This window comes from Lissotriton vulgaris, chromosome 11, assembly GCF_964263255.1.
Source record: "Lissotriton vulgaris chromosome 11, aLisVul1.2, whole genome shotgun sequence".
In the NCBI taxonomy this organism is placed as follows: Eukaryota; Metazoa; Chordata; class Amphibia; order Caudata; family Salamandridae; genus Lissotriton; species Lissotriton vulgaris.
The window spans coordinates 121,087,128-121,663,843 of record NC_141699.1 but is presented as its reverse complement, the minus strand read 5'-3'; the positions used below and the strand labels follow the sequence as shown (position 1 = coordinate 121,663,843).

The 576,716-nt window shown below is 45.2% G+C and overlaps 1 protein-coding gene and 2 pseudogenes across 2 annotated transcripts; 2 read left to right on the top strand and 1 right to left on the bottom strand.

Moving 5' to 3' along the window:
* Window positions 1-219,999: 219,999 nt before the first annotated feature.
* On the bottom strand, window positions 220,000-553,295 carry PXN (paxillin). Of its 2 annotated transcripts, none has more exons than XM_086942871.1 (16): window positions 553,067-553,295; window positions 393,706-393,932; window positions 342,603-342,703; window positions 342,349-342,488; window positions 323,486-323,687; window positions 290,341-290,476; window positions 265,740-266,741; window positions 264,739-265,002; window positions 264,091-264,528; window positions 263,741-263,821; window positions 262,518-262,640; window positions 261,962-262,132; window positions 245,688-245,861; window positions 244,959-245,040; window positions 234,458-234,606; window positions 220,000-225,205 (listed from the first exon to the last, which is right to left on the bottom strand). In XM_086942871.1, the coding sequence occupies exons 1-16, from the start codon at window positions 553,077-553,079 to the stop codon at window positions 224,939-224,941; spliced, it is 3,570 nt and encodes a 1,189-aa protein (XP_086798997.1). In that variant the 5' UTR covers window positions 553,080-553,295; the 3' UTR covers window positions 220,000-224,938. The 2 variants fall into 2 exon arrangements, with proteins under 2 accessions (XP_086798997.1, XP_086798998.1); XM_086942872.1 differs by lacking the exon at window positions 553,067-553,295 and adding an exon at window positions 395,524-395,819.
* On the top strand, window positions 319,418-319,795 carry LOC147679353 (NADH dehydrogenase [ubiquinone] 1 beta subcomplex subunit 1 pseudogene; annotated as a pseudogene).
* LOC147679352 (protein dispatched homolog 1 pseudogene) lies at window positions 353,300-383,110 on the top strand (annotated as a pseudogene).
* Window positions 553,296-576,716: the final 23,421 nt, after the last annotated feature.

Sequence of the window (576,716 nt, the reverse complement as noted above, 5' to 3'; positions counted from 1 at the left end):
CAGCGTGGGGATGGAAGGTTCTGATGGTCATCGGTGTCATCTTAGTATTCCTATTCTCATGTTGTCTGATTATCCAGTGTGGTCCTGCTCTGTGTAGTCTTTGTGCTGCAACTTGTCTCAGAAAACCACCTGCGTTTGGAGAAAAGACACGAGAAAGGATGATGATACAACAGCATGTCACTGACCTGATGAGCATAGAACTAGATTCTGACATAGACTAAGTAATTGCCTATGTAAGGGCAAAAGGAGGGTCTGAGGTTCCGTGACGGTTCCGTGACAATTTGAACCTGTGTTTTCAAGTTTGTCGGAAATACATAATATTGGTATCAGCAAACCGCAAATGATCCATTTAGTATATCCTGGTGTTTTCGCTATGCTACGAGCAAGAGTACTCCTGTTACAAACATATTTCTGATCTACCCACGGCATCCATCTTAGATCATGGCCGCCATTTTGTGATTCTTGCCCTCACATATGCAATAGCCTCTGATCACTCCACTTTGATTAAGGACACGTAGCCTTAGCCGGAGATTCACCTCTTACATGACACGTACACCTTAAACCAGATCACGCTGTAGCTGCATGACTCGACAAAGGCTGCCTCCTCTGCCCGAGGCCAGCCCTGTCAAACTGGTCTTCGTGTCCATTGTACCTGATCATGATTAGGCGGCCGAAGCCGGTAGCCTTGCCCATTTACAACCCACAAACATCCCTTATCCCGCTTTCCTATCTTCCACACCTGGCTCTGTTTCTTTCTTTCTGAACCTTTATTAGGGGGAGGTAACGAACTTTACGATGAGGCGGTCCAGCTCTTGAATGCAATATTGACAAGGGATTGTGATGAACTAGTGGGAACCCCTCTTCGTAGATGTTTTGTAACAGATTTTATCAATGGTTCCTATGTACGCCAAATATTTATTGTTTATGACACAAAGGTTTTGGGAATGTACCAACATGTAAAGAATTCGCCTGAAGGCCAAAATTTAGTATATAAGGAGCAACCCTCTTTGTACAAATCGAACAGGCTCCTGGTTACTGCCCGTGTGTAGTATCTATGACTTCTGTGTCCCTGCAGTAATAAACCTTTGGTCTTTGACGCCACCATCGAGAAGCCCGTGTTTCTGTTTATTTGTGCACCAAGGCAGGTGGAACTCCGGGGTCTTTGGGTGTTGTACCCTGACACCTCTGGACGGAACCAAAAAGTCCAGAACTCCACCAACTCCAACATTTTCTGCACTTCAGTTTTGATGCAGTCTCTAACGTGATCGGGCTACCTGTAGATCTTACTCTTGACGGGCAAGCTGTCACCAGTGTCAACCTCATGGGTACACCAATTGGTCTTACTGGGTGTTAGAGAGAACATATGCCGGAAGGATTGAAGAACCTGTTTACAATCCTCCTGTTGATGTTCGGAGAGGCTGCCACAAAAGACAACACCGTCTACCGATCCATCGTCAGGATTCTGAGTGAGCAGGTCTGGGAGAGGGTCACTCTCTTCCTCCTGTCCCTCATCTATGGCCATGAGCAAGCTCATGTCCTTCCTGTCGACATATGCTTTGAGCCTGTTGACATGGAGCACCCTGTGGGGGCTCCGGGGAGTTTCAAGGTCCACCAGGTAGGTGACCTCTCCCTTTTTCTCCAGGATGGTGTAGGGCCCGGACCATTTGTCCTTGAGTGCTGCTGGGGCCACTGGCTCCAACACCCACACCTTCTGTCCGGGCTGATAAACAGCCAAGACAGCCTTTTGGTCATGCCAAGCTTTTTGGAGTTCTTGGCTGGCCTTAAGGTTTTCGGATGCCTTCTCCATGTACTCAGCCATCCGGGAGCGGAGGCCAAGCACATAGTCCACTATGCTGGTTGCAGGCTTTTTGAGAGGTCTCTCCCATCCTTCCTTCACCAAACACAGGGGTCCTCTTACAGGATGTCCGTACAAAAGTTCAAAAGGGCTGTAGCCAACCCCCTTCTGTGGGACTTCTCTATAAGCGAACAAAAGGCAGGGAATCAGGACGTCCCATCTACGCCGGAGCTTTTCAGGTAGTCCATGAATCATCCCTTTCAGGGTCCTGTTGAACCGCTCAACAAGCCCATTGCATTGTGGATGATAGGGTGTAGTGAACTTGTAGTTGACACCACATTCCTTCCACATAGCAGTCAAATAGCTCGACATGAAGTTTGCACCTCTGTCAGAGACGACCTCCTTAGGGAAGCCCACTCTGGAGAATACTCCAACTAGGGCTCTTGCCACCACAGGGGCTGTAGTGGTCCTAAGGGGAATAGCTTTAGGATACCTGGTGGCATGATCCACTACCACCAGTATAAACTTGTGCCCTGATGCTGTTGGGGGTTCCATTGGACCGACAATGTCAATCCCCACACGTTCAAAGGGCACCCCCACCACAGGCATTGGTATAAGGGGGGCCTTTGTCGTGCCACCTGACTTGCCACTGGCTTGGCAGGTGACGCAGGAGCGACAAAACTCCTTGGTATCTTCGTTCATGTGAGGCCAGTGAAAGTGCGAGACAAGCCTGTCCCACGTCTTCGTCTGGCCTAAGTGTCCTGCTAAGGGAATCTCGTGGGCCAAGGTAAGAAGGAAACCACGCTGAGACAAGGGGATAACCAGCCTCCTGGTCATGCCAGGCTTGGGGTCTCTTGCCTCAGTGTACAGGAGTCCATCCTCCCAGTATACCTTGTGGGTACCTGTGGCGTTCCCAGCAGCAGCCTGCTGTCTGAGGGGTTCAAGGGAAGGGCAGTCTAACTGATCCTTCCCCAGGTCTTCTCGTGTGGGTCCCCCTGAGCCCAGAAACTCAACTTGATCAAGTTCGAGTTCTTTAGGTTCAGTTTCCCGCAATTCCTGGAGGTCAGCCTCCTCTGAGACCTGATCCTCGACCTGGGGCAAGGGGGAAGGCGCTGCCTTAACCCGACTGCTCTTCTTCTTGGGAGGTGTCTGGTCCGTTGTTCCAGGATCCAGCACCTGTTCAGCGGGGCATCGTCTGACCTGTGACCTAGTCACAACAAGCAAATGTGCTGGCAAGCCTAACATCTCCATGTGAGTCCGGTGCTCCACTTCTGACCATTGCGATGACTCCAAATCATTGCCCAACAAACAATCCACTGGGAGGTCTGAACTAACAACAACCTTCTTCTGGCCATTTACCCCTCCCCAGGAGAAAGCAACAATCGCCATACTATGACTGGTAGTGACGTTGCTGGCATTGGTCACCAGGAAATCTGTACCTGGCATGATCTGTCCAGGGTCCACAAAGTTAGGCGTCACCATGGTGACACTGGCACAAGTGTCCCTATAGGCCTGAGCCATTCTTCCATTGATCAAAGGCGTCTGTCGGTATGTGCCCAAAGTATTGGGACTGACATCAGGGGATATATCCACATCCCCCGTACAGACAAGGACAGCCTGAGTGAGTGTGCCAACTAAGTTGTCACACCCCTCAGAACCCAACGTTAACCCAACTAGTCCCTTGGGAGGCGCACCAGTGAGTTTTACTTTTACAGTATTGGCACCACCTTTTCGATTGGCTTTCTTGATTCTTCTTTTTCTGGGAAGCCTGACCCCCCCCCCTCTTTGGGTTGTTGGGGACCTGTCGAAGACTTCCGGTCATTTTGTTCCCCTTTCGAATCTTTACCCTTCTGGTCTGCTTTCTTCTGACCACCTTGGTTCTGGCCCTGGTTTTGCTTAACCCTTGTTCTGACCCATCTGTCTGCCTTCTTTCCCAATTCTTGGGGAGAGGTCAGATCCGAGTCGACAAGGTGCTGATGCAACAACTGGTTCTGACAATTGTTTAAAATTTGTTCTCGCATGATCAAATTATACAATCCTGTGTAATCAGTAACCTTACTGCCCAGCAACCAGCCCTCCAAAGCCTTAGTGGCACAATCAACGAAATCAGACCAGTCCTGAGACTGAGTTTTCTGGGTATCCCTGAACAGCAACCTGTACTGCTCAGTGGTTAGGCCGAACCCATCAATCAGTGTGTTCTTCAGGACCTAGTAATTGTTAGCCTCCTCGACTCTAGTAGTGAGGAGCTTGTCTCTACCTTTACCCTCAAAGGAGAGCCACAAGATAGCTGCCCACTGACTCTGGGGGACGCACTGGACAGTGCAGGCCCGCTCCGTAGCAGTAATCCATTTGTGGATGTCGTCCCCTTGCTTAAAGGGGGGCACTATCTTACTCAGGTGTCTAGTGTCTAAACTCCTGTTTTCCTGTGGGGGAATGCTGCCACCAGTGGGATTTGTCCCACTCAATTCTTGCTCTCTAGCGAAGGCGAGTCGTTCTTTGGCTAGGGCAAGTTCTTCCCTTTCGATCCGCAGATTGACTTCCCGCTCCTTAGCTTCGTACACTCTCCTCTGAGGGGATGTCATCCCTCTTCGAGCAGAGCCTCGAGAGCCATTGGTTCGAGCGGATCTGTTAGAGCCTCTCGACAGAGACCTAACTCGTCCACTCCCAATGTTAAGCTGGCCTGAGAGGGGCCCCAGGGGTCTCCTGGTACCATTCTCGTGCCGGCTTAAGTTGTCCCTAGTTAGCTGGCTAACCACTACTGGACCTTTGTCTGCCTCGTCCCCAGATGTCTCTAGATCCTCATCCTCCTCTTCACCTTCTGCGGAGAGATGGATAAGGTCAGGGTCACCTGCGGTTCCCTCGAGGGGGGGCATACTCTCTTCTGGATGAGAAGGGTCGGTGTTACCCGCCCTCCTAGCATCATAAGTCTCCAAGAGACCAATCAGAAACGGAGTTGTAGGGTTTGAACCCTGTTTTAACTTCTGAGATGTACAGAGCTGTCGCATCTCTTGGAAGCTAAGTGCAGCATATCTGGACGTGACCTGTGGAGGGTCGACTGACACAAGGGGAGACTCAGAGTTTCCTCCTTTGTCGGACATGCTGCTTCTAGTGTGGTGTAAGTGATGCACCTACCTACACTATATGTTTACCTACTGATCCCTTGCTAAGAGTTGTAGCCAAGGTGTGCTAAGCCTTGAGGAGCTACAACAGCTGGTTCAGTAGAACTCAGAGTATTCTAAGCTAAGTTATATGTACCTGGAGTACTTATGCTATCTTTCACAAGATATTCTTAGGATACGCGTGGTAAAACAGCAAGCTCAAATCCCACCGCTGCCACCAATGTGAGAAGTTGGCCCGATATGCAGTGTTCACTATTCTAGCGACCACTATGCATCGGTCCAAACGACCCTTATGGTGATTGGTTGTAAGTCAACCTTAGACCAGCTATCCTAGTAGCGTGGATACGAGCAGTCTTCGGGCTAAACTCTAGAGGGCGTGTTAAGCCAGCTGTTATACCATCACATACCCCTTGAACACCAAGTGAAAGGACACCACACAAGTGTTATGAAAATAAACAGTGTATTTATTAGAATAACAACAGCCCTGTACTCTTTATGAGGACAGGGTACTAAGCACACAACGAAACTCTTAGAAAAATACTTCAAGTGCACAATCAATACAAGTGCCCGAGGGCACGGAAAGTTTAGTGGTCTCGGCAGACCCGATAAGGCAAGTCGGAAGCGAGGGACTCGGGACCCTTAAGTAAGGAGGCTATGCGGGCACCGAAATGCCGAAGTTACCTAGCCACAAGGGCTGCCGCTGCACAAGTCTTACAGGCGTCGGGGGTCTTCGCTGACGAGCCAGGAGCCTGAAGGAAGGAGTTGCTGGCCGGCGACCAGTGGAGAATAGTTCGTAGAGATCCAAGCCTGGATCAGAGATAGATGACACCTGAATGCAGAGGGGACCAAGTTCGTACTACTAGCCAGTAGTCAGAGGGTACCAGCAGGGCACCGGATGATCGTCACCTCGACTAGGTGAGTGGGCGACGCTAGGCTCTGCAGTCTCACGGACCAGGAGGCGTTGTCGGCGACCAGGATGGAGGTGCGAGCTGTGCCACGAAGGTTGATGCTGTCGGCGTCGCTGGGCCCAGGATTGGGGCAACAAGCCTTGGCAGATTTCAGGGCCACGTGGTGGGCCTAAAATGGCGTCTTGAGTGGACCAGGAGGGTCCGGGGTGCTCCTCTCGCAGAAGGGAGCAAAGGCTAGTCTGGAGCAACCAGACCAGCAACGTTGGTTGTCGTTCGTCGTCAAAGAGTCACAAGCCAGCGGCTAGTGATCGGACAACGTGCTGAACAGCAAAGCAGAAGGGCCCCACGCAGATCGTGGAGATGCTGGGAGACTGCACTTCGGTGCTGGAGCTGCTCAGGGTCGGGGTTTCTCGGACCCCAGAGCACTCACCAGAGGATTCCTTCGGTGGTTGTGCTGGTTAAGAAAGCGTGCAGGTTTTGATGATGGCCGGTCCCTCGAGGTCTCGTCGCACCCACAGATCTCAGCTGAGCCGACGATGTGGGTAGAGGTCAGAGGTGCCAGGGAAGCCGGTTCTCGTCGAGCTGGGTCGTCGGATTCCTGAGGAAGGACTTGCAGCAAACCGCAGAGTTCTTAGATGGTGCCTGCGGATGCAGGGTGACTACTCCTTAGCCACAAGGGAGAAATCTTGAGAAGTCTTGAATGTCCTTTCGTAGAAAGTAGTTCTTGATTCAAAGATGATCTAATTTGGAAGGGTCCCCGCTCCGGCCTTTATCCTAAAGAAAGGGGTGGGTACATGACTAGGTCCTGCCCTAGGGGTGGGACCAGGAAGGGGGGTAGTTACACCCCTCTCCCCTGCCGGACTTTCCCCAGGTCAGGGGCTGCGCGCCCCTGGAACTGGTTCTAGCCGGCAGATGCGTAGTGAGCACCGGGGTGCCACTCCGCAGTCACCTTCTTGTAAAGCCCTGCCTACCCCGGATACACAAAACCCTGTCTGGGATGGTGCGAACACCGCCCCGGACAGGAAACCCTTTGTCCAAGCTCTCCTCACTGGAAGGACTCCCAGCAGCAGGAGGTCAGACTCGTGTCTGTGGTGGCAGCGTCCATTTTGTGGAGCTGAGGCTTCAGTTAACTTTAACCGGGGTTCACAGTTACGTACATGTCGTGTCCCTCTAGAAGGGCGGAATGCTAACCTCGTCGCCAGCATTGGTGAGGGGGCAGCATCCCGATTCGTATGACACCTTACTCGACATGTCTTGATAACGCGATACCGAAGTTACCAATATGGTACGCGTTATCATGGAACAGCCATTGGGTCTTGGTTCCGCAAGCTGCAACCGGGCTCGGCTCGTGCCAGAGCCCAATTCACACGATTCCACGCACTCTGCCTTCAGGATTGTCAAGGCCTGCCATAGGAGTGACTGATAGGAACTTGGGTGTCCATTTTAAGGTTAGATATAGGGATACTATACCTACAGCAACGGGCGAGTACGCCACGTTGCCCCAGCTGTCGCGCAGCCAGTTGTGTCAGATTTAGATGGCCATCCAGGGATGGCATAATACATGCTTCAGCCCCTGGTAGGCCCTGGGTACACCGATGCCCTGAGGTACAGGGTCTGACAGGGTGGCCCAGTTCCAATTGGGTAATGCACCTAAGGTAAACACATCAATTTAGCGAGAGAACAGCTAGGCTGTGGGTCTGATTAGCAGGCCCACAGCCCGAGAAAGTCGTAAACCAGTGAAACAAAAGCAAAAAGTCTGGGTGATCATAGGATTGCAGACCCTACTCTCCTACACTTACCAAACACATTCATTTTCCTTTAGCCACGATAAGACATACACGTTTATAAAAGCAAAACACACATGTGGTTTACGTATTATAGCACTATATTAGTATGACTTGTTCACATTTGTTAATAAATTAATACATTTTCCAATGAAGCGTTTAGTGCCCACGTGAAATGTCGATGTCTAAATGTACTACTGTTGATTAATTATTCATGCTTCAAACAATTAGATTGATTATAGTTATGCGAGTATGATTTCACAAGCGGTACACAAACATTTTTGTCTCCCCCCTGCTTCATCAACTTCCCCTTTGGTGATTTTATCACCACATATCCCACCCACAATTTTCTTTTTTTGCCCCATAAGAACATGATTCAGGTTCTTTCAGTATTAGACTTTAGTATCCCTCACTCGTTGCCTTCTTGAATCTTTCATTATTGCATTATTCAATTCCTCAAGTTCAATTTCACCCATTTCTCGTTCTCTTAGAATTCTCTTTTCCATATTTCTTTTTAGTTTTCTTTCAGCTCTTTTTCTTCTAGTACAAATACATGCTAATCTTATTATTACTATTATCATTACTATTATAGTTGCAGGTATTAGTATTTTCCCCATTAATGAACTACCTATTTCAGCAAGCAACTTCTTTATATTGGAAAAACTCTTACCAAGTTTCTCAAGAACACTGTCAACCTCCAGTGGGATAATTTCTCTATGCAGATCAGTAATGTTTTTTATATACCTTTGTATATTCTGACTTTTGTCTGGAATATAAGTACAACAATGTTGCACTTTCAATATTCCACAGACGACTCCTTCTTTTGCCAATAAGATATCAAGAACAAGTCTATTTTGCATTACCGTTGTTCTCATAGCAACCATTTTTGTGTTTACCATTAAAAATCCACCTGCTGTACTTGTAGATAAACGATCTACTATCGTTGATAATTTCTGAATTTTGTTTGCTTTGAAAGATAACCCACTGCTGGTATCAGTGCACCAAAAATGTCACCTACAATTTCTAAAAAGTTTTCTCTTCTCCAACGCATTAATGGCTTACCTATTTAATCAACAAGATGGCTGAGGGCAGTGAGCTATGAAACTGAGCTCCTGGGCACTGGATCACCGCGACAAGGTTATCCCAGGCTGCCCTTTCCCCCACGCCATCTATGCAACGAGCGAACGATGACTTACCGCTCTAACCCAAGGGGAAATGCCTGAATCGAGCTCCGGCCCTCAGCTGGAACCGAAGTGTGGACGTTCTGTGCCCCAACATCTCTACGAGGGAAACTACCACCTCGTAAGTGATCGGTGATGACGCAGACCCTTGCCGACCTAAGGTCACCACTCTAGGGCCACGAGAGTCCAGTCTGCCCCAAAACCAGACCGCTGCATCCGCAGAGGCGACACGCGCAGAATCGGATCAAAAACGGAGCATGAACGGCTGATGAGCTCCGCTCCGCCTGATCCCAAAATGGCCGCACAAGGTACGGAATCTCTTTAAAGTTAACCAGCCTGGTCAAACCTGCTGCAAATAAACCTCAGTTTCCCAGGTGGACCCCAGTGAATCCCGACCGGCAGTCGACCACCGAACGGTCTCTGGGGGTGGCCCTCAACCACCCGACTTCGTCTGTAATAACCCCGCAGCGCCTGTCCCCAAAATGGCTGCCAAATTGTAACCCTATTTGACACCCCACAGTGGTTACAAGCGTCACTAAACACCCCACAGTGGCCACAAGTTAGCACCAGCAACCGAGGCCCCTCATAGGGAAGAAAAGAAGGAAGTAGGAGGAAAAAAAAAGATTTTTTTTTTAAAGGAGAGGGAAGAAGAAAGAAATGGGAACTCCCCCAAAAACCTAAGAACGGGGAAAACGGAGCGTGAACAACTGCTGAGCCCCGCAACGCCTGACTGAAAGTGAACTCTAATTGGGGCAATTGCGAGCTCCTACCTGCAAGGACCACGAAAAGGATATCAAGAGGTTTTCAGCTAGCGCACTTCAAGCTACTGCTGAGCCTCACAGCGCCTGGACCCAAAAATCCAAGATGTGGATCTGTCATTGATAATCCCCCCAGGATCACTAGGCTGCACACATTCTCAAGGCACAGCACAAAGCTCCACAAGATATCTGCCTAAAGCAACACAAGTACCCATTGCTTTTGAGTCCTCCACAGAAACCTCAGCCCTGAAGATCTTCCCTAAATTGAAGCTCATGACAAACACCACCAGGAAAAGCACACTAATCCTCTGGTTCCTCAAGGATCTCTCTCTGTGCTACTCACTAATCCCCTGGGCATTCAACTTTGCCATCAATCACGATCTCTACAACACCTGCTTCCAAGCCGGCCTCTCAGAAGGAGTTCCTCTCACAGAGGATCAGACTCTCTTTCCCTATTCCTAATTGCTTGACTAGAAGGGGGAACACCTTGGTGACCATCTATTCCAATGGCACAGTCTTGATCCAAGCCAATAACGACAACCGTGAGACATTTGATTCCCTCTTCCCCTCATTTAGGACTCCCTCCGCTCATACTCATCTCGCCCACCCATCCCACCCCCCTTACCCAGACATCCAAACTACCCAGAGGAGCTCCCACTACACTCGGGCACCCACCATCATAAACCCCCTTCCTCTTTCTACTCATACCACCAACAGCACCACTGGCACCAAGAACAAGTCTACCTGGCCCCCACAGGCTCACCCCTGTGAACTGCCCACCTCGCATTACCCACCTCCCGCAACTCCGTCCGCCCTCACTATACAAACGAAGACCTCCAATAACTCTCCTATACCTGCCTGCAATAGAAAGCAGATGCCACTTCACAACCACCTGCACCTCCCCAAAGCCCCCACGGATAACGCAAGAAAGACCAGAAGGCAACACAACACAGTCAGGCATTCGCCCCTCCAGGTAGACCCCACCCAGAATCCATCCACCCTAACCCAAGAGGAGACGGAGCGTCGGTTCTCCCTGCTTGAAAGCCAATTAGCTATTATAACAAAGGGCTTCAATGTCATACTAAGCAACCTCGCTACGCTCCGCATTTCATCCAAAAACCATGACAGCACCTCCACTCTCTCAAACCTTGCACACCAAAGGCATGTCAAAGCCACGCGACCTAGTGAGACCTCTCCCCCCCTCTCGAGTCATTCACTGAGGCCCAAAAGAACTGTGGAGCCTATGTCCCCGGATGAAGCGGCTGATCTGGCCTCCTTGTACGACACCCCCGCTGCCTCCAATCCCCAATCCACGATTCAGGTAATCACTGGATTTAGAAGAGACCACTCCACTCTGAAACTCCGTAGACCCCCAGCCTCCTTCATCAACATCGCCACTGCACCTTCAAAGATAAAAACAATAATAGAGCCACCTTCTACTAACTACATGCTCATAAACTGCAGATCAGCCACCAAACACGCCACAGAGCTTGCTGAATCCATTCTCACCCATGACATAGACATAGCCTTGATCACAGAGACATGTTTTAATGACTGCTCGCCTCCTATTCTGGACACCCTCGTACCCCCAGGCTTCTCAATCATCAACAATGACCGAAAAGACCAAAGTGGGGGAGGCGTGGCAATCGTTCACAACAACAACATGTCTGTGACCCAAATAAACACCTTCAACTACAACACCTTTGAATGTCTAACCGCCAACTTCAACACCAGTAACAACAAAGTACTACAATGCCATCTCCTATACCATTCCCCAGGCAACACCCCCACTTTCACTGAACACCTGTCAGACCTGATAGCACACTGCGCACTCTGAGACAATAACAACCTAATTCTGGGTACCCTCAACTTGCATTGGAATAACAAAAACAGCCCACCTATACAAAACCTGAACGAGCTACTACAATCCAACAACCTTACCCAACACTGCTCAGAAGGTACACACAACAAAGGGGCTATCCTGGATGCCATCATCGCCCAACACAACGCAATCACAATTGATCACATCCTACCAGTGGACTGGTCAGATCATCACTTAATCCAATTCCATATCATGAAACCGATCATGCATCAACCCCCCCATCAAAATCCCCCCACGTGGACAAGAAACTTATCACAGATCAACATGAGCGACCTAGATGAAAAAATAAGCACGCTCCTGCCCATTTCCCCTGACGGTGACTCCACAACTGAATTCACATCACACTACAACACAACCATGGCGTCCATTCTAGACCAACTTGCCCCCCTGAAACTGGAAAAAGCTAGGAATATTCCTTCAAGATCCTGGTTTAACAAGGACATCAATGCTGAAAGGAGACAACTCAGAGCTGCTGAACGTTTATGGAGAAACAATCCTTCTTCAAGCCTCTGCAAGCAACTCAAAGCAACTCGAAGGAACTACAAAAAAATATCAACAAGGAAAAAAGCAACTTTTTCTGCACCGTCCTTAACAATGCGAAAAACAGGCCCAAAGAACTGTTTAACATCATCAGGCAACAGACCTCCAAGACCTCTGCAACCCCAGTCCAGGCCTCCAAAGATTGGTTCAACAACTTCGCCAAATTTTTCAACGACAAAATCACCAAAATTGAACTATCTCTTGACACAAACCTCTACCCCGCCTGCAAAAACCCAACCCAACAACCGAAACGTACACGCAAAAGCCCCCCTCAAAAGCCTGGAAATCCTTCGACCTTGTACCCGAAGTAGAGATTCTTAAACTAATCTCCTCCTCTAAGCCTGCATCCCACATCCTCGCCCCTCTACCCGCCCAACTATCCAAAAAGTTGAAATTCTCACTCGCCCCACTCTGGACCGAAATCATAAACAGCTCCCTGAAAACAGGCAGCATTCTAGAATGCCTTAAAGTAGGCCAAGTAACGCCTCTATTGAAAAAGCCAGGCCTAGACCACACCGACCTGAACAACTTCAAACCTGTTTCTAACCTCCCCTTCCTATCCAAAATTATGGAAAAGTGTGTTCTCAAACAACTGACGCAGCACATAGACAACATCAACCTACTAGATCGCCACCAATCAGCCTTCAAAAAAGGCTGTAGCACTGAAACTGCGATCCTCAACATCATGGACGACATCCACAAATCCCTTGATGCTAACAAATGTTGTCTACTTATTCTCCTAGACTTATCGGCAGCCTTTGACATGGTGGATCACAATCTACTCATCAAGGCTCTTCAAGACAGAGTATGTGCGGATGGCGCGGTCCTAGAATGGTTCACCTCCTTCTTACACAAACGTGCACAAAGAATAAAAATCAAATCCTTCACGTCTGACCTACACCCCGTCAACAGAGGTGTCCCCCAAGGCTCGGTGCTCTCCCCTCAATTGTTCAACATTTACATGGAACCTCTCACCACCCTCCTCAAAGAAGCCAACATCCCTTTTCACCTATACGCAGATGACACCCAGATCTATTTGGAAACCTCCTCCTTCAACGACATTCAAAGACTCAACAACACTCTCAAAGAAATTCAACAGTGGCTAGCAATAAACCACCTTAAACTCAATCAAGACAAAACCGAAATCCTCCTTATCTCCAACAACGAAGAGAACCCCCAAATCGTTGAATGGCTGAAATCAATCGATGCTCTCAACTGCAATCTCACCCTAGCCAACTCGGTAAAATCTCTAGGATTCACCCTCGATGCAAAACTGAACATGACCGACCACATCAAGATCTCTGCAAAGAGTGCCTTCCTCAATCTAAAGCTTCTCAAAAAAATTAAGCCCTTCATACTGCCCAAGGACTTCAAACAAGCCACGCAATCACTAGTGCTATCTAGACTAGACTATACGAACGTAGCTCTCACCGGCACAGCTCAATACCACCTAGCGCCATTCAAAACAACCCTCAATGCAGCTGCCAGAATAGTCTCAGGGGTTAAGAAATACGACCACTTATCTAGAACTAAAATGGCTCCCAGTTGAAATGCGTGCCAGCTTCATAACTGCCTGCCTCACGCACAAAGCCCTGCACACAGGGAAACCGGAATACCTGGCCTCCAAACTCAAGAAAGCTGGCCAGACAAGAAACCTCAGGAGTTCCAACACCCTCCTACTCATCCTGATGAAAACAAACCAACAAAAATCCGCTGCAGGATCCTTCTCTGGAAACGCACCCAAAACCTGGAACTCCATCCCAGTCAATATCAGGACTATCCCTTCCTTTATAAAATTCAAAAGTCTCCTAAAAGACCTCTACCTCAACCGTGCCTCAAACAAGAATTGCTGAGGAAACGCACAAACCGGAAGTCCGCTGGCACCTGACAAGGTTCCACCACAATCCTACCTCTTACTGCACTTTAAATATACTGCCTCTACCCCCTCCTCGTTCCCTCCCCATGGAAAGAGGTTGATCCCAGGACATCGTGCACTCATCAACGCTGACTCAGGACCTCCCTACCTCAAGAATGCAAAACTCAATGAAAGAGGTTTTACTCAGGACATTGTGCACTCATCAAGGTGATTTCAGGACCTCCCTACCTCAAGGGCACAAAACTCAAGGAGTCCGTCGAATTTTTACGTATACCTTTTGCTTTTTTTTTTCTCTGTGGTCCCTCTATATGTGTCTTCTACTCCAAAATATGTTGTGAAGCGCTCTGATACCCTCGGGTCTGGCCAGCGCTATACAAAACTCCTAAAATAAATAAATAAAATAAAATAATAAATTCCGTTAGTACCTCTATCTACATGAAAACATTTTGGAAAGACCAAACCTACGTAGCATGTCCCATACCAATGGTCTGGCAATCTATAATAAGCTTTGTTTTCACATATGAAGCATATTCCAGGAAATACAGGATCTTTTCCACCTTTAAATCCCCATCCCCCAATGATTCTGTAAGTGTCTTTGCAATTACTCGCTCCCACAAAATAATTATCATATGCTGTGTTGTTTCTCCTAATACAAAATGTTCCCTGTTGGGGAAGATCTATTCCCAATGTAACATTTGTATCTCCTTTTATAAAATTTCCTTCATCAAAATTAAGTTTAGAAGGTTTCAATTTACTTGCAGTAGCTTTTCTTTGAGAAGCTAATCTTCTGTCTTGCGCCATTACTAACAATGATTTTCTGCCTTTTTCAATTTGCATGTTAGGTTATAGGTGTATGCATATTCTATGGTCAATTCATCAATTTCCCAAAAAAATTCTCCCAAAACCTTTGCAGGTTTTACTTTATTCATTCGATTTACTACAGGAACTTTAGCAAAGATTTCATCAACATCAGAATAGTAATACTCTAATTTACCTGTCTGATAAAACAAACTAGCTATAAAGCTGCAAGTTATTCCATAAGTGAATGGGAGATGATGATAGTCACACCTTCTGATACAGATGCAGGCAACTACCTACAAACATAGCAATCTTGTACATCCATAGTGTCTACATATTCTTTCAGTAATCTAGAGAAAACATTTTTAGAAAAATCATTTATAGATCTATCTTTGTGTAATTCTGTTTTATCTATCAATTCTACATCCTGTACCTTCTCACTTCTATTATCAATGCTACTTCTATATGAATTCTCATAACTTGAGTGAAATGGAATTAAAACTGCTAAAATGATCCATAAAAGCATTAATAAGGCAGTACATATCAAACAGATTCTACACCATTTTCGTAATATCACATTTGGATGAATTATTAGTAGGCCTTTGTTTTCAGTCACTTGTGATGTCTTTTTGTCACTTTCCCACACAAAAATATGTGTCCTTTTTAAGCCATTTTTCAAATATCTCCTTTTATTTCAATCAATTTTTTCTTTCCTTCCATTTACCATTTAAGTTTTCTCTTTTCTTGCAATCAACAGTTCCTTTTCAATGTTTATTATGTCTTTCAGTCACCAGAGTCACTTTGATCTACTTGATTGCTTTCGTTTCTGGTATGTCTGGTAATGAAATATACAACCATTCAGGTGATCTATATTTCTGATTTAGCCTCCTTACTCTTTTGAGTCTTTGCAAAATCACCTTATTGTTCTCTTTTTGACTTTTATGACTAGAAATTTCATTTACTTGTTCTTGTGGTTTTCCATTTACATTCATCAATTTAAATTTTAGTCATTTTACTTCTTTGGGCCAAGTATCTCCTTTCTTGAACCTTTTGTTTGCTGGTTCAATTTCTTTTCTCTCAACTTTCCATGGTCTTTTTCTTGTACTTTTTCTCAAAGTGCTTTCTCCATCACTTTCATCAGATTTAGTTTCAGATCTGTCTTTACTTCCTCGTATTTTGAACTTTATTGTTTCACATTCAGTCTCTGTCTCTCGTTGTTTTTCAGTCAATTCAGCTCTTTGGTAAGGAATCTCTTTATAACTGGTACTTGGAATCTAATCCTCATCGTGAGTTATTTCCTTTTCTCCAGTTTCAAGATCAATATTCCTCCTTTCAGAACTTTCTTCTTGACCTTTAGAACCTTTTCTTTTTCCAGTTTTATTCTGCTCTTTTTCAATGTTCAAACTAGTTTTTCCTTTTCTTATATTTCGACTTTTTTGTCGATCTTCAAGATCTGAGATTTCAATTATTTCAGTCTCTGTTTCTGATGCTGAACTTGTATCTGATATTTCCAGATGTCACCTCACAGGTCGATCTATCTTACCTGGAGCCTTATCAACATTTTCTTCCGCACCAGAATCTGAATCTGACTCTGTTTCTGGTAATTATGGATTTTCAGGTTCAGGTACACGTATTGTGTGGCTGGCGTGCACCCATCTTTTAACTCCAGCACACTTTACTGCAGTCGTACTAACCAGAATCACCTGTCTGGGTTTGTCCCAACTTGGAACCAAACAGTTTCTTCTCCTGTGTACCTTTATTCGGACCCAATCTCTAGGACATAAATCATAGGTTGGATTCTTTTCTTGTGTACACACATCTGTTCCAACCTGGTGAAACACATAATCAACTGTCTGTGTCAGAAAGTCCTCAACAGTAATCCAGTATGATATCATAATTTATTGCTAGCAATTTGTTGACAGATACGAATGCTTGTCTCATTACTCTTCCCATCAGAATTTCATGTGGAGTTAAACCAGTCTTTCTGTCTGGAATACTTTTCAATGTCATTAGGACAAGTGGCAAAGCATCAGGCCATTTCAATCCAGTTGCCAAACACATTTTTCCAAGTCTGTTTTTAATTGTTCCATTCACTTGTTCAACTACCCCAGAAGCCTCTGGTCTGTAGGCACAATGCAATTTTTGTTGAATGTCCAGTGCCTCACAAATTAGTTGAATCAATTCATTCTGAAAATGTCTCCCTCGATCGGACTCAATTGTTACTGGAAATCCGTACCTCGGGATGACTTCCCTTAGTAACAGTTTAGCAACTGTCACATCATCATTCCGCCTTGTAGGGAAAGCCTCTACCCATCTTGAAAATAGACAGATGATCACTAACACATACCTCAGCCTATTGCAAGGAGGCATTTCAATAAAATCCAATTGCATTCATGTGAAAGAACCACCCTCCCGTCCTATGGTTCTCAAACTCACAACAGTTTTTCTTCCTGGATTTAATTGTTGACGTACCAAACAACGTTGGCACAAGCTCTCAGCTATTATTCTGAATTTTGAATTGTACCAAGTTTGCTTGAACATGCACAACTTTGCGTCCCTGCCTACATTCAGGACATATTTGAAATCATGCTATCAGGCATTACTGGTCTTTCATCTTTGTAAACCCAAATTTCATCTTTTTCTCTTTGTCTGCAACCTGATTTTATCCATCTATCTTTTCCTCATCATCTGCCTCATCCTGAATTTGTTTCACTTCCTGCCAAGTTTCAACAATGTTAGTAAACATTAAAGGACTTGAAACATGTTCCTTTTCCCTGTCCCGATTGATTGAAGTGCAATGTTTAGAAAAATATTGAGCTACGGCAAAACAGATGCCCTCTGTCACCTAATCATCTCTATTCTTATGAGCAGCACATTTTACAACTGCAATGCTTTTAGGCGGCTGTATCGCCTCAAGCAACATTTTTACAAACTCTCAATTTTTTATAGGTGACCCAGCAGAGGTCATATATTCTCTCTGTGACCACAATTGTCCATAATCATGGACCACTCCGAATCCATACTGAATATGAGTCACAATGGTAATTCGGATATTTTCTCCCAGTTTACATGCTTGAATGAAGGCAATCAATTCCGCCACTTGAGCAGAACGTACTCCCTTCAGACAGGATGCTTCCATGACATCTGCCACTGTACATACAGCATATGCAACACTCAAAATTCTTTCATCTGTTCTCAAGCAAGAACCATCAACAAACAGAACATGATCTGATTCTTCCAAAGGTTTATCTTTAATGTCAGGACTCGGTTTTGTACAATATTCAAGTACATCCAAACACTTATGATCAACTTCATCTTTCACTTCCACATCTAAAGCATCTGGCAATAGGGTTGAAGGATTCACATTTACACATCTTGCAATCGTCACATTATCTGCACCCAATATCACTCTTTCATACTTAGTTAGTGATTATTTGTCATGTACTGGGTCTTTGTGTTGGTAAAAGGTATGTCCACATAATGTAGTACATAGACCTTCACTGGATAACCCATCACAATTCCTTCACTTTGTTCAATACTCATACTTGTAGCTGCTACAGTTTTCAGACACCTAGGTAATGCTTTTGCTACTGAATCTAATACTGCTGAAAAGTATGCAATTGATCGCCTCAATTTTCCATGTCTCTGAATCAAAACTGATAATGCATATCCTTCCCTTTCACTGCAATACAGTTCAAATTCTTTCTCATAGTCAAGCATGCCTAGTGCTGGTGCTTTACATAGACTGTTTTAAAAATGTTCAAATACTTCCAATTCTTCCTTTTTCAGTACAATTGGATCTTTCACATCACGTTTTGTCAATCTCTGTAATGGTTTTGCAATTAATGAAAATCCACTAATCCATTGGCGACAATATCCAACCATTCCAAAAAACATTCTCACTTGTTTCTGTGTCTTAGGTGGACTCATTCCTTGTATGATTTTCATTCTTTCTGAGGTTACTTTCCTTACTCCCTTTCCAATCTTATGACCTAGATATTGTACTTCTTGTTGGCAAAACTGTAATTTTGATGGAGACACCTTATGTCCTCCTTCGGCTAAATGATTCAGCAATTCAATAGTATCTGTGATGCAATTTTCTTTTGTTTTCGATGCCACCAGTAGGTCATCGATATACTGAACTAAGACTGATTTTCCTGGCATGTTTAAATATTCCAATGACTTTTTTAGTAATTGATTAAAAATTGAGGGACTTTCAGTATACCCTTGAGGAATTCAACACCAAGCCAAAATATGCTCTCCAAACCGGAATGCAAAAATCGGTTGGCTATCTGGATGTAATGGAACTGTAAAGAATGCATTAAATAGCTCTATAACAGTATACCATTCTGCATCATGTGGAATCTGGTATAATGTTACTGCTGGATTTGGCACAATTGGACAGGATGAAACAACAATTTCATTCACTTTTCTCGAATCTTGCACAATTCTAAATTTACCATTAGGCTTTTTTAGTCCCATAATAGGTGAATTACATGGACTGCTCATTATTTCTCTCAGTATTCCTTGTTCGATCATTCTAATAATTACTGGGGTTATTCCTTCAATTATTTCTGATGTTGATTTGTACTGCGGAATATTTGGATATTCCACATCTTCTTTCACAGTAATTCTTACAGGACTCACATCTTTCATTAGCCCTATTTCTTCTCCAGTGAAATCCCACACCTCTTCTTTAACTTTTTCTTTTAATTCACTTGGAATATTTTCTTTATTAAATAATGGAAAAATTTCACTTCTTTCTGAATCAATTATGGACATTGTCATTTTATATATACTATCATCATCTGCTGTTTGGAAAGCTATGCCACCTGGAGAACAATAAATGGCACAATCCATTTTGCAAAGTATGTCTCTTCCAAGTACATTTACAGGACTGCTGTCACATACTACGAAACAATGCATATCTTTAAAATTACCAATTTCTGTTTCCATGGGTCGTGTCAGTGAAGCTTTAATTTGTCTGTTGGCTACACCTACAACTTGGATTACTTCACCAGAGAGAGGAAGGTTTTGAATTTCTACTGATCTGACTGTAGAACGGGTAGCACCTGTGTCCACTAGAAAGGTAACATTTACATCATTCACTTTACCATTCACAAAATGACCAGATTGATCTACCTCCAGAGTTGCGCCAAGCATGCACTCCACTTCCTCTCCTAGACACCGTCAAAAACTTTCATCTGACTCATCTCCATCCGATCTTAGCCAATACTGCAGAATCCCAGTCACACGTGGTGATCTTTTTACCTGCTCTCCTTCGTAGAATCCTGTCTCTGCACTGTATCTTTGACGATTAAAACTCTGTGGAAGAGGTGGCAATGGCACCTGATTCGGTTGAGTGAATACCTGTTGCTGTGGTAGAATTTGCTGATTTACCTCATTCTGCACCTGTGAATCCAATGATTTATTTCTTGGTCAACCCTTGGTGGTAATTTACACTCATTTCTCCAATGCCCCATCTTTCCGCAATCATGAAATGGCCATTTTTTTGCCTCTTCAAGATTCAATTGCCCTTTACTTTCATTCAGATTACCTTTAAATTTAGTTTGACTCCCATTATTAACAATTTGAGATTCTTGTTGTTCTGCAACATTTACCTATGCCCACATTACTTTTTATTTTAGCTTTCGCTGTCTGGCTTCAATATCATCACTTCAATATTTTACATATCTCAGAACCTCATCAACTGAAGTAGACTGCCATCACATCATGTGGTGTCTAATCATATCACCTATTTCAGGTCTTAACCCAAACACACATCTGTATACAAAATGACTTATACTTTTCAGTTAGATTCTCATATCCACTATACTATTTGAAAACTAACATCAAACTTTCAAAATATGCATGTACTGATTCTTTCGGTTCTTGAGTAGTTCTATCAATATTTAGCCAATCAGTTTCTTTTGGTGTAATTTTATTTTTCAAAAAGGTAATAACCTGATCATATTTTCTGATCACTTCTGGAGCCGGTGCACCAGTTTTTGCATCTCTTGGGTATTCCTCCTTTGGCCAATCGACTGTAATTTTGCATTCTGTCCACAGATCTGCTGGTACGACTATATCAAACAATCCATCTAAATCTTCCCATAGTACCTTAGATACTTTCACAAATCTATCTACTTGTCTGTACCAATCAACTGGGTTTTCTCTCAATCTGGGGAAATCATTTGTAAATGACAATAAATCCTGCCTACTCCAGGGAACATGCACATATCCTCCTCCTGGAATTTTCCTCATAGGGCATTCTTTTTCCACAATCGCTTCCTTGTCTATAAGAGGAAGAGCTAACATATTTTTATTACTACAATATTCCTTCTTTTCCATCCATTTAATTTTCCAGCGATCCAAATCTCCCCATCTCCTCAGAATCAGAATCATTTCTTTTATCTTGATTAATCTCCCTGTATTATTCATATTATCAATATCCTTTTCTGTAAACTCTACTCTCTAAGGTTTTTGTAATGTCTTTATTTTAGCAAATTCTATTCCTAAATCATTTGCAAGTTCTCCCAATCTATTATGAAGATTCTTAGCTCTCCATGTTATACTTTTGCTCATAAAATGTAATTCTTCATCTTCATATGCTTTTAATCTATCAGTTCCAATAGTCCCTATTATCAATTCTTCCATATCTATTTTTAATATTACCACATCTAAAACCTTTGGTTCCGTATCTTTTTGCTGTAAAAATTTAAACCAATCGTTTAATTCTGTATCTGATGGTCCAACAGGAGTTTTTATTTAATCTAAATCAATTAAACTCTTCTCCAGAGTTACAGTTGCTGATTCAGCAGCCATGGGAGTATTATACATACGACTTTGGTTCATGGTCAAATTTGGTGGAGAAGTTCTAACAGTATTTCTAGTTGTATTCAAATCTGGATAAATCCCTTTTCTGCTTTGATAAGTACTTGAGTTTAAAGGCCCAAATAACAAGTTATCATCTCTTTTCTGATTTTCAAAAACCGGTATTACAGGACCTATTGTCACAGGTACAGTCACAGCTTCAACATGCTTAGTTAGTTCTTTAATCGTTTCTGCCAATTTTTTTAGTTGTTTTCTCTAATTCTGATGTGCTTGCTTTTTCAGCTTGTACACATTCTAACTCTTCAACAACTTGCCTTTCTTCTGAATATCATTTTGGAGTTTCTACAGCCCTCTCTTCCATAGGCGGTGCATTCAGTATTATTTCTCTAGAATTTGATCAATATGGGCGAGGTCTTTTATTTAATATCCTTTTCAGCACCTCATCCTTCGTATCACTCACTCCATACATTCTTCTTTATGAAACCTGATTATTTCTCTTCTCTGTACATTTTCTTCTGGGCATTTCATCTACAGTCCGGACCAGATACATTCCATCCCACATATCTGCCATTCTCCATATTTTCATTCTACTCTCATGCGTAGTTCATGGTAGCACCTGTGTCCAATAGAAAGGTAACATTTACACCATTCACTTTACCATTCACAAAAGGACCAGATTTATCTACCTCCAGAGTTGCGCCAAGCACGCACTCCACTTCCTCTCCTAGGCGCCGTCAAAAACTTTCATCTGACTCATCTCCATCCGATCTTAGCCAATACTGCGGAATCCCAGTCTCACGTGGTGATCTTTCTACCTGCTCTCCTTCATAGAATCCTGTCTCTGCACTGTATCTTTGACGATTAAAACCATGTGGAAGAGGTGGCAATGGCACCTGATTCGGTTGAGTGAATACCTGTTGCTGTGGTGGAATTTGCTGATTTACCTCATTCTGCACCTGTGGATTCAATGATTTATTTTCTTGGTCAACCCTTGGTGGTAATTTACACTCAATTCTCCAATGCCCCATCTTTCCGCTATCATGAAATGGCCATTTTTTTTGCCTCTTCAAGAATCAATTGTCCTTTACTTTCATTCAGATTACCTTTAAATTTAGTTTGACTCCCATTATTAACAATTTGAGATTCTTGTTGTTCTGCAACTTTTACCTATGCCCACATTACTTTTTCTTTTAGCTTTCGCTGTCTGGCTTCAATATCATCACTTCAATATTTTGCATATCTCAGAACCTCATCAACTGAACTAGACCGCAATCACATCATGTGGTGTCTAATCATATCACCTATTTCAGGTCTTAACCCAAACACAAATCTGTATACAAACTGACTCCTATCCTTTCACTTAGATTCTCATATCCACCATACTGTTTGAAAACTAACATCAAACTTTCAAAATATGCATGTACTGATTCTTTCGGTTCTTGAGTAGTCCTATCAATCTTTAGCCAATCAGTTTCTTTTGGTGTAATTTTATTTTTCAAAAAGGTAATAACCTGATCATATTTTCTGATCACTTCTGGAGCCGGTGCACCAGTTTTTGCATCTCTTGGGTATTCCTCCTTTGGCCAATCGACTGTAATTTTGCATTCAGTCCACAGATCTCCTGGTACGACTATATCAAACAATCCATCTAAATCTTCCCATAGTACCTTAGATACTTTCACAAATCTATCTACTTGTCTGTACCAATCAACTGGGTTTTCTCTCAATCTGGGGAAATCATTTGTAAATGACAATAAATCCAGCCTACTCCAGGGAGCATGCACATATCCTCCTCCTGGAATTTCCCTCATAGGACATTCTTTTTCCACAATCGCTTCCTTGTCTATAAGAGGAAGAGCTAACATATTTTTATTACTAGAATATTCCTTCTTTTTCATCCATTTAATTTTCCATCGATCCAAATCTTCCCATCTCCTCAGAATCAGAATCATTTCTTTTATCTGGATTAATCTCCCTGTATTATTCATATTATCAATATCCTTTTCTGTAAACTCTACTCTCTAAGGTTTTTGCAATGTCTTTATTTTGGCAAATTCTATTCCTAAATCATTTGCAAGTTCTCACAATCTATTATGAAGATTCTTAGCTCTCCATGTTATACTTTTGCTCATAAAATGTAATTCTTCATCTTGATATGCTTTTAATCTATCAGTTCCAATAGTCCCTATTATCAATTCTTCCATATCTATTTTTAATATTACCACATCTAAAACCTTTGGTTCCATATCTTTTTGCTGTAAAAATGTAAACCAATTGTTTAATTCTGTATCTGATGGTCCAACAGGAGTTTTTATTTCATCTAAATCAATTAAACTCTTCTCCAGAGTTACAGTTGCTGATTCAGCAGCCATGGGAGTATTATACATACGACTTTGGTTCATGGTCAAATTTGGTGGAGAAGTTCTTACAGTATTTCTAGTTTTATTCAAATCTGGATAAATCCCTTCTCTGCTTTGATAAGTACTTTAGTTTAAAGGCACAAATAACAAGTTATCATCTTTTTTCTGATTTTCAAAAACCGGTATTACATGACCTATTGTCACAGGTACAGTCACAGCTTCACCATGCTTAGTTAGTTCTTTAATCGTTTCTGCCAATTTTTTGGTTTGTTTTCTCTAATTCTGATGTGCTTGCTTTTTCAGCTTGTACACATTCTAACTCTTCAACAACTTGCCTTTCTTCTGAATATCATTTTGGAGTTTCTACAGCCCTCTCTTCCATAGGCGCTGCTTTCAGTATTATTTCTCTAGAATTTGATCAATATGGGCGAGGTCTTTTATTTAATATGCTTTTCAGCACACCATCCTTCATATCACTCACTCCATACATACTTCTTTCTGAAACCTGATTAGTTCTCTTCTCTGTACATTTTCTTCCAGGCATTTCTTCTACAGTCCGTACCAGATACATTCCATCCCACATATCTGCCATTCTCCATCTTTTCATTCTACTCTCATGCGTAGTTCCCCAATATCCTTTAACATTTCCACGTTTACCATTCAAGCTTCTAAATCTCTCTTCCTCTTTCAGATACATCTCTTCTTCCCATTCTATCAAAGCCTCAAACTGTGTCGGTCTAGGTCTCGGTTCAAGCTCCATAAATTTCTCTCTCAAATTTCTCAATACAGCCAAACTAAATAAACCTGTTTCTGGAAATGCCAACACTATCATTTTTAGTATATTTTGCCCAGTTTTCTAACCAAATAAAAGTATGATAGCCATATTTTGTCATCATATACGAAGCATGCGTTTTTGGTGGAGGAAGCAATTTTCCCTCTCTTGTCACTATTTTCTTGTCACTCTTAAAGATATTCTTTATTTTACCTTAAACCATGAAGGTTTCTCCCTGTCTTCCCCATAATAATAATCAATTTTTACGAAATTCCGTCTCAAGTTCGATCGTTTATTTTTCTTCTGATCTGTACCGCTATTCTCTCCAATCCCAGCGTGTCTCACACTAACAAGCCAATCAGAAAGACTTTCGTCACACGATTTCTGACCAATCCTAGCACGTCTTTACACTAACGCTCCAATCAGAGCTTTAAATGTCACTGTCATGTGGACCAATCCCAGCGCGACTCCTATTACGTCAGCTTCTACTCCTGCTTCTGCTGACCCCTCCTTTACAAAATTTATCGGTAACATTTTATTTATACATTATACAAGTAATCTCAGTTAGTAACGACACAAAACATTTCCATTCATCTGTTTCTCTAAACCAATGAGATCGTTTTGTCCAGACTTACAAGGATTCTGTATTTCCAGTAGACAGCGCTTACCTCTTCTCTACCACAGAATTTTAGTTTGGCCGATAAAGTAGCACTTCCCTCTACCTTACCCTTCTCTCAAGCTTAGGTTAAACTCTATTACTTTCCCAGGGATAAGTTTTAGTCAGAATACAAATTGATTCCTGTGCTTAATGCCTTCGCTATACATTCACCACTTTCGCACAGAAATGTCCCTAACTTGTAACACACAACGATGTTACAACTTTGAAGTAGACTATGTAATGTGCGCCTTATATGCCACTTTTCCTCTGCCTGCAGACAGAGTGAGCAACTTCCTACATCCCAGAAGTTTTCAATTCCGACTACATATAACGTAATACAGACTCAACATATAGGGGTCGATTCCGATTTGGAAAAAACCGCTCCGAATAGCCGTTTGGAGCGTTTTTCCAGTACGAATCGTACCCTGCCACGTCCCCCGTAAGTATGACAAAGTATGATCCGTACCAGGAGCTGGACTCCTTATGAATCGTACAGAGACCGTACAAATCAAATCCCGTACGAATCTCCCTCGGAACCCGCTGTACGCGACATCGGTACAGTTCGCGGCTGGTTTTTCCGACCCAGCAAGTACGATTCGTGTCGGGTACGCACCATAGGACCCTTTTCTACGGGAGCTGAAAACAGCGATAAAAGCAGAGTTCGCCTTGAAACAGGTACAGAACGATCCCCCCGAGTACGGTGCATACATCCCATGATCTCAGGGGTACGGTGCATACCCCTGCGATCATGGGGTGTACGCACCGTACCCCGCGATCATGGGGTGTACGGACCGTACGGTGTGTATGTGATTGTGTGCTTTTCCGTACGAATCGCCCTTACCTGACGTGGACCGTACGAATCGCGTCTTCATACCCCGGTCCGGATCGTACTCGTCGGATTGTACAGCATGTTTATGATTCGTACGGAGAGGGCTCCGGATACGAATCGTACAGACGTTTTTTTTCCAGGATCTGAATCGACCCCATAGTGTTAGAACATATAACACCAATAATCAATAAATCTCCAAACTAACCTATAGAAACCATCCTCTGCTACCAAGAAATCTGTTCCAGTGCGGCTCTCTAAAAACCTTCAATACACATTTCACTTTACCCAGATGCAACCACTGTTTACTCATCGATGGGGCCCATAACACCGCGAGTCACATATGCATGCATACTCATATACCCAGCATCTGAATCAGTGATAACGAAGTAGAGTTGCTGGTTAGCGGGCTACCTAGGTTTGAACTATTTACATTATTTACATTATTTCTATTATATACCAACATACTACCTGGAAAACTCTACACCAAGGCACTATTTGGTCAATGGATCATCTAGTAGAAGTTAGTTGATAGAGATCAAGACCAGCTTAATCATGGTAATCCAAATAAAACATTAGCATTTATTCTATCATGAATTTTAATTAAAATAAAACACAACTCGAGTTTTAAATTAAAAAAGAAATTGTATCTATTCATTTTAGAAAACAGAAGTTTATTTTATTCAAATGAAACGAAGATTTAGCCATTCATTTAGTGCATGTTAAAAGAAGAAGTAAATCAGAAATTATATTACCTAACTCTGTCATGAGAAAATAACAGAGTTGCACGAGTACCAATCTGCCTCTCTATTCTTCTTAACGCCTCAAAATAAAATCTCTGCAACCGGTCATCTTCATTTCTCCAAAAATTAAAGTCCAAAGATTTCAAAGTCTCTAGCACCATAAAAATCAATCAAACCGACAGCATGTCGTGGTGCAAAATAAAATCAGGAGCAAGCTTTCTTTCATCCTTTTCGAACTAGATCTTTTATACCCTTTTTTCCCTAACTATCTGACTAAAATTGAAACTTTTAGGGTCCATTATTCATTCTGATTGGTCCAGCAATGGGGTGACAACGATCACCTCATTCATCCTTGGCAGAACCGGTTTTCCAAAATGCATAGTCACTCTGCCCTTTCTCATAGATGTCATCTCCATTTCAGATTTTGTCATTCAGTTCAAGTTGAAACAATAGATACATCACTTTTCCATTCCCACAGTCTCAGATACTAAGAAACCTTTGGTTTCCTCTTGCACTGCAAGGTATGATTGGCCTTGACATCATTTGCTCAGTGTACCAGGCTCATCACGGATCCAACCATTTCTCTTATGCACATGCGTTGAGACTCTTTCTTTTGACCACTGTCAAGATTGCAGTCAGCGGCCATTTATCACACTCTGCCACATAGGCCTCAATGAGAACTAGTGCGAAAACAAACACAAATAAAATATTAAAATGTAGAATTGTTATTTTCACTGTTAACCACCTGCCTTTCTAATATTCCTATTAGTAAGTTACCTAGCTGAAGCTATTGCTTTATACTTACCAAACACATTCGTTTTATTTTAGCCCCGATAAGACATACACGTTTATAAAAGCAAAACACACATGCCGTTTTCGTATTATAGCATTAGTATGACTTGCTCACATTTGTTAATAAATTAATTAATTTTCCAATTAAGCGTTTAGTACCCACGTGTAATGTCAATGTCTAAATTTACTACTGTTGGTTAATTCAAACAATTAGATTTATTATAGTTATGCGAGTATGATCTCACAAGGGGTACACAAAAATTTTCGTCTCACCCCTCCTCCATCAGCCCACATCCAACTTAAAAATTTGGCAACTGCAATCACTATGGGTTCATCAGTATCTGTTTTTTTTAATATCCTGAATGCTTTGTTGCCAGAACTAATGCTCAGAGGCAAAAATATAGGTTTGAGCCATGTATGCCTAGGACTTTTTTAAGTGGGGCTAATAAATAGAGTGTGTACTAAAGATTCATTCTGAGTAGGACAAAAGGGGCATTTACTGTGGTTCTGGGCATGCCATTTACTAACAAACAAATTAATTGGGAGTGAACCCACCCTAAATTGGTGGTACAGTTTCCTGTCATTAAAAACAGTGATAAAATCCCAATAGCCTTCATACTCTGTATCGTGTTTAAGCTCTAAGAACTCCCTTGCTATTGATGGCCTTGTTAAAGAGAAGTGCTTTGTTTTGACCATATTCCAATACAATGCCTTAAATTCCTTCTTTGAGGGAAAAAGATTATCAACAGGATTTTCCTACAGTCTACTCATCCCCATCTTGCTCAAAATATCTTTAACCCGTCTCAGCCAGGGGATTTTACGCATACCATCTGCCTCCCTGACTTCAAGAAGGGCCTGGGTGTACAGGGACATTTCTAGTGTAACCCAAAGCCTTCTCCAAAGAGCCACTGGTCTAAATCACGCCATGTCCTCAATAGAATGACACCCCAGATCTAAAAGAAGGGGCAGCATTGGTGTTGATATATATATATATATATATATATATATATATATATATATATATATATATATATATATATATATATATTTGAAGATGAAGGATCGCAAGAAAACTACAGGGCAAAAATCTGGAACCCTAAGGATAGAATGAGTCACAAAGAAATAAAATATCCAAGAAAGATGTGACTCAAACAGATAGATTCACCAAAGAACAAAAATATATTTCCACTATAACGTTTCAGCTTCCGCCTTTTTCAGGTATTACAAGATGGTTTGCTCAGTGGCTACACAGATGACACAGTAAAGATTCCATTTGGAATGTGGAATCAGTGCGACTCTGAGTGCTTAGCTGTAGTTGATGCTCAGTTTAGTGTGGTGTGGGTACAATGTTAGATACAAATGTTCATCTGTAGGCTTGTGGTACAGATCAGTTGCAATTTTGTGTTCATGAATGGTGAGTAGCACATCCTGAAACGCAAACTCCACAGCAAAATGTTCAAGCAAAGGTGTATTTAAAGGGCGTGCAGAGTGACTGTCTATGCGTTTCAATTGCTCACAGCAGCCTTGATCACGACAGTGAGTGCCATTATTTACAAAACATATATAGCGAAGTAAGTCAATCGTAGCCATGAACAAAAGATGCAAAGGACATAGAAAGCATATCCAATAGAAATGTGTACATGCTCAGGCAAAAAATAAATTACATTCAATTCAAAGGACTTGCAGTAATTGCTGGCTTGGTTCATGTAGTACTAAATGAATATTATGATAGAACAGTAAAAAAAGAAATACTCGCATTATCTAATTTGGTAACTAATTTGGTAACTAAAATGCTACCACACAAATACATTGGCCTTATTAGAAGGAAGAGAGTAGTTCATATATATACACAAATATCTACCCTTGCTGAGGCCGTGCTAACTTCATTGAATGAACCACAGTTGGTGCAGAGCCTCAAAATCAGAAAGCATGGGTCAGGGACTAGACACAAACCACCATCTATGCAAAGACCAGTCGTCTAAAGGAATGTGTAAGGAAGAAATGTTACTGGGCAAGTGTCCCTATGCCATACGATGTGTTAATAACACATATCATAAAGTGCACTTGTGTAAAATAAAAATAAAAACACAGGTATTTACAAATTCAATTAAGGGCAGGAATATGCCTTAACCCATTCATTCAAGGTAATGAGCAGGTAGTGAATAAATGCCATCCCTTCATAGTGTCATAGGACACTAACACTGTAGAAAGGATGGACAGGACAATAGGAGGAAATTATACTGAGTTAGAAAAAGAGGTCATTGATACAAATACACATATCTACATATATATTAACAGGGCTATAGAGAAATCTATGCAAAGAAACAGACAGCAATTGCTGGAAAATTACAATTGCACAGTTCCTATTGATAAACCTATTAATCTAATTATCAGCTCAGAATCATTATGGGTTTCAGTAGACAACAGAGAGAACTATATCGTATTGTCAACCGTAACTGGTCGACAATTCTCAGTGATCCCGTCATCGGCCCTACTCTCCTGCGAAAAGCAACTATCACATACAGCCGAGCGCCATCTATGAAGGACCGCTTGGTCAACATTAATCCAGAAATCATTGAAAAAAAACATGTGGTTACAAACCAACAGTGGCTTTTTTAAATGTAAAGTCTGCAAGTCCTGCACTAATGGGGTGAACACTAAAACATTTAAAAATGGTTTCAGTGATATGGAACGCAAGATAGATAAGGTCCTTACATGTAAAACAGAATATGCCATCTATGTTCTCCAATGCCCCTGCAAGCTAAGATATGTAGGTAGCACAAAGCATGCGGTACACAAGAGCAACATCTTAGGGCTATAGTGAATCAGGATAATACCTACCCTATAGCTCGTCACTTTAGGGAATTCCATCAGAGTGACAACAAAGGACTTAAGTTTTATGTGATTTATGCAGTGGTAGCAAACAGACGAGGTGGTGATAGAGAAGCCAAGCTCCGCAAATTAGAAACCAAGTATATTCTTCAGCTTGATTCTAAACATCCAGGAGGACTCAACATTACTGAGAATTTGCATACAAGTTTAATCTAGTGTTCAGTTGCTGAGAGATTTACGGCACCTGTAATATAGTGTACAGGAAATTTTAATAAGTGGTCTTAAGATGATTTTAATCATTTGATAACTATTTATTATTTTAGATCAATAATATTTTACTGTCTTATCGATTTGCTGTTCACAATGCAATCCTTAGTCTATTCGACACAACAATCAGGCCTCCATCTGTAAAAATATACTTTAGTTCTGAAATACATCTAGTATTGAGATAGTCTCCCTAAATTGATTAGTCATCTCTAGTCATATGAGGCAGTTATGGCTTCCTGACAAGATAAACTAGTCTTCTTTCTTTTAGCTCCTGATATCTGAGCACACATAGCTTCTCTTCAGATTGATTTCAATCAATGTAACTTTATATTATACAATTTCTTCTTTTATTGCGAACAGATTATTTGGTAATTCCCACATCAAATGCAAATTATTACGGTGCTCAAGGTTATATTTGCTGCATGATAAGTGAGACTGGGCTCAGTCCACCGTACAGATAACCAGAGTTTTACCTTCTTTCCCCGAATTTTTTTTTTGTGATTTGTCTTAGTAATATGCAATTTGCACACTTAGCACTTGTTTGCACTTCAATGACACACTTCTAAATCTGATCATGTTGGTGATGACAAGACGGGTAGACATTTTCTACAATGCACGGGATTTATCCCAGTATTGATTGCGATTATATGTCTTAGAGTTGGCAAGACAGTTACACATTACTTTTTTAACTTCAACGATGAAGTATGTAATTTGCTATTAAGATCTGGTATTGCAGGATTAATTGTTTCCTTTTAACATTGCCAGTCTCAAGCAGTCATCTAAAATAGTCAATATAAGGTGGACATAGCCTGGCTCCCTAATGCATTATCTCTAGGATTTTTTGAAATATGGATTTATCCAAGGACACATTCAATCATTACATAATTTGGAATACATATGCATAGGAATGAATAACAGTTCAATAAGCATATTAATATATTACATTGTTTACAGTGGCGATATTTTGCATATTGGTAGTATGGCTCCCAGAAAATATGGGAGGCCACCAGGGGACGCCATCAGCAATAATTTATGTTGACTGACATTTTGATTGTAAATATTTTTTAAATAGTAATGCCTGCCCACTGCAGCTAAAGCATTAGAAATTAACAAGTTCATCGGAAAAGAGATTGTTGGTATAGTTTGAGCAAGGGCTCTATTCTGGTTCTGAAAGGTTATTTTTCCTTCTATAACTTTGGTAGTTTTAGCGGAATGAAGCTTTGCTATTCTAAATAATACGATCTGGAAGTTGATTGGACTGCTCTAGGATGCTCGTGGAATTTAAAAAAAATGAGTATGTTGTGCCCCATAGATTCCCCCTCCCTCCAACCCTCCGTTACTGTCAAAGCCTTGGGCAATTCCTCTCCAACCCGCCCCCCACCTCCCGTCCAAAAAGCCCTCTTATCTGATGTAGATTTAATTTCAGCCAAGTCCTTCATAGCCAGGCGACGATAAACCCCAGGAAACAAAGAAGAAAAGGCAGCAAGCAGTGGAATGCAAGAACTTTATGCACGCAAATTTTGCGGCACTTCCTGCAATCTCTGCTGATGTCCCATCATTGGTGGACCGTCAGTGGGGACGTTCCTACCTGCTAATTAGCTGCTGCCGCTCCGGAGTTCTCCTATCAAAAATCCCCATTTGAAATGGGGCAAGACTTTCGATCGTAGCACAGTACAAAGGTAGGATTTTAAAGTGCAGAGCACACCCCCCCTGGGATGGTGTCGCCCCCCCCCCCAGGGGGGCACGCCCCACAGATTTAAGAACAATGGTTTATTCTATATAATGGCATTGCAGTTATATCGGACGCAATAATCATTTAGAATATCCATTGCATTATGCACTATACACCAAGGTGTTGAAATGTTTACAATGCAATGTTTTGCACATTAGCATTATTTTATAAATTATCCAACAAACTCTGGAGGATAAAATGGGACCGATGCAATATTGTAATAGATTCATTGACATGAGTCATGAAAAATTTATATGCTGTAAATTACAATTTAAAAAAAATTGAAATAGAACAACAAATGATCGATGCTAGAGTATGTTGTCTATGTCTAGCCCGACAATGCACCACATGATGTTGTTTCATTTCCACAGTCACTTTAAATACGCTGTCTTTACTGGGTCACGTTGTCATGTGATCAAGGCTCCTCGGAGTCGAAACGTTATGGCGACTTAAGAAGCACTCAATAAAATGCTTAGCATCGAGTTTGCTGGTCCGTGTCTGTGATTGCTGGGAAAGGAGCGACGATAAAGCTGCTGCAGCTGCTTCACGGATTAAGATATATATAATATATATATATATATATATATACACATACACACACAGGGTAGCATAGTTCAAAATAGTCCTACCGAAAGATATTCTACATCACAGCTCTCATGATGCACACGAGTGTGAAAATGAAAAGGGGACCGATATTTCAAATAACACTTGATAAACATATACACAATACTGTAAGGACAATAACACATCATTATGACATAACTAAGTGTTGCATAATAAGTTAGTTCCCTCATAGAAGGCAGGCGTGCAATTCCTTGTCCATAATCAGGCTCATGGGTTCCCTGCTATCTAATTCCAAGATGAACCATGTTTCAAGTTTATGTAGTTCTTTCTACCGGCCCCCCTCTTTTCTTTTTGGGTATTTGTGCCACACAGCTGTATTTCAGGGCTGTTGGATGGCCCTGATGGACTTTTTCAAAATGTCGGGCGACAGGGTAGCTACGATCTCTGTGTATGATGGCAGGAATGTGCTGCAATATTTTTTCGTGTGCCGGTAGCGTGGTTCTCCCTACATAGATTTTCTTGCAGGGACACAAAAGAATATATACAACAAAGTTAGTGTTGCATGTTAAGTTACCCCTTATCTTAATGACTTTGTTGCATGGTGTCTCGATGCAGGTCTGGTTCTCTCCGTTCCTGCACGCCTTACATATAAAGCATTTTCTGAAGCCATCAGATTTCACCAGCCATGATTGTAGTCTAGCTTTTCTTTCAAAATCGCTTTTGACTAAGTAGTCTCTCATGAACTTTGATTTCCTATAAGTAATCATAGGGTGCTTTGGAATTAGAGTACCTATGATGGGATCTTCTCTCAGAAGATGCCAATGTTGCGACATAATTTGCCGTACCTTTTGATGTTCTTGATTGTACAAAGTGATAAATCTAGGTGTATTACTGGTGTTCATTCTTTTTATACTGGTTTTTGTAGGGTCAAACAGTGCTTTCTCCCTATTTATAATTCAATTTCTTTTGCATGCTGTATCTAGGATTCTATCAGAGTATCCCCTTTGCTTGAATCTTTTAAGCATCTCATTTTCTGTAGCAACATAAGAATCATGGCTGCTGCATATTCTCTTAGCTCTATATAATTCCCCAAAGGGACTACTTTTGATAAGTGGTGGGGGGAGGAAGCTATTTGCGTGAAGTATAGTGTTACCCGCAGTGGGCTTTCTAAATACCGTAGTTTCAAGGCTGTTGAGTCCCACCATAATGCTGACATCCAGAAAGTCCACTGTGGTAGAGCTGATATTCACAGTAAAATTAAGATTAAGAGTGTTCATATTGATATTGATCTTCCTGATAAACAGTTTGGCCTCCCTCTCTGTGCCCTGCCACAACACAAAGAGGTCATCAATATAGCTGAGCAGTAAAACTGTGTGTTGCAGCCAATGTTCCATCTCTTTGCCACCGAGCACCTGCTCCTCCTACCAGCTCATGTGAAGAGTCGCATAGCTGGGGGTGAAGCAGGTGCCCATAGCAGTCCCCCTCTGTTGTTGATATAACTGCTTATCAAAGATAAAAATATTATTGGTGAGGCTCAAATTTATCCTCTCCAGAAGCATATTATTATGTAAGGTAAATCTCAATGGCCTGATACGCAGGAAATGATGTACCGCCCTTAGGCCTTCTGCGTGATGGATGCTAGTGTATAGGGTAGAGACATTTAATGTTATTAGTCTCATATCACTTTCCCATTTGACATCATATATGTGATTGAGGAAATCAGAGGTGTCTCTGATGTAGGAGGGCAATGAACTAACAAGATATATATATATATATATATATATATATATATATATATATATATATAACGCTCAAATTCCTCATATTTCAAGAAGAAAAACCACACTGTGGAGGGGCATTTTCAGCAGGTTTCTTTAATGTAAAGCAAACAGACGCGTTTCGGCTACTAGCCATCGTTGGTGTCACAGCACCCCACGTGTGACAGGCTAATAAAGTGTTCATTATTCAGTAGCAATCAAAAAGGGACTAAACCCCCAAGTGAATAGTGGACGCCATCTTGAAGTGTATATCACAAACATGAAACATACCGTTAAAATATGAACAATAGCGCTATTAAGCCTTGAATCGGCATATCATTTACCACATATAATCACAAAGGGTATAAATTATGTTTGTACATCCTTATACTAAATCAAGCCGTGGATCGGCTTAAGTCCCTCATCGAGAAGCTACATTCATACTGCAAAACTCAAAATCATAAGCTGAAATCAATTAATTGATTGGGTGACATGCACAAATGTCCCCCAGATGCCCTGGGATGCGATTGATGTCTTTACTGATGCTACGACCAACGATCTAGTGCAATTTAGAAAGAACAGTAATCACCGTATAAATGGCGTGAATATTACAACTGCACAAAGACTAGCATTACAAAATCTAATGAATGATGCTACTATCGTAGTGAAACTTTCCGACAAAGGTGGGACTTGGTCTTACTCAGTAGAGAATACTATCATAAGGAGGCCATCCGACAGTTATAAAAGTACTATGAGCAGACCAACAATGAGCAGACCAACAACGCGTGGGGTGCTGTGAACACAGACGAAGGCTTGTAGCTGAAACGCGTCTGTTTGCTTTACATTAAATAAACTTGCTGAGAATGCTCCTCCAGAGTGCGGTTGAAATATGAGGAATTTGAGCATTATGTGACGTGGCTATCCACGGCCGCTAACCAGCACCCGCCTGTGAGTGTCCCGGATTCTTTGGTGGAGTTTGAGCGTGAATATATATATGAATTATATATATTATTGAATTTGGGCTAGGATCCATCCCCCACGCTGAGCACCTGTAGGAGAGCGCACAGGGTTAAGTATCACATTGGTGGAAAAAGTTGAAGTGACCCCAGTGCGCCCGTTATCGCTGCGAAAGGACATCCAAGTGAAACAGAAATCACCAGAGGGTAGAGCGTCGTATGGCGGGGTCGGAAGATGCCATCAAGTCGGGAGTCTCCCTGAGGTGAGTGGTAATGACAGCCACGAAAGCAGAGCAGCGTGAATGATACGGTCTCAGGAAGCCCGTGAGTAAACTGATCCGTAAACAGTACAGTCGTTTTAGAGGCTGATGAGACAAGGATTGGGACTTTTCAGCAATATTTCTTAACCTGGCCAGCTCAAAAACAAGTGAGGATTTAAAAGCAACGTGATAGCGTGATAGCTCGCTAAAGAAAGGAAAGATTGTAACTGCAGTGCAAAATGGAAGCGCGAGCAGCCAAACGCGCAGGGAAAGCAAGGAATCTGTTTAACCCCATGGCTGCTAAGGCAATTCCCCTCCTGTGCTGGGAATTGCTTGTTTTCATTGTTTTATGACGAGCTGGGCTCGTCATCAGTGTATGAGGAGGCTACACCATGACGAGCCCAGCTCGTCATGAGTGTGGAAGGGGTTAAAAGCACAGGAGGAACGGTAGATAGTATACCAAGTGTAAGCCACACGAGTGCACCACAGCAAACAACGGCTAAACAAATGTTCAATCAGGTAGAAAAATTTATAAAAAATAAATAAATAAGAGTTGGGAAGTGATCGCATTGGAGAAGTACATAGAGGTCAAAAGAATTCCCAGAGGGATAAGGATTTTTACAATGCCTACGCATCCAGAAACCAAAAAAGAACTAATTGATGATTGGGTTTTGAACAACACAGAATGCTCTTTGAACATGATGCGCATCTTAATCAAACATTCGAAAACTGATATAGGGAAAGTTACAAAACAAATCAAAGAAATGGAAGATAATATAAAACAGCAAGTCAACAAAGATGAGGCATCAAAGCTAAGAAAAGAAATGGATGACAGGCTAGAAAAATATGAAACAGAAATTGAAGAAATTGAAGAACGCAAACAATGCAAGTTCAAGAGAGATGAGAGAGATTATGCTCAAGGCCGAATACTGACATTTGCGAAACGCTTTGATAATTTGAAAAAGAACTTTCCATCTAAACATCCTATGAGCACGCCAATCAGCACAAGCGAATCTGATGTGAGCAAAAATGAAACAGTGGATGGCGCGACAAGTAACATCACTTGTGATTTTTTAGAGGAGGTGCGGCTCATGAATTTGGACAAGACATTGTCCAGAGGAGGGGGCCGCGGAAGGGGAACATATCAGATTCGAGGAAAAGGATCAGACACCAATGTCCAAAAGCAAGGAAAACCAGAAGAGCAAAACAAAAGAAGGTTCTATCCCCTAACGAATCGCAAATAGAAAATCTCATAATAAATCTCTAGCAACATACATTAACAGACGACGAAGAATTCTTACTAAATAAAGGCCTTTCCTTTTGCCCAGAAAAACATTTTGATCCAACACAAGTGAGAATTGACTCATACAAATATGTACAAAAGTTAAAACTGGCCAAAATTCATGCTCGAAAAAGTAAAATGGTGCCAGAAAATCAATGTGATGAACAAGCAAGCAAGCAAGCAAATTGAAGAAATTCCAGATCTACAAAATATATTTGGACTTCTCTATGACTCGGACACAGCAGAACTGACAGGAACACATCTCATGGAAAATCTGAATGTGAGAACGGATCACAGAGTCATGAGTGGCCTGAAAAGAAAATCCAGATTCTACCCAATACTATCTCCGGGCAATAGAACTGACATGTTCTCCGAAGCGATTATTGAAGAAATAGAGAAGATCCCAAATACACGTAATACAAAGAGGAGAGAAAATCTGACCAAAAAAGAAAGAAATGTGATTGGGACATTAAAGGAAGATACAAATCTGATAATAAAACCTGCGGACAAGGGGGTCAATAAAGTCTTGATGGACACACAAGACTATGTAAAAGAAGCAATGCGCCAACTGAATGACTCAAGGAATTACAGCAAACTAGAAACTAATCCGATAAATCAGATGACTTTGAAACTAAATGGACTCCTACGTGAATGGCAGAATAAAGGATTATTGAATGATGATGAAATAAAATTTCTAACAAAAGACTTCCCAGTAATCCCTACTATTTATTTCTTACCGAAAATTCATAAGACACTCATCAACCCCCCAGGTAGACCGATTGTCTCATCATGCGATAGTCTTTAGGAAAACATCTCGCAATATGTTGATTTATTTTTGGCACCTCTCGAAAGAATATGAGCTCGTATGTTAAGGATACCGGCAATTTCTTACGAATCCTTAATGGAATTACGTGGAATAAAGAATACTTATTGGTCAAGTCAAGTCAAGTCAATACCACTTTATTCGATTATTTAAAATCATACAAAGTACACACAAACATAAAAAATTCCATTATTATAGTCTGTAAAAACATCATAAAAAGTTTAAAAATCGTCATTAACAGTATATTTAAAAATTTATCAGAAGGCATACTTTAAAGCCATGAGGTAGATGAAATTGTGGAGAAGAAGTAACTTGTCCTCAATAAAAGTTCAGTAGGAGTAATCATGAGCACAAAATATCCATACCAACAACATTATTTATACATCTTAACTTCTTTGCACGAATAGCAGCAACCAGAAAACTAGCCACATGAAAAATTACCCAGGGAGTGTCAAGCAACTGTAAGTATAATAAAGCAGGCCACGCCTGGGCAATCCCCGAGCATCTTAACAGGGGTTTTAAAAATTTTGACCTGCTCTCGTTATAATATCCGCAAAAGAAAGTAAAGTGCATTGTATCCTGTATAGACATATCATCGCATTTACAAAGTGCTGTATCTTCAGGCTTACTCCACCCTTCAAACACTCCCAAAGCATAATGCATTAAGTTAAACCTAAATTTTGTCAATAAAATGTGGTGGAAAGGCCTTGTAACTATCTGCAAATACGGCTCTATCGATGGTGTCTTGGACAGTAAATAATGTTCTCTAACAAGAGGTTTTTTAGGCTCAATCCCCTCCCTCTCCATGGCTCTAGGGGCCATAAAATGTTTCCCCACCCAAACGATGTCCCCTTTTACAAAAGAGGCCGGGTTATCAAATAGCTCAGGTCGCCCCAGTTGCCGCAGCTCATGGCAAACGTAGGATAACCACTGGATATCCTTAGCTTTATCAAGTTTAAGACAGTCTTTCATTATCAGATGATTTAGGTGTAGGTCTGGATTAATCCATACTTTCAGCCAACATATAAGGGGGGCCACACTAATGGAATCTGCCACAAACCCCATCCCTAGCTTTTGATGTACTGAAACGGTAGGGGAGGATTGAGGGATTGCGAGGATAGAACGGAAGAATTTGTTCTCGACTTTTTGTAGTTCCTCCGCTTGCTTATACCCCCAAATTGCTGAACCATACATTGCTGCTGAAAGGTATTTAGCCTTGTAGATGGAAAGTACAGCTTCGCATGGTCTGCCTCCTAGTCTTTGAGCAAAACGTTTGACTGCCGAAGTTGCCCTGGTCATTGATGTTTTTTTTGTCAGAAGTTGGGGGGACTAAGAGCATTGTTCGTCGAACAATATGCCCAAATATGTGAAGGATTTTACCCTTTTTACTTCTGCATCCTTACAGAAAAATTTTCTAGCCTTCTTTCTTCCAGGCCCCATTACCATAGTGTGTGATTTGGCACTGTTTACGACCAGATCCAGGGAAGCCATAAAAACCCCAAACGCACTCAGAAGTCTTTGAAGACCAAGTGGGGTACGGGCTATTAGGACCGCGTCATCCGCGTATAGGAGAACTGAGATGGAAGTTTCTCCTATATGCGGAATGTCCAGTATAGATGTTAACAAATATTTGTCTAAAGAGTTAACATATAGAGTAAAAAGGAGAGGGGCCAGAATGCACCCTTGTCTGACCCCTCTACCTGATTTAAAGGACCGTGAGCAAGCTCCTTCCTGGGTCAGCCTTACACTTGCCATTAAATCCCTATGTAGGTATGCCAAAAAATATACCAGGCCAGGCTCAAAACCCAGGTACAGTAACATCCTCCACAGCTTTGATCTATTAACTAGATCAAACGCTGTGGAGAGGTCCATAAAACCAAGATAAATCAACCCTTTGGCAGCTCATGTGTACTTCTGTGACAACAGATAAAGATTCAGGCACTGATCCTCAGTGCTTCTGCCTGCTCTGAAGCCATACTGGCAATCCGACAAGATTTTATTATCAGTGGACCATTTTGTTAATTTATTCAGTATGACTCTACCCATAATTTTCACGATGAATCAATCAACGAAATGGGTCGATAGCAGCGCGGGTCCCCCTTTGTCCCTTCTTAAATACCGGTATTATGATGGATTTAGCCCATGTTTCAGGAAAACCTGCTTTAACAGTAGAGTTAAAGACATTTGTCAGGATGTTTGCCCATTCATTTGGGTTACTCTTAAATAAATCGGCAGGCACTCTGTCAGGGCCAGGCGCCTTGTTACTTTTGGTATCATTTATGGCCCGCTCCACCTCCCTCGTACTAAAAACGACATCCCTCTTTTCATCATCTCCTGTGTCTGACAAAAATGGGGAAAAATTTGTCTTACTAGCATAAATCATTTCAAAATGGGAGATCCAGTCCTGCTCTGGAATGTTAATGTCCAGCAACCCATTCTCATCCCCTGTAAAAAGAGGACTGTTGACTATATCCCAAAATTCAGCATTGTCGTTCAATACTGCTGTGTCCATTAGACTTTCCCAGGCCCTTTGTTTAATATCCTTTTTTCGGGTTAACTGAGCATTTTTTGAGCATTTTTATAATCTTTCCTTAGACCCTTAATTAAAAGATTATCTCTGGGTTTGTTTTTCAGTGCTTTCATCAAGGATTGGTGCGCCCTAGAGCAGTTGGAATCAAACCATCGTTTCAGTTTAACCGGTTTATGTTTAACTGGGCGTGTAAGTTCCAGGGCCACCTGTTTACAAATTTTTTCAAAGTCAATAATAATTTCTTTCCCCTGCGGAGACTGATTATTACATATTTCCAGTTCATCCTTAGCTCTAACACATAGACTATTTAACAGATCTTCAGGTATCATTTTAGACCATTTCAGCCTCCTCCCTAGCTCTTTTGTTTTAACATGTGTTGGCCCTCAAATCCCCGACCCTATTTCTAGGTATTCAAACCCGTGATCTAGTTTAATAATCACTGGATTATGATTACTAAATTGGGACAAAATTGCATTATACACAATATCATGTTTTAACAAGGCCGGCGAGATAAATATGTAGTCAATAATCCAATTACTCTCCCGACCCTTAAATGTAGAAACCCTCTCTTGGTTGTCATAAAAGCTCGGTTCATATAGATCACAGGATGCCAGAAAGTATTCCAGAGCCTCCCCCTTCATTGTATGTTCAAAGTGGGGGACTGATGCAAACGCAGGTCCATGGTCCTCCCTTATCCAACAATTATGTTTACACAAATGAATATTAAAATCCCCCAAAATAATAATATACACGAAAGTGGTTTGTTGACTTTTATAATCTTCTAAAAAATGGGTCAAAAGAAGAAGGTGTTCGTTGCGTTGCCCCCCCTCCTCTGCATTATAAAAATTTATCACAAGTGTTTTGCCGTAGCTTAGGCCCATAAATTCTATTGTACATTTGGGATGGAACATCCAACATTCTTACTGACCCTTTTAATTTAATGGAGACTAAAAGCATTAGCACCCCTTTGATCTCCCTGCTAAAGAAGGCCGCGCCGGCACTGAATAAGTCTTATAGCCATCCACCCAGAAGTCTCCCTTCCTATCCCATGTTTCTTGGAATGCAACAATGTCTGTGGACGTTAAAGATGACAACCAATAAGAATCATCCCTTTTGGACCGTAGTCCCGCAATATTCCATGACATGATGCTAAATATATCTGACTCTGTGGTTAGATGGCCAATATAATACTTATTAGTCACAATTGACGCTGTATCCTTATATACATCAATCAAGCACGAGATCGGTCTGAATGCATGCCACTATTTTCTGAAACAACGCGATATCAGTGAACTTCAACATACCCATATGCTCATGGACATGATCAAATTGTGTCTCACCAATAATGTCTTTTTATTCCACCACTAGCTGTACAGGCAAGAATGCGGTACAGCTATGGGTATCTCTTTTTCGCCAAATTACGCGAACATAACAATGGGATGGTGGGAAAAACCAATCGCATGGGACCCAGCAAAACAAATAGATCTAGAGAAGATAATTCTATGGGTCCGTTATATTGACGATTTGTTTTTAATTTAGAATGGGACCAAGACTGATTTTAACCTGTATTATTCCAAACTCTGCAACAATGATGTGGGCTTGGAATTCACCTATGCAATAAACAAAAAAGAAATAGATTTTTTGGACTTAAAGGTATATATTGAAAACAATCAGATATACTCAACACTATTTCGGAAGAAGACCTCAACGAATAGCATACTCCATGGAACTAGCTTCCACCCACAACCATTACTGACGAGTATACCATATGGTGAATTCATTCGTATGAAGAGAAATTGCTCAAAGGAAAGTGATGCAGAAGAAAAAATACAGGAAACAATGACCAGACTGAGATCAAGAGGGTATAAAGAACGAACACTGGAAAAAAGCAAAAAACGAGCTGCGAAAAATATATCATTGATTTGGAGAGTGTGACCCCAAAGGGATTGGATTCAAGTGAAGAACGGGCGATCCATCTGTATGAATCATAATGGTGCTATATTGTGGTAACAGTGCAGCAGATGCTTTTCAGTAATTTTAACTTTTCATATTTTAGGGGGCCCTTCTGCAATCAACTGCGAAATAACCAACTGTGGCCAAATGTACAAATCTATGGACACTAATGTGTTTGATCATGTGGGATTTGGAATTGATGGACTCATGGGACATTTTATAAACAAACGATTAGTATTGATATTTGCTTTGGTTACACCACAGTTGGGTTGTGTATGCCGATCTTTTTTTGCCCACTGGGGCTTAACAAGAATGATTTATGTGTCACTAGGTTAGATGGCTATGTGTCCTATTGTGGGCAATGGGATGTTAGCTTGTCATTGTATATTGAATTTGTGCCCACTGGGGCGAGATCAAGGTCATGTATGGATTAAATATTTATGCAAATGTTATTGGGAGGCATGTATAGATGTATTCTGCCCATGCTGATTTACCCAGCTATCCTGGTGAGGGACACGATTGAGGGTATATATATATATAATATGTAACATCAGTCCTTCAAGCCCGTGACATCAGAGGGATGCTCACACTACATCAACTGGGAGAGGGCAGCAATGAATCCAGTACCAACACGTCCACACAGGAGGAACTAAGAGATGCTGAAATTTCTCAAATAGGAGCGGGATCAAGCCCATTTAAACCGACATCAACCTTTATGCCCACTATGCCCAGGGATGCGATAGATGCATTCCACAATGTAGTGACGGCAGACCTTAAAAAACTGTACCATCAGGTCAAACATCGCAGGAGGGCTAAGCGAGACCATGAAAAGCAGTATTGGGAGCTGATGAACAAACTGAAAAATGACCATCGAAATATAGTCTGTGGTTCTGACAAGGGGGGGAATGTAGTCATTTGGCCCCAAGAACAATACATTGCAGAGGCTACCAAGCAATTGTCAGATACCACCTGCTACATGAAAACGTGCTTGAAAGAATATGATGTAGCCAGGGAGAAGTTAAGAAAACTGCTCTTCAAGTATAGAAGGGAGGGCCTAATCTCCATCCAAGAGTTTAAATTCCTGCACGTTGAGCTGCCAATAATGCCCAGATTCTATCTAATCCCCAAAGTCCAGAAGGGGGTGACACCAGTCCCAGGACGGCCGATTATATCGGCAATAGACAGTATTGGGGAACATCTCGCACAATACACGGACTATTGCCTGCAACCCTTGGTCTCCAGTCTGCCCACATACATCAAGGATACGGGGCATTTTTTGCAGAAAATCAAGAATACCACATGGACAGAGAACTCACTGTTGATAACATTGGACATCGAAGCTCTTTATACGAGCATAGAGCACTCCACAGGACTCAAAGCTTTAGAATACTTTTTGGGTACTAGACCAGCTAACTGCTATAATCATAATAAGATGCTAGTTGAACTGGTTAAGTGGAGCCTACATCATAACTTTTTCATGTTTGGTAGGGATGTCTTTCTACAGAGGAGGGGGGTGGCAATGGGGGCCTGCTTTTCCCCTAGCTATGCGTGCTTGCACGTAGACTATTGGGAGAAGCAGGTCCTCATGGGGGACCACTCGGATATTTTTTTTGAACATGTGGAACAGTGGGTAAGGTTCGTTGATGACGTGTTTTTAATTTGGAGGGGCGATGAAGCCAGTGCAGTAGATTTTATTAAGAAATTAAACATTAATGCTTATAATCTTAAGTTTACGCACCATATCAGCAAGAAATCGGTCAATTTTTGGGATGTCAAGGTATATCCTAAAAATGACTTGTTGACAACCACCCTCTACAGGAAGGAGACTGCGGGCAACTCAACGTTGCACGCAAGTAGTGCCCACCCGCGACATACTATCGATAACATCCCCTATGGGGAGTTACTTCGATTAAAAAGAATTTGCAGCGACTCTGAGGAAATGGAGACGTGTATAGCAGAAACTGTCAACAGATTTAAGGCCAGAGGGTATAATGACCACACCCTCAAAAGAGCTGTCACTAAAATGCAGCAAAGAACTAGAGAGTCCCTATTGGTACAAACCAATGGAAATATGAAGAACAAGGAAGATCTTGGGAACTCTGAAATAAGGTTCCTAACATCCTTTAGCTGCCAGGACAGAAAAATCAGGTCTATCATGACAAAGAGTTGGCCCATTCTGCAGACAGATGGAGTTTTGGCAGGGGATCTTCCTGCCAATCCGATCATTACGTTTAGGAGGGGACCCTCCTTACGTAGTCACGTCTCCAATCCCTTTCCAGAACTCCTTACACAGAAAACCCGGTTGCCACCAAAAAATGGGTTTTTCAAATGCAACAGTTGCCGGGCGTGTACATTTCCCCATGACCCCATTAAGCCCAGCTCCACTGCAGATAAAAGGAAACTACAACTGCAGGAATGAATATGCAGTGTATGTCCTGACGTGTACTTGTGGCCTGAGGTATGTCGGGAGCACTCGGCCTGCGGTACACGCCAGGATATTACAGCACTTACGTGCTATTGTTAACAATGACAACACGTATCCAGTCGCCAGGCACTTCAGAAGGGTCCACAATAACAATTTGGAGTGCCTGAATTATTTTGTGTTGACAGCTGTTACTCAACCACGCAGAGGAGGGGACAGGGACAAGTTATTACGCCAAATGGAGTCAAAAATGATATTAGAGTTAGATACTAAGGTACCAAATGGGCTTAACACCACGGAAGATTTATATCACTTCTTATAGGATGGTTCATGTAATCAGGATCAGAGATGCATCTATACCCTAGCCCATCCACCCATTTGGTTGCTTTATTGTTCCTTGAGGCTTCCTGTTAAGTTTCTCGCCATCCCTCATTGTTTATTCCAGTCATTTTTTCCTTTTAAATTTTCTTTGCCCTGGGGGTTATTTTGATTAAGCAACAAATATAGTATGATGACCAGGTAACAGACAGGCGCTCTACAAAGTAATGGCAACAGTAATAGTATAAAGTACAGGTTCTGCTACAAAGCTTAGAAAGGAAGGTAACCAATCTTCCTTACACACACCAAGGAAACCCTGGCTAAATTGCTAATATATTTCTTAGCTGAGCAGAAAATAATCAATAGGTCAAGTCCAAGTTGTATCTCGTTACACAACAGGTAACAATAATGAATGTCCATTTATCAATTTCGCAACTTTGTATCCGAAGTGAAGTGCTCTTCTTATTAACAACACCAAGGTCTGTTGTCATAGGATCATATTCATTTATTTCCGTTTGTTATCATCACACCAAATAGGCATGGGCGGAAAATCCGTTCCGCTCGCGGATTTTGCGGATTTTCGGGAAATCCGCAATCCGCGAGATTCGCGAATCTCCCGCAAAATCCGCAAATCCGCGAGCAGCGGATTTTGCTCGCACTGCTCGCACTGTTCGCGTGAGTTCACGTGAGTTCGCGCCCCGCGAATAAGTGCAAAATTGCAGAAATACGATCTTAGCAAAACTGAAAGTAACTACTTACCAGGTTCAAAAGTTCAGGCTCATCATTAGTAGCCATTTCCTGTAGTGCTTCCTGAGGGGCCCCTCCAGAGTTCAGTTGCCAGTTGAAACTATTATGTGACCCTGCTCTGAACCTCAGAATAGTTACACATATGCCACAAAGGTCCTGAATTACAGCTAAGGGAGACAAGCAGGAGCCAGGCTGGAAGTTAAAATCCATTAATCAGCCCCTAATTCATTATTGTCAGTTGGGGCAGGGCAGGTGTTGTAACTAATTTTGCAACAATGAAAGCACTTAGCAAGTGCAAAAGATCACTAATCAGGGCGCACTAAGGAAGCAGGTGCCAGCTAAAAAAATATTCTGTGACACATTAATCAGCCCCAAATTAATTCAGGTCACTTGAGGCAGGGAAGGTGTGCTTTGCTTTGCCGAAAATAATGTACACTGGACAACCAGAGGGTGTAGTGATGAAACAGAGGGTGGCATGGGTGGGCCAGAGGGTGGCATGAGTAGTCAGAGAGTGGCAGTGGTGACAGAGAGTGGCAGTGATGAAGAAGAGTGTCCCAAACAGGCTGGACACGTAGAAACAACAAGTTCGCAAAACTTGCGACCCGACAGGTAAGTTCGCAAATTGCGAAATTGTGAAAAACCCTCGCGAACTGGCAGAAACACGGGCGAACACAAAAAAAAAAAAAATCTGCAAATTCGCGGGAATTCGCGGATTTTGCGGATTGCGAATCCGCAAATCCGCAAAATTCGCGAACGCGAGATCCGCAAAATTCGCTCATGCTTAACACCAAAGCACAGCCAACACGTGTTTCGTCGGGAAAAAACAATAAGCCATACGACTTCTTCAGGGCTGCAGGCCAAGAAAACAATATTACCTTTTTACTTTTATGACCATTGAATTCTGGATATAGTGCAACATCACACTAAGGTAAGACAATAAAAGTACAGAAACCAGTTGTGAATACACTGTCAGAAAATACCTTGTGACTTAAGTTATAACATTAGAAAAAATTCACCTAAAATAAAGGTGCACACCCTGGTGTCTAGATATACAAGAAGAGACCCAAAAGTCCCAAAATTGAAAGAAGTAAAAAGTAAAAGTAACGTTACCAAAATAAAGTCAATGTTTTCTTTTAATTCAACCTCCACTGGTATAGCCATGAGTTACACCCTAAAAAACGAGAGATGACACTTCATATTTCTACTTCTCATTAGTCAGTACCCAACAATGTGTCAGTAAATAATGACACCATAAAGTAATAATATTGAGGTCATCAGTTCCACTTTAGAATTCAACTCTTTCAAGAACCGTTGTTGCGATTAAGTTAAAACCAATCATATTGGTAAGCGAGTGAACAACAGGTAACCACTTATCAAACTGGGTCCATATGTTCATTTTATTAAATTGGCTCACCTCAACATAAAACGGAGTTAACTTCACATCAGTGGGATAATTTCGAATGTCACAGTATACGTGATCATAAGAGTGTTCAATAACTATTCTGTAACCAAAAAGTAAAAACAATCCTTAGTATATTTGTTACGTCCATGGCTATTGTGAACTACTAGGAACGAGCCATTTGGTAAACACTCACCCGTACTTGGGCTGTCTGTTTTCAAAGTATTAGTAAATAAATCCTCGTATCGATCACGAGTCCGTCGCAAGTAATCCTAAATGTAAAATAAATACCAACGTCACACGTCAGATACCACCCATAATAATCCTTACACTTAGTGTTAAGCTACACGAAAAAGCCAGGTGGCTTACCTGCAGTTACATCGCGGGTACGCCGACATGTAAACGTAAGACAGCGGCGGCGTCTAGTATGAGCGCCATATTTATTAAGTGATGAAGAACGTCTGTCATTAGAAGTCCGGTCGCCATCTTGTAATGGCTAATAGTAACTATTCACATATTATTAATCTAAATCTACAAAAACTACTCCCATCTAGACTTTATAAGCAATACTGTTATTTATCTCATGTCATGTGTAGGGAATCTATATCTTGAAATCTCAATAGTCATGTTTATTTGTTTATATCTCAAACTTAATATATTCCAAAATCGTTACTCAAAGCAAATAACATCATCTAAAATTAATTCCGCGCCTAATAAAGAAGAATTGAGCCAAATTTGGTCAAAATTCTAATTATATATGGTCTCAACAAAAACTAATCTGAGCGCGTATTCGAACCTACAAAGCTATAATTAAAAAAACAGTCAAAGATACTCAGTAGCACCAGTCAGTTACGCCACCGCTCTCGTGAAAACACCAAATACCGTTGGGTCTGTAAGGTCAACTTTGTTTAAGCCAAGGCTTGTACAATGTACACGCGTCTGTTGAAATGTCATCCCTCGCTCCAGAGTCTGCAACCCCAGCCACACCATGAGATTAGAAGAGTAAAAATAAAAAACTTAGATAGATTGGGGAAAGATACTATCAAATGACAGGTCAAGGAAGCAGGACAAAAACAAAATCGTCTATATTTAACAAAGAGGGGAGGTAGAGTATCAAGTAGGATTCCTACTCCACGGGCACTGTTACATAAACAAGAAGAATCCTACCACTTATTGGGAAGAAAGGTGAGGAAAGGAAGGGGGACACTCAGTGTTGTGTAAAATACCCCTCACACACCAACAGGCCCCTTGGTGTCATGCTTCATCATCGGGGTCTTCGCACCCCGCTAAGGGGATGCGGCACGCTACGACCTACGACTACGCGGGAGCGTTGACAATTCAGTCTATGTGTGGTGTGTGTTGAGTGCAAGTGAAAGGAATAGGATGTGAGTGGGAAGTGTAGTGAGAAAAAAAATTAAAAAGGACCTGGCCAGTGGGTAAAAGGAAAAACTTTATTCTGTACCTCTGGCTGGTACTATTAAAAAAGTGCTAGATGGCGAGGTTTTGTGTCTTAGTAAGGGACAGAACCTCTGGTGTGCGTCGACATGTTTCGGTACATACGTACCTTCTTCAGGACGGGGCACAACTCCCAACCCTACTCACGTTTCTCTACAGAACAAGATTATTGTTCTAACTTTCCTAAAAAAGTGATTACATTTACTGAAGACAAATACAATGTGCCTACAGCGGTTTTACTTGAACATGTAGTTACGTAAATTTACGACGGAGCAACACAGGGTGGAGGAAAGAGGCCGACTGAGGCGGATTTCATTGTGGATCCACCTACCTACCTACCCTGATGTTCTGAAATTGCTCATGAGGCTTTAATCAGCTTATACAATAAGACATGTAACTACATGTTCAAGTAAAACCGCTGTAGGCACATTGTATTTGTCTTCAGTAAATGTAATCACTTTTTTAGGAAAGTTAGAACAATAATCTTGTTCTGTAGAGAAACGTGAGTAGGGTTGGGAGTTGTGCCCCGTCCTGAAGAAGGTACGTATGTACCGAAACATGTCGACGCACACCAGAGGTTCTGTCCCTTACTAAGACACAAAACCTCGCCATCTAGCACTTTTTTAATAGTACCAGCCAGAGGTACAGAATAAAGTTTTTCCTTTTACCCACTGGCCAGGTCCTTTTTAATTTTTTTTCTCACTACACTTCCCACTCACATCCTATTCCTTTCACTTGCACTCAACACACACCACACATAGACTGAATTGTCAACGCTCCCGCGTAGTCGTAGGTCGTAGCGTGCCGCATCCCCTTAGCGGGGTGCGAAGACCCCGATGATGAAGCATGACACCAAGGGGCCTGTTGGTGTGTGAGGGGTATTTTACACAACACTGAGTGTCCCCCTTCCTTTCCTCACCTTTCTTCCCAATAAGTGGTAGGATTCTTCAAAAACAAAATCGACAAGAATAATTTAACCTCAAGTACTTAAACATATTATTACAGTGTCACAGATACAATATTACTACATCAGACAAGAGCAAAGGGTAAGAGATACTTGACAATTTCAGTACACGAGTATTGAAATGTGATTATATACCACTTAGGTTAACAGATGGTGGATAACAGTAATGCACATTACATTTTATTCTCCTAAAAAGAATTGCAGTTCAGAATCCAAATTTAGTCCCTCTTCAACTGCTCTGAGTGAAAATCCATCTAGCTTCTCGACGTCTCAACTGTAAGGTTCTGTTCCCACCTCTTCTATCACAACACACATGTTCAATTCCATGATATGTAAATACATGATTTCTTGAGTCATCCCTACTCTGAACAGCATGGGAAGCTATAGGGTAACGTGTATCCCCATTCTTAAGGGCACGGAAGTGCTCAATCATTCTTTCTTTCAAACGTCTCACTGTACTTCCTACATATATTTTTCCACAGCTACATGCAATTATGTAAATAACATATGTAGTCTCACAGTTAATGAATGATTTGATCCTGAAGGTACCAGTATTATTGAAGTCAAAAGATACAATCTTCTTAGTCGCCCATCTACAACAGCTACAGGCACCACAGCTGTGAAAACCATTAGGTTTACAACGTAACCATTGTTCTGGTTTAGATTTAGACTTTGGAGGATAGCTAGGACTCACCATATTTGCAATGGTCGTACCCTTCCGAAAAATTAAACTCGGTCTTTCAGTTAAGTATGGTGAAATATCACCGTCTGTTTTCAGTAGATGCCAATGTCTGTTCAAAATAGCATACAGTTTATGGCTCCCTATTCCAAAATTGGTAATCATCCTTATTTTCTGTTGAGGTAATTCATTCTTATTTTTGGGTTTCAAAGTATCCTCTCTCCTGAGCTTCACAGCTCTATGGTAAGCTTTATCTATAACTGTATCCTTATACCCTCTGTTCTTGAATCTCAAACTCATATCATTCAGATTGGTTTTAAAATCAGCATCATCAGAACAATTCCGTCTGGCTCTCAACATCTCGCCAAAGGGTATTGCTTCAATTTGGCTTCTTGGGTGGCAACTATCTGCTCGAAGAAGTGCATTACAACTTGTTTCTTTACGAAACATTCTACTACACAGTTTGTCATCTTTCACAAATAACTCGATATCTAAAAATGTAATATTCTTGTGGTCAAAATGTGTAGTAAATGTCAGATTTTGGTCATTGGAGTTAAGGTAGGTGAAAAAAGAATTCAGTTCCTGTGGGGTACCTCTCCAGATTAGTAGACAATCGTCTATAAATCGCCCCCAAAAGTAAATATGGTCAATCCACTGTTGGCCCCTGGTGCCCCAGATCCACTCCGCCTCTAAGCGACACATAAAAAGGTTCGCGAAGGACGGAGCAAATCTGGAGCCCATGGCAGTTCCAAGTTTCTGTCTGTACCAAACGTCATCATAAAGGAAAAAATTGTTTTCCAGTACCATCATCGTCATTTGAAGAAGCATATTTGTGTGATCAAGGTATTCAGCTGATCTGCGATTCAAGAAGTATTCTAGTGCTTTTATGCCCAACATATGATCTATATTTGAGTACAATGATACAACATCAAGCGTTGCTAAAATCATGTCAGATTCCCAATTTACATCATTCATAATGTTAAGAACATGTTTAGTATCCTCTATGTGAGAGGGCAGGTTCCGAACAAATGGTCTTAAATAAAGGTCTACAAATTGTGATAGTCTTTCTGTTGGACCTCCAATCCCTGATATAATGGGCCTTCCCGGTGGTTTCTGTTTGTTTTTATGAATTTTAGGGAGGGTATATAGACATGGGGCCCTCGGATTTTTCACTCTCAAATAGAGGTATCCATCTTGATCAAGTAAAGTACAATCATACCAGTATTTCAGTTTACTGTTAATCATAGTCGTAGTCTTAGGTAAAGGACTAGTATTAATCTTCTCATAATACCTTGAGTCACCAAGCTGTAACAAAATGTCAGAATCATAGTCTTTTTTATCCATAACCACAATGTTGCCACCCTTATCGGCCTTACGAATAATGATGTCAGGTCGTAGTGTTAGTTCTTTTAGGGCAAGCCTTTCATCATGATTAAGATTGTTACCATTATAGTTCTTCTTATTGTTACGCCATCTTTTGATCACATCATCAATATCTGCAGTCACAGATTTATAGAAAGCATCAACCACATTACCAGCTGATAATTGGGGTTTCCATTTAGATCTCCGTTTTAGTCCGCTGGACGAAGAAAACCCAGAATTAATTTCTAAATCCTCCAGTAATGTACTTATGGTTACTGGGTCTTCCTCATTTTCTGTTAATGATAACAAGAGTTTAGTATCATACAATTCTTGTATAGTGATGTTACTGAGTACTGGTCTATGAGTCACATTCTCTCTGTTATCATGCTTAGAAAAGTATTTCTTTAGTTTTAAAAGTCTTGAAAATTTATACAAATCAATTTTAGTTGTAAGCCAATCAATACATACAGACGGACAATATCCCAAACCTCTTTTTAATAGTGACATCATATTTTGTGACAGTACAATTGATGAAAGGTTCACAATCTCAATTTCTTGTGTATTTAAGTTCCCTTCCTCCAGGACCGTAGTCTCATGCCTGGTCTTGTTTCTTCTGCCTTTGCCTCTGCTCCCTCTCCTTGTCTTTCTCCCTGATTGTTGCCATATCTGCCCCCTGGATCTCGGTTTCCCATTCTGATACGCAAGACTTCCTCTAAAAAAGGAGTTTGAATTGAACCCTGTATTGCACCAGAGTCAGTATTATCCTCATTTTCACTACTGGAGATATTACTTGATGATTGTTAGACCTGTCTGCTTCTGGGGATACTCTAACCAACATGATTTATTTTTGTCCCCCTTAGCCTCCCAGTGTTGCTATTTTTATTTTTATATGTCCACCAGGATTTTTCAGTGCTGTCAGGGGGCTAGGTGTTCCTTGACTATGACGCCATTTTCCCCTCCTACTCTGTGAGGCCTAGTTATGCTCCTGGAAAATCTAGGGACACTCAGGAATCTAAAATGGTGTCCACCAACTGCCATAACGGACATTCCAGGGGAACAGGCCCATAGGCTAATATGAGGAACCTTCCAGAACCATCTAGTGACTTCCAGAGGTCTCAGGCCACACTATAAAAGGCCAGTGACCAGCAGCCATTTTGAGTAGTCTCAGGAGTGACCAGTGAGGAGAGAGGCGACTTGTGGAGGAGGATTGCGCACCAGTGGTGACCAGATCGACCTGTGGGCCGGCTGTCGCGTATTGGGAAGTGCCCCCTTTCAGGCTGACCAAACCCCACTGTCACGTCATCCAGAAAGCGTGACCAGAGACTTGGTGACCAGTTTGTGAAGAACCGGGTCGTGTTGTGAGAAGACCCTCGTTAGCTGCAGCCAAGCGACTCTTGTGAACGTCCTACACAACTGCCCTGAAGGCTGTGGGCGAATTTAGTGGACGTCGGACTTGAGTTGTGCTTACTGTCCGAGGAGTACCGACAATCCCATTCATACCCTCGTGAGCAGCTCCCACGCGGTGGAACTAGGCGGCGAAATCAGCTGTGGTGCCTACCTGTTCAAAGCGCCGGCAGCCAAGCCTGTCCCTCACGCGTATGAAGTGCCCAGATACCCGTGAGTAAACGGGAGGAAGCGTCGCTGGAAGTGAGGCGGAGCCCAGAGTCAGGAAGAAGGACCCAGCGCGTCTGAGGAGGCGTGCTCAAGGCGGAGTCCGGCGGCAGGAAGGGCCCGGCCGCGTCACCGGAGGTGCGCCCGAGGCGGAGCTCCAGTCGGAAGGAACACAGAAGGAGGCAGAAGCGCCGCAACGGACTCGTCGGTGGAGCGCCCCGGACTGGGGTAAGCTTCCCCGTCTCCTCACGCCGACACCGACTTCAGAAAGGCACCATCGCCACGCGAGAAGGAGGCAACGCCAGCTAACTCGCCTTCAAGCAAAGTAAGCCGGGAAGTGGGGGAGCGGGAGGCGGCTGTGCCGGCAACCAGTAGCTTTCTGTGACAAGTGATAACGAACGCGGCTACGAAGTGCCGAGGCCTCCAATATAAACACTGAGGGAATTTGACTCCTACCCTCTGTTTACAGACACGAGTACCCGAAGGGTGGGAGTGAGAAGGGACACGAACCGCTAGGTTCAAGTGCTTGCGCCAGTGTTTTAGAAGCTGGGCCAGAGAAAATCAGTAAGGTTTAGAGCTCCCTGTCAGGATCTCTGCAGGCAAATAATCACCTGGAGATAGATTCACTACCAGAGCGGTGTAGCCATTAAGTAAACAAAGGGGAAGCCGTATTAACACATCTTGTCTCCTGTTTAGCTTTTTAGTTGGCTGTGGGCTGAGAACAGCGCTGCTGGGGGTAGGAGTCTGACGAGCTTGACCGGGACTCTGAGAACAGAAGGGTAATGAAATGTACATGCCAGGTCTGTAATGTAGCTCTTGTAACCTGTATAGTGAATATTCCTTTCTGTGACATTTGATTGAAGAAGTGATTTCGTGGAATTGACAGTAACTTATTTCAAGTGAAATGTACCTATGATTTAGCATTGCTAGAGTGCGAAATGTACTAAAACCTGTGTAACATATGTGAGTTTATGCTGAGCTAATTGTAAACTGATTTTGCATAAGAAACAGAACCACATTATTTTTATAAAAGGTACTGGTATTTTTCTAAACTGGTGTAGTGTCTTTTATTTTAGTGGTCAATCATTGAGTTACTGTGAGTGGGTCTTGTAAGCACTTAACCAACGCCTTGAGTTTAGCTGTTTCCTCTACTGTGCCAGGCTACCCTATGTAGTCTAGGATACCCTAGGTCTAACAATGATGTATTAATTTCAGAACTGGTTGGTGTAAGGCCCCTCTTTGCAGTCTGACCTTTTGCAATTAGATGGTCAAATTTGCGTGCAAACGTAAATACACGTCCCATTTTATAATCTTGTTAATCTCTCTTAAGTTTGCGAGCCTTTGCGAAATTGAGATTGTGAACCTTTCATCAATTGTACTGTCACAAAATATGATGTCACTATTAAAAAGAGGTTTGGGATATTGTCCGTCTGTATGTATTGATTGGCTTACAACTAAAATTGATTTGTATAAATTTTCAAGACTTTTAAAACTAAAGAAATACTTTTCTAAGCATGATAACAGAGAGAATGTGACTCATAGACCAGTACTCAGTAACATCACTATACAAGAATTGTATGATACTAAACTCTTGTTATCATTAACAGAAAATGAGGAAGACCCAGTAACCATAAGTACATTACTGGAGGATTTAGAAATTAATTCTGGGTTTTCTTCGTCCAGCGGACTAAAACGGAGATCTAAATGGACACCACAATTATCAGCTGGTAATGTGGTTGATGCTTTCTATAAATCTGTGACTGCAGATATTGATGATGTGATCAAAAGACGGCGTAACAATAAGAAGAACTATAATGGTAACAATCTTAATCATGATGAAAGGCTTGCCCTAAAAGAACTAACACCACGACCTGATATCATTATTCGTAAGGCCGATAAGGGTGGCAACATTGTGGTTATGGATAAAAAAGACTATGATTCTGACATTTTGTTACAGCTTGGTGACTCAAGGTATTATGAGAAGATTAATACTAATCCTTTACCTAAGACTACGACTATGAGTAACAGTAAACTGAAATACTGGTATGTTTGTACTTTACTTGATCAAGATGAATACCTCTATTTGAGAGTGGAAAATCCGAGGGCCCCATGTCTATATACCCTCCCTAAAATTCATAAAAACAAACAGAAACCACCGGGAAGGCCCATTATATCAGGGATTGGAGGTCCAACAGAAAGACTATAACAATTTGTAGACCTTTATTTAAGACCATTTGTTCGGAACCTGCCCTCTCACATAGAGGATACTAAACATGTTCTTAACATTATGAATGATGTAAATTGGGAATCTGACATGATTTTAGCAACGCTTGATGTTGTATCATTGTACTTAAATATAGATCATATGTTGGGCATAAAAGCACTAGAATACTTCTTGAATCGCAGATCAGCTGAATACCTTGATCACACAAATATGCTTCTTCAAATGACGATGATGGTACTGGAAAACAATTTTTTCCTTTATGATGACGTTTGGTACAGACAGAAACTTGGAACTGCCATGGGCTCCAGCTTTGCTCCGTCCTTCGCGAACCTTTTTATGGTTCGCTTAGAGGCGGAGTGGATCATGGGCACCAGGGGCCAACAGTGGATTGACCATATTTACTTTTGGGGGCGATTTATAGACGAATGTCTACTAATCTGGAGAGGTACCCCACAGGAACTGAATTCTTTTTTCACCTACCTTAACTCCAATGACCAAAATATGACATTTACTACACATTTTGACCACAAGAACATTACATTTTTAGATATCGAGTTATTTGTGAAAGATGACAAACTGCACTTCTTCGAGCAGATAGTTGCCACCCAAGAAGCCAAATTGAAGCAATACCCTTTGGCGAGATGTTGAGAGCCAGACGGAATTGTTCTGATGATGCTGATTTTAAAAACAATCTGAATGATATGAGTTTGAGATTCAAGAACAGAGGGTATAAGGATACAGTTATAGATAAAGCTTACCATAGAGCTGTTAAGCTCAGGAGAGAGGATACTTTGAAACCCAAAAATACGAATGAAGTACCTCAACAGTAAATAAGGATGATTACCAATTTTGGAATAGGGAGCCATAAACCGTATGCTATTTTGAACAGACATTGGCATCTACTGAAAACAGACGGTGATATTTCCCCATACTTAACTGAAAGACCGAGTTTAACTTTTTGGAAGGGTACGACCATTGCAAATATGGTGAGTCCTAGCTATCCTCCAAAGTCTAAATCTAAACCAGAACAATGGTTACGTTGTAAACCTAATGGTTTTCACAGCTGTGGTGCCTGTAGCTGTTGTAGATGGGCGACTAAGAAGATTGTATCTTTTGACTACAATAATACTGGTACCTTCAGGATCAAATCATTCATTAACTGTGAGACTACATATGTTATTTACATAATTGCATGTAGCTGTGGAAAAATATATGTAGGAAGTACAGTGAGACGTTTGAAAGAAAGAATGATTGAGCACTTCCGTGCCCTTAAAAATGGGGATACACGTTACCCTATAGCTTCCCATGCTGTTCAGAATAGGGATGACTCAAGAAATCATGTATTTACATATCATGGAATTGAACATGTGTGTTGTGATAGAAGAGGTGGGAACAGAACCTTACAGTTGAGACGTCGAGAAGCTAGATGGATTTTGACTCTGAGAGCAGTTGAAGAGGGACTAAATTTGGATTCTGAACTGCAATTCTTTTTAGGAGAATAAATTGTAATGTACATTACTGTTATCCACCTTCTGTTAACCTAAGTGGTATATAATCACATTTCAATACTCGTGTACTGAAATTGTCAAGTATCTCTTACCCTTTGCTCTTGTCTGATGTAGTAATATTGTATCTGTGACACTGTAATAATATGTTTAAGTACTTGAGGTTAAATTATTCTTGTCGATTTTGTTTTTGTCCTGCTTCCTTGACCTGTCATTTGATAGTATCTTTCCCCAATCTATCTAAGTTTTTTATTTTTACTCTTCTAATCTCATGGTGTGGCTGGGGTTGCAGACTCTGGAGAGAGGGATGACATTTCAACAGACGCGTGTACATTGTACAAGCCTTGGCTTAAACACAGTTGACCTTACAGACCCAACGGTATTTGGTGTTTACACGAGAGCGGTGCGTAACTGACTGGTGCTACTGAGTATCTTTGACTGTTTTTTGAATTATAGCTTTGTAGGTTCGAATACGCGCTCAGATTAGTTTTTGTTGAGACCATATATAATTAGAATTTTGACCAAATTTGGCTCAATTCTTCTTTATTAGGCGCAGAATTAATTTTAGATGATATTATTTGCTTTGAGTAACGATTTTGGAATATGTTAAGTTTGAGATATAAACAAATAAACATGACTATTGAGATTTCAAGATATAGATTCCCTACACATGACATGAGAGATAAATAACAGTATTGCTTATAAAGTCTAGATGGGAGTAGTTTTTGTAGATTTAGATTAATAATATGTGAATAGTTACTATTAGCCATTACAAGATGGCGACCGGACTTCTAATGACAGACGTTCTTCATCACCTAAATAAATATGGCGCTCATACTAGACGCCGCCGCTGTCTTCCGTTTACATGTCGGCGTACCCGCGATGTGACTGCAGGTAAGCCACCTGGCTTTTTCGTGTAGCTTAACACTAAGTGTAAGGATTATTATGGGTGGTATCTGACGTGTGACGTTGGTATTTATTTTACATTTAGGATTACTTGCGACGGACTCGTGATTGATACGAGGATTTATTTACTAATACTTTGAAAACAGACAGCCCAAGTACGGGTGAGTGTTTACCAAATGGCTCGTTCCTAGTAGTTCACAATAGCCATGGACGTAACAAATATACTAAGGATTGTTTTTACTTTTTGGTTACAGAATAGTTATTGAACACTCTTATGATCACGTATACTGTGACATTCGAAATTATCCCACTGATGTGAAGTTAACTCCGTTTTATGTTGAGGTGAGCCAATTTAATAAAATGAAAATATGGACCCAGTTTGATAAGTGGTTACCTGTTGTTCACTCGCTTACCAATATGATTGGTTTTAACTTAATCGCAACAACGGTTCTTGAAAGAGTTGAATTCTAAAGTGGAACTGATGACCTCATTAATATTATTACTTTATGGTGTCATTATTTACTGACACATTGTTGGGTACTGACTAATGAGAAGTAGAAATGTGAAGTGTCATCTCTCGTTTTTTAGGGTGTAACTCATGGCTATACCAGTGGAGGTTGAATTAAAAGAAAACATTGACTTTATTTTGGTAAAGTTACTTTTACTTTTTACTTCTTTCAATTTTGGGACTATTGGGTCTCTTCTTGTATATCTAGAAACCAGGGTGTGCACCTTTATTTTAGGTGAATTTTTTCTAATGTTATAACTTAAGTCACAAGGTATTTTCTGACAGTGTATTCACAACTGGTTTCTGTACTTTTATTGTCTTACCTTAGTGTGATGTTGCACTATATCCAGAATTCAATGGTCATAAAAGTAAAAAGGTATTATTGTTTTCTTGGCCTGCAGCCCTGAAGAAGTCGTATGGCTTATTGTTTTTGCCCGACGAAACACGTGTTGGCTGTGCTTTGGTGTGATGATAACAAACGGAAATAAATGAATATGATCCTATGACAACAGACCTTGGTGTTGTTAATAAGAAGAGCACTTCACTTCGGATACAAAGTTGCGAAATTGATAAATGGACATTCATTATTGTTACCTGTTGTGTAACGAGATACAACTTGGACTTGACCTATTGATTCTTTTCTGCTCAGCTAAGAAATATATTAGTTATTTTGATTAAGAGTGGATTATACTACTTTCCATTTTGAGTTTAACACATAGTATTATGGTGTTATTAGCACATTTAAGTTACAACATAGAGATTTACCAGACGGGGTGTGGACTTATGAGAACTACTGGGTTGCCATCATTAGTAGATGTCCCTAAATATTTGTTTTGGATATACAGGGTTGCCTGCAGGTTTGTAAATAGTGTTTGCTTGGTCTTAACATTAGAAGTATTTATTTGCGCGATTTGCACAGAGTGTGGAAGTTCACATTTTGTATATTTTATACATCAGCATAAGGCAGTTTTTTATAATAACAATTAATTTTGTATTGAGAAGTTTTTAAGTATTTATACTTCTATAACTGAATTGCCTTTTTTGCACAGAGTGATATGTTTACATTGTGCGTTAATTTGCACATCAACTTTGCACTAATGGTATTACACTGTTTTGACCTTATCTATGCATTTATGCAGATAAAATCTTGCTCTAATCTAATGAATTTATTCAGTCATATTAACTTTTGCATTTCCATGTGAATTAAACATTAGGAGTATGTATTTGCAACCCATATACTTAGTGACGCACAAATATACCGTAATAGTATTTTCTCTATGTTTATTGAAGTTTCGTTTGCTGCTTTTTACCTGAATAAATAACATCTTGCCTTATATTTGGATTCGTGCTGGCTTTCTGTTCCTGGGAGACCGGAGTTGCAGTTTGCATTTTGCGTATATATATATATGGGCTCAAGTGGAGCATCCCCTATGGGGAGCTACTCAGGGCCAAACGGAACTGCGGCACCCTTGAAGACTATACCAAAGAGGAGGCAACAATGGTACAAAGGTTCACTAACAGGGGTTATCCGAAATGGGTGATTAAAAGAGCTACTGAGAAAGTGAAATCAGTGGAACGCAAGAACTTACTAACCAGCCAAAGGAATGATGATGCAAGGATAGAGGATAATGATGTCACCCGCATTATCCTTGATTACAACGGTAACTACAAAGAAATAAAGAAAAGTATCACCAAGAATTGGGATATTCTTAGAAACGATCCAATCATAGGTAGTACCATACCAGCAAGACCTAGCATTACCTACCGCAGGGGACGTAACTTAAGTGACTTATTGGTACATAATATGATTAGTGACACTGTACCACGGGGGGTGGATCTCCCCGGATTCTTTCCTTGCGGTCACTGCAAAGCCTGTTCGAATAGCCATATGGTTAAAGAATATTGGAATCCAAGTACCAACAAGATGGAAACCATAAAACGATTTCTAACATGCACGACCATGTTTGTGGTGTATGTACTTATATGCCCATGTGAACTGAGGTACGTGGGCAGTACCACAAAAATGGCTAAACAACGCATATTGGAACATACTAGAGCCATCACGAACAGAGACAAACAGTACCCTATTGCTAGGCATTTTGAAAGCCATCATTTCTCCAATGCCAAATTACTGAGATACTATATTGTTGAACAGGTAACCTTATCCAGAAGGGGTGGGAACCGTGCTTTAAGACTTAGACAACGAGAATCGAGACACATCATTGGTCTCTGCACACGTTTTCCAAACGGACACAATCTTGATGAGGAATATAATGTGCATTTACACCAGGAATAATGTATTGTCATGTATTTCATGATTGAATGTTTTTCCTCATTTTGACACTGGTCCTTATATACTTTTCCCTACAGGTTGAAAGGGTGGGACTCATTCTCAGGCTTGTGATGCTAGTACCCGAGTCCTTTCAACTTGATCTTCTCCACTCTCCGCTCCAAGTATGTTGTCTTTTTATGTTGTATCACAGTATACTGTAACACTTATGGGTATTCGGAACAGGGTTTTTCTCAAGGCTGACCTTTTACATGATGCTCTCTTTTTTTGCTAAACCGTGTTTTAACACATAGACTTGATAGACAATTGTCCTGGACAATAACCACGTCAATTTTGACCTCCCCCTCTAGCCAGGGGATAAGAACTTTATTTGTTGTACTTTATTTGTCGAACCATGGTTGCTCTTTACCCACTAACCAGGGAGGGACCAGCAAACAACCATTCTTAAATTCTCACACTGTTCAGTATTTAATTATTGTGCCGTATACCTGCATCGGTGCGCTAGATATACATAATGTCACCATGGGAACCGCCATGAGTTCCTTGTGCCGATCACGTGCTAAGAACCTAGCAAGCGATTGGATGACCACGAGTGTGTTGGAATCTGCAAGGCATATTCTTGCGGGAACGCATAGTGTCTTTCTTTATTCATAAACACAAAGGTATACCGGTTAAGGATAATGTACTTTGCCAGTTACTTTGACACATGGTCGTCTGTACAACAACATGCCCAATATCCAGCCGTCTGTGCACCGTTGTACTAGATAAACATACGTCACCATGGGAACCATCATGTGCTCCATATGCCGATCACGTGCTAGAATTGTAGCAGATGATTGGATAACCGCGATATGTATTTGACATTGCAAGACACGTATTTGCGGGTGCATAAACGTTTAGAGTTATTATGTAGAACTTTATTTACAACTTTATTTACAAATTTGTAGGTATGTTTGTTAAGGCCATCGCACAAATGTTAATTATTTTGTTTACGTGGTCGAATTTACGAAAGATGTGCTTACTGTCCAGCAAATTTTCGTTTGTGGTTACATTGCCAGATATTTGTAATGTGGTTTGATTACTGCTGTATAACATGACAATTTACCATCAATGTAAGACAGCTAGTACCATTATAAGATGGCGCCCTTATATTCCTGCCAAGATAGATGAGTCCTTTGTCTATGTTTATTAGAAACACACGGTAAAAACAGCAAACTTTACAAGCATCATTGTGTGAACAAGCACTCATGGGGTGCGAAACGCGTCACGTAGGGCTTATGGCGTGAATAAACCCTACTTGCTTGACAGACCTGCTTTCTGGTGTGGATTCTTATGGTACCTGAGTGCGCGCTTGGAACGCCATTTTGCCTGGATATTGAGTACCGGTTACCTCACCGGCAGCGCGCCACCCCCACTCGACGAGGGATACCCCATTGAGGTTGTCGTTGGATGTTATATATATATATATATATATATATATATATATATATATATGAATTACAATAGCCCACCACTGGGGCAAGACCAGCAATGTTAACATTGTGGTGTAGCATTAAAACATTTGATTCCATTTCAATAATATTAATATCTGACATGTAAAGATTGAAAATTATATATAGTAGGATCCATTTGAAAACGTTACAAAATGGCCACCACTGTGGTTTGTATTGTAGATACTCTTTGTGGATCAGTCCTCTTTCTAGTGCATTGGTTGCAGTAGATATAAACATGGTAACTACGAGCTCTCTTTAGCCTGACCAAGGCTTAAATATATATATGTATATATGTTTTTATATAGTGCATACTTTACCCGAAGGCTTCAGAGCGCTTTACAATAGAACCAGTTGCTTTACATAAGGAGTTCAGAGGAAATGATTTACATAACACATACAAAACAGATACATGCATCTAAACACAAAAAGAAAACGTTATAAAGGTATGTACAAGAGATGTGCAATTTATACTAACAGCGTAGATGTAATCTGCCAAATATTGGCTGGAAGTGAGCAATAAGAACATAGAATTAGCATAATGAAATTATATAGCATATCATTATGATAGCAACAATATTATGATAAACCAGATTACCGGTTAACGGTGTCTGTGTCATGATTGTTCACTGTATTATCCTTTTTAGGTCTCGCCTTTGCAGCACACATGCGCTGATAGGAGACTTTTAGCCATCGTAGAACTCTTTTTCCAAGCATATACTCGTACTTGTGGCAGCATACACCTTGCAGGAGTGCACAGCGGCGCGCCACAAACACGAGTATGTGCATTAAAAAAAGAGCAGACTGTGCGCCCACCTCTCCCTGGCTCAACTACTGCTCCCCCTCTCTCATGCGCATTCCATGTTTTCTGTAGCTTGTAGTGAGAAAATCCTGCCTCCCATCTAGTGCTTAGTACAACAATATCCAAACCAATCGCTTTTTTAACCAAATTTCAGTAGCTATGAAAGCCTCTCCGACACCTTCTACCGTCTATCCACATGCACTATTCACCGCTCGCTAATTCTTTCCTTTTATTTTCACCCTCAGTGGACACTGCTCTGCTTGTTCCAATGAGTTCCATCCCTTAAATTATACTAACCCCAGCTTGTTCAGTGTTTTAGCGTTATGGATAGTCGTGCAATGAGAACCTGGACATCACTTTTTTCTTCACGATCATTCACAATGATGCTTCTACACTGGGGACAGTCACACTTTTGATACACAAAGCTCTGGTCGGCCAGCTTACACTTGAGGAATAGTGAAAGTCACCTAAGCACTATCGCCTACGATTAAAGTTCAATAGAATCATGTTGATTCCTGTCGGAGTTGTCACATGGAAGCTCAGCTAAGCCTTCCACACGTTTAATGTAGCTGTTGCGCAATATTTTCATTGTGTCCTTATATGTGCACGAGAAGGTTCACTTTTGATGGATTTCAAGAAAACGCTTCTCATTGAAACTAGAGCCAACCTTTACTTCGCAGACCTACCCCTCACTTTACCATGTTTTAACAGAAAGATGTACTTTGTGTCCGTGTGAAAGCTAGTTAGCGAGAGTCTCTGCCACCTTTCATTAATGACCGGATGTTTCCCAGGCAATAATCCAGGGACATATTACCAAGCTTGGCGATATAAGATTATCGCCGATTTAGCGGCTGTTTTCAGACGCTAAGCGGCGATAATTACATCGCCCTATTAGCATCAGTTACCGACAGCTTGGAGGCGATAGCGAGCGGTTTGGGGCCCGCTTTGCATGTCAGCGATATTTATCGCTAATGACATGCAAAGTGGGTGTACCCAAACTGTTTGCAACTGAAAACAGTCGCTAGCATCGCTATCGCCTATTAGCAAGGCAGGTGTAGCGATGGAAATATTTGTGCTAAGCACGAATATCTCCAAAAACTAACGCCTGCTCAGACCAGTTCTTAGCCATTATATCCAATAGGAGGTGGATATACTGGCTAAGACCCTGTTAGCGATAATGCGTGAATATCACTGTATTCTCAGCGATATTCACGGATTTTGCCGCTATCGCTGGGAATTTTATCTCTTTTGAGATATATGTTGCTAATAGCACGTTATCTCATCGATAAAATCCAGCGATGCTTTGCGATAGAAAAATTGTCGCTAAGCCTATTTAGCGATAATTATCGCTAGTTGTTGGTAATATGCCCCTCAGTCTTGAACTTGTTAGAGAAAACCTAAAACAAAATGTAATCCATTAAAAAAACCTGGGCCAACAGTTCTCTGCTTCCATTCCTTCACAGGTTTGTCGTAAATTAACAGCGATTAGGTTAAGCATTAGCAGAAGACATCTTAGTCTTGGCTGTTATCTTGACATTTAGCGGACTCCATTTTGTATTCACGGCAGCCATTTTGTCTGCTACATGCTACCTCGTGCTGACAATGTGCTTTGTCCTATCTTCCTGTCCACAGCGCTTGAAATCTGCCCGGCAACAAGTTATATTTAGCATCCCTCACTTTCGGGCATGTCAAGTAGGGTCCACATCTGTTAGTGATTAGTTCCAGATAGGAATGTGTTTGTTGACCCCCAAAACTGTTAGCTCCTCCCACTGATCGATTGTGCCTCTCGAATATTACCGCATATGTACATAAACTGTGCTCTTGTGTTTGTACCGCCCACTTTTTGAGCCCCTGTGCGGGTATAAATAAACCATGCTTTTTTGGCTTGGTGTGCTACTTCTTGCAATACCGGAGGGTACTGTTTGAACCATAGCACCCCCTCATGAGGTGTAATAAATGTAACTTTTTCTATTCCTGTTTTCGTGCCAACTTCTTTCTATTGGTCTGAGGACTTTGTGCTGAGAAGGGCGAACTAGCGGGTCTGGCTGAGGCCTGCTACTACAAATTGGTGCCCGACACGTGGGGCTCATCGGCGACTCGGATGCCCGAAGGAGTGGTCGCAACTATGGATTGGGATCTCGCCGCGGACGTGATCACTGCCAGAGGAGACCTGAATCTTGGCATCCAAGGCGTTTTTCCCTTCTTTCCCGATCTGACCATCCAGGTGGCTCCGGTCCTCGACTGAGATCTCTTCTGTCGATTCGCTGTGCAGTGGCCGTTTGGTCGAATTTAGAACTTGGCAGTTGGAATATGGACACCCTATGATTGGTAAGGGCAGTTTTACGGCGCATACTATGGGTTTGGATGCCCTTGTATGGTAAGGTAATTTTAGGAACACTTACTGTGGCATATTTGGTATTTGGTATTTGGTAAAGACTAGTCTTATTTGTATGAGTATTTGTATGATTTGATATATGAGTTAAAACACATATAGGAAGGCAATGTGGAGATTTTTCTTCAAAGAGTCAAATTTGAATGGTGCAACGTACTAGAAGTACCTTAAGTGCCACTTGGTGTATAAAACTGCATATTTTGCAGTATTTTTGGCATGCCCGTTTTCAGCGCACTTCGAAGGATGTGCTGCTTTTGTAATGGGGCCCGACTTAGACTTGAAGACTCGCACCCGGCTCCCCCAGAGGGGACGCCTAATAGGGATATGTATATAAAATGTGGTCTTTCTTCCATAATATACAGCACGTTGTGGAACAAATATACTAAAAAGGATCCTGAGTTACGTTGGCCTATGCATGGGTCATTTGATATATGAAAGATTGAGTATGTGGAGCGATGTATGTTTGAGTGGAAGTCTAGACGTGATATGTTTGAATGTGTGCGTATGTGGGAGAAAGAAGTGCGTGAACGAGCGAAACGTGAGCAAGCATTGATTGAGAAGGAACAGCGGAAGAATGTGTATGAGAAAGCGCTGGAATTGAGAAAGAAAGAAGTGAAAGAGCTGAAAGAGAGAGAGGAGAAAGAACATAGATTGCAGGTGTCTGGCCAATAGCCTGTCCGACAACCTCTCTACCCTGTCCTTAATAAACCACAAGATGATTTTTTGTTATTAGATCGACCTCCACCTCCGTATGCCGTTTCGTCCGCTCCGTCCGATGGTGGTGAGGATTCCGATTCAGATCAACGAAAGGCGCGGGATACTCGTTCTATGCTGTCTGCACAATGTGCAGCCGATATCAGACAAGCTGCTTGTAAAGCATAACGTAGCACTGATCCTGCTTCCGATCTTTTAGCTAGTATACAGGGGTGGTCGGAAAGGGAGCAGATTTATTTCACTGAGGCATTTGCTTCAGAAGTTGTTGAATTATTTCGGAAATTCTATCCAGATTTAGAACCTGATGATTTAGCAGCTGATTGTAAAAGCATGCGTGACGGTCTTTTTGTTTTCTCTCAGGTGCCTGACACGATTAGACGGTTGGTTAAATTACAAACTGATGCGGTTCACTTGAAGGAGAAGAAAAAGCTTGCAGACGAAGCTGCGCAGAAATCTCAGACCGGAGGTTCGCAGTCTTCTATCTTCGAAACAGATAAGCTAACGGCGGTTTATATGAAGCCCATGCGGGAAGCCGCGCCCTTGTATGTTTCCCCTAAAGGAGCGGGTGACAATGATGATAAAAATCCTGTTGATGCTAAAGGTTATTTTATTTATAATTGGGTCTATACTCCTTGGAATAGGGCAGATGTAATGGCGCTTAAAGCAGCAGTACCCGATCCACGTAAAAATCCAGCCTCTTTCTATGAGGAAGTTGAAGGCGCTATAAATTCCTGTACCATAACTTTGTGTGATATTGATTTATTTTTCAGGTTGATATTACCACCGGATATGTGGAGGACCGTTCGTAGATTTAACGATCGTGCTACTTTTGGCGCGGAATGGAAAGAATTAGAATAATTGGATGTGGAGAGGGAACCCGCTCAAAAGCCACATAAGTTAACATTAGATCTCCCTGCAGCTATATTAACTAAGCTTAAAACAGTTATCCCCCCTAAAAAGATAGATTGGACTGTTTTAGCATCGTGCAAGCAAAAGGTAGATGAATCGGTTTCTGATTTCTTTACGCGTTTTGAGGAAGCTTTTCACGATTTTAGTGGTCAGTCCTTGACAGATGATACAGGCAGACATCTTTTTGTCGACAAATATGTTACGAATCTGTTACCAGGGACAGCTGGCCATTTAAAAGCCAGTGAAAGTTCTTGGACTACATTTTCTCCAGCTTCTGTTTTAACGATGGCTTAATATTATGAGCGTCAAGAATTAGAAGCGAAAGGTAATGAAGACAAGAAATCTAAAGATTTGAAAACGAAGGTTATGTTAGCTCAAGTTTATGGTCCGCCCTCTAGAGGCTATGATAGAGGTGGACGTGGATCTTTTAAACCTGTAAGCAATTTGGCCATTGAATGGCCAATTGTCCAGTGTTGCATGCTCAACAGAGTTCGGGAGGTCAGGTGCAAATGAGAAATCGTTCAGGTTATTCAGGGCCTAGGGGAAATGCAAATGGATATGCCCGATTTGACGCCAATGTACTAACACAGGATAGGTTTAACACCTTTGATAGACAAAATCAGTATCAAATGTCCAATTATGTGCAGCCTGACCTTTATGATTCTGTTCATGCATAGGATTGCCTAGGATGGGGTAAGGAATCAGTTGAAGTTCCAGTAGATCAGAGGGGTCCCTATGTTACAGCACATGTTTTGGGTTCTACTGATCGGTTTCTGGTCGATACAGGAGCTACTCGTAGCGCTTTGTCTAAACAATTGGTTCCAAAGGCTCCCCTGTCTGGCGTAACCATTACTTTGATAGGTTTCGACGGAATACCTTCCCATAGCCCACTGTCACAACCAATTGCATTCCATGTTGATAAATTTAGTGCTCCATGTCCGTTTTTGCTTTCTCCAAACACACCAGACAATATTGTGGGTCTTGATATGCTCAAGTATTTCAGAGCCACAATACGATGCTCTCCTGATGGAGTGCGTGTCATTCTGAATGATAATCCCTCTGGGACTGAGAGAGCTTGTCTTGTTAAAGAGGATATTGCATTAGCTTCACTCCCTGAAACTTTGTGGGCTACCTCAGACACTGATGTGGGCCAAATGGTTATCCCACCGGTACACATTATTGTCAAGGAGGGAGCTGTGTTACCACGTTTGCCTCAATACAGAATTTCATAGGAGGGTGAGGAAGCACTCATACGAATTGTAAATGATCTCATTCAAGTTGGGGTTGTTGAGCAAGTTCCATTTAACGTTGTAACAGCCCGATTATTCCGATTTTGAGAAAAGATACTGATACTAGAGTTTGCAGGTTCATTATAGACCTTAGAGAGGTGAACAAGATCGTAGTACCACAATACCCTGTGGTTTCTGATATTACAACACTTCTTACTTTGGTTCCTCCAACAGCAACCACGTTCTCTGTTATAGACTTGAAGAATGCTTTCTTTTCGATCCCTATTCATCCTGATAGCCGATATTTGTTCGGTTTCACTTTGAATAATCGATGGTACAGATTTTGTAGAGTTCCTCAAGGCGATACCGAGAGGCCGAGTATTTACAGTCAAGCATTGAAAAGAGAACTTGATTCCTTTGCTTTGCCTGAAGGTGTGGCTCTTATACAATATGTCGATGACATCTTGTTGGCAGCCGATACCCCTGAACAAGGTGAAAAATGCACTCTGTCTTTGCTTTCTTTTCTTGCTTCACATCATCATAGAGTGTCACGAAAGAAATTGCAATATTGTAGACCAAAGGTAACCTATTTAGGTCACCTTTCGTCTAAGGAGGGACGTGCATTGACATCAGATCGAATACAAGCAATTTTAGACACACCAGGACCTTCGACACAGAAAGAAGTGCATGCGTTTCTTGGTCTTACTTCTTTTTGTAGACAATGGATTTTGGGGTTTTCCTACATTGTTAAACCCTTGCTAGCACTTTTGACAAAAGACACTCCAATACCCCTTCCATGGACAGATGAATGTGAAACTGCTTTTTGGCAGTTACGACAAGCCCTTTGTTCAGCACCAGTGTTAGGTACACCAGATTACACGAAGCCTTTTACACTTTACGTGCATGAGAAAGATGGATGCGCATTGTCAGTTTTAGTTCAGTTACATGGCGATAAGCAATGTCCCTGTGCTTATTTTTCAGCAGTCCTTGATCCTGTTGCCCGAGCGTTGCCTGGGTGTTTTCGCTCAGTTGCAGCGACAGCTGTGTCAATACGACAGAGTGAAGGAATAATTTTGTCACATCAGTTGTTAGTGTTGGTACCCCATGCGGTTGATGCCCTTTTAAATCAGACAAAGACTCAGCACTTAACTAGCGCTCGTCTGACAGGATGTGAACTGACATTGCTAGCTCCTCACATTACATTGAAGAGATGTGCAACTTTAAACCCAGCAACTTTGTTGCCATATCCGGTGACTCAGCCCCAGTCACGAGAAACACATGATTGTATATTCCTGACTGAGGAGCAGACAAAGGGTCGCATTGATTTGCAGGATATGCCTTTTCCAGATGTGGATGGTGAATTGTGGGTTGATGGGTCCTGTTTGAAGTTACCAGATGGCACGACCTCAGCCGCGTATGCAATTACCACGCTTGAGACAATAGTGGAGACAGCTCGCATACCACAGAAATCGGCTCAAGCAGCTGAATTGATAGCTTTGACACGAGCATGTGAACTTAGTAATGATCTATGTGTGAATATTTATACAGATAGCCGCTATGCTTTTGGAGTGGCGCACGATTTTGGCCTGCTCTGGAAGGAAAGATGTTTTCTTACATCTCACGGAATGCAGATAATGCACGGAGATTTAGTATATAATCTTTTGACTGCATTGACATATCCGAAGAAAATAGCTATTGAGAAGTGTAGTGCTCATAAGAAAGTAACAGATAAGATTGGACAAGGGAATGCCTTTGCAGATCACGTGGCACGTGAGACTGCGACGCAGAGAAGCACTACTTCTATGTATGTAGTGAAGACACAAGCTGAGCCTTGGCATGATGCCTTGCAAGAAGTACGAGAGATACAGAAATCTGCTTCTGTAAAGGAACGTTAACGATGGTCTGAAGAAGGAGAGTTGGATGATGAAGGTTGTTGGCAAAATAAGCAGATGGATAGATGGAAGCTGCCTATAGACTTTGTACAACCTATGGTTCAAATGGCACATGGGCTAGCACATGTTGGAGCTTCAGCAATAACGAGATTGCTTACACAAGTTTGGGAGCATCCAGAAATTGCTAGCACAACTAAGAGAGTAGTGCAGTCTTGTTTGATCTGTTTACAATATAATCCAGGAAAATGGACACAAACTCCAGCTGGAGGATTTGTTACATCAACTGCACCTTTCCAAGTCTTGCAAATGGATTATATCCAGCTTGAGCGTTGTAATAATTTGAAGTACATCTTAGTGGTGGTCTGTGCCTTCAGTAAATGGATCGAGGCGTACCCCACGAAGGATAATACTGCTATTACTACTGCAAAGGTGTGGTTGAAGAAATTCTTCCCGAGATTTAGTGTTTGCAAATTCTTATGGAATGATAGCGGCCGTCATTTTGTTGGAGAAGTTATCAAACATGTCCTGAGAGGATTAGGAATTAAACAGAAGTTCCATGCAGTGTTCCATCCACAATCAGCAGGATTGATGGAAAGGTATAATGCTATTCTGAAGTTGAAAATAGCAAAGATTCAGGCTTCCACATCTTTGACTTGGCGGATGCGTTGCCTCTGGCATTACTGTCAATTAGATCAGTACCACATTCTCGAACAGGCCTCACTCCTTATGAAGTTGTATTTGGAAGGCCTATGAATATTTGGGGAGTTCCGAAACCGAGTTCTGTGTATGATGTACCTTGTGTCTTGATGAATGACTATTTGGCACAGTTAACTGACAGCTTGGTTTCTATTCATCAACAGGTTCGAGAAGCACTCCCCGACAGATCTGCAGGTGATGGCCAAGGGCTCAGACCTGGTGACCACGTAATGGTCAAGGTATTTGAGAGGTCAAGCAGCTTGGAGCCGAGGTGGCGCGGACCAGAACAGGCGCTCCTTGCCACAAGAACAGCGGTTCGAGTCACCAACAAGAAAAATTTGGTGCATAGTACCCATTGTCGCAAGGTATTGTTGACCTTGGTGGAACCTGCTGTGTTGACCGATCATCGAGAGATCTTGACTACGGAGAGAGGCCACGCTGTATCACCTGACGAATCCCGAACCAAACGATCGCTGGAGCATCGCGATACAACTTGAGGCCAAGGATACAATCTACAGTTTTGACAGAGACAGGTTGATCAACCGCACTGGGTAGTGAAAACGGAATGCCGATATGACAAGAGGGGGTGAGGGGATCAGCCCTGCGTAGTGTAGTGACACCCATCTTGATCTTCGGTGAAGAAACCAACGTCTACCCACGGGAGAAGAGCTCCTACGATTATTTTTTGTTTTTGTTTTTTTCGAGAGAGTTGATTTTGTTGCTAAAATTAACAAACAAAGGAAAATATTAGATGTTATAGGAGTTTTTGCTGCTTTGACAATTATAGCAGTAATTACTTGGTCTGTTGAGGTGATGATTCCTGCTCGTGAGTTGTTTGTTGCTTCTGCTCCCGTCCCAGAGGAGCACCAGCAATTCACTCTTCCATATCATGAACAGAAACACTGTCAATTGTATTTTAATAACACTTTTGTTCAGATGCTTCACCACATCCATAATGTTACAAACATCATTAACTGTTGAGTATGTGGGATATTTCCAGCGCATCAAAAGAAAGGAGGAACGCCTTTTATTCCACTCCCTTTCTCGCATAATGGCTCTTATCGAGCCTGGTACACTTTGTTATTTGCAACTAGGAAACCTTCAGTAGGTGGACTTCTTTTCCACTTGAATAAAGGGTGTTATCAGGATAAAGATGGGTATCCCCAAGCCAAAGGAACTGTATGGGAATGGGAGGAATATCGAACAGACAATTCCTCTACGCCATAGGTCTTCACCCACACAAGAGACTTTGCCAAAAGTGAACAATTTGTGATTACTGTTACAAAGACCAAAGCAGACTTATGTGTACAAAGCATAGGACATATCCCAGTTGGAGTCAGTGATTGTATTACAGTATTGAATATAGATGGTATAAATAATAGTTCTTTTCTAGCTTCTCATAACGCATATCTAGTATGTGGCAGTAATGGATATCATTGACTACCAGTTGGGTGGTCAGGTGTATGGTATGTATCTTTCTTGTTACCGCCTGTTTTCTTGGCACCTGCATTGTATCATCGAGATTTTAAATGTTTTGTTAAATAGAAGTAAGAGGACAATAAGCACTGATGAAGTGGATCAAACAGACACTAGTCTACAGCAGTATGTTGATTTTAATTTGGGATTGTTTTCTTTTGTGGGCGCTGCATTGAATAGCAGGAAAGTGAGACGGTTAACTAGAGTTGTAGAAGTTGTTACTAACCAGACTGCTATAGCGCTAGGAAACATTACTGAAGAACTGCAAGTTGTTAGAATTGTAGCGTTACAAAATAGGATGGTCTTGGATGTGATGCTAGCAGATTGAGGAGGAGCATGTAAAATTATCAGCAGTAGTTGCTGTGTGTATATTTCTGACAATTCGCCCTCAGTGTATGATGCAATTTTTAAACTGCATAAGATAGCTACAGACATTCATGCAAAGAATGGCACTTGGGGCCATATGTATCATCATGACTATTTGCGATTTCTAAATAGCGATTTTTAAGGAATCGCTATTTAGAAATCGCAAAATGGTATGTATGTAGGAAATCGCTTCTTTTTAGCGATTCCTTAACATTCCTAAATTACGATTAGCAAATTGCTAATCGCAAATTTCCCATTCATTTCTATGGGCCAGGAGGCCCATAGGAATGAGCTCCTCTCATTTACGTGCCCGCTCCTCATTTTCCACCGCCGAGAGCGCTATAAATTCGCTCCTTAGCACCGCCTTAAGCGCCGCCCAGTGTGTGGCCTGTGAAGTGTCAGAAGGCTGATTATGTGTCATGTACTCTTTTATGGCCCCCTTGATTTTGTCTATAATGTCCTTCCAATGGAGTAACGTATTGTGCAGTCTCCAACAGCGCGGAGCACGGGCGAGGGACGGGAAAGAGAACACTGCTGTGAGTGGCGCATGATCTGACAACGCCATCACCCCAATGTCAGTCTGGGATGCCAGCGCTGTAAGTGAGGTGGATGTCAACAGGTAGTCTAGGCAAGCATAGGTCTTGTGAGCATTGGAGTAGTACGTGTAATCCCTGGTACCCGGGTGAAAGCTCCGCCAAAGATCGGTCAACCCCAGCTCTTTCATCCTGCAATGTCCTCCCTCTGACAGAGTGCCTGACTGTGAATAGCGCTGCCCTGATCTGTCCTGGAGATTATCAAAGACCAAATTAAAATGCCCCCCTATCACAATATGTCTATCGGGGGACGTGGCAGTCTCACTAAGAATTTTGTGAAAAAACTTTTCTTGTCCCTCATTCGGTGCATATACTGAGCTAGCCGTGAAAGTGTCCTCCCCCAATGAACATCTGTAGGAGAGCAGCCGCCCCTTAATTTCAGCGCTTTTCTGTAGAACTTTGCCTCTGAAGCGGTGGGACACCAATATAGCAACTCCCGCAGTCTTCGTGGAAGCAGAAGAGAAAAATTGCTTTGGGAAATGGCGAGACCTCAGCCTATGGCAATCCTTGGGCAAGAGGTGCGTCTCCTGTAGGAGGTAAATATCTGCTTTCGAGTCCTCCAGGAGAGACAAGACCGCCCTGCGCTTTACTGGGTTGTTCAAGCCTCGGACATTCAAAGTGCGGAGGCACATATCAGTCGCCGGCATAAGCATCCTTCAATCCTCCAAGCTGTATCCCCTGAGACAGAGTCCCAACTGAAGCCTGTCCCTCCTCGTCCCCCCTCCCTGCCACCCCAGTCTTCCTCCCCTCCGCCCTTCCACCAACCTCCTGCAAGCCAACTTCCTCACACACATCCATACATACCTGAACCTGGAACCCTCCCCCCACCCATTCCCTGAGCCCCACCCTCCCCAATTCTCCCACACCCATCCCCATCTCCCCAACTCCCCCTTCATCCCCCCCTCCACCTGGACCCCAACTGGATGTCCCAAAATGCGAACAATAGTCCCAGGCCTATCTGAACTGGTTCAGGCCTGTGGTAGAAACGTCTATAGGGTAGTGTGGCAATGGCGACCTCGCTGGCCCCCCTTCCCGTCTCCCCCGCCCGTGTGGGCTTAGAGCTATGAATGCAAACCCCATGTCGATGCTGGTTCAATGCTCATTTGTCGCGTCTTTAGCTACTTCCTGTATGGCCACCGCTTGTTCCAGGGCCATCGTCGTAGGGTGCGGTTTCAGTCCTATCTTGGGGGACCGTCAACACCTCACTTGCTGCCATTCGCCTCCAGATTGCCGCCTGGGTTGATCCTGTGTGTCTTCTTTCTCGTCCTTCCCAGGGTCGATTCCCAGAAGCTCACAGGTGTCTCTGAGGGAGCATAGTTGGTGCAGGGTCCCCTTCCATTTGAAGACAAGTTGAAAGGGGTGGCCCCAGGAGTAGAGGACCCCGCTGTCCCGAAGGAATGTCGTGGCCACACGAAATGCTCTCCGCTTCTGCAGGGTGATGGGGGAGAGATCCTGGTACAAGGCCAATGGATGACCCTGGAATTGGAGGGGTTGTCTCCACCGGGCTTCTTGCAGGATCCTTTCCTTTAGTGGGAAAACAGGCAGAAAGGTCAGGATGTCCGGCGGGTGGGCAGGCCCACGCCTCGCCAGGCCAACTCTGTGTGCCCTATCAATGCGGATCTCAAAGTCTGCAGCTTCCCCCAAAATGTTTCTGAACAGACCTTGCAGGTATATGGTCACGCTGTTCCCCTCCATTTTAGGTGGCACTCCCCGGATGTGGATGTTGTTCCTCTGGGAGCGGTTCTCAAGATCTTCTGCGTGCGCCTGTAGGTCTACCTGCTGCTCCTGGAGACGGATGACCTCCTGTTGGAGAAATTCCACCTCTTCGCTCCTTGCCTGGTCCGCCTCCTCCACAGTCGCTACTCTTTCTCCTAGGCTATCCACATCTCGGCGGAGCTCGCGTTGTTCCCCGGCTAGCTCTTGATTTAAGGTCTGGAAATCCTCCCGAAGGGAGTTGAAGAGGGATTCAAGGAAGACCTTAGTGATAGGCGCCTCACCATCGGCCTGTCTCGCGTCGCTAGTTTTCGCTGGGGGGACTGGCTCTTGTCCCCTATGGCGGCACCTTTAGCAAGCATGTCCATAATTGTGCGGGCACCTTTGCGCCCCGTGTTGGCCATCTCGTCCTGCGACTCCCGTGGGTCGAGTCTGTGGAGATCAGCAGCGTTCCCCCTTGTCGGCCGGGCCGGTCACCGTGTCGTCAGAACTCTTGCCGTCAGCTCGTGTGTCTGCGGTGGAGAGCTCCTGTATTGGGGGCCAATTTTTCCCTCATCCTTGGGTGTCCCCACTGGGACGCTGAGCCTTCCAAGCTGCGTGCAATCACTGGACCCCTTCCAGCCGCGGTCATGTCATAAGCTTTAGGGCCTGGTTCTCAAGCCCTGTGTAGGGCTAAATCGTCTGCGCCGGCTCCTGCGTGCTTAGCGCGTCGTCTCTCAAGGGCACATCGTCGCTTTTGCAGTGTCTATATCATGTATGAGGGTTCCCCTGCCGGGCCCACAAAAATGCCAGAGGAGCTTTGCCGTTTACCAAACTATGTCCCACAGGCCCGAGACCAGGGCCCCAAGTTCCACGGTGCCCCTGAAGAGCTTCCTGGTCCCCGCCGCCTCCACCTCCTGCGTCGCGCTGCACAGCGCGACGGGACCCACCTCGCTAGCAATGTCCAAGGTATCTTTGATGCCGCCCGCTGTTCCACTTGCGGTTAATTTTGCATTTGTCACCCCGAGTGGGATGGGTATGCTCAGACGTGAGTCCCATGCTCTCCACACCACTGGAGTCAAGTTATCCTGGCTGAAGACGGCTGATAGCCAGAAACCGGTCCTAGGATGCTTGATTCCGGTCCAGGAAAGACATGGCTTGGCAGTTTGGGCTGGACTGGTCCCAGGAGGCACAGGGTCAAGGCTGATTTGCATATGGCCATGTCTGAACTGGGGTGGTGTGGAGTGCAAAAAAACAATGGATTTAGGCCCAGATCTCTGTACTGGGGTGAATGTATGACATTGTTCTGCATTCTGTCCATCAACTGTTATTTTTGTATTTTCCACTTACGGTCCGCGACAGAGTCGCCGCCGCGGACCCCGCTGCAACTCAGCGGCCGCCCCCTCCTCCGCTCGCCACTCCATTGCAGCGGTCCCCGGGCCAACTCAGTCTCCGCGGCGGCACCGATAGGTGCCCCCTCTCTTCCTGAGCCTCTCCGCACTTCACCTATACCAGTCGTGGTAGAAGCTGTGGGGCAATCAATGTCCGCCCTCTATCGCTGTGGGCTCGAGGCTGGAACCCCGGCCTCACGCCTGCCTCTGGGCGTCCACAGAAGGCCGCCGCCGCCGCCTCCGGCCCAAGTGCGCTGTGCGCTGAGACCCACCGTCCAACTCCGGGCCCCGGCTCCTCCGCTGGCTGCTTCTCACTCCGCCGCGGGTCTGCGGCGGGATCCCCTGGGCAAAGGTTGGTAACCGCCCCCCTGCCGCATGGCCGCTCCTTGTCCCTGCCCCGTGTCCGGCTCCGGCTCCCGGCGAGTCGATGTGTAGGCCCAAGCCGGGGCCTCGACCCTCGTGCCCGTCGCTGGGCGACCTCAGGCGAACGCCGCCTCCACTCACAGGTGCCGATGACCCGCTTTCTGCTCACCAGGGTCCCCTGTCAACCTCCGGGCCCAGGTTGTCACCCGGGCCCTACTTGTTTCGTCTCCGGCTTGCAATGGGGTCTCCGTAGCTCAGGAGGAACGGCCGCTTCCACAACGTGTGGCCGCCATTTCACCGTCTGGCCCAGTCCCAGTTCAACCTCTGGCAGTGCGTCACCCGCATGTGGGCCTCTTGCAGCCCCCGGCCGCCCAGAAAAGGATCAACAGGGGGTGCAGGTCAGTAGTGCCACCTTCCAGCGTGACCAGGGGTTTTGCAGGCGAATATCAAGGCTGGATGGGGTTCAGGACCGAGGAGCCATGCGAGTTAGCGTCCGCTCAGGTCGCCATCTTGGTCACGCCCCCAGGTCAGCAATGTTAGAGAAGGTGCAACCCGGGGGAGACCCAGATGAGGTCGAGGATGCTTAGCTCTCAGAAGTGGGGGGCCCCATAGGGTCGGACAATGTCGATTACTGCGCCCAATTTCAAGGAAGACTCTGCAACTTACAAACAAAAACTGAACCAAAAAGGAAACACCCAATTCCCCCCTTAAACTATCCACACCCCAACTTGGCAGAGTGCCTGTCGCCCTCCAAACATTGACGGGGTACCTGGTGAGCCGTTGGTGCCTCTCGCCTGAAGCCAGTGAAATCATACTGATCGGTAAGACTCATAACAAAACCGTATCAGTGTGCACATCAGCTTACTACAAAGAGCAGTGCTAGAACTAGTCACTTAATAACATCTGGACCGGAAGAAGAGCTCAAGGAGAGCGTGGATAAGTTCTGAGTTACCTGTCGCTGCTCGAAACAAGAGTCTAGCCAAGAAGGTCAATGCTTGCAGACAGCATCAAGGCAGCGCCACAAGCTCAGTCCAGAGCAGCTGAGAGACCTCATTGGCCGTCGTGGTTAATGTCAGTGAACAAATCTTGGCTCTCCGGCAGAGGGTCCTGATTTGAGAGGTCGTCTGAGGTCCCGCGATTGTTCGGAGATTTCCCCATCTGGCGCCAGCCATCAAGCCAGTCCCAAACCTCGCTCGGGGACATAAAAAAACATGCTTTGCCCTCCGATTCTATACGCAGTTTAGCAGGAAATACCATAGAGTACTTTATGTGTTTGTCCCGCAAGGCCTTTTTGACTTCCAAAAAGCTGCGCCTATGTGCCTGCACTTTCATTGTGAAGTCGGGGAAAATTGTAATGCGGGCATTTTCCAGGTGTAAGGGCGGTCCCGCCCTTGCCGTTTGGAGGATGACATCCCGATCACGAAAGTTGAAGACCCTCGCAATGATGGGACGGGGGAGAGCTCCCGGTTTCGGCATCCCTCCTGGGACTCTATGTGCCCGTTCAATCGAGAAATAGTTGGACAGATGCTTGGGCTGGAGGTGCTTCAGGATAAAGTCCTCAACGAAGAAATCAGCAGTCGGCCCTTCCAGTCACACCGGAACAACCAGGATGCGGATGTTATTACATCTCGCCCGTCCTTCATAGTCATCCAGGAGCTCTCCCATCTGCTGCTGTTGTTTCTGGAAGTGGGCTACTTGTTGTTGGAGAGTGGAGGTATCGTCTATGAGAGCCGCGGTTTTGATCTCAACGTCTTTGACTTTGGAGTCCATTTTGCGGATATCTGGCCGTAGTAAGGTGACCTCAATGTTCACAGAGTCTATGCGCGTTTCTAAGGAGGAACGGACTCCAGCTATCGCCTCCATAACGTCTTCCAAGGTGAGTGCTTTCGCTGCAGGTGAGGGGGGTACAGCCTTAGGGTTCACATCGAAGGTTGTGTCTTTGCTCTCCCCTTTGGACCCCCAAGAGAGCTTGTTGATCTGCCTCTGGGTGGACGGCCTCTTTCCCCTGTTGGAGGCCATCAGGAATACAAATATTAGCTCCCACTTCGGGTGTCGGCAAAAAGCAGGGACAGCAATGCAGCAAAAGGAGTACTCCACAACACAAGCCGGAGCAGCCAGCCACCTCCCCCACTAGATGGGCATCTCTAGCGAGTCCGCAGTTAAGAACTGACCATATCCAGAGTCAATGAACCAGACAGCGGCACTATGAAAGGGGGGGAGGCTTGCCACTTACTGATATGCTGCTCGTTGTGTGTGCCAGTGAGGGCTCCGCGTGGAACAGTGTGGGCCCAGCAGCCAGGCGGCCGCCGAAGAAGTCCAGGGGGCCCAGGGGTCCGGCTCAGTCGCAGTTGGTCACAGTTCCGGGGGTATGACTCTCAGGACCAAAATACACAGGTGAGTGGTGTCAGGGAGGATCCTGGGTGCCTCCGGGCCACCCAGGTCACAAAGGGACCAGCGCACTGCAGACACCCAGCCTCCGCACACACCCGCCACAAGAGAGGCCAAGAGCGTAGGTCCGCAGCAGGAGCTGCTCCGTGTGGGGGCCTGAGAATGGCGTCCGCAGGGGTGGGGGCACCGCCTCCGCTCTGAGCAGGTGGGATCCGTAGCAACACGGCAGATGCGGAGGCCTCAGGCCCGGGGACTCGCCTAGGCGCTGCCCCAGTCAGGACGTGCGCGGTCGCCCCTCTGATGCAGTGGCTGCACAGAAGCCCCGGGCAAAATGAATGCCCCCTGACCCAAAGGAGGAGTCTTGGGGGTCGGGGGGGGGATGTCAGTCGTGTCCAATACAAGGTGGCACAGCAGCTGTTCCGCTGTGGGGGCCCTCGAAGTGCCGCGGATGGTCGGCATGTAGGCCTTGAAGCCGGGGCGTTGCGTGGACGCCGCCCCGATGTCCGGACTGTGAGGGCCGCTGTCACTGCCACTGTGCCACCACGGGGTCCCCTGACGATGCGGTGTCTCCCAGCCGGTGGGAAAATACGGCGGTTACACTCCGGTGATGGCCGGTGGGCAACGTTTCACTCCGGCGGGACTGTAAGCTCCTCAGACACCAAAAAGGCCCTAGGCGCCGAGCCAGAAAACCATACTGGCCTCCATCTTGGGAACGCTACCGGGGACGGCACTTCGCTGGGCTCGTCCTTCATCTCCGCTGCTTCTGAGACTCTTGCCTCGGCCCCAGGATGTGCACATAGGGTAGGCGATGGGGACCTCTCGATTTTAGGGGGGTCCCACACCGAGGAACGGATCTTTGCGGCAGATAATCAGGCGAGGGCTGGGGAGTCGCTCTAACAGGCGACCATTCCCTCCAGCTGCTAGCCATGCCCCCGCATGCGCTGTCTTGACCCAGATGTTCGGAGGTCACCATCGGCCATGTTCCTATTTTTCAGCCACCTTAGATCCTGTTGCAAGGGCTCTACCAGGATGCCTACGGGCGACCGCTGCGGCCGCCCTCATGGTCCGTCAGAGTGCAGGGATCGTCATGAACTCCCCCTTGACTCTGATGATCCCCCATTATGTAGATACCCTCCTTAATAACACCAAGACACAGTACCTCACTAGCGCACGACTCACAAGATATGAACTGGCACTCTTTGCCAGCGTACACACGAAAGGGGTGGGAAGAGTAAATAATAATACCATATATACTAATGTGGTAAAGGATAGAGCCAGCCCCAATAGGGCAAATCGCTCTATTTGGAAAAACTGCCCTCACTCACATACCGAGGTATGTTACATGCTTCATCATTGGGCCTGCTTACAATACGCCCTAGTGTACCCCACACACTGGTGTACCCCACACAGGACGGAGCATAAGGGAGGGGGAAAAATAATAAATTCCACTCAACACAGCATATAGTCAAACAGACTAGACAGACACAACACTTAACACATCCACTGTGGTGAGAATAGTGCAAACACCATGTGTTTCCAAACCGAAAAGTGCGGCAAAGAAATTGTGCAGTATGAGGTTCCAAAACTTTCAGGGACCTTTTTTAGGGGGAGACCGCGGAAGGGGTCGAGGCAAGCAGAAGACACCCGCGAGGGTCAACTGGTCAGATCAGGATCCGGAAATTACCCAACGCATCACCAGGAGCATGGCACAGGGAACTACACCGAGCACCAGCAGCGACAATCATTAGTGGTCAATTTGTCTTCCCACCAGTTGACAGACCTCCAGGAACAGATCCTAAATAAGGGTCTGGGCTTTGTTCCAACTAATTATCCTGATTTATTTAAATTGCGACAGGATTTGGCCATATTTTTCAGGAATGTGAGATTGAGAGTTTTCTTTGAACAGCAAGACCCTCTCGAGAGACATAGGGGCGACACACCCTTCCGTCCAAAATCATCCTTCACACCACAATTGGCAGCCCTCCCGCCACAGATTGCGGCTTTTGAGGCAGCAGTGATCCATGATTTGGAAGCAGCTAATTTGGCAAATTTTTGAAATTTTTCCAACCTTTCAAATAAAGAAAAGGAATCTCTTAACGTTTGAACATCTAACCGTATTGGACATTAATGGACCTTGGTGTGTCAACCTCCGACTATGGCGTCGTTACATCGATGACGTCCTAATAATCTGGAGGGGGGATAAATCATCAGTAGATCGCTTTTTGGAATGGTCAATGCCCAAAATCCTTTCTTACATTTTACCTCTACCATCACTACAACACAATTACCTTTCCTAGATCTTATGATTGAAGTCTCTAATGGGACCCTCAAAACAAAGGTGTTTCACAAACCCACGGATAAGAATTCCCTGTTGGAATTTGGGAGCTTCCACCCTCGCTCCCTGCGGGAGAACTTACCCATGGTACAATTCTTCCGGATCCGGAGAAATTGTTCAGCAATAGAAGATTTCCAATCTGAATCAGAGATATTGACTAAAAAACTCCAACAGAGAGGATACCCACCCAAAATAATCAAAAAAGCCAAGAAAAGGGCCCTCACCACGAACCGAGAGGCATTACTTGTGAAAACCGTAAAACCAGAAATGAACAAACCAGTTTTCATGTCAACCTTTAATACGGCCTCACATCATATTAAACGCTTGGTAATGCAAAATTGGAAAATCTTGAACACAGGGGGAATGAACATTCCACCACCTCTTTTTTCATTCAGACGGAGCCAAAATCTAAAAGATTTACTGGTACACACCAGACCCAGGGAGCTGGGGGGAGTAAAGGAGACCAACACACTACCAGGTCTACCAAAACTGACTGGCCATACGAGGTGTGGGTCATGTAGCGTTTGCCATCTCACACGTAATTCCAAAACCATAGATCTAGGCCTCCGTACCCCCTGGGAACAACAAACTCATACCAACTGTAATTCCCAGGGGGAATATACTTGATCACATGCCCTTGTCATTTAATGTATGTAGGGATGACAAGTAGGAAGGTACGTGTGAGAATCACTGAACATCGCAGTACCATCAGGTGCGGGAAGACCAATACCCGTCTTACAGCCCACTTCCAGGAAAAGGGACATGGTATAGATGACCTGGAGTGGACTGTTATAGAAAAAATTCAATTGGGGAGATACCAAGTAGACGACCAGAATCTATTGCTCCGGAGGGAGCAAAGATGGGTATATCGATTAAAAAGTCACCTGGTAGGACTGAATGATGATATCCCATGGCAAGCGCTAAGTAGGTAATAGCTCCGAATACAGAGATTAAGCTATCGATGCCCCAACATATGAATCTGCCAGTCCCAGCAACAGGGTTGGTTTTAGTACCAGAGGGGCCTAGATATCCGAGAAAAATCCACATAGGGCTCTCTGAATATGTTGAAGCACTCTTGAGAACTGACTGTAACTTCTGCCCTGAGACCAATGTTGAACCATGAAAGATGAAGAGGGTGTTTGATCTGTCCAAAGGGTTCCACCATCGTGTGTATTTTTCCTTATTAGAACCCCTATATAGGTTCATCCAGATGTATAAGAGCGGAGGCATGGGATACCACTAAAGGGGATATTTTGATACCTTTTTGTTCTTTTCCCCACGTCACTCGCCTTCTTCCTTATTCAAGGAGGAACATGGTACTTTAAGTGCGCTTAACCAATTGTGCACGCAATAACTATAAACTCTTCCTTAGGGAATCATTTGGTCAAGTTTCCGATTTCACCTGACTTCCTTACAAGTACTTTGGATTTTCTTTAACATCTCATACGCCATTATTTGGGGAATATGAGGGGACAACATCATATTATTTGAGAAGAATCATGCCATATTATAAAGGGTATCATCAGGGAATTTTTCCATAAAAACACGTTATTCTAGCAATAAGGCCGTTTTTTGTTCCCACAGCAGCCTCGAACCCTGGCCACGGTGTGCTATGGGCGTGTGAAACTACACTTCCCATGATCCTCGGGTCACACGCGGGAGTCGCGATGACGTCCGTAGACGTGGTCACGTGGGACGCGAGTGCATCCCAGATCAACAAGAAGGCGGGTGCACCACTGCGTACTCCATCTACGCGGTGCCACGGGTTGTACCAGACTAGCGGAGGACAAGCCTTCAGAACGGTATCGTGGGGGCCTCTTTAGTAGGAAGGGGATAATCGCTTCAGGCATAAGCGGCTGCTTATTCACTGACGAGGGCAATCCTGAGTGCACATTTATGGAGGGGTGAACGCTTCTGACATAAGCGGTTTTCACGGTTTGACGAGGGCAATCTGAGCGCTAATTTGCGAGTGGGGACCGCTCCTGGCATAGGCGATTTCTCCACTCGTTAAAAAGATGACAACTATAGTGGAATAGAACACAAGAGTGTTTTTGACATATATGAGGGACATATACTTCTCACCTCATTGTTCCCTCTATATGTTTATTTGCAGATTGTGTTCTCTGGCGTCCTGTACACCGGACACCAGTGCGAGTGTTTGTAATACATAAACTCGGTAAGTGGAATGACTGTGTGTTACACCTACAGTGGGGACATTACAACAGTTTTGGATACTGTTGGTTGGAATCAGTTTTTGTACTGGATATAGTGTTTCTAAGTATTTGGGACTGCTGTCTGTACCAAGACAGTTAAATGGTTTATTATAAGGGATGCATGCCTAAGATTCTCAGACTACATAGGGATTCTTAAGGTTGTTATAAAAGTAGCCTATGCACGACTATGCATCTGGGGCTTTCTAAAACTTATCAGACACACCACTTAGTGGCCAAAAATTAAATTAAGTACATTATTGAAAGTTGGAATAGGTGGAATCGAGAAGATTTAATAACACTTTCTTCACGGGCAACATGTATCATATGTAGCGACACATAGTTAGAATAAGTAGAACACACATCCCACACACCGTAGTTCAGAAGCACTGAACAGTGCTGACTGGCCAATAGGAAGCGTTGTAACAAGTTAGGGTCCAATTGAAATTCGCCTATTATAACTCCTCTCCATAGACGATAGTGCAAAAAAGAAAAACATCTACAAAACACCTTAAACAGCAGAGCGGTATATGTTGCAAGAAACGGAGGTCAATTTTCCCCGAAACTAAGCAGAGGCATATATATTTTTTAACAAGTTTGTGACAATTGAATCAACACGGGACACCATAGTTCAGAAGCACTGAATAGTGCTGACTGGCCAATAGGAAACATTGTAACGAGTTACGGTCCAATTGAAATTCGCCTAGTATAACTCCGCTCCATAGACGAGCGTTCTAAAAAGAAAAACAACCACAGAACGCCTTAAACACCCGAGCGGCATATGCTGCTTGAAACGGAGGTCAATTTTCCCCGAATCTAAGCAGAGGCACATATATATTTTTGTAACACGATTGTGACTATTTAATCAAGACGGGAAAGCACAACACGGCGTGTATATAGGTTGCCATGACAACGCGCTCTAAAACATGGTTTCACTTATCAACGTAAGAGCCTCGGTAAGGTTTCCATGCCGACGCGTTCATAAACGCAGAGACGATTGGTACCTAAGGAGCCAATAAAATTGCCTACACGGAAGGAACGGTCGCCTTAGCGACTGTTCTGTTTATACCACCCCACAACCAATAGAATGCGCAATCAAAAGGCGCGCATGAAATTGGCCATGAGTATTTAAACAAACGCTCGGCAGGCCCGTCTCATTTCACAAAAACGCTGTGACGAGATAAGGACGTGCTGCCAGGAAGAGAGGAGCAGGGAGGCCGACTGCATAATTATAGGTAAGGAGACCACAGGGACAGACCCAAGATACTAATAGGTTATCTAAGAGGAGGGTCAATAGAGGTTTTACATAAACTTAACAGAAATGGGAAGTGGCATAGTAGTAGAAGGAACCAACCTCTACAGAGTACTGGATATATGAATAAACATTATTAAAAATAAAAAATATTTTTTCAAAACTATTTCGTTTTAACTCTGGTGAAAGTCATCTAGAATCACTCAATTCTAGGTTGATAGTACAAATGGGTTCCTTAATCATAACTTTATGTAACAATTAATACTACCCTTAATAATGGCCCAATAGAATACAGATTCTGCAAAAAATAACTATATCAATCTTTTTTTTTTCCCGGGTCCTACTTTTAAAAAACAATCCCAGATAGTGCCCTTTATAATAAACTCTGCCATCCGATAATAAAGACAGACATTAATATCTAAGTAACATTCTATACAGATAATCGACTGCAAACAAGAAGATACCTCACAGAACAGACACTGAGAGCTGTATCTTGACCCAATTGAAAAGGGAACCCGGCACCAATATCCTGACTCTCACGGTGAGTACAGCAATAACATAGGGAGTGATTAGTACATCTAACTCAAAAAATTCAAAAGATAATAAAGGAACATACTTCATATAATGCAAATTTCCACAGGGAGGCTATAACTGAAAAGCTCAATATATAGAACGGTGTCTCCTCCTGGCAGCAAAGGACACAGTGAAAATAGAACACTATCAAGGTATGTGGGACAAAGTAATAAAGAAGGAAATTTTTCGCTTCATTTATAACATAGATTAACTTATGCTAAATACTCATTACAAGGAATTTAATACCTACAGGTAGCAAAGAAAAAGTTGAACTTCAATAACATATATAACCTGGACATATCCGATCTGGAAATAATGGAAATCCAGTAAACCAACCATCTGGTATGTAAAGTGAGGCCATGAAACTTAAACTTAATCGTAATGTACAAATCTATGTACTTATCAGAAAAGTTCGTTAATTATTGGCTCTTTATCTAGGAAACAGAGCAACCTTGTACACATTGAATCAACAAGACTTCAAGAATCCTAATTTTAAAAAAGGATTTATCTTTGAACGAATCAGTTCAATCCAGGGAGAGAATAAGCTCATCTGGAACAACAAGGTACGCACCTTATTATAGGAGGTACTTCCACTCTGTTTTAGTGAGGGAACTAAGGGAGGTCTCTGCAACATATGGAGCATATATATCCATGAGAAAGGCAAATAGTGGGGTAGACTTATAAAAGGTTTTTTTTTTTTTTTTTTTTTATTTTTTTTTTTTTTAATAAATGTAATTGATCACATAGAACAGGGGAAAAATGTTATGTATATCTGCAAAGTCGACACAATAAAAGAAATCTCCAATAAAGAGTTTAGACTACAACAATGGACAGAAAAATGATGTAAAAAGATGATATTGATGTGTCTGGTAACTATGTGTTTTATTATTTTAATTGTCTAGAATCAGTCCTGATGAAGGCATACTAGAAAAAAAGCCGAAACGCCGCGTCGACCTTTTTGATTCTGTGACCTTTTATTGTGAAAATTTTTTTTAAAAAAAGAGTTATTCTGATGATGATGCATATCTGCATAATGGTTTTAATGAATTGTTTTTTATAACATTGTATTGTGGAATAAAATTTGTATTCTTTACCAGACTGAAGTAGTGATATGTTTTTAATCAAATATTTACTTACCTAATCGATTGTGCCAAAGATGTTGTCCATTTGTTGATTATTGCTTATTGTATGAAACAGAAATCTTAGTATAGATAATCAAACCGACTCCCTGTTTTTCATGTTTTTTATGTCTTTCCAACCAATAACTCTGTGTGGATAGTATCAAAAAATATTTCAAAATTTTTTTATTCTTTATATGATCTCTGCCTTTATGAATATACGGTTAGTACTTTTGCCTTTTTCATGAGAAGCATGCCCCTCTAAGACAGAGTATATAATCTAAGAGGGAGGGAAAGTGAGACACCTGTTAGTCCCACACTAAAACAAGACACTACCTGATCTGTCCAACGAACTGGGACGTTTTGTTGTTTTTTTACCTAATATTTCCCCACCGTCCTCTACCAAGTTAGAGTGGGGCCCTCCTAAGTTTTTATACGGAATGGGTGGATATACATAAGGGTCCTTATCCGCCCCCTCTGTTCTTCTTTCTTTGCCACAGTGATTGTTTTCCCGCACTCAAGGGGACACTCTCCATAGATTACACAGGATTGGTAAGGATTTCTTGGACCTACCTCCCTGTAGGGGTAATAACTTTCCCCAAGATTACGGGGGGACCCCGAGAGAAACCGAATGCGACGGTCCTGACGAAGACCGGAGTGACCATACAGGCGCATCAAGAGCGGTCGAAACATGTTGACTCTGGCAGTGGTAGGAGGGAAGCCTTGAGGTTCCTAATTATCTCCTGAAGGCAATTTCCCATCCTCTGTTTTTTCATCTTTTTAATCCTGGTAGAGGTGCCAAGTAACGTTTAATAAAGTTGTTTTTCTAGTTGACACCTTTAATCAGTCTTAAATCACTCCTCATACTGCACAATTTCTTTGTCCCACTTTTCGGTTTGGAAACACATGGTGTTTGCACTATTCTCACCACAGTGGATGTGTTAAGTGTTGTGTCTGTCTAGTCTGTTTGACTATATGTTGTGTTGAGTGGAATTTATTATTTTTCCCCCTCCCTTATGCTCCGTCCTGTGTGGGGTACACCAGGGCATATTGTAAGCAGGCCCAACGATGAAGCATGTCACATACCTCGGTATGTGAGTGAGGGCAGTTTTTCCAAATAGAGCGATTTGCCCTATTGGGGCTGGCTCTATCCTTTACCACATTAGTATATATGGTATTATTATTTACTCTTCCCACCCCTTTCGTGTGTACACTAGTGTTCTCTCGGGGGGTTCGGGGTGGCAGAGTTTAAATTGTCTTTGACCCTCGTCCCTTCTTTGTGATTATAACTCTTTGCCAGCCACATTAACATCAAAAGATGCACTGTACTAAACCCGACCACATTACACCCACTGGATACTCATGATACACACTTAGACCCACATGACTGCATATTATGGACAGAGGAAGAGACGAAGGGACAGGTTGACTTACAGGATACCCCGATAGCAGAACCAGAAGGTACACTGTATGTGGACGGATCATGTCTCAGAGGGTCAGATGGTAACACCTCAGCAGCCTACGCCCGCATGATATTAGGGGGAGTAGTCGAAACAGCTCAGATTCCGCAGTGCTCTGCTCAAGCAGCAGAATTAGTGGCCCTCACTAGAGCTTGTGAATTAAGCAAAGGGATGACGGTAAATATTTATACTGACAGATAATATTCCTTTGGGGTGGACCACAACTTTGGGAGGTTGTGGAAAGAAAGGAATTTCCTTACTTCCCATGGGACCAAAATTCAACATGGCCCCCTAATTCACTGACTATTAGACTCTCTGACACACCCCAGAAAGGGTGCCATTATAAAATGTAAGGCGAAAGTGACAGATGATGTTGGGAAAGGCAATGCCCTGGCTGACCAGACGGCCAGTCAAACAGCTCTTAGAAAAAGGGAAGGAATGTATGTAGGAGGTCCCGCTAGGTGGGTGGCAGACGAGGGCATGGTTGAAAACACAGTACAGAGTGTGATTGATATTCAGTTCCATACTACTCCTGAGGAACTAAGGGTGTGGAAGGAACTATTACCAAAGGAGGGAATTGATGGTTGTTGGGTCCGTACGACTATGGAAAGACAATGGATGTTACCTGACAGTCACGTGCTACCAGTAGTTACAATGGCCCATGGTCCTGCTCACAGTGCAAAGGGAATATGTAAACTGTTGGAACCTACATGGTACAACTCTAAGGTACCAGCATAGGCTGACAAACTGGTTAAAACATGCATGATTTGCCTAATGTATAACCCAAGAAAAGGCACAGTTACTCCTAAGGGAGGATTTCTAACAATTTGAAATATTCAGCCGATGGGTGGAGGCCTACCACGTCAAAGACTGCACCGGTATCACTACCGCCAAAGTACTATTAAAAGAGTACCTCCCATGATTCGGTTTGCCCCTCTAGGTCTGTAGTGACAATGGGACAAACTTTACAGCCCAAATTATGGAATATGTCTGTACAGCATGGGGTATAAAACAACAATTTCATGCAGCTAACCACCCCCAGTCAGCAGGTCTATTGGAGGTGTACAATGGCATCCTAAAAACTAAAATGGCCAAAATAGTAGCTGAGACAGGTGTCACTTGGGTTGATGCTCTGCTCTTAGCCCTACTGTCCACAAGAACAACGGCCCACACCAGGATAGGGGCTATCTCCCCATGAAATTGTGTTCGGGAGACCTGCCAATGTATGGGGTGTCCCGCGGCCTAAGAAACTGTCTGATGTCGAATACCCTGTATTAACTGATTATCTGTACAGTCTGACTAATACCTTTCATACTCTTTATCACCAGGTGCCTGAGGCGAGCCATACTTGACAAAAGCGAGGGCCCACAACACATTATCCAACCTGGTGACTAAGTCCTGATCCGGAATTTTCAACGGACTAAGAACCTCGAGCCCCGCTGGACACAACCCCGTCAGGTGTTACTAGCCACCCGCACCGCCGTGAAAGTAGAAGGTCGGAATAATTGGGTGCATTCATCGCACTGCAGGCTTGTGCCTCTGCCCCTCCCCTATGATCAGTTAGTGAGGGAAGGACTAGGAGACTCAGAAACAGTCCAGACGTTTGTCCCATTCAGCAATGGCAGACTGCATTCTGCATCTACGGAAGCAGAGAGTGACAGCATACTGAAAGGAATGGTGGAACCCTCTCTTAACTCTGCTCAACACCAAGAACAATTGTTTCCTGACCATACTGTCCCTACTTCCGACCGATACAACTTGCGCCCCCGAGGGAACGCTTGCCCTTGACTTCGCCAAGTACCTATAGGCTGTAAGGCTGTGATCTTCCCCGGCTGAGAGTAGTGCTGGTGTGTCAGACTAAGGTAAGCCATAAGGGTCCTTGCCACCTGTGCCCAGTGAAGCAACCACCAATCACAGACAGCCACTAGAGGTTCCTGGCTTAGCACAATGGCCGCCGTCCAAAACACCCGAATCCAGAAACAAGATGTCAGCCTCCGACATAGTAAATGCTTCATGGTCACCGTGGTGACACTGTTTGTCTCCCTCATCCTGTCTATCCTTGGTTGGCTGTTTCTAATCTAACACCCTGTTACCTCACAAACTCATACCCCGACTCCTGCAGAACACCAGTATTACACGTTACCAGCCCACGGGTTACGCCGCCGTGCAAACTTCTTCAACAACACCTTCATCAAAATGTTGCATCATCACCAGCTGATCATGAACACTTCCAACTGCTGGGTGTGTGGACTGATGCTGCATTCCATGATACACCCTGTCCCATTCTTTCCCTACCCCTTTTCCATCTCTGGGTCTTGTCTTGCATGGTGGATGTTGATGCAGGAGGCCTACACTGTCAATGGTACTGCCAATTCTGCCCTTGGAACATTTCGGGCTAAGTTCTGGCAGAACAGATCCAGCCATGCCAATGCTCCTTTTTGCCCGACCAGCTCATCCACAACGCTACTATCACCAGATGAACTCGGTGAGATGGTAGTATTCAACTCAACTAATCAACAGACATTTTCCAGATTCCGCACAAGAAGGATACTGCCTGAGACACTGTGAATGTCATAAATGTGCAAGGCCGTGTCTGCATTCATGGCCTAGGGACTAAGAAAGTTGGTACCAGTACGTGTGTTATCACAAAAACTTTAAACTCTACATCTCCTCCGAAGCTGGTGGCATCCCCCAACACCTATTTCATCTGTGGCACTGCGCCTACACTTGGCTCCCCCGTAACTGGTCTGGTACCTGCTATCTGTCCTTCCACCAACGTATTCCACCCATGGAGGTTACCACCGGTCAATGAAGGGCGCTCTGTGCCGCTCACGTAGGGGCGTCATATCAGCCGAGGATACAGCAGGCCAGGAAACCAGGGACTTCTTTAAAGGTTTCCTTTCTTTCTGGGGCCCCATGGTCAACAGTCGGGCTGTACGAGGACTGACAAGGGTCCTTGAAGCCACCATCACAGTAACAGCTGGTGCTCTCTCCAACATCACTGCAGAGCTGCAGGCGGACCGCCTCATAACGCTTCAGAACAGAATGATCTTAGATATCATCCTTGCTGATCATGGTGGTGTGTGTAAATTGATCGGCTCCATCTGCTACGTGTACATCCCAGACAACGCACCTACAGTGTACGATGCCATCCAACGTCTGCATCACCTTTCTTCCAAAATTCATCTGGATGAAGGCAACTGGTCCCTCACAGGCTGGATCTGGAGCCTCCTTTCCCAGTGTGGGTGGAAGATCCTCATCTTCCTTGCCTTGAGAGTAACTGTCCTGGTCTCCTTCTGTTTGTGCTTTCAGTGTCTGCCAGTGCTCTGTACAATGTGTGTCCAGACCATTAAGCCTCCATCCTCTAACATTCACAACACCAATATGATGATGATGCTCCAACAAGAAACCAATGGCCTTATGAACATTGACATTTCTTTAAGTATTTGCCACTCAATGGCAAAAGGAGGGTCTGAGGAAAAGTGTTCTTCTGATCGGCATCATTTGTACCAGAACTCCATTGCTTTTTCATTGCATCTCGTGTCAACACTTCCACACGACCCACCTGGTCGTTTCTGATGATGCCTGAGGAAAAACTAACTAACATGACAACAGCCATCTTGCAGCCTGCCTACCTGCCCAGGAACTGTCGCACACCCAACCCCCCTGTTCTTTGCAGTTCAACTGAAAGCCACGACACACTCACACCCTGAGTAGATGATTTGTTTTCCATCTCTGCTCCCAACCTGGTAAACATCCTTGACACCGTGATCAGGTTATCTGGACAATGGTCTGACTGCTGGGCCTTGATCAGGATGATTAAACAATGACTTGAAAGACCGGGCTTTGATCAAGGTGATTGAACAATGACCTGAAAGACTGAGCCTTGATCAAGCCAAGTGAATTTGAATTTAAAATATTTATAGAGCGCAACATTCACCTGGCGGTTTCTTGGCGCTGTGAAGGGAGGGTACCAGAGGAGAAAGATGACAACCACAAACTCAAGAAAGTGGAAGCAGTTTTACAGAGAGAAAGCCTGCTTAAAAAGAAAAGTTTTAAGGTCTTTCCGGAAGGGAAGATAATGCGTGGCCGATCTTAGATGGTCGGGGAAAGAATTCCAGAAGGTGGGTGCCAAGGTAGAAAAATTGGCCCCTCCCCACTTTTTGCGCTTATAGCGAGGGACCAGCAGGAATGACTGTGACGAAGAGCGCAGCTCTCTGGTGGGGGTGTACTCCCTGATCAGGGAGGAGATGAAGGCGGGAGCCGAGCCCCATCGTGCCTGGAAGACCACACAACCTATTTTAAATGCGGCTCGCTCCCTAACAGGCAGCCAATGAAGCGCCTTCAATAAAGGGGTTGAGTGGTGGGAACGTGATAGGCCATAAACTAATCGAGCCGCCTGGTTTTGGACCAGCTGGAGTTTCCCCAGACTGTACGCCGGAATGCCGTTGTAGAGGGCATTCGCGTAGTCCAGCCGGTGTATCACCAAGGCAGACATGATCAGCTTAAGTGCCAGGGGAGAAAAGAAGCGGGAGACAGTGCGGATAGTACGAAGGGTGAGAAAGCAGGAAAAAACAACAGAATTAATCTGTGAGTGAAGGGTGAGATGATTATTAAGCTTGATACCTAAGGTCTTAACTGAGGAAGAAGGAGTAGGGGGGGGGGCAAAAGAAGAAGGCCAAAGCAAAGAGTTCCAGGGACTGGAACAACCACACGTGAGAACCAGCTCGGTCTTGTCAGGGTTCAGCTTCAGGTGGTTGAAGTTCATCCAGTCCCTGATGAAGATCATAACAGACTGGAAATTGGAAATAGAATGAGAAGAAGATAGATTAAAGATGAGCTGGAGGTCATCCGCATAGTTATAAATGGTGACCTCCAGCTGCTGGAAAGCAAAAATCAAAGGATAGATATAGAGGTTAAACAGAAGAGGGGAAAGAGAAGAACCCTGGGGAACACCACACGTGACCCTCAATGGGGCGGCCTAGAAGTCCCCCAACCGAACCGCCTGGGTGCGGTCCCTCAGGAAGGAGGAAAGCCAGACCAGAGCCGAGCCCCCGACTTCCGCCGCTCCGACACGTGACAGCAAGATGGAGTGGTCTACCGTGTCGAAAGCGGCGGAGAGATCAAGGAGCACCAAGGCCTGATGTTGGTTTTGGTCCATGCCCTCCCTGAGCTTGTCCAGGACCGACACCACTACGGACTCGGTAGAGCGTCTAGGCCGGAAGCCTGCCTGGCGGGATGCTAGGCCCCCATTCTCCTCAAAGGAGCTGAGTACCGCGGTTACGTGGTGCTCAAGCACCTTACCCAAATAGGGCAACAGTGAGATGGGGCGGTAATTGGCAGGGGCAGAAGGATCAGCCCCGGGCTTCTTAAGGATAGGCCCTATGGTGGCGGATTTAAGAGCTGGAATCACGACCCCCTGGGCAAGGGAACTATTCAGAAGTGTAAGAGGGGGCTGGGTGCAAACAGAGTAAATCTGTGAATGCGAGCTGGGCAGATGTCAGCCGGAGAGCCTGACTGGACTTTGAACAATGATTTGTGTACCAAGCCTTGACCAGGTCACCATCTACAAACGTCGTCTGGGTCTGGTTATCAATTGCAAACACTGCCCTGATTGAACAATGAACTAACAGCCAAAAGACTGGAATGAAAAAGTATAAAAGGCTTGTAAGCTGCGGAGTAAAGCAGCAGCCTCCTCTGTCTTGTTTCTGACGAGCTTGGGACTCTGGGGCATATTACCAAGCAATAGCGATAATTATCGCTATTGCTTGGTTAGAGACAAAAATTTACCGCTGAACTGTGGCGATTTTTATCGCAGAAAAACCTCGGTATTACCAAGGTTTATCGCAAATGCGATAAAAAATCGGCCGCAATGCATGAATATCGCTGAAAAGTCCGCGATATTCATGAATTACCGAGCTAATGCTCTTAGCCATGTTATCCACCTCCCATTGGATAACATGGCTAAGAACTGCTCAGGACGCTTAGCGCGAATATCTCCAAAGGTTGGTAATAGGAGATAGTGATGTTAGCGACGGTTTCCAGTCGCTAACATCTTGGCACGCCCACTTTGCATGTCATTAGTGATAACTATCACTGACATGCAAAGTGGGGCCCAAGATGGTCGCTATCTCCTACTAGCTGTCGCTAACTGGTGTTAGCGACAGCTAGGTAATAGGGAGATAATTTTATCTCCGCTTTCTTGACTTTTAAAGCCAAAAAAGTGGAGATAAACCCTCTTGATAATATGCCCCTCTGTTCCATAGCCCGGGCTATTTGAATACATCTGGGTTCCTCCTGCAGACGAAGGCTCTTGTGTCTCCTTTTACTACGTATGAAGGGTATAGAAGGCTTGGGCAGTTCCCCCGCTGCCGAGACCCAGTAAGTGGGTTATTCCGGTTCTTCAAAGGGTTCACAATTGGGGACGAATATTAAGTTGTGCAGTAGAGGTTGACGGTGTTGCTCCACTGGTACTTGGGCCTTCTCATGAAGCAGAAGGAGCCTCTCTCTATATCCTTAACTTTTCCCTTCCAAACTTGACTGGATTCTTAGTCTGCAAGTCCTTCCGCATACTTGCAGTTCAACACCAGTACTCTTTATTGGGGTCTCCTCTTGAAAGCATTCTTGCATATCCGGCAAGTAACAAACCAAAGCGGAGTTCTAAGTTATGAACTCTGTTGGCCACAGTGTTTACACAAGGTAAGCAGAGCGGCCTAGATATTCAATACTTCCAATTAAATGCATTAGAAATAAAAGAGCTTATTTACAAACTCCTTGCGCCACTTTTGCGTCACTTTCAACATGATAGAAGTAACACAAAAGCGGCACAAGAGTTTTGTAAATAAGCTGTAAAAAATTTTGTCCTGCATAATGACTTCATCTCTCACCTAATTCTGTCTCCTCTGTGAATCATTTTAAAGACCTGTTCATCTGTAATATAAATATGATGCACTAGGCACTTTTATACAAACACCGTTTTAATGCAAGCCTATAACATAAGTGAAATCTATCAGGTACACTGCACACATTAAAAAAATAGAAAATATCGCCAAGTGTTACTTTGACTTGTAATGTGTGACCTCATTTAGTCACATCGATCTAATTTTAAACACTAATTTTCTTTTTTGTTTTGCAGATTAACTACACTACTACTATTGGAGTCCATATTATATGTTGTTTGTTATATTGTTTTGTTAAAGTTATGGTTCTAGTTATTTATTGTATTGTTATCATTTAGTTGTACTTCCAGTTATTTATTGTTTTAATAAAAGTTAATTAAAAAAGTACATACGTCTTTTTTTTTGTGGGGGTAGCAGTCCACAATAGAAATTATATTTATAATTTGAAATATAATTCTGAGGCTAGTTCTTCACCAGATTTTCACCAGTGTGTACAGCTACAACTTACGGTTCCAATTCAAAAGAATAAAAAGTACAACGCCATTAGCAACATAGTGTGGTGAACTTCTAACCTCTGTGCTCACGTAAGTGTTCCATAAACTGTTACTATAGTAACAGGCAGAAAGCCGTTTGAGGGTAGGGTTAAAAGTTACTGGCTATACAGAAACCGTTATATTTACCCTGGATCCTCTACATGACAGAAAGGAAAGCAAAGTAAAACAAAACACTGTGTACCAGATTTACAACTCCCTTGAACCACTTTCGCATCCAACCCCCCAACAAAATTACAAGTCAGTGAGCCTCAACAACCCCCCTCAAGCTCCGGTAATCACTACCCCCAGGAATTTGTGTATTCTGGGAGGCAGAATGCGTGCCCTCCGCCTGGTGCCCTTGAGGGCCCTGGAAACTACTACGACCAGCTCCTGCAGTGTCCTGGGGTGCCTACACCCGCTATACTGCTGTTTGCTTTGACAGAGCGGGACTCTCTTGACTCCCGCCCTCCCAAAGCAAACATAATTTGCATTTTGAAAGAATGAGCAGTGAAATCTATTCTCACTTTCAAAATCCAAAGCAGATTGCATTTCCATATACAAATTAGCATCTACCCATGCAAAAAAGCAATACTGGCTCCCGAAGAAAGCAAACGTTCATCACACAATGTTGCTAAAAAACAGCAAGTGTGCTCGACTTCTCAATATACTACCTTATCCTACGTAATGTTATTTTCAATCACCTTCTGATAACCATCATGCTTTTAAAAAATCAAAAATATGCACCCTAGTTTTCTGTGTAGAATGTTGTCAAACAACCAATCGTTCCTTTTCTGTTTTAATTTCACTTTTCCCCCAAACGCCCTTTGTCTATTCTAACATATGCCAAAGGCAGAAATGGAACTACTCCAATCTATTTTGTCCACAGATTGAGAAATCTAGGAAAAAATGTGAATAAAACTGTTTCTACTTATCTCTGAGACTATACAATGATGTCCATATACCACAAAAATCTGCGTTTCAATATGCATAGCATCTATAGGAGAGATGCTGTACTATCTGTATGCCCGAACCAGAACGTAATGTTAGCCCGTACAAGATTTCTAGAGCCCATATATCGTTCCAGTAGAATCCTGACGGTGAGAGACCTTATAAGTCTGTGCAAACAACCCCCGAATGAATTCATCTGCTATAATTTGTATAAATTCTTGAAACTGTTTTTATCTTTGTATTGAGAAATTGAAATTCTTTTTAATTATGTAACATGTTGATATATATTTGTGGTCCTCGGTTGAGTACCAGTACAAATAAACTTTTTTGACTTTGACTTTGACTTGACTTTGACTGAGATGCTGTACATTTTACAGATGAAGGGAACAGAGTCTTTCTCATGAACTTTAGAGTCTGCATCGGTACTTACTTGTAAGTACTAAAATCGCTCAATAAACACAAGGGCTCATTTTAGAGCCACCCAACATCTATACACATAAGCTTGATGTATATCTCAAAAATACATGCTTCTTTTTTTTCGGCGGCATCCACACAACTTTAAAAAAAAAAGAAAAATACTATTTTACTTTTTTGGCCCTATGGGTCCTTATGTGACCCCCTGAGCAGGCCTAGGGGGTCAGGGTGTGTCTACCCTGCCCCCTTTTCACACGTTCCACACATATTCCATTGACTTCCTCAGCCTCGCTTCTACCGAGGCACAAAATGGCTGCCAACAGTTCCTGATTTCGAATGTTTACAACCGCTTGAAGCCAATTAGTATTGAGCGCGTGATCGGGACGGTGCGCTTATCCTACGAGGCCAATCCTCTTACAATCCGCGGATCCTCCGCGCCCATAGACATATAAATGACTTTTACCGTAATTTTCATAGAAACTACTGAACAGATTGACACTAGATATGCGAAAGGCACAAGTCGGAACTGAAGACTACCTCTCAGCCAAATTTGGTGTAATTCTGTTCAGCCGTTCGAGCTGTAGCCGTGGTTAAAGCTCCTATGGGAAATTGCATGGGGAAAACGCGTTTTGGGATCCCCCTTTTTCTCGGCCCCCGCTTCACCAATCACCCCCAAACTTTCAGGGAAGGAGCAGAACCGAGTACAGCAAATCTCAAGTAGCATTTTTGGATATCTCCATCTTTGTTGAGAGTGGACGGTTACAATGTGAACTGTTCAAGAGACCGATGTCAAGAAATTCCTTACTTTCTTTTGATAGTCACCACCCTCGGGCCCTGTGCGAAAACCTTCCGGTAGGCCAGTTCTTGAGGTTGCGCAGGAACTGCTCAACATCAGCACTTTTTGATAAACATGCCAGAGAACTCTCTTTCCAACTCCAGACCCGTAATTACCTAAACCCTTAGTACATACAGCCTGGAAGAGAGCGTATAACACCAGTCGAGATGCTCTACTCGATCATAGCATTTCTAAACCTGCTGTTATCAGATTAACGTTTGTTAACACTTTTTGCACACTGTCTAATAAAGTCCAGAAAACAGTACGTAAATATTGGCGTATTTTGAATATAGCCACCGAAAGCATCCCACCACCACTTTTTGCATTCAAGAGAGGTCCAAGTCTGCGCGACAGCCTAGTACATACTCGACCACGGTTGCAGTCCAAACAAGATTCCAACACCCTCTGGGGGCTTCCGCCAGTGCGTGGTCACCATCCATGCGGGTCATGTAGTGTGTGCCCTCAGACCATCAAGACAGACTATGTGGATATTGGGACTGGCCGACCATGGATCCTAAAAAATCACACAAACTGTAACACAGATCGGGTGATTTACATGATCTCATGTCCTTGCTCACTCAGGTACATCGTTCATACCACCCGTAAAATTAAGTTGCGTATTAGTGAGCACAAAAGCACTACCTGACCCCACCACGTTATCAAATCTTCGACCAATATCACTACTTCCAGTGCTATGTAAGATCACAGAGGCCTGTGTAAATAAACAGATCACCAAGTTTATGGAAGACAATGAAGCATGGCATCCCAATCAATCAGGCTTCAGGGCACAACATTCTACTGAATCTGCCCTCCTGTTCACCACGGATACCATTCGTATGGCACTGGACCAGGGTAATAAGGCCGTACTGATTTTGTTAGACCTGTCGGCGGCCTTCGACACGGTCTCGCATGCCATCCTGATCAATAGGTTGAAAACATCTGGCATCTCCGGCACAGTGTTAGATTGGATTAAGAACTTCCTGAGTGGCAGGAGACAAGTAGTCACCTTGGGCGAATTTCGATCTAAGGAGAAGCAAATTAAGATGGGAGTGCCGCAAGGGTCGAGCCTCAGCCCGACATTGTTTAATGTTTACACTGCTCCTTTGGTCAAGTTAATATCGACATTTGGAATTGATGTAGTGGCATATGCCGACGACACTCAACTGATACTGGTCCTGGACAAAGATACACAGGAATGGGAAGAAAAGCTCAAGTGTTGCCTTACTGCTACATTCAATTGGATGAAGTCTAACCATCTAAAATGTAACACGGGCAAGACGGAGATTGTTCCAATGGGCCTAAATAACAACTTTGTTCCCAAAACATGGTGGCCGGAAAGAGCAGAAATCCCGCCCCACACAACCGAGTCGGCACGGAATCTAGGGATCACGTTCGACAGCAATCTGTCTTTTAAGCAGCAAGCTCTGAAGGTCGCAGGGACCTGCTTTGCCATCATCAAAGGACTCAGGAAGTTTTTTGATCTACTTCCGTTGGAGGCCAGAAAAACGGTAACAGTTGCCTTAGTGACATCTAGGATAGACTATTGCAACAGTCTATATGCAGGGACCAACAAAACTATCACCCATAAGCTCCAAATGGTGCAAAATGCAGCAGCCAGGCTAGTCCTTAAATGGCCGAAGAAATCATCAGCAACATCGGCACTAAACACACTGCATTGGTTACCAATAACCAAGAGGGTCCTTTTCAAAATATTGATCATTACCTTTAGAGCCATCCAGGCCCTAGGACCAATATACTTACAGTGGAAATTTGCCAGAAACCATCCAACACGCACTCTTCGATCGTCTAGTGCGAACTTATTGTCGGTCCCTACTTTCAGGCTTAGCACTAGAGGCGGCAAATTACTCCCAGTCCTTGGAGCAAAAGCCTGGAATACTCTCCCCCCTTTTCTACGTGCATTAGACAAAGAAAAAGATTTCAGAAAGGGATTGAAAACCTGGGTCTTTAAGTTACAGGACACCTGCCCTAGAGCACTAGTGTAACAGTTGGATGAGTTTTCACCTACTACGAACCTGTTTCCTACATCTCTGGATCAGTATCTGGCGCCTAGATGCTCCTTGGAGCGATTGCTGCGCAATATAAATGATCACTTACATTACATTACATTACACTATACACTGTAACAAGCAATTTACATGCCTTACTAATCATTTTTTAAGCCTTAAACATCAAGCAGATGACATTAGATGGCTGATCCTCGAGCATCCTATGATTCCCCAACATGTGACTGATATATCCAGGTTTCTGTTTATCAAGGAGCAAAAATGGATTTTTAGGCTCAAAACTGATACAGAGGGCCTGAATAATAAAATTCCTTGGGTCTCGATATGAATTAGTGTCATACAGTGATTTTGGTCACTAGTATGTATTGCGCCAGCTCAGGTGGGTAGATCAGGCTTGACCTACTGATAATACACTCTGTAGCCTGTTGCACAGCTGGTTGCACCACCTGTAGACAATTTCAAATCATTTATTGACATGTACACGTCTTAATACCATCCATCTAAGATATCTTATTGTAACTAAACGAGCACCACCTCATTCCAACCAACAGACTGCAGGCAAACAATGAATGGCATTCGATTCTTGATTAAGTTCTCGGCCGAATTTTGGCGGTATTCTCTCTACTGGCCAATTGTAATAATCCATGATATGGCATTTTTTGTGCTTGTATGCGACATTCATAGTTTCAAATGATGCGTACTCTCCAAACATTAGATTAGTTTGCTGATAATGTTACCCCATGACTTGTGGTTAGGCTTGAGAGGTGAGCGGGTGATATATGGAGTTATTTCCATCATAGCTTAATGAACGAACAACTACATTAGTTGAGTCCCACTTCAGTCCCCTCTGAACTTAGCAAGCGTAGATTACGACTTGCGCTGACACTGCCCCTAGAGTTTCAAAGCTGTGCGCATTTGCGCACTTGACATCCGGGAGACAGCCCGCACATGCGCGCAAGAGAAACACTACCGATGCTTGCGCATGCCCGGTGGATGTTTGGTTCTTCGCGTAGGAGCATTGTGCTCTGATGGAGAGGGTTAGCGTCCGATCAAGACGCAAGGTCAGTCAGTATAGGTGCCAATTGTACTGCAACAAACACTGATTGGTTGAAGACCCGTTAAATACTAACTAACCAATTAGCCTTGCTATAAAAGGGGACGTCGAACCTTCCTCGGTACCTCCCACACTGCTTCCGGGTTGCTACGAGGTACCGACGGACAGGTAAGACGATCCTAGTCAGTTCTGCTATTCTTGAAGTTTGATTCTCTTAATTTCTTGCCAAAACCTTGCAAATTTTCGTTTTGCTTTGGTAAAACGAAATTGAGAATGTTTTGATAATACCACAACTCAAGCTGCAGGCTAGACCTAGGTTTTACATACAAAAAACAGGTCTCTTAGCCAATAATACTTATGAAGAAAACATCCTTCTCACGAGTCAATTTGTTCCCATTCAATCATATTCTCAGAAAGGGGCATGTCAATGAGAGAAAACGCCTTTTTTTGCACATATCGTGTACATTTTCTTTTATTTGAAATTTGATACGTTGGTTCATTATCAACATTTGACATAGAATACTGTATTAAGAAATGAATTCACCTCAACAGAGAACCATCATCGTAAAAGCGTGAGCTTGCCCTCTCACATGGTGACGGATGTAATGATTTTTGGTTTTTTGAATTTCGGTTTTTATATTTGATTTTTAGTATAATAGGGAGACATAAGTTGGATAATATCATTACCACTTGTTCCCTTATTTTGCTTACAAATAGAGCGGGGCCTCAACCACCGAGCAGTTGCCAGGTGAGGGGAGGTATACTCCCACAGAAAGCTGGGTGAGTACTTACCACTATGCATATTGTAAACCACTATTGCCTTATCAATGCCATATAATGAATAGGCACAGACGAACACAATGTATGATTGATCTCCTTTGACCTTTTTACCTCAATGCTCTGGATGTTGCTTTTTGTTAGTTTGATTTAGTTTTTTCACTAAACCTTCCCTTTCACTTTTAGGAATGAAGAGATAGATCCTATCCACGTGTACATTGGAATGGTACCTGGTAGGGTGGTAATATACCACTGATCTGTTTACATCTTTATGAGAAATTAGATGTACAGTATAGTTCACTTACCTTTATTTTTCCTGCAGTAGCAACTAATATCATAAGGTCCTGAAGAAAGCCGGGCAAGTTGGCCACACGGCTGAAACATGTCGACCTCACTCTTTGCCAGGAGATATTTAATTCTTTTCAATACTATCAGGCGGTTTTTACTCATGACACCAGGGCAATACTTAATAAACATAATTTTTGTCCTCTTAGTCATTTTTATCTCACACACACCTATCACTTGCACTGCACTCCATCAGTGACTTCATACTTTGAACAAACTGTGGCTGAAAACTTCTGGGAGCATTAGGTCAAGTTTCCATGCTTGTTAGCCTTAGAGCAACACTGGCTACATCTGACCTTTCTCTCAGAGTCTTCCAAATGATGATGCTCCGCCAAATGGGTGGGCTGATGGAGACACTTTTTCTCAAGCCAGTGTTTGGGCAAGCTATGTCAACCTGGTGAGAAGTTTATTTTGAGCATTCGAGGTTTGCTTGTCAATTTTCAGACTGACTTTCTCCCTATAGTTATATATGCAGAAATGAGCTGGCCAAAATTTTGGAAAATTTCAAGAAGATTCATCAATCGACGCCAGTTATTGGCAATAGAATGTTGCGTTTTTCCTGTTTATAATAGGTCCTAACTATAACTACCTACTGGCGACTGCCAGTAGGAAATATATATAATCTACTGGCGCTCATCAGTAGATAGTTCTTGGTAGGACCTAGTTTCCAATGGAAAAGCATTTTTGGTTTTGACAATAACTTTGGGGCCGTAAGACAAATCTTTATGACATTTTCATAATGAGTACACAACTCACTTCAGCTTTCCGGTTTGGAAAGTTTCAGGGTGATCCGCAAAGCAGGGTATGAGAAAAAGGGAGTTCCAAAATGCATTTTCTCCATGTTAACGCCTTGACCGCGGCGGCAATTCCGTCGTGGTGCGGGTGTTCTAAAGGGTGGGCGGGGCTTCGTCGACCAACGGTCGTTCGCAGCACCAGGGACGGAGTGCTCCTGTCCGCCATTGGCCGACGGGAGCACAGAAAGGGTTAATTCCACAGGGATTTCTAACATGACTACAGCCCAAACCACTGGATGGAATACACCAAATTTGGCAGAAAGCTAGGTCTGGGTCCAGAAAGAGGCCTTTTTGGTATTTGGTGTAAATCCATTAAGTCGTTTTAGAGATATTAGCCGAAATCCAAATTCATGGAACCAGGGGGCACGGGCCCTCTGTGGTTCCTCTTGTAGTGGAAACGCGGCTCCACGTACCACAGGAGGGTCCTGATTGGTTGGCCACAACTGGAGAAAAAAGTTGCAGCAGCCACTTTATGTGCCTGGAAACAGTCCCCAGGGCTGAAAAGAAGCACATAAAACAGATGAAGGTGTCATGGTAGTGGTGCCTTCATCTTATGGGTGTCTTCGAAATGAGGTGAATGCATGTTTAATGGGCACTAAAACTCCTGAAAACGTTTTATACGGTCATTCGCAAACTCCGTGGTGCGGTTGTGGGGCTCAGTGCGGCCTCCCATGTGAATCCGCTTACCACACATTACTATCTACAGTGCAGTGGGCTTGTTGAAAGGTTCCAACAAGACCCTCAAGAGTATGATCATGGTACTCCCAGAAAAGCTCAGGCAAAAATGGTATGTCTTACTACCCTGCCTTCTCGTTGACTACAGAGAGGTTCCTCAGAAGGGGGCAGGCTACAGTCCATTTAAACTTCTGTTTGGACATCCAGTTAGGGGTCCCTTGTGTTTGGTTAAGGAGGAATGGGAGCAGCCACTCAAACCTCCTAAACAATTAATTGTAGACTATGTCCTTGGCCTGCGTTCATGTATGGCTGAGTACATTAAAGTGGCCAGCAAAAATCTTGAGGCCAGCAAGCAGCTTCAGAAAGCTTGGCATGACCATAAGGCTGTACTGACTGTTTACCAGCAAGGACCAAAAGTTTGTGTGTTGAAGCCTGTGGCCCCAGCAGCTCTCAAGGTCACGTGGAGTGGACCCAACACCATCCTTGAGAAATAAGTTACATATGGCCATACTGAGTGTCACAGAAGATTTGCGGAGTTGTGTCAGAACCCAACCAAATTGGGCCTATATTCAGAAAGCATGGAAAGGGTTAAAGAAATACTGACCATTTAGAAGTTGTATAAAGAGAAAGAATGATGAAAGGAATGCTGTGATTTATTAACTAGAGCAGCAGAAGTCCGAGCATGTGATGAGGGGTAGCCATTTTACCTCATAATGGAAGGTTCCGTCATGAGCACAAGTGCAACTGTGCTCAAGACAGAACCATTCCGTCATGAGCACACTTGCAAAAAATCCCTCTGCTGTAACAGCAGAGGGAGTTCGAATTTTTTCTTTTGGCTTGGGAGGTGGGAAAGGGCTTCCCCAACCTCCCAAGGCATGGTTTCGTTTTTCCTTGCAATGACTATCGCATACATGGCACGCTGTCATCATTGCAACGAAACAAAAAAGTAGTTTCAGTTTCACAGTTTCAGTGTTTGTGGGGCTATCTCAGCCCCCGAGCACCAAAACATATGAGATGGGTATCGTTGGAAAGGGGAGAATCTCCTAGGTCGCTCCGAAGCCGCCAATTTCTTGGTTGTGCTCGGCGCAGCCGATTTAAGGCGCTGCCACCGTAACTGCACCCATTTAGACACCATCTTGCTGGGAGGAAGAGTTGCGCTCCAGTTGTTGGACGCTTCCCACCCTCCTCTAAACCCGCCCCTTACATGTACAAAAACACCAAGCCTCCCCGTCCGCGCAGCGGGCGCCGGCGGCGTGCCGAAGGCGTGCCAAAGGCAAGCCGGTCTGCGCCCGTCCGCGCCTGGACTGGGCTCAGGGCCACCACCCCTGGTCCCCGTGACCCAGCGACTTGTCTACATTATTCTAATATTAAGCTGCTCGAGATGCGTCCTCACAATCACTGCGAATGTCGAAAGCTTGACCCAGAATCCCTTCCCGGTTTCTCCACCCAGTCCTGTTCTCATTGTATGACTTCTAGCCCCCTTGCCATTAAATCATCCTCCAGTGCTAACAAAAATACACACACCAGCATATCGATAGCACTTTCTAACGTTCGCTCGCTCAGTAAACACCGACAGGATATAGCAGACTTCATAGAGGATAGGAAACTAGATATTATTCATGACCGAAACTTGGATGGACAATTTATCAGACCCAGATCTAGCGATTGTAGTCCCAAAAGGTTTTACAATCTATAGACACGATAGACAGCATAAAAAAGGGGGCGGACTAGCGATTATCGCCCGTGACTCACTTAATGTGAGAACTACTGCTACCCCGTCATCCTCTTGTGAAGCCCTGCAATTCGCAATTAAGTTATCCCCTTTCCAACAACTTCAGAGGGATCCTCCTATATAGACCACCTGGACCACGAGCAGACTTTATCATGGATTTGAGCTCAATCCTGGGATCTCTGGCTCTGGAAGACTCTTTAACAGTTTTGGGTGATTTCAACTTTCACCTAGACAAACCAGAGGATAGGGATACTTTATCCCTTATCTCGGACATGAAGACATTTGGTCTTCCCCTTCTGATTAACTCTCCTACGCATGACGGTGGCCACACACTGGATGGAATTTTCTCCAATCTGGAGGAAATCCACATAACCCAAATCCTCCCTCTTACTTGGTCGGATCACTACGCCATTCTGGGCTCAATTATTATTCATGAAACACCCACCCCTAAAGTATTTGCCAATTCCCATCAACCGTTTCAAGCCTGGAATGATATAGACAGTCCTAGCCTGAAAACGCTACTTGGTAACTCCAGCCCCATTTTTTCCGCCGACCCCAACACTGCCACTAAGCAATTCCACGACTGGCTGGGTACTGCCGCTAATTCACTGGTTCCCACTAAACAGGTGACCAGAAACAGACTCGCCCCCTCTGCACCTTGGTTCACTGAAGAACTAAGAACCCAGAAACAACTCTGCAGGAATAAGGAGAGGCACTGGCGGAAGGCCTACAGCGAAGACATTAAAATTTGCTATAAGGAGACGTTAGTCAAATATAAAACCATGATCAATGATGCTAAGAAGAAGTATTTTAGTGAACGGATAGAACTAGCTAAAAACTCCTCCAAGGAACTTTACGATACCACCAAGCAGCTAGCTGGTTACTCCCCTGATCTGAACCCACCCACCTCTCAATTTTTCTGTAATGCCTTGGCTACCTTCTTTTTCACGAAGGTCAATGACGACATCTTGGCTTTCTCAAATAACAGCAATACCCCCTCTATTACTCACACCTCGATTCACTCTGTACCTAAGTTTGCCCATTTCACAGAAATCACCAATGCCCAAACTGCGGAAATCATCACCACGATTAGAACAGGTTCTGCACTTGATCCTTGTCCTTTTAAAATTCTTCCACCCATCATCGATGTGCTTATACCTGCCATCACTCTAATCTGCAACACCATGTTCAGATCAGGTATTTATCCAGACGCCCTCAAAAAACTCTCCTTAAACCATTACCAAAGAAGCCACACCTTGATAAGGATGAATTGAAAAACTACCGCCCAATTGCAAGCCTTCCATTCCTGGCCAAAGTTGCAGAAAAAGCAATGAATCTACAACTATCTGCTTTCATAGAGGAACACCATCTACTCGATGATACACAATTTGGGTTCCGCCGATTCCACGTACGGAGACCGCGCTGATCAAAGCCACGGATGACATCAGATCCATCCGAGATCATGGTGGAACAGCAGTACTAATACTGCTAGATTTATCGGCTTCTTTCGACACGGTCGATCACTCTATTTTGGTCGACCGTGTGGAAAACATGGGCATTCAACATACAGCCAAGGAACTGCTGGCATCTTTTGTGTCCAACAGAACCCAGGCTGTCACACTGGGCTCCTTCCAATCGTCCAACCTGTCTCTGCCATGCGGGGTACCACAAGGCTCATCCTTAAGTCAGACACTCTTTAACATCTATGTGTCGGACCTAGCTAACATCATTCGAGCACACGGGATGAGCCTTACCTCCTATGCGGATGACACACAGTTGGTCTTGGCCATCAAAAACAATGGCCATAAAGTAGCAGAGGACTTTAAAGATGGCATGTTGGCAATTGGGGACTGGATGGCCTCCAATTGTTTAAAACCTAATTCCGATAAGACGGAAGTCGTCATATTTGGACAACTTACCCCAGATTGGTCCTCCGTATGGTGGCCCACAGCCTTCGGAAGCCCGCCTAAACCTGGAAGCAAGGTGAGGAACTTGGGAGTGGTCTTTGACGACCGTCTCAACTTTGTCCCACACGTCAACCAAATTGCATCCTCAGCCTTCCATAAATTGCGTCTAATAAAGAAAATTATCCCCTTCCTCCCTGAAACGGCCAGTAAAACCCTTGTGACCTCTTTAGTGCTGTCCACTCTGGACTACTGTAATGCCCTGTTTGCAAATGCCCAAGTAAGGGTCATCAACAAAATGCAAACCGTCCAAAACTCAGCAGCTAGACTCTTGGCCAGAATCCCCAAATATAAGTCCGCGACTGACACTATTAGAAATTTACATTGGCTGCCTATCAGAAACAGGATCAAGTTTAAAACTCTTTGTATTGTGTATAAGTCTCTGCACAATCAAGGACCCTCATTTCTCAAACAACATCTGATTCCTTACCGTCCATCCAGATCGCTACATTCCTCCACTCTAAATGATCTAGTGGTTCCCCGCACCAAAACTGTTTCCTGGGGGGATCGAAGGTTCTTGGTCTCGGCTCCGAAACTATGGAACACCTTACCCCAGTCAATAAAAACCAGCCCTTCACTTTGGTCCTTCCGCAAACAGCTAAAGACCTGGCTGTTCAACCAGTAACTCCGGATCTTCCCTTGCAGCAGGAGAATCATTCGCAGATATCTTAGCGCCGAGACGCTCACGGGCATTTGTTCCCGCTCTAAAAATGTCATAAATAAATAAATAAATAAATAAATAAATAGGAGCACTGGGTAGGAAAATGTTGGTAGGTCAATGAAAGCCATACCTCCCCGGACTGCCCTGGGTGTCTAGTTTTGGTAGGTTTCCCTGGATGGCCGCCGAGCCTGGGGCCAAAAATACAGGTGACCCCCCTTGCAAAACCAGGACGTTTGGGCACTTCCCTGCCGTGGGCACTTGGCCCACCCACACGAGTGAGGTACAATTTTTATCGGGAGACTTTGAAGAATGCTGGGTGTGGGGAATTTTGAGGATCCACACAGATTCCAGAATTTTCCATCACAGAAATGTGAGGAAAATTAGTGTTTTTTATTTTTTACTAAGTTTGAGGTTTGCAAGGGATTCTGAATAACAGACCCTGATGAGAGCCAGACAAGTCACCCCATCCTGGATTCCCCTGGGTGTCTAGTTTTCAAAAATGTATAGGTTTGCTAGGTTTCCCCAGGTGCCGGCAGAGCTAGGGTTCAAAATCTACAGCTAGGCACTTTGCAAAAAAAGGGTCCGTTTTCACTATAAAAATGTGGTATGTCCACGTTGCGTTTTGGACCATTTCCTGTCGCGGGCACTAGACCTACCCACACAAGTGTGGTACCATTTTTATTGGAAGACTTTGGGGAATGTGGGGTGGGTGGAATTTTGTGGATCCACACAGATTCCAGAACTTTCCATCACAGAAATGTGAGGAAAATGTGTTTTTCTTTGGGACAAGGTTTGAGGTTTGCAAGGTATATTGGGTAACAGAAACCTGGTGAGAGCCAGACAAGTCATCCCATCCTGGGTTCCTCTGGGTATCTAGTTTGGAAAAATGTATAGGTTTGCTAGGTTTCCAAATGTGCCGGCTGAGCTAGGGTTCTAAATCCACAGCTAGACCCTTTGCAAAAAAAGGGTCTGTTTTCGCTGTAAAAATGTGGAGTGTCCACATTGGGGTTTGAGCCATTTCCTGTCGTGGACATTAGGCCTACCCATAAAAGTGAGGTACCATTTTTATCGGGAGACATGGGGAAATACAGAATTGTAGAGCAACTGTTATTACCTATTGACTTTTGATGCATTTCTGCCTTCCAAATGTAAGACAATGTGTAAAAATGTGAACAATTTCCTATAATTCACATGCTAGTATGGGTAACCATAATTTCAGAGACGTGAAAATAGCTACTGTTTCTAAACTCTATATTTTGTTCCCATTTCAGAAATACATAGGGGCCTTTCATACCGATTTTTCACTGTTTATATTTTTCCAAATGAATTGCTATATACTGAAAACACAATAAAAAACCATTGCAAGACGCTGCTCAATTATTGGCTCTGGGTTTGTTGGATTCTTGGTAAAACTACAAGTCCTATATATCCCCACAACCAGAAGGGTCCAGCGGATGTAACGGTATATTGCTTTAAAAAATCTGTCATACTGAGAAGAAGTTAAAAGTGAAAACAGTGGAGGAGCCAAGATGGCGGTCGGAACGGACGTGTGGGCTCCCGGCTCCGCAACCCGCCTGCTTTCAGACTAAAATCCTGCTGTTTACGCTTGCCTGCACCGTCTTTCTCCGAGGCCACGGACACACTGTGATTAATGGCGTTCTCCTGAGGTCTCTCCCGGCTGGATTTATTGGGAACTCGTGGCGTTTGCCGACCTCCGGCGCAGCCTCTGGGACCTGCCCCGATGTGCGCTGCCGGTCGCCGCTGGACTTGGTCGGTGAGACTGGCTGTGGCAGAGCCGATCCCTTTGGGAGTGTATTGACTACAGTACTGGGCTGAATGATTTTAATTCTTTGATGCGACCCCGATTGACGGCTGAGCGTTTATTTGATGGACTGGAGCTGTGCAGGCGACACTTTCCTTTGTTCAGGTGCGGGCATCCGAGACGGACTCCATCTTTGACCGTCTTCATCGCCGTGAACGCCCGCACCCACAGCGAGCGCGGAGGCTCTCGCTCCGCTGAGCCCCCAGTCTCTGAGCCGAGCTACCTTGAGTGGCCCTATTTGCTGCCGCAATTGGCGCTGTGGTCGCTCCCCGTTCCTTACTCCGTTGTGGGTGGTCTGGACGGATGGTAATGGCGCCTGCATATCGGAATGGACACATCGTGGCTCCCCTGTTTTCCACTTCTGCCGCCCTGCCTGTCCCAGATTTCGAGGCTGTTCTGAGGGCGCCATTGAGCAGCGCTGCTCGGCCAGTGCTGCGACGGGACCTGACTTATGGCGATATCCGGATGGCCCTCACGGATCTGAGGGCGGCATGGCTAGGGAATGCCCGAGAACTGGAGTGGAAGATCGGTAATGCTATTTCTGGCGTGGAACAACTACGGCTGACTGATCCCCTGCTGCCCCTCACTTCTCCCGGGGCGGATACAGTGTTGCAGCGTGAGGATCCGGAGGGTTGCTCTATCCCTGGCTACAGTGTTGAGTGTTTACTACTTGCCGAAGCTACTGTTACAGAGTCTCCCTCCACATCGACAACTGAGACTCTGCCTGCACAATTGCGGTCACCGTCCCTTTTACATCATCGGAGTGTATGCCATCCTGGGTCAAAAGGAGAATCCGTCATTTGGGGCGCTGCACTGGCGGGAGCCCGGGGACACCCCTTTCTTCTTCCCCTGCTTCTCTCATGTCGAGAGCGGCCATCTTGCTCCTTTGTCCGGTCTGCAGTGCGCCTACAGCAGCGGCTGTGCCTGGTGAGATTTCGACGTTCAGGACAGGGCTGATGACTCTTCCCTCGCTGGTTCAGATTGATTGCCTGGTTGCGACATCGGACTGCCACACTTGTATTGATCACGTACTTTACGCAATTGTCACCCATTTCCGATTGTGAATTTTGTTCTGCGTGTTGGCCTTCTCTCTATTTTAAGCCGCGATTATTGTGCTTGCTTATTTCTGTTTCTTTTGTATGGGGTGGCTGTTTTTGCGGGCTAGTGGTTCAGGAGCGAATGTTATGATTGAGGGCTATAGACCTTGTACCTGTTTAGTCGAGGGGATCCGGACTGGAACGCTCATTTGATAAGTATAAGATTTCTCCTTGTGCTATCCCTCCTCGTTTGTGACTGCTCGCGGGCGCTGTTGCTATTTGTCTTGCCCGTGGTTCACATGTGGGGTGAAACTTTCCTTGATTATTTTACCCGAGGTAGGGCGATAGGGGGGGCAGCGCTCTGGATCGCTATCGTTACACTTGACTGGTGGGGTTCATTTTGTGTTCTGGGACCTTCTGTTACTTTCCTTTGATGTGCGGCCATGTTGGTGCTCTGTCCTGGTGGGGGCGGGCCTTCTTCATGTGCTTCTCTTCTGGGTCTGTCTGAGGTCGGGTCGGGGCTAGGTTCTCCTCGGATTGTCGGTTGCTGGGCGGGTGGGACCGGGATTGGAAGTTGTACATTCTTGTTTAGGTCGCACAAGTTATAATGTCATTCCCTAGTGCCTTTGTATTAATATTTGGTTTTCAATGACTGCAAATTGTATGGGGCCTGGGTTTCTGACTGGGGTACTGGGAATGGCTTGGTTGGCTCCTCCTCCCGCTTCACTCGTGGGGTTTTTGAGGGTTGTAGATTAGGGTGGCCTTTTCTCACTCTCTATATTTCATGGTAACGCTTTTATTATTTTTCCTTTTTTTCTTTCTTCTTCCTTTGCTTGAACTATATTTCGGGTTCTTTATGGGGCGACAGGCACATTGTCGGGGGGGGGGTAGGCCGTAGCCTCTGCGTTGGTGCAGGGTGGGGGGGTAGATTTTACTTTTGTATTTGGTTTCTATGGGCCTTTTTTCTTCTTTTTCTGCGCTTTCTTATACTGTTTTCCTTTCTGGGTCTGTGATGGAAGATGGTTGGGAGTGGGTGGCATTGGGAGCGGCACGAAATTGGCTTCTGCTGTCCGCTTTGTCTTTCCTATTGCCCTGTCGCTTTGACGAAGAGCGCTACGTACTTGATATTATTTTTATTGTTGCCTACTCATGTGGACTTAATGTACGGACTCGGATATCCTTTATACCTATCCTTTATTGCCTTTATTTCATTTAAAACTTTAAAATTTGACCTCACTGATCCTTCCTCCTGGCGGCATGCCCTTTCCAGTGTAACCGTTATTAATAGTTGTTGTACCACTTGATGCCGTCGGGAGGCTGTAATGTTGACACCTGTGCTCATACGTATAGCGGCCGGCCGGATGGTTGTAGGCCCGTATTTGTTATTTTGCAACATGTACAATAAAGGTCTTCAAAAATTAAAAAAAAAAAAAAAAAAAAGTGAAAACAGTGGCAGAAATGGCAGTTTTTTCAACTCATTTTCAATTTTTCCTATTTTCAGCTGTTAGTTTCTATAAAAAAAACCTTGAAGGATCTACACAAATGGCCCCTTGCTGAATTCAAAATGTTGTCTACTTCTTTGAAACGTATAGCTTTCCAGGATCCATTATTGCTTTCATACCCATTTCTACCATTAACTGGAAGGAGGTTAAAAGCACAAAAAATTGCAAAACTAGGCCAAGTTCCAGTAAAATGTCAAAAATGTATTAAAAAATGTGGTTTTCTAACAAAGGTCTGTCAGTCCCTGAAAGCAGGGAAGATGGTGATTTCAGCACCACAAACTCTTTGTTGATACAGTTTGCAGGGAAAAAACCAGACAGTTTCATCTGCAGCATTTTTTTCCCATTTAAAAAAAATATATATATATATTTAGCTATATTTTGCCATGGATACCTTATGTGGTCAAAACGTTACAGGGGCCTCAGCGCGAACTACCCCAAATAGCCAAAAAATGGCTTAGCACAGGGGCGGAAAAGGCCTAGCAGCAAAGGGGTTAATAATAGTTAAATAAGCTGTGTAATGTTTATTTGTAGTGAGTGTAACCCACTGTATTCCTTAACCCCTTCGATGCGTGTGACAAGGTCAACTCGTCATGGGCGTTACCTGCGCTGTGCGTGTAACGAGTTGACATTGTCACGCAACGCTGGATTTTTCAAATCGCAGCACTCAGCGGGAAAACCGCTAGTGCGCATGCGGTTAATTGCAATGATATAGTGTGGAGATTTAGTATAGGTTTTCTACAATCTTTATGATGGTTCTTTCCTCCACTGTTCTATGATGTATCTTTAAAAAGTACATTGTTTGGGGTGTATATGTAGAGAAGCTGAGAACAGTGAAAAAAGAAAAATTAAATGCTTATTTATATTAATATATATCTTTCACAGTATGAGAAATGTAGAAGTATGCCTTAATGTAACTCACACAAACAAAGAACCAGCATTTGCAAGGCAACAGTGGGAGCAAGGTTAAGAATGGACTCGAAATTTGGGTATACCCCAATTTTAATCTTCCTCTCCTGCTACTTCATGATAGAGTGCTGATGGTTCAAAATATACTTTGAAATTCCCACCCACAATCACAACTGCTTCTTTTAGTGATAAGGTAGCAATATAATCAATCAAAAGATGAAGGACTGGGGAATCAGGTGATCTGCAAACACTCTTACTGAATACATTAAAAATATTTTTTAAATTTTATCAGAGGAGGAGATCTCAATGCGAAGCAGATCTGGACTATTGATAGATAATTGGCTGACATTGTACTCCAATGAACTCTTAACCCAAATTAGAAGACTACCAGAGGGTCTAGCAGGTTTAGACTTACATGCTGGGACATGGAAGGTTTTAAAGCCATTTCTATATGAACAGGAGATCACCCAGGTTTCTTGAAATAGGATTATGTCAGCTGTTTCTATGAATTCCCCCCCAGTCCTCTTGAACAAGCTTCACAATTTTCCAAGAAATCAAAGTCAGGTTATTTGTATGTGTAGAGAGCATTTCTTCAGGGATCCTGTGTGTTGGACTATGGCCAGCAGCTACCTCCCCTGCGTTATATAATCATTCCTTAGTGTGTCGAAGATAACCTCCCTCCGGTCATGTCTTCAGTAAATAGTAATGGGTCTTGGGTCCTTTGAAGTTGGGGCCCACCATGATTTTCCCCAATTTCACCCTTCAACACGCAAGCTGATATTGGAGTGGGGATATGGTTTTAAGAGAACATACGGATATTTCACTGGGGCAGGAATATGAAGAGCAATGCCCTATTCTGCAAAAGCAGCCCTTTCTGCCCATGCAGCGTCCCATTGGGCTGTTCTTTTCCAAATTGTCTTGGTCACGTTCCCAGCTGAGTTTAACATAGGTGATTCAAATTTGACCCAATCCAGGTCTTCTGTAGTAATGTTCTTAAGTGCAGGGATATGAGCAAACAACTTCCCTCGGTTGAGGGTGTCCATAGAGCCCTTTGGAATGAATAGAGGAATAAAGAGCAGTACTAGATGAGAACTATACTCCTCCTCACACTTATGGTGGTTGAGATCTTGCTACTCATTTAACTGAACTTTATGGGGTCTAGGAGTAGATATAAAAAGGGGTAGACTCAATGTCGCTTTTATTGTCCTCAAGGTGGCATTTGACAGGGCCATTACGGATAAGTTATGTTGCATACTAGGTGACCTATGGTTTTTCCCTTCCACTCCTCGATCTATTTGCTATGCTCCACCATGGACCATGGTAGTTTTGCACAAGTTAGATGGGGTATAAATGGGGAAAATACCGATCCTTTTAAGGTTGCAAAAGGAGTTATGCAAAGCTGTGTCCTCGTCGCCACGTTTTGCCTGCTGTTTATAAATGGCTGCATGGATTATCATTTGTGTTTGGATAACAACTCCCTGGTTTTAGGGGGAATCAAAATACCTGCCCTACTATTTGCAGAAGAAACTTTACTGGTATCAAAACCTCCCAAGGCCCTAGAGACCCTTTTGAGTAAGTTTAACATATTCTACCTAAACTACGAATTGTCAATTAACACAGTTAAGACAACATTTATGGCCATCCACCCCCATAGAGGCTTCAGAGGATCACTAATATTGGAAGGGGAGGAGTTAGGAGAAAGTGCTAGATTTTGATTATCTTGGCATTTGTCTTGCTTGTGAAAATAATTGGGGTACCCAGGTTACCAAAAGAACCCTTATAATAAAGCACAGGGGGGTGGGGGGGGAGGGAGGGAGACAACCTAAGATTTGCACACAAAACCTTGTTCCATGCAATATCTCAGCTTCCCTATCTGCAACCCATCTTGCACTGGGTACAGATTTGGTCTACGCCAGAGCTGGCTGAATATAGGGTGGGTCTAAGAGATGTTTTAGATAGATCACAGAGAGGAGTTTTGCGACCCTGGTTGGACTATGTAAAACTGTCTGAGTATTGGTTGCCCCCTGAAACTATTCCATCTGAAACTGAAGACCACCTATTGGGGGCTTGAGGAGGTTCAATTCTCTAAAAAGGTAGGCTTGGGCCAAACGACAGATTGTTTCACAGGGTTCAAGCTGACCTCGTACGTTGAAAATTATATATATATGAAATCAATCCCCCATTCACAAAAACTCCTTGAATAAGGTTTACATTAGGTTCACTACCACTTGCTACCTTTACTGTTAAATGGAATGGTCAACAAGGAAGTAGTAAAATATCTCCTGTTTGTAGAAATGCTGAAGAAACCGACTACCATCTCCTCTTTTTTTGTCCAAGGTACTATAAGCAGCACAGGTGTTGGGTTGCTCATTTGAGCTATTATTTAGGTGTTGCCCAATATAGGGTAGCAATAAGATAAAGTAGATCGGACATACCTCCGGGCATTCTCTTCTCCATTGCTAAATATTTAGAGAGCGTATGGCCAATTTGGTAAAAAAATTGGCTCTTCTACCCCATCTCACCCTCTGCCTAATGAACCCCCCCCCCCCACCAATTTTTTATCATGCTTTTAATGTTCAAGAACTCATGTTATAATGTAAGCTGGAGCACTTTCACTATACTTACTATGCTGTCCTGCAAGACAGGATAGGGCATGTAACCCCAGCTGTATCTATACCACCTCTGCCCTTCAATGGATACATTCCCTTGTTCTATGTGTTAAATGTAGTATGAACTAATACAAGGCTCCTCCACTTGGGGAGGGGCACCTCTGAGCACAACTTCCGGGGACTCAGACGGTCTTATTCCATATATCTGTAGATCAACATAAGTTCATTCCAAAAAGTTCATTCCAAAAGAACCATGTAGTTCATCCAACGTGTAAAATTTATTAAACTTATTGCAAATTCATAGTTTAAGTAGCATCACAATGTTCAAAAGATTCTGGATGAATAATGCGATGTGACATGTAGTATGCACATGCCTAGTAATGCATCTCAATAGAGTATCTACTTTTTAAAATGTATTATTCTGGTCTGAAACTTTTACAAATACATGTATTACAGCATGAAATGTATCATCTGTACTTTTAGGCATGATGGACCACATTAGGTTTTTGTCTATATACAAGCATTTGTACAGCTGTTTTCTAGTCCTAGGCCAAGAGTGGATACTTCTAAGAATATTTTATCCATGGTATCTGTATATTTTCTAGTGGACACTGTGTTGTGTTTCTGTTTTTAATTATTTTAATTGTACTACTTTTATGGCCATTGGCTGAAATAAAGAAAACAATGTATTTATGCATTGTTGAAATCGTAAGTTACTTTTGTAATTCTATTAATTGTAAAACTAAGAAATATTTATTTTGTTTGTTTTTATGCAGATCAATGGCACCATATATTGGGGTAATGTACTTTATTCGTTAGTGTACAGTGCTGTTCCATAAGTTTAGACTTTGAGGATGCACATCCAAGGACAGATTGCCACAGTTACCAACACACCTAGGCACACATCAGTACAGCAAATCACACACCCAGCTACACACAGACAGAGGTACTGACAGACACAGGCTCACACTTAAAGAGCCATTGACACACCTAGACACACATCGATACCGACACACTGATATAGCCACTTTCACATTCATCAAAACAAGAACACACCCAGGCCCACACTGATGTACATATTGACACACCCAGGGACATTTCAATGCAGACCCTAACACACACAGGCATGCAGCAATGCAGACACGGACACACCCATCCAAACAGTAATGTATACAACAACACACCCAGGAGCACTCTGATGCACACACTGACATCCAGAGAATTACCAATGCAGACACTGTCACACTCAGGCATACAACAATGCAGACACCGACACACACATCCAAGCACTAATACATCCAATAACACATCCAGAGATACACTGACACACCCAGGGACATATCAATGCAGACACTGATACACCCAGCCAAACACTAATGCATCTTATAACGCACCCAGGCATGCACTGACACATACACAGACACACCAAGGGACATAGCAATACAGACATTGACACAGCCAGGCATACAAACAATGCAAACACTGACATAGCAGCCAAACATTAATGCATCCAATAACACACTCAGGCGTACACTGACACACCCAGGGACATTCCAATGCAGACACTGACAAACCCAGGCATACAGCAATGCAGACACTGACACACTCAGCCAAACAATAATGCATCGAATAACACACTAAGGCAGAAACACTGCTGCATATGCTAACAAACCAAGGCACATACTGATGCATTCATTAACACACACAGGCACTCACTAGTGCACAAGCTGACACACCCACTATCACTCCAATATAGCCAGTGACGCATTAAAAACACAGAGTTAGTTCTTTGTTATTTCTTTGTTTGAGTAGATAGTGGCTCTAACAAGAAGTTTATTTTTCTAGATGCCGTAAACTGACGGCCAAAGCCGTGCCATTTTTTCATTTTTGACTCCCTCCTCAGTCTTTGATTTTTTCCATTTGGCATCCGGACATGAACAGTGTCTGACTAAAGGGCTACCCGATATTTCCTGATGTCCCCAGTGATGTACATACTCTCCTGAAATGGGGTAAGGGAGAACAATATCCTTCATATGAACGTGAGAGTGTGACACAATGGCGAACAATCACAGTAATGTATGGTTAGATGAGTGACACTGGAATGGTTTCTTAAGAGACTACGCAGGTACAGCAGCTTGAATAGTGACAGTATGCGATATATATAGCCACATCACTACATATACCACAGAGCCAAAGGCGGCGTCGATATATAGTATTGGCTATACATACCAAGTTGGTATGATGAATGATGGGTTCTACATGATGGGTCCTGTCTGACAATCATGGGTGTAACCAATAGCACATCACTAATGGGAGTGTTGATATCATGACAACAATGTTGCGCTATGATCTCCTTTCTCTCTTCTCCTTTTCATTTACAGATGGAGTCAATAATCCTAGAAGCAAGATAATATATCTGTTGCTATTTTTAAAGGAGCAGCTATCTGCCTTTTGAGATAAAAGTGGATAGGGACCGTCCTACTCACAATAACCAGAGAGGATACCCCCCATTTTTGCCCTGAAGAAAGTCCTGAGCCAGACTGGCCAATTAAGGGCTGAAACATGTTGGCACTAGGGTCATAGGACCTTAAAGCGCTAAGTGACCCCCCTAATCATATATCTTAATACCCCTGACAGTTCCACGAATAAAGGGATACTGGGACCTGTCTGCCGGTTTTTATTCTATTACACACCCTGTCCATATCTTTTCAAGAGCTCCCTGGAATACCGTTGAGCCCACCTTGACATTTAGAAGTCAGGGTGACCCGATGATGAAGTATGACACTAATAGTGTGTGTGAGGATAATATAAACAAAAGGAATTATTTCCTTCCCCTCTATCTAGTGGGTAACAACTAAACTGCTTCAGAACAACCTTCCCAAAACTAACTAACTAACTAGAGTTAGTTTCAGGAACTCGTAAACACAGTTCACAAGTCCATGGGGTACTTTATGTGGAACAGTGTTTAACAGGGAGGGTGTACTCCCACAAGAGATTGCCTCTATGCCCTTACGGCACAGGAGAAGGTTCTCTTCCCTGCATGCCATAGTTTCCTTGTCAGGTGAGTCTGCCCTGTCCACAACAGCGTGAGCTTTGGCCGAAGGGGCAGCGCAATTATGACAATGCAATCAATCTAAGAGAGCTGTGTGTTCTGCGTTTGCTTCTGCCAGGCCTGACCTTCCAGAAGAGATATCCACTGCTGCATTTTCTAAGCGCAATAACTTCAGCTCGATATGAGTTTGGTCAGGAATCTAGAAGTTTGCGGATGTTCCAATGTTGGCACAGGCATACACAATGCAGAGTCACTTTAAAAACGTCCCATTCCAGTAAACACGTTTCCATGGCGGCATCATTGGAGTAAAAATATTCCACTATGGCTGTGACCCCCGATGAGTGGAAAGGAGGGTCCTCGAAGGCTGCTGGCTGCAGTCACCAGGTGGGAAACAGGGGACTGTTCGTGGGTCATGTAAATTGTAAATATTGTGGGTTATGGTCCGAGTGAGTGCGGCCCAGGTAATCAATGCATGTGACTTACTGCGCAAGCTCAGATATGCCTACCAGTCTGTCTGTTCTAACATGAAGGGAATGCGGCGCAGAGGAAGTCGTAGTATACCTTTGGTACAGCGTTACGCATTTGCCAAACATCCATGAGTCCCACTTGTTTAGCCAGCTAGTAAGTGTTCTAGCATTTGATGAAGCAGTGATTCGGGGTAGTGGGGGAAAGGAACAGTCTAAATTGATGTCAAGGTCGCTGTTAAAATCAACACCCAGCAACCACTATATCGCATTCCATTTCGAGAGAACCCAGAGAGAGTGTTGAAGTAATTTGTTTGGTCTGTATTAGGGGCATGGAGGTTACAAATTAACATTTGTCCACCATCCAGAATAATAAAAACAAGGACATATCTACACTAGGGGGACCCTTACCCTGACCGACACCATCACCCCATGAGCATAAGAGAAGTCAGTGGTGAAAATCTGTTTCTGCCACAGGCAGAGTTTAGTCTCCACTAAGCGCATCCAATGGGACTCTTGCAACAGTGCAATGTGTACGGAGTGATGTTTCAGATAAGAGTAGATAGCATAGTGGCGTGCAGGGGAGTGGATGCCGTGCACATTCCAAGTCAGTACTTTAATGTTGGCCATTTAGCTGTATAAAGGTGAAATGACTGGTGATGCAGCGTCACGGAGCTACACTTATATGTACATGAGAGAATCAGACAGTGATGTAAGGTAGTGGTAGGGCCGTAGATGGTAAGTAACCTTAAACTACAGAATTGGTCAATATAAAGCAAAACCTTGAATACCAGAAGAGCAGAGCACCAACCGAGTGTCTGCCCAACTCAGAACCTAATATGTACGTGTCCACTAACTAGTGTAGTTATGCTGGGGCAAGTTAGTGCTGGGCTGTGACAGGCGAGCAGTGTGGGGGCCATAGGACTTCAGCCAGCGCCAGGCCTCATCTGGGGAGTCAAAGAAATGTGTGACACCATCTGCAACCACACGAGGCTTCACTGTAAAGAGAAGCACATATTTCAGTGTTAATTCCTGGAGAGGTCACTTTACAGCAATGAAAGTGCTACGCTGTCTTGGGACTGCAACTGTATAATCTGGAAAAAACAGAACATGCAAGTTCCCTATTGACACTTCAGAGAGCTCCCTAGTTTCTGGTAAAATAGCGTCTCTAGAGTGGAAATGCAGCACCCTAAATACCATAGGTCTTGGATAAGAACCATGTGTAGGTTTGCTTGCTGGAACCTGGTGTGCGCGTTCAACTGTGAAATATTGAGACAGCGTGTGTGGCGGCTTTCTATATATGTAGCTGCATTTCAGCCCTCTATTTCCTCTGACAGTCCTACTATGCGGATTTTGTTCTTCCAGGATCTCCTCTCTGTGTCTTCAGCTCTCTGCTCCAGTGTATACATGCAGTTTTCAAGGAAGATTCCATGCTTTGGGTTGTGGGTTGCAGTTCTGCTATGATCCACTCTGTCGAGTCGACCTTTTTCTGCACGCTTACAATGATCTGCGTGTAGCAGCATTGTGTCTGTGACACTATTGATCCTGGACTCTAGAGAGGTCTTGGAATGTTCTATGGTCGCCAGGAGAGTTAAATTTACTTTCTATGGCTGCTGAAAGACCCGAGGTCTCAGGCCGCGAGGCATCTACATCTGATGCACCAAGAGTGAAGCGCGCAGGTGTGTTTCGACTGGCCGAGGGAAGTCGTCCCATTGCATTTTATAACGACTTGTTGTTCAGCTGCTCTATGTAGCGCAGTGCCGGTCCTGGGAAGACCTGGCTTGGCAGTTTGGGCTGGATTGTTACCATGAGGCAGAGGGTCAAGGCTGCTTTGCATATAGCTGGGTCTGAACTGGGGTGGCAAAGTGAGCTAAAGAAGGATGATGGATTCAACCCAGATCTGTGACTAGGGGGTTAGTATCTGAAAAGTTTCAGCGCTCCGTACATCATCTCCTTGTGTTTGCTTTGTTCACCCTAAGTTGGCAGGGTATGTCCAGACGTGGGTCCCTTGCTCACTTTGCCTCTGGATTCAAGTTAGCCTGGCTGATAAGGGGTGTTATCCCAAAACCGGTCCCGGGATGCCTGTTTCCGGTTCAGGGATGACCTGGCTTGGCAGTTCGGGCTGGACTGTTCCCATGAGGCACAGGGTCAAGACTGATTTGCCTATAGTTGGACTGAACTGGAGTGGCAAAATTAGCTAAAGCACGATGATAGATTCAACACAGATCTGTCATTGGAGGTGAGGTTCTGAAAAGTTTCAGTGCTCCGTCCATCCTCTCCTTGTGTTTGATATTTTAGAGCGCACCAAGACAGTGCAAGGGAAAAGCGACATCAGTTCTGCAAAGGTATCTTTCATCAGGATTTTCAGCCCTACCCCAGTCAATGTGCCTAGGTCGTTGCCACTAAAGTGCACAATCATGAGGCAAGGAGCTCGGCAATCCATAAGGGATTTAACCCAAGCCAGCAACTGATGAAACTTTAACCCTCTCTGGCCAAACCAAGTAATCTCCACATTTGGAAAACCCAAGTCCCTGTCAATACCTCTGTTTTTACAGCCTCTTTAGCCCAATAGACATAGCTGTAGCCCACAATCCACACTCTATGCATTTTGAAGTGAAGGAGCAATAGCAGACAGGAGAAGGCTAGAGTTGAATGAGGTAGTTTCCAAATGGAAAGCAGTTAAAATGGAGGGGTTTTATTTTTTTTTAAAGATATATTTCATTGGATGCCGTCAACATGTAAGTGAATTAAAATAGGTAGTGTTTTGGATGTAATAGCTAGAAGTCCTAATTTTCGTTGTTGTTCAAAAAATAAAAATAATACAGACATGGATATGCTTTTCAACCTGGAGTAAACCACAGCTGCTGTATCTCATTTGGAAGTAGCATGTTCCTTCTAGAATGTGCTGAGAACTTGTGACCTACTGGTTCCACTGGGTTTGCGAGGTACACTGAGCTAAGAGTGCATTGGGGGATGGGGGAAGGGTGTTGAAGAGACAAAAATCTTTTAAAGTTGAGGAGCTAAGATACAATTTAAGTGATGGCAAACTTTCATTTCCAACTCAAGACTATGTAATAAACTGTTATGCAGTATTTAAATTTTAAAAAACTGAAGCTGAAAATTGGTTTGGATTCCTGTTTTTTTTCGCGATTTAAGCGCGATCAACACGAAAACATTGTGAAAATGTGGAGATAGGAAACTCGTTTTGAAACAGAGGGAAAGGGTTAACAGATACTACGCATTCACAAGCGGAGATAAATAGTGCACTAAATTGTAAGACATGATTTTATTTGCTGCCTTTCTCATGATCATAGAGTGGAAAGTTGAAGAGGTTGCCATTTTATAGCTGTTTTGTATGAGGGTGGTGTACCATTCTTGTGCTTAGTTTTCACACATTTCTACAGTGTCAAAACTATCCAAAAAGAGCTACAACAACAATATAATCTACAAAATCAATATACTGGTATGTATAGAACTTTTTAATGATTTAAAAAATGTACATTAGAAATGAAGATGTACATGGGAGTTTGATTAAAAGGAGTATCACAGTGATGTGAAAAAATATACATCAGATGAACTGTATCTAGCAGAGAGTATGTGTTTAAGATGGTAGTACTGTTTAAAGTTAACATGAGTAATGTCTTTAAAAATTTTAATGTTTTAAATGTCTAAGCATCATGTGCAGAACAGACAGATCTATGTTATTTGCATTCTGGGAACAGTAGTACTTTTTGTCACATTATTAAATAGGAGTATTGTAGTCATGAATAAAACATAAAAAATGTGCTGTGCTGTATATAAATTATAAAGTAGTAATACTTGTTAAGTATGTATTATAAAGTGCTTGTCAATGACCGGTTTGCATATGTTTAGATGGTGAGATATGGTTTTTCTGGTTGCAGAAAGTTATATGTACAATGAGACTCTGGAGTTTACTTAAAGATGCAGAAAACAATATAGTTTTGGAAAGATGACCTGAAGGTGTATATCTATTATGAAATCACATATGTTTACATGGTGATCTATGTTCATTAAGGCTGTTGAAAATGTCATGTATATGGTGAGGGTGATTTATTTCTTTAAACATGCTATGTTTATAATTGAGGAGGGTTAATATTGCAGAATTTCTCTTGAGAGTTATTGTGCTAGCTTCACGTGATGTGTAACTTATCTTTGAGAAATGCTGAATGTTTTAAAGACACAAAATTATTTGTGAAATGAAGTAGGTATGCCATTAAGAAAATGTTTTGTCCTTTGAAAAAGTGAGAATTGTTGTGTTCAGTTGTAGAAACTTACTGATGCATGACCACGCTGAGTAACAGAGCAATGTATGCTCTTAGAGAGCCATGTATGCATTTCTATATCAAGTGTGATATCTATACTTAATCAATCACCCAGGACCTACACTTGCACTCTCCCAATCACACAGGCACTAATTATGTACTCATTGAACTACGCAGGCAACACCCATGTGTTCACTCATTCACCCAGACAGTAGCAATATAGTCATGTGAATACACATACACTAACTATGTAGATAAGGAACTACTGATGTAGTTCCTACATACTCAGGGAATCATATAGGCACTACCTATATTCTGAGAGAATCACCTAGGCACTATCTATGCACTCATCCAATTGTCCAGGAAGTAATGTTCTACTCAACCAGAAACATGAATCTACAGATTTTAGTGAGGAATATGTACTCTTTTAGAACCATCTGATGAATTATATACGTCACCTGTCTCACACTGTTTGCATGTACTTAGAAGTATTAGTGAGCAATATGCTGGGATACAGATTATTGTGCAGATTTTTATCTGCAGTGTTTCTCAAAATTAAAATCTAACACATCTAAGTAGAAAAATATTGAGACACTAAATGTACCAGTGACACAGTGATAGAGAGACACAGAAATAGCTTTTATGTTGTGTTTTTGGATTTACGGTATTGAGACACTTTATGTACTTTTACACTTTGATTGATGTTTATTGAGTACATAAGGGATAAATTGGTCTTTTAGCATGTATAAGTGAGAACTGAGATATAGTGAGGGTGTGTTGTAGGAGATGGCCCTATAATATTACAAGGTAACTAATAAATTGAGTTTTGTGTTTTGGTTTGGTACATTGAAGTAAGTGCTTGTACCATTATTTAAATTTCTACAACATTGCTGGTGAAATGCAACAAAGTACCTTTCCTTTCACTGAAACCCTGCTGCTCCGTTATCGTGCCTAGCCCAATAAACAAGCCGCGGCTCCGCTTTCCTTCTTGCGGCGGTGCACTCCACGGCCGGACCGGCCGGAATTATGCGAGAAGAAAAGGTTGCCCCCTGATAGAGTGCACAAGACGGCAGCCCACATGGGTTCCACTTTGACTTCAGCTCCCAGAATTATGCGGAATGCAATCATCATGAGCAATGGAAATAAAAGAGGGGGATGTAACGGAAGGAGCCGTCATTTTTTTCCCAGTATGCCTGTTAACCATGGGCGAATTTTGCGAATCTGGCGTTCGCGAATTTTGCGAATTTGCGAACTCGCAATCCGCAAAATCCGCGAATTCTCGCAAATTTGCGGATTTTCTTTTGTGTTCGCACGGATTTCTGCCAGTTCGCAAGGATTTCTGACAGTTCGCGAGGGTTTTGTAACAGTTCGCAATTGCGAACTTACATGTCGGCTCGCAACGGTCACGATTATGTGTTTCTACGTCTGGTTCATCATCATAGGTTCCCAGCACCCTCTGTTTCACCCCTGCCTCCTCTGTTTTACCCATGCCACCCTCTGGTACATCAATGCCTTATGCCACCCTCTGGTTCATCATCACTGTAGATTATGGGGGGAAAAAGCAAGCTCACCTGCCTGCTTCAACTGACATGAATTAATTTGGGGTTGATTTATTAATGTGTCACTGTTTTAAAATTCCAGTCTGGCACCTGCTTCCTTATCTGTAATTTGCTTTCTGTTGCAGTGCAATTTTTTTTCCAGGACCTTTGTGGCCTACTTGTAGCTATTCTATGAGCCTGCTGTAACGGTCAGAGCAGGGTCCTACAATTGTTGCAACTAGCAACTGAACTGGGAATTTGCGGATTTTTTTTTGGGTGTTAGCAAGGATTTCTGCCAGTTCGCAAGGATTTCTGACAGTTCGCGAGGGTTTTGTAACAGTTCGCAATTGCGAACTTACATGTCGGCCCGCAACGGTCACGATTATGTTGTTTCTACGTCTGGTTCATCATCACAGGTTCCCAGCACCCTCTGTTTCACCCCTGCCTCCTCTGTTTCACCCATGCCACCCTCTGGTACATCAATGCCTTATGCCACCCTCTGGTTCATCATCACTGTAGATTATGGGGGGGAAAAGCAAGCACACCTGCCTGCTTGAACTGACATGAATTAATTTGGGGTTGATTTATTAATGTGTCACTGTTTTAAAATTCCAGTCTGGCACCTGCTTCCTTATCTGTAATTTGCTTTCTGTTGCAGTGCAATTTTTTTTTCCAGGACCTTTGTGGCCTACTTGTAGCTATTCTATGAGCCTGCTGTGAGGGTCAGAGCAGGGTCATATAATTGTTGAAACTAGCAACTGAACTCTGGAGGGGCCCTTGTCAGGAAGCACTACAGGGAACGGTTACTAATGATGAGTTTGAACTTTTGAACCTGCTTTCACTTTTGCAAAACTCGTTTTTCTGCAGAGCAGCATTACAGCAACTTTAATGCCCCACCAAGCTTATATGAGAAAGTTGATGTCTAATCCAAAAGTTATCCAAAGAAAATCAAAAGGCCTCAAATCTAAAAAAGTGCAGGCAAATGTCAACCTGAGGAGTTATTCTGATAAAAATAATCATTTTCAGAAGGTCTATGCTGCTTGCTAGTAGATTTCTTGTGCAGAATTGCAATTTTTGTAATTTCGCGAGTGCGAGATTGTTGCTGCCCGCCGCACCTACATGTTCGCAATTGCGAACTTACACCGCAAAGAAAAAAAATCCGCTGCGTGCGAATTTTGCGGGAAATTCGCGAATCTCGCAGATTGCGAATTTACCGAAAATCCGCAAAATCCGGGAGCGTAACGGATTTTCCGCCCATGCTTAATGCCTGTGACAAAGGGCGCCATGCCCAAAACGCGTCTGCTTTTTAATTGGTTATGAATTGCTATTTGGTGTGGAATCGGAATAAAGCGCTTTCCTCCAGAAAATAACCTGCTGAGTGTGCACTATCAGGGGGCAACCTTTTCTTATATATATATATATATATATATATATATATATATATATATATATATATATATATATATATATATGTTTGAAAAATAACTTCTTCATTTTCAATAAATTTTTTATACAAACAGACCCAGGGGACGGCAATGGGAACCTGCTTCGCCCCCAACTTTGCAGGTCTTTACCTCGGCTGGTGGGAGGAGCAGGTGGCCCGGAAGATCAATCATTATCAAGATCATGTCGTCTTCTGGGCACGTTACATTGACGACATATTCTGTATCTGGTATGGTGACCAAACACATGCAGAAGAATTTGTCAGGATTTTGAACCAAAATGATTGTAATCTACAATTCACCAGTGAGATGAGCAATGAGAGAATTGAATTCCTAGATCTAGAACTAAGTATTGTGAACAATGCAATATGTAGTAAACTACACAGAAAGAAGACGGCTGGAAATAGCTTGTTGTTAGCCAAAAGCTGTCATCCAAAAAATGTGATCAACAGTATTCCATATGGGGAACTGTTGCGTGCAAAACGCATTTGTAGTTCACAAGATGACTACGAAAAGGAAGAGCAAGTTATGATAACCAGTTTCAAAGACCGGGGCTATAGCTTTTCAACTATTCAATCAGCAGTTGATAAAGTCGCTCTAACTAAAAGAGATGAATTGCTCAAAGATAAACAGAATGAACAGACCACAGAGGATAAGATGAGGTTTATCACTACATACCATAGCCAAGCATGGGAGGTGCGTAGAAGTTTAAACAAGTTCTGGGATGTTCTTAGAACAGATGGTGATTTAAGGGACAATCTTGGAGACCAGCCGTCTATAACTTTTAGACGTAGCAAATCATTAAAAGACATGCTTATGACAAGTGAGATTAAGGAAACGAAAAAAGTGAACCCAATACAAGGTTTCTTCACTTGTTCGAAATGTAAGGCTTGTCGTTTTAGTCAGAATTGCAAAATGGTCAAATTATGTAAAGACAAACCTGCATTTAAAATAATGTAACACTTTTCCTGTGATACAGAGTTTGCAGTTTATGCCTTGAAATGCCCATGTGATTTATTTTACATAGGCAGTACCACTAAAAAAGCGAAACTACGCATTTTAGAACATCTGCGAGCAATTGCCAAACACGATAAACAATACCCGGTTGCCCGACATTTTTATGAAAAACACAATCAGAATTAAAATCTCATCAAATTCTGTGTGCTTGATGCAATACCCTTAAGAGAGAGAGGAGGGAATCGCACACTGGAATTAAGGAAACTTGAATCGAGGATGATCATAAAGTATAACACAGTGATCCCATTTGGTTTAAATTTTGATGATGAGATATCAATACATTTAAGATAAAGTATTAATCCGTATTCTCACCCTTTTCTTACTGAATATCTTTTTTAAAGTTTTTTAAAGTCCTATTTTTTATTATTTCTTTTGACACTTAAGGGTTCAATTTTTACATATAGATTTTGTTTATTCCATTGCAGACAAATGAAGGAACATCTAAAGATGATTACAAAGAACTTGGGAAATTGAGCTCACTGGAGCAACATCAAAGAAAGACTATATTTGTGAGCCCAATTGGGTATAATTGTGAAGAATACAGCCAGGGTGATATTACTTATTTTGTCTTTATTTAAGAAATCAACACGTTGGTTGATAGAGACTTATAGTAGGAATAGCCCACTTGGGCAAGACTGCTGTTATAATATTGATGTATTTTGGTTTTTCACTTGAAACCATGTTTTTGACAAATTTAGTATGATGTACTATATAAGGTTCTTAGAATTATGTAAAGTTGAAAAAATGCATGGAAGTAAAAACGAGAGTATTTTTACTATGTTCATGAAATTGACGTCAATTGAACCCTGTACCTTTAAAAATGTGAAATGCACTTTATTTGATTACCCGTGAGAAAGCAGTGAGGTTAACTGCGAAACGCGTCGGGTTTGCCCGTCTGTCTAAATAAATACCGTTTGAAAAGAAGTGTGATAAATAATATCCCAATTGGGGAGTTCCTGCGAATGAAGCGGAACTGCTCAACTGACTCAGAATATGAAAGTGCTAGGAATGAGTCAAGAACAAGATTTAAACAAAGGGGATACTGTGATGGGGTCTTGGATCAAGCAGAAACAAAAAGTAATGCAACAAACAGAAATGAGCTATTGATTGATAAACCAAAAAGTGGAGATTCTAAACTGAGATTGATTACCAACTTCTCAGAGAAATCTTCAGAGAGGTTTCAAGCTCTCAAGAAAAATTGGAACATCCTCAAGTCAGATAACGTGGTGGGGAAAACCTTATCCGATCACCCATTGGTTACATATAGGAGAGGAAACTCTCTGAAGGATCATTTGATTCATAGTCATTATGATTGCAAAAGAACGAGGAAACCACCAGTGACAGGATTCTATCCTTGCATGAAATGCAAAGCGTGCAAGAACTCACATAAAGTCAAAGACTACCTAATCCCTGGGAAAGCAGGCAAGGCAGTGATTAGGCATGGGCGGAAAATCCGTTCCGCTCGCGGATTTTGCGGATTTTCGGGAAATCCGCAATCCGCGAGATTTGCGAATTTCCTGCAAAATCCGCAAATCCGCGAGCAGCGGATTTTGCTCGCACTGCTCGCACTGTTCGCGTGAGTTCGCGCCCCGCGAATAAGTGCGAAATTGCAGAAATATGATCTAAGCAAAACTGAAAGTAACTACTTACCAGGTTCAAAAGTTCAGGCACATCATTAGTAGCCATTTCCTGTAGTGCTTCCTGAGGGGCCCCTCCAGAGTTCAGTTGCCAGTTGAAACTATTATGTGACCCTGCTCTGAACCTCAGAATAGTTACACATATGCCACAAAGGTCATGAATTACAGCTAAGGGAGACAAGCAGGAGCCAGGCTGGAAGTTAAAATCCATTAATCAGCCCCTAATTCATTATTGTCAGTTGGGGCAGGGCAGGTGTTGTAACTAATTTTGCAACAATGAAAGCACTTAGCAAGTGCAAAAGATCACTAATCAGGGCGCACTAAGGAAGCAGGTGCCAGCTAAAAAAATATTCTGTGACACATTAATCAGCCCCAAATTAATTCAGGTCACTTGAGGCAGGGAAGGTGTGCTTTGCTTTGCCGAAAATAATGTACACTGGACAACCAGAGGGTGTGGTGATGAAACAGAGGGTAGCATGGGTGGGCCAGAGGGTGGCATGAGTAGTCAGAGAGTGGCAGTGGTGACAGAGAGTGGCAGTGATGAAGAAGAGTGTCCCAAACAGGTTGGACACGTAGAAACAACAAGTTCGCAAAACTTGCGACCCGACAGGTAAGTTCGCAAATTGCGAAATTGTAAAAACCCTCGCGAACTGGCAGAAACACGGGCGAACACAAAAAAAAAAAAAATCCGCAAATTCGCGGGAATTCGCGGATTTTGCGGATTGCGAGTTCGCAAATCCGCAAATTCGCGGATTGCCAATCCGCAAAATCCGCTCATGATCTAAATTGCTCAACTGCAATTCGGAGTTCACTGTATATTGTCTCATGTGTCCATGTGGGAAAAAATATGTAGGGACCATCACAAAATAAACTAAACTAAGAGTCTTAGAGCATATGAGAGCGATAACCACAAGAGATCAGAGTTATCCTGTTGCGCGCCATTTTGAACTATCACACAAAAGCAACAGTAACCTACTAACATTTTTTGTCCTAGATCAGCTGATAAGAACAGAACGAGGGGGTGATTGGGTAAAGAAACTCAGAATCCTAGAATCTAGGTTTATCATAATGCTCCAGACAAAGTCCCCGGGGGGATTGAATAATGAAGGGGAGATGTGGGCTCACATAGGATAGGTCCCAATAACATGGCTGTCATCGTCTCCTAACATATCCTAATGGTCTCCAGCTTAAACTTCCCCATACTGTCCGATTTTAATTGACTTACATTGTACTCTAAAATACCACGTGACATAGCCCATTCAGGGCTACATAACTTTGGGTACCATATTAACCAATGGCACAAAACATCCAGGCCAAAAAAGCGACTATAAGCCATAAAACTGTATAGATATTACTGTGATTAAATAACAGTTGAATCCTCGATGATAATGGGATAAATGAATAATGAACTGTTGATGGATGTCAAGAAAGATATCCTACTAAGTGCAATTTTGATCACTTAAAGATGGCTGCCACAATGACTAAAATTGTATATGTTGTGCCTTTTTTTAAATTTCTTTTTACCATGTGACTGAATGTCGTAATGAAACTTTATTTAATACATACAAAATGTTGAGCAGGTTTACACTGACGAAGGCGGAGACGCCGAAACGCGTTTGTTAAACCCTCCTTTTGAAAAACAGCAAAATGCTATGAATAAATATGGCATGTAAACTGCGCTATACGGCTTGAGTGCTCTTTTTTGGGAAACGATCAGAGGACTGGGATCGAGTGTTGTTGAGAATATATATATATATATATATATATATATATATATATATATATATATATATATATATATATATATACAACAGAACAATATCTGCATAATCACAGACAGAATATCTAAAAAAAACTCTGAGGAAAAAGGAACAGATGCAACTACAGTATCTATGCAGAACTGAGACTCAAAAGGGGCAAAATGGAGAAAATGTGGTGAACGAAAAAATAGCTATTGGTAAGAGGACAGTCATTTCTTGAAAGTGTACTTCAGCACGGTACTGTAGCAAACGTAGAAAAGGTTTGTGATGGTGAGCAGTTACGTTTCTATGTTCCTGAGCAGGACTCTAGGAAATATGAACAGTTAAGAGGAAGAGCAGCAGAACAGAACACGGATATTACAGTTGTTAGTTTTGAAAAAGAGATTACAAAATGTAACAGTGTGGTCTCAAGAACCAGAGTATGTTTGTAAATGTTGTTGACACACTCACTAGAACATTCAAACACAGACTGTTGACTTGTATTTAAAAAGTAAATAATTATAACTGGCAAAAGTTAGCTGTGTATTTATTTGTAGAGGAATGCTTTGACTTGTCCATACGGCAAGTTAAATGCAAGTATTGTTACAATAAATTAGAAGATAAAAAAATGAAGACCACATAGATATGAGATATCCATTTTGTAGGAGAATTACTTGCCTGCCAATTTAGAAAAACTATGTAGGGCCAAAAAAAAAAAATCAACATTTAGGATTCTTTGCAGCATTATGAAAGGCTGTTATAGACTGCGCTCCACTACAACTCCACAATCCATGCAGTATAATGCCATCAGGGAAAACTGTGGAGCCAAATCTTGAATGTTGAGATTGGACCTCTGACTCTCTGGCTTGGTGTCGTTGCTGTTGAAGTCGAGGGTCCTTCACCGTGTTTTGCCTTCCTGCTGCTTTTAACCTATTGCCATGGTTTGCTTTTAGGTGGTAAAGCATGGACATAGTCCCGCAAGAATATTTTTTATTTGTACCCCTTGACAATGTCTCGTGACATATCTTGCATTGCGCAAATCTGCTCACTATGAACTCCTCTTAAAAGAATGTCCTAGATAAATGGGCGTGTTCTTATTTGTTTACTTGAAAATTGTTATCCAATGATATTCCTTTATTTCTTAATGACATGATTTTCTATTTTGATTTTGAACTTTCTTTTGCTTTAGTAAAGATTTTTTTTAATGTGTTCTTTTTTATGGTAACAAAAATGGTAACTGGGAAATAGCTGCAAATAGCTGTAACACCCTATTCACCAGCACTTATAACAATACAACAGTCCATGCAATACGTGGCCATTCCTGAAAACTCTGGAGCAATATACGTTATAGTAGTCTGCACCTCTGAAGGGACTTTCTGGCTGGGTATTGTTGCTGCTGCCACTGATGTAGATGGTCCTCCAACTTCCCTCAGGTAAATCGCCAGTTAGAGACGTTTTCTATGATAGGTTTTAACATAATAGAAGATAGACGTCGTACCACATGACTATTTTCTGTTAGTCCCTCTAGAGAGGGTCTTGTCACACATTGTGCATTGCACTAGATTTGCAGCAGTTTTTGACTCTCCTTGAGTTTGGGTAACATTTAATAGTTTGGTGTTTGTTTGGAAGTTATGTTGTGTTCGTGAGTTCAGATGTAGAAAGTTATTTTTTTAAACTGTTGGTCTTTAGAAATATGCTGTTAAAATAAAGTTCAACTAATATGTCACTAAACAGCTTGACTCAAACTTTGTGTAAAATAAGTCTATATATCCGTTTAACACTTTGTCATTTGGATTTATGACAACTAATGTCATCGTGACCTCCGGTGTTACTGTAAAGAAGGAAAATGCATTTTTTTATGTAGTTATTTCGACAAATGAATACAAAGGGGAAAGTTAAATTAGTATCTTACTAAATAGCTACACTGAAACTTTATGTCAAATATGTCTATATACGTGTTTTACACTTTGTCAAAAATACCCGGTAATTGCAGTGTGTTCTTGGCAATTGCACTCATAGAATCAAACAGGCACTACATGTGCAATCATCAAGTACTCCTTTCTCCACCACTCTGTAAACTCGTCTCCTTGCACACCACTGGTTGGAGAATGATGTGGTATTGGATGCTAAGGGACCTTGGGGACCAAGAAGCCCTCCTAGTACTGTCTGTAGGTCCTACAAAGCGGGATTGCTGAGAGCTGGTCAGCGGCCCAGCCCCCTTTCCCCACCACTCTGCAAACACCATTGCTACTTAAAAAACCTTAGAAATTCACATTAAAAAAACAAAGGTTACAGGGACGTTATAGTTAGGCTGACATTTCACTCATACAAAACCAGAGAAATTCAGCAGTTCTAGTTAGCTGAGCTAACTAGAACTCATGCCGCTTGCAATGTACTGCTGACCTCACATATTACATCACTAATGACATGGTCAGTGACATCACTGATGACCTCTCAAATTACATCCCTGATGACATCCACAGAATCTCTGACGCACCCACTCACACCCCCATATAACCTTTCATAACCCATACATTCACTCGCTCACCCATACAGGCACAGGCACACTCACTCACTAATACAGTCACTGACATATCCACTCATACAGCCACTCACACACCGAGTCAGTCACCCACAGAGTTACTCACACATCTACTCACCCATACAATCACAGCCACTGACTCACCCATTGTAGTGTAGTTCCTATTTTCCCAAGAGGCCCTGCGCATTGTAGAAGTGTGGATCTTCCAGGTCTCCACTGACTATGCTAAACTTAATTGGGTTTGTTACCAACTAGCTCAGAGGTCACTGGAAACTTTCTTGACTGAATAGGAAGTGATCAGCTTCCCTGGTACAGACAAGAAGGGATTCAGTTTTCCAACAACCGCATAAACATGACAACTTTGCTCCTTAGAATAAGAGTCAATCTCTAGAGTCGTGTGAAACAATAGACAGTTATTTTACTCAGTCAGTTGTGCAGATTACTTTCACCAAGATGCAGAGAAATAGAGAGACGGGCGTTTTCAATAAAAAGGTATTATTTATTGAACAGTCTTTCTTCTCATGCAAGAGAAATGAATTGCCACAATTGCAAGACTAGTTATTATAAAAAGTGCGTACAGTAAAATAAGGATTGCGAAATAATACTGTAAAAGCATTGATATGGTTTCTTAGCCATACAATGGTTTAAAATGAATAAAATATATACATTCATATATACATTCAGCTAACGTACTCAACTGGTGCTTCTAACTACGCCTACCCCAGTGTACCTGACCTAAGCCTAATACTTGGGAGGGAGTAAGTAAGTAGCAGTATTAGTTAAGTTGGTTTTGCCAAGGTTTGCTTCAAGAATTCTCTCTAAGGGTTTAGTCAACACCATACCCGCGGCAAGATCACATCACCGGACATCTAAAAGACCTCCACTGGCTTCCCGTCAACAAAAGAATTACTTTCCGCCTTCTCACCCACGCTCACAAGGCCCTCTACAATCTAGGACCCGAATGCCTCAACACTCGACTGTCCTTCTACAAACCCACCTGCCAACTAAGATCGTCCAATCAAGCCCTCGCCGCAGTCCCGCGCATCTGGAAATCCACCATGAGTGGCAGATCCTTCTCCTTCCTGGCTGCCAAGACCTGGAACTCACTCCCCACCCACCTCCGCCTTACTCAGAACCACATCTCCTTCAGAAAAGAACTTAAAACCTGGCTATTCGACAAATACTGAACCCCTTCCCCTAGCGCCTTGAGACCCTCTGGGTGAGTAGTGCGCTTTACAAATGCCCGAACTTGAACTTGAACTTGAAATGCCGGAGCTGGATTTTCTCGGCAGGAGAAAAGACAGCGTCTCTCTCAGCGCGTCGAGGAGGAGGGGCAGCTTGCATCTGCTGGGCTCTGCAGGGGACAGCTGTTCTGCTCCTATGTTCACCACACCATCGCTCTCATCAAGGTCGTTGAGGCAGCGTTTGCTTAAGGCAACGTTGGTAATATTTATACCTGAAAGGTGCCTTGTTTGACGTAGGTTTTTGGACATAAGACGTCAATAAAGATGTCACTAGGAAGTGATCGTCTCTCAGTGCTCATTAGAGTTCTATTACTAATCAAAACATAGCAAGCGGGGCTTTCCCAGGTTGCTGAGTTTTTATCTTGTTGAAGAACTCGGAGTGTAATCTAGGAATCTTAGATAGTGGCTTCTGCTGTGTCATTTGCTCTAATGAGCTGCAGAGGAAGCTGCAGAGGAAGAGATTCTGAAATGTGGCTCTGATCGTGTTAGGCCAGAGACGAGTTTCTGAAATATCACTCTTGATCGTTTATGCCATTATAGGGGTACAAATGGATTATAGCCGTATAGGGGCATAAGGTCACAGTATTGATCGGGGTCCTAGATTAGAACGCGACACCCACTCCACGAATTTATGTCCATCAATTTACTAAAAACTATAGCAAAAGATGCATGTGTAACATTACCCACCCCAAAATACATATTTGCATTTGAAATGGCGTATTTGAAATACGTGGTAATTTTGGTACTATACGTCTTTAAGCATAGAAATCATTCAAAATTATAGCATATGTAATCAGTGAATGATTTTGCGAAAAAATTACACATGAAATATCTCTTAATACAGAAAAGAAGGGCGAGATAATTTCATCACATATAAATGCATTGCTGTAAAATGTGCTAGAGGCTGATGTAAAGTTATTATGTCTCTAGATTTACCTAAAAATAGAAGCTTCTGTTCTTTATGAATAGGTCTACTTTAAGCAAAGAATTTCGTGCCAGAAAAAGGTAAATATTTTTTTAAAATGTTCAATTCAAAAAAAAATTTCAGTGAACGGGGGAATAGAGTTCCAACGCTTTTCAGCAGTTTTTGTTGATCAAAACTGAAGGCCGAATTCAGAGTTCATGGGAACGCTGTGTGTCGGAATGCTTTTCAAAAGTTATTGTTTCTGTTCGGGGGAGAACACCATATCAGACAGGCTCTCAAAAAATTGGTCTACAAAATCAGGTGACAGTTCGACCAAGTTCGATAGTGCTGTAACTTGGCAGGTGTGAGAATGATTGCTATCATCAAAGTCTGGATCAGCAATGCTCACAGAAGGTCGTACCTGGGTGATGTTGCTTTTATTTCTCGCTCCACTGTCACCACCTAGTCGTAGCACAGGAGTCTCAACGAATGCCGTCATCAGGATTGGTAGCCGCTGGGGACAACACAATGCGTGAGCCGTTATCGGACTTAGCAAAGTATCGATATCCATTGGTACTGCTGATGGAAGTGCAAGACAGATGTCCAACACGCACTCATCTCCGCATAGCATACATCGAAGCACAGGTAAGATGCAGGCCTGCCATATCGGTCTGAATGAAAGAAACCAGGTTATGTTCAGATCTCTCAGCCTGGCCAATCCAAGGACTCTAGTTATTCGGTCCCGGTAGCGTATTGCTAGGATCGTTTTTTCCGTCCTTGTCGGAGTCATGTCTGAGTTTTGGCTTGCCATATCGGAGCAGGAGGGTCAAAAATAAAATGCCTGCTACAAGTCCCAAAATCAGGGGTATACCGCCAAAGACTGAATGGACAAAATTAGGAATGATTCCTAGAATTGCTTTGAATGGTGTTAGCAGTCCCGTAAAAATGGTCCTAAATACGCCTGGGATGCCTATGGCACTAGACATGTTAAGGATTTGGCTAAGCATTTCTGCGAAATGCACGGGGCAATTTGTTGATAAAAGGTCATGAATCTCTGATGTTGTCCTTGCAACTTGGAGTTCATACGTCTCTTTTGATGACGTGATGGGCACTGTTGTCTGCAAAAGCACAGACTTCATTCTGCTTAAAGTATCAATTTGTATAGAAGAGAAATTCAAACGAGGCCATATGGGAGTCTGTATCTCCAGGGCCGTTTGGAAACAATGCTTGCATACAGCATTTGACCATGGAAGTTACGCTTACGAGATATGCTTTCCCTGGCAAAAGGCCACAACAGCTGCGATCCGTTATTAGAATGTAACTCCCATTCGAGAGCTGCTTAAAGAAAGGCTCTATCTGTGTTGCAGGTGTGACATGCTGGTGGCACGAAAGGTTGTTAGAATTTCCTTCACAGGCTCAGTGTAAATTAATACCCTGGCACAAAAGCATACCGCTTAGTGAATGTTTACAGTTTTCACCACTAAGAAATACATTTTTGTTGCTGTCACTATAGCATGATTTAGAAAAGGGGGTGGTGATGAACAGAGTGTCTGAATTAAGCAGACCACTCTTACCCAGTCCAAAGATCAGGGCTTGATCCATCACCGTTTTTTAGCTCACTGCACCATCCCAGCTCAGAACTTGGCTATATGCAAATTAGTCTGACCCTGGCCCAGTGCATCATGGGAACAGGGCAGACCAAACTACCAAGCCAATTCTTATACTGGGAAGGAAACAAGCTACCGGGGACCGGTTTCTGGCATTTCAGCCGTCTTCGGCCCGGCTTGCTTGAATCCTGATGGTGCAATGAGCTAGGGACTCACATCTGAGTATACCCTTCCACGCTTATGGTGGACACAAATGCTTCAGAAAAGGGGGTGGTGATGAACAGAGTGTCTGAATTAAGCAGACCACTCTTACCCAGTCCAAAGATCAGGGCTTGATCCATCACCGTTTTTTAGCTCACTGCACCATCCCAGCTCAGAACTTGGCTATATGCAAATTAGTCTGACCCTGGCCCAGTGCATCATGGGAACAGGGCAGACCAAACTACCAAGCCAATTCTTATACTGGGAATGAAACAAGCTACCGGGGACCGGTTTCTGGCATTTCAGCCGTCTTCGGCCCGGCTTGCTTGAATCCTGATGGTGCAATGAGCTAGGGACTCACATCTGAGTATACCCTTCCACGCTTATGGTGGACAAAAATGATTCAGAAAAGGGGGTGGTGATGAACAGAGTGTCTGAATTAAGCAGATCACTCTTACCCAGTCCAAAGATCAGGGCTTGATCCATCACCGTTTTTTAGCTCACTGCACCATCCCAGCTCAGAACTTGGCTATATGCAAATTAGTCTGACCCTGGCCCAGTGCATCATGGGAACAGGGCAGACCAAACTACCAAGCCAATTCTTATACTGGGAAGGAAACAAGCTACCGGGGACCCGTTTCTGGCATTTCAGCCGTCTTCGGCCAGGCTTGCTTGAATCCTGATGGTGCAATGAGCTAGGGACTCACATCTGAGTATACCCTTCCACGCTTATGGTGGACAAAAATGATTCAGAAAAGGGGGTGGTGATGAACAGAGTGTCTGAATTAAGCAGACCACTCTTAGCATGTGTGTTTGTATGGTAATTTCCATGTTGACTTATTGTATCCTTTACCCAATCGTTCATACTGGCCAGTAGGTATGTATTCAAGGCAATTTTTAAATCGGAAAGTTATCGGAATTGTGATAATCCCGTGTATTATCCATTCAATGACAGGACTTTCTGACATTGTCAATGGTAATCTCTCAAATTTTTCGATGCTCAGGATTGTATAGTCTGCTCCTTTCTGTGCCAAGCGGATTTATTTATCAGTAAGGTTAAAGATGGAAAACAATGACGTTGTGTTGATTAAACGCCAAGGCACATAGCCTGAACGAAGATTTTGCAGCGTCCAGCCTAACTGTACAATAGAACGCAATTGCGACTGGCCATGCTGTAACATTAGCAAGTCTTTGTCTATTATATCTATGGCAGATGATACAATACTGTCCAGTGAATATATTCTGGAGGACAGAGTCATTAACCCATTGTCCACTACAGAAAGTGATTTTTCCAAATTAATACGATCAATTTCTCGTATTTTTTCAGCTGTTCCAATTTGTGTGACTTTCCAAGCCTCGTTGTATGCCGCATATATACTGGTCGCTATGAAACGCTTTTGACGCTGTTTGCGTGGTCCCAGAATGAAATCGCGCAAATCAGCACCATCTTTAAGTAAAGATAAGTCTTGCTTAATTTCAGCCAGTGTGGATGATTCTAGCCATTCAAGGCACAGCTTCCCTACACTGTATGTTGTTACTATCCCTGGATGTTGTCTCTGGGAGTATCTAGGGTCTGGTCTGGTCATTGTTAACCCCTGTGTTTTATTCAGGAATCTATCTTGACAGTTATTCGGGTCAATAGGCCAGATTAACCACTTTTTGCCAATCAGGATGTGTTCTGTTTAGATGTAACATTTTTGATACGTCTATTTCAATATCTGTTGTTGCATTATCAGGTATTGGCTTTGGAATAGACGGTTTGTTAAGGTCTTTAATCTTAGCTAGGCCAAGACAAGTTGTTTGGTGAATTGTTTCATTTAAAAACATTATTTGTTCTGGGATCATGCAGGCTCGAAATAGTGCTTCTATGCCTTGTACCTGCCAATCTTTTGTACCCCAGATGGTTTTTGTTTCAATGTTATTTTTCCAATAATCAAAACCAAATGTCATCATTTTTTTCATAAAATGCTTCTGAATATATCAATTTAGTATTTGTCAGCATAGTTTTCAATCCTGTTTTATCTAACAGTTTATAATAAAACGTTTCTGCATCACTGATGTTAAACCCTGAGAAGTACTGAAATTTCTCATAGAATGTTTTAGAACTGCTTTTAGGTGGAGTAGCACAATGTTCCCATTGGTTATACTTAAAAACATTTCTAGGTTGTGCAGTTTTATGCAAGTAATGATCACCATAATGCGAGAAGCAGTACATCTGTTCATAACTAGACGAACCTTGTAAATAATCATGTTCTGTAAATTTTGCTGACAACACTAAATCAGACATCATATTATTAATACTTTCAAAATCCCAATCATCAGAAAATGCACTTGGTTTTACAAAGTCACTTAGGGAAACCTTGAACTGATGAGGATATTTCAGGATTTCGACCGGACCATATATTTCATATTCAGTTTTGTCCCATACTACCCCGCCGATTATTGGAATGGCTGTGACATTTACTGTTGACAGTTCTCTTTTCTTCACGTGGGATGATCTGTGTGGTTTTAGGACTAAGTTGATGTTCTGACTTACTGTGTCCATTGTACTGTATTTTCCCTCAATGAATTTTCCCAAACAAAGTACCATGATGAGCCAAAGCAGGAGGAAAAATACACCTAGACCAAACCAAAACTCTAACCATGGAGAAACAAGGTAAATTTCCTTGAGTTGATGAGAGTTCTGTTTCTTTTTCTTTGAAAGTCTTTGTTTCTGGCATCACTTCAGGGTTGCTTTGATCCTCAGAAAAGTTATCGAAGTTGATGAAGTAGCCAGAGGCAGTTCTGTCAATTGTTGGAATTGTTCTTTCAATTTGTCTTTCGGTAGCACATTCTGATGCCACATCATTGTAGACTTGTGTTTCTTGACGAACTGTTTCAATCTGTGTTTCAAGAGGCACGAGTTCCATGGCATTATTGCGTAGTCCATCTCTGTGCACTGCAGGCTTATCGAATGTGATTAGTCTTTCAGTTTGAACCTCTTGAATTGTTGCAAATTTTGGTATTCTGTTATTTCTCGGGAGTCCACTGGGCCTACTGTTGATTATAGGCCACATGCTTGTGGTTTTACCAGGTCGATTAATACAACTCTGTTCTTCTTTTTACCAGCAAGGGGCGGTAGTACTACTGATCTTGTTCCTTTGATAGCTAAGACAGGTACTGCTTTTCTGTAAGAAAGCCCAAATTCCTTCTTCACCGCTATTTTTTCTCCGACTAGATCCCCAATCTTTGGAATCCAGACAGACCTTGCTGGGGCTGGTGGTGCCTCGTCAGTGGTAGTTGGCTGTTGCTTTAACTTTATGTTGCTTAAGGATTTTCTTGTTTCATTCAAGTCCTGTAAAACAGCCAAACGGTCTTTGATGTCAAAGTCTGTATCCTTTTCTTTTATCACTGATACCCGACTATCTAAGTCCAGAATGTGCATTCTATTTCCGAACAATAGTTCGTGTGGGCTGAAACCTTTTAGAGAATTTCTTGGCAAATTGTTAAGACTTAACTGGACACTTATTAAATGTTTGACCCACCCATCACCCGAACCTAATACCTTCGCTGTTATAGATTGCTTTATGTCCCGGTTTTTTCTTTCTACCACACTGTTCTCTTCGGGGTGTGACGGACAAGAGTATCGCAACCCAACGCCCATACTGGCCATGGCCTCCTTATAAGCTCGAGAGCTGAAAGCAGGACCCTGGTCAGAATGGAACATGGCAATTGCGTATGTGCCGATAAAGACTCGCAGATCTTTTATAACAGTTTTTGCGTCAGCCGAGCGCTGGGGCCACATTTTTTAAGTGAATTTTAGTCTTAATACAATTAATAGGACGCTGGATGGCATATAGACAGCATTACCCTGTCTATAAATGGTAACTGGGTAACAGGCTGGACCAGTTCATTACTGCGATCCCTGTCACAGTCGGGACAGTTCTTTACATATATTTGATGTTGCACGCTCATTCCCGGCCACCAGTATACTGATTGTAATTCAGTCAGAGATTCTTTGATCTTTTTGTGCCTACGACCCAATCCCATGTGTGCGTCTGCTATTAAAAACATTCTCCTGTTCATGTTTGGAATTACCCTATCCCCCACTCCAGGGATTCGAGCAAAAGGAACAGAGTTTGCATCAATTACGTATGCATAATTGAGTGGATAGTTCACGGGTAGTGCTGCAGTCGCCTTTTACGGACGTTTTTACTGCCAGCATGGTTTCCCCTTCTATGTATTTTTCTGAACGCTTTTTTGTGGCTACGGAAGCCGGTTTAGTTGCTTCCGCTGTGGCTGTATTAGCCAATGAATTCCCTGCAACGTGAACGCCATCACGTTGATGACTCACAGTGTGTATCACATGAGTCTTTTGTAGTTCTTTCTGTAAAAGAGCTACCTGTTTCCAAAGCATTTTATGCTTTATTGTGGCACCTGTGTCATCTTTGTAATCATTTTGAATCCAGCTCTGCAACTTATTATTGTAAGAGTTGACGCAAAAATGCGAATCGCACACGATTAGTGTCGGGAATCCACGTTCTGCATTTTCAAGCGCCATCTTTAAAGATCTGATTTCAGCTCTCTGAGCCGAACAGTTTTACTGATTCAGTTTTTGTTATTTTCGGTCTGAATTTACCGCACAGCCAGCGACCTTTTACAATCGCACAGGCTGCATTGTGGGATTTGTTCTCTACGTTAAAATGCTGTACAAATCTATCTGTATAGATTATACAGGCGTACTGTGGGAGAGGCAGAAGTTCGATTGGCAGAGGATATTCTTCATAAGTCAATTCATTCAGTTTTTCGAATTGCGGGGCGAAATAGTATTTCACATCTTCCGCTCCAAGAGAATCTATACACTGTATCCATTTCGGATCCAGTGACACTGTGGACAGATTTACTGGGCTGAATAGCGCCTCGAAGGCGGATTCTGCTGTGAGGATATTAATCCTTTTGCCATGTGCTAGTTCTCGTTCATTCGATAATGCAGTTTCCACTGCTTTCACAGTTTTTTCTGTGGGACTGAATGTTTTTTCCGCTTGTGTGTACAAGTGAGATTTAATTGAAATTGGTACCTTTTCTCCCTCATTAGAGGTCAGGTACATGAATCCCCAACTTCCTGGGATGACTGATTACAAGATTGCGTGTATTGTCACGTGTATCTAATTTTGTTTTTGCTAACATGTCTGTTTGCAGTGATCTCAAAATTTCTGTGTGTTTTTGAGTCCAGTTGATTGGTTTAAACTCAGGTTTAATTAGTTCGTAGAGAGGTTTAACCCTCTCCGCATAATTTAGAATGTAAGTTCTACCGAAATTCAGGAAGCCTAGAATCGATTGTAAGTTTTTCAGCGTTTTCGGAGCTTGGAGTACAGCGCACTTCTCTAAGAAGTTGTCCGCTAGGCTTTTTCCTTCACTTGATAATTCGTATCCTAAAAATAATACTGTCAGATGGGCAATTCGAGACTTTTTAAAGTTGAATTTGTAACCCTCTGCTGCAAACCCAAGTATAATGGTGTTCACTCTTTTCAAGTGAGTCTCCAAGTCGTCGTCTGTGAGATAGATATCATCTACATAAGATAATGCCTCATCATCATATATTTGTAGTAACTCTGTTACTCTGGCTGAAAATAGTCCTGGGCTGTTCTTGAATCCCTGTGGGAGCCTACAGAAATTTTTCTGTGACCCCATTACTGAGAAAGTGGTCAAGTATCTGCTTTCTGGTGCAATATTTTGACAAAAGAAACCATTAGATATGTCTAATGTCGTTTTATATTTTTTACGAACTATGTTATTCATTAGTGCAGCACTATGCGAATTCTGTACTGCAAATGTTTTGCAACATGAGTTAAGGTGTCTGTAGTCCAAAACTAGACGATATGAATTGTCTGGTTTGGAGACAGGAAACAAAGGATTGTTCATTTGAGAGGTGCATGTTTCAATCACCCCCTGGTATTCAAGTTGATCTAAAATCTCCCTGACTTGTTTTTTAGCTTCTTGCTTAATGGGATACTGCCTTTGTGCAGTCGGTTGACTTTTTAACTGGATTTTGTGAGGAGGAGATTCCTCATCCCATCCTACATGATTTTTATATAGTGCTGGTGCCCGGGCTACTGCCCATTTCCTTGCATAAGTATATTTTTTGTGAATCGGAATGTGATTCGAGAAGGCAGGCATAATCATTTCTTCGCCACGGGGGCACTCCCTGACAAACTCCGGGGGCCAATCATTTTCAGCTAACAGAATATCATAGCCTTTTGAGAGTTTATTCCAAACTAGACCCCTTATTTTCCTAGTCTTATCACCCTCTATACGCAGTGTTATTTTGTATATCTTATGGAGCTCGCTAACTCTGGTGTCGGCAGTTTCTACTTGAATGTATTCATTCATGTCCACTGTCTCCAGATAACTCATCAGGATCTTGCGAGCTATGGTGATTTCTGCTGCACTGTCTAGCATTGTCTGTGCCCACTCCCCGTTTTTGAACTGTGTCCTCAGTATTCTCGGCAAGTTCGATTACTCTAATACTGGCTACCTTCTTTATTGGAAATTGAGATTTTTTACTTTGAGCAGGTTCCTTGTCTTTGGACTTGGTGTGCTCTCCTGGGTCTGACCGTCCTCTTCTTTCAGATTTCTGCGAAAAAGATCGAGAGGGACGTGTATCAATACTTTGATATCTATCAGGCTTCTTCAAATTATCCCTATTTCTAAGGTTATATCTTTTCTCAGAGGGCTCCCTATGGGGAGACTGGTGTTCTCGAGTTGGAGTTCTTTCCCTCCGTCGAGGAGACCTTCCTCTGGATTGGAAAACTTTTTCTTTGGGAGTGGATTGTTTATTTCCATCCCAGCTCTTTTTAGGAGTGTTTGAATTATTTTTAATAAATAATTTTTCAGGATTTTCGAGCAGTTGGGGCTTTACTGGTTTTCCACCCAAGCTGTCTCTACCTAGTTCTTCATAACATTTTTCTATAATTCTGGCAAGCTCAATTGGTTGATTTGTTATATCTGTTTCCTTCAACTTCTGGCGGATCGTTTTATCCTCCATTGTCAATTGAACTAACTCTCTATATGCCTTTGTTAATTCTCTTATTTTAACTAAGAGTTCTTCACTTGACATTTTATCAATGTCTGGATGTGGTGTGTAGCTGGCTAGAACCGGCCACGTTGCTCCTGGTCTACCTAGTGGACCGAGCCTGGTAATATGATCATTATGTTTTAGGGCGCCTTTAAACCAGAGCAAATGCTCTTGGAATTTTAATGGGATTTCAATCTCCTCGAAAGGAGCGTACTCTTCCGGTGGATCCCCTATTTTGTAATAGTGGAACTCGTGTGTTGCAGCGTTTGCCGCTGGAAATTTTACCCAAGAATAGAATACCTCTGTCTGCCGATATTAGTGTGCCTCTATCACGAAGACGACTGTGCCACCTTGTGTGGTCAGTCCATTTTCTATAAGTTTTAACGTGATAGATTTTCTTAAATGTGCCGGGATGATTATTGCACCCGGTTCAGTAGTACTGTCGGGACCCTGCTCAGTCGCATTTACTGCGGGTGCAGTGGTTCCGTTTTCTCCTGGCATTGTATAAATGCAAGGTTTGCAGAGCAGGTCTCCAAGGAGACAAAGATTAGGTGCACAATATTTTGGAACACTGTATCCTTCAACGTTGAATAAACCAGAGCTTTACATAGGAATCTCTTCCTACTAAGTTCGGGCGGATTTTAACCTTTCACCCACTCCAGACGTCTATTGGAGTATTTACGGTAGAAAGGGGTCTGTGTGAAAAATGCACGACTGAGTTACTCTAACTTCTTGCGTTAGTTTTATCGCCTTACCAAACGTTGGGCGCCATGTAGTGTAGTTCCTATTTTCCAAATAGGCCCTGCGCATTGGAATAACATAAACAGTAGTATGGACGTAGAAGTGCGGATCTTCCAGGTCTCCACTGACTATGCTAAACTTAATTGGGTTTGTTACCAACTAGCTCAGAGGTCACTGGAAACTTTATTGACTGAATAGGAAGTGATCAGCTTCCCTGGTACAGACAAGAAGGGATTCAGTTTTCCAACAACCGCATAAACATGACAACTTTGCTCCTTAGAATAAGAGTCAATCTCTAGAGTCGTGTGAAACAGTAGACAGTTATTTTACTCAGTCAGTTGTGCAGATTACTTTCACCAAGATGCAGAGAAATAGAGAGACAGGCGTTTTCAATAAAAAGGTATTATTTATTGAACAGTCTTTCTTCTCATGCAAGAGAAATGAATTGCCACAATTGCAAGAGTAGTTATTATAAAAAGTACGTACAGTAAAATGAGGATTGCGAAATAATACTGTAAAAGCATTGATATGGTTTCTTAGCCATACAATGGTTTAAAATGAATAAAATATATACATTCATATATACATTCAGCTAACGTACTCAACTGGTGCTTCTAACTACGCCTACCCCAGTGTACCTGACCTAAGCCTAATACTTGGGAGGGAGTAAGTAAGTAGCAGTTTTAGTTAAGTTGGTTTTGCCAAGGTTTGCTTCAAGAATTCTCTCTAAGGGTTTAGTCAACACCATACCTCTGAAATAGAATGTTGGAGGTCTTGCATCTCCTTCCAGGACTCGATATCCCAGTCACTCGCAAGAGTAGGCTGGAAACGCCGGAGCTGGATTTTCTCGGCAGGAGAAAAGACAGCGTCTCTCTCAGCGCGTCGAGGAGGAGGAGGGGCAGCGTCCGTGGGCAGCTTGCATCTGCTGGGCTCTGCAGGGGACAGCTGTTCTGCTCCTATGTTCACCACACCATCGCTATCATCGAGGTCGTTGAGGCAGCGTTTGCTTAAGGCAACATTGGTAATATTTATACCTGAAAGGTGCCTTGTTTGACGTACGTTTTTGGACATAAGACGTCAATAAATAGGTCACTAGGAAGTGATCGTCTCTCAGTGCTCATTAGAGTTCTATTACTAATCAAAACATAGCAAGCAGGGCTTTCCCAGGTTGCTGAGTTTTTATCTTGTTGAAGAACTCGGAGTGTAAGGCCAGAGACGAGTTTCTGAAATATCCCTCTTGATCGTTTATGCCATTATAGGGGTACAAATGGATTATAGTCGTATAGGGGCATAAGGCCACAGTATTGATCAGGGTCCTAGATTAGAACGCGACACCATAATTACACACACACTCACTCATACTGATACTAACACATACTCACTCATCTATACAGCCACTGACACAAGCACACACTCACCTATACAGCCACTCTAACATTCACTCACTCACTCACACATACAGTCACTCACATACCCCATTACTCACCTATACTGCCTTTCACATAGCCAGAAACTCACCAATATACCACTGGACCCATGCACTTACTCACCAACACAGACACAAACACACTCACTCACCCATACAGCCCTTCTAACACACACTCACTAACCCATAAAGCCACTGACTCACTCACTCACTCAACAATACAGGCAGTCACACACCCGCACAGGCAGTCACACACCCGCACAGGCAGTCACACACCAATACAGGTACTGAGACAACCAATCACTCAACCACCCATACATTCACTGAGACACCTAATCACTCACTTATACAGTCAGTCATGCACCCACTGAATCAGCCATATACGTAGTCATGTACACACTGATTCACCAATACACCTTGGTATACATATTTAACACAAACCTCTTAAAAACACTCAGTCACTGGATGATGTCATCAGTGGTGTCACTGACAATGTCATGAGTTATGTAATATGTGAAGTCATAAGCAATGCATTGCGGGGCGCGAGTCTGAATGTGTCTGGTTGTGAATGAGTGAAATGTCAGCCTAACTATAACATCCCTGTAACCTTTGTTTTTTCAGTGAAAGAAAATAATATATATATATATATATATATATATATATATATATATATATATATATATATATATATGTGTATATACACACACCTACACATATATGATTCAAAGGGTCAGACCAGCCTCCTGTTGTCAAAGAATATGATATTATTTTGCTGGTAATCCTGCACTTACACACACAGCCATGCACATACATCCACAGGCGCAGTGACCAACAAAATTAACAAGCATTTTCAATGCAATAGGTCTTGCATTTGTGCTAATTTGTGCAATTGGCCTTGTAAATGACAATGCCTTATATTTAGATTTCAAAAACCGAAACATAAATAAAAGGCATTGTCATTTACAATGCCAATAGATCAAACTCGTGTAAATGCGAAACCTATTGCATTGCAAATGCTGGTTTTTAACGTGCTCAATTTCCCACTAATTTATTTTCGCTATTATTCCCTTGATGAATAATGTAGTGCTCACAGAATTCTGTAATGGATTTTTTGCCCTCCAATGGAACCACGCGCAAAAGAATAGTCTTTTCTTTCTTAAATCTCCACACTAGAGACCTGATGGCTTTATTTATTTTATTTATTTTGGAGCTTATAGAGCGCACAGCTACCCCCGACGGGGGTGCCCAGGTGCCTGGACAGGCGAAGGATGGGAGTACTCTAAGTGGTTTAAGCGGTCGAGAAGAGCCAAGTCTAAGGTCACGACGGAAGATAGGTTCAGAATTGGTCAGTCGTAGCGGCAAGCTGTTCTAAGTTTTGGTGGAGAACACAGAAAAAGCTCTGCCGGCCATTCTAGGCCGGCGAAAGAGGGGGGTAATGAGGAGGCGCAGGTGGTTGGATCTAAGAGCGCTGTTAGACTGAGCATGTTTAAGCCGAGCTCTCTGGTAGGCCTGGCCCGTACTCTGTAGTGATCTAAAGACCAGAACCATTGATTTGAATTGGATGTGTTTGGCCACTGGGAGCCAGTTAAGCTTCTTCAGGTATGGGGACATCGAGTGGTGATAAGAAATATTATATATCAGCCTAGCAGCTGCATTTTGGATAGTCTGTAAGCGTCTGATCAGGAGCCCCTGTGTACAGACTGTTTGCGTGGTCCAGACGTGAGGTGATCAGGGCGTGAACAATGGTTCTGCGAGAGTCCCGTGGGAGAAAGGGGAACATTTTTCGGATCATGTGGAGTTTTCTGAAGCAGGCTGCAGAAACTTGATCGATTTGATTTTTACATGAAAGTTCGTTCAGATGGATTTCAACACGGTCACTGGAATAATGTGATTCAGTGACCGTGACATTTTCCGCATAGTTACGGATTTGTTGCATTTTCTAAATAATCCATAATCTGTTGCATGATATGCAGAACGTAATCAAAAAAGTTGTTTCTAGCTCTAACGGATAAAAAGTTACTATGAGCGACAACTTGCTGCAGCACTATGGAAGGCTATTCATTGGCAAAGGTTGACTGGTAACTTTTCAGTTGTTGACCCTGGTTTCACCTCATTCTGTGTCCATGAGAAAATGTATTGATGCATTGGTGCCTTCTAGTTCCATTGCAGAGAAGAGGGTCCTAGAGCATAGAAACATTTTTATATAAGTTTGTTATGTGTCAGCAGCAGATGAGGAGGGCACATCCTCGTAGCTGCATCTCAGGGGCCTCGGAGGCCATTCTGTTTTGCACTTTTTGCAACAAACCATGGGGCATATTATCAAGGGGGTTTATCTCTGCTTTTTTGGCTTTAAAAGCAAAGAAAGCGGAGAAAAAATTATCTCCCTATTACCTAGCTGTCGTTAACACCAGTTAGCGACAGCTAGTAGGAGATAGCGACCATCTTGGGCCCCGCTTTGCATGTCAGTGATATTTATCACTAATGACATGCAAAGTGGGCGTGCCAAGATGTTAGCGACTGGAAACAGTCGCTAACATCGCTATCTCCTATTACCAACTTTTGGAGATATTCGCGCTAAGCGCGAATATCTCCATAAGCTAACACCTGCCCCTGAGCAGTTCTTAGCCATGTTATCCAATGGTAGGTGGATAACATGGCTAAGAGCATTAGCTCGGTAGTGCCGGAATATCGCTGACTTTTCAGCGATATTCCTGCATTATTTAATACCAAAGTTTATCTGCGATAAAAATCGCCGCAGCTCGGCGATAATTTTTTCTCTCTAACCAAGCAATAGTGATACTATTGGTAATATGCCCCCACTTTTGTTAACTAGACTGCTCAGTGCACAGGCTCTACGGGGTACTGAGGGCAATAAAACAACTGATCAGATACCTCAGTGGGTAGGTGCATAAATAATTAACGTGACTGAACTCTAGTGTGACCTTGGCAGCAAAAGTTTAAATGCACAGCAGGGAGGACTCAGCCTTTTATACTTCTGATGTCGATTGTATTTTTGCAATAGTACTGTCAATTATATACTAAGTACTACATAAAACAATAGCACCGCATAGACAGCAATACTTCTCTGCTCACATTACAAATTGTAAAATAAGTTATTGGCTCAAAATGCTAAGAAGAGCCCATGTTTTAAGTGTTTCAGGAGCTAAAACAAAGTCTCCACAGACACAAGACGTTTTTGGACTCCAGCTGCGGAACATTGTTTCCTCTGTAATATTCCACTAGCTGCGGGTATGGAATTTGCTGCTTTTATTGCATTGTTTTTCACTGTGTGCTTCTGAGGCTCATTTACATATTTCAAGTGTGTGTGAAACAGCCCGTGCACGAGGGTACGCCGTGACCAGGGCACTAAGACACAAGCATTTGCAATGCAATAGATCTCGAATTTACGCGAGTTTAAGCTATTGGGATTGTAAATGACAATTCGTTTTATATATGTTTTAAAAACCAAAACATAAATAAAAGGCATTGTCATTTACAAAGCCAATAGCTCATACTCGCGTAAATGCAAGACCTATTGCAAATGGTAGGCATCACGGACAACGGGAGGGAAGGAGGGCGGGAGGGAGGAACTGACAATGGGAGGAATGACTGGGGGGTGTGGGTGTGAGGTAAAGAAGGCACAACAACTGGAGGGGGGGCCAGGTTGTTAAGAAGGACATCGTTCCTGCAGTAAAAGAAATTGGATAAACAAAATTGAGCACACAGTCTAAATAACATGTACCGTGCAAGGTGCCTGTCGCCATGGAAGGTGACAAATGAAGAGGAGGTGGTACTAAGGAGGGACTAACAAGCCTATTTACGAATCAGAAGCCAGCATTTAGGACGGACAATGACACAAGCAAATGGCAAATATGGGCGGAGAGTGGACAGGTTTTATTTTCCATACTTCACTACAGCAGATCGCAAGAGCAGCGCATGCGCAGTGGCTCAGGCTCAACCTAAAAATGCAGTAGTATGAGGGGGCAGAGTCACCAAAGAGGTGTAGGGTTAGGATAAATCTCATACAACATGCCAACCAGGTGGATATTACAGAGGCAAACCAAAGATTTCCTAAAATGATCCAAGCCTTGCGCTTTAGTAACATGGAAGACTCAAGGGTTACTCATATGAGTATTCAGGGACACAGCACAAACAACCGTACAATTTAACAGAAACAACAAAATGCACAAGGCAAATTAATAAAAATCAAATAAATGGATCAACAATTATCCATGAAACAAATAAAAAGAATTTTTTTAAAAGGAAATGGGACACAACATCCCTTAATAAATTTACCTACAAATGAGCAAGTTACTTACAATCATTAACGCTAGAGACCCTAACTACAGATTTTTCACTTTTTAAATTCTTCCCCAGGCGCCAGACTGGATTGGGGAACTTTTGAGCAGTACCTTTAAGCACCACCAGGTGGCACCGTATTGATGTCATTCCGCTCCGGAAATGAAGTGCGGAGCAAATATAGGCCGTACTCCTGTGTGCTTACGTCAGTTGCTTTTGAGGCTGACAGCACCTCAGATGCAGACTTCCAACAGCAAACTGGTATCGACCAGTGTGTAGATTGCTAGATTCGGGATCTTTTCATCAAACAGTCAAATTGGCAGTACATGGAGGATCAGTGGTTAGATCAGTGGTCTCCAATCTTTTTTGTAGTCAGAGCTACTTCTGGCCAGTGAAAATCGTCGTGAGCTACTGAACCCGAAGCAACTCGCGCATTTTTCCGAGAGACCCCCACGCCCAGTTTCATTGACTTTAAGCCTAATTTCATCAGAGCCCATACTGTGCATTTCTGCCCTCCGTTTCACTCGTTTTATGTGCCTTTCTGCCCTCTGTTTCACTCGTTTTTCCCTTGTTTTTTGTGGCCTTCTGCCCTCTTTTTCACTCGTTTTTGTGCCCTTCTGCCCTGTTTCACTCGTTTTTGTGCCCTTCTGCCCTCTGTTTCACTCGTTTCCCCTTGTTTTTTGTGCCCTTCTGCCCTCTGTTTCACTCGTTTTCTCCTTGTTTTTTGTGCCCTTCTGGCCTCTGTTGTCGTTTTTTGTGGCCTTCTGCCCTGTTTCACTCGGTTTCTCCTTGTTTTTCGTGCCCTTCGGCCCTCTGTTTCCCTTGTTTTTTGTGGCCTTCTGCTCTGTTTCACTCGTTTTCCCCTTGTTTTGTGCCCCTCTGCCCTCTGTTCCCCTTGTTTTTTGTGCCCTTCTGCCCTCTGTTTCCCTCGTTTTTCATGCCCTTCTGCCCTCTGTTTCCCTCGTTTTTTGTGGCCTTCTGCCCTCTGTTTCACTCGTTTTCCCCTTGTTTTTTGTGCCCTTCTGCCCTCTGTTTCCCTTGTTTTTTGAGCCCTTATTTTGATTTTTTACACTTGTATGGCGCACAGCTACCCAAAAAGGGTTTCCCGGTGCCGAGACATGTCACTGAACGGAGGTATGAGATGAGCTGATCATTAGAGTTATTTCTCGAAAAGCCAGGTCTTGATACTTTTCCTGAACCTGGCATAGTTGTCTTCCTTGCGAATGTGAGGAGGGAGTGTGCTCCAGAGAGTGGGCCCTAGGAATGAAAAGGACCTCCCTCCCATTCTCACCAGTTTGAACCTATGTACCCCAAAATGTGCTGCAGTTTGAGAGGGCAAATTCCATCCAGGAATGTAAGAGCGGGCCAGTGCTTGCAGGTATTTCGGTGCCGTACCGGCTTTGATCCTGAACATGTAGCTCAGGGCTTTGAACCTGATGCGGTTTTCAACCCTGAGCCAATGCAGGTCCTTCAGGTGTTTCGATACACTGGCGGTTTTTGGAATTTTGCATAGAAGTCTTGCGGCTGAATTTTGAACAAGTTGCAGCCGCCTAATTACAGCCTGATTCGAACCCAGATGAAGAATGTTGCCGTAGTCAAGACGAGAAGTAATAAGTGCATTGACTACGGTCTTTTGGGTCGCAGAGGGCAGCATCCAGAGGATTTTCCTCAGCCACTTCATTGTTGGCTTGTTGTTTCATGGAGAGGGCATTGTCGATAGTGACCCCCAGGTTTCTTACTTGGGTGGCTGGTATGGGGAGGTTTCCTACCTCAGAGGGCCAGTGGGAGGAGTTCCACAGGTCTTTGTTTTTCCCCAGAAGGAGGATCTCCTTTTTCTCACAATTTAACTTCAGCTGGTTGGTAGACATCCAGCTGAAGATATTGTGGAGCCCATGTCTGAGAAGGGATGGGGCTAGGGGATTAGATTCAGACAGTGAGAAGATGATCTGCGAGTCATCCGCATAAGTCATGAGGGTGAGTCCTGATCTGTCTGCTAAGTCGCCCAGGGGTCGGAGGTAGAGGTTAAAAACAGTGGGCTCAAGATAGAGCCCTGGGGTACTCCATGCGGGGCGCTGAACGTTTCTGAGCAAGCGAGGGAAGATGTGATCTGAAACGTCCTTTGTGTCAGGAAAGACATGATCCACTTGAGTGCGGCACCATAGATATCAATTCTACTAAGCGTGGCAAGTAGTTTATTGTGTGAGATGGTATCAAAGGCCGCACTCAGGTCTAACAAAATGAGTGCGACTGTTCGACCCTCATCTAGGAGTTTCCTGATGATTTCGGTTACTCCTAGTAGAGCAGTTTCGGTGGAGGACTGTGATGGGTGAAGGAGGGAATTTTCTTCAGTGAAAAGGGCGGAGTGGATGTGTCTTTCTAGAAGTTTCGAGAAAGCTGGGAGAAGAGATATGGGTCGGTAATTGGCTAGTAATTCGGGGTTAGCTGTGGGTTTTTTCAGAAGTGGACTGACCATGGCATGTTTCCAGAGTGTAGGGACTGTGGAGAGTTGGAGGGAAGAGTATAGAGTGTCGACGATGTTCAGGGATGGAGCGTCCAGTTGTTTCAAGACACTAATGGGTATCAGATCACGGGGGGAGCCTGACTTGATGGCCTTGAGGGTGGACCTTAGTGATTCAAGGGTAATAGGAGGCCAGTGTTCTAAGGTGTTCATATTAGCCGGCATGGGAACCATGTCATCTTGTGGGTCATTTGCAATGGTGTTCTTACTTCTGTCAATAATGATCTTGTCGATTTTTTCAGTGACGAAAATAGCAAGATCTTGACATTGTTGCTTGTTAAGAGGGCAGGCAGTTGCAGTAGTTTGCGCACCCGCTAGTTCCTTTACAGTATTGAAGAGGGTTCTTGCCCTATTTGGTGCTGTATTGATGGTATTTGATACATAAAGGGCTCAAGCTTTAATGCAGGCAGTGTGGTATTTATTCCTGGCTTCATGGTATGTCTTTTTTTTCGTGTGCGTAATCTTTGTGCCACTGTCTTTCAAGCGCTTTGCACTTTGATTTTTCCGCTTTTAGGAGCTCATTAAACCAGGGAGCTGGGGGGCGGTGAACGTTCCCTTTTGTGTGAAAGGAAGGGAGACAGCCATCTGCGGCGTTTCCAAGCCAAGTGTGTGTCGTGTTCGCAATGCTTTCCATATCGAGGCCAGGAGTTGGGGGATTTGTGGCTAGAGTTTCATTCAGTTTTTCAAGGTCAAGCGACTTCCAATTTCTCATTGAAGTAGCTGGCCAGACAGGATACAGCTGGGTAGGTGCTGATAGTGTCAGACTGAAATGAATAAGATGGTGGTCTGACCAGCAGATGGGAGTAGTATTTCGCCATCTCATTTCTAGAATGTTAGAAAAAATAAGGTCAAGCAGGTGTCCTGCCTTGTGCGTGGGGCCCTTCTGCCCTGTTTCCCTCATTTTTTGTGGCCTTCTGCCCTCTGTTTCCATCGTTTTTCGTGCCCTTCTGCCCTCTGTTTCCCTCGTTTTTTGTGGCCTTCTGTCCTCTGTTGCACTCATTTTACCCTTGTTTTTCGTGCCCTTCTGCCTTCTGCTTCCCTCTTTTTATGTGGCCTTCTGCCCTCTGTTTCATTTGTTTTCCACTTGTTTTTTGTGGTCTTCTGCCCCCTGTTTCCCTTGTTTTTTGTGGCCGCGTGCTCTCCGTTTCATTCGTTTTCCACTTGTTTTTCGTGCCTTTCTGCCCTCTGTTTCCCTCATTTTTTGTGGCCATCTGCCCTCTGTTTCCATCGTTTTTCGTGCCCTTCTGCCCTCTGTTTCCCTCGTTTTATGTGGCCTTCTGCCCTCTGTTTCCCTCATTTTATGTGGCCTTCTGCCCCCTGTTTCCCTCATTTTCCACTTGTTTTTGTGCCCTTCTGCCCTCTGTTTTCCTAATTTTTCATGCCCTTCTGCCCTTGTTTTCCACTTGTTTTTCGTGCCCTTCTACCCTGTTTCACTCGTTTTCCCCTTGTTTTTCGTGCCCTTCTGCCCTCTGTTTACCTTGTTTTTCGTGCCGTTCTGCCCTCGATGACGTCACAGGAGTTAGACTCTCACGAGAAGAGTCTGCAGCTCCAGGAGAGGAGCGTCATCCTCTTCACCCACCCCCACCCAAGCTCCAATCCGAGCGGCTGGTTTGGGTGAGGGCGGGCAGATGCAGCCGGAAAAGTAAATGGCCCATGAAGGGCTACATGAACTACTCCCGGGGTCTCCTCGAGCTACCGGTAGCTCGCGATCTACCGGTTGGAGACCGCAGGGTTAGATAGAGTCTCTACCAGAAAGAGTATTACAGAAGGTAACTTGTTCTTCTGATAGAGACTTCTAACCGCAGGATCCTCACCATTTGAAAAGACACCACAGCAAAATCTATTTGGAGGTGGGTCTGTTAATTGGTTCATATCAAATAGCCCTGTAGGACTGAGTGGGTTAAATGACCCTACAGATGAGGGCTGCCCAGACAGTAGTGCTTCGTGAACATATGGAGGGACGCTCATGTCGCTCTTTGATAAATGTCCAGGACATGAACTCTTTATGCAAATTAAGTGGTAGCAGCTTTTGCTCTGGCGGAATGAGGCCTTCAGGGGGGCTGCTACCTGCCAATGCATGGCAAATCTTAGTACAGAGCACGATCCAGCTAGAGGTAGTCTGTTTCTGCACAGCTATGCCCTTTTTCGCTCCTGAAAAACCCACAAGAGCTGATCGTCTACAGAGTTAATCATCCAATTGGTGTTCTCTGGTATGGTTGATGTAAAAGCTCAGGGTTCTTTTGGGGTCTGCGTGATGTCTAAGGTGGAGTCTCCCTTCCACCTTAGAGGGGTGAGGCAGAGCATAGAACGCCAGTAAGAATATGGTTTGACTGAGGTGGAACGGCATCACAAATTTTTGAAGGAAGAATGACTCAGTCTGCAGACCTATTTTGTCTGAGAAGAATGAGATATATGGTGAGTTGACAAAGGGCTTGGAACTCGCTCACCCTCCATTAGTAATGGCAACTAGGAACACTGTCTTGAGGATGAGAAGCCGCAAAGAACAGCTGTGCAGAGGGTGACTAGGATGACGACCTCTGTCCTTCCCAGGCAGCAAGGGTAGCGTGAGTAACAACTACAACCCACATTTGAAGCAGGCACTCTCTCGATAGCCCCTTTGGCCAAAATAGATTATTCTTCCTGCTGCAAGACAGACAATTGGTCCTCCATCAGACGTTCAGAGGATGGTGGATGGTGCAGCAAGGTAGGGAATATGTCTTCTGGAAAATTTGCAGGACCCACCTGTCTGATGTTATGGCCTGCCCACCTGGTAAAAATAGTTTAATTCGTAGTCCAAACGGGTGGCCTTGCACCACAAATGACACACTAAATGCATTTGGTAGGTGGGGCTGTGGAGGGCAGTGGACTAACTGGCCCAACATCCCAGAATGTGGGATCGGTGTGTGCCTTGGCCACGACACGGCTGTGACCTTGCTGAGGCTGAAGTGGCTGTGTGTATGGGGCACCCCTGTCAGAGCTAAGGAAAGATCAAATGGGCTGATGCGGATGGCATGGTAGAGCAGACCAAACCAAGGTGCACGCTGTGGAACTGCTTTCTCCAGAGCGGAGTCTGCTTTATTCCCAAATGGGGCATGTACATAAGGGACGACAGAACATCTTCCAAAACACCTGTTCTAAACCAGGCATGGCAATGGATATCATCGCTAATGCCAATGGCTCAGCAAATTGAATCGGTAGTAGCCAGGTCACAACAGATTGTATACTTAGCAGCGTCACAGCCATTCTGTATGGCCTGGGACAGCTTAAGACAAATGTCTTCCAGGACACCTGGGAGAACTTTAGCAACAGAATCCTAGAGAGCATGAAAATAGCGCCCCAAAAGGCAAGTGCCACTGACACCAAAAGCTTGCAAAGAGGGTATTTTCTTCCAAAGGTCTCCACTCTCTTAGATGCACATCGGTAGTAGTCTGGAAGGCATTCAGGTTTGTCTGAGTGGTGAAAGCGTGCACCACCAAGCTCTGAGGGGGAGGGTGCTCAGTCAAAAAAGCAGGGATGCCGGGGGGCAGGGCGATGGCGCCACACAATCTGGCTATTCATGGGAGCACCAGAACAAGGTCTGGCCAGGACCCTAAAAGGGTGAGGGCCTCTTTAAAGGGCAACAAGGGTTCACTATTGTAATTGTAGGCGAATGGGTGGGTACTGTCCGTGATTGTAGCAAAAGGAGGGTCAGGACCCAGATTGGTTGGCCCCTTCTCATCGAGTGGCTACACCCAAGAGCCACTTGATAGAGAAACTTAGTAAAAATGAAGAGGGATGTTTATTTATTATGAACAGATCCAATGAACCTAAAAAGAACCACTGAGACGTGTTTCGCCCATGGGGGCAATCGGCCAAGGGCTTTTTCAAGGACCGCAGAGACTTCATTGTTACTGAGAATTTACCAATTACATGACTAAAAATTAGACGCTTCAGCCTTGAAAAAGCCTTTGGCCGATTGACCCCACATGCGAAACACACGTCAGCTGTTCTTTTTTGGCTCATTGGATCTGTTCATGATAAATAAACACAAAAAACAGAGAATTGTGTTTTGGATTATACTATCACAGGATACTATTACTGAAATATTAGGCGCAACAACCTCCCTCTTTATTTCTACTAGGGTTCAGTATTGGCTTGCTCTGCTGGAGGACTTTGGTTAGGACATTGGTCTTGACCTCCAATGTGGGGAGCAGGAGGATGAGAACTTCAGCTGCCCTTTGCATGATCACTGTGAAGGAGGCACTTTCCTTTGTTGCAGAGCCTTGGGGTGAGACTAGGCCGGTGTCAGGAGTCGCGGGAAGGCAGCAGGCATTCTGGACGTCCTCGTACTGGTTTTCTTCATAGTCTGGGTACACAAATTCATCTCCAGCATCATACGCATTGTGAGAGTCCGTCCAAAACAAAGAATGTAGTGCATGAGACACTCCTCGAGGAACTGGGATGGTAAGTGGCTCAGATGGAGCGGGCAAAGGCTGTGGTTCCTTGGACTCCGAGCTCAGCCTCAGTCAAATTTAGGGAGGTGCCACCTTGGAATCAGAAAGCACAACAGGATTCACCTCGTCCTCCAGTATGTTTGGATTTGGCATTGAAGTTCAGGTAGCTAGCATGGGTCGTGCAGCTGAAGTCAGCAAAACCACCAGTACAAGTCCAGCCGCAGTATTGGAGGGTCCAACTGGAACTGAAAATGAACCTGTAGGCGGCATCCCAGATGGACGACTTCTCGGCTCCGTGGGGCCCGCAAGCGAGCCAGGGAGAGTCGGAAGGGACCCAAAGAGTTCTAACATGGCCTTGCTGAACTCAGCCTTGGAGTCGCAGATGCCTGGAACCTCTAACTGTGCTGGAAGAAGTTATGGGATTGGCTTCAACATCAACCAACTTCAGGAGCACGACAGGGTCATGGCGACACCCTTGTGAATTCTCAGGTGTACAAGAGAAGAGGGAAATGACAGAGTCCTACTGGGATTTGTATGTCTTTTCTTAGACTCATCTGAGGATTAGGAGCTGAACGATGATCGACCTCACTAACTACTTTGGATTCATCAATGCCAGTCACTGAAGGCCTTTGAGGCGTGGCTCTATCCCAGGCATACCTGATGTAGATCCATGACAGACAATTGCTTCCATAATTCATTACAAGGTTTAAAGCCTGTCATTTTGCAATGTGTCATTTCTCCTTGCACACACTGTAAATCCGAAGGACAATGTGTCACAAAGAAACAAGTGGTGGCCATATTAGTTCAGCACCTCATTCCCAGAGTAGAACCAGGTCAGTGCAGAATCACAGGTAGCGTGCAGAGATACTGCAAAAAAGTTTCTGGAGCTAGCAGGACGCCTGGTGAAGTATTCAAAAGGTGAGGAATCTGTGGCTGGAATTCTCATCAGAAGAATTCTATATAAAACAAAACCGTATAGAAGGAACAATAGAAATCCTCTTGTGGACGAAAACTCCCTAACCATTTTCTTAGTGGTTGAATGGAAAAGACAGAGAATATGGAGCATCAATTTAATATCTACTGTTAGCGTCCACTACACAGGAGCACCACGATGGTGACTGAAGAGCCTCAACACATCACCACAGTTCTGAAAGAATGATGGGGCTAAGGAGAAGAGTTACCCTTACTATGCTCGCGTGTCCTCTGAGATGCTGTTTTCCACTACGCATAATGGACTTTCAGCCAGGGCATGGAAGAACTTCAAGTCCATACTGTCTAAGCCAAATGACAAAGCCAGATCCACACCACAGGCCCCATAAACACCAACAAGGCTCATCTGCGATTGTACAATTAGGCACAGGTTGAGGGAACATATTAGTCCACAGGACTCAGGCTTGCCTACTGCAGTTCCTTAACCTCATTGTTCTCCTCGGGTCATATGGCTACCAACACACACACCGCTTTGAGGGTTACAAAACAGGAAAAATCAGTAGGCGACGATAGTGTCATTTTCAGAGGTAAGTCACTTTGGCCAAATAGGGTTGCAACAGTTTCTACCGCACTATGCCCATGGCCGAATATAGGGAGACTGAACATGCGGTCAACTAAAATCTGCAGACAACATTTTGAAAATCCAATACTGGAAGTAAATTCCAAGTTAATAGATATTTTATTCGTTTTATAGTGTGGTTTTAAGCCCATCCTTGCGCTGGGAATGAACAAGGGGAGAGCATATATGGGGAAAAAAACTAGCATGGAATTACGGAATGATTATCAAATACTAATTAAAAAAGAATTAAAATGTTAGTCTGCTTGCAAAATGCAACAGTGAGTTGAATTCAGTATTTGGGGGAGGTGCTATAAAGGAGAAAATTCAACCACCCATCCTCAATTGGAGGTCTTTGGGAACAGTGAAAAGATTCTTCGATTCTGAGTGCGAAATGGAAAAGTTACATACTTGTAGTTCTAGTTCTGCATCGTAGGCATCTTCATTGAAGTCATAAATGTTGAACATTTCCCCCGCAGCCTGCGCGGATGCTGGAACACCTCCTTTAACATACTTAAACTTTGAGGAAAATGTAATTGAAGAATGTTCCTCATTCAAAAGAATATTTCTATAGAATATCAATGTAGTCTGTCAGAGATGAATTTTCCTTCTGAATGCTGTAGGAAAATAGCAGAAGCTAATAAATAGCCCTTGAAAGCACAACACTTTGTCATGGAAAAAGCTACCTTTATATCATAAGCATGAGGAGAAAAGGCAGCCTAAAGGTTAACACTGACAAGGTTAAAAAATAGGTATGTTCCTTTAAGAATCTCAGGAGCACCTTATCCCACAATGCACTATTACGGCGCCTGTCAGGTATATGTAATAGTATGAGATGAAAATCTTCTGTGCGTAAGCTGGAGTAGTTCAACCATACAATGCTAATGCATCAAACTGAAAGCTGTTGAGCTATTTAAAGAGACTTCTCAGTGTTTCTTGACGGAATTTTGCTTCGGCTCGATTGTCTGCATTCAGGCAAAGGAGTCTGGCATATCTCCACGTAGCTGCCTTGCAGATCTCTTGAATTGAAACTTGTCTGACCCAAGCTATTGTTGCTGCTTTCTCTTGTAGAGTGAGCCTTCGGTTTACCTGGTAAAGGTTTATTAGCAATATGGTAGCACAAAGAAATAGAATATACTATCCATCTTGCTATAGATTCTTTGAAGCAGCCAAGCCCCATATCCACAGTTCATAAAAAGATGATTTGACTTTTACAAACCTGTTGATTTATCTAACTAAAAGTGCAGTAATCTTCTAACATCTTAAGAATGTAGGGTTCTTTACGCTGCTGTGGTAGGGCTAGGAAACAAGCATTTGCAATGCAATCAGTCTCGCCTTTGGGACCTTTTATGTATTTAGCTATGCAGCACATGAGCCTGAGCGCTGAAACATCTCCTGTTCTTTAGCATGGAGGGAAAGTAAGCACCAAACTGTGTGACACGCCAGGTATGTTATGTTATTAGAATTTGTATAGCGCGCAGATGCCGCAGCCAAGAGGCGTCCCGGCGCTTTTGGAGATGAAAGACACAACACAACAATGATGACCAAAGCACAGAGCTATACAGCGGAGAATAAATGGGTTTTTAATTGTTTCCTGAACTGAAACAAGTCGTGGATGGAACGGAGTGAAGCAGGCAAAGAGTTCCATAGAGTAGCCGCCATCACCGAGAAAGAGCGTCCACCCATTCTGGACTTTTTAAAACAAGGAACAATGGCCAGATTAGACCCTGCAGACCGAAGAGCTCTTGCGGGGACATAGTGGAGGATGGTCTGGGTGAGAATGGGAGGGGAGGCCAAATTGAGAATTTTAAAAGTAAGGCACAAAGCCTTGAACTTAATTCTTTGGCCTACTGGGAGCCAGTGAAGGTCACGGATAGTGCTGCGAGCAGAAACAAATTTGGGGAGGCCGACCAGCATCCTAGCCGCCGAATTTTGTACCCGCTGAAGACGGGCAAGCTCAGCTTGATTAACACCCAGAAACAGGGAACTGGCGTAGTCCAATCTGGTCAGCACCAGAGCTTGGACTATGACCTGCCTGGTGTCCGCGTCAAAATTTTTTAAAATAGGCCGTAGGCTTTGTAAAGCGCCGAAACAGGTTCCCGCAACACGTTTGATGTGGGGAATAAAAGACAATTGATCGTCCAGCCATACGCCCAGGTTTCTGACTTCGGTTACAGGAGTAGGAACAGGGCCCAATTCAGAAGGCCACCATTGATCTCCCCAGAGCTCGCTGTCTCTACCGAAAAGAATGACCTCCGTCTTGGTGGCATTGAGTTGTAAGCGATTGTTCGCCATCCAGCCGGCGACAGCTTTGAGGGCTGCCTGAAAGGTGGGGGCGTTCATGTTAGAATCGCCATTGAGTGACACCGCCAATTGTGTGTCATCGGCGTATGACACTATTGTAAGACCAAAACTGGCAGCTACCTGCGCCAGCGGTGCAACATACAAGTTAAAGAGGGTGGGGCTGAGGGCCGAACCCTGTGGAACTCCCTGCAGAATGGGGCGTGGGGCAGAGATGTAGGGAGGAGTAGAAACTTTAAAGGTTCGACCCGTAAGAAATGATCGAAACCATTCAAGCGCCTGTTCTCCAACTCCTGCCTCCACGAGGCGGTGTAAAAGGATGTGGTGGGAGACCGTGTCGAACGCGGCACTTAGATCCAATAGGATCAGTGCCGCCGTCTGACCTTGGTCAAGTATATTCCTAATGTGTTCCACCACCGCCAAAAGAGCGGTCTCAGTACTATGACCGGCTCGAAACCCATTCTGGGAGTTGTCCAGTATGGTTGCTTCTTGCAGGTGGAGGGATAAGATCCTATTGGCGTGAGCTTCAGCTATTTTAGCCATCCAAGGAAGGAGGGAAATAGGACGGTAATGCTCTGATTTGGAAGGGTCAAGAGACGTTTTTTTTAGAATTGGAATAATAGTGGCCTGCTTCCAAGCAGTGGGAACACTACCAGTTCTAAAGGAAAGATCTATTAAGCGCTGCATCGCCGGATAACAGCAATCGGCGAAATCACGAAATTGCATGGGTCTCATCGGGTCCTCCGGAGAACCTGACTTGACTTTAACCGTCAGATTTAGGAACTCCTCTTGGGTAGGACCTGGAATGGCTAATAGGGATTTAGAGACCGGAAGGGCACTATTAATTTCACTGACAAAAGGCGTAGCAAACGACCTGTATATGGCCTCCACTTTTTCGACAAAAAACGAGGCCAGATCTTCACAGTGCGTCATAGAGGCAATGAACGTGGAGGCAGTTCTTTTGTTGGTGAGGTCCTTACACACCCTAAAAATGGTCTTGGTAGGGTTAGTGCTGTTTTTTATTTCTTGTGAGTAAAAAGCAGCCCTGGCTGAACATATAGCCTTATGATACATCCTGATGCAAGATCTATAGGTTGCTTTAAGATCAGTATCATAGTTTCTGCGCCAAGCGCGTTCTGCTTTTTTACAAGATGCTTTCAGTGCCCTAAGGGATTCATCATACCAGGGACTGGGGGAGCCAGATTTAGCCTTGCTCCACCTAGCTGGTATGAGGGTATCCAAAGATTGCTCAAGCCACTTGCAAAAGTCGTCATAGCCACGGGAAACTTCCTCAGGAGGTTGAGGATGGTGCTGCAGCAACAGATGGTGAAAGTGCTCTAAGTTCAAGTTTCTCCAAGGACGCTTAAGAGTCTTAGGCAAGTTGTTATTGGCTAAAGGGATGTCAATAGCAATATGCGTTTCGATCAGATGGTGATCAGTGCAGGCCATAGGCTTGGGCTGGAGCACTTCGATATTAGAGGAGATGTTTGTCAGAAAAGGATCCAACAGGTGTCCGCCGATGTGAGTCGGGAATTCAACCAGTTGGACTAGATGAAATGCCTCAAGATCAGAAAGCAAGCTTTGGACTGGGTTGGAAAGTGGTGCTTCCATATGGAGGTTCAGATCACCAAGAACCGTAAAATTGTTGGTTTTCAAAACTAAAGAAGAGACCACATCCGGAAGGCTGACACGAAAAGATCCATCAGGACCTGGGGGCCTATAAATTAAAAGTCCCGCGAAGGTGAAATGGGGACTTACAGTGATGTTAAAGTGCGCACTCTCACATCCAGCTATAGTGGTGGGGAACCAGGCACACGAATAACAAGTTTTTAATGCGACTGCGATGCCGCCACCTCTACCATTACGATGGGATGAGTGCATGGTATAGCCAACTGGGAGGGCTAAGTTAACCACAGCCATAGAATTATCATGAAGCCACGTTTCGGTGAAAAAGAAAATATCTGGATTTTCATCATTAATCAGTGAATAAATTTCTTGCGAGTGGCAGGCCAATGATCTTACATTCAACAGAAATATTTTAAGAGGCGAACTGATATCAGGGCCCCGTATAGGACCAGTAATGTGAGCACTAGGGGGTTTAGGGTGAAAACGCAGGATGGGTTGTGGTGCCGGGAGACTAAAAGAACAAATAGGGCACTGATAAGGACCACTAAGAGGATCCAAAGTACCATGGCGGCATCCACTTACCCCTCGGCGCAACGCGCGTATATCTACAGAAGATAGCATCTTGAAGTAGTAAAGGGCCCTGCCAGGCCCTGCCTAGCGCGGACGAGCGCAGACGGGCAGGACTCTGGCTGGACTCAGGCGCGATAAAGGCGCACCGCTGCGCGTCACCGCTGCGCGACCGAAAGAAGGCTCAAGTAGGCTCACATGGAGATAAATATTGCTTTTCAGTGGGAAATGGTATAGTTCAAAGCTCTGTTCTTATTATAAAATCAGGGCCCTCGGTGGTCATATCAGTGAAAATATAAGATTAAAAAAAATAATATTGTCTACGGTTGTTCTTGGAAGACAATTTCTATGGACTTGAATCAACCAGTTTATCAAAAGGGCATTTCCCAGAGAGTACGGTTCTCGTACCCTGGACAAGAAGCCTCTGCATTTTTTTTTGCTTTGGTGAATAAATCTAATGTTGCTGTACCCCATTCTATGAAGATGTATTTTGCTACCTCTTTGTTGAGAAGGAGTAGTTTCTGTCCTGTAACTCCAGTTCTGTAGTAGGGGTATCTCTGTTATAGTCATAATCTAGAGAATAGTCGCGCCCATGTGCGTGGACCCTGGAGCAATCAAAAATAATCTCTAAAAGTGTCGAAAAAATGCAGAACTGCACAGACACTTAAGAGAGAATTTAAAGACAGATAATGCAGCCTAGAACAGGCTACACTGTCCAGTACTTCAACTAGAAATTCCACCAAAAAATCCACAAACAGCAAAGTCTGTCCAGATTTCCCTTGCCTCAGCAGCAAAAACCCTCTGGAATGATAGAGAGGAAGACCTGGTCAGACAAGCCCCATAGGCTGCCATTATGTGGCTCAGAACAGGATACAGTGCCTTTAAGAGAACTTTCCAGAACTTCACAGTATCCCAGAATGCACTGCAGGTCCCTTTTACTTTCAGTTCTTTTTGAAGGCGTAACACGCCAGACCTGTAGCATTCCTTACATGAATATCTCTCTCCACCGGGGAGGAGGGCGGGCGCTTATGACCATAACAGAGTTACTCCTATACAGAACTGGAGTTACAGGACAGAAACTACTCCTTCTGTAGTAGGGGATCTCTGTGTATAGTCATAATCTAGTGAATAGAATGGCAAGCTCATCCCCACACCAAAGCGGCGGTGGAGAAACGAGAAATAACACCACTATTGTGTGAACAGATTTCGCAGCGAAGCCTGCCCATCCTGAGCGTCTATCTGGCATCCGTGTCCAGACAGTAATGCTTAGCAAAGGTATGGACCGACTTCCAAGGGCGGCCTTGCAGATTTCTGCAATAGGAACATTATGGAGCAAAGCTGTCGTGGCAGCTTTGCCCCTGGTGGAATGAGCCTTAGGTTAACCCCCTAAGGTCTTATAGCTTTCTGGTAACACAGTTGTATGCAGGACACAATCCACCTAGAGATGGACTGCTTAGAGGTAGCAAGACCAGTCCTGACTGGTCCATAATTGATGAACAATTGGTCTGACCTACGAATATCTTTGGTCTTATCCAGATAAAATTTAGACACCCTCCTAACATCCAGGGAATGTAAGGACCTTTCCGCTGGAGATGAAGGATTCTGAAAAAACATAGGCAAAGTTATAGTCTGGTTGACATGAAAATCAGAAATAACCTTGGGAAGAAATTTAGGGTGAGTACGCATAACAACCTTAGCAGCATGAAATACAGTATAAGGTTCTTGGCAACACAACGCCTGAATTTCACTCACCCTGCGGGCCGATGTAATGGCCACGAGGAGCGCCGCCTTCCAGGACAGGTGCTGCAACAAAGCTTTATTAATAGGTTCAAAAGGCTCCTTCATCAATCTGGATAGCACCACATTCAATTCCCATGATGGCGAAGGAAGCCGGACAGGAGAGAATACTTTCTTCAAGCCTTCCAAGAAATCTTTGATCACATGGATCTGGAAAAAGGAAGTCTGTGAAGGGCATTTCCTGTAGGCAGTCAATGCAGCGAGATGAACCTTAATGGAATGAACATTAAGGCGAGGCCGCGCTAAATGTAGAAGGTAAGGAAGGATGACGTCTTCCTTGCACGTCGTCAGGTCATAGTTCTTGGACTCACACCAGATACAAAACCTCTTCCACTTGTAAGCATAGGACGTATGAGTGGAAGGTCGCTTAGACTCATTCAGTATGTCCATGCAATCTTCGGGCAGATTCAAATGGCCATATTGCACTCTCTCAGGAGCCATGCCGCCAAACTCAAAGACGAGAGGTTGGGGTGCAACATCTGCCCCCCGAACTTCGTGAGAAGGTCCGGCCTGCAGGGCAGCCGTATGTGCGGAAGGAGAGACCGGTGAAGCAGGTCCATGAACCACCACTGCCTGGGCCATTCCGGGGCAATCAGGATCATCCGTGCCCTGGACTGGGACAGCTTGATGAGTACCGCTGGAATCAGGGGAATGGGTGGAAAAGCGTACAGAAAGCTGTTCAACCAGTTGATCCACAGCGCATTCCCCAGCGTCCCTTGCTGGTAGGACCTGGAGGCGAAGTCTCGGCATTTGCTGTTTTCGGCGGTGGCGAACAGATCTATATCTGGAGTCCCCCACCTTTCGAAGACTTCTCCTAGTACTTCTACGTTTATGCCCCATTCGTGGTTTTCCTGAATCAGTCTGCTCAGTGCGTCTGCCTGAACATTCTGCACACCTGGTAGATGGGTAGCAGTTATCGTCAATCCTCTGGCCAGAAGCCAGTGCCAGATAGTCTGCGCCTCCTGTGACAGGGTGCGTGATCTCGAGCCCCCCTGCTTGTTTAAGTAATACATCGTGGTCGTATTGCCCGTCTGTACAAGCAGAGAGTTGGTCTGGAAGGACGGATGAAAAGCCTTCAGTGCCAAGTGAACAGCTCTGAGTTCCAGGAAGTTGATATGGTAAGTGGACTCCATCGGGGACAACGTTCCTTGAATCTGTAAGTCTCCCGAATGCGCTCCCCAGCCATGGAGAGAAGCATCCGTCACGATAGTCTGAGTGGGAATGTCCTTGTGGAAGGGAACCCCTCTGAGGAGATTCTCCGCTGAACACCACCACTTCAGAGACTGAAGAGCATGCAGATACAGTCGTATCTTGTCGTCCCAAGATCCTTTCCTCTGGTCCCACTGGTCCTCCAAGCACTCCTGCAGAGGTCTCATGTGCAGCCGTGCATGAGGAGTGAGGAAGATACAAGAGGCCATCGACCCCAGTAGAGAAGACACCGTCCTCACTGTAGTAGATGGAGCGATCATAAGAGCCTGAGCCTTCCGAAGGATCGATCGCCGTCGCTCCTCCGAAGGAGACACGCTTGCTGACAGCGTATTGATGGTGGCTCCCAAGTACTGAATGCACTGAACCGGGGTCGGGACAGACTTGGACATGTTGATGTGCAACCCCAACTTGTTCAAGAGAACGCACGTCTTCTGGAAGTGTGCTCGAACTTCCGAGAAGGAGGAGGCCTTGATCAACCAATCGTCCAGGTACGGGTAGACAAACACCTTGTTCTTCCTTAGGTGTGCCGCTACCACTGCCATACACTTCGAGAATGTTCTGGGCGCAGATTTCAGCCCGAATGGCAGTACTGTGTACTGATAATGATTGGTGCAGACTTGAAATCGCAGAAACTTCCTGTGTTAGCATGTAATGGGCACATGGAAGTACGCATCCTGTAGGTCTATTGCACAAAGCCAGTCTCCCTGTTGCAACTGAGGATAAATCTGATGCAACGACAGCATGCAAAACTTTTCTCTGCGAATCCACTTGTTTGCCTGCCGCAAGTCCAGAATGTAATATCAAAACAACACAAAGGCCAATGCTGAGACAAAACTTTTTACCCTGAGAAAAGGGGGGGGGGGGAGGGGTGGGAATTTTGAAAAAAGCAAAACCCCCTGCTTAATTTCTTTAACAACGTATCAAGATTTATTTTCTCGCAATTATTTTTTACTTTGTACAAAACACAATTTTTAGTGCAAGGAGAAGCCAACAATTTTCATATATACAATACATGTTACAATAGACAAAGGAAGAAAAACATAAATGTTTCAAGCATTCAGTCAAACATGGCCGTCCAATCATACACAAACATTCAAACGCATACTAACATGATCAACAAACCAAGAGAAACAAATAAAGCCACGTAATGGTCAGAAATAAATTGGAAAGAATCCCTTTCAATGATGCAATTTAAAGTCTTTTTTTGTGTATTTACACCGGGACAAGTCTTTCTCTCAAAATGAGCAAAGGTGCTCAATTTTTCCCACAACAGATCAAGACCAGATACGGGGTAAAGTGGTCTACGCGTTTCGAACCCCGCTTGTTAGGGGGGTTCTCCTCAGGACCTAGTGGTTCTGTAAAAATAAAATAAAAACGGGTGCTTAGGGGGAGGTTCCATAAATCATAATACTGTGAGACTCAACAATCCAGTGCGGACAACAGCCTACCTCAGCCAATGGACCCACAAGTCATCAAAATTCGTAGATGGTAAGTCGAGAGATTTGAAAGTAGAATGCTCACAGTAGCTGTAACCAAAGCAGAAGAAATACCCGTGCTGGTCTTAGTGTCAAACACTCACAATAATTCATACGCTATTGTCTGACGAAAGCGGGACTCTTACCTGCGCTTCAACCGGCTGTTAGCTTGCCGGCGTGTCCATGCTTCTCCAAAGTTCTGGGGAATAGATCTCCTAGTGACTAAAGGAAGGAGGGGAGAGGGCGGTTAGTGCTGCAGAGGGTAACATCTACCGCGTTTGCGCGTAAATAGATGGCAAGGTATTCGCGTACAAGACTAGGAACATACCGATGGAACGAAGGCGTCTGTCCTAGCTTCCAGTATGCGAGTTGTGATGAAATTCGCCTGTTTGGGCGGAACTCGAACTTCCTGTTTTAAAGCCCCATGTCATTATGGGACTTGTAGTTTATTTGGAAGGCAATTGGTGGAGGACTCCAAAATGCAGTTACATAAACAAAAGCGACGGACGCTTGATTGGAAAGGACTTAACACATCAAGATTCATTTACAGTCACAGAGAAAAGAAGTTGATGGAATGCCACCCACATTAAGTGGTATTCTTATAGATTTCAGCAATCTCGTTCAAGCCTTTTGAGGCGGTGTTGAATTTCATAATGAGTAATGCTTCACGTTGGGATAGTTTCGCGTCCAGGTCCCCTCCTCTTGGATCTTTATCAATTTTAGATAGAACTGTCCATTTTAGATCAGTTAGGTCATGTTTCATCCTGGTCCAATGGTTAACCAATGGGGCATTTTCCACTCCTTTCCTGATCCTAGATTTGTGCTGGGTAATCCTATTTCTGACTTCCTGTGTGGTTTTCCCAATATATATCAAAGGGCACGGGCATACGATAGCGTAAATTACATTTTTGCTTTTACAATTAGTAAACGTTTCGTGCTTCCAATGAATGTTGTCAACACTGAAGACAGAGTCTTCAATTGTTTCATTGCAACAAGTGCAAGTCCCACACTTGTGGTGGCCCTTAGTTGGCGGGAGTCCAAATAGGCTTTGCAAGGTTGGTGCTTTACTTTTGGGGAGGGCAGCTCTAACGATATGGTTCGCTATACTCTTTTCTTTTTTGTACGCGAACAGTGGGGGTGCCACGAAATCCTCATGGAGGTCTTTTAGTAGGTGCCAGTTAGATAGAATCAGCTTCTTGTATGGATTGGCTGCTGGACAAAATGTAGTGACACAGACAAGTCTTTTCAAATCTGTCTTGACTCTCTTTTCCAATAGGGTTTCTCTGGGAGTCCACCAAGCTCTTTTGAGAGAGTTCTTTAAAAGCCTTTTGGGATAACCCCTTTGTATAAGGCGTTCCTTCAACTCACTGGCATGTTTAAAATATTCCTCCTTGTCTGAACAATTACGACGAATTCGGAGGAATTGTCCGTAGGGAAGATTTTCTTTCATGTTACGCGGGTGGTTACTGCTGAAATGTAGCGCCTTATTCCGATCCGATGGTTTGCGAAATAAGGTGGTTATGAGTCCCTGTGTGGTAGACTCTACTTTAACGTCCAAGAATGTTATGAATTCATTAGAGGCCGTGGATGAAAATTGAATATCAATCGTTCTTGAATTCAGCCATTCAATGAATTGGTTCAGTTCCTCCTGGTTTCCTGTCCAAATCAGGAACACATCATCTATATACCGCATATAGTTGGAAATGCGGAGACTGAATGGGTTATTGTTGTATATGAATTTTTCTTCATATAATCCCATGTACATTATTGCCAGCTCTGGGGCAAAGGGGCAGCCCATAACTACCCCTTTAGTCTGAAAAAAGAACTCAGAATCGAATGTAAAAAAGTTCTTCTGCAGTGCGAAGCGTGATAGATCCAGTATGAATTCTGTAGGGACCCTCATTGGTCTTTCCCGACTGTCTAGGAAAAAAGTTAAAGTTTCCAAGGCTTGGTCTTGAGGTATTTGTGTATACAGCGACACAACGTCAAGGGTGACCAATAACTGTGTTCTGCTGTCAAAAGTAATATTAGCTAGTCGATTTAAAAATGAGGTGGTGTCTCGTAAGTGAGCGGGAATAGCATCAATAAAGGGCTTCAAAAAGAAATCAATATATTTCGCAACCGGTTCAAAGAGGGATTCGCAACCCGATATAATGGGGCGTCCTGGTGGGTTGAGCTCGTCTTTATGCAATTTAGGAAGAGCATAAAACACCGGAGTTCGAGGGTTTTTGTTTTGTAGAAAAGATAGTTCCTTAGGTCCAACATATCCTTCATCAAAGCCTTTTTGGATAACATCGAATAATTGGTTTTTAATTTCCAACGTGGGGTCCTTCCCGATACGCCTGTAGCAGGCTTGGTCACTCAGTTGGCGATGGCCTTCTTGTTTATATTTATTGACGTCCCAAATGACGATTGCTCCGCCTTTGTCGGCCTGTTTAACCACAATAGTCTCATCTTTTTTAATTGTCAAAAGCGCGTCTCTTTCAGTTTTTGCTATGTTATATTTCACAAAGGTTTTCCTTTTTTCCAAGGCTGAAATCCCAGATAATATGGTATTTTCAAACGTTGTTACTTCCTTGGGAATTTTTGGGCCTTTAGGGCAAAATGTGGATTTCCTTTTTAGACCTGTGACTTCCTCTTGTAGTTCATCAATAGAGTCTTGAAAGAATGTTTTCAAGCGTATTTTACGGCAAAACTCAAGTGTCTCTAGTTTCATCTTCACGTAATCCGTAGGTCGGGATGGAACGAAATTTAGGCCTTTGGAAAGTATTGATTTTTCAGCAGGTGACAAAATCCTGTCAGAGAGGTTAAAGATCGGAGACGTGGTTAATTCTTGTAGAATTTCTGGCGGGTTCTCATTTCCCATGGTTGAGGTGTTCGGGTTCGTCCTCGGGGTTTCGGTTGGCCCCGTCCTAAAAAAGGCTGTTGATTTTGCTGCTGTTGTTGGTATTGTCCCTGGCGATTATCGGTCCTGTTTTGGAACTGTCGGTTGGTGTTATCAGGTTCGCTTCCAGACGAAGAGGATGTGTCAGAGAAGGTAACGTATTTTTGGCGCGACCTTCCTTGGTTATCCTGTAGATATCGGCGTGAGTCAGCTCGAGTGTAAAAATCCTTATTTAAGTATGGATAGATGGATTCCAATGAGAAGTTCTTTTTATCGACTTCGAATTTGTTGTTTTTCTGACTAACGGTAAAGTCCTTGAATTCCAGGATCTCTTTCTCTATTTTTTCCAAAAGGGTTTTGGAATCCGTGATGAGTTGATTATTTTCGATTTCTCTTTGTAAAGCGGCTATTTCCTCAAGTTCTTTCTGGGAAATTCTATGTGCAGCTTCGATTGTTAGGACCATTAGGTCCCTACTGCATTTAGTTTCGATTCCGCTGAATCCTTTTTTGTATTCTGGATCGTCCGTGAAAACAACGGGAATATTACGGATGACTAGTCCTGATGGAATTGTTCCTGCACGGAGGTGCTGGAGTAGGAAATGACCATGAAGGTCTGTACGGATCTGTTTTTTCCGTAAACGAGTTAATTTATCCGTGCAGGAACAATTCCATCAGGACTAGTCATCCGTAATATTCCCGTTGTTTTCACGGACGATCCAGAATACAAAAAAGGATTCAGCGGAATCGAAACTAAATGCAGTAGGGACTTAATGGTCCTAACAATCGAAGCTGCACATAGAATTTCCCAGAAAGAACTTGAGGAAATAGCCGCTTTACAAAGAGAAATCGAAAATAATCAACTCATCACGGATTCCAAAACCCTTTTGGAAAAAATAGAGAAAGAGATCCTGGAATTCAAGGACTTTACCGTTAGTCAGAAAAACAACAAATTCGAAGTCGATAAAAAGAACTTCTCATTGGAATCCATCTATCCATACTTAAATAAGGATTTTTACACTCGAGCTGACTCACGCCGATATCTACAGGATAACCAAGGAAGGTCGCGCCAAAAATACGTTACCTTCTCTGACACATCCTCTTCGTCTGGAAGCGAACCTGATAACACCAACCGACAGTTCCAAAACAGGACCGATAATCGCCAGGGACAATACCAACAACAGCAGCAAAATCAACAGCCTTTTTTAGGACGGGGCCAACCGAAACCCCGAGGACGAACCCGAACACCTCAACCATGGGAAATGAGAACCCGCCAGAAATTCTACAAGAATTAACCACGTCTCCGATCTTTAACCTCTGACAGGATTTTGTCACCTGCTGAAAAATCAATACTTTCCAAAGGCCTAAATTTCGTTCCATCCCGACCTACGGATTACGTGAAGATGAAACTAGAGACACTTGAGTTTTGCCGTAAAATACGCTTGAAAACATTCTTTCAAGACTCTATTGATGAACTACAAGAGGAAGTCACAGGTCTAAAAAGGAAATCCACATTTTGCCCTAAAGGCCCAAAAATTCCCAAGGAAGTAACAACGTTTGAAAATACCATATTATCTGGGATTTCAGCCTTGGAAAAAAGGAAAACCTTTGTGAAATATAACATAGCAAAAACTGAAAGAGACGCGCTTTTGACAATTAAAAAAGATGAGACTATTGTGGTTAAACAGGCCGACAAAGGCGGAGCAATCGTCATTTGGGACGTCAATAAATATAAACAAGAAGTCCATCGCCAACTGAGTGACCAAGCCTGCTACAGGCGTATCGGGAAGGACCCCACGTTGGAAATTAAAAACCAATTATTCGATGTTATCCAAAAAGGCTTTGATGAAGGATATGTTGGACCTAAGGAACTATCTTTTCTACAAAACAAAAACCCTCGAACTCCGATGTTTTATGCTCTTCCTAAATTGCATAAAGACGAGCTCAACCCACCAGGACGCCCCATTATATCGGGTTGCGAATCCCTCTTTGAACCGGTTGCGAAATATATTGATTTCTTTTTGAAGCCCTTTATTGATGCTATTCCCGCTCACTTACGAGACACCACCTCATTTTTAAATCGACTAGCTAATATTACTTTTGACAGCAGAACACAGTTATTGGTCACCCTTGACGTTGTGTCGCTGTATACACAAATACCTCAAGACCAAGCCTTGGAAACTTTAACTTTTTTCCTAGACAGTCGGGAAAGACCAATGAGGGTCCCTACAGAATTCATACTGGATCTATCACGCTTCGCACTGCAGAAGAACTTTTTTACATTCGATTCTGAGTTCTTTTTTCAGACTAAAGGGGTAGCTATGGGCTGCCCCTTTGCCCCAGAGCTGGCAATAATGTACATGGGATTATATGAAGAAAAATTCATATACAACAATAACCCATTCAGTCTCCGCATTTCCAACTATATGCGGTATATAGATGATGTGTTCCTGATTTGGACAGGAAACCAGGAGGAACTGAACCAATTCATTGAATGGCTGAATTCAAGAACGATTGATATTCAATTTTCATCCACGGCCTCTAATGAATTCATAACATTCTTGGACGTTAAAGTAGAGTCTACCACACAGGGACTCATAACCACCTTATTTTGCAAACCATCGGATCGGAATAAGGCGCTACATTTCAGCAGTAACCACCCGCGTAACATGAAAGAAAATCTTCCCTACGGACAATTCCTCCGAATTCGTCGTAATTGTTCAGACAAGGAGGAATATTTTAAACATGCCAGTGAGTTGAAGGAACACCTTATACAAAGGGGTTATCCCAAAAGGCTTTTAAAGAACTCTCTCAAAAGAGCTTGGTGGACTCCCAGAGAAACCCTATTGGAAAAGAGAGTCAAGACAGATTTGAAAAGACTTGTCTGTGTCACTACATTTTGTCCAGCAGCCAATCCATACAAGAAGCTGATTCTATCTAACTGGCACCTACTAAAAGACCTCCATGAGGATTTCGTGGCACCCCCACTGTTAGCGTACAAAAAAGAAAAGAGTATAGCGAACCATATCGTTAGAGCTGCCCTCCCCAAAAGTAAAGCACCAACCTTGCAAAGCCTATTTGGACTCCCGCCCACTAAGGGCCACCACAAGTGTGGGACTTGCACTTGTTGCAATGAAACAATTGAAGACTCTGTCTTCAGTGTTGACAACATTCATTGGAAGCACGAAACGTTTACTAATTGTAAAAGCAAAAATGTAATTTACGCTATCGTATGCCCGTGCCCTTTGATATATATTGGGAAAACCACACAGGAAGTCAGAAATAGGATTACCCAGCACAAATCTAGGATCAGGAAAGGAGTGGAAAATGCCCCATTGGTTAACCATTGGACCAGGATGAAACATGACCTAACTGATCTAAAATGGACAGTTCTATCTAAAATTGATAAAGATCCAAGAGGAGGGGACCTGGACGCGAAACTATCCCAACGTGAAGCATTACTCATTATGAAATTCAACACCGCCTCAAAAGGCTTGAACGAGATTGCTGAAATCTATAAGAATACCACTTAATGTGGGTGGCATTCCATCAACTTCTTTTCTCTGTGACTGTAAATGAATCTTGATGTGTTAAGTCCTTTCCAATCAAGCGTCCATCGCTTTTGTTTATGTAACTGCATTTTGGAGTCCTCCACCAATTGCCTTCCAAATAAACTACAAGTCCCATAATGACATGGGGCTTTAAAACAGGAAGTTCGAGTTCCGCCCAAACAGGCGAATTTCATCACAACTCGCATACTGGAAGCTAGGACAGACGCCTTCGTTCCATCGGTATGTTCCTAGTCTTGTACGCGAATACCTTGCCATCTATTTACGCGCAAACGCGGTAGATGTTACCCTCGGCAGCACTAACCGCCCTCTCCCCTCCTTCCTTTAGTCACTAGGAGATCTATTCCCCCGAACTTTGGAGAAGCATGGACACGCCGGCAAGCTAACAGCCGGTTGAAGCGCAGGTAAGAGTCCCGCTTTCGTCAGACAATAGCGTATGAATTATTGTGAGTGTTTGACACTAAGACCAGCACGGGTATTTCTTCTGCTTTGGTTACAGCTACTGTGAGCATTCTACTTTCAAATCTCTCGACTTACCATCTACGAATTTTGATGACTTGTGGGTCCATTGGCTGAGGTAGGCTGTTGTCCGCACTGGATTGTTGAGTCTCACAGTATTATGATTTATGGAACCTCCCCCTAAGCACCCGTTTTTATTTTATTTTTACAGAACCACTAGGTCCTGAGGAGAACCCCCCTAACAAGCGGGGTTCGAAACGCGTAGACCACTTTACCCCGTATCTGGTCTTGATCTGTTGTGGGAAAAATTGAGCACCTTTGCTCATTTTGAGAGAAAGACTTGTCCCGGTGTAAATACACAAAAAAAGACTTTAAATTGCATCATTGAAAGGGATTCTTTCCAATTTATATCTGACCATTACGTGGCTTTATTTGTTTCTCTTGGTTTGTTGATCATGTTAGTATGCGTTTGAATGTTTGTGTATGATTGGACGGCCATGTTTGACTGAATGCTTGAAACATTTATGTTTTTCTTCCTTTGTCTATTGTAACATGTATTGTATATATGAAAATTGTTGGCTTCTCCTTGCACTAAAAATTGTGTTTTGTACAAAGTAAAAAATAATTGCGAGAAAATAAATCTTGATACGTTGTTAAAGAAATTAAGCAGGGGGTTTTGCTTTTTTCAAAATTCCCACCCCTCCCCCCCCCTTTTCTCAGGGTAAAAAGTTTTGTCTCAGCATTGGCCTTTGTGTTGTTTTGATATTGAATTTTGGCTCAGCCTTGCTGAGTTAGGGGCCAAGAACCGGTATTGTTTTTTGGCAAGTCCAGAATGGGCCTGAACTCGTTCTTGTCCTTCTTGCGAACCAGGAAGAACCGGGAGTGCAGACCTCTTCCTCTTTGAGATAGAGGTACGTCTTCACTTACCCTTTTCCTTAACAGGATATCGGCCTCCGCCTGAAGCTCGTGCAGTTGATACTGTGAGCTGACTGGAGGGATCGCTGGAGGCGGGCTGATGAACCGAAGACTGTATCCATTGCAAACAATATTCAGCACCCACTTGTGCCGAGTAATTTTTCTCCACTCTGCCAGAAAAAATTGAACGCTTCCCCCCACCGGAGCGGGTTACGGATGAAGGGGAAGTAACAGCTCAGGGTAGCGACCCGTCCGGGCCCTTGTTCGCTGTAGAGGACTGCTGTCCCCCTCTACCCTTCTGGCGCTTCTGGAAGGGTCTCCGGAACTGCTGCTGTTGTTGCTGCTGCTGTCCCGAAGACACAGGAACAGGAACACCATCCGTCTCACGACCAGCACCGACAACACCCTGACCACCGCCGAACACCTGCATTTCCAGATCCACACCGACCCGAAGACCACCCTCAGAGGCACCCTGATCTACCGACCTCTGGGACCACGCACCCAATTCAGCGAGGACATCGCCGACTTCGTCAGGCCGCATGCCCTCCCCTCCGCTGACTACATCCTCCTGGGGGACCTCAACTTCCACCTGGAGAACAACAACGACCGCAACACCAGCACCCTGCTCGACAACCTCGCCAATCTTGGACTCAAGCAGCTGGTGTCCACCCCCACCCACCTCGCCGGACACACACTCGACGCAGTCTTCTCATCCAGCACTGACATCGACTTCAGCCACGCCACAGAGCTTCAATGGACGGACCACAGCTGTGTCCACTTCACCTTCAAAAGAACGACGACCCACCACCACCAGCAACAGGCTGCCCGCAGGAGCTGGAACAAGATCACAGCAGACCAGCTCGCCACCTCCCTGAGCTAGCACCCTCCTGCCAGCTCAGCGAACCCCAGCCAGGCCGCCGACAACCTCACGAAGTGGATCAGCAACTGCGCGGACGAGCTCGCCCCGCTGAGGACCCCGCCCAGCAGACCCAGCAGCAAGAAAGCCCCATGGTTCACCGACAAACTCAAGAGCTCCAAGAAGAACTGCCGAGCCCTCGAGAAAGTCTGGAGAAGGGAACCTACACCAGACAACAGGACCACCTTCAAGCTGGCCACCCGGAAGCACCACCAGCTGATCCGCGCCGCCAAGAAAACTGCATTCAAGAACCGGCTGGACAACAACGCACACAACTGCAAGGAACTCTTCAACATCGTGAAAGAGCTATCCAACCCCAGCGCAGGAAACAACGACATCACCCCATCGCAAGACCTCTGCAACGCCCTCGCCTCATACTTCCACAACAAGATCGCGGACATACACAACAGCTTCAACAACCAACCAACGCACACCACGACCGAACAACCACCCCCCACCACCACCCTCCACGCCTGGACCCCGATCAGCACCGAAGACACCATCCGCACGATGAACTCCATCCACTCCGGATCACCGACCGACCCCTGCCCTCACCACGTCTTCAACAAGGCCGACGCTGTCATCGCACCCCACCTGCGAGACATCATCAACACATCCTTCGACACCGCCACCTTCCCTGAGAGCTGGAAGCACGCCGAACTCAGCGCTCTACTCAAGAAACCCACAGCGGACCCCACCGAACTCAAGAATTACCGCCCCATCTCGCTCCTCCCGTTTCCAGCCAAAGTCATCGAGAAGACCGTCAACAAGCAGATGGCCGCCTTCCTCGAGACGAATGGATCCCTCGACCCCTCACAGTCTGGCTTCCGAGCCAACCACAGCACCGAGACCGCCCTCATCGCCGCCACCGATGACATCCGAACCCTGATGGACAACGGAGAAACAGCGGCCCTCATCCTCCTAGACCTCTCCGCGGCATTCGACACTGTCTGCCACCGCACCCTAGTACAGCGCCTCAGCAACGTCGGAATCCAGGACAAGGCGCTGGAATGGATCATCTCCTTCCTCGACGGAAGAACACAGAGAGTCCGCCTACCACCGTACAAGTCAGAGGCCACCGAAGTAATCTGCGGCGTCCCTCAAGGATCCTCACTGAGCCCCACCCTCTTCAACGTCTACATGAGCCCCCTCGCGGCCATCGCACGCCAACACAACCTCAGCATAATCTCCTACGCCGACGACACCCAGCTGATCCTCTCCCTGACCAACGACCCCGCCGCCGCCAGAGCCAACCTGCACGAAGGGATGAAAGAGGTAGCCGAGTGGATGACGACCAGCCGCCTGAAACTGAACTCAGACAAGACGGAGGTCCTCATCCTGGGCTCTTCACCCTCCACCTGGGACGACTCCTGGTGGCCTCCCGCCCTGGGCACCGCACCCAAACCGACAGACCATGCACGCAACCTGGGCTTCATCCTGGACTCCTCACTCTCCATGACCAGGCAAGTCAACAACGTCTCCTCGGCGTGCTTCAACATCCTACGCATGCTACGGAAGATCTTCTGGTGGATCCCCACCGAGACCAGGAAGACCGTCACCCAGGCCCTCGTCACTAGCCGACTGGACTAAGTCAACGCCCTCTACGCCGGTACCACCGCCAAGCTCCAGAAGAGACTCCAGCGGATCCAGAACGCCTCAGCCAGACTCATCCTCAACATCCCACGAACCAGCCACATCTCCGGACATCTGAGAGACCTACACTGGCTCCCCGTCAACAAAAGAATCACCTTCCGCCTCCTCACCCACGCACACAAAGCCCTACACGACCAAGGCCCGAGCTACCTCAACAGCCGAATTAACTTCTACGCTCCCAAACGCCACCTCCGATCAGCCAACCACGCCCTCGCCGCCGTCCCCCGCATCCGAAGAGCGACGACAGGAGGAAGGTCCTTCTCCTACCTGGCCGCCAAGACCTGGAACTCCCTCCCGACCGACCTGCGCCTGACCCAAGACCACCTCTCCTTCAGGAAGAAGCTGAAGACCTGGCTGTTCGAGCAGTAGCGGCGCCCCCCCCCCCCCCCCCCCCCCCAGCGCCTTGAGACCCTACGGGTATGTAGTGCGCTCTATAAATGTCTTTGATTGATTGATTGATTGCCCTCGTCCTCTACCCTGTGCACTGAACCGTCTTTGGAACGTTATGTTATGTTATGTTATGTTAAATCAATTTATTGAGCGCGCTAACACCATTAGGTTTCTTGGCGCTGTACAGAGGGAGCAGGGAGGAGAGACAGAAAAAAAACCTAACTGAGAAAGACAACTAGTGATAAGCTACAGTAAACAGGTGCGTTTTGAGAGAAGACCTGAACGTGGAGTAGGGGGAGGATAACCTAAGAGAGAGAGGTAGGGAGTTCCAAAAAGACGGAGCTAAGAAAGAAAACCTAAGGCCACCGTGTTTTTTCCGCTTGAATCTGGGGACGGAAAGTAAAGCCAGTTGGGATGACCGAAGGGTGCGAGAAGGGACATAAGGATGGAGCAAGGAAGAAATGAAGGAGGGGCCATGACCAGTGAGGGATTTGAAAATGATGCAACCAAGCTTAAATTTACAGCGGGCAGAGACCGGAAGCCAGTGGAGACTTTTTAAGAGAGGTTGAACGTGCTGATCTCTAGGTTGATGGTAAATCAAGCGAGCAGCTTGATTTTGGATCAGCTGGAGTCTCCTGAGTTGGTATGCAGGAATGCCTACGTATAGTGCATTTGCGTAGTCAAGCCTAGACATGACTAACGCAAGCAGGGCCAAGATAAGGGCATCGGTGGTCAGTAGGCGGGAGATTTTGCGTATTTTCCTGAGCTGGAAATGGCTAGAGGAAACTACAGCGCTGATCTGGGGTGTCATAGATAGATCGTTGCTTATGACAACTCCCAGACTTTTTGCTGAGTTGACGGGGCAAGGGGGGTTGCCAAGACTGGCAGGCCAAAAGGAAGAGTGCCAGGGATTGGAGGGCCCCCCGACAAGGACCAGCTCAGTCTTGTCGGGGTTGAGTTTCAGATGGTTTGTGCCCATCCAATCACTGATGAAGCAGAGGGTGTTTTGAAAAGTGGAGATGGATTGGTCACTGGAATCGATGGTGAAAACCAGTTGGATGTCGTCCGCATAGTTGAACGCGGAGACATTGAATCGACGGAGGGCACGGATTAGCGAAGCCAGGTACAAATTAAAAAGGAGAGGGGATAAGGAGGAACCCTGCGGGACACCACAGGTCAGTTCGACTTGAGGGGTGGAAAACTGGGACAGCCTGACAGCTTGATGGCGATGGGTCAGGAAAGAACGCACCCAGTCCAGAGCTGTACCCTGGATGCCAGCCTCTCTGACACGGTCGACCAAATTGTCATGGTTGACCGTGTCAAAGGCGGCCGACAAGTCCAGAAGAACCAGGGCCTGGCAGGTGTTAGAGTCGGCGCCCCTGCGTAGTTCGTCCATCACAGAGAGGATGACTGCTTCTGTGGAATGCGCAGGTCTGAACCCAGCCTGCTGGGGGTCCAAAACACCAGAGTCCTCTATAAAAGAAGTAAGGGTCTGAGTGACATGGGACTCCAGGACTTTGCTGAGGAGGGAGATAGGGCGGTAGTTGCTCATGGTGGACGGATCAGCCGTGGGTTTTTTCAAGATGGCGACCACCTCTGCCGGTTTGAAGGAGGCCGGAACCACCCCTAAGGTTAAAGAGTTGTTTAAAAGGGCCAAAGGGGGGTCCGGGCAGGAAGTGAAAGCTTCTCGCAGGGCAGAGGGGGGCAACAATCGCTAGGGGAGCCAGAAGAGACTTTAAGCAGGAGGGGGAGAAAATTCTCTATTGAGATGAGGGGAAACTGGGAGAGGGTGTGGGAGATGTGATGAGAAGAAGTGCTGGCGGGGGGAGAGACAGGTGAGACATGAGCGGAGATGCTGGTTTTGATTTTAACAATTTTATCCACAAAAAACTGATTCAAGGAATCACAAAGAGGCTGGGAGGGGAGCGGGGCGATAGTAACTCTAGCCGGATTGGACAGTTCCTCAACAATTGAAAAAATATCCTTAGATTTATTGGTGGAATTCAGAATCTTATTGGATAAATAGCTAGATTTAGCCCGGGTTACGGCGGTAGGACTTCTTTTCTTTTGGCTTCTCCAAGCCCACAGCCGTAAGGGTCTCCGCCTCCGCCTTCATGCGGGCCATCTCGTCATCTGCGTGTTTTCCGAACAAGGTCTCCCCGGAAAAAGGCAGATTGGCCACCCGCTGCTGGGCCTCCGGCTTGAGTGATGTGAGCCTGAGCCAAGCATGGCGCCGCTGATTGATCCCATGACAGTAACCATGGGCAGCCAACAGGGAGACATCCGCCGCTGCGCTGATGACCTGGTTTGACACCAGCATTCCTTCCTTGAGGATCTCTTGGAAGTCCTCCCTCTTGTCTCTTGGCAGAAGTTCCACGAACTGTTTCAGGGAGTCCCACAGAGCCCGGTCAGAGCGGCCTAGCAGCGCCGCATCGCTGGACGCCTTCATGGCCGTGGACGCAGTCCCACAAGCCTTCCTTATAGCCGAGTCGATCCATCGACTTTCTTTGTCTGGCGGCACAGTGGAGGACGGGGAGGTAGAGTGTAACTTCCGGGCCGCCGTCACTATAACCGAATCAGGGACCGGATCTATCCTCGGAAAGGCGGGGTCCGAATTCGGGGCCCTGTACTTCTTCAGAAGCCGGGAGGGAGCGGCCTTCACTACCGCTGGTGTGAGGAACAGCTCCTCTGCAGGTTCTACCAGTCCAGGTACTAGTGGTAGAAGAGGGCGAGACATGCCTCTTGTGAAGCGTTTCGAATATCACGGACGTCGTAAGTGTTGGAGCCGTCACCGTGATACCCAATTTTGCAGCCCCCCTCAGGAGAACCTCCTGGAATGTGCTTATGTCGTCCACCGGAGACACTCTGGTCCCTGGGGAGCCCGACAAAGTCGGTGAGTAGGAGCGGGTCCTGAAGGAGTCCGTGCGGGACCTAGATCCCCTTCTCCTATGGTGACGCCTTGATCTGGTGGAGGATCTGCTTCAACTCCTCGATCTTCCTCTCTGTCCGGAGCGTGATCGCGACTTCCTCTGCCTTGGGTGATCCGCCGGTTCCACCGGAGCAGGTGACTTAGGCTTAGCCGGGGCCTTCGGCTTAGGTGTCCCTTTGGGAGCGTTCGGAAGATTTAGGCAGTGAGATCGACCTTGGAGGAAACGGAGGAGGCTTTTCTGGCAACCGAGGTCCAGGCTGAGGTGGTGGTAACGGAGGAGGAGTAGGGTTCCTCGGAAGGGGACCCCTCGGCAGTGGAGCCGGTGGAGTCACCTTCCGTGACGGGGTAGACACCTCGGAATACACCGAGCCTGGTGAACCGCCTTCTTTACCAGCCTGGGACGTTGGCGAACCTCCCATGGCGTCAGGTCTCCTCCCACTTTTCTTCGGCGTCGAAGAACGGCGACCAGACGTCGGTCCCTTGACGTCGAGCTTCTTCTCCTCGGCGTCGAACGCCTTCGTCTCGACGGCAACCTCGTCCGCCTTGACGGCGACCTTCTGCGATTCGACGGCGTTCTTCTGTGCCTCGACGGCGATCTGCGCCTCGACGGCGATCTTCTGCGCCTCGACGGCGATCTTCTGCGCCTCGACGGCGATCTTCTGCGCCTCGACGGCGACCTGTGCCTCGACGGCGACCTGTGCCTCGACGGCGATCCACTCCTCGACGACGTGGATCTCCGCAACGACGATCGTCTCCTCTTCGCCAATGCCGGTGTCGCCTCGACCGCCAGCGCCGATGCCGGGCCTTTCGACGTCGATCACTCGACGACTACGTCGTCGACGACGAAATAGTCACAGGAGACTTCGATGGTGGCCTTGTAAGGTCCTTTGACGCCGAGCGTCGACATCGTTTCGCCCCAGACGACGGGGAACAGACCGTAGTCATCCCTCTCGACGCCGTAGTCAGTGCAATCGACCCAGACGGAGAATGGGGACGCTTGCTGGTCTTCCTGCCCCTGGGGAGCCCCCCAGAGGCCTCAGCATGGGCAGAAAAAGCCCCTCCAGACGCACCTTGTGCCTTCATTCTTCTTTCTTCAAGGCCCTGAAGCCTGATATTCTTTCTGTCCTTCAGGGTCCTGCCAGAGAAGCCTTGACAGATCACACACTCCTCTGGGACATGGGAAGATGGAAGGCAGAGGATACACACCTCATGGGGATCTGATTTTTGCCTTCTTCCTGGAGCACTCCGGGCATTTGTCGAATAATGCAGGCATATTCGACAAAAAACAGAGTGCAAAAACCAAGGTGAAAGTCACCAAAGTACTTAGAAAGCACTTAACTTTGAAAAAGCAGCGAAAAATCACCAAAAAACCCTTGAAAAGGGAGAGGTCAAGGCTCCAGGGTCCTGCTTGCAGGAGCCGGAAAAAAGAACTGAAAGTAAAAAGGACCTGCAGTGCATTCTGGGATACTGTGAAGTTCTGGAAAGTTCTCTTAAAGGCACAGTATCCTGTTTTGAGCCACATAATGGCAGCCTATGGGGCTTGTCTGTCCATGTCTTCCTCTCTATCATTCCAGAGGGGTTTTGCTGCTGAGGCAAGGGAAATCTGGACAGACTTTGCAGTTTGTGGATTTTTTGGTGGAATTTCTAGTTGAAGTACTGGACAGTGTAGCCTGGTTATAGGCTGCATTATCGGTCTTTAAATTCTCTCAAGTGTAGTTCTGCATTTTTTTTCGACACTTTAAGAGATTATTTTTGATTGCTCCGGGGTCTACGCACATGGGCTGGACTATTCTCTAGATTATGACTTTACACAGAGATCCCCTACTACAGAACCCACTTGTGGTTTTCTTTGTGAAAACCACTAAGGAAGTCTGCTTCTGCATTTTGGATTTGCAGAGTGTGGAAGGCTGTAAGTAAAAACCATCTTGCTAGTGCCCAGTGCCACATTGCTTGAGCTTGGGAGTGATCGTTGTCTTGATCTTGTTCCACCTTGCTTGTCGATATAGTACATTGTAGTGGTATTTTCCATTTGAATCATTGGATCTTTGGAAGTGAGAGATGAAAGAGAAGCCTTGAGACCAAGATTGACAGTTTTTAGCTCTAATAAAGGTATGTGATAAGACTTCTTCTTTGAGACCAACACCATTCAATTGTGAAGTGGTTGATATGTGCAACCCATACTATAATTTGTGAGGGCATTTCATTGAGAAAAGGAACTCCTGCCAGTAGATTGTAAGATGTGGTTCACCAGGTGAGAAACTGATGTGCACTGCCTGTCAGATAAATTCTATCTTCCCAATGACCAGTTTTTTGAGACCATTGATCATCTAGACAAACCTGTGGAGGTCTTATGGAGAGTCTTGAACTTGGGACTATGAATATGCAGTATGCCATGGATCCCAGAAGAGATGCTACCTGATGGCCAGTTGGTTTGTCTTGGTCCATTAAATGTGCACATTACAATCTTCTTGGAAGGAAACACTTTTACCTTTTGCGTATCTATTTTTTTGCCCTCAGAAAAAGGAGGCACTGAACTGTTGTGGATATCGATTTCTTGAAGTTGATTCATAGACCCAGCTTGGACAAGACGGTGAAGTCCTTCTTTGCCTTCCAAAGAGACTGCTTTTCTTAGCCAGTCGTCGAAGTATGGATACACACAAATTCCTCTCAATACTAAGTTTACTGCCACCACTGACATGCATTTGGAGAAGGTCAGGGGAGCTGATTTTAGGTTGAAAGAAAGCACAGATATTGGTAATGATCGTTTCCTACAAGGAATCTTAGAAATTGTCTGTGAAGACAAGATTTTGAACCATGAAAATGTGCATGTTGTAAGTCGACTGAACATAGCCATTCATGCTTTATGTGTGGGTATATTTGATGAAGGGACAGCATCCTGAATTTTTCTTTTTGCTCTACACCAGAGACCTTTTCTAAGCATGCTACCAACCTTGCCAACCAACTTGTAGCAAGACACTATCCTAAGACTCTGGTGAAACACTCACTTAAACGAGCCACTAACAGCCATCTAGAAGCCCTGTTAGAGGCCTCGATTGAAAAACCACCTTTGAATCGTCTGACTTTTATCAGCACTTTCAACACTAAATCTAACTGCATTCAACGTATTGTTAAACACTGGCACATTTTGAATTGCAGCAACGACAAGATAGAAGTTCCCTTGTTCGCTTTCAAGCGTTCTAAAAGCTTACGGGACCATCTGATACATACTCGGCCTAAAGAAGCTCCTCGCAGAAATATTGGCGCTCTTTGGGATTCACCAGCAGTGGTCGGGCATTTCCCTTGTGGAAATTGCTCGGTCTGCCCTCGGACTTCTAACACCTTACACATTGATATAGGCACTAACTTACAGTGGGAACTGAAACAGTTCTCGAATTGCAATAGTACACATGTCATTTACCAGCTGACATGCCCATGTAATGAGAGATACATTGGCATGACTACACGGAAGGTCCGAACACGTATGCTTGAACATAAGAGCGCCTTCAGGTGCAAAAAGAGCATCTCAGAACTCACTAAGCACTTCATTGAACATAATCATAGTGAGTCAGACTTCAAGTGGACTGTTTTGGAAAAACCTTTCATACCCTCCTATATAGGGGATGTATCTAAGTTTTTGTTCATCAAAGAGCAAAAATGGATATACAAGCTGTCCAGTGATAGCCGGGGTCTTAATGACGAAATACCCTGGACTAGCCTTTGACAGACCCAACAAGGCATTTTTGATCATATTCTAATAAATATTGCAGTACCTCATTGAAGAGGCAGTGTACCGCTGAAAACATGCTTTTCCTTTAGGTGTACACCATGCTCTTGTTTTTGTTCTTAACTGACCACAATAGATTAAAATATCATTTTTGACATGTTGAGCCTTTCTCTGCACTATTACCTGACGTTAGAGGTTTCTTATCAATGTCTGTTGTCATTAAAGTTTCCTCTCGCTATTAACAAATAAAGGCTCTCCTGTACTCGTATGGGATGTTACAGTTCTGAGCTACTAGCGAGATTGCGCTCCTCTGATACACATGGGTTTTCATTGCAATGAATAGCAACACACTTATCAATATCACAAGTGTTTGGCCTCTTTCGGACTACTATTGACCTTTTTGTTCCCACGTCATATTATAGTTCCGATTAATATCGCGTTTTTCTGTTACAGTTAAAACTTTTTAGTCTTGTGGAAAGGTGAATATTAAATCATCCCTTCGTTCAGATAATTATTCTGTAGTGTATATGCAGTGTTGACAAATAAGACGATTCGCTCGTCATTGTATCAGTACTTCTGTTTTCAGACACTTGAACTACCGAGTGACGAGTAATTGCGTCATTTGGTAGTTTCATTTATCTCGCGAGATTACGCTCGCAGTGGTAACGTAATTTCCAGTGAAAGTACTCTCCAATAACCATCGTGTTTGTGGTGCCCTGGTAAAACGCAACATTTAACCATGCCAGTGACCCGAGGAATAAACTCTGCTATTGAGCAACACAATATTGAGAACATAACGTTTCGGTTCCATACATTGATTTAGTTTTTTAGATATCAGAACTACCAAACGACGTAGGCTGACGTCATTCAGTAGTTTCTATGGTCTCGTGGGACTACGCTGGCTATAACAACACTATGTCCACTATGGTAATACCAACGAGCCGGTCAAATAACGAGGATTAGCATTTTCAGAAATAATGCTATTTCTCTGTTTTACTGTAAAACCATTACCCTCGTGTTATATTCTTGCCTATCTCTTTCCCTTTAAGTGTACTACTGTGGTCGCATGCCGATAGGGGCGGCTGAAACTACAGGAGCCTAGTCCAGACAGCTCAAGGACCTCGGTGAGCTGGAAGTGGTCCCCCGCTACAAGGCGGAGGAGGGCACTGGAGCTCGGTTGAAGCTCCAGGAGCCTAGTCCAGACAGCTTGACGACGTCGGAGAGTTGGACGTGGTCCCCCGCTACAAGGCGGAGGAGGGCATTGAGATTGAGTTCGGCTGCTGCCATCCCTAGAAGCTCAAAGGCACACACGGATGATTGGGCGGGCACCCTCGGCAGCACAGGATCGGTGACGCTGAGGAAGGGGGTCAGCGTCGGCTGAACCGGCGCGGGTGAACAAGCGCCCCCCCCTCCAAGGAAGGTTTCAAGACGGAGCGATCGGTGTCTGGAGCGGCTCCGGTGTGCCCCGGGATGTGTTTTCAGCAGTGACTCGACGGAAGACAGATCCCCCCCCCCCGTCGCCGTCGCCGTCCAGTGGTTCGGTGAGTACCGAATGGGGGCATCTGGAGCGGCTCCAGTGCGACAATGTCAGCGGGAGGCTTCCATGCAGGTCTTTTCACTCTCTGCACGGAATACAGCGCACAAAATTATTTAAACAGCCTGTAGTGTAGAGTCCACTCAAATGAAGGTGAATAAAGTAGATTTATTGGAAGGAAGCACAGGAGCAAGGTAGGGTACAACCTACACAGGACTTCTTCCCAGCAACTGTAACACACAGAAGCCAGGAAGAGAATCCAGTGACATAAAGGAACATTAAGGCAAAACAATTCTAAGCATAACTTAAAGGGGCAACACGACACATCTTCTTCCTTATGAAAAACAAAAAAAAACAAAATGAATCAACAGACAAAATCACGTAACCATATGGGTTTGGAACATACACGTTTCTTACCAGTAACAAAATTATCTATACAATTGGAATTAGTAATACTGGTGTGGTTGGTGCGGCAATTGGAAGAATCAACAACCTGGTGAGCATCATTAACATTTCCAGAGGAAACCAAAACATCCTTACTAGAAGCCTCAGGAACAGGCGTAGTTTCAGGTGGAGCAGGAATAATTTCAATTTCAGGTGGAGCAGAAATACTTTCAGAAAAGAGAAAACCACCATGATCCTCTTTTTGAACCACAGGAGGATTAGAAGATATGTTAGGTGAACTTGCAGAATTAACAGAGCAGGAAACATCTTTTCCTTTGTAAATAGCAATTCTCTTCAAATTCCAAACCTTACCATCACTCAAAAGGACAGCATTGCGTAAAACTTTTTTGATCATTAAGGGTTTGGAAAACTGAGATTCACCTTTGCGAACCTTCCATGGTTTTTTAACTTTGACCATCATTCCAGTTTTAACACTAGTGGAGCCAGAAGCAAATTTACTATCAAAATCCTTCTTGTATTGGAGATGTTTCCCAACAATATTGTCTTTAATTTCATTCATGCATATATTTAAACAGTCTTTTTTGTGCAACCAATTTGGGTTATATTTGGTTCTAGCAACACGGCCTCTCATAATCTCAAAAGGAGACATCTTTAATGCATCATGAATATTGGTTCTATAGGACCAGACAGCTTTGTAAACACCAAGTTCCCAATCATCTCCTTTCATTGTGGCAAGTTGAATGGCACTTTTCAAAACCTTATTGAATCTCTCGCATAATCCGTTACCACTCGGATTATATAATGAAGTGGTTTTATGAATTATGCCAGTCTTGTCAAAGTAAGATTTAGCCAGTTTAGATAAAAACTGGACACCATTGTCACTAATAATTTGTGTAGGAAGGCCCTCTTCCATAAAGACTCTATCAATAAACTCTAAAACTGTGGCTGAGTCGACTTTATCCACAATGGTAATGCAGGGCCATCTTGAAAAAATATCAATGATAGAAATCACGAATTTGTGACCAACTCCGATAGGTCCCATAATATCCATAGCAACAGTATGCCAAGGACCATCAGGAATTGTAGGCACACACATGTCAGGTTTCAAAGTATTGAGAACTTTGTCAGAGTTGGAACAAACCACACACTCTCGAACCATTCTTTCAGACATCACGTCAATACCTGGCCACCAGTACCATTGCTTGATATTTTGCTTGGTCTTAACAATACCACAATGATCCTTGTGGCATAACACTAAAATAGAGTGTCTCAACGTTGCAGGAGGAACGGCTTTATCACCACGAAAAATCGTATCATCTAAAACAGTGAGTTCATTCCTGACCTCCCAGAATGGTTTAAGATCAGATGGTAACTTACTTTTTTCCAGCCACCCCTTACGAATAAAAGAAACAACAGAGGTCAGGACATTGTCTTTAACATACTCTTCAGTCCAAGCTTTCTTCTCAATGCAAAAAGGATTATCATCATGAATAAGAGCAACTTGAAGGGAATCCCATTCACTAATTGTACACTCTTGCAAGTCTGAGGGCATGCGTGAAAGAAAATCAGCAATAACATTGTTTTTGCCAGGGAAATATACAATTTTGATTATAAAATCTTGTAAGCGCATAGTCATCCTAGCAATTCTAGCAGTGGCATTGTAAAGGCCATCAGTAGAGAGGAGTTTGGTAAGGGGTTTATGGTCAGTTCTGACTACACAACGTTTGCCCCATACAAAACTTCGAAAATGTTCTAGGGACCATACAACAGCAAGAGTTTCTTTTTCAATAACGGAAAATTTGCTTTCAGGAACAGAAAGAGCCCTGGATGCAAAAGCGACAATGTGTTCTTTCCCAGAATCATCGATTTGAGAAAGGACGCTGCCTAAACCCTTGTTACTGGCATCGACCGTAATAACAGACTCAAGGTCTAAGTCAAACGGGGATAACACTGGGGCATTAATGATATCTGACTTAATACCATTGAATTCATTCTCACAAAGGGCAGACCACTCAAATTTGACCTTACTTTTCAAAAGTTGTCTGATATTAAAAACTTTACTAGAAAACCCTTTGACAAATTTGGAGTAGAATTCTACCATGCCAAGGAATGATCGGACATCATCCTTGCTGGTAGGAGAAGGAGCTTCTTTAATGGCGTCAACAAGTTTGGGTTTAGTTGAAACACCATCAGAGCATAGAACATGGCCTAAGTAGGTTACGGATTTAACTCCAAAATGACACTTGGAAAACTCAATGGTTAACCCTTTACCGTCCAGGATTTTAAGAACCTCTTCAAGAATAGAGTTGTGCTCTGATTCATCCACACCATAAATTAAAATATCGTCCTGGAAAAATTTAATTTTGGGATGTTTGCCAAATAATTGGTGCATTACACGTTGGAAAATGGCAGCAGCAGAGGCTAAGCCGAATGGCATCCTCTTAAATTGAAAACAACCCATCGGGGTGATGAATGCAGTGAGGTGCCTGCTGTCGTTATCCAAGGAAATCTGATGGTATGCAGCAGAAAGATCCAAAGTAGAAAAAATGGTGGCACCTTTAACGGAAGACAACATTTCAGAAATCTTGGGTAACGGAAATTTGTCAATAACAATGTTCTCATTCAAATGGCGAAGGTCAACACATAGCCTAATTTTGCCATTCGCACGTCTGGCGATAACGACTGGAGAAATCCATTCAGAGGATTCTATAGCTTCAATGATGTCCTCCTTAACCAACTTGTCTAATTCTTTTTCAACATCATTGCGTACTAAGATAGGTATGTTTCTAGCCTTAAAAATTTTAGGATTAGCGTCATTTCTTAAAATAATGCGATGAGAAAATCCTTGTAGATTACCAATTTTCCCACTAAAAACTTTTGGATACTTTTTAAGCATGGAATCTCCAATTTTCTCACCGTCATCAATTATTAAAACAGGTTCGGGACTATTGGGATTAAGAATAATATCTAAATTGTATTGATCTCTCCATCCAAGGACAGAAGGGCCACGTTTAGAAACATAGAGTTTCCCTAAGGAATTCCTATCTTTAAATCTGAATTTTAAGGGTTTGAAACCAACAATTTCAATCTTTTCTCCCAAATACCCCTCAGGAGAAATATCAGAAGCATAAAAATCATTACCTAAGTACTGTGCAAAATCAGAATTCCACACTTTTTCATTAACAATAGTGTACGGGGAACCAGAATCAGCATAAATGTTGATGGGAACCCCGCCAATCCTCATGTCACACATAGGTTTTTTAAGAACATTTCCTTTGAAGGAGTCATTGATGTTGAAGATAAAAACTTTCTCGAGTGGTTTCTGAACACATTCATCTTCCATAGAGCAATGTGAAATTTTTTTAACGCATTCGTCTTCTACAGAACAATGTAAAACCTTTCTAACTAGATTTTCTTCATCACTAGAATCAGAGGAATCATAAATCACCTTTACTTTTTTACTCTTAGACCTGTGGCAAGCTCTGGAATAATGACCAATTAACCCACAATTGGAACATTTTTCCTTAATGGCAGGACACATTTTAAAGTTAGCTAGATGTGAACTACTTCCACACCTGAAACACTTGAGGTTGTCTGGATTTTTATCCGTCTTCTTAACCTCAACAGGCTTAGATTTATTTTGAAACTTTTGTTTATAACTAGACTTACTTTGAACTCTGGAAACAGTATGCTCCGAAACAACGTTAGGATCTTGAAAGACTTTCTCATTGACCTTAATAGCTTTAGCGCTGCGACCAGAAAGTTCAGCTTTCCTAACAATAGCTAAAATATCTTTAAGGTCGGAATCACCATTAATCCAAAGTCTATCTTGGATTGATGGATCTGACGCATGCATCACAACTTGATCCCTTATAAATTGTTCTTGAAGGTGATCAAACTTACAGTCATCAGCAATCTTTTTCAATTCAGAAATATAAACATCTATAGTTTCCCCAGGTTGCTGTTTCCTGCGAAAAAATTTATACCTGGTAATACCAATGCATACTTTAGGAGAAAAGTGGTTATCAAAATCAATTAGAATATCATCAAATACATTAGAATCTCCACCACCAGTACATTTTGACATTTCTTCATATACTTTTAAACCTCCAGCACCAAGAGAATGTAAAAACAATTTCTTTTTCCTTTCAGGCTTCATCTTTGCCTCTTCATCGATGGTGTCAATAAAGTTTAGGAAATATGCCTTCCATTGCAGCCACTTCATGCAGGGTTCTGATCCAGAAGGCCAAAAGGCTTGAGGCGATTGAATTGTGAAGTTCTGAGTAGCCATGAGAAGATTAACAATAAAGGAAAAATAAAATGAAATAAATAGTCTTACTTGTCTTGTAAATAAATGCTGAAAATGTTGTTGGAAACTGCCTTGAACTGCTTGGAATTGAATGAAAAAGCGCTGTAGGATAACGCTTGATGAAAATAGATGCAGCGCTGACGAGGAACAGATGCAGCGTTGAAACGTTGACACGTTGTTATGGAAACACAACGCTTGACGAAAATAGATGCAGCGCTAACGAGGAACAGATGCAGCGTTGAAACGTTGATACGTTGTTGTGGAAACGCTGATAAACAAATATGGCTGCCGGCGTCTTTCGTCAACGCGTAACGTGCGTCAAACGTAGGAGATGGCGCGCCGTCAAACTTAGTGAAATGACGAGCATATGACGCGCCGTCAAACGTAGCAGAGCAGGAGACTTGAAGAATGGCAGCACTCGAGAACGAAAGTTGCTGCGAGGGAAATGGAGACGCTCGAGAATGCCAGCGCTCGAGGTAGGAAGCGCTCGAGATTGAAACGCTCACTGCCCTGAATAAAGTTATTCAAAAAATGCACTTACAGCCATGGGTTTTTCTGAGAGTAATTCGACCCAGCGCTGCGCTTCAATTAAGGTTGGAGTCGAATCAGAAATGATAGCGCACACGGGAACGAGGTCAGAATAACAAAGGAAGTTACTCACATGGCGTAGGTGGAGTGGAGGCAGTTGGAGGTAGTGAAGGATAAGTCAAATAGCAGCAGTGAAGGCAGAATTCCAGAAAGGGAGGTTCCCAAAATGTAAAGGTGTAGTCCAAGGAGATGAAAATTCAGTAATCATAAAAATTAGTCAATAAAAAATGTTCCCTTGTAAATATGAGAAAAGGAAAAATAAGTAAAAATCAAAATCATCAGGGTTCATGGGTTCCTAGTGCTTCCAGGATCTCGTCGCCAAAATTGTAGTGTAGAGTCCACTCAAATGAAGGTGAATAAAGTAGATTTATTGGAAGGAAGCACAGGAGCAAGGTAGGGTACAACCTACACAGGACTTCTTCCCAGCAACTGTAACACACAGAAGCCAGGAAGAGAATCCAGTGACATAAAGGAACATTAAGGCAAAACAATTCTAAGCATAACTTAAAGGGGCAACACGACACAGCCTCAGGGGCGACGCGAAGGGCAACTACATGCACTCACTTCATATCATACATTCATGCAGGCTTTTTTACGCTGTGCCCGGACTTCTATGTGGCTGTTATTTTCGCGGGCTTTTCACTCTCCATTGTCAACCTGGCTGGGGCCATAAAGCTGGAACCATAAATCGCCCCCCTGCCCACCATGAAGCTACATACCAACGCGGTCAGGGAGCAGCAAAACAGAGATAAGCCACCATCCAGCAGCATAGAAGCTGAACTCTGCTCCCCCCCCCTCAATCAACATGGAAGATGGACTAATTCGACATCCCCAGAGTAGAAAGAGAAACCAAACTCTGGAATCCTTGCTTTTTGGCTGCCATCTTAGACTGGTCTCTCCCTCTCTTTGTCGGCCATGCTGGACTAGTCTTTCTCGCCACTCGAACTCACCCTAGGGAACCCTCATTAGAAACCCTCATAGGCTAATAATTAGCGAATGTCTTCCACTTTGCAGTATCATACCTCCAACCACTTCTAATGCACCGATAGTTAGCCCATATAGCATAGCGAGTGAACTTGTTTATAATACTCCGATCATTAGATCATATAGCACCCTAAGAAATGGCCTATTTTAGATTATCATCAACTAGTGAATGTATGCCTTTTACTGCAGTATTATACCTCTACCTGTTTTTGATGCACAGATCATATTGCACCCTATGCATGATTTACCTGACTGTACTGATTGCTTCTTTTGATTTATTTGTCTGACGATGTATTGTTTCTCTCATCTGAACCATGATCCCTCATGTACTTTTCTATGTAAAGCGCTCTGATATCCGCAAGGATCTTGTCCGCGCTATATAAAACTTTCAAAATAAAAATAAATAATGTTTTTCTTTAAGAGTGTTCTGCATTCCAGACAGTATTCGTAATTTATTTCAACTATTTTTAACTAATATTGTTTGAACAAGGATTATTTAAACTTCAGAAGAAATCTCCACATCTCCGTTTTCCATCTCCGATTTATTCTTCCGTTTTGTGGTTCAATCTGCTTATTGCCGATATTTTTGTGTTTGGATTTCTTAATCTTCTGCCCTTTTTTCTGCCTTATTTCGAACCACACATGTTTATTTACTTTTAAAATATTGCTTGCGTCTTACCTGCTTGGAATCCTCCTCCGTGTCAACAATTCCAATGCGCATGCGCAGATAACATCATCGCGCACGGCGCACTACGTTTTACGTCTGGCCGCCATTTTGGGCAATCTGGTTACCATAGTGACTCTACTCCGATCTCTCATCATCGGAATTAACAACTATTTAACATCGTTTTTGGATAATACTTTACAGTAATTGGTGTTATAACCAGATCGTTTTGGACAACAATTTCTACAAGCATTTTGAGCAGAAGTAAGCCTTTCTTTTATTAAAGTAAGCGTTTTTTTTACTACATTTCGCAGGTAACTTCTTTATTAACAGAAATGTATGCTGTATATTTACATCCACAATTTATTACTTTATTATTCCATTTTTAAAGGAAAAGTGTTCATTTTCTTAAGACTTTTAAGACAAAAATTTCACATTTTATCCTATTTACAAGCAACATGCAGTTTGATCCTCCCACCAAATTTGTTCAAACAAAAGGTGATCCACCTATGCCATGGACAAGGTGGAAGGAAGAGTTCATAAATTACATGAAAGCTATTGATGGTGAAAGAATGGGCGCGGAAAAAAAAAGTATTCTTCCCCATTGTCTTGGTTCAGAAGGCCAAGAAATTTTTAGATCTTTACCGCAAGTTACTTCTTCCAATGAAGGTGGAGGAGATAATTTAAATTCTTATACGGAAGCTCTTGCGAGACTTGAAAAAAGATTTAAACCTAATTTAAGCATTGCTCTCAAACGTTTTAAGTTCTATACTAGGAAGCAAAAAGAAGATGAATCTTTTGAAGACTTTTTAACCTCTTTAAGGTCTTTAAGCTTACACTGTAACTTTGGTACTATCACTGATGAAATGATACGAGATCAGATCATTGTTCATACAAAGTGTAAAAAAACTCAAGATAAACTATGGGTCATGGGAGATCCGAATTTAACTGAAACTATTGCTGTAGCTAAAGCACAAGAACAATATGATTTATGGATTAATACTGTTAAAAGCAACGTTGAAAAAAACAACTTGATGAAGAAGTTGGTGTTGTAAAACATAAGCAAGGATCTACACAGGATTTTTCTTCCTTTAATAAGACTAAACAATTTCCTACTCAAAAGTCTTTCAATCAAAATTTTCAAGGAATGTGTTTCAGATGTGGTAATAAATTTCACATTGCTTCTTTTTCAGGTTGTCCAGCTTTAAAAAGAGAATGTAATTTTTGCAAAAGAATTGGACATTTTAGTAACATGTGCAGAGACAGACTTACTCCAACACAAAATAAGCGACCTGTATCTATTGTTTTTGAAGAGATTGTAAGCAACCCTAGAAATAGTGAAACTGTTAGTGAATCTAACTATGAGTCTGGTTTTGTAGTTTCAATTGTAAACAATCATTCAGATTTACAACGTAATTCACCAAAATGTGTTTTTACAATTTATGATATTGACTTATTCCTTATGGTAGATTCAGGATCTCCATGGACTATAATTACTCAAGAGTATTTTCGGAGTATGTTATCTCATTCTACAAGGTTAGGCAATATGAATGAGTGATATTTCTGCTGTAAATTTTTCTGGCACAAAGACTGATATGATTGGATTTTTCAATGTTGAAATTCAATTTAGGAACAGAAAAGCTTCCATTAAGCTATATGTTTCTCTTAAGGGTATCAATGTTTGGGTTGGTTTGACCAATGGAAGTTAGGCATTATTCTGAATCCCAGGGCAAAAGAACTGGTATCGTTGTGTGATGATAGTTTGATGAATACCATTTCTGTGGTTGAGTTATCCAATGATCCCATTCTAAGTAGTAAAGGATGTGATCTTATCAAACATTTTAATCCAGTGTTTTGTGAAAAATTAGGGAAGCTCAAAATTTTTTCGCACAATATTGGGGTAAAAAACCGATCATACGCCTGTTATTCAAAAACTTAGGGTAGTTCCCATCAATATTAGAGAAGAACTCAAAGCCATGTTAGATAATTTGTTAAAGGAGGGGATCATTGAACCTATAGAATCATCAGAGTAGGTTTCTCCCATAGTTTTGGTGAGAAAACCTGACCAAAAATTAAGATTATGTGTGGACCTGAGAGCGTTGAATTCCAATATTGTTATTGATTGCCACCCTTTGCCAAATATGAGTTAGTGTCACTGTTTGATGGGGCAAAATGTTTCTCTACATTAGATTTAGGATCTGCCTACCATCAGATCCAATTAACAGAAGAGTCTAGAAAACTTACGGCATTTATAACACCTCAGGGTCTGTTTCAATATATACGCATGCCTTTTGGACTTGCGTCCGCTGCATCAGTTTTTCAAAGGGTCATGTTCCACATTTTCAGAGATATAGATACGTATGTAAAATGTTTTCAGGCCGATATATTAGTTTTCTAAAAAAATACTAGTGAACATGAACATCATTTACAAGAAGTATGTAAGAGACTACAGAGTAATGGTTTAACTATGAAAGCACATAAGTGCAAACTATTTCAGGAGTCAGTGGAATATTTGGGACATACTTTATCAGGTAAAGGTGTTTTTCCAAAAAAATCCAATGTGGAAGCTATCACCAAAGCTCGAGTGCCAGAAAACAAGGATCAGTTGTTATCCTTTTCTGGTATGTGTGAGTACTATAGCAAATTTGTAGAAAATGTTGCTAATAAAATGGAACCTTTGAGAAGGTTGTTGAGACATGGTGCAGAATACGTTTGGTCTGATGTTCAACAACAAGCTTTCGATGAGGTCATAAGAGACATTGTTAAAGCCCCAAATCTAAAACCTTTTAGAATCAACAAAGAATGTATTATCACAGTTGATGCCAGCATATATGGTTTGGGTGGGGTGTTATCTCAAAGGGAAGGTAGTGAGGAATGGAATGTAGCATTTGCGTTGAGAACTTTGAATGAGTGTGAGCGTAGATATTCTGTGATAGAAAAAGAATTGTTAGCGTGCGTTTGGGCCATTGAGCATTTTAGACTATGTTTGGGGATCAAAATTTGCCCTAATAACGGATCACAAGCCTTTAGTTAATATTTTATCTGTGGGTGGGGGATGGAACTCCACAGCCAGAATCGCGAGACTGACTTCTAGGTTGCAAGAATATAATTTTGTCACGATTTATGTCCCTGGAAAAAAAAACGTCGCAGCAGATTGTTTGTCACGTTTGCCATGCAAGATGGAGAATGTCAGTGTAGTTAAGGGATGTGATTTTGATGGTGATTTTGCTTTAGTCATTCAAGATGTTTTACAAGGGAAATTCAAGAATGTTTCTGAATCTGATTGGCAAGAGTGTGTTAGAAAAGATTCTAGGTGGAAAGATTTAGTGAATTATATTCAGGATGGTTGGTCAAATAAGAACATTATCAGGTCAGAATTGATGCCATTTTACAATGTTTTAGATGAATTGGAATTGGATTGTGGTTTCATTTTCAAATCTGGGAAATGTATACCTCCAGAGGGCATGCAGGGCATCATTTTACAAATTGCTCACGATACGCATCCTGGTATCTCATCCATGAAAAGGTTGGTTCGTTCTGTGTTTTGGTGGCCAGGTATTGACAGATTTGTTGACAGAACTGTTAGGGAGTGTCAAGAGTGTGTGTGTAAAGAAAGAATGCTAAAAGGGTATACTCCACCACTCAAAATTGTTAAATGGCCTTCGGAACCGTGGCAAAAAATTGCTTTTGATATATCAGGTCCTTTCAATGTGTTACCTGAGTCTTCACGTTATGCCTTAGTGATAGTGGATTATCATTCCAAGTAGCCTGAGGTGAAGTTTGTCCCTAAGGCTACTACTGAAGCTGTCATTAGTTTCTTCAAAGAGGTGTTTACTAGAGAGGGATGTCCTTCTGTTTTGGTGTCTGACAATGATGTTCAATTAACATCTGGTGAAATGGCCAATTTTCTTAAGAATTGTAACACTGTTCACAGATTTACTTCATTATACGAACCGCATGGGAACGGCCAAGTTGAGAGATTCAATCGAGTTCTGAAGAATTTTGTTGTGGAATCAGTCAAATCTGGAGTGTCTTGGGTAAGTGCTTTGAGGGAAAGGTTGTGGACTTACCGTATTACACCTCACACTACCACTGAGGTAAGTTCTTTTAAGTTGTTCAAGGGTCGAAATCCAGCTTCGAGAATGTTACCGTGGTGGTTAAAAGAGAAATGCAATCAGTTTTTTGTGGACCAGGTTAATATGGAGGATGTTGTCAGACGTGTGTAGAGTAAGCAATTTAAGACTAAGGAATGGTATGACAAAAAGTGGAATACAAAATCTCAAGAATTTCAGGTGGGAGAGTGGGTGAGAATCCTCAGACCGGGTTTGTTATCCAAGGGTTCCAATAAGTTTAGTGATCCCATTCAGGTAAAAAAAATATTCTCTAATAGTGTCATGACTCCGGATGGCAAATTTTGGAATGTTAAGAAATTAGCAAAGTGTACTGACATGAATGATAAGAGAAACCCATCTAATAAGCAAAGCGAATTGTTTGCAGATGATTCTATTGCTCATAGAGTGAAAGATACCAAACGTGTCATCAACATTCCTAAAAGATATGTCAATTGATTCTGTTTATGTTAAAACTTTATTTTTTTTGTTTTTAGATATGCTATTCAGTTTATTGTTGTTTAAGTTTATTTTCTCTTTTTGTTTTGTTTGATAAGGAGGGAGATGTGTTATATTCTTGCCTATCTCTTTCCCTTTAAGTGTACTACTGTGGTCGCATGCCAGTGCATGAGAAATGGCATGAGACATGTTTTTCTTTAAGAGTGTTCTGCATTCCAGAACTGCCTTACTGTGTTGATTAACTGTAGAAGCTCAGAAGAAGCCTAAACTGAGATACAGATGGATGTCATTCGTGCTGCCCATAAACCAACTTTTCTTCATTACTATTTTTGACTGCATTATTACTACACCTCGTTATTTTTATACACAGTACTACAGCGCTCTGAAGAGCGATGTCACTCTGTAGTTTTCAAAATATCGCGAGATTACGCTCCCAAGAGAACTTTGATGTTGCACTCGCCCAAAGTGATGCTATTGGCCCAGGTGGCAAGTTGTACAATCCTCAGTAGGTTGGACTACTGTAACGCCTTGCTATTGGAGTCCCCTGGTTTCCTTTTGGACAGGCTCCAAAGACTGCAATCAGCGGCTGCTAGGTTGGTCCTGGGGCTTCCTAGGAGAGCACATGCGCCGGCGGCCCTGGCAAAGCTGCACTGGCTCCCCTTGAGACAGAGGGTACAATTTAAGGCCCTTTGCCTCGTGTTTAAGGCCTTACACGGAATAGGCCCTCTACCCCTACAATCTAAATTTGTGTGTTACTCCCCAAAAAGGCTGCTTCGTTCCTCAGCGGCTAGGTTGGTGAGAGTGCCTAGATTTAGGAAGACCAGATCAGGGGGCAGATCTTTTGAGGTGGCCGCAGCAAAGCTGTGGAACCTGCTTCCGTGCGAAATCAGGCAAATCAAGTAGCTTCTCCCGTTCAGAAAAAAGGTTAAAACCTGGCTGTTTCCCTAGGATGTGTAGCTGCCCGCTCTGTCCGGTTTTGTCTGACACTTTCGCCCTCTTTGAGCCATTAGCGCCAGGACGCCTGCAAGGTGATAGTGCGCTTTATAAGACACATAAATAAATAAATAAATAATTGGTTCCTTTTAAGGAGGGGACATTTGAATATCACTATGTAAGCTGAGGATTGGTGATATCAAACTGTTGACATCAGCTATTGGTCACTCCGGTTTAGTGACACTATTGGACCATTTGTTTAAACAGCTACTATTTAAAGCACTGCTAGCCGTCCAGTCGTTGCCTACCCCTGACTCAAGATCCGCAAGACGCAACGACGGACAGGTAGGCAAGGTCTTTTTCTGCTGGGTTCTCAGGTCCCCTAATTATTAGTCCCTGTTACTGGGACTTAGAATCCACTCATAGAACTCAGTTTGTGAGTTTTCAATACCCTTATAATCCAGTTTGGTGACTGTTCTCCAATTTCTTTGATAACATTTTTTTTCTAAAAAAACTTTTTTGTAATAGAGTAGCTTTGGTGTTTCTTTTCATAGGGTGAGCCTTTATGGCACTGATGTGAGAGCTAATGGGTTACTCAAGGTTATGAGAGAATTCTTGGTGGTTATACAGTTAAACTATAAAGGGCAATAATGAATGTTCCAATGTTTACTGTTGAGCCACTTTTTTCCTCATACCTTTAGAGCGGGGCCTCCATATTCCTGAGCCTGGTCCAGAAGAGGTGAGGTCTGGTCTCCGGTCTATCCGGGTGAGTGAAAATGTATTCTGTACCTAACATAGGTGAATCCGGGTGAGTGAAAATGTATTCTGTACCTAACATAGGTGAATAGCATTAAAACCTTCACACAGTATTCATATGTTGTTTTGTTGTTTCAGGTGTGAGGCAGTTTGGATTAACACGGAGAAAAGAATAATTAGTTTCCGGTTATCTATATCCTTTTGTATACTTTATCACTTTTTTTGTACAATACATGCAGTAGAATTAAAAAGTTAAAGAACAGAGGCCCTGAAGAAAGCCTAGGGTACTGCCCTTAAGGCTGAAACATGTTGGCCCCTATACAGTTATTTGTTTTAAACAGTTTTTTCATGCACTGTTCCTGGTTTTAATTAGGAAGAGGTCAATTTCCATTAAAGTTTTCTTCCTTTTGCCCTCTATCCTATTTTAACTCACCACTCCAGTACACTTTCTTTTTGGTTTTGCACTGCACTGCTTCCATCACACTTTATTATCTACATGGTCTAGGAGTGATTGTGGGTCGGAACCCAACTCCGATCGTAGGTTGGTAGAAACGTCTCAATGATCTAGAGACACACCATCCCGAAGGATGACCAGATGATAGTATTGATCACAACAAGCCTTTGATGGGAATCCTATATCTGTTTATTTGTTTCATCCACAATCACCATGGGTCCTGTGTGTAGTATTAACATGTTTAAATTAGTAGCAGGATTGCTCTAGTAAATCGATAGACTTGAATGCTATTGTTACCCTGTAATAGAGGCTCCCTTTCTCCTCACCCTTAAGACTCCTAGGTTTTCTTGTAGTGAATAGTATTATTGGGGATTGTAACCTAGGCTGGTCTATAAACTTCCCTTATACCCTCCACACAATATTGGTTTTCATATGATGTAATGGTGCACCAGTGGGGGAGGTAATGACGAATCCTGCCCCCTACTGGCCTCTGGTGGGCCTGAAACACCGGACTGGGAAGGTATGGAGGCACTGGCAGCGGGGGGGGTGGTGGACTGACCCCCATGCTGGCCCCGTGACTCGCCTCTGCGAGCCCCACGTCCGGCTGCGCTGGGACTGTTGCTGCGCAGGCTTGTTCTGAAAGGAACATGTTTGCACGCCTCTTCCGGAGCTTCGAAAGGAGCGAACGATAGAAGTGGAAGGAGTACGAGTGGCCGAAACGCCTAAGAACATGGCCGTGGCCCGAGAGTCCTTAAAACGCTCCAATGTGGAATCTGCCTTATCACCAAAGAGGCAGGTGCCATCAAAGGGCATGTCCATCAAAGTATTCTGGACATCTGCAGAAAAGCCAGTTGTCCTCAACCAGACATGATAATGTAACGCCACCGTTGTGGAAATTGCCCTACCCAGCGAATCAGCGGTATCAAGCCCCCAACGTATAGTGAACTTGGCCACATCTCTCCCCTCCATGAGAGCTCGGGCGAGAACTGTCTGGGCCACCTCCGGACCCTGAGGTAGCACCTGCTCAAAAGCATCCCATACAGAATGGGAATAGCGGCCCAAGAGACAGGCAATGTTCACAGACCGCAGTCCAGAACTTGCGGAAGAATAAATCTTCTTGCCAAACTGCTCCAATTTCTTGGATTCCTTGTCTGGTGGAGCAGAAGTAAAGGCACTCAGGGCGTGGAGGCCTGAACCACCAAACTCTCAGGTGTCTGATGCTGGGTGAGGAAGGCAGGGTCGCCCGAAGCCAGGCGATGGCGTCGGCCCACACCCTTATCCACAGGAGCCACTGTGTTGGGCCTGACCAAGTGCCCAGAAGCACATCAGTAAGTGCCTCATTAAACGGCAGCAGCCGTTCTGTAGAAGGAGAGGCTGGCCGAAGCACTTCAGTCAGTAGGTTCGTCCTGACAGCCACTGTAGGGAGCTCGAGGCCAAGAGCCTCGGCCGCCCTACGTAGCACCGTGGAAAAGGAACCACTCTCCTCCATAGTAGCTGAAGGGGATGTTGAACCAGGTGCCGGAGTGTAATCCGGGCTACCGGCCTCCGCCTCCCCATCCCAGTCGGGGACGACTCTCACTGTGCTGCGAGAGGGTCTTCTTACCCTTCCCAGTCCTTACCTTAATCCACAATTGGACGAGGATGTGGGTGAAGAAAAGGATAAAAGTCCCCCATTGGCGTCGGGATACATCCCTCCGGCACCGGTTAGGCGTCAAAAAAGAAGTTGATGCCGCCGTCGGTCGCTGGCGCCGATGACGGTGGGGGCTGTACTGGGTCCACCGGCAAGAATGGGCAGCCCCGGCTGGAGCCATGGAGGCCTCTGGGCGTGGACGACATCAGGGCCGGAGCAGTCGAGGAACACGGAACACTGGGGCCCGAAGGCGATACGACGGGGCACATGGGCCGAAGATACGTGCCATTGCAGACACGAACTCTTGCAATTCGGCCGGAGTCGCCGATGGACCTGGGAAAGGTGAGTAGGCCAACAGTAACTTTTCTGGCTCCCTCGGAGCTGCAGGGGCGGTGCCACCGGCCCACTCAGCCCTGTCCCAATGACGAAGAGCGCTTCTTTGACTTTTTGTGTTTCGCCTTACCTGACTCAGAGTGCGAAGACTTCGAATGACCAGGACCTGGCGAATACGACGCAAATGACGCACACAGAGCCGTCTGACAACATCTATCGACGCGCAGGTGTACTGCTGAATAAAGCTTTCAGGATCCAGTCTGACGTCTGGGATTATTCTAAGGTAAGGAATCTATCACCAACGTGTCTTTTTCAGATTAGATTTCTTTTATGGCTTGGAAGAGGTGTGAGTTCTAAGGAAATGTACTCCTTAAAGTATAACTTCCTTTTCCTTGGCAGTTTATGGGTAGATAAAGAGATGCTTTTGGCAAGTGTCCAATTTCTCCAGCAAGATATGAAGAATAGGCTGCTCAGAGCCATCAAAAGCCATCGGTTGATGGAGCTTTTGGCACAGACTGTTATTTCAGCATCTGTGGTATCTTCTAAGTAGAGGCCTTCGGTGCTGATGGTTGCTTCGATGTCGATGCAGAGGTTGGCTTTGGTGCCGGTTTCGACATCAGTGGTGGTTTCAGCATCACCTTCGATGCTGGAGTGAATGAGCAGTTCAGCTAGGAGGAAGGCCGCTGCTCAAGCGGGGCATTTGCTTTGTGCCAGGAGAAGGGAGCGGTATTGGTGCTGAAGGCTTCCGTTGGTGTCGAAAATGGCCTAAAGGCATGGGTGGACCAGCAGGCTGTTTTTAAGTCTCTGGGCTCAACACCCCACCCTCGCTGGGGTGGTGTTCTGCCTGTTGTGTGGCCAGGAGTTGTGACTGGGTAGTGGCCATACTCATGGTTAAATACTCAGGGGGTTGTTGAACCTCTGGATCTTGATGGTGCTCCACTCGGATTCTGAGGGCAAGCTTGCCTGCGAACTGGAGTGCAACAACTGGGTTTTGGAAGGGCTGGCTTCTTCCACCACCCCAACATCACATTCCCCGAAGATGTTGGGGTATCATTTCCATCTCACCTCTGCATTCTCTGATAGGCCGACCTCTGTCCGCATCGGTATTGAATGGTCTTCTTTGAGCACAAGGTGAGGCAGGCCTGCAACGTGGTCTCGTCATACTTAGGAGAGTGGGAGAAATGCAGGCTTGATGGTGGTCAGTCAGGGGAACCTAGAGTGAAACTGGGGAGACAGTATTGGAAGGGCGTCCTTTCCATCACTGAGCTGGCATTCTGGTCAAGAAGAGACTGGTGAGAAGGGGTGATAGGCCCTAGGAGGGGGCAGAGGCCCCAGCAGAAGGCGTTGAGAGCGCGGTTGTCGAAGTTTGTCAAAAAGTGATTAAGCAGGACCACTGGCTTGCTAAGCTTGTTCCGTGACAATGGGAATCACAGAATCAAGGAGGCCCGCTGAGGAGCGATATATTAGTCGCAGAACATGGAGCCTTATTGGTACAGATCCAAACTCTATGGCGTAAAAATAATAATCGGACAATGAACCAGTGGTCCATGAGTAGTACCAACTAAGGGAGGAGTCTAGTACCAACTAAGGGAGGAGTCACTATACTTATGATTCAAAAGACTTCTTCCATGAAAAAAGAAAGTGGTAAACATCCGAGCATATTTATCTAAAGCCACACATGCTACGAACAGCTTGATTCAGTACTATGCAGAGATCTGAAATCTACAGAGGGGAAAGTACTTTCAGCACCTCAATAAAAATGGACAGTTGAACATTGAAGTTTCTCAAGTACTTTTAAAGGAAAAAGTATGAGCGAAATAGGGTTGAAGATGCTTAGAGTAGTAAGATCAGGAGTGGGCTGTTAAAGTAAAGGCCCTACCAAGGCTTTCTTTCAAGCAGAGGTTCTGTGGCCATGGTGACAGATGAATTACAAAAATCATTAAGAATAATGAAGGAAGGAATTGAGGGGGCTAATATGGCAGAGTTTTTACACTCCTGGCTGATGCAGACTTTCCCGAAAGAGAAGTTCTCCAACTACTTTGTAATAGAGAGAGCCGATTGGGCGCTGTTGGTCAAACCACCGGTGGGGGAGAGACCGCGGCCGGTCATTGCTTGCTTCCTAAACTTTGTGGACCGGGACATGATCCTAAGGGAAGCCAGGAAACTGGGAGATAACCGTCTGGAGAATACGCAGATTATGATCTTCCCAGACTACAGATAGGAGGTCCAGAAACAGAGGCGCTCCTTCGACGCGGTGAAGGCTAAGTTGAGAGAGTTGCTTATTCAGTACATACTTCTCTTCCCGGCGAAGCTGAAAGTCATGTACAAGGAAAAGACTTACATCTTCCCACACCCGGAGGATGCGTGGCGATGGTTGGAGGAGTGTGCCCCCCCTGACGAGACCGGCGACTGGGATGCGGAGTGCGACAGAGGACGGGGCCCGCACGGGAGCCCCGAGGGGGGTCACCGAAACCGCAGAGACTATGGAGAACACGAGGCAGCAGGAAGCTGGTGATGACGCCTTATCCTACGCAAGGATCGGTCAGTCGACAGCGGCGGAACGCAGCCTCCTCGGATCCTGGAGGGTTGGCGGGCTCCAGATTTCTCTGCCTAGCCAGGAGCGCCAGATCGGAAGGGGAGGAAGAGACAGGAGGGAATTCATCAGAGTGAGGAAGCAGAGGAGCAGTCGTTGCATCCACTGGTGGTGGCGATTAATGATATGGAGCAAGAATCGGCTAAAGTGGCAGGAGCCCCGCAGGATGACATCCCAGACTCCAATTTGTGTAGATGGGACCAGCTGGACGGACAATACCATAGGCTCACGGCCGAGAAGCACACAAGTTGAGCTAACCCCTAGAATAGTGCTCTGTTCTCTACTGACTCATGTATTTTATTGCATGTAATGTTTGGAGAGCATACCAATATATGATTTTCAGTTAGAGGTTTCGGAGCGGATTGCTAGGGGGTATTCTTGGGTGGGCGACAGACCTTCACCTGGAAGTCCTATGAACTGTCTCTCATGACGGTGGGACAGGGGGGGTAAGGGGGAGAAGAAGTAGTTTCTTGTTTGGGATTTAATGGGGGGCCGGGAGCAGGAGAGTTCAGGCTTAGGTTGGGGTAGGGAGAGGGGGGGGGGAGTTGTTTTAGCATGTCAGGATTGGCATCCACACCTGGGAGTCAGAAGCCTACTTTCACAGTACTTAAGAAACCTGCACCACAATGCCAGCTACACTGACAGGTAGTCCTGAGGTGGCAATCCCGGCTCAGAGGGGGACTAAGATACTAACGTGGAATGTCAATGGTTTGGGCAGTAAGGTTAAGCGAGGGTTGGTGCACACCTATATCAAGCGGGTGGGCCTGGACATGGTCCTGTTGCAGGAAACACCTACAGGGCACCAAATGTGCTTTTCTAGCTAGGGGGCAATATAAAGTACTTGCAAATGCGGGATTCACCAGGGGCAGGTGTAGCCTTACTAATTAAAAAGACTTGGATAGACCCCTTGGGGACCTACGTGGGGGTGCGGGGACTATGGGGGAGACAGGAATACAGGAATACATAATCATCTCTGTGTACGCACCGCCAAAACTGCAGTCAGGGACGCTCTCGGGAATCACTAACATTTTACTGAACACATCGGAGACATTGCAGGTGATGGGGGGTGACTTTAATGATGTAATGGCCCCGACACAGGATAGGACGGGAGACGGATCCAGAGACTCGACCCCTACTTTACTTTCCAGAACGGTTTCTACTTGGGGCCTGGTGGACGTCTGGAGATGGCTTCACCCAGATGCCAGCGTCTATTCGTTCTTCTCCGGAGCTCACAGGGTATACTTAAGATTAGATTACATCTTTATGGCAAGACAGACACTTAGTATAGAAGATACAGCAGAATATCTGGCAAGAGTTATATTCAAATAAAATGTGAACATATCCAGTGTTTAGATGTAGCCCCATACGGTGTTTAGATGTATTCCTATACTGATATTGTCAGACTGTCATTAGCGTGTCTTAGAATAGCTGTACTATTTGTAGGCTGAGAACATATCTTAGATGACAGGGCTTCCTATATTCACCATGTATAATTAAAGAAAATACTGGTGGGAATACTGCGAACTATCGCTGCACATTGAGTAATGTGTTTTTCAGGCTTTCTTCTCTTTTAAGAAACTACGAAATGGCAGTATTATCTGCCTAGAGATGCCTATCATGGCGGCATTGGATATAAGGAGTGTTGTGCTCTGTATTCCAGATTTGTTATAACGAAAATTATGGCGTACCATTGAGCGGCGCAAGTGTGAGGAGCTGGTACTCTCTGAGGCAATCCGTGGCAGTTACTACTGTTGTAATAAGGTGTGTGACATCTACGATGCATTCATTTTATTAGAACATATAAGTTTCACGCCCAATAAAACTAGTGGCTTGTTCTTATATGTTTCCTTATGCTTAAAGGTATACCACTTCACAAATCTACTACGATACTGTGACGACCTATGTGAACATTTGGCGTTCCTTTTGAAACCCTCTTTTGAGGTAATGACACTTGCTATTATCTACATCCATCTGGATATAACTTTGTCAAATACCTCTACCCTTAATCTGCATAGCATTATCCCTATGTTATGTACAATATCGATTATAATTATGCCCAATTTGAGACAATCGATTAAATGAGTGGCCATTATAAATTTAAATTAGGGCCGGGTAGTAGTACCATGGAGGCACATATAGAGATCCAGTATAATCATGCTTAGTTACCTATATGGTATGTAGAGAACATAATGGTGCTCCCTGTGATCAAATAATTCCTTACTCAAATGGAAATTATGGTTTGATATCAATACAAGTGTTTAGTACAATCATGTTTAGATGCCTTTTTGTAATTTATAAAGAGCAAATGGTAGTTTCTCTGACTTTTTGAGACACCATAAATGATTAAAATGACCTAATTTATGTATGAATGTTAACTAGTGGCAAAGATTGGAGTTTTGAGGTTATGTAAAAATTATGTGATGTTTTATGAGGTATGTGCTGGTAGCATGCAACTTATAAAGATGTATCTTATTGTATGTACTGTTTTTATATTTCAGATATTCTGTGTAATAGTGGGATTCATACATTTTATCCTGAAGGTGTTGGCTTCTTAAATATTTGTCCACCGAAATGCGTCGATGCAATCTCTGAGTAGCGATACCCTAAATCCGTGAAGCAACAACTCTAACCAAGATAGTATTACATGTGATAGTGAGATTGTACCGTTTTTTGGGGATTATTGTATCTACCTCAGCCAAATAGGAATTATATCTTCCTTTCTTTTCTGTTTCCCACTGATGTATAATTGTGTATTATTGCATTATTATTAGTTTTATTAAATGTTACTGTATAACATGTTTTAATGGATATCTGAATAAATTGCATACTTTTTATGAAGTCATTATATTTTTATATTTTCCTCTTTGCTCCTGTTTGAAGTGAATGTAGTGTATATGATTGGGTATCTTGTGGAATATTTACCCAAAGAAGAATTTTCGTTTTGACAAGAGGTATATCAGGCCACTCACCCCTTCTGGCTAAGGTAGGAGGGCGATGGCTAGCGGGGCCCAAGAAATGGCGACTAACGGCTTGGAATCTACAGAACAAGGAAATACTAAAAGGCCTAGGGGCAGACGTGAAGGTCTACATCCCTGAGAATGAGGGTTCTGTTTCGTCGGGGGTGGATTTCTGGGAAGCCCTTAAGACGGTCATGCGGGACAAGGCCCAGAACAGATTGGCATGGGAAAAGAGGAGGGTACAGGAGGATGTAGGGACACTGGAAGCCCAGATTCTAGATATGGAGCGTGAGCATTTGCACACTAAAGACCCGGGACCCTGAGACGATTTAAGGATATGCAGCGTCGCCATTTGGTAACGGGCGAGGCCAAAGCACAGGCGCTGGCGACGTTACACCGTTTGTATGACGTAGGAGACAAATCAGGGAGGCTGCTGGCGTGGCTCAGAAGGAAGGAGAGAGATGCAAGGTGGGTAGAGCTGGTGAGGGATATTCAGGGGAGAGTGAGGCGGACAGACGACCAGATAGCTAGGGCCTTTGCTGAGTATTACAGGACATTTTATGAGGCTAGAAACTTAGGCTCCCAGGAGGACGCTTTGCGTTACATGGCCCAACTTGACATCTCGGTGCTCACAGAGGAGGACCAACGGGAACTGGAAGGAGACATCACCATTGATGTAATTAAGGAGGCTTTGACTAAACTTCCTTCGGGGAAGTCCCCGGGCCCCAACGGGTTCCCTGCTGAATTTTTCAAAAAGATGGCGGACCTCCTTGCGTGTCATTTTCTGGCGCTGTTCGAGGGACCGGCACAGGAGGTAGTACTGCCGCCCGATCTACGCATGTCCACAATCATCCCGATATACAAGGAGGGTAAGCCGGCGGAGGACTGTGCGTCGTACCGCCCCATATCCCTCCTAAATGTAGATGTAAAGCTCTTAGCAACAATACTGGCACTTCGACTGAGGCAGGTGATTTCGGGCTTGGTCCATTTGGACCAAACTGGTTTTCTCCCAGAAAGGGCCACCAGGTTGAACCTTAGAAGGACCCATAATTAGCTGATGGAGGTGAATATGAGGAGGGACCCACACCTGTTCTTGTCCCTGGACGCCGAAAAGGCCTTTGATGCAGTCCACTGGCCCTTTCTTGAGGGGACACTGTCCCGATTTGGTTTTGGATCCAAGTATCAACAGTGGGTGAGGCTGCTGTATACAGACCCTAGAGTTAGGGTCAATGGGGTGGTGTCTGAGTATTTCCCCGTGAGAAGGGGGACCAGACAGGGGTGCCACCTGTCTCCTCTGCTCTTTGCGCTTACCATAGAACTACTAGCATGCGCGGCCTGACAGAATGAAGATATTAAGGGTTTTAAAATAGAGCAGCCAGATACCCTTGAGGAAAAAATGTTGCTATATGCGGACGATCACCTCATGTATATCACCCACCCTACTACCACGATCACGGCAGTGTTCTCGGAGTTGGAAAAATATGGAGCACACGCAGGTTACTGGATTAATTGGCACAAGTCATTCTTTACGACCCACGAGGGGGTATTGGACTGGTCAACCCTGCCTGGGAGACTGCAGACGATGGGCGAGGGGTTTTTATATCTAGGGGTGTATCTGACAGTAGACAGCCACCTTTCCTATGAGAGGAATGTCAAGCGGGTTCTAACTAACTTTGCCGAGGACGTGGCTAGATGGAGGATGCTCCCCCTCACGATTCTGGGGCGTGCGGTCATGTTTAAAATGATAGCGCTGCCACGGTTTTTATAAGCCCTACAGAAAGAGTACTTCCCTCTCCCTCGCAGGTTGTTCCAGGGAATAAATGCAGAACGGAGGGCCCTGTTGCGGATGGGAAAACCGGCTCGGGTGGCATTGGGGACCCTACAACTACACCAACACAATGGGGGAATTTCCCTGCCGAACATTGAAGCCTATTACTGGGTCACCAAATGATTGGTTGCACGCCCCGGCAGTCCTTCCCACTTATGCCCTGGAGAGGAGTGCTATGGCACAGCGCACATGTCTATATTATCTCTATGGCGGTAAGGGGAAGGACCGACTGCATTCAGCCACCAGACTTACCCTGGGGATTTGGGAGAGGGCGACTAGAGTCTTAGGGTGGGTCCACAAACCAACGAAACAAACACCCATATGGCAGTGCGCCTGGTTAAAGGAACTCTCTAAGCTGAGGGGCTTCCAGAGGTGGGATGACATAGGTATTTCGGTAGTGAGCGACATGATGAAACTAGGGGAATTTAAATCATTTCAGGCTTTAAGGGTGGAATACGGACTGCATCACACACAGTATTTCAAATATGCACAACTGCGTCATGCCTGGCAGGCAGATGAGTCATTGACGGGGACATCCCAGAGTACGGACAACTGCTTCAGTAATGTATCCCGGGAAAGGCAGTTTCCCTGACCTATAGAACCCTGATAAACAACACACCAGATGGCCTAGTGAAACTCAGAAGAAATTGGGAGCAGGATGTAGGGGAGATGGATACGGTGGATTGGGATACTGTCTTGATGCACCTGAGGGAAGTGGCCATCAAGTCACGCCTTCGGCTGATTCAGTTTAAAATCCTACATAGGGCCTACTACGACAGAGTGCGCATGCACCGTATGGGGAGGGCAAGTGACCTGAACTGCCTGAGATGTGGCCAAGAGAGGGGGAACTTCTATCATATTATTTGGGATTGCTCAAAAATACAGACTTATTGGACGGAGATTATGAGGGAGCTTGGAGAGGTCCTAGAGGTTTCCCTGTCACTAGACCCCAAGCTGGTCCTATTAGGTATGACAAATGATGTAGATCTGAATCACCCATGGTTGATCTTTCTAGTTCTAGCACAGGTGGTGGCCAAAACAGACGTGGCAAGGAGGTGGGGTTCTCAACGCTTCCGGAACTGGAGGAGTGGAGGAGAGGTATGGACAAATATATGGCAGCAGAAAGGGTTACATACAAGGCAAGGGGTTGCCTGAAGACGTTTGGTAGAGTATGGGGCAAATGGCGACGATACCATGGACTGGATGGAGGACTGTGAGTTGGGGGAGTTGAGAGGTCCGTCTGCCCTAGATAAAGAAAAGCACCCTAGCGGACGTTGTACCTCAGCGGGTGGGGGTTTGTGGAACACCAGGGTTCAATTAGAGAGTGCAGGGGAGTGTGAATTGATTTTACGGTAGGGGGAGGAGGGGGGAGGGAGGAAGGGTGGGGCTTGATGACCAACTGTGACGTGCTTGTTAAGTTTATGCACTGCATTAAAAGAATTAAAACCATTAAAAAAAAAAAAAGAATAATGAAGGAAAACTGTAGGAGGACAAATGCCCAGAGAAGTACCAGATGGATTAGTTACTTACCTGTAATCCTAGTTCTCTTCCAGGGGTATCCTCATCAAAGTTATAAGCATTAGAATATTCCCGCCCATGCGCGGGACCCCGGAAACATTATATTATATGTGCCCCACATATATATATATCTATATATATAAACATATATATATATAAAAATAAGCAACTGCAGCCTACTAAACACCAGAGCTGAATTATGCTGTAAAGAATTTCCATAAACCATGAACAAACATGCATTATAAACATGAGAGACAACAACAGTATTGTTTCAGAAATGTTTTAATGCTCAGAAAACAGTGGAAATTCTCATGAAACACTGAAAGCATAGGAAGCTCCCAGGCTGCATTGCAAAACTACAGTCTAAAAAGACTGAAAAGCTAACCTGCATCAACATGCAGTAAACTGACACTGACTTTAAGGCACCCATGACCCCCAGCTTCCCATCATGCCTCAGGGGTGACAGTTAGGTCAGTTGTTCTTTGCGGAGACTGAAAAAACCATGAAACATTTAGGTTAACCATATCTCCAACTTAAAATAATCCTTTGCCCGGGGAGGCGGGAGGGTTGCTTATGACTTTGATGAGGATACCCCTGGAAGAGAACTAGGATTACAGGTAAGTAACTAATCCTTCTCTTCCAGGGGATCAATAGTCATAAGCATTAGAATAGAATAGCGAGCCTCACCTCATCTCCCTGTGGGTAAAGGAGTAATGATAAACAGTAATATCAATACTAAGCCTAGAAAAACTAAGCTTGTACAGGCCGCTGGCTACCCAAATAGATTCTTCAAAGAGGCTTGCCCTACTTGAGCATCAGTGCTGGAATCGGATTCAAGACAGTAATGCCTTGTAAAGGTATGAACTGATCTCCAGGTTGCAGCCTTGCAAATCTCAGACATAGGGACATCGTGTAAGAAAGCTACTGTGGCCGCTTGACCCCTAGTAGAGTGCGTTTTAGGTGACAACATTAATGGCTTGCCCACCAGCTGATAAGCCAACTTAATACAGGAAACAATTCATCTGGAGATGGATCTCTTGGCAGCTGGAAAGCCTGTTCTCATTGAACCATAGTTGACAAAGAGCTGATCCGTCTTCCTTACTTTTGGTATTTTCCAAATAAAACTTATGCACTCTCTTAAGAACTAAAGAGTGCAGAGACCGCTCAGCCGGGGTCGTAGGGTTTGGAAAAAAAGACGGAAGAGAAATGGACTGATTAATATGAAAATCAGAGACCGCTTTAGGTAAAAAGGATGGATGTGCTCTTAAGACTACTCTGTTGTGGTGGAAAACAGTGTAGGGTTCTTTTGTACACAGCGCTTGTATATCACTTACTCTTCGCGCTGATGTAATTGCCACCAAGAACGCAACCTTCCAAGAGAGGTGTTGTAACGAGGCCTTGTGGATGGGCTCAAAAGGAAGGCCCATCAACTTGGATAGAACCAGGTTCAACTCCCAAGGAGGAGAAGGATTTCGCACAGGGGGATAGACTTTCTTCAACCCCTGAAGGAAATCCTTGACCACTGGAACTTGAAAAAAAGAAATTTGGCTTGGTGATTTCCTATACGCTACAATGGCTGATAGATGTACTCTAATGGAAGCATACTCCAACCCAGATGTTGCTAAGGAGGTATGGTAGAACAACCTCCTCCTGCCCCGAAGTAGGGTCAAGATGACTCTCCCTGCACCACATATAAAACCTCTTCCACTTGAACGCATAAGACGCTCCTGTGGAAGGCCTCTTAGCTTCTTTTAAAATGTGCATACATTCAGGAGGCAGGTTCAGATGTCCGTACTGCAGGACTTCAGGAGCCATGCTGTCAGGTTCAGTGACGGAAGGTTGGGATGCAGAATCCTCCCGTTCATCTTGCTCAACAAGTCTGGCCTGCAAGGTAGCCGTTTGTGTGGACACGCAGACAGATGAAGAAGGTCCGAGTACCACCACTGCCATGGCCAGTCCGGAGCTATGAGAATCATCTCCAGGTTCGACCTGAGGAGCTTGGAAACCACCTTTGGAATCAGCGATGGGGGAGGAAATGCGTAAGCAAATGTCTCTGACAAATCCATCAAGAGAGCATTCCCCTGCGTCCCTGGCCGTTGGAATCTGGACGCGAAGGCGTGGCATTTTTTGTTTTCGTCGTCTGCAAACAAGTCTATAGTCGGACGACCCCAACAACGAAAAAGCTAGTCGACCACCTCGTCGTTTAGCACCCAGTCTGGCTGATCTTCGAAGTTCCTGCTGAGTGCGTCTGCTTCGACTATTAACTCGCCTGGAAGGTGCACTGCTACCACTGAGATTTCCAGCGAGAAGCCAGTGCCATATCGCCTGTGATTCCAGGGAGAGAGGGCGTGACCTTGTGCTTCCTTGTTTGTTCAGATAGAACATGGTGGTTGTATTGTCTGTCTGAACCAGGACTGAGTTGGTCTTGATCGCTGGAAGAAAAGCTTTGAGCGCAAGATGTACTGCTCGGAGCTCCAGCATATTGATATGATAGGTCTGTTCCTGTGCCGATCACCAACCTTGAATCTGAAGGCACCCCATGTGTGCCCCCCAGCCTTGTAGAGAAGCGTCTGTCACTATTGACTGCGTTGGGAGAGGGTGGTGATAAAGCACGCCCACCAGAACATTCTGCGGTCGAGCCCACCATTTGATGGAAGTCTTCGCTGCTTGGGGCAGACTGATCCGGTCCTCCCAACGCCCTGTTGCTTGGTCCCATTGGTCTTCCAGAGCCTGCTGTAAAGGACGCATTCTCAACCTGGCGTTCGGTATGAGAAAGATGCAGGACGCCATGGAACCTAGCAGGGAGGCAACCTGTCTGACTGTTGGGTTTCTCGACTCGAGCAGAACTCTGCATTTCTGCTGCATAGAAAAAAGTCTCTCCTCCGAAGGAAACGATTTTCCCAATTTTGTGTCCAGAACAGAGCCTAGGTAGTGGATGGACTGTGTTGGCCGCTGGACTGACGTCTCCAAGTTGACGTGGAGCCCAAGTTTGTGCAACGGGCGCAGGCAAAGCTGGAAATCGTTCGCTACCTGTAGAGGAGATGGACCTTTTATGAGCCAGTCGTCCAGGTACGGATAGATGAAAAGTCCCTTTTTGTGAAGGAAAGCCGCCACCACTGCCATGCATTTGGTTAAGACTCGTGGTGCGGACTTGAGCCCGAAGGGCAGCACTTTGCACTGGTAATGCTTGTTGCCGATCACAAACCTCAAGTACTTTCGGTGACGCAGTGCAATCAGGATGTGAAAGTATGCATCTTGCAGATCCACCGAACACATCCAATCCCTGACTTGCAGATGTGGACATATTTGGTGAAGAGCTAGCATGCAGAACTTTTCTTTGACTATGACCTTGTTTAGAAGACTAAGGTCTAGGATGGGTCTGAACTTGTCCTCCTGATCTCTTTTCGGAACAAGAAAATATCTGGAGTAGACTCCTTTTCCCCTTTGAGAGGAAGGTACTTCTTCTATGGCTCTTTTTTGCATAAGAATTTTCGCCTCTCTCCGGAGCAGTTCCAACTGGTGGGGAAGAGATTTCTTCGGAGGAATGTTCTTTGGGAGCGCACGGAAATGTAGCGTGTATCCATTGCGCAGTATATTCAGCACCCAACGATGTTTTGTGATGCTGAACCACTCTGCCAGATGTTGTGAAGCACTTCCTCCCACTGGATTGGGCTACTGCGCCAGAGGAAGCCACTGCTCAGGCTTTTCCTCCCCTCGCGGTGTTAGAGGTCTGCTGGTGACCTCCTCTACTTCTGCCCGATTTGCCTCCTCGAAATTGGGATTTGCCTTGACTCTTGTTTTGGGACCACTGAGGGGTTTGAACCTTCTGTTGAGCCCCTTTGCCCTTGTAGGTTTTAAAGCGGCGCTTGAACTCCTTTTTCTTCTCTAGACCGACCGCTTTCACAGTGTCCAGCTCGGTCTTCATTCGGATCATCTCCTCGTCCGCGTGTTCCCCGAAGAGAGAAGAACCAGAAAAAGGAAGGTTTAAGATGCGTTGTTGTGCATCGGGCTTGAGGCCTGTGAGGCGCAGCCAAGAAGACCTCCTGGCACAAACTCCATGAGAATAAGAATGACCCTCCAGCATTGCGCCATCCACCGCTGTGCTAATTATTTGATGAGATACTAGGCAGCCTTCTGTCAGCGTTTCCTCAAAGTCCTTCTGGTCCTCTTTTGTTAGTTTGGACTTGAAACGATCCATGGAATCCCATAGGGCTCTATCATATCTACCTAATAGAGCGGCCGCACTGGAGATCTTAAGAGAAGAAGAGGCAGAATTGCATACTTTACGACCCCACGAGTCCTGTGATTGGCTGTCTTTGTCTGGTGGCACTGAGGAAGAGGCAGACACTGCATGTGTCTTCTGAGCCGCTGCTACCATCACAGAGTCTGCTGGAGGGTCAGCCTTCACAAAGACTGAGTCGGAGTCAGCTGGCTTGTATTTTTTCTGTATGCGAGCCGGCACCGCCTTAATAGTCGCTGGAGTTAGAAAAACGCCATTAACAGGATCCATAATACCCGGAACCAAGGGTAGTAATGGACGTGAAACAGATTTTTGATGCAACGTTTCAAAAATCACCGTCGTTGCCACTTGGGGGACAGGCATTTCAATGTTCAGTTTCTTAGCCCCTTTCTGCAAGACATCTAAATACGTGTTGTCGTCGTCCACTGGAGAAACTCTGGAGATGGGACTATCTGTAAGTGTGGGAGAATAATTTCTCCTGGAAGATCGGGTTGAGGAAGAAGAAGAAGAAGAAGACAATGGAGTTCTTCGACTCCTGTGATGAGAGCCATGCCTCCTTTCACGTGATCTTCTTGGACGCTCTTCTCTTCTTGGAGAGCGAGATCTGGCTGGATCTTCCCTTCTGGGAGAACGAGATCTGGCCGGCTCTTCCCTTCTGGGAGAACGAGACTTGGATGGCCTCCTCACAGGCTATCTTTCAACTTGGCACCTGGGAGGGCTGCGTCTGTCCACTTCTGCCACCAGTCTTTTAAGTGGAGACCTGTGTTCGGGACTAGCGTGCTCTCGCATCAGCTTGGCAGCCCCTGAGTCTCGCCAACGATCCAAAGGCTGGTACCATCTTGGGGACAACCTCATCCCCTCCGATGAAGGATCTGTCTGTCGTAAAGGTGTTTTATTGACCGGACTTCTGGTCCTTGAGGGTGATTTTGAGGAGCCAGAAGATGAAGAGGAATGGCGCGAAGCTGATTCAGCCACCATAATCACAGAGTCCCTTGCTGTCGAATCAGCCCTTTCATGTGGCCTCGACGTCGGGTGTTCTGACGTTGAATGCCTCGACGTCGACGAACGCTGGTTTCTCGGCGTCGAACAGCGTTGCACTGCCGACGATGGAACCTCTTCTCTCGACGTCGGAAACCTCTGGAGTGTCGACGGAGCAAGTAATCTCGGAGTCGAATGTCTCGACTGCGAGCGATGCGAGGAATGATGGTCCCTCGACATCGAACGGCGATGACCAGCCGACGACGGAGCTTCCTCTCTCAACGTCGAATGCCTATGCAACGATGGCGGAGGGGTATTGGCCACCCTCGACGCCGAGCGCCGATGAGACGCCAACGAAGATAGTCTCCTCGACGCCGATCGAAGTCTGGTTGTCGACGGCGGAGGGATCTTGGGCCTAGACGCCGATCGTCGCCTTGTTGGCGACAGCGGAGGGGTCACACTTCTACGCCGGGCAAGGTGTAACGTCCCTCGACGCGGATCGTCGCCAGGTTGACGACGGCGGAGGGGTCTTTGTCCTCGAAGCTGATCGTCGCCGAGTTGACTATGGCGGAGGGGTGATGGTCCTCGACGCCGATCGTCGCCTGGTTGACGACGGCGGAGGAGTCACTTTTCTCGACACCGATCGTCGCCATGTTGACGATGGCGGAGGAGTGACCTCCCTTGACGCCGATCGACGACTGGTTGACGACGGCGGAGGGGGATCTCGACGACGGAGCTGGAATCCTAGACGTCGGCGACGAACCTGATCTTTGACAGCGAGCACGACGTCAACGGTCGTTTTTTCGATAAATGACCCACTGGTAGATGTTTCTTCACCGCCGAGCCCGACGCTAAAGCTGAAGGAAGTGAAGACTTGTCCCTTGAACGTGTTCTAGCCCTCTTAGAGCCCTTCTTCACCGGAGATCTTCCTCTGGATGGCCCTTGGGCTAGGCCATAAATGCGATTGCTCTACCTGTCCTTAAGAGTTCTTTCTGACAGGCGCTCGCAGTGAGGACAGGTCAAACAAAGTATACAGACTTCATGACTGTCTGTTTTAGCCTTCTTGTTGCCACAAGAAGGGCAGTTATCAAAGAGTGAGGGCATTTTGAGAGAAAATGCCTAAAAAAAACTGCCAATAAAGACAGATACTTACCTGACTTGATGTAAAATGTCAAAGTAAGTCAATAAAATCAGAATAATGAAGGAATTTTCTGACAAAAAGCCAGAAAAGAGTGGAGCTGAGTTACCAGGGTCCTTCCTGAAGGAGCCGGAAAGAACAACTGACCTAACTGTCACCCCTGAGGCATGATGGGAAGCTGGGGAAGCTGGGGGTCATGGGTGCCTTAAAGGCACAGTGTCGGTTTACTGCATGTTGATGCAGGTTAGCTTTTCAGTCTTTTTAGACTGTAGTTTTGCAATGCAGGCTGGGAGCTTCCTATGCTTTCAGTGTTTCATGAGAATTTCCACTGTTTTCTGAGCATTAAAACATTTCTGAAACAATACTGTTGTCTCATGTTTATAATGCATGTTTGTTCATGGTTTACAGCATAATTCAGCTCTGGTGTTTATTAGGCTGCAATTGCATATATATATATTTACTTACTGGCAGTGGCGAATAGTCTGCACAAAGTTCATGATGTATAATTATATTTAAAGAAATGTAAAAACGTGATAATATGATTTAACATTAACGTTTTTTCTTCATGAAATGTGTTTATATATGGCCGCCACGTTTAATATCTGTTTGACATCACGTCTAAATGCTTCTGTTAAGTTGTCCGCTCTCAATCTTTATGGGGGCGTGTACATAAATGTTGCGAAAAATTGTATGTCGGCACATATAATATAATGTTTCCGGAGTCTCTGCTCTAAGGAGTCTGTCATACTAATAGGATTCTAGAGCGGGCATCAAACTAGATAAAATGGAAATTCATGCTAACTCAAAGGGTAACATCTTTGAATAAGAATGTATATTTACCCTCCATCCTCTCTCCTCTCCTCTCTCCTTATAGTGAAGGCCAAAATATATTGGTTTTTTTTCTTTAAAAGAACTTGTCTGCACATTTATTCACCTCTTGTACTTCACATTGAAAGTCTAGTTGAGAAATACTGGATCGATTAGTGAAAAGCACAAACTGTAATTTGGGGATTCATAACTGCCAATGTTCACAAGATTTATTAATTTCAAAAGGTGTACTTTATATAAATGTGCGCAGGCAGCCGCTGCATTTCTGTTGAGAGCCAACAAACCTGATGTACCAGTACAATTGACCTGTTGTTGCAAAGATACAACTACTTTACATGTGCTGACAATTTACGAATCTCTAACGAGGCCTCTAATCTCTGTCAAGTCCAAAGCCAGGGTACAGAGAAGATAATGCAAAAAGGGCAAGAAACTTACAGTTAGACAGATGGAACCCCCTATGCCTGGTTTAACGCACATTGGAAACGGATCAAATAAACATTACACACAATTTTAACGTGTGGCACTGAGATAGTCATGGATCAGGCAACTCAGGTGCTGAAGTTCAGATTAGAATGACAGTGCTTTAGCCATCAGACCACATTTCACTCTTTTTCTTCAGTGAACAATCCAGGCACTAAGTACACTCATACATTCATTTGACATTACCTCTTGATATCTGTTTGGATAGCCACATACCTACTCGTCCCTTGGATTCTTATTTGGAAACCCTTTCCCTTTAAATTTTCCATATGCCCCACTTCAAATTAGTCATTTTCTCATCCGGATTATTAATCATGCAACATGAAAACTACAATAACATAAGTGAAAATAATGGCAACTTTTATTGGTGTAATCACAAGTTTAAAAAGGGAAGCAAAGTTAAATGTTTACAGAAATAAAGCAAGTACACAAACGCCTGGGGAGGGTGGGGGGCCTTGGGGGTACAATTCGTTCAAGCTGCAATCTGAGTGGTTCTGACCAGTCCTCTTTGAGTCTGTAAGAGTTCATCAGACAGTGCCATGAACAGAGCACCAAGGATTAAAAGACAAACTTACAGAAACCCCAAACAGATTTTAACAAAACAAATAGTTAAAAAAATATATATATAATTTGCAGATGTATGTAGGGCTGGCTCGCCAGGCTGCGGTCTTGGACCCACAAGACAGTGTCCAGCAACTGTGCCTGAGGGAGTGTCAAGTGCTCATTCTACACCTCTGTATACAACTAATGACCACAGCGTTAATCCAGGCTTCAAAAGGCACAAAACCTCTTCCACCCCCAAACACCACTCCTTGGAACCAGCAGATCTAGGGCACAATAGATGTCTATACTTCTGCATTCCTCAGGCTCAGTGGCACCTGTGCTTCCCTCACGACCTACCTCTGCCGATGTGATAATCAGCACAGGAAGGAATAAAGAACAACTATGGTACCAGAGGTTATGTGTATGCTGAAACATTCAGCAACTGGTAAATCAATACCAGCTGCTGGTTCCACTAGTGCATTGGAACCAGCAAAGTTATGGCACACCTTTAAGAGGACCTTGAGATCATTACTGCACATGCCCTGACTAGTGGTTATTATTTAACCGCCCTTGCCCTTCTGTGGAATGCTCTACCCCTTCTATCAGGCGGATTGTTTCCCTTCTGGTCTTTTGTCACCATCTTATCCTTTGTTCATTGACCTCTTTCTCACCCATACATGCACAAACCCTCAGAGTGTTTGTGTGCTCTATAATTGTTTTTTAGTATTTCAATTATGGATCCATGGAGATTTTCAGAGCTAGTGTGACTACGCTTTGAGACGTATCCAAAACCAGTAACGCCCATGGTTTATTCGGTCCCCAGATTCGGCATAGCTAAGGACTTAAAGCTGCCCAGAAGATAATCAAAAATGGGCAAACCTCACCTTTTAGAAGTCAGCACACAGATTGTTCCAAAACATATCCAGTCCGGGTAAATCTAATTCCAAAAGTTTAGAACCATCCACCCTTTTTCTCCATGGTCAACAAACCCATGATTCTACAGATAATCAAAACTGGCCCACTTACATTTCAGGAGGTAGTAAGAACTATAATAGTATGGAACGTGGGTTATGCAAAAAGTAGCAGATATTTAGATTAAAATGGTTATTTTTCCTGAAGGTTTGAAACTAGAGCATTTATGATTCCAGAAGGATGCAGGGTTATAACACTCCTGGTACCATAGGAATGCAAAATGTTAACATCTAAGGTACTCAAGATATGCAACAGTAGAAACATTAGTGGTGTAAAGGAGTGCTGCAACAGGCTAATAATGGCACCAGAGGTATGCAGAGTTAAACAAATAGGTACATATGTATCTTAACTTCAGAACCAAAAACATTAGGCAACTGATATCTAGCCCAGTCAATTGTACCAGAAACAAAGTTTTTGTTTGTGGCAGGGGCTGTTCACTGGTGTATTTCACTTCCCAAGCATTAGCGGGGAAGTTCCGGTTACATAATTAAAGTGAGCTGGGTTCAGATACTTTCAAAAATAAAGAAGGGGGGTATGATGGTGGATCATAAACAATTTAATGGTGCAACTATGAAATATCTTTGGTAAAAATTCAGATCGGTTTACCATCATGTTCCAGTCCTTACATCCCTTCGTTTCTTCTCCTATCAGGTGCCCTCTCCTTTAATTCATCCTTCTTTAAGCTCCACTAGCCTGATTTGCTTACAGCTGGGAACAAATTAGACCCTACAGTGGTGGCAGAACCCCAGTCTCTGTTGATCCCAGGAGGCTTCGGGTGAAGGTCTTGGGGCTTAAAATACAGCAGTTATAAGAGCAGCGAAAGCTGGAGTCATGCTCACCAGCCTTTGACAAGAGACACCCACCCTCTAACAGTAACCACCCTTGATCCGCCCCAATAAGAATACTTAATGTTAAGAGGTCAGATAGCAGATCCAGCAAAGAGCACTGCAGGATCTCGAGGTTAGATTTAATATATATTTATATAAAAAGTTATCTTTTTCCTTTAAATCACTTCAAAAAGTCTTTGTATTAGCATTACAATTTAACTGCATAATAAAGTCAAACCTCGTTGTAGAAATGTATCAATTATTATCAAAGACAGCGTACAGTATTAGTGTAATAGGAAGCCCCTAGACTGAACAGTTCCCATAGTCAGTAGAAGTTGATGACAGAAACAGTCAGCAGGAAACATTATTGCCACAAGTGAGCGGGGAAGGTCATCCCGTCTGTAGAAAGAGTACTTACATGAACTGAGTACAAAGAACCCATTTCCTCAATAAAAACTGAAAAAAATATTAAGGCAGTAGCTATTTAAGCTTTCAAAATCCCAGCACAGTAAGATTCACACCTGAGAGCAGACTCAAGTTGTGTACATATCCCACATTTATGGATAAATTCACACTACATTTCGATATGTTCAGGTTAGAAAAAGGGAAAGGAGTTGAGTAGCAATGGCACTTATTTTTTCCACCTTAGTGAAGGTAGGTAGATATATGAACACTGAGCAAGGGTGATGGGGGTAATTAGGGTTCAATGGTGCATTCAGGTTTCTTAAATAAGCGACCCAGAGAAAAGAGATCGTCCAGAATACAGGAAAGAAGACTCCATGCCACACTTTTTTTCATCAACGATATAGCGGTTAGATTCACAGTTCAATGCAGAAATATTCCAGTGTCTTTGCCTCGGGGGTCAATCAGCAACTAGTTCTAAGGTCAAGTGAAGAGTGGCAACAAGGACACTAACCTTAATCAGAGGTTTCCTTGGTATTAGCCCAGTAACTAGATCAACAGCAAATCAAACAAAGCCAGCTCAGTCCAGGGCAGAGCAAACTGGGTACATCACGGTCAAGCAACAGGGGCAATGCCAAAGAAAACTGGGTCCACCAGATCAATGGTCAAGCAACACAGTAAACTAAAATTATGGCAATGTGAAAGACGGCCATGCACAATTTGGCAATGTCAAATATGGCAACGTGGTCCAGAGCAAACTGAGTCCACCAGGTTCACGGGAAAGTAATCTAGGTTAACTCAACCAGGCGCCCTGCAAAACAAACTGGGTCACATCAAGTCACACAAACTGGACCAACCAGGACCACGTCAAACTAAACTGGGTGAACCAAGTTCGCACCCAGGTAAAGTGGGCAAACTGTTCTAGGTCCAAACAAATAGGGTCAATCAACCCTTTGACGAAGTACACTGGACCAATAAGGTCCATTGTGAAATAAACTGGACAAAGCCCATGACTGGGTAAGCTGAGCCATACACAGTTAAAGCCAATAAATCAAAACCTACTAGGGCCATGACACAGGAAGTGAGGTAAACCATATCCATGGTAAAGCAAAATGGTTCACGCATCTAGGCCAATGGCCAAGCATGTCATATCAACCAGCTCAATGGTATAGCAATCTATATCAACCAGATCTATAGCAAAGCAGGTGGGTCAACTATGCTTCTTACCAAGCTGTGTTAATGAGTTGCACAGACAAATAAACTGGACCAATAAGGCCCATGGCAAAGCAAGTCGGGCAAACAAGTTCCATGATAAAGCAAAATGGGTCATATCTAGACCAATGGGCAAGCAAGACAGATGAACCAGATGCATTTCAAAACTAGGCAGATATATCCGATTCATAACAAAGCAAGTAGCTTACTGCACTCGTTAGAGAAAACCGGGCTAATCAAGTGCATTAGCAAAGTAAACTGGATTAATCACGCCCATGGCAGAGCAAGCTGGGTCAACCAAGTCCATGTGAATGCAAAGTGGGTTACATCAAGTCCACGACCACCAGGGCCACAGATGAGTAAACAAGCCATTTGGACCAAAAACTAGAAAACTGGAATAAGCAGCTGTCAGTCATAAAATCTGGATAACAATTTACTTTAACAGGGTGATAAAGTCTATGGACTTGTAAGCTGAGGAAGATCAAGCTGTTGTCTGGTAAAATTGGATAACAATGAGCAAAAAAGCAAGGTCATTCAAATCTATGGAGAAGTATTGAGACAACCATCCCCATGCTCAGCTAACACAACCAAGTTAAATTATGAACTTGGTACAATCGGTGGACTCTGCAAGCCAGCACAGCTCCAACTAGACTAGCAAGAGGCTTGGTCAAAAACCAAGATCAAAGGTTAAGACAAAGAAACCAACAAGTGTTTGGGAGGGGAAAAGGCCGCATTAATGAAACTTCATGCCACAGGGTGAAGACATGTAAGGCGTTGACGGCGAGGCACAATATTCCAAAAACTGAGAAAAGTATGGGAGAGGCCCTTCTCCCCTTTAAAAGGGAGAAAAGTCACAAAGGGTCAAGATTGGAGGAGATAATTTACCATAGCTCTGCAGAAAAGAAAACACACGGGATATTGAGATGAAAAGTACTTCCCAGGTAGTCTATGTGTCACCACAGTCCACGTTTTACATGGGGAAGGGCTGGCCAAGCTCTGAACTATGCTGGTAACCATCATATGTTAAGAGAACCATGCCAAGTCTCTTATTAGTAATGGAAGGGATTATTCGTCTAAGAAAATGCTGAAATCAAATAATGATAAAAACCCTCTTTATCATTTCACTGCCACACAGTGAGAACTGGAGAGGTATTTCCAGTTAAAATGACAGACACATCCTTCCTCTCCGTATAAAGGATGAGTTCCTGCTTATGTGTATGCTCCCCAGGGATCCCTCCTAAGATTTCAAGGCCACAGTGAAGGTGAGAGGTTGCCCTCTTGGGGCAGGAACGAAGCTCTGAGCCTACCGCTTGCTTCAGGCTCTAGGAGAAGAGCTTGGGGAAGCAGTATTGACAGTAGGGCTTGTCATTTTGCTCTTTAAAGGTTCCTTTGTTAAGTTGCTTCAGGCAGTAGGCACAAACAAAATGTTCCGGGTGAAACTTCTTGGCCATTGCTGTGATGCAGCGTCCAGTGATGGGCTTCTGACAGCCAGAGCATAGCGAGCCACGGCGTTCATGGTAATGCACCTCGCAGTAAGGCTGGCCATCGTGTTCAAAGAAGCTGCCATTGATGAAGGGTGTGAAGCACTCCTGTAAGAAACAGAATGGAGATGAGCCACAAACACCCCCTGAGAGCATCAGCCAAAACAACATGAAAGGAGGCGGAGCCATCACGTGGCCCAGGTGTTCAAAATCCAAATGCAGATCAGAGATTACCAGGAGCGTCAACAGACTACAGTGCCACACTTACAACCAGAGCCCCATGGCATCAATATGCAACCGCAAATGAGGCCCGAGATGACACCAAAGCTCCAGTGCAACGACAATCAAACCAGCACCAGACAATCAGTGCTGAAGAGGCCCTTTGTCCTAACCATAAACCAAAGGAGCCATGCCAAACCTCAGCCCAGAGTCTGCAGCAGCATTTTCACCTATACAATCACTACTTGCAAGCACATCACACAGGTCCCAGTCACAACCACAATCCAGGAGGTTCGGGTGCATCCACAGTTCAAGGGGCCACAGGTGCATACCCAATCCAAGGAGTACCAGGGCCATTCACCATCCTATGGGTCCCAGCTGTATCCACAATTCAAGGGGTCCCTAAACCAACCCACAGACCTGGGCCACAATACCACACATGGTTTACGGGGTAGGTGGGTTGTGGCAAACTCATACGCACAAGTTACTACTTGTGTAACGATATATCTGTAAGAGACATTAGTTAGTGATAGATTCCTTACCTTAGAATATCCCCAGGCGTCAGACTGGATCCGGAAACTTTTGCGTAGCAATACCCCTGCGCGTCGGTAGGCGTCGTCTGCGGCTCCGCGTCCGTCGTCGGCGTCATGAGCGCCGGAATGACGTCGGAGTACTTAGACGCCGCCCATGCGCGCTGACGTCAGTTCTGATACACAGCTTTTCCACGCCAGATACGCAGAGCCATGAGAGAACCAACACTGGTGCCATGAAACTAGGGCCCTGAAAGGGGATGACCTTAACCCTAGATATCGGTTCGCAGAACGGGGAGGATGGGTGGGTCGGTAAGGAATCTATCACTAACTAATGTCTCTTACAGATATATCGTTACACAAGTAGTAACTTGTGCATCTGAAAGAGACACGTTAGTGATAGATTCCTTACCTTAGAATAGATACCCCAGCAATACCAACCCCAGTGGTGGGTCTGCGAACCAATATCACACCAGAAAGTCCTGGAGGACGGAACGGCCAAAGAAGCCATCCCTCCGGACTTGACTGTCTAGGCAGTAGTGTCTTGCAAACGTGTGCAGCGAGGCCCACGTAGCTGCCTGGCAAATGTCCTGTAAGGGGACTCCTCGGCCCAGGGCAGTTGTTGTCGCCGTGGCCCGAGTGGAGTGAGCCCGCAACCCAGCAGGGGGCTCCTTTCTCGCCATGGAGTAACATGCTTGAATACACAAGATGATCCACCTTTAAATGGTCCTCTTGTGTACAGCCTTTCCCTTCTTCGCGCCCACGTAACCAACAAAGAGTTGGTCATCCACCCGGAATTGGCGTGTGCGATCTAGGTAGTAGGAGAGCGCACGTTTTGGATCCAGACGGTGGAGCCTCTCCTCCTCTTTCGAGGGATGCGGAGGCGGAAAGAAGGTGGGCAAAGGGATGGACTGCCCGATGTGGAAGGCCGTGACAACCTTGGGCAGAAAGGAAGGTCGTGTACGTAACACCACCTTGTCAGGATGAACAGATAGGAAAGGTGGAGAAGATGAAAGAGCCTGGAGCTCACTCTCTCCTGGCAGAGGTGATGGCAACCAGGAAGGCAGTTTTCAATGTGAGAAGACGGAGAGGACAGTTATGGAGTGGCTCAAAGGGAGCACACATCAGATAAGTGAGAACAAGATTCAAGTCCCACTGGGGCATCACGAAGGGAACAGGAGGGAACATGTGTGTGATGCCCTTCAGAAATCTGCTTACAATGGGGGACTTGAATAAAGAAGGCTGATCAGGTAGCCTTAAGAAGGCGGAAAGGGCAGAAAGGTACCCTTTAAGAGTGCCCAGAGCAGAGCCCTGCTGGGCAAGGGAAAGAAGAAAGAGCAGCACTTCCGAAAGGGGTGCAGAGAGAGGATCCACAGCCTTTGCTGTGCACCATGCCACAAATCTGTTCCACCTGCAGGCGTATACCGACTTAGTGGAGGGACGCCTGGCTGCCAGAATGATATCACAGACTTCAGGAGGCAAGTCAAATGGCCTCAACTGTCGCCGCTCAATCTCCAAGCTTGTAGGTGGAGACTGGACAGGTTCGGGTGCAGCACCGTCCCCTGCTGCTGCGACAGAAGGTCCTCCCGAAGAGGCAGACGAATCGGGGGATCGACTGACATGCTGAGTAGCTCGGGATACCAGTATCTTCGTGCCCAATCCGGAGCCACAAGGATAACCTGGGCCCGGTCGCGCCTGATCTTCTTCAGCACTCTGGGCAGAAGTGGTATAGGCGGAAAGGCGTACAACAGACCGCAGCTCCACTCGCGACGAAAAGCATCTCCGAGCGAGTGCCGCCTTGGAAATTCCAACGCGCAGAACTGATGACATTGCGCGTTCTCTTCTGTGGCGAATAGATCTAACCAAGGCTCTCCCCACTGCTGAAAGAGACCTTGCGCCACGTCCGAGTTCAGACGCCATTCGTGATCCATCATGCACCGACGGCTGAGTTCGTCCGCCCTGGCATTCAGAGAGCCTGCCAGGTGTTGAACCACCAGGGTCACGCCCTGATGTTCCAGCCATTGCCATAGGCGCAGAGCCTCCTGGCAAAGGGTCCACAACCCCACTCCGCCTTGTTTGTTGCAGTACCACATGGCGGTGGTGTTGTCAGTGAACACTTGCACTGCACTCCCCCGGACAGAGGGGAGGAATGCCTTCATTGCTAGACGAATCGCCCGAAGCTCCAACAGGTTGATATGGAGCCGGGACTCCGCCGGAGACCAGAGGCCTCTGATCTTCGCCTCTCCCATGTGGCCTCCCCAGCCCTGGAGGGACGCGTCCGTCACAACTACGTGCTCCGGGTGGGGTAGGGAGAGGGATCTGCCACTGACCCAGTCGCGGTCCGTGAGCCACCACTGCAGTTGTCTCGCAGTGCCCTCCGAGATCAAGACATGATCGGACAGGTTGCCCTGATGCTGGGCCCACTGAAACTTCAGGTCCCACTGCAGAGCCCGCATCCGCCACCTGGCGTGATGCACCAGAAGGATGCAGGAGGCCATCAGCCCCAGAAGCCGCAGCGTTAACCTGACCGAGACTCGGGATAACGGCTGGAAGATGGGAACCAGAGCCTGAATATCCCGAACCCGCTGTTCGGGTGGGAAAACCCGAAACTGCGCCCAGTCGAGAACCGCTCCGATGAAGAGGAGCTTCTGAGAGGGACACAGGTGTGACTTCGGCACATTGATGGAGAACCCCAGCAAGTGCAGGAGGTCGGCCGTAGTCTGGAGGTGGGTGACGACTACCTGGGGCGAGCCCGCCTTCAACAACCAGTCGTCGAGGTAGGGGAAGACGGATACCCCCTGCCTGCGCAGATGAGCTGCGACCACCGCCATCACCTTCGTGAACACCCGTGGGGCGCTGGTAAGGCCGAAGGGGAGCACGGTAAACTGAAAGTGCTCTTGGCCTACCGTGAACCGCAGGTAACGCTGGTGGGCCGGCAGGACGGGGATGTGGAAATAGGCGTCCTGCTGGTCCAACGCTACCATCCAGTCTCCCGGGTCCAGGGCAGCCAGGACCTGAGCCAAAGTCAGCATCTTGAACTTCTCCTTCCGGAGGTCCAAGATAGGGCGTAGGCCCCCTTTGCCCTTCTTGGGCACCAGAAAGTAGTGGGAGTAACATCCACACCCTACTTCTGGCCCAGGAACGCGCTCGATGGCCCTCTTGGCCAAGAGGGCCGTGACTTCCTCTTGCAGAAGTTGCAAGTGATCCCCCGACACACGGTGGCATTGCGGTGGCATGGATGGAGGGGATGCCTCGAAGGGGAGGGAGTAGCCCCTTCAGACAATCTGCAGCACCCACCTGTCCGAAGTGACTGTGCGCCAGTGGGAGAGGTGATGGCGAACCCTGCCCCCCACAGGCGTCACATGGGCCTGAAAACTCGGACTAGGAAGGTTTTGAGGCAGGCGCTGCTGAGGGAGGTGTGGACTGGCCTTGCCGTGGTCCCCGACCGCCGCCACGGCGGTTTCCACGTCCGCCACCGCGCTGCTGGACATTCTGCGGTGCGTGGCTGGCGGTACATGGTGGGGCGCCCCTTCCGTGGTCACGAAAGGAGCGAAAGGCACCCGTTTGCTGTCGTGGGGCCGTGAGGCCCAAGGACTTGGCCGTAGCCCTGGAGTCCTTGAAACGTTCCAGCGCATGGTATGCCTTGTCGCCGAAGAGGCGACGGCCATCAAACGGCATGTCCAGGAGTGTGGCCTGGACATCGGCCGAGAAGTTGGCGGACCTCAACCAGGCGTGGCGTCGAACCGCCACTGTCGTTGCCATCGCCCTGCCCAGTGAGTCCGTTGTATCCAGCCCACACCGGATAGAAAAGCGTGCTGCATCTCGGCCCTCCGCAAGGGCTTGGCCGAGTTTAGCCTGGACCTCCTCCGGGCATCGTGGCAGCACCTCCGCAACCGTGTCCCACAGAGTGTGGGTGTAGCGGCCCAAGAGACAGGCGGTATTCACAGACCGCAGCCATAAGCTAACAGACGAGAAAACCTTCTTCCCGAACTGTTCGTATCTCTTGGATTCCCTGTCGGGAGGGGCCGACGGGAATGCGGTCTGGGAGTTTGAGGCCTGGATGACCAGACTCTCGGGGGTGGGATGGGTGGACAAAAAGCATGGGTCGCCTGGGGCCGGGCGGTAGCGTCTGGCCACGTTCCTATCCACAGGCGGGCCTGTGGCGGGCTTGGACCAAGTGCCCACAAGAACGTCACACAAGGCCTCATTGAACGGCAGCAGGGGCTCCACGGAGCTTGACTGCGGTTTGAGGACCTCAGTGAGGAGATTAGTCCTCACGGCCGCGACGGGGAGCTTAAGGTTTAAGGCCTTAGCTGCCTTAGTCAACACTACGCTATAAGTAGAACCCGCCTCCAAAGCCACAGTCGGAGGTGAGTTAAATCCAGTGTCTGGCGATGTGTCAATACCACTGGCCTCCCCAAGCTCATATGTCCAGTCCTGCTGCGACCGGCAATCTAGTGCCAGAGGGTCCAATTTTCCTCGTCACCTGTGTCCTGGAAACCAGGATTAGCAGACTGGGCCTCCTCGTGGAGATAAAAATCCCCAAAGGCTGTCGAAATCGGCGCCCAGCGGTGCCCTTCCGGCGCCAGAGTAGGACCGCAGGAAACATTGGGGGCGGCAACCACAATGGGCGCCGGGGGCGACACCTGTAGGGACGGCGCCAGCGAGGTCGTAGGTCGACCAGCGAGGTCCCGGATCCGGAACCGGATCTGGTGAGGTCCTGCGGCGCCGAGACCGAAGTCGTCAGCGGCGTCGGAGCCGAAGCACTCGACGGCGCAGGTGCCGAAGCGCCCGACCCGGAAGAACCTCCAGACGGAACCGTTGGGCCCGAAAGCGCCACGGGAACCGACTGAGGAGGGAGGGCCCTCAGGGCCATGAGGTACCTCTCGACCTCCTCCGGCGTCGCGCCGTGCCCAGGGACCCGAAGGTGTGGGGCAGGCGGCGACGCTTGCGACTCCCGCGGAGCCGCGTGGACGGTGTCGCCCGAGCCCCCGGCCGCATCGGGGCAGGTCGGAGGATCGATGACGTCGCTCCGACCTCTCATGCCTCTTACCTGAGGACTTGTAACCAGACGATCGGTGTCCACTTCCGGAGCTTCGATGACTCCGACCTCGCGACCTGTCCCTCGACCTCCCGTGGGACCGGGACCTGGAGCGGCGCGGGCCGACTGCCTCAGCTCGAGTCGCTTGCGGGACCGCTCCCGCCTAGCCTTCGACGTCAGGGCCCGGCAGTCGGAGCAGGTCCGATCGTCGTGGTCGAGGCCTAAGCACTTCAGGGACCGGCGATGGGGGTCCGTGACCGACATGAGTCGATCGCACTTCGAGCAAGGCTTGAACCCGGGCATCCCTGGCACCGATAGAGTCGAGAACTCGACAAAAATGAGAGATCAAAAGATCAAAAAAGTTCAGTCAAAAATTGACTGGGGGTAGAGCTTCTTCCGAATCTGCGCTAGCTGGCGCGGAAACAAGAAGAACTGACGTCAGCGCGCATGGGCGGCGTCTAAGTACTCCGACGACGTCATTCCGGCGCTCACGACGCCGACGACGGACGCGGAGCCGCAGACGACGCCTACCGACGCGCAGGGGTATTGCTACGCAAAAGTTTCCGGATCCAGTCTGACGCCTGGGGATATTCTAAGGTAAGGAATCTATCACTAACGTGTCTCTTTCAGATACAGCCCACAGATCACCCAGAAATCCACAGCCAAAGGAGCCACAGATGTGAAAGTAGACCAGGAGGCCCAAGAGCCATTGACAGCTGAGGGCATCCCAAATCAAAACAAAGGACACAGGAGGCTCAAATTTAACAGCCCAGGTGGTGCCACAAATATATGTCAGCCACGGGCACCAGATGAAACACCTGGCAAAAGAGTCAAATGCTACTCAGAGAGATGGAGACATATCTCCTGCAAGTGAACCCATACACATACTGCTGTGGGAACCTAGAAACAACCACGGTCAAAGGAACCCAGCAAAAGGAGAGTGGTCCAGACACACAACTACTGAGGAAGGGGAGGGCAGACACAACCACCATCAAAGGAACACAGACACCTACAACCAGATCAGGAAACTCGGTCCCCACCACATTCCAGTATGTTCTAGTCACTACAACAGCCCAGGTAGACTCGCACATCATAATCCATAGCCTTTGATGCAATCATAGTCCAACGTGAGATCCTAGGTAACAAACCACGGAGGTGTCTGAGAGTAGGAAAAAACACAGAGTGGCATATAGGTGTCCCTGATGGATCGAGTGCCCTGCAGAGTGAGGAAAACAGCCAAAAGAGGAAAGGATACCAACAGAGTGAAAGCTACAACAGCTAAATAGGTGAACAAAAGAGTTGACCCGCAGAAGGCGAGTGGAAGACACAAGCAACAGTGATGCTGTCATCACTGAGTTTCAGAACTACTTCCAAGAAGAGATCATGGACATTTAGTTCAGGGTTTTAGGTGTAAGAGTCAGCATTGAGAGAAAGAGAGCACATCCACTAAAGGAAGACGCAGGATTGAAGATATGGTAGTATCAATTAAACAAACAATCCAGAGAAAATGGAAAGAAGATTGGAAACTGTGTGAAAAAAAACAAGAGGGCCGATTAACCAAAATAAATAAGGGAAAACTATTTGGATAGAGCAATAATATGGAGGAAAGAACAGTGCTTGGAAAAGAATAGAGCGGACAAGGGAATAGTAATTATAAATGGAAGTATTGAGAGGAAAATAAGAGAAGAATCAGGACAGTACACAGGTAACAAGATGCTGCATGTAAATTATGTGAGGGGAGACCAGAGTCAAAAGTAAAAGACGTGAGATAGAGTGGGAGTCAAGTAGTAGAAAGAACTAACTTTATACAAATAACAGAGGGAGGCTCTGATAACAAATTCAGAAGTTAATTATCGCACATGACACATAACGATACCATGGGGTTGTTTATCGTGTGCAATAAATAACACCTATTACGAATTTGTGGGGAATAACATGCGAATATTGGTGTTTAATGTACCAAAATCTGCGTGGTATAAGATGCACTAAATAAGCCGAACTTGTAATTCTGACCTGTGTGTAAGCAGGGGTTTGCGTACGGGTCGAATTTATTGGTCCACTTGTAATCGGGGACTCAGAAGAGTAAAAAACGGAGACAATGAGGAAACCAATTGAGAAAGGGAATTTCCAGACAGGTGGAAGAAAATGAGCAAACGATTTCAAGGACAAAGGGAGAACAAACGGAGGTACAGATGGGGACAATGGGGAAACAAACCAGAAGAAAAGGAAAACAAACTTTATTAGATAAAAGCCATTTTAAGTTACCAAAAACCATTAAAACACAGTTTTGTAGACAATACCATTGGGCTTTATAGCACCTTTAACTATCACTTCTACTAAGCACAGTGCTAAGAAATATTTGGGTGTTAGCTATAACTTTATAAATATCCCTACAAATTAAAATCTAGAGACAAATCAAAGCAAGGGAAAAATAAATTACGAGGGAGAATCAAGAGAAAAAAAGATCAAGGTTGAGGAAAAGAATTAAGAGAAGAGTCGATCTAGAAATTACAAAGAATCAAGGAGTCTGGAATTTAGATAGGGCATCCGAGGGGCAGAGTTGAAGGCCAACCGCCGGGCAGAGTGGAGGGCCAACCGCCGGGCAGAGGGGAAGGGCAACCGCCGGGCAGAGGGGAAGAGCAACCGCCGGGCAGAGGGGAAGGGCAACCGCCGGGCAGAGGGGAAGGGCAACCGCCGGGCAGAGGGGAACGGCAACCGCCGGGCAGAGGGGAAGGGCAACCGCCGGGCAGAGGGGAACGGCAACCGCGGGGCAGAGGGGAACGGCAACCGCGGGGCAGAGGGGAACGGCAACCGCGGGGCAGAGGGGAACGGCAACCGCGGGGCAGAGGGGAACGGCAACCGCGGGGCAGAGGGGAACGGCAACCGCGGGGCAGAGGGGAACGGCAACCGCGGGGCAGAGGGGAACGGCAACCGCGGGGCAGAGGGGAACGGCAACTGCGGGGCAGAGGGGAACGGCAACCGCGGGGCAGAGGGGAACGGCAACCGCGGGGCAGAGTGGAAGGGCAACACAGGAACTGAAGCACAGAGAGGAAAGGACCGAGTTACAAAGAAGAAATGGAACAGAGTTGCAGAATGTAAGGGGAACCGAGGTACAGAGGGCAGAAGGAATCTGGAGACAGAGTGGAAAGCACAGAGAGACTGGGAAAAAAGAGTGGCTTCAATGAAATACAAGAGAACACAGTAAGAAAGATCCAAGGAGAAAAAGACACAAATCAAAGCACAGGAGAAACTAAAGGAAACATATAGGAAATCATAATTAACATATGGGGATGAACTGAAATATAAATGTGGAAGGAACTATGACATACTTGGGCAATGGTACAGAAAGGATCAAGAGGGACAAAAACCAGGTCATAAATAATTGACAAGAAGGTGGAAATTAATCAAAGTTCAGAAAAGGAACAAACTGAGAAAGTGGCAAATGGGTCGTAACAGGAGGAATTAAGCACAGGACAATAACCATAAGCAAGCTTTTTAAGGCTCATGGGACAAAGGAGCGCAAGACAAGAAGGATGTGGAGAAGTAACCAGTAGGCACACTATCACTTACCCGACATACAAAACACTCGGGATGCCAGAGTGAATTCAGCGCAGAAATGTAGTTCTCCAAGATTGCACGTGCACAGCCACCACATTTTGGAGCAAACATGTCAAAATAATCTTTGCGACAGTAGGCCTTTCCATCACGCTCATGGAATCCTGGGAAGAAGGGATTAAAGTAAATGGCAACAATGGCTAAAACTTAGAACTAAGCAAAGGTCAAAAATGTGAACTCAATAAGGGTAAGAAATTAGCACAAAACTAGGTTAAAAAATTTGAAGCATTCTCAAACAGAGGCATTCTTCCAGTAAGCGGATAAACTACAAACTGGAGATCTATACCATTTTTCACGGTTTGTGTTAGCACATGACCCAAACTAATCCAGTTAATTTATGCTGGGTAGATAGAAATAGTGGGCTGGGAGAGTTGTTCAAATTTGGGAGTGCTTTCCCTAATTTCCTAATGCAGCTAACAAACAGTAGGCATTAGATGTGATCTAGTGAATGGGATAGGTGAAGGGTGTGGTATTTCAGAACACTGTTACTGTGCACCTTTGCATTCATTTCATGCCCTCAACATGTCTACTATCAATATACATCTAAACAAGTGTTGTTGGTTGACTGAGTTGTGAGCCCTGGTCAAGCAACATCCACAATCTCTTGCCGGGTAAAAGGATTATGTTACCCTGTAAGCATCTGTTCTTGGCATGTAGAGCTGTAGTCACTTGCTTTGCATACTCCTGCCATCTAGTGTTGAGTCCGGATGTTTGCAAATGGCTTTTCTTCGAAGAAGTCTTTTCCAGTCACGAGGCGTAGAAAGCTGGCTCTGTGTATACTATACCAAAGTGAGGTATAGTGTGCACAGTGTCCAGTGGAACCCCAAAAGTAGGCAGAGGTAAAAGTAGATAATACCTTACTCTCTATTTGTGGTAATGTGGGCGAGCAGTAAGGCTTTATCAGAGGTTAGTGTTAAGCATTTATTGTACACACTCAGGCAAGAAATGATGTGTCACACTTAAAAACTGAAATAGTCCAATTTGTTTTTCTAAAAATATTATTTAGTTGTATTTTATTTTCTAGAACCAAGCCAGGCCCAGTACAGGTACGTGTAATACTGTGCAAGAATAATGCAGCTCAATACAGTTGAAATGCAGTAGAATGCAATTAGTTTGTTTACAGGAAAGTCAGTCAAAATTACTTTTCAGTTACTATTGCGAGTACTTCGTACGTTACTTTTCAGAGTACTTTTTAAGTTACTTTTTCTACTTAGTGTGATTAGCCTAGATATAACACTAGGATACTTCCTAGAGAAAAGGTAAATAAATCCGTTTTTATACATTTGTTGCTTCCTAGGGTTTCATACAAACCAACTCCACATTTACAAGATTTTTCACAGAAAAGCAGTCAATGCAATCCTATGGGAGAAAACTAGGTTATTGGTTTTAAGGTAAGTACTCTATTTCTAGAGTTGAATTTCTGGGGTTAGAACTAGGGTTCCCCAAGGGTCAAGCATGCACTCTCAGAGAACACCCTAAGTGGCACTAGGATGGCCGGGTGCAGTGTGCCGAGGCCCAATGTTATCCAATGAGAGATAGGGGGTCTCTGGTTGCTTACAAGCAGGACACAAGGTTGTGGAAGCAAAGCTCCTGGACCTAGGCTCAGGGCAAAGCGGGGGTTTGATTTAGCATAACAAGGTGCACCCACAGCGGCACTGGGGCAGCCGGGTGCTGTTTTGGCATCGGGTGCCCCGTTTTCAATGGGAGTTGCCGGTTTTGGATTTTGGCTGCAGGCCTGGTCCAGGAAGACATCTGGGAGGAACCAACAGCTGGGCAGGTAAGTTGGACGGCTCGGGACGTAGGTGCACCTCGGGTTCTCTTCTCCAGGCCACACGGCAGTTGGATGCAGGGGTGTCTTTTGAGGTAGGGTTTCACATTACCGGGCCACTCGCGGTTGGCGGGTCTCCATGCAGAGGCTGCAGGCGATGTCGGGAAGTCCTGGAGGGGTCAAACCACAGTGGACTTGGACTCTGGAGGACTTCTCTGGGACCAGTGGACAACCTGGATTCAGGCCGTAGGCATCGGGTGCAGTGGTGGTTACAGTGCTCAGATTTCTTGGTCCTCAGCAGGTTTAGAGTCTGTCTTGGGTGTTTCCTTCGAACAGAGCTGCTGTTCACAGGAGATCCAGTCTTTGTTGAAGGCAGTCAGTCTTCCCAGAGTTCTTGAGGTCGCTGACAAGCAGTCTTTTGGCGCAGGATGACTGGAAACTGCAGACGGGCCGTTAGGGCTGGGCCAAGTCAGTTCTCTGCAGTCGTCTCTGCTGGGCGTCTTCTTTTATCCTTCTACTTCGTAGGTTGCAGGAATCTTCCTTCTTGGTTCCGGACTGCCCCCTAAATACTATATTTAGGGGGTGGTTTAGGTGCCTCAAGGTCAGTAGCCCATTGGCTACTGACCTTAGGGCGACTAAACCCTTGGTGTGCTCACCCCACGTGGGGTAAGGGGCACAATCCCTAACAGTAGGCTTCACCTCGCCTCCCCCACCTGAGAGGTGGGTAGGGCTGCTCAAATTTTTCCCGGCTGTCTTCCTTCCGAAAAGGAGGGGAGACAGGAAGGAGGCCTGCTCCTGATAGCAGCAGACACTGGGGGTAGCGTCACAAAGGCGGCAAGGCCTTTGAAGCTCCTTTGCCACAGAAGGCTCTTCCTGACCTGGGGGAGTGTGACCACCTCCACCCAGGAAAGGCTTTCTTTCTGGGCTCAGCGAACAATGGCTCCCACCCCAGGGATCCAAAAACTTGTCTTGTGGTGGCAGGCTGGTATTTACCAGTCAGGGAAGCCACCAGAGGCTGGTCATTTTTTCAGGGGGTATCTTGAAGATGCCCTCTGTGTGCATTGTATAATAAATCTTACACTGGTATCAGTGTGGGTTTATTATGATGATAAGTTTGCTACCAAACTTCCCAGAATGCAGTAATGACAAACTGCCAGATCATATACTCTTTATGGCATTACTGCACTTACAATGTTTAAGAATGGACGTAGACACTGTAGGGATAAAGTGCTCATGCAACTGTACCCTTACCAGTGGTATAGTGCACCCAGCTAGAGGGGTGTTCTGCCTAAACCTTACGGAGTGGGCTGCAGAAATGGTACACAGGAATGTGTGCCATGTCTACTTTTCACATTTCTCTACACCAAAACACGCAGTCTGCAAAGGCGTGTGTGTTAAGGTACAGGACCTATAAGGGTGGCACAATATGTGCTGCAACCCTTCGAGGCCTTGCCTGGTCACAGTGCCCTTGGTATCCATGGTACATTTGACTTAGGACTTAAAAGTGGCCAGAGGTGTGCCAATTGGGAGGTACAAAGGTACCTCGGAACCTGATTGGCAGGGATCCAGGGCACATCAAGTCAAAGTGCATCAGAAATCTGGGAATAAGAGTGTGGGTGTGTGTGTGTGTGGGGGGGGGGTTACTGTAACATTCTTAGAACTTGTTAAGTGTAGTAAAGCCATAAAGATTATATGGTCTGGAAATTGGTCATTACGAACTCCACAGTTCCATAATGGCTTTACTGAAACCTTCGATGTTTGATAGTAAACCTTTCAGCACATTAATTAAGTAAGTAAGTAATATTTTATTGCATATGGTTAATTAAAACCTTTACAAAATTGAGTACAAAACAGTATACGAACTAGCCTTGGTTAAAATGCGTTGACACTCTTTAAAAAACGAATTCTTTTTAAAAACGGTATTACATGGTCTGCGGCCTGAGCCTCTCCTAACATATCAGTCCTTCGGACTAGGTCCGCACCATTTTTTCAGTTTTCTGGATTAGGAGGCTCGCCTTCTGTAAGAATTTGGAGGCCCTACAGGCCGTTTGCAACTGGAAACTGTTCAGTGCTAACATAACTGCTGGCCTGCAAGTTCTGATTTGATAAAAACTAAATATTTGTAATAGGTAGTAACGTCTCAGACTAGCCAATGATGGACAAATGCACAGAATGTGAGTCAGTATTTCTTCCCAACGGCTACACAGTCTGCATAGAGATGTTGGCCATGTTTGCTTCCATGCCGGGGTCTGATCCTTTGTGATGTAGGTGCCCAGGGGTATGCGTAGGAGCATTTGTTGTGTGGACGGTGTTATATAGTTGACTAGGTATGGTTGTGGGGCACTTCTCACATACGTAGCTAGCACCGTCCAGCCATGTTTTTTCTTTGCAAGGGCGACTTTGTCGGCAATCCTGGATTTTTGTTTTCAGCACATTAATCCCACATTGATGCAAGTGTGAGATTTATTGTAAAATGCACTCAGAGGGCATCTTAGAGATTCCCCCTAAAAAACGAACAGCTCTGGTGTGGTTCCTGCATGGCTGCCTGCCATTTGCCACCACCAGACAGGTTTCTGGACCCCTGGGTAGACAGCCTGTGCTCTCTGGGTCCAGAGACAAAGCCCATCCTGGGCAGAGGTGTCATGCTGCCTCCCCCAGGATGGGTAGGGTCCATGAAGGTGAAGCTTCGATGGCCTGCCGCCTTTGTGAGCTGTCCCTGCCTTTTGCTGCCCCCAGCAACTGTCTCCCATCCATTCTGCCCCCACTTTGGACGGGAGAATTGGCGGGAAAACCAAACTAGGAGGAGAGATGTACCCACCTTTGCCAACCCCACCCCTCAGGTGGGGGAGGCAAGATGAAGCACACATCTCAGTCCCCTCCATCTTGAAGATGAGGGGGACCCAACCAATCAGGAAGAGGCTCATGCCTCCCCTCCCACTGAAGGGTGGCATAACAGGGGGTTTACCCCCCCCACCCCCCCTCCCCAAAGAAGGGACCCACTGGTTCCGACTTACACACCCCTTTTAACGTACCTAAATCTAGTATTTTGGAGACACCCTGTACCTTGCCTACTCAGATTTGAGGAAGAAAGAAAGATCGAAGAGCTACAGACCTCTTCTTCTGGGCCTTCTGTGTCGAGGTCAGTCTATTCTTCCTCAAAAGTCTCAGAGGCTTCCTCTCTTTCTGGAGTGTCGAGTTCCTCTTCGACGTCCTATTTGTGAGGTTCGGGCGTTGCCGGTGATTGAGGGTATCTTCCTCCTCTTGGGAGTTTGCGGCAGCGGGGGTTTTGCAGGAATCATGAATTCCTTCAGCGCCTTGTCGAACTCCTTTTTTCGCTGGAGTGCCACCATTTCCACTTCCAGGCGTCTTTTTCTCTACCTCGAGGGCCCTTAGGGAATCTGAGGCCGGGGAGATCCTCTTCTTGGGTGTGGTGGATTCTGCCTCTGAATGTGGTTTTCCCCTTTGCTGCTCTCGTTCGACACATGCCTTCGTTGATTTCGACAGTCTTCCCTCATCGGTATCCCTGGGATGGGATACGTAGGTTTATTTTGGTCGCAGCTGACACTTGGTCTTCCTTTTCTTTAATGCCTGGGCCTTTTGCGCCTTTTTTTATAGCACTTGGCTTCCGACAGGTGAGGGCTTTTTATCTTCTTCTCTGCCTTACTCATCGTCTTCTTCGCCGTGTCGATTCTGCAGCCACTCCCTGGTCATCATCGTTGTTTGAGAGATCGAAGTCCATCAGCGATGGTCGTTTCTGGCTTTAGAGCAGGGCGGCGTAATGGTGCTCGCTTCTGCTGTCAACGTGCCTTAAGCATCTTTGACACAAACACCTCTCAGTCTTTATCACTGTGATCTCTGGGCAGGTACATGTTACAAACTTCCTGTGGATCACGTTGTGCAAACTTGTGGTAGCAATTTGGGCAAAATTTGAAAGGGTATTTTCCACGGCCCATATATTGCCATCTTTCGATTCATCTGCGTTGTTGCTCCGTCGGGGTCTCTCTCCCTCTCTGGTATCTTCTCAGACGATGACTGATGGTTTTCTCACTCAAATTACTTGATTCTTTGGTCAACGACCGCCCAAATGAGGAGAAAAAAACCCAGACTATTACAGACCCAACCACTAAATGGTGGAATAGTGTACAGCATGTGAATCCAGAAAATTATTCATGCTGCAAAAGATTATGTTACTTACCCAGTAAGCAACTGTTCTTGGCATGTAGAGCTGTAGATTCATATGCTATGCATACTCCTGCCATCTAGTGTTGGGTCTGCAGGTTTGAAAGCTGGTTTTCTTCGAAGAAGTCTTTCCAGTCATGAGTTAAGGGGACTCCTCCTTTTGCTGCTAGTGTGCATGGGTATGGATTCCATTTTTAGATCGTTCTTTTTCCGCCATCGTGTACAGACGTGTATTGTTCTAAACAGTTTTTCGGGTTCCGGTGCGCAATCCACTGTACCCATGAGGAAATTGTTTCCGTACGCGTTTACCTGTTCTCAGCATATCGAATCGGTCAACAAATTCTCCATCTTCGAACAAATTCCTCGTGGGCAGCCGCCGGGCTTAGCCACCCCGGTACAGCCTTCTGCCGATGGAATGGACTTGATTCCTATACTCTCCTCTGTGCCACTCTTAGTACCCTCGCCCGACCTTCATCAAGTTTGTAACTTGTGCCAATCTCTGGAGCACAAGGGGGAAGACTGCGACACTTGTAAGTCATTTCGGTCCAAAAAGACTTGATCGTCGGGCGCGACGACGAGAAATGCAAAGTCAACTGTTGTTTTGTATGGGGAAAACAGTAACTATCTCAAGCCAAGAAAAGTCTTACTTACCTTGTATTGTGAGATCCTTGTGTGTGGTATCTAGGCATACCACCCCCAGTACTCACAATTATCTAAAAGTAACTGAAAAGTATTCTAAGAGTAATTATGGTGCAATGTAAACTGCTTTTTGAATCAATACCAACCGGTAACTATTGCAAATTAAACCACAACTGCAAGTCGGTCCTGGACCCCTTCTCCGGGCCCCCAATGATGAAGAACTAAGAGGAAGCGCTGTTACACTCCTATTATCTGTGGTGAGAACGCCCCTGCGACCCGTGTGTGGAGGGAGCGCACAGCCATCATGTAGACACCATACCTGCATGGAGAGGGCAGAAGCAGGTTGGCGACTCCCATGCCGGCAAAGGAGAATGCCGGCTCGGATGGGCTCCATGAGCTGCCCCCTACGATGTGGCCATGTGGGGTGCCCATGTGGGATCGGTTACCCCCAACAAAAAAAAATGAAAAGTAGGAAAACAGAAGAAGCTGTTCGGCTCGAGGCGCATGCAATCTAGGAATGCGGCTTGAGCCGCCTTATTAATATTCATGCTCCCTCACATGAGCGCCCCATAATGACCAGCAGGGCTCTTCTCTGCCAAAAGGTTTCCGTTTAGGCTGTGGATACTGGGAAAGGAAGCGGTACTTGAGCCATTCTCCAAGGGAGAGCAAAACAGAAGATTAAGTGAAGCCGGCACTAGCTGACTAAAAAGAAATAAGCAAATGAGTGTCAAAGAAGCCAACCAGTGGTTAGCAATGGGCAGGCTCAAAGCCCACTGTATGTAAACTAAATGTCTTCCAAGCGGCAGCCATGCTCTGTCTCAGGCAAGACCTAAAAAGGAGGGGGGGCATAGACAGGGCTCCACAAATCCACTTGACCGCTCGATTTTGCGAGGTAAATTTAATAAGGTCGAGCTATTTTTAGGTCCTACTCGCCCTTTCTGGCGAGTAGGAAAATATACTAACTTTTGTCCTCTATCTTTGAAAACGGAGCAAATGTGACAAGATAAGATTTAAAGGCCTTTTTATTGCTCACAAAGCAAGTGAGCAATAAAGATGCCTTTAAATCTTGTTATCTTGTCACATTTGCTCCACTTTCACAGACGGAAGACAAGAAGGTTACTGTTAGGTTGAGGAGATTTTTCAAGGTACTAGACCTGAGGGACTAGTACCATTTTTCAGATTTTTCGAGCCCTGATAGAGCAGAAGAGAATAGGCAGGCATGACAGGTGAAAATGGGGAAGAGGGTTTTAAGAGAAGTGGATGAGGGAGGAGAGGATCAGGAGTGGAACAGGACAGCAGAAGAGTAGAGTTGGACACAGACAGAGGAGGAGTGACAAAGTGAGGAGGAAGTGAAATAGGTTTACAGGGGGGGAAGAATTAAATACATTTTGATGGAACATGGCTGCTAGGTCCTTCTAGTCCTGCATCCCAGACCTGGATTAGGGAACACCTTAAAATCCTCCTGATAGGCAGATTAATAGGAGGCTGGTTTCAGAGTCAGTGGGCTCCTGGAATTTCAGCCAATGGTAGGATTGGAAAACATTTACTCAGAGATTCCATAAATTGGGGGTTAAGGTGTGGCAGTGGTAGGAGGTTGGAATCATGAGGGGCGAAGTAATATAAAGCAGAGTTTGATGGTCAACTTAAATATTTCATTTCAAAATACTCTGGAACAAAGTAATTGGCAACAAGAACAAAGGTGACCGCAAACCTGTTCTGACTTACTTCATTGGTCATACAGAGGCTATATTATAATGTATCTTATGGTGTAAATGCACCTACTGCATAGAACTGTATGTGCTCAGCAATTAAATAGCATCAGTGTATCCCTATTGCCTGCACTGCTCCAAGATCATTTTGGCCTGACAAACTCTAAGGAACCGGCATGTATATGATTTACTGCTGTAGATAAATGTTTTCCCTAGGTAGTATGCCAGACAAGGAAGTATGGCAGAATTTGACTGGATTCCCTTTAGAACAACTTCCGAAATACTTATTTTCTGGGAAATAAATCTGCCAGTCCTATATCTCTGAACCCTCACAAAGTACGTATGGTTTGCTTGGCGGAAATGGAGCTATTCAAACATTTTCCATGGCTGCATTAACCTCCCTTACCTGCAGCAGCACCACAGGGTACTTGATCCCCAATTTTACCATTAAAGCAGTAACATCACTCTAGACCTCACAAATGTTTAGTCTGCATGAAAGCGAAAAGTGCAAAATCAGTGATCCAAGTTACATTGCGACATGAAATTCTTGCTGCCATGGTCTTGCAGCATGAAGAGCTAAAAGTAACACAAATCAAATGCACTACCCTATCTCCCACTCTATATCCCTCGCAATATATCCACTACTTCAGCTCTGACTCATTTCAAACCTAATTTTACTACTCTTTCCAATGCACTACCCCATTTCTCAACCTATACCGCTCTCAATATATCCTCTACCTTCACTATCTTATTCAACCCAAACCCCATACCACTACTATTATCCCCAAAATAACCCTTTCTAGATTCTTTCCTCCTATACCATCCTTGCATCATCGCATACTTCTTACTATTCAGATCTCCCAAACAAGCCTTTCTAAACCCTTCCCTTTGACTCTTCCCCTCCAACTCCCCTTTACTCATCTTAAACTCCCTCCTAATGCTATAAACCCCTCCCCCCCCAAAAAGAAAAAAAAAATCTAGACCCTTCCTTCTTCTATCCCTCCACTATCGCTTTTCATTCCAAATAACAGACCAACATGTTCACCACTCAAATGAATTTAATATTTCCCTCTACTAATTCCCCACTAATTCTGTTTGGGTTCCACAGTAGCGTGCTACTCGGCCAAAAGCGCTTCAACACCGTATCAGGGTAGTTAGCACTATATAAACGCAAACCTTTTCCCTCGTCTATTCCTCAACTATACTTCTCAATTCAAATAACAAACTAACATATCCACTGCTCAAATTACTTTTGTATTTTACTATACGAATTCACCACTAATCCTTTATGGGTACCGAAGTAGCGTGCTACTTGATTTAAAGCGCTTTTATGCCTAGTCAGGGGCAGTAAGCCCTATATAAATGCAATTTCCTTTGAAGCCCTGCATTTGAGATTATATTTTACCTATCTGTGCCAAGTCCTGCTCGGTTCTAAAAATAAAATAGAAGTATACCTTTTTTATACTTACCCAATTGGTCTCGGAATGTGTGCCGTCAGTCTTGATTAAGGTAATACAATAAATGCTTAACACACCCTCTAGATTAGCCTAACTGCACGCCCACACTACCACAAAAAGAGCTGCTAGTACTTATCTAATTTAGCCTCTGCTATACCTCTGGGGACTCCCTGGACTCTGCACACTATACCTCACTTTGGTATAGTATATGCAGAGCCAGATTCTACACTAATGCATCTTCTGTGGCTTGGAAAAGGATTTTCCTCCATGAAATATCAGTAGATAAATAAAGAATAAAGCGTCACCAGCTAGCTATGAATTGATTAGGGTCAGAATCTGGATAATACCTTCTGTCTGGATAAACTTAAGTCTTTTAGTTGGCAGCCTTAGTCGTTGAAGATCAAAATGACTAAGTTATAGGTAGATATTCCCTTTCCAAACATCGCCACTGCATTGTATTCCCATTTTTGGTGTGAATTGGTTGCCACATGTTTGATCAAGATTACTCTACAGGCCATGAGGCAGTTTGCAAGACAGAAAATGCAACAAACGTGGTGGTGGTGTTCAGAATGTGACGCAGGATAAACACACATGCAGAAAGCAAAACCCAATCTCATATTCAGCACTTAATGAATAGATAGAATGAGATTTTCTCTAATCACCACACTTGGCACAGGCAAAAAGTATCCACAACCCTGCTTTACCTTCTGGTCCAAAGAAAGCACCGCACTGGGCACAGAAAAAGTGCTCTGGGTGCCATGTCGTGTCCAGAGCAGTCACCACTTTCTGTAAACAGAAAACAAAGTCACTGTGAGAATCAGACTCATAGGTAACACAAATCCAATGCACTATCCTATCTCCCACTTAGACTCAGACTCGTAGGTAAGCAAAAAAGATAAGTGTACAGAAATGGAACGGTATGGAAGAAAGATCTACAGGAAGAAAGAGTATTAAGATATTAAATAAGAGCAGAGTGATATGTGCAAAGTAAGACAAAATGTAGAAGAGGGGACAAAGGAACTGGTGATGTGAACTGAGATGATGGTAACGGAGGGTGGGAGTGGTATAGATGAAAAGATAGGGTTCAAAAGAATTAATAATGAGTATTCTTTCTTGTTCACACTGGAAATAAGGCAGGTAGGCCTGAAGGTTAACACAAAAGAATTGTGGCAGTGTCTTGCTTCTGAAAGGCCAGTAAGGATGCAACAAGATTACAATGAAACCGGAGGCTAGTTAGGCTAGTGCAAAGTATGTCATATGTCAGGCTATTCTTGTAATGCCTTTATCTAAGCACAACACTATTAGTGCAGCCTGGAAGTCTTCTCATTTCATAGTGGCCCTGTTGGCATCTGCCTAGAAAGGATGGAAGCATCTCTGGACAGTGAGAATCTGGAGTTGCACTGTGTATGGATCTGAAATTCAGAGCTACTTACATCCAAGATGGGCCCATTGCAATAGTAGCAGCGAGGGGAAAATAGGTTGTGGTAGTCCTTTTCACAGTAAGGCTGTCCATCGCGCTCAAAGAAGTTGCGAGACCCAATCTCTTCCTGGCAATGTGTGCAGACAAAGTGCTCTGGATGCCAAGTCCTCCCCATGGCGGTGACCACCTGTGGAAGCAAAGACATGAATGGGGTATGATGTGCTTAACTTTTCTTCTCCCACACAAACAGGTAAGCTGAAGCACAGTGGACACCTCTTACAGTATTCCTGCAAGTGTACACATATGGAGGGCAAGCCATAAAGGAAACATAAAAACTCATCTTAAAATAGGCAAGGAGACGCGACTCAAGTTGTGGTTAAGGCCAGATTTCTCTTGGTTGTTCTGGAAGAAACATTGCTTTTAATTTCTTCTTATCATTTTGTCTTAACTGTGGCTTTAACAATGACTGATTTTGCTCTGCTCAGCACCAGCAACATGCCTGGTAAGCAAGCAAAAAGAAATTAGTTACTTACCAGTAACTGTATTTCTCCAGTATTGGAAAATTTCATAGATTCACAGGCTTGAATCCTTTCAGGTCGTCAAGATAGGAGTCCCTAGGTACTTTAATAAAGCAATATAGTGATAACCTAGGCCTTAGTTTAGTAACCTATCAGTCAATCTTTAAAAAAAGAGACCAAATGTAGGGGTTAACCAATTAAGATGAATCACCCTTTAGAACACTCCTTTGAGAAGTTCCAATCCCTCAGATTTTATACCACAAGTGCAATCCGAAAAGTACTAAGGCAGATAGGTGAGCTTCCTAGGGGAGGAGGGTGGATCGCATGTGAATCTATGAAAGATTCCAATACTGGAGATCTACAGTTACAGGTATCTAATTTCTTACTCTAGTGTTGGAACTTTCATAGAGCCACCTGCTTGAATCAGAGTAAACAGCATATTTGCAGGATTAACCATGAAACTTTTAGAAGTTGTTGAGTACACTCCCGCAAAGGTTTCTGCCCCCCCCCCCCCAAAAAGAAATTTGTTAAATATCGGCCTCCCGGGGCACTAATCTTTCTAATACTGAACGTTTACAGTTACGCTGCGACTCGCTTTTGCAATGACCATCAACAAAGCACAAGGACAATCGCTGCAAGTGTGTGGATTAGATTTGGAGAATCCGTGCTTCTCACATGGACAACTGTATGTGGCCAGCTCACGCGTCGGAAAACCTTCTGATCTATTTGTGTACGACCCAGACGGAAAAACAAAAAATACCTTGTATCCACAATCACTCGAATAAATAAACAGAATTAAAACACTTTAAAATGTTTTCCTTATTAAAATGAATATGTTTCAATAAAAATGACACAATGTACATTGAATGTTATCATAAGTTTCCTTAAATTTCCTTTCTTCCGAGATCGCAGCAACGCACGACTGGTAGCTAGATTATAATAAATAAGAGCAAGTAATAAACATATATAAGAAAGAAACCTGAAAACAATGCTCTTAATATAGGATTATAGTTAAAAACATCTCATTCTTTATTTAACATAAACCACCATGGAAATGTGTGTAAACAAATAAATGGATGATGGGAAAACAGGGATAGCTCACCTTTACTGGAAAAGATGCTGGAGCACTGCTTGGTCCACTGCTGCATTGTTGAGAACCGCAAAGTCCAAGCAGTATTGTTGGGTAGATGTGGGTCTGTTCTTCCATGTTGCCGCCCAGCAGATTTCAGGAAGAGACACTGATGAATAATGCTTTACCAGTAGAAATAGTTCTTGTTGAACTGGGCTCGAACCCATGAGGTGAAGTGTCTGCCATCCTTCTGGTGACAAAACTGGATGGCTTTGGAAATCCATCTGGAAATGCTTTATTTTGAGAATGGAAAGCCTTTCCTTGGAACACCGTAAATAATGAATTGTTGAGAGGATTTGCGGAAAGATTTAGTTGTCTCCAAGTAAAGCTTTAAGCATCGCTTGACATCAAGAGGATGAAGTGTTCTCTCTGCTGGTGTCAAAGGATTTGGAAAGAAAGTCTTGAGAACTACGGGATCATTCAGATGAAAGTCTGTGAACTTGGGAATGAACTTAGGGTTTGTAAGGAGAAGAACCCTATCGTTCTTAAATTGGGGGAAAGTTTCCTGTATGGGTTAGGCCTGAATTTCACGGACTTTCTTGGTAGAGGTCAAGGCGAGAAAAATAGCCAGTTTCCAGGAAAGAAATTTGATTTCCGCTCTATGGATGGTCTCAAACGGATCTTTCATCAGCTGAGACAGAACAGTGATCAGTTGCCATAGTGGAGGTGGGGACTTTACTGGGGGAAAAGTACGGAATAAGCCATTTAGAAACTGCTGAATGAGCCTAGATGACCAAAGAGATGGAGAAGTAGGAGATCACAGGAAATGGGAAATGTCTGCCAAGTGCACTTTGACGGAAGCATAAACTAAACCAGACTGTGCTAGGTGGAGAAGATATGGGAGAATTTCTTCAGTGGAGGAGAGAGGATGTATCTTAGCCTGATGACACCAGATTCAAAGCCTTTTCTACTTGAGGTGATAGGCTTTATTTGTACCATCTGCACAGGCCCTAGCTAGGATTTCGCTACAATCCGATGGTATGTTCAAGTCTTGGAACTCTTGAAATTCAGTAGCCATGCTGATAGATGAAGAGACTTGGGATCTGGATGCAGAACCTGGCTCTGGTTCATTGTAGGAGATTGGAGAACGCTGTGAATAGGATGCGATGCTCCTGAGAGAGGAGTAGCAAATCTGTGAACCAGTGTCGGTGTGGTCAAGAGGGAGCGACGAGTATTATCTTGCACGGTTCTGCCTGAATCTTTCTCAGGACTCTTGGGAGGACAGGAATTGGAGGAAAGGCGTAAGCAAAGATGCTGCACCATGCAATCGAAAATGCATTACCCCGGTTGGGGATGCCAGTTTGCTTAAACCATCCTTTGCTGTTCTGAGGGGCTGTAAAGAGATAGAGATTTGGTTTGTCCCAACGGAAAAAGATACTGTTCAGGGTCTGTTGGTGGAGCTCCCTCTCGTGGCAAGATGTTGTCAATCGGCTGAGAGTGTCTGCTATAGTGTTGTTTCCCAGGAAGATGTTTTTTCCAGAGTTGTACCTTGTGTGTGATGGATCTTTCCAAGATTTTTTGCGCCTCTTTGGAAAGTAGGAAGGATTTTGTACCTCCCTGTTTGTTGATGCAGTGCATCATCGTTGTGTTGTCCATGCGGACAAGTACTGCTGAATGTTGGTTTCTTGGGAGAAAGGCTTGCAAGGCAAGATGTACTGCCTTTTGTTCCAGTTAGTTGATGTGAAAGTGATGTTGGGCAGGTTGCCATTTGCCACTAACTTGGAGATCAGCTCCCCATTCTATGGGGATGACCAGAGGGGCAGTCAGTGGTTGAAAGGAGAGGCATAGTGAAAGATGTTCCTGCCTTGTTTACCACTGTAGGGTTATTTTGATGTCAAAGAGGAGGAAGTTAGATATGTTGCCTCCTAGGTGAAAGGAAGGGTGAGGAGGTGGAGTCAGACCATGGAACACATCATTGGTGGTGGTTGGTATCCTTGTCAGAACGTGGTGCTCTTCCTCTCGGACGTCTGTCATTAGAGAATAGAGGTGGTCGTCTTTGTAGATATTGGGCACGATATGATTTGAGTTAGTGGAGCAAGAAGGGTAACCAATTCAAAAAGCTTTATTTCGGCAATACATGCCATAAAAGCAATATATATACATGAAAACATAAAAGATTGCACAAGCGTTACACATAAAACGTAATCAACACAGTTTGTTTTATAATTTTTACACTGAAATATGGTCATCATAGCCATGTTAAAACTCATAAAATGTAAACTTCATTAAATTAATAAATAAACAGGCTGAACACTCAACTTTGATCTTATAATCCACATCCAAACTAAGAACTTGGCAACAGAGAGTGCATAACAGGGGGATGGATCTGAACACAGTACTCTCAATGCAAAACTACTGCTTCTGTTGCCCAGATCTTACATATAGGCTTCAGCTATTGTTTTCAGTGGGGCCACATGTTCTGGGCAAACAAGACATGAGACAGTGTTTCTATTTTATCTATGCAAATGGGACATTTGTTGTCAGCGTTGGGAGACCAATTACATTTAAAAGATTTTACTGGAAGGGTGTCTGTCCGAAATTAAAAGTATAGTCTCCTAACGAAAGGCTTAGATATAATGTCCCAGTAAGAAGGGTAACTGTATTGCTGATACCCCCTCTGTAGGAAGGTTGCCCTCTTCCATGAGGGCTACGAAAAAACACTTTCTGGAACTGTAAGGTCCCCAAAGACTTGGCAGTATCCATGTATGACTTGATAGCCTGGAAGGCCGCTTCTAGGTGTTTCCCAAAAATTTCCTCTCAATAATATGGAAGGTTCAAGATCTTGTTATAGACCTCAAGGAGGAACGAGGTAGCTTTGAGCCATCCTTGGCGTCTCAGAAGTGCAGCGCCTGCTAAATGCCTGAATCCCGCGATGGCAACATCCATAGCACAATCAATGATTTTTCTGGATGTGCGCGCTTACTTGTATAGGGCCATTTTGGCTTCCTCCCTGACATTCTGACATGTGATTGATATAAGGAGCTATATCAGACCACATTTGTCGATCGTACTTCCCTAATATTGCCAAGGAGCTGGCCACCCTCACTGTTAGCTCTGACATGGAGTAAACATGCTTGCCAATTGAGTCTAGGCGTCTGCCACCCTTATCTAGGTGTGCAGAGAGTGGTGCCGATGGATCTTTAGAACCACGTTGAGCTGCTTGCATGATCACAGAGTCCGGTTTAGGGTGTCCCATGAAACATGCGGGAGCGTCCTCAGGGACTTTATACTTCTTATCAAGGAGTGGGAAAACCACCGGCATAGAAGCTGGGGTTGTCATGATGATTTTAACATCATCTTCCCTGGTGTAATCAATTATAGGGATGGCCCTGACAGATTTTCGGAATTGCCACATAGAAAACAGTCTGACTGTTTTGTTGCCATTGGTAGAGCAAATCTCTTTGCTGCCCTCCCATGGAAGTTGTGTAATCCTCCTACATCCTCTGGGGGAGAATCCGTCAAAGGGGATGTTGGCGATGAAGGGAGCAGCAACATAACCATTCCATTCTTTTGTGGTGTCACAGTGCTCGCCCTCATCCAGGTCTTCGTCCGATATTAATTATACTTGGAAGGAGCGGTCTGCGGCGTGCGTGGAATTGGGGATAGTGTAAGCGAAGTTGGTCTGACTGGTGACTTTGCCAGTGGGGATGAAGCTTTGTCGGGAGGCGCAGAACGTGAGAAGCACCTGCGGTAGTCCACTAGCATAACTGCAAATCAATTAGCAAAGATGATGGCTTGAAACTATATTTTTCTGCAGGGCATAGTATTCTTGCTGGCAATATTATTTGCCCTCATCCTTTGGTTGACATTTTATATGCAAGTCAGAAGGACTGTAAGCATCCCCAAAAAGACCCACTTCAGATTCTTCCTCATCTGAAGGCGAGTGGGAAATAGAGTGGTAATCTTACTGGGAAAAGTGTGATCTGGTGTAATAAGAGAAGACTGGGAATGTTTTTCTGCCTTTTGAAAATTAGAGGTCTCCGTAGATAATGTAGTCTTCTTCTCCAGTGGGGACTGCGTCGACACCGGAGACTACGCAGACGGCAGTGACTTGGGCGACGGCAGTGACTTGGGCGACGGCAGTGACTTGGGCGACGGCAGTGACTTGGGCGACGGCAGTGACTTGGGCGACGGCAGTGACTTGGGCGACGGCAGTGACTTGGGCGACGGCAGTGAGTTAGTCGACGGCAGTGAGTTCCTCGACAGCAGTGAGTTCCTCGACGGCAGTGAGTTCCTCGACGGCAGTGAGTTCCTCGACGGCAGTGAGTTCGTCGACAATTGATTCTTCGCTGACAATGTGCACGTCAGACAATTGATGCTTCGTCGATGAAGGTTCCCCTGATGCAGGACTGACGATAGAGGTATGGTCGTTGCCATTGGAGACTGGCTGGATGACGATTGAAATGTCGTCGACAGTGAATGAGCTGTGAAAAATGTAGTTGACGTCCCAGCAGTGGAGGGTTTCGACAACGATCTCGGTCGACAACACCGAAGATGGCTTCTTGAAGGAAAGTTTGGTAGGAAATTGGCTCAGTATATAGTGTTCACCCATGGTGAGGCACTGTGCTCTGAGTCCAGGCAACCCTTATTGATAGTGTTTAGGTACCTGAAAACCAAAGATCTCAAGGGGTAGCTGTGAAGAGAAGCTACGGCTTATTCAGGAGAGTGTAAAGCAGGTGCATGTACCACTATACTCAGTCCGCAAGCTTTTCACACAAAGAACCACACCAAGTGTGTATAAAAATACTTCGCATTTATTAAACACACACAAATACCTAACTTGGCATAACTCCTACCCGGAGATATCAAATACACACAAAAAATATTTCAGAAACGGGTAAGTAGCGAAGGAAAACACATGGCCCCTATGGGGGTGGAGGGGGCAAACCATATACTAAAATAGAGGAATGTGAATAGGTTACCAAAAAGGGACTAATACCCAAGGATGGATGATCCCAGGGGAAGCACAGAACCACCAAAGGCGAGTAGCCAGGGACCCCAAAGTGCCCAGGTGCAGAGTGGTTACACCAGGTCAGATTTCCATAGGTTAACACAGGGCAAGTTGCGGTTGGATTTTTACTATTCTAGGACCCGTCCCAGAGGACCCTGAACAAACCACTTCGATCAAGGAAGGTTGGAGAGCCACCCCACTAATGGATGCACAGGAAACAATGATACCTACACCAGAGAGCCTAGGTGAAAAGGGTAAAGTGGTGTCGGAACTGCTTGTTGATGCCAATGGAGGATCGTGGAGGATCAGCAGTTACAGTCTTGTGGGCCAGACGGTGGAACCAGGATGAGAAGAACCTGAAAGCTGAGGTTACAGAGTGCAATGCATCTGCAGGGGACAGAGTCCAAAGCCCCCGAAGGTGACCAGGAAGCACAGGAGCACAGTAGAAGCCTTACTCGAGGTTCTTGCTGTAGCACGGTGAGAATGAAGCAGCAGAAGTGGAGACCAGGCAAAGATGCAGAAGCACAGGCACCATCCACAAACTGTCCCACGCAAGTCGACACGTGCAGGAAGGTCAGTGACCGGCAGGACCACCAACAAGCCTTGGCAAACACAAAATGGTTAGCGGGAGAAGATGTGGTGTTGCAGACTAGAAAGGTCTGTGGGACTAACCCAGCTAGGGTAAGTCAGACCTGGCCCTGAGCACGCAGGGGAGCCAGTAGGAATCCATGGAGCCCCCTCAAGGACCCTCTGCCAGCAGGCACAAAGTGTCACAGGGAAGCCTCAGCAGCTTACAGGCGATGAAGGCCCATGATGCAGGCAGGACATTGTTCTTGGAGCTGTGCGAGGCTGGGGCTACTTGGAGCTTGAAGATCTTCTGTGAAGAGAGCCAACAAACCTTGGCAACAGCAAACAGACGCTGTGCACAGGGAGCGGGTTTATGTCAGCTGGAGAGGATTTATATTCTCCCAAGTTGCAGGGAAGACTGGTCAGGCCTCTGCAGAACCAACAAACCACCACCTATGCTGCATAGCTGGGCGATGTCCGTGTGCCAACAGGATCAGCAAACCAGTCGTTGATGTAGAAATGCCAGCAGATGCAGGGGAGTGACTCCTTCACTCGAAGTGAGATTCCTTTTGGCTTGGATGCAGGCAAAGTCTTTGCTGACTTGGAGGATGCATGGCAAGGGAGTTGCAGAAACTTGAAGAGAGTGGAGACAAAGTCGCAGCAGGAATCTTCCCACCAAGAGCAGTCATGTCTTTAGTCCTGGCTCCAAGAAACTGCAGAGTCCCAGTGTCCGCCAGCAGTTGGATCTTGAAGGTTGCTGGGACGAATCTAAGAACCCACCCTCAGAGGGCCCTTAAGTTACCCTAAAAAGGGGAAATACCTCTTCTGTGGTGATTCACCTATCGGGATGGGGTTGGGGGGTGGAGGGACGCTACTCAGATGGCCTAGCCAGGCAGATGCTCGAAAGGGCTAAGATACACCATAGCAGAATCAAGTGGCCACCTGGAGGAGTTCTAGACATCTCCCTAGGGAGGAGCTAGACAGCAGGGTGGATACTCCCTTCTCCTTTCTGTAGAGATGCGTCAGAACGGGAGTCAAGGGCTCTTGAACTGGGCCAAACTGGTTCATGAAAGGAGCATAGCCCCCCCCCCCCCCCCCCCCCCAAACTACCTAATTCCTAAGAAGAGGTGGTCACACCTCTCCTTTACAGGAAATCCTTTGTTCAACTTTCCCTGCCAGAGTTGTGCTAAACAGCAGGGGGGCAGAACACAGGGTCGGCAGAGGTGTGGGCTGGCAGGAAGACCCTGTAAGGTTACACAGATAGGTGTTGAGGGGTTCTCTAAGGTGCCCCCCCAGTACATGGTATTACGTAACTAACACTGGAATCAGTGTAGTTGCAGGATTCCAACAAGTTTGGTACCAAACATGACCAGGATCGGAGTAGTAATTATGTAGCTGAGCATCTCAAATTTTCATTGTCAACTACATACCTAAAAATGGCTGCCCCGCACTTTCATATCCCAGAGAATGAAGTGCAGGGGTAGCCACATACTTAGAACCATGCACCCTGCGCTTCGACTTAAGGGCCTACCTTAGGGGTGACTTCTATGTTAAAAGTGCAGTGACCATGATATAAGGGACACCTTAAATCTAAGTTAAGTAAGGCTTTATTTTATAAAGTTAATTAAAACTGATACAAAGCTAAAGATATAAAAAAAGGCATGCAAATAGTGTTCGTGAGTAACTAAAACAATTGGTTAAAACCAGATAAGAGCATTTGGTGATTACAAAAATGATCATGCGAGTTGCCAGGACCGATTAGGTCTAATGTTCAAAAGTCCTTTAGTTTCTTCTACTATTGACATGCTCCTTTTGTCTTCCTCACAGGTTTCTTCATGTTGGCATGTGTGGTCGGAACTTCCCAAGCCTGGCTGAGATCTACGGTGCAAGCTCTGTAGACACTTTGCACGGGCTCCCATGGGAGGCATATTACATGCTGCAGCCCATTTGAGACCCTGGTTTTACCAATGCCCTGGGTACCTCAGTAACATATACTCTGGACATACAGTGGTACACCAGTATGCCAATTGTGGGGTATGCAAAGTACTTACCAGCAAGAGGAGAGAGCACTGCCACTGTGGTCCAGGTTAGCATGGTCCTAGTGAACTACAGCCAAAACACACTAAACCAGGCAAAAAGTGGCGGTGTATGTGCCAGAAATATCCTACTTTCCTACACGTTTCAGGTGTGGAAGAGGCTTAGGAGACTCAGATATAGTATTTGAAGGCGGTTTCGTTTGTGGAGAACGAGAAGACCCTTTTACTCCATGCTTGCCCTCCATCAGAGAGTCATGAGAGGATTTCTTAGCATACTTACTAGGCGAATTCTGAGATGACTGAAGAATCTCTGCCTTTTAAGTGATCTCTTTGACTCGGTAGACTGTTCACTCTCAGAGTCTGAAACAGGCTACGTTCTATTTTTAAGCTTCTGGCGCCATATAAGTTGTCATCCTTCATGGACTCTTGGAGTCTTATTAGAAAAGTTACAACTTACCTTACAGTCTGAAGCCTTGTGAGAAGGGTAAAGGTAGTAGATGCATTCTTTATGCAGGTCATCTGTGTACGGCCTCTTTTTCCTACAAGTGGCACATTCTCTGAAGATGGCCTTGTTTACCTTGTCTGTGATGTAGTCAAACTCAGTCACAAAATTACAGATACAGAGAATGAAAAATCTATATATGTGTTTGTGTGTGTGTATGTACATATTTTAGATGTATGTATGTCCTTGAAGTTTGCTGAAGAGAACATTTTTGAAAATCTTCTGTCAGAAGTTGTAAAAGGAACTGAGCAGAGTGCAGTGGAGACACCCTAGCACGGCGTGCAGTGGAAAATCTAAGGGGCTGGAGCTTCTCACAGGAGTGTTCTAGAGAGTGATTCCCCCTGATTGGTTAACACCTACAGGTTCCGTCACGGCCCACCCGCTCAATAGAACACGCTGCGCAGGCGCGGCGAGCGGGCCGTGACGGAACCGTTCCGTCACCAGCACAGCCCACCCGAGGGGCGTGGCGGAACGGTTCCGTCACCAGCGTGGGAGGGGTTAAAGAATTAATTTGATAGGCTACTAAACTAAGAGGCTTAGGCCTTTTCTAGTCTATACCCATCACTATATTGCTTTATTAAGGTACCGGGGGACTCGTATCTCGACGACGAGGAAGGGTTCAAGCATGTAAATCTATGAAAGTACCAAAACTGGAGGAAGGTTTTGCTTTAAAGGCACAGCCAGTTGATGCATTCTATCCAAGTAACTGTGTATTCCTTAGTGTGAGGAAAAGTGATCTAGACAGGCGTTTGTTTCAGAAAGAGAAATATTATTAATTTTCTTGACTTAACTGTATGTTAATCCCTCCTTACCTAAGAAAGGGGTGGGGTGAAGTGAGGCCATCAAGCGAGTTTCCCCTGACTTGCTAACTGTGCAAAGAATGCAGCCATTTTATTTTCCTTAAAGCTTAGAACAAGTTTGATCTAGAAGACTGTTGATTATGTTTTCGTTTCTAAAATACCATGTGGGACATACTTCTAGCATTCATCACCAACAGCTTCAGAGGTTAACTGTGAAGAAACCACAGTACTGGATCTGACCTGGACCTACTGTTAAGTCAGGCTTGTGTGTTATCCCCTCTCTCTCATACATAGATATGAAATGTGACTATGGGTCAAAGGCTATATAATGCCTATAATTCACAGAGAAATGTGCTTGGTCTCTGTCGGTTTGACTGTCATAGCAACAAACATACAGTTTCTTACCGGACGGTGTTGTTTTGCAGCTTGAGGTTTGTCTAGATTCACATGCTGTGCATTATTCTGCTATCTAGTGGTTGGGTTTGGCAGGCTTCTAAATAACAGTTTTTACTCTTATTGTTTTCTTGTTGTTGGTGGGCTTCGATGTACCTCCATTTGATGTCTCCTACTGACGTAGTCGTGCTTCCTCCGGAAGCTCGCACCTTTGGTCGCCATCTTCAAATGACTATTTTTCTCTTTCTTTACCTCCTCATCTTCATTTGCGGAGGAGGGTGGGATCGCTTGTGAATTCAGGAAATTCTTCAAGCTACAGAACTACATCGACAGGTAAAACTGTACGTTTTTCAGTGTGAATCTATATTGGAGTCACATGCTGTGCATTGATTTTGTAGCAGTTTGTTACTGCAGGGGTGGTTGGGTTGAAGATGTGTGCTGATTTGATGTTGTAAAACCTTTTGTCCTACTTGAGCTTCCTTTTTCATCTGAATATCTACACAACAGTGCTTTGTGAACGTGTGCACTGATCATGTTGCTGCCATACAAATGTCTTGTAGCAGTGTATTTGCTAAAAAGGTAAAATGGTTGCTCCCTTTTTTTCTTGTTGATTGCGCTTTTGGGGTCTTTTGTAATGTCTCTCCTGCATTCTTGTGGCACAACTGAATAGTTTGTGCTATCCATCGTGCAACTGTGTTCTTCGTAACTGGTCTTCCTAGAAAACTTTTAGCAAATTATATAAATAGCAGTTTTGTTTTCCTGTCAGCCGTTGTGCTTTCGATGTAGTACATTACTGCACGTCTAGCGTCCAGAGTATGTAATGTCCTTTCTGTCTGCGCTTTTTAAAGAAACTTGGTATCTGTATACTTTGGTTCATGTGGAGGTGAGGTAACCTTTGGCATGAATTGAGGGTTAGTTCTCATGGTAATTAGGTCTTTGTGTATTTGAAAGTAAGGTTCCTGTAAGGTGAGTAAGTTGAGTGCTTGTATTTCACTAACTCCGCATAGTAATGTTATGGCCACTAAAAGGCAGTCTTTAGTGTGAGCATTAGTAATGTAGCCTGTGTAACGGTTCAAATGGAGCCTTCATCAACTGTGTGAACAGAATATTTAAATTTCATGTAGGTGCGGGTACCTTCTTTATAGGTACGATTCTTTTTGCTACTTCTAGGAACTCTCAATGACAGGTGACGTGAAGAAGCTTCTTTCAATGTGACCCCTAGTGTACGCAACTATTGTTGCTAAATGAACCTTCAAGGATTCATAAGCCATTTGCAGTCAGGAGGATGTGTTAAGTACCTCAGTACTGTTTTATCTTTTGGGATCTTTTTCAATAATCCTTCTTTTAGACACCACAGTGAGTATCTTTTCCATTTAGCTATCTAACGTTTTCAAGTAGTTGGTCTTCTTGCTTCTATCAAGACCGGCACTGTTTTTTCTGATATCTTTAGGTGGCTGAATTCTAAGTCTTCAGGAGCCATGCTGCTTGGATGAAGCGGTCTTCCTTCTTGCATTGATAGCAGATCTTGTCAGTTTGGTAATTTGTGATTCATTCCTTGAGATAGTTCTATTAGTTCTGAGAACCATGTTTGGCTCACTCACCTTGGTGCAATTAGTATCTGAGTCATGCTGATTATTTTGCATTTGTTGATCACCTTGTGAAGTAGTGGTATAGTTGGAAAGGCACGCGCAAATTTCCCTAAACAATCTATCCACAGTGAATTCCCCACGGACTGGTGGCAGTATTGTCTGGGTGCAAACGTTGGCATTTCATGTTCTGAGGCGATGCAAACAGATCTATCTCTGGTATTTCCCATTTCTGAAAGATTTCTGTGGGTACTGATTGGTTCAGTTCCCATTCGTGAGACCTTGATGCTCGTATGCTCAGTCTGTCTGCTTCCCGTGTTCAGTGGCCATTGAACTTGTAGCCATTCCTAAAATGGACTCATGTGGAGTCTTACGTTTGGTATCAAAGGGATGCAGAAAGCCATCATTCCCAGAAGCTTTCCCCAACCGGACGGGGCTATCGACATCAAGGGGCTATCAACATCAATGAAATGTTTTTCAAGCATATTTTGATAACTGAAGATTTTTATGTACTGTGGATTTTTATCGTATTTGGTCTTGTCTTAAGTATATAAAAATATTGGATATTTTTCTAAACTGGTGTGGAGTCCTTTTGTAGTGCTTAAACTGTATTGCTGTTGGTAATGTGCAGATTTTTTACACAAGATAAGCCTGACTGCTCGTGCCAAGCTACAAAGGGGGTGAGCAGGTGTTATTTTAGGAGGGTAACTCCCTTATCCTGATTAGCGTGTTGGTTTCTGCCCGACTTTGGCACATGCCCTAGCCGACCAACATTGCCATTTCGAACAGCCCGCCTTCAAAGAAGTGCTGTCACTGCTGCTAAACACTTTGAAACGAATAGAGTTTTTTTTATCTACCTCAAATTTGAGGACGCTTTTGTGAATTCAGTTCCTAAGAATGTGTGAATAAGCAGCCTTTGTCTATTGTTGTCCTATAATCCCATACTTGTAGTTGTGGTATCACCTCTTGCAGAGCGGTCATCTTGAATTTTTTATATATTTGTTCAGCAATCTTAGGTCCAGGAAAGGATGTAGTGCCCAGTCTAGCTTTGGAATTAGCTTATATGTTGCGTAATTTCCATTGTTTTTTTTAGCACCAATTCTATTGCATCTTATGTCAAAAACTTTTCTACTTCTTTGCATAGTTAAGTTGTTTCGTCCTTGCAGTGCATTTTTCTCCTTGGCCCCTTGCCTGGAGGTATTTTGTCTAATTCTATGCAATATACATATATTGTTCAAAATCCATTTGTCTGAAGTGATCTTACTACACTCCTGAAGGACATCTTTATCCTGCTTCCTACTGGTGTTGGATGTAGGAATGCTTGGAGTTGTAAGAGAGTGTTTTGTTTTTTCATCTCTCTTGCTAACACACTCCTTGATCTGAGTGGTGTATATAATGTGCTTATTGGTAAGTCACTTGCTTGCAGGGGATGTTCCTGCCCTTTGTGGTTGTCCTCGTCCACATGGACGTCAGCAAAAGGACTGCCCTCCCCACTGGTACTGCCAACCTTCTTGTTATTGCAGGTATGACTGATTTCCTCCCTGAAATATTTGTTGGAAGGTTGTTTAATGGAGTCCCTCTTCCTAAAGGTCTTCTTGAGGGCATGTTTCCCCTATGTATATTTCCTCTGAACAGTAATGCTCTCAATGATTTTGCCATCTCATTATTCACTTTCAACTGGTTCAGTGCGTCATCTACTGCACTTCTGAACAGTTGTCCCCCATTAAATCATACAATTAAGATGATGTTTTGGACTCCCGGGTTGAAACCTGAAATGTGCAGCCAGGCCGGTCTTCTTTCTGTGATGCCAATAATCATCTGTCCGCAACATCTAGAGAGGATTTCAAGCAGGTGTCGGCAATATTATTTCAATTCTCTACCAAATGGGCTGCTCTCTTGATACTGTTCTGGTAGGTGTTTCATTAACTTTCCTATCTTTTTCCAATGTTGATAGGCGTGGAGGTTGAGCAACACATTTAAATTTGCAGTGCGCCATTGGTTTGCCATAATCCTCTACCTTTTGGCTGATAAGGTCCATCCTCTTAACTCTCCCTATCTGGAGGTGGGCCGGTTGTGCTAAGTACATTTGCTCTTAACCTAGCAGTGGATGTCAATATAGAATCTGCTTAGACTGTACCTTTAATGCAACATGGGTCCTTAGAAGCATGTTTATACTTCTCTGCTCAAGGAATAACTGCTCTACATGTGGCAGGCTCTTTAAAAGCTTCCTTCCCTTGATCTAACACTTGGCAACAAAGGGAGAAATCGATTTCTAGAATGTGTGGACAGGAGAGTTTCTAATAGAAAACACGATTGAGGCTTTTTTTCCTCAAGTTAAACTCAATATCTCTCTGCTGCCTTCTTGATCACTTATTTTACATCCCAATGTCATCGGGGGTGATGACCTCAAAGGATATGTGTCAACAGTCTTTTCTGGAGAATCTGTTTCGAGATCCTGCCAATGTGTTTCTTGGTATACTGAAGACTCAGAACTCATGTACACCTGTTCTTCCTCATCTTCATATAACATTTCCTCTTCCTTCTCCTGAGATTCAGGAGTTAAGGGTGGCTTGAAGTCTTCAACGCTTTTCTCCCCTTGCTGTTTTTGGCGAGCTCTGAGTAGGGATTCGAAATAGTTTTAAATTTTTGTCAAAGTCCCCTTTTCTTTTGTAAAAGACTAGCCATTTTGTCTTCGAGCCTTCTCGTCTTCCTCTCTTTCTCCGACGCTTGTTGTACGGCATCGAGAATTTCTGGTTTTCTCTTCGAAGGTGGTGCCGTTGGTGAACCATTCCCCTCTGATTTTGACCACTCCTGGTTCGACGTCAATGAGACTTTCTCGACCACCCTTCAACGTCTTGGATTTTTCAAGTATTTACTGCAGGGGTGTCCTTTTCGATGGTTCTGAGGGTGCTCTTCTCCCTGTGCACAGCTGTGGCTGCAGAGTGCTTCCGTGCGAAGGTTCCTTTCTAACTCTTAGAATCAACATTTCTGGACTCTCCTAAGTTCTTTGAGGACAAAGGTTATTTTACCTCTTGAGAAGTCTTTTGCCCCTTTGTGTCTCAACGTCCACTATCTGGATGTGGGTATCTGTCTCTCCTTCTGGTCCTTCGGCGATGCTCTTCTCCTCGTCGTTTGACAGGCCCAGGTATCGCAGAGACGGTTGTGTATGTTGGCCCCGCACATTGTAGTGGGATCTCCTCTGCCTCTCTCACCCTCAGAGTTTTGTGGGTGAATACTGAGCACCCGTTGCAGTCATCACTTCGGTGGGTTACTAGCAGGCAGAGGTTGCATATCATATGTTAACACTCCTGAGCAAACTTGTGATGGCAATTCTTCAGGAACTAGAACAGGGTTTTCTCCATCATCACCCACAGGGCCCTCACTTCTCTGTAAACACTTCTTTGGTACCTCTACTGATGTTTTTTTTTCTCTCCAGTTGACTTCCGATAATGTCTTTCCTATTTTTCGAGAAATTTCTCTTCCAATTGTTGGAGCTCCTTCAGCGAACGGCCAAACCAAATGGCAGAATAAAAATCTGAAGATGGTGACCAAAGGTGGGAGCTTCCGGAGGAAGCATGACAACATCAACAGAGGACACCAAATGGTGGTATGTCGACCAACAACAAAGAGTAGAACGACAAAAAGGTTTTTAGAAATATTCCAGACCCAACCACTAGATGAATAATGCACAGCACGTGAATCCAAAAAAGGCTGGCGCAGCAAAAAAGTAGTGTATCATCTGGCAAACAACTCAACAAATGGAGAAAAACTGGCTGTTTTGATAACACTAGGCACCACCACTCACCTGTCCCGCGATGGGCTTCTTACAGGCTCCACAAACACCTTTGGCAACAGTTGCTACCCCAAGTTTGTTCAAGTCGGACTGCAAACTTCCCAACATGTTGTCCAGTTGACTCCCAGGTTTTGGGGGTGCAGATGGAGGGGAGCCACTACCAGCTTTCCCTTGGGCCATAAACTGAAATAGACAAAGGGCTGCAAATGAACTATTAAGAAACCAGACATTCTTGTACAAGCAAGAGTCAAATATGAGGAATAAATATCATGTTTTATGCACCCAATGCTCTCATTATTAGACTGTACTTTCCACACAGTGATGACATCAACGGCTTCAGTGTGTAAAAGGGGATGAAAACAATTTAACCTACTAGTCAATACACATTTCTTACGTGGCAAATATCTGACTTTGGGTTATGAACCATGACAACAAACTTAACAAAAACATCAACATTGTACCAATTTCATTCTGAATAATCCATTGAAAGAGCTAATGCCCAGTCTACAACTTAATTACTAAGCATAATACCAATCCACACAAAATACCCATAAGATCTGATACCAACATGTGTTTGGCTCCTCCCACAAGAAGTGCTCATTGGAGGGAGAGTTTGGTCTAAAGGACTGTACAACAAGTGTTCATCCTGGAATGGAGCCCACTGTAACGGGGCCCGAGGCCCAGCAGGAGGCTATGAAAGGATATACAAATAGGGAAAATAAGTTGCACATAAAAGTAATTGGAGACACAGCAAGAGAGTAACAATAACTGCTCCGGCCCTTTTCCGAATGAAAGTTAGAGGGATATGGAACATTCAGGTAGACATTCAATTTTAGCCAACAGCATAGAAAATGCCTGGCCACGTATGCAGTGCTAGTAGGCTGAGGGCATTCACAGGCATCCCTAAATGAAGTCTAGAATACCCATGCTGTATCCAAAAGAAACAAAAGATGTAAAAAAAAATCCTCAATGCTGCAGCCAACAGGAGGTGCATTTCTTCTTCAACAGCAAGGCACTTGTAGGATGTCATGTACCTTGCATGAATTGCAGCAGTACAGAAAAATGAAAATGCTGACTTTCAACTAAATCTGTAGGAATAGTTCCACCATAGCAAAGAAAGCCATAGTAGCAGGAATGTAGTTAGTCATGCCAAAGAAACTGCTTTTTAATGGCGACGCAAGCAACGGAATCAGAGTCAAACCTAAGAACACCAATTTTACAGGCTTGGCAAGAGGCCCATAGAGACAGAAATCCTTGACACCAAATTCTAACCATCCTGCCAAAGCATCCAGTGCATTAGATTTAGCATGTCATGTCAAATAGTCAAACTATATTTTTTGGATCAACCAGAGCCAATGACAAAAGCACACAACAAAAACTACCAACCTTATCTGAACGGCAACAGGAATTCTCAGAATAGCCCACCATGGCAAACAAATCAGCCTTATTTCTATGTTGACAGGTCACAAAGAAACAGCACACCATGCCAAACATTGGTCATAATAATTATATAGGCAAAACTAACCAAACAAACAGCACAACATGCAACCTCACGTCCTGTGCAACAGGAAGAACAGAACTAGCAAAGAACACTAACCAAGGAATGTCAATCTTTAAAGGAATATTGTATTTTCATGGTAAAATGGTCCATAAGTATACCACAGCAAGACACAATAAGTAATTCATATTTGCCTAGCATTTCAAGCCACATACAACACACCATGCAAAAACTATTAACCACTATGCCAACGGAAACCAAATACAAAACATCATGCTGAGATAGGGTCCTGCCTTTTCAGGTGGAGAGGGACCGAGAGGTGGACGAGCAGTATACGGGCCAGTCCGTCTGACCATTGGTGGAGTCCAGATCATCTGTAAGTAAAAGCAAAACTTTGATAGCAAGTGGTTTAAGGTGGCGGTGGGGCAACAAAGGGGTTAAATACCTCATAAGTCACGGAGGTTTAAATACATTTGCTGTCCAGGAACTTCCACTGGTAGTTCATCATCATTCCTACAACATAGGCATCAGTGGAGCCCAAACACTTCAGCAAAGAATCGGTAGGCTACAAAGGACCTACAGAGCTACCCCCACTTAGTCAAATTGTACTAAAACACACCAAACTGGAGGAAAAGATGCCTGCCTGCAATGGAGGGAAGAATGGATCCTCGTCAGTCTGGCAACCAACAGAAACTTGTGCTTTGGGAGCAGATCGAGTTCTTGCTGTTGGAGCTTGGATTCCAGTGGGAGTTGTGGCAGTAGACCGATTCTGAAATCGTGGCTGTTCCGGTGGAGAAGCGCACAAAATGGCAAGCTCCTGGTAATCATCAGGAGAGGTTTCCCATTGAAAGAGGTGATGAGGCGGCTGGGAGGGTAAGGGAGGAGATGGGATAGGAGGTGGGAGGAGGGTTGCTGGAGCATAAGGGAGCGGAGGTGGTGGGGGAGGTGGCGGGGGTGGATAAGGTGCTGGCTCCTTTATGTGTCCAAAACCAGAAAGCTCTTCATGGCGTTTCATTGGTGGAGAAGGAGGGACTGCAATAGTTCTCCTCTGAGGGAGGGGAGATTCTGGAGGAATAATTATCTAAAGAGAGAGAGAGAGAGAGAGAGAGAGAGAAAAGCGGTGTGAAACAACAAAAAACAGACCAGAGCTTGTGCAATCAGACAGGCACAGAAAAGGATATCATTGCCTGACTGGCACTTGTAGGAAAAACTCCTTTACTCCACATTTCTTCAATATCATTTACAATCAACCGCAGGACAGACAGAGCACATCCCATGCCATCTTCTCTACCTTCTCTATCTGCTGTCCACCTTCCCGCTGCTTCTTAGGGGGTCTGGATGTAATAATCACCCCTTCTGTCAGCCAATCATCGTCCTGGCTCTTCCAGTGCTCTTGTTTACCAATCCCCAGTTTGCCGTGGAGCTCTTCTATGAGCCGATCCTGGGACACAGTCTTATGGAATATGGCTGGACCAAGTTTGCGTCTGGGAGACAGGTCACGAGTCATGGGGTGCACGTTTGGTGTCTCTTTTGTCCTCTTGATTAACGTTTTCATCTGGACGACAAGGTAAAAGTTTCACCATACACGCATTAAAGGCTCCGCAACTCAATGCAAACCACTGGCAAAAAAATCTAAACCGAGCCGGAGCATGACCACAAAGAGAGCAGAAGGGGTTAGCTCATTTGAAAAGCCACCCAGAGCAAGCAGTAACCTACTTTAACTTTGATCATGCAGCTAAAAACACCATGACAGCACAGGCCTCAATTCCATGCAGAAGATGTAATCTAGCATTTGTAGAAAATGGTGGAGGATCAAAGATGGAGTCCCCATGTGTCCAGTAACACTGTTGGGGAGGACGTCATTACTCTATAAAAGAGGGGAAAAGGGCATTGTTATAAGGGGTTTATGCACAACAAAAATCTCTTAAAGGATTCAAAAATCTCTCAAGGGATTCACTGCATCTCCTCTCCAACTTCTGTACCTTTCGATACCCGCCCAGTACATCAAATATTACTGGGCAGGTGTAAAAATATGTTTTTCTATTTCTACTCTTACCGCTCTATTCACAGGGTCGAGTACATGCAAACATGCACAAGAAATTAGGACCCTCGAATGGGTAACACGGTTGACACACGTGATGCAATGGCCTTTGATGTTAGACAATCACACAGCCAAGCTACTGCTAAAGATGTAGCTTTCACAGCCATGCTGGAAGGTGGGGGCACGCCCAGCAAACCACCACCTTCGACCCCTCTAACGATATTCTCACTGCACACATCCCCAGTGCCTGCCTGGCGTGATGCTGAAATTCTTTCCACAGGCTGGAGCTCGGACACAGGGAGCAACTCTAGGTCTTCTTTTCCAACATTATCAGAAGAATCGGGGGATGCAGTTGAGCTTCGGTGTTGGTCTCCTTCATCATCCGTTCCTTTACCGCTGTCTTCCTTAGGTACCTGTCCTCTGCAGCTATCACCCTCTGATGGTGCTGCTTCAGTCTCCGATTTGGCTTCTTGCTCAGCCCCCCATTTTGGCCATGTTTCTGGGGAATAATGCTTATGCTCCGGTTCCATTATGGCTTTGGAATCAGGAAAGATCTCTTTCCGATCTGTGGATATCAACAGAGGTTCATTTATTTCCACCAAATTGTGGTCCTGCTTGGTCTCCTTTTCTGGTTCTGGTAACCAAAGCTGCTCAATCACAGCTTCTGTGATTCCATTTTCTGAGAAAGAATTGACTGTGCTTTCAGTAAATGTAGGCAGTAATGTATCAGAAAAAGACTTTTCCACTTGCATGGGGCTGAGATAGCTTGATACAGATGTGGCACTGATCTCCGTGGTCTGGTCTCCCTGCCCAAGGCTGCCCATATCTTCCCCTTCAGCACATCTCAGATGTTGAATCTGGTTGTCTGAAGATGATTTTTGGTTCTCCACCTGGATGGAGTGGGGAATACCGCCATTGTGGATCCAGTTCTCATGTGATCTAAATGAGAACAGAGAGACAGACTGTGCTGGAGAGATGTCGGAGAGAGTGGTCTGAATGGTTCCTGATCCTCCTTCCCTACTAATGTACAATGGTTGTGAAGTGGAGGTAGATCCTTGGACAACAAAACCAGAGCCATCCTCATCTATACGAAGAGTTGGAAAGGAGCTAAAGTTGAACAGAGGAGGGGAGTCTCTGCAAGGAGCATGACGAGCGGTGTGGGCACTGAGCAACTTTGAATGATCTGAGCATGGTGAATCTCTTGGAAGTCCTGGCGAAGGAGGCTCAGACACTAAGGACAAGGTGGAACATGTCTGCATTAAAAGAAAAAAGAAATGGATGGAAAGAGGGGATGAGGTGAGGGGAAATTAATACTTTGCAACACCTATATCATTTTATAGCAACATTACATTAAAACCTCAGAGCAACAGAACTGAAACTAAATCATACAGTATTCATACCATGCCAGAGTGAAAACATCAGTCCTACCTGAATTAAAACAAAGTTTGAGTAGCACTTCCGATAGGCTCTTTAGAGTGCCAAACAGGTATGTGCACACATCCTCCATGTTAGCATTTCCATTCATGCGCCCTACATGGATCCATACTGCCATAGACCAGTGATGTGACACAGGGTATCACCCTATTACAACCAACCTACACCCATCCAGAACAGCAACTCGTGACAGAAGAAGAGTCCAGCAGACTTACAAATACTTGGGAGTAATAATGGTAATGTATGAAAGCGTAACATATTAAGTACCCAGTTACGCAAATTTACTCAAAACTGCAGTCTAAGCATTCCTGTTTGAACAACCAATCATACTGCTTTAAAATATTAATTCTAGCCAACCTTCTGTTTATTCTTCCATCCCTCTCTAACAACCACAACCGCTTCCTACAAGAACATGAATGCTTGTGACACCACTTCAGTACACCTATTTATGGAGCAATTTATTGCAACGTCTTCGATGATCATAAAGTACAATTACTGTATCATTGTTTATATTTAGGCTGTCCGGTTTTAGTTTTATACTGACAATAACTGATGATACCCCCCGAAAGGAAACTATCCCTCCCCAGGGTAAACATATAAACACTGAAAAAACACCTGCAGAACCACAAACTAAATGCAATTCAAAAAAGGAAAAAGAGTGAAAGAGTCATTTTTTTTTTCTTCCTGCAGGGGCCAATACAATGTAACTTTGTTATACAAGCTAGCAGCAAGAAAGACTGGGCTAACATTATTCTGCTTGAGTTTTGTTGTTAAGGGATGTCACTAAAATACTATTTCTTCTTCCTTTTGCTTTTTTCAGTTTTGTAGTCTTTGGTCTAAAGATGCAGGGTTTAGAAGCATATTTTAGGTCTTATTTAATGATTTTATAAACTGTTGAGAATCAGGAAACATCAAAATCATATGTGACATTTTGGCTGCGTTCATTCTTTCACTGATAGGTGAAATGGCTGGTTTCATAAGAATCATTCCCAATATGTGCCATCACATTTACCTACAGAGAAAGGGTAAAAACCCTTGATACATCAGCCCCCAGTTTCTAGTGAGTCAGTATTGATAGTAGGTTAATTGCCAACACCACAATGTCTAGGTTTGTTGATGCGAGTGTTGTAATGTGCTGGGCCCAAGCTAGCGGTGTGAACAGTTTTGCTTGTGTGGTGCATGAAAGGTGTGTATGGCCTGTAAAGTAGATAGCTTTACAGGCTCAAGAGTTCTGAGTCACTGGTTCAGTCTTACTAACTTTAAATATCATCATTAACAGTAATTTCTATATTTAAATGTGTGAAATATTTTGTTAATAACATTTACATTTTTAACTTTTCACTCACCCTCAAGCCAAATTTAACCAGTAAGTGTGTGTACTTAAATAGTATATGGTGGTGCAGTAATATTTGTCTTCTCTTTCTTTCTCGCCCAAGGTGTACATTCCTGCAAACTCTCTAGCCTAAGTGGTGATATGTTCACTGAAGCTTGAGAGGGAAATCTAGATGGAAGAATGTCGTGATTCTGTCGAATCAGTTTGCAGCAGTTGAACCTCTCTATTTTGATCATAGCTTATTACTCAAAGTCAATAGAATAAGAGGCGCCAACTGTTTTGATGTTGTGCGGTCTTCCTCCAATCTCCTTTACTGCAACCCCCTAAATGTCGTGGATTTCTTGGCCGCCGACTGTGACAGACGGCGATACCTGCTTCAAATAAAGTATTCTGATTGCCAAAGAAGATTAGATTTTTTTCTTTAATGAAAACTGTTCACTGTATTCTAGATACAGAGACTGATAGACAAGATGTTATTTAGAAGAGTTTTAAAAGGATTTTCTGACAAATTTGTCAAAACAGCTGAACTCAGTGCTCCAGAATCCTAACAGTAGGAGCCGGAAAATGAACTGATCTAACGGTCAGCTGTGAGGCATTATTGGATACAGGGGGTACTGTGAGCCTCTCAAAGGCAATGTGTCAGTTTTCTGTGTTATTCTTTAAATGTAGTCTATTGGTTAACAGGGTCTTATATTTCAACTTTCTTTTAAATAAAGGTTTGTGGAAGACAGTCATTTTTTATTTAACGGCATGAATTTCTTGTTTGTGTAACTATTAAAATTAAAAATAAACGTAATCTGGCCATTCTTTTCCCTCTCTATAGGATGCAGATATACATGAAACAAGCATTGGCATAGCCAATAGGTCTCGCTTTTGAGACCTTATAAGTATTTAGTTATGCAGCACAAAATCCTTGGTGCAACAACATCAACTGTTGCACGGCTAAACACTTATAAGGTCCCAAAGGCGAGACCTATTGGCTATGCCAATGCGTGTTTACTAGTTCTCTGCGCATATTAGTACAGAGCTACCACAGCCTTTTGTATATAGCCTCATCGCGGCAGAATATTAGTAGGGTAATTAACATGAATGCAAAGCAAAAGCCACAGCCTCAATCACACTGTCTAGTTTGAGATATACATTTGGGTTAATGCCCACACACACACATAACCACCTCAAGAGTACCCTCTTCTACAGTCTGCCAAGCTGATCAGTCTTTGTCCCCAGAATTTGTCAGCCGTTTTTTGCATCGTGGGCACGTAACAAACAGATAAACACCTAAGAGTGAGACATCCATAGTCAGACAAAGATACATGCATAAACTCACTAGCATATAGCATACGCACGCGTACGGTCACAGTCTGGCTCACAAAGAGGAAACCAATATACAAATACTACAATAATCTTATTGTAGAATGTCTGCACTTGTTGATTGATGTTGCAGTACCATGTTACACCGACAAGTGAGGAGCAGTTATTACAGCACTCTCTTCAAGTATGTCTAACATAGGTTTGGCAGAGAGTTGGGCACATGCAAGATTTTCAGGAATCATTATGGGGTTACTGGTTATACTAAAACAGTATCTCTTCTATCTAAATACAAGCTGTATGATATATGTAACCTGAGAGAGGGCTCGGTTGTATAAGACGAGCTGTATGAAATGTGCCTTCTGAGAAGTAACGCTGTTGACTAAAACCAACATTTATGTAAATTGAATACACTAGTAAGATAGGTGCAACTAGAGAGAAACTTCTTCGAAGACAGATACAATCAGTCTAAGGGACACAATATATGCAAATTGAGGGAAGTTCTGCAGTCTCAGGCCTTAGCATGTGAAATTTGCATACTAAAGGGTAGCTCTGTTGTCTAAGGCCCAAGTTGTAAGAAATGTACAATACGACAGATAACTTTGGTATCTGAGTTCGAGTTTTAAAATATTTGTAACCTGACCGAAAGAGCTATAAGATATGCGCACACGGAGGGATACCTCCGGTGCTGAGGCCTCAGAATATATTATTTGCGACCCTTGGAAGAACTATTTTATCTAATGCCCACGCACTATCAATCTTCACTGAGTTGCCATGGCACATTTTCTGCTGTCAGTCTGAATCTGACATTTCTGTAAGGTTTCCAAGCATTTCCGGACAGATAAAAGGAGGAGCAACTGAACGAGGGAATGTGGCCCAACGAGCAGAGCTACCGATTTTGTAATTGGGACAGCATGGTCGACTCTCGGCTCCGCTAAACATCTTGCGATTCTGGGCAAACGGCGTAATACTCTCGTCATGCCTCAAAATAAAAAATGCTTTAATGTAGCCTGGGGCACGCGTAAAGCGCTCTCATGTCCTTATCTTAGACCAACTTCTCACTATATGAAAGCTACCTAAAAATAGGTGAGGGAAGTTCACAGGCTACGTGGAACTCCTTCACTGTGCTGGGGCGAAGCGCCTAGCAAGGCTGATAAACTGCCTTAGTACAGTGAATGACCCCCGTCTACTGACTTTAGTTTTGCTAGGATTGCCGTACAAACAGCATGCACTCACCAGAGGCATGACTTTAAGAAAGCCCTTGGTATCCCTGCTTAATATCCGCATATTTCGTGGCTCCTACATGTGAACTGGTACATGCGCAATGTAACTGATACTCATGTAAAGCGCTCCTATACCTTCGGGTCGAGTAGGCGATATATAAAACAGCAATAAATTTAAAAAAAGCTCAAGTTGTAAAATATTTGTAACCTATCAGATAGCTCTGGTGTCCAAGGTAGAGCTGTGCGATATTTGTAACCGAAGAGATAGTTCTGCTGTCTAGGAGAGAGCTATAAGATATGCGCAGACGGCGAGATACCTCTGCTGCCGAACCACCTATCAGACCAGTCACGGAAGCTGGAAGTTATGTCAGAAAGCTTTCTAGTAGCTGTTCTGTTCTCTATGGTATCCACTCCCTCTAATGCTTTTACTCACGTGTACATGATAGGAGCACGTGACTCATGAGTGAACGTCGCACAGAACAGTCAGCAGGCTTCAGATAACGGTCGGTGTATACAAGAGGTAAGTGCCGTGAGGTATGGGGGATGCGAGACCACCGGGTAACAGAGGCAAAAGACGTGATTGTGTGTATGGACGGATCATGTTGGAGCAAGGAAGAGAACGAGGTGATAAAACATATCAAGGGTCGCAGTAAGTGCGAGGTGGGCTTGAGCTAGGAGAATGCGCAGGGAGGCCACGGGAATACGAATGGTTGCGGACAAGAGTAGGTGCGAGGTGGGCTTGAGCTAGGAGAGTGCGCAAGGAGGCCACGGGTATACGAGTGGTTGTGGACAACAACCGGAAGATTGCAGAGGTTTGCAAATAATGAAAGTTAAACGGCTACAAGTTATCAGGCGCCATACAAAGGCAAGGAGGGAGTGGGAGAAGGGAGGGGGTAAGGGAGGGCCTTCACACGCGCGATGAAAGAAACCAAATGGCAGCTGTGCACGTCACACGCGCGCTTGTGCTTGTGATAGCAAGCTGTTGGCCTGCAAAGTAGCACTTTTCAAAGCAGCTACTAAATGTCTCGCCAGACCAGCACATGCGCTGGCTCAGGAGAAACCTAAAAACCAAAGGTTACAGGGACATTAAAGTTGGGCTCAAGTTTCATTTGCACAAAACCAGTGAAATTCAGCAGTTATAGTTAGCTGAGATAATTATAACTCATGCCCCCACAATGCCCTGCTTATGACCTCACATATTACATCACTCATGACATGGTCAGTGACATCACTGAGGACATCACTTATGACATATCAAATGCCACCATCAACAAAAATCATTAACGCACCCACTCACATCTCCATAGAACCTTTCATACAACCACTCTTACACAACCACTCACAAACCCATTCACAGACCCACATCATTACTTACATACCCACTCACTGAGTCATAGATTTACACACACACATCCACACTCACACACACACACCCACTCACTAATAGTCACTGACCTCCACTCATACGCCCATACATCCACTCACACACTGAGTTAGTTACCCATAGAGCTACTTACATACCCATATAGTCAATCACACACCCACTTACTTACTCATACAGATACTAACGCATACTCACTCACCTATACAGTCACTGACACGCTCACACGCTCACCCATACAGTCATTCTTACCCCATCACTCACCTATACTGCCTTTCACATACCCAGTTACTCACCCATATACCATTGACACATCCACTCACTCACACAGCCATACACACACACACACACACTCACCGATAGAGCCCCTCATACAGCACTCAGCATTTATAATGAGCGGAGTTAACTATGACTCTCACCCCCGCAATGCACTGCTTATAACCTCACATATTACATCACTCATGACATGGTCAGTGAAAAATGTAATAATTGTTTACCGTTGTGAGGTGGAGGTCCCCAGGGCACAGTGGTTGCCTAGGGAAATCGCGCTATAGTTTAATGAAAATTCCCTAGGGAGGTGGCGATCCCCGGGGCTTTAAGGATCAAAGAAGGGGGGCCCTGTGCATCCCCTACTATATATTTTACACATGCCCCAAGGACGTGGCTCACCTGGGGCCCGAATACAAACTAAGCACTGCAACCCGTGCTTAGTTTTGTTTTCTTTCGGCAGGAGGCACAGATCCAGCGTGACTCTGCAGTTTTATAATTTTTTTGTAATGCTGTTTGGCCTTGCAGTGTCCCTATGAGACCCCTCTAAGAGGCCTAGGGGGTCATGGGATGTTTGCCTTGCCCTCTTTTCTTTAAGTTTTTTTCCTGTGACTCAGTTCAACCAAGTCACAAGATGGCTGCCTACACTTCCTGGTTTGAAGTGTTAGTAGCCAATGAGATCTCCACACGAGATCACAGAAGGGGTCACGGATCCTCCAAGTACCTGGTTTCATATCTGAATTGTTTTAAATGACTCCGCTACTACTTTAAGGATTTACACCAATTCACAAAAAGGTAGCTTTTTATGCCAACAGCTACCTTTCTGCCAAATTTTGTGTTAATTTCGTTGTAGCCTTGTCTAAAGTTTCCTACGAACATTAACTTAGGGAAAATGAGTTTTTGGACCCCCCATTTTCTCGGCCCCTGCTCGACGGATCACTCAGAAACTTTCAAGCAGAGCTGAGGTGAGTGTCGAACTAGTTGTGAACATTCCGCAGAGATTCATCAAAGTACGCCAAAGTTATTGGCAAAATAAAAAACACTCTTTCTATGGAAACTACACCCTAACTAGAACTACCTACTTGTGCCCGGTAGTAGGTAAAATATGTATGTGTGTATATATATATTAAACTGATTCAGAACAGAAATGGAATTGAGATTGGATAAATCTGAAAATGAAATTAAAGAAGGGAAACAAATTCAGGCATGATGAAAGATGATGAGGTTGGAACTATCTTTACATTTGTTAAAAGATTTGAGACACTCAAACAATTGAAAATTCAAGTTGGTAATGAATCAGATACAACAATAAGCAAATAAGATACTGATGCCAGTGAGGGAGAAAGAATCCCCCCTTGGATCAAGGAAAGGAAAATGCTACTGGTATGCATTTGTTCTTGGCATTTGGAGCTGTAGATTCTTATACTTGTGCATAGATTGCCATCTGGTGTTGGACTTGGATATTTGCACTTTGTTTTTGTCTTTGTAGTCACAAGGTAGATGACTTCTCTTTAGGACGATAGTGCGCATGGGCATCGACTCCATCTCCAGATTGTTTTGCCATGGAGGGTTATGATGGAGTTAGTAAGAAATAGAAAAGGAGGTTCATGTGTAATGTATCTAAGTACCATAGTACTGGAACAGATAGAGGTATCCAGGGAGGCAGGTGGGCGAATATGAATCTACAGCTCTACATGCCAAGAACAGATACATACTGGTAAATAGCATTTTCCGTTCGAGGCATATAAAGCTGTAGATCGTATACTTGTGCATAGATTATACAGCAGTTACTTTCTTAGCGGTGGCTACCTGTATCTGTTGCAGTGGTTTGAAAAAGTGCTCCTAATACAGCCTAGCCCACACTAGCTTGTTGTTTTGCTTGCACATCTACACAATAGTATTTTGTGAAAGTTGCTTCTTTGCAGATATCATCTAGGGGAATGTTTCCTAAAAATGCCATAGAAGCCCCTAGTTTGCCCGTGGAATGAGCTCTAAGTGCGTTAGGCTTTAAGATAGCATATTTGGATGATTTTAACAATCCACCTTGCGATCCCCGCTTTGGAAATGGGATTGCCCTTATGAGGTGGGGAGAGAGCCACGAAGAGTTGTTTACTTTTCCTAAAGGATTTTGTACTTTCGATGTAGTAAAGTATTGCTCTTTTAATGTCTGAAGAGCCCGTTCTGCCACGGAGTCTGGTTGCGGGAAAAAGACTGGGAGTTCAACCGACTGGTTAAGGTGGAAGTCTGAAACGACTTTGAGTAGACATTTTGGGTTAGGCCTAAGAACCACTATGTTATGATGGATTTGTAAAAATCATTCTTGTATGATTAATGCCTGGAGTTCACTAACTCTTCTGAGAGATGTGATAGCGACTAGGAAATCGTGAGGAATTGTAGTTCGTATTTGTACAGAGGTTCAAAAGAGGGACCCATGAGTCTGGTAAGAATAATATTTTAATTCCATACTGGAGAGGGTGGAGCTCTAGGTGGAATTATTTTTTTAAGTCCTTCCATAAACTCTTTAATAGCGGGTACTCTAAACAAAGACAAGTGGTGTATGTTTTGGAGATAAGCTGCTATTGTCGCGAGATGTAGTCTTATGGATGTATATGCTAGGTTACATTGTTGTAGGTGTAAGAGATAATATATAATGTTTTGAAAAGAAACATCTAGTGGATTGATTTTGTTATTTGTAAAGTAAATTACAAACTGTTTCCACTTTGCGGCGTAACATGCTCTGGTGGTAGGACGCTAGCCTCCTTAATGATGTTCATGCAGTCTGGTGGGAGATTGAAATAACCAAACTCTAAGACTTCAGGAGCCAGATCGCAAGGTTGATTTGATTGGGATCTGGATGCCTTATCTCTCCATGGTTCTGGGTGAGAAGCTTGGGTGAGAGGTCCAGTTTTTGGTGAGGAACTACTGATAGTTCCAAGAGGGTTGTGAATCATTGTTATCGGGCCCATGTTGCAGCAACCAGGATCATTGTGAGGGAATGTTGTTTGAGCTTCCAAACCACTAACTTATTAGTGGGAGAGGTGGAAAAGCGTAAGCAAATTTGCCTGACCAGTTCATCCATAGCGCATTGCCTTTGGACAGTGGGTGTGGATACCTGGGCGCAAAGCTTGGGCATTTTGTGTTTTGATGTGTGGCGAACAGATTTGGCCCCACATGTGAAAAAATGGAAGAAGAACTTTAGGATGAAGTTCCCATTCTCGGATCTGCTGTGTATGACAATAGAGCAGATCTGCAATCTGATTGTGTACACCTGGGCGGTGTTCGGCAAGGAGATATATGTTTTGCGGAATGGCCCATCTCCATAAGCTTTGAGCTAGGTGTGAAAGTGTAGTGTGTGTGTCGCCCTGGATTCTGTATGTAGTACATTGCTGTCACGTTGTCTTTACGGACCAGGACAGCTTTGCCTACCAGATGGAGTTGAAAAGGATTTTAATGCCAGAAAAATTGCCAGTAGTTCCAGGTAATTTATGTGGTATTGTTTTTGTTGAGGGGTCCATATACCCTGAATGGTATAGTTTTGAAGAGGAGTTCTCCAGCCGGTGAGCGATCCGTCTGCTGTTAGCGCTATCTGTGGAACCGGGTCGAACAATGGCCGCCCCTAGGAAAGATTTTGTGTATTCCACCACTGCAGAGAGCCAAACACTCCTGTAAGAGACCCATCTGGAGTCTTGCATAAGGGACGATGAGAATGCTAGAGGCCATCATCCCGATCAACTGCATGAACCCTCGAGCTGGTAATGAGTGTTGAGGCTGAAATTTGGATATGAGAGCTTGCATACTGCTTATCCTGAGAGGGTTGGGGTATGCTAAGCCTTTTGAAGTGTCTATTGTAGCTCCTAGGTATTGTGTGTTAGACATAGTATTTGGTGGGATTCACAGTGAAGCTCAAGTTGTGAAGCAGCTAAATTGTTTTGTGTGTGTGTGTTGCACATAGCTGCTGTGTGATTTGGCTTTTATGAGCCAGTCGCCCAGATAAGGGAACACATGAATGTGTTGTCTTCGTAGGTGAGCTCCCAATACTGCAAGGCACTTGGTGAAGACTATGGGTGCTGTAGTCACTCCGAACGGAAGGACTTTGAATTGACAGTGTCGACCGTCGACCACGAGCCGGAGATATTTTCAGTGAGCGGGGTGCTTGGGAATATGAAAGTAGGCGTCCTTTAGATCTAGAGTGGAGAGAAAGTTGCCTTATTGAAGCAGTGGGAGCACCTGTGGGAGAGTGACCATGTGGAAGTGGTCTGACTGAATGTAGAGGTTTAACGGTCTGAGGTCCAGTATTGGCCTGAGAGAGCCATCCTTTTTTGGAATTAGAAAGTAAAGGGAGCAAACTCCTGTGCCTTGATGAAACGTGTTGCCCGTGTCGACCTGAGCCAGAGGGCGAAGATGTTACCAGAACCTTAGGTTTGGTTTTGGTTGGGAGAGGGGTTCACGGACCGCTGAACCAGGGTGACTGCCTGATCTTTGACGTCGGAGAAGTCTGCTTTAGAGACGGATATCTCACCTTCATCAGCTTGTTGTTCTGGCTGGAGATTGGGATCTGCTCCAAAGATGTCCGGAATCGAGCTGCTTCCGCCAGACTTTTCGTGACGTTGAATCAGACAGTCACGGATGGTTTTCTTCGACCTGAAAGATGAACAGGCCTTGCAGTTCTGGTCTTCTTGCTCCGGGGAGAGGCAGAGGTTACAAACCTCGTGTAAGTCCATGTGTGGGAACTTAGCACCACACCGGGGCATTTTTTAAAAGGAGTCCTTTCCATTGACTGTTGGCATGGTCGGCATGGATAGGCCCAACGGCCTGCGTCGAAGGTAGAGGATTTTATATATGTTGAAGATACGTGTAGAAAAGGAAATGTGATCGAGACAATACCGTTGAGTGGAGAGGGATTGCGCGTTGAAGGGGGTTCGGAAACGACACTGACCCGGAGCGCAGCAAATAACATCCGAACCTGGTGGGGGAAAAAAAACTATCTGGAGATGGAGTTGATGCCCATGCGTACTTCTGTCCTAAGGAGGAGTCACCTACCTTGTGACTACCAAGACTTCCAAGACAAAAACAAAGTGCAAACATCCAAGCCCAACACCAGATAGCGATCTATGCACAAGTATACAATCTACAGGTCATATGCCTCGAACACTACTTTTTTAGAAGAGATGAAATTACTATATATATATATATATATATATATATATATCAGAGACCAGAACGAGGCAGAGGCAAGGGGAGAGGTCGTGGAAGGGGACAATGAAAGGGGAAAATCATTAAGTCGTAAAAGGGAAAAAAACAGACTGGGAGTCAGAAAAAAAACAAATATCCCCTTCGCAATCAGCAGAAGAAATGAAACATTCATACAAATCAAGAGCGGAGAACAATCATCATCAATCTGTCGGGTTTCATTTTAGATCAAGATCAAATTAAACTCTTGAACAAGGGACTAAGTGTCTGCCCTGAGAAACACTATGATTATGTAGAAACAAAAATTGACATCCACAAGTATATAAGAAAATTTAAACTAGCAAAACTAAAAGGAAGGATATAAAATCATACATAAAAAGGAGAACATTCCAAAGACAAATTTGCTCATTGAACAAACAGGAGACCGAATAACTTATGAATTAATGTGAGTCTACAGGATGATGGAGCCACAGAAATTCAGATTCTAATAGAGTTGGAAATTAATACGCTAAGACATGGATGTACACAATTAAAAAGTATATCAAAATATTGTCCTGTGTTAACCCCCAGTAATAGAATTGACACATTATGATTTAGTCATATCAGATATGGAAAAGTTGGGAAACAACTTGCAAAGAAATAAAAAAGAAAACAACTTGTAGAGGAAGAAAAGCATTTGATGATCTCATGAAAAATGATAAGATTGAAATTAAACCAGCAGACAAGGGAGGAAATATAGCGGTTATACATGAAGGAGTCCAAAAGGCAGTTGATGATGAAATAATCTACAAAAAATTGAAATCAAGTACAATCATTGAACTTACAACAACCTTAAACCAAAACATAAAGAGATGGTATGAGGAAGAATCAGCCAGGGAGACCTATAATTTCTATCTGTGGGTCTCTATGAAAATGTTTCGATGCAAGTGAATTTCATTGCACCTATAGTGACCATTAAACTCTTACATTAAGGATACCTGTGATTTTTTAAGAATTCTTGCAGACACCGATTTTCAAGATGGACTATTGTTAGTCAATTTTAATGTAGTATCACTATATACCTCCATAAATCATGAGGTGGGTTTAAAAGCAATCAAGTACTTCCTTTATCAAAGAACTATCCAGTGTTTAAAACATTCAGAACTTTTGATGGCGAGGACGGTCTGCAGAAGGAAAATGCTACTTACCAGTATGCATCTGTTCTTGGCATGTAGAGCTACAGAGTTACACACTGTGCATAGATCCCCACCTAGTGTTGTGCCCTGATGTTTGCAGTTTGTTGTTGTCCTGAAAAGATCTTTGGAAGTCACGAGATAGGTGACTCCTCCTTTGGACCACATTGCGCATGGGCATCGGCTCCATCCTCAGATTATTTTTCGCCATTAGGGAAATGATGGAGCTTTGCAAGAAAAGGAAGGTTGCCCATGTAATCAGCACCTAATTAAGATAATACTGGAACAGACCAGGGTAGCCGGGGAGGCGGCTGGGCATGTGTAACTCTGCAGCTCTACATGCCAAGAACAGATGCATACTGGTAAGTAGCATTTTCCGTTCGAGGCATATGATCTGCAGATTACACACTGTGCATATATTATATAGCAGTACCAACTCTTAGCGGCGACTACCCTTATCTGTTGCAGTAGTTTGAAATAATGTTTTGAAAACAGCCTGGCCCACATTAGCTTGTTGTTTGGTTTGCACATCTACACAATAGTGTTTTGTGAATGTGTGCGGTGTCGACCATGTAGCTTCTCTGCAGAAGTCATCTAGGGGAATGTTCCCTAAAAATGCTATTGAAGCCCCTATTTTTCTTGTAGGATGGGCTTTAGGAGGAACAGATAACGTTTAGCTTTGCGGTAACAAATCTGTATGCATTTGACAATCCATCTAGCTATCCCAGATTTTGAAATGAGATTACCCTTGTGTGGTGGTGAGAAAGACACAAAAAGTTGTTTTGTCTTACGAAAGGGTTGTGTCCTCTCGATGTAGTATAGCATTGCTCTTTGACATCTAGGGTATGAAGAGCTCTTTCTGCTACGGTCTGTGGCTGCGAGAAGAAAACTGGCAGTTCCACAGATTGGTTGAGGTGGAAGGAAGAAATTACTTTGGGCAGGAATTTTGGATTAGTACGTAGAACAACCTTATTATGATGCATTTGCAAAAAGGGTACTTGAATGGTAAGTGCTTGTAGTTCAATAACTTCGCAGAGAAGTAATAGCTACTAGGAACGCAACCGTCCATGTTAAAAATTGTAGTTCACATTTATGTAATGGTTCGAAGGGAGGTCCCATTAGCCGTGTGAGAACAATGTTTAAATTCCACACAGGTGAAGGTGGCACTCTGGGAGGAATTATTCTCTTAAGACCTTCCATAAAGGCCTTAATAGCATGCACTCTGAACAGAGATAGATGCTGTCTGTTTTGCAGATATGCTGCTATTGCAGCAAGATGCAGTCTAATAGACGTGTAGGCTAAGTTACATCTTTGGAGGTGCAGTAAGTATCCTATGATGTGTTGAATAGACATGTCTAAAGGATTAATATTATTGTTGTGACAATATATTACGAAGCGTTTCCACTTGACTGCATAACATGCTGTAGTGGATGAGCGTCTAGCTTCTTTTATGACATTCATGCAGTCTGGAGGAAGGTTCGGATATCCAAATTCTAAGACCTCAGGAGCCAAATCGCTAGGTTGCGCTGAGCTGGGTCCGGGTGCCCGATCTCTCCATGGTTCTGTGTGAAAAGGTGTGGAGACAGGTATAATTTTTGGTGGGGTACCACAGACAGTTGTAGCAATGTTGTGTACCACAGCTGTCTGGCCCACGTTGGAGCACCTAGGATGAGGGTTAGAGAATGCTGCTGTAGTTTGCGTACTACTAGTGGCATGAGTGGTAGAGGTGGAAAAGCGTACGCAAATCTGTTTGACCAGGTCATCCATATCGCATTGCCTTTGGACAGTGGGTGTGGATATCTGGCGGCGAAGCTTGGGCATTTGGCGTTTGTGAGTGGCAAAGAAGTCTATCTTAGGTTGTCCCCACATCTGAAAGAATGGTTGAAGAACTTGCATATGAAGTCCTCACTCATGGGTCTGTTGTGTCTGACGACTCAACAGATCTGCTATGGTGTTTTGTACTCCTGGAACATGTTGGGCTAGAATGAATATGTTTTGAGATATAGCCCGGCACCATATGTCCTGAGAAAGTTGCAGGGAGTGTGTTCCGCCCTGTTTCTGAATGTAGTACATGGCGGTCATGTTGTCCGTGCTGACTAACACAGCTTTGTTTGATACTTGTTTTTGGAAAGTTTTCAGTGCTAGGAATATAGCTAGTAACTCCAGGTGATTGATATGGAGTAACTTTTGTTGTGGTGTTCACCTGCCTTGCATGGTGTGTTGCAGTAGGTGGGCTCCCCAGCCGGAGAGAGATGCGTCCGCTGTCAAGACTATTTGGGAACTGGCTCTAGGAACGGTCAGAGCGATGTGTCCGACCATCTACCAACACTAGGTCTGTTAATTGACCTTGAGCCTGGTTCCATTGACGTGAAAGGCACTCTTGTAGAGGACGCATTTGAAGTCTTGCATGGGGAACTATGAAAATGCAACAGGCCATCATCCCTATGAGTTGCATGTACACTCGTACTGGAAGGGAGTGTTGTGACTGAAACTTTGTTAGAAAAGTTTGCATGCTGGTTATCTTTACTGGAGTGGGATAAGCTAGCGCTGTTGAGTTGTTTACTGTAGCACCGAGGTACTGTTGTACTTTGGATGGTTGCAGATGAGACTTGGTGTGGTTTATTGTGAACCCCAAGTTGTGGAGCAGTTGGATCGTGGCGTGAGTGTGTTCCACACACTGGTTGTATGAGCTGGCTTTTATGAGCCAGTAGTCGAGGTACAGGAAGACATGTATGTGCTGTCTTCGTGAATGTGCTGCCACTACTGCTAGGCACGTGGTGAATACCCTTGGGGCTGTTGTGACTTTCGAATGGGAGTACTTTGAATTGATAGGGCTGCCTGTCTATTACAAATCTGAGATACTTCCTGTGAGCCTTGTGAATGGGATTGAGGAAGTATGCATCCTTGAGATCTAGAGTAGCAAAGAGGTCATTTTGTAACAGGAGAGGAAGTACTTGTTGGAGTGTGACCATGTGAAAATGGTCTGACTGTATGTATATGTTTAGCGGTCTGAGGTCCAGAATAGGCCTTAGAGAGGCGTCCTTTTTTGGGATAAGAAAATATAGGGAGTAAACCCCCTTCTTTTGTTGGTGCAGAGGAACTGGTTCTATTGCACTTTTTTGTAGCAGAGACATTACTTCTTGCTTTAACAGTGATAGATGTTCTTGTGACATTGGATGCTGTTTGGGTGGTATGTTGGGGGGGGGGGGGGGTTGATGTTATATCTAGACAGTAACCTGACTGAATAATTTGTCGCACCCACCTGTCTGATGTGATGTTGATCCAGGCAGGAAGGAATTGCTGCAGTCTTCCCCCAACAGGAGTGGAATGTTAGGGGGAAGGGGAGGAAAGTCATTGGGTAGGGGTGGAGGCAGAGCGGGAATTGTTGGTTTTGCCTCTGCCTTTGTTGTTGTTACCCATGTAACCCCCTCTCTGGTAGCCCTTCGTGTATGTGGATTGGCTAGGGGTTTTGTAGGAAGTGGAGGGGCTTTCGGAGGAGTAGCCACTTGTGTTGCCTCTGTATGATGAGCGACGAAAAGAACGTCTGGGAGCTTGCAGCTGCAAGGCTCCCATAGATTTTGCTGTGTTGTGTCTTTTTTCATCTTTTCTAAAGACACAACATTAGGGCCCAATAAATGTGCCTCATCAAATGGCTGATTGAGGATGGAATTTTGTACCTCAGGTTTAGAACCGGAAATACGTAGCCAGGCATGTCTCCGCAAAAGGGTACTGGTATTGATTACCCTTGAGGCAGTATCTGCAGCATCTAGGGCACAACGAATGGAAGTATTAGTAATATTTTTACCTTCCTGTATGAGTTCATTGGTTCTATTTTTATATTTGTCTGGTAGATGCTGCATTATGGACTCCAGCTCATCATAATGTGCCTTGTCATATCTTGCCAACAACGCTTGGGTATTGGCAATGCGCCAAATGTTAGCCGACTGTGACGCTGTTCGTTTACCTGAGGCGTCAAGGAGCTTAGATTCTTTATCTGGAGGTGAAGCCTCACCTGAGGTTTGTGAATTAGCACGTTTACGTGCATTAGACACTACTAAAGAATCTAGTGGTGCTGGACCTTTGATGTAAACAGGGTCTGTAGGGGCAGCTTTATATTTTTTCTCAATGCGAGGGTTGAGTACCCGACCTCTAAAAGGATCTTTAGAAACCTCAGTTGCATGCTTAATGACGCCTTTAAGCATTGGCAAAATGGCAGTAGACATTTGTGTCTTATCAAAAATGTCTAAAAGGAAATTTTCCTTCACAGCATCAGTGTCCTGTCAACCCCATGGTACTGGGCAGCCCTTTGGACTAGTAGGTTAAAACCTATAGTGTCCTCTGGTGGGGAAGATCTGGAAGGATATATATGTCATCTTGTGGGACGTAAGGTACATCAGGGGTGTTATAATCATCCCAAGGATTAGGTGACTGAGGGGGACTATTGGTTCCTGCTGGGTCATGTGCACCTCCACCTGTGTCATCAGAGTCTGTATCGACATCATCTGGATTAGTGGACGGTGTAGGTGAATGCTGTGGTGGAGGAGGTGTAGGAGGAGGAACAGTATGGGGAGGTGTTAGAGAAGGACCCCTTAATGGAGAGGTTGCAATGTCTCTTCTTTGGAGGAGGTGGTGCTGGCGCCTCTAGTGGTCTCTTCCTGGAGCTAAGAGCTAGTTGGCCAGCTTTAGGATCTTTAACCAGAGTTTTTTGATGAGGATCTGGTGTAAAAAGGTCTTCTGTTTAGGGCAGATCCTTCGGCGTCGAAGTTTTCGGTTCCAGAGTTTTTTTTGGCACCGAGTAGGTAGATGGTCTAGGGTCTTTTGGTTTCGAAGTGTGACCTTTTGAAATGTCTTTAACCGGAACATGTTTTTTTGGGTTCCGGGTGTTTCTTCGGCTCTGCAGCATGTGAATCGGTCCTTTAGGTGTTTTTTTACTTGGCTTCGAGTGCGGTTTCGGCATCGATTAGCCGCTGCCAGTCTTCGGTGCCAAGTGCTTGGGTGTTGGAGCAGCGGTTGAGGAAGATGGCTTCTTTGGTGTCGGTATCGGATCGGCACCAGGAATAGGCTGGCTCGAGCCAGAGCCGCCTGAAGGTTTAGTAGGCTTCTTTGCTGGGCCCGAAGGCGGGCCAGGGGAAGGAGTCTCTCGGTGTGCAAGCCTTTTTGGAGGGTGTTGAGGAAGGGTTGGGGGTCGATGGTCTTACTTACGACCCGTTGAGCTGGAGTGATGTCCTCGACGTCTGAGTCTTCAGCATCAGAGGAGCTGGAACTTTCTTTGGCGTGCTGATGTTCTGGCACGTCGACGCCCTCTCCAAAGATGTCGTCGGGGATCGAAGCCGATGAGCGAGCCATTGTTCTTCGAGCTAGTCGGTCCCGAATCGTCTTCTTGGAGCAGAAAGAGGCACAAGCGGAACAGTCTTTGGCCTCGTGCTCCGGTGAGAGGCAAAGGTTGCACACCTCATGTAGATCGGTGTGGGGAAACTTCGACCCACATTGAGGACACTTCTTGAATGGCGTCAATTCCATGAGCTAAAGGATGAGGCCTAGGTAGGCCCAATGGCCTTCGTTGACGACCGGAATCGAAGACTTCAAAGTGGTGAAGAATCTCGTTGATGTGGATCGCGATCGAAACAATACCGTCAAACCGGGTGAGGATTGCGTGTCGAAGGAAATTCGGTTCCAAACCGGAGCGCAGGAAACACATCCGAGCCTGATGGCGGAAAAAAACAATCTGAGGATGGAGCCGATATCCATGCACAATGTGGTCCAAAGGAGGAGTCATATCTTGTGACTTCCAAATAACTTTTCAGGACAATAAACTGCAAACATCCGGGCCCAACACTAGGTGGCAATCTATGCACAGTGTGTAATCTGCAGCTCATATGCCTCGAACCAATATATTTTTATTCGATCATCAACTTTATTCTCAAATATGCGGGACAGCAATGGAAGTTTCCTTCCCTCCGTGCAATGCGAATCTCACCATGGGATGGTGGGAGAAAACCATGGCTTGGGGAGAAGGGAAGAAACAAACTGAAAAAATTAATTTGTGGCTACGTTTCATAGATCAACAATTCATAATCTAGAACGGCACCAAAGAAGAATTTATGGATTATTTCACTTAGTTTAATCATAATGATGTGGGCCTGTCGTTTACCTGTAACATCAGTGAAATTCTTAGATCTAAATGTATATATACAAGATAATCAAATTAAAACAGTTTATCAAAAAGCACCAGCAACAAACAGTTTGTTACATGGATCTAGTTTTTATCCTAAATCATTGAAAAGAAGTATTCCATACAGGAATTCTTAAGACTGAGACGGAATCGTTATGATGACAAAGAACCTGAACTGAAATTAACTGAAACTGAATCAAAATTCATTCAAAGAGGCTACGAAATGTCAGACATAAAACACGGAAAAATGTATGCAAAAGCAATTACACTAACTCAAACCCTCATCAATGATGCTAGAAACCGAGGACGGGACGAGGAAGATCAAACAATAAGAATGATTTTGACTTTTAGCAAGGAAAATGATCAAATTATTAAAATCATGAATAAATATTTGGACATCCTTACAAAAGACCCAGACATTGGAGAGAAACTTGGCAAAAGAGTGGATGTTTCATATCGAAAGTTTCCACCTCTTAAGGATAAATTAGTCAGAAGTCATTTTGAAAGATCGCAAACGGAGTCCTGGCTAACCAAACATCAAAAGGGCTTCACAAAATGCAACAAGTGCAAGGCATGTAGCATTAGAAGGAACATATAACAGCTTGTTGGTTTCAAAGGCAAACCTTCACCATCAATGACAAAATCACATGTGACACAAGCAATGTAGTGTATCTGCTCGAATGTGAATGTGGCCTGAAATATATAGGCAAAAGACACAGATGATGGACGGAATGCAAAGCAAATAAAACATTCACCACCAGGCAAAAGATATGGGCTAAATCCATTGTTGTTTTGCTTACCATGCCACCCCAGATTAGACCCAGCCATATGCAAATCAGTCTTGACTCTGCCCCTCATGGGAAAAGTCCAGTCAGAACTGCCAAGCCAGGTCCTCCCTGGACCGGAAACCAGCATCATGGGTCCGGTTTTGGGGCGTCACCAGTCATCAGCCAGCCTAGCTTGAATCCAGTGGCACAGTGAGCCTGGGACCCATGCCTCGGCATACCCAGCACAGTTATGGCGAGAAAGCAAAAGAGACACAAATGATGGATGGAATCCAGAGCAAATCAAACATTCACCCCCTGTCAAAAGATCTAGGTAAATCCATTGTTATTTTGCTCACCATGCTACCCCAGTTTATACCCAGCCATATGCACATCAGTCTTGACCCTGTGCGTCATGGGAACAGTCCAGCCCCAACTACTAAGCCAGGTCCTCCCTAGACCAGAAACAAGTATCCTGTGACCGGTTTCAGGCATCACACACCTCATCAGCCAGCCTAGCTTGAATCCAGTGGAACAGTGAGCCCGGAACCCACGTCTGGGCATACCCGGCACTCTTGGTGCGAGAAAGTAAAAGACACACACATGATGGACGGAATGTAGAGCAGTTCTTTTTGCATTTGAAATATATACGCAGCACCATTTGTCTATTAAAAAATAATACTGGAACTCAGAGCGGTGCAAATTAAGGATACAAATGATGCCATGGCCAAACATTTAGAAACTCGTTAAGGATAGAACTGGCAAAACATGAGATATTACGGCACAGCATATGTACCAAAACATGAAAGAGGTGGTGATAGGACATTCAAACTAAGACGCCTGGAGTCCCGTTTGATCATACGATTCGGAACAAAACAGCCACAATGCTTAAATGCAGTTGAAGAATTATATGTACATTTATAATTCAAGACAAAATCTTTTTTTTATAAAAACTGCTATTAGTCAACCTCCTTTCAAAAAGAGTATGAGATGTGAAAAGAAAGAACGGACAGTTGGCGAAATTATTATTATTATTAAATCCGTTTTGTATAGCGCCCGGTTACCCTAGAGCATCCCAGTGCTTTGCCACCAGCAAGTGTCAGAAATAGCAGGACCAGAGAAGATTAACAGAAGAGGAGAGTTTTAAGTTGTTTTCGAAAGCGCAGAAGACATGGTTCCGCGCGTAAACCTAGGGGGAGGGCATTCCAGAGGGTGGCAACTTTGACTGAAAATCTCCTTCCTCCTGATCGGGCCTTTTTTACCCTAGGGACAACAGTCAGGTGTTGCTAGTCTGAACGTAAGGTTCTGCTCGCTTTATACGGGATCACCATCTTCTGAAGGACGGGGGGGCCTTTGCCTTGCAAGATTTTATGTGCAAGGCATAGGGATTTAAATTTCACTCTTTCCCGTATTGGCAGCCAGTGTAGTGCCCTCAGTGCTGGTTTAGCAGAGCGAGACATGGGGATGTTGTAGAGCATTCGTGCTGCCGCATTTTGAACTTGTTGGAGTCTGTTCAGACTGCTCTCAGGAGCCCCAAGGTAGATCGCATTGCTGAAGTCCAACCTGGACATAATCAGACCCTGGATCAGGAGCTTTCTAGATAGAAAAGGGATGAGTGGTAATACCTTACGTACTGATCTGAGGAGACCAAAACAGACACCCGCTAGTTTGGAGGCTTGGGTTCTAAGGGAGAGATCTCGTTCCATCCAAATGCCCAGGCTCTTGATCTCATCCTTGGGTTCAGGAAGAGACCCTAGACAACTAGGTCAGGCCAAGCAGGAAAGGGAGGGATTTTTAGGTCCCATCACCATAATCTCCGTCTTGGACCCATTCAGTTTGAGTGCTGAGTCCCCCATACAGGAATGGACCTGTGAGAGGCAGGCATGGAGTATCTGGGAGTTTTCCGAGGATTGGGAGAGGGCGAACACCAGTTGGGTGTCGTCGGCATAGCTCACGATCTTGATGTTGAATGGAGCCACCACATCCTCCAAGGGAGCCATATACACGTTAAATAGTGTAGGACTCAGGGAGGAGCCCTGAGGCACGCCGCAATGGAGGTGAGTGGATGCTGATCGTGCGCCCCCTTCCCATACCTGGAAAGATCTTTCGCTAAGGAATGACCTAAGCCAGTTTAGCGCTGTCCCTCTCACTCCGGCGTCCGATAGTTTCTGGAGTAACACTTGGTGGTTCACAGTGTCAAACGCTGCACTCAGGTCCAGGAGGATCACTGCCACTGATAAACCCCCCCCCCCCCCCCCGAGTCTAAAATGCAGCGTGCCTTCTCCATGACTGCCAACAAGGCGGTGTCAGTGCCTTGGCCTGGGCGAAAGCCTGTTTGAGAGCTTTTTAGCAACCCATTGGACTCCACAAAATTGGTTAACCGAGAGTTAACCAATTTTTCTGAGATTTTACTCAGCCCTGGGAGAAGCGAGATAGGCCTGTAATTGGCCATATCTAGAGGGTCCAGAGAAGGTCTTTTCAGGAGGGCTTTCACTATTGCGCTCTTCCAATTAGGTGGAACAATGCCAGTGCCTAACGAGGCATTGATGACTTCAGTAATGGGTTCCACAATGGAGGGGGCAACCTGTTTAAGAATTCTCATAGGGGCAACATTCCGAGGGGAGGCACTCTTAATTGAACATAGGGCTTTAAGGACTTCATCCTTAGTGACTGGCCCGAAGGATTCCAAAGTTATCTGAGGACAACCCTCCTCCTCCAACCGCTCAGGTCCTATTTTGGGCAGGGGTAAAGAAATAAGGATTTTTTCGATTTTTGTGGGAAAGTATTCTGCCAGGTTATTGCATTTAACCTCCAAGTTCTCCGTGGGGGCAGAGGGTGTTGGGACTTTCAAAAGTTCTTTAACCACCAGGAAGGTTTCTCTTGAGGAGTTAGAGGCATTGCTAATTTTCTCCTCGAAAAATTGAGTTTTAGCCAGCCGGATGGCGGTTTTGTACCTCCTCATTGCCGTTCGATATTCCATCTTACTGGCTACCTCCCAGTTTTTTCTCCAGGAGCGCTCTAATTTTTTGCATGCCCTCCGCATAGCCCTTAGCTCAGATGTGTACCAAGGAGCGGTGTGAAGTCTTTTCTCCCTTATGCCTGTCGCACTAGAGGGGGGGATGCTTTCAAGTTTAGTTTCCCAGGTGAAAGGGATCAGAAGATGATCCGTCCATGGCAGAGGAAGAGGGGGGGCTGCTTTCATGATGGAAATATTTGCAAAGATGGGGTCTAGCAGGTGGCCTTTGTTGTGGGTGGGATCCAGGTTTATAAGGCCCATCCCATAGGTTTTAAGGTCATATCAGAGGGCAGTCGCCAACCGCTCTTCCTGGTCATCAAAGTGGAGATTGAGGTCTCCCAGGGCGATGAAGTTTGTAGCAGAGGCAGCACCAACCATTACCGTTTCCATAAGAGAACTGGTAAAGTTACCCATCTTTCCTGGGGGGCGATAGACTAACAGCCCAGACATGGCAACAGTGGGTGAGACTTGGAAGGAGAACTTACAGCTCACAGTCTTCCACTTCGCCTTTCTGAATTCTGCAGGTCAGTGAGTTCTTATACAGAATGGCGACGCCTCCTCCTCGACCTAGTGGTCGATCCTGTGACAGAATAAGAAAGCCAGGGGGGAGGGCGTTAACCATGTCTGCTTCTGCACCCTGTGTGAGCCATGTTTCTGTTAAAAACAAGATGTCTAACTCCTGTTCCAGAGACAGAGACATCAACAACAATTATTCATTTGCCTGGCATATTGAAATATATCCACCATAGGAAACATTATGTAACAAGGATAAAAATGGTGTGTAATGTATGAACTGGTTAAGATTTCTCAACATCATGAGCACTGAACCCATCATGGGCACTGAGTCTGGAATAGATACAGAAAATATATGGGAGATGGTAAATGAACACACCACGTTATAGAAATGATGTCTTTAATATATGGCACTCAGCCCAAAATTAGGTGGTAAAAAAATTGATTGATAATGCACTAAGCAGAAAGTATATTACAATAGCAACAATGACTGCTACTAAATCATGTACCAGAAATCTGTACCTAATTCGTGGAATGAGAGTGCGTGTGGGTACAATGAACCTGACCATTGATATGTAAAAAATATAAACCAAAAGGTGTTTTGAAGGAAACAAAAAATGTTTTTTAATTGTTGTTTGTTAAAACTACATATCCCAAAATGCTTCATTAAAAGCCAAGTGGGCCTGTCTGTATAAAATGAAATGAAAGTAGCACTCACCCCAACCGTGATCAAGACATTTTGGTTGAAATGTGTTGGTGGTGCGATTAAATACTTTAAATATCTAACTTCTGGAGTGCGGCATATTTCTTTTGGTGACAAATATATATATATATATATATATATATATACACACACACACACACACACACGTACGTGGGCGGGTCTTTTCAGTGTTTATGACTATTAAGGAGTATTCCCTGGATGAGAACATTCATCTCTAGGTGTAGATAATAAAGATGAATCCAAATCGGCTCTCTGACAAGTGAGCACTAGAGTAGCCCAATAGCGAGCAGCAATTTTTTGCAGTGGATTCATGTAATAAAGGACAATTTCCTAAAATCTTCTGTTGAATGCACACCTTGAAGTCTGAGAGAGATGCCATCAGCTCGTCCAACTCCCGGGTAGCTGAAGAGGCTGAGATGCGGGTCTGCTGCTGGTTGGGGGTTACACGTTGAGGGCTGCTCACTTCTCCTTGAGATACAGTGATGGCAGGGCTGAAAACGGAAAAAGAAGCACACTGTCATGCACACAGGGTGAGAGCCAAGTCAACTGACAACGTAGTACGACAACACACCCCACATCTTATAGCAAGTATAACATTACAAACATGAAGCAGAAATATTATCCAAAGATGCCCTGAATTATGTAGGCTTCTTCTTCCTCTTCATGGAAGAACAGACATGGTTACTTAACATTAATAAGGATCTTTCTGGTTGGATACTCCATCTACCTGAAGATTCCTCATCTGATTAATATTTCCTGATACCTGACTGGACCCAGAAACATTTCATGGCTCTCCCAGGCCAGAAGGGGATGCTGGTTCCATTTCAGTGCTAGAACCATCAATGGAGTAATATCAACAGAGCCATGAAGTGCTCACCGAGTGCAATGACATAAGTTTCTCATCCATGTATTCCATGCCTTTAGAGGCAAAGATGAGGAAATAATAAGTCCATCTCTGCAGTGTAGTGCAACAACTAAAGCTGAACCTTTTTTTTAATAAAATTTGACCTATTGCAATCCTTTAGAACAAGGAACCAGTGAGGATTCTAGGGGTAGAAAAGAGTATACCCCAGAAAGATGCCCATTGAAAAAAGGTTACTTGTAGGCTCTGGTTCTGCACTGTAGAAATCTTCATCAAAGCCCATCACTGGAATAGAATAGCAAGCTAAAATCTTCCCTTCAGATAGTGGAAGTTGGGCGGTTGAATGCCTTGGAAAGTAGCAAGTTAAGATGTACAGGAGATGATCGTGGAAGAGATCCTCTAGCTTTGTCAGGATTTCCTGAGAAATTGTACAACCTGCTTGAGCATTAGAATCTAAGCAATAATGTTTTGTGAACATATGTAGTAATTTCCAGGTAGCTGCTTTACATATATCGGCTATTGGCACATGTGTGATTCAAGATTTCAAAAGATCGAGGTTTACAAGAGAAAGGTTTTTTTGTTAACTGATGGCATAATGTGATAAAAGAAACTATCGATCTATCTATAGACTGTTTGGATGTGCCCATACTTTGACTAATCGGACTGTACTTTTTTTTTTGCATTTTCTTTTTTTATGTTTCTTTTTATTTGGGAAAAACAAGCAAGGCATATACAATACATAGGAAAGTGAAGACTGTACGAGGGTAGAGCATCATATCTTCAAATGGTACAAATAAACGAGATATTGAGGGGGTGGGGGAGAGGACACAGAGGAACATCAAAAGTACTCAATAAAATAAGACGGTCAGGGGGAGAGTGGGACATCAAGGACCGTGGCAACTGGTGGTACACATATATCTCCTCTATATCTATTCCAGGGGCCCCAAATCCTGCTCCATTTCCGGGGGCGCCCCCGAGCCAAGTACACTGTTTTTTCTCGGAACATACAACAATCCATGTTTTTAACCCACAAGTCAAGAGTAGGAGGCTTCTGTGACCCCCACAACTGTGCAATGTTCCGTTTTGGCAATCATGGCCCCTAGAGTCACCCACTGGGTTTGTGCCACATAATGATCAGTAGGCTCCCAGACATTAAGTAAGCAACTCCTGGCTTCTGGTAAGAGGGCCACACCCATGACCTCCTGCATTACCGCATGTACTCTGTTCCATAATCTGCATGTACTTAATGCAAAAATGAATTGTTTTTATTAGATATTTAGTTTTAACTAGTGTAGGACAAGATGTGCTGGTGTTCTTGGATTAGGAAAGAAGGTAGGGTGAGTAACATTCTGGTTAATATTAAAGTCCAAAACTACTTTTGAGAGGAGTGAAGGATGGGTTCTCCTTACCACTCTGCTAGAATGGAAAATAGTAGAAGGTTCTACTGCAGATAGCGGTCTTTCATGAAAAATATTGCAATATAGTTTTGTGTATATGCTCGAAAGGTGAACCCATTAATTTTGAGTGACTGTGTTCAAATCCCGTGGCGGAGAAGGTCTATTTGGAAGAAATACTTTAAGTCCTGCTAAGAGGGTCTTTTATGACTGGTAATTTAAAAGCTTTTATTGAGCTTCACGACAAACAAGGCAAAAATCACTTTTTTGTGACAAGTATTGGTATTAGGTCCATTTTCCTGACACCAAATACAGAAGATCGCCCACTTTACAAAATAACAACCATGTGGAGGGACATTTTGGTTCTTTTAATATCTCCATACAGATTGGTGGAAGATTTAGATGACCCTACTATCTGGACTTCAGGTGCCAGGCAGATAAACTCAATGATGCTAGATCGAGAGTTGGATTTGTTTCTGAAGTATGGTCAGTAGGCTTGGTCTTTCGGCAGACCTACTTGTGTAGTTTTACAGACACTTAAACTAAGTCCAGGTACCACCACTGCCTCTGGTAATCTGGTGCTATTAGTATAAGTTTTTATTTATATCTTTGAAAATGTAGTATTACAGTGAGATTAATGTAATGGTTGGACATGTGTATAGAATAGGCCTTGACCATTTGAGTAAAAGAGCATTCCTTAAAGACCCCTGTTCTGGTAGCCCGCACACAATGTATCTGCTTTTTGCTTTTTCTACTGTTACAAAGAGGTCTACCGAAGATGTTCATCACTCTTTGAAATGTCATCCAAGACTTAGTCGTCAAGTGCCCACTTTAAATACTCTTCATAATAACGGCTGACAAAATCCGTTTGGATATTCATTTATTCCTGGAATGTGAACTGTCGGAATGTGAACTGCTGTTCGGTTCAGATTGTTGGTTAGAGCCCAATGGTAGAACAATTGAGCTAGCATCGAAAGAGCTCTGTTCTGGTCCATTCTGCTTGGTTTAAACAGCGCATGGGGGTGTCTGTATCTGAATAGTCTGCAGTGTTTTCAAGGATGGGAGGAAGGCTTGGAACGTTACATGGACAGCTCAGAGTTCAAAGTAGTTGATGTGGTACGAGGTTTCTTTCTATGCCCAATGCTTCTGGACCGTCAGATTTTGGAGTTGAGCTCCCTATTCCAAAAGAGAAGCATCTTGTACTATGCTCTAAGATGGAAGATTTTTTTAAAGTGTACTCCTTCGAGCAAATTGTCTCTTTTTCACCACTATGCCTGTGATTGTTTTGCTGCAGTGGTGAGAATAAAGTTATCTTCCCAATTCTTCTTTTTCTAAAACCATTGGTCCTCTAAACAATACTAGAGTGATCTCATATGCAAACCTGCATTTGGGACAACATACATGCATGACTATATAGAGCCTAGCATTGAGGGTACTTGTTTTGCAGTTGGGTAGGAGGGCTTGCCATTTGTCCTGAGTAGGTGGAATTGTCTCCCTAAAGAAACACTCTACTGTGTTGTCCAAAGTTGCTCCTAGATAGGGCAGTCTTTGAATGAGTTTTGAAAGAAAATGCTACTTACCAGTATGCATTTGTTCTTGGCATGTAGACCTGTAGATTTGTATACTTCTGCAATGATCGCCATCTGGTTTTGGGCTCGGATGTTTGTACTTTGTTTTGGTCTTGGAAGAAGTCTTTGTAGTCACGAGGTAGGTGACTCCTCCTTAGGACGATAGTGCGCATGGGCATCGACTCCATCTCCAGAGTGTTTTGCCATGGAGGGCTATCAAGGAGTAAGTAAGAAATCGAAAAGGATGTCCTTGTGTAATGTATCCAAGTAAGATAGTACTGGAACAGATAGAGGTATCCCGGGAGGCGGGTGGTCGTATACGAATCTACAGCTCTTGTAGTGTAGTTCCTAGTTTCCCACTAGGCCCTGCGCATTGGAATAACATAAACAGTAGTATCGACGTGGAACTGCGGATATTCCAGGCCTCCACTGACTATGCTAAACTTAATTGGGTTGTGTTACCAACTAGCTCAGAGGTCACTGGAAACTTTCTTCTCTGCATAGGAAGTGATCAGCTTCCTTGGCACAGACAAGAAGGGATTCAGCTTTCCAACAACCGTGCAACATGACAACTTTGCTCCTCAGATCAAGAGTCGATCTCTAGGGTCGTGTGAAACAATAGACATAGATTTCACTCAGTCAGTCTAGTGCAGTTTACTTTCACGGTATGTAGAGAATAGAGAGACGGGCGTTTATCAATAAAGGGTTAACATTTATTGAACAGTCTTTCTTCTCATACAAGAGAAATGTATTGCCACAATTGCAATAACTGTTATTATAAAAAGTACGTACAGTAAGATAAGAATAGCGAAATAGAACTGTAAAAGCATTGATATGGTTTCTTAGCCATGCAATGGTTTAAAAGTAATAAAACATATATACAGTCATATATACATTAGGCTAACATACTCAACTGGTGCTTCTAACTAAGCCTACCCCAGTGTGCCTGACCTAAGCCTAACACGTGAGAAGGGGAGTAAGTAAGTAGCTTAAGTTAAGTTGGTTTTGCCAAGGTTTGTTTCAAGAATTCTCTTCTAAGGGTTTAGTCAACACCATACCTCTGAATAGAATGATGGAGGATTGGTATCTCCTTCAGGGGTCTCTCTCGATATCCCAGTCACCTGCGAGGGTAAACTGGAAGCGCCGGGACTGGATTTCTCTGCACGAGAAAGGCAGCGGCTTCTCTCAGCGCGTCGAGGAAGGAGGGGTGACAGCGTCCGCGGGCAGCTGGGCTGGATGTCTTCGCAGAGGACGGCTGCACGGCTCCTCAAGCGTACTGCACCATAGGTCGCGCTGTAGCGGCGATAATGGTAATCAGTAGCTTCACCACCACAGGATAGCAGGCTGCAGCGACAGAGTGCTAGTTTTTACCAACACGGGGTCATGCAGGCAGCTGGCATCAGCAACATGTTCGCTCATTGCTTAAGGCAACGTTGGTAATATTTATACCTGACAGGTGCCGGGTTTGACGCAAGTTTGCTGGACATAAGACGTCAATTAAAGATGTCACTAGGAAGTGATAGTTATCAGTTGCTCATTAGAGTTCCATTACTAATCAAAACATAGCAAGCGGGGATTTCCAGGTTTGCTAAGTTTTTATCTTGTTGAAGAACTCGGAGTGTTATCTAGGAATATCAGATAGTGACTGCTGCTCTGTCATTGCACTAATTGGTCGCAAAGGAAGTAGCAGAGAGTCATGCTGGAATGTGGCTCTGTGGCTCTGCTCGTGTGAGGCCAGAGATGATTTTTCAGAAAATCGTACTTGAACGGTTATGCCAATATAGGGAACAAAGGGCTTTATAGCCGAATAGGGGCATAAGGTCACAGTATCGATCAGGAACCTAGATAAGCACATGACACTCTACATGCCAAGAACAGATGCATACTGGTAAGTAGCATTTTCGGTTTGAGGCATATGAGCTGTAGATCGTATACTTGTGCATAGAATATACAGCAGTTACCTCCTTGGCGGTGCCTACCTGCATCTGTTGCAGTGATTTGAAAAAGTGTTCTTAATACAGCCTGGCCCACACTAGCTTGTTGTTTTGCCTGCACGTCTACACAATAGTGCTTTGTGAACGTGTGCGGTGTAGACCAAGTTGCTGCTTTGCAGATGTCCTGTAGGGGAATGTTCCCTAAAAATGCCATAGACGCCCCTAGTTTAGGTGTGGAGTGAGCTCTAGGGGGAATGGTTAAGGTGCATTTGGCTTTAGCATAGCATATTTGGATGCATTGAACAATCCACTAGTAATCCCTGTTTTTGAGATAGGATTTCCTTTGTGAGGTGGGGAGAAAGACACAAAAAGGTGTTTAGTCTTTCGAAAGGATTTTGTTTTCTCAATGTAGTAAAGTATTGCTCTTTATACGTCTAGCGTGTGAAGAGCTTGTTCTGCTACTGAGTCTGGTAGAGGGAAAAACACTGGGAGTTCTACAGACTGGTTAAGCTGGAAAGGAGATGCAACTTTGGGTAGAAATTTTAGGTTAGTCCTAAGCACCACTTTGTTATGATGAATTTTCAGAAATGGTTAAAGTATGTTTAATGACTGGAGTTTACAGACTCTTCTGAGAGAGGTGATCGCAACCAGGAAAGCTACTTTCCAGGTGCGAAATTGTAGTTCGCTTTTATGCAGAGGTTCAAATGGGGGACTCATGAGTCTGGTAAGGACCACATTTAAGTTCCATACTGGAGAGGGTGGAACACTAGGTGGGATTATCCTCTTGAGCCCTTCCATAAATGCTTAGATAGCTGGTACCCTAAACTAAGACAAGTGCTGTCTGTTTTGGAGATAGGCTGCTATTGCAGCGAGATGTAGTCTAATGGATGTATACACCAGGTCACAATATTGTAGATGCAAAAGGTAACAGATGATGTTTTGAATGGAAGCATCTAGTGGGTTGATTTTATTATTTGTACAGTAAATTACAAATCCTTTTCACTTTGCGGCATAGCAAGCTCTGGTGGTAAGACGTCTAGCCTCTTTAATGATCTTGATGCAGGCTGGTGGGAGATTGAGGTAGCTAAACTCTAAAATTTCAGGTGCCAGATCGCAAGGTTGAATTGACTGGAATAAGGATGCATTATCTTTCCATGGTTCGGACTAAGAAGCGTGGGTGAGAGACGTAGCTTTGGATGTGGAACTACTGATAGTTACAAGAGGGTTGTGAGCCATGGTTGTCGGGCCCATCTTGGTGCAACCAGGATCATTTTGAGGGAATGCTGTTTGAGCTTCCGAACCACTAGTGGAATGAGTGGAAGAGGCGGAAAAGCGTAAGCATATTTGCCTGACCAGTTCATCCATAGCACATTGCCTTTGGACAATGGGTGTGGATACCTGGATGCGAAGTTTGGGCATTTTGCATGTTGGTTTGTGGCGAACAGGTCTATTTCTGGGTGGCCCCACATTTGAAAGAATGGAAGTAGAACTTGAGGATAAAGTTCCCATTCGTGGACCTGCTATCTTTGGCGACTGAGTATATCTGCAATCTGATTGTGTACTCCTGAGAGGTATTCTGCAAGGAGCTATATGCTTTAGGGAAATGCCCATCCCCATATGCTTTGAGCTAGGTGAGAAAAATGTAGTGTCCCTCCACCTGTTTTTGTTTGTAATACATTGCTGTCACGTTGTCTGTATGGACCAGAACAGATTTGCTACGATGTGGAGTTGAAAGGATTTTAACGCTACGAAAGATTGCCAGCAATTCCAGATAATTTATGTGGAGTTGTTTTTGTTGAGAGGTCCACATGCCCTGAATGGTATGATTTTGAAGGTGAGCTCCCCAGCTGGTGAGCGATGTGTCTGTTGTGAGCACTATCTGTGGAACCGGGTCGAGGAACAGCCGCCCTTTGGAAAGGTTTTGAGTGTTCCACCACTGCAGAGCAATATGTGCGGCTGTCCACCAACACAAGATCTGTTAGCTGACCTTGAACCTGGTTTCACTGAAGTGCCAAACACTACTGTAAGGGACGCATGGAGTTTTGCGTAAGGGATGATGAGAAATCAAGAGGCTATCATCCCGATTAACTGCATTAACACTCGAGCTGGTAATGAGTGTTGAGGCTGAAATTTTGATACAAGGGCTTGTAAGGTGCATATTATTATGACAGGGTTGGGATATGCTAAAGCTTTTGAAGTATTTATTGTAGCTCCTAGATATTGTTATGTTGTGGACGGTTGGAGATGGGATTGGAGAGGTTGACTGAATACCAAATTGTGAAGCAACTGGATTGATTTGTATGTGTGTTGAACACAGCTGCTGTGTGACTTGGCTTTTATGAGCCAGTTGTTCAGGTAAGGTAACACATGAATATGTTGTCTTCATAAGTGAGTCACCACTACTGTGAGACACTTGGTGAAGACCCTGGGTGCTGTGGTTCCCCGAATGGGAGGACTTTGAATTGGTAGGGTTGGTTTTCTATCACAAACCTGAGGTATTTCCTGTAAGTGGTGTGAATGGGAATCTGAAAGTAGGCGTCCATTAAATCCAGAGTGGACAGAAACTTGCCTTGTTGAAGTAGTGGGAGTACCTGTTGGAGAGTGACCATATGGAAGTAGTCTGACAATGTATAGATTGAATGGCCTGAGTTCCAGTATTGTTCTGAGAGAGTCGTCCTTTTTTGGGATTAGAAAGTATAGTGAATACACTCCTGTGCCTTGATGAGGCAAAGGGGCTAGTTCTATTGCATGTTTTGTAACAGGAAGAGAACCTCTTGTTTGAGAAGAGTGAGATGTTCTGAGGACATTGGGCGTTCTCTGGGAGGAATGTTTGGTGGAGTACCAGTGAGTTCCAGGCAATAACCATACTGGAAATTAGTCTTACCCACTTGTCTGTTGTAAGGGAATTCCAGACAGGTAGGAACTGTGATAGGCGTCCCCCAACATAAGTCGAATGGTGGGGGGTAGCTGGGGAAGTCACTGCTTGGTTTCAGGGGAAGTGTGGGTGGAAATATTTTTGCCACTTCCCCTATTGTTGTTTCCTCTATATCCTCCTTGATAGTATCCTTGGGAAGAAAAAGGCGGATTTTGTTTAAGTACAGGAGGTATTCTCTGAGGACATTGTTTTGGAGCCACCTCAATAAAAGGAGCGACGAAAGGAGCCTCTGTTAGAGGATAGTTGTACGGCTCCCATAAATTTGGCAGTTTCTGTATCTTTCTTCATTTTTTCTAATGAAGAATCTACACTTGGCCCAAAAAGATGATGTTGATCAAAGGGTTGGTTTGTATAGCTGACTGTACCTCTTGCTTGAATCCGGAGATTCGGAGCCAAGCATGACGGCGTAGTAAGATGCTAGTGTTATTGCCACGGGATGCTGTGTCAGCGGCATCTAGTGCACATTTTATAGAGGTGTTTGTAATCAATTTACCCTCTTGAATGAGGTCTTTGGCTTTACCCCTGTATTGATCTGGTAAATGCTGTTAGCTTTTCTAGTTCATCATAGTACACTCTGTCATATCGTGCTAGAAGGGCTTGCGCATTGGTAATACGCCAACTATTAGCGGCCTGTAACGCAATTTGTTTGCCTGAAGTGTCTATAAGCTTTGACTACTTGTCTGGAGGATAGGAGTCGCCTGTGGCTTGTGAATTGGCTCACTTGCGGGCATTAGATACAACAAGGGAGTCCAGGGGCACTTGACCCTTAATATAGACTTGGACAGTAGGAGCAGCTTTATATATTTTCTCAACTCTTGGGGTAAGTATTCTTGCTCTAACTGGGTCCTTGAATACTTTGTTAGTGTGCTTTAGCATGCCTTTTAGCATTGGCAATGTATTAGTAGAATTTTGGGAAGGAGCAAATGTTTCCATGAGGAAATCCTCTTCTGGTGGGTCAGTGTGTAATTCCACTCCATAATAGAGCAGCCCTATTGATAAGTTGTGCAAATCCAATATTATCGTCAGGTGGGGATGGCCTGGAGGGATATAGGACCGGATTACTATTGTCTGGGTTTTTATCATAATCGTCCCATGGATCTGGGTCCTGTGGTATGGTGTGATCCTTATCCCCATTCCCCTCCCTATCCCCATCGTCATCCTTGTCATTATACTCCTGTGGTTCAGGGGAGAAATTAGGAGGTTTTGTCTTTCAGTTAGATAGCTGGGCCGGAGGGCGTGGCATCTGAACCATGTTTTTGGTGTTTTCCTAGGCCGGAGGGAGAAGGTAATACCGGAACCTTTGTGGGGACTTGGGGATTATTACTCAGTTTGTTGACCTCGAGTGATGTGCGAGTCTTCCTCCATGTCGGAGTCGTCGGCTTCAGACACAGAGACTTCTTCGGCGCTGTGTTGATGAGTCATCTCGTGACGTTAAGTCTGACAGTCACAAATCGTTTTCTTCTATGGGAATGATCAACAGGTCTTGCAGCTACTTTCCTCGTGCTCCGGGGATAGGCACAGATTACAGACCTCGTGTAGATCTATGTGTGGAAATTTCGCACCACACCCGGGGTTCTTTTTGAATGGAGTGGGTACCATCGACTGTTGGTGTGGTCGGCGCAGGTAGATCTTGTAGCCCGCGTCGAAGCTCCTAATCGAAGTTGTTGGATTTCAGCGGTGCGCGTCGTAGGGGAAACCCTTGATCGAAACAATACCGTTGAGGGGTAATGATTGCGCTTCAAAAAGGTTCGAAGACGATACCAAACCGGAGCACAGCAATACACATCCGAACCGGATGGCGGAAAAAAACTATCTGGAGATGGAGTCTATGCCCATGAGCACAATCGTCTGAAGAAGGAGTTACCTACCTTGTGACTACAAAGACTTCTTCCAAGACAAAAACAAAGTGCAAACATCCGAGCCCAACACCAGATGGTGATTATGCACAAGTATACGATCTACAGCTCATATGCCTCGAACATGATTTTAGGTCATTAATCTAAAGACCTAGGTTGCTCAGTAGCTTAACTGTTAGGAAATCCTCTTTTACTATCTCTTGACTGTGAGCCTTCAAGCAGCAGTCATCCAAATAGGGACAAATGAAAGGAAAGGAAAATGCTACTTACCAGTATGCATCTGTTCCTGGCATGTAGAACTGCAGAGTTGCACACTGTGCATAGATCGCCACCTAGTGTTGGGCCCGGGTGTTTGCAGTTTGTTGTGGTCCTGAAAAGTTCTTTGGAAGTCACGAGATAGGTGACTCCTCCTTTGGACCACATTGCGCATGGGCATCGGCTCCATACAGATTGTTTTTTGCCATAGGGAAATGATGGAGCTTTGCAAGAAAAGGAAGGATGCCCATATAATTTGTATCTAATTAAGATAATACTGGAACAGACCAGGGTAGCCGGGGAGGCGGGTGGGTGTGTGCAACTCTGCAGCTCTACATGCCAAGAACAGATGCATACTGGTAAGTAGCATTTTCCGTTCGAGGCATATGAGCTGCAGATTGCACACTGTGCATAGATTGTATAGCAGTACCCACTCTTAGCGGGCCCACCCCTATCTGTTGCAGTAGTTCAGAATAATGTTTTGTGAACAGCCTGGCCCACATTACCCTGCTGTTTGGTTTGCACATCTACACAATAGTGTTTTGTGAATGTGTGAGGTGTAGACCATGTAGCTGCGTTGCAGATGTCATCTAGGGGAATGTTCCCTAAAAATGCCATTGAAGCCCCTATTTTTCTTGTAGAGTGGGCTTTAGGAGGAACAGATAATGTACGTTTAGCTTTGTGGTAACACCTCTGTATGCATTTGACAATCCATCTAGCTATCCCAGATTTTGAAATGGGATTACCTTTGTGTGGTGGTGAGAAAGACACAAAAAGTTGTTTTGTCTTACGAAAGGGTTGTATCCTCTCTATGTAGTGCAGCAATGCTCTTTTGACATCTAGGGTATGAAGAGCTCTTTCTGCTACTGCCTGTGGCTGCGGGAAGAAAACGGGCAGTTCCACAGATTGATTGAGATGGAAGGGAGAAATGACTTTAAGCAAGAATTTTGGATTAGTAAGCAGAACTACCTCATTGTGATGCATTTGCAAGAAGGGTTCTTGAATGGTTAGTGCTTGTAATTCACTAACTCTCTGCAGAGAAGTAATAGCTACTAGGAACGCAACCTTCCACGTTAAAAATTGAAGTTCTCATTTGTGTAAGGGTTCGAAGGGAGGTCCCATTAACCGCGTGAGAACAACATTTAAATTCCACACAGGTGAAGGTGGTACTCTGGGGAGAATTATTCTTTGAAGGCCTTCCATAAAGGCTTTAATGGCAGGCACTCTGAATAGAGATAGATGTTGTCTGTTTTGCAGATATGCTGCTATTGCAGCAAGATGTAGTCTAATAGAGGTATAGGCACAAAGTTTATTTTACTTGGCGATTTTAACTTCCATGGTGAGGATATCCCAAACCCAGAGGTTAATACATTTTTCTCCAGCCTCAACCTAATTGACCTCGTCTAGAAGGAAGAGGGCCCTACACATCTGGCGGGCCACATGCTGGACTCAATTTTTACCAATATGGAGCATCTGAGCTGTCCCTCTATTTTGCCACTCACATGGACGGATCACTTTATGATCATATTTATCGATAAACACCATACTAGCCCCTTTCATCCTGATTATTCACAACAGGAAAAGAAACAATGAGGCATACTGTGGCATAAACTTACCCTGGAAGCCTTTAATGTGGCTATGTCACGAAATTGGGAAGAGAATAAAAAAAAAATCATTAGCTATGAAAATGTTACGGACAAGTTAGACAATTTCAATTCTAAGCTGACTAAATTGTTTGATTTAGTAATCCCCCAATCTAATCTTAGCATGACGCAGAAACGACCATCTGCCACATGGTACTTCGGAGATCTGAAAAATTATAAATCTAGCTGTAAGCGCCTTGAAAGACGCTGGAGAAGTACAAAAAGCCATCAAGATAGGCAAATTTATAAACTGGCACTTGTCAATTATCATCAAAATATAAAAACGGCAAGACGTACTTATATCCTGAATCAGATTGAACAATCAACCAACTCCTCAAAAACCTTATTTATTATAGTTAAAGACTTTGTGGCCCCTTATGCATGCAAGGAAACACCTGTGGAGACGCAGATACTCTGCGACTCTATTGGGGAATTCTTTCAGAATAAAATCGCAATGATCTATGCAAATTTCCCATCTACAACGCCAGATAGCATAGAGGTTACTACTGGCTCTGAGGAGAAGGAGGTAACCTTACCGGCTGGGTGTCTTGACCAGTTTAATTCCATCCTGCCAGAAGAGATAGAGAACCTCTTACGATCGGCTAAATCATGTTCACTAGGCGACCCCTGCCCTCCAAAAATCATGACCCTCCTATCCTCTAGCTGTGCGCAGGATATCGCATATATCTTAAACTGTTCAATTCAATCGGGCAGTATACCCGCAGTTTGGAAGGAAGCCTTTGTATGCCTGATCCTAAAGAAAGCCACCGCAGACCCCCAGGTGCTCAGCAACTATAGACCCATATCACTGCTCCCCCTGCTCGGTAAGCTACTAGAAACATTAGTAAAGAAACAACTAAGTTCCTACCTGGAAACAAATAAGATCCTTCACCCATCTCAATTGGGATTTCGCCCAGGCTTTAGCACCGAGACAGTGATAATCGCTGTAACCGATTCTAGAAGACGGACCCTAGATGCAGGTGGGTCAGTGGTTCTGATTCTCCTCGATCTCTCCGCAGCATTCAATACCATCAACCATGAAATGCTTGCGGAGAGATTACAGGCCATTGGCATACTCAGAGTGGCCTTAAGATGGTTCAAGGATTTTCTGACAGATCGATGGCAAACAATTAGGCTGGGGCCTTATCTGTCAAAAAAAGTCTGTTAGATAAAGGGGTGCCCCAGAGCTCATGTCTGAACCCTACGCTCTTTAACATTTATATGGCCCCTTTGGGCTCCATTGTTGAACCTTTTGGGTTCGAAATTATAACATACGCTGACGACACTCAGCTCTTATTCCCAATTGGCTCAAAACCTGAAGAGGAGAAAGTGCGTTTCTCAGAGGGCATGCTGGCCATCTCTAAATGGATGACCGGAAATCGCCTACAGCTGAATCCTGGAAAAACTGAGCTGATGCTCTTGGGCAAAGCATCATCCTTCTGGACAGAGGAATGGTGGCCGGACCTTTTGGGACGACCCCCTGTTCCAACTTCGCCAGTAAAAAACTTGGGCCTAAACCTAGACCAAGCCCTCTCGATGAAGGACCACATTTCTGCCACAGTGAGCTCCTGCTACTATAGCTTACGTCTTCTACGCAGAATAATACCTTTCTTACCAGAGAGCTATCGCAGAACCGTGGTCCAGGCGCTGGTAGTCAGTCGTCTCGACTACGGCAATGCACTACTAGCAGAAGTGGGCGAGACTCTACTGGCCAGACTACAAGTCAATCAGAATACGGCCGCAAGCATGACACTAAATTGTCCACCAGGTTCTCCATCACTTTCCCTATTGAAGAAACTAGATTGGCTGTCAATAAAAAAAGGTCCTTCTTTAAGATCTGCTGTCTGACGTTTAAAGCGTTGGAAGGAAGGGGCCCCAAATACCTGCAAAAGTTGCTTGTCCACCAGATTTCGGGCTGCAACCTTAGGTCCAACTCCCTTGCTCTATTGAAGATCCCACGTATTCGTCTCGTCGTACCAGTGGCAGAGCATTTTCCTATGTCGCCCCGAAATACTGGAATCAGCTCCCCTTACAATTGCGGAAATGTACTTCCTATTTGACCTTCAGGAAGCTCCTGAAAACTTTTCTGTTCTAAATCACATCTATCTTCATGGTTCCACCCCCTCTCCTTACGGTTTTGCTAGGTGAAGCGCTGAGATGCCCCCGGGTGATTCGAGCGCTATATAAAAACCCCTAACATAACATAGGCTAAGTTACATCTTTGGAGATGCAGTAAGTATACTATGATTTGTTGTATAGACACATCTAGAAGATCAATAATATTGTTGTGACAATATATTACAAATCGTTTCCACTTGGCTGCATAACATGCTGTAGTGGATGAGCGTCTAGCTTCTTTTATGACATTCATGCAGTCTGGAGGAAGGTTCAGATATCCAAATTCTAGGATTTCAGGAGCCAGATTACACGGTTGAGCTGAGCTGGGTCCGGGTGCCTGATCTCTCCATGGTTCTGTGTGAAAAGGTGTGGAGACAGGTGCAGTTTTTGGTGCGGTACTACAGACAGTTGTAGCAGTGTGGTGTACCACAGCTGTGTGGCCCACGTTGGAGCAACTAGGATGAGGGTCAGAGAATGCTGCTGTAGTTTTCGTACTACTAGTGGCATGAGTGGTAGAGGTGGAAAAGCGTACGCAAATCTGTTTGACTAGTTTATCCAGATCGCATTGCCTTTTGCCAGGGGGTGTGGATATCTGGCGGCGAAGCTTGGGCATTTGGCGTTTTCGTGGGTGGCAAATTGGTCTATTTTGGGTTGTCCCCACATCTGAAAGAATGGCTGAAGAACTTGTACATGAAGTTCCCACTCGTGGATTGTTGTGTTTGACGACTTAACAGATCCGCTATGGTATTTTGTACTCCTGGAACATGCTGGGCTAGAAGGAATATGTTTTGAGCTATAGCCCACGGCCATATGTCCTGTGCTAGTTGAGAGAGATGCAGAGAGTGTGTGCCTCCCTGCTTCTGTATGTAATACATGGCTGTCATGTTGTCTGTGCGGACTAACAGTTTTGTTTGATACTTGCTTTTGGAAAGCTTTTAGTGCTAGGAATATTGCTAGTAACTCCAGATGATTGATGTGGAGTAACTTTTGTTGAGGTGTCCACCTGCCTTGCATGGTGTGTTGCAGTAGATGGGCTCCCCAACCGCAGAGGGATGCGTCTGCAGTCAAGATTATCCGAGGAACTGGCTCTAGGAACGGTCGTACCTTGGAAAGGTTTTTGGTCATCCACCACTGCAGAGAGGGATGAGTCCGACCGTCTACCAACACTAGGTCTGTTAATTGACCTTGAGCCTAGTTCCATTGAAATATAAGCATTCTTGTAGCGAACGCATTTGAAGTCTTGCATGGGGCGCTATGAAAATGCAAGAGGCCATCATTCCTATGAGTTGCATGAACACTCGTGCTGGAAGGGAGAGTTGTAGCTAAAACATGGTTAGAAGAGTTTGCATGCTGGCTTTCCTTGCTGGAGTGGGATAAGCTAGCGCTGTTGAGGTGTTTATTGTGGCACCGAGGTACTGTTGTACTTTGGATGGTTGTAGATGGGACTTGGCATGGTTTATTGTTAACCCCAATTTGTGGAGCAGCTGTATCGTGGCATGAGTGTGTTCCACGCATCAGTTGTATGAGCTTGCTTTTATGAGCCAGTCGTCGAGGTACGGGAAGACATGGATGTGCTGTCTTCGTAAATGCGCTGCCACTACTGCTAAGCACTTGGTGAACACTCTTGGTGCTGTTGTGACTCCGAATGTGAGTACTTTGAATTGATAGTGTTGCCCGTCTATCACAAATCTAAGATACTTCCTGTGAGCCTTGTGAATGGGAATGTAGAAGTATGGGTCCTTGAGATCTAAAGTAGCAAGGAAATCATTTTGTGACAGGAGTGGAAGGACTTGTTGGAGTGTGACCATGTGAAAATGGTCTAACTGTATGTATATGTTTAGCAGTCTGAGGTCTAGAATAGGCCTTAGAGAGCCGTCCTTTTTTTGGGATTAGAAAATATAGAGAGTAAACCCCCTTGTTTTGTTGGTGCAGAGGAACTGGTTCTATTGCACTTTTTTGTAGCAGAGATACTACTTCTTGCTTTAACAGTGATAGATGTTCTTGTGACATTGGACGCTGTTTGGGTGGTATGTTTGGGGGGGGGGGGGGGGGGGTTAGATGTTAGTTCTAGACAGTAACCTGACTGAATAATTTGTCGCACCCACCTGCCTGATGTGATGTTGGTCCAGGCAGGAAGGAATTGTTGCAGTCTTCCACCCACAGGAGTGAAATGTTGGGGGGGGGGGAAGGGGAGGAAAGTCATTGGGTAGGGGTAGAAGGGGAGGAAAGTCATTGGGTAGGGGTAGAGCGGGAGTTGTTGGTTTTGCCTCTGCCTTTTTTATTGTTACCCCTGTAACCCCCTCTCTGGTAGCCCTTAGTGAATGTGGATTGGCTAGGGGTCTTGCAAGAAGTGGAGGGACTTTCCGAGGAGTATCCACTTGTGTTGCCTCAGTATGATGAGCGACGAAAAGAACGTCTGGGAGCTTGCAGCTGCAAGGCTCCCTTTGAAATGTGTTGTATCAATGTCTTTTTTCATCTTTTCCAAAGACACGTCAACATATGGGCCAAATAAATGTGCCTTAACAAATGGCTGATTAAGGATGGAGTTTTGTACCTTAGGTTTAAAACCTGAAATACGTAGCCAAGCATGTCTATGTAGTAGGGTGCTGGTATTGATTGCCCTTGAGGCGGTATCTGCAGCATCTAGGGCACAACAAATGGAAGTATTAGTAATATTTTTACCTTCCTGTATAAGTTCATTGGTCCTATTTTTGTATTTGTCGGGTAGATGCTTCATTATGGACTCTAGTTCATCATAATGTGTCCAGTCATATCTGGCCAGCAATGCTTGGGTATTGTCAAGGCACCAGATATTAGCTGCTTGTGACGCTGTTCTTTTGCCGGAGGAGTCACGTAGCTTAGATTCTTTGTCTGGTGGGGAGGCCTCACCTGATGTCTGAGAATTAGCACGTTTACGTGCATTAGACACTACTAAAGAGTCTAATGGTGCTGGACCTTTAACATATACTTGATCTGTAGGGGCAGCTTTATATTTTTTCTCAATGCGAGGATTAAGGACTCTAACCCTGACAGGATCATTAAATACCTCTGCTGCGTGCTTAATGACCCCTTTAAGCATTGACAAAATGGCAGTAGAACTTTGTGTGTTATCAAAAGTGTCCAGTAGGAAATATTCATCCACCGCGTCAGTGTGTAAGTCCACCCCATGATATTTCGCAGCTCTTTGGACTAGTAGGTTAAAACCTATAGTGTCCTCTGGTGGGGAAGGTCTAGAAGGGTATTTATCATCTTGTGGGACATTAGACACATCAGGGGTGTTGTAATCATCCCATGGATTAGGTGACTGAGGGGGACTATTGGTCCCTGCTGGGTCATGTGCACCCCCACCAGTGTCATCAGTCTAGGTCTGCATCATCGTCTGGATTAGGGGATGGTGTAGGTGAATGGTGAGGTGGAGGAGGTGTAGGAGGAGAAACAATATGGGGAGGTGGTGGAGAAGAGACCCTTAATGAAGATAATGTCTCTTCTTTGGATGAGGAGGAGGTGTTGGCGCCTCAAGTGGTATCTTCTTGGAGCTGAGAGTCAAGTGACCAGTCTTAGGATCCTTTACAAGAGTTTTTTTGGTTAGGATCAGGTGTGAAAAGTTCCTCTGAATAGGGCAAATCCTTCGGTGTCGAGGATTTTGGCTCCGTAGGTTTTTTCGGCACAGAGTCAGTAGCTGGTTTTGGACCTTTTGGTTTAGAAGTGTGCCCTTTTGAAATGTCCTTTACCAGAACCTGTTTCTTCGATTCCGGGTGGGTTCCGAAGCATGTTCTTGAGCCTTAGGCAGTTTTTGTCGGCTCCGAGTGCGGTTTCGGCATCGATGAGCCACTGCCAGTCTTCGGCGCAGTGTGCTTAGGTGTCGGAGCAACGGTCGACGTGGTTGAGGAAGATGGCTTTTTCTTCGGTGTCGGTATAGGATCGGTACCGGGGATAGGCTGGCTCGAGGCCGAGCTGCCTGAAGGCTTAATAGGCTTCTTTGCCAGGCCCGAAGGCGGGGCGTGGGAAGCAGTCTCTCGGTGTGCACCCGGGCCTGAAGGTAAGGGTGTGCCCGAAGCCTTTTTGGAGGGGGTCGAGGAAGGGTTGGGGTTGACAATCTTACCTACGAAAAAAACATTCCGGGGATGGAGCCGATGCCCATGCGCAATGTGGTCCAAAGAACTTTTCAGGACAACAACTAACAGCAAACATCTGGACCCAACACTAGGTGGCGATCTATGCACAGTGTGCAACCTGCAGCTCATGTGCCTCGAACATGTTATTCACCCATTAAGCATCTGTTTGTGGCATGTAGTACTGTAGATTCAGATGCTTATCATAAGTCCACCATTTAGTTTTGGGCTCGAAAGTGTGCAAGTTGTTTTTCTGTGAAGAAGTCTTTTGAGTAGCGAGGTATGGGAATTCGTTCTCTAGCTTTTTTGTGCATGGCCCTAGGCTACATTGTTAAGATTGATTTCCACTTGAGGATGGAGTGTAAAAGGATGATGTATTCTAGTGAGATGACCATGCAAACATAATGTAATGTGTATAAACATGTAATTGCAATCCTCACAGGTATACAGGTAGGAGGGTGGGGGGCATGTGAATCTACAGCACTACATGGAACAAATAGATGCTTACTGGGTAAGCAACATTTTCAGTTTGAGGCATGTTTGGTTGTAGATACACATGCTTAGCATAGACAGTAAAGCAGTTGTCATCCATATGCGGTGGCTAACCTTTGTGGGTTTCAGCAGTTTGAAATAAAGTTCACAGAACCATTTGACCTATATTGACTTGTTGACGGGCCATGGCATCTACACAGTAATGTTTTGTAAATGTGTGAGGTGTGGTCCATGTAGCTGCTATACATATGTCAGCCATGGGTATATTTCCTAAAAAGGCCATGGAAGCTCCCTTCTTGAGAGTAGAATGAGCCTTTGGAGGGATAGATAGTTTGTTTAGCCTTAGTATAACAAGTGTGGATACATTTTACAATCTAACATAAAATGATTTATTTAGAACTAGCTCTTCCTTTATGTGGTTTAGAGAATGTAGCGAATGCCACAAGAGTTGTTATTTTTCCTAAAGTTTGAGTTCTGTCAATATAATACACTCATTCTACATCTAGTGTGTGTAAACTCTTTCCAAAACTGAAACAGGTTCGGAAAAGAATACGGGTAACTCAAATTGATTTAGTGGAATTGTGAGATGACTTTTAGAAAGAATTTGGGATTGGTACATAGTATCACTTGGTCTCTATGAAGTTGGAAGAATAGGGCTTCTAGAGTTAATGCCTGAAGCTCACTGACACATCGGAGTGAAGTAATTGCAATGAGAAAGGAAAATGCTACTTACCAGTATGCATCTGTTCTTGGCATGTAGAGCTGCAGATTTTTACACTTTGCATTAGATAGCCACCTGGTGTTGGGCTCGGATGATTGCATGTTCTCGTCTTGGAAGAGGTCTTTGTAGTCATGAGATAGGTGACTCCTCCCTTGGACGATAGTGCGCATGGGCATCGGCTCCATCCTAAGATTGTTTTTTGCCATGATGGGAAATGATGGAGTTAGTAGAAAGAAAGAAAGGATGTCCATGTGTGTATATCTAATTAAGATAAAACTGGAACAGATACAGGTCCCGATGAGGCAGGAGGGCGTGTAGAAATTTGCAGCTCTACATGCCAAGAACAGATGACTACTGGTAAGTAGCATTTTCCGTTCGAGGCATATGAGCTGCGGATTCTACACTTTGCATCGATTGTGCAGCAGTGTCTCCCCTAACGGTGGTCACCTGTATCCGTTGCAGTAGTTTGAAAGAGAGGTTTGAGGACAGCTTGGCCTACTGCAGCTTGCTGCTTGGCTTGCACATCAACACAATAGTGTTTAGTGAAGGTGTGTGTTGTAGACCATGTTGCTGCCTTGCAGATGTCTTCTAGGGGAATGTTCCCTAAGAAAACCATGGAGGCTCCTAGTTTGCGTGTGGAGTGCGCTCTAGGAGGAACTATTAATGTGCCTTTTGCCTTGTGATAGCATATTTGTATACATTTAACAATCCACCTTGCAATTCCTGATTTAGAAATGGGGTTGCCTTTATGTGGTGGAGAGAAAGCTACAAGTAGTTGCTTTGTTTTGCAAAAGGATTTTGGCCTATCGATGTAATAGAGAAGAGCTCTTTTGACATCTAGTATGTGTAGAGCTCTCTCTGCTACAGAGTCTGGGTTTTGAAAAAAACACTGGTAACTCTACAGATTGGTTTAGATGAAAAGGAGTAATTACTTTAGGAAGGAATTTAGGATTAGTCCTTAGAACCACTTTGTTACAGTGTAATTGTAAGAATGGTTCTTGTATAGTGAAAGCTTGAATCTCACTAACTCTTCTAAGAGAGGTAATCGCAATGAGGAAAGCTGTTTTCCATGTGAGAAATTGCAGTTCACATTTGTGTAAAGGTTCAAAAGGGGGTCCCACAAGCCGGGTAAAAACAAGGTTTAGGTTCCACCCTGGAGAGGGTGGTAACCTAGGAGGAATAATTCTTTTTAGTCCTTCCATAAAAGCTTTTATTGCTCGTACTCTAAACAACGACATATGATGTCTATCAATGGCTGCAAGATGTAAGCGTATAGATGAGTATGCTAGATTACATCTCTGTAAATGGAGAAGGTAACAGATAATATTCTGGGTGGAGGCATCCAAAGGATCAATTGGATTATTAGTGCAGTAAATGGCAAATCTTTTCAATTTTGCAGCATAGCAAGCTCTAGTAGTAGGTCCTCTGGCTTCTTTAATGATATTCATACAGGCTGGTGGCAGTTTAAGGTAACCAAACTCAGACTTCAGGAGCTAGATTGCTAGATACAGTTGACTTGGATCTGGATGCCTGATGCCTCCATGGTTCTGCGTTAGCATGGATGGTGTCAGAGACAGTTTTTGGTGTGGAACTAGAGAGAGTTCTAGCAGTGTGGTGAACCACGGTTGGCGTGCCCATGTGGGAGCTACCAGGATCAGTTTGAGAGACTGTTGTCTGAGCTTGCGTACCTCTAGTGGAATCAGTGGGATTGGCGGAAAAGCGTACGCAAATCTGCCTTACCAGTTCATCCATATCGCATTGCCCTTCGACAACGGGTGTGGAAACCTGGCAGCGAAGGTTGGGCATTTTGCGTTTGTGTGTGGCAAACAGGTCTATGTCTGGATGACCCCACTTGTGAAAGAATGGTTGAAGAACTTGCAGATGTAGTTCCCATTAATGAATCTGTTGTGTCGGTCGACTTAACAGATCGGCTATCTGATTGTGAACTCTTGGAAGGTGTTCTGCAAGCAGATATATCTTTTGTGGAATGGCCCACCTCCAAATGTTTTGTGCGAGGTGGGACAGATGCAGGAAATGTGTGCCTCCTTGTTTTTGTATGTAGTACATGGCTGTCATGTTGTCCTTCCGGATTAAGGCAGCTTTGTTATGTATGTGCATTTGGAAGGACTTCAATGCTAGGAAAATTGTCAGCAACTCTAGGTGATTGATGTGAAGCATCTTTTGTTGAGTGGTCCATCTTCCCTGAGTTGTGTGGTGAAGCAGATGTGCTCCCCATCCTATCAGGGATGCGTCTGTTGTCAGTACCATCTGTGGAACTGGCTCTAGGCCGCTCTTTGGACAAGTTTTTGGTGCTCCACCACTGCAGAGAGCGATGTGTGCGGCTGTCCACCAACACCAGGTCTGTTAGTTGTCCTTGTGCCTGATTCCACTGATGTGCTAGACATTCCTGCAATGGGCGCACTTGCAGTCTTGAATATGGTACAATAAAAATGCAAAATGCCATCGTGTCTATTAGTTGCATGAACACTCTGGCTGGGAGAGAGTGTTGGTTTTGAAACCTTGTAACTAAGGCTTGAATGCTCTGTATCCTGTCTGGACTGGGATAAGCTAGAGCTGTATTGGTGTTTATGGTAGCCCCTAAGTATTGATGTACATGAGAGGGCTGGAGATGCGACTTGGTGTAGTTGATTGTAAACCCCAAGTTGTGCAGTGTTTGAATTGAGTCCCTTGCTCACTTTGCCACTGGATTCAAGCAAGCCGGGCTGAAGACGGCTGGAATGCCAGAAACCGGTCCTCGGAAGCTTGTTTCCGGTCCAGGGAAGGCATGGCGTGGCAGTTCGGGCTGGACTGTTCCCATGAGGCACAGGGTCAGACTGATTTGCATATGGCCATGTCTGAACTGGGGTGGCAGAGTGGGCTAAAGAACGGTGATGGATTAAACCCAGATCTTCTGACTGGGTGTGAGTATTTGATTGATTCAGATGCTCCGTCCATCACCACCCCCTTTTGTACCGCATTCTTTTGCCTGAAGCATCTATTATTTTTGATTCCTTATCAGGAGGTGATGCCTCACCTGATGTCTGTGAATTTTCTCTTTTTCTAGTGTTTGAAACGACTAGGGAATCGAAGGGTAGCTGTCCTTTAATATAAGCAGGATCCCCAGGAGCGGACCTGTACTTTTTTTCTATTCTTGGGTTTATGATCCTAGCTCATTCAGGATCTTTAAACACTTCTGGGGCATGCTTAAGACCCCTTTAATCATGGGTAATATTTGAACGGATTTTTGTGAGTGTTCAAAAGTGTCTAACAAAAAATCTGCCTCTGCCTCATCTGAGTGCATTGTTACAATATGATAGATGGCAGCCCTATTAAGTAGATGTCCAAACCCAATATTATCTTCAGGAGGAGATGGTTTGAATGGATATGTATGTGGGTCAGGGATATCTGGTACATCTTGTGGGTTTGGATATTCCCAGTCTGGTACATCAGTAGGGTATGGAAAGGGCTCATCGGGGTCTCCCCCATCCCCTATGTTATACTCCTCTTCATTCTGAGGAGGTGTCTGTGGAGGTGAAGATTGAGGTGGAGAATTTTGTGGTGAATGAGCAGGTGAACTTTGAGGTGAAATGTTAAAAGGACTAGAAGGTGAAAGAGGAAGTACCAGAGAAGAAGCGTGCATAGGTGATGTGGCAAAATCCTTCTTCTTGAAAGGCACCGGAGTTGAAGGTGCTGTATCGATCTTCTTTCTATGTGGCATAGTGGAAACATGTCCTGTTTTTGGATCTATGTATATCCATTTTTGCAAAGGATTAGGTTGAAAAAGCTCTTCTTGAGAAATTGCTTTCGGCGCCGATTTTTTTGGTTCAGGGCATGGTTTCTGCTTGTCTTTAGCCTTAGGAGGTGTTGTATAGTCCTTTGGCGCAGTTTTCGGCACCAAAGGTATTGTTTTCGGAGTCAAGGCCTGGTTCGAGGGCTTGGAGGCATAGGAAGCAGGCTTTGTAGGTTTCCGCACCGAAGATTTTGGGGTGGAAGCTGTTTTGGTTGGCTAAGAAGCGTCGGAAACAAGCTTCATAGGTTTCGGTGCCGTCTTGTCTTTAGGAGTCGACGGTTTCTGAGTTTTTCGGAACCAGGACTTTTCGGTTTCGGTGCAGAGGGAGCTAGTAGTACCGGCACGAGCGGTTTGCTCGGTATGGAGCTACCGGAAGTCTTTAACATTTTCTTCGGAGCCGGGCTCGATTTCGGGGCTTTCAAAGCAATGTCTCGGTCTCGACTGGGCCCCGAAGGTGGAGTTTTGACCTTAGCCTTTGGTTTAGGTGTTGGGGCTTGGGTAGGGGCAGTCGTACTCACGCGTTGACCTGATGGTATGGAGTCATCGGAGTCGTCTGCCTCAGATATGAATTGGAGATCGGAATATTCCTTGGGGACACAAAGACCTTCGAAGATATCCACCGGTTCCGGAGCTGATCTCTGCATGTTGCGGCAACGGGCCGTCCGATCTCAAATGGTCTTCTTGGATCGGAAGGACGCACAAACTGTGCAGCTCGACTCGTCGTGTTCAGGTGATAAACACAGGTTACACACCTCGTGATGGTCGCTGCATGGAAATTTTGCTCCACACACTGGGCATTTTTTGAATGGTGTCCTTTCCATGAGTTGTAGGCCTCACCACGTGAGTAGGCCCAACGGCCCGCGTCAACGACCGGAATCGAACTGATGAAGTCAATTCTATGTATATTGATGTTTGTTTTTAGAAAGTTTTGTGCGTCAAAGTCTTTGAAAAGTAGATTTCGAACAGGAGCAGAAAAGTTGCATCCGAACCCAGTGGCGGAAAAAAACAATCTGAGGATAGAGCCGATGCCCATGCGCACTATCGTCCAAGGGAGGAGTCACCTATCTCGTGACTACAAAGACTTCTTCCAAGAGGACAACAACATGCAATCATCCGAGCCCAACACCAGGTGGCGATCTAATGCAAAGTGTAGAATCTGCAGCTCATATGCCTTGAACAGTAACTTTCCTGGATGGAAACTGGAGAGGTTATGAGTGAAAGAGCTCTCAAATGATGGACCCATTCACCTTGTTATAACAATGTTGAGATTCCAAGCAGGGGTTGGAGGTACCCTAGGGGAGATAATTATTTTGAGACTCTCCAAAAAAGCTTGGATGACAAGAATTCTGAATGTAGAGGTTTATTCTCTATTTTGTAGATATGTGATTAATGCCACTCGGTGTTGCCGTATAGAAGTGAAAGCCAACCCAAAGCTATGTAAATGGAGTAGGTAGCAGACAATGTCTTGAACCTTTGCTGTTAAGGGGTTATCATTTGAATGACAATAGTGAACGAAATGCTTCCTCTTTGCCACATAAGAGGCTCTAGTAGTGGGTCATATTGCTTCTTTAAGTATATCTATACACTGTTGAGGTAGATTTAAGGGGAACAGCGTTTACAACGCATCTTTTACAACGCAGTACCTTTACGACGCAACCATTACAACGCAAGTCATTACAACGACTTGCGCTGGGGGGCGCTCTAGGATAGGGAATAGTTTTAATTTACTATCCAACACCTTCCCTACTATCCACGGGGACTGGAGTTGGAATAGTAAATTAAACTATTCATTATCCAGCGCCCCCCAACGCAAGTCGTTGTAACGACTTGCGTTGTAAAAGTTACGTCGTAAAGGCATGCGTTGTAAAAGCATGCGTTGTAACGACATACATCCAGATTTAAGTACCCAAATTCTAAGATCTCAAGCGCTAGATCGCACGATTGAGAGATCTGGTGTTTGGGTGTTTGGATGTCTTACTGCTATCTGTTTTTGGGTTAGGAGGTCCTGCCAATTGGGAAGTATCTAATGTGGAACAACTGAGACTTCCCGTATTTATTTATTTTATAAAGTTTTTTATAGTGAGAACAAGATCCCAAGGGATAACAGAGTGCTTTACAATATGAAGGTGGTTGTCTGTCTTGCGTATAACAAGAGGGAGAGAGAGGACTAGGTAGCTAGTCCGAGTCCCCTAGTGTTTATATGTGATTAAACAAAAAGGACTAGCTTAAGTTGACCAAAGTGTTACAGTACTCAAATTAGTTCTGTCACGGGCACCTTGTTGGTGTATTCATGAAGCCCTCACCCACCAACCTAGCTGGTGGCATGCTTCATCATCGGGCCCACACAGTGACACCTAGTATGTCCCGGGTGTGCTACGACGCCAGATTACAGCGGAGCTGGTATATTGCTGAGAGTGCAGTGAGGTTGGGTGAGTTGTGATTTAAAACGGCTTGGTGGTGGTCCCAGTACCCGAGGGTAAATTAAATTTTAATAACTGGGCCGTCACCAGCGGTTAAATGTAAGGCTACAGGACGCGTAAGGGTGGCGAGTTACTGCCCCCTGCGTCCTTCAGATGGTCGACATGTTTCAGCCAGTGCCTTAGAGTATTCTGGCTTTCCTCACGACCGATTTTTAAAAAGGTGTGGTGAAATGAAACATACTTAGTGTTGTGGTACAGACTATGTGATACACACACTAAGGCGTTTTTCCATATGTGAGAGGGGGATTCCCTTCTCATGCATACGCTTTGGGTTATTAGCCAAGGCTTCCTGGAGGGAAGCGCTAAGGGGATGACCAGTCTTTCTGGTCAGTGCCTGCCTTGTACCTGTTGTCCCGCCGTCGTCCTCCGGTGACGGAACCAGGGCTGTCGTCAGCGTAATAAAGCAGTGCGGCACGAACCACTGGTGGCGGTAAAGGTGACCGTTCCCCACACTTTCCCTGATTCCCTGCGTCAAAGCCTGTAGACTGTGAACCACCCCCTTACAGGGGTCTTATTGTTTCTTATTTCCTTTCTGGTATCGGGGAGCAACGGCCACCTACCTTGATGCTCAAGACCCCAGCCACACTAGAAGTAGAAGAGAAGCGCTGAAGCCGAACTACACGTACCAGAAGCCCTTGCACCGAAAAGAGTGCTTAACCTTGGTTTAAAGACTTTTGTTGAAAGGACTCTAGACTTATCCCGTAACATCTTGGTGACAATAAATCCACTATAAAAGATACTCGCGTATCCTGGTCTGCTTCTCCACCACCCCACACGTGGTGTCAGAAGTGGGATTTTAGGTCGCCTCCACCATGGAAAACCTCATTCAGCAGTTAATACGGGGCCAGGAGAAGCTGGAATGGGCGGTGGAAAAACAAATGTCCTCTGCCAACGCAGACCGGGAACTTATAAAAGATGGCCTAGCAAACCACGCAGATCAAATGTTAAAAGTAGTTAACGATTGTAGGGATTTAACCACACAGCTGCAAATACGTGCGGGTACTGGTCCCAATGTTTCTCTTAAAAAAAAAAGTACACCACAGAAGAGGATCCCGATGCCTAACCAGAGAAGCCCAAGTTGCTTACCAAGTTGCTAATCCCAATGGTAACGCCTCCTATAAGGAAATCAAATAATAATAATAATAATAAAGGGGATCTTATCATGCGCAAACTTAGCCCAATGGGCATCAAGGCGCCTAATTCCAAATCCAGCTCATAACAAAAAAACCCTGCAGCTCAGCCTGTGTAGGCTCTAGAGAAGCACCACGTTTTTAAGGCCTTTTTAAACAGCGCTAGAGAGGGTAGCGTCATCATCTCCATCGGCAAGATGTTCCAGAGCTGTGGGGCAACGACGGAGAAGGCCCTAGCTCCCCATCTGGTGAACTTAAAGCGAGGGACGACAAGTTGGAATAGTCCCGAAGAGCGCAAACACCTTGTAGGGTGATAGCGGGTAAGCAGGGAGCTGATAGCGCCTTTAGGTCCATCCTCGAGAGCTCTGTAGGTCAGACACAGAATTTTAAAGTGAATTCTGTGCTGGATAGGCAGCCAGTGAAGGTCTCTCCTTGCAGCAGTAGCGGAGGAGGATCTGGGAAGATCCAGGACAAAACGTGCAGCAGTATTCTGCACTACTTGCAGAACTTATCCTAGACCATATGGGTATGGACGCTGAGGACTACAGGGTAAAATTCCGAAAAGAAAGAGGCATGTCGTCTGACAATCCAAAAACATTGTACTTCAAGTTAAAGGCAGCTGCCGATAAGTGGCTGCAACCCCAGAAACATTCCAAAGACGAGATCATGGCGATGATATACTTGGAACAATATCTTGAAGCTCTCCAATATCCTATTCAGAGGTGGCTTAAGCATCACCATCACCTTAGCCCAGACCAAGCAGTAGAGATGGCCCCAACGTTTTACAGAGCACAACCTACAGCGTTACCTTGGGACACAGAGAAGACCCCAAAACCCACAGGTAGTGTGGGTAAACCAGAAAAGAAACCCGTGAAGCCAGTCCTAGACCCTGTAAACCCTAGACCATTCAAGTTAGATCCTCCTCCATTACGCAACCCACAATGCTTTGAATGTGGAGAGTGGGGCCATATTGCTAGGAATTGTCCCAGGAAGAGACCGTAGGAAGAACCCATGGACATTGGATGTATACCACATTCAATTTTATATTCAGCAGAACTGGGTCCTAGCTTTCATGTAAGTGTACAAGTAGAAGGGACAACAATAAAAGCTCAGCTTGATTCCGGATGTAAACAATCCGTCATCCTACAGTCCTTAGTGCCTCCTTCCCATGGGGTAACAAAGGGAAGGTACCTATTAGATGTTTCCACAGGAATGTAAGGACCTATCCCTTGACAGGGATTCCAGTGACACTTCCTACGGGGCAGACCTTAGATGTCAGGCTTGGGGTTGTTCCTACTCTGCCAGAACAGATGATAATAGGTCAGGATAACCCGTCCGTTCTGTTTCTTTTACAGGAATGGTTACAAAAGCACCCGTTGTCCCTATCACAGCATTCCAACCTCCTCACTCAAGCCCTCTGGCTCCTGGATACCAGTTTTAAGTATGCCCAAAAAAACGACCCAACTCTTCGGCCAGCTTGGGAACAGGCAGAGCAACCCTCTTCTTCTTACCCTTCTTTTCTAGTACAGAACAAATTGTTCTATAGGGTAGGAAAGCAAGGAGACAACCCTCAGTTGTTGGTACCTCACGCATTTAGGGAGTAGGTCCTTTTTTTCGCGCACTCTCACCTTGGCTGGACACAGAGGAGCGCAAAAGACAACACAAGTGTTGTTACAACATTTTTACTGGCCGGGGATATTTTCACACGTCACTAAGTTCTGTCAAGAATGTGAGGTCTGCCAGAAAAAGAACCCATATACACCCCTGGCGGTTCCCATGCAGCCTCTCCCGGTTATAGGTAACCCATTTGAAAGGGTTGGAATGGACCTTATTGGACCCCTTCCACGCACAAAGAAAGGGCATGTGTATGCACTGGTGGTGGTTGATTACGCTACAAGATATCCGGAAGCCTTCCCATTAAGAACCCCTACCACCCACAATATTTCAGAAAAGTTGATGGAACTGTTTTCTCGGGTTGGATTCCCTAGGGAAATCCTCACTGATCAAGGAACCCCTTTTGTTTCAAAGTTAATGAATCAAATATGTAAAACACTAGACATCTCCCATATCAAGACATCCGTCTATCATCCCCAAACGGATGGATTGTGTGAACGCTACAACGCCATTCTTAAATTGACGGTTTGCGCCGGTGTCCTTTCGTATCTGTCCTAGCTTTGGGCTTCCTGTCACGGCAGAAAGAGCCATCATGGTGAACGCGTTCAGCTTTGCACGTGATCATTGGGTCAATATATTTGTCCCTCTGGGATTTGTGATTGGATGGTACTGGGATCGAAAGAATGACGAACGCTTGACTGAATTCCGCAACAAGAGTGTTTTATTCAGGAGGGAATTGAAGCCAGGGGAAGAAGTTACGTGGAAATGAATTCTACCAGCTAATTGGACTTTTAGATTCAATTACACATTTTGGTGTATCGATCTGCCCTCGCTGTTTCATCTGCTTTGTGATTTGTGTAGGGCTTGAAACAGATGTATGTAAACATTAAATGACAGCTACTAAATTGACACTAAAGAAACTCTTTTCTGTAGAAGGGAGAGAGTGGGACATGCTGCTTCCGCTGGCTCTATACGTGGTACGGAGTCAGGTTCAATCAAGCTTAGGATGTTCTCCCTTCCAACTACTGTATGGAAGAGAACCCAGAAGTCTCCTAGAAATTACTAGAGAGATTTGGGAGCAAGAAAAGGAGGAAGAGACTAAGTCTTTTCTTGACTATACCAGAGGTCTGCGCTCCAAACTACACAAACTAAGGGAGTTCGCTGATTCCAACCTAGAAAAGGCCCAGACAAAACAGCAACTACTGTACAATAGAGGGAAGAAGTGGAGACAGTTATCCGTGGGCGACTGGGTTTTGGTTCTATTGCCTACCGCCATAGGTAAAACCAAGTCGGGGTGGCAAGGTCCCTATAAAGTGACAGAAAAGGTCGGCCTAACGTCCTACAAGATACAAGTCACTCCCAGAAAATGCCAACTATACCACATAAATCTTCTTAAGAAGTGGTTGGGGCTCCCTCCTCAAGACGTACAACATGTCGAGGACCTCTCCTCTTCCACGTCTACGCTAAGACACTTGGTTATTAATTCAGAACTAACCAAGGAGCAGGAGAACACCCTTCAGAACACCCTAGCCCCTTTTGCACAAATCTTCTCTGATTTGCCAGGGAGAACCACTCTAGCGGAGCATACTATCAACACTCAACCAGGAAAAATAGTGAAACAAAAGCTGTATAGAATACCGGCTGCAAGAAGGATGGCAATAGAGAAAGAAGTAGATAACATGCTGGACTTGGGTGTTCTCAAACCCTCAAAAAGCAACTGGTCTTCCCCTATAGTACTAGTGCCAAAACCAGACTGTTCTGTCTGCTTTTGCATTCATTTTCATGCTGTGAATTCCATATCAAAGTGTGATTCCTACCCCATCCCTAGGGTGGATGAGCTTATAGAGAAATTAAGAGAAGCCCAGTTCATTACTACACTGGACCTTACCAAAGGTTATTGGCAGGTACCGCTCAAACAGGAGGACCAAGAAAAGACCGCTTTCGCTACCCCTGGCGGCCTTTACGACTTCATGGTCCTACCCTTTGGGTTGCGTGGGGCACCTGCCACTTTCCAACGATTAATGAACCAGGTATTGCAACACCACCTGGAATATTCCTCAGCTTACATCATCTTTCCTAGAAGTCCAACTGCAATATAGTTTAGAACCCAGTATAGACGATATACAGCAGTCTCTTGCCCAAAAATTTTATTTGCAGTTTAGGCATGGTGCACTTCCCTTACGTGCCGCCACTCATAAGTAGAGGGGCAACTCCACAAAACATTGTCCGACCTGTAATAATTGTTCGGAGACTGACCTACATGTACTGTTTTTTTTCGTCCAGCATATAAGGAAGTAAGACATTGCTGGCTATGACAGCTATGTAGGAATCTTGGAACTACCCATTGTTTACAGGCATTTAGGATCCTAAAATATGATTGTAGTACGCCTATTGCTTATTCAGTGTCCCGCAATCTGTTTTCTATGTGGTGTGTACGCCGAGAAGTTTTAAAGAAAGAGCAAGTCCAACAAACTCACCCTACTTCCCCATTATGATCCGTAATCTCACTTTTTTTAATATATGAATTTGCATAGAATGATTGAGATACTGGTCTTTGTGTAGAATATTTAATATACCCTACACATTTTTAGCAATCAAATATTTTAATGTGTACGCCTAATTTTAATTATGAAAAAGTTGTATTGATTGCATTGTCTCGTTATATGTTTTACCTGTGCTTTTATGACCATTATCAGGTCGAAATCAAGTAGGTCTTGAACTTTATATTTGCACACTGGTTCAAGTGGAGAGCTCATGAATCTTGAACAAACCACATTAAATTCTCAAGTATAGACATGCGATGGTACAATGTGCTTTAGGTCCTCCAGGAATGCCTTAAATACTGGAACTCAGAGGCAGAACCTTATTGTTTCCTACTCTAAGAGGGCTAAGGTTTACTCCCATGCAAACCTAAGGCACTGATGTATCTTTTGTTAATGTAGATACTATATTACATTTATTTTCATATTAAATTATCAGGCCTCAACCTAATCACCCACTGGCTATGCGGAGTCAGATTTTATCAACGTTAAGCTATTTTTAGGACCTACCGGTCTAATCTCATGAGTAAACTTGAGCTAGAAAGGAACAGGTGTTCTGTTCATTCAGAAAGTAAATAAGCAATAAAGTTGCATTTAAATTATTATTATTTTTTTTTTTACATATTTGCTGTCTGTTCAAGGACATAGGTCAAATGTTAAATTGTACTTTTACTAATTGCTGCTTATCTTAACCTGGAAAACGGTGTTTACTTGTCTATCTCTTACTTTGGTTAGAGGATTTTGTCAAGTGAGCTGTCCAACAATAAGAGTGAAATAAAAGGCTGTAGGATGCCAGGTTTTTTTCTAACACATTTAAATAGCTGGAAAATGATTAGTACAAACATTTGTAAATATATCCGGAATTACAAAGTGCATTTTTTGTGTAATTCAGATGTGTGAAGCAAACAAAGACTTAAATAGGAGCAAAACAAATAACATTACTTGGTGCAGTGCAAATGACAAATATTTGTAGACACTATATCCAAACATTATTATTTGTACACTGAATAGTTTTATCAGTAAAATTGCATGTCAGCAGGAAATTTTGTGGCTACGTTAATGGAAAATTTTCAGATTGTAAATGACAGTGTGCTACCACTTCATGCTTTAGTTATGTGTTTATTAAAAGGGTTAGTTTTTAAACATGATATAAGAAACATCGTTGCCCCCTTCCTGATGACAATGCTGTTAATGAACTAAGAGGCAAGTCAGGAGTCCTGTGTATCCTCTATGTGGCTAGATTTCTATTATATATGGTGCACAAGTTTAGTCTATTAAATCAAACAGAAGAGTTTTTTGTATAGCTGACATGCTGAACTTGAAGAAAATGGCATTTTTGTGAATAAAATATTTGCTTAGGATCACAATTTTAAACCTGTTTATGGGTCAACAGCATTACAGTTAGGTCGAGTAGATTATTTAAGTCACTAGACCGGCAGATCTGGTAATATTTTTATGATTTTTCGAGGTCTGATGAATGGCACAATATAGTGCTTGCCCCCTTGCTCTGTAAGGCCACCACTAGTTATTTTATTATATAGGGAGCTGCTTGATTCCTTACAGCTCTGGACAGATTTAATCTTTGCAATTTCTTTTGATCAACCAGAAATCCTTATTTATGCTGTCAGATCTATCTGGTTCTCTGTGGATTGCCTCTAGGTATGTCAACTGATCCAGCTTTGTTCTCCAGGGACCCACTTTTATGATACTCCCTGACGTCACTAATTTTTTCAGAATACTTGTGAGGGGACTGTTGGTCTGCGCACAATCTTGGCAGACTATTTAATATATTGTACAAAACACATAGGCCACACTAGGATGGAACTAGCGAGGTGCCTTGTTTTCCAAATGGCCTCACTCTGGCACTTACCCGCCGCTCGTATTAAGGCTCAAGACTGTGCCCCTTGTATTGAAGATCTATCATAATAGTTAAACTAGTCTGGGGCACATCCATAGGTGGCTTCACACCAGAGGTGCTTTCCATTACTCACAGTGGGCTGAGCTTAACTCCCATTCCTGAGAACCTGCATAATAAAGATTGACTCCTGGTACTCACACTGGGCTTGGAACAGAGCTCTCCAACTCATCCAGGAGGCTCTCCACGCTTGGCCGTACATCCTCAATACCACGTCCTCCATTCCGCTTTGGCTTCTCCTTTGCCATACAGTTTTTGACTCCAGTGAGATGTGCACTGTCTGTAATATTGTGGTGTGGCACTGTGCCAGCAGCAGATAGTGGAGGATTCCGGCAGACATCATCTATAAATAGAATAACAAAATTATTAGAGTATCAAACTTGCACTGGAGAAACAATGTACAACAAAATATAATATAATCCATCCAAAAATCATCTTTTGCCCCTTGAACCAACCCTATTTTGAATCTTGGAGAATCAGCTCCGCTTTGCTCCCTGCTATCCTTCTACTTTTAAAAATCTGACCTCTGGGGCCACATTCTCTCTTTGTTCACACTCAACGTCTATCTCTTCTTCGGGATCCTAATTCACTTGGCATTTCTTTTTTAGATTTTATCCTGCCTCTCTCTCTTTTTGCATCTCTGGAATGGAGAGAACAAACGGCCCTGCACAGTGGAGATTAAGTGCTCTCATGTCATTTTTTTCTGACCATGATCCAGACACTGGGATTTACATTTTGGTCTCCATTGCGAACTAGTTAATATCGGGTTTTATATGTTGTGAATCCAGGTTTCCTTTGGATAGAGGGTTATTTAAAAAAGTTTAGGAGATTTTTTTAGCAGTCTGAGCTCAAACCCTCTGAACTGCTCTCCCATGTTATCCTTCTGCCTGGCAACGTTAGTCATTGAACACTACTCATAGTAAAGCACTATAGCCAAAGGAAGGCATTGTCTGAGCAAGCTTGGCAGTGTCAAGCATGTAGAAGGGGGCTTAAGCAAATTACAAACTTGCCTGCAAGTTATACAGAGAACACCTTACTGTTTTAAAATATAATCTCACTGAACATTAAAGCCTCGTACTGACCTGCTGAATGGCCATTAAGCCGTAAAAAATGAGCATACAGGGTTAACATTTATGCAGCGAGGCAAAATCCCATTGCACAACGGTGCCTTGAAGTATGTTAAAACAGGCCCTGAGGCTCAACCAGAATAAAGAGCAAACCGTACCACAGACCTTTTCCTGGGTATAGATCTATCTTTTAAAAAAGCTTTGGATGGAGTTGTCGTAAAGCATTACTGGCAACCCCCTCAACAATACTGTTGCAGCAGCCTTGGCCCAGGTGAAATGCACCTGTAAACTTTTGGGGGTTGCTTCTTAGCCAGAGTGTAGCAGATTTTGATGTAAAGAATGCTTTAACTTATCATGGTTGTGTGATCTTTGAATGCGGGGCTCATAGGGTTCTGTGGGGCTAAGAGGGTTCTGTGGGGCTAAGAGGGTTCTATGGAACTACAGGTTCCATGGGTCGACAGTTGAGAGGAGACCCACGGAGCTGGTATGTAGCCGAGGCGTTGCACACTAAAAAAAAAATAATAAATCAGTTTGAAAGCCTTTGAAATACAGAGCTTTTATACATTAGTGAGGCGCTTGATTACACTGGACCAAGAACGCCTCAACACCTCGCTTGGGTATTAGCGGTGCCAGAAGGAGGAGATTTAAATTTTGCTGAATGGCGATCTCCAGCGATTTATACGGTGGATGCAGTGGTGGTGGTGGTTGCGGAAGCGATGAAATGAGTGAGAATGATCTATTATTGTGAGTGGAATATTTTACCAATTTACTCACCAAAGTAATATAGGGAATGCAGCGCAAAACCAACATCTGTTCTGAGGTGCAGCCCCTGAGCGCATTGCTTATTCTCCTTGAGGCAGCAACAACATGAGATTGCTGGTACACCTGAGCGAGCTGTAGGACAGACAGTCCGAGAGGTGTGCAGGCTCTGTGATGTGGTACTTCAGGGAGTTAAGTGATTGTATTGAACGCGCTCCAGTGCATCAAGTGATTGGCTTGTATCTCTGCCAATGAGAGTCTTGATCTCCCCTGTTACTGGAGGAAGAAGGGGTTTTCTGATTGGCTGGGCGTCATGGGACTAAGATCAGTCAGGGGTTGAACTGCATGTCACGGCTTGCCATATTGACCCTGGACATGTTGGACGAAAGACCCTAGGTATTTTCTGGTTGGCCACAAAGAATCTCCTCAGTATTTATGCAGTGATACTGTGGCGCTCTGGGGAGCTTCTTCTGCTGTATGATACTCTGATTTACAGCTCCACCGGCTGACTGATCACTCAAATTGCGACACCGTGTACTACAGTGGAACCGACATTCATCAAGGACAGTGTTTTTTGAGCTTTGGTGTTCAAGTAAGAGTAGGATGATCAGGTGCCGAATTGGGTACTGGTGAAAGTAATTGGGGTATCAATTCGGGTATCGGTGAGTTGTACAACTACAGTTAGACGTGGGCACTAAATACGATACCGGCGGTCACGGAAGTGATTTGTTTTTGAAATGGCTATCTGGATTTCAGTAATTACAAGTATGGAACTGGGAGAGTGTGTGTTGTTCGGGTTAATAAAGCAGAAGATTGCACCACCACGATTTATTTTTACCTCGGTAACACGTATTGAAATGTGCACAATATGCAGGGTGTATGGCACATTTTTAAGTGCTGAAAGAAAGACCTTTTTTCTTCTGCACTGTCTGGGGCCTGAGGGTCAAGATGTGTTTGAACACCTTCCTGAATTGAAGGATGTTCAAGCGAAAGGCCTGAATGAATTTGATTTCTGCATTAAAAAGTTGGACAAACATGTTTTGCCTATGGTTAGCAGAATCCTAGAATGAACATTTTGGAAAGAGATCAAAGATCACAGGAATCGGTATAGAGCTATGTAACAGATTTATGTAGACTGGCATCAGCTTGTAAATTTGAGAGGGCATTAGAGCAGCGAACTAGCATTAAGCTTATGTTGGAGTGTAACAGAGAAAGTAAGGGAAGAACTCTGGCAAAAAGACGATGTGAAATTCGATGAGGTGTTGACTATAGCCAAGACGACGGAGCATTCCCTTGTGTGTGTGGATGTGATAAAAAGACAGAATGTAAATGCATGGAAGGAACACGTCCATAGTGTAGGTAAAGCGAAGAACATTCTTTGGCAGGGAAATGTTTCAGATGTGGCTTGGTCGGGCACATGGCGAATGATAAAAAGTGTCCAGCATGGGGAGTTGTGTGCAAAGCGTTTGGGAGCAAAGACCACTATGCAAAAAATAGTAGACCTCACAGTAAAAACCACTGGGTTAAAGAGTTAGAGATGAAGGATGACGGTGGAAAATGTGAACATGAAGATCTGCAGTGTGGTGAGATAGTCCTACAGGTACATAATCACATGACGAGCAGTCCAGAGTAGTAAGAATGTTGTTAGATTCTGCAGCAACAATCTCACTCCTTCTGAGAGTGTTTTATGAAGAAAATGTGGCTAACATGGTTAAGTTATATAAGCCGGACATCAAACTGCTAGGTTATGAGGGTCAACATATCAAATTGGTGGGTTATTTCTTGGATGATTTAGAGTACTAAGGACAAATTACGGCAGACAAAATGTATGTCTCTTGCAAAAAGGATAGTATAATCAGCTGGTTTCACCAGGGAGATTTAGAAGTGATGTTGGATCTGAATAGCTCATCTCCAATTATCTTGTGGAGGAAGCTGCCTGTTAATCCTAGTGAGACTAAAAGCTCGTTCTAAGTTGGTGTAGTTCAGGAGGGTCTATCTGAACATAAGGATATTTGGCATTGGGAATTTAATGATGTATTTAGCGACAAGTTGGGATGCTTAACGGACTATGCACATGAGATTGTGTTGAAAGGCGATGCATCACCAGTGACATGTACGGGCCAAGGTGTTCCAGTTTTCATGTGACGGACTGAAGAAGGATAGCATTATTGAGGAAGTAGAAGCTTTGGAATGTGCGCCGCCAGTGGTTTTGGCTTATAAGGGTCTGGGTAAAATTATGTTTTGTGTGGACTTGAGAGGGTTGAACAAAAGTATCTTCGTCCCAATATAACAGATATATTGCAGCAGTTAGAAGGTGCTATGGTGTTCTCCATGTTAGATCTGAGATCACTATATCAAGTTGGAGGTGATCTACAGAGCTTACGGCTTTCATCACTCCAATTGGAGTCCATACTTTTACAAGGATGCTTTCGGGTTTGATCTCAGCGGCCTCAGCTTTTCAGAGGGCTATGGAAAACGTGTTGGGTAATTTGGTGGGTGTTAAAATCTACCAGGATGATGCGCTTGTGTTCGGAACCACACAGGAGAGATAGGGTGGTCAGTTGAAGTCAGTGTTTGAGAAGTTTAGGAAAAGGTGTCTTGCACTAAAGGAGAACAAACACACACTGAACTGTAAAGACAAAGAGTATTTGAGACAGATTATCAGATGGCGGAGTGAAACCCAATGGTAAGGTGGTAGACACTATAAGCAAGTTAGCTGTTCCAGAGAGTAAAGAGAATTTGATTACATGTTTAGAGTTGGCTGATTACTACAATACTTTTTTTCCTAGGTTTGGTGGTCATATATACAATATTAGGAATATACTGAAAAAGGAAGTGAGGTTTACATGGTCTACATAATGTGGATTGGAATTTGAGGACTTAAGAAGCTTTGTTGAGTGCCCCTTCATTGCAAAGCTTTAGTACGAAAGATAAGTCCATCTTAATCATGGATGGCAGTGCTAGAGGAGGAGCACTGTTGAAGCAGGGAGTAGGTAGTAAGGATTAGTTACTTACCTGTAATCCTTGTTCTCTTCCAGGGGTATACTCATCAAAGTCATAAGCACTGAATTATCTCCGCCAATAAGCGGGAACCCGGAACACATAGCCTAATACATATATATGTGTAAAATATATTAAAAGAGTATATAGTACTAAAAAATTATACACATATACATGTATAAACTAATAATATGCAGCCCAAAATATATCCTTTAGGCTAATAAAGCCATAATTACATGCCTTTCTGTAGTATGAAAATACACATAACAATGCAAGAAAGGAACTTGGACATTAGTTGCATTCCACAGAAAAACACCTTTTATTTTCATCAATTAAACAGGTAATGGAAGGTAATTAGCTTAAACAGGCTGCATAAACAAATAACATCCCTGTACAGAAAAGGAGACTGGCACCTCACCTTTAAGGCCTCAGAGAATCTGAACACTTAGCCTTTAAGGCCCCCAGGAGAACCCTGCTCCCATCATGCCCCACAGGTGACAGTTAGGTCAGTTCTTTTGTACGGTACAAGATAACCTGTAGGAACCTGCATACACAATGCAATCATAATCTATCAAAGCCATGCTACTGCTCGCCCGGGGAGGCGGGAGGGTGCTTATGACTTTGATGAGTATACCCCTGGAAGAGAACTAGGATTACAGGTAAGTAACTAATCCTTCTCTTTGAGGGGATACTCATCAATAGTCATAAGCACTGACCAAGCTCATACCCACTTCCAAGCTGGCGAGCAGAAAACGAGAATAAAATACCACTTTGACACATACATTTTAGCTAGTATTAGCAAACAGGTTTCTCAATGAGGCTTGCCCAACCTGGGCATCTGCTTGTGTGTCTGAATCATGACAGTAATGGCGAGTAAAAGTGTGAACTGAACGCCCTGTAGCTGCTTTACAAATTTCCGCCATGGAAACATTCCTTTAGGAGAGCCGTAGTAGAAGCTTTCCTCCTCGAAGAATGAGCCTTTGGCCTCCCTGACTAAGATTTGTTGGCTACCTGGTAAGCCAGGACAATACAAGAAACAATCCATCTAGAAATGGAGCGTTTGGAAGCTGCAGACCCAGTGTTAATAGGACCATAGTTAACAAATAAACGGTCTGACTTCCTCAATGCCTTTGTTCTGTCCAAATAAAACTTGAGAACCCTTTTGAGATCTAAAGAATGGAGATATCTTTCAGGAGGATTCACAGGATTCGGAAAGAAAGTCGTTAAAGTTATAGTTTGATTAATGTGAAAGTCTGAAACCACTTTAGGGAGGAAACCAGGATGTGTTCTGGGAACTACCCTGTTCGCATGAAAAACAGTGAAGGTTCCTTACAACAAAGAGCCTGGATCTCGCTCACCCTGCGAGCAGAGGTAATGGCTACCAGGAACACAACTTTCCAAGTTAAATGCTGTAAGGAAGCTTTGTGAATTGGCTCGAAAGGTGCTCCCATTAACTTAGTTAGCACCACGTTCAACTCCCAAGGAGGAGTTGGAGATCTGACTGGAGGATACACCTTTTTTAAACCTTACAGAAAGTCTTTCACCACCGGCAACCTAAAGAAAAAGTCTGGTTAGGTGACTTTCTCTAGGTGGTGATTGCTGCAAGATGAACTTTAATAGAGTTAAACTCGAGGCCAGACTTTGCCAAATGCAGCAAAGAAGGTAAAATCACCTGCTCTTGACCTTGGATGGGGTCATGTCCATTGTCCACACACCATAGAAAATAGCGCTTCTACTAGAAAGCATATGACTTCCTCGTAGAAGGACGCTTCGCTTCCTTTAGAATATCCATAAAGTCAGAATTCAATTGTAAGTGACCATATTGGATGACCTCAGGAGCTATGCTTCCAGCCAAAGGGAGGGCAAGTTGTGATGGAAAACTCTCCCCGCCTGCTTTGATAGAAGATCCGGGCGACATGGCAACCTCCTGAGTGGCACTTCCGATAACTGAAGGAGGTCTGGAAACCACCATTGGCGATGCCACTCCGGGGCTATGAGAATCATCCTCGTATTGGCCCTGTACAACTTGTTGATCACTGCTGGTATTAATGGGATAGGTGGAAAAGCGTACAGTAAGTTCTGACACCATTCTATCAAAAGGGCATTCCCTGGAGACCCTTTCTGGGGAAACCTGGATGTGAAGACGGGGCATTTTGCGTTTCCCACGTCAGCAAACAGGTCGATGTCTGGAGTTCCCCATGCCTGAAAGATGTCGTCTGCGACTTTGTCGTTGAGAACCCAGTCGTGAGCTTCGACGAAGTCTCTGCTGAGGAAATCCGCCTGAGAATTGAGAGAGCCCGGCAGATGCACTGCTACTATTGACAAGTCTCTTTGTCAGCAACCAGTTCCATATGGTCTGAGCCTCCATGGAGAGAGTCCTTGACTGGGTACCTCCCTGCTTGTTTAAATAGTACATTGTCATCGTATTGTCTGTCTGAATTAGAAGAGATCAAGACTTTAACGACAGGAACAGGGACTTGAGGGCCAGGTGTACCGCCCTTAGCTCCAGTAGGTTGATGTGGTAACCCCTCTCGGAGTCGGACCAAAGACCTTGCACTTGCAGAGGGCCCATATGAGCACACCAACCCTGGAGAGAGGCGTCTGTAATCAGAGTCTGTGTTGGGGGATTCTGATGAAATGGCACTTCTTTAATTAGGTGCGACCTCTTCAACCACCATCGGATGGATCCTTGGGTGCCTGATGAAGGATGATCTGATCCTCCCAGCACCCTGATACTTGCCTCCATTGATCCTCTAAACACTGCTGCAGAGAAGGCATGTGCAGTCTTGCATTTGGAACTATAAAGATGCACAACGCCATTGACTCCAGTAGAGATGACACTTGACAAACTGTTGGGGACCTTGTATGCAGAAGAATCTGGCATTTTATTCAAATTGATAACCACCTCTCCTCCGAAGGGGACATGTTTGCTTTTTCTGTGTCTAGGAAGGAGCCCAGGTAGTGAATCTTTTGAGTTGGGTTTAGTATGGACTTTTTGAAGTTGACCTGAAGTCCCAGTTTGTGTAGCAGTTGCAGGCATCTTGAGAGATGATCCTGTAGCAGAGATGGTGACGCGTTCTTTAGGAGCCAGTCGTCCAAGTAAAGGTAAATGAAAATCCGCTTTCGAAGGAAGGCGGCTACCACCGCCATACAGTTTGAAAAGGTTCTGGGAGCTGACTTCAGCCCGAACGGGAGAACCGCATATTGGTAATGTTGAACAGAGACTCGAAACTTGCGATGTCTCTATGAAATGGGCACATGAAAGTAAGCATCCTTCAGATCGATGGAACACATCCAATCCCCTTGGTGAAGTTGGGGGAAGATTTGTTGAAGGCCAACATCCGAAATTTCTCCCTTCTAATAAATTTGTTCAACAAACTTAAGTCCAGAATAGGTCTGTACTCTGCTGTGGGACCTTTCTTTTGAACAAGGAAGAAACAAGAGTAGAATCCGTGATTTCTTTGTGGAGTTGGAACTCTCTCTATAGCTTTTTTGTTTAACAAGATGTTCACTTCCTTTTGTACCAAATTGTGATTTTGATGAAAAACCTTTTTTGGAACTATGGAAGGGGAGGTTTCTTGAATTTGAGTAGATATCCGTTCTGAATGATGTCGATGACCCACCTGTCGTTTGTTAAATGCCTCCACTCGTCCAGATATAATGCAATGCTTCCCCCCCACCCGGAGTGGACAACGGCTTTGGAGGAAGGTCTGTTTCATGGCTTCTGAGGCTGCTTGGAAGTTGTAGACTGCTGCCTGCTTCCGCCTCTGCCCCGTCCAGGTCTGCGTTGCTCAAACTGTGACCTTTGTTGCGATTGGCCCTGGTTTTGCGAGGACCAGTTCGACGTTTGCCCACGCTGCTGAAAAGACCGCTTGTCGTAGGGACGAAAGCGACGACGAAACTCTTTTTTTATCTAGGCCAACGGTCTTAAGTGTATCTAGTTCCGTTTTCATCTTAGCCATTTAATTGTCAGCATGCGACCCAAACAACGTGGATCCATTAAATGGCAGATTAACGATTTTCCTATGAGCATCAGGCTTGAGGCCCGTGAGGCGGAGCCAGGCTGATCTTCTGGAACAGATTCCATGGGCATATGGATGAGCTGCTAGATCAGCAGTCAGCCACCGTACTAATAATCTGGTTGGCAACCAAACCTTCTTGTACGATTTCCAAGAAATCTTTTCGGCCGCAGTACTAATAATCTGGTTGGCAACCAAACCTCCCTCTTGTATGATTTCCAAGAAATCTTTTTGATCTTCCTTGGGTAGTTTCTCAACAAACCTTGTCAAAGAATCCCATAAAAGTCGATCGTAGTGCCCCCAGTAGCGCAGCAGCACTCTCCACTCCCATTACTGAACCTGCCATAATACACATTCTCCGTCCCAAGGAGTCCATGTTCTTGCTATCCTTTTTAGGTGGAGCAGATGAAACAGACGTAGCAGAATGTGTCTTCCTAGCAGCGGTGACTATGAGAGAATCCGGTGGTGGGTCAGTGCGGAGGAATAACGGATCCTGATCCGGAGCCTTATATTTCTTTGCAATCCTCGAAGGCCCAGAGCTCACTGTGGCAGGTGTTAAAAAAGTCTTCATTGCCGGTTCCAGTAACCCTGGGTCTAAAGGCAGAAGAGGTCTTGCAGAAGACTTATGATGTAATGTCTCAAATAGAACTTAAGAAGTGACTTGAGGCACAGACATAGTTATATTAAACTTGTTGGCACCCCCGCACAACACTTCGCTGAAAGTCCCCAGATCATCAACAGGTGGTAACCTTGGAAGGTGGCGTTGATGAAATTGTAGGCGAATAGTCTCTGTAGGATGACCTCGTTGACGTGGTCGTTGTAGGCAACGAGTACCTTATCTGTTGTGTAGGAGACTGATGTGATCTGGTACGATCTCTGGAGCGTGAACGTTGCTTCAGAGAAGACCTGGAACGTCTTGGAGACCTACTGGCAGAAGGTCGTGCGCAATTAAATGCAAGAGACCTTTCATCCGCTCTGGGTTGCATCCTCCACTGACTAACGCTTTCCAGCCATGTAGGAGACCTGTTGGCAGGAGGTGATTTGCGCACCGGAGAGCCCTCCGGCGTAACCTGAACAATCTCTATCCCCATCGAAGAGGATGAAGAACTCCTTATTGAACAGGGAGATCTAGACACTGGCACAGTCGCTTTTTCCACCTGGACCAATTGCCTGTCCCTCGACGTCGAACCAGAATGAGCCACCATCGACTAAGATTGAAGAGAGGCTCTGACAGATGGAGATCTATGGGACGATTCCCTCGACGTCGGTACCTTCGACGTCGACCGCTGCTGGTAAGTCGGTGACCTCTAAGTCAGCTCTGACCTCGACAAAGACCTATGACGGGTCCTTGAAGTAGATCTCGAGTGCCTCGACGTCGATCGTGAGACCGGTGGCGGAGATCTCAACGTCGACATCCTAGACGTCGGTAGCCTCTTCGACGTCGATTGAGATTTCTCATGCCTCGAGCCCGAAGCATGTCTCGACGTCGACTTGTGTCTCGACGGCGACCGTGACCTTGACCTTCTGCGCTTTTCAGGTCTCGACGTCGATCTACTCACCCTCGACGTCGATTTCACAGCGATTGACACCAAATGTCTCGACGTCGATTAACTCTTCGACGGCGATCTTGTCTTATCCAACGGTCTCGACGTCGACTTACTTCTTAAAGGTGATGTCTTCGACAACGATTTTACTCCTTCTACTGGCCTTGATGCGACAGCGCCGACGGCGATCTAGACTTAGACGTCGGCCTTACTTTTTCAGCCAGTCTCGACGTCGATGGCACATCAACAGTCAAATTCAGTGGAGCTCAAGTTCCAGGTTCCTCACAGAAAGAGCCGGAAAAAAGAACCAACCTAACTGTCACCTGTGGGGCATGATGGGAGCAGGGTTCTCCTAGAGGCCTTAAAGGCAAAGTGTTCAGATTCTCTGAGGACTTAAAGGCGAGGTGCCAGTCTCCTTTTCTGCACAGGGATGTTATTTGTTTATGCAGCCTGTTTAGGCTTATTGTCTTCCATTACCTGTTTTCTTTGATGAAAATAAAAGGTGTTTTTCTGTGGAATGCAACTAATGTTCATGTTCCTTTCTTGCATTATGTTATGTGTATTTTCATACTACAGAAAGGCATGTAATTATGGCTTTATTAGCCTAATGGATATATTTTGGGCTGCATATTATTAGTTTATAAATGTATATGTGTATAATTTTTTAGTGCTATGTATTCTTTTTCAAATTTTGGGTCTTTACTCCCCGGTATGTACACTTTGAAGTACTTGCCCATTTAAACATTAAACATATAGTTGGCCCATGATCCTAATCCTTTTTTATTATAGGTATTAACCGTGGGTTATACTATTTATGAAATCCTATCTCCATTTTTTCCTGCCTACACTGATGTATAGTCAAACTGCAAATAGGCGTAACCCAATTGCCAAATGAGGTATGATTATCCAAAATATTGAATAACTCTTTTTAGGATATTGCTTGGACGAACTTGTAACAACTTTAGAAAAAATATGATATCTAAATGTTACAGGTGATTATTAGTATTACTGAATGCTGTATGTATCTTCATTGCAACTACAATGAACTGTGACCGCAATTTACGTTTCTCATGAGATGTTTAAATAAAATAAAGGGGATTAACTTTGTTTATGAGTACCATTTAGATTATATAGGCCAACAACATGAAATGTGGTTTTAAGAGAGGCTGTTGTCAGCAGCACAATGAAGTGTTAAATACTAAAAAATAATAAATTGTTTATCATTTAGAAAACTGTCCTGAAGGTGAAACATCCTTGTGAATCACCGAAACGCAGCGTAGACTTTGTTTTCTGTATTGTTATTATGAAACGTTGATTGTTCTTTTAATATTGTATTGATTTTATGTATGAACTATTTTTAAATCCTGTGTAATAAATTGTGAATTTGAATTTATATTATTGAATTTTCCAGTTATTATAATTTCGTGGTTGCTGACATTTTGATTTTTGATACTGTTGGACAATGTTAAGCCAATCCCCTCTATAACTAGGCACTCTGCCTAAAAAAAAAAAAACACACACTGGTGCTTACACACTGGGACACTTTAGTTTTGCCAATCTAGTACGTATGACCTGAGCACACTCCAAAGCTAAATGAAGAAAAGTGTCTTCAACCGCCCACAACGCGCACAAGCAGTGCCGCTCGCTGGGTCTATTTTGTTTAGTTATATGGAGTGACGTATGTGCGATGTAGAAAATAGAAATACAAGAGTTTAAACTGTTTGTTACAGGACACAGTAAGAAAAAGGTTCAACGCAGTTCCCCAGTTCATATCAGATGTGCGCGCCTATGCCTCTTCCATTCTCTATGCGCAGAGTACTGTCGCAGTTGCATATCACTCATAAGAGCTTTATAAAAATGGGATATCAGATGGCACCCCTCTCCCCACCTAATGAGGCCATCAAGGACCCCTGATGGTTGAGGGGCTACTGGGAAGTCCACCAAGAGGTCTTTTGCCACACTCTCCAGTTTGGCATAATGAAAAAGTCCCATCCCTTTGAAGTCCTGTGCATTTTGGAAGGATATAAAGGTGTCCCCTGGTTATAGATCACCCACCTCGAGACATCCGCCCCCCCACCACTGTTCTATAGACATGGTGGAGTTAATGCTTCTGAAGAGCACCAGGTCCTATAGTTTCAATTCCCTACTGAAGGGAGCCTTGCGAAATATTTTCTGGACCACTTTTTCTCATATCCACGCCATGTGGTTGACCAGGTACAGAATCCGGAACGCCGAACCCCACCCGCCTGCCTGCCCCCCCTTCCACCCCCCCATCAGCAACTGGGGCAGGGTGTGCCCCCCAAAACTCAGTCCTCAGTAAGCTAGCGGGTTACATGTAGTAGGTGGGCTGCATAATAGTAAAATTGTACATTCAGGACTGCCAAACCCCTGTCCACCATGTCCCATTACATCCCGCCCTTCAAAGAATAACAGCCCTCACAGGATTCTGGAAGAGGCCGTGCCACCTTAGTAACTGTATTCGCATTTTGAGAACATTCAGTTATTCTCTCCCCCCCCCCCCCCCCGCATACTCCACCTGCGGCATAGTGCAGAGTAAATGAAAGGAGACTTCCCTGTAAAGGAACAGAGAATTAAACAATTTGCATATAATAATCTATTTTTCTTGTTGTGGTTTGTGTTCATGACATTTCGCCTCCATCCTCAGAAGCCGGTTGTGACATGTTCTCCTCCCGACGCACTGCATACCCTCCCTCTCCGGATTGCCGCCCCTCAAGGGCCAGAGCCATGGTGCCATCCTCCTGTATTTACACCCTAACAGAAGCAGTTATTTCCAGGGTTCAATGAGAGCTATGTTCCGATCTTCTGTCCTCTCTCCCTTTGTGTCTAAGATCTCCAGGAGCCATTGTGCCCTATAGGGACTTTGTCCCACACCTCCAGCCAGCATTAAACATCGTCCGGTGAATCTAAAAAATTTGATTTCCCCCAGACAGCACCCTTAGGTGGGCAGGATATAGTAACATGTAATGGAGTCCCATGGAGCGCAGTTTTGGTTTGACTTCCAGAAATGCCTTTCGGGCTCCCTCGACCTGGTTTGTACAATCTGGATAGATGGAGATCTTATGATCCTCATATTTGACAAAAACAAGGTCTCTGGCTACCCGGAGGACTCTGTCCCGAGCTTTATAGTTTAAAACATGAGTAACAATAGCTCACGGGAGGGGGGCGCGGAGAGGCCACCAGCGCGCAGTGCTCACTGAATAATGAACGGGGGAACAAGCCATTCGGTTTCAAGGTGTCCCTGCTGCAGGTCTCGAAGAACTGCTCAGAGTGCATCCCCTCAGCCCACTCTAGGAATCCCAGGAGACACACATTATTGCGGCGGGAAGATTCCTTCACAACCTCCACCCTTGCCTCCAGTACAGTAACGGCGACCTGCTTTTTTAATGTGGCTTCCTCGGTTTGCAACTCATCAATGGAGCCCTCTGTCAGATGGACCTGGTCAGAGACCTTGCAGAGGTCAGTGCGCAAAAGATTAACATCTAACAGATTAACTTCTAGGGCAACAGTCTCCGTTTTATTTTCTAGGGCTAGCCGAGAGCCTTGAATAGCTTCCAACAGTTCAGCCCGCATGGGCTCCCCCCCCACCAAGTGTCAAGCATCCTCACTCCCCCTGCTGGGCGTCGCCCGTGTACAACGCTGCAAGGTGGTGGCTGAAGTTGTGTATTTCTTCATAGTATTGCCCTGATGGCCCCCCACTTGTCTGTTCCTTCCCATGGATGCTATAGGTACAGGAGTTTTTATGTATGCTCAGTCGAGGAATACCAGGTAGACAGTCTCTGGATAGTACTCGTAAACACTGACAAAGGTGAGTGGGGGAGCAAGGCAACACTATCCCCCACCAGTGAGTAGCCATTCAAAGAATGTTCCTTATTCCAAGCGCTGCCAGGTCTTCATTCACCCCCCTTGTTCGATCGGGAGAGCCAAGGGTAGGTAATCCAGGCCCAAACCGAGGATCCCCACGGGCCACTGCACAGCCCCAGTCTATGAACACCTCTAGAGTCTCTCACCTGCCAGTACTCATCACAGTAGCCCCCGGAGCCAGACTCAGCAGATGTCACTTGCTGCCCCAGACACCCCGCAGGCTACTACGTGGGCGCCGGCAACTCTAGTTCAGTCTCCGGCCTCTGCCCCAGTAGGCCACCTCTCCTCCTCATGTCGGTGAGGTACCCATGCTGCCAGTCAAGTACAGCCGAAACCAGATGAGAGGGCGGCCAGTTCATCCAAGCAGGAGTAATAGCAGGACCTCAGAGAGAATGCCAGTTCTCCGCAGCGCACCCGCTTCAACGATATTTGCGTCAGCACCGGCAGCATAACAGCCCCCAAGCTTCAGAGGGTGAAATACCGTTCACACCAGGGGGAGGGTAAATCTGGATGATGTCACCCCAGGGGCCCCCAACAAAAGTCCCCAAGCCCATCTCGAGCAGCCACCCATTACCTGTTTTAAAGGCTCCACCACAGCTCACCGGTACAAAAATTCAGGGCATGATAGTAGTGCTGATGTGTATGCCTCATGTAGACTGCAATTCGATGCTCCTTAAGGCAGGATTATGGAGGATAATGCAGGATCGGCCGGAGCCTCTTAGAAGCGCAGCCTCACTGGCATCTTGCGTGGCAATCCCCCCCCCCCCCCCACCCTCTCTCCCCCCTCTCCCCCCCCCCCCCCCCCCCCCCCCCACACACACACACACACACCAAACCCATAGTGGAGAGGAATCATCCTCAAGAACCTTGGGAACTAGTAGCTCTGGACATTTTGGGTCCAGTTACTAACAAGCTGGGTCAATATTATGTGCTGGTATTTATCAACTTGTTTTCCAAGTGGCCAGGGATATGGATTACTTAAAGAGTTGAGACAAAGAATGTGGCAAACTTTTAAAGGAAGTGTTTGTTAGAGAGGGTTTTCCAGATTCCATCTCGACAGACTGTGAATGGAAGGAGTCCATCTCCAGAGATATCAACTTCACTTCACCAAGAGGAATTCAGCATAAAAAAGGTGCTCAATACCATCCAGAATCCAAAGGGGTTGTGGAAAGGTTTGATATAGTGCCGAAGGAAGCTATACAGATTGCTAATGCGGAGGGAAGACTGCAGAGAAGAAATTCAATGAAAAGTTTGTTTATCACTTAACTCCACATTCTGTCACAGGAAAAGTGCTGTGCTCTTTAGAGGCAGGAAGCCTAACTCTCTAACGTATCCATCCTGGATTAATCATGTAAATCAGTGCACTGTGAGTAATTCAGATGAGTGGAAGGAGAAGCAGCAAGACAAGCTTGATATAAGGAACACAATGTATGATTTTAGACATGCTGTTAAACTAACAAAAGTTGCTGTGGGAGACTGGATCAGAATCAAATTTCCAATGGGGATGGTTAAATCCTCGACGTTTTCAGAGCCTTAGAAAGTTGTTAAACTGTTTAGTAATGCAGTGAAACTAGAGGATAATCGCATATGGAATGTGGGTAGAGTTTTTGTGATAAAGCGTGAGGAGGGGAAGGATGAAGTGGAGTATGAACTGGAGGATGCTGAAATGCAAATTGGGAATGACATTGTGAAGGATACACATGCACAAAGGGAAATGAGTTACCGTTTTGTCATGGACAGATGTGTACAAATGCAGAAGAGTGACCTTGAACGACACAGCAAGAAGATTCTGGTGCCACCTCATTATTTGAAAGAGGTTAAGCCAGTTTGCAGGCAGCCACAAATGGATGACTGACAGCTGTGTGCCAGAGTTGTGGGGGTGTTCACTGAGACTGAAACAGTGGGGTACCGTAGTTATGTGTGTGGCAGCCTGGTAATAGCTGGCAGTGTCTTTGTGCAAATATTAACATTAGTATTACAAGTGGGCTGAATCCTGAGATCGATCATATGACCAGAGTTTATTTGGGGTGGTAGCGCCTATCTGCCAGCAAATATGTCAATCATCCGAGATATACATGCGCAAGTGGTTATTTCTGACAACTTTCAAGAGAATCAACAAAGTTTACAGTTTGGTTTTTGAAAACTTAGCAAAATACATGTCCACTTAGGATATTCACAGTATGCATTGCGTGCAAAGGAAATGACCTTTGTCTGAAGCCGGACGCTGCTCTGGTAAGCATCCACGTCAAGCAGCAAGCATAACATTTGCTGGTGGGGTGGCGCCGCCTACCAGACAGAGCACCTACCTTTATTTTTAGTTTAACTGCTTCACCTGAACCCCTGACACGCTCCTCTGTTCTTCCCCAACTCATGCGGTCTCTATTTTGTTTTTTATGTATAAATTGGGGAGGGGGGGGGGGGGGGGGGGGGGGCATTTGGTGCCAGCTTGTTTGCTTAAAAAAAGTTGCATCATCATGCTTTTCTTTCTTTCTTTTTGCTTTTGGTCTTGTTCCACAGCATCAGCAAGAAATGCTTTTAGCTAATGTTGCAAGTTCAGGTTCAAGAATTTATATAGCGCACTACTCACCCAGAGGGTCTCAAGGCGCTTGGGGAGGGGGTTCATTATTTATCGAATAGCCAGGTTTTATGTTCTTTTCTGAAGGAGATGTGGTTCTGTGTAAGGCGGAGGTGAGTGGGGAGCGAGTTCCAGGTCTTGGCCGCCAAGTAGGAGAAGGATCAACCTCCCATGGTGGATCTTTGGATACGTGGAACTGCGACGAGGCCTTGATTGGATGATCTTAGTTGGCGAGTGGGTGTGTAGAAGGATAGTCGAGTGTTGAGGCATTCGGGCCCTAGTTTGTAGAGAGCCTTGTCTGCGTGGGTGAGAAGACGGAACGTTATTCTCTTGTTGATGGGAAGCCAGTGGAGGTCTTTCAGGTGGCCGGTGATGTGATCTTGGCGAGGGATGTCCAAAATGAGTCTTGCTGATGCGTTTTGGATGCGTTGGAGTTTTTTCTGTATTTTGGCTGCAATTCCGGCGTAGAGTGTGTTTCAGTAGTCTAGTCGACTCGTAACCAGTGCGTGGGTGACAGTCTTTCTTGTCTCGGCGGGGATCCAGCGGAATATTTTTTCGAGCATACTAAGTAAGTTGAAGCAGGAGGACGAGACGGCGTTGACTTGATTGGTCATCGAGAGTGAAGAGTCTAGGATGAAGCCAAGGTTACGTGCATGGTCCGTGGGTATGGGTGCTTGCCCCAGATCCGAAGGCCACCATGAGTCATCCCAGGCAGAGGGGGATGATCCTAGGATGAGCACTTCCGTTTTGTCTGAGTTAAGTTTAAGGCGGCTGTCTTTCATCCATGCGGCTACTTCTTTCATGCCTTAGTGAAGATTGGTTTTGGCGGTGTTGGGGTCTTTGGTGAGAGAAAGGATCAGTTGGGTGTCGTCAGCGTAGGAGATGATGTTTAGGTTGTGTTGACGCGCGATGGAGGCGAGTGGGCTCATGTAAACGTTGAAGAGGGTGGGACTGAGTGATGATCCTTGTGGTACACCGCAGATGACTTCGGTGGCTTCTGATTTGAAGGGGGGGAAGTCGGACTCTCTGTGTTCTCCCGGCTAGGAACGAGATTATCCAGTCCAAGGCTTTTCCTTTTATGCCGACGTTGCTGAGGCGTTGTATGAGTGTGCTGTGACAAACAGTGTCGAAGGCGGCGGAGAGGTAGAGTAGAATGAGGGCCACTGTTTCTCCGTTGTCCAGTAGTGTTCGGATGTCGTCTGTTGCTGCGATGAGGGCGGTTTCAGTGCTGTGTTTGGCTCGAAAGCCGGACTGTGAGGGATCGAGGGAGTTGTTGGATTCGAGGAAGGCGGCAAGTTGGCTGTTGACGGCTTTCTCTATGACTTTGGCCGGGAATGGGAGGAGGGATATGGGGCGGTAGTTTTTAAGTTCAGAGGGGTCTGCTGTGGGTTTCTTCAGGAGGGCGCGGACTTCGGCATGTTTCCAGCTTTCGGGGAAGGTAGCAGAGATGAAGGAGCAATTGATGACATCACGGAGATGGGGTGAGATGATGGAGTCTGCTTTGTTGAAGATGTGGTGGGGACATGGGTTGGTTGGCGAGCCAGAGTGGATGCAATTCATGAGGCGGATGGTGTCTTCAGTGGTGATTGTGTTCCATGCGCTGAGGTTGTTAGCGGGCGGTTTAGGTTGTGAGGGGGGTGGAGAGGACTGCATCGCCAAAAACCATTGGCAACGCCAATAGGTCCCAAAGGCAAGACAAATTAAATGTGCCAATGCTTGTTTTAATCCTGGCTCTTCCAGTCTCACATTCTTTCTTTCCTTATTTCAGAATGCATCCTGTCCCAGTACAGTCAATGTGCATTTCTTCCTACTCTTCATCCACCCATTAATGCATCAGCATCGCTCTCCCTTTTGCCTCCTTCCAATACTAAATGCTCTCTACTTGCCCCACCTCATCGCTAGGTCATCAGACCTTGAGGATCCCCAGATCGCTCTGTGAACACGTTTCAGTTCATCGATCTACCATCTTTCTGTTTTGCCTTACTCCTGCCACTGGTGCTCACTTAGCCTCATCACTCATCTTCACCAACCGCAGCCTACACTCTCACTCTTCAATTACTTATTTCCCATTTACTTCCTCATACTTTTGAAATGATAACGGCAGACTGATGGGGGTGCACGAGAACCGTCCGCTGCATTGCTGCCCTACCCTACTTACCCGAAATACTGTTGCTGACTGGAGACTGCTGCACCGCATTCAGCTCCAAGAGCAAGCGATCCAGTTCTGACAAATTACTGCCCAGTGATGAACTCAACATTGTCGGAGATGGCTCAGCCGATCTCTGTTTGTTGGGGAAACTGGAATTAAAAGAAACAAAACGGTCACTTTGGGATATGTGAGGATTTTAAACCCACACAACTTCATGGGGCACTCAAAGAAACAGTTGACAACCTCTTGAAAATAAGACTCACCTGTAGACGTGCTCCTCGTCACATCCACGAGGGGGCGGAGAGCTGATGCTCTCTTTAGGAGCCACAGAGATGCTTTTGGCACTGGAGCTGTAGGGGTTGGGCTGTTAAAAGGAATAAGAGGCAATAAATAATTGAGAGCAAAACAGAGAACACGATAAACAGGAAAAAAGGATTACCGAGCAGGATAATGCATAGCAGGCCCAAGGATGAACTGGTCTGACTGCCACTATCATAGTATGACTTCCACTACCGTAGTATGATTTCCACAGAAATAAAAACACCAAAACCGCCCAACCACTACTTCTACTGGAACCGTCATTGCTTGAGACTCCATCAAGTCTCAAGTACCCAAAGGCAAAGCACTACGTCAAAGGTAACCCTGGTAGACCAAGCAAGAGATTGACCATCAGACCATAAAGCAGCTATCGATAATGGTGCCTGAGAGAGCATAAGCAGGTGCATCAATCATGGGCAGTAGTAACAGTGTGGACATCCAAATTCTCAGCACACTATCTCCACTTCACCTACACTAGACACCACCACACTATTAGAATAAACAGTCCACTGGGTGGAATATTAATTTTTTTGTATGACCCACAACAACATGAGCTTTGGAAAGCACAACCATCTCTGTCCTGTGACCACTCCTACTTCAGAATCCACCTCAGAGGAAGCATCAGAATACAGAGCTACCGCTCACTTACGCCATCAGGCGTTCTGTGGACAGAATTGACAGAAAATGTGCACTCACTCCTACTGCATGGGGCCAACATGAAACACTTATTCAGTGCTCACTACTGACGAGGTTCTAGATTTCAGTGGATATTACCACGGAAGAAGCATGAATATACACGGCACACCACCTGTTCTGGTGCAACAGGTTCGGAGGACAGCACAAGCATTCAAATATATAGCTCACTGCCTAATATGGTAACACGTCTACTGTGGCGTTACCATTAGAGAGCATTACAATACTTAGAACAATATCTGACAAGATGCTACACTGTCTGTGGACACAGCCACAAAACCAGCATTAAAATACATATCATGCTACCTGTTATGGGCTCAGAGATTCTGTGGCGACCACCAAAAGATAAGCACTTACATTCACAGCTCACTGTCCCATGCGGTAGCAGGCGTACTGAGGAGTAACTTTATGAAACAGGCATGAAACTAACTATAGCAGTTTATTAACTGAAGCACTTCTGCATCATTTGCCATAAACCGCTACAAGCTATTACTAAAGACAGTGGTCCCTAGACAGTTAGTGATTTCAAGCAGATAATAAACATAAGCTAGATAGACTATATGTTCTTTGTCCAGGCGGACAGAATTTTAATAATTTAAATAAGTGCATTAAAGTGAAATCAAATACGGTTTCAACTAGGACACAGCCTGTATCCACCTTACATACATAGACAAACTACAAATATGGAAAAGTTTTTCAGGCAAGGAAAGGGAGGGGGTTTCTGCATACAGTTAGGCAAAATTAGATTAAGGTACCATTGTACATCATGATCCACATTGTTTCAAATACATATGGTACATTGGGTGTCGACGACGTTTCGATCCCTAAGGCAAAAAATCATGGGATCATCTTCAGGACTTATAAATAAGCATGCCTGCGTGGACACAGTACTGGACACTTGTTACAAGCATGTCGGGGTGAGCTTGGGGAAGCGCACAATTCGCAATTGTGAAGACGCCAGCATGGAGAAGTTCCGGGATGAGGAGGTGAAAAAAACTGGACAGGAGGTCTCAGAGGGGGGCTTTTGAAAGGGTTTATGGCAAGAGTTTGAGCCTAATATCGTCAAAGGTTCCACATCTACTGCAGACATCACTCAAGTGTCAGCAATAGAATACAGAAAGCATAATCTGTAATGGTAAAAGCCCCAGTTATTTTACTACAAAAGGAGGGTTCTGGGTGAATTTTCAGAAGAATAACAAGGGTTTGTTTTTCCTGCCCCCGACCATCTCATTGCAAATTTCCTGCTGAACTTTCCCTTTTTGTTATAATGTGGTCATAGGCAGAGGGAGGTAGAGGGGCTAGAGGAAGATAAGAAAAGGTACCCAATGCACCCTCTATTCAAACATAGCTGTTGTCATACCTCATGTGATCACCAGAAAAAAAGCATCATTAAGGACTACTGGGAGGGGTTTTGCCTCCGCGCAAATGTTGGTTCCCTGGAGTACAAGATTCGACTCGTCAGAAATTGTGTGCTGACACTGAAAAAGAGTGCCACTGTTAAGCTGACTGGCTCAATGGGGGTTTCCCCAAACCTAAGACACCCACTGCTTAAAACCGAATGATGTGATGGCAAGCTGGCCTAGGACTAGTAGTGTAGAACAGCAGAGAGGTGCATGCCAGGTTTTGCAGCCCGACGCCTTGTTCAGCCTGTGCTTTCAGCCCGCCTTAATGTAAACAGCTTTCTCCTCTCATAATGCTCAGAAGTTAGATACCCCACGTGTTCACAAGTGCCAAAGAGAAGACGCTTTTTAGCATCCATCTTATGGCAGCGCTCTGCTTAGTTTTTGTTCACTTAACATACAGTAACTCTAAGGACTGAAAGTACTCAAGCGCACTTCAACCTAGCAACACCACACACTTGCAAGCACAATTGTTACTGTACTAATACCTTATTTGTGGTGTGAATGCTGTTCTGTGGCGATTATTTTCATGAAAGGACACCGGCCAAGAGGCACAGAGCTCTACCAGCTTTGATGCACACTTGGGAACTGAGCAAAAGGAGGGAGTGCAGCTCCATGTGAGCTCTATGCCCAAGTCTGCTCGCTGGCCAAGTATGTGGTGAGACAGCGACCAGCAGCAGACAGTCAAGGGGATGAACCTGAGGCACAGTAACAAGCCTACCTAGCCAGCCACCACTAATAAGCCCACTTTGCTGTGCCACCCTGTACCCCAGCCGCCGTCGGGCACTTACCCCCTCTTAATCTCGTCCACCCACAACAGTTTCGTAGAGTAGGGGCAAACCGCCATCCCCTGCCCAGAAAACAAAACAATGCGGGGGTAGGGGGGGGGGGGGGGGTGTGTGTGCGTGTGTGTGTTGAGCACTGTGCTTGCAGACTGAATGGTGTCAGTGCAAGGTGCAGTACATTCTAGCCTGACCATCTGGCATTGCCACTGCTTGCATGTTTTGAGTGATCTGATCATGCACCTACTGTTCGGGTATCTGCTTTTTAAATCTCTCTCAAGCTCAAACTCTCTCTCAATCTCAAAGTCTCTCAATCGCTCTCTCTTTTAAGACGTACTTTATAACACTCTCCATCAAGGACACTTCAAATTATTCACTTTATGCCTTCTCCATCATGGCAGCCTTGAATTGTTTACTGTGCCCTTCTCCATCCTGGCTGCTTCTCTGTCATGTATACTCTGCCTCAAATGACATGCCCCTCCTTTACAGACTTTCCAAAATTGTCTGACTAGTTCACAATGCTTTGCCTGTTGTCACCCTATTACCACGGTTGCCCCTATGGTATGCTATTAATACGTACTTCAACAACAATAGGATGTCAAAAAAACAAGCAACGGCAAAACAAATACGCCAGGTATTGGCTGCCAACTTTTGGCTTTGCCAAGACTTAGGAGTGTTTTTAGTAAAACTGTTCAAGGGAACTTCTTTATGTGTGTAAGTGCACATTGCGCAAGAACAAAATGCCATCAGAGAAGAAAGTCAACGGATAAAGTGGGGTGACCCTGTGCTGTGTGCCATGGTGAGCAGAACAAAAATGCAAATGACAACTCTTGCAAGCCAATTGATGAAGAAAGTTGGCTGAACGCCACTATTATGTTACATATATAATTTTAATAAAATCAAAAGATCTTGTGTAACACCATGCCTAAAAACAGGTCCTAAGAATAATTTACAAAACGTAAGTTCAAACAAAGGGAACATGTTCTATAAAATGCTTCGAATGATGAGCTCACCAAGGTCTTCCACAGGTGGAAGGTGTATATGCGAATTTGTATATTCCATATTTGCAGGCTTATTAAGATAGGACACAAAGAACTGCTAGGGCGATATATTAGAAAAAGGAGGAGTGTAGGTGGGAGTGTGTGTACAAAAGTGAGGGGTGACTGAAGGAAGGAGAACAGAGGAAGGTGGAACACAACATAAGGAGGGAAGTGGAAGGGAAGATGTCAGATAAAATACCAATTTACAAGTCTTAAGGTGGTTTGGTAGTGTTGTAGGGTTGCAGACAGGTGCCACGTGGGCCGAAGGGGGCAGCCTAGTGAGAGGCTACAGGGGTGAGTGGTGGGTTGTGGCGGGGTTTATTTCAGAAGGTCGGTATTCTGGCGTTTATCAAAAAGATGCGCTTCTCAGTGGAAAAGGGAGGCTGACTAATTGATTTCACTGGTGGTAGTGTCTGGTGCTTTAATCACAGTTACAAAGGTGTAGTTACACATGTCACCAAACTCTAGTCTTACATTTCAACTGTATCCCTGATTTGCCTTTATTTGCTTACTGATCATACCCATTCTGTTCCAGTCAAACTCTGCCCTTGCTCTTAAGAGTGCCTTCCACCAAACAAGTAATTTTAGAGCACTTTATGTCAGACAAGTGGGTTTCTGTACTTCAGCTAGGCCTCTTGGGATATGTTAGTAACTATTTTATATTTAATTCAGTCTATGAGATTACCACCATTGAGAGAAAGTAATTTAGTGAGGGCTATTAGCAGAAGGCAAATCGGATGAACATGGAAGGATAATGAGATAAACCTTGGAATGACAGATATGGTAGACACAGTTGCGCACTCGGAGAGGTTTCGAAGAGCCATGAGGAGAAATGGTTAAATAGCAAAAACAGAAGTGGTGCTATAAGGGCAAAAAAGCAAGGCTTGCACAGGCATAGCAAAATTACTTTAGGAAACTGGTTAGCAAATGAAACAGTAGGCCCCACAGCTAATAACCAAATTACTTCTCTCAGCAGCCCTAGTAGCCATTTGGACAAAAAAGTACTTGAAAAGCACACAAAAATATTTACAAATGGGAGTCCAAACACCAGAAAACATTACAAATGACCAGTTCATAAATCTCTTACTACTTAGATGGTAGGACATCCAGTTTGAATGCCACTGTTTAACAGCTACTCTACACTTCAGTCACTAATGTACTAGATTTACACAACTAAACAACTTAATGTTGTCACTAATCACGATCACAATGTTAAAAATATATCCTGAGAGCAGGCGCAGCCAGTACAGGTAAGATCGGTGGGCCGGGGCAGGGCAGTGGTTGCGGGGGTGGGGAGTCGACATACGACAGATAGGGAAAATAAATAAATAAAACCTCTTACCTTGCGCTTGCAGCATTGCAGACTAGCCGATTTGACGAGTGCAAGGTAAGTGGTTTTATATATTTAATTTTCCCTATCCTGTCGTATGTAGAATTCCCCCGCCCCTCTTACCTGCATCGGCCACGCCTGTCTGAGAGACTCCACACAGAACAGTGGTGCAAACTTTATATTATTATTATGTTTCTTATATAGCGCCTGAATCGACCCCCGAAGGGGTATCTCCGCGCTTGCCTTGGGAACCCGTCCTGGCTTTTCCCTGTGAGATAGCCCCTACAGGGCATCCCCAAGGTGAAAGCCAGGCATCCCGCCGCTGGGGGGCCGTTGTGGAGATTAAGCAAGCTTAATGCCCAGAGTTGCAGAGTGTGAACCCATGATTAGGTCAGGCACCGAAGCGAGAATTATTGAGTCCATGGACATTTGAGCTCTAGACCCTGCCGCGTCGGGAATTGAACCCTGGTCCTGGGTCTGACCTCTGCTTCAGGGTCTGCCTGCTCTAACCAGTGAGCCACACTTCTCCACTTCAAACTAACTAATGGTTAGGCATCAGGAGTACACTCTGCCCAATATGTACGAATACAAAGTTAATGGCAGAAATGCAATTACTTCACATCGATATGAATCTGGACTTTACTATAAACAATGATTTCTTTGACGAAAAGTGAGCAAAAAACACTGTTCTCATCTTTGTGCTTGAAGTAAGATCCTGCTTCGATATATGGGTGGCTTATCTTGCTTCAACAGAAAACAAGAATTACAAATATTGTATGACAGAATGGACATACCTGTTACCATGGCAGAGTTGGTACCCCTAACAGAAACCCCCTCTGATTAATTCAAAACACAGTTCGGACAGAATCTCTACCCAACCCCTCGTAGCTATAGCACAAGCAACAGGCAATGCCCATAGAAGTGTGTGCTAAGTCAAATTGGTACCAACAATTTTAAAGGAAAGAACACAAAACAAACTTCCCAAACCAATTTTGAAAAATAGGAGGAAATTAATGACCAAGAAGGCACTAAAGTAATCAACTTCAGTTATGGGGAACTGGATATATGGATTTTTAAGGTATTCAGGCAAAGGGTCCCTAGAAAACATCAAGCCGTGTGTAAGCACAGTTTGCAGTGGATCGAGACCTAGGCCTAATTTTAGGTTGATCACAATAGAATGGAGGTCAGATACAACAAGCGGTTTGTCCGGGTCAAATGTTTTACCTTTCAATGTAGTCTCAAACTACTGAGACAGCTTCTCTGGTCACACCTGCAGCCTTTAGATCCTTAGGTCAAGCTTCTTGCTATTAGTGCAGTCTACACTTAGGTCATCTGCAGGGTATGGTCCTCTTTAGTTAGCTGGTCCCTCTTGTAGTCATGATTCCATCTGCTTTTTGTGTCCCTGAAGCAGGTAAACAGGAGGCAAAACACTAGACCCTTGGAGAGCAGTTCCAGTCTGAGGGTGCCATCAGGACACAGAAATCAAGATTCTTCTTCTAGCAGGGCCATTTCCTTTAGAGGGAGTCTTACCAGGTCTCGGAATGTTCTGAGGAAGAGGTGATGGAGATGCCAAACGTATCTGTGCACTAACCAGTGATTGGAGGAACAGTACAGTCAAATGCTAACAATTTTATCGCAGTTCCCCACCATTTTTTCAGAACTTCTGCTTTGCTTTATTACAAAATTACCCAGCTGGAAACCAGAAGACCGAGCAAGTTGTTAGCAAAGTCAGAGGACTGACCATCGCAGACTAGAGCAGATTGGAGCCAATTCCCACGTTCAGTCATGGAGACAGTCCCGGAGCTGCAGAAGCAGCCAGGATGATCATGCCCCGAAAGGGCAGGGGGGAATCTGGTGGGAGGCTTTTAAGTGCCCCTTACTCCTGGTTCCGTTAGTTGTTTATCCCCAGTCTCTGTCGCTTGTCCCTGTCCCCGGCTACCTGGGTTCATCAGAGTCAACTGCTTCCCGATTAGGACTGAACCCTCTGAGGTAAGAAAATAAGTTACTCACCTGCAACTGTAGTTCTCCGGTATTGGTATCTTTCATAGATTCACCTGCTTGAATCATTCGCAGTCATTGAAGTGGGATTTATACTGTACCATAGTAGGCAGTACCTAACATTACCATAGGATTTAATTGTAGTGAGACTTAAATAACAGCCATATAATTTAAAAAGAACCAAACTCCAGCCAAAAGCATCCTCTGGAATACTTCCCACAGAGGCGGATTCGCTCAAATTTTCAAGCACTAATGGGAAAGAAATCCCATAACAATAAGAGGGGCCTCCAGGGGGAGGAGGGTGGGTCGCATGGTAATCTATGAAAGATAATAATACTGGAGAACTACAGTTACATGTAAGTAACTTATTTTCTTCGTCAGTATTGGATCTTTCATTGATTCACATGCTTGAAGCAGAATAGCAAGCAGTTACAAATAGCGGATGGTGGGTATAACCCCCCATACAGAGAATCATCTATATACACACACACACACACACACAAACACACACATATATATATCTATATATATACATTAATTAAACTTATATATTCGAAAGGCTCATTTTATTGAAATAAATGGTGTGGTACCGCCTGTCCAACAGCTGCATCACTGTGCTGTGCTGATTCCAGACAATAGTGCTTTTTGAAAGTGCGCGCATTCTTCCAAGCCGCAGCAGGACTCATCTTCTCAAGAGGTGCTCCAGCAAACAAAGCATTTGAGGTAGACACTGCCCTAGTGGAATGCGCCTTGACTTTAGTCCTTAATGGCCTGCCGGCCTTTCAATGACAGAACTGGATGGTGGTTGAGAGCCGCTGGGCGATGGTTGCCTTTGTGACTGGGGCAACTTTATGAGTATTTCCATATCTTATCAACAGTTGGTCAGTGTTACCGATTGGTTTGGTGCGAAGTAAATAGAACTTCAGACAACCGTTGATGTCTAATATATGCAAGGTTCTTTCCGCTGGAGACTGCAGATTAGTAAAGAAAGTTCTCAGTATTACAGGCTCATTAAGATGAAAGTCCGAAGGGACTTTGGGTAGAAATGTTTGATTTGTTCTGAGAATAACAGAGTTGTCTGTAAAACGTAAGAAAAGGTCCTTAATTGTAAACGCCTACATTTCGCTCACTCTTCTGGCCGATGTCAGTGCCACAGGTAATGCAACTTTCCATAACACCGAGCTGAGGTATGCGCCTTGTGTATTTAGTCAAATGGGCTTTTCATTAAACTACATTAAGCTACCACGCAGGAGGAGGAGCCCTTTTTGGAGGGAAAATTCTGAAGAATCCTTATAATAATTGCTTAATAATCCTATTAGACCAAAAGACGGAGAAGACTAAGAGCGTCTATATCTTGAGACTGCAGCGAGGAGTACTGGGCCAATCCTGATTTATGTAGTGATAGGAGATAAGGTAGTATTTGTTCTGGCGATGCTTGAAAAGGATGAAAACACTACTTCTGGCACCATGGACTAAAAACGTTTCCATTTCAATCTATATCTTTTTGTAGTGGTGTCCGCTCTGGCCTTTGCAAGTACGTCTCTGCAATTTAGATCAGCAAATTCATGGAATTCAGGAGCCATGCGGATAAGAGGAGAGAAGACCTGGATGAAGGACGTGGGCTTGGTTCATCATTACCAGAGTTTTGGGCGAGTTCAGGTGAATGTGGTTGCTTTCTGGCAACAGGTTTAGCTTTGTGAACCGATGCCGTCTGAGTCATCTGGGAGCTATCAGGATTACACAACACTGTTCTGTCTTCACCTTGCTGAGGACCTTTGGTGTAAGAGGTATCGGGAGAAAAGCATATGCATATATCCCCGACCAAAAACGCATTCCCTGACGACCCTGGATGTGGAGGCCAACTTGCATAAAACCAGCATTTCTGGTTCTCTGCTACTGCAGAGAGATCTATAGCCGACTGGCCCCAGAGAGAGAAGATCCTGTACAGAGCCATTTGATTGCGCTCCCCTTAGTGGCAGCTGTTCCTTGTTCTGCTGAGCGTGTCTGTTAAGATGTTCCTTGTTCCGGGAACATGTTCTGCTCTAAGTCTTATCCCATGTGTCATTATCTAATGTCAGATATGTGAGTTTCCCTGGAAAGGGCAGGCAACCTTGTGTGTCCCTTGCTTTTTCACGCAGTGCATGCTGGTGGTATTGTCTGTACAAACTAACATGGATGAACCTACTATCCTTGGCAAGAAAGCTCGCAGGCTTAGAAAGATTGCTTTGAGCACTAGCTGATTGATGTGTATCGTCTTTTGCTCTGTATTCAAACTCAACAAAGGAAGGCCAAGGGAGATTTATAGACAAGCAGTTGTTTGCTCCCAACCAATACCACTGTAACACATAGTAACACCTGGGTATTAAGCAAGAAAAAGATAGAAGATACAACTGCAACCTAACTCTATGGGGATATTCCTTTTAAGTATGATTTCCCTCACCCTCCTTTACGTTGTTCTTCAGGCCGGAAAGACATTGCCTTCAACCACCTCCGCCGCCTTAAAACTGCAGCTCCTGCCAACTGGAGAAACCCAGAGGAGCCTATATCCATAGCACAATTAATTGTTTCTGAACATTTTCTTTTCCTCGCTTTTAAGAATCTCTTTACTTCTGCTCTTTTGCACTCGGTTACGAGGTATACGAAAGCACTAATGCCTCACTACTTTTGCCGGTCATACCGAACCAATATGGCCAAGGATTTGGCAGCATGCACCGCGTTTGCGGACATAGAGGAGAATCTTTTACCTATATTATCCAGACACCTGCCCTCCCTACCCGGTGAAGCGGAAATATGTGTGGATGGATTTTTGGACCAGCGCTAAGCTGCCTGAGAGATGACCGAATCCGGTTTAGGGTGGCCTACTAGGCAAGCAGGTGAATCTTCAGGCACCTTGTACTTTTTGTCAATATGTGGTAAGATGGCTGTGACATCCCTTGGAGGTCTTGAAACAGGGTAAAGGGAACATGCACCAAACCTTCTTGTGAAGGGGATTGGTCATAACGGGGTAAATGCTCCCCATGCTTGGGCCTTTCAGTGTATCTCACCTGCTGAGGGTTATAATATTAGTCATAGTACTGGCCATCATCCTCATCCTGATATTTGTTGTAGAACTCGGAAGGGCTGTGGGCTGCATAAAACATGCAGTCATCATCAGACTCTTCAACATCAAGAAGGTGATACTTTGCTTGGGGAAGTATGTTCAGGTAGGAAGAATGTTTTCATACCTTTTACTCTTTTCAAAGGTGTCATGGAGTCCGTAGATACACTTTGCAGATGCAAGGACTTTTCCACCACCTTTAACGTCGACGGTATCTTTGTGCCATAGTCGAATGTTCAGGTACCATAGATGGAGCTTTCATTGACTATACCTTTATAGAATTGATCGACACAGACCATAAAATGGATGGCGTCTTTGATGTAGCCGTCTTTGACACTAATGTTGATGTCACTGTAGTTACAGTCATCGACAATGGTGTTCTCGACGGTGAGGTCATCGACAAGCTTTTGAAAGCAATTTTAGGCTTTATTGTAGACGGCACTGAGGAGGACTTCTCTGAATGTACTTCAGACTTCGCAGATGGAATGGTCGGCTCGGAACTTAGTTTCTTAGGAGATTTTTTCTTTTTTCTCCCTTTGGGAACTGTCTCGCATGATTCATGGCGACTCTTTCCTAGACTTCTCTAATGTGCCCTGGTCAGAAGATCTTTCCCTCTTGTGTGACCTTTACTGAGAGGTTGAAGTGGTGTCACCTCCTTCAGAAAGAGGAGACTTTATAGATTTTTAAGCCAAACAAGAAGCCTCCCTTCCCTATCCTTTTGGGTCTCAGTAGAAAAGGTACAACAGATCTTGTAATCTTTTACCTTGACTGCAGGTTAGAAGCAGTTGATACAGATCTTGTGGGGGTCCTCCCACAGGGCCTGAAAAAGCCTTTCTTAGATGACTCCGACATGGTAGTAGTAGATGATAAACCTTTTCCAAGCTGGCTGAGGAAAAACTGAGTAGAGCTCAGGGAGACTACCTTCCTACGACGTGCAGTGAACAATCTCAGGGAATCAGCCTCTGTGGGGAGTATTCCAGATGGTGCTTTCAATCGACTGGCTGGAGTTTGGTTCTTTTGAAATGCTATGGATAAGTTAAGTGAGTGCTTCACTTCCATTATAGCCTATCTGTAATATTATGTACTGCTTACTATGGTACAATGAGACTCCCACTACACTACGGCGACCGGGAATGATTCTGGCATGTGAATCTATGAAATATCCAATACTGGAGTACTGAGGATTCCTGGGGTGGCCACGTAGCCATGTTGGATCACAGGGTGACTTGGTGAAATGCAGTGGACCTACTGCACAACCTGGGCTGGTTGGCTGGCGACCTTGGTATGGGTTGCAGCCAGCGGCCTCCAGATGACAAACTGTGTCCCAGAAGATAAAAAAATGATATGAGTACTTTTGATACGATTCAGTGGAGGCCAGGCTACTTTGTTTCGCTGTTTGCCAGTTACCACCAAATAAGCCAAAATTAGCATTCAACTAGGTCGACACAGGGAGGGCTGTTACTATGGACTAACATTTCCATTTTATTTTAAAGCTTTAAGTCTTTCCTTTAGACCATCTTTTATTAGGAGCATTGCCACAAAAATCAGTTTTCACAGGCGCACAATCGGATGAGGAGACACAGAGGCACTTGCAAACAGAAGTAGAAAGAGATCCACAAAACAAGCTATTCGTCTCAGTGGATGGATAACATGACAACCCCATGTAATAAGGTGATGCTTGGATATTTTAAGCCTGTAGGCTCACCCGAAAAAGTGTTCTTCTCAGAGTCCGACCCATTAGAAGAATGTCCGTTTGATACACGTTCTGGGACTCAAGATTCTGCTGCTTGTTTGCAGAAAACAGGTGGGGCAGAGTTGGGTGAACTGATTGCCCTAGGAGACGATAATAAGCTCTTACCTCGCCCAATCAGAGTCAAAGCAAGGAGCGGGAAGCTTCAGGTTTACACGAGTGGTGTACCTTTTGATGAAAGCGAGACTATAAAGGACACCACCCTCTCCCTGTCCAGCCAACCGGTATCCCCTAGAGTCTAGGGTTTTTCTTACTAAATTAGTTTGATTAGAAGCCCAGGTAGGACTCACCTGGGTGCATGTATTAGTTGGTGATGCACCTGCATTACCACTTAGGATAAACCAGGCTTTTAGGCTATTGTTATGGGGATCCTTTAGCCCCGACGAATGCCCCAGACCACCCAGGCTAACTATTGAGGGCAGAAACATATCTGCGAGTAGTAGACCGGTCTGAGCCATTGCACTCTTGTTACCTGTCAACATAAGTGTTTTTAGATATATCTAGGGTCCTCCTAATAAAGGTGATAACTGAGGTACTCAAAGGTATTTTTAGATTGAGTGCATCATGCATTGTACAGTAGTTTTATTGAAGAAACTCCCTCCTACCTCCAAGTCTTCGCAGAGGTTGAGTCTGCCCTGGTAGTCCCATCTTACAAGAGTGGGGGAGGATGCCGATGATGAAGCATGACACTTATGTGTGTGAGGCATCTTCTTCCATTAAGGATGGCCCGCCCTCACTAAACTGACCCTCTTAGTATAGCAGAAGTTGACTGACCTTTCCTTTAAATTTGTCCGTGGTCATCTTCGTGATGCTTTGATTTTCTTTGCAGGTACCCTACCTTTACGTGAATATATGTCCTACTGTTGATAACAAAAATAATAGAAATTAATGATTAACACAGAATCAGAAATATTCAGATCCTGATAGTGTCCAACCTGAAGATGAGCATAAATAGAACAGTGAGAACACCCACACGATGATAACAATGATAACACCTAATACCACAGGAAAAAACCTTGATGGAAATGGGAACAATTTTTCGATAACACAATTTGAAAATGTATTTTTCGTAGAAATTTTTCCTTAATTGGAGAGGTCTAGTGAGCAAAAAAAGGGCCAGAGTCCCCAACATGAAATAAAATTACTAAAGGGACACAAATAAGTCTGCACACGGGTAGCGTGATGAAAAATGGTGGGCATATCTAATGGGAACAAAATTTAAGACACTCTAAACGAGAATCTCAGCTTAGAAATCCATTAAAAGTATGAGAGAAGTTTACTTCCAAAGGGTGATGAAATTCCGATGCAAGAATGAAGAATATGATATTGTCAATTAAGTAAATCTGGAAATCGAATCCCCTCTCGTTAGCAAAAAGAGGTGAAAGGAGCAAAACTTCACAAATGCCAAACAATTGACACAGCTGTTAATAGGGGAGAACCGGAGAGCGCCTGCCTACAGTCAATAGACAAGGGGGGAGGGGGAAGGGGGAGTTGCTGAGATTTCAACTAGGGTGATAACTGACGGTCTGTCCATGGCTTACAGTAAAAGAAATTGAGGGCTCCCAGCGCCATATGGAGGCTGGAGCAAATGCTACAATCACTCAACTCAGAGATTAAGCTGGAGCCACTCAGAAAATGATATATTCTAATTACATAATCTGGTAACCAGTAATTTAACTGTGTTCCCAGGATACAAATCACGTGATTAAAATGATATTCAAAATAATGAAAATATCATTAAGCTCTGCTCACCTTACCTGGCCTGGATAAAATTACCTCAAAAGACATGAGGCAGTTGCATTCAATCTGCTGGTACCGGGGGAGACCAATAAGGAAACAGAAGTTAGATTTATAAATTATAATTTTGTAAAATTGATTGACAGATACAGGAAGCAGGTGGCTTACAGGTCTATCAACATAGTACCTGTAGCAAATAAGCTGCCGTTTGTAAAAGAGCAACTACACATAGTAGAGGTAAGTCAGCCCTCTTGTCAACAGCAGAAAACCACAGAAAATCTGTGGCAGTGGTACAAGATAAAAGGAACCCCCTTCATTTCACTTTCAATAGTACAAAATTCAAAAGGAGCAACTGAAGCCCATGCTTTTGATTAAGATTTGCTATTTGCAAATGGGCTATTAGAAGGAAGAGAAAGTATATAATCCATAATACAAAGCTAATCAATTGGGCCTGGCTGCCTGAAACACTCCATCAGCAGTCCTAACCTTTTAGGTTCTTGCCTGAACACGTCCTTTGCTCCTGGAGCATAGAAGGTATTAAAGCCATAGATGTTGAGATGGATTCAATTCTCTACTTAAGAAGATATGATTTGTCTTCAATAATGTGGTTTATTGGATCCTGTCCATGGCCAGATTTCACAGAACTCTTCTCTCCTGCCAAGAAATCACAGTATGGGTGCCGTACATCTGAAGGGGGTCTCTATTTCTATTTTATTTATTTATAGCATTTTATATAGCCGAAACAATTACCATCAAGGTATCAGAGCGCTGTACACAGAGCTGTAGAGGGTTGCCTTACAGTAAGCAGCAATAATTTATGATACAATGTACATTGAAATGGGAGAGCACGGTACAACACAATAAGATGCTAAATGAACTAGTGTGAATTAGTTATAAAAATTATAGGTTTTACTAGCAGTAAGGCTTTAAATTCCTTCTTTAAAAGCCTGAAGGAGGTAATAGCTCTCTTTGAGGGTGATCGTGAGTTCAAAATCTTTGGAGCAGATCCAGTAAAGGTGTGGCTGTGTTTTCCTTTTTTGAATCTGGCTGGTTCTAGTACTAGGGATTTAGCACTTCTAGAATCCCTTCCACCTCCTGATAGTTTGTTCCTTTTCACCAATTATTTAGAACCAGAACTGTGTAGAGTTTGGTGAGTTATGCATGCATCTTTCAAATGGATCCTAGTATCCACTGGGAGCCAGTTGAGGGCTCTAAGTGATGGGGAAATGAGATCATAGCGCTGTGTGCCTGTTGTAAGTCTTGCAGCTGCATTTAACGTTGCTTTCATTGGGGCTAGGCTAGCATTGGGAAAACCTAGGAATGTGGCATTTCCATAGTCAAGATATTGGGCCACCGTTTTGAGGTCTCCAGGCGGTATGAATGTTTTTATTTTTCTTAGGAGGTGTCGGTGAGTGCTTTTGATGCCTAGCGATTTGACAGAATCGCAGATGGTTCCGGTGCTGTTTTGCGAATTGAGGTTATAAGACCATAGTTGAGGTTTGGAGTTCTAAGGGGTGGGGAGAAGATAATGAATTCAGTTTTCAGCAGATTTAGTTTTAGATGGTTTTGTGCCCACGAGTCCTGAGTTTTCCAGTCTCCAGATATCCTTTTGAGAGGAGAGTTTAGTGTAAAGTTGCGCATCATCAACATACATGTGGTACAAGAACTTTTGATTCTTTAAGGATTTCCGTGAGTGGTTCCATGTGTAGATTGAAGAGCGTTGGTGAAATTGTAGATCCTTGCGGAACGCCCCTGTCCATATCTGCTTCATCAGATACGATGTTGCCAATTTTAACTCTTTGTTGTCGGTTCTGCAAGAAGGAGGTGAACCAGGTAAGCACCACTCCTGATAGGCTTATTCTGAATTTAAGAGTTTCTCTTGAGGTGTTTATGGCTGACAGTGTTGAATGCCGCTGATAGACCCAGAAGTATAAGGAAACAGGATTCGTTTTGGTCAAGTGATGTTTGGATATCATCAAGGATGTTTAGAATGGAGGCCTCAGTGTTGTTAACCAAGTCTGAAATCGGATTGGTGATTATCTATTAAGGTCAAACATTTATTGTGTTCACAAAGCGGATCGTAGGCACATTTTTCAAACCAATTTAGCTAGGAAAAGCAGATTGGCTACCGCTCAGAAGTTGCTCAAGTCTTTGTGGTCGGGTCGGTTCTTTTTGTAGGGAAGATACTTGGCCCTTCCAGCATTCTGGGAGGGATTTTTGTTGGAGAGAAGCATTCACATTGTTTGTCCATAGGGAAGTGATGGAATGGTGGATCTCTTTCATTAGGTGGGAGGAAATGGAGTTGAAGTGTGTGGTGGGTTTCATTGACTGAATGGTATTCTGGACTTCTTCCTCCGAGATCTGAAGCTGTTCACAAGGCTCTGTTTTTTCTTGGGACAATTGGGGTGTGAGGATCTGTGACCTTGTTGGGAGAGTGGGGATGATGGATTCACTAGGTTGGGCACTAGCTTGGCAGGGGATGGAGTTGGTTATGGTTACGATTTTCTCTAAAGAAAGTTGAAAAGGCGTTGCAGATATCCTTGGAGTCATTTTCAATTGTGGGTTCTTCAGATTTTCCAGATTTATGTCAAAATGTTTTCTAGGCATATTCTTCGCCCTGTCAAGTTGTGATCTGATCAATGTTTAAGCTTTCCAGATAGCCTTTTTGTATGAGATTATGTGCCTTCTCAATTGTTTCAGGAAGCGTTTAGGTTCTTCCTCCATAGACATTCCAGATGTGTTAGTCGTCTTCTTTCATTGTTTATATTTTGATTGAAACATGGCATTGGAGTTTTTTTTTGCCTTTTTAGAAGTAGAGGAGCCGCCTTCTGAGCTATGTCAGTCATACTGCTGTTGTAGAGATATGTCAGTTCTTGAACCGATGTTAGGTCAGTTGGAAGCACCAATGAGGTTCGGCATAGATCTGCCAGTTCAGTTCTGTTTACCCGGCTGTAATCCCTTTCCCAAGTTTTATCCATTATGGTTTTACCCTTGTTATTTTTTTCTTGTGTGGATATTTGAAAAAGAATTTGATAGTTACCTGACCAGTCTGTTCGGTGATATCTAGCATATTTACTGATCCCACTTCAGCGATGATGGGGTTAAGTGTAACTCCTTTGTTGTGAGTAGGTCCCTCACATGGTTGAGTCATGTTGGGGTCCTGAAGCAAGCTACTAAGTGCTGCCACTGTGGGGTCTTTGTCATTGTTCCCATGCAGGTTGAACTCTCCTAGTAGTATGGTCTTAGAGAGTGGGGTAACACGGATTGTGATTGCTTTCATAGGTTGCTCAAGGATGATTTTGCCATTCCCAGGTGGATGACATACAAGAGTGTTTTTGCTATCTGTTTCTTTTCCAGCTTGATTTCAGCTCCCAAAAGTTCAAACAATGACATAACTTCTAGTGAGAGTAAGTCTATGGTTAGGGATTTTCTGTAGATTATAGCGAGACTGTCCCCCAGCTTCAATGTACTGTCTCAATTTAAGATGGCGTAATCTGTGGAAATAAGAAGGTCCAGTATCGGGGTAGCCATTTGGATGAGCCAAGTTTTGATTAGAAAGAGAATGTGCACAAGGATCACATCTGATATTCCAGTCGCATGTTTTGCAGCTGATCTGCAATTGTGCAGCATGCATTTTAGGTTTGTCATTGTTTTCTTAGTTACAGTGGTTGCAATCGGGATCAGGTTGTTGTGATCGGCTTGAAAAGAACTACAACTTCGGTTTTTGTGGTAGGAAGTCTTGACGACTGGGAAGGTGGATGTGGTGTCAAAGTGGGTTTTCTGTGTATCCTGATAGTATATGAGCAGAGTGTTTACCTCTTCTGAGAGGTGACTGATTATTCTTCTTGGCCGGTGAAGCCTGTTGTCACAAGGACTTGTGAGATTTTTGAAGTAGGAAAGATTTCAGTTAGACGGGGAGTCAGGGTACTTGGTAGTGGGTATGTAAAGTTCCTCTAGGGTGTGTGGAAGTGTGATGACTTTCTTCTGGACCTATTCTATTTCTACCCTGAGAAGTTGCAGATTGTCGTTGCGTTGACAGCTATAAGGGAGTAAAACGCATTCGCCATTCTGCTGTGAGTCTCGTCTGGAGGATCAGATCTGTCTTAATGGTGCCATTTGGGAAGCAATAATAGGAGTTCAATATGAGAGTTTCAGGGTTGCTTTTCAGAATATTGCGTTTTAAATCTATTCCATTTTTGGATAAGTCAAGTGGGGAGTTGACAGGTTGGGAGCATTTGCGTTATTGTGGCCCAACATATTCCTTTATTGGAGGGGCCAATGAAGGTACTCTCTCATCAGGAAGGGACCAGACCTTATGTGTTACTAATCAACATGCAGCAGCGGGTCTGTGGCGCCATTGACCCAAATTTGTATTTATTTAGGTATTACGTTATTTTTCTTATCCTTTTCCCCCTACAGAAGGCCGAAGTGGTGTAGGTTCTTGTTGGAGAGAGTGAGTAATTTTGGTGCTGAAACTGGTTTGTTTTGATGCTTTGACTGCACCTTAATTGGGGCAGTCAAAGCATCTATTTGTACTATTTACCTATTACAAAATGACTGTCTCTTGTGTAATAGACACTAGCATATGATGCAACTGCCCAGTCCTCTCAAATTTGTTGCCTGGGTCAACTAGAACACACCAATAAGAAATAGCTGCCTCGTCTTCAGGAGTGGTTCAAAAGATTCTACGTCGGGACCGGAGGTGAGGATTATGCTCATCTTTCTTCACTTTAATGAATAGCAGCCATTTCAATGACAACTTTAACAAACTACAATTCCCATGAGGCTTTGGGAATTTCAACAACAAAAGAAACAATAGAGTTCAGCATGACAATAGTCTCCTCCTTCAATCTATCAGGAGCCTCCAATCCAGGTTTTAGTACATCAACACTGTCCACCCATATGTGATGCGTTCCTCCCACCGCCTGAGGGTACCTGGCTGGAAACTCTTACAGCGATGCGCTCTCTGCATTCTGCGCATTCCAGAGCCTTCAGAGTGGCATGCCGTGGTTGAGAGCCTTGAGTCCGTCTGGAGAGAGACACCCTTCGATAGAAGGGTCTGCACTGCCATTCGACGGCTTGAAGGTCTACGCCCCTTACACATGGGTCGGTATTCTTGTTGTTTTCCACGCTCTTAAAGGGAGTCTGTACTGATTTCAGGATGCTGTCCTGTAGGGACCCTCCCAGACGTCGTATCCCCTAAAAGTTTCTGCACCTAGTATGAACTGTCCGTGGGGCTTGGACCCCACATTGTGAGTCTCCCTCACGCTAAAGATTTAGGCTGACATCCAGCCCCCTATATACCTAGCACTCTGCCCAGGTGCTTCATAGCTGGATTTCCTTGCAGGGTAGAGCATCTCCCAATTATGGAACCCTCTGAGGATACCCAGGGGGAGTAGGACCCCCTAGGGTGGGCTTCCCTGGGACGATGATTTTTATGATGCGGTAGATGCATCAATTTATAGGACAGTGTCCGAGGCCATGGCCCCCCTGGAGGAGTGCCTTACTTGCCTAACAGCGGAGGCCTGTGACCGAATCGCGGGGCACTCCCCGACTTTGGTGACCTCCCTTCTACCAGCTGGGTCCCACCAGCTCCAGGAACCAACCCCCCTCTGGCAAAGCGTCCCCTTGACACTTTTGCCAGGTTGAAGCAGACGTTCCAGGCCAGTACTGCACCCATTGAGGACGATCATAGGGATACGGATGACGACAGGTCCCTCCCGCCCCTGGCTCCCTTCCGCTCAGTCCCCGAATAACCCTCCCCCGGACGAGGTAGAGGCTGCTCGCAGTCTAGCCTAATAACCAGTACCACTACAGAGGACAAGGCTCCCACCAAGGCCAGTACCAAGACCAGGGCAGATTTGGTAACTTCGTTCTTACCAGAGGACGACGCGGCGAAGGAGCCAGAGGAGCAGGTGCCTCCAATAACACCAGTGAGTGTTCTTTCCTCCCACATAAAAATAGGGGAGCGACTGACAAATTTTTTCCAGGCTTGGACTTCCATCATGGGGGACGCCTGGGTTCTACAGACAATCTAAGGTTTCCGGATGGAGTTCTATGGCACCCCGGTTCAGACCGTGCCCCGCGGCCCATACACTTTCCTGTGGCGGACTCTGCTCTAGTGGATACCGAGATGAGATCCCATCTAGTAAAGGGCTCTACATCACCAACCACCCCACACCCCAGGGGGTTTATCAGCAACCTTTTTTCTGGTGGACCAGGCAGACTGGGTCGGCAGCCGATTATCAACCTGTGCGAATTCAAAGAGGGGATCGTCTACCGCCACTTCAAAATGGAAGGGGATCCACCTGTTGTGGGATATACTCCTTCCACGGAACTGTATGAGCGTCTGGACCTCATGGACGCTAACCTTTCAATCCCGATATTTTCTCCTCACAGGATATTCCTGCAGATGGGAGCTTGTGGAAGCTCTCTGAATAAGGCAACTGGAAGTAAATTAATGCCAACTCTGGGTAATGCGATGATTGTACACAGAAACAAACTTAATACTTACCTGGATAAGATTCAGTGAAATTGTTATCGTCACTTCTGCCTCCCTGACTGCACAACCCCATCACAACTGTGTTTGGAATTTTATCTCACAATACAAGAACACTGAATGCAGGATTGCTATTGTACTGTGAAAAACTGATGGTGGTTGATCAAGAATCATTTAAATATGGTTTGTGACAGGAAATATTGACGGAGATGTTGCAGTGGAAAATTATTTTAATAACCCTGTGAAAAATTGGGAAGAGCATGAATATGGGGTGAAACCTTCCACATAAGCAACTAGCATAGGCACTGTTGAAGCAAGCAGGCAAAAAACCAAAAACGTATCAGCAGGCTTGGATATTGAGAACCTGGACAAGACGTTGCATAGGAAATTGGCAGTAAAGGTGTAACCCCATCCTCCAAATGTACTAGATTAGGTTAAGCAACCTTTGGCATAAGGCCACAAACTGGAACTAATGAGGTTGAGATTTGGTCTTATTCCTCTGAAAGACCACTGTTACCAACTTTGTAGACTATGCACTGCAGCCCTGGAAAGATTGATTCATAGTGTACGCACTACTGTATGCACTTGCAAGATGCTTCAAGACTTGAGGAAATGTTGGTTGCACCCAGTTTTTAGACCTTTTAACATACAATATTGGCACAGAAGCTACACATTTCTGCCCGAAAGAATAATCTACCCAACTGTCAACATGATTTTAAAAAATATATTAAACCTGCAATTAAGGAACTGAATCAAATTTCGAACTAGCACCAGGGTGAGGTTAACGCTTTACTCGAGACAGGGAAATATTTTTCATCTGCTAGCTATATAAAGAAAGCAACTAATTCGTTAACTAGTTTTTAAAGTATGGAAATTTCATAATGATTTTAGTTAAATCGCACAATAAAAATCCCTCCATCTTTCCCAAAAATGTGTACAGGAGCTCTGAAAGTGTGACGACTGGCAGAACTGTTTTTAAGCCAGAGCTGTTTCAAGCATAAAATGAAGTAATCAAAAATCTGATTTCACAAACTAATATGAGAATAACTTTGAAGCATTTGTCTAGCCCCTTCCTAAGAAGAGATGGAAAATAAAGGTTTAAATCCCACCTAGGCCTATTAGGGAAATATCAGGCCAGGACCAAGAGAAATAGATTTTGGGTTTTATGTAACTGCCATGTTGGCTTACAAGACCATTTTAGTGGTGACTTATGAATATATAAAAATAGTCGTTTCCTACATGGCAAAGGCATTTTCCCTGTCATGAGTCACCACAGTACATTTATACTGCAGCCTAGTCGGAGTGCAATGGTGCTCCTTGCAAAAGCATATTTTGTCATATGAGGGTGATGTAAATACAGACGGCAGCCCACAAATGACATTTAATTTTCCATGCCTTAGGCACACTACTGGAAAGCATTTACAATGAACTTTTAGGGAAGTTAAATAGGTCAAATAGGGATATTCAATGTACAGAACACGATTTAGAGTTGAAACCAGTACTATACTACTGTTTGGTAGTGCTTACGTATACAGAGTCCTAAAGCCAGCAAAAACGGTGTCCAAAAAAGCTGAAAAATCTATGACGACCATCCAAACAAGGCAGATTTGCTACAGGGGCCTCTCTTGCTTCAACAGAAAAAAAGAACTACAAATTTGTATCGCAGAATCAACAAACCAAAATCTTACTGAAGTCTTGTAACACTGAAAAATTAATAGAGACAATCTCTGTCTGTGGTTCCAGACCACTTATTAAGCAAAAACAGCCACACATTTAACTTGTATAGAGCACACGTGTGGCTTCAAAGAAAGTTGAGTTGTTTTCACTCTTATAAAGTATTGGACAGTACCAATAGGCCTGCATAAGTCTTAAGAGGAACTTTTTCTTTTACATTTTTGCAAAACAAGGGCTTTTGCTGGAAACGTGATGTTCCGGTAAAATAAGACCAAGTGCAAATAATCTGCTGACCATTCTTGCTCACTTCAACATTCTAAAAAGCACACTTCACATATCCATCACCTTACTCTGGAAGGTTACACCAAAACTCGGTTTGGGAAGGCCACAGACAATAAGGCTTATATTCTCCAAGGAAGACATATCATTCAAGCTCTTCATCACCACCACTGATAGCGTACAAGGTCTTCCTTTGCAGCGCACTGTAAAAATCTCAGAACATCTCTATCGGATGTCCCCATTTTCACCCTAGCTAACATCTACCATCTCCTGGCAGAACCCAGAGTTACTGGACAAAATCTAGAGAACTAAATGTAATTCTCTTAGTGGAATCCAGGTGCAGTATATTCCTGTGGTGACTTCAATATTTGAGAATATCACTCAAACACGTTTCCGGCATCCTTCATCCAAGAAGTTGAACCTAGTTGGTTTTAGAATCCAAAGACAAGGCAGGGCACTCTGGAGAAGTAGGACACTAAATACCCATTTTTTTTAAAGCTACAACTAGGAGGCTTTGTTCATCTTCTAACCCCACAAAAGTGTCTTAATTTTCTTGCAAAAATTAAATTATCAAAAAATTGAGGCATGGAAAAAATGAACATGTTACGTACCTTCGCTATTGTTCTTTATGGTGGATACACTAACTGCAGATTCCTCACCATTACAATATTGACAGGCGCCAAACAGGAGCAGAGATTTTTTTCTTAGCGTTGTTCATGTCTGCTGGTAGGTGGAATTTTGTGGCTCCACAGTGGCTCTACACAGCCCAGAAGAGACTGAGCAGAGCGGAATATAAACATCACCCCTCTGTGCTGATGTCAGTTCCATTTATCTTTCTCCTCTGCATCTCAGATGAGGAGAGTTGAGCAAATGGCAAGCAACAGTGTGCTTGTTTCTAACTTGAGACAATAGTAGATATTAAAGAAGCCTCGCCACAGAACAGACTAGAGAGAGGGCAGGGAGGAATCAGATGCAATAGTGTATCCATCAGAAAGAGCATTAGGTAAGGTAACCTATTCTTCTGATGGATACTTCTAACCGCAGATTCCTCACCTTTAAATTAAATACTAAAGCAGTCCCTCAAAAGGTGGAAGATCTGGAGAGTGGTCTTAGACCAAAACATCTTATAGAACGGAGCGGGCAAGATACCTTTCCGCAGACTGTCAAAGCAGTAGTACTCGGTGAACGAATGCACTGACGTACACATCACAGGCTGGTGGAATTCTAGCATAGGTACACCTCACACAAAAAAATATTTAAGTGGCCTTGGCCCTGGTGGAATGGGCCGGCAGTCCCTCAGGAAGGTAAATCTTGGCCAGTGCATAGCAAATTCTAAAATATAGGACTATCCACTATAACAAGGTTCTCTACTGCACCATCTTCTCTTTCTTTATCCCAAAGAAACTCACAAAAAGTTGATCATTCCACATGATTGTGTTTTGTCCAATCAATGCAAATGCTTAAAAACCTCTTAGGGTCAAGCCTAAGTTTCTCCTCCTCTATTGAGGGGTGAAGCAGGGCAAACCGCCTTCGCAGTGCGTTATGTTCCTCATGATCATCCTCATCAGTGTCCTCGGGGACATTAGGTATAAAGTGTACTGGATCAGAGTCAGATGCAAAGAAGGCCTCAGACCAAGAGGTCTTGGAGTCTGGCTGTATAACAGCTGGTTACACCAGGGAATGGGGGTCTGAAAACACAAAATCATCATTGCTTTCCAAACAAGCATTTGCAATGCAATAGATTCCACATTTGCAAGGGTTTAAGCTAAAGGCGTTGTAAATGACAATACCCTTTATTTATCGGTTTTGATAATTAACACATAAATAAAAGGCACTGTCATTTACAATGCCAAAAGCTCAAACTCGTGACCTATTTCATTTCAAAGAGGCAGCTGCTATTGTCTGGGTCTGCTTGGGAAGTGAAAGAGCGCATAACACGCTTAATATTGCAGTAAAGCAAGTCATGCCTGCAGTAGGAGAAACTCTTTAAAGAAAATAGTGCTTACAGACTAAATAAGATAAGCCATGTAGCAGAATTAAAAGGGCCAGTCCCCATGGTAGGTTACAAATGAAGACAAAGCAGTATTAAGGAGGGACTTAAAAGCCTATTAACGAATAAGATAAGAAGCCAGAAATTACAAAGGATAATGACACAAGCCAATGAAAAATATGGGCGGAGCTTCAAGTCAATACTCTAATACAGCATGCCTCGCAGCACATGCGCTGCCCCGGCTCAATCTAAAATGTCAATAGAAAATGCATATTGTAAAAACTACGGAAAAACTACGGAACTGATTTACACCAAAATTGACAGGAAGCTAGATCTTGGTCCATAAAGCACCCCCTTTGTAATACCAATCAGTAGCTTTTGACATATTAGGTCTCAAAAACATTTGTATATCTGGACAGGTGTGATTCAAGGGACTTTTGTGAGAGTCCCATGAACCCAATCTGGAAAAATAAAGAGTTTGGACTAGCCAAAGGGGCTTTTTTCCCTTGGCCTATCTTGCTCCTGTGGGAGTTAGACTCCTGCGGGATAGAGCACTCTGACTGGCCACCAGCCCATTAAAGAAAAATCTTGCTTGCAGCCACTACAGGATTTGGAGGGAGGAGAGGGGGGGGTCGTTTTTCTTAAAACCAAAATAAGGGAGTAGGGCAAGGAAAACCTTAGACTTTCCAGAATGGAAAACCTCAGACTTTCCAGAATGGAAAACCATTTGTTAGAAATGGACAGGACTATAGTAACACTGGCTAGCTTTAGTCTTAAGCAAATGGAAACTAGGTTTTCACAGGGTGAGGGTTCAACCTCCCAGCCAGTAGAGTCAGATCCCCCGGCCCCTCCACCTCCAAGACCTAAACCTGTACCAAAACCTCATACAAAAGTTGAAAACTCTTGAAAATTTGGGGCATGTCAGGTCAAACTGGAGACTTGGTCAAGATTTGAGAGACACGGGTGGGTTGTGAACTTTAAATTGATACCCAAGCAATTTGATTGACTTCGAGTGGCAGCTTGGGATGATTCACACTTTGTGTATTAAACCGGCGCAGAGAAAAGCGTAAGAAAACAAAGACTTTGACCTCAAAGAAGACTTACTGCAGTAGCGCCCTCGCTGCTGGGATTGGCCCCGTTAGACGGGGCAGGATCTATGCCTCAACTGCAACGTCTTATGCTCAGACGTAAACTTTTCTTCCCGTTCCAGACCTGCCTTCAGGGGGGCATAGGTGCCCACTTGGTGCATGACTTGGAGTTGTGACCCGAGACCAAGTACCATAAACACAGATAAACATCGACGTCTTGCAGTCTTGGCATGACTTTAATCCAGTCGTTATTAGTGTGGGCATTGTTCCGTAGCACAATGTCTTGAAGGATTTAGACGTTTTTCGGAAGTTTAACCAAGTTGGAAGCAGAGATGCAGATCCAGATTGTAAGGAGCAGGGCCGGTCCTAGGGTTCATGGGGCCCTGGGCAGAATAGGAAAATGCGAGGCTCCTATAATTTGCATACGATTTAACTTAACAGGAAGTGACATCATAGGAAGTCATTTCAATCGGCCATTAATTATATTGATATTGATTATATAGCATGCCAATGTGGCACTGCCATCTGCAGCTGTAACAGTAAATAACGCTAATTGGGCAAAATAGTTGAAAAAAGCCAGGTTTTAAGTTGGTTCCTAAAACAGATAGAATTGGACTGGGCTTTAAAAATGCAAAGACGTTTTGTTTCAGAGTTTGCAAGGAATGAGATAAAGCTTCTGCCACCCCAGACTTTTTGTTTATTTGAGGTTTTTCCACTGTTTCCGAGGGGGTTGATCGAAGAGCTCCCCTAAATGTGTGTACCATATGAATTTTCTCCAAGGTACTCTGGACCTATGTTGTGAGCAGTATACAGTGCCTTGAAGGCTACTTCCTTTCTAATGGGAAACTTTGTTTGTTTGCTGCCTAGCGCTCTGCTGGACCTGCGCTCACCTCTTGTTTCCTGCAGCTCGCCGCACCCGCTCCGCGGGTGCCGCTTCGTTGAGGGTCCGTGTGCTGGTGCTGACTCTGCCTGCTTCCAGTGGGGGTAATCCTGTTTGAACTCTGGGACTTCAGGGCTGCGAGCGTGCAGGGACTACCTGACCCAGGTGTCCCTGCGAGACCGTGGTCAGCTTCCGGTCCGCTCTCCCTGTAGCTCTGCCCCCCGCCCATCGGAGGGCCATTATAATCACCTGGGCTTGCCACTGACCCCTGGGACACTTCGTTTGTTTGCTGCCTAGCGCTCTGCTGGACCTGCGCTCACCACTTGTTTCCTGGCCTGCAGCTCGCCGCACCCGCTCCGCGGGTGCCGCTTCGTTGAGGGTCCGTGTGCTGGTGTTGACTCTGCCTGCTTCCAGTGGGGGTAATCCTGTTTGAACTCTGGGACTTCAGGGCTGCGAGCGTGCAGGGACTACCTGACCCAGGTGTCCCTGCGAGACCGTGGTCAGCTTCCGGTCCGCTCTCCCTGTAGCTCCGCCCCCCCCGCCCTTTTCAAACACTATATACACTGTCTGTTCTCCCGCAGCGCGGGACGCAGCCCGGGGCAAAGACCGGGCTAAGAGCGGGCCGTTTGAGGCCGTTCGAGGTCTGAGAGGTCTGGGCTGGGCCATATCCCTTGGCTGTTTTCCTTTTTCTCCTTACCTGAGTTATTTTCAACTTGTGCCTCTGTTCCTTGTTGTTTTTTCACCATGTGTACACGGGGCAGTCGTAGCAAAACTGCCAAGGGCCTTCATAAACCTAGTGGGACCCTGGATGACTTCCTCACAAGGACCAATTTGGCCATTGATGAGGAAATCAATAAAATGCAGCACAGGGTTTCGCTAGAACTAGACGCTGCACGTAAATTGTCCCTAAACCTAGCTTCTTCCAAGAAATCATCCTTAGGAAAGCTGGCCCTAGCGTTAACCCCAGAGCGTACATCTGGTCCTTGTTCCCTGCTTGCAGTGGTTGATATACACCGCCCTCCAACCACTTTTCCTCCTGAGCAAGCTAAGGAAACTTTATTAACTCCTCTGGAGGAGCTTGCACCTCCTACTTTCGTGGCTGGTATAAGCTCCCCAGTATAAAATGGCAGGCCCAAGATTGTTGTTAATGCTAAAAAGTCTGCCCTACTGCAGAAGAAAAGTCTGTCTAGGTCTACTTTTGCTCGCAAAAAGGCAAAAATTGCGAGATCTCAGTTTTTTAATAGTCGACGACCATTGGGCACATCTGGATTTGGGGAAGTAAAAGATAAAAACAACACAGCTTTATTAGGCAGTGACATCAGCCTTGCCCTAAGTGGTGTTGTGCCTGTTCCCCCGGTGGTAACGATCCCAGATGAGAACAAGGAAGGGTCAAAGGAGGGTAGATTGAGTGTGGTAGAGGGGGATAGGAGGGGGGACGAGGAATTCTTACAAACTGTGTGGGATACACTTAAAAAATTACTCACCCCCCTGGAACTTAGACTTTCCAGAATGGAAAACCATTTGTTAGAAATGGACAGGACTATAGTAACACTGGCTAGCTTTAGTCTTAAGCAAATGGAAACTAGGTTTTCACAGGGTGAGGGTTCAACCTCCCAGCCAGTAGAGTCGGATCCCCCGGCCCCTCCACCTCCAAGACCTAAACCTGTACCAAAACCTCGTACAAAAGTTGGGGATAACGCTATTACTACTACTCCTAATCTTAGCGTTTGCCTCCCGCCCCAGGACCCCTTACCATCCAAACCCAGACAACAAGCATGCCCTGCTAAGAATACAGCACCATCTAATGCTAGGACTCAAACTGGTTCTCAATCGAACGTAGCACACTCTAAACCCAGGCCTCAAGCTGTTGTACAACAGCCTAACCAATCGACTAATAAGAATTTGCCATCTTTAGAATCTAGCCGACCGAATTTTCGTGGTGGTTATATCGACCTACCACCGGAGGCTAGTCCATATGTCATCGTATTAGCTGGTGTACCTACTCTTGACCCACAAACAAAAGAGAACCATTGGTCGCTTAAAAATAAGGTCATTCATTGGCTAAATACGAATAGACAGCTACCTAGTCACCAAAGAAGTCGGGTTCTAATGGTGCGAAGAGTACCATGGGTTGGACCCACTCATAAAACCATTACTGGTGACTGTATAGTGGGGTCATTTGCTGACCCCCATACAGCACAGCATCTCTGTCCATGGGCCTCCTGTGAAGATGACCATTCAGTCGTTGTTAGACCTCACTTTTTTCTATCCTCCTCGACAACAGCCTGGAATGGGAGGGTCTTGGACGACAATCCAAAAGCCCAAGCACAGAGGATATGGGAATGGTGCGCTTAACCAGAGTACCTGGTGGCAAGGGTTTCCTACATCTAACCAGAGTACCTGGTGGCAAGGGGTTCCTACATCAAATATGTTTGGCTGCTTGGATGAGGTCGACTGACTGGGGGGGGGGTGGATGTTTTTAAATACTCAGTAGATCTTATTCCGTCCACCCAGGCACTACCTAGTTTGGCCTGTTCTATGTCACCACCAGGCCCACGAATAACACTGGATATTGTCCATAATTCAATTCCGGCTGAGTTAGGAGTTCTGGGACAATCTGAGACTCCTAGCCCTAGTAATCCAGATAATGAAATTAAAGTGGCCTCTTGGAATATTGCAGGTCTAAGGGGTCGCCTGGATAACGATGATTGGGTTGATTACATTACTACACATGATATCATCGCTTTCCAGGAAACTTGGTCAGTTGATCCCCTGTTTAGAGTAGGCTTCCTAAATTTTTATAAACCAGCACTGCAGGGCTCCAGGGGTAGGGCTTCGGGTGGTCTAACCATATGGATAAAAAACTCTGTTTCAGCGCTAGGGAAATCCTGGTGAAGAACCCTGACCTACTTTGCTTATCTCTAAGCAAGGAGAATTGTAAGGATATTGTCCTAATCAATATCTATGCTCGAGGTTGTCAGGGTGGTAAGAAGCAACCTATCCTTAATGACTTGGAAGATTTCCTTAATGAGTATAAAGGTGACCAGCTCATTTTAGTGGCTGGCGACCTGAACTGCTCATTCAAACCCATCTTGAATCTTGCTGAGGATGTAGGGATGGAGGAAGATATTGTCTGGAATATTCCTCCGCTAGCAATAACTAAGGGTGTCAGGGGTACGGAGGCCGCCCTCCACTGGTTTGGGCTTTGCCTGGAATGGGGGTTCCGGGCGGTGAATGGCCGTAGCCTATCCGACAAGGCGGGAAATCCAACCTTTGATAATGGGTCTAGTGCGAGTCGCATTGACTATATATTGGTCAACATTGACTCCTGGGACACTGTAGTTGATATGTCAATAGAAACCAGGCCAGAGAGCGATCACAACCCACTCTCACTTGTACTCAAGGTTCCTGGTCTAGGGCTCCCCCTGACAGAAACAGCTTGTATTAAATCAGACCTAATCTTGAGTGACAACAGAAGACGGGTCAAATGGTCTAGGGTCACAGCTGATCAGGAACTTGTCTGTCATATAGAAGAACTGGTCCTAGATACTAGAGATAAGATGAGTGCATTATTACCTAATGACAGTGCTAGGCCCACTATTGTCGATCTCCATGAGGCATGTTTTGCGGCCATTAGGGAACTTCTCACCAGGCCATGTAGAAAACAGAAAGTGAAGCAATTTAAAAGTTGGTACAATAAAAATTGTAGAGAAGCCCACAGCACTTTAATTGCTGCTGTTAAATCTAGAAATACTCCGGCCATTAGGACAGCGAGACAGGTCTACAAACATATCATTTGGGAAGCTAAAAGGGAATGGGACGATTCGTACTGGCTTGATCTTCTTAAAGCCTGCGAGTCGTCCAACCAAATTAAGTTTTGGGAGTTAGTCAGATGGGGCAGGGGCTCTGATTCACTAACCCCTGAAAATTATGTTTCTGCTGTAGATTGGGTGGAATTTTTTTTCGCTCAATTTAAGGATTCTAATATCGTTCAGTTGGCAGGTGAGCCTTTAGCAGGGTCTATACCAGTATCTTATGGGGATAGGCTTACCTTTTGTACCTCAGATACTGAACATGCCTTAGGCCTTATCCAGTCTGGGAAAGCCCCAGGTATAGATGCTGTTCCAGCAGACCTTTTTAAATTGAATTTAGAACTGTGGGTCCCCTATATAACAACTTAAGCATATTCTATTGCAGCAGGGGCAAGGGTACCACAATCCTGGAAAGGGGCTGAAATACTTCCAGTCTATAAGAAAGGGGATCGATCTTCACCAAAAAACTATCGCCCCATAAGCCTGATCGACACCATACAAAAAGTGGTATCAAGAATGGCCCTAGCTAGAATACAGGGGTGGATTGAGCAGAACAATATACTCTTCCCCCATGCAGGCAGGGTTTAGATCAGGCACTAGCACCCTAGATCAGGTGTTCCGTCTGACCATGCTGTATTGGAAGGCGGTCTTCCTGGGCGGCGGTGTCATCTACGCCGCCTTTGTCGATCTTAGGTCGGCATTTGACCTGGTTCCCAGGGCTAAACTTTGGGATTCCCTTAGACTCATGGGCCTTCCTCCTGAACTATTAGAGCTGGTCAGGCGCTTACATGAGGATAACTTTGCCCGTGTAAGATGGGGAAAACAGGGTCAGGTGACCGCTAGCTTCCCTGTCGAACGTGGGGTCGGCAGGGTTGCGTGCTGGCCCCCACCCTGTTTCTCCTGTTTATAAATCGGGTGGTTGCATTCTTTAGCGAAACACAAACAGACGCTCCAACCCTGGGTGGATCAAAGTATCCCATGCTAATATTCGCTGATGATACCCTGCTCCTTTCCAAGACTCGGAGCGGCTTACAAACCGCTCTAAATAGATTTGCAGAATTTTGCACAGTAAATGACCTTCAGATTAATGCTGATAAAACTAAATTCATGGTTTTTAACAAAAATAAACAAATTAAAAGTTCATTTTTATTAGACGGTGTCCCAATCGAACAGGTCAAAGTCATGTCTTACTTGGGCGTGACCCTTGACCATCAACTTACTTGGAACCCTCAGTTGGAGGTTTTAATTCTTAAATTTGTTCGCCTCACAGGATGTTTGCTGAAGGAACAGAAAAAAACCTTGACTAAACGCATTACACCAGCGTTAAAAATCTATGAGGCCAAGGTTAATGCAGCCACCCTGTATGGTGCGGACATATGGGGTTACAAAGGCTTGTCAGCACTTACCACAGCACAAAACAGGTTTTTTCGTAACTTAGTTGGGCTTCCTCAATCGTCACCCATAAAACCTTTGCTTTTAGATCAAGGCTGCAGACCGCTGGATGAGATGGCACAGTATCGCCTTGGTGCTCTTTGGCGACGTCTTTGGACGACCCAAGAGCTTAGTCTTTTCGCTCATGAACTGGGCGAGATTAGATCATTGTGGGGTGCTCAGAAAATTCCATGGCTACGGGAGGTCAAACAAATATTGTACTCTATGGGCCTCCCCGAATTATGGTTACATCCCGAATGTTCTAGGTTTCCATCTAAAGTGGAATTCAAAGAGCTATTTTGGGCTGCTAAGAAATCTGCTCTGGTCTCTCTTTCATCAGAAAATAGCCTAACGGGACTGTTTTTAACACACAAGATAACACCGTCCCTTGAGCCCTACTGGGATTTGAAATGCAAAACCCTTGACCGTAAGCTGTTTCATCAGTTTCGGGTGGGTACATTGCCGATCAACTCCTTCACTGCAAAGTGGGCAAAGAATACAAGTAATAAATGCCCTTTTTGTCCTGACCAGGTTGAAAGTATTGGTCATCTGTTTTTTGCATGCCCAGCATATTGTTTGCCTCGACTAAAATGGTTGAAACCAATCTGTAAAACTTTAAATTGTGGGGGGAATCTTGTAGCCCTGATGAAATTACGTGAGATGCGCACTGAAAAACCTGTGATTTGTGTTGCTAAATTCTTGGGGTGGATGTGGCTGATTCGCGCAAAGAACTTGCAACCCCTTTTAAATTAACTTTACTTTTTAATGTTTGTATATTGCTTGCAGATAAATTCTTTTATACCTGGGGTTCCATTGTAAATTGTAAAATGTTGAAATGTTGAAAATGTTTTTATATTTGTTGCCTTTTATGAATTTTATTCGAAATAAAGACTAAATGAACTGAACTGAACTAATGGGAAACTAGTTTAGCTCGTAAAGCCTTGCTCCAGTCACTTGTTAATGCTGTGTCTGCTCCTTTGCCTGCGCCCCTTGTCTCACTGTCATACTCACACCTATCTGCCCCCCCCCCTTTTTCTCACCTCTATGCTTCCTTTCCCAATTTCCCCTCATCCTAGGTGAGCAGTTTTCACGTGACAGGATGTCATTCTATCCTTTGTTGTGCGCCCTGCAGGATATCCTGCTTTTCATTCATACAGGGGCTGGGCGCACTTCACACATAATGGCAGGTTAAGTACCTATGAAATCGCTGCCATCATCATGCAGCTGCAGCGATTAGGCCCTGCGAGAGGGGCCAGTAGGGGAAATGGGTAGAACCTTTAAACTCTTAGGGGCCCCCCACGGGCCTCGAAACACCGAAGTCTTTAAAGGTGCGAGGCCCCCCTCCTGCGACCAGACCGGAGGGCCCTGGGCAGCCGCCCATGCTGCCCATGCCTAGCGCCGGCCCTGGTAAGGAGCGAAAGAAAGTAACTTATGTCAGCGCGTGCAGGTGGCTCTTCTATGCAGCTGCACTCAGCCACTTCGACAGCGGTGCAGAGTAAGCACACTGCCACCTACTGGAAGGGGTTTGAGGGTGGGGCTGCGCTACTATGAACAATTTCCAAATCCAGTCTGGCACCTGGGGATATTCTAAAATTAAGGAATCTGCAATTGGAAGTACCCATCATAAATGTGTGTTTTCTTTGCATCAAAGACAGGCTAAAGGACCACTCCAGAAGTCGATCTTCCATTTACAACAATAACATTGGAATCAATTTGAGCCTCTCATCTCCAGTGGTTACATGACTGGAAAAACTCATTGTGGTCCGTTTGCAAATCGTCTTTCATCCACTCACTTTATGCAACTGATACAGTTATGTTAGCTTTGGTAGGCAACCTGCTGTACTTAATGGACTCTAACGGACAAGCCCTTCTGATTGCATCAAAAATGCATTTCACAAAACAGCACATGCCTTTTAACAGTCTAATAAATTATTTAACCATTGCAAAGTATTGCTCATTGGAAAAACAATTCTACTGAATGCATCTCACGCTTAGGCCAGTTTGCTACTTATCTGGTAGCTGAGCTAATTTAGTCACCATTATCAAGCAAACATTTTGTTATGTTACGTTGATTGGTTTAGCACACTAATAACCGGAGAGGGTATCTCTGCAAGGTGTGCAGGTGTGTGATCCCAAGGTGCTTATATGTAGACCATGTCTTCAGCTTCTTGCAAAACTAAACTCAATAAGTGAGGGGGAAGGCTCGGATGTGCTGAATGAGGCCATTCCTGGTCTTGGTTGCTACGTAGGAGAATGAGCAAATGTCAGTTTTGCTTTTGCAGATGCCGGCTGTGTGCGCGAGTTAGAGTGAGCCAGAGCATATGGGTCTAGTGGGTTGGTAAAAGTGTATGCCTCTGTTCAGGTAATCTTGTCATGTGTTGTGTAGGGCTTTGTATGGGTGTGTGAGAAGTTTGAATCGGCTGCGCTTGTGAATGGGGAACCAGTGAAGCTTCCTGAGCTGCGGTGAGATGTGGGTGCAGTGAACACAAATATTACTCCAGTTGGCCACTGCCCACACTGTGCAACTGGGCCAGATAAAGCAGGGTTGAAAAAAATGAGACTTAAGAGTTGACTTCAGAATTGTGTGCCAAGAGCATTTTCAGCCAGATGCTAAATTGGGAGGTTCAAGTAGGGTGGAGGCGCAGGGAACAGTCACTCTCCTCTCCTTGCTAAGGTTTGTCATCTTTACAGTATCACAGCAAGAGTCCTCTTTGTTGTTCTTGCTTGCGTGTCAACCCCTAGTTCCTCTATGTGTCAGATTCTCTCCCTCTCAGTCTGTCTCACATTTTTCCTCACCCTATTCTCTCTGTAGCCCCGGCCTCTGTGCTAGGAACTGGCTGATCCCTTTCTCTTTGCCGAATCTTGGCATCTCTCTCCGTCAAGTCCTAAGACCCTTGTCCTTTTCTATTAGACATAGGTTTCTTTTTCGATTGTCAGTATCTGATACGATATATGTGCTTCCACCCCACTGGTCTCTTTCTCTGCCAGGGATTGGTTCATCTGTGTCAAAACCTGGCTGCATCCTGTCAGGCCTTAGTAGAACTTGCACAGGCAATGATGCATTTTGTTCTTAGATCTTAGTCCCTGGCTCCGTCACCTTGGGAGCCCTCTCTGCCAGGAACGTGTGCATCATCTTCTTGGGCCAAATTTCAATGTCTTTTAGGCCTGGTTTCTTCCCTCTCTGTGCAGTGACTGGTTCCTCTCAGATATTTTGACAGGACATTAAACACCCAATCCTCTTTCTTTAGGTCAATGATTTTCTGTATCAGGCACTGGTTCATCTCTCTTTGTCCGGTACCGATTCATCATCTCTCTCTTTGTCAGGCAAGGGTTCCTGGCCATCAGCCCCCTCTCAGTAGATGGCGTGAATGCGATTATAACTTTTGCTTACATACTAATGCCCAGTTTAAAAATGGTTTAATACTATACTTGGGGCTGACAATTTCAATTTTTTGAATAAAGTTAATAAAGGACTGCTGCTATGCTTGCAACAGTATAAAAGACCCGGGCTATATGGACTTAAGGAGCGATACCCCCTCTCAACATCTAAATCGAGGTGGGAACTTGTTCTAAAGCGAGAAAATGAACAATTGTGAATAAATTCCTTTGAGAATGAATGAATTGACATGGACAATCAGAATATATGTATTATTAATAATTCCCCGATAACAACTATAGGGGTTTACACAGAGTTATGAGTATATCGGAGAGGTGGGGGTTCCTATGGACCCCGTGGACATGCAATGCTGTGATTTTAAATATTTAGGAAGAGTAACTCACCAACTGAATTTATGTTTGGTGGTATGTTTCCTTCCTAGAGCGGTGCCTCCTTTGACCTGAGCTTGTTGCCAGGTGGGGTGAGGCCTTTCCTCCGTACTCTTGAGGTAAGGGGGTATTGTTACAAACCTATTGAGGTTGTATATGGAATGGTCAATTTTGACTACCAAAAAAAAAATACAAAGGCACTTCTGTTTTTCCTTCCAAGATTCTCTGTTCTGTATACCTCTTATTTTCTTTTTAGATCGTCCAAGAGGTTGAAGGAATTGTTACTGTGGAAAGTCTATTCCACGGAGTATCCTTTTACAGTATTCATTTAATTTTTCACTATTTGCAGAGCAGCTTAATTATTGCTTGGGTCCTGATGAAAGCACGGGTGTCCTTTTCACCACTTACTGCTGAAACATGTTGACCAGTATACATCTAGGGATGACTATTTATTAAAACTATGCCCCTGCACTGTTTTTAATGATTGTACGTTGCAGACAAGAATAAATTAGGTGTCTGATAACGCTTCAATTTTATTATTCACTTTATATATAATTTTTACACTGCATTTTTGTTCCCATACACTTCATAAATAATATCTGCGCACATCTGTATTAACGAACTTTGAAAACATCCTTGGGCTCCTCCATCATTAGGGTGGAGTGTTAGCCCTGTTAAAGGAGACCCAGATGATGAAGCATGTCACCTGGAATGGTGAGTGATGGGAATTCATACAAATTTGTTGTATTTTTTTTAAAGAAGTCTTGGTTTGGTTTTTTCATGTGTTGCCTTTCTCTGAGACTACGGGCTATATAGTGTGTTAGTGCTGTATAAGGCTTAATTTTAGCTCTACCTACAGGCCCTCAACGGGACAAGATCGTTGGGTACAGAAAAGGCCAATGAGAAGTGCCTCTCACTGGCAGCAACTGAGAGAAGGGGTTCAGTCTTAAACACGGCAAATACATAGAGCACTTAACATGATTTTTAGCTTGTCTCGGCAAAAACAGAACTTAATCCATCATGGCATCGTCATAAAAGGGACAGCCCAGCTAAAAAATGCTAAGGTTATGCCCCTCTGATTGCAACCAGAAGCAATCACAATAATGTTCTAATTCATTGATGAGAGCTAGGTTGAACTACTATAGCCGCATATGCTTGGGCTTGAAGTCTGAACATGTCTGTGCCACTTAGGGAACCTCACTTGTGATGGATAAAAGTGATGGATGGAAATTCTTGAATCAATATTAATTGGAGTACCTCCTGGTCCCATTCCAATTGATCAGTTTTTACCTCAAATATTTATTTATTTAAACTTATAAGGCCCACGGCTACCCGCAGTGGGTTTCCATGCGCCAAGGGATAGACTGAAGAAGAAAGAACTACCACCCATCAATAAGTGAAGCTACCAAAGACTACTGTTCAAAATTATTGCTGGAAAAGCCAAGTTTTTAAGCCCTTGCGAAACCGAGGATCTGTTTCCAACTTCAACCTCACTGGCAGGGCATTCCAGGATTTGGTGCCCAGATGGGAAAAAGAGCGGCCGCCCATCTTCGATAACCTAAATCTAGGAACGGTGAAATCTCCTTTTCCTGAGGATCTCAGACTGAGACTAGGTTTGTAGGCATGAATGAGATTCTGTAGATACCTCGGGCAGAGGTCTGTTTTATCTTAAAGATGTAACATTAGGCCTTGAATTGGATTCTATTCATTATTTTCAGCCAGTGCAGATCACAAAGGGCTTGAGAAGCAGATGTTTTCCGAGGATCATTGCGTAACAGCCGTGCGGCTGCGTTTTGAACAACCTGAAGTTTGTTCAGAGTGGTCAAATCGGCACCAAGATTAAGGACGTTCCCGTAGTCCAGAGGAGATATTGCCAAAGCCTGGACTACCGTCCTTTGTGTAGAGGCAGGAAGCATCCACAAGATTTTTTGGAGCCATCTTAAGGTTGCAAAACAGATAGAAGCCACCTTGACAGCCTGTTGCCACATTGTGAGCTTTTCGTCGATTAGGAATCCGAGATTGCGAACCTGGGCCATGGGTTGCGGGGTAGGACCCACACTCTCGGGCCAATGTTGAGGACCTTAAAGATCTTTACCCTTGCCCAGGATTACAATCTCGGTCTTATCTCCATTTAACTTAAGGAAATTCTCCTGCATCCACCTTGCCACCTGAGACAGGCCCTGCTTAAGAGCCGAAGTATTATTACCTTCCCTGTTAGAAAGGGAGAAGATGATTTGTGTGTCATCGCCGTAAGAAAAGGTGGTCAAACCGGCTTCCTCCACAATAGTGGCCAGGGGTCCAACATAGATGTTAAATAGTAATGGGCTAAGAATAGACCCCTGGGGAACGCCATTCGCCGATGCACAAGTTTTTGAGGATGCTTTAGCCGAAAAAACCTGGAAGGTGCGCTCACTTAAAAAAGAAGCAATCCAAGCCAGAGCTGAACACCCAACTCCCAGAGATTGGAGAGATGCGAGAAGAATGGAATGGGACACAGTATCGAACGCTGCACTTGGATCCAAAAGGATAAGTGCAGATGTTTCCCCGCGATCGATACCGTGCCGTAAATTCTCAGTAACTCCCAAGAGTGTAGTCTCTGTGGAGTGGTGTGCTCTAAATCCAGATTGTGATGGATGTAAAAAGCCCGAACTCTCTACCAAGAGAGTTAGTTGTGAATTAATGTGCCTTTCTAGAATTTTCGAAAAAATAGGCAACAACGAAATGGGCCTAAAATTGGATAAGTTAGAAGCATCCGCTCCAGCCTTTTTCAGCAGAGGGACTACCATCGCGTGTTTCCATTTCTGTGGAACACATGATTCTATCAGTGAGGAATTAAGGAGCTTCATCACCACGCGACGAGGGTCCAGGTCAAGCTGTTTCAAAATTTTTGCCGGTAGAGGATCACAAGGAGAACCGGATTTGATGCTCTCAAGACAATGAGCGAAAGAGACATCATCGAAGAGCAGCCACTCGGAGAGTTTGATTATCGTGAGGGGTTGACTGTCTTGAACCGGCGCAAGCGTAGAAGATAGATCTACGGTCGAAGACCCAGTGAATCGTAGATGCGTTCCACCTTGGTGATGAAAAACTCAGCGATAGAGTTACATTGTACCTCATTCAGAACAGGGGGGGGCAGGAATAGAATCTGCACCTGTCAATTTTTTCACAACAGAAAAAAAGTGTACGCGGACAATTCTGGGCATGTGTTATAGTGTTGGCAATGTAAGTAGCTCTAGCGATTTTGCATTGTTTATGATAATCTCTAAGAGCCACCTTGTATGCCACTTTGCGAGAGGGAGAGCAGGAACGCCTCCATTGTCTCTCGAGTACCTTGCATTGAGATTTCGTAGTTTTTAAATTTTCTGAGAACCATGCCGCGGGATGACGGTGGGGCAGAGAATGCAAGGGTGCAAGGGGAACGAGTTTATTCACAGCAGTAGTCAATCATTTGGAGACTGCCGCCTCCGACACCAAAAGAGATGAATTAACATTTGGTGAAGTGTCAGACAAATGCCGGTTAAGCTCCGTGATATTAAGCTTGCCCCAACAGCGTAATTTTCCTTCTGAATCAGTAGCATCAAATGCTGTGTTCTTTGTACGCAGGAGAGAAAATTTAACTGCCATGTGATCCGACCATTCCAAAGGACGAGCGGCAGGTTCACAATCATGTGCAAGGTTCGACAGAACAGGGTCCAACAAATGCCCCGCAGAATGCGTGGATCCCGAGTTACACAATAGGATATTTAGAGCTTCTAAATCCGCTAAAAAGATTTTGCTAGTTTCAAAGTACCTACCTTTTCACCCTGGCCTATGAGAAAATGCATCGATTTTACAAAGAAGTGGATTTGTGGATTTCAACTGAGCTAGCAACTGCTCCTGCTGGCCTCAGTCATGGTTGGTTTGTGAGCAACCTAGAATTCTACGATCTGCAGGACAGCCTTTCCGATGGTACTTTAATTGCAATGGGGCTATCTGTGGCCGTTGCTTTCAGCGTAATGTTAGTTACAACATGGAATGTCATTATAAGTTTGTATGCAATCATTTCAATCGCTGGAACCGTATTTGTTACAGTAGGTTCCTTGGTACTGCTCGGTTGGGAGCTAAATGTGTTAGAATCTGTGACCATTTCTGTAGCTGTTGGCTTATCCGTGGATTTTGCTGTCCATTACGGGGCTGCCTATCGCTTAGCTCCTGACCCAGACAGAGAGGGAAAAGTGGTCTTCTCTCGGATCTGCGATTGCAATGGCTGCCTTGACCACTTTTGTTGCTGGAGCTATGATGATGCCCTCCACAGTATTGGCATACACCCAGCTAGGTACCTTCATGATGCTAATAATGTGCATCAGCTGGGCATTTGCAACCTTCTTTTTCCAGTGCATGTGCCGTTGTCTGGGGCCCCAGGGAACCTGCGGGCAAATTCCTCTCCCCAAAAAATTACAGTTTAAAGCCTTTTCACAGGCTCTGGCTTCGGGCACTGAAGAACAGATTCAAAGCAAACTGCATTCTGGGCACAAATATCAGCTGGATGCAAGAGTGCCAAAATCAGAAGGCGACCATGAGCATTATGAGCTTGAGCCTTTGGCAACTCATAATTGCACTGCTTTAGAGAAGACAACATATGAAGATTCGCATCCATGTTCAGAGATACCCAATGGCAGACCCCAGAATGCGAGCGTTCCCGTGCAGACACAGTATAAGATGGTAGAAGAAAATTCAAACCACAAAGCAGAGTCTTGTTCAGCTATGTTGCAGACATCTGTTGATGAGCACACCATGTGCCAACTCTTACCACAAAACAGGGAGTGCAGTTGCCCAGGTGAATACGCTGAAAGGCGAATGAAGTGGAACCCCCATTCATGTCAGCTGTTGGGTGATGGTTTTTGCTATCAATGTGTGCCGTCATCTGGAAGTCTTCTGCAAATTAAACATTCTAGGAGTCCTGTTTTACAAGACCTCCCTGAGCTCCTTGTGCACCCAGTTCAGCATTGTAGCTGTCCAGCAGGGATCATCAAAAGGCCCATCATGCCGAATTCTCTTCCCAGAAATTTCTTTCTCCATTCAGTGCATCAGCTTCAGACCAATGAAAGTTTAAACAAGATGGATGGACAGTCCCTTCACTGTGCAGAGGAGAATGTTAGAACTTTAACAAATGCATCATCCGGCGTGATCCCTCACCTGGGCTCCCACCTTCTCTGCTGGACTTCTTGACTTTTGCTCTGTTCTGACCGACACTTTGCTGCTGTTCTCGGACAGTTTCTCTGGGCTCTTGCCCCCTACCATGCCCCTGGCCTCAGCCCTTCTCACTGTGGATGACCCTCAAATGTTTCCTCCCTGTTGTGCTTCCCCTTCTCTCCATGCCCTTGCATCCCTCCCACCCTCCCTTTGTGCTGTGGCTGCATCCACACTTATGGAACTCTGCTTTGTCTTGTGTAGTGACTCTAGTTGATGGTATCTGCTTTAGACCTAGCACCATTTACCATGCCTATGTGACTCTTGGAGTTTATCCAGTCCTATATCCCCTCCCTATGTGTGTAGAGATGACTCTAATCATTAGTGTATGCAGTAGACCTTTGACCAATTGCAATAATGTTAAGCTTTGGTATTCGCTGAAGTCCTTACACCATATACCACCCCTATGCGTATTCTAGAGTTTGGCCAGTCATATCCCTTCCTATGTGTACGTAATTGACCCTTATCACTAGTGTTTGCATGACCTCAAACAAATTAGTTGTAAAGGGGCAGCTGAAATTCCAGGAGCCTAGTCTCGACAGCTCGACGACTTCGGAGGGCTGGAAGAGGTCCCCCGCTACACGGCGGAGGAGGGCACTGGACATCGAAGGCTGTCCTATGTAAAGCGCTTTGATAACCTAATCGGTTCAAGATCCTGAAATGTGCAACGTAACTGATTCTATGTAAACTGCTGTGATAACTTGTAACGGAACTGGTGCTATGTAAAGCGCTCTGATAACCTAATCGGTTCAAGTTCGCGCTATAGAAAACTCTAAAAATAAAAAAAAATAAAAAATAAATACATAGAGGGTCTTCCAGATGTAAATTCAGGTCCCCCAAGATGGTGAAATTGCCGGCTTTCAGGATCAATGGAGCAATAGTTTCCGAGAAGGATGTCGCCCATATATTGGAATTCCCTGGAGGACGGTATATCAATAAACCGGATAAAGTCATCTGGACATTGATTGCTAATTTAAATTGGGCAGCCTCACAGCCCTGAAGCAGAAACGCTTCAAATTTACAACTGTAATTAGATTTAAATATTATGGCAATGCCACCTCCCCTGCCAATATCTCAGTCTCTCTTGACCATGACATAGCCAGAGGGAATTGCAAAAGCAATGTCAGGTCCGGAGCTCGCGTGGAGCCAGGTTTCCGTTGGGAAAATGGCATCCGGTTTTTCATCGACTAAAAAATCGTTTTTATGTTTTGGAAGAGTCCTACAATTTATACTCCAAAAATGAAGTTCGGAAATAGTAGAGGAAGGTTTGGTTACAAGCGGTTTGCCAAATATATGCGGGCGTTTCAACCTATTACACCTGCACATCCTACCCAAAGAGAATCCACAATTATTACAGTTGTAACCCTGAATGGGAAAAGTGCAAGGTGAGCAATACGTGTTTGGCACATGTCTATGGGAGATCAAATCCCCTGCAGCATATGTAATAGTCGTACCTTGGTAAACAGAAGTGAGGCCATCAAAAGTAGAGTTGGTGGCCCCATGGCCCAGCCTGGCGCAGACGGGCAGGACTTAGGCTCTACTTCGGCGCGACAGCGGCGCGCCCGCTGCACGGAGAGGCGGCCATCTTACTTTGTAGTCCCGTGTACAGCGCAAAAGCGCTGGGACTTGTAGTTCTTAATGAATCAGGCTGCTGTGTAACCCAGGAGACAAGAGACGTCTCCGGCCACAGAACCCAATTAGTCTATGGCAAAACGGAAGGGACAGTGCGGGCAATAGGAGAGAGTCACAGGTTTGTCATTTATATAAAACAGTAAAACAGGTGCAAAGGAAAATATAAGTGAAAGTATTATTTTTAAAACAGCGAGCAAACTATCACCCGGCTTTCTGCCTCAGGTGAGCTAAATACGGGATTTACTATGCTTTGATAGCACAGGTGAGCAATAAAAGCATCCATGGTTTTTTCCTTGGCAAGTGACCCTCTTAGTCAATGGTATTCACATACTTGAGTCCAATTCTTTGCTGTGCTTTAGGGACTCAAGTCACAAAACTGTAGAGCTGAAGAGTAGCCTTGATCGGTAGGTTTCCAACTCCATGACCCTGCTTCCAACAATATTTCCTAATGAAGGTACATCCTGTAACCAGAAAGTCAACACTCATTCCGTGGAGACCAGACAGAGAAGGTATGCAACAACAAGCAGGAACTTTAATCTTAAACCCTCCTGCCTCACAAGCTTGCCCAAGTGCAGCCCCAGACCTGTGGCCTACAACCTGAGGAATGCCCCGCCCCCCCCCCCTCCCCCCAGCAGCCTGCATGCATGCTTTACACCTTGGTCATACTATAAAGGTGAACTCTACAACAATTCCCTTGCAGAATGCAGGGCAACGCAAACTGAAATAGCTGACAACCTAGAAGATTGTATACACTACTGTTCCCACATAACTACAACTTTCAACCCACCCTCGCCAAGCATGAACAACAACAAAAAAACGCAGGTCTCTTAATAGACCTCCCAGAAGTGCTTGGGACAGGGGCAAAAAATACCAGACTAAAGCATAACACAGTAATTTAACAAGTTGGGTAGCTTCTCACCCGCCAGCCCAGAAAAGTGCTTCAGACGACGCCAGTGGAATAAAGTGCTATGTAAGTGCTACAAGGCAGAGACCTTAAAAGGCTGGAACGACTGAGTTTTGCTTCTGCTCCATCTGGAAGCCACAGGGTAACCACACCAACAGCCACTATCATTTGAAAACAGAGACCTTGCTCACACTGATATCATCAAACATTGGTAATAACTAGGCACGAAGAATACGCAATGGGGAACCTTAAGTGTCATTCATTGAAAGCATTTCAAAGCACCACCATCTCATGAACAGGAAATAATCTTGGAATTTCTTGGGGCCCATCTCGGTCTACTGTACCACAACCCGGCTCCTCTCCAATTACTGCAGGAGTCATGCTGCCTTCTGGAAGCAGCAATGAGAGCTCTGTATCTTATCTATCAAAAATGTCCTTTTTAAAAGTCATCTCTTTCGGAGTTGCCATTCTTTGGGCGTTTCTGAAATCTCTAACATTGGACTGAGGCTGATAACGGCAAACAAAACATTCCACACCTCTGCGCAGACCCCACATCAGCCTGTCAGGACAGGCACAGCAGTAGAAGATGCATCTAAAAATGTTAAATGCTGACTGCGCCTGCACCACGTGGCGAGCCCCCAGGACACGCAACCCTCACCCGAAATCATACCCACTAGGCTGCACCTCCTACGTGCCTGGGAATTGTACCTCAGCACAATACAGGTTATTAGTTATGGAAATTAGTTAGTCTGAATGGAAGCAGTTCCTGTCCCTTTATAAATCAAAGGCCAAATATGCAAAAATGTAATAATCCGTGAAAGAAAAAGAATATTTATGAATAATTAACATACAAAACACACGTTCTTTTACTTGTAATAAAATATGAACAATGAAGCATTCGTCACTCATTGGAAAGAACAGGCATTCATTAGAGATCTGTTGAATACATTTCGTTCTGCAGAGCAGGACAAAGAAGCCGTTTCTATCCATACTGTTTATTTTGTCATGATTTATCCATCACACAATATTTGTTTTGCAGCTGGAGCAGTGGCTATGCCTTTCCCCCGTTTTGATTGACTGTCAAAGGCCTTTTTGAACAGGGCAATTTTGAGATAATTTACTAATGAGTGGCGAAGTGGCTGGTTGAGTTTTAAAGCATGTATGGAGTGGCTTATAGAGTAAGGGGATATGCAGCCATGGGGACAGTCTCCATTTGATCTTTGTGAACTGTGAATATCAAGGCCTGCACAACTACAGGTTCCTAGTGTCAGCAGGTAACTGGTAGTTGGAGGGGAAGATGGTGCAGTCTGCTGTACAAGTCCTTGTTCCAGAAGTCCTCGCTTTGAGTATGTTGAATCTTGTCCTCATCTTAAGTGAGATAGAAGATATCTTATATGTCAGAATGCCTCACATTAACCTTGAACCACTTATCTTGGAGATAACTCGCTTCGGCAAATTCTCTGGTCTTCGCATCAACTGCACATATCAATAATCTTTCCGCTCACCCGAGCACTACCGCATGGATATGCTCTTTCCCTCTTGAATGGAGTCGCGATTCAGTCAAATACTTGGGGGTCCATATCCATCTGGATACTGCCGCCATCATTAGACTAAATTATGGTAGCGCGGTTGGTTTACCAGAGAACCAGATTGAGAAGTGGATTTGCCTCCCTCCTTCTATGGCTGGGCGAATTGCCATAATTAAACTGGTTGTACTTCCTTGCTATTTATATCTTTTTAATAATATCCCAATACCTCTCACCAAGATTTTTTTTTCCCAATTGCGTTCTTTGCTGTTGTGATTGGTCTGGGGAGACAATAATCCACGTGTCACATGGAGGGTTTTGACTCTCCCATATGAACGAGGTGGCTTCGGCGTTCCTGATTTTTATCTTTATTTTTTAATTGCACAATGCTCATATGCGTACTCTTGGTTTCACCCAGATGCCCGCATTCTGTATTTGAAACCCGAAGCGGATTTTGTCCTTCCTGGACTCCTCTCCACTGTTCTTCCTAAGGGCTTCCCACAAGATCCCCTGGATATACAAACTGTCTTGTCAACCTGCTGTGCCTGGGATAGGCTGCGTAGACTTCTTTGCCTGGACCAATTGTATTCACCGGCCCTTCCTTTGCCCAATGCTTCTTGGTTCCCGATCACCAGGGAATCAGTAGTTAAACACACATTGGCTAAATTCCACATTAACACCTTTGGCGACCTCTTTCCTGAGGGCCATGCTTTTTCTACATCTGAGGACCACCGGTTCATTGGCCGCTCGTTCATGGACTCCTTTGTTTTGACTAGATTGCGATCCATGTTGCTAGCTTAGTTTCCTACATTTCCACTGGCTCCTGAATCTGCTCCCCCGCTTACACTCCTCATTCAGCACCAATCGGGAGCGCACCTAATTTCTAAATTATACAGAGTGTGCAGTGTTTCAATCCCCACTCTAGATGTTAAAGTACATGGCGCGTGGGAGGGAGATCTCGGAAAAACCATCTCCAATGATCAATGGGAACAGTGCTGCAGAGCTACAAAGGAAGTTTCCCTAAACAGTAGACACAAACTCATCCATTTCAAATTTCTCCGCAGGCTTCATCACACTCCATCACGTTCACCTAGAATAGACCCTAGTCGTCCCCACCACTGCCCCAAGTGCAGGGCCCCCTTCGCCGATTTCGCCCACCTCTCCTGGACCTGTCCCCTTTTGCATGATTATTGGTCTCAGGTACACCGTACTTTTGTGACATTTTATGCTTGAACCTGGTCCCCACCCCAGAAATTGCGTTGCTGGGCTATGTTTGAAAACTTGTCACACTGCTGGGCACTGTTCGAAAACTTGCAGCACTGGGATTCCTGCTGGCAAAGAGGGAAATTGCGTTACTCTGGTGTGATAGACGGCCTCCGAGATGGAAGTCGTGGCTCTGGAGCATGGCTTTTTGCAATATTAACTGTGTGGAGAACTCTACACAGGTCCCCAGTCCATCCCGACCTATTGATATCTGGGGGCCATACCGCTCCTACATTGCCAAGATCCCTGCTGAACGTCAGTCTCAGCTAGAAAGCCACATAGTTCCTGAGGGGGTTGGCTGAGGGGTTATGCAATTATATAACTATGCATTTGTATTTTACTTGTTCGTTTGGTTTTTCCTTTGACCCCTGGGGCCTTTTTTTCTTGGGACTAATTGTTAGGTTATCACATGCAGGATGTCATATCAATATGATTGTGTATGCCATTGTTATGCCGCTTTTGTTTTCCATCTTCCCATACTGAGCCATGTGCCTCACATGTAACTCCTCTGGTAAAGAACACGGATTCTCAGTTGCCTGAACGCCATAATATGCTTTGATAAGTGTTATGTACGCACGCTCTCCTATTTTGACATTATTTACATGCTATGCTATGTAACAAGAGATACATCATTGTTTTATTATTTGGAAAATGATAAATAAAGTTTTTTTAAAAAGTGAGATAGAAGAGTATTTAGCAGTCGGTCCGTTTTTCTGTGTTCTTGGGCTTTCAAACTGAACTCTAACATGGCTGTCTAGTTAAGTACCATTCAGAGCCGCCTAATGGTTTTCAGGGAAATTCCAGTTCAGGTTCATAAGTATTTGGACAACGACAAAATCAGAATGGTATACAGGAACTACAGATTAAACCAATGAAAACATCCAACCTAAAATTAAAGGTTTTCAGTCTTTTAAACACTTTGATCTCCCCAACTAGGCAATTCCGCAGCTTCACACCCAAGCAGCAATTGGCTCCTGATGGCGCACAAGCTAAAATGGACGGTTCACCAGGAGGTGCATACATGAAGTTCTTACAGCTATTTTTGAGTTTAACGTCAAAGTCAACATCTCAAGGTTCTAAGCAGGACTGTACAACAGGCTCTATCCACATAACTAAGGGTCTAAACCATTCTGTTTTTAGTGATCAGTCAGGAAAGTTTCCTCAATTTGTGCGAAACATAATTCCAACATCCAAAATCAGAATCACCTTGGCGGAGTGGTTTTAGATCCTTTTCAGACATCCTAGAACCCTCTGGATACACCAATAACCAAGGTGTTCCACTAATCGATGCAAAGTCCCATAAAAACACTAGAGACAATGACCCTTTCCTCAAGAAAATGGCGTAGCTTAGCCAATATCTGGATATAAAATCAACCTGTTTTGTGTGATGGCTGATTTCTCATAGATAAATGCTTATAAAACAAATTTCAGAGTTCGGACTTCTTGGGACAAAATTATATAGGAGACTACCCAATCCACATGCTTTCATAAGCTGGCCACTGGCTTTGGAATAGAGGACTAAGAGCGGACTAGCTCAACTTAGACTAGCTGGTATTAAGGGCGAACCACTCCCCAGCCCCAGATCCAAAGCGGCGTCTCATTCAGGAGACTGTTAATTTCCTCCAAGTCCGTTAACGCATCACCATTGCCTCAGTTGTCATGAGCCAAGAACTGTGGGTCATCAGTGTAAATATGAAACCCTATACCTCACGCCTGCAGGCGGGAATGCAGCAGCAGCATGAAAATATGAAGCAAAAGCAGATGACATGCCGGGGCACTAAGTCCTCTAGAGGCGATCTGTCCGAGAAGTAATCTACTCCAACACAAAGATTTATTGCCGAACCATCTGCAAGAGGCATTTTCAGAGTGCCAAGAACCACCACACAAGAGGTGGCGTACACCTTCACCCGCTCCAATATAGCCACAGAACCTGACCCTGCAGTCTCCAGGAGCAGCTACAAAAGTGCGGACTCTATATTTCACCTGGTTCTTAACCACAGATTTGCTGTATTATGTTGATTATTGAGAAAATGGAGCTGAGGAAATAACCCTATCATGCCACAACCAGGATGTCATCATCCCTAAAATACTTGTTCGGTTTTAAAACAATTTCGGGTCAAAAAGAATTTAAATGAATTTGCTTAACCACTATGTCTATCTGAAGAGAGAAGGACAGGCCTGAGTGAAATACCACGCTAAGGTGCTTTCATTTTCGGGGCACACGACTCGTAAGGGCCCAATTCAGCTGAACAATATTGTACCTTTATCAGTATCCCCACCATCAATACCTCTCCTTTGAATATGCTCAGGCAAAATAAAATTTCCTTCACCAACTAACAGATACCATCCAAGAAATCCAAGATGACGGAGCAGCTCTCCGAGCGGTTTCTGATTGTAGGTGACGATGGAGCAGCACCGAAAACTACACTTTAGTTATAGGTGAATCAAAGTCCTATCTGCGCACATTTCAATTATCACAGATACGTTTAGAATATATTTATAATTTAAAAACAAACATTCAAACTCTTTCCCAGGTATGGCCCTACAGGGGAACAAACCGCTGCACATGAAGGAATGGAAAAGAATGCCTATTTGCACAATCTTCAACTAAGCGTAAAGGGTGATGGTGTGTGAGGCAAGGGTGCTGAATACCATCTTACATTCCTTAGGTAATCCCAACTGTAACAAAATCATTAACAAAAACAAGTAAACATGATACCATTTAATTAAAATGCGGGTTTCCTAATGCCCAGATTGAGGAGTAAGCAACAAAGCGGTTGGAGAAGAACTGAGTAAACAGTTCACAAATCATTTGTACCCATAAGACCCTGCCCCGATGCCACCCGGATAACCTTCTACTGGGAAAAACAAATTTGCACCAACTTCTTAACTGGACCATATTTTCTCCAAACTTTAAATCTACCTATTTTCATAACAACTCACATTACTTAAGGTACAAGTCCTCGAGTTTAAGACGAACAGCTTTTTTCAATCTAGAAAAACACTTTCAGGTCCATAACATAACCTGACCCACTGGTCTTGAGAATGCCCAATCTCCTCTGTATTTATGGCGGAACTAAGAAAGGGAGGCCACGTTCAGCCTTTCAATGCATTCAAAAGTAGCAGCCTGCTTTGGACTCCCAGGTGCAGTTCAAAAGCCTGTCTTTGTAAAGACATTTACTGTATACATGGGATATCCTCATGCATGGCATAAAGCCACATAAGAGTGGAAACTTGGAACCCTTCTCCCCCATTTAAAAACATAGAATAAAAGAAAAACAGCTATCTACAGACTATTTACATTTACTATTAACTATTTATACTCACATTTGCAATCTATTAAAATACAGAAAAGCTCGTCTAATCTGCAACCTACCTAGCAGATCACCTTCTTCGCCAATTTTAAAAGCTCTGCTCCGGCTGCCTGTCCGTAAATGAGTACTTTTTGAGCTGCCCAGCACATCCATCGAACCCTCCATGCTGTAAGTCCACACTATTGCTTAGTAGAGTTTACTTGCACAAACCCAAGCCAAACAAGCGACCCTTCGTACTAGGCGGATATATGGGACCAGGTTGGGAGGCCGCTCAAGTACGCATCTGGTCGTCGTGCGATGGAACGCACTCCCTCTGAATCTGCGGCACACTACGAGTCGAAGGAAATGTAGAAAGCTCCTGAAAACATGTCTTTTTAAGGGTTACCTTATAAGTGGCAGTGCTTTAAGATCTTTGGGCCTCCCTCGCTGATTTGCCCTGCTACTCCTCACTCCCCCCCCCCCCCCCCCCCCACCTGTATGACCACGCAAGGATATTCCTTCTGGGATGTGTGTTGTGCGTTATAAATCGATATAACATAACATTTGTTTTGGCGGAGTATGACAGGAGAAACCAACATCGCATTATTAAACCACAGTCCTAAACCCCCCCCCCCCCCAGTCACCAGGAAAACATAACAGGCGGGGGAGGGATACCATGGGCAGATTAAAAAGCACAGGTTTGAAAGCCCCATTACACACAGCCTGGAGGACACTTCGCTTCTTATGAGACAAAAAAAATAGTTATGCAGGGGTGGAGCTGCCCTTTAAGAATCTATATTCATTCGTGCAGCTACCCGGTCATCGGGAACTCAAAATAAATATGTGATTTAGCTCGGTGCCTCTAAATAGTTATTTATTTTAGGATGGGAAGGCACTCAAGATGCTGACTCTGCAGATACTTTTTCAATCCAGATAGACGCTGCGGTGCTCATTGGACACAAGGAGGCTACAGGGTGATACCTTTTCCATTTCTGTTATCGGGCATTTCCAGCCCTCTATATTTTGGAACAATGTTGTCAGAAAGTGGCTTTAGGATGTCTGTGCGAAAATGTAACTATGCTTCCATGGTATTGTCCACGAAAGGTGAGTGGACGATCTGTACATGACCGGGTGAGGGGAGGATTCTAAATCTGAAGTCTGGTGCATCTTCAGTGTGGTGAGGACCATAACAGTCAGGGCACCACAGACACACAGGCAACCAAGCATCCATTAGCATGAAGCGCAGCAGAGACCAGAGAAGAAATGGAATCATTGGTGGGTCCACAGAGGAGCGGGTAGTAGTGTGTGCCCTCTTGCCTCCATGGGTCTGGCTCTCCGGTTCCCCGGTCTTCAAAAGACGCAGTATAAAAAACGAAACGATGGCTTATAAGGCACTTTATTCCATGCCTGAATACCAGTGCAGTAGCACCAGAATCCTTTCAGCAGCACAAGTTACTGCGATAAAGCGGGGACAGCGCTACTGCTCACTTCAATGACTAGTAACGTGTGCTGATATAATAACCGCAGTCACTTGTGTGGTATTACTAGCTTTTTGTAGAGTGCAGGGTTGGCACGTTCCTTTGCCTATTGATGCTTTTAAGATCACTGCGTGTTAATTATGGATTATTAATGGATGACAGCTATTTTAAAGGGGTATGGGCAGGAAGTTCGCAGACTCTGCTCCTGGGCCTCTGGCCTTTTAACTGTGAGTGAAGGGGTCGGTAGGGTGAGATATTTCTCTTCAGTGGATCAGACACCCTACATGCCCCTTATACCTACAACGATGTGTGGATGTCTATGTTCACTAGAATGGTTTGCGTGCTCTCAGTAGGATGGTGACGTAAATGGCGTTTAGCTGTGGACAGCACGATCTCATGACTTCTATTCATTATTCACCGATTCAATGTCAGACACTGTTGAATTTTCATCAGGTGCTATGTACTTGTGCCCTCTTACCTGCTGGTAGATGTACCCGGGGATACTGCTTTGCCACTGATCGTGGTGATCTGTCAGCGATCCATTGAGAGCTTCGCTGGACGGAGGCGGGGGCACAGGTGGTGGGACAGCTACTTCCTGATAAGTGTGGTTTCCAGTTGGATAGGAATAAGGCGTTTCCTCCGCAAGGAAGACTGGACGCTTGGAAATGTGCGACGTCGTAGACTCCAGGTCAGCCAGTAAGGCGTCTGTAACAGAACCAGACATCCATTAGTGTCAAGAGGCAGAGTCTAAGCAATTTTCTCTGCAGTTTTATATAGCGCAAACTCGACCCAACAGTATTGGAGCGCTTTACATGAGCACCAGTTACTGTACAAAAGGACACATTCATTTTTATGGTAGGCACTCAGCACGAGATTAAGTGATTTGCCCAGAATTACAGGATATTGAGACAAAGCAGAGAGATTAACCCGGTTCCCAAAATCGGCAGTTCTGGCCATTACGTCACCTCCCTTCCCTAATACAACCTTTCTTTAAACAAAACACAAACTCTAGGTAAAACTGCAAAACTTAACAATAAAGTTCCTTTACTGATTAAATCTGCTTTTCGTATTATGAAATGTATTGTCCTAAAGGAGGAGAAAAAAAAGGTTTTATGCAAGTTAACGCATTCATAGCAGCGATCTGAGAGATCTTGAAACTAGACGAGACCATGAATCGCGGCCTGTCCCCTCAGCCTCTAATCCTTCTCAGGTTCATAAAGTATTTCAAGTCTGTTCGAGTATGGTGGTTACGTGGGGAAGAATTGCCTCTTCCCCACAAAACAACCAATCTCAAATAGAAATATACTGCATATCCCTCTGTATATAAGCATTTATTTGTATTATAGATATGTACCTATATATGTGTATTGCTTTGTATAAACGTGTAGAATATTTAGGTTTTTAAAAATATATATTCATTAGTTCTGCTTAATAAATGTACATATTACTGACCGTTACAGTATTCAAGGTTCCCTTCACTATCCTTCTCAATTCAAATAACTGACTAATATATTCACCACTCAAATTAGTTTCATATTTCACTATACTAATTCACCACTAATTCTTTATGGGTTCCGGAGTAGTGTGCTACTCCTGAAAAAGCGGATTTAACACCCCATCAAAGGTAGAAAGCTCTATATAAATGAAAACATTTTTCCCTCTTCTATCCCTCCACTATCCTTCTCGAGCCAAACAACTGACTAAAATATCCACCACTCAAATGACTAGTTCACTACTAATCTTTATGGGTTCCGGAGTAGAGTGGTACTTCCTGAAATAGCGCTTTGACGCTGACCGGGGTAGTAAGCGCTATATAAATACATTTACAATACAATAAAATCTTCACCACAAAGCTGGTTCCCGGAATGCAAAAATCATTAAGTAATATGCCCATTCACCATCAAACTCGTAACAAAACTGGGCAAATATCGTTAATGTTTGCATTAATGCAAAACGTTTTGGTCCAGATAATATAAGAGTTGATTAAATCAGCTAATGACAGGATTTGTATTCCTATCAAAGTAGTGCACCAAAATATAGAAAATCTTCTACTTTTGTATTTTTTGTTTAGCTCAGTGCAAATTTAGTAGATTCTTTAACTGTACTTTTTAAAGTGTGTCGGGCCTTGAATAAAAAGGTAAATTAGAGATGCAAGTGTATACACCGTCTCGAATCATCCCGCAACACTCATTAACATGTCGCAATCCTTTATTCCCCACTTGGGTTTGTAAATATCGACTTTTCAATACCTCACCGAGGACACGTGAATTTCACTCGAAAAGAGATAAATACTTACTGTGAAAACTAAAATAAAATGGTTATGAATGTTTTAGTCCAGCATTGTTTAAAATAGAAATGAAGTCCGGAAAGTTAATGTGTGTCCTTTTCTGGTATGTTTGGACATCGCTGGGGTGAGGTGCTTCGAGGCGGCGCGATGCCCTGTATAGAAATATTAGTTGTTGGTATGGAAAGAAAGACATTCATCTACAGAGCCCGGTTCTTCCCGCCTTGCAGGAGCCTGCAGGCTCCGATCGCTTCCATCTCGCCCTGTCCCCGCGGTCACACCCTCTCTACTGCTGCCTCACCCTGGCCTCAAGGAACACCTTTCTGCAAACCTCCGCGGATATGAGAAACAGCTGCTGCACTTCCTGGTGTGTCAAGATGGCACCCCCCTCAGGGAAGTGGCATTTCACGGAAGGGGGAAGCTAGGTTGGGAGGGAGGGGCCTTCACTCGAATAGGCAAACAAAACACGATTGCATAATATTTACTAGGAGTTACTTTTTTCAGTCTCACCCTTAAAGACAGCATCTCCAAATTAACCCTCTCAGTTCCAAAGGTTTCTCAAGCTGGTCTGGCACAGCGCTCCCTAAGCGGAAGACGCGCAATGCCCACAAAAGGAGCAGGTCTCCTGATCTTTTGCCTCGATCTACCAAGCGAGATAGTTTCCACTCGACTGTGTACTGAGCAAACTTGTCATCCATCAGCTCAGCATGTTCATGTCAGCAGCCAATGCTGCACAGCCACCAAGAGATCGTCGTCACTTGACGTCATCAGAAGCTGGCATCCAACAAGTTAACATACTCGGCCCTATGCTGCAGAAGGCCAGCATCGAGCACCTCCTGCTCAACCCTCTCTGCAACAGCCATCAACCACGCAAGAACCGCGTTTCTTGCAGCACGAGGCATCCACCAAGCGAGCATCTACCACAGAACCCCCCTTCTGCCTGAGGTAGGCGTCCACAAAGTGAGCAACACACACTGACCAACCGGCAGGAGACATTCACTGAGCCAGCAAAATGCACTGACCACATCTGCAGAAGCATCCACCAAGCGAGCTACACACCCTGACCACATCTGCAGAAGCATCCACCAAGCGAGCAATACACCCTGACCACATCTGCAGCACCAAGTGAGCAACACTCACTGATCACATCTTCAGGAGGCATCCAACAAGCAAGCAACCCACAATGACCACATCGGCAGAAGCATTCACCAAGCGAGCAACACTCCCTGACCACCAAGTGAGCAACACTCACTGATCACATCTTCAGGAGGCATCCAACAAGCAAGCAACCGACAATGACCACATCGGCAGAAGCATTCACCAAGCGAGCAACACACCCTGACCACATCTGCAGCACCAAGTGAGCAACACTCACTGATCACATCTTCAGGAGGCATCCAACAAGCAAGCAACCCACAATGACCACATCTGCAGAAGCATCCACCAAGCGAGCAATACACCCTGACCACATCTGCAGCACCAAGTGAGCAACACTCACTGATCACATCTTCAGGAGGCATCCAACAAGCAAGCAACCCACAATGACCACATCGGCAGAAGCATTCACCAAGCGAGCAACACTCCCTGACCACCAAGTGAGCAACACTCACTGATCACATCTTCAGGAGGCATCCAACAAGCAAGCAACCGACAATGACCACATCGGCAGAAGCATTCACCAAGCGAGCAACACACCCTGACCACATCTGCAGCACCAAGTGAGCAACACTCACTGATCACATCTTCAGGAGGCATCCAACAAGCAAGCAACCCACAATGACCACATCGGCAGAAGCATCCACCAAGCGAGCAATACACCCTGACCACATCTGCAGCACCAAGTGAGCAACACTCACTGATCACATCTTCAGGAGGCATCCAACAAGCAAGCAACCCACAATGACCACATCGGCAGAAGCATTCACCAAGCGAGCAACACTCCCTGACCACCAAGTGAGCAACACTCACTGATCACATCTTCAGGAGGCATCCAACAAGCAAGCAACCGACAATGACCACATCGGCAGAAGCATTCACCAAGCGAGCAACACACCCTGACCACATCTGCAGCACCAAGTGAGCAACACTCACTGATCACATCTTCAGGAGGCATCCAACAAGCAAGCAACCCACAATGACCACATCTGCAGAAGCATCCACCAAGCGAGCAATACACCCTGACCACATCTGCAGCACCAAGTGAGCAACACTCACTGATCACATCTTCAGGAGGCATCCAACAAGCAAGCAACCCACAATGACCACATCGGCAGAAGCATTCACCAAGCGAGCAACACTCCCTGACCACCAAGTGAGCAACACTCACTGATCACATCTTCAGGAGGCATCCAACAAGCAAGCAACCGACAATGACCACATCGGCAGAAGCATTCACCAAGCGAGCAACACACCCTGACCACATCTGCAGCACCAAGTGAGCAACACTCACTGATCACATCTTCAGGAGGCATCCAACAAGCAAGCAACCCACAATGACCACATCGGCAGAAGCATTCACCAAACGAGCAACACACCCTGACCACATCTGCAGCACCAAGTGAGCAACACTCACTGATCACATCTTCAGGAGGCACCCAACAAGCAAGCAACCCACAATGACCACATCTGCAGAAGCATTCACCAAGCGAGCAACACACCCGGACCACATCTGCAGCACCAAGTGAGCAACACTCACTGATCACATCTTCAGGAGGCATCCAACAAGCAAGCAACCCACAATGACCACATCTGCAGAAGCATTCACCAAGCGAGCAACACACCCTGACCACATCTGCAGCACCAAGTGAGCAACACTCACTGATCACATCTTCAGGAGGCATCCAACAAGCAAGCAACCCACAATGACCACATCGGCAGAAGCATTCACCAAGCGAGCAACACACCCGGACCACATCTGCAGCACCAAGTGAGCAACACTCACTGATCACATCTTCAGGAGGCATCCAACAAGCAAGCAACCCACAATGACCACATCTGCAGAAGCATTCACCAAGCGAGCAACACACCCTGACCACATCTGCAGCACCAAGTGAGCAACACTCACTGATCACATCTTCAGGAGGCATCCAACAAGCAAGCAGCCCACAATGACCACATCGGCCGGAAGGATTTTCTAAGTGAACAGCACGCAGTGATCCTTTTCTCACGGAGGCCTGGCTCGAACGCCTCCTTTGGGCAGAAGGCATCTACCAAGTAAGCACCTGCACTTTTTGGCGCAGGAGACCCCCACCAAGCAAGCATTTTAAAACCGCTTGTGCAGGAGGCAGGCATCCGCCACGCCATGCGAGCAATACACAAACTGCACCAGTTAACTTAGCACAAATGCGCTGAACCTTCTTCTGCAGGAGACATTCACCATGTAAGGAGTACGCTGAGAATGCAGTCTGCATGTAACAACCACAAAGCAGCCACCACACAGACCAAAATAGAGAGGAGACATCCCACCAAGCAAGCATGTGTGTGGAGGCCCACTCTGAAGGAGAAATTCACTAAGGGGGAGGCACACTGATAACAGTCTGCAAGAGACTTCCACCGAGGGACCATTAGGCAGTGAAGCCAGTCTGCTGGAATCTTCTATTGGGAGCAGCACAAAATGAACACCTCCACACAGCAAGAATGCACCAAGTGAACAGCACACTCTACACTACACCCTTTCTGCAGGGTGCTTGACCTGAGGGAGCAGCACAAAATGAACACCTCCACACACAGCAAGAATGCACCAAGTGAACAGCACAAACTACACTACACCCTTTCTGCAGGGTGCTTGACCTGAGGGAGCAGCACAAAATGAACACCTCCACACAGCAAGAATGCACCAAGTGAACAGCACACTCTACACTACACCCTTTCTGCAGGGTGCTTGACCTGAGGGAGCAGCACAAAATGAACACCTCCACACAGCAAGAATGCACCAAGTGAACAGCACACTCTACACTACACCCTTTCTGCAGGGTGCTTGACCTGAGGGAGCAGCACAAAATGAACACCTCCACACACAGCAAGAATGCACCAAGTGAACAGCACAAACTACACTACACCCTTTCTGCAGGGTGCTTGACCTGAGGGAGCAGCACAAAATGAACACCTCCACACACAGCAAGAATGCACCAAGTGAACAGCACAAACTACACTACACCCTTTCTGCAGGGTGCTTGACCTGAGGGAGCAGCACAAAATGAACACCTCCACACACAGCAAGAATGCCCCACGTGAACAACACACTCACACCCTACCTGCTTTAGCGATCAGCTCATCATGAAAATTACCAACCACAGCAAGAATGCACCAAGTGAACGACACACACAACATCCTATCTGGATGGTGCTTGCACTTAGCAAGCAGCACAAAATGAACATCTTACCCACATCGAGGGTGCACCAAGCGAACAGCGCACTCTACACTATATCCTATCTGCGGGGCGCTTGACCTAACCGAGAGCCCCAACATGAAGCACGTGCGCCGGAAGCCTCCCCCAAGCCAGCACTTTTCGGTCCTCGTAGTAAGACTACGAAGCGCCTTGAGTCAATGCCCTGCGCATGATTCAAGGCTGAGCTGCAGTCAGGTGGTGCTCTCTACTCTCGCGAGTACTTGTAGTTACTGCTACAAGTGCCCAGCCCCTACTAGGAGTGAGTTGTTACACTGTAGATTGTTGACACGTTGCTACTGGTAGCGCTAAAACGGACGTGCACTAGGCGCTTCGCCGCCCCTTCTACGCACAGATACGACACAGCAGGAAGTGCGGGTCTGCTTCCAGATTCTACGAGGGGGAGGTATGGAGGCTGGAAGAGATCCCAGACATGCACAAAGTTCTCCTTAAAGTACCAAGTGAACTCTCGCTCACCCCCGCCCGGGCGCAGACGGAGGCCATGTTGTTGTCTTCGTAACTAAACCACGACTGAGAAACAAACCACAGCTAAACACTGTCGGCGGAGCACGAAGCAAAGCTGAGAGCTTGAAATCACCTGACTGCCAGCAGCAGAAGCCAGGACCCGAGAGGACGCCACGGGACGGATGCACCGCTGGCGCGTACCTGGACCGGTGGCGGCTTCAGAAGCGAACCCACGGCGGCTCCACGGCAGCCGGTCCCGGACAGCCCTGTGATTGCGCTGAGCTGGGAGGAAGGAGGGAGGGTTGCAGCCCGCAGGCACTTATCGCCACAATGACTAAGGCAAACATCATCAAGCGCCGAGCACTAAAGAAAAGTGAACATGGAGCTCTGGAGCTTGGCGGCCTGTCCCGGAATCTCCAAGCAAAGTCAGGCGTGCGCCGGTGCCACATGCCGGGGAGACGGCCACCGAGCAGGCACGGCGGGGGCCGTCACCGGCCAATCTGGGGGAGATCCCGACACCACAGCGCCTGGCAGATGCGGGGCATCTACAAAATGCGAGATATTCCGTCCGCGCAGTAAAGGGGGCATCTGTTTTAGTCCGTGATGCCAGCCCGGAGTTGGTCACTGTTCTGTGCCCCCCGTTCATGGAAGCCAGGCTCACAAAAACACAGTTATGGCCGCGCTCAAAGAAAACAATATTTAAAATAAATTAGGGCGGAGGGAATGCGGGGCATCTATTCACTGCCGATTTGTGCGGAATTCCATTCTTTTGAAGGCTGACCATGTCACTAATTTCAGTGGCACATCTCAGCTCCTCTGCACCGCACCCAGACTGCCCCTTCTGCTCCCTGCAGCCCCTGAACACTCACTGCCCCTCCGCTCGCACAGCCGGGACTGCTCCAGGCCTCTCGAACACTCGCGGTTTCTGATGAGGTGGCAATGTGCACAGTCAATGTGCACAGCGAGGCTGGCGGGGGTCCCGGACTCGAGCATCGAGTCACCTGAAAGGATTTACAAGAAATATCTACAAATCTATACACCGAATAATAATAATAATAATAGCTTGCCAACAGCTTTACTAAAAGTAAGTTTTAAATGTATTCCAGGAGTTTGCATCCACGCGTGGGGGGGAGGGGTGGTATGTGTGATAACTTTCCGCACTAAGCTGAGCAGTGGGCCTAGTGTATCATCAAAGGGACGGAATCACAGGCAGACAGACAGACCCTCACCCCTTTATTTACCCATTGATGTACATACTGAGCTGAACAATGGGGTAGGGCCCTGCTAAAACCCACACTGCCACTGCCCGCCCATCACAATGAGAGCCGCCCACGGAGGAAAGTTCTCCTCACAAGAAATCCTCTGCGGGCACCTCAGTTCCAGAGTGGGCTTTAAAGTGCCGTCCCAACAGCACCTGTGGGACATGATGAGATACAGATGCTGCAGGTGCCGCACAGTGAGCTTCGCCACTGTGGCCCCTCCACCAGCAGAGTCCCTTAGCTGAAAATATTGATGGGACCGACCCCTGGGCCACACAAACATTGGGGCCTGTGGTTTGCTGTTGGTCTGAGTCGGGGCTTTAAGTGGGATGAAAAAACTGGGAGGGTCTCTTAAAGTGGCAAGGCCAATGTAATTAAGGGCGTTACTTAAAAACACGTAAGATCAAAACCTGTGCTTAACATGTGTGCTGTCCGACTTGTATTTTGCTGTTTGTCAAGGCATCCAGATATATGGTACATATATCTGTATGATATATCATACCTACAACAAGTCAGAACTATTGGCTTTGTCAGTGGTTGTTAGTTGCAGAAGATAGATAAGCAGCAACTATGGCTTCTATATAATATTGAAAAAGATCCCACTTAAAGCCCTTGTGACACCACGACATGTTGCTGCTCCTGAGCGGTGTGAGCACGCGGACATCGATGTACCTGCAATCCCTGCAGACTGGAAAGAAATGGACCGCCTGTGCCAGGGCACACAACAGAGCCCGATGGAGACCCGTTTCGAGGCCCCCTTTAAAAAAAACTGCCGGTGCTCAGCACCGTTGAGACCCGGACCATTTAAAGCCCTGGTTTGAGTTGTGGCAACGTTGGCCGTATGACTGTTGGCTTGACGATGGCGCGGTGTTTAGTGGGAATGGGTCTCAGGTGCTTTGCCTCCGGCTGCGGTTCTGGTGGCCTCGCTGGTGCGATGACAGCGTGCTCACATGTCTGGGGTCCTGTGATTTGTCATCTGGTGCAGTCCAAGTTGTCTTGTGTTATGATCGTTCTGAGGTTTGAGTTGGTCAGGTCCCGTATTTTTGTCTCTGGGTCGAAGAACTGATGACACTATACGAGTGGCAGGGCCATGAAGGTGCCTCGGTCAGGTTGCAGTTTCGCTGACTGACTAGGTTTGGTGGTCACAGTCCCAGGGTCCTGAGCCACACACTATGGCATGGCACTATAGTTCACCATATTAATCAGAGTGACCCTACCCGGAGATGTCTCAGTTCAAGAGGGCACACCTATTCCTATCAAATAAAAAACGTATTTCATGCATCTGTGGCCAAGAACGATGATACTTCATTGAATGCATATGTGCCCGCTGGGGTGCCACAGTGCTCTCTTGTTATGATGGAGGAAAGAGAAATTGCAGGGCCTCCAAGCTTTTTGCGATTTTGTACCTTGGGGAAAAACCACACAAAATCAGTATTTATATAAAATGCACTCACCATGAAGAAATAGAAAAAAAGTTGTGTTATTGGCCCACCCCTGTTACACGGCTCATTGAAATAATGTGTTACATTACATCAGAGCAGATTGTCTCCCTTCCGCAGACATTTCCCACACTGCATTGTAAGTTGGAGTGAGCACCTTTGACCTGCCGACCAACTGAATCCTGTCCATTGGCCTCAGAGACCATGCCCAGCCAGGTATGTGAAGACATTGGTGGTCCTGGCCTACACGCACGCGATGTGGCCGCCACACGCCTGGCGGACACATTCATCCTTTCAGCCACCTAAAGAGCCATCGCCCGGCCGCTTGATCTTTCAGCCAATAGGCTGGGTCGTCATACTCCTTCCCTAAGCCGAGCCTCTGGCAGTCGCAGAACCGAGCCACCCTGGAGCACCTCAGCAGGTCTTTGGCTGGCTTGGGGTGACATGCCAAGCAAACTGCACCTGTAAAACCGCAGGGGTCTCCCACCTACCCTGTATCGTTCTCGAAGAGCAGGGCAGGAGCACAACCTGGTGTGGATGACCGCACCGCCATGTAAGAGTGATATTTTTGGAGGTAGGTGGGTGGCTGGAAAATCAGATATAGGGTTGTGTTTGGGGTGTGCGAGGACAAATAGGAAAGGGATTGTTTGGGGGACTTAAGGGGGCATGACGCAATGGATTCGCTTCTCTGAGGGTGGGGAGTAAAGCTGCAGACTGCCTGCGAGGTTCTGGCGAGCATGCTGGTTAGAGCCAAATACTGCTGTGGTAGAATTCAACTGGGTTTTGGAAAATTACCAGAAACAGCTCTACACCCAAATCCGCAGCTAGCTCAAATGTGCGTATTTGAAAGTTCAATTCTATGGTGGAATATCTGGCATCTTTTTAGTCTGAGAATCATGCACCAATAAGGAGTGTGAATACAATTAAGTGCTGTAAAAAGGTGGTAAAAACAACGTGTCTTGCAAAATGTAAATTTCTTGAGCCCCGGAATCAGCTAATAGCGCCAATATATATTCCAGGGCATCTGGGACAAGCCCTCGAGACAGGGAAGAAAGTAAGATTCGGGGTGAGACAGAGGTTGCCCCAAAGGAGCATCAACCTCAACAGGATAAGAGGAAGCAAAGGGTTACTTGCTGAAAACACCAATGTAATGATTAACAGACTGTAAGAAGTGAACAGCAACACAGACCGGAACCGGGAGGGAGCAGCGAGTGTGCGAGGGCGGAGGGGAGGATGACACACATCGGGTAGGGTGCGGGTACACAGCGGAAGTGAGAACAGCAAGGGCGGGGGGTCAAGGAGTGGATAGCAAGAGGGTAGCAGAGGAGAGAGCTCATGAGCAGATGGACAGTCAGTCACAAGGGGCAGGAAGAGGGCAGCATGGGGGCTACAGGATCGTCGAGCAGGAGGGTAGCTAGGGCAGGAGATACAGCAGTAGAGAGCTCTGCCTCTGCTAGAATTGGGGGTCTACGAATTAAAAGCAATAGGGTTATTAGCAGCAATATATATAAACAACTGAGTCAGGGGCATAAAATCAACTAAGGTTCACAGCTGAAGGCAATAGGAGAGAAGTGGAAAATCATCAGAGAAAAGAGGTAACATAACAGCAAGATGGGGAGGAAACAGCATGAGGAAAAGCTGCCAACCAAGGATGGGGCGAGGAAGCAGGGCCAAGGCGGGGACGAGCAGAAATGTGGCAGAAAGCAGGACAATAAAGAGGCAGACAGCAGGTACAACACAACACAGAAAAAGCCAATAGGTCTCACCTTTGAGACCTATGAGCTTTGACAATGGGTTTTAGCCATGGTGTTTAGCATGGCTAAAGATCAAAGCAACGAAAAAAAAAACGCGGGGGGCTGAAGCAAAACTGGGGTGTGGGCAGGGAAAGTAGCATAGGGGCACGGGCGGGGAAGCAACACCGAGCGTGGGAGGGGAAAGCAACACAGAACTCTGGTAGGGAAAGAAACTAGGGGTGCGGGTTGGCGAAGCAACAGGGGGATGCCGGTGGGGGAAGAAACAGGGGGGAGGGGCCCCAGTGGGGGAAGCCACAAGGGGGCGTGTGTGGGGGATGCCGGTGGGGGAAGAAACAGGGGGGAGGGGCGCCAGTGGGGGAAGAAACAGGGGGGAGGGGCGCCAGTGGGGGAAGCCACAAGGGGGCGAGTGTGGGGGATGCCGGTGGGGGAAGAAACAGGGGGGAGGGGCGCCAGTGGGGGAAGAAACAGGGGGGGAGGGGCACCAGTGGGGGAAGAAACAGGGGGGAGGGGCGCCAGTGGGGGAAGCCACAAGGGGGCGCGTGTGGGGGAAGCCACGGGTGGGGGAAGCAACATTGAGGCGCAGGTGGGGGAAGCAACACGGGGCGCGGGTGGGGGAAGCTACTCAGGGGCGCGGGTGGGGGAAGCAACACAGGGGCGCGGGTGGGGGAAGCAACACAGGGGCGCGGTGGGGGAAGCAACACAGGGGCGCGGGTGGGGGAAGCAACACAGGGGCGCGGTGGGGGAAGCAACACAGGGGCGCGGTGGGGGAAGCAACACAGGGGCGCGGTGGGGGAAGCAACACAGGGGCGCGGTGGGGGAAGCAACACAGGGGCGCGGGTGGGGGAAGCAACACAGGGGCACGGGTGGGGGAAGCAACACAGGGGCACGGGTGGGGGAAGCAACACAGGGGCACGGGTGGGGGAAGCAACACAGGGGCACGGGTGGGGGAAGCAACACAGGGGCGCGGGTGGGGGAAGCAACACGGGGCGCGGGTGGGGGAAGCAACACAGGGGCGCGGGTGGGGGAAGCAACACAGGGGCGCGGGTGGGGGAAGCAACACAGGGGCGCGGGTGGGGGAGCAACAAAGGGCACGGGTGGGGGAAGCAACAAAGGGCACGGGTGGGGGAAGCAACAAAGGGCACGGGTGGGGGAAGCAACAAAGGGCGCGGGTGGGGGAAGCAACAAAGGGCACGGGTGGGGGAAGCAACAAAGGGCACGGGTGGGGGAAGCAACACAGGGGCGCGGGTGGGGGAAGCAACACAGGGGCGCGGGTGGGGGAAGCAACACAGGGGCGCGGGTGGGGGAAGCAACACAGGGGCGCGGGTGGGGGAAGCAACACAGGGGCGCGGGTGGGGGAAGCAACACAGGGGCGCGGGTGGGGGAAGCAACACAGGGGCGCGGGTGGGGGAAGCAACACAGGGGCGCGGGTGGGGGAAGCAACAAAGGGCGCGGGTGGGGGAAGCAACACAGGGGCACAGGTGAAGCAACAGTGGAGGGTGGGGGGGCACCGATATGCAAACAGGCATAACAGTAACCAAGCGCGGGGGAAGACAAATGTGGACCTGGGGAGGGATGAGAAGCACACAGGCAACAAACCAGCGCATGGAATTAGCACTCTGGGGTGAGATCATCACAGAAGTGGCAATGAAGCACACAGGAAAGAGAGAGCATAACAGCACAGGGGGTAGGAAAAGCAAACTATGGAAACAGCTGGAAAACACATTCACTTTTTAAGACAATAGATAAAAGTAAGGGCCAGATATACAAAGAACTGGTTGCAAAATACTTGTCATAAATTGCAACCAGTATTTTTGTTATCAGTAAAGATACGGGAGGTTTTTAAAAATATGAATCTAAGTAGGTCGCAACACGCTCTACCTCATGAATATTATGGAGGAAGGGCACACATTGCGACTCACTATGATTGGAGGCCATCACAGGGTGCCTGCTGGAGCAAGCTGACCACCATGTCCGATCACCTATTAATAAAGTATTTTTTCTTTTTGCAACCCATTTTCGTTAAATGAAATGAGACTGTGCTAAAAAATAAACGTTTTCTTTTTCTTTTTTTTGTTTAAGAGCTGGCAGTGGTACTGAGCAACACTGCCTACTTTTCCAAAAACTTTTGCTTTCTCATTTACGGGCGGCGGGGGGGGTGTGCGGGGTCCGGGGGGGTGCGGGGGAGAAGGTGCCCTTGTTTCCCTTTTGCAAATGGCCAGTCAATTCCTTTGCGGTGTGGTCAAAATGCCAATGTTTGGTGACTGGATTTCGATTGCAAAACATTGATAAATCAAATACATATTTGGTGTTTGGAAGAGATGCTTACGACACACGCCTTCCAGATACTGAATCTGTATCTATTCGCAATCCCATTTTAGGAGTCTGAAAAACTTTAGACTTCTAAAAAGAGATTACACAAGAAAAAGCATTTTAATGGTTAAACGCTGAATTGGAGCGTTTGAAACAATTAAAATGCTTAGAACATCTAGATATCGGTCACCAAAACTGAGCAGTGGAAGGACAGTAGAAAACTGGCAATGCTCCAGGGGAGGGATGGACACAAGATGGAAAAGGCAAGCAGTCAAATAAGAATCCGCCAAATGAGAGTGACAGTAAAGCAAACCAATGGTAAGCAATAGCGAGGGCAGGGGGAGCAGCAAATCCCTTCATGTTCGTGGTAAGCTCACAATATTGCAAATGCTACTTACCAGTATGCATCTGTTCTTGGCATGTAGGGCTGCTGACATTCATATCTGTGCATAGTCCGCCACCTAGTGTTGGGTCCGGATGATTGCACCTTGTTGTCCTGGAAGAGTCTTCGAAGTATCACGAGATAGGTGGCTCCTCCCCTGGACTACAGTGCGCATGGGCATCGCCTCCATCCCCAGATTGTTTTTAGCCATTGGCAGAGATGGAGTGAAGAAAGTGAGTGATGACCATGCTATGAGCATATGTGTAAATGAAGAAATACTGCAGCTGCTACAGGCGCCGGGGAGGAGGGTGGGCGATATGAATGTCAGCAGCCCTACATGCCAAGAACAGATGCATACTGGTAAGTAGCATTTGCAGTTCGAGGCATGTGGGCTGCTGAATTCATATCTGTGCATAGAATACATAGCAGTCCCTCCATTAGCGGCGGCCGCCTGTGCCAGCTGCAGCAGTTTGAAAAAGCGTTTTTAGAACAGCCTGACCAACAGCTGCCTGCTGTTTGGAATGCACGTCTACACAGTAGTGCTTAGTGAAAGTATGTGTGGTAGACCATGTGGCTGCTCTACAGATGTCTTCTAAGGGAATGTTACCTAGGAAGGCCATAGAGGCCCCCAACTTCCTAGTGGAGTGGGCCCTTGGTGGGATAGTGAGAGTGCGCTTAGCTTTAGCATAACAGATCTGAATGCACTTTACTATCCATCTAGCAATCCCCGCTTTGGAGATTGCATTTCCCTTGTGTTGTGTGGCAAAAGCAACAAAGAGTTGTTTGGTTTTGCGGAAATCTTTTGTTCTGTCCACATAGTACATCAAGGCCCTTTTCACATCAAGAGTGTGGAGCATACGCTCCGCCAGCGTCTCTGGGTTTTGGAAAAACACCGGCAATTCAATTGTTTGGTTCATGTGGAACTGTGAGACCACTTTGGGTAAGAATTTAGGGTTAGTGCGGAGCACCACCCTGTTAGCATGTACTTGGAAGAAAGGTTCCTGGATGGTGAGCGCCTGCAGCTCGCTTACCCTCCGTAGCGATGTAATTGCTACTAAGAACGCAACCTTCCAAGTCAAAAACTGGAGTTCACAAGAGTGCAGTGGCTCAAAGGGAGGACCCATCAGCCTTGTAAGAACCACATTGAGGTTCCATTCTGGAGCTGGTGGAGTCCTTGGTGGAATGACCCTTTTGAGTCCTTCTAGAAAAGCCTTGATAGCAGGGACCTTAAAGAGAGACAGGTGCTGCCTATTCTGGAGGTATGCTGCCATAGCAGACAGGTGAATGCGGATGGAAGAGTACGCTAGATTACATCGATACAGGTGAAAGAGGTAACATATGATGTTCTGAATGGAAGCATCTAGCGGGTCAATGCTGTGGTCCACACAGTAGATGACAAACCTCTTCCATTTAGCCGCATAACAAGCTCTAGTAGTGGGCTTCCTTGCCTCCCGAATGATGTCGATGCAATCGGGAGGAAGATTGAGGTAGCCAAACTCTAGGACTTCAGGAGCCAGATCGCCAGGTTGAGCTGTTGCGGATCTGGGTGCTGAATGTCGCCATGGCTCTGCGTCAGAAGGCTGGGAGTGAGATGAAGCCTTTGATGCGGTACCACGGAGAGTTCCAGAAACGTGGTGTACCATGGTTGGCGAGCCCACGTTGGAGTAACCAGGATGAGCGTCATCGAGTGCTGCCTGAGCTTGCGTGCCACCAGCGGTATCAGAGGTGCTGGGGGAAAAGCGTACGCAAATCTGCCTGACCAGTTCATCCACATCGCATTGCCCTGTGATTGGGGGTGTGGGAACCTGGCGGCGAAGCTTCGGCATTTTGCGTTCTCTGCCTCTGCTAGAATTGGGGGTCTACGAATTAAAAGCAATAGGGTTATTAGCAGCAATATATATAAACAACTGAGTCAGGGGCATAAAATCAACTAAGGTTCACAGCTGAAGGCAATAGGAGAGAAGTGGAAAATCATCAGAGAAAAGAGGTAACATAACAGCAAGATGGGGAGGAAACAGCATGAGGAAAAGCTGCCAACCAAGGATGGGGCGAGGAAGCAGGGCCAAGGCGGGGACGAGCAGAAATGTGGCAGAAAGCAGGACAATAAAGAGGCAGACAGCAGGTACAACACAACACAGAAAAAGCCAATAGGTCTCACCTTTGAGACCTATGAGCTTTGACAATGGGTTTTAGCCATGGTGTTTAGCATGGCTAAAGATCAAAGCAACGAAAAAAAAAACGCGGGGGGCTGAAGCAAAACTGGGGTGTGGGCAGGGAAAGTAGCATAGGGGCACGGGCGGGGAAGCAACACCGAGCGTGGGAGGGGAAAGCAACACAGAACTCTGGTAGGGAAAGAAACTAGGGGTGCGGGTTGGCGAAGCAACAGGGGGATGCCGGTGGGGGAAGAAACAGGGGGGAGGGGCCCCAGTGGGGGAAGCCACAAGGGGGCGCGTGTGGGGGATGCCGGTGGGGGAAGAAACAGGGGGGAGGGGCGCCAGTGGGGGAAGAAACAGGGGGGAGGGGCGCCAGTGGGGGAAGCCACAAGGGGGCGAGTGTGGGGGATGCCGGTGGGGGAAGAAACGGGGGAGGGGCGCCAGTGGGGGAAGAAACAGGGGGGGAGGGGCGCCAGTGGGGGAAGAAACAGGGGGGAGGGGCGCCAGTGGGGGAAGCCACAAGGGGGCGCGTGTGGGGGAAGCAACACAGGGGCGCGGGTGGGGGAAGCAACACAGGGGCGCGGGTGGGGGAAGCAACACAGGGGCGCGGGTGGGGGAAGCAACACAGGGGCGCGGGTGGGGGAAGCAACACAGGGGCGCGGGTGGGGGAAGCAACACAGGGGCGCGGGTGGGGGAAGCAACACAGGGGCGCGGGTGGGGGAAGCAACACAGGGGCGCGGGTGGGGGAAGCAACACAGGGGCGCGGGTGGGGGAAGCAACACAGGGGCGCGGGTGGGGGAGCAACAAAGGGCACGGGTGGGGGAAGCAACAAAGGGCACGGGTGGGGGAAGCAACAAAGGGCACGGGTGGGGGAAGCAACAAAGGGCGCGGGTGGGGGAAGCAACAAAGGGCACGGGTGGGGGAAGCAACAAAGGGCACGGATGGGGGAAGCAACACAGGGGCGCGGGTGGGGGAAGCAACACAGGGGCGCGGGTGGGGGAAGCAACACAGGGGCGCGGGTGGGGGAAGCAACACAGGGGCGCGGGTGGGGGAAGCAACACAGGGGCGCGGGTGGAGGAAGCAACACAGGGGCGCGGGTGGGGGAAGCAACACAGGGGCGCGGGTGGGGGAAGCAACACAGGGGCGCGGGTGGGGGAAGCAACACAGGGGCGCGGGTGGGGGAAGCAACACAGGGGCGCGGGTGGGGGAAGCAACACAGGGGCGCGGGTGGGGGAAGCAACAAAGGGCGCGGGTGGGGGAAGCAACAAAGGGCGCGGGTGGGGGAAGCAACAAAGGGCGCGGGTGGGGGAAGCAACACAGGGGCACAGGTGAAGCAACAGTGGAGGGTGGGGGGGCACCGATATGCAAACAGGCATAACAGTAACCAAGCGCGGGGGAAGACAAATGTGGACCTGGGGAGGGATGAGAAGCACACAGGCAACAAACCAGCGCATGGAATTAGCACTCTGGGGTGAGATCATCACAGAAGTGGCAATGAAGCACACAGGAAAGAGAGAGCATAACAGCACAGGGGGTAGGAAAAGCAAACTATGGAAACAGCTGGAAAACACATTCACTTTTTAAGACAATAGATAAAAGTAAGGGCCAGATATACAAAGAACTGGTTGCAAAATACTGGTCATAAATTGCAACCAGTATTTTTGTTATCAGTAAAGATACGGGAGGTTTTTAAAAATATGAATCTAAGTAGGTCGCAACACGCTCTACCTCATGAATATTATGGAGGAAGGGCACACATTGCGACTCACTATGATTGGAGGCCATCACAGGGTGCCTGCTGGAGCAAGCTGACCCCCATGTCCGATCACCTATTAATAAAGTATTTTTTCTTTTTGCAACCCATTTTCGTTAAATGAAATGAGACTGTGCTAAAAAATAAACGTTTTCTTTTTTTTGTTTAAGAGCTGGCAGTGGTACTGAGCAACACTGCCTACTTTTCCAAAAACTTTTGTTTTCTCATTTACGGGCGGCGGGGGGGGGGGGGGGGGTGCGGGGGGGGGGGGGGTGCGGGGGAGAAGGTGCCCTTGTTTCCCTTTTGCAAATGGCCAGTCAATTCCTTTGCGGTGTGGTCAAAATGCCAATGTTTGGTGACTGGATTTCGATTGCAAAACATTGATAGATCAAATACAGATTTGGTGTTTGGAAGAGATGCTTACGACACACGCCTTCCAGATACTGAATCTGTATCTATTCGCAATCCCATTTTAGGAGTCTGAAAAACTTTAGACTTCTAAAAAGAGATTACAAAAGAAAAAGCATTTTAATGGTTAAACGCTGAATTGGAGCGTTTGAAACAATTAAAATGCTTAGAACATCTAGATATCGGTCACCAAAACTGAGCAGTGGAAGGACAGTAGAAAACTGGCAATGCTCCAGGGGAGGGATGGACACAAGATGGAAAAGGCAAGCAGTCAAATAAGAATCCGCCAAATGAGAGTGACAGTAAAGTAAACCAATGGTAAGCAATAGCGAGGGCAGGGGGAGCAGCAAATCCCTTCATGTTCGTGGTAAGCTCACAATATTGCAAATGCTACTTACCAGTATGCATCTGTTCTTGGCATGTAGGGCTGCTGACATTCATATCTGTGCATAGTCCGCCACCTAGTGTTGGGTCCGGATGATTGCACCTTGTTGTCCTGGAAGAGTCTTCGAAGTATCACGAGATAGGTGGCTCCTCCCCTGGACTACAGTGCGCATGGGCATCGCCTCCATCCCCAGATTGTTTTTAGCCATTGGCAGAGATGGAGTGAAGAAAGTGAGTGATGACCATGCTATGAGCATATGTGTAAATGAAGAAATACTGCAGCTGCTACAGGCGCCGGGGAGGAGGGTGGGCGATATGAATGTCAGCAGCCCTACATGCCAAGAACAGATGCATACTGGTAAGTAGCATTTGCAGTTCGAGGCATGTGGGCTGCTGAATTCATATCTGTGCATAGAATACATAGCAGTCCCTCCATTAGCGGCGGCCGCCTGTGCCAGCTGCAGCAGTTTGAAAAAGCGTTTTTAGAACAGCCTGACCAACAGCTGCCTGCTGTTTGGAATGCACGTCTACACAGTAGTGCTTAGTGAAAGTATGTGTGGTAGACCATGTGGCTGCTCTACAGATGTCTTCTAAGGGAATGTTACCTAGGAAGGCCATAGAGGCCCCCAACTTCCTAGTGGAGTGGGCCCTTGGTGGGATAGTGAGAGTGCGCTTAGCTTTAGCATAACAGATCTGAATGCACTTTACTATCCATCTAGCAATCCCCGCTTTGGAGATTGCATTTCCCTTGTGTTGTGTGGCAAAAGCAACAAAGAGTTGTTTGGTTTTGCGGAAATCTTTTGTTCTGTCCACATAGTACATCAAGGCCCTTTTCACATCAAGAGTGTGGAGCATACGCTCCGCCAGCGTCTCTGGGTTTTGGAAAAACACCGGCAATTCAATTGTTTGGTTCATGTGGAACTGTGAGACCACTTTGGGTAAGAATTTAGGGTTAGTGCGGAGCACCACCCTGTTAGCATGTACTTGGAAGAAAGGTTCCTGGATGGTGAGCGCCTGCAGCTCGCTTACCCTCCGTAGCGATGTAATTGCTACTAAGAACGCAACCTTCCAAGTCAAAAACTGGAGTTCACAAGAGTGCAGTGGCTCAAAGGGAGGACCCATCAGCCTTGTAAGAACCACATTGAGGTTCCATTCTGGAGCTGGTGGAGTCCTTGGTGGAATGACCCTTTTGAGTCCTTCTAGAAAAGCCTTGATAGCAGGGACCTTAAAGAGAGACAGGTGCTGCCTATTCTGGAGGTATGCTGCCATAGCAGACAGGTGAATGCGGATGGAAGAGTACGCTAGATTACATCGATACAGGTGAAAGAGGTAACATATGATGTTCTGAATGGAAGCATCTAGCGGGTCAATGCTGTGGTCCACACAGTAGATGACAAACCTCTTCCATTTAGCCGCATAACAAGCTCTAGTAGTGGGCTTCCTTGCCTCCCGAATGATGTCCATGCAATCGGGAGGAAGATTGAGGTAGCCAAACTCTAGGACTTCAGGAGCCAGATCGCCAGGTTGAGCTGTTGCGGATCTGGGTGCTGAATGTCGCCATGGCTCTGCGTCAGAAGGCTGGGAGTGAGATGAAGCCTTTGATGCGGTACCACGGAGAGTTCCAGAAACGTGGTGTACCATGGTTGGCGAGCCCACGTTGGAGCAACCAGGATGAGCGTCATCGAGTGCTGCCTGAGCTTGCGTGCCACCAGCGGTATCAGAGGTGCTGGGGGAAAAGCGTACGCAAATCTGCCTGACCAGTTCATCCACATCGCATTGCCCTGTGATTGGGGGTGTGGGAACCTGGCGGCGAAGCTTCGGCATTTTGCGTTCTCCTTTGTGGCGAACAGGTCTATCTCTGGATGACCCCACTTTTGGAAGTACGGTTGGAGTACTGATGGATGTATCTCCCACTCGTGCATCTGATGGCTGTGTCTGCTGAGCAGATCCGCCATTTGATTGTCCTTGCCCGGGAGATGCTCTGCCATGAGGAAGATGTTCCTCTGAATGGCCCACTTCCACATGCTCTGAGCCAGATGAGACAGCTGTGGAGAGTGTGTACCTCCCTGCTTTTGGATGTAGTACATTGCCGTCATGTTATCCGTCCGGATCAACACGACCTTGTTGCACAGATGTACTTTGAACGCCTTTAAGGCCATGAAGATTGCCATCAGTTCCAACACATTGATGTGCATCTTCCTTTGCTGAAGTGTCCATAGTCCCTGCACAGTGTAGTGAAGTACATGCGCTCCCCATCCCTGGAGAGAGGCGTCCGTCGTCAGGATGATCTGTGGGACAGGCTCTTGGAATGGTCGGCCCTTGCAAAGGTTTTGTGGATTCCACCAATGCAGAGAGTTGTACGCCCGACCGCTCACCAACACTAGGTCTGTCAGTTGCCCATGAGCCTGAGTCCACTGACGTGCAAGGCACTCCTGAAGCGGACGCATATGTAGTCTCGCGTGCGGGACAATGGAGATGCAGGAGGCCATCATGCCTATCAACTGCATGAACACCCTCGCTGGAAGCGAGTGTTGGGGTCTGAATCGTAGGATCAGCGCCTGGATACTGGCGATTCTCACTGAATTCGGCTGCGCAGTGGCTGCCAGAGTGTCGATTGTTGCGCCCAGATACTGTCGCACGTGGGCGGGCTGGAGATGGGACTTTGGGTAGTTCAGAGAGAATCCCAGATCGTGCAGGAGGTGAATGGTGCGTGACACGTGGTCTACGCACTGCTGTTCCGTCTTTGCCAGAATAAGCCAGTCGTCTAGGTATGGAAAGACATGGACGTGCTGGCGACGGAGATGCGCCGCCACAGTCGCTAGGCACTTTGTAAATACTCTCGGTGCCGTGGTGACCCCGAACGGCAGGACTCTGAACTGGTAATGCTGGTCTAAGATCTTGAATCTGAGATACTTTCTGTGGGAAGGATGCAGGGGAATATGAAAATAGGCATCCTTCAGATCCAGCGTTGCCAGGAAGTCCCCCTGTTGAAGCAGGGGAAGCACCTGCTGCAATGTGAGCATATGGAAGTGCTCCGAGTTGATGTACCAGTTCAGGGGCCTGAGGTCCAGGATCGGTCTGAGTGATCCGTCCTTTTTGGGGATCAGAAAATACAGGGAGTAAACCCCGGTTCCCCGTTCTTGCAATGGAACGAGCTCTATTGCCCCTTTTTGCAGCATGACCAGAACTTCTTGCTGCAACAAGGTCAAGTGCTCGTCGGACATAGCACGGCTTCTTGGCGGTATGTCCGGTGGAATGGACGTAAGTTCTAGACAGTACCCGTACTGGATAAGAGACCTCACCCACCTGTCCGTGGTGATGGACCTCCACGCCGGCAGGAACTGCTGGAGTCTCCCCCCGACAGGTGTCGTGTGATCGGGGGGAAGTGACAAGACGTCACTGCTTGTTGGTGGTGGTGGACCTGGATGCATTGTTTCCACGTCCCCTGCCTTTGATATTGTTGCCTCTGTAGCCACCCCTGCCCTTGTTGTTGTTATACGAGGACTGGGTGTTACCCTTGTAGTATTGTGTGGATTGGGATGCCTGTCCCCTCGAGGTGCCTCTTGAATTGGAGCGGCGAAAGGAACTACCCCGAAACTGCTGACTTTGTAAAGCCCCCATAGACTTGGCAGTTTCAGTATCTTTTTTCATCTTTTCTAGGGAGGCATCCACCTCAGGGCCGAACAGATGGTCAGGATTCACTGTTTGACCCAATATTGTGGTTTGTATGTCGGGTTTGAACCCCGAGATTCGAAGCCAGGCATGACGTCTAAGTAACACACTTGTATTGATAGCCCTGGAGGCGGTGTCTGCCACATCCAGGGCACATTTGATGGATGCATTTGTAATGAGTTTACCCTCCTGAATGAGCATCTCCCCCGCCTCTTTATATTGGTCAGGCAAGTGTTGTAGGATGGCCTCTAATGTGTCATAATGGGCACTATCATAACGTGCAAGCAGGGCTTGAGTGTTAGAGATCCTCCAGATGTTCGCTGCCTGTGCAGCAATGCGTTTGCCTGATGCCTCAAAGATCTTGGACTCTTTGTCCGGGGGAGGAGCGTCACCAGTAGTCTGCGAATTCGCCCTCTTTCGAGCGTTGGAAACCACCAGGGAGTCCAATGGCAAGTGTCCCTTAATATACATGGGATCCGTGGGCGCCGCTTTATATTTCCTGTCGATGCGAGGATTGACCACCCGCGCCCGGGTGGGCTCCTTGAATACCTCCTGTGCATGCTTCAGCACCCCTTTCAGCATCGGTAGTGTCTTGACTTGTTTTTCGGCTACCGAGAAGGTGTCGACCAAGAAGTCTGCATCCACGGGGTCTGAGTGCAGTTCGACGTCATGGTTCGCTGCAGCTCTCTCTATTAATGCATTGAATGCCGCCGAGTCCTCTGTCGGGGACGTCTTTGCGGCAAAAAGTTGAGTGTCCTGCCCCGACTGCGGGTCGTCTGTGTCGCCTCCTGCTGTCCAGGGCACCTGCTCCTCCTCCGGATCCGAGTACGCAGGATAGTCGTACTCGGCCTCTTCCTCGTCCACATCAGGCACGGGGGAATGGGCCGGCGAGTGTTCCAGGGCTTGTGGAGACAGAGGTTCCATCAGAGCCGAAGAGTCCGCAGAGTACCTTTTGTTCTTGAGTGGAATCCTAAAAGGTTCCAAAGCCGGCTCCGACGTAATCTTTCGTTTGAGGAGCGACAATTTTCCGGTGTTGGAGTCGATGATCACCTCACGACGTTCCTCCACCGCAAGCGGCTGGAGCCGAAGCTTCGACACCACCAAGGCAGCCTTCGGCGTCAATACTTCCTGAGAGTGTCCGCTCTGCTTAGGCGCGAAGGCCTTCGGCGCCGACTTGGGAGGAAGGGTAAAACGAATGGGCATTTGGTCCTTGGCAGGCTTCGGCGTGGGCCTAGGCACTACAGTGTCCTGGCTGGGAACCACAGTGGACTGTTGGATCCTCTTTAAGGATTCTCCCACCTTCTTTGTAAGGGATGCCGAGGGCTGAACTGTCCCGAGCGACCCTTCGTCTCCGAGAGCCCGGTCGTCGGTAGTCCTCTTCTTCGGTGCCGACGTCCCATGGCCTGGCGCACCGTCGGCGTGACGCTTCTTCGAAGCCGTCTTCGGGTCCGCGACCCCTTTCGGCGCCGACGCAGCCGCGTCGGATGCCTTCACCTTCGGCGCCGACCCAGAGGGCTTCGGGTCGGCCATTTTGGCGCGGCTTTTCTGGTCGGCCATTTTGGCGTGGCTCTTCAAGTCGGCCATTTTGGGTTTCGTGGAAGTTGACGCCTCCAGAACCTTCTTCACCAACGCCACTTTCGGTTTCGGTTTCGCATCCGAGGGTGCGAGACCAGTTGTCTTCACTTTCGGTTTCTTCTTAGAAATGTCCGTGACCGGGCCCGGAGGCGGGGACGTAGGACTCAAAGTTAGATCTTGGGTAAGGCCCGAAGGCGATCCCTCGACCTGGGCCGTATGATGGGGAGTAACCCCAGAGTCTGGTTGGGGATGCTCTTCCTCCGAGCTATCACCCATCGTGGCACAAGCCAGATCGTCGTCCCCTACCTCGTCGGAGGCTTCGTCGCAGGCCTCCTCATCCGCGTCGTAGGTCTCTTCCTCGGACGCGGGGCCAGGGTCCGACCCTTGTACGTCGTCTTCTCCCTCGACCGATTCCTGGAAGATGTCATCGGGTGGGGGTGCCGAAGCCGACAATTGAGCCTGGAGCCGATTAGCCTGGCGAATCTTTAAAGTCTTCTTACTTCTAAATTTCGAACACGCCATGCAGGTGTCTTCACGGTGATCCGGTGACAAGCATGTATTGCACACGGGGTGCACGTCGAGGTGCGAATATTTAGAATGACACAGCGGACACTTCTTGAATGGAGTCCGCTCCATAGCAAAGGGTGTAGTGTAGGCCCGTCCGCGTCGAAAGCACGTGGAAGGGCAGCAAGAGATAGGAGCTGAGAGTCAGTAAGAAACCCGAACGCAACTATACCGACGCCCAGCCTAAAGACCTTTTGGTCTCAAGTAAAAAGTAGAACAACTATCGGTTCCGACAGAGGGAACCGAAACACATCCGAACCCAATGGCGGAAAAAAACTATCTGGGGATGGAGGCGATGCCCATGCGCACTGTAGTCCAGGGGAGGAGCCACCTATCTCGTGATACTTCGAAGACTCTTCCAGGACAACAAGGTGCAATCATCCGGACCCAACACTAGGTGGCGGACTATGCACAGATATGAATTCAGCAGCCCACATGCCTCGAACGTACAATCACAGTATCTACGCCATGCCTAAAAAGAATAATTTGTTTGTCACATTGTTCCAAAAACCTTCCAACCAATCAGCACGCAATTTGGTATATATCTGCTGGAGACGCCATGATCCATCCTCTTTCTTTGCCAGGTTTGACAAATGATGAAGGGAAGTAATGAGTTATCAAAATCTTTTCATTGCATAGTTAGTTGTTTAATACACTGTAGGATTTATATAGCGCTTTACACCCTTGACTAGGTCACAAAGCGCTCCTATTGATACTAGAAGGAGCCTTTGGAGTTCATGGTTGAAAAAGTGAACATGTGTAGGAGGTGCTGAGTGAAGTGTAAGAGGCTCAGAGACTTGCTTCAATTAACAAGCAGAAAACTAGTAGCTACACTTAATCATGAGTTGTTGCAAACCAGGCAAGCCAGATGCAATTATGTATGCAAGTACATCCATCTTCTATAGACGTGATCTTCATTATACACTTATTTCAAAGGAGAAAGCCAGGTTAAGACTGTTTTTCAATTACCCTTACTCTTGCAGGAATGAGTTCCAGATTGTGGAGTCCGAGTGCAGCAAACTTCTGTGCTCCAGTCGCCTGCCTCCGAACAAACATTAAACCTGCTGCCTCAAAAAAAAAAAAACACACCGTTCCATGCCGTCAAACGTACAACAAACTGCTGTGTCCAACAAAAACACAGCCCACTCAGGAGTGTTCCTGAAGAAGCCCATGTCTGCCTGCTCCCTATAATACAGTCCACTGACCCAGACCAGCAGGAAGAACTTGTGCAATAAAAACCTTCAAATCAGAGAGATACCACCAACCCCTTACAAGAAGGGAATTATGCTCACTGCCCAGTGCGGCCAAATGCAGTATTCAGTTACTAATCAGTCGCAGCTGTGCAGGAGTATATGGTGATGAAGAATTCATAGCAGGCAAAATGTCTAACGAAAATTCATAAATATAGTGGGGAAAGTAGAGAGGAGAGTAAGCCTTGCATCTACGCTGGTTTCCCTCATAATTCACGTCCAGGGTCAGAGGCAGAGGTAACTGGGTTCTGAGAGCAGAAGTGGACAGTTGCTGCATCACAATGTATGTTGGAGCAGAGTTGGTGGACCTGATGGCTAAAGGGATGTACCTGAAATTACTTACTTATGCCTACTACTACTCCTGGGGTAAATGTCATCAACCAGGACACTCCACCCGTCTCCGTCATGGACCTTTCTTTCAATCTGACTCTAGGTGTAACTAATTTCGTTAGTCAGCCTCAAAGCCTCGACGCCATGTGTTTCATGGCCTTCCTAGTTTCTTTTAACCTTCAGGAAACCAGGTGAGATCTTGCCTGGTGGTGTTTGATGCAGACTTGCGGAGGGTGTGACCTATCCAGTCCCAGTGCCTTTTCATGATTTGTTCCCGAGCAGGGAGTTGGAAAGTCTGCTGCTATAGGTCGTTGTTGCTGATGGTGTTTGGCCAGCGGATTCGGGGGATTTTCCTCAGACAGGTGTGGATGAAGGTCTGGACTTTGTTGGTGGTGGTCACTGTTGGACTCCATGGTGCTGCCCCATACAGAAGGACATATTTTACATTTGTGTTAAAAAGCTTGATCTTGGTTTGCAACATTAGATCCTTGGAGCTCCAGATCTTCTTAAGCTGAATGAAGGCAGCTCTTACTTTGCTAATTCTTGCCTTGACATCAGTGTTTATGCCACCTTGCTTGTCTACGACATTGCCCAGAGGATTGAATGTCTCAACTTCTTCCAGTGCATCACCTGCAAGAAAGACTGCAGTAGCAGATTTTGGTTTTGTCCCCTGCGGATGTGGAGGCCAAGTTTAGCTGATATGTCTACCACTTTTTCAGTCTTCTCTTGCATCTGCAGATGGCTATGAAAGAGTAGGGCCTGGTCATCTGCAAAGTCCAGATCGTCGAGCTACATCCAATATGTCCACTGGACCCCATTTCTTTTCCTTGCTGTGGGTGTGTTCATGATCCTCTTTATGGCCAAGAGGAAGAGAAAATATGAGAGCAAACAAACCTGACTCACTCCAGTACTCACTTCGAAGGCATCTACAAGTTGTCCTCCATGAACGATCTTGCAGGTCATTTCCTCATAAGAGTTTGAGGATTCTTGCATGTTTATCTGGCACACTGTAGCAGCGAGGATTTGATTTTCCAACGGGTCTGTTTGTCCACGCTGTCGTATGCCTTCTCATCATTGATGGCGCGGACATAGAAGGGTGGAGGGGGGGGGGGGCGTGGGAGAGCATCATTCCATTGACTCCTCAATAATGATGCGCAGTGTTGCAATCTGGTGTGCACAGGATCTATCTTTGCGGAAGCTTTTTTGCCTGTCATCGACTTGTTCCTTTATTCTGCTAAGGAGGACTCTATTGAACAGTTTGCCTGGGGTTGATAGAAGATTAACCCCTCTGTAGTTCGCACAGTTACTCAGGTCACCTTTCTTGGGGATCCGAAAGAGAAATCTCTCCCTCCAGTCTGATGGAGCCTTTCACTCTTCCCATATCCTTCCTAACAATGGGTAGAGCATGTCTACTAATGTTTCAACGCCTGCCTTCAGTGCCTCTGCAGGAATGTTGTCAGGTCCTGCTGTCTTCCCATTTCTCAGATGTTGGATGGCTTGCTATATTTCTTCCTTGGCTGGTCTGCTGCCGTAGATTGCCAAATGCTTGTCAGCTGGCTGGATGTCTGGAGGAGACTGCGGCATGGGCTGGTTCAGTAGTTCTTCAAAAGTGCTACATACATCTTCGTTGCTGGCCTTTGTTATCCAGGATTGTCTTCCCAGCTTTGTCTTGAACAGGTCTTTCTGGCTTGCTGTATCTGCCGGAGAGTTTTATTGTTATTTCGTAGAGGTCTTTCAAGTTTCCATTGCTTGCTGCTTCCTGGGCTTCTGTTGCAAGACCACCAATGAATCTCTACTGGTCTGCTCTTAAGCTTCTCTTTACTTCCTTGCTGATTTTTGTGTATTCACCTTTCGCTAAATTACCAATTCCAGGGTTGATTCTGGGGCTTTGCGCCCTCTGCCCTGGATACAATGCAGTATGGCTGAACATGCACTGCTGACCATAACTCGTTACAGACGAAAGAGCATTTTTTATAATGCAGTTTCTTTTGGAAGGTATTCTTTCATAAAACCGAGATCCCTGAAGCACCACAAGGCTGCATTCTGTGCTTCATCGACAGAGAAAGTTGAAGAAGCAATGTGAAGCCTTTACTTGCATGTGCCTTTCACTGTAGAGTGTACACTAAAATAAAACACCTAGTTATTGAAATAAAAATATATTTGTCATGAGGAGTATACTTTTTTTTTTTTTAGCGGAGCACAAAAATCCATTCATTTCAAAATCATACCTGGATTGAGTGTCACACTTATGCACAAATACTAGCAGCCACATTTGCTGAGACACCCAAACCAGGTTACCTACAATGCACGACATAAGCTACAGTTAAACTTCCACTGAACTTGCTTTTTTGTGACCACTATTAAACTCCTAATAAACAATCTCAGAACCATCTAGTCATTTAACCGCTTCGCTGCGGTCGGAATTCCCCCACTTTGCGATGGATGGCAGAATGGATGGATGGCAGAGGGGATTGATGCATGGCAGAGTGGATGAATGGGTGGTTGAATAGCAGAGTGGATGGATTGATGGATGAATGAATGAACGGAAGAGTGGATGGATGGTTGAATGGATAGAAGAGTTTATGAATGTATGGGTGGCCGAGTGGATGGATGGTGAATGGGTGGCAGAGTGGATGGCAGAGAGGGTGAATGACAGAGTGGATTGATGGATGGATGGATGGAAGAGAGGATTGGAGGATGGATGGCAGAGTAGGTTGATGGATGGCCGAGTGGATGAATGGAAGAGTTAATTAATTGATGAAAGGATGGCAGTTGATCGCTGAATGGCAGAGGTGATGGTATCGATGGGTGGCAGAGGATATGGTTGGTTTTTTAACTGTATGGATGGGCATATGGATGGCATAATATATGGATGGCAAATTGGATGGATGGATAGAATGGGGAAATATTGAATGATGGTTGAAAGAATCTAAAGGTGAAATAGTGGATACCAGTAGGTGGATGGGTGGGTGAAAGAATGAATAGATAGGTGCATGGATGGAAGAGACAATGAAGCGGTTCTAGAGGGTTTTGCTCACTTGCTTTGCTTGCTTGGAGGCATCAGCACTTTAATTCAAAGTAGAGGCTACTTTAATTTTCTGCCAAAGTACCAATTAATGTCAATGCCTGCCACCTATAAGTAGCCACATTTTGTCCCTGGCCACTGCTCATATTTTCTCTACATTTTCATTATCAGTGTTCGTGGCACTATGTTTTTTTCAGAAACGCTGCAGTGCGCATGTCAGGCTACCAGTGTCTGCTTAAGATCAATAGCTTCCTCTGAAGCGGACAGGAGGATGACTGAGGGGGCTGAAGCAGAACCTGAAAGTACTGGAATATTTCATCATCGCCCAATAAAACCTATGTTTTTTTTTGTTGCTTTAAAATTCACTCTTTGACCCCCTTTTTAAAACCATTTTCAGGGTAAAAAACCCTACCACAAAGTCCCCACAAGAAGTCAGACTTGCTCGCTGGAGTTCAGTGTAAGTATTTTACTCAATCACTTACAAAGACAACCAGCTGCCACTGCATCCAGGAAACCGGTGATATCTTTATTAGAGCATCCTTGAGTCAACTGACTAGGATATGCTTAATTTCTTATTGAAAGTTCAAGTTCTTCCATTGCTGTTCGGATTCACTAATCCCTAAACATCCCCTATAGAACCCTTGCAATTTTTGATCCATTTTAAGAAGCCTTCCTCATCTGTTGAGGCTATTGGAGGTCGAAGAGCCCTGTAATAGCGGAAGAGACACCTGAGATTTTCAGTAGATGCTTCTATGTTTTTAGTCTGCTTGTGAAAAGTTATGCAATTCACTAAACGACCGCCGCGCCGACATATGGCAGAGCTTCCAAGTGGGTAGGCCATTTTCTTCCAGCGCAGTTACCTCTTAAAGCATTTGGTCAGGTAGTTTTATTCTTAACCCTATTTTTATCAAGTTTGCCATTTGGCTTACCAGTGCCTGCATGGTACATTTCCACCTAAAGTAGGATGGTCCACTCTGAGCGCTATAACTTCTATCCGAACGGTCAATGGGCTGTTCTTTTTTTCAGGACATTTTCTTTTCCATTGGACTCCTCAGCCTTGGTCTCTCTTCTGGAATTTGTTTAATGAGGACTCCTTCTTTGCATATTCCTACTATTGTTTCAAGTGGCGGCTGGCTTGTACCGAGGGTGATGGGGGTCACAAAAACAAACCGATAAATAAAAGATCTACACTTACCTCGGCAGTGCGACGTCCTCCTCCCTTGGGTGTCTTCCAGGAAGCTCCGGATGCAGGAAATTGCACTACCCAATCCTGGCGCTGCTTTCACAGCATGAAAGCAGCAAAAGGATTGGATAGAGCAGGCTCTCTCAGCATTCCTAAGAGTACTAAAGGCCTGCACTTTCTCTAACCCAGCTGTCTAAAATAGCTAGGTTAAAGATCTTTAAAATGTGCATGTCTGGCTGGCTGTACCAAGACAGCCAGTCAAACAGACAGGCACATTTTAAAGCGTACAGCTCCCTGCTGCGGACACTCAGCAACACTAGACTCACCTGATCCTGACATTTAGTTAGGGGCGGGTTGCTGAAAAAGAAAACGATAATAAATAAGCTTGATTACATTTTATTTTTCAGCTCTGCGACGTGAGGGGCGACGCTCCTCCGATCAAATGGAGGAGCTGCCCCCGATTGCCTCATATGATCTTGCCTCACGTGGGGACAAATTGCACATGTCTGTAGATGCCATCTTCCTACAAAAGATTTTATTTCCTACAGCTCTCCACTTTGCGGGAGAATTTGATGCGTGCACGCTTCGGACGGTCCCTGGCCGTCCTCTGCACAGGTCCACTGTGACGTCAGACGGCTGGGGGCCGACCGACGCATGGAAGCGGCTAATTCTGCCAATTAAACTTTTGTCACTTGAACATTTGAAAGCTGCATCTTAATCCTTTCTTGCTATTCCATCCCACATTAAAAATATATTTTAATTTCTCGAAAGTTTTCCAACTTTGTATGTGTGCTGCACTGTGCTGCAAACATTTAAAGTGGGAACATTTTTGCAGTTTGTCTAGGCATAGTATTTTGTAATGGAAGTGTACCCTTTCAGTACAAAGCTTTTCTAAGACACAAGGCACACAATAGTGCAAGGGTGGGTACCAATGCAAGGAGGAGATATGGAGCTGTCCTGATACCTCCCTTTCATGCAACGCAGCAACTATGGCTGCTGCACTGCGCTGCATATCAATTTATTCAATCTGCCTGTGTAATATTGACATAGCTCGACTTTTTTTTGTTGGTCTATGTTAGTCTCCCTTTTTGGAGCTCAGCTCCTGATACATTTGCTTCTTTGGGGTTATTATTGTTATATTAGGTACGTCCCCGCATGATCAAAAGACATGATTCTCACAATGTGTTTACCACCACTTTCAATTAGAGTGGTGCCCCTTTCCTGAGCGGTTGCCAGGTAGAGGTGAGGTGACTTACCTAGTAGTTATGGGTGAGTCATTACTTTTTCTGTCTTTTTCTCTTTTTATGTGTGAAACAGAACTATACATTGATTATACCTATGATCATGACATTAACAAATGTTGTTTGTTTTGTAACTTTCTCCATGAAACAGGCGCATTAAGACAAAAATGTGTTGGTCCCTGTATCCTTTTTTGTTTACACTCTTCACTTTCATCTGCAGCAGCATAACAGGTCGTGAAGAAAGCCTAACCTCCCCTTAGGCAAGATGGCTGAAACATGTTGACCAATTGGTTCTTTTCCACCATCGCGGTTTGTAATTTATACCGCTGTTGCACTGCTTTTTTAATCCTGGCAAAGAACACCTCATAATAAAGTCTTTTTTGGGTGTTCTTGAGCTAGCTTTAATCACACTTCCCCACTATTGCATTATTTTGCGCTGCGCCCTCATTCACACTACTAGCTCATCATTTGTGGATTTAGTATATCCTACTCCATCAATAAAACACCCCTGAGCTCCTCCCTTTCAGAAAGGGGGTTGTAGCCCCCAGAGGGACTAGGTTTTTCCTCTGGGAGGAGAATCCCAAATGGTGAAGCATGTCACCTTCGGGTGAGGGAGGGATTTCGTCCTAAAACGGGAAATGCCCAAAAGTTAGGTCTTTTGGGCTTAGTTACGAGTTCTGTTCCACCTTTTCATCTTTGTCCACTGGACGGATTAGTTGGTAGTGGTCTTTCCACACTCTTTAAATAATGTTGTAGACCTCAGGATTTCTTGATGTTATTAGTTCTAAGATTGGGGAATAAATCCTGTGTGGTTTTTAAACTCTCCCTAGGACCCTCCGGCTTTGAACCCTTTATTGTAGAAACTTTTTCAGTACCGCTAAGCGGAAAAATCATCTTTTCAACAACTAGAAACTCGAAACCACCGTATTTACTCGCAACTGTCACATTTCCTGCAGCACCCAGAGTGTGAAATTTCCACACCCAAATTAGCAACTTCCTCACAAGCTCGGGTGACTATGTTACTGTGCTTAACCTTCATGTGGCCACCGCACTTCCCTGTAAAACTTGAGCACACAAAGCACAGTCACTTTTTCTGCAAAACTGTAACAAACAATCCTTACACCAAACTCACTTTAATTCTATACAGAGGATCTCTCAGTTCTCAAGAAACAGAAAATAAGGCCCATCGCCGGCTCATAGCCGGTCCAATCACCATGTTCTGGGATGCGGGACTGGACCTCATCAAAAGAACACGGTCACTGACCATCCACCGACGCAATAATGATGATCACAGCTCATTGGCCGGCGAACAAAACTTTCATGGGTACACCATCCATTCACCCATGCACACGCACTCTGGAGTGCTGGCAGGGAAGCTTCTTGGACTGAGCAAAGCTTTAAGTTAAGAAGTTTAAACAACCAGGACTGAGTAAAACATTTAAGTTAATAAGTATATACAACTAGCGCAATGCCTGTCATTCCTAGGCATCACACCAACAAACAATCCCACACCAAGTGTCTGCACAACCTCAAGCATTAGCCTGAGCTAAACACAGTCTAACCCAACCCCCATCAGAAACCTATCGACTCTTGTTAAGCAGCAAGCTGGAAGATGTCCCAACTCCAAAAGTAACATATCTGAGATCCTGGTCAGTCCAGATATCACAGGCTGCATGGTCCTCTCTCCAACGGGTAAGCCATCTTTGTGGTACTGTTCCATTATGAACCAGGGCAGCTCTTGGCACGAAGGTGGGCACCCTAGCCAACTCTCTCCTGGGTGATCGAAACTGTCTGCGAGGTTGTCGCTGGCTCGAGGACCAGACTCTAGGCAGCTGCTGGCAAGGCTGGGAGGAGGACAAGTGCAGGATACACCAGAAACTGCCTGTGAGGTAAGAGCTCGAGATCTCTGCCCACAAGACACCCAAGCGTAGACGAGGATGGATTGAGGACTACACGGCAGCCTGCCAGAGTCGAGCGTGGCATTTGAGTACTTCATGCCACGGACAAAAAGAAATACTTTGCAGGTAAAATTGCAGGTCTTGACAGCCAAGCAATTCAACTCCAGAATGTGAAAAACGACTACAAACTAAAACAGGTCTGTTCAATTAAAGAAATATTACGAAACCTCCACCAACATCCTTCACAGAAAAAAATATCCCTTCAACAGCATCACTCACTGCAGCCGGTCACCTTCTTCCAGGCTCAGGCCTCTGTCCAAAGCGCTGAAGATAGACATCTTTACATCTATTTGTCTCCGTGTCCTTCAATTGCGTTGCTGTGCAGCCCCCGTGCTCTGCATCTACAATTCCAAGCCTGGTGCCAAGTTCTCGATTAATTTCTATTGCAGCTCATCTACCACTGCGGGCACTCGGTGCTCCCTGCGCGCAGAATCTCAAGGCGCTCCTCGTGGTCGAAAAAGAACCCACGCATGAGCGGGTTTATGACCCGTTGACAATCAAAAGGATTACAATATTACATCACGGAACTGGGTCATTAGGGTCTAGTTGGGACTTCACTACTCACTTGTAACAAAGTAACATCACTACTCTACAGTAATACATTATTACAATTCATTTGTGACATTACAATGCCTGCTAGTAGAGCCAGACGACAGTGTAAAATGGAGATCGAGAAAAAATGTAAACTGCTGTTTAAACGATGAAAGTTCTAACTAGTACTAAAGCACCCTGCCTTCTCAGCTGCGTTTCTCAAAATATCCACTGCCCTTAGCCAATAGATGGACACACTTATGGCGGGATATTTATTACACTGCTACAGTTCATTACGTGAAAGGAAGACTCTTTCCATAGCATTACATTCTCTGACTTGCATCCGGGTTTGAAATGGACTTACATTCATCTGTTAAAAACATATTTTTGCAACAAACAACAATCAATCAATCAGAGATTTCTAAAGCACGGCAAATCACCAGTGGGGGTCTCGGGGCGCTGGGGTTGCTGCTAGCTCTGCGGTGAACCGTTCATTTGAAAAGCCAGGTCTGGAGACCTTTCCTGAATTGCTGGAGCGATGGGGTGGTCTTGAGGTGCAGGGGAAGGTAGTTTCAAGCTTTAGCCAGCAGGTGTGAGAAAGCAGGTCTTCCGCTTTTTCTTCGGTGCATCTGGGGGGTTGTTTGCGAGGAAGAGGAAGATGGGTGTCTGGTTGGTTGGTGGAAGATCAAACGTTTGTGGATGTAAACTGGTCCTTTGTTGTGCAGGGCTTTGTATGCTTGGGTCAACATCTTGAACTGGCATCTTTTCTTGATCAGGAGCTAGTGTAGCTTCTTAGGTAGGGTGTGATGTGGGTTTGTCTGGGGAGGTTGAGGGTTAACCTGGTCACTGTGTTTTGTATTGTCTGTAATCTCTTAAAGAGGAATGCTCGGATTCCTACATAAAGTGCTTCCTGTAGTCCAGCCTGCTGGTGACGAGGGCCTCCGTGACGGTCCGTTTGGTGTTGAATAGGAGCCACCAGAAGATCTTGCGTAGGGTGTGGAAGCAGGCGAATGACAATGCATTTTCCTGTTTCTTCATGGAAAGTTTGCGGTCCAGAATGACGCCGAGGTTGCTTTGCGTGGTCTGTCGGGTGGGGATGAGAAGAGTTCAGCAGGCCACCGTGTGTCATACCATGGAGAGGTGTTGTTCCCGAAGATGAGGACTTCTGTCTTGTCCACGCGGAGCTAGAGACAGTTGTCCTTTATCCAGTCTGCGACATTCCTCATACATCTGTGGAAGTTATCTCTGGTAGTAGAGGGTTCTTCTGACAGCTAGATGAGCTGGGAGTCAGCGTAGGGAAGAATTTTGAGTCCATAGGATCAGATGGTGCTGACCAGGGGGTCATGTACGTGTTTAAGAGGGTGAGGCTGAGGGATGGTCCATGGGGAACGTTGCAGATTATAATCTTGGGTTCCAAGGTGAATGGTGGGAGGCCGATTCTCTGGGGTCTGCCGTTGAGGTAAGTGGTGAATCATTCGACGGTGTCTCCCTGGATTCCAATGTGGTGGAGTCTTTTGATTAAGATATGATGGGAGATGGTGTCAAAAGCAGCTAAAATGTCCAGAGGAATGAGGGTTGCCATTCCACCGTGGTCAAGTAGGGCCCGGATGTAATTGGTGGCTGCGATCAGGGATGTCTCTGTGCTGTGGTTGGCTTGGAATCCAGATTGAGAGAGGTCCAGGAGATTGTTGCGTTCCAGGTGTTCAGTAAGTTGCTGGTGTATTGCCTTCTCAAGAACCTCCCTGGAAAGGGGAACAGAGAGATGGCCGGTAGTTATTTGGTTCCACTGGGTCGGCTCATTGTTTCTTTAGAAGACTCCTCACTTCAGCGTATTTCCAGTCATCATGGAAGGAGGCAGAGGAGATGAAGGGGTTCAGGACTTTCTTGAGCTTGTTGCAATCAACTTGCTCCCGAGGTTCAAAAGACGTGGCCGGGACAGGGGCTCGTGGGTGCACCATAGTGCACGGAGTGCATGATGGAAATTGTGGCTTGCATTCTGACAAGGCTCCAATGGGTCATCAGGTGTTTGAAGTTTGTATTAGTAGGTGTGAGCCAGCTGATGCGGTCTGCAGCGGTGGGTTGGGTTTTGAAGTTTTCATAGATGACAGATTTTGTCGTGGAATAAATCCACCTGGTTGTCACACAGTTCTTGGGAGGGGGCAATGCTGTTCCTGCAGCTGCAGGGTATGCCGACATCGAGCGGCCATGCCAAAGTCGATGTCGGCCTTACTCGCCGTGAATACTGGATAATATATAATTGAAAGTAGTTTCTTAAAAAATAAAAAATAAAATATAATATGATAGATATGCTCTAAAGATGAACTTTATTACCAATCTGTGACTATGCTATCATCACTCAATATAATATTTGGATTTTGGATACATTGTGTCTACAATTGGTAGTGGAAGCTGGTTCATGATTTTCCAATTTTGAATAAAGCAGCAAAGGCCCAGAGGAAGTCTTTGGGTATTGTCCTATAGACGAAACACGTGTTGGCTGTGTCATCAAATAACTGAATTGTGTACAAACAAGTCTTCTTGAGAGTACAAGATATGAAATAAAGACCAAGGACGAACACTCAAAATTATTGTCGTATATGAACTAACAATTTGAAATTTGATCATATTAATATTTTTTCAGGGAATGGACGTGTTTCGAGACAACACATGCCTATACCGCTAACTCTTGGATACACAGCATGGACCTATGCATCTGTGGTCACCCGATTATCAGTATTGTATTTCATCAAACTCAATCTTACGTGTTGTATATCTATTAGAGGAGAATGCATCATATCCTTAATGAAACTTCAGAGGGATGCTTGAAAAGTGCTAAAGAGCAGTTAAAAGAGTCCAGAGACCAAGGGCCAGGTCACAAAACTGTTTTGAAATGCTATTTCATGACTTTTGTGACAAGTTAAAGACAATGCTTGGTGCAAACCCCTTTTATCACAATATGATTAAATCAGATCTGTGGAGGTGGCAACACGTTACAATAAAGTATGTACACATTTGTTGTGTTGCATTTTGTTGCGGCAGAGATTAAATCTGTTTTATGCTGCTCTATTTTTGTACATCATATTTGTAATGTGATGTACTATGGTTGTTGTGTTGCCTTCTGTTTTTATTAGTACAGTTGTGTTTTAGTTGTGTGATGTTTCTTTGTGTATGTTATGTGAACAAATGCAGCACCATCTTCAGCCAAATGCAGCAGATGCTTTTAAACTTCCTGTAACGAGCAGCCATTTGCCAATGTCTAAAGGGGTAAACTAGAGCTGATTTAGCTCTTTCAGAAACCAGTCAGCACTGGCGTGGCTGGGGGGGGGGGGGCGTTCTGCCACAGGCAGCACAATTCTGGGGGCGGCCGGAGGCAGTTGCGTGGCACTGGTGGCCAGCCCACGATTTATTTGGGCACATAGTCACTGAATGTGATGTACACACACCACCCCTACACGTACGGCTGTCGTTCTTTATGGGCAACTTCGGTCTACAACTTGGCAGTCAAAAGCTCATCCTTAATGCAGGTTACAGCCTGAATAGAAGAGCAAGCAGGGGGGGACAAAAACCGACAGCTGTTAAAATAGAACAGGGAAAGAAAGAAGGAATGTTGGAAGAAAAGGGTGGAAAAAAAAGGAAGTAGGGATGAATGAGTAAGAAGATGAATGGATATGTGGATGAATGGATATGTGGATGAATGGATATGTGGATATGTGGATATGTGGATGAATGAGTGGGTGAAAGAAGAAGTGAATGATGGATGGACACATGAAAGGATAGTAAAGTAAAGGGATGAGTGGATGAGCAAATGAGTGAATGAATAGGTGGATGGACAAGTGAAAGGATGGCAGAGCAAAGGGATGAATCGTTGAGTGAATGAATAGGTGGAGGGACAGCTGAAAGGAGGATAAAGTGATGGCTGAGTGGCGAAAAGATCTGTGAATGGAAGTCATAGTGGATGGATGATGAATGGATGGCAGGGTGAATGGATGGCAGGGTGAATGGATGGCTGAATGAATGTATAGGTGGATGGCAGATTGGATGGATGGCAAACTAAATGGGTGGATGCGCGGCAGCGTGAATGGGTTAAAGGCAACGTGACAATGCATGATTGGATAGCAGAGTGGATGGATTGATAAATGAATGGCAGGATGGATGGCAGAGTGGATGGATGGATGGCAGAATGGATGGATGGCAGAGGGGATTGATGCATGGCAGAGTGGATGAATGGGTGGTTGAATAGCAGAGTGGATGGATTGATGGATGAATGAATGAACGGAAGAGTGGATGGATGGTTGAATGGATAGAAGAGTTTATGAATGTATGGGTGGCCGAGTGGATGGATGGTGAATGGGTGGCAGAGTGGATGGCAGAGAGGGTGAATGACAGAGTGGATTGATGGATGGATGGATGGAAGAGAGGATTGGAGGATGGATGGCAGAGTAGGTTGATGGATGGCCGAGTGGATGAATGGAAGAGTTAATTAATTGATGAAAGGATGGCAGTTGATCGCTGAATGGCAGAGGTGATGGTATCGATGGGTGGCAGAGGATATGGTTGGTTTTTTAACTGTATGGATGGGCATATGGATGGCATAATATATGGATGGCAAATTGGATGGATGGATAGAATGGGGAAATATTGAATGATGGTTGAAAGAATCTAAAGGTGAAATAGTGGATACCAGTAGGTGGATGGGTGGGTGAAAGAATGAATAGATAGGTGCATGGATGGAAGAGACAATGAAGCGGTTCTAGAGGGTTTTGCTCACTTGCTTTGCTTGCTTGGAGGCATCAGCACTTTAATTCAAAGTAGAGGCTACTTTAATTTTCTGCCAAAGTACCAATTAATGTCAATGCCTGCCACCTATAAGTAGCCACATTTTGTCCCTGGCCACTGCTCATATTTTCTCTACATTTTCATTATCAGTGTTCGTGGCACTATGTTTTTTTCAGAAACGCTGCAGTGCGCATGTCAGGCTACCAGTGTCTGCTTAAGATCAATAGCTTCCTCTGAAGCGGACAGGAGGATGACTGAGGGGGCTGAAGCAGAACCTGAAAGTACTGGAATATTTCATCATCGCCCAATAAAACCTATGTTTTTTTTTGTTGCTTTAAAATTCACTCTTTGACCCCCTTTTTAAAACCATTTTCAGGGTAAAAAACCCTACCACAAAGTCCCCACAAGAAGTCAGACTTGCTCGCTGGAGTTCAGTGTAAGTATTTTACTCAATCACTTACAAAGACAACCAGCTGCCACTGCATCCAGGAAACCGGTGATATCTTTATTAGAGCATCCTTGAGTCAACTGACTAGGATATGCTTAATTTCTTATTGAAAGTTCAAGTTCTTCCATTGCTGTTCGGATTCACTAATCCCTAAACATCCCCTATAGAACCCTTGCAATTTTTGATCCATTTTAAGAAGCCTTCCTCATCTGTTGAGGCTATTGGAGGTCGAAGAGCCCTGTAATAGCGGAAGAGACACCTGAGATTTTCAGTAGATGCTTCTATGTTTTTAGTCTGCTTGTGAAAAGTTATGCAATTCACTAAACGACCGCCGCGCCGACATATGGCAGAGCTTCCAAGTGGGTAGGCCATTTTCTTCCAGCGCAGTTACCTCTTAAAGCATTTGGTCAGGTAGTTTTATTCTTAACCCTATTTTTATCAAGTTTGCCATTTGGCTTACCAGTGCCTGCATGGTACATTTCCACCTAAAGTAGGATGGTCCACTCTGAGCGCTATAACTTCTATCCGAACGGTCAATGGGCTGTTCTTTTTTTCAGGACATTTTCTTTTCCATTGGACTCCTCAGCCTTGGTCTCTCTTCTGGAATTTGTTTAATGAGGACTCCTTCTTTGCATATTCCTACTATTGTTTCAAGTGGCGGCTGGCTTGTACCGAGGGTGATGGGGGTCACAAAAACAAACCGATAAATAAAAGATCTACACTTACCTCGGCAGTGCGACGTCCTCCTCCCTTGGGTGTCTTCCAGGAAGCTCCGGATGCAGGAAATTGCACTACCCAATCCTGGCGCTGCTTTCACAGCATGAAAGCAGCAAAAGGATTGGATAGAGCAGGCTCTCTCAGCATTCCTAAGAGTACTAAAGGCCTGCACTTTCTCTAACCCAGCTGTCTAAAATAGCTAGGTTAAAGATCTTTAAAATGTGCATGTCTGGCTGGCTGTACCAAGACAGCCAGTCAAACAGACAGGCACATTTTAAAGCGTACAGCTCCCTGCTGCGGACACTCAGCAACACTAGACTCACCTGATCCTGACATTTAGTTAGGGGCGGGTTGCTGAAAAAGAAAACGATAATAAATAAGCTTGATTACATTTTATTTTTCAGCTCTGCGACGTGAGGGGCGACGCTCCTCCGATCAAATGGAGGAGCTGCCCCCGATTGCCTCATATGATCTTGCCTCACGTGGGGACAAATTGCACATGTCTGTAGATGCCATCTTCCTACAAAAGATTTTATTTCCTACAGCTCTCCACTGTCAAGCACACCAGCGAATCAGGGTTGTACATAAGTAGGTTGCATTATAGATATTGAATGACGTGGACTCTGCTCATATACTCCAATTGCTATCAGCAGTCAGATTTCCAACACCTATACTTAGGACCAGACAGCCATGTATACACATAAGAACCCATTGATACCTGCCAGCCAGACTGGTAAGTGGCACAAATTACTGAAAGATCACCATGAGGTCAAAGAACTTTGCCTCCTCATTCTGGAGCATATCCTGCCTGCTGCAGACGACGTGGTAGAACAATGAACCGCATTAAGAGACAATACGCATGTATTTGTATGTGGGTGTGTGTGTTGGGTCACAAGGTGTATTTTGAGGTACTCCTACTTAAATCCCAATTTTCAAGCTTGAGCAGCAAACTTCTTGGATCTAGAGCAGCAATTGAATGTCCTCAGGATTTCATGCTGACAGTCTCCTCAGCTTCTGGCAGGAATCTTGGGACATCTGGTACGAACTGGGCAGGTCTTTAAATTTCCCTCAGACCCTTCTTCAATTGTTTGTGTTTTACATCTGGTACAGGGTCTGCAAAATGATGATGGAAATGGCCGAAGGGGTGCTCGCAAAGGATGGGCCCATGTTGCAACTCTTGCAGGGTAACTCAAGTCTGTGGGACACCTGCTATCTCTCCCTCAGTTATCCAACCTAACTTGTGCAGCACAGCAGCATGTGTGCATTTAAATATTCTATCAGCTCTTGAATTCTGTCACTAACAATGTCTGAAAGTGGTGCTTGGAGGGGCCACTACCGACAGATAGTGCCAGAAAAACCTGTTCAGAGAAACCCCATTTACTTAGTTTCTTCTGTTTCATTTCTCTCTTATTTATTAATTTTCTCCTTATTTCAGTTTTCCCACTCTTTTTTCCTACTTTTTTTCTCCTTACTTTGCGCTCACCCTCACCCCTCATTTTTCTTTTCTTTTGTATTTCCCTTTAATCTCCCTTTTCTGCTACTTACTCACTGATTTTGTTCTATTTCATCTTTTGCTATCTTTTTGCTCCCGCTGTCTCAAATCACTCATTTTCATTTTATTCTTCTCAAATCAATATTCCCCATTTACAAAATTACATGCTCTTGATATACTGTTTTCTCTATGTCCCTTTTTATTTTTTCTCCCCTTTCCTATCTTCGTAATCTTTTAAATTTTTCTCTTGTCTTCTCTCTTAATCCTCTTTGTACCCTTCCTTTCACTCCTTGATAATTTTTTCCGGCTTACCTGGATATTGTTTGATGTCTACTTTGGTACCACCAACCTTTCCTTTTGTTTTGGCTTGCTTAGCTTTGTTACACTTGTGTTTTTCTACTCTTGGGTTTGTTTAGGGAGTCTGAGCCATAGCTGATAAGCAATGAGAGCTGCATTGCTAGGGGAGAGGATATGGCCTAATGGCTAGAGCGTCATCTTCGAAGGTGGGGAACCGGGTTCGAGTCTGGGCAGGGACGGTCAACATCCTGTGGTTCTGAGCAAATTACTAAATCTCCCCCTTCCTAACAAAATAATGTGTCACTCTGTAAGGAAACTGGTGCTCATGTAAAGCGCTGTAATACCTTCGGGTCGAGTTTGTGCTATATAAAAAAAAAGAAAAAAAAAAAAAAAGAGGCCGTGACCACAATAACAACCACACATCCCTCCACCCAGCCGTAGTTAAAGGCAGGTACTATAGAAGAAGGGAATGATGCTGAAACCTAAGAGAGGCATACGGATAGCCTTCAACATTGTTCAGCGTGCTTGAACTGCAATTGCTACTGTGGGTGAAGGATAGTTAAAACCAAAGACACCAGGACCAGTTACTTTAGTGGGAGATGCAGAAATGACATTGGGGCGAGTGTGAGATGCTATAAAACAGCTATACCAGCAAAAGATGCAACAGGAGCATAAGTACGAGTGTGACATGCTGCATGAACCGAGGTACAACCATGAGACAGCAGAATGTTATCATTGATGATAGGAGGAGGGAGGTTAATTCTGCATTAACAGCAGACATAATAGGTCTGTTGCATACCTGACTAAAATGGTGATCCTGTCAAGATCACTGAACTATTTCTCAACTTACCAATTCCCAGATACAAGAGCCTCTTCCACATGCCATGGTAGGGGATCTAATTTGAAATAATGAATGGTGCAGAGTAGCACTTTCCTTTACAAATTGAAACTACCCAAAAAGCAGGGAGGAATGGGAGCCCTGCACTTCAAGCACTGCTATCTAGCGGTGTAACTTCAGTGGCCTTCTCGAGAATGAATGTGTATAGTGTGGCCCATGTGACATTGGTTTCATGCATATGGACCGGAGGGGTGTTTCTTAAATGACATGGAGTGGAGCAAAAAGGAGATAGCTATAGCTTTGCTTAGGTTTCTAAATACTGTTGTTTGGTGGAGTGTGGGTGTAGAGTGTGACCTATGTGGGAGTTGTTTTGGTGTTGTGCTTGATGTCTAGCGGGTGGTTTTACAGCTGTGGTCTTGTGGTAGCAGTTAAGTATGGAGTGGTGTAAAGAGGAGGAAGGGATACATTTACTTATACGTTTAGCTACCATTTCAGTGCTGGTGGGCCTTCATCAACTGAGACTTGACCTTCGAGGTTTGCTCTATGCTTATGCAGCAGTTTCATGCCCTTTCTTATGCAGTGGCGTAGATAGTGGCGTCATAACTTAAACCCTGCCAATCCACCCCTGCTGCTCACCATCATTTTTCCCTAGATCGCCCCCCCTACCCGCCGCTACCTGCCATGGGCGGCAATCTGTGGGATTGCCCCGGGCACCAGAAACTCAAGCTACGCCACTACCAGCCAGTAAGCCTAAAACGGTGTCAGAAACGGCATCTTAAATGAGCAGTAGCAGCCCTCACTTCGTGTGATACAGCCTCAAGACCTCATCCTACCTTCGAAACACGTTTGCTGCCCTTGTTTCCAAGGTTGGTCCATCCACCTGTGACCCGGTGCACAAGCACATTTGTACTTGGGACCTGAGAGCAAACATGCTAACAGCAAGCTGTCTAAATCCCCAACCAGTCTCGTAGTGCCCGTTACTCAAATATTTTGCCCAGTTTTGCCTCACTAAGGTCCAAGAAAGTTACACTTGGAAAGCGGTCACTTAAACGATGCAGGGGTTATGGGCTGTGGGTAAACTAGCTGCTGTGGAACCCAGAGCTCAAATCTCAGATTCACCAACTGACAAATCGTGTGATCCTGGTGAACTTTATCTTCTTATGCCTCAGGTACCTGGCGGGCAGGGCAACTGCTCAAATCTCATTAATAGCACCTTCACGCATTCCATGACTTCCACGCAATAACATTCAGTATGGTAGAAGTTGTGGTTTTTATTCAAGTAACAAGTATAAGTTTACATGTTTCGTCATGCAACTTGTCGCTGCTTAAAAAAACATCAGGATAACTGGGTTGCCAGAGTATGCAGCCAAAGGGCAATGTTGCTCGTATCTGGCAGAACTGGTAACACTTAAAAGCATATTACCCACCTGTATTCAGCAGCGTCTGTAATAAAACCGGATGTTTAAATTTACTTGAAATACGCAACTTTGTTTGAATTAGAAAAAAAGTAGTTTTTATCGCACTCTCACCTTGATGGTTAATATATGTATATATTTTTTTAAAATCATGTTTGCACTTGTGCCTGTAACCAGAACACCACCTGGGTGAGCAAGAAGAGGAAAAAAAAGTAGACGCTTCTTTCGCTCACAAAAATGCCTTTATAGGGCATAGAGCCTCCAACCGCCTGCCTAAGGCAAACGAGTTTCATTTGAGACAGACAACCAAAACACAAAGGCTCCATTTAAAGTATTACACGTGGAAAAACGAAGAGCAGCAAAAGCACGAAGTACCACAGCAGTACGGCGAGACCCTGCATTATTACTCACAGGAGTTTAAGTGCCTGAGCAAACCCTCTCTAAATTAGTAAGCATCAAAAACGTGTAATGAATAAGAAACAGGTACTTGAGTGCCGTGCTAGAAGGAAAAAATGTAGAATCGTGTAGATGAGAATGTCATTCGTTTTGGCACAGCGACATGGAGTAGAAAACTGCAGAATATGAAAAAAATGCCCGACAGCAACCTTATCCAGCCCAAGATAAAACAACAACTTGGATCTATACGCAAGGCCAACACCACAAAACCAGCCCATAACACGCATGCCCAACACCACAGACCAAGCCCATAACCAAACCACACGCAAACGCAAATCCTAACCACGTCCTAAGCAAAGACCACACCAAAAAAGGTGTATATGAAACAAATCAGGGTCCAAGCCCAAACTAAACTATAAACTATATCAAAACAAACCACAACACCCAAGTGCAAACCACAATTCTCGACCAGAATTAATCTCAAAGCATCACCCAAACCACAACATAAAACCCACATCACAAATATACCCCTATACCATATTTATATTTTTCAAACATCACTTTTCTTCCAGACCAAAATATGTAATTGCAGCAGAATAAATCTGTGTTTCTGTCGCATCACATGGAGGTGTAAAGTGGTACTGAAATACATTCAATTATTTCTATTTATTGATTAATGTAAACATTTTAACTTAATGTTCGTGGTAGTTCAACTTTAATTTCAATCCATGCCCTGTTTGTCATGTCACCGCAGCAATCTTTCCTCTTTATTATTTATCCTTCTTAGGCTGTCCTACCAAAGCACTGGGATATGCCTTCCCTCCTTGACCTAAAAGTGCGGAGACAGTGGGCGGACATCAGAATGGCTGCCAGTCCACAACCAGAGGTAGTGAGGATTCTCACTGCTGGTGACACAATGATAGAGAGGTCTGCCAGGCATTTGTAATCTATTCACAGGCCACATGCAGAACCGGAAACTTATAAGACTGGCAATCAGAGTCTGGCGTAGTCATGCATTCACTGGTCAGATAAGGTTGGTTGCCCATGAGTGCTACACAATGCGTTCATAGGTCAGGCGCAGTCAAGTAGTCACAAGTAAGATGGGGTCAGAAGCACAGGGGTTAGACGGTGTCCTACCAATACATTGGAGGCACTACATCGGAAGTCAATACATTGTGATTGGTGCATAGATTCATTAAATTTCCAGGTACGTTTCCCCCCTGGTCTACATCTTAACAATCCAAGTAGGCAATTTTTAAATGTCCAAAGTTTAAAATGTGTGTGTGTGACTGTATATACATTTAAATCTATCTACATAAATATATATCTGCACACATTTTTAAGATTAGGTCACCTGAAATTGTAATCTTAAATTAGAATTCATATATGAATTTAAATTACTAAATTGTATCATTATCTGCTTTCAATATTAATTTAATATATATTTATAAAATGTAAATATAAAATATAAATGAATATAAGGATACGTGGTTACGTTCTTGAATTTTTTTACAGTAGTAAGCCATTTTAGAGCTTAGGTATGGGTGAAAACAGGGTAGCAGGTGTTTTTAGGGTTGGTGATCGGTGTGGGAGGTTACTTGCTTATTCCTACAACTCCTCCTGAGGTATAGGCCCTCTACCAGGACTCTCTAGCCATCTCGGTTGTGTGCTTTTCTTTCAATTGGACTTCAGGAGTAACCCATCTCCTTGCAGTCAGCATCAGGGCCTCAAGGTGTTCCTTGGTCTTCCTCTTTTCCTTTTCCCTTCAGGGTTTCAGGTCAGGGCCTGCCTGGTAGTGGGGTGTGATGCAGGATTGAGAAGGGCGTGACCAATCTAGCCCCAGCGGCTTTTCATGATATCTTCCAGAGCAAGGGGTTGGAATGACTGCTGCTATAGGTCATTGTTGTTGATGGTATTTGACCAGAGGATTTTGAAGATTTTACTCAGACAGGTAGTGATGGTCTGGAATTTGTTGGTGGTGGTCACTGTTGTCTTTCAAGTTTCTGCTCCATAGAGATGGAGCGATTTTACTTTGGTGTTAAAAAAAGGATCTTGGTTTGCAGTGTTAGGTCCTTGTAACTCCAAATCTTTAGCTGAATGAAGATAGCCCTGATTCTTGCTTTGACGTCGGCATCAGCGGCGCCCTATTGAGCTATGACTCTGCCCAGGCAAGTGAAACCCTCAACCTGTTCCAGTGCATCACCTGCAAGCGTGGCCACAGTTGTGGTGACCAGGTTAGCCTTCAGGATCTTGGTTTTTCCCCTGTGGATGTTGAGGCTAAGTTGTGCCGATGTGGCTGCCACAATGTCAGTCTTCTCTTGCATCTACAGATGGGTATGGCAGAGTAGGGCCAGGTAGTCTGCAAATTGCAGGTCATCGAGCTGCATCCAAGGTGTCCACTGGAGCCCATTTCTTCTCCTTTCTTTGCTGTGGGTGTCTTCATGATCCAGTCTGTGGCCAGTAGAAAGAGAAAAGACATGAACAAACAACCCTGGCGGACTTCAGTCCTTACTTGAAAGGCTTCTGCGAGTTGTCATCCATAGAATATTTTGCAGGCAATTCCCACGTAAGAGGTCCTGATGATTCTAACAAGTTTATGAGCGTTGTACTATGTGAGGTCATCAGCTGTGAATAAGGAGTGTTTGAGTTAGTTATTTAAAACACCTAACTGTTGAATTTCAGTGGGTTGAATTTCAGTCTTACATTTAAACTAACATTTTCACCTAACTATAAAGTCACTTTAACCTTTAGTTTTTCAGTGAATTCCTGAAGTTTAAAAAAAATGCAAATTAGGATATTATTGCCAAACATATAATAACACTAACTATTTTTTTTGCGAATTTCTCGGATTTCTATTAACTTAAAGTAATATGTAATTACCACACGTGAGGAAAAACCTGCACCGCAGACGTCCTTAGGCCGTGCATGGTGGGGGATTGTTCAAAACCCCTCCACTCATGGCCAAAGGCTGTGCATTGCGCTGGGCTACCTGCAGGGCCTTGGGCAAAGGCTGTGCACGGCATGGGGTGGCTGAAGGAAGTTGCCTTTGTCTAAGCCCTTCATTCACATTCCTCACCACCACAGGCAATGGCTTTTAGCAGTTCATGGCAACCCACCGTAGATCCCGCCCCCTTTTTATTTAAAAACAAATAAATAAAATTCAGATCCCATGATACTCATGCAGTACTGCTTCTGTGGGACTCTCTGGAATCAAGGGGGGCATGCAGGCTACTGGGGGGCACCAGAAGGATTGCGAACACATACAATTAAATACAGATATTTTACAATTGGCTCCAAGGGGCCTCTCCCCTCCTCACATTGTCCTCTACCCTGCCCCCTTAGCTTTTTTAAGTCTCGGCCTGGCGAAAGCAGCGCATGCGCTGCCCTCGTCATACTAGGGCTTCTTGGAATCATATACAGACTCAGAGTTGAAGCCCCGCCAATCTTCATTCGCAGGTGTCATCCTCCATGCAAAACGCAGGCTAACGATTAAAAAGGATGCTTCTTAGTCCCTCCTTGTTACCGCCCTGTCCACTTTTGGCCCCAACCATCGGGATTGGGTCTCGCACTGCATAGGCGAGACCTAAAAAGCGGATGAGATGAGAGAAAGCAACACGGAGTGGGAGGGAGGCGCACTTGGGGGAGACAGCTAAAAAAAAACGAGCATTGAAAATGCAATATGTCTCGCCTTTGATTAAGTTAAAGTCATTTACTTTCCTAATGGTATTGTATAGCAAAGCAAATGGCTTTAACTTAATAAAAGACTAAACCTATTGGATTTTTAATGCTTGTTTATTTTTATTTTCATGACACAGGTGTGAGAAGTTAGCCTGGCATATGAGGTCCACTATTCCAGTGGGCACCTTGCACCAATCTAAATGACCCTTATTGATGGTAGTTGTAAAGTCAACCTTCTAGACAAGCTATCCTAGTGGTAGCATGGACCAGCAGTCATAGGCTAAGACTTCAGAGAGCATGTGAAGCAAGCTGATTTAACAATTATAATCCCTTAAATACCAAATGAAAGGACACCACACAAGGTATATATCAAATATATATGTGTTTATTTCTAACACAACCCCTCTGCACTCATTATGAGGTCAGAGATCGAAGTACTTCACAAGTTACTCAATTAGCATACGATAAGTTGCACAAATACAGTTATGCCCTAGGGGCCCTCACAAACCATATACTAAGTAAGTGGTATAAGAACCTCTTCAGAAATAGTGAATAGGCCTAGGGAATCGCTGGGGCTACACTGACAACCAAAGGTTAGGAAGTAGGAGACCCACTGGAGACGCGTGCAGTGTCTAAACACAGTCGCGAGTTACCATTGACTTATAATGGAGAACGAAGAAGTTACAAAGTTACTGCTTTTGGGCACTTCCGGATGGACTACGACAAATCCCCTTTAGACTAGGACACTTGGAGAGTCAATACCCACGGGAGCACCGGAGTACTCAAGTTACCTCACCCAGGGAAGCCGGGTGCATAGGTGTCTTTTCGTGTCGGGTTTCGTTGATGCTTTCAATGGAGATCTGCAAAAGAAGTGCTGCAGGAGGCCAGTGGAAGAGTGTCCGGGTGGATCCAAGGGTGAATCGAAGAAGTGAAGAACCTGAAAGCAGAGGGGACAGAGTCTGGGTCACTAGCCAGGAACCAGGAAGGAACCAGGCGATGCCGCGATGATCTCAGGTGAAGAGGTGAAGCTTGTCTCTGGAGCCACGAGGACCAGGAGGCGTCGAGGACGACAAGGAGCTGGATTCGAGCTGTCCCACGAAAGATCTAGTTGACTGCGGTGTCGGTATCCGGACTGGACCCAACAAGCCTTGGCAAACGCAATCCACGCAGGAAGTGAAGATTGGCTACGGGTCAGACCAGGAAGGTCTGAGGAGCTTCTCCTTTGCAGGGAAGCCGGAGCAAGCCTGGAGCAACCAGGAAAGCAGTTTAGTTTTCAAAGGTTTGTCTTCAGGGGGCTCACTAGCCAGCGGGCTAGCAACCGGGAAGACGCGTTGAGCTGAAATGCAAGCGCGGACCACGGCACTTGTGGAGTGTGGAGGGAAATGGCACTCGGGTCTGGGGCTTCTCGTACCCCAATGCACAACTGCGAGGGTGCCTCGGTAGTTGCACTGTTAGCAAAATGCAGGATGTCCAGGGTGTCCGGTCCCACTTCTCTCGTGTCCGCCACGGGTCTCAGCTTTGCTATGGGTCAGAGTCAGAGAAGTCTGACAGTCCAGTTCCTGTGTCGCTGAGTCTTCGGGAGCCCCAATACACTACAGGCTGTCTTGGGAGGTGCTAGCGCCTCCCTCGACAAGAAACCTATTGTCCAGGCTCATGCTAGGGCACCCTCTCACATAAAACCAAGCACTCTGCTTTTTTCCCAGTTTGTATGACCAGGTGCATTTTAATTACACTATATACAATAGATCACGTGGTGTTTTTTCACTTATAAAATATATATAAAAATTATTTTCTGTTATGTCATGGGTCTTTTATGAATTAAGCTTTTCTCATTTTTCTCTTCTTCATTGACTCCTAGATACTCTTTGTGTATAGATGTTATAGGTAGGGGCGTGTATCTAGTTATGAGTCTTTAAATTGACCCTTAGACCCTCATTTCAAATTAGTATGTATTGTAGCTCACAAAGGTTACCCAATACCCAATCAGGTATGTACCTGAAGTACATGTATCAATTTAGAGAGAGAACAGCTTGGCTGTTGGTCTGATTAGCAGGCCCAAAGCCACACTAAAGTTGAAAAACCAGAGAATCAATGCAAAAAGTGGGGGTGACCATAGGAAGCAGACCCTACTCTCCTACAATGGGTGCAGAGTCCCTAGGTCCTGAAATGGTGGGAGCAACATTTTTGCAGCCAGCCAATCAGAGCACAAACTCCCTCAGGAGCTCGCAGGAGTTTTTCACTCTCACGAGGTAGCCAACGGGGAAAAAGGAAACCTTGTCTATCAATTAGATTGCTCTATTATTTGAAGATGCTCAATTGCTAGACTCTCTCTCAAGCCTCCCGCAAACACAATCATCCAGATATACTATGTTTTTGTGGACCAAGAACTAGCTTTCTGCAAAATTTGGTGTCATTACGTTCATTCATTTTCACGGTATCGCTGTTCAATTTTCCTATGGAAAATTGGATTTGGGAAATTGCGTTTTCAGACCCCCCCCCACCCATTTTCCCCCTCTGCCTCCACTTGATGGATCACTTTTCAGGAAGGAGGTGGATGAAAGTTTTGTGAAGATTGGACTAATGGAGCCAAATTTATTAGCAAACCAAAAAACACAACCTATGGTTACTAGGTCAATAATACACAGTGGGTATATATATATATATATATATATATATATATATATATATATACACACACACACATACACATATATACACATACATACGTATACACATATCAGGGTGCATATATACAGTTATATATGGGCTAAACCACTACGGTCTCCCCTAATTCATCACTTTAATTTTATTACCCATGGTCCGACTGACATTAATAGCGGCCTTATGAAAGATGTAAAATCCCTTTTGGACAACATTTATTTTAACGTTTTGCACTCACACTATTTATGGAATATTTCACTACATCAGCCTGTTTTTTTTACCATTTTTTATATTACAGAATATGATGTTTTTGATCTGGGAGAATTCTGTGAACAATGATTTTCCACTGCGGTGGATTCGTTTAGATTGTGTTAATTAATTCAACACACAGCAGGATGTAGTTTTAGATCATTTAAGATAGTCTTTCTTTTAAATGTATATCTCCCGATCTATGCAGTATGTTGTTCAGTTCCATGGTATGCTGTAATAAGCTGATAGGGTATGTGGTTAATTGACGTCACTATATAGGTTGTAAATGGTCCCAGATTGTCATGTGATCAAAGCAGTGTTAACACGGCCGAAACGTGTCATGCTGTTCTTCGCGTAATAAAGAGAACTTTATGAACTTACAGCACAGTGTGGTGTGTACCCGATTATCCGAGGAGTTGGAGTGACGGGATTGTGGCATTTCACATATATATATATATAGATATATATATATATACATATACAATTAGCTGCCCGTAATTGCACTGAATAAAATAATGACTGCTTGCACTTCATTGTGTTGGATGGCCTGTCATTGAGAGCTTCGACTCTTGGGGAAGAGGTCGTTACGTGCTTGGTGCAGTCTGTGATCCAGCGGTTCAGGAGATATATATATATATATATATATATATACACATACACACACACACATCCTTTGCACAAGCACGTAGCTTGTGCAAGAAAGAGGAAGATAAAATAAAGGACCGCAAAACATATACATTTTTCCGCTACAAAACGGACTAAGAAATGGGCCGTATTTTTACTTTCTCCAATAAGTACGATGTAATCAGAAAAAATAAACAAAGCAACAAACAAACAGTGGAGTAGTCTAAACCAATTAGAGCAGATACCTCTTCATTCGGTAGTTCATTATCGCTAGCCAGTTCCAACCCTGAAAGTGATCCGGAGAGAGAATGTCAGAGTCGCGAAGCGGGACCAATAAACACATTGGAAGAAGAACTTGCCCTTTTTTGTGAGGACAGAAGGCAAAACCTACGTCCTCGGACAACGCAAATATTACAACACAGCAAAAACTGGATACGCCGACAACGAAGGAAAGCCAACAAGCGTCGCAACGACGCGCAAAAAGAAAGGCGGTTGGGGCAAAAACAAACAATGATCGAAACTGACTTAGATAAGACTATTGTCAATTTATCCAATATACAACTAAATCAAACCGAGAAAGAAATTCTGAGCTTAGGTTTGACATATTGTCCCAAACGAGACTTCAACTATGCCAATACCAGACTGGATATTTTCAAAAGAACACGAAAATTAAAATTGAAAAAATATTATGTCCTGAACAAACATACTAAGGATCCAACACCCATACAGACTGGTATTAATACATTCAATCCGGCGCTCTCTCAAACCACAGAAGCATTTATGGAAGAGATGAATGAACTTTGGGAAATGGAATCCATCAATGACAATGAGGGCTCACTAAGTCAACATATCCCGACTGCCACAACAACCCAAGCCACAGGATCCCCTATTAAACAACCATTGACTAAGTTCCGTGCTAAATCCACGTTCAACCCAGTCATGTTGAAGGATGGTATTGATCTATTTCACGATCAAGTATCGAAACAACTGAAAGATCTCAATGTCAAGGTACGCAGAAGTAAATATAAATACAATAAAGAGACAGCCAGTTACAACACCCTCATAACTAAATTACAAACAAACAACAAAGTAATCATCAGAGCCTCTGATAAAGAGGGAAACATTGTCATCATGCACAGGGATATGTACATTAAAGAAGCGCATGCCCAATTGAGCAACACTTGTTGCTATACCAAATGTAGTGGAACTGAACTTAAGGCCATGTATGCCAATTACTACAAAAAACTATTCAAATGGAAATCTGAGGGACTAATTACAGGACAAGAATACAAATTCTTAAAAAATGAATACCCAATAACACCTACAATATACTTCTTACCAAAGTTACACAAGGACGCCAAGAACCCACCCGGTCGACCGATCATTTCCGCTAGAAATGGATGCCTGGAACACATGTCCCAATATGTGGACTTTTTTCTACAGGGTGCTGTTAAAAACTTGGCTTCATTTGTAAGTGACACTAGCGATTTTATGTATAAAATCAAAGATATTGAATGAGAAAATCGCTGTTTACTGATTGCCCTGGATATACCAGCATTGTGCACTCGGATGGCTTGAATGCACTTGACTTACTTGCAAAAATCCATGGGCAATATGTTGAAACACAGACAAATGTTGTTGGAAATGGTGGACTTCTGTCTGAACAATAACATATTCATTTTAAATAATGTGTTGTACAGGCAGTTGCAGGGTGGTGCTATGGGGGCCAGCTTCTCCCCCAGCTACGCATGTCCTTCACATGGGTTGGTGAGAGGAGCTGGTCCTCATGATGGAACACCGCACAGCAATGGAGTGTCACGTAATTTCTTGGTTACGTTATATAGATAATTTGTTTGTGATTTGGGATGGCAATATGGAATCAGCAGAAAGGTTTGTCCAGAACATTAATAGAAACAACCTTAATTTACATTTTACTGCCACCATCAGCAACTAATCTATAACTTTCTTGTATACAGAGGTGTTCATTGAAAATAATAAAATTGAGACCAAACTGCACCGCAAGCCCACGGCGGGCAATTCCACTCTACACGCCAAAAGTTCGAATGTTAAACATCTGATTTACAGCATCCCTTATGGGGAGATGTTGAGATTAAGGCGTATTCATAGCAAGGAGAGTGACCTGACCATAGCTGAAAAAGGCAGCAAAGCTAGATTTTTGGAAAGAGGCTACTCTGAAAAAACAATCAATACTGCCATTTCCAAATCTATGTTACAAAACAGGTTAGATCTCCTAAAGGGAAGCCTGAGTACTACTATGATGGCTGTGGACAATTCTGTTAATTCTACTGACTTTAGAATCATTGTCCAATATAGTGCACCAACATAAACAAATCCAATCCATTATCAATAGAAACTGGCCTTTGGTTTTAAGCGATCCTATAATTAGTAATGACCTTTAAAAGACCCTCTATAACCTACAGTAGGGGTCAATCTATGAAAGATGCACCTGTAAAAAGCAGCCCTGAAGTCATGGAATCCAACAATTGGTTCCAGACACATGGTGGGTTCTTCAATTGCAAGGTTTGCAAAGCCTGCTTACAAGCAGTAAACAAAACCAGTTACCTTTCACCATTTGACCTGAAAGAACATATAATCTCCTAACTACTCACATGTAAAACTGAGTATGCTATTTATGTCTTGTCCTGTCCTTGCAACTTGCTCTATGTGGGGAGCACTAAACTCCCCGTACACAAAAGAATCTTACAGCACATTAGAGCAATTTGCAACCAAGACAACACATACCCAGTGGCAAGACATTTCAAGGCCAAACACAATTCTGAAAGTGGTGAACTGAAATATTTTGTAATTGACTGTGTTCTTGCAAGCAAACGAGGCGGTAACAGAGAAGAAAAATTACGCCGCCTCGAGACCTGCTATATATTAGAACTCACCACCAAGCTTCCATCAGGGTTAAATAATACGGAAGATCTTTACACATGCCTCTAATGTACCTGTAAACTATTTTATTACCGAGCAAAGCTGTGCTATAGTGATGTGTAGATATATAAAGATTTAATAACTTTTTATGCTTTTTGATATTTATCAATGTATTTATAAATCTAATTTTAAGATTGATTCTCATGTGTATATTCCCTTTTAGGTTTTTATGTATGTGACATAATCACTATTTTAGCTGTCATTTAACCATTTTAGGGTTTTTATTAATTGTATGACATTTGCTATAATTGTTTTGTGCCACATCTGAATCCATTGTAAGGAGTCTACATACCAATAAGAGTCACATCAGACAGGCCCAATTCTGGGTTAATTTACTGCACAACTTTGCGAGGTTAGCTTCAATCTTGACATCCCAAACAGTTGGTGACCTTTAGGTATTTGTACCGACATATGAACTAAAAACTCTCCCTGCCCTTTGCACAAGCATGTAGCACCTTAATAGGCATAACCAACATCGGGGCTCCGATGTTGGTCTTCAGGTTCACTTTGTCTTTGTAATTCAACTTGTGACTATAAAATACACACACAAAGAAAGGAAAAAGAAAAAAAGAAAAGGAGAAAAAAACTATATAATTAAATAAGTTTACAACTATGGAAAAATAAACTAAAAAAGAGTAAACATCAGTAACCAACGAAAGTTAATTAGCTGCTTCTCATTAAGAAACATGAATTTATGGTTTTCAAACAATATTCTGTTCTGTGCACTTGTACATTGACTTTCACAGGAGTTTGGTTTTACTTGAAATCGCGCATGTTTTAACTATTTTATATCACAGCCAAATCACGAATTGATTGATCAATGTATCTTTTAACTCAGACAATCAGATTGTAGTTTTTCAAAACTACAAAACTCTATTTCTATGTGTTATTCAGGCTGCAACATGTGACCTTGTAATGTGACTATTTAAACCCATTCAATAAGAAAAAGGCTTAATGGGGTCTCTGCGGAAGACTGATCTCTATAAGTAGAAAAGAATGCATGAAAGTTAGAAAAGAAAGTGCGAGACAGTGGAAATGAATCCCATCGGCCCACCCATGTGGCGGAGTCTCGTCATCTGGGATTGGTGTTGGGGTCCTGGTGCCGATGAGGAGACACACCTGATGAATTGTGTGTTTGTTCTCCAATCATCCAGGACCACCCAGGCGGATCCGACCTCCAGTGTATAGTGGGTAAGATGGTGTGAGGGCTCAAAGAAAAGAAAAGAAAATTTGCAGTGTAAAAGATAGTGAAATAAAATTGACTACCATGTTCAAGGGAAAATTTATTGGGAAATGAACCATGGGGTCAAGATTAAAACTGAAGTGTAAGGCAGTGCAATATAATAAGTACCCATACCTGTCTATGCACTGTCTCATGTGATCAAGCGCTCGGGGAAGCGCGAAACGGCGATTTGAAATAACCAGCACGAAATAAAGAACCAGCTTTTGCACCTATTTTGGGCCCGTATCTGTAGCTTTGGTACTCTGCTTTTGGATTCGGATATCCTTGGAGTGTGTGTATATATATATATATATATATATATATATATATATATATATATATATATATATATATATATATAATAAATAACACTCCAAACTTCAGCATGCAAGTAAGGCACTGACTCCGTGAAATTGATAATCCCAAATAAGTTTTATTCACTCATTAGGCTGCTTGACGCGTTTCGGCGGTAAGCACCCGCCTTGTTCACAACATCTTTACAGACTGTGGTTACATTTATACCCCTCTGTCATTGCATTACATCATGCGTGTTTCACTCTTGTATTGTGGCACATTTTAGCTTGTTTTACATTTTTAAGCATGGTTACATCAGGTGACGTATTAGTCAGATTGACATAGAAAAGATACTTTTACTTTCACATTCCAGGGTTACGTCACCCTCCCTTTCACGTTTTCATGTTTCTATAGAAACCTCCCGGCAATCTCAACCCAGTGATTTTCCTCCCTTTCGCTCCGCGTGTTGCCCCCGTGCTGATGTCAGCCGACCGCGCGCTCCTATCTTCACAAACCCATAGGTGCTGGTGAGTGCGCGTCTAACTTGTCATCGGTTAGTGTGTTTTGCACTGTGTTGGGGACAGGGTACTTGCGGTGGCGGTATGGGCAGAGCCGTTACTAAAATGTTGGTAAGCGCTCGCTGCGTTAATTCGTAGTCTATATGCTTCGCGCTGTGTCAGGGAGGTGAAATGTGGTAAATGCACCCTGGCGGCTTAACTGCCTGATCGCCTAGTATCGGTTTGGGCATAGTTGTTAACGTGACCGCTGGAGGAACCTGGGGAAACCATCTGTTATTTCCTTATGACTCCATTAGTGGTGCACACATATGCTAGCGCTGTGTCATGCGCCTAGGTCTGATAATCGAAATTCATCATAACATTTCTATACTAATGTATATTATTATCAATACCATATCGCCTTTTCGCTACCCTTTTTATATATATATATATATTTTATCAGGGGTCTCCAACCTTTTGTGTAGTCAGAGCTACTTCTGGCCAGTGAAAATCGTCGTGAGCTACTGAACCCGAAGCAACTTGCGCATTTTTCCAAGTGACCCCCCCACGCCCAGTTTCATTGACTTTAAGCCTAATTGCATCAGAGCTCATACTGTGCATTTCTGCACTCCGTTTCACTCGTTTTTTGTGCCTGTCCTCTGTTTCACTCATTTTCCCCTTGTTTTTCGTGCCCTTCTGCCCTCTGTTTCACTCGTTTTTTGTGCCCTTCTGCTCTGTTTCACTCGTTTTCCCCTTGTTTTTTGTGCCCTTCTGCCCTCGGTTTCACTCGTTTCCCCTTGTTTTTGTGTCCTTCTGCCCTCCGTTTCCCTCGTTTCTTGTGGCCTTCTGCCCTGTTACCCTTGTTTTCTGTGGACTTCTGCTCCACTCGTTTTCCCTTTGTATTGTGCCCTTCTGCCCTCGTTTTTCGTGCCCTTCTGCCCTCTTTCCCTTGTTTTTCGTGCCCTTCTGCCCTCTGTTTCACTCGTTTTCCACTTGTTTTTCGTGCCCTTCTGCCCTCGATGATGTCACAGGAGTCAGATTCTCACGAGAAGAGTCTGCAGCTCCAGGAGAGGAGCGTCATCCTCTTGACACGCCCCCACCCTCAGCTAAGCTCCAATCCGAGCGGCTGGTTTGGGTGAGGGCGGGCAAATGCTGCCGGAAAAGTAAATAGCCCATGAAGGGCTACACGAGCTACTCCCGGGGTCCACGCGAGCTACCGGTAGCTCGCGATCGACCTGTTGGAGACCCCAGATATATATACACACACACACACACACACACACACACACACACACAGATATAGATATTATAGATAGATATTATAGATAGATAGATATTATAGATAGATAGATAGATTAGAGATATATACTGGTTTTGGCAGTTTCCTTCCGGCTGCCTGAACACCGGTGGTGCCAATTTTGTAGCGCTTCGCCGCTCGCTGCTGTAAAATTCCTACACAATGCTTCCTGCGCGGTGACAGTAAACCTCGGCACTCCAGTATAGTTGTAATAAGTATTTTAATCCAGATCTCCAGTCACAAACGCCAAGGCATTTCGGTGCCTTCCAACACCTGTCACGGTATCAATCCTTTCACAACCATTACTTTTTAAAGATTGTTAGTACAAGTGTTTCAATAAAGTACATCAACATAAACAAAGGACTAATCATTTGATAATTGCGGCACTATTAGCCCACATTATTCGGCATGTGAGTACACAGTATGTATTTCTCTTACTATCAGATAAAAGAAAATCCTTATAATATTAATCATCTTTCCTGTCAAGATATCGGCTGCCACAATATTCCACAAATTCATATTACTAATGTCAGGGGGAACAGATTTTAAGTAACACATACGGTAGCGCTATGGTGCAAATGCAAAAAATATTCGATATACATATATCTTTAACCTGTGAAAACCAGCATCACACATTTTCAACGGTTTGACACTATTACGCCCCAGTGGGCTTATTAACGTATGTTTGCTCATTCAATAATTTCTATTTAAACTGTAAGATACATGCTTTGAAAAAATCTCTCCACTGTATAGTGATCCCCCCAAACTGGATTCTAATAAAAGTTTCTTCTAGAAGAGTCCTCTACAAAAACAACAGGCAAAAGAGAAAAGGTTAGAACAACCTTCTAAGTTCTCTCTAAAAACACTTGGTACGCTACAAAATCATGAAAAAATAGAATTTAAAAGCATTTCTAATTACTGGTAAGGCAGAGGTTGAAACTAGAGATGGATGTATAATTCCTCATCAATATTTAAGCCCTGTGACCCCTTACTGTCCATTCAAGGATGTATAAGGACTCCAGTCTCCAGAGTTCCTTTTCCCTTTCCCTTTCACCATCTCGTTCCTTTTTCGGCACACTGTCAATCACGCTATATCCAAGCAGTTTGTGGTCACCACTATGTTTTTGATAGAAATGTCGTGCAACTGGATAGCTCGAATCATTTTTGATGGCCCTCAGATGTTGTAGTATGCGCCTATGCACCGGTAGAATAGTACTACCAATATGCTGTTTGGAGCATTGGCAGCTCAGTGAATATACTGCAAATTCTGTTTAGCATGTTAAGTTTAGTCTGAAGGTCAATGTTTTACCTAAGGGTGTTTTTAAGGTAGTTCGGTTCATACCATTCTCACAGGCCTTACATTTACTGCATTTCTGGTTTCCGGCTGTGGTTTAGGCCATGTTTGCACCGTGGTCACAATCTCATTTTTGACTAGAAAGTCCCTCATTGATTTGGCTTTTCTATATGTGATCTGTGGTCTCTTGGAAAATCTTTTCCCACTACTGAATCATTGATAATCAGGTGCCAATGTTTAGATAACGCTTTTCTAAGCAGTTCATGTTGCTCATTGTATGTGGTTATAAACCTTACTCCCTCAAGTTTGGTTTCTTTCTTGTTAGTCTGTTCATCAGTAAATAGAAGTTATTATATTTTCTTTTGGATAACGTTTCGATGTGCCTGTTGCAATGTTTCATGTATGTAACCTCTCTGTTGTAGGCACATAAACATATCCCAACAGTTTGCATGTAATTCTCTTCGGCGTTGCATACCCGTCTTGCCCCAAGCAATTCTCTGTAGGGAATACTTTGCTTGAGTGTGCATGGGTGGAAGCTACTCGCATGCAAGATGCTGCTTCCTGATGTGGGTTTTCTGTACAGGGTGGTTGTGATTTTGGAGCCTTTGACTTCTAGATGGACATCTAAGAAATTTAACTCTTTACTACTTATTTCACAAGTAAAATTTAGGTTCAGTGAGCTGTTGATCATTTTAACAAAGGCTCTTGCAGACGTTTCCCTACCTTTCCATAGCGCAAAAACGTCATCTATGTACCTTACCCATAAAACTATGGGCTCCGCCTGTTCTTTGAGGTCTGATCCATTGAGCACCTGATCCTCTCACACCAGCCCATATAAAACTTAGCAAAGCTAGGGGCAAAGCAGGTGCCCATCGAAGTGCCCTGTAGTTGCTTAAATAGTTCCCCACTGACCCAGAAGATGTTATATGTGAGGCACCATCCCATCATTTTTAATAAAATGTTGTTATGTTTGTAAAACGTAATTGATTGCACTCTTAAGAAATGTTTTATGGCTCCAAGACCATCCCTATGCCTAATACTAGTTTATAAGGAGGTTACGTCAAGACTCGTCATCTTCCCATATAAACAAAGATGATTTTAAGAACTCAGTAGTATCCTTAACATATGATGGAAGTTCCCGAACAGGCTGTAGGAACTGGTCACCGTATTTGTGACTTAAAATCAGTTTCCCTGACATTAATAATACGAATTTGCGGAATATTTTGGCAGCCGATATCTCGACAGGCGAGATGATTATTATTCTAAGGAATGTTTTTTTCTCTGATATTAGGAGGAATACATACTGTGTACTCACTCACATGCCGAATAATGTGGGCTAATAGTTTAGTACGTAGAGGCAATATATCCTTATATTTAGTAAACATGAATTTATCTGTGTGAACATAAGGCGTGATATGTATAAACATGTTCCAAGATGGTCACGATTTTCGAAGGATTAGTCCTCTGTTTATGTTGATGTACTTTACTTAAACACTTGTGCTAACAATATGTTTAAAAAGTAATGGTTGTGAAAAGATAAAACGCCATGACAAAAGACGTGGGAGGCACCAAAAGGCGTTGGCGACTCGAGATCTGGATTAAAATAATTATTGCAACTATACTGGAGTGCTGAGGTTTTCTGTCACCGCACAGGAAGCAATAAGTCTGTATATATGTATATATATATATATATATATATATATATATATATATATATATATGTATATATATATATATATATATATATATATATATATATATATATATATATATATATATATATATATATATATATATATATATATATATATATATATATATCCAAAAGCTTCTCCCAACAGAAAGAAAGAGGCCACACCAGGGAAGCACTTGGAGAGAGCTTTAATCTAAAGCACATAGAAACATGGCGAATGCATTTCGGCAAATGCTGCCTTCTTCAGCGCCAGGGTTAGAAGTGGAACCGCAGCCCAAATGCTTGATTTTGAATATCCTGCTGCGTCCTGATGGGTGGACATCTGCCCCGCCCCTCTGCATCTTGAATGGTAACGCCTCCTGTGTAATGCCCGGTTCACGGCAACTACAGTTCCCAGAATGCCACATTCTGTATCGTGAGGCGTTGCTGTGGCGGAGCGGTCTCTCAAACTCCAACCCCAAAGTTCCTCCGTGCGCCAAATCAAGCTCTCTCCTATATATATATATATATACACATACACATATATGCACAAGTTACTACTTGTGTAACGATATATATCTGTAAGAGACATTAGTTAGTTTTTTGGTTAAAATACAAATCTGGGACACTGCCCTGGTCCCATCGCAAGCACCGGCTGTAATTGCGCTCCCGCTGCGACAGGACAAGTTGTATGCTGTATTCACATACAGCGGAGAGCCCGCCTGAAGCTTCTCTCGCGGATTGACCGCGGACCGTCCAACAGCATCAGGATCTGCCTCGTGACTGAAACCGGCAGAGACAACAACATCGTGTTCTACCAGGTTGAGCGCCGAACGCGCCGAGTTGGAGGACCCAGCGCGGACCGGGAGTCTCCCAGGTAAGAGACACGCAACATCGATATCCTTGGCCAAGCTAGGCGCAGCGACATGAGACGCAAGCCGACAAAATAACATTCAACAAGAATTGTTTAAATTTTCGATACCTGCTTTGTGTCTCTGTCCCTTGGCTGCAGTAAACAAATAGTGACAAGGGGTATTCTACAAATTACCCGCCTTCTTGATTACGAACATTCCAGCCAACAGTGAAAACGTCCCTACTCAAGCCGTAAAACCGCTAACGAACATTTGCAACTCGACAGTGGAAACGAGAATAACAATGGAGGATAGAAGAGTCAAAAGAGTCACTAAAGCTGAAAGTATTTTTCAAACTGATGTAACCCCAGAAAACAGAGACGAAACAGTGACAGCACCGCAACCGGTCACAACCAATTGCAAAGTGCTATTCTCCCAACTGGAAAAACTGATGAGAAAAGAGATCTCCAGAGAATGGGAAATTCTAACACTAGAAAAATATGTTGAACTGAAAATGGTACCCAGGGGCTTGCGTATTTTCACCTTGCCAAACCACCCTGACACAAAACCCGAAATGCTCGAAGAGTGGGGCAACAACAACATGAGCTGCTCGAAAAACATGATGCTCATAATTATAAAATATGCAAGAATCGAAGTTGAGGACCTACATAAAAGAATTGAAGATATAGAATCGAAAATAACGGCTCTGAATGAAGAAAGTGGCACGATTAAAAAACTAAGAAGCGAAATGGAAAAGAATCTAGACAATCATGAAGAGGATGTGCAAAACCGCAAAGAACGCAAATTCCGCCGTGATAAGGATGACTACAAATATGGCACTATCCTAACATTTGCCAGGAAATATGACATTTACAAACAGCAGTGGGCAACAGGAATACCAACCCCAGGCGAACAAACGAGCGGTTCGGAATCTGATTGGAGTGAAGGCGAACAAAGACGCCCAGGTCTACGCAAAATGTCTTTTTTAGACGAAATCCAGCTGCTCTATCATGTGCAGCAAACTCCTCAAGGCAACACCAGAGGCAGAGGGCAGTATCAGAATCGACCAAGAGGAAGAAAAACTCAAGCCCCAGGAAACGCCAGCGCAAAACCAGACGCGGTAAACGTGGATGGAAGCCGTTACAACCTCAGAGCCCGGACAAACAGGAGGAAATAGAATCACAATGCAACCAGACCCCCAACTTAGTAATAAATCTTTCTAAGTACAATCCAACAATTTCAGAAACGAAATTACTAAACAAGGGGCTTTCCTTCTGTCCAGAGACTCATCATGATGTAACAGAAACCAAAATAGACCTATATAAATATACAAGAAAATTAAAGTTGAAGAAATTTTTTTCCAAACGGAACATTAATAGACCCACTGTGCCACAAGACAGAGAACAGAGTGTCACAAACACTGAATATTCAATCTCAGAAATTCCATGTTTAAGAGTAGCTCATGAATTGGCAAATGAGATGGAACAAACAAATATCTCTGATACACAAGTACTGGATGAAATGAACATTCGAACTAACGCAAGACAACCCACGGCTTTCAAACCAAAATCCAAATTCTGCCCGATCCTATATCCCGGCAACAAAATTGATATTTTTCACGAACTAGTGATCAATGAGATAGAAGAAATGCCGAAAAATGTCAACAAAAACAGGAAAGAAAATCTAACGATTGGAGAACGCCAAGCCATTTCGAGTCTCAAAAACAATGTCCAAATTGAAATAAAACCTGCGGACAAGGGCGGGAATATAGTGATCTTGGATAAAGCAAATTATGTAGAAGAAGCCATGCGTCAATTAACCAACAAAAAGAATTACACAGTACTCAAGAAAAATCCAACTGAAGACATGAAACTTGAACTACAAACCAAGCTAGATGGATGGTTCTCAAAGGGCCTCATCACAGACAGTGAAAAGAAATATTTGATGGTTGACAATCCGATCCTCCCGACAATCTACTTTTTACCAAAAGTACACAAGACTCTGAATAATCCTCCTGGGAGGCCAATAATTTCCAGCTGTGGAGGCCTGTACGAGAACGTGTCCAGCTATGTAGATTTTTTCATTGCTCCGATAGTACCTACTCTCAGCTCACACATAAAAGACACTGGCGATTTTATTCGCACGTTAATGGAAACCGAATGGCAACCGGACTACCTATTGGTGACGATCGATGTGGTCTCACTGTACACGTCAATAGACCACAACATTGGTCTCGCAGCCATGAAATACTTTCTGGACCAGCAACCGATCTCCCAAAGAGAACATTCAAAAATGATTACAGAAATGATAAGCCTCTGCTTATATAACAACATCTTCATATTCAATAAAACCATCTACCAACAATGTTGCGGAACAGCAATGGGAGTTTCCTTTTCTCCAAGCTACGCTAATCTCACCATGGGTTGGTGGGAGAAATGCGTGGCTTGGAGGGAAGAAAACGAACAGCATATGGCCAAAGTAGCACTCTGGCTACGGTTCATAGATGATTTATTCCTCTTGTGGAAGGGCAGTGAAAATGAATTTGTCACCTTCTTTAATATCCTCAACCAGAATTCAGAAGGACTGAAGTTCACGTATACCATCAATTCTAAAGAAATTGTATTTCTTGACACCAAAGTATACATTGCAGGAAACAAAATTCAAACAACTGTCCACAGGAAAGAGACAGCCACAAACAGCATCCTGCACGGATTAAGCTTCCACCCTCAAAAACTTGTGAAAAGCATTCCGTATGGAGAACTCTTACGGATGAAAAGAAATTGTTCGGAAGAAAAGGAGATGGAATCAAAGTTCAAAGAAACAAAAGAACGCTTCAGACAAAGAGGGTATAAACAGGCGGACCTAAGAAATTGTGAAATAAGAGCAAGAAGTAAAACCAGAGCAGAAACACTGATACCCAAGGAACATCCCGTACCTTCGCAACAAGCCAAATATGACAGTTCCAACCAACCAAGGATGATAATGACATTCAGTAAAGAAAGTCACAAAATTCAAAATGCAATGAAAAAGTACTGGCCAGTACTTAAAAAAGACCCGGACATTGGGACAACGATAGGAGACTATCCATTGGTCTCCTATAGAAGGGCACGCAACCTAGCAGATCAGCTGACCCAAAGTCACTTTGAATATAAAAAAGTACCATCATGGTTGGAAATGAGAAAACAAGGCTTCAACAAATGCCCAAATTGCAAAGCATGCAAAATAGGCCGAAACATGAAAAGCCTTCAAGATGCAAGTAGTAAGAACTTTATAATCAAAGGCAATATCAACTGTGACTCTTCCTTCGTAGTGTACATGATCCAATGTTTCTGTGGAAAATCCTACATTGGCAGCACTACTTGTTCCCTGAAAATACGGATTTTGCAGCACATCCGAGCAATCCAGAATCATGACAACTCATATGCCATCGCGAAACATCTTGCCCATCATGACAACAGAACATGGCAGGATGTGAGATACTTTGGTTTAGCCATGATCGCACAAAATGAAAGAGGTGGCAACCGCATTCAACAACTGAGAAGACTCGAATCAAAGTTGATCATGAGGTTTAAGACCAAACAACCTGGAGGCCTCAATGGCGATGAGGAACTTTATGTACACATATGAGGGACATTATTTAGGATCCTTATGATCAGCCAAATTGGGACTCCTCTTTTTCACCTCCCTATAATATGTAATTTGTATGTTTATTTAGACTTATCACTGACACTGTAACAGAGTTGCATTATGTTATTCGTTAAGCATTCATTTGATCCTTTAACTTTGCCAAATTAATTTTTCATAAAGAAAGTCATGGGTGGACGCTAACATTGGGGACGTAGGGCACTCAGCCCTTTATTTAATATGGAGCCTCTCCATACAAGCTACACATCATGTGAGCCAGCCCCCCGCAAATCGGGTGGCCGACTCAATACGCACGTGTCATCATGTGCGTCACCAAGCGTAATTTGCCCTGGCTAACAGAGGGCCCGCTTTGAGATGTTGTAGCACCAAAAGTCGCCCCAATGCAGCGAATCCTCATGACTAACACTGTAAATTGTGTTGGCTTAAACAAAGAAGAACTACATGTCCCAGCATGCCCCAAAACTTAGGGGCGTGCCTGATAGGCATATTTGTATTAAAAACAATGAAGGGACTACACAAATTGGCTACCGTGAACACGAACTACGGTTCGAAACGCGTAGGTGTTTTGTCACGTTTTGAATAATAAAACTGCAAACTGAAAACCAAGGCGAGTGCGGCGATTTTTTGGTTAAAATATATATATATATATATATATATATATATCCAAAAGCTTCTCCCAACAGAAAGAAAGAGGCCACACCAGGGAAGCACTTGGAGAGAGCTTTAATCTAAAGCACATAGAAACATGGCGAATGCATTTCGGCAAATGCTGCCTTCTTCAGCGCCAGGGTTAGAAGTGGAACCGCAGCCCAAATGCTTGATTTTGAATATCCTGCTGCGTCCTGATGGGTGGACATCTGCCCCGCCCCTCTGCATCTTGAATGGTAACGCCTCCTGTGTAATGCCCGGTTCACGGCAACTACAGTTCCCAGAATGCCACATTCTGTATCGTGAGGCGTTGCTGTGGCGGAGCGGTCTCTCAAACTCCAACCCCAAAGTTCCTCCGTGCGCCAAATCAAGCTCTCTCCTATATATATATATATATACACATACACATATATGCACAAGTTACTACTTGTGTAACGATATATATCTGTAAGAGACATTAGTTAGTGATAGATTCCTTACCTTATAATATCCCCAGGCGTCAGACTGGATCCGGAAACTTTTGCGTAGCAGTACCCTTGCGCGTCGGTAGGCGTCCTCTGCGGCTCCGCGTCCGTCGTCTGCGTCGTGGGCGCCGTGATGACGTCATCGGAATACTTAGAGGCCGCCTCCGCATGCTGACGTCAGTTCTTAGACACAGATTTTCCGCGCCAGAAGCGCAGAGCCATGCCAAAAACCAACAATGGTGCCATGAAACTAGGGCCCTGAAAGGGGATGACCTTAACCCGAGATATCGGTTCGCAGAACGGGGAGGATGGGTGGGTCGGTAAGGAATCTATCACTAACTAATGTCTCTTACAGATATATTGTTACACAAGTAGTAACTTGTGCATCTGAAAGAGACACGTTAGTGATAGATTCCTTACCTTAGAATAGATACCCCAGCAATACCATCCCCGTGGTGGTGGGTCTGCGAACCAATAATCACACCAGAAAGTCCTGGAGGACGGAACGGCCAAAGTAGCCGTCCCTCTGGACTGGACTGTCCAGGTAATAATGTCTAGCAAACGTGGGCAGCGAGGCCCACGTAGCCGCCTGGCAAATGTCCTGCAAGGGCACACTCCGGCCCAAGGCAGTTGTAGTGGCCGTGGCTCGATTGGAATGAGCCCTCAGCCCAACAGGGGGTTCCTTCTTAGCCAAGGAGTAACACGCCTGGATGCACAAGATAATCCACTCGGAGATGGTCCGCTTGTGCACCGCTTTCCCTTTCTTAGCGCCCGCGTATCCAACAAAGAGTTGATTATCCACTCGGAACTGTTGTGTGCGATTCAGATAGAACGAGAGCGCACATTTTGGGTCCAGACGGTGGAGCCTCTCCTCCTCTCTCTCGAGGGGTGCGGAGGCGGAAAGAAGGTGGGCATCGTGATGGATTGCCCAATGTGGAAGGCCGTGACTACCTTGGGTAGGAAGGAGGGCCTTGTCCGTAACACAACCTTGTCCGGATGGACTGAAAGGAAAGGAGGCTTACAAGATAGAGCCTGGAGCTCACTCACTCTCCTGGCAGAGGTGATGGCTACCAGGAAGGCAGTCTTCAAAGAAAGAAGGCGAAGAGGACAGTTGTGAAGTGGCTCAAAGGGAGCGCACATCAGAAACGTAAGAACCAGGTTCAAGTCCCACTGAGGCATCACGAAGGGAACAGGAGGACACGTATGAGTGATGCCCTTCAGGAATCGATTAACGATAGGGGACTTAACCAAAGAAGGTTGGCCAGGCAGCCTCAGAAAGGCTGAAAGAGCTGAAAGATAGCCCTTGACAGTGCCCAGAGCAGAGCCCTGCTGGGCAAGAGAGAGAAGAAAGAGGAGAAACTCAGAGAGAGGGGCATTAGGGGGATCCACAGCCTTTGCTGTGCACCATGCCACAAATCTGTTCCACCTGCAGGCGTATACCGACTTTGTGGAGGGACGCCTGGCTGCCAGAATGATGTTACAGACTTCAGGAGGCAAGTCAAATGGCCTCAACTGTCGCCGCTCAATCTCCAAGCATGGAGGTGGAGACTGGACAGGTTCGGGTGGAGGACCGTCCCCTGCTGCTGCGACAGAAGGTCCTCCTGAAGAGGCAGACGAACCGGGGGATCGACTGACATACTGAGTAGCTCGGGATACCAGTACCTTCGTGCCTAGTCCGGAGCCACAAGGATGCCTTGTGCCCGGTCGCGATTGATCTTCTTCAGCACTCTGGGCAGAAGTGGTATAGGCGGAAAGGTGTACAACAGACCGCAGCTCCACTCGCGCCGAAAAGCGTCTCCGAGCGAGTGCCGCCTTGGAAATTCCAACGCGCAGAACTGATGACATTGCGCGTTCTCTTTGGTGGCGAATAGATCTAACCAAGGCTCTCCCCACTGCTGAAAGAGGCCTTGCGCCACGTCCGAGTTCAGACGCCATTCGTGATCCATCGAGCACCGTCGGCTGAGTTCATCCGCCCTGGCGTTCAGAGAACCTGCCAGGTGTTGAACCATCAGAGTCACGCCCTGATGTTCCAGCCATTGCCAGAGGCGCAGAGCCTCCTGGCAGAGGGTCCACGGCCCCACCTCGCACTGTTTGTTGCAGTACCACATGGCGGTGGTGTTGTCCGTGAACACTTGCACTACACTCCCTCGGACAGACGGGAGGAATGCCTTCAGTGCTAGACGAATCGCCCGCAGCTCCAACAGGTTGATATGGAGCCGGGACTCCGCCGGAGACCAGAGGCCTCTGATCTCCGCCTCTCCCATGTGGCCTCCCCAGCCCTGGAGGGACGCGTCCGTCACAACTACGTGCTCCGGTTGGGGAAGGGAGAGGGATCTGCCGTTGACCCAATCGCGGTCCGTGAGCCACCACTGCAGCTGTCTCGCAGTGCCCTCCGAGATCAGGACATGGTCGGACAGGTTACCCTGATGCTGGGCCCACTAAAACTTTAGGTCCCAAAGCAGAGCCCGCATCCGCCACCGTGCGTGATGCACCAGAAGGATGCAGGAGGCCATCAGCCTCAGAAGCCGCAGCATCAACCTGACCGAAACTCGGGATAAAGGCCGGAAGATCTGAATCAGAGCCTGTATATCCTGAACCCGCTGTTCGGGCGGGTAAACCCAAAACTGCGCCGAGTCGAGAACCGCTCCGATGAAAAGGAGCTTCTGAGAGGGGCACAGGTGTGACTTCGGCACATTGATGGAAAATCCCAGCTGGTGCAGGAGATCCGCCGTAGTCTTGAGGTGGCTGACGACTGTCTGGGGCGAGCCCGCCTTCAACAACCAGTCGTCTAGGTAGGGGAAGACTGACACCCCTAACCTGCGCAGAGATGAGCTGCGACCACCGCCATCATCTTCGTGAACACCCGTGGGGCGCTGGTAAGGCCGAAGGGGAGCACGGTAAACTGAAAGTGTTCGTGGCCTACCGTGAACCGCAGGTAACGCCGGTGGGCCGGCAGGACGGGGATGTGGAAATACACGTCCTGTAAGTCCAACGCTACCATCCAGTCTCCTGGGTCTAGGGCAGCTAAGACCTGAGCCAGAGTCAGCATTTTGAACTTCTCCTTCCAGAGGAAGCCGTTGACGTTCCTCAGATCCAAGATAGGGCGTAGGCCCCCTTTGCCCTTCTTGGGTACCAGAAAGTAGTGGGAGTAGCAACCACGTCCTACTTCTGGCCCAGGAACGCGCTCAATGGCCCCCTTGGCCAAGAGGGCCGAAACTTCCTCCTGCAGGAGCCGCAAATGATCCCCCGATACGTGGTGGTGTTGCGGTGGCATGGCTTGAGGAGTCGTCTCGAAGGGGAGAGAGTAGCCCCTCCGGAGGATCTGCAGCACCCACCTGTCCGAAGTGACAGTGCGCCAGTGAGAGTGGTGATGGCGAACCCTGCCTGCCACTGGCGTCACATGGGCCGAAAAGCACAGACTAGGAGGGTTTAGAGGTGGATGCCGCGGGGGCAGGTGTGGACTGACTCCGCCTGGTTCCCCACCCGCCTCAGCGGCGGTTTCCACGTCCGCCGCCGCGCTGGACGACAGTCTGCGGCGAGTGGCTGGCGGCACGTGTGGGGGCGCCCCTTCCCTGGCCACGAAAGGAGCGAAAGGCACCCGTTTGCTGGCGCGGGGCCGAGAGGCCCAAGGACTTGGCCGTAGCCCTGGAGTCCTTAAAGCGCTCAAGCGCGTGGTCTGCCTTGTCGCCAAAGAGGCGACGGCCATCGAACGGCATGTCCATAAGAGTGTTCTGGACATCCGCCAATTTTTTGGCAGATCTCAGCCAGGCGTGGCGTCTCACTGCCACTGTCGTAGCCATCGCTCTGCCCAGCGAGTTGGTAGTATCAAGCCCACACCTGATGGAATACTTGGCTGTGTCCCGGCCCTCCACAAGGGCTTGGCCGAGTGTGGCCCGTACCTCCAACGGGCACTCTGGCAGCACTTCCGCCACCGTCTCCCACAGAGAGAGGGTGTAGCGGCCCAAGAGGCATGCGGTGTTGGAAGACCGCAGTCCCAAACTAAGTGATGAGAATATCTTCTTTCCATAATTCTCGTACCTCTTGGATTCCCTGTCCGGCGGGGCCGTCGGGAATGCGGTCTGGGAATTAGAGGCCTGGATAACCAGACTCTCGGGGGTGGGGTGGGAGGACAGGAAACATGGGTCGCCCGGAGCCGGCGTCTGGCCACGTTCCTATCTACGGGCGAACCCGTAGCGGGCCTGGACCAAGTGCCCAAAAGAACGTCGGTCAAGGCCTCATTAAACGGCAGCAGAGGCTCCATTGAGCATGACTGCGGCTTAAGGACCTCTGTGAGGAGGTTAGTACTCACGGCCGCGACGGGGAGCTCAGAGCTCAAGGCCCAAGGCCTTGGCAGCCCTCGTCAACACCACACCATAGGTAGCCCCCTCCTCCGAAGCCACGGTAGGAGGAGAGACAAATCCAGTGTCTGGAGAGGTGTCCGGGCCACTGGCCTCCCGAAGGTCTCCTGCCCAGTCCATATTAGACTGACACTCCTTGGTCAGAGGGTCCTAGACCCCTCCCAATCCGCCTCATCACCCATCTCCTGAGATTCAGGGTTGTAATTGTATGAGGTCGGTTCATAGAAGTAAAAATCTCCAAACGGATTCGGGTGCGGCGCCGATAGGCGCCGTCCCGACGTCGGAACCGAAGCAAAGGAGGTATCGGGGACGGCGCCGCCCGAGGACGGCGCCGGAGGTGACACCACACAGATCGATGCCGTGGCGGGTCGTAAGGTCCACTGGTGACGATCCAGAGCCTGAGGAAGGCCCAGCAGCGCCGGGCCCGAAGGCGGCGCCGGTGCCGCTGTTCCCTGCGGCGCTGGGCCCGAGGGCACCGGCGGTGTTGGGATCGTGGGGCCCTGCGGCGCCGGCAGCGTCGGGGCCGAAGCACCCAACGGCGTCGAAGCCCCCGACCCACTAGGGCCCCCAGACGGGTCCGCTGGGCCCGGAGGCGCCGCGGAGCCCGTCGGAGGAGAAAGGGACCTCATGGCCATGAGGAAACGCTCAATCTCCTCCGGCGTCGCGTTCAGCCCAGGGACCGGAAGGTATGGGGCCGGACGCGGCGCCCGCGACTCCCAAGGAGCCGCGTGGGCGGTGTCACCCGAACCCCCGGCCGCATCGCGCGAGCGTCCGGGGGGGGGAGTCAGAAGAGCAATGATGCCTCTTCGACTTCTTGTGTTTCTTACCTGACGACTTGGACCCGGAGGAGTGGTGCCGACTCCCGGAGCTGTGACGGCTCCGTACCCGCGACCTGTCCCTTGACCTCCCGTGGGACCGGGACCTCACGCGGCCGACTGCCGGAGTTCGAGCCGCCTGCGGGACTGCTCCTGCCTGGCTTTCCTCGAAAGGGCCCGACAGTCGGGGCAGGCCTCGTGGTCGACGCCCAAACACGTCAGGCACTGGCGGTGAGGATTCGTGACCGACATGGTGCGGTCGCAATCTTCACAATGCTTGAAGCCGGGCATCCCTACGGCACCGTTGATTCGAAAAGGATCAAAAAGATCACCAAAAACGTAGTAAAAAATTGACTAGGGTAACTGCTCTTTCCAGATCTGCGCTGGCTGGCGCGGAAAAAAGAACTGACGTCAGCACGCGGAGGCGGCGTCTAAGTACTCCGACGAAGTCATCACGGCGCCGACGACGGACGCGGAGCCGCAGACGACGCCTACCGACGCGCAAGGGTACTGCTACGCAAAAGTATCCGGATCCAGTCTGACACCTGGGGATATTCTAAGGTAAGGAATCTATCACCAACGTGTCTCTCAGATGCATATATACACACATATATATATATTTATGTATATCGCTCCGTTGTCTGCCACTGATTCCAAACTCGTAAATGGGTCACACACGGGCAGGCTTGCATACAAATTACAGCTCCAGCAAATAGACCAGCACTCTCGGGAGAGGCTAAATCCTCTGTTTAGGATTTATTAGTACACACGTGTGTACTAATACATCCTAAACTGAGGATTTAACCTCTCCTGAAAGTGCTGGTCTATTTGCTGGAGCTGTAATATATTTAAGACTATAAACCAGAGGTGGTGTCGCTATTGGGCAGTTATTAAAACCACGTTTATAGATTTTTGTTTACCAATACCTTTGGCTCTGTTTGACGCACGTTTGCCAGAGGTTTCTTTGTTATATGTATTTTGTGATTTTCTTACGGAAAAGTCGTCCTGTTCCATGCATTGCTTTATAGGTGATACAAAGCACCTTGAAAGTGGATCTTCTGGCAACCTGTAACCAAAGGCAGGGCCCTTAAGGCAGCAGACATATGGGCTTGTGGCTTTATATGTTTGAATAGTCTGGCAGCATAGTTTTGAATTTGTTGTAGTTTTTTCACAGGTTAGACAGTACAAGAGAGATAGTGGCTTGGACCGTGTGTGGAAATCCTAGGTGCCGAAAGATGCGTCACAGAGTTTTCATAGTAATGAAGCTTGATTTTGCTAACTTATCCTCTTGGGCATTCATTGATAGCTTGGAGTCCATGGTAATTTTGAGGTTTCTTACTTCCGTGGATAAATTAGAAGGTAAACCCAGATAGTCATGCCGAGAGCAGATCAAATTTTTCTAAACGCCACAGGTGAGTATTTCAGTTTTGGACACTTTTAATTTGAGATGGCTCCATTTCATCCACTGATCAACGGCTCGGAAGCAACTGAAGTTTTCGGAGTTTCCAATGTCTTTGGTCCTTTCCAGTTTAAGAAGTATTTGTGCCATCTGAGTAGTTATAGCAGGTGAGCAGAAATGTATTGATTATAGGCCGGGAATTACTTCATGCAGATGTTGATAAGCATGGTTGAGATGACAGACTTCAGGGACCCCTGCTTTTATGATGTAGGGTTTGGATGAGAAAGGAGGAAATGGATGACTTTGGCGCGCATGGGTCAGTATGAATGCTGTGGGGTGCACATGGGTCAGTGTGAGCGCGAGCCAGACCCAGAGCATGGTGCGGCTGGGTTGACGGACTAGCCTGGTACTCTAAGGTCACAAGTTAGAATAGGAGTCCGAGCTCGAAGGTCTAGAGTACAGAATTAGATGCTCCTGTCTCAAATGTAGAGTCAGATGCAGTACTCGGATGCTTGTGCACGTTTCCTCTTTTTTATTAATAATTCTGAGCACAGCCTTTGTGCTGTAGTTTCCCTTTACCTACAGAATGTATTCTCGAACGTATACTCGATATGAAAAAAAAAAAGTTTATAAGCACTTAAGTTTCTGAAATGTAAATGCCCGGAGGTCGAGGGGACGGTCGTTTGGGTGATTTCGACATCTCGCAGGTCCGACTCCTAGCGTGAATAACCGGGCTATCGTCGAAAGCAATCGAGCAAGAAACAAAACATATTGTAAGCAAAGGTCAGTATAAGTTTTAAAGTTAAAGATTAGTCTGTGTAAAACCGAAATCTCTCAGATATCCATCAATCAGCCACTCCACTGCAAGAACTCGACCTCCGAAATGCCTTGATAAAGGACCGGAAGGGGAGGAGAGGTGGAGCCTCATACTACAATGATTATCGTGAAGTCTCTTCCACTGCAAATGAGAGTGAAGGACATCAGCGTTTTGCACTCGGCACATTACAGTTCTTCAATACTTACACCAGAAATCCTTTAACTTAACATTCATATTTATACATATGCATTACGCGACGAGACCAGCAGATGGCGCTATTGATTCATGCACTTATGTTTTACCTACGGAAAGTGGAGGCCTCCTGTTAAAAGTTTAGGGGCGTGAGGTTAATAAGGGGGCAGTGCCACCAGTGCAATGGAATACCAGGGACCAAGCCAGACAGATCATAGACACTAGTTAGTAAAGGCCTTTACCCAATCAATTATGTCATTAGTGGATTAAGGGGCTACAGACCTCTGACTCACACTTGGCAGCGTGCTATCTATAGCATTTGTAGGCTGGAAAGAACGGCTGACATCTGTCAGCACAGCAGGGGAACAGGCTGGGGCACTGCACATGCATGCAATAATCTGCCTATTTTCCAAAAGGGGAGTCATTTATCTAGTTATAGGGGACATATCCAATGCTCCCAGTATTAGGAAGCGCAGCCAGCATTGGCAAAGTCAAAAGGTCTTACCTTTCAGTGATGTTACATGGCCCTTTGACTTTGCCAACGCCTTTTGTTGCTGCTGTTCCGCATTGGCAAAAAGTTTGCCGATGGGGAACAAGCCGCAGTAGCATGACTCTGTATCATGATTGGGGGAACTTTTTGATGCAACTTTTAAGCTACCATTCAAGGTGTCAGATATTTGAAAAACTGTGCGAAAGTGCAATAAAGAACAAGCATCGGCATAGCCAATAAGTCTCGCCTTTGGGAACTTATAAGTGTTTAGCCACGCAACAGTTGATGTTGCACCAAGGATATTGTGCTGTATAACTGAATACTTGCAGGGTCCCAAAAGTGAGACCTATTGGCTATGGACACGTTATGGACGATACACAGCAAGCAGCGTTCTACTATACATTGTTGTTTTGAATGGCTTCAGTTTCTTACTTAAATGACAAAGACTAAATAAAGTATGTGGTCTACAGAACACCGTACCAAGTCAGTAGAGGGGGAAACTTGAAGCATGAAACTGAGCTAGCGAAAGGCGTAATTCCCTTGCTAAATGAGTCTTCCATGCAGCAGGTCTGTAAGGAAGTGAGCGAACACAATATCCCTGAATTATATATTATCTTTTCCCAAAGACTAACAACTGCTGAAGCCTGACTGACGCCACTCATTTCTAACGCCACGTAAAGGCTAAAGTAAAGAGAGGCTCACAGTGACGACGACACGTTCGCACAGTATTTGGCAATGAACTGGAAATGACTGTATGCTCTGCGCAGGACGTCACCCTGGATTTGGGAGGCCCCGGCATGAATGCAATAGTCCTGTAATGTTCAGGGCAAAGGTATGATGTTTGTGGTCATTTGTAGACCCATTTAAGAAATCATTTAAGTAAAAAAAAAAAACGCAGGAATTGGGTAACATTTTGTGGCCTCGTATTCACGGTTTGGTATAGCACCTAAACCCCCCTCGTGCCGCTTCATTTTGTAGTGTAGTCCCAAAAATACCCGGTCATGCAGGACCTACGACGTTTACGGATAACATACTGTGGGTCTGGTGGCAAACTGGCTCTGTACACCCCCCGCATATATCAGCCTATGGTTTGCATTAGCTAGCTGTGCCACTAGAGTTTCCTATTATCAGAGAGATTCGTTTTTGGCAACCTTAGAACACAATAACCTCAGACTTGTGGAAACAATATATTACTTTTCACCCAGTCCCTCGTGCCTGTTTGTTTTTGCTCTCAGAGAGATACAGAGAAGAAACAGTCGAACGTGTTTACAATAAGAATTTATTGTACAGTACTGATCATGTAGAATAAGTGCGCTGTTACGATTTTAACATAGTAGCAGATATATAGAACCAGCAGTACAGTGAATAAAAAGGAATAGTATTGTTCTACCATTTTTCAATAGTGGTGAACACATACATGAATAAGAAATGCATTTATAAAATGAATAGCATACTCCTACTAGATGTACCTAAGTGTACCTAGCATGTGAGTAGGTGCTATGTAGCCTAAGCCTAAGAGCCCTTAAGCCTAAGAGCAATGAATCCCACTAGGCTTCAGTCAAACCTCTATACCCGAATAGTGATAGTGTGGGACTTCGTCCTGGACTTGAGCTGGACACCACGCAAGGGATCGTCAGACCACTGTTAGCTGGAGCGATAGCATGTCAGAGCTGCAGCATCTCTGGTAAGTGTGTCAGCCTTGAAGACTTGGGTCCCTCCTGCTTTCTGATAGCAATATGTGCTGTATTTATACAGTCTATGTACGTGTGTTACCCATTGTTCAGTATGAGGATGACGTTGGGGATTAAACCTTGTGTGTCGATGAGAGAGCTGAAGTGTACCCCCTGGAGAGTGTACTCATCAATTATTCATATGCGCTAAGGAGGACGTCTTAGCAATATTGATCTGGCAGAACCCACCCTAGTCCTAGAACTAGGTGAAAGGTTTAGTCCATAAAAGGCTGCAGACCTTATAAGGCTTGATGTCAGAATAAGGCATTCGGTCCTTATTTGGAGTAATATCCTTATAAAGCTCGTTCATATGAAATAACAGGAGTTGGTGTAGGGAAAGTGTACGATGTACCCTGGACCTATATTAGGGTACCGATATGAAATATAACAATTTCATTAAGCGTTTGAATTTATATTATTATAAAACAGATGTCACTTTATAACTTTTATCTGCGTGGAGGGTGTGGAACTGATAAAGGACTCCTGAAAATATGTCTGTCTGCATTTACCGTACAGATGTGGCCCAGTCACAGTGAAGTAACATTAATAATCCCCTCTCTTTGGCCTCTCACCAGTAGGCACATGGACATGTCACAACAACAAATTTGACAAGAGTGGGCCGTGAAAGTGAAAGCGAAGCGCAGTGTTTACCTTGCGGGAGCGAGCAGCGGCAGGCGCGATAATTACAAACAGATGGCGCCGCTGCTCGCTACTGCAAGGTAAACGCCACACATGCACAAGGGCTCATTGGGAACAGTGCAGTACATGCACGATTTTCCCAAAAAGTCCTGAGCGATTCCAAGAGGTCCCTTCTAGACAGCGCTTGACCGCTGCGTAGGCGAGACCTGAAATAGAAGGAGCAGCTCTGCAGCAAATTGAAGCCGCTAGATCCTTGATATAAATTGAACAGCTTAAAAACAAAAAACAATGTAGAGCAGCGCCAGTGGGGTGTCGAATTTGACGCTGGAGTGTAGGGTGTTGGCGGAGTGTGGGGGGTAGTAAAAAAAAAAAGCTGGAATGACGAAGCAATGGACAAGGTAAGGAGCCACCCAGAAATTGTGTTGTCGCTGGGATTTGGGGGGGGGGGGGTTATGGGAGAAGCAACAACGAGGGAGATAGAAAGAAGACAGGTACTTACTTCCATGGAAGTCTGCAACAAAAAGTAAAAACCAGCTCCCTGAATGTAAGAAGAGGAAGGATAAAAATCATACGATCACAAGGTTGGTAAAGAAACTATGCTCCAGGCGAGGGACAAACCAAAGAGGAGTAAGGAAAGCCATTGAATAAGAAGAAAGAAAATGAGAAAACCAAAAACTTAAGCAATGGGCAGATCCAAAGCACTGGTACTGTAAACAATCAATCAACATTTGTACAGCACCGCACTGTCACCCATAGGGGTATCTTGGTGCGGAGGGTGCCATGTCTCTGTCGAAACGCCACGTCTTGAGTTTCTTTCTGAAGTTCACCAGGGAGGGTGCTGGTTGGAGGTGGTGGGGCAGGTTGTTCCAGGTCTTGGCGGCAATGCAGGAGAATTAGCGGCTCCTGCAGCGGCTGCGACGGAAGCGGGAGGAGCAAGGGCGAGAGAAGAAGAGAGCAGGTGTCTAGCAGGTAGATGGAAAGGGAGTTCATGCTTGATGCAGGGCAGTCCTGGATTGTGTAGGGCTTTGTAAATATGCAAGAGAATCTTGAACTGGAATCTCTTCTGGATGGGGAGCCAGTGGAGGATTCTGAGCTGGGGGCTGATGTGGGTCTGTTTGGGGAGGTCCAGGATGAGTCTGGCTGCAGTGTTCTATATGGTCTGGAGTCTTCCTAGGAGCTGGGAAGAAATTCCAGTTGAGAGTCGCCATATTCGAGGCAGCTGTTGACGAAAGCCTTTTGATTGGGATCCATCTGAAGATTCTGCAGAGCATACAGAGGGTGTTGAAGCAGGAGGAGCAACTGTGTTGACTAGCCGTTTTATGGACAGCTGGCTGTCGAGGATGATGCCTAGGTTGCAAGCGTGGTCTAGGGGTGTGAGTGGTTTTGGAGTTCTACTGGCTACCAGCTGTGGTCCCATACAGGGTGTTCTTCCTGAAGATCAGTATTTCAGTTTTGTCCGAATTGAGTTTGAGGCAGTTGTCTCATCCATTTGGCTACATTGGTCATGGCATTGCAGAAGTTGGGTTTGGCGTTGGAGGGGTCCTCAGTGAGTGAAAGGATTAGTTAAGTGTCATCTGCATAGGAGATTATGTGGAGTCTGTAGGATCGGACTACGTCAGCGAGGGGGGGGGGTCATGTAGATGTTGAACAGGGTTGGGCTGAGGGATGATCCTTGGGATCCATCACTTATGATGTCCTTGGATGTGGGGGTGAAGGGAGGCAGTCGGGTGCTATGTGTGCATCCTGTAAGAAAAAAGGAGATCCACTTGAGGGTATTTATGCAGATGTTGTGAAGTCTGACAATGAGGTGGTGGTGGGAGACTGTCAAACGCAGCAGAGAGGTCGAGGAGGATCAGGGCCACAGTTTCTCCGCAGAAGATGTCGTCTGTGGCTACAATCAGCACGGTCTCAGTGCTGTGGTTGCCACAGAATCCGGATTGTGAGGCGCCAAGGTGGCTTTGTCCCAGGTGTTCGGGAAGTTGTTGGTTGATAGCTTTCTTGAGTATTTTGCCTGGGTAGGAGAGCAGGGAGATCAGCTGATAATTTTTGAGATTGCTGGGGTAGGCCGAGAGTTTCATTAGGAGGGAGTCGGACCTCTATGTATTTCCATCTGCCAGGAAGGTTGCTGTGAAGAGGTGGAGGTATAGAGGATGCTGGTGAGATCAGTGTTGATTGGGTTCGTTCCAAGGTTGAAGAGAGTTGGTGGGGCAAGGGGTCGGTGGGCACCCCGAAGTGGATGGCCAACATGCTGGCGGTGCGGGTCTGAGGGGTGAGCGGAGACCATGTGATGATCGTTCAGCTGGTGTTTACTGGTTGGTTGATGTTGAGGCTGAGAGTGGTGGGTTAGGAGTCAGTTTTCGTAAATGATGGCAATCTTGCTGTGGAAGTAGTCTGAGAGGGTATTGCACAGAACCTTGGAGGGGTGGATGGTGTTCTCGGCCCCCTTCCAACCCAAAACAAATTGGCCCCACTCCAGTCCCAGCCACACTCCAATCCAGGCCAGCCACACTCCAATCCAGGCCAGCCACACTCCAATCCAGGCCAGCCACACTCCAATGTTGCGTGGTTGGCCCAACAGGCCTGTCGGCCCGACTTCACTGTCACAACAGTGTAGGGAGGCCGAGCCCACAATCTCCTTTGTCGCCAAGTCAGCAAAAAGCAGCACTAGTAAGTCGACCGGGGGCCTGCGTAAAAAGGCGGTGGTGGCCAGGCCCCTCATGGCGAGGCCTCCTGTCCATACCTTCCCTCTAGAGCAGGAAGTGGACCAGCGGGTCAAATTGGGGCCTTCCCTGTATCCCAGTAATTTCGACCCTCCAATTCTGCAGCTGCCTCTCCGGGGGGCCTCCGTTTCACTCAAACCTCCACTGGGATCCATGTGTCTGTTGGGGAATAGTAAACTCTGACATATTTATCCCCAGAGCGCCCCATTCTCCCTTAAATAACAACACCACTATGTCCAATGATGGAATCCTCAACTTTGTTGACCAGGACACAATACTTAGGATCGCTCAGAAAAGCACAGAGTTATGCTGTGAATCCTCCAGGATACTATTTTCCCCAGACTAATCTGCAAGAGTGCAATAATGGCGCAAATCCTTCTATCCAGTAAAACAGAAACTGAGTCTCATGCAACTGCAATACATGTTGTTTTACCCAGCCAAGCTTAAGGGTTATCTTTAGGGGTCTTCTTACTTATTTGAAGCACACAAAAGGAACAGGAGTGAGTGGAAGAGCGGGAGAATGTTCATGGATGACCTGGTGATTCTGGGCCTGAGGCAGCCGGTTCCCCGGATATTGGGGTGCCAGAATACAGCAAGACAGCGCAGCAGAAGACAACCATGCCTGGGCTTAAAATGAAAAAAACACAAAGCACACCATCTCTCCATCTTCTGGATTCAGTGACCATGGACCCAAACTGCGGCAAGATGTCCACAGAACAACACAGATCTGGCACTCATAAGTGCAAAACTACTATCGTGGTGGAGTGCCCGAATGCCCATTTGACAGCTAAAGGCAATTAAACTCTGCATTTGACCTTGTAATAGTAACAGATGACACTAAGGCCAAGGGCTAAGCTTAAATCTGAATATTAACTGTTAAGAGCAACAGATGCTTCATGTTGGGATGTACGTAGTGGGGAGAAGTTGGGTGTTGGGATAGGTTGATTTTTGTTCAATTACAGCACATTGGGGTTGCAACTTAAGGTTTTTATTCCATTAGTGGGCACAGACATACTTTCTAACCTTAAAGTTCTTTCCTGGAACATCAATGGCTAAAAGAGCAAGGTTAAAAGGGGAGCTATAAAGCAACGTTAAAAAACCAGCACCATCAGGGGTCCTTTTTCAAGAAACACATGTACCGGACACCCAGTGCTGATTCCTGGTTTAGTGCAGTTATACCAGGGTGTCTTTCTAGATTAATGGCAGGTTCCAGAGGGGTAGCAATTTTACTGCACAAGGCACTTCCTGGTGCCGGAGGTACTTAGTAATGCACTGGGGAGCTATATGGCAATTCTAGGCAAAATTAGAAGGACTCCCCTGGACTACTGACAGTTTGTAGGTCCCACTGGCTATACACAAACTCTACAGGCCATTATCAAACTGTTTAGTGCATTGATTGTTACACACAGTCATTGGCATGCTTGTGTCCATGTTTATCTATGCTTGCCGTTCCTGTTCTAGAATGGTTCAGTGTTCGGGAACTCAACTGCAACTGGAAGAAGTCACTGTTGAGTCCCCTATCTAGATCAATGGCAGATCTTCAAGGATAATATATGTACCATCATCATTGTTCGGTGCCTTCCTTCTACATGTTGGCGACGAGCAGAGACCCATGCTCTTGCCCACAGATAGGCACCGACTAGGCATTTTCTATCCAGAAGCCGCTTCCTGCTATTGATTTATGCTGCTTGTGAGTTGGTTGTAGCCGCTGGGGGCATCAGAGACCCTCGAAGGTACTTTCGGATTCATAGTGTATCCCAAATTGTGGTTTCTTTCCTCCTTTTGGCATGAGCAGGTCGGCACATTCTCATGCTCGATACATGTGCGTTTGGCAAAGAAGTGATAGTGACCGCGAGGCAAGCTGTGTTGGTATGAAGGTAGAACAAGCTGATATCTTACAAGGCCATAAATTCCAATAACTCTGTCAAGACTGTTTTTGATTCAGATTATGAACAAGGGCTGGATGTGGTATCTCTCTTTAGTAGAAGAGGTATAATGAAACATGTTTACCAGAAGAGGCCAGCATATAGTTGTTAAAGGTGTGGATCCAAATACCACATTGGCAATAACCCTATTTGTCCCGCTACTGGTAAATGCTGTTTAGCATGCAAGAAAATTGGACATTTTCAAAATGTTTATTAATATGTCAATAGGACTTCCATTAGAATTAATAGCATTGATGTTCAGGGTGATGCAATTACAGAAAGATTGAGCAACGTTGTTCTCACCAGTGAATGCAATGATGTTGGCAACAAAGGTTTAGTTAAATGAGCATTTTGTGAGGCAAAATTTGGCCGTATATCATTACAGCTCACGGCTGATTCTGGCTCACCCGTTACCATTCTTAGGAGAAAAAGATAGACATGTTGGAGTATTTTGTTTCTTCTTTGGAATGTTTGGGTGGGTGTACTAAAACCAAAATGTGTGTGTCTGGTAATGGAAAGAATATCATGGGTTGGCAGGAATTAGAGAAGTTAGGTTTGTATCTCAAACCGGGCAGGGACATTCGTGTGGTTGTTGGTGAAGAACCCATTGCATGCATTTCAGCAGGGGATAGTAACAGTGATATTGATAGCATTCTAACAGAATTTAAGGATGTTTTTCACAACTGCGTGGGTAATGTGAGAGGATTTAAACAACAAATCAGATTAAAACCCTTAGCGGAACCAGTTCATAAAGTTCACCCCGTTCAGCTTAGTATCAAGAGAAGAAATGAAAGAAATTCTCAAAAATGTATGCATGGAGGGCATCATTGAGCCTTGCAACTCTTCGTAATGGGGTTCTCTTATAGTTGTTGCAAGAAAAAAGTCAGGAGAAATCAATCTATGTGCGGCTCTCAAAACACTAAACAGAAAGATAATAGTGGATAAAATCACATGCCTAAGATTCAGGAGGTTTTGTCTAATCTAGGTGATACCATTTATTTTTCTGTACTCTATTTGCATTCCGCGTATCACCAGATAGCACTTTCTTCTGATTCTAAAGAGTTGACAACGTTTGTCGCAACTTTTGGGGTATAAAGTACCTGAGATTACCTTTTCAGCTTGCATCATCAGCCAGTGTCTTCCAGAAATTAATGGATAACTTGTTTGGGGATGTAGTCGGACTAGAAGCCTATCAAGATGACATTCTTATCTATGCATAAAATTGGAGCAAGCATAATGACATCCTCAATGAAGTTCTGTCTATTTTGCTATGTAGCGGTATGACCATTAGGAAAGGCCAGTGCAAATTTGGTATGCAGGAATTAGACTATTTAGGTTGTAAAATCACTACTTCTGGGATCAAACCCAAAATTTGTCTTATAAGAGCCATCAGAGAAGCCGCACCATCGGTGGGTAGGGATGCCTGTTGTTCCCTTTTGGCACTAGCCGAGCAATGTGCTTGGTTTGTTCAAGGGTATGCAAAGGTAGTGGAATCCTTGAGGGCACTGTTGAGAAAAGGAGCAAAATTACTTTGGTCAGATAAAACACATTCAGCGTCTGTGAAGGCAAAAAGAATAATTGAGGAGGATCCTGCTTTGCAAGCTTTTAAAGAAGGAAGCAAATGTATCATTACTGTTGATGCAAGTTTGTGTGGCTTAGGAGCTGTACTCAAGTCCTGAAGGCCTGAAACCTGGGCCGTTCAGAAATTTATGATGTAAATATGGGCACATGATTTTTAGTTAGTTACTGATCAAAAAACGCTTGTGTACTTGTTAGTTGAATAAAAACTAATAAAGGATCAATAAGGTTGGTCACATTATTATCCAATCTACAGGAATATAATTTGACTATAAAACACCTGGTTAGAGGTAAGAATTTTCGTGAGGATTGTCTTGCTCACATGCCTCTTAACATTACTGATAATGAGCTACCAGATGAACTGGAATGTGTGTTAGCTACTGTGGATGAGTGCCAAAAAGTAATCTCTGAAGAGAAGTAGAAGACGGCCTATATAAAAGATGAAACTTAAAAAAAGTTACTTTGAGGACTTGTATTGGTTCTCAGGAGCCGAGAAAGCAACGTATAAAGCCAGAGGCTGCCCAAGAAAATGGGACAAAGTCTGGGGTCCATGGATTGCATACAGGGGACATTAAAACAAAGATTGCAGAACAGAAGATGAAAGAGCAAGGGAGATCAGAATAGGAATATAAAGGGGAGCCCTGTATTTCCAGTAGGCCTCAACATCAGACCACAATCTGGCGGGGAACAGACTTGCGCTGTATAATAACTATGTAAAAGTCAAATGTACTGACCGAATGTGAATAAAAACACTTAATTAAAAAAAAGGTTAAGCAATATGTCATACAGAGTTGGCTGGAGATTAGTTGTCTTCGCAGTGACCTGAATTTTTTTTGTCCGGTATCGAAGCAGCTATCCGTTGTTAATAACCTGGTGATGAAGGATAACTAATTTATACCTCCTGAAGGTTTAAGAAATGATCTTATTGCGCTGGCTTATCAAGGGCATTTGAGCATGAACAATACGTGTAAAAATGTGAAGCAATTTTATTGGTGGCTTTCTCTTGAAAGTCAAGTAAAACATTTGGTGGACCCTTATCTCTGATAAGCACTGGAAAACTGGAGAAACATCTTTACATCCTGTAGCTTTTCCTGAAACTGCTGGAGGAAGGGCAGCAGTGGATTTTTCAGGACCTTTGGTAATTGTACTAGGAAGTATCGGTTATTTCATAGTACTCGTTTATTACTTTTCAAAATAGATATATAATGCTTTTTTTGATTCCATTAGCACTGATGCTGATGTTAAATCTTTTACAAAATATTTTCAGACTGGAAGGGTCTCCGAAGAAAACTGACAGATAACGGCACACAATTTGTTTCTAAACCCATGTGTGCATTTTTCAGCAAGAATTGATATCAAACACTTGGGAGTTACCTTGTACTTACCTTCATCTAATTGTCTGGTGGAAAGGGCAAACTAAGTAATGAAGGAAGTTATACAAAGTACAATTACTTCAGGAGCTGATGTGGCTAGATTTTTGAATTCCAACATATTGAGCTATACTGTACTACAGGTTTATCCCCTTTCACATTATTGAGAGGTAGAGTGTCTCATACTAATTTATTTCCTGGTTGGCTGGAAAGCAAGTGGCATAAGGGCATGCACAAGAATGTTTGTAGTCATAATGAGTTAATGTCCAACATGGCTAGTAAACCGTCTACAATGAAGAAATATTTTGTTCAAAAGCACAATCTCAAAGAGATACTTATCAGAACCGGTGATTGGGTTTTGATATAAAAAACAGTTATAATGAAGGTGAATCACGATTTTCATTGCCAGTTCAAATGGTGAGAGTAAGTAAAGGGTAGGTATTATTGGATGGTAGAAGAATTGAGGAACAGAAGACAGTTGGTCAAGCTCACTTCCCAGCAAGCTGTCTCCATCAATGAAACCAGAAGAAACGTTGGCGAGTCAGGTGTAGCAGATTTAGATTGGCCTAATTGGTTACATACGACATGAAGTGAAAATGTACAGAAAACACGTGTTGATGCAGATTGTATACAAGGTTCTAGTGGCACAGTGGGTAATAACGGTTACACTACAGTAATCAATCCTGTTCACCGTACTTCCAAGGTAACCAGAAAACCTGCAAAATTCAACGAATATGGATTGTTTTGAATGGGTATTTTTTTGTACTGTTTTTACAATGTTCTATTTATATTTTTGGTGTTCTGTGTATTGATTGTTGCACATCGTCAGTGGCACAGCCGTGTCCATGTTTATTTAGCCTTGTTCTGGAATGGATCGGTGGTCGGGGACTCAACTGTGACTTCTTCCAGTTGCAGTGGAGTTTCCGAGCTGACTGGGTATCCAGGTCGTGGAAAAATCTAAAAGGATAATAAATTTACCTTCATCCTTCTTCGTACTCCGGTGTCTTCCTTCTTGTACAAGCTGGCATTGGCAGTCACTACAGACATGTCACCTACAGGTGAGGACTTTAACTTTGCAATGGACCACTTAGTTGGCTGGAGACTTTTATACACCAGACTGCACTCCCTGGCTGGGCAACTACGCTATGGTTGTAATGTAATGTATGTGTTCTTGTAAAGCACACTGATGCCCTGAGGCGTCGTGGCGCTGTAGACCGCTGGGGAACCCCTCCTGGCTATCCCTGCGAGATGGTCCCTACTGGGTATCTCCAAGGTGAAACCAGGCATCCCCGGCGAATGTGGGGGGCCGTTGTAGAGATGAGGCAAGCTAATGCCCAGAGTTGCCGAGTGTGATCCCTGGTTAGAGTAGGCACCGAGGCGAGAATTATCGAGTCCGCTGACCCTGGGGCACGACCCTGCCGCGTCGGGAATTGAACCCTGGTCCCGGGCCGTTCTCTGCTTCCGGGTCTGCCGCCTCTAACCAGTGAGCCACACCACTCCTCTATGGTTGTGTGATGTTTGGATGTGGATGCCTCCCACAGATCAATATTTCATATTCTACTCTGGAGCACACAGGCCAGCACCAGACTAGACTGTGTTCTACTCCCAGCAGTAGAGTTACAAGTCAGAGGCACTAATATACCTCATAGGTGTCTCTTGCATTGCTTCCTGGTCCAGAGAACACTCTAGAGATCCCAGAGATCAGCAAGTCATCAAAGGCATCTTAACCCCTGTTGGTTGTCAGATGAGCATTTCACTGATTGGGTCAGCGCTGATATAGTGGATTACCTGGATTTAAAAAAAATCCCCTGGCCCTTCAGCCATATCGGTGTGGGAGGCCCAAAAGACAACAATCAGACGCAGGATAATTTCCTCCCTGGCTAGCGACCGTAGGGATAGGGACGGTGTTACATATGTTATTCAAACTGCATTGTTTTTTGTTTTGGTTTCTATATATAATGTGTAGAAAGTGCATTGGAATCTGGGGGGTGGGGGGATAAAAGGGAAGTGAAGTGCATCGTTGAGAGCATCAGTCTCCTGTGAGCTGCGTCTCAGAGTCATGTATTGCTCTATTCGATGCGAGTAAACTCCTCCTTGGACACTGTTCTTGTGGATAATTGTGTATTTATCCACTTATGCAACACTGGCAACAAGCTGAAGTGAACAACATCCATTCACCAGGTACCTGCATGAATTGTTTTGTTCATCCCAGGACTGAGTTAGCACCTCAGAAACGCATCTTGGTGGCAAGTTTACTAACAGTTTTGAGCTGACAGTAGTTCATCGGCTTTCATTACTGGTAATTGCACTTGAATTTGGCCCAAACTCCCCACAGGTACAGTTACATTATTGCAGAGGTTGGAACATTACTGACTTTAACCCTTTGCATGCTGATGACGGAACGGCTCCGTCATCAGCTGCGGGTGCGCTGTGCTGATGACGGAGCGGTTCAGTCATGGCCCAGCCGCCGCGCCTGCGCGGCGCTGATTTCGCGCCTGCGCGGGCGTTCTAATGAGCGGGGCGGGTCATGACGGAACCGCTCCGTCACCAGCATAGCTCAACCGCGGCTGGTGACGGAGCAGCTCCGTCACCAGCATGCGGCCGCCGCGCGGCCGCCCCGCCCCTTTAGCGCTGCGGCGGAATAGCCGCCGCAGCGAAGGGGTTAACATGAGGAGGCCATTTTCTTTTGGAAGTTTGGCATGGACATTATTGATAAGGATTACAACAAAAATAGCGCAAAGCCATGTTTCATTGGGGAGCGGTAATTATGCTGTTACATACATTGTAGGAGGAATCTTTCATTGGTAAGTGTAATCTTACTATTCGAGTTTTGGAAACCACCAGCTGGCACATCTACTGAGATGCACACACCATTAATAGTAGGCGTGTTGTTACTGTGATGCATTCACGTCTGTAGGAGTATACATGTACTTTGCATGTGTGTCTACTATCTAAGTAATAGAGTGGTGAGGCATACACAACTGTGCTCCTTGTACTGTGGTGACTACTTTCCTTATTTGAACTCATTTACTTTTCTGAGTAGTGACTATTTCCATTATTTTATTACATACTACGGTTTGTTTATAATAATGTCAAGCATTGTTCCACCTCCTCCATTTTTAACGACTCCAGGTTACAATTGGCCGCTCTGATAAATATGTTCAATAAATAAGAGGTGTGTCAGGAGGTGACACCATGTAGTAACTAAGAATTTTCCTGATACATTAAAAAAAAACAAGTTTAAGAAAGATGGCCCTAAAAACATCACTTTCGTGTTATAAATGTGGTAGTCTCTCTCAAATTGGTAATTTCAGAAATTTTCCTGCCATAGATAAGGTAGGCTCAAAGTGCAACAAAAAAGGGGCATTTTAACAGTATGCAAGTCCAGTTCTAGGAAGGTGAATTCAGTTAATGATGAGCAATCAAATATTTTAGGTGATTTTGAACAAGACCTCAACACAGTTTCAAGTGTGGGTGGTGGTAATATCAAGAAAGGGTTTCCATCTTGTAACATCCCCATGGAATTGGAACAGGTTACCGTTCTTGTTGATTTGTGAGCTTGGTACACCATTATTGTGAAAGGTATTGTCAAAGTAACGTGACCTGAAGAATCTTTATCACTGTGTGATATATATCTCCAGGGGGTTATAGCGGTCATAAAATTGACTTAGTTGGCTATTTCTGGGTTGATTTGGATTTTCCTGGACATCGCAAACGTGAAAAGTGTATGCAGCAAGGAAAGGCAGTCTCTTTTAGGATGGCCTCATCAGCAACAAATGGGCATCAGACTAGGTACCAGGACATGCTTACGTAGTGGAGAACTCAAAGGAAGATTTATCAGCCACTTTTAACGCAACATCACAAGTGATTGAATTGGTTCTAGGTCTAAAAAAGAAGTATAGGGAGGTTTTAGTGAGAGACTGGGAGAGTTTTTCAGGTTCAAGCATCCCATAATATTGAAGGACAATGCTGTTCCTGTTCAACAAAGTCAGAAGTGTTCCACTTTCCTATAGAGAGAAGCTTAAAGAAATGTGGAGTGACTTATGTAAGGAAGGGATTAGTGAGCTAGGGAAATCTTCTCCTTGGGTGCTATGGTGGTCATTTCTGTGAAAGAAGCTGGGGAGATAAAGCTCTGTATTGATTAACAATCGTAATAATGCAATTTGGGTTGACTCCCATCCTCTCCCAACGTTTTCTCTAAACTGGATCTTGCTAGAGCACACCATCAAGCCAATCTAAAAGACGAATCTAAGGTTCTTGCAGTCATTTATCACACCCAAAAATTTGTTTTGCTATTGTGGGATGTCTTTTGAGTTAGCCAGTGCTGCTTCAGTTTTCCAGAGGTTAATGAAGGAGACACTTGAAGGTTTACCTGGAGCAATAGCTTTCCTGGATGAGATCATGGTATTGGGAAGTAATGTGGAAGAACAAAACTATTATCTAGACAGTGTTTTAAAGGCATTGTTTGATAGAAGGTTGACACTGAAAATAGCAAAAAGAAAATGTAGAAGGTATTAACTGGAGTGCCTTGAACGTTTGATAAGTGGGTCAGGTATTAAGCCTCAGCATGGTCCAGTTGAAGGTATTAAGCCTCAGCATAGTCACGTTGAAGGCATTATGCAGGCTCCTATTCCTTATTTAAAGAACAATTAGTTGCTTTCCTTCTCTTGGCTGAATTTTATGCTAAGTTTGTTCAAAACTATGCAAGGAAGGTTGAGCCATTTAGATGCTGCTTCAGTTTTCCAGAGGTTAATGAAGGAGACACTTGAAGGTTTACCTGGAGCAATAGCTTTCCTGGATGAGATCATGGTATTGGGAAGTAATGTGGAAGAACAAAACTATTATCTAGACAGTGTTTTAAAGGCATTGTTTGATAGAAGGTTGACACTGAAAATAGCAAAAAGAAAATGTAGAAGGTATTAACTGGAGTGTCTTGAACGTTTGATAAGTGGGTCAGGTATTAAGCCTCAGCATGGTCCAGTTGAAGGTATTAAGCCTCAGCATAGTCACGTTGAAGGCATTATGCAGGCTCCTATTCCTTATTTAAAGAACAATTAGTTGCTTTCCTTCTCTTGGCTGAATTTTATGCTAAGTTTGTTCAAAACTATGCAAGGAAGGTTGAGCCATTTAGATGCTGCTTCAGTTTTCCAGAGGTTAATGAAGGAGACACTTGAAGGTTTACCTGGAGCAATAGCTTTCCTGGATGAGATCATGGTATTGGGAAGTAATGTGGAAGAACAAAACTATTATCTAGACAGTGTTTTAAAGGCATTGCTTGATAGAAGGTTGACACTGAAAATAGCAAAAAGAAAATGTAGAAGGTATTAACTGGAGTGCCTTGAACGTTTGATAAGTGGGTCAGGTATTAAGCCTCAGCATGGTCCAGTTGAAGGTATTAAGCCTCAGCATAGTCACGTTGAAGGCATTATGCAGGCTCCTATTCCTTATTTAAAGAACAATTAGTTGCTTTCCTTCTCTTGGCTGAATTTTATGCTAAGTTTGTTCAAAACTATGCAAGGAAGGTTGAGCCATTTAGATGTCTACTAAAGAAAAATGCTACATTTATATGTAATTAATATACGACCCAGGAATTCAATTAAATGAAGGACCTAACTGTCAATGCACCCGGTCTCAAATAGTTTGGTGTTAGGTATGGAGTGTATTGCAGTTGTGCTGTGGGTGCAGTTCTAATGGTAAGGAAGAGTGGATTGTTTCCTACGCATCAAGAACAATCTAAGGCAGAAAGGAATTACTCTATGATTGAAAGAGAACTTCTTGCGTGTGTATGCAGTTTCGGACATTTTTGGATGCTTCTGTGGGGAACCCAATCTGTAAAATAATAAAAAAAACTGATCCTAAACCATTGGTGCATATGATGTCGCTGGGTCGTGGACGTATCATGACAGCCGAGTGAGCTAGATTAACATCTAGATTGGAAGCATTTCAGTACAGGACTGAACATGTTCAATGTAAAAGTAATGTTCATATTACCTGCATGTCAAGATTGCTTTTGTTTAAAAGCAGTTTGCCTAAAGAAGCGTAGTAAGAGTGTGAGGTAGCGTTCACATTTGCTGATGTCAATTTAATTGGTGCTGACAAAGCAGTGATTTCTGAATCTATATGGGGTGAAGAGCTGAGTTTGGACTCAGAGTTGTGCAACGTTGCCAAGTACATTGAGAGTGGTTGGCCTTAGAAACAGAATGTGCTGGGAAAGTTGATAGCCTTTTTTAACGTGCACAAAGAACTTGCTATTGAGAATGGATTAATTGTGAGAGGTGGTAAATTTGTACCATCTTTTGGGTTGAGGGGGAACATTATTAACAGTGCTCACAAAGGGCATATGGGAAATTTCAAGCACTAGAAGACAGCTCAGGGAGTATTTCTGGTAGCCTGGTATAGATGTTATAGCGGAACACTGAGTTAGAACTGGTCATATTTATGCCACCAGTGACAAATCTACCAGGTCGTGGATTGCCAATTCCTGTCCTATTGAATTACCTGTGGGTTCTTGGCATTGGCAGAAGGCATTATTGGTGAATTTTCAACTCTACCTAAGGCAAGAAGCATATGGCATAGTGGTTGTGGAAAATAGTTCTAAATTGTGTGAAATCAAGATGGTCAAGGAAGTTACCTCAGAGTGTCGTGGAATATCTGGACAAGTTGTTATGAAGAGAGGGAATTCCACAGGAAATGTCTCGGACAATAGTCCGCAATTTATTAATGCAAACACTCAGAATTACTTGACTAAATGTATTTTTTATCGATTTCAGCATTCATCCTAAATATAATGGTCAAGTTGAGTGATTTAAAAGAGTGGTGAAGGATGCTATTCAGTTGGGTGTCACAGGAGTGTTCAATTGGAGGAGAGCCTTGCAGTCTACATTGTTGACGTATGGAACTACTCCCAGTTCTGTGACCCTAATGAGTCCATTTGAATTATTGAGGGGACGAAAATGAGGGTACCAATTTTGTACTATGGTGGTTGAAAAATAAGAAAAGGAGTGATGCAGAGGTTGCATTCCAGAGTATAAGAAAGGCGGCAGACGATTATAAATATAGAATGAAACAACATGGATAGAAGGAAAGGTGGTTGAAGCAACTGTATGGAATCTCGATCAAGTTTCTTTGTTTAAGGGGGAGACAACAGAACCGGTGGACATGGGTGAGGACAACAGCAATTTATTTTTTGGTTCATTCGATGCAAAATGTGGAACAGAGATAAAAAAAATGAATCTACATTATTGGCAGAAGCAACATCTAGCTTTCAGGTTATCCAACAGACCACTTATAGCCCATCAGAGGTTTCCGGTGGTACGTGTGGATAGTGAAAAATACTCTGGTTGCCTGCTAGGTTTAATGATTATGCCTTGAAATAAAATGTTATATATACACATAGTCATGTTAGGTGTCTTCATTTTAAAGGGTGAACATGTGTTACATATGTTGTAATTCTGAATTGCATCTTTTGTTGTCATTTATAATTGTAATGTGTAGAACGTGCACTGGATTCTGGTGGAGGGGGGGGGGGGACTATAAAAGGGAGATGAAGATGTTGGTTAAGATCATCAGTCGCTCGGGAGCTTGTCTCCCTAGAATCATGCACTGTTCTATTCCATGTGATTAAACTCCTTATTGTATACTCTACTTGTGGATTATTTTGGATAACCAACTGATGCAACAAATGGGGACAGAGCAAACAGAGTTAGAAGCCTTGATTCGTAGCTTAGAACACAACTTTGCATAGCGCCCAACCGAAGATATCCAGTGAAGACCAGAGGTAGCCCAAATGCCATCAGTGAAAAATTACTAGATGGGGCAAATAGACATGGGCTGCTTCACAGCACAAGCTATATGACATGGGGGACAAAATGAATAAAATAATATATTGGCTGGCCAACCATGAGGTGGAGTCCAAAGTAATCGCCCAAATCCATGATCTCGAACAACTGATGGTCACTAAAGCTGATGACATAATAGAAGTCTTTGCTAACTATTATAGAACTCTGCACCACAGTATACCCATCCATACGGAGGAATCCAATAACCCAATTATTAACAACATATAAATGTCCAAACGTCAAAGATCCAATAAGGCGAACCTGGATCCTCCAATTTTGGTGGATGGAATTCTGGATGCCATCTGTGCTACTAATCTTTTGGAAGCCTGATGGCTACGTTTCCTGAATCACTACACACTAACCTATGGCCATATAATCTCTGGGGAGCTATCATAGTAGCTATTCCTAAACACGATAAATCCATGACCAACTGTGCCTATTATAGACCTATATCTTTCATTAACACATAGACAAAGAATTTGACAAAAGTCTTGGCCATCAGACTGTCAAATGGTATAAGATCCTTTGTTAACCAGGAGCAGAATAGATTTACGACTCAGAGGGAAAACAGACATTGTTTTAGGCAATACGATCCTGTCTAATCTCGATCAAGTGGATCTGCCCATAGCTTTGGTCTTAACAGACTTTGGAAAAGCATTTGAATCAATCTACTGGTCATTTGGCCACCAAATTAAAAATGTACTTTAGTTCACAGTTTAGGTCATGCATGCGGCTACTTAACTCCTCTCCCTCGACCAGAATTCGAACCAACAGTGTTTTATCATCATGCTTTCCCACAGAGAGGGCAACATGGCAGGGCTGCCCCCGTCCTCTCTCCTGGTTGCCTCGATTTTGGAGTCCTGTGCATGCTGGATGAGAGTGGACGCCCAGACAAGGGATACTGATTTGGAAGGGAGAGTGGAGGACCACATCAACCTTTATACAGACAATGTACTATTATACGCACAGAGGTTCCATCTGTTAGTCCCCAGATTTATGCACTTTTTAAGGTGTATGGGGTGGACTCCAGCCTCTGTGTTAATTGGCACAAATACACTCTGGTTACACTAATTGAAGGATGGACCTGACTGTATTTCGAGACTCCAAGCTATGTGCCTTTGCGTGATCCCTTTAAATATATGGCCTGTCCATTACAAGCAACCCTGAAGAGAGCTGGAGAAGTAAGATCGCTCCCAAATAAATTAGGACAGCAACTGGAAGTCTAGGGAAGGCTCAAAATTTCTATATAAGGCAGTGGAGCCAGGTTTAACATGATCTCATCCTCAACCATAGCCCACAGCGAAGAAAGACCCATATATGCTTATCCAGAACGTCTTTAAAAATGCGACAATCTATGTTAACATCCTACTTTTAGAGGGTGCCCCACCATGGGTCTCATTTTACAAACGTGCCAATCGCCATTCCATTCAAATCATGGTGGATTGGGGATTGCAGCTGTTCAACTGTACTACTAGGTGGCTCACCGGATCCCAGTTAATGATTGTTTATGCGGTGATAGAGTAGATTGTGCCATGAGACTAGAACCAAGACTCCTTCATAAGAAGGGTTTGGCATCCCATCTATATGCAAAGAGACCAGCTGATTCCTATACCCCACCTCCCAATCACCAAAATACCCACAAAAAGTTGGCACAGTGTTTTTTTTATTTATTTATTGTGGCACAGTGCTTTTAAATGGACTCCCTGGTGTAGGGCACTAAGGAGGGAAACGCCGTTGCTGGTGGGAAGGTGGAGGGGTGTTGGATTCCTGCTGTTACAATTTTGAAGGAGTTCCAAGCCTGTGGCAAGATAATTACCTCTAAGCTCCGGTACGTCTGGGTGTCCACACACATGAAATACTTTGAATACCTTATTAAAAAATTAGATCTACATGGTTCCCAATTTTTCCAAATCCTACAACTGAGGCAGGTGTCAGAGGGTCACAGACTGAAGCCTAACCCGGATTTTAATCTAATTGAGTCTAAACGTGCATTGGAGATGATCAAAGAGAAAGATCTACAATGCAGTGTGCTCTTGTAGTAAACACTTCTGATCCTCTTAGAGGGAGATAGGTATTAGATGTGAGATAGATGAATGGCTGGAAACCAAAATTGCTACATGCGATTCAGCAGTCTTAACTAAAATGCGGCTATTACAGTTTAAATACATTCTTAGAGTTTACTATATGCCAGGAAAGACTGAATAAGATGAGTTGGGGCATTATTCCCTAATGTATGAAATGCAACACATCAGTAGCCATGTTTTTACATGTACTCTGGAAATGCCTGGTGATCCAGGCCTATTGGAACCAAACCCACTGTACTTTGCAAAAAGTCATTAGAACATCCCTTTACACAAAACTCCAAAAAGTGTCATACTGGGCATTCAGCCGGACTAGGATGATTTTCGGCGTTATAAACTATTGCTGATGATGCGATACATGGCAGCCAAAGAGGCATTGCTAATTAATGGCAGTGTACTATTGCACCTGCTGTTTCTGAATGGTTTAGGAGTATGGGCTAATGTGCATTGGCGGAAGAGTCAATTTACAAGAATCGTGGGTAGGGGTGGGTAAGCACAAGAAGGTATGGGGTTGGGAAATTGTGTGGCTATTTTCAATTGATACTACCACGTGATTCATGAGGCAGATAGCTGTGAACGTTCATGCATGTTGGCTCTACTCCGAATATAGTATTTATACAACAAAGTGGAAAAGGGTGAATGCAATGTGCTGCATGTTATGTTTCTTCCTGTTGGTTAATATGCAATCACCTGCTGTTAAATGGTCTTTTTGAGAAGACACTGCAAACGTTGTAACTTATGCGAAGATACACAGTTCAGAGAGGTTAAAATACATGAGGATTTTACTTTGATTTTAAAATTTGTATAGTAATCTTTTATCCAAGCTTGTCCAAGCACTAGATCCTGCTCAAACAGAGGGCTAATGACAGAACAAACGACGTAAAGTTTCTTTGCAGAAATTGAGGAAATTACAGTGGAAACAGAGAGCAAAAGCAGGAGTTTGTTCCAGAGACCAGCAGCCTTAATGGAAACGGTGTCCACACATGCGGACGAGACAAACCCCGGAAACAACAAGAGCCATGCAGTCAGAGCAAAAACATTGAGAATGTGCATAAAGTCTACATTTCATTCGCCAGAAATAGCTTTCGTACCAGAGGGCACCAGGAACCAAAGCAGAGTTCAAATGAAAGAGCACCGGCAACAAAGGGCATCTCACCAGAGCACTAAGGATCAAGGCGGTTTAATTCAGAGTTATCGAATGTAGTGCCAGGCGGGCCCAATCTATCCAATATTTTTAGGACAAAGCAAGGGAAGATAAGATGTGCATTGCAATCAAGGTTGGGTCTAAGCACCAATCTTAGTTGAGGGGCTGCCAGAAGACTGGTCTGAAAAGAATATGCTACTCTTAAACTTAAAAGGTAAAAACTACTTAAGTCAGACTCTCCAAAAACTTGAATTTCCAAAAGCAAGAAAGCAGAAACCACAGTCTTCATCCACCCACACTTTCAACTTGAAGGGCTTCTGGTGAATCACACCTTACCAGGAACTGTCTGGTGAGCTATAATCTTCTATTATAGATACCGTTGGGTGAAGGAAACATCCCCTCACACAAAATGTAATTCTGGCATAGGTCTTTAAATAGTGACTTCTACAGGATAATAGAGACGAACAACGTCAATTATTTCTGTTCAGAGTAATTGTATGTCAGTTTTTCTTATGGAAACATCCCGAAAATCAGACATGGATCTGGCCCTCCTGGACTTGCCAGGATACCCAAGTCCTCATGGTATGGATCACCAGAAACCCCTAAATTCTAGGACTGAGGTCGGAGGCAGATACAGCTGAACCTTTGTTCTCCTTGCAGAATCTCATTATTTCACGTAAGAGAAGACATCTGATGAGCCTCTCTCTCTACCCAAGTAACAAAGTTGTTTCAGCTCAGAACCATCCTCTTGCCAAGCTGCGGATTTGTCAATACAGAACCGCTCCTGTCTGCACAAGAAACTAGTCAACAGCTGGTGAGCTCAACGAACGCCCTGCAACAGCCTGATCGAACCCAGGGTTGCTGCTATACAAAGATCTCTGTTCATGTAGCCCTGATAGCGCAAAGTGGACTTAGTCGCAAGACTGCTAACTGCACATCACCACTGACAAACCTCCCCTCTGCTACCCCACAAATGACAGTACACCAGATGTGCCCACTACTATCACCATCCCCACTGGGCTGTGATTTGTTCTGCCCACAGATACCCCAAAGGTGTCACTTCAGACCTCAGCAGCACCTCAACCCAGGCTGTGACAGAACAGCTGTTCGACCCCTTTCTACCACAGGCTGCGACTGTACGTCAGTTCTGTCCACTGGGACCCCAATAGTCTCGCACTTGGCCTGAGCTGCAGCCTCATTGCTGCACCCAAGCTGTGACTGTACATCCGTTCAGCCCACTGCTACCAAAGAGCTATGATTGTCATCAGTGTTGTCCTACAGACCTGTTACTTCAAGGCTGATTATACATCAGTTCTGCATATTAGAACCCCAGCAAGGTCAATGGACATCATTTCCACCCACTGCCACACAGAAGTGTTCTGTCCACTAAGCTAGAACAGTAATCCTGCATCTATTGTGAAGTACCAGATCAGTCACTAGCTATCAATTCAATCCATTCACTGCTACCCCAGGGCTTAACTGCAAATTAATTCTGTCCACTGCTAGTCCGGCGCCTGTTGCACACCAGTTCTGCTTAGTACAACCTCAGAGCCGGCATAGTATAGCCGGTCAACTGGCTGTCACCTCACCGATCTAACTGCACGCCAGGTCTACTTACTGCGACCCCACAACTAACTGCACAGCAGGTCTGCTTACTGCGACCCCACAACTGTAACTGCACAGCAGGTCTGTTTACTGCGACCCCCACAGCTGTAACTGCACTGTAACTGCACATCAGGTCTGTTTACTGCGACCCCACAACTGTAAGTACACACCAGGTCTGCTTACTGCGACCCCACAACTGTAACTGCACAGCAGGTCTGCGTACTGCGACCCCAACAGCTGTAACTGCACACCGGGTCTGCTTACTGCGACCCCAACAGCTGTAACTGCACATCAGGTCTGTTTACTGCGACCCCACAACTGTAAGCACACACCAGGTCTGCTTACAGAGACCCCAAAGCTGTATCTGTACATTGAGTCTGTTTACTGTGACCCTACAGCAGTAAGTAACTGCCCACCAGGTCTGCTTACTGCGACACCAAATCTGATTACTGCGACCCCTGAGCTATATCTGTACATCAGGTCCGTTTACTGAGACCCCACATCTGTAACTGCGTTTCAGCTCTACTTAATGCGACTCCACAGCTCTGTACACCAGGTTCTCTTACTGCGACCCCACAGCTGTAACTGCACACAAGGTCTAGTTACTGCGACCCCTACAGCGGTAACTGCACATCCGGTCTGCTTACTGCGACCCCACAACTGTAAGTACACACCGGGTCTGCCGCCTGCAACCCAGGAGATGTGACTGTAAATCATATGGGCCGCAGCCCCGCGCCCACCGGCCGCTCCCTGTCGTAGGATGGCATCAGGGCTGCGATGAAGAGTTAAACAGTCGACAGCTAAGAGCAGGCCCCGGGCGCATTCCTTCCCCGGGCTCCTGACGTGCACACCCTCCGCTATCAGATGCAAGGATATTTGCACATTCCAGCCGCTTGTAGCATTTCCAGGCATTCCCTGCATGCCAGCACTTGCTGCCCTCACGGGGACTGAAACCAGGAATGCTGAAGAATAGCTGAAGGGACGCAGGGGGAGAGCACGCCACTGCAGAACGTCCGTGTGTCCGAGAATGGACAGGCAGCTGAGCAGGAGGGAGAGGACAGCACAGACCAGAGGGAAAGAGCATAGGATCTCAGAGGGTGGAAGACAGCACACACCAGAGAGGGCAACCAGGGCACGAAAGAAAGCATGGACCACAGAACAGTAGAGAGCACAGACAAAGCAAAGTCAACGTTCACAAGAGGGGGGGGGTGGGGGGGGGGGGGGGTAAGAGCAATAGATAGGGAAGGGAACATACTACAAGAAAAGGAAAGAACAAAAACACAAGGGAGTGGGAAAGGCATACACAACAAGCAAGAAAAGGACGACCAGGAAGGCCACGATCTCCCGCACCAAGGAAAGCCACCAGAGGGCCCGCACCAAGGAAGGCCACGAGGGCCCGCACCAAGGAAGGCCACGAGGGCCCGCACCAAGGAAGGCCACGAGCGTCCGCACCAAGGAAGGCCACGAGCGTCCGCAGCAAGGAAGGCCACGAGCGTCCGCACCAAGGAAGGCCACGAGCGTCCGCACCAAGGAAGGCCACGAGCGTCCGCACCAAGGAAGGCCACGAGCGTCCGCACCAAGGAAGGCCACGAGCGTCCGCACCAAGGAAGGCCACGAGGGACTGCACCAAGGAAGGTCACGAGCGTCCGCACCAAGGAAGGCCACGAGCGTCCGCAGCAAGGAAGGCCACGAGCGTCCGCACCAAGGAAGACCACGAGCGTCCGCACCAAGGAAGGCCACGAGCGTCCGCACCAAGGAAGGCCACGAGCGTCCGCACCAAGGAAGGCCACGAGGGACTGCACCAAGGAAGGCCAAGAGCCAGGACAGAGGCCAGATTTCTGAATGAATGGAAGCAGGATCATGTCAAGCCCACTGTATAGGGTATGTTATCTTACATGTATTTGTACTGCTCATTTTTACCTTCCGCACAGAGCGAAAACAGTAGCATGCACACTAGAGAGCCACTGGAGCAAGGAGAGCAGCAAGCCCGTTGGACAGGATGAGCAGCAAGGTCTGACTGTAAACCGAAATCGTCCCCTGCAAAGATGTTCAAACTAGCCCTCATTGTAGGAGGCTGCAACTAAAATGTAGCTATGGGTGGCACTTTCATTGTTGGGTCTTGCATCCCATCAGACTCTGAAAGAAGCCCCTCTACTCTGCAGCCCATCATGGAAAAACGCCAGAGTGGTAGAATGGCCTGTTCGCTCTGATGAACAGCCTGCAGGAGAGAAGGGAGCAGCGCCACATGAAAATCAACAGCGAGCAGTGTTGCGTACAGGCCAGATAACAAGGATCAGCGTAGCAAGTGGTAAGGAAAATACAGCATTGTGGTACACGGACCAGCGCGCAGGGTATAGAGAAAAGAGGAGCAATGTGCATGTGCATGTGCCAGTGAAAACAGAGCAGTATGCCATGATAACTAAAGGGAGAAAACATCATGGTAATACAAAGATATACCATGGAGGACAGTGCCCATGAAAAATGGGACACTGGACTGGCTCACATAGTACCTAGCTCCATTACGTCACATTTAAAATCAAGCTTTCATCCGTAACACTATGCACTGTATTATACGTGGGAAAGAAATTCTCTATGTACAGCATCAAGAAGGCAGCTGGCAGTATAAGTGCAGAGACCATGCATGGTACATGTGACATGGTTTCATACGAGTACGAGAGTCACAGGGCCACTATCTGGTACCTCCTACAGGCTCTTGTAAAGCTCTTAAAATAGCAGGATAGGAAAGGCAATGCGTCAGAATGCCGCACACTTTACTACTCACCACAGGAAACCCACCTTCCCCTCTGAGCTGTAGGCCCTGGCACAGGGCCGAAGGACACACGGTCTGCACAGGTTCACTAACAAACCTGAACAGCGTATGGGGACAGAGGCTTCGGACAAGATGCACAGGGAAGGGTGATAACACTGATACAGGAGGCCAAGAAACTAACCACCTAGAGACTTAGCGTCACACAACCGCTGTCGGGAAACAAAAAAAGCAACTCCAAGGAGGCAAATATAAACAGCATGTGGATGGAAGCAACCACATAAGCAATAAGAGCAGGGAGCGTGAGTTACTGCCATTATTGGAAGAAGTATGGCAACAAGTTAGTGTGCCAGTGAGGAGCTCTGCTGTAAGCCCCTCTCTAGGACCGTGGTCTCCTTTGCTTGGAGATTCAATATTCAATCACTTCAAATGTATCCAAAATGGCCCCCGAAGTTTTCAATAGCCTACCAAATGGCATCAGGAATGATATTAGGTAGCCTGCCGAGCAACACATCAGCAGAGACAGGACATCCTGGATGAAGCAGACAGCAGACGCAGATGTATTGAGTGCAGCAAGGGTGCATCGGTGACCCCACATGAAAAGAAACGAGGAGATTCCAGAGTACACTAGACAAGGTGGGAGCACAGGCTGTTTCGGAGTCGGTAACTATCGAGCTAGGAGATAAACAGTTCACCCACCAAAAGGAGCCTGGTAACTGCAAGTGCTATGGAAGGTATTTTGGGGGTAATTTTAGAGCTGTATTGACAGAAGGCCATCCAATAGGGCAGAGAAGATGATATCATTCCTTAGGTAGCTAACGAATGAAAAGCAAGCACTTGAGAGTGACAGTAAAGCCAATCTATCATAAGCTATAGGTGGGTTATAAGCCAACTGTAAGCTGCCCACAGATCTTTTCACCAACATATAGCTTGTGGCATCTTGGGGCGAGACCTAAAAAATTAGGGGGAACCATGCAAGTAATGAGTCAAGCAAACAAACAGGCAAAACGTGGAAGTACTGAAGGAAGCCTGGGAGGGTGGAAACTGCACAGTGCACACAAGGATGGAAAAAGAGCTGTGGAGGGGCACAAACAAAAGACCATATGAAGTAATATTGGTACAAGTGATGTACTGCTCTGCGTTTACAGCCAACCTGCAGCATCGCTGCTTTTTTATTGGAGTTGCCACCACTTGCTGGTATGTAGTTCAAAATTGGTGCATCAATAGATTGTTATTGAAAGACTGTAGCTCCTGCAGTACTATACATAAACCCAAACAACAAACTAAGATACACCGAACCACGAAAGACCCCTAATGGTTAAAATACACCACAACCATACCACATAACCCCCATGACGGCACTACATCCCAACACCAACAATGCTCTACTGAAAGCCTAGCTGAACTTATGGAACCGCTTTATCCCTTCTGAAGCCTAACTCTGTAAATACCACAACATTCTGTAGTAGGCCTCTCCTATAGTTGTACAAAGCTACCTTTAAGGCAGTGGTCTACAAACTTTGGGCTATTCCGGGAGGACCGCAATAAATACTTTTCCAAGGAGTAGGCCTGAACATCCCTCAGCCAGTTCCCAACTCTCTCTGAATCCATAACGTTCATACTTTTCAAGGCAAAACGTGCTTAAAAGAGCGTTTAAACGTCAAATATGATCTTGTTAAACAATGTAAAGTATAAACCCCACCCTCCACCCCTCCTCAGGCACACACCCCTCCAAAGAAAATGCCTTAGACATTTTTGCTCGCTAACCTAGAAGGTTCACAATGTCAAAAACTGAAATTATTGTAGTGGAAAAAATATGCGAAAAATTATTTAATTTTGGACATTTCATTTAAGCTCAGCCCACCCTGAAATGTGTTGCTTGCTTTCAATGTTTGAAGAATGACAAATTAAAAAGCACTAGTATTCGTTTTTATTTCTATTTCTTGAAGAACGCGCCCATCTAAAACGTTTTAGTTTGCCACAATATTTATCATTTTGCTCATAATGTGCACGATCATTCGAGCGGCTTTGGTGGGTTACAAGTATTTATTTTATGCAGGACTTGTCAAAAAAAATATCTTTGAAGACCACTACCCTAGGCCTCATAATACTTGCTATTTTATTAATGAACCACAACGATGGCTGCAAGTGATAAATAACCCCGCTGCTATTTAACTGCTGACCTCACTGCTGCAAGAATAGTCCAGACCTACCTTGTGCTGCACCTGTTGTGGCGCTACTGAACTCCTTGCAGTATGTATACGCCATTCCTACCCTACTGTACCCCTCTAAAGTAATCACTTGCTGTGCTCTACGGAGGCCCCCACAGACCCGAGCACACGTGCAGAACCTGGCCTTCAGCACCGCCTTCTATTTAGAGGACTGGACCGCACACCGAGCTGTAAACTGTAACTCAATCCCAGCAGGACAGTTTTACAGGCTGAGCAACTGCAGGGGAGCAGGCAGTGTTGGTATCCGGCTCCCCATCATAATGCAGCTTTTAGAAGTTCCAACTTAAAATAACTACAACACGTAACACCACACTGTCCTTCACTGCAGGCCATGCATCATCCTATCGACCGAAGCAACTCCCCCCCACCCCCCCAACCACCCACCTCATCCGAGCTCCGTATGAGCCCAAAACAGCAGACCGCCACCATACATTCTGCCAAATATGACCATGAGCATATATGTAGATCAAAGGCACCGATAGCGACTATGGAGTTTTGGGTAGGTCTGACTTTCCCTTAGGAAGGCATTTTTTTGTTGTCAGTTTGTTAAATAAGCATAAAATCCTTCGATAAAAAAAAAAAGTTTACCCAATTTGGGTTGGGCATGTCCAATCCATCAAGCAGTGGCCCAAAAATAGGAACAAAATATGACATTTTTAATTTTAACTGCTATAGAATCCTTTGCTCTTAGATACAGAAAAAAAAAGTTTAACAATATTACACCAAACTTGGCATGAAAGTAGTAGCACTTTACTCTGGGAATCTCCTTTGCTCGAGTTGGTGTAAATCCGCTCAGCAGCTCTTTTTTTGTTAGAAATCAACAATAAAAATGTTTTTGGTGAGTTTGAAGGGTAAAAATACATATTTGAAATATATGCGGCCATGACTTTGTGAAACCAAGTAAAAAAGAATAAAGGTGTGCCATTGGACAAGGAAGTTATTTTTCTTCAATCCTCTGTTATGGATTTGCGAATGCTGCAGATTTGCCAGTCTGCTGAGCTCTGATTAGTTGGACATCACAGAAAAAATTCTGCTTTAGCTCTCATCACTCAACACGGTGCATCAATTACAGTGTTGGAAATAATAAAAATGAAGGGAATAAGGGTGTAAGGTGAGCTAAACCTAACCCACAGGCCCATATGCAGGGGTGCAAAAGGGAGCCCCAAATTATTCAAATAAATGCAAATCCTCTAATCTCCCTATGGTCCTCCTGGAGTCTTGGGGTTCGCACATCAGTAAAACTTCTATCATGTTTTTAAAAAATTAGCGCATTACATCTATGTTTGGCCAACGCTCCATGCAGGATTTGCCTGCCAGAAAAGGGGTGGGCACAGGGCCTCACTGAGGACCAAGCCTGTGGCCAAACTAGCAACACACACTATTAGGCCACGCTCAGTAGGGATTGGCCGCCACTGGTAGGTTGGGTACAGGCTGCTCCATCCGGCTGAAAAGCGTTGGCTACCCACAGCAGGCTGGACGCAGCGAACTGTTGCATGTGGTACACTGTAGAAAAGGATAATCTTTTGTGTGATTGCCTCCCCCCCTCCCCAGATTTTTTCCATATTTGTTTTGATAGCTTTAGAACTATGTGCACTTTACTCCTGCTAACCAGCAGTAAAATGCCTGGGTTCCTCCTTTTAGAAATTGTCAAACTGACATACTACTAATTTGTATATTTAACTTGTTTTTAAGTCCCTAGTACAAAGTACAAAACGTACCAAGGGCCTTGAAGTTCAATGAAACTAGTGCACTGCAGAACCTATTGGGCTATCTACTATAGTGGCAGTGCAAACATGGCTTCCGGCTTATCATTGTAGCGTGACTTTAACAGTGAAAAACATGCACAGCGACCTGTCAAAGTAAGCCCCTGTTCACAGGTAAAAAACTTCCTTTTAAATATTCTAAGTCACCCCACGTAGGTCTAGAAACCCACAAGGACACATGGCATTTAAAAGTACGACATGCAGAAATGTTAAGTTACCATGTCCTTACAGTGACTAGCCATAAAAACTATTTTCACTATAAGAAGGCTAGGAAGAACATAGACAAACAGTAGGAAGCAATATTAATTACTAATACTACATCTCGTGAAAGGGACTAGCAAGAAAAATTATTAAAACCACTATTTTAATAGTTATCAAAAATCCAATTCAATAGTGAAGTTGGATGTTTAATAAATATTAATAACAAGCATTTACAATGCAATGGTTTTGCCTTTGACAATGTTAAAGCTATAGGCATTGTAAATGTTAACATTTTCATCTATGTTTTTTTTGAGTAAACAGATAAATGGTGTTGTTTAGTAGTAAATAGCTTTATTTTTCGCAAATGTGAGACTTATTGCATTTGCACTTATACACACACACACAGGTATATGTACACAGAGCTATACATACACAAGAGAGCTAGAGTGAGAAAGAGAGAGAGAGGGAGCTAGAGGGAGTAAGACAGAGAAAGAAGGAGCTAGAGAGAGTAAGACAGAGAGAGAAGGAGACAGAGGGAGCTAGAGGGAGTAAAACAGAGAGAGGGAGTAAAACAGAGAGAGGGAGCTAGACAGAGAGAGGGAGCTAGAGGGAGTAAGATAGAGATAGAAGGACCTAGAGGGAGCTAGAGCGAGTAAGACAGAGAGAGAGGGAGCTAGAGGGAGCAAGGGAGAGAGAGGGAGCTAGAGGGAGCAAGACAGAGAGAGGGAGCTAGAGGGATTAAGACGGAGAGAGAAGGAGCTAGACTGAGCAAGACACAGAGAGAGGGAGCAAGACACAGAGAGGGAGCTAGAAAGAGCAAGACAGAGTAAAAGAGAGGGAGTAAGACATATAGAGAGGGAGCTATAGAGAGTTAGACAGAGAAAGGGAGCTAGAGAGAGCAAGACAGAGAGGGAGCAAGAGGGAGTAACAAAGAGAGAGGAAGCTAGAGGGAGTAAGAGAGAGAGAGAGAGCTAGAGGAAATTCGTTAAAACCGAATTGCGGCTATTGATAAGGGGGAAAATTCCCGTTCCAGCTATGTACAAGCATACAACCAGCAGTATGTACATGCAACATAAACTGTTCAAAAAGTTAATAAAACGCAAAATGTTGGCAAGGCCTAAGGAAAAAGAACATTGAATCCAATGGCTATTTCACTTGTGTCAGCATACAACAATACTGCTAAAGAACACCCAGACAGATTATGTAAGTATCATCAATTGAACATTGAATCAAATGCCTACTCCACTTATGTCAGCATACAACAATACTGCTAAAGAACACCCTGAATGATTATGTACATATCATCAATTATGTAACTCCAGCTGCAACACTACACAACAATCTTAGTGTGCCCTTTCAACAGCAAGGCATTATTACACACAAAGACTGGTCAGCGCTCGATTTTCTACACAAAACCCCTCTGGTCTCCCATCCGCTCAGTGCCCTGGATGACCCTGCTTCGCTTCAGTTAAAAAAACTCGCCCGTACACTGATGCAGTCTACGCTTCGTGCGGCCGATTATCGAACCGCTGCAGAGCCCCCCGCCTGCCCCGCACAATACCTCGTGTCCCGCTGGCGTCCCTGTGTAGCTCTGCACCTGGAAGCCTCCAATTAAAAGCCTCCCGATAGGATCCAAACTGCTCCGCAACGAAAGCCGAACACCGCCCTTGCTAGCGTTTACGTTCTCGCACATTACAAAATCTTCAGCATATCCGTTTATATAATGTTTCAATAGACAGGAAAAAGAAAGGGGAGAACTCTCCGACCGCCTCCTAGACGAACGGAACCACGCCCAGGGAAGAAAACGCGGGAACGCCCACGATTCTGGTCCAGCCTTAACGGACAGATCCGGCTTCCAATGGCTAACCTCCATTTATGGAGCTAGCCAATGGGAGCCGGGCGCGGGTCATCGATCCCACATTATACTTATAAGGTTTTTTTGCGCATGCGCACTACGTGCGCACTTGCAGGCAAAACCTAAAAAAGTCGCTTTTGGAATGTTACCCTTTACCTGCGTGAACTATCAGAATAATAATCAGCCTAATGGTCTGCCAGCTCAGCTTGTGCTCAACCTTGAATGCATGTAGGACGGTACAACGCGTGGTATTATCACGCGTACCGTTACAACGCGTCTTTTACAACGCAAGTCATTACCACGACTTGCGCTGTAGGGGTGCGGACTTAGGAATAGTTAAATTTACTATTCCAACACCAGCCTACGTACAGTAGGGAAGGTGTTGGAATAGTAAATCTACTATTCCTTAACCTTGAGCGCCCTCCAGCGCAAGTCGTGGTTACGACTTGCGTTGTAAAAGACGCGTCGTAACTGCACTGCGGGGTAACATCCGCGTTGTAAAGGATATTCCCCACCTTGAATAGGTGTGAATGTTTCCCCGGAGTAAAAAATAGGCGGACCTGAATGGGAAAAGAGGACTCCTCTGAACCAGCCAGAATATTTAGTGTGGGTGGTTGTGGACCTCCACTTGACAGTACAATGTCAATTCCTCGGTCTGTTGAGCCACATGTAATACTTGGGGCACACTTGAAAGGGGGAAAAAAAGACCCCAAAACAATTCTTGTGCTGCCACTATCTGGTTGCTGGAGGACTCCGATTTTGTCCTACCAGACTTCTGTCTCTGGGTTTATTGGGATGACAGTTCCTCCCTCAAACTGGATTTTAGTGTTAGATGTGGGAGGACTGACAGGAGCCAGTCAGGTTGAGTGGCGGCACCATATATAATTAAAGCATTAAGGTGATAAAGACATTTAATTAGATATACTAAAGTAGTGCAGGACACCATACATATACAGGACACTAGGATTACCATACCACACTCCCATCACACACCTCCTGTCCTCCGAGCCTACGCTGAGTGAGGCCAAAGACTTCTTCCATTTTCGACTGCCTTGCTACATCGCATTTTTTGCCCGTTTGCAGTAGGGCGAACACAAACTACTACAAAAGTAGTTAACTATGAGCACTGGAACTTTTACTCCATTGGATAGGAAGCGGGCACAAATCGTCCTCACTCTTCTCCAGGCACCCACTTCAAAATGCTTTCTGAACCTGCAGAAGATCTAAAGACTGAAGCTGCTGTTTGTAGCCCGAGAGAAGCCCTGAAGTACTAGACCTGTTCCCTTTTGTGCCTAGAACAAAGAAGTGGTCTCCAGGTGTTATTAGGCTGACCACCTGCGTGACTACAGGTAGACAGCAAGGCCTTTTCCTGGCCCGGAACCGTTCCGTCATGAGCCCGTTGGCTCATTAGCACCATCAGCACAGCGCAGGAATCTGTGCTGCGCAGATGTGGTTAATAGTGCTAATATCTCAAACTCTTGCAAATGCGAGAAGTTTGTGGAACTCGCGCTTTAGCTGTAAACATCATAAGCTAAAGAGCGGGTGCCGCGATTGCTTAAAAAGTAAAGAAATAGATTTTTTTTCCATTTCTTTACTTAAGCAATCACAGCACCCGCGTTTTAGCTTACGATTTTTACAGCTAAAGTGCGAGTGCAGTGATTGTAACAAAAGAAAGCAAATATTTGTTTACTTGTTACAATGGCAGCACCCATGCTTAGGCAATGAGCTGCTTGAGCTAAAGCGCGGGTGCCGCAATTGCTTCAAAAGTAAAGAAATAGAAAAAAGAATGGGCTTTTTTTTATATTTCTTTGCATTTGAAGCAATCGCAGCACCCAGGTTTTAGCTTAAGCTCTTTGAAGCTAAAGAGCGGCTGATGGCACCGTAAAAAAAAAAGTAAATTAATTTTTTAAAAAGGCATGCAGCCGCCATTATTACTGTTGGCCCCGCTAGTTAAATAAAAAAAAAAAAATATTGCTGAGTGTAGGAAGGTGGATATCTGACTATGGTTACCCCCAAACTTTTTGCCTGGTGTTTAGCTGGCCCCCAAACTTTTTGCCTGGTGTTTAGCTGGTTTTTGACTTAGTTGGCCTGGGATCCTGCTATTCAGGGCCCCAGGCTGATTGCTCTCTCCTTAAAATGGACTCCATGTACCTTAGGTGCATAACACAATTGGAATTGGTTCACCTTATAGGCCCCTGTAACAGTGTACCATAGGTACCCAGGGCATAGGTGTAGCCAAGGCCTGCCAGGGGCTGCAGCATGTATTGTGCCACCCCTGGCCTGGCCTCCATATTTGACACAACTGGCTGATCACTCAGCTGGGGTAAGTTGGTGTAATCACCTCTTACTTAGGTACAGTATGCCTGTGCCTAACCCTAAACTGGACACATATGTTCCTATCAGCCACTCCTATGGAAGGCCTCATCAATCCTGGAGGCAGAGTGCTTGGAAATATGTGAGATGGTGCTCTAGCATGAGCTGAGCCTGTCTGCAGCTGTCGGGAACCACTCCCTAATATGTTCCGGGATATTGCCATACCATATACTCTTAAGTGCATTATAATCCTCGCGGTTAAATGCTATCTTTGGTTTGGCTTTATCAAAACATGTCGAGTAAGGTGTCATACGAATTGGAATACTATCCCCTCGCCAGTTCTGGCGACGGGGATAGCATTCCACCCTTCTAGAGGGACACGACATGTGTGTAGCCTTAACCCTGGTTAAAGTTAAACAGAGCCTCAGCTTCACAAAATGGACGCTGCCACCACAGACACAAGTCTGGCCTCCTGCTGCTGACCGAAACTCGGCAGATGGTGGCCTGGACAAAGGGTTTCCTGCCTTGGGAGGTGCGAGCACCACCCCAGACAGGATTTTGTGTATTAGGTAGGACAGGGCTGAAAAGAATCAGACATGCCCGGGGCACACAAGGTGTCCCCGTGCATAGGCCAGTCCAAACCGGTTCTGGGGCCTTCCAGCCCCAGTCCTGGCGCGGAGCTGGACAAAGGAAAGGGGGTGTAACCGCCCCCCTTCCTGGTTCCACCCAGAGGAGGGACCTAGTAGGTGATCCACCCCCAGTTTGGGAATAAGAGGGGGAGCAGTGCCATTGCACAGCAGATCATCCCGAAATCAACTTAAAACTAAGAAGAAGACTGGACTTCGACATTCTGCTGCACAGAAGACTGAAGAAGAATCTCCCTTGTGGCCAAGGAGTGACCACCCTGTGAACACAGGCACCAACCAGCAACTCGACGTCTGCTTTGCCGCCGCCTCCCGCCGGAGCCCGAGCCCAGAGCCCGACAAGAACCAGATCCCCAGACCTCTCAGAGCCCGATCCACAGTCCCTGCAAAGAAGGGACCCGTGGAGGCACCGAGTGACGTGGGACCGGACCTCTTGGAAGACACTCGTAAAGCTGACTGCGCAGCTTCTGAGGCATCCTCGACGTTGTGCTTTGGGGACTGAGAACCCCCACCACCGAGCAGCCCTTGCACCGAAGATCAGCCCCCCAGCATCTCCACGATCTGCGTGGGGCCCTTTTGCACTGTGCCACTCGACGCGCCATCCCGGCCACTAGCCACGCGGCCAGCGGCCATCTTGGCGACGAACCCGAAGATTTAAACAGCAGGTCTGGTTGCTCCAGACCTACCCAAGCTCCTGTGAAAAGGAGCACCCGCTCTGACCTTGCTGGTCAGAGTGAACAGCATCTTTCGACTTCTGCGTGGCTTGCATTTGCCAAGGCCTGTTTGCTCCGATCAGGTCGCCGACATCGCCAACAGCGAGAAGCCTACGTGGGACAGCTCGTGACCGACTCCTGGACGTCCTCGACCCCGGGTATCCACGTGGCTGCAGAAAGAAGCTACCCGACAACGCCTGTTTGCACCCGACATCGCCTGGTTCCAATCTGGTTCCACGGTAGTCACTGGCTAGTGACTTTGAACACTGTCCCCTCTGCTTTCAGGTCTTCAACTCTTCGGATCCACCCTTGGATCCACCGGAACTCTTCTCATCGAGCCGCCTGCAGCATCTTCAGCTCCAAGCACCATCGACCAGCGTGACGAAACCCGACACATCTTCGACCCTGTGCACCCGCTTCCTGTGGGTGAGGTAACTCAGCTCCGCCGGTGCTCCTGCACTGGTACACATCCCAAGGGCCTGTGTTTTAAGTTTCAGCTCCGTAGGTCACTCGGAAGGTTCCTAACTTTCTAACTTTGTGCTTTTTACGCACCATAGACTTTGTATTGTAAAGTGCGTGCACTTTGAACACTGCATCCGAGTCCCGTGGGCCTTTCCCGACTTAGTTATTTCCAGTCTCGAATAGCTCCAGCGATTCCCAAGGCCCTAGGCCTCTTCACTTTCCTCCTGGTATCTCTTATACCACTTATTTAGTATATGGTTTAGGTGGCCCCTAGGGCTCATCCATATTGTGCAACTTTTGTGTATTTTAAACTGTCTTGTGATTTAACGCTTGTGCTTCTGTGCTCATAAAGAGTCCAGGGGATTTTATAGTTAATAAATCAATATATATTTTCAATATATATCTGTGTGGTGTCCCTTTCATTTGGTATTCAAGGGGGTTGTGTATGGTATAACAGCTGGCTTCACATGCCTTTCAGAGTTTAGCCTAAGACTGCTTTGTCCACGTTACCACTAGGATAACTGGTCTACAAGGTTGAATTACAACCATCATCATAAGGGTTGCTTGGCATGGTACAAAGTGATCACTAGAACTAGTGAGCATTATATACCAGGCCAACTTCTCACATTGGTGAGCAGCGGATTGGGATCTGAGCTTGCTGTTGTTTTACCATTGCAATCTTTGAGATTATCATTTGAAAGATCATACAGGTACCTGCTAGGTACATATAAAACAAGACTAGTATACTTAAGTTCTACTGAACTTAGTCGTTGTAGAGCAAAGGGAGTAGCACACCCTAGCTACAACTACTAGATAGGTTTAGTAGGTAAACACCAGTGTAGGTAGATTGCAACACATCCACCCACACTAGAGCAATGTCTGGAACAGAGGGGTCCAGTGGACTTACTCCTGTTGAGAGTGACCCTCCAAGGGCACCATCCCAGTTTGCTATTTTTCCCTTTAAGGAATTAAGACAGCTTTGTGTCTTAAGGGGTCTGAAGACAGGGCCTACCCCTACTACAGACCACCTAAGAGAGCTCTTGGATCAGTCTGAGGCTCTAAAGACCTCTAAAGCAAACCCCACAGGGAATGCTGAAGGAGGCCATCCTTCAGAGGATGACACTGTAGACACCCCTACCCCTATCATCCTAGTAGATGAGGAAGCCTCCACCACTGGAGCTCCTCAGGTAGATGAAGAGGAAGAAGAAGAAGAGGAGGAGGAGGTGGAGAGCAGTGAGTCAGATGATGACAGAGATAGTCAGGTGCTGGTCAGTAGACTGAACCAGGCTAACTTAAGTCAACTTGGGAATGAATCAGGTAACAACCCATTCAGACCCTCAGGTGGACTTAACCAGGGCCATAGGAGGAGGAGGCATCACTCAGGTGAATCCAATACCTCCCATGTCTCTAGAGGCTCTCATGGTCACTCCAGAAAGGAGATGACTAGCCCTCAGAGAAGGGAACATGAGGCCAAAATGAGAGAGGCTGAGCTTAGGATCCAGAGGCAAGAGTTAGAGGTTGCCCTGGCTAAGGAGAAACTTGCTAGAGCAAGACAGCCTAGAGAGAGTGGATTAGGATCCACTGGTGGCAGCACTATCCAGAAGGATAAAGACAGGTCCTTTGATACAAGAAACCTGAGTAAGATTGTGCCCCCCTACAAAGCTGGGGATGACATCCACAAATGGATGACTGCACTTGAGAGAGCCTGCATGGTACAGCAGATCCCTCAGGAGCAGTGGGCAGCAATCCTGTGGCTCTCCTTTGAAGGTAGAGGCAGAGACAGACTCCTCACAGTTAGTGATGAGGATTCTAGAAACTACATGGTCCTGAAGAGTGCTCTGATTGATGGGTTAGGCTTAACCACTGAACAGTACAGGTTAATGTTCAGAGATACCCAGAAGACACAGACTCAGGACTGGTCTGAATTTGTTGAATGTGCCACTAAGGCTCTGGAGGGCTGGTTGCTCGGAAGTAAGGTTACTGACTATACAGGATTGTATAATTTAATTATGAGAGAGCAAATCTTAAGTAATTGTCAAAATCAGCTTCTACATCAGCACCTGGTTGACTCTGATCTGACCTCCCCACAAGAATTGGGTAGGAGGGCAGACAAATGGGTCAGAACCAGGATCAGGCCTAAGAACCAGGGTGGTGACCAAAAGAAAGAGACTACCAAGCCTCAAGAGAAGGGTGGGGATAAAAGTAAGGAAAAGACTTCCCCAGGGCCCCAAAACTCCAAGAATGGGGGTGGGTCCCAAGACACTTCTACATCCCAGAAAAAGCCTTATTGTCATACCTGTAAACAGGTGGGGCATTACAAAACAGATAGCTGTTGTCCCAAGAATGGCAATAAGGAGAATATACCTCCAGGTAAGGCTCCAACACCTCCTGTCACTGTTAGCAGTGGTCCCCCAGGTGGTGGGAGCACCCCCAAGAATTTGGGTGGGTTTACTTTTGGAGGACAGGTGGACTCTGGCCTATCCAGGTCCCCTAACTCAGATACTCTTGTCTATGAGACTGGCATGGGGTTTGCCAATTTCACTGCTTGCCCAAACACTTTGAGCAAGTATAGACAGGAGCCCCTCATCAATGGCTTGAAAGTTGAGGCCTTCAGAGACACAGGGGCTAGCATCACCATGGTGGCTGAATGTCTAGTCCCCTCAAGGCAACTTTTACCTGATGCCAAATATCAGGTGACAAACATTGATGGCATAGAATCCAATCATCCCATGGCAGTAGTCAATCTTAGCTGGGGAGGTGTCACTGGCCCAAAGAGAGTGGCAGTGTCAGCAAACTTGCCTGTAGATTGCCTACTGGGTAATGATTTGGAAATCTCAGCCTGGGCTGAGGTTGAACAGCAAACCCATTCTAGAATGGTAAATCTCCATGGAAAGGTTAGTGGGGCTGTAATGGCTACAGCCCCAATTCAAGATGTCCTTCCTGAAAAGGTTGGGAGGGCTGAGCAAACCTCAGCCCCATCTTTAGATAACTTCCCTCCTGAAAAGAGTAGCAGGGCTGTACTAGTAACAGCCCATACCCAAACTGAGTCTCCTCCTGAAAAGGTTGGTGGGGCTGTGATGGCCACAGCCCAAACTCAAACTGATACATGGGTAGTGAAGCCTGAAATGATGGATCACTCCACCCAAACAGAGAGCATTGAGGAGGAAGAGAAATCTCCCTCCCACCAGACTTTAGGAAAGGATCAGCCTCCTCAGGGAACTGATCTTACCCCTGATGAAGGAACTGTCCCAGAGGTTGTTAGGCCTGGCCTGACAGAGCCTCTGATGGCAGTGGACCCTTCTCAGGAGGGACCCAGTCTGGAGCAGGTAACCTGCCCCTCTCTACCTTGCCTTACTCAGCCCAGGGCTGCAGAGGACAAGAAGGACAGTGAGACCCAAAGGGCCCCCTGTCAAATAAAGCACCCCCATCAACAGATTAGGGGCACCGAAACTAGTAGCCCTAGTGAGGTGAAAACTTTAAAAACTCCTGAGGGATCCCCCTTAAAAGTAGTTAGGGACCTCCCCCAGATGGATATTGTTGGGCACAGCCAAACCTGGGACCAAAAGGCCCCAAACCTGACCTGTCCCTCCAGTAAGCCAAACAGAGGGACCCAGCCTCCAGCTTTAGGTAGCCAGAGGTTGACCCTGAGAGCACAGTGCAACTCAGTCAGAGAAAGAAAGGCACACATGGTGGAGAGTGATTGGAGGAAGCTGAGCCCTACAGAGGAAACTCACTTCAGTACTCCATCCCAACACCAGCCTTTGACTTTGCAAAGACACACCACAGGTAGAGATTCCCTATGGTGGAGACCCTCAGATACCCTTAGGGTGAGGGATTGCTTAGTGGACCATGAGACAGGGGGTTACCAAGCCAGAGCTGGTACTTCCTTATATGGCCACTTAGGCAATATAGGCTTACCTGGTCAAGGATAGCCTTATCTCCTTTCGTTTGGGGGGGGGTTATGTAGGAAGGTGGATATCTGACTATGGTTACCCCCAAACTTTTTGCCTGGTGTTTAGCTGGTTTTTGACTTAGTTGGCCTGGGATCCTGCTATTCAGGGCCCCAGGCTGATTGCTCTCTCCTTAAAATGGACTCCATGTACCTTAGGTGCATAACACAATTGGAATTGGTTCACCTTATAGGCCCCTGTAACAGTGTACCATAGGTACCCAGGGCATAGGTGTAGCCAAGGCCTGCCAGGGGCTGCAGCATGTATTGTGCCACCCCTGGCCTGGCCTCCATATTTGACACAACTGGCTGATCACTCAGCTGGGGTAAGTTGGTGTAATCACCTCTTACTTAGGTACAGTATGCCTGTGCCTAACCCTAAACTGGACACATATGTTCCTATCAGCCACTCCTATGGAAGGCCTCATCAATCCTGGAGGCAGAGTGCTTGGAAATATGTGAGATGGTGCTCTAGCATGAGCTGAGCCTGTCTGCAGCTGTCGGGAACCACTCCCTAATATGTTCCGGGATATTGCCATACCATATACTCTTAAGTGCATTATAATCCTCGCGGTTAAATGCTATCTTTGGTTTGGCTTTATCAAAACATGTCGAGTAAGGTGTCATACGAATTGGAATACTATCCCCTCGCCAGTTCTGGCGACGGGGATAGCATTCCACCCTTCTAGAGGGACACGACATGTGTGTAGCCTTAACCCTGGTTAAAGTTAAACAGAGCCTCAGCTTCACAAAATGGACGCTGCCACCACAGACACAAGTCTGGCCTCCTGCTGCTGACCGAAACTCGGCAGATGGTGGCCTGGACAAAGGGTTTCCTGCCTTGGGAGGTGCGAGCACCACCCCAGACAGGATTTTGTGTATTAGGTAGGACAGGGCTGAAAAGAATCAGACATGCCCGGGGCACACAAGGTGTCCCCGTGCATAGGCCAGTCCAAACCGGTTCTGGGGCCTTCCAGCCCCAGTCCTGGCGCGGAGCTGGACAAAGGAAAGGGGGTGTAACCGCCCCCCTTCCTGGTTCCACCCAGAGGAGGGACCTAGTAGGTGATCCACCCCCAGTTTGGGAATAAGAGGGGGAGCAGTGCCATTGCACAGCAGATCATCCCGAAATCAACTTAAAACTAAGAAGAAGACTGGACTTCGACATTCTGCTGCACAGAAGACTGAAGAAGAATCTCCCTTGTGGCCAAGGAGTGACCACCCTGTGAACACAGGCACCAACCAGCAACTCGACGTCTGCTTTGCCGCCGCCTCCCGCCGGAGCCCGAGCCCAGAGCCCGACAAGAACCAGATCCCCAGACCTCTCAGAGCCCGATCCACAGTCCCTGCAAAGAAGGGACCCGTGGAGGCACCGAGTGACGTGGGACCGGACCTCTTGGAAGACACTCGTAAAGCTGACTGCGCAGCTTCTGAGGCATCCTCGACGTTGTGCTTTGGGGACTGAGAACCCCCACCACCGAGCAGCCCTTGCACCGAAGATCAGCCCCCCAGCATCTCCACGATCTGCGTGGGGCCCTTTTGCACTGTGCCACTCGACGCGCCATCCCGGCCACTAGCCACGCGGCCAGCGGCCATCTTGGCGACGAACCCGAAGATTTAAACAGCAGGTCTGGTTGCTCCAGACCTACCCAAGCTCCTGTGAAAAGGAGCACCCGCTCTGACCTTGCTGGTCCGAGTGAACAGCATCTTTCGACTTCTGCGTGGCTTGCATTTGCCAAGGCCTGTTTGCTCCGATCAGGTCGCCGACATCGCCAACAGCGAGAAGCCTACGTGGGACAGCTCGTGACCGACTCCTGGACGTCCTCGACCCCGGGTATCCACGTGGCTGCAGAAAGAAGCTACCCGACAACGCCTGTTTGCACCCGACATCGCCTGGTTCCAATCTGGTTCCACGGTAGTCACTGGCTAGTGACTTTGAACACTGTCCCCTCTGCTTTCAGGTCTTCAACTCTTCGGATCCACCCTTGGATCCACCGGAACTCTTCTCATCGAGCCGCCTGCAGCATCTTCAGCTCCAAGCACCATCGACCAGCGTGACGAAACCCGACACATCTTCGACCCTGTGCACCCGCTTCCTGTGGGTGAGGTAACTCAGCTCCGCCGGTGCTCCTGCACTGGTACACATCCCAAGGGCCTGTGTTTTAAGTTTCAGCTCCGTAGGTCACTCGGAAGGTTCCTAACTTTCTAACTTTGTGCTTTTTACGCACCATAGACTTTGTATTGTAAAGTGCGTGCACTTTGAACACTGCATCCGAGTCCCGTGGGCCTTTCCCGACTTAGTTATTTCCAGTCTCGAATAGCTCCAGCGATTCCCAAGGCCCTAGGCCTCTTCACTTTCCTCCTGGTATCTCTTATACCACTTATTTAGTATATGGTTTAGGTGGCCCCTAGGGCTCATCCATATTGTGCAACTTTTGTGTATTTTAAACTGTCTTGTGATTTAACGCTTGTGCTTCTGTGCTCATAAAGAGTCCAGGGGATTTTATAGTTAATAAATCAATATATATTTTCAATATATATCTGTGTGGTGTCCCTTTCATTTGGTATTCAAGGGGGTTGTGTATGGTATAACAGCTGGCTTCACATGCCTTTCAGAGTTTAGCCTAAGACTGCTTTGTCCACGTTACCACTAGGATAACTGGTCTACAAGGTTGAATTACAACCATCATCATAAGGGTTGCTTGGCATGGTACAAAGTGATCACTAGAACTAGTGAGCATTATATACCAGGCCAACTTCTCACACTGAGTGTGTTCTGCCTGCATAAGCAGGCAGGAGAAAGACCATTAGCAAAAGAGCGCTCGGAGGCTGTCATTCAAAGCTACTGAGTAACAACCCATGTAACGGGGTGCCCTGATGGGAGGTAACAAGAGAAGGCAGACAGGTACTATGGAGACACTATTAAGCCTATTAACAAACAAAAGATTACAGCACGTTTTGAAGAGAGAATGCAAGCGCTGCCTAGGTGAGACCTAAAACCAAATGGCCAGAGGAAATGTAGTAGACTAGAAGCAAAGTACTCCTACTATGCTGATGACTTTATTTTCTGTGCTGCTGGGAAACTGTTTAAGACACTGCAGGAGACCTGGGAGGGTGTCCAAAGAGCTCTGGGATGAAGGGTCCATAGAGGAAATATCACAGAATATTTTTTATAAGAAGAATCCATGACCAAGAGGGTTGACCCCTCCAGATCGAGAATAACAATCATGATCCTGGGAGCTGGGCCAGTGGGGCTGCCCCCAAGAAACTGATGGAATTACTTCTCAGTGAAGATTTACTGAAACAGACTCTAAAAGCAAACCTTCAAATTGAAAGCATTGGGGCAGGTCTTCCAAATTATCTGTAACCCTAAGGCAGACTGCGTGAAAAGAAAGGTAAGTGACATTAAAGACGCTGTACAATGAGGGTGGGCAAGGGATGTGACCCACTCCCATATTATTCTCCTCCAAGGCTTACGTAGTCTCCATTTACATCCGCATCACTCCAAGGACCACAAGGTCTACTCTTTCAGCTCTGCTCCTTATTGCTCCCTGTGAAGAGGAGGCTGGGGGATCCACAAGATGGCTCAGTAAAACACAAACGAACATTTGAGTAAACTGCTCGGGAATTCAAGCTCAAATGTATCACACCAGATTGGAGGAGTCAAAAGATCAACTACAGGTTGGTTTGAGAGTAGGATTCAGAGGACTACGGAGGTATTGACTCAAGACAGATCCGAACAGTTTAGCCTGACACAATCTGTCTGATTTTTTATCTTCTTTACTTGAGCAGAATTTTCAACCCGTAGATTCTTACTTCTTACTGACCTAAGCCACTGCAAAGGATCAAAAACATTTGTGCACCTGAACCACCAGGTTAAGAATAAACACGATGAAGTTGAGGGGACAATGGTAGGAAAAGGTTGTCAAAGTGGGGGTATGAGGTTCACCAGGTCACAAATGACTGGCTGTTCTAAAGCCAAGCACCTCAGACTAGGATGTAGAATTTCATGTAAACCTACTAGTCACTTGCTACTCTAAAGTCAGATTTTAAGATTGTTGCTAGAGGTTACCCATCATTGGTTTCTCAGAAACAGACACTGGCACAGAAAAAAAGAGAAGCAGGGAACACCACCTCAGCAGACTTACCTGGTACAAAAATCCATGTAAAAATCTAACATTTAAAATGTATATTGGACTCCTAGCTGCACTGGGAACATAGGTCATGAACACAAACAAAACCACATTTGGATCCCATCTAATTGCGCAATCGCTCTGGGGTCTTTCAAAATTTGCCTAAATTCTGTCACTATATTGGGGAAGAACAGGAGTTTCCTAATAAAAACCACAGACCTCGTGATACGGTGATTCATTTTCCCCACATCAGATAAAAAGACGGATGCTAATACTTTTTAATGCAAGAAGTTGCATGATTCTTAGACATAAAGTCTGTGAATCACCCTATGTGGAGGTCGTGTAGCTAAAACATGGCCTTGACGACATGATTCACAACCATGAGTTCTCCACAGCAACATAAAAAATAAAAAGGCCACATCAAGTGTGTGCTTGCAGGCCGGGAAACTCGGTACGAAAAGGAACACTGCTGTTCACATCTAAAGTTCTTTCAACTTTTTTGAAGTTCCCAAAGTTGTAAATATCATGGGAAATGGGTCTTCTATAGCAAACACATTGGTAGTCAGTTTGCGGAACAGTTTACTTCTTATTGTGCTAGAAACTGTGGTAGAACATTATTGGCCAAAAGTCACAATCTTTAGCAGATATATAGGTCTACACCAACTTCAATGAAATTTGAGGGGCAATCACATAAGCGTCAAAGTCACAATCAGAATAGAGGCTAATAACAATTTTAAAAAATCACCTATAACTCAAGGTTACGGTCAGTTTCACAACACAGCTGATCAGAAAGAGATCACACAGCATTCACAATTACGCCAGTCAATATTACAGCTGCTAAAAATACAAAGGCATCAGACAACATTGGTACCAAAAAGAGCCTCACTCAATTCAGATTAAATCACCACGGTCACCAAGACATGTTCTCAGTCTCACACCAGATTAAATTAAAAGCACCATAAATGCAGAGATATAATCTTCATCAAGACTACCAAAAAGAACAGACACACAACCCCACTCTACACTGCATAACAGTCACTGTAGAGTTACAAGCACAGTTCCACAGCAGACTATACCACTGACGCTTACTCCTGGCTAAACACCTCCAGATTGAACAAATTCACGTTATACAACCAAGTGCATTGATACAAAGTTTAAAGCCCCGGGACATACATCAAACTCCATAACCAGTGGCGAGGCTCCTCTGACAGTTTCAAATGCCAGTCTGAGGCATGACGACGCACAGCGAGAAGGTGCAAAAATAATAAAGGAGCAGGCATGCTAGGGTGTATTTTTGGCACTTGCTACCAGCTGCTGTGCGTGTAAGCGTGTAAGAGGAGACAGTCAAAGAAAAGCAGAATTCCAGCCCTGAACCGCAAGTGAAGGAAGCTACTCTGCAGGCAAACCATTTAGCAGGCGAGCAAATAAGTGAGCTGACTGGAGTACGTCCGAGGGGCAGAAGGAAGAGGTCGGGGGTCACTCACCTTCTGTTCGTACAGGAAGTGGCACAACAATTGGAGGAACCAGTTACTTCCCGCCACGTGTTTCCTGGCAGCTTCTTTCCGGTCAGTCCATGCCCTGCACACACTTATCTTCCAACCTCTTTGAAAAATCAGACCAATAAACACCCTGTGCGTACCACGACTCCTCGGACATATCTAACAAGAGAGAGCGCGTAAACACACGGTTATCAGTATAAAGCACTACACTCCCAAGAAGCCAGCCTGAAAGGCCTCATTCTCAGGGGTACGCGAAGAAGCTGCCGCAGGAAAGTCCAGGTAAAAGCCTGAAGTGCGCCTGGCGTTGGAGGCCCGTGGGGAATCGGATGCACACCTCTGCCAAAAACGTGTGCCATGTCAGCCATTAGAGCTATGAGCAGGCCAGGAAGGCTTCGCGCATCCGCAGCCATTAACGTAAGTGCTAGCCCAGGCCTCCGCGGCGCTTCCCATCTTAATGCTCAAGCCCAGCAGAAATGCAATGGAATTAAATGCAATGTAACAGAGCTTTCGTACAGTGTACGGTCGTTCACCAATGACCTGGTCCTTTAACACTTAGCGCAGAGCTGGTCTGTGGTTCTGGAATGCCACTGGGCGTTGTCGCTGCTTGGGGGCGAGGTTATGACTGTGATCATGCCCTAGCCTAATGAGTAAGAGTGGTGTGGGATCAGTGTAGGGTTTTCAGTGCAGATGGGATGCCTGAGGCTGGGTGGGGATCCGAAACCCTGTTCAGTCAGAATCTGCATGATACATTGCAGTGGGAGTGCAAGGCTTCTGGCCCTCTGCCTAAACTGAGTCCGCGGTGCACTGTGGGCTACCGCCTGGAGTTTCACGGGTCCATACTGCATGGCTGGCTCTAAGCTGGGCTTCCAAAGACAGACAGAAGGGTGTGAGATATACAGGTGCATATCAAAGAATCTAAGGCAGGGCGTGGTACCCCAAAATATAACGTGGGGGGGGGGTCGATTTAAAGAGAATGAACTGGGGCGTGGCCAAGATGGCGGGGTGAGCGGACGCTTCCTCCCGTAGCTCCTCCGGCCCAGCTCAGCCTAGGCCCCGATTTCTGCGCTTCTCTCCCCCCGCGGCAGCACCGCGGGTGAGAGGATTGTGCCGGAGCTCGAGGGGTACATTTTGGTGCCACTTTGACTTCTGTGGCCCCGGGGGAAGTTCCCGAAAAGTTTATTCGGAGATCGCTCCGAGGAGTATAGCCCTGGTCGCCCCGAGGAGGAGAGCCTGGAGGCGGAGCGTAGTGCGGCGCTGTCCGCGCGCCTCGGCTGGCCCGAGTGCTGAACAGCGGAAAGCCGGAGATCCCGAGGGAGCGGACTAGACGGACTCCGCGGAGTGAAGTGGCTTCCTGGCCGGTGCCCTGCTGACGGGCACCATTGTTGGGCGACGGACCTTAGCCCTGCACCGGCGGTCTCCTCCCTCCCGGGGTCTCGAAGGGCGACGACTTGCGAACTCCGCGCCTGGAGGCCCTGGATGGCGGAGTTCGAGCAGTGCCCGAGCCGGGCAACTCAACTGGTGGTGGAGGGAGGCATCGGTTCCCTACTTTCCGGACTCGATACCATTTGAGGGTCGCCCACGGACTTGCTGGCCCGGGCTGCCTTCTTGGGTCCCACCCTCCCGCCATCTTGTCTTTGTGTGGCTGAGCCCAGTGACCCCGACTCGCGCCCTTCTCACACCGGAGCCTCGGCTCGTCCTGGCACCAACCCATCTGCTGCCCTCCCTGGGAGCTCGAGGCGGGAGGCCTACACGTCGGACGTTGCTGCCTGCCCTACTGGCCCGGGGGCAGTCTTGCCCAGGCTCGGACCGCCATTTTGTCGCCTGTGACGCACCACCCTCACCCTCGGCGGGGCCCTCGCATCTGGTGCCCGCGAGCGGCGGCGCTCGCCTACAGTAACTGGCCCTAGGCTTTGCAGGGCCCCAAGATGACTGGAAGACGTGGAGCGGCACGAGGAGATCGCACTTTGCCGGAAATGCTCGGCAGGTCCCAGCAACTACGCGACAGGACGCAGCCGTCCCCGGGGGCCTCCCGGGCATCGACGGACGCAACTGTGGGCGAGCCGCCGGTCACGCGGTCCTTTATGGAGGACTTATTCAGCTCCCTCAAGGAGGAATTTCAGACTCTTAAGACCGAAGTGGCTGGAGAGGTCCGGGAGGTGCGCAGGGAGGTCGAGGGCCTGGGCGAGCGGGTCGATGCTGTGGAGACGGCGGCTCAACGTCGCGATGAGGAGATAACCCATCTCCAGCAGGACGTCCTCCGCCTCCGGGAGCAGTGTGTCGAGCTCCAGGCCCACTCGGAAGACCTCGAGAACAGGTCCAGGCGAAACAACATCCGGGTGCGGGGTGTTCCATCCGCGGATGAAGGTACGGACTTAGTGGCTTATCTGCAGGACCTGTTCCGCGACATCTTGGAGGAAGGAGCGGATTTCCCGATCCGAATTGACAGAGCACACAGGGTGGGCCGCCCACGCCAGTCATCGGCGCCCCCGCCTGATATCCTGGCATTCTTGCCGGATATTCCCCTAAAGGAGCGCATCATGACGGAGGCCCGCAGGAAGCAACCACTGACCTTCCGAGAAAGACCTGTGGCGCTCTATCAGGACCTGTCCGCCATCACACTGCAGAAGCGCAGGTCTTTCCGCATCGCTACGGACTTTCTGCGAGAACACGAGACAGCCTATTCCTGGGGTCACCCCTTCCGTCTTATCTTTCGATGGAATGGGGTGCTGCATCAGCTGCGTTCCTTGCAAGATGTCTGCGGAGTGCTGGGCCTTACTGCTACGGAGGAGGAAGGGGCTACACCCGCATGGCGGCGCTCCGAGCGGCGGGGCCGACGGAGGTCGAGAAGGCGCCCATCGTCAGCGCCAGCGAGTCGTCCAGACTCGCCCACCATCAGAGCTGAAATGGCGGAGGCCCTGAGGACTGCGGCTAGGAACTTGCCCGAACCTACTGGTGTGGCCTTAACGGCCTAACTTTTCTCCGGGGGGAGAGGTTCTTAGCTTTAACGATGCTGGGCTGGGGGCTGGGGGGGCGAGGGGGGCGGTGTGTGGCTGGACGTCCACTTGACTGTTTTCTGCAGACTCGCCCATTTGGGCTAGACTGAGACTATGGGGTGTTGTTTTCTGCTTTTTGTTTTGGCTGGTTGCCATTGGTGGGTTTGGGGGGGGTTTCACTGTTGGTTTGTTGTGGGGGGGGTCCCGTCCGAAGTTGTCCGAACGTGCACGAAGCCGCTTCTGGCCTTCCCTGCGCCCCTGCCCCGCGCGCCCCCTCCGCTGATCTCCCGCCTGCTGCATAGCGCGCGGTTTCTCTGGAGGCGATGCCACCCCTGAAAGTAGTGACCCTTAATGTTAAGGGTCTGAATAACCCCGTGAAGCGTAGGGCGATCCTCTCCTTGTTGGAGGGGTCGCAGGCGGATATCTGCCTCCTGCAGGAGACCCATTTACTTCCCAGAGATTGCCATAGATTGCGCTCTGCCAAGTTCCCCACGCAACTCTTTTCCTCTGCTGCGACTAGGACCGCTGGGGTGGCCATTCTTCTAGCTAGCTCCTTTAGGGGGGAGGTGTTGTATAAACATGCTGAGCAGAAGGGGAGGCTTTTGGTGTATCGCATGCGCTCCGGATGTGTTACCTTTACGGTTGGTTCGGTTTACAGCCCTAACGACCACCAGGATCGTTTCCTGGAATCCGTGCTGGTGGACGTTACTGCCTCGCCCGATCGCCATATTATCTTGGGGGGAGACCTGAATATGGTCTTCGACTCCGCTCTGGATAGGTCCGCCCAGCGCTTTCCGCAGACGGGGGAGCTTTCTAAGGCGGTACAGGACCAGATCGCGGAGATGGACCTGCATGATCTCTGGCGCACCATGCATCCCACCGTTAGGGACTATTCATATTTTTCCCACGCACACCGCACTTATTCGCGGTTGGATTATCTTTTGGTGAGCGGCCCGCTTCGCTCAGCCGCCACGGCGGTGGACATCGGGGTCTTGTCCCTGTCAGATCATGCGCCGGTTTCCGGGGTTTTTGCTTGGCCGGCGGCCCCCCCCCTCCAGCGGGATGTGGCGGCTTCGGGACACGCTTCTCCATAAGAAGTCGGTAGTGAAGCGAGTGGAGGAAGTCATCCAGGACTACCTGACCCACAATAACAACTCCGACACGTCCCTGGCCACGCAGTGGGCGGCTGTGAAAACAGTCGTCAGGGGGGAGTTTATCTCCATTTCCTCAGCGGAAAAAAAGGAACGCCAGCGCAAGAGGGAGGAACTGACGGCGCAGGTTAGGGAGCTTGAGCAGGTCCACCGCCGAACGGGGGCTCCTCGTGTTTGGAGGCAACTGAAGGCGGCACGGAAACTCCTCTCTGCGTTGGATCTAGATCGGGCGGAGTACGCAGCGCTGCGCCTGAAACATGCCTTTTACACTGGCGGAGACAGGTGCGGTAGGCTCCTGGCCCATAGGCTCAGGGCTGCGCAGCAACGCAATGTGGTGAAGGAGCTGGTGGGAGTGGATGGGATCCCGGTTTCCGGTGACGCGGAGGTGGCGGATACCTTTCGTTCCTTTTATGAGGCACTGTACGCTTCAGAACCTTCCCCACCAGGAGAGGCTGAGGCCTATTTGGAATCCGTGACCCTCCCGGCCTTTGACCCCTCCCAGGCAGACCACCTAGAGAGGGACATTCACGTGGAGGAGGTCATCTCCGCGATCGCACGGCTGAAGCATGGTAAAGCCCCGGGCCCGGATGGCTACACGGCCTTGTTCTATAAGACCTTCTGTCCCACTGTCGCTCCTCTCCTGGCTCGCTTGTTCAATTCCTTCGCCGAACCGGGTGCCATCCCACCGGACCTCCTCTCAGCGACTGTCGGTTATCCCCAAGCCGGGGAAGGACCGGACCTTGTGCGGCTCGTACCGGCCCATTTCGCTCCTAAATGTGGACCTCAAGCTTTACACCGGAATCTTGGCAGCCAGACTGGGGCTACATCTACCAGGTTTGGTGGAGGCGGATCAGGCCGGTTTTGTACCCGGTAGGCAGACAGTCGACAACACGAAGAGGGTGACGCACGTGCTGGAAAAGGCCTCCCGCGTCCCGGGGGAGCGGATGCTGCTATCGGTCGACGCGGAGAAGGCCTTTGATAGGGTTCATTGGCCCTACCTCGAGCTGGTCCTCGGGAAACTGGGGATCGGCGAGAAGTTCCGCACTATGGTCTTTAATTGCTATAGGAGACCGTCGGCGTCAGTACGTGTCAATGGGCACAGCTCCAGCAGCTTCGCCATTGAGCGCGGCACGAGACAGGGTTGCCCCCTCTCGCCGCTCCTCTTTGCCCTTTATATGGAGCCGTTTGCGCAGAGGATCCGCGATAACCCGGACGCGATCGGGGTGAGGATGGGGCAATACACACATACTGTCAGCCTATACGCGGACGATGTCTTGCTGACCTTAGATGACCCCAGGCGGTCACTCCCTGCCTGCGTCCAGGAACTGGACGCTTTTGCCCGCGTCGCGGGCTTTAAAATGAACATGGCTAAGTCGGCTGCGCTGGATGTGTCGCTCTCTGCCGCCGCCAGGCGGGACCTTCAAAGTCTCTTCCCTTTGCAGTGGTCCTCCTCCACGGTGCCTTATCTGGGCATTTTGCTTGCTCCCTCCCTGCCTGCCATGGTCGCAGCTAACTATTCCTCTCTGGGCAAAAAGATCAAAGAGGAACTCGGCCGATGGAACAAGGGCCTACTCTCGTGGCTGGGTCGTATCGCAGCGGTGAAAATGACGATACTGCCCCAGCTCCTGTATCTTTTTCGCGCTCTACCTCTTCAGCCCCCTGTGGGTTGGATACGGCAGACGCAGGCAGACATCTCCCGCTTTGTGTGGCAGGGCCGTAAGCCTCGGATGAAGCGGGTCCTCTCCATGCTTGCCCCGGAGGCGGGAGGTCTTGGAGTCCCGGACCTCCGGAAGTACTTTCAGGCGGCGCAGCTCCGGTACCTGGTGGAGTGGAGCCGGTGGGAATCGGACAAACACTGGCTCTTTCAAGACCAGGCAGTTGCGGGCCGCACCCTCCAGGAGGTCCCATTTCTGCGGCGCATTCATCGCCCGCCTAACCTCTACGCCTCCTTTATCACCCGGGTCCCGCTAAGAGTGTGGGACGCGGTGTGTGAGCCCGTGAGCTCACCACTTTCCCATCGCCGTTCACTCCCATTGCCGGCAACCCGGACTTCACTCCGGGTCTGGAGCCGGGGGCCTTTTCCCACTGGGTGAGTGCGGGATGCAGAGCGCTTTTCCAGATCTACGGGCCGGAGGGCGTGCTCCCCTTCCAGCAGCTCCGACAGGAGTTTGGCCTGACGGAGGGGGACAGGCTGCGGTACATGCAAGTCCGCCACTGGGCTCTTCAACCCCCAGTGCGTGACGTCGCCGCCCGTTCGATTACGCCCTATGAGCGGTGGTTGGTAACCCGGGCCTCGGACGCCAAACTTATCACTGATTTGTATAAGTTTCTCCAACCCCCGCCGTTTCATTACCATAACCCAGGGAGGGAGCGCTGGCACAGGGAACTGGGCAGGACCCTGAGCCACAAGGAGTGGGACAAGATTGCATATCGGGCGAGGCACTCTGCGTACCACACTGGGCTGACGGAAACCTTCACTAAAGTGTCCACCTATTGGTACTACACCCCGGAGCGACTCTACGAGATGCGCAAAATTGGCGATAAGGGTTGCTGGCGCGGCTGCGGACAGGAGGGCACCCTCACGCACATTCTCTGGGAATGCCCGGTGCTGTCGGCCTATTGGAAGGAAGTCTTAGATGAGGTGGATAGGAATTTTGAGATCGAGCTCCCGCGCTTCCCCGCGTATGTCTTGCTTGGCCTCCCCAATGACCTGATGTACCCGCTGAAATCCCGCAGGGGCAGGCAGATTGCGATTGCGCTAGGCTCCGCCGTTCAGAACATACTTGTACTTTGGCGCACTCCCACTGCCCCCTCTATCACTGGTTGGTTGCATAGGCTCTGGCAGGTACTGGGCATGGAGAAGATGTCGCTAACGGTGGCTGGGACTGTTGACCAGTTTGAGGAGCTCTGGCATCCCTTTTTGGCATTGCTGTCCACGGAATTTCGCGAGCTTACATGTCCACGGTACTTGCGCCTCCTTAGGTTGACGGCGCCAGCGGCGGAGTGAGTGTGCGGATTGGGGGCCGGGGGTTGGGGGTGGGAGGTGGAGTTATACGCTACTAATGCTGACTTTCGGACGGGGATGTTGGGGTATTGTTTTTTTTTTTCCTCTCCTTCTTTGCTTTTCTTTCTCTCTTCTCTTCTGGGGTCAAGGGGCTGGTGGAACGGTATGCTTCTCTTTCACTGTGTCGCGGAGTCCTATTCTGGTTTGGCCTTGCTTGGGGAGTGGGGGCCTACAGGGGGGTCGTTCACAATGCCTTATCGCCTTATGTCTTTGCTTTGTTACCCTCTGGGGCGTCCTGCCTCCCTCTTTCTCCTGACTCGCTGCAACGTTTTGCTTTTCGTACTGTATGTTTACCTGACTTCCTGATCCCCTTCCTGATCCCCTCCCCGTGTTTTTTGTACTTTAATAAAATACTTTAAACCTAAAGAGAATGAACTTACAGAAGACGCAATGCAAGTTGTGCCATGGAACAAAGCCAGATATAGTACTTGGGCAGCAGCAGTGTAAGGTTCAAAGCCTACATTTAAGCAGTGACGATTACAATACACTGGTGACTAATATCCCCAAAAATCACAGTGTGTCCAGGTACTCGATGAACACCCATGCCTCACAGCAATGATTTCCCTTCACCTACTTCCTATTTAAGGCCGGTCCCTCAGGGTAACATTCACCCCAAGTCTCCTACTAGGCAAAACAGACAGACTAGGTAACTGGACCATTGCCTATCTGGACACTTCCAGCTAACTCTCCAGCAATGGCTCCCCAGGTTTTTTAGGAACAACTTTCAAATCATTAAAGGTAAACCTAAATAATCTAATTGCAATTACAGCTACAATTTGAATGAAACCGCGTTTTCAAGAGACCTGCTCTTAAATAAACATTTAATTACAAATCCATAAGAGGTAACCTGTAATATGGTGCTACAGTGCCATTTCGGGATTCTGGTGACATTTGCAAACCACTCTACCTTCGGCTGTGCGATTTAGGATATCATCAGAATGCCATGATGGCAATATTGGGCCATATTACACAGTAACCCATTGTGCATACTCTACGCAGTAAATGTGCAAAGTAGAATATGCTATTTACACATGAGTGGTAAAGCCGTGGGGGGGGGGGGGGTGGGAGAATTCACTATGCCCCTCCCCTCCTTTAACAAATCAAAATGCAACCGTCAACTTGTGGGGCAGCAGACAGTGATTTTCTCATGTCTATTTCGGTAAACTGTAGTGATAAAACAGGGACTGAGCCCTGTAGTAATTCATGTGTGAATGTGTTTATTAGTACACTTGTGCTAAATAATGTTATTTGACCACGTGTATCTTCAATGTATATATGTATATATATATATATATATAAACACAAACATACAAATTATTAACATTTAATTAGCTACACAATCATTAAAACAAATAACTGACACAATGGTTTAAAATTCGCGTCAAAAGTCTGGACTAACCAAAATACAGTCTGAGGCATCTGTGAAGAAGGGCGTAACCGGGAAAGTTATAAGGGTTTGTTATTAACCATCGGGCCTCAGCCGTATACATGCAAACAATTTAGAAGAGGTACATTTAAAAAAAAAAAAAGTCAAAAAAAATCTGGAGAAGGTATTTCTTCCATTGACTTCTTCTATTGAAGATACTATTTCAGGCGGGAGGCAAAAAATAAACTGCAGTAAAAATAGAGCAATTTTTGTCTTCGGATATCGGGAGTCTCCCGTTTGAAACGGGTCAATGGTCATATCTGCAACCGCCACCGTTCGAACCTTCAGTCCCCACATTCCTCAGCGGCCACCGTTCGAACCTTCAGTCCCCCACAGATACATGCCATCAGACCCGATCCATGCGAGAGACTACAGACTATTGAAGCAAAAAATAGCTTAATCTTCGTAGTCCCCCATCTGAAATTCCCTCTGCTTGCATAGAAGTCAATGAGTAAAATACATTCTCCCAATTGTTTTTCTTACAGTCTCCCACGTTCCTGTTCTAAAATGTTGGCAAACATGCCCACATTCCTCAGCGTCCACCGTTCAAACTCCAAGTTCCCATCCTCCTGAAAGCAAACCGGTGATACCAACAAGTTTAAAGGGAATTCGCGAGGCAGAGGAGGCCCACAACATACAATGCAATGTAAAAGCAAAAGCAAAAGCAGAGATTAACATCAGCCGACGCTCTCCGGTACACGCTTACAAAGATGCCACTCACAGGTGCGACTATCTGGGTCGGATTGGGATCACAATTTGGCCCGGGCACTGACTAAAAAAGTGGCCCACATTCAAGGGGCGTGTGTGGCCCACAATCAAGGGGCGTGTGTGGCCCACAATCAAGGGGCGTGTGTGGCCCACAATCAAGGGGCGTGTGTGGCCCACAATCAAGGGGCGTGTGTGGCCCACAATCAAGGGACGTGTGTGGCCCACAATCAAGGGACGTGCGTGGCCCACAATCAAGGGACGTGCATGGCCCACAATCAAGGGACGTGCATGGCCCACAATCAAGGGACGTGCGTGGCCCACAATCAAGGGGCGGGCGTGGCCCACAATCAAGGGGCGGGCGTGGCCCACAATCAAGGGGCGTGGCCCACAATCAAGGGGCGTGGCCCACAATCAAGGGGCGTGGCCCACATTCACACAATCAAGGGGCGTGGCCCACATTCACACAATCAAGGGGCGTGGCCCACATTCAAGGGGCATGCCCTTTCATGAAACACCCTTTGGTTACTCTTTGAGGTCTAATTTGCAGAGAAATATTTAGTCAATTAAGCCTTTTAAAGCTTACAGAGCAAGTAACATGGTCTTCTTCCTAAGCCTTAGGAGTAGGACTGGGTCATTGAAGGTCTACACATGTAGGAAAAGTTTGGCACCTAAGGAGGTGAAGATGTAGGCTGAAGCAGCAGCCTGTTGAAGCAGGTTATCTGGGCACCTGAGGGCTGGGCATGTCTTTGCTTTGATCTCCTGCTGCGACTTCTGGATACGATCCTCCTAGTGGTGGGTGCTGTGGAGTCCAACCTGAAGTGGCCATCACATATGAGAAATGGGACGATGTCACAGATTATTTTCAGTAATTTTAGTGAGCTGCTACTGTGTTGTAATATTGAAAACACACGTCAATGTCCTTGAATATTAGATGTAAATACATTAGGAATTTGGACAAGTATGGTAGTGCACTGTCCAGTGACCAGCTGAAAGAGGGCATCAAAGAGCAGAAATTGGATTATAAATTCAAATCTGTTCCGAACAGGGGCCCAAAAATATGTTTGGCCCAGGGCCCCCAAAGTCTTCAAGATGTTTGACACAGACAAGGAATGAAAGTGAGATGATACTGTTCTTGCACAGGACACAGGGCCAAGGTGACAATGGCGTCATGCTGAGCAACTAAAAAAAAAGCAAGGCCCCTTTCTGTCACAGAATTATTCGAGCCCTCCAGGGAAGGAGCACCTAATAAGCAGCGAAGCCCCTGCTATTACTAACCTACTCAGCCCTTCCCGGACCTTCAGCTCAGGAGCACATGAATAGCAGTAAGGACCCTGCAATTAGTAAATTAATAAGCCCTCCAGGCCTCAGGGCAATGTTCTGGCAGGGGAGCACAAAACACAGCAGCTGGGTCATCCATGGTAGCCATGGGGAGGCCGAGGTGAAGATGGTGCAAGTTGCAAAGACCACCTGGCCCCCACAGCAAGACCCATTCTTCCTCGCCCACTATGCCCTGAATGTGAAGGGCTGTGGGCGAGGTGTTAAAACTAACACTCTTTATGTGCTGCGTGGGCCCCAGGGGTGCCAAGGTGAAAATGGCACAAAGGCCTGAGCAACACCTGGCCCCCAGGGAGGCCGATTTTTGCAAACATTCACCCCACCCCAGCCACCCTCAGCGTGATTGCTTTGCAGGGTAGGGGGTGAAGGAGAGGCCAAAGCTGCATTCATTTCTCGGTCTCCTTGCCCTCTGTGGGCCGTTTTTTTTCCTCTCTCCTTTCCTAGTCCACATAGAGCACGGAGACAGTGACAGAGAAATGAATGCAGCTTCACTGTGCGGCTAGGAAAGGGGAGGGGGAAAAAAACGGCCCACAGAGGGCATGGAGACACCGGCCCTTCGGCCGATGCCCGAATGCCCGCATTGCCAATCCGCCCTGGTGACTATATGCACACAGGGGGTCTGTACTACGATACTGCCATCCACAACAGCCAATCAGAAGCCGAGACAGCGCGGCTGAGGATTCCACAACCACGCAACGGAAGTGGTCTGAGGTTGCTTCGAGAATAAGTCAGACACTAGACAAAGCGGCATTAGCCGCAGCCCTCACCATTGATCGGCTGCTATGGCCACGGGACACTTCCTGGCAGGGCAGCAGGCGCCTCGAAGCAGAGAGGCGAAGAGCGTGGTGCCCACCGTGCTGAATACAGCCAAAGCACCCCAGAGTCCAGTCCCAGCCTCAGCTAACCATAACATCTCTACCAGGGGCTTAGCTCCAAGGGGGGTGTTTGGGGTGTTACCCCCACACCCCCCCAAAAATGTATTCTGTAGTAAATAGTTGGGTAAAAGTGCCTTGTTTCGGGTAACGTGCAGTGCCTGTCGGATTTCACCTGGAATTTCTACATGCCCAGACTGACTAAAACACTCTCTCTCATCTATGTATGAAACGCCTTAACAAATGTGGATTAGTTTGAAAAATATTGTAATTTAAGTACACCTAACAATTTGCACTTCTCTCTCTTTCCACTGCCTCTCAAGGCCCCCTCATGTCCAGCTTCTCATATAATATTTTAACAAGATGTACTAGCGCGATTGTTGGGTAATCCGTGCAAAATCTAACAAGTGCATGCACATCCAAGCCCAAAAGGCCTGTAGCTCTAAACGTCAATGCACCAAAATTCCTGAGGTAGCAGAAGTGACATCACATGCCCTTTGACTTTCAATTTCACTCGCACACACATGCTTACACATACACACTACACACACACACACACTCTCTCTGAGCCCAGTTTAAGGATTCTGGATCTATGAGGGCAATGAGGAAGCATGGTTAGGCAATGAAGGTCAGTGGGGAAAAGTGCAAAAACCATCAAAGGTTTTTGGAAATTAGTGGTTTGTTTATACACTGACAATCTTGACATGCCTTGGAAAAGGCAACTTCATATCTTTAATCATGCTCTCTCTAATGGACATAACCATTGACTATGGCGTATGACCAGTGCCAAATTTCACAGTGAGCAAAAGTACTAGGGGCAAGCGCAGAACCATGCTACATGCTCAGGGCAAAACTGCAGGCGGTGCCCAGAGGTTTCAGGGGCAGGGTACCTGTGCTCGCTAGACACAGCCATGCCCCCAGAAATACCCTATGGCCAAAATACCTCTTCCAGTGGTTATCTGAAGAGCATAAGCTACGAGTTCAATGTGTAACACGAGGACATTGAAAATGATGAATAGCAAAAATCGGTGTTCTTATATTTAGCGTCATAATTATAATCCCCTCACAGCCATTGCTTCGAGTCTCATATGTCGCAGCAATGATGTCACAACTACGAATGATTTATTATCTATAATTAACAGAAAATACATTACCAATGTGGTAATGAAAAAAAAGTGCTGTGCATTATTGTTTTTAATACACATTATCCATTATCAAAAAATATAAATTATAACTATGTAATGTAGCATAACATTATGAAGCTTTAGTGACATCTGCATACCACTCTCCTGCATGGTTGATTATCATGTCATTAGAACTCCCCAATAGCATTAAAAAAACAGGGGGCCTATAAATTATAAACTTTGCTAGCATAGATATGTATCGCCCTTATCCTAGTAGTCCTTTCAGCTGGAAGCTGTGCCAGGATAGAGCGACAAGGATGTGGGATGTGCTCCCTGCTGTTACTCAAAACTGCCAGCCAAGAATGTCAGCAACCAAGAATGTCAGCAACAACTCAAAAGCTGTCAGCCAACAACCTGAATACTTCCCCTTTCCTTCTGTCAAATGCTCTCCCATGGGACGTGTGGAAGAAGAGAAGGCGCCTATGTATGACTCACTGGAAACGGTGAGAGACCATGTGTTATCAGACCTGTATAAAAGGGGGAAAGTTCTCCTGCTGTGTAGAGCCTCCTTCTTACTGCAGTTTAATATTTTAGAAACATGTTTGCTAGCTTAGTACTTTACAGTGGTGGGAAATAAAAATCATCAATAAGCAAACTCTAATCTTCGAAACTTTGTACAAGCCTTACTAGAAGTACGCACTGTTGCTCATTGTGTATCGTCCATATGTACACACCCAAATACATCATTATGGCACAGTAATGTCACAATAGTTAAGGCAAATTACATTTTCCATGAGGAATTCAAAATCTTTTTTTTATAAACTTTAAAGTTTACCAACATTCTAAAAACCTACTGGGATATATGTATACAGTTACACTTATGAAGTTTAATAAATCCTGAATTACATATTTTCAAAGATTTTTTAAAATCAATTCTAAGCACTATTCACATTAAAGCACACGTTTCTAAAAAACTGTGAATTCAATTTCACAAAATCTGATATTCTCATATGATCTGCTTGGCCTGCACCTACATACATACTTGGTAAAACTAGTCTCCAACATTTGATTAAAAAACACTTTAAACATATTCAAGACATGTCAACAGTGTAGGTATGCGCAGAAAGTACACATTCATATGCAAACAGTATTTGAATAAACTTGTGCTGGCAGAACCCCACCAATTCAAGTTCTGCAGGGCAAGGTTACCATCGGTCAAAGTGAAAGAGCCATTCCTTAAAGAAGCTGGAATACTGTGCTCCTCATTACCAGCGCTCAATAATTCCAATGGGCCTGGTAACAGGCATTACCCTGCACATTAGAATGAAGAGTTTATTGTGAATACTGCTAACCAATGATATACCACCCAGTCAAGGCAAAGTTTCCGGATAGAATACTGGGGAAAATATGTAGAAATCGGTCCAAATTCTACATATTTCCCCAAAACCCCTAACTCATGTTATTTCCTCAGTTTGAAATTTACTGGGACTCCCTGGTAACGTTATGTTGGTAAACAAAAGAACAACAAAGTGAAATAAAAAGGGATTTTTTACAAGTCGCCTTAACGAGGCACTATGTAGAACACACACAGAACTGAGCCTAATTGAAAGTACAATTACAAACTAATGAATGAAAACTTTGAAGAAACAAGTGTAGATTCATTTAAAAAAAAAAATCCATGCAGATTTTGGGCACTCCCAAACTGTGATCCATCCTGAAAATGGATGGAGATTTACTCCAGCAAAAGGGTGGAGTAACGCCCATTCCAGGACTGGAGGGGAAACGGATCACTCGTACACTTGATGGGGGGGGTGGAGGGGAGGGTTTTCTCCATTGGGAAAAATATTCTCACTGCAGAGGAAAAAATTGTGCATTTGTGCAGGCGTGTCTATTCTCCTGCGTTGACTTTTTCTGCTATGTAGAACTTAATCCAGTTGGAATAGGACCCATAGGGAACAGTCAGACAACATTCTTAAAAATATACATGGAAACCTGCGCTTGGTGCTACTTTCTATTTCTACTTCTGAGCACTTTTGTGAATTGCAAAAAGTAGTAAAATGCATCTGCACGTACGCGTAAATATACCCGTGCGTTGGAGATTTACAATTTTTTCCGTGAATTAAGCCCAACGTTTTTAACTAGCATTAATGGGACAGTGAATATAGAACACAACAATTAAAAATAGATCTCACACAGATGAGTCAGTCTGTTGTAGTGCTATTGAAAAAAAACATATAAAAACAGTGGTATATCAAAACCTTACAATTACTTTGTATGATCACCAGTAATCTGTGACATGACATTCTGGATTGTTCAGGAATATTTCTATGGGATGGGAGTCCCATAGCAATGAATGGGAAGATATTCACTATTTGCGAATCGGGATTAGCGAATATCTGCGAATTTCAGCGTTAGTGATCGTAATTTGGCCACCTACATCTGGCCCTTAATCTTCTAACTCACACTTATGGTTTTGCATATTCTGGTTATCGTATTTGAGAACAGAATTCTAGGTACCTCTTCCTGCTGTCCATCAATACCATTGAGACACTGAGCCATTTATCAAATCTAGACAGGAGTGTCGCACTTGGAGAAGACCACCCCACCAGAGCTAATGTGCTAACAGGGTCTTTCCCCAAACATACTCATCCATTCCGGTGCCACCTCAAACTCCTGAAACTCATTCTGGGCCAACACCAGAAACACAACCACCCTCCCAGGAATCTGGAAACTTCTTACAGCTATCAACTTAAACACCATCTGCCCCATAAACACCCTTTCACATTTCTCTACCTCTTACAAACTTTTAAAATAGCCTCCATCAACCACTCTGAGCATCTTAAGAGTACCTCAGGTTCACTAGTCTGGCTAAAGGGCCAAATCTTGGGATCCCAATTCTAAATGGTGCCTTTGAGAAAGACACTGACAAACACACCGCGCCTGTTGCGACTTATAAAATGCATTCATGTGCATAAAAATACAATCTTGACATTTATTAGACTTTTTAAACCGTAACCACTGAACCAGGTTCTCATTCAACGCCTACTTTGTTTTGACAGCTGATGCAGAAACACTTGGCCCAAACAGCTTCCCTGATAAATGGACCTGGCAGTTACACCTAAACCCTGTGCCTCAGGGGAGACCACTCTCCTGGTCCTCCATTACTGAATTACCCATCGTTACTCAGGCACTAAGTCAACAAGCATTTACAATGCAACGGTTTCGCCTTTGCAAAAGTTAGAGCGATTGGCATTGTAAATGACAACATTTTTATTTATGTGTTGGTTTTGAAAACAGATAAATAAATGGCATTGTCATTTACAATACCAATAGCGCATGCATTTGAGGCACAGGCCCCGGCACAAATAAACCTACGCTCACATAAGCACCACGCTCTCACAGGCCCACGCATGCTACCTCGTGTCAGTGATACACCTCATGGTCGGCTAGGGCACATGTACATTAGGGCCTCGAAGGGCCAGCCTGGTTCTATGTGTACAGACTCAGGCACAATGGTATTGCGTCCACATCCCCCATTCACACAGTGCTTTTCAAGAGCCCGGTCACAAAGGTAACCAGCACGTTCAGGTCCCAAGCACAAATGCCTTGCCCCGGCACAAGTGGACCCACACTCATATTACCATTCGCCTGCCCACTTCATTCTTTCATACTGCCCACTACACAGCTTGCTCCCCACGGGTCAGGGCACAAACCATGGCCACGAGGCTCGGAGATATATACACACCCATCCCCCCCCAACAGGGCCCGGACGAACATCCTGTCGTCACGGGACGCAGCCACAGGGTGCAGTGTCTTACATCAGCCTTAAAAACATTTCAACCTTTTCCACAGCTGCCTGGCCGACCCAAACTTCCACCACCGAGAACTGAACGCCTAGTATCCGGGGCAAGCTCTGGTTACCCCCGCAAGCGGGATTGCATAATGCCTTAAAATAGCAGGGAGCACTCACTGCAAACCCCACTAACACTTTAGGAGCGATTGCGGCAATTAGCGTCCTGTGTGCATATTTTACAGCCTCGGTCATAAATCACCCAGGAACAGAGAAACCCAGCAACACAGCCGGTGCTCACATCTGCAGATACTGAAATTCACCAAAGCCCTCTGTTAAACACAAGTGAAAGGATATATTAACGCTGGTCACTTTCAGTGCACACCCACACCCGCCAAAAGAAGAGAAGTCGAGAACCTCAATTCACCTCCATTTGCCGCAACATTGGTTACGGCTGTGTCGAAACACTGCAGCGCTGTATTCACTGGTCCCACATCCAATCCAAGAATGTACCGTGACAGACACTGAGAAAATGCTGCTCGTGTCCGCTACTAAATTGCAATTCTAACATTAATTTCCCTGCATCTGTATAGTTCACAAACACCAACTAGTTAACTAACCAAGTACGGACAGAGCTTGCGAGGCAGCCATCCCCATCCAGCCATCTGTTACCCAGAAGAAGGCCCAGTGCAATGAAGGGAAACTGACTTTGTTTAGCTTCTGGTCGGATTTTAGCAATATTGATCCTGGATAAGATAATCAGCAGAAAGCCTCAGCTATTACAATCTGTTCCCCGCAAATTAGCCGAGGGGGAGCCATGCGTGGCCATTGGCTTCCTAATATTTTGCAGGTCAGCCTTATTACAGTTCTATATGCATATCTCACTCAGTTAGCCTGCGCATGGCCGATACATTGTGGGTTTAAGTTGTCCCGCAGTGAACATTCCTAATCGCTGTAACCTGCACCAAACACCCTCCCCCCCCACCCCCAAAAAAGAAATCACATCCACAAGTCTTGCGCACAGATACACCTGGACCCTCCCTCATCTGCGCCCAAGAAACATTTCAGACACATTTACTGTGAGTAAATAACCCTGCTCGGATCTGATAATGTAGTGCAGTCAATGTGAAACAGACGTTGTAGCTTTATAAAAAAAAAATTCTAAAGGACTTGAAAGATTAATGTTTTTTTTATTGTTTTTACCACAGTGGCTTCGTCAAGGTACAGTGTTCAGTTCAACCAATGCCAAAGGGGTCCTGGCCAAACATACGGGGATTTCAATCAATTTCCACAAGGAAAGGCTAAACGTTCGCGGCTTCCCATGTTCATGCAGATATAGCTAACTGGAAGGGTGAACTTTGAAACATGAGGCAAAAGTGACAATTGTGAGCAAACAAAATACACAACACCACACAGACTCTCACTAGCAGGCCGAAGTCACCAGTCAAACGACCCCCGTACCTGCTTCAACTCCGGTCAGCGTGAGGTCTTCATCCGAGTTCCGACTCGCTTCCAGTGCATGTCGAGTAAACGGCCCTCCCAGCGAGACCTTGCAGGACCACTAAAATCGTGCAGCCCATCCCGGAAACAGACAGGTCGGAAATGACAATAACATGCAGAGAAAAAAAAAATCCGCCCACCGCTGCATGACGTTCTAAAAGGGGCGGGATGAGGAAAAAAAATCTACGGAACGCCCACGAATCGGGTCAAAGAATAACGGACAGATCTCTCTTCCAAAGGCTAGCCTCCATTTATGGAGCTAGCCTTTGGAAGAGACAGGCGGGACAAAGCCCCGTACTGCCTAACAAAAGATTTCGCCTGCTCGAACACTGCTGCGCAGTGGACGCCAGGCGAAACCTAAAAACCCGTAGTGACTACTCCATCACTGATGCACTATAGGACCAAGACCGACAATCGAGGTGGGAGTGAGTTAAAGGCTGTGCCGTTGGTGCTGGTATCGTGATGTGGATAACTACGGTTCATGTCATGGATGAAGGAGGGTAAGTGCAGTGGTCTCTGCACTGAGCGGCTTCAGATCTCCCTATGTGAGGTAGCTGCATTGTTACACTGGAGGCCATCCATTATGGTCCGCTATAAATTCTTGCTTCTTTGTAAAGAACGGTGGTCTTCAATTTCCGTGCGACAACTCTCATGGTAATGTTGCACTGCTTCCGTGATCACCACTGGTCACCCCGGGCTTACCCATCATCCAAAAAGAAAAGTGCCAGAAGACAGACATCATTCATGCTTCAAAACACTGAAACGTAACACAATGACCATTCACAACAATTCTCCAGTCAATACACTCACCACACAAACTAAAGATCCAAATCGTGAGCTTACACCTACATACACCAGGATATGCAATATGCAACACGTACATCATCTCAACCCCTTCCAGGGCATAGTTTACCGTGGTTACAAGCACACACATGCCAACCTCAACGATTATAGCAGCCAGTGAAACACAACTCATGTGCAAAGATAATACAAAAGCAGCTCAGTGACCATTTTGAATGGCATATAACTAAGAAATATGGTGAAATATGGCACAAGTAAATCCTGAAATGTTTAAACTCGTTCTTAACACTGTGCAGGGGTTTCACACTTTTTAAAGCTACTCTGTTTACAGTTGCTAAAAGAAACACATGTATAATTTGTCACTAACATTTTTATAGACTTGCAGAGAGTTAACTTGTTGGATCAGCCTAATCGGTCTAATCAGTCCAAGCATTAGCAATGATTACGTTTTGGCACTACGGCTCTTAAGAGCCAATCACGGAAACCATTATGTTGGTATTTTTCATTGCAGGAAATAACTAGATGCATCATACACCCTTTCTTTGTAAAACCGGCAGTCCACGCTGCACACAGCCCTAAACAACCTGAATCGATCCAATTATACAAAAACCCACCCGTCACCAAATGCAGCAGGCAAGAAACGTTGGTGAAGGACTTGAACCACAAAATCACCCATATGCAGGCATTAGGAAGAACATCTGTTCAGTGACATGAGTGCCATGACGTTGACTACATTGGGCACCTACTTCTGCTTGGGGTACCTACCTCTGCTTCGGACAGAGGCAGCTAGACTTCGGTGACACCTTTCAGCAGGATAGGGGCTGGTGAGGAGACTCATCTCAAAGGTGAGATCAATCTGGGGGGCGGAAGGCTTTCTCATATCTTGCACCACGGAACTGGAATTCGCTCCCAATTACACTGAGGCAGTGCCCGGACCAGCTTCACTTCAGAAAGTCCCTGAAAACATTCCTGTTCTAGACGCCTCACATAGTATCAGCACTTTCTCGCATACCCGTAAGTGCAGAGATACCCCTTCGGGGGTGATTCAGGCGCTATATAAATAAATAAAATAAAATCTGAATGAAGTCAACTCTAGTTGTGTGATCTCCATCGAGAGGCGCCCAGACTGTACTTCTGTCCAGTCCTAAAGAAAGGAACCACCACTGATTATTCAATATTAGGTCTGGGAGAAAAGGGGAAAAACAAAACACCAAACAAACTATCAAAAACCTCCCACCTGACCTACATTTCCTTCCTATAGGGCAAAATAAGCTCCAATGGGTTATTGGCATTCAATCTGAGACATGATGCATGCAACAATTGCTACTTTATCAACATATTTTTAGCATGATTTCATTGTTTGCATCAAAAAATATAAAAACCATACATTATATTCATAATTTTTTCCATTTTTTCTTTTTACAAACGTGTTGTACAGTTCATAAATATTTTTGCACACAAACGATATTTTCTATACTATATATTTACCTTTGGAGTTACGCTATACTTCTGTCCAGCGCAACTCCAAAGGCACATTACAGCATGTTCTACTGCAGCTCAAAGTGCAGCGGCTACCAGGGTGCTCCAATCCATCCTTGTGTGGGACGAGCTCTGTAGGGCATCTGCGATTCTCACCTAGTCTAGAGGCTCCCTCTCCAGGAAAATACCTTTTCCAGGTCCGATATGAGTGAGACTGTCACCTACTGAAGGGGGGCCTCAATGCTGCAACGGTTTGGCTTCTGAGAGGGAAGCCTGGTACTGAGAAGGTGCACTTGGTCTGTGTGATGGACGCTCCCTTGGGCATGGCCTCCACGAGAGAGAGTGAGAGAAAGGTGGAGAGAGATCTGTGCTCGCGCTTGTGAGCACCTGCACTGATGTCTGGGATAAAACAAATGTGTGAGTGACGGGGTTGCTTGCTGCCATGCAGAAGCGGTCTTGTGTTTTTTTTACAAAAGCGTCAGAAGACCGTTCATGCCACTAAAGCACGAACTACTGGCTTTGTCAGGGCTTGTATTCTGCTTTACAAAACTCTTCTGTACCACTGGGCGCCAGCCATCGAAGATGATTTCCGGGGCTGGGGCACACAAGAGGAGTCACTCAAAAGCCCGGCTTCTGCCTAAGGCCCGGGGAAAACACCAAACAAAGACACTAATGTCTGAGGAACTGGCCTCCCCGGCACACAAGTCCATCTTTCACCCCCCCTCAAGAGTGACTTTACCACAGGCAGGGCACCAGTTCCAAGCTTTAATGCAGTGAACTGCAACTTACCCCAGCAGAACCGAAGAAAAAGACTGCAAGACCTGCTGGAAAATGCAAACAAAGCTCGCAATCTTATCAGCGTGGAAACACACCCACACACACTCAGACAGCAGGGCCACGGGGCATGGCACGCCTGGGTACAACACTCAAGAGCAGGACTGGCGTTTGGAGAGGACGTCGAACTCCCAGTACTAAAAGTACGCGCCCGCCATGAATCCACAGGTCTCCCACAGCTGGGCATCTCTGGGGCCATAACTCACGAGTGCAGTGAATTAGGATGCGTCTCAGGAAGAAGGGAGGTGTCCAAATGCTCCCTTTCTCTCAATGTAATATGATTACATCTCTGGTGTCAACCTGCGGGCCGGAATCCTAGAGCTTTCTATAGCTGTGAAGATCATTAAACAGACCACAAGCTCTGCCAGTCCGCAGCATAGCGGCTGAAATGCTTTGTAAATCATTCATAAATCATACAGTACACCGCAATCGACTGCATATGGTGAGAAACGGGTTTTAATCACAAACAATTCAACTTGTAATTAAACATCTTGTCTCAATCGTTAGTTAATAGGTACAAGTATTGCAACTTTTGTATTACATAAACACGATTTTCTGATATAGACATTAACATTCGTTGTGAATACACAAAAACAGTGACCCAAAAAAAAGCGTGAAGTGATGCAATTAAAAAGAGCACGAAATATATAGCGCAAAGAAGGTGAAAAAGATTAGCTAAAGACAGGCAAGTCAATCTCTTAGCACCATCCCAGGTTCGTTTAATGACCGTGTGAATATCTGGAATATTTGAGCGATTAAGTCCCACAGTGTGTTCACTAAAGGTAAAGGAATCGGATTGATTAGGTAGGGGGTTGAGCGGAGGTTATTTTAATGACTTGAGGGTTATCCTGACATGGGTTATGATGATTCCTTGAGATGGGTAGTCTCACGCCCCAAATAATAATCCAGTTTCTTACAAATATCATCAGAAGCACAAAGACAGATTTGGAGACTACGGCCAAAGTTCCAAGTTATGTAAAATGTATCTGATAATAGGTGCTCTCTGTAATTACATCTACCCCTGGGAGGGATATTTAGAATGGCTGAAAGCCATTGACGCCCTCAACGGCAATATCACCCAGGCTGACTCTGTAAAATCGCTGGGAATCACCCTCGATTCAAAACTTGACATGGCCAAGCACATCAAAATCTCTGCAAAAAGTGCCTTCCTCAACTTGAAACTACTCAACAAAATAAAAACCTATAATCCGCCTAAGGACCTCAAGAAAGCTACTCAAGCACTAGTGCTATCCAGACTAGACTACTGTAATGCAGCCCTAACAGGTACAGCTAAATGGCACTTAGCTCCCCTCAAAACGACACTCAATGCAGCATCCAGAATGATCACAGAAGCAAAGAAATACGATCCCATATCACCTGCACTCAAAGAGCTAAAATGGCACCCAGTCGAAATGCGTGCCAATTTCAGAGCTGCTTGCCTCACGCCCAAAGCCCTGCACACCGGGAAACCAGCCTACCTGGCCTCCAAACTTAAGAAGGCCGGTCAGACTAGAACCCTCAGTGGCTACAATACGCTTCTCATCCCACCGGAAACAAAAAACCGCAGCCCGCTCCTTTTCTGGAAGCGCGCCCAAAATCTGGAATTCCATACCAGTCCACATCAGAAATACCCCATCCTTTCCAAAATTTTAAATGCAGCTCAAAGACCTCTTTCCCAATCGTCCGCCCATGTATTGATAGCTACCGATGGAGCACACTAGCCGAAACCGGATAGATGCCAGATTCTCGGCCATCAAGTCATCTACCTCCGCCAAGCCACTGGACACCTACCTCACCCCCACACCCATAAAGGGGGCTGGCTTGAGCCAACGTGCACACTGCTATGACTCCATCTGACCTCTTTGCTTCAAGGCAGTACAGCATACCCAAACAAAGCACCAGGATCCATTATACAATTATATATACTACCACGCTATTATGTTTTCCTCAAGACTATTGCGTTTATGTGATTTCCTGACTCATATGTTGAACGCTCTCAGATACCCTCGGGTTTGGCCAGTGCAATATAAAACTCAAATAAATCCTGAGCTCTATTTCGGCGGACTAAAGTCTAAAATGTGGAATTAGCGTTTACCACAGCAAATACTCTGTTTTGCATTATTGCTTAGCATTTTATCATGACCAATTTCCTCACACTTTTTCTGGTGAAATCTGAGAAGAGAAAATTGCAGAGTGTGGTAACTGATGCACAACCCAGATTGCTGATCCATGTTTAAACATAAATTTGCAAAATGTTAATGTGGATGGATGCACAGCTACTGTTATTCAATGATTATTGTTTTTATGGGTTCTCCGCAGGTGGCGTTGTTACCCCTAAAAACGCCCTATAAATCAAGTGAATGTGGTTCCAGTGGGTCACTGGGACCATCCCATGGGGGGGAACTCCGTTTTTCCTCTCAATGAAATAAGAGGATTCCACACTGTTTTGTCCGTAATGTAGAAAAAGATCAATTTATTCTTTGTAATATTTTTCAAAAAAATTTCATTTTGAGTAATTCCAAATTTCATAAATGAGGCATCATTATATTGCTATTGTTTCCAATGCATTTCGGGATAATACATAGCCCTTCATCAGGGAATAACACTGTTGAAAAAAATGAATAACGATGTAACATGTTTTAGGGTCATGTCAGTGACAATAGTATACATAGTATTACAGTAGCCATCTGTTGACTCTTTTTAGTAGCATACAGGGGATCAAGCATGAAATCATAGTGTGACAAAGAATGCAAATGATTGGAACTCAGTAAACATTAGCAATACGGAAAACGAGATAAAACGCTTCAACAGCGTGAAACTTACATGCCTGCCTTTACTCGTGGTTCTTTAAACGCTATGGGTAAGGATAAGGAGACAATAGTTGGTTACTGTCTGGTATTCTAAATGCCATCATCTGATATAGTCTAATGGTTGACTAACCTGTTGCGTGTGGTTAAACATCTCAGTTATAGCGATGCCGGTTCCTCCTGTTTGAAGACGCTACTCAATGGAGTGTTCGCCATTAAGTTTACCTGATCGAGGTTGCTCGCGATCACGTGGTACGCAACAACAGAAAACAGACTATCTTGTGGAGACTAACTCGGGCATGCTAAGCGTATCAATGTTGGTCTCTACTGGGCTGGGAAAGGTAATTGAAAATAATACGAAAATTATCTAGAAGAATAAAAACTGGTGATGTTGGTATAGGTCTAACTCGATATTCAAATAATACAAAAATAAAATGGAGAGGGTCGATTCGAACCCTGCTATGGGAATAATGCGTATGCCTTAGTGTGGTGAGCCATATGCTAGTATAGATCACAATGACGATTTCACATGTATACATAAAAAAAAAAGAAGTATTGATAACTTCTAAACAATCACAGTCGTGCCAAGTGGCATCAAAGGAGCATGTTTATAGGTAGCAAGAAAATTCTATCCTATCATTGAGTCCATTCGGTCTGTGGGTACATAGTTTGTACATCCAAAAATTCTCTCTTTGCAGGAGATGTTTGGTGTTCTCTTCCTTCTATTTTTTTGACATTTTCCAGAACCAGATATTTAAGCTGAGCAATGTTGTGCTTTTCTTCCATAAAGTGCATTGCTAGAGAGGATTTGGTGTTTTAAAGTCGAATATTAGACTTATGCTCAGTTATTCTAACTTTGATACATCGTTCAGTCTTTCCTATATACAATTTGCCGCACAGGCACTTTACTCCATATATAACATTGAATGTGTCACATGTTGCATTTACTTTTAGTTTGATTCCATGTCCTTGTATGGGATGGTTAATTGTGTTGCCTTTGAGATTATTATTACAATGGCCACAGTTGAGGCATGGTTTTGTCCCTTTGAAAATTTCCACAGTTTGCGTTTTCGGTTGGATCATTTCTCCCAAATTCCTTGCTCTAGTGAAGGCAAATAGAGGAGGGTCTTTGAAACAGTCATTGAAGTCTGGTTCCAGGGTGAGCATACACCAATGCTTAAGTATAATTTTCTTGAATGTATTGCTTGATGTTGAGATATTAGAAATTGCCACAATTCTTGTTTGCTCTTTTTTACCCCTTTTGTAACACAAGGGTTACAAAAGGGTTAAAAAAGAGCAAACAAGAATTGTGGCAATTTCTAATATCTCAACATCAAGCAATACATTCAAGAAAATTATACTTAAGCATTGGTGTATGCTCACCCTGGAACCAGACTTCAATGACTGTTTCAAAGACCCTCCTCTATTTGCCTTCACTAGAGCAAGGAATTTGGGAGAAATGATCCAACCGAAAACGCAAACTGTGGAAATTTTCAAAGGGACAAAACCATGCCTCAACTGTGGCCATTGTAATAATATTCTCAAAGGCAACACAATTAACCATCCCATACAAGGACATGGAATCAAACTAAAAGTAAATGCAACATGTGACACATTCAATGTTATATATGGAGTAAAATGCCCGTGCGGCAAATTGTATATAGGAAAGACTGAACGACGTATCAAAGTTAGAATAACTGAGCATAAGTCTAATATTCGACTTAAAAACACCAAATCCTCGCTAGCAATGCACTTTATGGAAGAAAAGCACAACATTGCTCAGCTTAAATATCTGGTTCTGGAAAATGTCAAAAAAATAGAAGGAAGAGATAACACCAAACATCTCCTGCAAAGAGAGAATTTTTAGATGTACAAACTATGTACCCACAGACCGAATTGACTCAATGATAGGATAGAATTTTCTTGCTACCTATAAACATGCTCCCTTGATGCCACTTGGCACAACTGTGATTGTTTGGAAGTTATCAATACTTCTTTCTTTTTTATGTATACATGTGAAATCGACATTGTGATCTATACTAGCATATGGCTCACCACACTAAGGCATACGCATTATTCCCATAGCAGGGTTCGAATCGACCCTCTCCATTTTATTTTTGTAAGTTTCACGCTGTTGAAGCGTTTTATCTCGTTTTCCGTATTGCTAATGTTTACTGAGTTCCAATCATTTGCATTCTTTGTCACACTATGATTTCATGCTTGATCCCTTGTATGCTACTAAAAAGAGTGAACATATGGCTAGTGTAATACTATGTATACTATTGTCACTGACATAATGACCCTAAAACATGTTACATCGTTATTCATTTTTTTCAACAGTGTTATTCCCTGATGAAGGACTATGTATTAGCCCGAAATGCATTGGGAACAATAGCAATATAATGATGCCTCATTTATGAAATTTGGAATTACTCAAAATGAACTTTTTTTGAAAAATATTACAAAGAATAAATTGATCTTTTTCTACATTACGGACAAAACAGTGTGGAATCCTCTTATTTCATTGAGAGGAAAAACGGAGTTCCCCCATGGGATGGTCCCAGTGACCCACTGGAACCACATCCACCTAAACATAGATTTGCACATGTATTTTAAAACACAACTTTGAGTCAGAGTGTAAGAAAAGTCTGTACATTTATAAAACACGGGGTTAGGTTAGATCAATAGAGATTAGCCTATGCATTGCCATTATTATGGCCTTGCAGCCTGTAGAATTCAAATATGTTGTATTGTAATGTAGTTGTATTTACACAGAACTTCATAATCCTGACGAAGCACCAAAGAACATTTGCGGAGGGGCAGCATGCTACTCCAAGGAGTACCATAGATGGAACAAAGTGTTTGTTTTGCTGCCTATATGTGGAGTTGTTTTATACCATTTATCAGGACCAGAGTTGGCTCTTACGTTTTGTTGTCATGCCTCTGCATGAAGTTGAAGAGAAAATGAGTGAAATATAGGTAGCTTAAGCATTAGGTTCTAATTGAAAGACAGAAGTGCACGAGTATAGTCTTGCCTATGGTTGAGGTTTTAGCTGTGGGAAACTGTAAAATAAGCCTGTAGCTGCGCTTATTCATTGGGGTATGAGAGACGTGCGAGGACAGACACAGCTGCCCAAGCCGATACCTGTCATCTATGGAGTGAGTTCCCATATCAGAGTACAGTGAGGGGCGGCTGATGCCAATCCGACATGAGGGAGTGGAAAAATAGTCATTAAAAAAATATAAATGTACCTTCCCTGCTAGCCGCCACGATCTTCTGCTTCTGTCCGGCACTGCAATTCCCATGAGGACAGGCTCCAAGACCCCACGCAATCCCAGCGCTTCTCCCATGCTATTACTCCCAGCATGAGAGAAGCACTGGGATTGGGCGGAGCAGGCAGGTTTTGAGCTACAGCAGGGACTGGGAGCCTGTGCCCCAAAGCACTGCGGATATCTCCAAGGATCAGCCTGGATATATCCAAGTGCGCATGTCGGTTTGGGCGGCAAAACCAACGTGCACTTTCAGTGCCTACCACTCCTCCTACCCTGCTGCTGACGCTGCGGCATGGCCCCGCCCTATACTCCCGACTGGAAGTAAAAAAATAAAATGACAAGAAAGTTTTGTAATTTTATTTTTCCTCGGTCTGCTGCATTTCAGCAGTGAGGAGACACTCCTCCCTGATAGCAGAGGAGCCACCGCTGAGTACAGGGAAAGCGGAGGAGCCGCCCCCGAGTACAGGGAAAACAAAGTGCAGAGATGAAGGGAGCTACCCCAGGGAGGTGCAAACTCAGGGTTTCAGGCACTGAGGTCCCGCAGTGCATCCATTCAACCCCAATACAAGGTCTGTGGAAGGAAAAAGCTACATGAACTTCTAGGTACAAGGGGTCCTATGCACCCACAATACACTTTAGTTAAAGCAACACTTACCTTGGATTAGGAGTGCTGACTGGCTTTGGAGGCCTCAGGCATTAATGATTATCATTAATAAAACCTGATGACAGAATCCATAATTTTTGTTCAGTTTCTATTTAAATAGTGCCAGATTCTATGAATGGGTTTAAAACATTAATATATTAAAACATAACTATTTTTCTGGTATATCTGCACTTTGGGTCACTCAAGACTATAGAAAGTGATATACAATAGACAATACAATATCACAGCCTGTCTGATGGTATCTTGCATGCTGTCTTTTGTTGAAGCTAAAGTGTGGTGAAGTACTTCTGCTTTGCATTTACAGATGTGGTGGGATCTGATAACTGGACCTTTAAACCCTGTTGATCTATTCCCACACACTTTAGGTGGCCTACCATAGATGGATTACAAGTTGCCCTTTATTGGCGGGATGCAAACTCTGCACCAGTAATTACTAGTGGACTAAAAACCCGCCAGCACTGTGAAATTAAAAGTTAAACCTACAGAATGGGGAATTATTGGGCGGACCTATAATAACCAGGTGAAATTCTGCATGGCATGCCCTCTTTCATGAGATGTAATGCAAACATTTACCACCTACTCTGAGCAGGTGGTAAAAGTATGCAAGGGCCTGTAGTAAAAGCGTCCAAGGAGCTGTGGGGGCATTTCATACTTCTCTGCACCATGTCTGAGGTTCAGGATGGAGTTATAGAAGAGCTCCAGGTTACAATGCAGCCTTTCCTCGTTGGGATTTTATCTGCAAGATTTTCAGGCTATTAAAATCTGGTTGGTTGTTCCAGCACCCACATGCTATAACGCCGAATCTCTTGTGCATAACGGTATTCCGCTCCGCACAGTTCAGAATCGGGACAAATGTTCTCTCTGGGCACCTTGCAAAGGAGCAGAGAGAGCGCAACACCATGAGGCACTAGAGGCAATGGATAAACAAAAAAGCTTCCTTAATCTGTAAACAGCTTTTGGATGAACTCAGTTTGTAAGTGTTCAGGATCTATTGGGAATGACGTTCCGAATATTTTTTTAATTTTACAATAACAGTTCCCATACTATGCAATGTAATGGTGTTATCAGCCGAGTTCTGCAGTGTGTCCTTCTAAAGTAAACTTATAAAACAAGTTTGCACTAGATAGTCTGAATCTTACAAAAATATATATTTTTATACTTGTTTTATCCTAAAACACAAAGGGGCATATTTATAAGAGCTTTGCATCATGATTGCTCCACGCAACATGGTGCAAGCGCGACACTAACCACCAAGTCAGATTTTTGAAGCCACGCAAAGCCACTTGGAGTAACTTTGAATGCCTTCAAACATTTGGAATAAGGCAAGGCAACGCAAATCACTGTGATGCGTTACTGTGTGCAAGGGAGGGGTTCCATGGGCGTTTCGGGGAGTGCTCCTACGCAGCTACCATGGTTTTTGACGCATTCCCAGATTTACAAGGATTTGTAAACCTTGGAATGCGCCAAAAAGATACACCTCCCCAGGAGAGGCGTAACAAGGAGAAATATCGTTATTCCTCTTCATTTTTTCCTCTTTCTGTGTGTGCTGCATTTTGCAGCACACAGAATGCATCTCAGCATGGTTTATGTGCAGAAGGTGCCCCTTCCAGCACAAAGAACAACCCTCCATGCAATGGAGGCTCCTTTGCAACATGGTGCAAAGATGCCTGTGCTGGCGTTAGGATGCCAAAACGGAACCAGCACAAGGAAAAGGAACAGGAATGCTCTGTATTGGATAAATACGGTGCATCCCCGCCCCTTCCCTGTGACGCAGGGCAGCGCAGCAAGGTGGCCTGCAGCCCTGCACCACAAAACACAAATATGCCCTAAATGTCTGCACACTTTGCGACAGTCTTAGATCTTATATTGTGTGTAATACAATTTAAAATTAAAAACTTGCACATTCACAGCGGTTCACTGGCAGGCTAGGACTGGACAGCACTATACATAAACAGAACACTTCCTCAGGGCACCAAGCAGGGTTCCGTCCTGTGACTGTCTGGCAAAACACACACAGACATCTGCAATGGCCGCATTAACCAAGTGAGCTTTCATGGGGTTTTTCAGTGAAGACGTGTGTGCTAAAGTATACATGTGTGAACCTGCAGTAGAAAAGCCAACAAAATAGTTGCCAATTATGTTGCCTTATTTTTTAGCCACGTGTCTGTCCCAGCCCCAGCCTCCCTGACCGAGCTCCCATAGCATTCATGTCAGATCCCATACTTTTTTATTTTCTTCACTGACTGAACAGCGAGTTACTTTGCAAGAATGTCCTTGAGACTCCCTCTCTGGAACCTGCAGCAGTCAGGACACAGGGGCTTACGCCATTTAGCCCACTGGGCGTTGCACCCCTGGGTCAGTGTATGAGCAAGTGCCCATGGGGTTGGGGTCTTTTGGGTTTCATGAGGTGTAGAAACGTCGGCGGGTTTAAGCAGGGTCTGCAGAAGGGGGTGCGGCAGCGAGCCTCGCACTAGGCCTCCCAAAGGGTGCCCAGACGCTGCGAGACACGCCTAGAGGTGCAGGGTTAGAACACCGGCGCTAGACCCTCTGAAACCCGAGCCGCCTCCAGGAATAATCCTGTTGCTTCCCTGGAGACAGGCGTGCGGCTCTCTCGCTTTCCCGGAACTTGTCTCTCCTGACCTTTGGAGCCTCTAAGGGTGACCGGGACGGGAAGGCTCAGAGGCTCCTGGTCCCGCCCGCCCTGGTGAGGTGCACTCACGTTATAAAAGCGGCCACAAATAGAATGGTCTGTCACAAGGTGGCCTCGCTGACAGGAAGTGAATGATACACCACACCAACCCCAGCAAAAACGTTTCAACTGCAGGTGGCCAGAGCAGAATGGGGCCCCCACGGTTTCCACGGAGGGTCCCAGAAGACCATTTACCTCTTAAAGCAGCCCCCCAAACTTGGCAAAGGCTGGGTGATCTCACACTCTGGTGGCGCAGTGGACAAATCCATCCACTGTAGGGGCCTGTGTTCGACCTCATGGTCACAGGTTCTAATCCCAGCGGGTCGACTCAGCCTTTCATCCATCTGAGGTCGATAAAATGAGTATCATTGAGTTGGGTAACAATATACATCTGATATTCAGCGCCTTGAGACCTTCGGGTGATACGTGCGCTTTACAAAAGTACATGTTTTATATTTTAATAGGTATCAACCCCCATGGTGAGAACACCTCCACCCTTGTTCAACCGCGTTTTATGTACTGGTGTGTGACATATAGCAACTAGTGGAGCGGGCAACAACGAAGCACTGTACACAAATAAAGGGTGCTAGGGGCAAACAAACAGTGTAAACCAATTGAGCTCTGTCAAGCTTGATTTACATAAGGAAAATACATTTCACAAATATTTACAATTTTAGAAGGGACACTTTGGGTACTTCTCCCAGAATTATACGCTTTTCAGATAAATGCCAAAATTATACGCTTTTCAGATAAATGCCAAAGCCAAGAGTGCAACGCTTGCTCTCGGGTTCCCGAGTACCCAGCTAAGCTACTGAACACATCTCCAGCCGGAATGCTGTACTCTTGACAAGTCATGCAGCTGGTACGTCTCACCCCAAAATAGGCTGATGGGGCGTGGCTTTGAAATGGAAGGGGGTTCTTGTGTGCATCCCATGGGAGTCAGTTGGTGACTGAGGCCAGGAGCGGTTGGTGGGGATTGTCGTTTGTGCTGTCTGGCATCTGGAGAATAACTCTACTTTGCCTACACTTTTTTATGCGTGATATAGGCCGCTGAGACGAATCCATCACAGGGTGGTACAGCATGAACAAGCCCAGAAGGTGCGAGTACTCCAGATCCTCACCCACATACGGATGAGTGAGTCCAGCCTTTAAAGGGGCTCACTAGTAGATGGTGTACATGCTAATGAGCTGCAGCGCGCTCCACCCTCCAGTGTCTGATAGGGGTTTCATTCACTCACAGTAGGAGTGTCCTTTTTTCTGATATACCATAAAGGACGCGGAACCTGTGATCCCCATACTGGATTTATAGTTGTGTGATACGTGGATAGGACTAAGCAACAAGTACTGGAGTGAGTATATTTGATGGTTTTTACTGTGTTAAAAGAGTAGGCTGCAACAGCATTGAAGGGACAGTAGAAAATTACAACTTAATGCATCTAGGACACCAAGGTACTGATAATGCGAGTCCATGTCCAATTTTAATGGTAAGGTGGACAGCGATACATCGCAGATCTTTAGGCCATACAGGGGTGGTGAGGGTGTAACCGGGCCTACCAGGTAGGCTTGTTGAAGGCTGACCGGATCCCTTGGGAAGCCAGTCGTATGAAGACACCCTCCAAGATACCATGACGAGTCAGTTATTCAGCCAGCTGGACATAGGCTGTAAGCGTTGCTCACTGACTGGCGGAGGATAAGTTACCCGATGTTTAGCCCCTACAACATTTCAGACTCACTGCCTGGATCTTTGACATAATTCTATGTATCATTTGTGTGGCAGCTCCAAGCCACTTGTACTCACTGAGTGAAAGTCAAGTCCCCTAACCTCACTCTGCTTTTCGTTGTACCGCAGCCTAACAATTATTCGGCCACTCTCATGGTCACTTTCCCAGCAGTTCTTCCAACAGAGCCATTCAAGGGCAATCTTTCTAAAAGTCCTGTACAAAGGCTTACCATGAAGACTTTTTTGGAGGCCAGAAGTCCTAGAGAGTTCCAACCTACCATCAAGTAAGGTGTGAAATACTCCACCCATCAGATAGAAGTTCAGAAGCACCTAGAGGTGGCTGCCCAAGGTCCGCTGAATGTATTTCACCCATTGTAAATATCAAGCCTAGCCTGCACATTAAAGAGGGGGCTGTAGCTTCTATAAGTTCCTCTTTTAGTTCCAACATCTCCAAATGTAATAAGAACTTGCGGAATCTGAAATATAAGGAACAAGTGGAACATTCCTGAACTATTAGCATTCAAGTTCCCATCATGGTCGCGGTCAGATCTCCACCCTCGAGTGCAAATCTGGGCATTGTCACAAATCCGATTTCATGTACGAGGCTATTGTCCTCTCTGTGTCTACATGCAGGCACATGTGATGCCCCAACTGTTAAACCACATGTGGAGAGATAATGTGTCTCCAATAGAGGTCTCAGATCTGGGCATCCTCAAGACTCGAGCTTAAATAGGGGTGTACAACATATCCAAGTAAGCTGCCATCAATATTGGAACCCAACAGAGATGTATGCAGTCAGTCTTGGCTTTGCAACTCTTCTCCGGCGCCCTTGTTTTGTCTAGACCTTCACTTCACATACATCGCTGCTGGTTTTTCAAAAATAGGTCAACATTTTTTCTCGCCTGACCAACTAAAAGTGCATGGTGTAGACAACACAGCATTAGACGTGTCCACGTCCCATTTGCTTTGTATCTTGATGCCTGCTTCTTCTGTCTCCTCTTGTCATGGGCTACATGTCAGGGAACAGGAACATTCTCATGATAAAACAGTCCCTTCTTCACAATTTCCGCTCTCAGAATAGCATTCTGTGCATCTTCTTGCACTATAGAAAGGATTGTAACTTTGTTCTTCCTTCCGTCCCTAAAGCCCCTTACTGAAAATTGTGGGGCCCATCTCCATTTAGTGAAAAATTCCCCTAAATCAGGAATTACCTTATGGCTAAGCAAAGTCTCAAACACAGGTAAGAAGTCAGAATCCATGATCGGCGGCCTTTCCAATATCCTGATGGTTCTAGTGTTTTGCATGCCCTCTATGCGCTCAATTTGGTCCTCAAGGAGAATGAAGGAGAAAGGAAGGTGGGGGGGGGGGGGGGGGGGGGAGAATAGTGGGTCCCTACTCTGGAATGCGGATGACTTTGAGAACTTGACTTTCATCCACGGCATTGCCTTCTCCATTGTCTATGCTTGTAATCTATGGAGGTAGCCTTCTTCTTTGCCTGAGTCAGCCTCAATTCACCTTAGTTTGGTCTTGTATGCCACCATCCAGTGGTGCCTAAATCTTCTCATCACTCTAAGGCACTACGTTTCTTGCAACTGTAGCGAAAATTTCAAATCATTGTTCTCACTCACTGTAAGGAGACAACTCACAAGAATTCAGAAGTAGCACCATTGCTTGCTTCTCCATCTTGCACTGCTTGTTGTTCCATAAAGTGCCAGTTTGCTGCCACTGAGGCTATGCCGCCATGCACAGAATCACAGTATGTTGAGTGTCCCTGCTGAGACTTGAACCCGGTTCCCCAGCTTCAAGGTCGACCTCCGTAGCCGTTAGGCCACATCCTCTCCTCTGGTCAAACACTCGTAGAACTTTACTGAAACCAATTTTTAATGTGTTACAGATCCGTACCTGCAGGCAAGCTGTTACCAGCTGGATGGGAGCAGGTTCAAACATCCTAACATGCCGCGGGGTAAAATTCATGAACTCTGTCGAGACTCATTTTCAAAAAGCAGAAACAGACTAAAGATAGGGTCTGGAATATAGTGTCTAATTAAGGAATGGGAAAACATATTCTAAGTAAATGAATTTTTATCTTTTGCTATTTTAATTGAAATTTTGTATATGTATGCTTTATGGTTGTGACAAACCAAATAAAGTCAAATTTTGACTGACTGACACTCGTAGAATGTGACTTTTGTTAAGTAGAGTATTTTCCCCAGAAAATGAAATGCTTTATTTCTGAAAGAGAATTTCTATTTGTGGAATAGAATGTTTAAAGCAAATGTAACAGCATGAATGACAGCAGTAGTCTACAGCCACAGGACTGATGAAGAAGGAACAGCCCCCCTTCCTGGATAAGAGGAACATCCAGCAGGCAGGTTCTACATTATGTAAACTTTGCACAAAAAGTTTTACAATATAAATAGCATCATAAGTGTAGTAGGAGAAAAACCTGTGTGAGTGTCAGGTGCTCTCACAAGGTTAGAGTTCTTTGAGAAGTGTGTGGTGCTGTTCAGAGTCATCAGCAAAGAGAAGTGTGCTGTGTACAGAGCAAGGCACAAACATGTGCATGTGGATTTAGAATTCGTAGGCAGTACAAATTGCCATAAACATCACAAAGTGTACAGAGACCAAAAGCTAAAGCAGGCCTGGCCTGCTGTAGTTTAAGTCAAATGTTCGTGAGCATGCACCAAACTCTTTCAACTTACTTTCCAGAGCATGTATCTACCAAAGTCGCACCCCAAAGAACTGACTTCAGGAGTCACCAAAAGCCTTCTAAGAAAATCCCACATTCTGTATTGACAAAACAATGACCCATCATGTATGATCTACCTAGAAACGTTTATTTATGAATGGTTTCGTAAAGTACAGACCATCTCAGTAGAGGCACTGGGGCAAGGCTGGTGCATAACATATTACCCAAAACAATAAAACATAAGACCAGTATTAACATATATATTTTAAAATGAATTTTGTGTATTGTTGGCCTGTGGGACACCGTAACAAAGTCATAATAGGTCATTATTTTTCATGCTGGCAACTGCCCATCTTTCATTTAAGACAGTGCACCTGCACTCGATAAGTAAAGCACAGATGTGAAAATATTGTGTCCTTCAGAAATCTGTACATGGAAGCGCGATAGCGCAAAGGTCCTCTGAAATCATCAGCCTGTCAAAAGCCTAAAGCTGGCCTCCCTTAATCTGAAAGACATCTATCTAACTAGACAGAAGCAGTTGTCACACATATCCTTCTATACACAGGGCTCCACAAACCCTAGAATTCAGTCCATTCTCAGACTTGAAAAAGACTAGCTGAAATTTCAGAAAGGAGTAAAATCTCTTCAGAGTTCAGACCGTCTACGTCCTACAAATACAATGAACGACAACTTTTATATCAGAGAACGTGAGTCAATCCAGACCAGGTTCCTTAGCACCTAAAGTCTACAGCTGCCCCAATCACCTCCCAGGTTTCTTGAAGTACTCAAATGACCGATCAGCAGTATAGGCGAAACATAGCAAAAATAAAAAACAGAGGGGCAGATTTACAAGCCCCTTGCGACACTTTTACGCCGCCGCGTCACTTTTGTGACGCAGCGGTGGCGTAAACAATGCCCAGCGTTGCGACTTATTTACAACTTGACGCATCTAGGCAGATGCGTCACGTTGTAAAGCCCTGCACCACATGAAACCTGCGTCAGGTTTCATGTGGGCGTTCTGTCGCAGGGTGGGCGTTCCCTCGCAGGAAAGCCCCGTTAAACTGACGCAGTGAAATCTACAAGATTTCACTGAGTCAGTTTTACGACGCTGCTGCGTCAAATCTTTACGCCTGCTTGAAGCCGGCGTAAGGAGTGACGCACCACGTTGAGTATGGGTGGCCCCTGTGCATTAAAGGAGTTGCGTCGCACTTGCGACGCGACTCCAGCAATGCGCCGCTCATACGCCACAAGATGCGTCACACATCTTCCCTTCCTTGCACCATGGTGCACCGCATTGTAAATGCGGCTCATCTGTGGTGGCGGAAGGAAGGGATTGCATGACGCATCTGTTCTGGCGCATCCCTGCTGATTTGCAGAGATGCGCCAGAACATGTAAATATGCCCCAGAATCATTACCAGTAAATAGGAAGAATACATCTATATGTTGTGTGCACTTAATCGCTATATGTGAAGGTGTTAAGTACAAACTATGTTAAATATTTTATATTATTTTTTTAACTGGACTTTGCTTGAACATAAACAATGTCAGGAGTAAGATTTAATCATGGTCTGGCAATCTGAAAATATTCAAATGAGGCCGAGACCTTACCTGCGGATAATTTGCTGGTTAAAGGGTTTACAGTCAACCTGAGTCTTAGACCCATGGATGACTTAAACAACCTCTGCTCAGCAGAACACTTAATGAAACTGCACAAAAATAAACACACATAACTTCACAAAGGCTGATCTGTTGTTCACAATATTTCCAGGTGGCATTTGTAAACAGAGTAAATCTTTCAAACCAGTGCAGAAATACCGCCCAGTAGGCAATGTGTGACTAGAAGGCCTGTGATATTCATTTATGCTGGCGTATACAGAAAATATTCTGTTATGCATCACGTGTCAGTGGATGTTCCTCCCTGGTATGGTGTAGAGGTAAATACACGTTCACATAGTCAGTGGATACCCTGGAAATCTGGCATAAATCAGGCCCTATGTCGGGCACTCACTCCTGCATCAGAGCATACAACACAACATAGCAAAAGAACAGAAGAGCCGGGACTGAAGAAAGCCTCAAGACTGCGACAGAACATGGCACGCAGACCTCACGAGAGCGCTGGCTGAGCATATTTCTGTACTCGACTATCTGTAATTAGTCCTGGGGCGTTTCTGCCTGCCTTCTGAAGTCTGTAATTAGCCCCAGAGGGATTCCCTATCGGTGGCTGGCCTGGTGTTTCTGCAGTCCCTGGTGTCTGTGCAATGCCTTGGGGATTTATGTAGCCTCCGGTGTTTGCAGATATTCACTGTAAAAACGGAAACGCTCTCCAGAAAAGACGCACCCGAGACACCTCAGCCTCGTAGGAATTCAACAGACACAAGAATGAACTAAGCCTGTCTCGTCAGCGCGTGCTATCACAAAAGTACACAAAGTAGCGGAAATACCAGGTTACGCCACACCCTGTGAACGAGCACCAGAGGCAACGAATACCTCGATTCGGAGAACTTGCTGCGCAGCCTAAAAAACACATTTAAAACACCCCCAGGCAGCCATTGGCTGTCATTGTATTAAAGTGTGCTTTAAAAGCGCCTTCAACTCACGTTGCAGAAAAAAACACCACCCTCAATTTTACTGCAGTTCTCAAGTATGTTTGAGGTCGAAAGGTGGGGGTGTTCCAGGTTCTTCGAAGTACCCCATAAAAGCACTGGCTTACTGTGTGGGAGGGAAAGCAGTGAGGAGTGGTAGCTCTCAAGCACCCCTTAGATTTCAGTTCTTTATAGTGAAGTAGCTCACGACAGGACCTAAGACGTGTGAGAATCGACCCCATCGCAGAGAGTCTGTAGTATCCTCATGTTAGGTCTTTATGTTCCCCTTCACCTTGTAACTAGCAGTGTACTATGTCACTTGAACACGTGCAGTCAGCCCACTACAGAGTCCAATGCTGGGGTCTGGTTGGGGCAGGCCTGTTTCTCATAGAGATCTGTGGAGGCAGAAGGAGATAGGTGAAGAAAGATAAGGAGGACGCACTGGTGTGTAGGAGTAAATGCAGACAACTGGGCTCAAATAACTCGTCTTATCGGAGATGAAGTAAGGCAGGGCCCAGCTAACGGCACCCGGAAATTCTTCTACTGTTATCACACCAAAAGTCCACCGAGGCCTGTTTATCAGCTAGGAGTCATAATAGAGCCTGATTTTGTGCAATCGTTTACTTTGGCGGGAGGAGGGGAGAGGCTATGCCCAGCCCTCTTCGCTGCACGTTTATTCCTTGCTCTGGGTGGGATTGACACTCTTCGGTGCCCTGGTTTTCTTTGAATTTTCAGCCGGCATGCTGATTTTCAACCCTGTTGTTCTAACGTTTGGTTTCTAACCCCTTCTTTGGGGCAATGAGCCTGTGGTCCACACAGTAACCATTTACACGCGGGTTGGCAAAAAGTCCTCCTTCTCTCAGTTTGAAAGCTACAGTTCAGCCCTCGGATGAGTCCCAGTCGGTGCCCATGTTTGGCGTGTGTGCCCTCCTACTCGCAGACTGCCAGCAGGCGATCAGTCCATGTTGGGGTGACTTATCGGTGCGGTGCCCAAACAATTAATTAGCAAAACACTCGTTGCGACCTCCAGAAAGTTGGCATTTTATTTACCTGGAGTGATAGTGTGTTTGTATACAAACCCCCTTTTCTCTGGTCCTCCGAGGAGTCTTCTCAACCTAAGGCAATTTCGCCCCATGATGTGTGTATGCCTCCTCAAACGTTGGTCAGTCTACACTTAGTGGTTGAGTGCTGCCCGGGCTAGGTAACTTTGTGCTGTGTCTGCAGGCTTTTATTATGGTAAGTAAATCGATGCAATGATTTGCGTTTTATTATGGTAAGTAAATGGATGCAATGCTTTGACCCACACGAGTCAGAACTTTAGCAAAAGAAAAAACTATATATGTGTCTTAACCATGTATCTCCTCCGGTGGAGGAGGGCAGGGACGTTCTGTAGTCACACAGTCCTGTCCCTCCACCTGGGCAGTGGGCTGTCTGATGTCCAGCCTCTGATGACTTGGGCAAGAACTGCCCATCTTGTTTGGTATTTATATGTTTTCTATATTCTTTTCATTATTGTTGGCACCAGACTAGGGTTAGGACTTAGGTAACCGCTACCATGTGGTGTGAGTCTGCACTCTACCCCTTCACATAAAGCTGGATGGTGCTCAACCCTTAAGTAACTTGGCACTTGGGTGCCAACTTTTGCCACTTAGCTTTTCAGACTGGTGATCAGTTTAGGGCATCACATTTTGCATGCGTGCTTTTTCTTGTCCGGGACACAGGTTGGCATCAGCCGTGGGTGGCTTCTTACCACGGTGCCCACACTGCCCTCTGCGGTGGTATGCTTCCGTTAATTCTTTTCAGAGAAAGCCACTTCCACGCTGCACAAGAAACCTTACTCGGAGAACACTTTTTTCTTCACTTCTCCTCGACAACAATCCTGGACAGCAAAGCCATGTATGCACAAGTGGTCCATAAGGCAAGTGGGCACACTAGGTACAGTTGTGATGGCCCATCCTGACTGCTGGAGGACCCCACTTCTGGATAACGGTGTGTCCCCAAAACCACAGTGCCTTTATTTTCAGTAGAAATCTCGTCAGTCAGTCAGTGCAGCAACCATTCAGAAACTCATCCCCAGGTACAGTGGCGTCCATGCTGCAGCGCCCCACAGTGCCATCCACTACAACTGAGCACCCAGAAAACAGTATCGTGCCCCATTCGTTTATACCTTGTTCTCCAGAGTAACCCAACCACAGTACCCCGTTATTTACAATAGCCCCCTGCCCACCGCCTCCCGTACACAGTGCCCACGTTTACTGCAGATCCTGGTATGCAATGCCCTACAGCACATTACCCCCCTCGTCAATGCCCTCCCCAGGTACAGTACCCCCCCGACCCCAACACAGTGCCCTCCACCCTCCTCCCACACTCACCCAGGTCGTCCATGGCTGCGTGTGCCCGGGCGGCGCTCCCCACCCCGGGGAGGGCTCCCTCGGTCTCCCCTGAGCGGCTCCTGTTCTCCCCACGGCCGGCCTCGGTCCCCCGAGACACACCGGACCCCGCTCGCCGCCGCTCCTCTCCACCCGCAACTTTTCGGCGACGGCAGTCGGGCTCGGGACAGGCCGCGCGCTCCCGCGACGCCCCCTTCCGACGTGCGCGCCCCTGCGGTCACCGGGGCACGGGCTGGGGCTGGGGGCGGGCGCGTCCGCGAGGCACCCAGAGAGCGCTCAGGGAGCGGGCCGTGGAGGGCATGCCTGCGTCCCAAGCAAGGCGCACGGGTGCCACCTGCTGGAGAGCAGAGGCGCTGCAGCAGCTATCCCAGGGATGGAACCGGGCAGCAGCAGCGCCTCCCGCAGAACAGAGGCAGAGCAGCAACGTGCACCGAGGGGCGAAACAAGGGGCGTCCTTACCTGGAGAGACGACTACCCGCATTGTAGTTGAGGAGTGGGGGACGAGCGCTAGCTACTGAAGCCTGGCTCTGGCTGAGCTCGAGGTCCTCTTGGAACTTGGAGCCCATAACAAGGATGTGGCCTGACGGCCAGAGCTGCCGACTTTGGCGTTGTGGGACCGGGCTCGAGTTTCGGCGTTGGCTCAACATCCTGTGATTCTGGGCAATTCGCTTAATCTCATGGGAGCGTACCATAAAATAAATGTGTCCCTGTGTAATGTAACTGGTGCTCATGCAAAGAACTCCAATACCTTTGGATCGAGTTCCCGCTATTTAAAACTGCAAAAAATAAACAAACAAAACAAAAACAAAACTAGCCAGACTTTCAAGTAGCTTCTGTGACTTACATCTCTTCCTCTACCCAGGATGAACAGAGCTGCTGGATGTGCAACTGGCAAAACAAGGTTCAAGTTTCAGCTCAACATCCTGTGATCTGTGGCATAGGAAAGTGGGTGCGGGCTGCCTCAGGTGTCATCACTGAGAGGGTGACAAAATTACAAAAATATGTATTTTTGTCATTTTGTCAAGCCGGGGTGACAAGAAATATATACACCGGGTACCATCTGACCTTGCTACGCCACTCCCTGTGATTCTGGTCAAATCATTTAATCTCACCTTGCCTATCAATAATGCATGGAACTTTGTGTAATGTAATTGGTGCTCCTGTAAAGCATTCGGCCTTACCCGTTTAGTTCACGCTATACTTAAGTACTGGACGGAGGGACACTGTGAAAATAATTTCATGGAATGTCTACGGGTTAAAAACAACTTTACAGAACACAGAATCATTTGACTTCCTACAGTCTGGGGATCTGTTATGCCTTCAAGAAACTTGGCTGCTAACTTCAGCGGCCATTCCATGCTTCATGGAATTTCATCAGTCTGCAAAAAAGCACAACATATTCGGAAGACCGTAGGAGGGACTATCTATATACACACGAATCAGCAGCAACATCAAAGCCACACTCCTACTTAACATAGACATGGCCAAGCTACTCTTTTACAAGGCTTCAAATTGAATGGCTGCCCATTAAAGATTTTACTTGTGAACATCTACTTTAACAGTAAGGAATCATCAAGACCTAGTGCCATGAGGGCCCTATTGGATGCACTGGAAGAGCTACTAAGCAGGCAGCCAAATTGTGGGATTATTATCGCCGGTGATTTTAATACTCGTAACCTAGGGCCTGCACCTAACAATGCCCTACTAATGGACACGGCTGGAAAGCTGATGAATACATTTTTAAATACACATAGATTAAAACCAATACAAACCCTCCACCCCCAAAAGATGGCCTCGAAAAACAGAACTACTGGGAAAAACCAAAACCATGATCGACTATATCTTCGTGTGTAAACGTTTGTATGGACATGTGTGAGGAACTCAGAAATCCGCGTTCCAGACGAGCGATCATCTTCCACTGGCCATAACCTTTGCATTACAAATGACCATGCAACCGCTCGTTGCCATAGTGAGTTATACTAAGGGGGCGGAAATTCACACCTGACAGAAGAGAATAAAATGGAACACAATAGATACAACAGCATTAAGCAGGTGGAAAACCATCTGGCCTAGTCTTGCTCACGAATTTACCTTAGGCAGCGTGTGCGAAAATTGGATCAAACTGGCAACAGAGGTGTATGAGCTTTTGATATTCAGACAAATAAACCACAGACGAACACCTGGAGAAGGGATCTGCTGCCAATCACAACCCCAGTGCGCAAAAGTGGGGCAAAGCAAGCGGGCCTTGAGATCAGCCATTCGCATCCATAAACGAGAGGGAAAGTCCAAAACACTCCAAAATCAACTCCTAGCTAGGAAAATTCACAGGAAAAACGTACGGGACAGCAAAAGAAAACAGCAAGAGTCCCAATGGTTGCACATCCACAGCCTTAGGCGCAACATGGTTTCCAGCCATTCGTGGATTGCCCATGTGGCCGCATTGTATTGTCGTGTGCCACGTCAGGCTCAGCCTCATCAGCAACATCTTCACATCATCGATGATTTGCGAAATAACCTCGCTCCAAACATTGAAGATACATCCTTACAGCCAGTAACGGGGAAACCCTCCTATTGCGAAGTAACATCAGCTCAACATGTTGAAGTGAACCGTGTCACACTAATCCTAAAAAACATCAGAAAGGATGGAGCACCGGGTCCCAAAGGCTTACCAGGACATCTCTTCAAAGAAGACTGCAATTTCTGGGGTACCATACTTACACAACTTTACCAGTATTGCCTGACCAACTCAACAGTCCCGGAGACCTGGAAACGTTCTCTGCTGCAACCCATTCATAAAAAAGGAGACACTGGGGATCCAATGAACTATAGGCTGATCGCTCTCCTGGACATCGAGGCAAAAGGATATGCAAGCCTCCTTCTGCAAGATTTACAGGAATGGGCAGACAACAATGAAATCCTTCCATCCTACCAATCTGGTTTTAGGCTTGGAGCATCAACGATGGATAATATCTTCGCTCTCGCCTACCTTGCAGAACAGTCCACTCAGAAAAAGCAGCTGCCACTTTTTGCATATTTCGTGGACTACTCCGCAGCATTTGATGGCGTTAACCGGAGCCTGTTGTGGTGGAAATTGCAAAACTAGAGGGCAACACCGATACTGCTAAAAGCAATAATCAGCCTTTACCCCGGAACATTGGTGCAGGTGAAGCTCACGACAAATGCAGCCACTAAAAAGATCCCAACAGATCGAGGGCTGAAACTAGGCTGCCTACTGGCGCCCCTCCTTTTTAACTTATACACTGCGGACCTTGGCAATGTATTATCCAAGGCTAACCTTCTGTCTCCTAAAATAGGCTCGACTAGATTATTCTTAATGCAGTATGCGGATTATATGGTGTTATTGGACCACACTAAAACAGACATGCAACGATATTGGAAGCTCTAAACAAGTGCAACAACAACGACCTATGGGCAAATGCAGGAAAGACAAAGGTGGTAACATTTGGGAAGTATGCCAATAAACTTAGACAACACTGGAGACTAGGCATCTTGAATATTGCAACAACGACCAAATACAACTACCTGGGGTCGGTCTCATGAGCAACGTGAAACCCACGGCACACATCGCTTCCATGGAAACAAAAGCTAAGGCAGAGTTGTATGCCCTATGCATCCTGAATTCTAAATAAAGCGGCCCATCCACCAAACCCATCAGAAAGGTCATAAGCGCTAAGTTGTTACTCTCTCTTACATACGGCCAACTAGCATTCCCAGCGGCTTATAGTAACATCTTGGAACAAGCCAACTGTCGAGCGTTTAAGCAAATCTTTCAAATACCAACATATGCCCGGAATGCACTGCTCCGACTGGAATTCGGGCTCAACAAACAGAGCAATGAGCATTGGTCCTCCATTGTGCGTTTCTATTGAGGGGTATGTGCGGCTCCCCCGCACTCAATGGAAGCAGTCCTATAAACAATTTCTGAGGAAGAAAATAACTTGTGGTCCAAAATCCTGCACACTGCCTGCACTGAACTGCATCTTGACATGTCCAACTGGCAGGATTTATCCATCAGCTTGGTATCCTAAAATCGATCTTAAAAAAACAAGTTAGATTACTCACTAAGGAAGAGGATATGAAGAAACTGAGGCTCTCCAGTCGTAACATCAGGATTCTTGCTACCTCCTATGAGGACTGCTTAAACAATATATGAAAAGAGAGAGGTACCCCTTAATTCTATCAAGGGAATTGAGGTTCAACCACCTATGAAAACAAAGTCCCCTTGATGCCAATCCACAATTCAACAAATATAAAAACAATCAATATAACACCATATATAAAAAAAATTAGTATTTTTAATTACAAATATAAATTCATACACACAAAATTAAAAATACAAATAATGTATGTCCTAAAATCAAACTACTTATACAGAGTGCAATAATCACAACTAAAATTAAACTCATACATTATCAATTATGACCCGCATAATTGGAAAGACAGACAGAAACAAGTAAAACATTAAATTTGTTCAATACAACATGTACATTCGTAATCCTATGTATACACTTTGTCATATACAAAGATGTAATCTGTATTTCAACACAAGTGCTGGAATCTTGAATTGTACTTTGAAAGTGCGTCGATGCGTTTCGATGGATACAGCAGTTTATACCATCTTTGTCAAGACTTATAATATTCTGTCATGTCAAGGGGGTCAACAGAAAATTCACCCTACAATAAATACATATACAATTAGTAAAATACAATGGTTATGCAGGAAGTCCATTTAATCATTTTCTGTGCTTTAATTCACTAGGTAGATGCTATATCCCCTTGATATTACTCCAATGTGTTTAATGGGCAAGGTCATCTTATATATATAAACTGGTACCATATGTCCCTGCTGCTCACTCCTATATTTAATCCTTAATCAAACTGTATATACGTGGGGCACTGGGCACCTATTTACGATTGTTGCGATACCTTAAAAATTCTCATTTTAAATATTACAAGAATAGTTATATTGACTGTCTATGGGGTGGTGGACCCTCTACCTAGGATTAGTACAGAACCTAAAGAATGGTACAATTGGCATGTGTTGGTTTCTTACCCTGGGCCTTGATACTAATTTACTTCTTTTTAGGTGAAGGCAGTTTCTTGGAAAAGTACCTTACAGATTGCGTTTAAAAATTGGCTGTCCGCATGATTCTCAATACCATGTTGAAGGCTGCAAAAATATAAAACGCTCATTTGTAACCAGCCCTCATTTGTAACAAACCAACCCTTCCTCTTTGGGCTCTTTTTATAATTAGTGACGAAAGTGTGAGAGTTAAAGGTAAAAGGTAAGGCATACCTTTCAAGTCGAGTCAAGTCAAACCACTTTATTCGATTACTTAAAATCATAAAAGTATGCTATACATGTACACATTTTAAAAAAAAAAATTGGTTAAAAATGCGATATACAAGATAAAAAATACAGTACAGAATCATTAAAGCAACGTTAACGGTCATTTCTAAATTTAGAGCAATTGATTCTGCTACAATGGCGTTATATTAAAAAGGTTGGATTTCTAGTACGGCTTTCTGTCTATCCCTCTTAATTCTTACAGACGCAGCGAGAAAGCTGGCAACACTAAACATGATTACAGGAGATTACAACAATTGTAAAAACAATAAGGCAGGTTTACACTGGATAAAATTCATTTTCTTTAGTAGAGGGAGGATGAACCTTTTCTTGGCATCATGGTAAAAAGGGCAAAAGAACATAAAGTGCAAGGTGTCTTGGGGGGAAAAATCATCACATTTACACGGGGCACCATCTTCAGGTCTGCTCCAACCCTCCAAATCCCAGAGTACAAAATGTAGTTGGTTAAACCGGAATTTTGTCAGTAGCCATCTATGAAAAGAATTTGTCACTATGGACAAATAAGGTGACATCGCTAAAGGCAAGGTAGCCAAAACATGGCGCCTAACCAATGTTTTACCTAATTCTACAGCTTCCCGCTCTGCCTCCCTTAACCTAACAAAGTTAATTTTTACCCACTCTAGGTTAGCCTTGCATAAGGATTCTGGGTTAGAAAAGATCTCAGGTCGCCCCATGTACATGGCTAACATTTTTATATAGGACAACCACTGGATTTCTTTCCTATTGTCAAGGTTGATACAGTCGTTTAGGATCTTATGATTTAGGGAAAGGTTAGGATTCAGCCAAATTTTAATCCATAGCAGTATCGGGGCTATTTTAATTATGTCTGCTATGTAGCCTATCCCCAATTCAAGATGGACAGAGTGGGTAGCTGTGGAATGCGGAAGGCCCAGAAGGGACCGCAGAAATTTATTTTCCTCTGTTTGGATGAGGTCCGGTTTTGTGAATCCCCATATTGATGCCCCTTACCTTGCGATAGATATAGTCTTGGCTTTGTAAATTGCCAAGATCGCCTCAAAGGGTTCCCCCCCCCAACCTTTTGGCGAAACCTAACACTGCGGCTGAGGAACTTCTCACTGCATTTACCTTTATTGTGAGCTGTGGGGACCATGAACCCCTATCATCAAAAACTACTCCCAAATAGGTAAATGCCTTCACTCTGGTGATTACCTCTCCACCACAGAAAAAGGACTTCACTTTGTTCTTTGTAACACCCAGTGACATAACATGCGATTTGCCATAATTTACCACCAGATCCAGGCTTTTCATAAAGTCCCCAAATGAGTCCAGCAATCTTGGCAGGCCCAGAGGGGTCCTTGCTAATAAAACAGCGTCGTCCGCATATAAGAGCACCGAAACCGGTGTGCCTCCCATGCGAGGGATATATGGAGTCGCTGTTAACAGGTTTACCTCCAGCGAATTAACATACAGCGTAAACAACATTGGGGCCAAAATGCATCTCTGCCGCACCCCTCTACCGGACTTAAAACTTGACGTACATTTCCCCTCATTTGTCATCCTAATTGAGGCATTTAAGTCTTTATGCAGCTAGGCCAGAAAATATACAAGAGGCCGATCCAGGCCCAGCTCCAGGAGCATTGTCCACAGCTTTGACCTATTAACTAGGTCAAAGGCTGTGGACAGATCCATGAAACCCAGAAAAATAGAGTCCCTAGCCGCCTTTGTATATTTAGCTATTATTAAGTGTAGGTTCAAACATTGGTCCTCCGTGCTCCACTCCGCTCTAAAGCCGTACTGAGCATCTGACAGTATGTTATTGTCAGTAGCCCACCCTGTTATCTTTGCTAGGATAACCTTCCCCAAGATTTTTATGGAGGAATCCAGCAAGAATATAGGCCTATAGCATCTGGGGTCTCCCCTTTGCCCCTTCTTGAACACTGGGATTATTGTCGATTGAGACCAAGATTTAGGAAATCCTACATTGGCCGAGGTGTTAAAGACATTAGTCAAGATGTTTGCCCAGTATAATGGGTTTGCCTTGTACATGTCTGAGGGGACCCCATCAGGTCCTGGTGCCTTTCGTCCTGCTGAGCCTTCAATTGCTTTAACAACTTCTGCTAAATAAAATCTTACTGGCATAACAGGAGGTTCTGAGGCTGGAGCCTCAAAGGTTTCTAGCTCAAGATGACTTCCGAAGATTTGTTCAAAGTGGCTCAACCAGTCCTCCTCTGCTATGTTAACTTCCAAGACATTATTTTGTGTATTAGAAAACAGGGGCGTGTTAATAATGGACCAGAATTTAGCACTGTCTGTTAGGGTTCTTTGTCCATAAGCTCCTCCCACGCATCTTGTTTTATTTTCTTTTTCCTATCCAGTACTGCTCTAGTGTACTTTCTTCTGAGCTGAGCAACCAACGGTTTATTCTTTGGTTGCTCCTGAAGAGCTTTTTTGAGGAGATTATGCGTTTTGGTGCAATTATGATCGAACCAGCCATTTACCGGATTATTTTTAGTGGGTCGACTTTTGGACGTGAGCTCTTTGGCTACTTGGGAGCAGATAGCTTCATAAGAGGTTATTACCTCCACCCCGGTTGAAAGGGGGTCTCCACAGATGTTTAAGTCATGAGCAGCCTTAACGATAATAATATTAAAAAAGTCCTCAGGCACCACCTTGCTCCACTTTACCCTCCTCCCCTGGTCTTTGGCTCTAACTTCCACTACAGCCAGTAACGGAACGGTTTGTTTAAAAGTAAAAAAACATTTATCAGCTCAATTACCACTGGATTGTGGTCACTAAAGGAAGACGACATAGCATTATATGAAATAACATATTTTAAAAGTCCTGAAGAAAGAAATATGTAGTCAATTATTGTTTCACAATCCCTGCCTATATAAGTAGCAACACGAGTACTTTTGTCAAAAAACCCTGCTTCGAACAAATCGTTATTAGACAAAAGGTTCTCCAGGGCTTCACCTTTATTAGTATGCTCAAAATGTTGTGGGGATGTGAAGTCTGGCCCATCGTTATCAATCAATAGGCAATTCTGGCTACATAAATGCACATTAAAATCACCCAACAAAATATATTGGCAGAAAGTGGTTGGCTTTACATTATAATCTTTTAAAAATTCAGTCAACCATACCAGATGCTCGTTTGGGAAGACGCCTTGCTGCGAATTATAGCAGTTCACTAGGATTATTTTAGTGTTATTTGTAGGGTTTACTTCCAAAATAAGGAAATGATTGGAGGCACAGACTACTCTTTTAACTTTCCCCCTAACATTCACAGATACTAATAGCACTAGTCCCCCTCTATCTCTCCCGGATGAAGATCTTAGCGCAGGTACAAAGTACGAGGTGAAACCATCTAGCCAAAAGTCACTGTCCTTATCCCATGTCTCTTGGAGAGCCACAATATCATGTTTCTTAACAAAATTCAACCAGTTGCTGTCCTCTCTCTTGGAACGCAGGCCAGCAATGTTCCAGCTTAACATCTTAACCGTTTCCCCTTCAGCGTTATACATGTCAAGTCAAGTCAAGTCAGAGAATTTATATAGCGCGCTACATACCCAGAGGGTCTCAAGGCGCTTGAGGAGGGGTGGGGAATTACTTGTCAAATATCCACGTTTTAAGTTGCTTTCTGAATGCTAGGTGGTTCTGGGTAAGGCGAAGGTAAGTGGGAAGTGAGTTCCAGGTTTTAGCTGCTAGGTAGGAGAAGGATCTACCTCCCATGGTGGTTTTGTTGATGCGAGGTACAGTGGCAAGGGCTTGGTTGGATGATCGTAGCTGGCGGGAGAGGGTGTAGAAGGACAGTCGTGTGTTGAGGCATTCTGGTCCGATTTCGTAGAGTGCTTTGTGTGCGTGGGTTAGGAGCCGGAAAGTGATCCTCTTATTGATGGGAAGCCAGTGGAGGTTTTTCAGGTGACCAGAGATATGTTCTTTACGCGGGATGTCTAATATGAGCCTGGCTGAGGCGTTTTGGATTCGTTGGAGTTTTTTCTGGAGTTTAGCAGTGGTACCGGCGTAGAGGGTGTTTCCATAGTCCAGTCGGGGTTAGATAGTTACATAGTTACGGGGTTACAATAGTTAGTGAGAGGAGTCAGAGTGGGGTGATCCGGTGCCGAGGAAACCAGACCTGTGAGAGACTCTTCTCTTGTACCCTCACTAGCCTCTCGTCAATCACACAGTTCTAGGCCGGAAAGCACGTCAAATCTGTTATGTGTGGCAATGTTAGGCCCATAGTTAAAATAGATCTCTCCACCGGGTCTATGGGAAGAAGCCGGCGTCTGGGCCATAACAGGAGTGTGTGGTCTCATTCTCGCACTTTGTGGGGGCACTCTTATGGGATGATTATAAAAATACCCAAGAGGTCGCACACAAATACTATTAGCGCCATATGTCATAGAGGCGGCCCTTAACAGAACTGTAGCCACATGTTGTGGGTGTCTGAAATTTACAATTACACAGTCCCCATTGCACGTCTTTCTGGAGGACCCTATCCAGTTTGCCCTTCTAGTTGTAATGATGTCGGGGGCAAAATTTATAGGGAAGTGTTAGAACTGGGGGTCTCTAGTTGGCAGAGGTAGGTACCACTGTCCAAATAGGGACCCTTGCTTCTAGTCAGGACAAGGGGATAACCCTCTTAGATAACCCCTGCTCGCCCTCTAGGTAGCTTGGCCTGAGCAGTCTAGGCTAACCAGAGGCAATGCGTAAAGTATTTGTACCAACACTCACAGTAACACAGTGAAAACACCACAAACTGATTCCACAACAGTTTAGGAAAATAAAGATATTTATTCTAAACTACACAAGACCAAAACGGCAAAAATCCAACATACACAGTTCAAGAATATGGTTTCAAAAGAGTTCTTCAGGTTGTAATCAAAGTTCTTTAAGTTGCTTTCAAATAATCCACAGATGCGTGAAAAGTTCACAGTTGCGTCACGTTGACTCACAGTACCTTTTAGATGCAACAAAGTTCCACAAGCAGGAAGCTGGTGCGGTGGAAAACAAGTGATGCGTTACTCCTGAGACCCTGGGGAGGCGATGCGACAGCCCCGCTGCAGCAGCGGGCGTGCGGCGACGAATCCGGTCTGTATAGGGAGGAAGGCAGCTTGCGTGGATTCCGGTGCGTAGGTTCCGTAGGAAGTCTGTTCTCGCAAAGGCACGATGCGATGATCTCGTAGGGGCTGCGACGATCACCGGGGCGACGATGCGCGGTCCAGCGGTGATCCTCTCTCTCGCAGCTCCTTGATGTGATGTTTCTGCGACGATGTTCGCAGCGACGTGATGCGGTCCGCAAGCAAGCGGCGCGGCGATCTTACCCAGGCGAAGGCTCTGCGACGACACTCGCAGCGATGTTCAATTCTCCCGCACCGGTCTGGTGCGTCCCGCAAACGAAGGGTGCGACGGCTCCGGCAGCGATGTCAGGTGCTGCGCCGATCTCGACCTTCGTAGCGGCGGGAAACTTCTCGCACTGTCGGGGTTGCGTTCCGCAAGCGAGCGATGCGACACTTTTCAGCTTCAAAAGTCTCTCAAGCTTAGTCTCAAGCTTCCCAGCTCAGGTTCAACTTCTAGAGGCCCCACAACTGGATCAAGCACTCTACGAAGGACAGAACTCTCCCAGCAGAGTTCAGGGAGACTGGGGGTGAAGTCCTTTTGTTCCTGGGACTTCGGAAACAGGGAGCCAGCTCTTCTCAGGCCCTTGGAGATTCCTTCAAGACAGGGGACACAGCTCACAGCAAAGTCCTTCCCCTCTCCTTGGCAGCAAAGCAATAGCAGGTCAGTCCAGCAGAGCAACAGCAGGACAGTCTTCCTTCTTCAGAGTCAGCCTTCTCCTTGGCAGAGGTTCCTTCTTGATTTCCAGGATGATCTAATTTTCTGTTGTCAGGGGTCCTGTACTTATACCCCTAAAGTCTTTGTTCTCTCTGTGCATGTGGGCCCTGAGCCCGGTCTGAACCAGTTCTGGGTGGATCCTGAGCACTTTGTTTTGCTGGCTGCATCTTTCCTTTCAGAGTGAGGGGCAGGGTCCTCAGCCGCCCAGCAGGAGGTAGAGCCAGCATTGTGGCAGGCAGGCACAGCCCTATTCAGGCCAGGTGCTAACTCCGCCCACCACTCAGGTAGCAATTGCTTCATTCAGCCTAGTGCTGACTCATCCAGCCTCTGGGGGAATTCCCCAGCCCCTGTCACTCACAAACCAGACAGTCAATACACAAACAGGCCCAGGCACACAGAAGGGTGAGATAAGAGAACAGCAGCTTTCTAAAAGTGCTGTTCTCAAACACAGGATTTAAAAACCACCTTTCCTAAAAGATGCGTTATTAAATTCTGAGTTCAGGGATACTAGATACTTATGTCCTATCTTGTTCCTATGGGAAGAAATGCTGTTAACCACTGTAGCCAGCATCCCCCATGTTAACCTAAGGAGCAAGATAGCCTTACAATAGTGAAAAACGAAAATGGCTGTAATTCACTACCAGAGCATGTCACCTGCACTAGTACATGCTCTACCTTTCACATACACGGCACCCTGCCCAGGGGGGTACCTTGGGCCTTCCATAGGGGTGACTGATGTGCACGAAAAGGGAAGGGTTAGGCCTGGTCAGCGGGGACGCGGACCAGGAGGACATGGCAGTTCTAAACTGCCCGTAGGCGCTGCAGGGGCAGGCCCGAGACATCATTTTAGAGCTACTCCTGTGGGTGGCACAATCAGTGCTGCAGGCCCACTAGTAGCATTTGTCATCACCGGCCCTGGCACACCCCGTGCACTTTACTAGGGACTTCATGGTGATACAAATATGCCAAACATGTATATCCAATCAGAATAACAATTTACATAGGGAGCACTTACACTCTGGCACTGATCAGCAGTGGCAGAGTGTCCAAAGCATCTAAACCAGCAAAAACGAATCCAGCACAGCATCGAAAAATACAGGAGGCAGAGGCAAAAAGATAGGGGTAATCACGCCAAAGATGTCAGGTCTAACACGTGTCCCCTCCAGCTGAAAGTGGGGAGAACTACCCACCCTCTTGGGAGTTCTCTTCACTAAGGCGGAAAAACCTGGACAGACCATCAGCGTTGGCGTGTTCTGTCCCAGGGCGGTGTTCCACCGTAAAGTCCATTCCCTGTAGGGAGATGGACCACCTCAACATTTTTGGATTTTCTCCCCTCATGTGCATTAACCACCTGAGGGGTCTGTGGTCGGTCTGAACACGAAAGTGAGTCCCAAACAGGTAGGGCCTCAACTTTTTCAGAGCCCAGACCACAGCAAAAGCCTCCCTTTCAATCGCACTCCACTTCTGTTCCCTGGGGAGTAGCCTCCGACTAATGAAAGCTACTGGCTGGTCTCCATTCTCCTCAGTGGCTTGTGAGAGTACTGCTCCCACACCATGCTCTGAAGCGTCCGTCTGAACTATGAACTCACTGGAAAAGTCAGGTGCCTTGAGCACCGGTGCTGTGCACATCGCAGTTTTCAGGGCATCAAAAGCAGTTTGGCAGGCGTCAGTCCAGTCAACTCTTTTGGGCAACTTCTTGGAAGTGAGTTCTGTCAAGGGGGCAACAATGGTGCCATATCCCTTGACAAACAGTCTGTAATACCCGGTGAGTCCTAAAAAGGCTCTCACCTCTGTCTGGGTCTTGGGGGCTCCCAAGCCAGAATGGTATCGATCTTTGCCTGTAGGGGCGCCACCTGGCCGCTCCCCACCTGGTGTCCCAAATACACCACAGATCCCTGCCCTATCTGGCACTTGCTGGCCTTGATAGTGAGGCCTGCCTTCTGCAGAGCCTTCAACACTTCGCAGAGGTGTTGCAAGTGTTCTTCCCACGTAGAGCTGAACACCGCAATGTCATCCAGGTATGCGGCGCTGAATTCCTCCAGCCCGGACAGTACCTGGTTAACCAGTCTCTGGAACGTGGCAGGGGCATTCTTCAACCCAAAGGGCATGACACGGAACTGGAAGTGCCCCTCTGGCGTTGAAAATGCTGACCTCTCTTTGGCCCCATCAGTTAAGGCAATCTGCCAGTACCCCGAAGTCAAATCAAATGTACTGAGGTACTTGGCAGCTCCCAACCGATCCACGAGCTCATCAGCTCGGGGGATAGGGTGTGCGTCAGTCTTCGTGACCGCATTGAGCCCACGGTAGTCCACGCAAAACCGGAGTTCTGGAGGGCGACCGGTGGTAGCAGCTTTCTTGGGGACCAAGACCACTGGGCTAGCCCAGGGGCTGCTGGAGGGCTCAATCACCCCTAGCGCCAACATCTTGGAAACCTCTTCCTTGATGCTGGCCCTGACCTTGTTAGCTACCCTGTAAAATTTTTGCTTCACAGGCAGACTGTCTCCAGTGTCCACGTCATGGACACACCAGTTGGTGACTCCTGGGGTCAGGGAGAACAGAGAGGAGAACTGACCCAACACTTGGCGACAGTCACTCTGCTGTTCTGGGGTCAGGGTGGGCGAGAGGACCACACCATCCACTGACCCGTCTTGCTCTTTGACTGCCAGGAGGTCAGGGAGAGGATCGCTATCCTCTTCCATCCCTGCATCTGTAGCCATGAGCATGGTTACTTCAGACCTCTCAAAGTGTGGTTTGAGGCGGTTCACGTGCAAAACTCTCAGGGGCTGCCTGGGAGTCTTCAGGTTAACCAGGTAGGTTACCTCGCTCTTCCTTTCCACCACCTCGTATGGCCCAGACCACTTGTCTTGGAGCGCGCAAGGCTCCACTGGTGCCATCACCCACACTTTCTGCCCAGGTTGAAACTCGACCAGAGTGGTATTCTGGTCGTACCATCTTTTCATTTCTTCCTGGCTTGCTTCCAGGTTCGCCTGAGCGAGTTTCCTGAAGCGTTGTATCTGGTTGCGGATGGCCAGCACATAGCTGAACACATCCTGGGGGGATTTCCCACGGGACTTTTCCCAACCCTCCTTCACCAGTGAGAGAGGTCCTCTAACAGGGTGGCCATACAGGAGTTCAAAGGGACTGAACCCTAAGGACTTCTGAGGCACCTCCCTGTAGGCAAACAACAGGCATGGTAACAAGACGTCCCACTTACGTCTCATGGGCTCCGCTAGGCCCATAATCATACCTTTCAGGGTCCGGTTGAACCTTTCAACCAGCCCATTTCCTTGAGGGTGGTAAGGAGTGGTGAACTTATAAGTTACCCCACACTCCTCCCACAGAGACTTCATGTACCTAGAGATGAAGTTGGTACCCCGGTCGGAGACCACCTCTCTGGGGAACCCCACACGGGAAAAGATCCCCATCAATGCACGGCCCACCACAGGTGCTGTGATTGTCCTGAGAGGGACTGCTTCTGGGTACCGGGTGGCATGGTCCACCAAGACCAGGATGAACCTGTTGCCTAAGGCTGTCTTGGGGTCCAGGGGCCCTACGATATCTATGCCCACCCGCTCGAAAGGGGTGCTCACCACTGGGAAGGGTTGAAGGGGGGCCTTCAACTTCATTCCAGTCTTGCCACTAGCTTGACAGGTTTGGCAAGATCTGCAAAAGGAACCAACGTGCTTTCTCATCTGGGGCCAGTGGAAGTGGGTGACAAGCCGGTTCAGGGTCTTGTCTTGCCCCAGATGTCCTGCGAGAGGCACGTCATGAGCCAGACCCATTAGGAAGTTTCTGAAGCGCTCGGGTACCACCAGCACACGGGCTGCACCCGGCTCAGCAAACTTAGGCTCGCTATAAAGTAGGTCACCTTCCCAGTAAACATAGTGATCTTTGACTGCTCCACCTGCTGCCTGATCTACAGCCTGTTGCCGCAGACCAATGAGGGAAGGGCATTCCTTCTGCGCCTGGCAGAACTCCTCCCTGGAAGGACCACCTTCTTGCTGCCAATGGGTCAGCTCAGGTAGGTCTCCCAGTTCTGCCACCTGTTCCCCTGTAGGTTCCAGGGCATCCCACTCAGGTTCTGCTTCCTCCTGGACCGTGGGAACGGCTGGGGCTGGTTTCCCGCGCCCTCTGCCTCTTCCTCTCCTGGCGGGTCTCTGGGCCACTGTTTCAGGCTCCAGTTCTGCTGATTCACCCTTACTGGCTGCCATAGCAAACGTGGTCACGCAGATCCACGCAGGCAGGCCCAACATCTCCAAGTGAGTTCGGTGTTCTATGTCCTTCCATGGAGAACTCTCCAGGTCGTTGCCTAACAGACAGTCTACAGGCACGGCATCACTGACAACTACCTCCAAAAGACCAGAGACTCCTCCCCATTCAAAGGAAACCTTCGCTAGCTTGCAGAGGCGCACTGAGCTGTCAGCGGCCACTACAGGGCGGAGTACGCCAGGGATGATTTGCTCGTCCGACACCCACTGACACCTCACGGATGTCACACTGGCTCCGGTGTCTCTCAGAGCTTCAACCTCCCTCCCATTGATGGTCACCTTCTGCCCATATTTCTTAGTGTTAGAGGGCAGTAAGGTTTCCGGGACCATCTCTCGGTCTCCTAGCGAGACAAGGGTCATGACTGCTAGCTCTCCCCAGTCACTAGAAACCAAATCCCCACCCAAAGCTACACTAGCTAACGCTGGGGCGGGAGCACCAGTGGGTGCGGGCTTCTTCTTGGGACATTTCGGAGCAATATGGCCCACCTCATTGCAGTGATAGCAGGTAGGAGGACCCTGGTTATTTCTCCTGTCTCTATTGTCCCGCCTGCCCTTAGAGGGCCATGGCTGTTTATATTTGGTGGGTTGGGAATCCTTTTCCTGGGAACTATTTTGGGGCCCTTGTGAGAACTCCTTTTGGTTACCCTTGTCCCCCCCACTCTTCTGCTGGGGACCCTGCCCACCTTTGGCTGTGGTACCCACAATTCCTCTGTGGACCCTGGTACTGGTCCAGCGGTCCGCCTCCTTAGCAAGCTCAATGGGGTCTGTCAGCTTGCTGTCTAAAAGATGCTGGCGCAGCTCTGGAACACAAAGACTACTCAAGTGCTCCCAACTGATTAAATGCAACAACCCCTTTAAATCAGTTACTTTACTGCCCTTCATCCAACCTTCCAGTGCACGCGAGTACCCATTCACACAGTCCATCCAAGTCTCAGACTCTTTCTTCTTGGAGTTTCTAAACTGCAGTCTGTACTGCTCTGGAGTAAGGCCATACCTGAGACATAAGGCCTCCTTCATATTGGGGTAGGTCATGGCACCTGCCAACTCTAAGGGCTCTAGAGCACTCCTCCCAGAAGCCTCAAAATGTTTCCACAGGCCCGCCCCCCAATACTTATCAGGCACACCATTCATCTTCAATGCAATTTCATACGAAGTGAACCAGGCATAAATATCCTCACTCCTATGGTAATTCTGTACCAGGTCTTTGGGAATATATACTTTACCCCCATGCACTGGCTGCGCGCTGCCACCATTTGAACTGGCATCCACCTCCTTGTTTTTCAGATCCAGCTCTTTCAGTCTCAACTCATGAGCCAAAAGCAATTTCTTTTCCTCTAAGGCGCGGGCATTCTTGCTCTCCTCCGCCGCCTTCTCTACTTCCAATTGCTTCATTTTCATTTTCATGACCTCCAAGTCATATTCTCTTATTCTTTGATTTTCTTGTAACTCTTCTGGGGTGAGGCCCCTACTGGAGTGGTTGCTGCCAGCTCCTGAGCCTACTCTGCCCACTGGCAGATCTTTGCCTTGAAAAGCGCTTTCTACATCCACAATATCATTTCCTTCTTGTGCCTCCCAATGGGTCTTCAAGATTCTCTGCAACTCCTCCTTCCTGTAGGCGCTCTTTATGGGGCACTCAAACTGCTGGCAGAAGTACCTAAGATGCTTTACCGGGTAGGAGTACAGATCTTCAATCGAGAATTCCAAATCTATCTCTGCCTCCTCACTGGGCGCCTTCCCATTCAGAGACATGATGCTTTTCGAAGAGTTACTCAACAATAGAATTCAAAAACTCAAAAACCAATAGTATGCGGTGGCGTAGTGGTCTGCACTCACTAGTGATGTACACCAATCACTGTGGGTCAAGTACAAATACAAGTTCAAATCCCATCGCCTGACCACCAATGTTAGAACTGGGGGTCTCTAGTTGGCAGAGGTAGGTACCACTGTCCAAATAGGGACCCTTGCTTCTAGTCAGGACAAGGGGATAACCCTCTTAGATAACCCCTGCTCGCCCTCTAGGTAGCTTGGCCTGAGCAGTCTAGGCTAACCAGAGGCAATGCGTAAAGTATTTGTACCAACACTCACAGTAACACAGTGAAAACACCACAAACTGATTCCACAACAGTTTAGGAAAATAAAGATATTTATTCTAAACTACACAAGACCAAAACGGCAAAAATCCAACATACACAGTTCAAGAATATGGTTTCAAAAGAGTTCTTCAGGTTGTAATCAAAGTTCTTTAAGTTGCGTTCAAATAATCCACAGATGCGTGAAAAGTTCACAGTTGCTACACGTTGACTCACAGTACCTTTTAGATGCAACAAAGTTCCACAAGCAGGAAGCTGGTGCGGTGGAAAACAAGCGATGCGTTACTCCTGAGACCCTGGGGAGGCGATGCGACAGCCCCGCTGCAGCAGCGGGCGTGCTGCGACGAATCCGGTCTGTATGGGGAGGAAGGCAGCTTGCGTGGATTCCGGTGCGTAGGTTCCGTAGGAAGTCTGTTCTCGCAAAGGCACGATGCGATGATCTCGTAGGGGCTGCGACGATCTCCGGGGCGACGATGCGCGGTCCAGCGGTGATCCTCTCTCTCGCAGCTCCTCGATGTGATGTTTCTGCGACGATGTTCGCAGCGACGTGATGCGGTCCACAAGCAAGCGGCGCGGCGATCTCACCCAGGCGACAGGCTCTGCGACGACACTCGCAGCGATGTTCGATTCTCCCGCACCGGTCTGGTGCGTCCCGCAAACGAAGGGTGTGACGGCTCCGGCAGCGATGTCAGGCGCTGCGCCGATCTCGACCTTCGTAGCGGCGGGAAACTTCTCGCACTGTCGGGGTTGCGCTCCGCAAGCGAGCGATGCGACACTTTTCAGCTTCAAAAGTCTCTCAAGCTTAGTCTCAAGCTTCCCAGCTCAGGTTCAACTTCTAGAGGCCCCACAACTGGATCAAGCACTCTACAAAGGACAGAACTCTCTCAGCAGAGTTCAGGGAGACTGGGGGTGAAGTCCTTTTTTTCCTGGGACTTCGGAAACAGGGAGCCAGCTCTTCTCAGGCCCTTGGAGATTCCTTCAAGACAGGGGACACAGCTCACAGCAAAGTCCTTCCCCTCTCCTTGGCAGCAAAGCAATAGCAGGTCAGTCCAGCAGAGCAACAGCAGGACAGTCTTCCTTCTTCAGATTCAGCCTTCTCCTTGGCAGAGGTTCCTTCTTGATTTCCAGGATGATCTAATTTTCTGTTGTCAGGGGTCCTGTACTTATACCCCTAAAGTCTTTGTTCTCTCTGTGCATGTGGGCCCTGAGCCCGGTCTGAACCAGTTCTGGGTGGATCCTGAGCAATTTGTTTTGCTGGCTGCATCTTTCCTTTCAGAGTGAGGGGCAGGGTCCTCAGCCGCCCAGCAGGAGGTGGAGCCAGCATTGTGGCAGGCAGGCACAGCCCTATTCAGGCCAGGTGCTAACTCCGCCCACCATTCAGGTAGCAATTGCTTCATTCAGCCTAGTGCTGACTCATCCAGCCTCTGGGGGAATTCCCCAGCCCCTGTCACTCACAAACCAGACAGTCAATACACAAACAGGCCCAGGCACACAGAAGGGTCAGACAAGAGAACAGCAGCTTTCTAAAAGTGCTGTTCTCAAACACAGGATTTAAAAACCACCTTTCCTAAAAGATGCGTTATTAAATTCTGAGTTCAGGGATACTAGATACTTATGTCCTATCTTGTTCCTATGGGAAGAAATGCTGTTAACCACTGTAGCCAGCATCCCCCATGTTAACCTATGGAGCAAGATAGCCTTACAATAGTGAAAAACGAAAATGGCTGTAATTCACTACCAGAGCATGTCACCTGCACTAGTATATGCTCTACCTTTCACATACACGGCACCCTGCCCAGGGGGGTACCTTGGGCCTTCCATAGGGGTGACTGATGTGCACGAAAAGGGAAGGGTTAGGCCTGGTCAGCGGGGACGCGGACCAGGAGGACATGGCAGTTCTAAACTGCCCGTAGGCGCTGCAGGGGCAGGCCCGAGACACCATTTTAGAGCTACTCCTGTGGGTGGCACAATCAGTGCTGCAGGCCCACTAGTAGCATTTGTCATCACCGGCCCTGGCACACCCCGTGCACTTTACTAGGGACTTCATGGTGATACAAATATGCCAAACATGTATATCCAATCAGAATAACAATTTACATAGGGAGCGCTTACACTCTGGCACTGATCAGCAGTGGCAGAGTGTCCAAAGCATCTAAACCAGCAAAAACGAATCCAGCACAGCATCGAAAAATACAGGAGGCAGAGGCAAAAAGATAGGGGTAATCACGCCAAAGATGTCAGGTCTAACACGAAGCCACACCGCCTGTTCAGCCACAACACAGTTTTATTTTTAAGGGAGTCGTGCGATTCCTCAGTTGTCTGAGCTGAATGCATATCTTGGGCAGGAACATTGGTTAGGACAATTACGTAGGGAGTGCACTCCAGCGGAAGGTTGATTGATTTACATGTCCTCGCCGGATTGATGCTAGGTGTGACGTCGGGCCCTTCTATTGGTCGTGTAACTACACTCGCTGTAGTGGAAGGGGCTGATGTAACTGGGTCGGTTCTAGTTGTAAGCTGGGTAGGGTGCTGCTGGTTTGCAACTCTAGCTACCTGCTCTATCCCTCCTTTAGCTACCAGCTCTGTCCCTCCCAGACCCGTCTCCGCCTGTTTATTGCTGTTAGTCAATGATATGTGTTTGGACAGCAACCCTCCTAACCTTTTTACTTCGGCAGTAACACTGTCGAGTATACACACAAGGGGTTGGACATATTGTTCTAATTTAGCTTCAAACTTGGCTTCCAAAGAGCGAAGTAAGTCTGAGAATTGAACTGGGCTTAATACGTTACTAACCCCATTACAAACCTCCTGTACTTTGGTGGACTCATCTGTGTTGTTCTGTGCTGGCAAGGGGGTATCTACCCTTTTTTTAGAATGCTTTCCCCCCCTTTTGTTTTGTTGTTTCCTGCAATTTCTAACAGGTCTAGTAATGGGCAAAACCTCTTCAATGTCATTGTCATCGCTAGCAATATTTAAGTCGGCTACAGCGGGCTCGGTGTGAACCTGGGCTACCACCGTGGTCACCCCGGTAGGATCCTTATCGGGAGTGGCAGACTCAGTTGGAGTCTCCACGAGGATCGGGGAATCTTGGGTAAGATTGAGAGGACTACCCCTCCCCAGAGAGGCCCTCCTGTCGTTATTTATTTTATTAACCATCTTCAAGAGGTAATTATCAATAGGGCCAGCCCCCGATGTAAATTTTTCCTTTGAGCCACTTGGCATGGTTTAACCTATAGCCTCGGTTTATACCACTGGGGTGAGAAATACAAAGTCTAATAAGTATCCGATGCAGTACAAACAGGAATATGTCAATAATGTAGGTCAACACTTTCCCGGGTACAAATGTCTTTGGAACCCGAGACACAGTTTTTGCCAGGGAGTATGGCCCAGCCCTGCCTCTTCCTGTCTATGACTGTCATAGACTTTCCCGCCCTTGTCCCGGGCTTCTCCCGGGCAGCTCCCGGGCAGCTCCCGCGACGCGGGGGGTAGCGCTGGACTTTAAGCGCCTCTTGGCGCGAGATCACTGTGCGCGGCTTCCGGCTACCGGCCGCTGAGGATTCTGGGCAATGAAGTCCCACAGGCACTGCTCTCGGCACTTAGGTGACAGAAAGTGCGGCGGCGGTGGCGGGAGGCTGGTTGTAGCGGCGATTCTTGAAGGCAGGGTCCGCTGGGTCCACAGGCGAAGGCGTGGCGTCACCCCCGTGGATTTTCACTCTCCCCGCTCTGCCGGGGGTAGTGCTGGACTTTAAGCGCCTCCTGGCGCGAGATCACTGTGCGCGGCTTCCGGCTACCGGCCGCTGAGGATCCTGGGCAATGAAGTCCCACAGGCACTGCTCTCCTCAGCGCGGCGGCACTTAGGTGACAGAAAGTTCGGCGGCAGCGGCGGCGGGAGGCTGGCTGTAGTGGCGATTCTTGAAGGCAGGGTCTGCTGGGTCCACAGGTGAAGGCGCGGCGTCACCCCCGTGGATTTTCAGGCTTAGAAATTCGCCAAAAGGAATGTTATTCTTTTGTGCTTTGGGATGGTTGCTCGTATATAATAGTAGAGAATTTTTATCGGTTGGTTTTGTATACAACTCGACTTTTAATAACTCATCATCACTTTTAATGATAATATCTAAAAATTCTACCTGCTCGTTACTATAATGACTGGTAAACCTAAGGTTGGAATCTCCTAGGTTGAGCCATTCGAGAAACGTATCAAGGTCACTGCTGGCACCGCTCCAAATGAATATGATGTCATCTATATAGCGGTGCCAGCTAGTGATATTCTCGAAAAATGGGACGACCTCATTAAATATGTGTGGATAAAAATTCTCTACTATTATATCCTAAAGCACAAAAGAATAACATTCCTTTTGGCGAATTTCTAAGGCTGAGGAGAAATTGTACAGATTTGAAAGATTTCTACCACCATGCAGAGAACACTTAAAAGAAACTCAAAGCTAGAGGATACCCTAACAAATTAATTAAACACTTGTTAAAAAGAGCGCGATTTCATGACAGAGACAGCCTATTGGATCAAAACAAAGATAAGAGAAATAACTCGATGGATAGAGTAGTTTTGTGACGCAATATTCCCACATTAGCAACCAAATCAAAAATATTGTAAACAGGAACTGGAAGATCTTAAATTATAATACAGAAACCCAGCTGAACAAACCCTTATTTTCCTTCAGAAGGAATAAAACTATTAGAAATTCTTTAGTGAAAACCTACAAAAGTCCAAGAGAAATACAAACAACAATAGGAGGAACTGTAGCAAATGGCAACTACAAATGTGACACATGTTCCATCTGCTCCCATTGTATAGACAGTAAAGAGTTGAAATTCTCTGGTAAAACCCTCACATCTAAGACACTCAACAATTGCCGCAGTTAAAACATGGTGTATTTACTGATATGTCCCTGTGACTTAGGATACGTGGGTGAGACGAGCAGGGAATTACGCACACGTGTACTGGAACACAAATCAGCCATCCGCACTAAAAAGATCAATGCCCCACTGACAGAACACTATAATAATAAGAACCACAGCTGTGAGGACCTTAGATGGTTCATCTTAGAAAAAATCAGAGTGAACAGACGTGGAGGCGATGTAGATACTCTTAGAAAAATCCGAGAACAGTGGTTCATGTGCCACTTGAATACAGTCAACAAGGGACTTAATTCTAGAGAAGACTGGACAAAATGTATTTAATATTGCTCCTGAAGTACAGTTTAAGCATAAACTTGACAGCTTTTGAACTTTACCTAATGTATTACTCAGACTTACTCCCATTAACGATAGTCATCTCCTGTAAGTAGTTACAGGTAACGCAGCCTCTCACCAACTTACAAGATAACTGGTGACAAAGGTTTTCTAGGAGATGCCCTGTCTCCTTCCTCTTTACATATGTTCAATTAAAAATTCTGTTGGGGAGGCATTTATAGGCCACCCTTTCCTGTTTCTAGCCGTGATGTTTATCTAGTTGTTATCACGCAATATCAAGCGCGCATTTGAAGTTTCCAATTCCCTTTATAACTTCGCTAGTAACTAGGCGTTGTTACGCGCAATGTGGGAATTTTCCCAAGTCGTACATGCGCGCATTGGCATCAAACACTACATCGTTTTGCCTCCATGGTTTGAGAGGTAATAGCCTATCACAATGCAAGCTGTATGTACCACATGATTAGGCACAGGTCCATACGACACACTGAGTGAGAGAGGTGGCCATGAAATTACGTGAGGACCTGATAGGGAACCATTTCGATTTGCTTCCGTTTCCTGTCTGTGTTTTATTAATGAGACGGGGTTTCGGAACCCAGCAACATTTACATGGACCCTATTCCGAGATGCACAGCCATTGGGTATTTAGTGCTGACACTGACCAATGAGATCGTCCCTAACAGCGTTTTTAAGCCGTAACAACGAGCATTACCTTTGCGATTCAACGCGGAACCCCGGGTAAAAGGCAATACGAAGGGACCTCCAAGGTAATTTGGGAACCTCTACCGTGAGAGCTTAGTCCTACTTTTTCTCCGCTAAACAGGCATGTTTAGGAACTAATAGTCAGTCTCTTTTCATTTGCTTTGACAGCAGCCTGCTGTTTTT

What these genes read in the sequence shown, in the direction of transcription:
- PXN (XM_086942871.1), bottom strand. An exon ending in AGTCAGCAACAGTATTTCGG is followed by an intron (nt 323,688 to 342,348) that starts GTAAGTAGGGTA and finishes TTCTATTTATAG; the next exon opens with ATGATGTCTGCCGGAATCCT. An exon ending in TGCTTTCTTTGGACCAGAAG is followed by an intron (nt 234,607 to 244,958) that starts GTAAAGCAGGGT and finishes CCTTCTTCCCAG; the next exon opens with GATTCCATGAGCGTGATGGA.